Raw genomic sequence first — 538,389 nt, 5'->3', positions numbered from 1 at the left:
GCTAAACCAAAAAAATAAATAAAATAAAAGAACTGTCGGTAGAAGTATATACACGGTAACAACAATAACAAGAGGTTATTTAATTGCAAGATGTTTAAATGAAGAACATGTTAATTTTATCAATTCGCTACAATTGTACAATTTATTTTAGCATTTTACAACTTATATAAGTCATCATCTGTCAATCAACACCACCACCACAATCAATCTACCAGGACCCCAGTCCCTTTTTACTTGGGGCCCCTCTGTGACCCTTTCTACAACACTGCTTGTAGCAAGGGTAGCAATCCCCAGCAGTGTTTATTGTTAATGACCACTGGAACTCCTGTTCTTCCCTGAGTAGACCTCCTTGACTATTTTAAGTGAATCTATTCCACTGTCACTCTACTGGAAATGTGTAATATTCAAATATTTGTATAGGAATCAAGGACAAAAAAGAAGCAACAATCTTCTTTTTATTCATTTTTAATGTTTTTCAAGGTCATCACACCTCCAGACTTTAGATGTATTATTACATTTTGTTTTTGAGTTACAAGTCAAAGAAAAGAAGCCCAGACACACCATCCCCTTCCTATTGTCTAGATCACAGCACCAGGTGGTCTCTCACCAAGTCCAAAAGCCATTGTAGGAGTGGAGGAGCATCAACTCTTATCTGAACCCCACCTAGATAACCGGGTGTCACACACTGACTCATTTCATTTTTTTCTGTTATTACCCACTGCTTGGGATGCTTGTGACCACAGGTACAAGTGGGAACTTATATCGATTGGTGCATTGCAAACTGACACCAGTGTTGGAGGAAATCACAGCCTATTTACTTTAGTTTTCTCACGTGTCAGAAAAAATGTTGATTAAATAAGAGATTGGAGTTGTTCGGCCACATAGACAGATGCAAATTAATTGGTTCTGGCCCGAACGGTCGATCCTTATTTATTATTTTTACCATTTGGATTTGCATTGGATTTTGATCAGGTATCTTGGGTGTTCGTACCGGTAGTTAGGGTATGGGTTTTGTGTTCATTTTGTACTTATAAGGGCATTTTCTCCACTTCTTAGGAATTGTACCACCCTATGTAAAAACTGTATTTTAAAAGTTGCTAAGACATTAAAAAACTGCCAAAAGACGTCTATTGGTTATTTAACTGTGTAGCCAACATCCAAATGATTTTTGCTAATGGTTTGGGATTTCCCTTTCTCTCTATGAACGTTGTTCTAATGCAGGGGTGTCAAACTCATTTTAACTCGGGGGCCACACGATAGAACAAATATTCTGTTGGGGGCCGGACTAGTAGATTGAAGAGAAAGAAAAAGAGATAAAGAAATAAGAGAAAGAGGGAGGGAAAAGGAGATAGGGCGGGACAAAGAAATAAAAAGAGAGAGAGGGAGAGAGCGTGAGAAACAAAAGATAAAAAGTCGCGAGAGAGGGGGAAAAGAAAGGGAGAGGAAGAAAGAAATCCAAAGAGAAATAGAAAGACACAAGGAGGGAAAAGAAAAAATAAAGCACAAAGGGTATGAAGAGAGAAAGAGAAAAGAGAGAAAAGGAAAAAGGAAGTTAGAGCAAAATAGGTTAAAAGACACAGAGAGAGAAAGAGACAAAGAGCAACAAAGGAAGGGAAAAAGAGAGACACAGAGAATGAAAGAGACTATGACAGAGTGGGAGAAAATGGGTGGAAAAGAGAGAGAGAGAGAGAGAGAGAGAGAGAGAGAGAGAGAGAGAGAGAGAGAGAGAGAGAGAGAGAGAGAGAGAGAAAGAGTGAGAGGGAGAAATAAATGCAAGTACAGTGTCTTTGTGAGAGGCACTTGGCTTTGGCAACATCAAGTTAACATATTTCAACCTGCAGCTTGTTTTTCTCTTGCGCTTCCCTGAGTGTAGTCTCGCGGGCCAGATTCAATCCCTTAGCGGGCCTGATCTGGCCCGCGGGCCGCCTGTTTGACACCTGTGTTCTAATGAATTGTATTGTCTTTTTTTGCTATTTATTAGTGATGTGCAACTACTGAAGTCATAGATTGCTAGTGGTCAAATTTTGGGCCAGCTTTTAAGGTATGTCTTTCAATGGCTATCAATGTCACGGTTGCCATGGCGCCCAATTGGCCCTGCCCTTATGGCACCAGCTGCGCCTCTATAACAGATTGGCTTTCTGTCTTTTTAAGCTCAGTGCGCTCTCTCTTACTGGGTCAGTCTGTCAAGCCCCGCAAGACGTGGGTTCTGACACGGTCCTGTTCCTGTTGGTATTTCCTGTCCGGTATTGTTCCCGTTTATTTTGTCCTGTGTAATTTCGGTTACCAGTTTTGTTTCCGTCTATTTATGTCCTGTTTATTATTTTCTCCAGTTTTCGTTAATGTCTAGTTTCTCCTGTTTATTTTTGACATCATGATTTGTTACCTATCCTGTCTGTCCCGTCCTGTCCACTATCGACCCCATCTGTCCGATATCAACTCGGGCAATTGGAATCAATCTTGTCGGTTTCTGGCTTCCTGTCTTTCCACGCCAGGCCGGCTGCCTAACGTGCAAGACTCCCCGTTTCCCGTAAAATAAAAGGATTGTGTGAGAACGTCAGACTGGAGGTTTACTATTTACTAGAAAGTTTTAATTAATTTAATACACTTTGATGGTAATGTGCTATTTCTCAATACAAAGTAAAGTTGTTTTTCTGTAGAAATTCAAAAGTATCAACTGAATCAGTTCTTAGTATAAATGATAACTGAAGAGTTGAGAACCTTTAAGTGCATTAGCCTGAAAAGTAAGTTATAATGAAAAATTGTACATGCGGTAAAGAAAATAAGTATTTGAACACCCGACTATATGGGGTAGACAGGTGTCTTTAGGCAGCTAACAACATCAAACAGGTGCATCTGATTTAGGATGACACACGGGGTGCAGGTGGACCTCTAATGGGCGGACTAACAGGTCCTTCAGGGTCAGAATTCTAGATGATACACAGGTGTTTGAATACTTATTTGCAGCTATATGACCCAAATAAATCGCTAGAAAATCATGCATTGTGATTTCTGGATTTTTCTTTTTAGTTTATCTCTCTCACTGTAGACATTCACCTACAATGCAAATTTCAGACTCCTTACATGATTTCTAAGTGGGAGAAATAGCAAAATAGCAGCACATTGAAATACCTATTTTCTTACTGTACATACTTTGTTTGCTCTCCCTTCTCTCTTAGTAACTTTTATTGTCCTGTTTGGTAGCTGTGCCATTTGTGAGGAATTCAGATAGATAGATAGATAGATAGATAGATAGATAGATAGATAGATAGATAGATAGATAGATAGATAGATAGATAGATAGATAGATAGATAGATAGATAGATAGATAGATAGATAGATAGATAGATAGATAGATAGATAGATAGATAGATAGATAGATAGATAGATAGATAGATAGATAGATAGATAGATAGATGGGTGGATGGATGGATATCTTTGTGTTGAAAATAAAACAATACTAAAATAAAAGGAATGTAATACATAAATACCCAATGTAACGTCTTGAGTGTTTATATAGTGCTACGTAAGATGATCTTGTTATACGTTTTTTGTGGATTCATTAAGAAAATAATTTTTGGTATTCTATCACTAGCAAATAAAACCACACAAAAAATGCCGATAAAAATAGTTTTTAAAACTGTTCAATCCCCATCTAAACAAAGTGAGCAATAACAACCCTTATTTTGGGATAGGATCGAACTTTTCATTTTTGCCTCTAAGGACACATATTTTAGTTCTCTTTGAAAGGAAGGACATCAACAAACTCATCTATGGATCAACTCGGGGACAGCACTAAAATATATGAATAGATGGGACCAAGGACGGAACACAGAAATGAGACTTCAGGCGGTCCAAGAGGAAAAACTGACAGAAGGAAGTATACTAAGTTCACACTTTGTGAGGATCAGATGGTTATATTAACCAAGGTTGCAGGGCACTGTCTATCACTATAATCCCAATTTAGATTTTTTTTTAAAGGTGCATTTAAAATTCGTACTCATTTCTAATTCAGTAGGGTGAAAGAACTATGTTGTTGCTATTTAAGAGCAGGACCAAAACATGCATTGCCAAATATTGATCTAAATTCTATTGCTTCATAATCTAACAATACAAAATGTAGAAATATAAAAATAAAAAACTAGAACCTTTAAAATGTATAAGGTTCCACTTTTTAATGGCAGTCAGTGTTATCCATCCATCCATCAATCCGTCCGTCCAACTATCCATCCATCCATCCAACCATCCATCCGTCCGCCTGTCCGCCCATCCGTCCATCTGTCCATCTATCCATCCATCCATCCATCCATCCATCCATCCATCCATCCATCCATCCATCCATCTATCCATCCGTCCATCCATCCATTTGTCCGTCCATCTGCCCATCGGTCCATCCATCCATGCATCCATCCATCAATCCAGCCACCATTTTATAATCAGGGTTGGGTAGGGTTACTTTAACTTGATTACTTTCAATTATTTTTGGATTACTCCAATACCAAATATGCTAATAAAAGACAAAATAAACTAAATATGAATAAAATTACTCAATTTTGTGCAGGCTTGGAGAGTAACGGAATACATGGAACGACAAGAATGATGGTGGCAAGCTGTATAAATTAATTTTCATCTTGTTTCTGTCGCATTTTATGTTAGTTTTGCCGGAGATCAAAGAGATCAAAGCCAGGAGAGAAAGCTTACCACGTGTTGTGAGTCATAATTTTATTCAATTTAGTTTATTTTGTGTTTTATTAACATTTTTGGTATTGGAGTAATCCAAAAGTAATTGAATGTAATCAAGTTAAAGAAACCCTACCTGGCCGGCCCCGTTTTGAATAGTATGAGGGGTATTCCATTTTTGAGGGTTCTGTTTAATCCAAAGTGTTTGATTCTACAATTTAAAAAATGAGTGAATAGACTGGCATTTAAACAGAAACATTCATTATTCATCCCCTTTATACCCTGATAAAAATCTACATTGTAGCTTCATCAAGGAAATATATATTAAACACAAGCAGCAAAAACTGAAGATCAAAGACAATCAGGCTGATTATTTACCTAAATGAAAAATATTTGTTTCGCAATGGAAGTGACATTGTTTATTGTCTGCAGTCCCTCCCTTTCTCCAGGAATAGCAGCATTTTCCCATTTTCTGGTCTCCCTCTCCAGTCCCCCGATACAGGTGCTCCAAATCATCATTAGTCACCTTCAACTATGAATACGCTGGTCTTCCACTCATCATCATTGTACTCATCTCAAGCTATTCCCTCTCCAGAATGACAATCTCTTCTTCCCAATACATTCTACTTCAGATATTCTCCTTAAGACATTCCTCAAAAATGTTTCTCAACTCCTATATGTGGAAAGGCATTCAGGCCATCACCAGATACAAGCCAACCACCGCCCCAGTGCAGGACACTAGCATGGACTTTCTGAATGACCTCAACAACTTCTTTGGGAGGTTCGAGGCACAAAATGGCACCCCTGCAGCGAAAGCGGTTCCAAATCAGGACGAAAGAGCACTCCTCCTGGACTCAACTGACGTGAGGAAGACCCTGAGAAGGGTCAACACACGGAAGGCTCCAGGCCCGGACAACATTCCAGGGCGGGTCCTTAGGGAGTGCGCCGATCAGCTGGCTTGTGTACTAACAGACATTTTTAACACCTCGCTCGACCAAGCCACAGTACCATCATGCTTTAAGATTGCCACCATCATCCCAGTGCCAAAGAAACCCCAGACCTTATCATTCAACGATTACCGGCCCGTTGCACTGACTCCCATCATAATGAAGTGCTTTGAGAGACTGGTTAAAGAGCACATCACCTCCAGTCTCCCCTCCTCACTCGACCCCTTTCAGTTTGCCTACCGGACAAACCGCTCCACCGGGGATGCCATCTCCTCTGCGCTTCACCTGAGCCGGACACACCTAGAGGAGAAGAACACCCATGTGCGAATGCTGTTCCTGGACTTCAGTTCAGCATTCAACACCATCATCCCACAACACCTGGTAGACAAAATGAGACTCCTGGCTTTCAACACCCCCCTGCGGAACTGGCTGCTGGACTTCCTCACTGACAGACCCCAGTCAGTGCGGATTGGTCAGAACATCTCCGATGTCATCACCCTCAGCACGGGCTCCCCCCAAGGCTGTGTCCTGAGCCCCTTGCTGTTCACCCTGATGACACACGACTGCGTCCCTAGGTCCGCCACAAACCACATCGTGAAGTTTGCGGACGACACAACAGTGGTGGGCCTCATCAGGGACGACAACGACCTTGCCTACAGGGAGGAGGTGGAGCAGTTGGTGGGCTGGTGCAGGGACAACAGCCTGGTCCTGAATGTTGACAAAACTAAAGAGATCATTGTCGACTTCAGGAAAAACCAGCCCAACCATGCCCCACTTTTCATCAACAACAAGGCTGTGGAGGTTGACAGCAGCATCAAGTTCCTAGGGGTGCACATCACAAACAAACTCACCTGGTCCGTGAACACTGCATCACTGGTTAAGAGGGCACAGCAGCGCCTGTACTTCCTGCGGAGGATGAGGAGAGCCCACCTGCCCCAACCCTCCCTCATCACATTCTACAGGGGCACCATAGAGAGTATCCTGACCAGCTGTATCTCTGTGTGGTGTGGAGGCTGCAGCGCTTCCGACTGGGGTAGTGTGAGGAGGGTGACGAGGACAGCAGAGAAAATCATCGGAACTTCTCTCCCCTCCATTCGGGACATTGGCCAGAAGCGCTGCCTATCCCAAGCTAAGAACATTATCAGGGACCCCTCTCACCCCCATCATGGACTGTTCACTCTGCTAGCCTCTCGGAAGAGGTACTGCAGTGTGCGGTGCAGGACCACCAGGTTCCACAATAGTCTTGTCCCCCTGGCCATTAGACTGTTAAACGGTCAATCAAACACATAGTAAATCTAACTGCTGCTAATCTGTACATCTGTTGGTTTTGTTTGACTTTTTGCACTACTGGCAGTTCTTTAGAGCTAGCCACTCCTTGCACATCTGTTTCTCTGCACTATTGTACTTACAGCGTTATTGTTACAGTGTTATTTTTACTGTTTACCTGACTTGTTTACCTGACTGCCCATTTTGCACATCTGGTTAGCTGCTCCTCTTGCACTATTTGCGCTACTGTAAAATACTATACATAGCCATAATTATTTTGTATATTATTAGTACTCAATATTCCAACTCAATACAACATTTTATTTATATCTGTACATTCAAGGAAACTGTGCGGGTCAGATGTATCGACATTTCGTTCTGTATACACGTGTACTAGAATGACAATAAAGTAGATCTGAATCTGAATCTGAATCTGAACTGCCTCAAGTTTCTATCTAAAGATTCCCATCATCGGCAGTCCAGGTCCCACTCTTCCTTGTCAGTCGTGATTCTTATATTATTATTATTATAAACACTGCCTGTTGGACTTTGATTGCATCCCTGTTTTTCAACTTCTTGTGTCCTGCATTTGGGTCTGTATGACATTACGTGACAGGAATTTTGAAATACTTAGACATATGTTATGAAGCTTGATTATAAACACGTGGAAAAAAATTGAGTTATAAACATATAACTACAAGTAATTACATTGGCTAAAGGGGTGTTTGAGGGATGTAAGGGGTAATCAACATTTTCTATTTAGCCAATCACAGAGCAGAGGGCCTGTCACTAAGCGCAAGCCAGCCCTTTTGATGAGGCATAAAAATAGTTATTAGACATTTATCACATTTTGCCCATTATTCACATTTATGTAGCTTGTAGTATGATACATGAAGGTCTTATAGTAATGTTAGATGTTTTGTAAACAGTCTTCTTATGTTAGCAAGCGATTGGACACTCCTGTTTGTGTGTGGTTTCCTCCCCACTGTCTTATCTAGGAGACACAGATGAATCTAGTGGCCTCCCAAGTGAAAACAAAATGTTTGAGGAGGCTGAAGGACACCGCAGCGTATGTTCAAGTGAACTGTATTGAACTCCTGCAGGTGCAACATGACGTCACATACCACAACACTACTGCTGGGGCATACTATTGCACAAAAGGGGCACGTTTGTCACTAACAATATTTGTTTGAGCTGAAAAAAAAAATAAACAACGAAAATTACTGGTTCACGCTATACAAGTAAGGCAAGATATGCATTTTTTCAAACAGAATACTTCACATCAACCCTCCCCTGGATTATAGGTTACCATCCTTTTTTAAACTAAAAGTTACTTTTTTGCTACAGCAAATAATTATCAATTATATTTGTAGTTGATTGATGGAAAGACACTGACCATTTTAATAATACTTTGTCTGTCATAAAATGTAATACTGTCAATAAAAAAAAAATCTTTTTTCCTGTTTATATTTCAAAATATCACAGACAATTGCAAATGACCTATCGGTGAGCTATTTTCGGAACCATTTCACGCGCTACTCAGTTGTTCTTTGGGGAAAAAGCTGGTGAAGACAAAATACATTTGCATTTTATCTGCACCAATATACAAAAGTTGATGAAAATGTCAACTTCACAATAATTTTGAGGAACTGTTTCAGAAATGTATCCGGTATTTTTTCCAGGCTCGAAAACTGCAGTTATTGAGAAAGTCACAGGTTGTCAGAGTACAAAACTAGCTGTGAATTGGAGCGGTGTGCAAACATGCATGGCTGTCTCTTTCTGTTTGTCCAGACAATGTCAGAGTTTATCTCTCAAGTCAGGTCATTCGATTTCTTTGTAACGTTGAAGATGAACAGAGAAATAGAGGTTCCAGCAAAATCCCATTCACTATCAAAGAAATACAGTTTTTAAGGAAAAAAAGGAGAAAGTGAGCCCTCACACACAATCTGGAACATTGTATGTGTGCAAGGAAGATTGTGTATGGCCTTAAGGTCTTTCCAAAGAATTGCTATTTTGAAATATATGACATAAATAATACATGCAACCTCTTGCACCTCACTGTCCACGAGTTTAGTCTGATATTTACTCGACAATACATTTCAGACCCAACATGAAAATGGAGAATACATTATTTACCGCTTCATTGACCTCCCTGGGCATATCCTGACCAAATTGTTGTTCGGCAATTTGTGTTTGGTCCACCAATTAGTAGACTCCGTGGCAGGCTGTGCATTTCACACATAGGTCATCAGTTGTGCTATGGCTGAATCAATCCAACAATCAATAACGCTTTCATGGCTATAAAACCTCCACTTAAGCTACAGCCGCAACACATATAGAAAAAAAGCATCGTAAGATTACAATGTTGTTTAGGAATATAGCACCACTTTACTCACCACAAAATCATGTTTTTTTTTAACACAACATTCTCAAGAAAATGTATGTTACTCTGTCGTGCAAATTATCTGTGCCTTTCAGTTCCATCAAGAAGTTTTCTTTTCTATCAATATTGAAATTAATGCTAAAAGACCGCAGTGTTCCTCGGAGCATAGCAGCTTAGAGTACTGCTTGTCGTTAGTGGGCTGAAAGCTGTGGACAAATATGTTCCTGGTTGCATCAGACTTACAGCTCTTGTTGAAAAGTTGGTCTTGAAAATGTCTTTGATGCTAAATCTGTGAATTAAAGCAACAGCTTTATCAACACTAATTCAAGCTACAGGGCCTGCAGAACTGATTGTGAAGGCTTCCAGGGAGATTTCTAACCTTGGCAACGAGTAATGGCCGAAAGGTGATTTGTTGAATACTTAAATATGAAAACACCCATCTGGAAACAGCACAACCAAGGGAAAAGCAATGAAAGGAAGCTAACAATTTTGAGCTATTAAGTTATTTAATATTCAAAAAAAAATATATAATTAACATTACCTGATTCAGATATTTTTAGGCCAGCACAGAAGGCCTTGCAAGTCCTGACGCCCCACAATGTCTTAATTACACTTGATTACAAGTTACATGTTGTCATATTGTTATTATTTTAATCACCTTTTTACACTTAACCTTCATATTAACAGTACTCTTTCACGGAATATCAAATTGAATTGTGATGATATGAAAGATAACATTCCCGAACACATATATGATGAAACGGAATCTCTTTTTTTATCGTAATTACATTCAGTTACCACATTCAGAATCATAATGAAGGGTAGTCGTGTCAAATCATTCTTGTCCTCCATTTTCCAGTATTAAGGGAACCCTTACATCCTCATCATTCAGTCAATATTCAAAGCTGAAACACATAACAATCGTATATGCGTCAAGATGTACGTCAAAATGTGCGTGGCTCAGTTATTTTAAATGATGTTTTTATGCGTTGGTCATTTATCTTTAAATGTTTATTTATTTCACAGGAAGTCTATTCTTGTTTCTGACTGATAAGAATTTACCTGATTACTTATGACAGTTACCCATTGATGGGGACAATCAAAGCACACAAAATTGCTTCATCCTCGAATTTTTGTAGGATTATTGGCAATTGTTATTTGCCTACAAAGCAAAATACTTGCCTTGACATTGGCACAGGCTCTGAGTTTGGCAGGAACATTTATTTAATTTGTATATTCATATACGAAAGGCCAAAAACAAAAGAGGGCTAAAATCCGAAAGCCATACCGATAGAATGTTGAGGTCTGGAATGCAGCATATAGTCCAGTGAGCCTAATTAAACCTACTAAAAACCTAACACAGGTATTGCAATTTGAACAGAAAATAAAGCAATATTTTCTTATGGCTCCATAAGTAATTTTCAACAAAAATGATACATCTATTTTGTATGGAAACCCCCATAACATCAAACTTAAAAAGAAAGGAAACAGGCATATGTCGGACACCAGTTTCTATTTTAGCAAAAGTGGGCCACATTTTAAGAAAACAATAACAATAGCACATTTTCTATCATTCACTGAACTGAAGTATTTGTTTAAATGTATTTGAATTAAAGTACAATAAATTAAAAACATCTACAGACTACAAACTATACAAGTAATGCACAATAAAAAATAAAAAATGACAAAAACTCTTGGTGAATATAAATAACCAAGGTCATCGCACGGGCCGTAGAAAACCTTCGGGACCAGATTTGGCCCGTGGGCTATGATTTCGGCTGCGATCAAGGAGAAGCAAGCATCCTGTTTCAACAAAAGACAGCAGAGACAGGAGCAGGTGACCAGGACACAGCCCCTGGGTAAAGAACACAGCACAACCTAGGGTCATCACAGGTCCTACAACACCTACACAAGGTCCCAGAATATCGACGTGCCTGTCAGGAAGTGTTAGGAGAAACCGATCCCACATCACGAACATTTCAGAGACTCCTACTTTGGTTCCACAAGACTCGTAAGAAGGTCTTTAAATAACTTTTTTTTATGACACACAGTTGTTGATGTTATTTTTGATGTTGTTAGAAGAAATGTGGGTAACTCACTTAAAGGGGAAGATGTGGGAATATTGGTACGAACTAATGTGCCTGTGTTGGGAGCCACTCGGGGGACATTAAAGGTGACACCCATTCCCAGAAGAGTAAGTTGGGAGATGCCAACAGTTAAAGCAGCATGAAATGATACTCGTGTCTTAATCATGCAATGTATAGTATATTACAAAAAGGGTCTCAAAGGGCTTCATACACCAAACTTTGACACATAACATAACATTTCCTGATTTTGAGACCCCCACCTGAGTTAGGACTAGTGTTTCCTCTAAGCTGCGCGCGTGCGCAATTGCGCACTGCTCGCACATTCTCAGCACACAAGAAAATCTAGCCAGCGCACAGAAATGAGGGCTCAAAATTACTAATTAAGAAGCGACATAAGTCAAAGTTAAAGTGCATGAAGGGAAAAATACACGGGTTCCCCTGACGTTGTGTCCTAAATGCGGTATTTTGAAGTCGAGTCGAAGTAGAACGAAGTTGAGTAAAGTTAGTAGAGTTTGTCGAGAACCGGCTTCTTTGGCTCAGCTCATTAATAGGGTCCTAAACTGCTCTTCAGGTTGATTTTGCTTCTTTATTCTCAACATAGCCAAAAACTATGTAAAATTATGCACAAAATGACTTAAAAGAAGGGGGAAATAGAACCAAAAAGAAAAAAATACCAAAATGAAAAAGTAGTGAAAAGCTGAGAAAAAAAAGAAACAAAAGTAAGAGAAAAAAAGAAGGAAACATTTAGAAAAAAGCCAGAAAAAAAAGAAAAGAAAGAAACATAGGAAAAAAAAGTAAATAGAGAACTAAAAGAAAAAAGTAACAGCTCGGAAAAAATAAACACAATGAGATTTTTTTTTTAAAAGAATAGAAAAAAAAGAAAAAATAACACGGAAAAAAGAAGAAAAAGTTTGTGTTGCATTCAAATAATTTCCAATTATATCAAGTGAATCTTGTGGCCAACATTGTACTTCCATTAAGAAATGTGATTAAGTACAGTTCTGTTAGTATTATGCGACAAAAGATACAAAGAATAAAATAAATGGAAATCTTGTGAAAGAATTGTAAAAACAAATGACATTTGTAGGCCCAGCAACCTTTGCAATAGTACATAAGTCAATTCAATCAAAAGAGAAAAATGATTTTGCATTTTCGGAAACTCAGCAAAATGTAACTCGATGTCAAGTTTTGGACATGTTTGATAATATATTATCTTGCCACACTTGGGATTATGGTTGCTCACTGTTGTTTCAAGCGTTGCTCACTGACTTTGTGAACGCTCAGACCCGTGGAAAATTAAAGGGAACATTGGTTAGGACTCCATCTAAAAACGGCAATTGGGGAAAAATAAAAAAATAACATTTGAAAGAGGACGTGAGTTGATCCCTAGACATTGAACCCACCACCCACTTAAATTGTATTCATTCTAAACATCAATTTCTCAGTCACCTTAATATATATTGGAGGTGTGGGCAAAAACCTTTAATTGTCTTTAAGAGTATACACTCCACTCCCTTCTGCTTTGATTTTCCGCTTCGCTGCACTCTAATCTTAGTTGGCTCAATCGCAAAACTGCTCACCTGTAAAAGCCAATATCATCTATAAATTGTGGTAATTATAGCAACACTGTTATATTCCACACAAACAAACTGCAAGCATTACTTGTAGGTCAAACCTGAAATGAGTTGTCATCAAACAGCTTCTTATATCTTCCTTTTGCGGATGTCCTGTGATTCTAGACAGAAAATGTGTGTCTCTGTATGTTTATCAGGTTTGCTTGGAACCTTTCTAGCAGGAGGTGTTGACTGATTAAACATTTTAGTGTGGCAGTAGGTGACAAATGATTGGATATATTTTCCCGATCGAGCCAAAAACCTGTCAGTCTGATAACTGTCAGCACAAATATTATTGTGTACCCCTTTTTAGTTGGGAACTAGTGTCGGCATGGATAACAATTTCTCATATAGTAGTATCAATACTTGGTCTTCTCTCCATCACTTTGTTATATGCGTAACGGATGGGAGAGCATAAGATCAGTCAAATGGCTCTGCATATCTACAGGCTGTTGTGATTGCGTGGGCTCCTGAATTTTAGTTGGCACAGTTTCCGTAGTGCAGTGGTTAGAACATTCACCTAACCCATGAAAGGTACCTGGTCCGAGACCGGGTGGAAACATTTGTAGCTGGGAGAGGGATGGGCGCCACCAGGCTGTGCTTGCCCAAGGAACACCACACGAAAGGGCCCCTCCTCGATCCGTGTAGTTGAGGGATCCACCCAACCACAGAACACATAGTTCTTTGGGTTTTTTGTTGTTGTTTTTTTGTCTTTCGGGTGGTCTGCCTTTTCTCACAGTATCCTTTTTTTAATGTGCCCTTATATCTTCACTCAATAAACCATCCAAGGCTTCCTGTCACAGTAGCCAATTGCCCTGACTTGGGCCCGACCGTTTGGCGCGAGCTGCTGCTTGTTGCCTGATTGGCTTCCCTTCTATTTAAACTCAGTGCTCTCATTCACTCCTTGTTAGTCCGTAAACGAACCTCTGTACTTGCAAGCTGTGTATTTTGACTCTTTCTGGTATCCTGCTCGTGTATTCAGTATCCGGTAGCGATCCCGCCTGTCTTGTCCTGTCCGGTATCTTGCTCCAGTATCCGGTATCGAGCCCGCCTGTCTCGTCCTGTCCGGTATCTTGCTCCAGTCTCCAGTGTCCGGTATCGATCCCGCCTCTCTCGTTTTGTCTGGTGTCTTGCTCTAGTCCGTAGTATCCGGTATTAATCCCGTCTGTCTTGTCCTGTCCGGTATCTTACTCCAGTATCCGGTATCAATCCCGTCTGTCTCGTCCTGTCCGGTATATTTCCCCAGTCTTCAATATTCGGTATTGAACACGTTTGTCTCGTCCTGTCCGGTATCTTGCTCCAGTATCCGGTATAGATCCTGTCTTTCCTGTCCGGTATCTTGCTCCAGTATCTGGTATCGGTCCCGTCTGTCCAGTCCTGTCCGGTATCTTGCTCGAGTCTCAATCACGTCTCTCTCGTCCTGTCCGGTATCTGCTCGTGTGTACTGTATCTGGTATCGATCCCATCTGTCCTGTAGTTTTTGATCTCGTCCGACTCTGACTTATCCGTCTCACTTCTTCCGCCCAGCGATCGCCGCATCACTGACGTTTGTGTTCACGCGCTTGACTGCCCCTTACCCGTAAAATAAAGCTTGTGTGAAAACGTTACGCGTCTGGGTCCTCCGTCTGTTCAGGTTCTGACACTTCCTCAAGCTTTCATGCCTTAGAGTTTCCGCCATTTTATTCAGAACCATTCAAATGTTAAACTTGACCGTCTAAAGATCGAAACCTTTTCTTACCTCTCGATGATCTCATTTATATTCCTGTACATCCTTTACGCTCCAAGACCAAAAAAAGTCATTGTATTGTTTTTTTTGCCACCTCCAACTCTGATTCCGCTCATTTCTCAAGCGGCGCTGTCTCTCAGTCGCTTAAATCCTGGTATAGCTCAGCACTGTTTAAGAAACTTTTCGTTTCTTTCAGGCAGAGTCTTGTTACATAACATACCTGACATGTTATTTCCGTTCCCTCCAACCTTTCCAATTTCTCGCCTCCTTACCATGCTCACCGTTAGTGTTGACTTCTGACCTTCTGTGTTTAAAGTTCACCACACTTGCTTTCTCTCGCTGTAGCTTCACTCTTTGCCCTCTACCTCGCTCTTCCCTGAATGTATATTCTTTTTACTCATCAAGTCTTCAGTTTTTATACTTCCCAGCGTGTAACTGTCTTCTTGCTTCTTTCAGGGGTGTAAAACTTGATCATAAAATGATTATTGAGGTTTTTTCTTTCTTCAATATTTTTTCATTCACTAAAATTGTATCTTGTTTTATTTTTATAAAAAATAAAAGAGCAATACAACAATTGAATTGATTTCCACTAAATAGCTACCAAAGAAAAATGTAAGTCCAAATTATTTCATGTTTTGAAAGTATCATTCTGTTTATTATTATTATCATTATTATTACTTTATGTTTACCTGAATTTTGGAACTTTATTGCTTCAAATCGGGCGGCACGGAGACTAAGTGGTTAGAGCGTCCGCAGCACAGTTATGAGGTAATGGTATCAAACCCAGTTACCAGCCTTCCTGTGCAGTGTGCATGTTCTCCCCATGCTTGCATGGGTTTCCAATAGGCACTCAGATTTCCTCACACATTCCAAAAGCATGCATGTCATGTTAATTGGCCGGTTCAAATTGTCCCTAGGTGTGAATAAGCGAGTGAGTTGTCTGTCTCTGTCTGCCCTACAACTGGCTGGCAACTAGTTCAGGGTGTCCGCTGCTTCAGCACCCCGCCAAACCTAATGAGGATAAGCGGTACAGGTAATGGATAGACGGAAAACTTTGAATGTTCTCTGTTTTATACATAGTAGTCAATCACTGTGGGTGTATTATTTTGCAAGTAGCCTTAGCAACATCCAAAGGGCATATTCAAAAAGTTGTTGCTCATTTTTCTCTTGAACTTCTCTTAGCTTGTCTCACGGGGCGAAATAAACGCTTTTGCAGGCGTGATCCGGCCCGTGGGCCTAATGCTTGATACTCTTGCTTATCTGCCAATCGACGCGTACGTGTGCCGTCCCACATTTTATCACTATGCATGTAATACAACACAGTTTATTTATTGTTCATGCAAATTATAAACATAAAAATATAAATTTCTAAAAATAAATAGAGACATTCAAAGGCCCCTATCCACCAGATGCTTTCAGAGGTCGACAAGAGTGCCATCAGAAGCAATTCTCTTTTAAGTTGTATCCTCTGTAATGCCCAACATCACCCCTAGTACTATTATTCCTGGTACACCATACTTGGTTGCTTCCACTCAGTTTTTTCTTTTTGCTAATCAATTTGATGTTGTACTCTTTGCTGTGTTTATTCAAACCATCTTCTTACTGGACCCTGTCAAAACGTTTTCACCAAAGTGCTTCACTTTAGGAAAACCTTTCTCTCAGTATTTCCTATCCGTGCTAAACCCAGAGATTCATTTATATTCCACAACTGTAACATTAATCCGAAAGCCATGTTTCTCCGGTGGGTCTACACATACAGCAACATCCTATTGGTAGAACGTTTTTTTAGAGGGAAGGGGACTTGACTTTTCCTTCCAGAAAACCCCCAATCAATGATTTTCTTACATCTGTTCCACGGTACAACAATTTGAACCCTGCCCCTAAGCTTTTCGCCTTACTGCCTCTCCACCTGGTCTCCTGCAAACACAATAAATCAACTTCCGGAACTTTTCCTTATAAATATATTCATACATTCAAATCCAATTCTTTGGTTGGATGCTCGGGTTATATTTTTTTTTTTTTTTTTTCGAAGGTGTTAAGCTAAATGTCCTACATGACACAAAAGTCTGAATTTATCAGTTCTTGTAGAGTTTGCCACACTGTTTAATGTCATTATAATTTTGACTAATGTGTAAATAACAGCATGATACGGGAAAATAGTGCATTGAATTATATTGTGAAATAGTATAAACTTTTTCTTAGAGCAGTAGACCGTAAGGGCCGGCAAGGCATTCTCTTAATATAACCAGACATTATTGTTATTATTATTATTATTGCAACAAAAGTCAATCTAATTTTAAAATGTGTTTTACAACATGTAATCGTATTATTCATTATTCTTATTTTGTACATTTCATGATATATTTTATATATTTGGTTTAATTCCCTTCCAGTAGTTTTCAGAATTCAGCTAGCCTGTTTCATCACCCTAAATAGAATATAATATAATAGAATATACCTTTTTTGTGATTGTTACAACATGGGTTGAATATGTTGTGACAACGAAATTGGACCTGGCACTCCAGTACCACGTTTTACAGTGAGGATAAGGAAAACAAAGACAATGAAGGAACACAGATTTTTGTACTGTCCTTGTTGCAGGCTTTGTTTTCCTCCGGAGGGGTGTGTATGAGGGGGTGAGGGACAGACAAAGATGGCCTGATCCGACTAGATGTTTGATCTTACTGTACACACGGTCCATTGTTTTTCCCCAGGTTGCTCAGTCCACGTATTGAATGAATTTGGGAAGTACAGTCCTTAAGCATGCCTGATTAATGAATAATCAATAATGAATTAATGAAATCTGACCAAGGGCTTCAGAATAAGCAATGCTGGCATTTGAGCACTGTAAGTGAATGGCCCATGTAGCTGATAGATAATTGCAATGGCCAATCAGAAGATGACAATAAGGCCAGCTAGAGGGCCTCATGTTGAATGTGACAGGGGGCGGTAATGCACCATAATGGTGGTGCGAATTGCCATTAAAAGAAGAAGGAACGTGACACATATGCATTTTGTGATTGGCTACACGTTTGAGTAGAAAATGCTCTGTTTTGAGATAAAATTTGTAAAATATGTGTCATGTTAAACATTTCAACCAATTATGGCTGAAATAAAAGACAACAGATCTAGTTGCAGATATACAGTACTCGCAGAAGTATTTTCAAAATGGACATATCAGAAGAAGGGAGATCTTGTGCGGAAAAACACTTTGAGTACAATTAGTTTTGAATTTTCTTAATTTTACATATTTACATTTTTATGTATAGTTATATATTTTATTTTCTGACTCTGGTTTATTGAGTATTAAATATTCTGGAAAATAACCTGTGTTGCACAGTATTGATGGAATGTATGTCCCTGCCGTCCTGACCTGTGCTTCTCTGTAGGATTTCTTGAACTGTGATGAAATAAGTGATCGTATTTTGATTTTGTATTGTTTAAAGCTGGACTAACAAGGACATCACTGAAGGCTTAGGTGTGAAATGCGCGGCCCATCACATAATTTTTTTACATCAAATTAAATTCCACTCTATTATTGTTTTTATTAATATTATGACTATCATTGGATCTCTCTCTCTCTCTCTCTCTCTCTCTTACTCTCTCTCTCTCTTTGTATTTCTCTCTCTCGTTCTATTTCTCTCTTTCTTATTCTCTCTCTATCCCTCTCTCTGGCTCTCTTTCCCTTTGTCTTTCTCTCCCTTAATAATCTCTCTTCCACACTTTTCTTTTTCTCACCTCTCTCTCTCTCTGTTGCACTTCCTCTTTCCCCTTTCTTTTTTTTACCATGTGGCCCCCAAGCCTAAATGAATTTGACACCTTGTGCTCGACTCCTATACCATCTAATATAAGCATACACTTTCAATATAAATCCTCTTTAGCACATTTATTGAAAAGGTTGTCCTTTTTTTGTTATCAATATTATTGTAATTTATATTATTATTAATATGATACAAACTCAAGCACATGCTAGTATTTCTGTGAACTCATTCTTGACAACATTAACTCCAATATGCACAAAGTGCCTAAATTATAAATATTAGAAACCAATTTAAATATTTACGGGCATGTAAGCTTTACTCAATACATGATGATTATTGGAAAGCAGAAAATCAAAATGCAGACTGTAAGCTGAATGCAAATTCAGCAACACTAAGAAATAGGTTGAGGCTGATGAAAAAGCCGCTCGGGAAAAATCAATACATAAATCAATGTGAGTAATCACAAACTATTTTCTGTAAGAGGGTGGATATCAGTTCCCTCCATCTCCAGGAGGAATATAATATCAATTACCCCTTAAAATATAGCATCGAATGGTGTAAAAGAAAAATACGTCATTTATATTTATAGCGTAGTGTAGGTGTTTCATCACTGTACTGCAGGAAAATAAAAAAAAAACTCACGGTGAATATAAACAGCTTTTCTTATTAGGGTTCTTGATTATACTACAAATACAGTCTGCTGAGTGTGGAGCTTTATAATTCAATGTATAATTTAGCCCCATAGGAACATTAGCAAGCTTCTGGACTCCATCTTTTTGCCCATTCTGTAAATATTCATTGTCATGTCTTGCAAAGTGTCTCTTTAGGTTTTGCAAATCCTGATACAGAAATATGTGCCCATTTTTCTTTTCAAACAGCTCAAGTTCCCTAAGGTTTGATGGTGATCGTATGTCCTCAGCATTTTTCAGATCTTTCTACAAATGCTCAATAAGATCGAGATCTTTGGCTCGGCCATTCAAACACATTTGTATTGTTAGTTTTAAACAGTTGTAGATGTGAAACTTCTTCCGTGAATGCATTATACTTATGAAAAGCTGTTTTCAAGAAGCAATGTTTAAATGTCATTTACTCCACAATGGTAAAAGCTAAAAGCATGATTTTCTAATGAAGGTTGAGGGTTCAAACTTGATTTTGATGTGTTCTATTCCTATGTAGTTACAGAGCGTAATTTTCTGAAGGCCTTCAAAAATGTGTTAAAATGGTAAAAAAAAAAAAAAATCAGGCACCGGCGCTTCCCATTTGATAGAAAATCTGGCACTGAATGAGTCAAATTTTATGGGCAGAAAAAATAACTAAAACCAACAAAATCACACTAAAATGAAATGTAGTCCCACTGATAAATAATTGGAGCGGCGCCCATTGACTTAACAGGAAGAAGAGTTTGGGCACGGTATTGTCAAGGATTGTAAATGACCCAACATTTTTATCTGTGACCCATTAAAATGTGTTCGCCACCCACTTTCGGGTCCCAACCCATCAGTTGAGAAATTTGGTTTTAAAGGGCTATGATTCAAATCCCCTCAAGCGCTACTTTTGTAACAGTGTCAATCAAACTTGATCATCAATGTATCTTATTTGTTTTCCTGACACAATTATATTCCATTGTGAGTTTATAATGTCTCTTGCTTTTCTCATCAACAGAAGTTGTTGTTTTCCCAAGATTTAACACACTTAAATCAGGGCACAGTTTAGACTCAACTCCCAGTGGAGACAATATCATTATCATAATGATCGTAATAACAACCAAGAGGGCAAAAATAAATCTGCAGCAATAAATGCATGCTGCAAGTAGAAATTGTTTTTTCACTAAAGGCTTTTCTCTGGGAGTTCAAAAGGATAAATACAAATTTCCTTGCATTATTTTTGGGGTATTTTTTATGTACATATTTTGATAGAAAAATGCATTAAACTACCCAACTTTTGTATTGTGTGTTGGAAAGTCCTAATTCATGTATAATTCATTAAGCGATTTTGAGGAACAAGTTAGAGCAGGGGTGGGGGAACTGCAGCCCACAGACCGAATGCGGCCTGACAGTTTTTGTGTATCATGCCTGGCAAACTAAAATGGTCAAATTATGATATTTTATATTATAGTAAATAAAGTACTACTAATGAAAAAAATAGTTTTTGGGTGGTCACAATTTCATCCCCATTGTCCCTTTTTGTGTCGACAATAAGACTAATACTACAGAAAAACTACAAACTTATTTTGTTGGTTAGGTAGATCCATTAATCATACAGTTTGTAGGGGGCATCATTTCTTCTAGTGTTTCATGGGCAAATACAGCCTGGTAGAGCTGGCCCAAGCTTCCATGGGGCCCTAAGCAAAATCTGATTTTGGAGCACTCTATTTTTGCTATTATTTTTGATTGTCATTCACACACCTCTGATGAACTGTCTCGGTTCTCCACCAAATTTTCGAGAACCTGTCCTTCCTGGCTTTTCTGGAGACAACATAATTTATTACATCATTGTAAGAGATCTCATTGCCAACTTTGTAGTTAATATTAATCACTGATAGGCCGCTCAGTCTCTCTTGTGCCATTGAAGATCACATGTAGTTCTCGATCAGCTTGAGTTTTGAGAAGCTCTGCTCTGCACATGCAACAGTCACAGTAAGAGTGCAGGCTATCCACAGTGCTACGCAAAGATTTGGATACAACTCGCATCTTGTTTTGAGAGAGGTAAGTGAACAGTTCCAGTGGGGTCATCTGTGTTTTCAGGAGTCCTAGCAGGTTCTCCATCTCTGTAGCCAGTGCACTCCCATCAATATTTGATGTGTCTTGAAAAGCGAGTTTTTATCTGAGAAGGTTACACTGGTCCTTCCTTGTCCGTGCATCAAGCTGCCCGAAGTTGAAAGAAGATGCCTCTGAAATTCTTCGTGTACACGAAACGGTCCTCCAAAGACTGGATGGTGCAGTCTACCACTTCCAGCCTCCTCATTGCATTGTGGCTCGTCTGAAAATTTTGCAAGCAAAATGCCTTTTTTTGTGGTCCGCAACCTCTTCTGTTTAAGCACTGCTTCTGTTTTCATCCGTTCACCTATCTCTTTTACTGAGATTTGTGAGTGACTGCAGTAGTTTGTTTAAAATGTTAATCTGAAAGAGAATATCATACCAGACCACACAGCAATTTTGAAATCTAAATGAGCCAATTTACTCTGCGAGTGAATGGGCCTGGACCGTAACCATGGGGTCAATAGTTTTTTTCCCAGACTTCAATCAGAGCTTCCCTTACTGCCTTGGTAGTGTAGGGGTTCAATACATTTCAGCTTGCTCTCCCATCTTGTTTCAATCCAGGACTTGAGAGTGTTGTTCACATGCTTTTTCAGGATGTCCTACCTCTGAGTGGAACCTGACAGAAGTCTGTACATTTTCTCAACATTTCCAAAAAAGCATGTGGCATCCACAGATGTTCTAGTAGCATCCGAAATGACTAGATGTAAGGTATGGGCTCCACAAGGTACATATAAAGCACATGGATTTTTTTTGAAAGCCTTGCCTGTACATCTTTGTTTGACTTTTTCATGTTCACTCCATTGTCATAAGATTTCCCCCTGGAGTCGTCAGATGGGATGTTCAGCATCTGAAGCTTCTCAAGAATCATTTCAGACAAGCTTTGAGCCCAGGGATGTAGACTGCTTATCATATAATCTAGTTTTCACTTTGAAGCCTGCTAACTTGCAAATAGCTAACGTTAATTAGCTTGCTATAAAAGTCATTGATAGCTAATGTTGGCTTTGTGACGAGATTAATTTTACAGCTACTGAAATGTCATTCTCTTTATTCATCCTTTAACAAGACATGTAAACATACCTTGGTTAAGACCCTTTTTTCTTCTTCATCTTTCTACCTTTTTCTCTTATCTGCCCCAGAGAGATTTGTCCTCTTTTGCGTTATTGCATTTCATATTCCCCCAATACCTGCAGTTTGGATGCGCATCTTACGCAGTGGGCAATAAACGGACCGCTCCACTGCCCCAGAAAAGTAAAAGCCTGGTGGTGCCCATCCCTCTCCAGGCCAATATATGTTCCCACCGGTCTCGAACTACAACACAGGGAATAATATATTATTTTACTTTCATTCTCAAAAGAAAAAAATAAAGTACAAATACTACCAAAGTGATATAATAATATTAAAACTAAACTATATTGTACTATAACATTAAATAAAGTAGAAATTATACTAAATATTAGCACTGAATACTGGGTCTCAAGTCATTTTATTATCATTTTTTCAGCTTAAAGATTTTTATGTTCAGTTACTATTTGAATGTGTTTTTAATAATCAGGAAATCATATGTTATTCTCAGTTCATCCAGGTCCAGGTCAAAAATCCCAAAACGAAATCCCAGTTCTGTCTCTATCTGAAGGTAACTGACGCTGAGACAATGACCTCTGAGCATGTCCTAGGTCTGCCCCGAAGGTTCTTGCTGCTCATTTTCTCTATGGGGAGGTGTTTTTATGGTGTGTGAAATATGTTGCACAGTTTTTACCGACAGCATTTGGTCAGTCACTATGGTAAGTAAAACTGTCCTCCTAGGCAGATCCAGGGGGACTGGCCCCTCACCAACAACCAAGGGTAAGATCAACTTCTCAGCCATTACAGTCTTACACTGTGATCTAAGTTGGCAAAACATTTAGATAATATGAATAGATAATAATAATATTATTGTTTTGAAGGCGGCATACAGAAAAGCCCCTGGTTATGACATCCCCATCTTAAGATGGCGTCATGTTACAATGTGGAATACAGCATATTTTTGGTGCCACTATACAACATTTTCCCCACCATTCAACATCAGCAACTGATACGTTTATAGTTTAGTAGACACTCAGGATAAGGAGATAGGATATCAATGGATTTTTATTAAATGACTTGGGTTATAAAAATAAGATCCCCCCTCAATGATGTGGAAATCAATAATCAACAACATTTTAGGCTGTTATTGACAATAATTGTAACAGTAACAAAAAACGGTGAACATTGATAGTCAAATAATGAACAGGCATTCTCTACAGTCTTGTTTGCAGGTGTAAAATATCAAACACTGAATAAACTTCTGTTAATTAGTGTTCTGCGCCACCTACTAGGCTCATTTGGGTACTGGAGCCCCCTCCAGCTATCTTCAGGCAGTGGGCACTAGAAACCATGAACAGGGAACACTGAGAGATACATATTTAGTCAACAACCGATTGTGCAAGTTCTCCTACTTGAAAAGATTAGAGAGGGATGCAATTGTCAACATTGGTAAACTTCAACCATGAGTAACAGAATAGAAAATAAATAAAAGAGAAACATTGTTTCATTTTTAAATAATTTATTTCAAAATTAGAGTGAAAAATAATTAATTGGTCCCCTACACACAAACAAATTTCGAAGAGGTCTAACTTCTTTTAATGAGGTCAACGAGGTCCAGCAAGGTTTTACAATTTACCTGTATTAATGGCACCTCTTTTACCTTGTTTTTGGTATAGAATACACATGTCCACAACCTCAGTCAGTCACACTCCAAACTTCATTATGGCCAAGACCAAAGACCCAGACATGGGGACTTGAGACTTAGTGACTTGGACTCGAGTCGACTCGAGTCGCTGTTTTTATGACTTGTGACTTGACTTGGACTTGGCAATCTAAGACTCGGGACTTGACTTGTGACTTGACTTGCCCAAGAAAAAAATACTTGGGACTTACTTGGGACTTGAAGGTGAAGACTTGAGACTTACTTGAGACTTGCACATGTGTGACTTGGTCCCATGTCTGCAAAGACCTGAACCAGGTTGACAAGACTCAATCTGCAATAGGTTAAACACTTGGTGCGAAGAAATAAAATGTGGGGCAATTATTGGAAAAAGGAAGACGGACAAAGTTGCTGATAATCTCCCTTGCTTATAAGGTACATTTTTTTACCCACAAAATGAGTCAAAGTTTGGCTGTGCGTCATACACAATGTTTTACAATCGTGTATTGCTGTATTTGAGCAATTATGGATCAGTCGGAAAATATTGCTTACTACAAAATCAGGTGCAACAGGAATTGAACGCAGATCGCAGCAGTGAAAGTGCCGAATCCTACCACTAGACAACTAGAGACATAGATGACACAGGAAAAGGCATTAGAATGTATCTCATCATCACACTATTTTTATTTACGGTACCACTTTGTTGAATGCGTGGGGCCTTGATTTAAATAGTTTATTGACAACGTAAACTATGAACACAATACCAAAATAAAATTATGATTTATTTAATGTCCTTCAAAGTGCGATTCATCATCAGATACACCAAATCAAATCAAATGTATTTGTAAAGTCAAGTCAAGTCATTTTTATTTGTATTGCCCTTAATCTCAAACAGTCTCAAAGTAAAGAACTTTTTGGGCAAAAAAAAACAACTACAAAAAACAATATAAAAGTATTATACCATAAAATATTAAAATTTAAACAGATCAAAAATAAAAATGATTGATTAATAGCCATATTAAAAAAACGGGAATTTAGCCTCCTCTTAAAAATAGCAAGAGTCCCTGGCAGGCCGTTTCATAGGTGAGGACCCAAGTGCCTGAATACTGCTTCACCATAGGTTTTGGTCCTCACCTTAGGAGCAGTAAACAAGCCGCTGCCAGAGGAACTGATATAACAAAAGCAAATTAGACAGACAGGATGGCCCAAGACAAATTAAGACATTTCAAAACAAGTAAAAGAACCGAAAAACGCACAGGGAGCCAATGCAGCGATTTTAAAACGGGTGTAATGTGATCCTTCCCCCGTGGTTTCTGCTAGGACCCGTTTCCCCTCGTTGTGCTTTTTTGTGTTTATTCATATATTTTAGGGCAACTTTCTGTTTTCCTTATACTATAACGTTCGTCCCTGGTTCTGTGAGTCAAAACAGTGTGATGATGAAATACAATGTAATGTATTTTCCAGTGGCATCTACATTCCTAGTGGTCTAATGATTTTACAATGGATTTAGGCTTATTATTATTACTATTAATGCAATCGTTACTAATGTTATTTTGGTTACAAAGCGCGAGAATATTGCCAGACATTAAACCAGTCTCTGATACAGAAGAGATTGGATACAACAGGCTTTATATTATTACTTGTGAGTCATGAGTATCACTGATTACACAAAAAGCACATGCATTAGATGCGTAGTTAAACCAGCCCCACAATTAAACAACTTGCCAGGTTTGACAGAGGGAAATAACACCCAAAAATGCTGTTTTAGTGTTGATATTGGTTGTGACCTTTGCTGTCCTTGTTGTGCATTCCCACATGTAGTCAAGAACCATTTCTCAAACAATCATCAAAAAGCTGTCAGGATACGTGATGGATCATTTTAAACACTCCTACCAACAGGTAAGGACCAATGATGCTGTCAACATTGTGTCCTGCGTTGAAGGGCAAAGGACGGAAGTGAAACATGTGCGGTTCATCTGCCAGGGTGTCTGGTAGTTAAAAAAGCTGAGATCCAACCACTGCAGGCATGAGGGAGACAATTCAAGCCCCTGGCAGTGCAGCTCCACACCAGCTACAGAAGGACATCATTGAAAAAGGTTGCAATCAAGGGCTGGATATCGAAGAAACATTCACCAACCCTCTGGCTGTACAAAAAATGACTTGACATTGGCACCCGAACACCTGCAATGGAATTCTTTTCATACAACTACGTACAGATAAATATATAAACACAATTTCGAAATGACAGTAGGTTTCTAGGTTAATTCTCAAATCCATCCAATATACATATTGAGCAGTTTAAATCAGAAATGGAATATATTTACCTTTTTTTTTTTTTTTTTTTTTCAAAAAACAAAGAGACTACACAACCAAAACAACGTCTAGTACTGTTTAATGTATCATACTATACAATTACATATAAGCAACCCCATAGAACTGCCTTTCATTAGACACATACTAAAACAATCGTAAATATTAATGAAGTGTGTACTTAAACATAGATAATTATTGAAGAATGCTGTTAATAAAGATGAACACACTGGTTAAAGGCTAGAATTACAACATCCATTTTCTGTACCTTGTAGCAGCGCTTCAATGGCAGACACTCGTACATCACTTATGACAATAAACTTGAAAGGAACATCTCCAGGATGCAACTAGGATGCATCATCTGTGATGTATCCTGGGTTCATTGAGTGTTTCGGGTCTCGCAACATCAGACACTCACGCCCAGGTGACCCAGCCGAGGTTGATCAGGCCTTAACTTGCGTCCCAGTAGCAGTCCACGGATCTGCCCTTTTGAGCCGAAGCCAACTGGTGGCTTTTTCTGCAGCTTCACTAGCGGATTTAATGGCTTTCTTTTTGGCTGCCCCTGTCACACCCAACCGTCCTAGGACTTTGCAGTAGGATCGTCCAACAAAACACCTGCAGCCGACCCCTATTGGCTCAAAGAAAACGTTCCAGCCCCTGCCCCTACACTTCTCCACCAGCTCCTGGTACTTTGCGCATTTCCTCTCATTGGCTTCCTCAATGCGCTCTTCCCATGGGACTGTGAGTTCCAGCATGATCAGGTGTTTTGAAGTCTTAGAGGTGCTTATCGTGTCTGGTCGGAGCGACGTTGGTGATATGTGCTGGGGGAACCTTAGTTGTTTTCCAAGGTACACCTGCAACTGCCAATCAGACGCAATGTAGAGGAGTCCTGATGTTGTCTGTGCACAAGCCCTGGGTTTCTCTCATGCCGTGATGAAATTGACTGCCTTGCTTGGGGCTTGATAGTGTTTGCCCCTGTTGATTGCTAGGGCGATGCACCTAGCAACTGCTTTCATAACCTGATCATGGAGCCAGCAATAGCGACCATCAGCCAGGGCTTTTGGGCAGCTGGTGAGGAGGTGTTCCAAGGAGCCTCTTCCAGAGCAAAGGGGGCAGGAGGGTGTCCCGCTCTTTCCCCACACATGAAGGTTCACTGGGCTTGGTAGGACATCGTAAACTGCCTGCACAAGGAACCGGACACGGTGGAAGTCTGCCTCCATAATGCTTGACCAGGTCACTTTGCGCTGTAATGTGTTCTCCCGCCTTTTGCATGTTCCTTGCTTCCGGAGTCCGACTGCCCTGCTCACCGGCTCTTCCTTAGACACCTGCTCGGACCTCTTCCTGGAGATGCTGGTGTCTCTCCTTCCTTTGGGCTTGACTCACTTTAATCTTTGGAAAGGAGCCCAGACCAGCTCTCCCCAATGCCAGGACCCCAACCAGTGTCTTCTGTCTCAGTCATGACTCTGCCACCTCGAATTCCTTCTTCAACTATAATGCAATCTTTAATAGTATAATCAGTGTGCTAATCAAAATGGTAAAATAGTATTGATTTCATCCAAGTACTTCCTCCGTATTAATAATATTAGAATTTGGATCGATTCGCCCGCCCTTACCGACTATTTAGATTGAGGGTTAATGAACAGAAAAGTACAAAATGAATCAATAGACTTGTATCCAAATGGTTTAGAAAAGAAAAAAACAATAATATCAGTCCTGTTCTCTAATCCTGCCATACATAGGAATACATGCTACACTCTCTCTGATTTTCTATCACGCGGCTCACAGCCTAGGTCGTATCTCTCCTGGCTGCATATTGTGAAGTACCATCAGACTTGAAGAGAGGAACTCATGTGTAAATGCATTTCACACAGCAATGGCTGCACAAGTGTCCGAGCCTCTCCGCTTTGCTTTTACAGGCTTTTGGAAGGAATCAGGGTTTTCTTCACAGGAGTGAAATACTTCCTTACCTCGACATGAGATAAGAATTTCAGTCTGGATAGCAACCGTATGTGAATGTAAACCTATTTTTCATATGATTGAATATAGTCAAGGAAATCATGGCATTCCTTTATTTCCCTATAGGGGACTGAACACGGGCACAAGATTGTGTTCCATTTTATGTTGTTGTGTATGCATTAGTGCTGAATTGGATGTGTTGTAATCATTTGTAATCAATTGGAAAATTGTGAGCACAGAATTTACGATAAAAGTGTGCTGAATCTTGGTCTTTTTTTGTTTTTTTGTTAAATAATTTCTGTAATATACCATGCCTGGGGGGAAATAAATATGTCATGGACAGTTCCCAGAAACCGAGGATATCTTTGAATGATTGGAAGCGCAGAGGCAAATTGACAAAAAATGTCTCGGCTAAGTGTTCATTTGCAAGCTCTCAAGATTGCATAAGTCAACCAAGAAATATAAAGGGTTCCCTCTACAGGTTGTTGTGCACGTTTTTTTACAGGGCTATTTTAAAACAGTTTTAGAGGCTTGGCTTTAATGTGAGTATATATGCAAATTTGTTGCTCGACAGTTACTTTCAGAACAACGTTCTACTTTTTAGTAACAGTATTTATTTTACATCTATTATTTAAATATGTATGTATGTATTTATTTCTGTATTTTAAATGGAACCATTTTATTGAATTATGTATTCATGTAACCTAATTGAAATCAATTCTTGTTCAATTTGTAATTATGTAGTTATTCTTACAAATACAGTAGATAGCTTTCAATATGACACAAAAGCAAAGGATGTAATGTCATCATCACTTTTTTCAACAAAATAACGGAAGCCAAAAATACAGTGCAATACTGTCAGATAGAAAGTTGCTTTCCCTCCATAGCCAATACAAATCCAGAACATAATGACAAAGCAGTGGACCAGTCATAACCAAACACTTAGTCGGGAAATGTCTCTGTAGTCCAATTCAAATCTGACTATTGCCATATTAAAGTAAACAGAAATCCGTCTTAGTCTGACAGTGAATAGGCAAGATAAAGTTGTTGGGTCGGTCCTGTTATTTTACAGTAATCCATGCATGCACAACGATTGATCAGTATACTTGTGCAAAGACTGCCCAGGTGTAGCTCAACTCATTCAGAATACTTTTATGCAGCAGAGATCTATGGACATGTAATATAGAAAACAATGCCACATGCAGCCTCCATCATTCTCTCTTGAAAAATCTGTATTAGTGCATTTTCTCCAGGAGATTTGTATTTTATTTTTTGCCCCCACGGTGATTCCTGCATATGTTCCACTCCCAGAAGACTCGTGTAGTCAGGATAACAGAGATGGTGAAAGACAAATCTAGCCGTGTGATGCTTGAGGAAACCAAACACATTAACTTGAAATTTTAAAAAAGGAAAGGAAAAATACAAAACAATAAATTAGAGGGCTGAAGTTATGGGTTTGGCATGCATAAGATCTTCACTCAGTTTGCAAATCCATGTTCCTTCATCAGAGTCAAGAGTTTCACTAAGAACAGTCTCTATGAGCAAAGTGCAAAGTGACACATAAATACGGTCTTTTGTAACCCTAAGTTCTCATCTCATCTCATCTCATTAGCCGTACCACGGGGACAGACAACTCACTCACTCGCTCATTCACACCTAGGGACAATTTAGACCGGCCAATCCACCTGAAATGCATGTTTTTGGAATGTGGGAGGAAACCGGAGTGCCCGGAGGAAACCCACGCAAGCACGGGGAGAACATACAAACTCCGCACAGGAAGTCTGGAGCTGGATTTGAACCCACGACAGGTTCCCATGACATGAACTGTGCCGCACAAGCGCTAACCACTGCGCCGCTGTGCTGCCTAACCCTAAGTTAAGCAACATTTTATGGGCATACCTTTAAAATGTGTGTCCTTCCTGCAGTTACTTAAGATTGTTGGGGATCATTTTGACCGTTATTTCTGTCTTAAATAGTGGTTACAAAACAAGGTGTGAGCAAAGTTATTTTGTAAATATGTCACAAAATATTGTAAACAAGAAGGAAATAGATGTATCAGGGGAGTGTGCTATGTGTGCAGAGATCATCCCACCCTTACCCCCCACCCAACCAAATTACTTTGGGTGCTTTGCTGGCGTTTTTGTGTGTTTAATGTTTGTTCTTTGGGTTTTCATCATAAAGTATCGCAAGTAAACATGGATTTTTTTCAATGAGCTTTGATATAATGGATCCCTGTTGGTGTGAGTGTAAACTGTAGTTAAAACTATGCGCTATATATATTTTGGAAGTATTTAGAACAATTGACTTACTGTCTTTGGCTTTACACACAATAACATTCACAGATACCTTACTATGGCCCCTTGTTTTATCTCAGAGACAAATGTATTAATGAGAAGAGTCCCAACCCCTGCACTTGGGCCTTCTCAAAACGATAATGTGGGAGGAACACTCTCTTATCTTCAGTGTGAGGTCATTCCAATAGAGTGCTCTGTGCTCTATCTACAAGTAACCATCATTAAAGTATTTAGTGTCCTGTCAGTTTGTTAACAGTCGTAACAGAGCCCAGTTGTCTGTCCGACAGAAAGCTGCTATGAGATACACATGAAGGCCCCATCCATTTCTGTTGTTTGAAAAACACTGATGCATCCAGTAGCCAGAGGTGACTTAGCTGCCTGGTGTAAAGATTATCACTATCGAGCCATGCAGCTTGCACTGTGAGCCTCCAGCCATGGTCAAGGACAAGGAACAGCCTGTCACAGCAGGATGAAAACAAGTTGCTAACAGTGGGGTAGAAAAGTAAATAGTTTTCCCCAAAGGTAAGTAGCATTAGTGACATGAGCAGTGATGGACAACTTAGCACGGTGGGTGTAATTCAGCAAGACGGCATACAGCATGGGTGGGCTAACTTTTTGAATTGTGGGCCGCATTAGGTTAAAACAATTTGGTGAAGGAGACGTATGCAATTTTTCTCATTCATATACAAACATTCAGACATCTTCATGTTTTATTTTCCTTTGGATCAGGCATTGTAGATTGTGCGGGCAGAAGTACTATATTTTTTCACCGTAACACTCATTAAATTGTACGTCATTATGACACTATTTTAATTATCCGTATTAGAGACGAATGTTAACGAATGTAGAAAACAGAAATCCGTCCTGAAAGATATAAATAAACACAAAACAAGAACAATCAGGGAAATAACTGAGTTCTCTGATGATGAATCAGACTTTGAGGACCATTTAATTAATATATTGTAAATTTTATTTTGGGAATGTGTTCATAGTTCAATAAATTATTTGAATCATGGCTTCATGTATTCAACAACAACAAAAAAAGGGGTGTGCGTATACACAAATTAATACGGGATATCCTCCACACCGTTCTCTCCGTTTTAAGCCCAGACCCATTTTCAAGCCTGTCTAATACTTGTTTTAACAAGATTAGTCTAAGTAATTTAGTTTTGAAACGCTCTGAATTAAGACCAAATAATATATCATGTCCCTGTTTTAAGCACTTAATTTGAAATTTAGTTTTGGAATCTTACTGTCTTCGTATTTTTGTAGTATTTCATTAGGAGTAATATTGTAGGATATCGTTGTATTTGTGTAGTATTACCATTGATATATTTTTATTGTATTTCTGTAGAAGTTTTCTTTCTAGTATTTTTGTAATATTTTTTGTGGCATTTCTGTAGTAGTATTTATATACTATTTCTGTAGTAGTATTCCTGCAATATACTACAGAGACATCTTGCTACTGCGCGCTTGGGTTATGGCTGGTTCACTGCTTTGCGGATTTTAATCGTGAGTTCTGCATTCTGATTGGCCAAACAGTGGAATATGCATTTGATAGCCAACATACATGGACCTGTCCACCTGCTAAACCAGCTCAGGACCCAAATGATGCACTTTCTAGTGGCTCCCTGGCACTTTTTCAAAAATGTTGGATTTCTGTGGGACAGAACTGGAAGGTAAATGTAGTTATCCATAACTCCCGCATGAAGTATCATGGAAAGTAAAGTGGTTTGGGTCCCTATTTCGCAAAGTTGTGCTATAAAACAACACAATTATTTTAAATATTATAATTTGACACTTGATAAAGTACAGTTCTATTATTTGTTAAACACATACTTGAGCCTGTAAATTTGGGTTGGTTCTTGAGTAATGAATAAATGTTTCTACTTTGAGGATTTTGCTGTTTCGCAGGCGGTTTTGTCCCCTTTAACCGTGATGACTGAGGGATCCCCGTATCACTGTAGTACTTTTGATTTTTTTCTTTTCAGAATAAAGGCAAAATAATTACGTTCCTTTTTAAGAACTTAATAATTTATTTCGTTTTGTAGTCATTTTGTAATATTTATTTAAGAGTACTTTTTTGTAGTAGACAAACAAAGGGACAATGCAGCTCTAGTTTTCGATTGCACTACACAATACAGGGACATCTAGTGGTCAATTATTACAGTGTCCCTTTAAAGATGATTTATCAAATTGTATTCAAGATGAAATATTTTAAAGTAAAAATGTATAATGACCAAAAATGTCTGCCAATAGGGTAAGAATGTTTTGGCAGGGCATCTACCATTAGCTAGATGAAAAAATAAATGCTGATTTTAGGAATTAACATATAAAATAAATGACAACAACAACAACATTATTATTTTACCATAAAACAAGTTTAAAAATGATAAGATGACAAATAGAACCCATAACTCAAGGCTTATTTCGGGTAAGCCTTTTATTTTTCAGTGGCTGACCATTGCATATTTGATATTCATTTTATGAACAAAAATGAGACTATTCATCGTACAAACAAAAAGGCTTGACCTTGTCTTTTCATACTTTTGGAGGCAGCCCGGCCCTGTGTGAATAAAATTGAGTGTCTACGGGATGGGGTCATCAACATTTTGTCAATTGGTTTTGTAGAGGCTCATTTAAAGCCTGGGTTTTTGTAAAGGTCAAAATCAAAATGAATGGGAAAAAACATATCATGCCTTGTAGTGTGAAATAAGTAACACATATGTTATATTTGTGCAACACATTTTTTTTTCTCTGAGTAGAATAAAATAATAAAATGTTAAAATGTTAAATGGCCTGCATTTATATAGCGCTTTTCAAGTCACTGAAGACCTCCCTACGGGCTTTACAATGTGCTTCACACCTACTCATTCACACACACACTCACATATAATTCAACATATAATACAGGAATTATTTTACTGTTATGTTTAATTAGATTAAATGTGTTAGTGTTCGTATAGCATCATGAAGGTAAACTTGGAACTAAGTTTCATTTTGTTCTTGGTGCAAGAGTCACAAAGGTTTTGGCCTTGATATGAATTGCTTATTAAAGACCCAAGATTTGAATGGACATTTTCTTTTGTCTGATTATTTCACATGATATAAACCTTTAGGGTTGAATAAATTGATTGTTGACTTTTTTGCACTACTGGCAGTTCTTTATAGCTATCCACTCCTTGCACATATGTTCTCCTCTGCACTATTGTACTACAGTGTTATTGTTACTGTTTACCTGACTTGTTTACCTGACTGCCCATTTTGCACATCTGGTTAGCTGCTCCTCTTGCACTCTTTGCACTACTGTAAAATACTATACATAGCCATAATTATTTAGTATATTATTAGTACTCAATAATCCAACTCAATACAACATTTTATTTATATCTGTACATTCAAGGAAACTGTGCGGGTCAGATGTATCGACATTTACTAGAATGACAATAAAGTAGATCTGAATCTGAAAATCTGAAATCTGAATACATGATGGTGTATTTTTATTAGAAATACTTTAGGTGGGGCAGCATCTCTATGTTCATTGGTTTAAGTTCTGAAGTTGTGATGCTTTCAATATTAGTCAAGGGCGGGTGAAATTGGTAATTTTATTATCGTTCTGATCCAAATATTTACTTGGTAGCATTAATTGATACCAGCATTTTTTGACCATTACATATTTGAACCCTGCACTTTCACTTATTTTCATTTACAATAAACACAGTACAAAGATTTTAGGCACCAATAATGTTTCATTTTTCACTACATTGCAAACTTTAACAATGTAAAAAAAAAAGAAAAGTTTTATATTACAACTGTTTTAGAACAAAAGCAGAGAGAGTCAAACCAAAAAAGAAGCTATGTAACCAAAAATTAAAAAAAAATCATTGTATTACAATGTCAACTAGAGATCTGGAATACCTTCCAATTATAACATTTTTTGAAAATAAAGTAATAAATTGTAAATGTTACAACAAGCCCTCTTGGCTCTGTTTATTACGAACTAGGGCAGGAAACAGGATTGAGAACCCAATAGCGTAACGTGCTCACAATTTATTAGGGAGAGCAGGATCCGGGGATCGATGGTCGCAGAAGTGGATTGAAATCCAAACAAAAGAGTGGTAAAAATCAAACAAATCAGGCCAAAAAAAAACAGGATAAAACGCAGGCAAATTCACAGACTAGGCATTTCCCAGAGTTTAACAGGAGTCTTGCAGAAGTTTCACAGAAGTATCACAGACGCTCAGACAACTAACAGCTCAAAGGACCGCTTTTAAATACTCCCAAGGAGCAATCAGTCAACGCGCTTCAGCTGGTGTCCATGGGCGGGGCCAATTGGGCGCCGTGGCAACTGCCAAAGAACCCGGCGCCACCCGGCTGGGACCAATTGGGCGCCAACCGTGACAGTGTTGCTATAGTGTCACGGACTAAAAGGTTTTTGTTCAGGAACTTTAACATGTTAACATATTTGGTTTTATCTTATTTTTCTCTGTAGGGTTTTTTGCATGTGTTTATGTAAATTTACCACAGTAGCGGACAACTTTACCACACAAACGACACCTGGAATGATCCGTTTATGGCGTTGAAAAAGTAAGTCAACACTATACTGTCCTTCCCACTTGTCTCTGTCATATTTAGTTTCTCTTATGGGTGGACATATACATTGCCCTCTCTTCTGCATGATAGGCAAGATGCAGCCGCAGACCGGGTAGGGATATGTTCAAAAGTGTGCCTGTCAATTGCACAAACAGGCATAAACTTATGGCCGAGGGAGCTGGGTGATCTACGTATAGAATTGTCGCTTTGAGGAAATTGGTGAAGGGAGGAAGAATTGATCCCAGGACAACATTATTGATCTGATCCAAGTTATGGTTAGTATAGATAGGAATCGCTATTTAGATCGATCAACCCACCCCTAAATTTAGTCCAATACCTACTGCCAGGGAGTTAATATGATTTATTTTTCTTAGCAAACACCCTCCATTTATTGGATTGAGTTGTACAGTATTTCGATACCCTGCCACTTGCTCCCCAGAATGGCAGCAGATTTCTGAGTATTAGCACTTGACTTTATATTCCGGCCACATGTCCGTGTCTCCTGTTACAATGACTGCATCCTTTTAAGACTACAAAGTCAGCCATACGGACTTACATTTAAAAATGATAATCCCTATGTTACCACCTTGGACTGTCAAGAATTCTTGTCGGCTTTACTTTTTCAACACATGCATGCCTTATCACAACTTTTGTGTACGCCTCAGTTGAATTGAGCTGTTTACTATATGTTTTGTATATCTATAAAGCAATCACACAATTATGTGGAAGTCCACAGTACTCTGAATTTCTTAGCCCAGACAAGGATTGCTGATAGAAAAAAATGGTTAAAAGGAATTCTATCCCAAGCTACATTGTTTTGTATTCATAAAGCATCACCATTTAAAGGAAATAAATTCAATTGCTTGATCTGTTTTAGTGACTATTTTTAAAGAGGCTTGTTTCAAAAACACAAAGGGGGTATTTTTTAAAAGGTGGTATACTGCCTAAGGTTGTTTCCCCTTCAGCAAAAACACAAAGACAAACACACTTTGAAACAGAGGTCCGCCTTTACTTTTGATATTCGGGTTAAGCCTGTAAGCAGTGTTGCAGGCGAGCAAACTGCTACTGACAAATGTAATCCATCTGCCTCTTTGACCATTTTGTATATGTTCCTGGTGTCACAAGGACAAAAAACAAAAAATATCTATCATCAGTCCTTACACAATAAAACTACAGGTATTACTATACAGGTATAAGGTCAAAATTTATGTCCAAATACAGCCTATAAGATATTTATATCTGCAAATTCCATATACATATGAAGACTGACATACAAAATATGTTTCCATGCTATGGATCACTGCAGAGAACTCAAACCACAACTAAATATACTCCCTTTCGGCCAAGTCATGTCAAGTAAAGTCAAGTCATGTTTATTTGTATAGCTCTTAAACACAAGGAGTCTCAAAGGACTGCACAGATAATTGCAAACTACAGACTATTATTACACCATTTCCTGATTTAAAACCTACTACATGAGGACAAGGTCAAACTCAAGAACCTCAACAAAATGAAGGAACCTTAAGACCACACATGAAGTAATCCTCCTTCCAGGATATCCAAGCTGCAATGGATGTTGGAATAACAAATAAGACACAAATATTAAAATTTAGGTCATTCATAAGATATAAAATATAAATCTGTTTTAAGCCTAACATTTCCACTGATGTTGCAAATTGAAATTAAGGAGGCAGAGCATTCCACGGCAATGTAGAAGGCTTTCGAACCTGCGGATCTCTTCTTGGCTCTTGGGATCACTAGTAGATCAGCATTTTCTGAGCGAAGGCTCCGGACATAGTTCCTACTCACAGAGAGTCTCAATGGGCTAAACAGGCCACAATTATGGTAGATACAACATCCCCTCATCAGAAACCGACCTCAGGGGAAGAAAAAAACTCAAAATCCCCGGCATGAGGAAAATCTAAGACAACTTCAGAAAGAGTCAGAATTAAGCTAACCCCCTTCCAGGATGACAAGGCTGCATGGATGACGCATGGGCACCAAACAACAAAACAAAGTTAAAATGAACAATAAACAAAAATGCTAATTTTTGCACATTATTATTACAAAATAAGGAGTTTAAATTGGTTAATGGGGAGGGAAGCTTTTGAAAAAAAAATTAACATTAGTATCTAATGTATTCTATGCAAATAGTTGTGTGGGTGATGCAACATGCCTAATTAAAAAATACTAAATTTAAAATACAACAAAAAAAGCTCAAGTTGCTCAAATTCTATCATGGCAATTTAAAAAAAGTGTTTGTGTAACTCTGGAATTGTGAAAGCTATCTAACATGAAAACTCTAACCTGGTATTTTTGGTGGTATTCTGCACCTTTTGATGTGCTCTGATTTTCAGTTTGGACGTGGGACGAATATCGTAGAGTGGTGAATGTTTAGAGTTCTGATCTGTTGAATGCAGGGTTTACATGACAGCATCACATGACAGCTGCCTTAGGCTCAAGCACGGTTTTTCTTCATGCCGCCAACCGGCTAAGGGTAGGGGGGAAGTTTGTGTGTTTAGTGGTGTCCATGCACCACATGAGTTAAAATTGCTGTTGGGCTTTGCTTTCTACTCTTAATAGCAAACCACTAGCAACACCAAGAGCTTTTAGTCTGGTATTGTTTTTCTGACCTACACTACTCCAATACAGAAAACTATATTAAGATCAATGTTTGTATTTTATTCCAAAGGCTTTTATTATGGTTTGTTATTTCCACTGATTATGCATAATGAGTAATGATATTGGTATTTTTATGAAACGCCCAAACACCACATGTGGTTGTGTCAATAAGTTAATACTATACTATATTAATAGAATATAATTAAACAGAGAGGGAGCACTTGTAGTAGTAGCAATTTGATTGAATAAAATACACAGAAAACAAAGGGCATTCATTTCAACTCATCAGAAGCTTTGGTAAGCAAAACCACAGTCGGAAGATGTGAACAAAACTTCTGATTTTTATTTGGCCAGCGTTTCAACAGCTCTCCTTGATTGTTAACACATCAGACACAGACCCGGGGAAGGGATATTTAACCCTTCAACGGGACACAATCGCAAAAGGGGGAAGACGCAAGGATAGCATCAAACAGAGTTTAGCATCACATCAATGGGAACATACAGCTCACCCCTTCAGAGAAACGGTTGGCGAGCTTGAGTTCACCCAAAGTGATAAAATTGTCTGAAGAAAGGAAAGTACTCAAGGTCTGTAACATTCACTATTTAACTTTGCAGCAAATTCTTTATACATTCATGATATTCCTCTCAGCTTTCAATCAGAAAGATTGCCTTAAAGAATGGTCATCTTCTCGATATTTGGTCAAGACAGGAGCTGAGGCTGTACATGCAAATGCAAAGAAAAAAATATCTTAGGAAATGTGCTGTGAACAGGGTTGGGTAGGGCTACTTCAACTGGATTACTTTCAATTACTTTTGGATTACTCCAATACTAAATCTGCTAATAAAAGACAAAATAAACTAAATATGGATACAATGATGACTCACAACACGTGGTAAGCTTTCTCTCCTGGCTTTGATCTCTTTGATCTCCGGCAAAACTAACATAAAATGCGACAGAAACAAAATAAAAATAAATCCAAACAGCTTGCCGACATCATTTTTGCCGTTCCATGTATTCCGTTACTCCCCAAGCCTGCACAAGATTTAGTAATTTTATTCATAATTAGTTTTTTTGTCTTTTATTAGCATATTTGGTGTTGGAGTAATTCAAAAGTAATTGAAAGTAATCCAGTTAAAGTAACCTTACCCAACCCTGGCTGTGAATTAATTCATTAAAACAGCTTTATTGTATTTATTCTGTATCCATTCTCGTCATTGCTAGCTATGGTTCACTCGCTAACAGCTAAAGTGAGCAAAAGTCCAGAACTTTCAACCATGATTGATCAAGCACAATCTGAGAAAAAGGAACTTCAGACCCTTCCCGACGGTACGGCGCTGATTTTACACACAACATTGGCTTGGTGTGTTTAGGCCTTTGAAGCTTTTAAACCTGCTCTAACTTTGAGTTAAAGTTTACCTTTGACAGTTTATGTATATTTTATGATAGAACACACCTGGGAACTGCGGTAAGGCTAAAAACAAACACCGCATGCGTGTCTCCAAAGCTTGCCAGACGTTTGTTCTCTTTTATTTATGCTGTCAATTACCCTGTACTTTGAAAACATGTGCATCGGCGGGTGTTTTTTGTAATATTTAGAAAAGGGGGCAAAAGGACAACTTTCACTCTTGTTATTCTATGTTATGTTTCATGTAAATGTGAAGGAATTCAGGGATGGGGACAAGCTGCATTTGCTTTGTTGAAGGCAATATTTCTAATTGACTTCACTGACGCAGCACGGCAGCGAGGCGGTTAGCACGTGTGCGGCACAGTCCTGAGGTCATGGGTTCAAATCCAGCTACCGGACTTCCTGTGCCGAGTTTGCATGTTCTCCCTGTGGTTGCTTGGGTTTCCTCCGGGCACTCCGGTTTCCTCCCACATTCCAAAAAACATGCATGTCAGGCAATGTTCCCTCTAATTTTCCACGGGTCTGACAACACAACGTCGGTGAGCAAAGCTTGAAACAACAGTGAGCAACCATAATCCCAAGTGTGGCAAGATAATTAATCATCAAACATGTCCAAAACTTGACATCAAGTTACATTTTGCTGAGTTTCCAGCAATATCAAAATTATTTTTCTCTTTTGAATGAATTGACTCATGTACTATCGCAAAGGTTGTACGGCCTACAAACGTCGTTTGTTCTTACAATTCTTTCACAAGATATCCATTTCTTTTTATTTCCTGATATATTTTGTCGCATAATATTAACATTTTTGGGGGCTTATTTAGTCGGTTGTAAGATACAGAACTGTACTTAATTACATTTTTTAGTGGAGGTACAATGTTGGCAACAAGATTCACTTGATATAATTGGAAATTATTTGAATGCAAAACAAACTTTGTATTCTTTTTTCAGTGTTTTTTTTCTACTTTTTTTTTTCAAAATTCCTTTAAAAAATCTCATTTATTTTTTCCGAGCTGTTACTTTTTGTTGTCTATCTATTTTTTTCCTACATCTCTTTCTTTTCTTTTTTTCTGGGATTTTTCTAATATGTTCTTACTTTTTTTCTCAGCTTTTCACTACTTTTTCATTTTGGTATTTTTTTCTTTTTTGTTCCATTCCCCCTTCCTTCAAGTCATTTTGTGCATAATTTTACTTAATATTTGGTCATGTTGGGATTAAAGAAGCAACAACAACCTGAAGAGCCGTTTAGGACCCGAAAGAGCCGGCCGGTTCCTTTTAGTGAGCCGAGCCGAAGAAGCCGGTTCTCGACATACTCTACTAACTTTACTCAACGTCGTTCGACTTCAAAATACCGCATTTAGGACACAATGTCAGGGGAACCCGTGTATTATTACCTTCATGCACTGTAACTTTGACTTAAGTCGCTTCTTAATTAGTAATTTTGAGCCCTCATTTCTGTGCGCTGGCTAGATTTTCTTGTGCGCTGAGAATGTGCGAGCAGTGCGCAATTGCGCACGCGCGCATCTTAGAGGGAACACTGATGTCAGGTTAATTGACCGGTCAAAATTGTCTTTAGGTGTGAATATTGTCTGTCCCTGTGTGCCCTGCGACTGGCTGGCAACCAGTTCAGGGTGTCCCCTGCCCACTGCTCGTAGATAGCTGGGATGGGCTCCAGCACGCCCGCGACCCTACTGAGGATAAGCGGTGCAGATAATGGATGGATGGATGGACTATACTGGCATTAAATGGGATTTGTCAAATTAATTTTAATCATTATCTTGTAGCGGGTATAAATTGAACTGTCTTTGTTGTCATAAATTTTAATGTTTTGAAACATTGTATGCAACAGGATTAGACATGGCACCCTAGGGTAAACATGTAATAAAGATATAACATGTAATAAAGTGCAATACAATTAGGCAGCAACAAGAATACCCAAATAAGTCACGATATATATATATATATATATATATATATATATATATATATATATATATATATATTTTCAGTTTTCTACAATAAAATGTAGCAGTAACAACAACAACGGAATCGCAGGATATATGTTTTCACAGTTTTGTGCACTTGTTTAGGATGGTGATGGCTCTCAGGAAGAAGCTGATTGAGTACTAATACATTTTTACACATGTATTAACTACATCTAAACAATTATCTCAAGAATACAGCTTCAGAATTGTATTGGTTTTCTTTTTGCATGTTTCTAAACCAATGCATGAACCGAATATGATTTTGAGAGCAGTTCTCCAAATCACAGACTCATCTCACTGTTCCTGCCTCCGGCGGTAGCGTGAAGCTGATATTTCACTTGATTGCCTTTCTAACAGGCGAAGCTTAGAATTCTAAAAGTCATCCACACGTTTAGACACAGCAGGTGCTGGCTTTTTACGGCGGGAAACTTGAATTTAAAAAGGCACTAGGGATGGGGGAGTTGGAGTAACCAGTGCTGCACTTACAGTGAAATGGAGTCTTCCCACTGAGCAAGACTGAAACTCACTTGAGTCCTCTCGGGGTTTAATTCAAAAGCAGAACTAGAGGGACTAAAAATGTCATTTGAGTTTTGTGCTGCAAACAAAAATGACTTTATTAAGGAAAACAATTGACAGCCGTGGGCTCCTATTGGACGTGACTCGGTTTAGAATATGCACCGTTTGCTTCACAAGTCCGAAATTGTAGGGAAGCAAAAATCCCTATGAATAAAAATTGAAAAGACATGTTAATAAATTGTTCTTATTCATAGCCTTAAATCAATTTGATGGTTTTCAAAATTATAACACTAGCTATTACAGGCTATGCGTTCGCACATGATGACATGTTTCTGCTTCTTTTATATTTAAATAAACATTTATATGTAACTCTCTATGAAAAATGTACATTATTTTATTATATGCTCCTCTATTTATTTTTTATATTAATCTATTTAACAAGTCCATCTTCAGTATTGGTGTCAGTGTCAGTGATAGTGTCACGGTTGCCCATTTGGCCGTTTGGCGCTAGCTGCAGCTCGTTGCCTGATTAGCTTCCCTCCTATTTAAACTCAGTTAACTCATTCACTCCTTGTCAGTCTGTCAACGAACCTATGCACTTGCAAGACTTGTGTTTTGACTTATCCGGTATCCTCCTCGTGTATACAGTATTCAGTATCGATCCCGCCTTTCTCGTCCTGTCTGGTATCTTGCTTCAGTGTCCGGTATCGAGCCTGTCTGTCTCGTCCTGTCTGGTATCTTGCTCTAGTGTCCAGTATTGACCCTGTCTCTCTGGTCCAGTCCGGTATCTTGCTCCCGTCTCCAGTGTACGGTATTGATCCCGTTTATCTCATCCTGTCCGGTATCTTGCCCCAGTATCCGGTATCGATCCTGTCTGTCCCGTCCAGTATCTACCCGTATGTCCTGTATCGATCCCATCTGTTCTGTCCGGCCTCAATCTCGTCTGCCTCTCACTTCTCTGTCTTACTTCTTCCGCCCAGCGATCACCGCATCCCTGGCGTTTGTGTTCACGCGCATGACTGCTTGTGTGAAAACGTCACACATCTGGGTCCTCCATCTCTGTGGGTTCTGACAGATGGAGTCAAAGCATTACAAACATGTTCAAATAACAGATTGCCATAAAGTGAGCTGAAAAAACACATTTATTAAAGTGGTGAGTAAATGACATTTCAACGATGTATTTGCATTCCTATTGGCGGGCTTAAGGCTTGCTGAGAGAGTCTTCATTTTGTAAGTGGTTCAGAGAGTTAGAAAAGGATGACAATAGACAATAGAAGGAGTGGGTGGCAGCGAAATGCAAAACAGTTGCAAATATGCGTGGCGACAGGTGGGCTTACTGAAACACAGCAACATGGAAACGGATTTTCCAAACGAAAGAATATTGTCCACTGTCAGATCGTTAATGTCAAACTGACATTCTTCTAAAGTCTCACGAGAAAGGTCACTTCTTCAAAAACTCCTCCAGATATATTTTTCTCTACTATTTACTTTCTTTTCACCACTTTTTTTATTTTTTTTTGCCTTTTCTCGTGGTGTCTTTTTTTTTGTTCTTCTCTTATGAACATACATTCAACAACTACAAAAACTGTCCAAAAAACAAAAGCAGACGACTTGGAATACAATTAGCTATACTTGAATAATTTAAAAATCATTTGAAAAGAGCCAGGATCTCTTTGAAATGGAGAAAAATGCTGGGAAAATGCTGATCGAACTGATGGAAACTGTCAGAGACCAGAAACGGGGACTTGCGTTTGTTTTACTCAGCTTTATTTAGAAGGAGGAAAGGGCTTGCAACCACGATCCGGTGATCCTTGGTCACGGGTAGCAGATTGCTTGGAATGCGGAAGTGGCACTTCCGTGGGGAGCGAAGGCAGTGTCGAGAGCGGGGGAAAGAACAGGTCGATGGCCCGGACGGTGGAACAGAAACGTAGTCAAGTTCACAAAAGGGGAATTAAACGGGAATCAGGACAGGATTGAGTCAGGGGTCGAAAAGTGCTTGCCTAGCATGGAGCTGAGGTTCGCAGACAGACTGACAATAGTTGACAAGAGGACAGGGGTTTGAAAAGAGATGAGCCACCAATCAGTGTCCGAAGCGGTTGGCGCCTAAGGAGCTGACTCAGGTGCCTCGCATCAATACAATAATAATAATAATAAAGTAATCAAGACAGAAACAAACAAGGAACTCGATGATATGTAAAAAAAAAAAGACAGAAATCAAGAAAGACTTCATGCGACTTAAGAACAACGAGTTGAAAATGGTGAACGAACTTCAGATAATCAAAGAGTTAAGCGAGTCATATCGACAAAGTATAAAAAAAAAAAAACAACAACTACACAAAGAAATGGAAAGGAAGATTAAAATACTGCGACATAGGGCATATGATTTTGAGCAATGTGCTTATCTCAATGAAAGTTCAGCCCCGCACAAAGAATACCAAACACTATTCCACCGGAAGGGAAGAGACCACCATCTGTTTTGCAACGGGTTTGAGAAGCTATTTAGAAGTAAGGGACTTAGTCAAAGGGCTAAAAATTCTACAGCAATGAAAATCACACCACAATGAATGCCGAAATTGCCCGTGAATGAAATAAATAAATACATAAAATAAAAAACGGCCAGCACCTGGATGACAAATGTTAAAGTTTTTGTTGAAACAGAAGGAAGTCCTCTGAATCAGACTAAAACATGCCTGATCAAGAGGATTAAAGACTCCTAAACAACTAAAAACACGTAATGTTGGAATATATTTTTCCACCTTTTATTCATTTATATGTTTTCCCTACTTTTTAAAAGACCAATTTTTGGATTACTCCCCTTTCTTCAGAAATAACCAAAGAACATCTGATTAAGAGGACCAGGGGGGAAAGTAAAAGAAGTAAAATACATATGGATTGATTGTGAAAATGATGTTGGATATTATTGTGTATTTTGTGTACGTGTTTGTCTTGCTCTCAGTCACCCCTCTCAAGGGATATGACCAGGGTAGATGGATAGATAGATAGAAGTTTAAGCTTCACAACACACCTTTGTTAAGAATGGATAACTGGATCTGGCAGGTGTTTCGATACAATTGGGGCAGACTCAAGAAATTAGAAAAACACTGAAAACAATGGTTAGAAGGTATTACGACTAAATAAAGGAATACATTGAGACGATACATGAATACAAGAAGAAGTAAATGTAACGGGTGTAATAATAACTTTTGTCTTGTTGAAATTCCTACTGAAATTTGTTGTATAGTTTTTGTGTAAGTGTCCTGCAATGATGAGTCCAATAGTGCCACCTGCTGGTATGGGGTAAGGTTTGGTTTGGCTTTTGATCTTGTGACCGGAGGGCGGATGCCGTTGGCAGTCTACAGCGCGTTGCCAACGGTACGGCACAATCTTTTGGTGCTCCGCAAAAAGTTAATTTTAAACATTAAAACCACAGCTGACAAATCTCTCAACATGCACAGTAATGTGATTGATGATGTCAAGCTGTTTGGATTTTTTTTCGTTTTGTTCTGTTGCCATTTATTTTAGTTTTGCCGTACATTGCATGTTGTGCTTAAATGCTAATTCCCCTTATAGTGTTGAAAGCCAGCAGAGGAGCTAAGCACTTGTTTTGTGTCACTCATTCATTTGCAGGTAAATTGTACCCGTTTGTATATCCGTTATTGTTATTATTTCTATGTTTTCATATATATAAAAAGGATGATGTTTCTTAAAATTCAGTTTAAAGAAAAATATGTTGAATTTGTTGTAAACGTAAAAAAAAACACTAAACGATCTCTTGTTAAAAGTATCTTGTTAAAATGGATGTAAAAATGTATTGTGATGGTTAATATTCTAAAATGTATTTTATGTAAACTGAAAAGAAAGCTATTTGATATGTTTAGGGCAGTCTATGGCGCGCTGCTAACGTGTTAAAAGCCAGCAGAGGAGCCAACCACGTGTTGTGTGTGACTCATTAATTTGCAGCAACTGTAATAAAAACCTCATCATCCAGTCCAGCGTGAATGTGGATCTATGGTGGGACGGGTACACCGCGGTTACATAAATAATTATTTCAAATGGATAAGCATGAGGTGAATTTATTACAACTAAATGATCAAAAATCATGATATGATTATTAAATAATAAAGCAGTTCACACCTACGAATAGATATTTGAAAAACAAAATGTAGAATCTAATCCAGACCAACTATGAATATCAGACACTTCCAATTCCAATTGAAAGCAGATCTTAAAGATGGTGGGTATAATGTTAGTAGAGAGCCCCTCTGCAGCAGAGCATAAATGCTGGAGGATGGTGATGTGTGTGCCAGTGGTAAAGTTGTAGATTGTCTCCACAGGAAGTGTTCTTTGAGATTTGGCTTGAAGAGTGTTGACACGGCAATACAAACTTACAATTTGACACAAAAGTGAGTACACCCCTCACATTTATAGATTACGCATTATCTTTTGTTAAACAACACTGAAGAAACATTGCTTTGACACAACAAATGATAGTCTGTGGAAAGCTGATATACATACATGGCAGTGTAAATGTATTTTCCCCCTAAAGAAACTCAAAATATAACCATTAGTTGCAAAACCCCTGGTAACAACATGGAGTGCACCTTAAAGTAAAAGTTCCTAAAGTACATAATTTTGTGTGGCCAATATGATTTTGCAGAACTACCTTAATCCTCCTGGACATGGATTTCACCAGAGTTTCACAAATTACAACTGGAATGCTCATCCACTCCTCCATGACATGACAGATCTAAATTGTGTCAGTAGTGACGAGAAAATTACGTCCATTTGCAATTCACATCTACTGTATAAAGCTTGAATACATACATTATCTGTATGACTGATGGAGATCGTACCGTGTACACTATAAAGGCAATAATGTATTCGAGTAGATAATGAAGTAGCTGTCATTTGACGTTTTGTTTTAAGATGATTGCAGCCTGATGATGAAAGCAAGCACAGTGTAATGTATTTGGTTGTACTCATGTCAAACATTTATTCTTCCCTTTACCGTCTGCAGTCTGTAATCAATCCAATTAGAGGTAACCCCACAACTTTGTTTTTTGTTTGATTTAAGACTATAGTCTTCAGTGATTTTTATTATAAAATTATCACATGGAAGGCATGTGTGTTTGGATACAAAATTAATTCTGACAAGAAGTGGGGGAAAAAAAACTCATTGCCTTGAAAGGTCTCACCACAAGTTAGAAATAGCTTTCTAAAGGTCTCTCCTGGTTCAAGTAACTTGATTAATACTAAGTTTTATAATAAGGTTTGCAAATTGAGACTGACAGCTACATTTACCGGTGCCCTTTTCTGAACCACTGACGTCCCAAGTGCTCAGAGCTCCGTCTGAAACTCTTCAATCTGCTATCGCCTCTGAAAGCTCGCTTTTCTGCAAGACTCCAATCAAAGCAGACGTCTTCATATACTTGCTGCCAGCTTACATTACATCCCATACGACAGCATTCACCCGTGACATGATAGGATGACACTTGGCGGTAAATCAGAAGGGACCTGTTGTTTGCTGTGTGCTTTTTGTGCCCTCAGAATATGGAACACTGATGTCAAAGTCAACATGAAACAAAACTGATTTGTGGAAAAGGAAACAGAATGTGAAAGTCTAAAATCGAAAAGCAAAAACAGTAGTTGAATACCTTCGGGGCTCTCTCTAGCTTTTATTTGAAAATGAGATTAGAGAAAATCAAATCAACAGAAGTAGTGTAATGCTCACAGAAGCAATAGACCTGGGGTACAATAAAGTTAACTTTGAGTAAATTCTCCAGATATATGCCGCTCACAGAAACTTGTAACTTCATCATTCTTCTTCATTAAGCGTTGGCTCACGTTTGGTGGGTAAGTCTTTAAAAGGTTAGGTTTCTTTGAAAAACAAACACAAGAAACTGAAAAAAGTGCAAAGTAGAAGAAACAACACCCGTAGTTCTCAACTGGACCCGCCATTCAACCCTAATGACATGCTGCAACCCAAATCAAGAAATAAATTATATTATCTCAATTTATCTAATGAAAAGATTGTGTATTTTAAAGCAGCAATAGAATAATATATTCACCTTAAAGAAAAACCATAAACACCAAAAATACGTCAAATGCCATACATACTGGCATATAAGCTTGCATCTCATATAAGCGACTCTCTAAAAATAATTCAAATGAGCCACATATTAAAAATGAATTTTAAATATTAACAATTAACAAGTTTTGTAACTTATAAATATTAATATTCTGCTAAAAAAGCTTTTTTTTGTAAAAAGCTGTTTTTTTTTTTACACTATTTACTGTATCTTCTAGCAGTGCTTCCATGGCACTTGTACACCATTTTAATATTTTGCAATTATATCCTTCTCCCACTTGATCACTGTGTCACATTTTTCTACTTTTCCTTTTCCTTACCACCTTCTTGGGACCCATTATTATTGGCAGAAAAAAGAAATAAAACTAACCAAATTCAAGTCAAGTCATGTTTCTTTGTATAGTCCTTAATCACAAAGAGTCTCAAAGCGCTGCACAGACCACAGATTATTGCAAACCACAGACTATTATTACACCATTCCCTGATCTAAAACCTACATGATGGCAAGGAAAAACTCAAAAACCTTAACATGAGGATAATAAAGAAACCTTGAGAAGGGATTGCACATGAGGTAATCCCCCTTTCAGGATAACCAGGCTGCAATGGATGTTGTAATAACAAATAATACACAGATATTGTCAACATAAATATAGGTTATCCATATGCTATAGAATAGAGGTGTGTTTTAAGCTTAGATTTAAACAGTTCCACTGAGGTTGCAGATCAAATATCAGGGGAAGAAGCATTACACAGCACTGGGGCCTGAACATCTAGTGGTCAAACAATATGCACTGTCCATTTAAAATAATTATCAATGTGGTCATTGTTGGAAAAAAAATATATTAATACTGTACATGAAAAAAATGCTACATTGAAAAAGCTAGTCAATGAATTTACTCAGACCCATAGGAAAAAGTATGATGGTTATAATATTTTTTATGAGTGCACAACTTAATAACGGTTTTGTTTTTAGTCAGTTCAGTTTTTATTGCCAAACATTCTAGGAAAGCAATAATTTTTATTATATTTTAATATTTAATCTCCGAACAAAAAAGCTTTGCGCTGGTTACGGCTAATTGCCTGTTAAGAAATTCAAACACTATTTTGTACAACTACCAATACTAGAAACTGATGATAGTTGATAAGTTTATTCTGTTGCTTACGATAAAATATGTAGTTTTGTTTTTATTATTGAACACATGAAAGGAGATCGCAAACTATGCCATGGTTGTTTGTTATTTTGACTATTATTGCCCACTGTTGATCATTAATCCTACTCTTATGCCCCGTTTACATCATTGTCAATATTCAACAATAATGTTGCGGTTTTCCAATTTTCACACCCTTGAGAAATGAAATGAAATGAAATGATCTGCATTTATATAGCGCTTTTCAAGTCAAGACTTCCCAAAGCACATTACAGCGTGCTTCACATTTTCCAATAGCGGCCGTGCAGCCATGTAAGGCGCTAACCTGCATATTGGGGGTATTAGGGGTTTAGTGTCTTACCCAAGGACACTCCGACATGTAACACGGAGGCGCCGGGATTCGGACTGCGATCTCTTGATTCCAAGACGAGCGATCTACCTCCTGAGCCACTGCCGCCCCCTTTTGAGGGGGTATTTGCTTTTTTTGTAAACAGTTCTCTCCTGTTCTACTTTGCAAATTCAAAATTGATTGATGTATCAATCAATCGTTCTTGGGAATGTTTACCAAACTATTAATGTAGCCGATGTATTTGAAGGAAATACAAGCTTTTCTTTTTGGCTATGATGGAAAAGATCCTACATTTTTTTTATTTTATTGTTTCCTTATTTCTTAGTTTTAATTATGCCATCTCGCAGTATACCCGATTCCCATCCGTTATCTGCCCCTCTTATTCTCAGTAGGGTCGCAGGGGTGCTGGAACCCATCCCAGCTGTCATTGGGCAGTGGGCAGGGGACACCCTGAAATGGTTGGCACCCAGTCGCAGGGCACACAGGGACAGACAACTCACTCATTCACACCTAGGGACATTTTGGACCGGGCAATTAACCTGACATGCATGGTTTTGGAATATGGAAGAAAATCGGAGTGCCCGGAGGAAACCCACGCAAGCACGGGGAGAACATGCAAACTCCGCACATGAGGGCTGGTAGCTGGATTTCATCCCATGACCTCAGAACTTTGCCTTGGTTGCGATAACTACTCAACCGCCTTCCTTATTCCAATTTCTGATTAATTATATGTTTGTTAAGTTATCATACAAAATAGTCACTGTAATGCAAAACAAATAAAAAATGTATTTCCAAAAAAGGTATTTTTTTAGGTTAAAATAACCTTACTAATCCCTAAAACCAGAAATATGGATATCTGTCACAATCACCCGGATCGGGAACACCTGTGTTCAGGATTTGGTGCCAACAACCAGGACAGCTGATTGGCGCACCCTGTACATTTAAATCCCCAGCTTCCGGTAACACTTTCATCCGATTGTACTATGCGATCTGTTGCCATCTGCTCAGAAAGCCCGTACCTCCGACTCTTTGCCTGCCTCCTGTTTTTCTACCTGATCTCTGTTTTTGTCACGAGGTGGAGACCAGACCGGAACGGAGGCAGGAGGCAGGAAGGGAGAACTCAATTGCGTGACGATCAAAACCTTTATTTACCAAAATAATAACATTATTCTAACACGAAAAGCAATGATACGTTTGATATATGCATATTTAGAAAAAAAGGTACCTTTTTACTTTATAGTTTCTAAACAATTCAGGGATGATTTGGGTATTAGTTCATTCATTTTCCAGCTGTTTATCCTTACTAGGGTTGTACGGTTGCTGGATCCCATTCTAGCTGTCTTTAGGCAGTGGGCAGGAGACATTCTGGAGTGGTTGCCAGCCAAACACAGGGAACACGGACACAACAAACCATTCACACACTTACTCATTTCTAGGGACTATTTGGATCTGCCAATCAGACAGACATGCAGTTTTTTAGGATGTGGGAAGATACCATAGTTCCCAAAGAAAATCCACTCAGGTTGAAAGAACATGCAAACTCCGCAGAGGAAATACTATTATGGACAGATGACTGACCAGAATTTTTTTAAATAACCCTTTACTGAGTGAAACATTTATATTATTTGTGTGAGACAGATTACAGACTGCTTGAATCACAGACCTCGATGACACTACATTCAGGACCCAACTGCGCACAAGCCACATAGGGAGGCCAATAGCTGGATTTTAAACCCGGGACTTGAGAACTGAGAGGCAAACGTACTCACTGGTCTTCCAGCATTCCACCAATAGTAAAGATAATGAACAAAAAAAATAATTTAAGGCGAATAGTTTGCTTTTCTCCTGCACAAGTACCTCCATTCTCCCTTAATTTATACAGAGCTTTTAGTGACCTAACGATCGGATGTTAATTGATATGCATATAAGCTGCAGACACATCACTTATATATGTGATTCATGTCCGCATACAAAGGAGAAACCATTTGAATATGAAAATATATACCGTAAATTACGGACTATAAGCCGTTACTTTAATTCCTTCGGCTTATTCAGTGATGCGGCCAATTTAGGTAATTTTTCCAATGCCCGCCAGCGGCGCTCGAGTGTTGCTACAATTAACTGCCCTGTCACAGGCACAGTTTGGGATAAAAGCTATATTATTATTATTAAAGTTTTGAAAACTCTCTCGGTGTAGCATCTTTCTTTATAAATATGTGTAACCCATGTATGATATGTATTTGCAATTGTATATTTTTGTAATGTATTTATTTGTATTTATTTTAGACACTTATTCCGTTTTGCTCGGGTGAATGAAAAAGGAGGGGCCGAACAAAAGCGGGGTGCCGAGTTTAAGTGGGGACCGCTAAAGGTGAGGGACAGACAAGAAAAGAAGAGGGGGTAAAAAGTCGGTTAAAGATAAAGGAGTTGCGTGAGTAAATGGGTTCATCTGATCTATTTTTCCCACCCTTACCTTTAGAAATATACACTTTTTTCCTTGGATTACTTTCAACGGGACCCGGGCGCTGCAGGTCTGCATCAAACTTTAAGTACCGGTATCATTTTCTGTTCATTTTGCCGGCTGTGATTTTTGGACTGTGGACTTTAATGAAGGACATTTGCCCTGTGGCTTGTACCTTGAATCAGCTTCTTGGCTGGGAGCAAGTGTCTCGGCCCCTTGGCTTCGTAGTGCATTACGATTTGACCGATAACGGATAATGGATAATTGATAAAGAATATAGAACAATAAACCTCTACAAAAGTTTATATCAGCCAGTCAATTAAGGTAGATATTCTAAAAGCCCATCCCTGACGCAAATTACCTTTGATTACCATTGATAAAATATTGAGAGGGCCATGTTGGAAAGACTATAAAATACTGATTTTACCAAACACAAGGCATGATGGCAATGACTCATAAGGAGCTACATAGTGATCGAGAACAAGGTATAGATAGAAATATTTCTCCACAAATCAGCCATGCACTGAATTGAAGTAGCAAGGGAGACCCATTTAAATGTATAATGTAAACCTTTATCAAACTTAAAAACCTTCTGATCACATAAACAAACAACATAAGTAACTTTTAAACCACAAATTGTAGTTCTATGAAGATGTCCATTTAAACAAGAGTGCCGAATTGCCAGGCAAAGGAGGGTACAAAATGCAAAGGCCATTGTGGTACCATATTTAAATAACGAATACAGAGAAAATAGTACGTTCATTATCTTACATCAAAATGTTTACTTCTATCCATTAATGTGAATCATCTTTTGCTAAAAAATGTGTATTTTGGACTCATCTGACACTAATCACATTCGTCGCAATTTCTTATTACATCCACAATTTATCTTCTTTAAACTAATTACAATCACCAACCTCATTTCGTCTTTGCTTTACCTCATAACCCTCCAATGAAATTGCTTAAAAAGACATTGATGGATGAGACAAGGCTGATGAAAATAATAGAGGTTGGATGTAGACATTCATCACTGGGGTAAGAAGAAAGACTGGGGACATGCAGGCCGCCAAAGCCCCAAGATGAATACCGACTTTCACAGTCTGTCATCGGACTGTCCCTCATGGATTATTTCTTATCATGAATCTCATTCCCAAGACAAAGGTACCTGCACACTTCCAGAAAATATTTGCATTAACTGCTTTAAAAACCCAGACTGCATATCAGTAAATGTTTTTTTATTTTCATTTTTGTCTTATTGAGATTACTATCATGGGCTACTGTGGATTCCAAACTACAAAACTCACCTGATTATAAGTCGCATGCTCAAATTTGAGAACAAGGTTTCACTTGTCTTCGCACACGTTTCTGGCTTCAACATCCATAAAAGATAACTATTTCACATCCATTTCTTAAATATTAAGCCTTGCTCTTACCGGCGTCAACCGATTTGAGAAACGGCGTTGTGCCCCCGCACACCTAAAGCTGTTTTCAGCTGTGTTGTTTTCAGTTTTGCTCAGAGTTGTTTGTTTTTTCCGTTCATGACCGTTTAAGATGACAATTACAAAGACAAGCAGATATTTACTAGAGCACTGAAAAATTGTGCCAGATTGCAACAAAGATGAGTCTTTTTTTGTGTTGTTGACTTTGGTTGTTAAAGCACTAATTTTTATCTCGCTTGCTATCGTTCCTCGAGGATTAAACGGATCTTTACTTGTCAATCAGGCCAGTGATAGAAAGAGAAGTGTAGCAATTTTGACGGATAGCTTTTACTCATCCACCACTCCGCACTGTCTACCTCAGGAGAAGATGCGTAGATTATGAAAAGAAACAAAAGTAATGTGCTGCCACCGACTCATATGGATCATTGTTACAGTTACTTCGTTTTTCGTTGTTTTGTTTGTTTTGTTAAAACATAAAATTGGGCAATTTTCTGCGGCACACTAGAGAAGGCCTCATAGCACACAAACAAGCCCCGGGGCACAGGTAAAAAAAAATACCACAGGAGTATTGAATCCGAAACCAAAATCAAGTGAATGCCTGGGGCGAGCGTAGATGATGCTAAAAAAATGTGTCAACAGGGGGATCAGTGGGGAGGAACGATTCTCGATATTCTCAAGGTTTCTTAATTTCTTTATGCTGAGGTTTTTTAGGTATTTAAGCCCCCGTCTAGGTTTTAGATCAGGGGATGGTTTGATAATAGTATGTAGTCTTTGCAGCTCTTTGAGAATGCTTTACAAACAAATATTACTTGATTTGTCTTGACACATATAGCTGTGTTGGTAGAGTGAATGTTTTTCCTTTGACTATATCAATTGCGACTACAGTAAGAGCCCCTGTATGTTATTGTGTATAACCATTGGGCTCTATATACACTTATGGTACATATTAATGCAACGATGCAATGGGAATAGAACCCGAGTAGTGTTAGGGGGCGCTTACACTTTACCACCAGTCCACTAGTATTTGTGTTGGTGTTATTTCCATATATCGTTTATTTTTACTTTTTCATGTTGCAACAAACATCACATCACAGAATGAAAAATTACCTAAAAGAAACAAGGGATGACAGGTTGAAGCCTTATAAGAGACCTGCTCCCAAATTAACTTAGGGCGCTTCTTCAATCAGTTTTACAAACAAGATATATTATCTTACATCGTTATAGCAATCATTTGTTGATTCATTAAAAAGTGATTACTTTTATAATTTCTGGGTTTTTCTTTTCACACACTTCTCCTTACTCTCTCACAACAATATAATGTGTACAAATAGGCAAGAACCTGACCAGACCAGGTTACGGCCCATGCCCAGCCCCTACTTCTGTCGCTTTTTTGCAGCTCAGATGACGCCAACCTGATCAAGGGTGTTCTACAGAGTCATCTGTCCGGTGAGGCTGTTGACAAAGAAGGCATCTCGGCGTTGCTCACACCGACCAATTCAGTCTCGGCATTGCTTAACCAACAAAAGTCTTTTTTTTTTTCAAGTCAAGTCATTTTTATTTGTATAGCCCTTAATCACAATAAGTCTCTAAGGGCTGCTCAGATTAGCATACTCTATTCACAAGTCAAGGTCAAGCTGAATATCAGTATTATGTGTCTTCTTGGGAGGGCAGTTAGTGCTCGACACAAAACCTGTCAGACCTATTGCACCCACACGTGGTATCACATTCCAATCCCACTCAAAATCAACAAGATACTTCAACCTTGTCCCCAATTGTGCTTATATACTTCTATACGGCTTTTGTTCCTGATTATGAAGAAGCCATCTTGTTAGTGTCCAAGAACATTTAAGCACCAGTGAGGTGCATTATGACTTGGGTATTAAATGTTAAGAATATTAATATCTTATTTGCTAGTTATACATTGACATTCTCATCATCGCAATCATTTGTTGATCATACAGTTAGATCAGTTAGATTTCATCATCACAAAAAGTTTTACACTGTTGATTTTATATAGGGTTTTCCTTTTTTGTCCTCTTAATCGGGTGATATGCTTTTCAATCAATTCCAAAAAAAGGGGATTAATCCAAAAGTCTGTATTTAAAATTTTTACAATTAAAATGATGGGTCACATACTTAAAGATGGGCGGCACGGCGACTAAGTGGTTAGCGCGTCCGTAGCACAGTTCTGAGGCCATGGAATCAAACCTTCCTGTGTGGACTGCATGTTCTCCCCGTTCTTGCGTGGGTTTCCTCCGGAGACCCCGGTATCCTCCCACTTTCCAAAAAACATGCATGGCAGGTTAATTGACCGGTCCAAATTGTCCCTAGGTGTGAATGAGCGAGTGAGTTGTCTGTCCCTGTGTGCCTTGGAACTGGCTGGGAACCAGTTCAGGGTGTCCCCTGCCCACTGCTGGGCACCACCAGCCCGGAGACCCTACTGAGGATATGCGGTGCAGATAATGGATGGATGGATTGATGGATGGTCATCCTCAAAGATAAAAATTGCATGATGAAAAAGTATAAAAAATAAAATTAAAAAAGGTGTTCCGACTTGACGTGTGTTCAGTTCTTTACGGATTAGTCCAGATATTCAATCCTTGATAAGCTGTGTTTTAGTTTGATCTGGGAGACATCCTTTTTTTAACAAAACTTTACAATTTGCGGTTGAGGTGTTTTCTATAAGTCCTGTTTTGTCCATTTGACGTGCCTTCCGTGTCGTGATTGCCCAAGTGAAGTCACCTGGAGCGGACTTCCCGATTGGCTGACGTTCTCCACTTAAGCAGTCTGCGTCCAGAGATGGTTGTCCGAGTGTACTCTTTGTATCCCTGAGTGTTTCTCCGTACTACAAGGTACCCACGACTCCTCTTGCCTTATTCATGCCTGCCTTCCGTTTTTGACCTGTTTCCGTTCCACGTTTTGCGACCAACTCTCCCACCCCGGCCATCTACTTACCCGCTAAGCTGCACCTCCCGTCTGTTTGTTTGTAAATGATTCAAATTGAATCTTTTCTTCCGGCGCCGTCACGAATGGCAGCCACTCCAGCAGCTCCCGTGTTATTTTCGATTGTTCTCGATTGTTCTCAGCTCAGGGATGCTGCTGGAAATGTGAATTTCCCTTCGGGGATGAACAAAGTATCTATCTATCTATCTATCTATCTATCTATCTACCCGTCACGGAGCTGCCATTCCGCCCAAAGAGGCTGACAACCAACAAGCGCCGACGTCCCAAGCCAGCTCCAACAACTCTTCCAAATAAAAAGTCTTCTGAAACTAACGCTATTGGATCCGAGAGTCTGTTCTGGTTCCTGACATTCCGGGTGATTTCACTTTTCATTTTGGTAAAATGTTTGGTTGTATAGATTTATCAGCCCTTTAATTTAGGAACTTGCTTCAAAAATAGCATGCTTCTTTAATGGGTTCGAAACCTTTAGCAAAAGAGATGTTGGTCTTTTTTCGTCCCGGTGGAAGTTGGTAGCAGAGGTCAACTAGGGCCTCATTTAGCTCTATATTGAAATTCTGGAGTTGAGAAATCACCTGTACAGTCACTGTCTCCATGTGTTTAGTCCTGTAATGATTAAACAATTGAGACAAGCACATTGTCAAAATCATCTGCCTGATGCTGCAGAATCTTTATTACATCTTGCAGTTCTGTGTGTAGTTGTTGATATTATTTGATAGGCGATATGGCTTTGATCTTCTCAAATTTGCTCTCCATTTTCACCGAGTCCCATGAACTTTTTCTTGATTTCTGTCATTTATTATCTCACATCCTCTCGCTCCTTTTTTTGTTTTCATCAGTTCATTCAGCATTTTCTTAGCGTTTTTCTCTATTTTGTAATCTATCAAATCAAATTGTTCTTGGCTCTTTTCAAATCCTTCTTTTATGGCTGATTTTATCAAGTCCATGTCATCTGATTTCCTTAATTTGGATATTTTCCTTTCTAGTTTAAATGTTGGTTCGTAAGAAAGAACCATGATAATAAAAAAGTGATAAAGGGACTGAAGAAGAGGAAAAATGCTGGCCTTTGTTGTGAGGCCTCCTGATGACAAGGTTGTATGGACAACATCTGAAAATGCATAAGAGGTTGATTCATTATCACACTATTTCTTACAGTGCCATCATCACTGATTTGCCCAGTGCATTCTGACTGGTTAAACATACTTCCCATCTCTTCTACTGTGCGTCATTCACCTCTCGGTTCAGTGTGTATTTGTACTTAAAAGAGCTTCTATAGTATTTTGTTGAAAGACTTTCTGTTGTTTCAATTCCCTAACATTTGAACATTTGTTGGTGAAGAAGTGAAGAGTCTGTTTAACCATTCAAATACACTACGCAAAAATGTGTTGCTTAGACCATGAGTAAATATAGTATAAACATGAGATGTTGTATGAGGTCTAGTGATACATGTTCTCTCCCAGCTAATACTTGGGTTTGAGTCCTGTTGCATGCAATCATTGCTTAAACACGAAGTAGTACAATGATATATCATATGAAAAACCTCATATGGTGTTGCATACCTATCTTTAATGAGTATATATCAAATCGTATCCACAGCATTCTGCGATATATAATGCCTACCGAATTAAAAAGTGTAATTGCAAATTTCTGCACAAATTAGGGTTTCTAGGTGCATTTTATTGCCCAGAAATCATTGTACTTCAGTTTCAAATCGCCTATCCTTTGTGTTACAGAATTGCAATGCCTTCTGTGCCTGGAGACTGCTGTCAGTTAATCTGTCAGCAGATTTAAGGGCTCCCGTTTTCTCGCTGTCACACACTCTAACTTGCACGGCGAGACTGCTGACAGCAAAGAATCGCTTCTTCGCTAACTGTACTTTGACCACATTGAGCTCGGTCACATGGACCCTATGAGATTTGCGGGCCTCACAAATATATTATATGAATAATTTATAAATATTATATTATTCTCACTTTACCACATCTGTCTTTAGAATTTTAATCAAGACAAAAACAAGACATACAGGGTTTGTAGATCTTTTTCACGGTCAGAATCAAAGACTTTTAAACACCTTCAAAGCCAATTTATCAAGTACCTGACTTCCTGTCCTGATAGACTGTAGGTGCCGTTTCACATTACAACCCCATACAAACTAATGACAGCTTACGTTAGTCAAATGGAAATAATAAGTGCAATGGCAAAGCGAACAGAGAAGATGTTATTTTATCTTACATTTTTTTTGTCTTCATTTAATGTGTGGGCTATCAAGTGAGACTACTAAGAAACACGGCTACAATTTCATGTGTTTAAAAGAACCTTACCCAAAATTAAAGCACTGGAAAGTTCTGGTCTATTTTGAAAGGTAAGACACTGAAGTTTTGTCCCAGATTTAAATTGGTTGGTTAGGGAGAACTCTTAGCTTTGTCCCTCTCTTCTGCCTTGCAGGCAGGTTTCAGCCAGATAGTGTGCTTGTCACTTACACACCCAGGCATAAACGTACAGTGACCGAAGGAAATTGGAGAGAGAGAGAGAGAGAGAGAGAGAGAGAGAGAGAGAGAGAGAGAGAGAGAGAGAGAGAGAGAGAGAGAGAGAGAGAGAGAGAGAGAGAGAGAGAGAGAGAGAGAGACTGTGCTATATACATAGAGAAGCGGGACTTTAACGGCATTGGTTGAGAAGCGAAGTATCAATCCCGTGACAATAGTATCAATTAGATACAAGTATTTGCCATGCATCGATACTATCAATATTTGGATCGATCTGCATACTGATAACAGATGAGCGAGGTTTTCACAGAAAAATGTGATTGCATTTTCTATATCAGTGTAATGAAGAAAAAATGCAAAATACACTAAATGTATTCAACTAAAAAAAACTGTTTCCTCTTCTGGACAATAAACACGTTGGCATATTTGCATTCATCTGCCTGCTGTTCCTGATCAGGTCCGTAAGCTCTGCTGTCATTACTGTCTGAAATCTACTATCGGTGTCCTGGCATGAATGTGTGGTTGGCAGATAGAGAGGAAAACATGATTAATTGGCATAAGAACAAATATGGCAGTCCTGGGGCATGCGAGGCTTAAAGCTGTATGTGTTCACTGTTTTTGGAAACACCCAATTTAATATCTCCTCAAAAACGGTTTGAGCCTGTCCAAAGCATTATCACTATTTCCAAACTTGTCTCGCCCGAGATACTGGTGCACGAAAGTCGCTAGACCAAGGATTGCTGATTACTTTTTTAAAGGGGCAAAATGTGAAACTGGAACATCTTCCGAGAGCCAACACAACATGGAAACTTTGGGTTGGTCCCAATTCTTTTTAGATTGTGAAAAAAACACATTTTCTAAGTTCAATTCAAATTAATCGGGTAATAGTATGCAGCTTTTTAATTCTAAATCCAAATTTAAAACAACATACAGTGGAACCTCCACTTACAAATTTAATCGGTTTTGGGAGTAGCTTTGTAACTTGACACATTTGTAAGTAGAGGCGCATTTTGAATGTAAATGTGCTAATCCGTGCCAAACCCCACAAAAGTATGATATTTTCTTCGATAAATCATGAAAGAACATCAGAACATGGAACAAATACATGTTTAAATTGGATTACTGCACAATAAAAACTAATCAAGAAGTACGTAATACAAACAAACAAAGAATAAAGGAAGAAAATAAATATAGTTTTAACCTTTTAACTGGCCTCTTTGTTTACTGGTCCTTAGCAGTGTTTTTTCCCTTGCGTATCTTGAAAACTGTTTTATGGCGTCTGCTCTTGCCAGCTTTTGACAATCCTTCAAAATTGCGAGAGGCGGGTGTCATCATCATGAGTAATAGCTCGACTTGTTAAACAATATTTTTACTGACATTTATAACTCTATACTTACAGACATTTGTTTCTCCTCTCAAATATTTTGTTTAATTTTGCTTATTTACTTTTTTTTCTTATCCTGGAAATTATTTCTTAAAGGGACAGTGTGCATTATTTGACCAGTTGCATTAAAAAAGTACATTTGGATCAAAAAACCTTTAAAGTTTTTTTATTATTGTTGACATTTTTTTAAGACGAGCAAAATGGTATGTAATTTTAAGCCAGATTTTTTTTCTCATTTGAAAATGGTTTACTTCATTTATTTCACTAAATTGGACTTTTTAAAAATCTATTATTCAATAACAGTTTTTGAGTATGGGCGGGAAAAACTTTGATGATGTGTCATGTCCAGCATGGTCGCCATGGCGACCGGTTGGCCCCGCCCCCTTGTCACCAGCTGTAGCAGATTTTCTAATTTGCGTGTGTGCTTCTTAAGGGCGGGTTTTGGGGATTGCCGGTTGCAGGTTCATTGCATTACTTTGCATTATTCTGTTCTGTTTGACTGGAGGTAACTTGTACTTGCCCGTTCTGAGTAAAAGCCTGTTTTGTGAGTATTCCTAGTCTGAGTTCCTGTTTGCCTGTAAGCCTGTTTTTGTTTTTGTCCCTGAGTGTTGGACAACTTTTATTTCCTTAATAAAAGTAACTGATCGTTAATGCGAATGAGTTCACCCTTCCTGCCCCTTGCCTCCAATCTGGTCCGGTCCCGTGACATGATGGTAAAATACGTCTTTGGCATTGAATGAGCTAAGAGTGTTTGTGTCATGTTTTTCCTTTGACAGATTCCATGTAATTGTATATTATGAAACATAGAATTTAAGCAGTGTTTAAAATAACCTAAAACAGCAGCTGCAGGTGTCCTTCTACAAAGCCACAGTGGAGAGCATCCTAACATACTGCATCACGGTGTGGTATGCTGGGTGCACAGCAGCAGACAGGAAAAAGCTCCAGAGGATCATCAAAACAGCCCAGAGAATCGTCGGCTGCTCTCTGCCCAGTCTGGAGGACATTGCCTGCTCTCGCTACCTTAGCAGAGCAGAAAACATCATCAAGGACTTTTCTCACCCCGGCCACCATCTCTTCGACCTGCTGCCTTCCGGCAAGCGCTACAGGTCACACAAAGCAAAAACGAACAGACTCAGAGACAGTTTCTTCCCCAAAGCCATTACCACCCTAAACAGACACCGCACAAAAAACTGAAAACTGTTGCAAAAAACTACCTCACACGTATGTAAATGGTACTCACGTACATGCTGTCTGCACTATGCTTGTTCACTGCTCAAACAGACACCGCACAAAAAAACTGAAAACTCGTGCCAACACTACCTCATACGAATATAATGTTACTCATGTCTTGTTCTTGCACATGCCGACTGCACTACGTTTAATGCTCAAATTGCACAATGTCTGACCATTTCCTGTTTCTGCACAATGATGTCTATGTTTGCACCAATGCATATGCTGACTATTTTTGCACTATGATGACTTTGCACCAAATGCAATATTGCACAACCGTTACGATACCAACGTTATCACGACAACCCTGTATGTAACATCCCACATGCCGACATTTCTTGTGTATATACCATGTAAATTATAACTATAGCCTTATCCCCCTTGTCTTATAACATTATCTTCTCTGTTCCTTTATCTTCTTGCTCATACCTCACTATGAATGTGTAAAACTGGAGTGTCATGCCCAATTTCGTTGTCACAATATGTTAGCCCATTTGTAGCAATGACAATAAAGGTATATTCTATTCTATTCTATTCTATCCTATTCTATTCTATTCTATTCTATATCATTTATCCCTGATTCTTGAACATTGTTTGTAAATATCTGCCGATACTGAATGTAATGCATGCAACCTTCAACTTTAACAAGATTGCCAGTACCTGCAACCAGCACACAGCCCCACAACATGATGGAACCGCCACAAAATTATAATGAATGTAGCAAATGTTTGTTCTGGAAATCTGTGTTTTTCTACTATTCCTACTTCCTCTTATTTTGTCAATATGACTCAGTTTTAGTTGTATGAGTCTGCTTGAAGTATGTTGGAGCACCTTTAGACAAAACTGTTTCGTTTAAGGTGCTGTGAACTGATAATACTAAAACTGTCTTATTTGGAGATAACAAGGGACAGTGAACAAATGTGTAAGAGGAGTATATATCATTGGGAGTGGCTTAGGAAATAGAATACATTAACAGCATGTTTATAACACTAGTTTTTTGGAGTCTTGTTGTGTCCTTTCTTTACTTCTCTCTTCCTTCTTTCGAACTTGAAAATGCTAAAATAAAATAAAAAACGTGTATAACGATCTGCTAGTTTGTTGACTGTTGTGTTGTGTCACTTCCAAACATTTTGTTCAAAATATCAAACATTCCATTGGATATGAGGAAACGGATCCCTTTTGAAGTCTTTTGTCGGTTTTGTTCTCAGTTTGGTTCACCTCATCATGCTGTTTCTATCAAATAACCTACGATTTAGCTGCCAGATTAAAATCTGTAATGTACAACAAGAACTGTTATTCAATAAAAATTGTAATACAACTTAATAACAATAACGTGTATACATGCTGTGTAGTATCAACTCTGGTAAACAAATCATTCAAACAATAAATTTTATATATTGATTCGTATTCAGTTCTTTTACAAAAAGAACAGTTGTTATAGTTTACATATATGGCTGAAATGTAAGTATTTTATTTCTAAACTTAACTAAATTAATGTAAATTGGTAGGGCTCAGCTGTATATTACCTAAGACTGTGTAAGAATACCATAGCTCTTTACTGGCACATACAGCAATACATAGATACATACACATAGTATTTATTTATATTATCACACATTGGTTGTGATGGAATTCAAACCCAGTTAGCGGTATGGTAAGCCCCAAACTCTAACCACTGGACCACATAATATGAGTGGCATGGAAAAATGCATTGGGTTTTACCTCGTTATCTAACTAGCTTTAGTCAGTGACAGACGAACACGTATTTTGTTGTATATTGTCATTGCAACGTGTGAAGTGCACAATGAAATTAACATTAATTTCTGGTACCTTGACTAAAATTAATGGTATAATGAGATAAACCCACTAACTTCACTCATGTGATTTTTACCATTGGTGTTCCAGTGGTTAAAATTAGGTGCTCCCACCACTGTAGCCATAATTTCCATTTAATCAGATCACAAAATTTAAACTGAGAAACAGTTAACTTAAATGTTAAACCAGTTTTTAATCAGAAACCATCGATGCATATACAGGTATATAAAAATAAATAGGATAATAGGGTATATACATATGTATTATATATAATATATATAATTATTATATATATGACGTCCTACAAAGTGAAGAAGAAAAATATGCAGTTAGTAAATAAGCATATCTTTCAGTGTTATGCCAATTGGAAGGCACACTCCTATTCTGTCAACTATATCTGCCAAGGGATCACTGGAGCATCCAACCAGCAAGTGTTTAGGCTCTAAGGATTTGAGGCATCAAACTAAAAAAAGGAGGGCCACAAAAGACTCGGCACTGGAAGTAGAACAAGAGACCTTGTGCCTCACAAGAAAAGACAAGTGTGCAGGGCAAACAAGGCGACAAGGATTGGCTTCAGAAAGTGTCAGGAAAATGTCCGTTTCTCCGCTCCATCGCCTGGAGAGTTTCAGAATTGAAAGGTGCCATGTACTGGTGCTAACCTTTGTTACAGACAATTTAAAGGGGCTTTAACATAAGGTTGAACAGAGAGTAATTCCGGGATTTCATACTCTCTTTTAAAGAATAATACAGATGCTGTATAGTTGCAAAAATGCTTCTTTTAAAGGAGATATTTTACAATAAACTACAGGCAATGAATGATGATGTCTTACTGACAAATGTATTCTGATTTTAATATTGGGGAGTTGGCAGTTGGGAGCACAAAAGGAGATGGCATAGAATACCAGTTAGTTACTTTAACTAGTACACCTTACTGTTGTTCATTGTTTTGACCATTGTGCACTGTTTACATCATTGTTACTAATGGCCTGTCTTTTTTATTTTTATTTTTTTAGTTTAGTTTTATTTATTTTTTGCATTTTAGAAAAAACAGACAGGCTCAGACATGGAATGAAAAAAAAAACAAAAGAAAAAAAAACATCTGCTCCATACTACAGTGCTCACATGAAATGCCATATAAGCAACAATAGATCCTCTATGAATGGATGATGGGGTGTACACTCACTTGTTCAGTCCACCTCAGCTTTGTCCAGGTAGGTAAAAAATGGCTCCAAGATTGTCTAAAATTTCCTGGCTAATCCAGTCCTCAGAAATGTCAGTCTTTCCATCTGAATGGCCGAAAGCATGTCAGCCTCTGATATGAAGGCAAAATGGGTGACTTCCACTCTGCCAGGATCAATCTTTTAGGAACAGTCATTCCAAGCATCAGTGAGTGCTGTGTAGGTACAGGAAGGCCTTCTGTTGACTGTTAACAGTCGGAAATGGCTAGCTCCGCTTCTGGTTGTAGAGGTTAGGCATAAGCCTTGGAATACCAGTCAAGTATTTTGGACTGAAATCCAGTCAGAGAGGGGCAGGACTATAAAGCATGGGATAATGTACTTTCAGACATTTTACATCGGTCACACAGTGGCGAAACAGAAGGGCTGGCCTGTCTTGTTGCTGCTCTTTGATTCACACACCTCTTTGATGTGCATCTGCTTTTGTAACTTAGGAGGTTTAATTAAAAAAAACGTTCAGGGACGTTCTCTGGTTGGACGTTCGTATCAGATGATTGGGTCCTCTCCTGTTTTTCTTACAAATTTAAAATTGATGGATGTCTTCTCTCATTATTTTGAGTTTCTACTAAAGTATAAACTTATCCCTTACATATGGCACAACTGTCACGGTCGCCGTGGCGACCAGTCTGCCGCGCCCCCGAACTCAAGCTGTAGCAGATCAGCTGATTGCTGGTCTGCTACTTAAGGCTGGGTTGTTGGTTTGGAGGGCGCTGGCTCATTATATACACATTCCCCGGTCTGTTATGCCTTGTCCTGTTTTAGTTTTAAAACATTTTCCATCTGTTATGCCCTGTCCTGTTGAGTATGTGCCGGAGGAACTCTGTATTGTTCTGATTTTGACTCGCTTGTTTTTGCCGGTTCTGATTTTGACTCGCTTGTTTTTGCCGGTTCTGATTCTGACTCGCTTGTTTTTGCCGGTTCTGATTCTGACTCGCCTGTTTTTGCCGGTTCTGATTCTGACTTGCCTGTTTTTGCCGGTTCTGATTCCGTCTGTCCTCTGTGTTTGCCGGTTCTGATTCCGTCTGTCCTCTGTGTTTGCCGGTTCTGATTCCGTCTGTCCTCTGTGTTTGCCGGTTCTGATTCCGTCTGTCCTCTGTGTTTGCCGGTTCTGATTCCGTCTGTCCTCGTGTTCGCCGGTCCAGTTTGCCTGCCGGACCCCCCCAACCCTGCCGAGCGTCGAACCATTCCGGGGCGTGAGGTAGTATTTATTTATTTATTTTTTTCCTTTTTTGGGGACCTCAGGAGCTGTCCCTTAAAGGGGGGGCTCTGTCACAGTCGCCGTGGCGACCAGTCTGCCGCGCCCCCGAACTCAAGCTGTAGCAGATCAGCTGATTGCTGGTCTGCTACTTAAGGCTGGGTTGTGGGTTTGGAGGGCGCTGGCTCATTATATACACATTCCCCGGTCTGTTATGCCTTGTCCTGTTTTAGTTTTAAAACATTTTCCGTCTGTTATGCCCTGTCCTGTTGAGTACGTGCCGGAGGAACTCTGTATTGTTCTGTTTTGTCCCGGAGTATTGGGCGACTTTTATTTTGTTAAAAAAAAACTTATGGATCGTCACGCAATTGAGTTCTCCCTTCCTGCCTCCTGCCTCCGTTCTGGTCCGGTCACCCCTTCCACTCCACCTTGCCTCGTGACAACAACGGTATTGTCTCTCCATATAAAACAGTTATTTTGTTGAAAATTACCATTGGCTTTCCGTACTTCACTTTTGTTTGATTTTGTTTGAATACCAGACATGCAGTCAAAAGTTTTAAAAATAACCTGAACCCAACCTCTAAAAAAAGATTTGGCTTCTGAATATCTGCTTATTTTCCCACTTATGTTACAGATGTTTAACCAAGTCAAGTCAAGTCACATTTATTTGTATAGCCCTTAATCACAAAAATGTCTCAAAGGACTGCACAGGATTACAATTGCATTATCGCCTTATCTCAAACCAACATGCGGGCAAGGAAAAACTCAAAACTTGCGTGAGGAAAAAGGAAACGTTGAGAAGGGGCCTCAAAAGTGGTAATCCCCCAGGATAACCAGGGTGAAGTAGATTTAGCATTGGGTAACATTACACAAACATAGTGAACATCAATAAAAGAGAACAATATGTAACCAAGTACTGTTCTATATTTACTGTCAATCCCCGCAAACAATATGAATATAGACTATAAAATGCAATACTACAATCAGGAGGTCAGCCACACAAAATCAACACAAGGGGGAGTAGAATAGGAATAGCCACCCAATGGCCAGCGGCCATGCCATTTCCTGATGCTTATTCTGTTTAGTCAATCGGCGCTGTCACCAAATGTGTTTTAAAGGGATCACATCTCATTGTTTATGATCTATCTATCTATCTACCCTGTTCATATCCCTCGAGAGGGTTTATGATCTAATGTGTTTTATTCCCTTTTTTGCCAATATTAATGGGTCACGAGGAAGTTAGGGTTAAGGCATAAGTAGAAAACAGTCACAACAACAATCGAGTCAAAGAAGAGAGTAAATGCAAAATATAAAATATATGTACGTAACAATATAAGACGTTGCTACACTTACCTAATACTTGAGTAGTTTTTTTTCAACTGGTACGTTTTTACTTTTACCTTGGATGACTACTTTTTACTTCTGCTTGAGTCATATTATTCTCAAGTAACAGAACTTTTACTTGAGTAAAAAATGTTGGGCCATTAAACCCACCTCTGGCAAAAGAGTACCTGTATGATATCCTTTTCTAAAACAACAACTGTTCATAACATTGCCACTAAAACCATACTACTGTTACCAGGTTAGTTATACAAAATAGGGTTAAATAGTATGAACTAAAAGATCTCCAGAGTTATGTGTAAACAAGTGTCCACCTAGCTGTTGCCATGAAGTTGAAGGCAAAGCTGGTCAAGAATGTGCTGGAATTGTCGCAGCACAGTGAACCGCCAAAATCTCCCTAAAATGTCTCTTTGAAAGCGGGTGTTAAAAAAGAAATCTGCGGAAGAACAGAAAAGATCAGTCAAAAATGTAATTAAAGGCAAACATGCAGGTATTTTTTTTACCTGAAATTGATCTTTTCAATGAGAAACAACTAAGAAATGGCTAAAATAAACAAAAAAATCTACACAAATTTAACGGCTTCTGATCATGCAGTTAAATAATAAAAACAACTCTAATTAACTCAAGTTATTATGACATTTAAAACCATTATTATAGAATCTTAACATCTTCCATGATGCCACAATTATTACAAATGTTTTCAAAAGCCCCAAAATGAAACATGGTATAAGAAAGTTAATTGTGACAGCTTTTGCATGTGACCGTCAGATTTTGAATTAGTGCCATGCAGTCTTCATGTATATACATTAGAGGTAAGATCGGGCCCAAAAAAAGCACCCGAGCCCGACGCAGGCCCGAGGGGTATTAAACCCGACCCGGACCGAGCCCGACTAATTAACTGGATTTGCTGGCCCGGCCCGAGGGGGCCCGAAATTACATATTTTATTTATAAGGAGGGGTGATTTATGATAACAAATTAAACTCTGCCTTTTGTTACAACATCTAGGCCTAAGTTAAATAAAACTGTATAAACATTTACATCATTTTTTGAGGTAGCGAAAACATTTAAGGGCGTCCGTCATTTTGACGACTTGATCATTGGGCCATAATCCACAGCAGCAGTAGTAGTACGTCCTTAAGATTTTAGCGCGGCACTATCATTGAGGGGGTGTTGACGTGTTGTGCCCTTTTCCGACTCCTATGCAAATCCCCCCCCCCCTGATCGTATTCTATATAAAACGCTTATTAAAACAATAAAGCGAGCTAATTATAATAATTGGGAGATCCTAGTCTATATAACGCGTTTATTTAAACAATAAAGCGTGATTTTATTCTGCAAATTGCGTTTTTTAACGCGGATGAAAATGTCACCAACGTCAATGTACACTTCCGACAAAAGCAATCGTATTCTATATAAAACGCTTATTAAAACTCTTACCAGAGTGCGTTTTCCTCGTCAGTTCTCCTCTCTTGAGTTTATCCTTAACTTCTTGTTGGTCCGACTCTATATCGGGGATACCAGGCCAAAATCACGCGAATTTGCGGAGGGGAAGATTATTAAGAGGACAGCATTCACGTCACGTCACGTGCACAGAGCATGCTCTGGCTCCGTTAAAAGCAATTACAGCTCCTTCTCCGTTTTATCCAAATTATTTATTTTATAACAAGTATTCCTTGGTCTAGTATCCATACATAGTTTAAGTATATATTTTTAATGAACATATATTTATAATTATTAATTAATTTAAAAAAAAAAAAAAAAAAAAAAAAGCAGGACCGAACCCGACCCGACCCGACCGTATGACTGACATTTCAGGCCCGACCCGGCCCGAAATTGCCTCGGGTTCGGGTTCGGGTTCGGGCTCGGGCCATGAATCTTAGCTCTAATATACATCATAAAAAAATATCAAATGTTTATATTTATTCTGTGTTAAGAATCTGTTTCTCATTTAACTTCACAATTTTTGGATTTTCAATTGCTGAATTTTCACATTATACTATGAATATTATTGATACAATTAGTATGTAAAATATTACCATTCAAAGTGAGGCACACAATTATCTTGCTAATGGCTGACAGAGATAGTGGGACAAAATATTCCTATTTGGCCTGCACCTTAGCCCCATACAATAGAATTCGTGATGGTAGTAGCCAGCTGACATAATTAAATTAAATAATTACCTCTTTATTTATGATTTTATAAAAAGAGCAGTGCAAAGACGTCACTCATAAATTAAGGGAAGACAATACAAGTAATACAATATTATTTTTTTTCTATGCTAGAGTGCATTGGCTGCCTTCATGCTCTGACAAGCAAATGATGAAAGAGATTTAGGTTAATTTATTATTGAATCTGACTGTGCCTCACCCGACACGAACCATACTGCAAATCATTGTCTTGACTTATGTATCTGTCTGGACTATAGAAGAAGAGTAGGATTACAGTAACTCTATGATGATGTGGCACTTATCTGTTTCAAATGAATTGATATCAATTTTCACTTTATGTATCTATGCCATGCATCTATTTTGGTAATGTCTATAATGATTGGTCTACTTCTAGTGACTATCCCTTTGGTTAGGTCACAGCAGCTTACCTGTGACCCTGTGATAATATATGACTATTTTGCAGGTCTTGCACTTGAACACTCAATTATTAACCTCATGATGCTTGTTGGATAGTGAAGTGAACTTTTCAAAGAAATACAGATTTTTCATGGCCAAATACAGCCAATTTTAAAAGACTCTAAAAAACAATTTTCCAGTTTCTCCAGTACGAATGGAAAACAAGTCCAGTGTGAATATTCTATTTTGCAGAGCCACAAATACATATGCCATTTACATACACAATTTTTAATCTTGCATTTGCATTTATCAAAAAATAATATTTTTAGATCTTGAGTAAATTGAGAATATATTTTTGGATCTGAACAATATGTGTTTGAATATTTTTTAGAACAAATCTCTCCCTATATAGGTGTTGGCAAAAATGACGGTACTATGTAGCTTACATTTTCAGATGCAAGACGTTTTTCTAGTTAGGAAATAATAATTAAAATGTATTGTTTACCAAATTGATCGAATTAGTTATCTGACTCCATTAACCAAACACCACCTAACAATGCATGCTCGTTTCTTTTTGTGAAAAGACGGACAAAAGACCACTTTCCACACAGGGGCAGATTTAATTTCTTAAACAAATTAACTAAGTGAACTCCATCGAATTAGCCGAATTAGTGTCGCTTGAGTCTCCGTCGAGCTTTTTTTCTCGATTGTCCCTCTCGATTCTCCTGAAGTTCTCCCGGCCCACGCCTTTTTCCGCAAGTCGGCGCCCCGCCTCCTCCCATGGGCGGGCCAGAGACTCCCCACGTGGGCTCCACCTCGTCCCCTCGATGTCTGGACCCCTAGCGTTCCTGCGTCACGAAGGCCCCTCTTGCGTCGGGAAGCGGTGATTATCATATCATTCCTACCAGCGCTGAAGATCTTTTGCATTTAAATGTAATTTGTATTTGATCGTACAAAATACCTTATAGTCAAATGTATAAAATCTTTCACCTCATATAGGTTTCAGATCAGGGGATTGTGTAAGTGTGACTTGTGCAGTCCTTTAAGACCTTTTGTGATTAAGAGCTATACAAATACATGTGACTTGGACCTTTTTATGTTGTGGTCCACCTTTAGATGTTGTCTAAACTAACCCCGCAAGGACCACTATCGTTCCAGTCAGAACAACATTTGCATGCAAAGTAAAACCGACATATGGTACATTATCTTTTATCCCAAGTGGCCTTGAAGGCTTCCTGCTTTATTATGGGATGTAACATGTGTGCCGTAGTGCAACAACATTAGCCACATGCTGCTTGACCAAGTCGAAGACTTAATTATTTCCTCTTATTTTAGCTAAGACGTGTCCTTGTGACTTTCTTGTGCCGACTTGATGAATCTGAATCCATTTATGTCTACCGAATTGATGTGTAACCGATGAAAATTCAGTTTTTATTACTAGTTAAAAAAACAGCAAATTTGTCTAAAATATGCAAAATAATTGATGAGTACCATTAACCCAGCCATCCATTATCTACACCGCTTATCCTCAGTAGGGTAGCGGGGCTCCTGGAGCCCATCCCAGCTGTCTTCGGGCTGTGGGTGGGAGACACCCTGAACCGGTTGCCAGCCAGTTGCAGGGCACACTGAGACGGACAACTCAATCGCTCATTCATACCTAGGTACAATTCAGACCGGTCAATTAACCTGAAATGCATGTTTTTGGGATGTGGGAGGAAACCAGAGTGCCCGGAGGAAACTCACGGGGAGAACATGCAAACTCCACACAGGAAGGTTCGATCTCATGACCATAGAACTGTGTCGCACAGGCTGCCGTACCATAAACCAATAAACTAAACTTTATTGTGAAACGGAGCAAACATGACATAACATAAACATATATACACTTCAGTTTCACACCGTAATATTATTATTTCCTGTATTTTAGTGCATCATTCTATCAGAGCTCTTTATTTAAAGCCACATTTAAGTACTCAACATACATACAGTTTAATATTATTTGGAATGTTGGACACTATAAAAAATTAAAAGACAACAGGTTTAATATTTTCGCTGTATTCAATGCACACTAAGAATCCATTTGAAATATAATAATCCGTCCTTAAAATATAGAAATTTGCAATAGTTTAGGAGTAAAATACAGTAGGTTGTGTACATTGCAAAAAATGCTTCATTCACTGCCCCACTTTATATCGGATCAATAGTATTTTGCACCCTGCTGTAACCACATATTGATTATTTTATTGAATATCTAATGTTCTAAAAGGAAATTGTAACTAGATGTTGCTGTATTGTAAAGTGCACATATATGAAACTTTAGGGCCAGGTTTGGCCCTATGGGTTTTCCTTCAGTCCCAAAGATTATTTTAAGTCTTTATCAAAACCTCCACGCAGACTGCGGCAAGCCAGCAACCCAACAGATATTTTAACCGGATAAATAATACATTCCCCTCAATGCAACTGTATGCACGTGCGCTCAATATGATTGACTAGCTACTTCCTCCAGTGCATACATATAACAGAATACAATTTTCCAATACATTGTATTTCTCTTAGATTTAATCGGCATATAGTTTTTGTAAAAGGAAAATATGCGATTATTGATTTGTAATGGGCAGCATGGCGGCATGGTTAGCATGTGTGTGGCACAGTACTGAGGTCATGAGATCGAACCTTCCTGTGTGGAGTTTACATGTTCTCTCCGTGCTTGCGTGGGTTTCCTCCCACATTCCAAAACATGCATGTCGGATTAATTTTCCGTTTCAAATTGTCTCTAGGTGCTAATGAGCGAGTGAGTTGTCTTTCTTGTGTGCCCTGCGACTGGCTGGCAACCAGTTGAGGGTATCCCTTGCCCACTGCCCAAAGATAGCTGGGATGGGCTCCAGCACCCCTGCGACCCTACTGTGGATAAGCAGTGCAGATAATGGATGGTTGGATGGATGGATGATTTGTAATGTAATTGAATTGTGTCATATTAGGAAATTTGCATTAGTTTATCTCAGAGCCATATGTACTGATGAAAAAAGACGTATGTGGTGAACCAAGGGTTCCTAACTGCTGGCCTAAATTATAATACTGGTGCAATGTATCGTAAAAAAGTCAAGTGTAAAAAGGTGTAAAAAACATATAGTGCATCTAACTGCAGTGGGAGTGCATCTAACATCAATTACACTTAGCAGCAACAAAAAAAGCGTTTTGCATCAACAACAACAAAAAATCCCAAAAAAGTTGCAAAATATATATTTTCTCAGTTTTTAACACTTGTTTAGGATGGCTTTGAGCCTGTTTTACCACATTAGTAAGGGAACCGTAGACCCTACCAATGACCAACAGGTCAAAAAGGGGGTGGCAAGGGTGAGAATTATTTTTAGTGCTGTTGTCTCTTTTGTGGTATCGCAAAGTGTCCTCTAGACTGTGCAAAGATTAGCCAATGTTATGTTCCGTTTCATTGGTCACTGTCTTGTCATCATGTCCAGTGGTGTCCTGTTCTCCTTCCCGGTGTTGACCAAAAAGCTCCCTTGACCTTGTGTGGATTGTCTAGGTATTTTTCATTTGTCTTGCTAGTCAGGGTGCATTTATTTCCTGGCCATTGCCTTGTGGTGTTATGTTCACTCTGTTACATCGTGCTGTCTTTGGTTTTGTTGTATCCACACCCGTAGAATTTTAAATAGGTTTATTTGTTTGCTCCTTTTTGGACTATTGTTTTTGTTCCTGCTATTTTGGTTGTTACTTTTTACCAAACTTTAGTCAAAATAAAACATCATAAAACTTGGTTCCAGCACAGGCCAGTAACCATCAACAGATCTGTGAACTATTAACCTACCATGTAAAGAATGTTCTCGCTGATTTTGACAATGCGTCTTCACAAAATCACAATGTCATTTTTTAACAACAAAAAAACACTCCCAAAAAATATTGTAAGTAGTGTTAATCCAAAATGGTAATAGCCACCAATTTTCAGGCAACTTGTGGCTTTTTTCCTACTTTTTTATATATATTGTTCCAGTGTAAAGAAATTTGTCTCTCAACCTGATGGTACCGATGGTTTCATATTACATCGTCTTTCGTCATCCTTGTTTTTATCTTGAAAAATAAACCAAAACTACAAATAGTTCAAGTACAAATTCAGTTTTAGCACCTTTTTAGACATTCGGGTAAAAATACCAGGTGATGCAATGGGTTGGGGACCTGTAGCGCCAGGGAAAAGAAGTGTTGGCCAGAGTGAGAATAATATTATTGGCTCTGGTGCGTTATCACAATGGCAATGTCCTCCATAGTGGGCAGAGAGCAGCCAATGATTTTGCAAGGTTTGTTGATTACTCTCTGGATGTTTTTTTCTGTCCGCTGCGGTGCTCCCCCCGTTTTAGAAAGAGTAATAAATATGTGTCATGCCACCCTTGGGCCAGAATGTGAACATATTGTCAGACATTAAACCAGCCCATGTTACAGAAAAGGTTGGGGATGACTGTGATAGGGTTCCGTGTCCATCTGTACCCTTGTCTTTGCTAATGAGCTCCATTGGCCGTCTGGTAAAGGTTGTCCTCATTCTCGAATGAGTTGCGTGCATAAAGTTTCCTGGTGTAATTTTTGTTTTTGATGAGTTCATTGTTTTGCTTTACTGTTCTAGTCAAGTCATGTCGACTTGTTTTTTGTCTTTGTTTTTCTTTGCTTATGCCTTTAATTTGGCTTTAATCCACCTTGTTTTATTTGTTTTAATAATGTTGTAGGTGAGCATCATTGCTCTCACTTTCCTTGCAAAACCACTGTCCACAAAACGTGACCTGTAGCAAATAAATAAAAAATGAAATAAATAATCAGCAAAAAAGGGACAAATACTACAGACAATTACCATATTTTCTGAACAGTAAGGTGCACCTAAACATGAAAATAAAAAAAATAAACGGAAAGGGTGGGTGTGCCTCCAGTGTACCTTAAAGGCAGGAAAATACGGTAAGTAAAAAAGTAAATTCATTACTACAATGCAAGGCTACTGATACGTGTGTACTTTAGTAGATAATTATTATGAGGAAAGAAGTCATCAATTTAATTTAAAATGTGATAATCCAAATAAATATAGAAATAAAAAGGGCCTTCTGTTTGATTATTCAACAGTTTAATGAAACATTTGCAATTGTGTGCTATTATCAATCAGGATGATAATGTAAACAGTCTATAATAGTGACATTAACGACAACAACATTGAAGAATAATAGTAAAACTAAGTAACTGGCATATTAGTTGCAGCTTTCCAATATTAAAAAAAAACTTATACAATAACAAAAACAAAAAACTTTCCCAAACAAAATACTTCAAGAGTTTTCATCAAAAATGTCGCCAGTTTACTGGAAATTGTTGGTCTCTTTCACTTTTTGTTATATATACTTTTCAATTGTAAAGGAACATGTCTCTCAACCCAATGATACCAATGGTTTCATACTACATTGACTCAGGTCATCCTGAGAAAAGTAGAAATAAAAAAAAGCCTTTCTGCTTGATCACTTAAACTGTGCCTGTAGGCTTCCATTTTCCCCCTGTGTTGCTCTGTGGAAAGTGAGCAACGCCTTAAATAGAAGTCAATGAGCTTACCATACACATCTGTGTTTTCTAATCAGTCGTGCAAAATCTTTTCAATTATTGGCTATTATCAACAGTGATGATGAAGTTAACAGTCCATAATAGTGTCAGTAATGAACAAGAGCGGAGAATAATAGTAAAACTAAGAAACTGTAATTCTATTTTGCTCTCCAATATTCTATCTATCTACCCTGGTCATATCCCTCGAGAGGGGTGATCGACAGCAAGACAACACATACAAAAATGAGTAAAATCGAATAAAATAAAAAAATAAAAAGGGAAAGGTAGCAAAAAAAAAAAAAAACACACACAAAAGAGTTTGGACCACGGCCAACCCAAATGCCCAAACACCCAAAAGAGTTAAGCACCTCGGTATCGAAGTTGGTCATGCTTTCGTCCATCCAGATGAAACAGGACACAAGAAACCGATCATGTCACTCGGGTCAGGATGACACAACACACTCTTCTGTTCAACAGCAGGGCCCGACAGCTTTCACTGGTTTACCCCTGCCGCATCATATGGGTGCCCTGTCCATTCCTTAGGACGCGTCCAAACATCCCATTATCCTTTTACAACATAACTCCAATATTAAAAACTAAAAAAACATATGCAACCACTATTTGTGAATGAATCTGTTTCATAATAATGGTTTATGTTTTATAAAACAAGTTTCCATTATTTTCTGGATGCATCACATTAACTTTAATTATATGGGCTTATAGTCTGGTGCGCCTGATATATGAAAACATCTTTCACAAAAGACTAGTTTTGAAGGGTCACCTCATAATCTGGTGCGCTTCATTATCCAAAGAAATATGTTAATATAAAATCATATAATTAAGGATTGTATGTGTAACTATGCACATATGTGTGCAGTATGTATAACATAATATTTGTCAATTGATTTATTGATATAGTCCTACTGCGTGGCTACATTATTTCGCAGCCTGACCCAGTAAATCTAATAGCCAGTCTGTCCTTTGCAGGAAAGACAATTACTTTTTCTATCACTCTCCAGTGCTGTCAGAGTTTCATCCTGCTTGCAGATTTTAGCTGACAGCAGATCCACATGGCACTAAATGATTTAAAGTGAGTGGGGCACAGTTCACATTTTTGTACGTGCGAGAGGTTGCTGGAGTGAGGGAATGGGGCTGTTGTTTGTTTTCCCTGGATGAGTCCAATTAAAGTTTAATTCAGTGTATGACAGCATATTTGAGCAGCAATTATCCCAAGAGTGTCAAGCAAGAGCGGCAGGATGCAAAAAAAGAAAAATATAATCAGCAGGTGTGGGCGAATCGAACAAGTATTAATATTAAGCAAGTGCGTTGATCGGATTGTTACTATTGTCCTGGAATGGATACTTTGCTCCTCGAACAATTTCCCCAAACCGACCCTTTTCTGTAGATCGTGCTGCATTCCTTTATCTCACCCAGCGCCCTCAGAAACTCTTTAGGTTTATGCCTTAATGGGAGACTAACATGCACACTTAAAGCACCTCTACCTGGCCTCCTGCTGCATCCTGCCTATAAGGCAGAAAAAAAGGTCAAATGTGTACGCCCACCACAACGATAAACTGAAAATGACGGAGGAAACGGGAAACTCAGCGTGGTGTGAACTTTTTTTCAACAACAGAAAAGGACAATGTTGGGTATAATTTGTGTATCACTGTGGCAACACTCAAAATTTACATTAACACATTTTAAAAAAAAAAACTTTGTAGATAAGAATGTTCTGTAACCAAAAATGTAAACATGTTAACGTTCCAGAAAAAAAAACAAAACAAAAAAAACTGTAAATAGGTTTCAAATATCGCAACAGAGCCAGAGAGACAATTTCCTTTTTTTTTTTTTGATTGATGACCTCTCCTGGTCTGCTAGTACCAGATCAGTGGTACGAAAAAGTTCAACACCAACTCAATTTGCTGAGAGTGTTCAAGGAAAAATCACCTGGAACAGAAGCTCCTGGTGTCCTTCTACAGAGCCACAGTGGAGAGTATTCTGGCCAATTGCATCCAGAATGGTATGCTGGGAGCGTGGCTTCTCTCCGCTTAGTGCCAGCTTGCTATACTGCAGCATATCCAACTACATTATTAGGGACTCATTTCACCCTGATTACCACATCTTTGACCTGCTACCCTGTAGCAGATGTTACGGGTCCCTTTGAAACAAGGAACCAGAACCATTGGCACCCCAAAGAAGCAGACAGAAGTGTGAAAAACAACATCTTGCAAATGTATAGAACATTTTCATATTCTTCATTTTTCACAATGTTTCTGCTAATATATTGCACTATTTTTAATTGCACTAGTTTATTGATTCACTTACAATTTAGGCCAGTCTACTACCACTACTTTGTCAATATTTGTCTATGGATTTTTTTTTTTTTTACCTTATTTACCTCTTTTAAGTGTTTTGTTACATGTTTAAACTGGGTTATGCCGTCTAGTATCATTGTAAATAATGTTCATTATGTTGGCATCAAAGACTATGAAGACAATTGTAATTCGGACGTTTCCATCTCACTTCCCAGGATCTATATGACATTTGATGTTAGCATCTGAGTGTGATACAATCAACCTTATCCATTTGTTACCACTTTTATACATTTTTGACTTATTCTAAAGTGGAACCATAACCAACTTATCAGTGATGCTGAATCGTGCAAGGGAAATCAATGTTGCTGTTTTTGTAAGCAAGCACACCCTGGCAACAGTTGAGCTGTCTGGAACGCTTAGCACAGATGAGTCCTCCAGCCCAGAAGTTAAGTAGGTCTGATACAATGAAATGTGACTGCGAGAGTGTTCTTGAGAAACTTACAGTCAGTGAGTCTTGAGAGTTCATTTGTTTGGTCAAGTAATTAAAGTTCTATAGTAAGCAATAACAAAATCATAAGGTCATACAGGGCAGTGAGAGTATGACCTCAAGTAGATTAAATACTTTGAACAGTGCCTTGGTAGTACCACCTGCAATATAAGAGTTTAATGTAAGAACAAATAAATAACTTGTTTGTACACTCAATTTGACCAATGTCCCAAAACTCAGTAAACTTTGTGGCTGCTTAGCACACTCAAAACCGTTGAGGGAATTGATACCTAGGTCAATGACAGCCAAGTTTCTCAGGGTGATGTTGAACCAGGATAGAAACAAACTATAAGACATTCCATTTAAATTGAATTCCTGGCCGAGAGAAAACAAATTTTGCAACACTGCACTGGTCCCTGTTGAAAATAAAAATCAGCAGTAAATGATGGTAAAGTCTCATAAATCAAGTAAGCAGAGGATGGATTAAGAAATGAGTGACATAATGCGATGTGTCTGCAGTGCGCTTTCGTGGAACCAAAATGGTGCATGGGTATCAGATATTTCTGAGTACGGGAATGGGAGGGACACTTCAGTCGTCTGCAGCGCTCAGTCTCACACATACACAGCATTTAGCCCTTCTAGCATGACTTTTCTTGGTGACACAAAGCATGTCACTGTAATTATTTGGATGTGATTTAAAGTGTGATAACTCAGCCATTTTTTGAATATTCTTTGACCCACACCCCCTCTAAATGTTTAGTCACATTCGACCTTTCCATACACATATTGTCTTTTTCCCCCCAAAGTCCCTTGCATTTTACACCGCCCCCCTCTTGAGACAGTACATATCCTAAAAGTGACAATAAAAAAAACGTACTGAGCTGAATAAACAAATACATGAAATTTCTAGGTTAATCTTTTATATGGCCCAGATAGAGCTTTGAATTAGTCAAAAAGTGGTGAGATTTTTATTATTCCAACACATGCAAATTTTTGGACAATGGCAGTTCCCACACAAAACTCGCACAATACATGTCAGTGTACATTATTTGAATGTGTACTTAAAGTGTAATAACTCAGTCAAATATGAATATTTTACTTCCAACCACTCAAAATAGTTTGCGGCGTCAGACATATCTCTACATATGTAGATTTTAAGTCATTTATTTATGTATTCATTTATCAGCAGAACTTGAAAACAGACGTTGCAGTAAACATCGGATGGCCCTCTTTATCGTCTTATCGACTCTTTACACACGTCTTTTAACTTGTATGATCCAGCTAAAATGAGAAGTTCTAACTACGTATGCAAAAATGGATATGCGGTGATTGTGGTCCAGTGGATGATCGTTCCCTCCCCCCTGTTCTCTAATGTTGAAGAAAACAGCTGTTTGTAAACTATTGGAAATTGACTTTAATTTAATTACTGGCCGAGAGAAAATATTTTACAATATTCTGCACTGGTCCCTGTTGGAAATCAAAACTCATTAATAAACAGTTCCTTAGGTTCTAACGTATATGGAGTGTTGGGTAGCGTTACGTTAGCTGGATTACTTTCAATTACTTTTGGATTACTCCAATACAAAATATGTTAATAAAAGACAAAAGAAACTAAATATGAATACAATTACTAAATTTTGTGCGGGCTTGGGGAGTAACGGAATACATGTAACGGCAAAAATGATGTTGGCAAGTTGTTTGGATTTATTTTCATTTTGTTTCTGTCGCATTTGATGTTAGTTTTGCCGGAGATCAAAGAGATCAAAGCCAGGAGAGAAATCTTACCACGTGTTGTGAGTCAAAATTTTATTCATATTTAGTTTATTTTGTCTTTTATTAGCATATTTGGTATTGGAGTAATCCAAAAGTAATTTAAAGTAATCCAGTTAAAATAACCCTACCCAACCCTGCGTATAAAGCTCACTGATGATGTCGCAAAACAATTTCAAAATCTTAGTTTGCTGATAGACTTACCTGACTTCAGGCAGTGATATTATATCAATCATTAAACAACCTTTGACCGACTTAAAAACGTATCTAGACGGAAGGGTTGCATACTTCAAGCAAACCCGGCGAAGCTTATCCGAGCTTATATACCCACGAGACTTGATTATTCTAATGGTTCTCTGGCTGGCCTCCTTCAAATAGCAGCACTGCAGTTGCTGCGTAATCAAATGCTGCACCTCAGATGGTGAACGGGCCAAAAAGATTCTAATTTGTATTACTCTAGTGCTTGACTCCCAGACGTTTATAGTGTATGCTTTAAATACATTAAGAAAATTCTAATTGAGCTCAAACCCAGAGGAGCTCAAAGGTCTGCAGTTCAAAGCAAGCTTGTTGAAGCAGCGTTTGTCTTTTATGCTGTACGGAATTGGTATTATAATTGAAGTGAACATTTTAAATATCTTTAGATTTTAAATTTACAATTCAATTATTGACTTTTAATTTCAGATTTTTTGGGCAATTGATAATTTGTTTTAAGTGCTTTGGAAAAAAATGGTATGTCTTGAATGATTATGCAAAAAATGAACCAGTTTTGCTGTCAGAGCCCAAACAGACGGTGGACCCAGACGGGTAGCGTTTTCACACAAGCTTAATTCTACGGAAACAGGGCAGTCATGTGCGGGAACACAAACGCCAGCGATTTGGCGATCACTGGGCAGAAAAGATCGGGACAGGACAGACGGGATCGATACCAGATACCGGATACACGAGCAGATACCGGACAGGGCGGGACAGACGGGGTCGATACTGGATACACGAGCAAGATACTGGACATGACGGGACAGACGGGATTGATACAGGATATTGGATACAACAGCAAGACAGGACAAGACAGACGGGATCTATATCGGATTTTGGAGCAAGATACCTGACAGGACGAGACAGACGTGATCGATACCAGACACCGGATACTGGAGCAAGTTACCAGACAGGACGAGACAGACGGGATCGATACCAGATACCGGAGACTGGAGCAAGTTACCGGACAGGACAAAACAGGCGGGATCAATACCGTATACTGGAGACTGGAGCAAGATACGGGACAGGACGAGACAGGCGGGATCGATACCGGATACTGAATACACAAGCAGGATACCAGACTGAGTTAAAATAAGTCTTGCAAGTGCAGAAGTTCGTTGACGGACTGACAAGGAGTGAATAAGAGCACTAAGTTTAAATAGGAGGGAAGCCAATCAGGCAACAAGCAGCAGCTGGCGCCAAACAGGCAGGCCCAAGTGAGGGGAATGGTCAACCGTGACATTTGACAGAGATTTAACATCTGTTTGGGAGCAGAAGATGGTAAAGTCTCATTCTTCAAGTAAGCAGAGGAAGGATTAAGAAATGAGTGACATAATGCGATGTCTCTCCGGTGCGCTTTAGTGGAACCAAAATGGAGCATGGGCATCAGACGATACTGAATACGGGACGCTTCAGTGGTCTGCAGCGCTAAGTCTCACACACTTATTTAAAATCATTAAATATTTCTTATGAGCTGCACCTGAATTATTTCGAACATGACTTGCTGACTAAGATTTAAATCAAATCAAGAACAACCTGAAACAGAAGCTGCTGGTGTCCTTCTACAAAGACACAGTAGAGAGTATTGTGGCATACAGCATTATGGTGTGGTATGCTGCGATTAAAAAAAAAACATACAAAGTAATCAACAAAGCCCAGATAACAATTTACTGCTCTCTGACCAGTCTGGAAGACATTGGCAGCTTGCGATACCGCGACAGAGACAACAACATAATATAGGACTCTTCTAGCCCTGGCCACCATCTCTTTAACCTGTTGCCCTCAGGTGCCACAGGTCCTTTAAAACCGGGACTAACGGGCTCAGAGAAAGGTTCTTTCCCAGGGACATCACCACCCTAAACTAGTGTGCAAGACTGAAAAATTATATATTTTGCCAGTTACAATGAAAAATTGGTACATGTTATATTCATCAATTCATTTGGTAATTTTGTTGTTGCTAAACGTTATACATTATTCATTCATGCACTATTCTTAGGGTGCACTATATTTCATTTTAGTATTACCACAACCTAGGCAAGTCTCCATGCAATAAATATTTTTGCCGCTTTTTACTGAAAATCTTTTATTTTATTTTTTCTTCGAAGACTTAATTGCATATTTATCCTGGAGTGTCATGTCTAATCTTATTGCAAACAATGTTCACTATGTAGTTATCAATAATAAAAAAATCAATTATGATATGACGTACCGGACTATAAGGCGCACCTGATTTTAAGCCGCACCCAGTGCAGTTTGAAGGAAAAAAACATGTTGTACATACATAAACCACACCTGACTACTAGCTGCATGTGCTGATATTGAAACATTATCTATTCACAAAGAAAGACGATACACCCAAAAAGTTTTGATAATATATGATACCTTAATCTGTTAACGTTCTGCCGGCCACCGGTGGACCACCAGGCTCTTGATAAACAAATTGTCAGGAAGCGGACCGGGAAGCAGGAACTCGGAACTCATTTGCGTACCCGATCTGTCACTTTAATTGAGAAATAAAAGTTGTCCAACACACAAACGGACCAGAAACAAAACAAAGCAGGTTCAAAGGCAGGCAAAATTACAATCCAGGCATTACTCAGATCAAACAGGCATGAACAGGTCTTCAACAAGGTAAAGCAATGGTCTGGCAACGGGCAGTCCCAAAAGAAGCGTTTAAGTACTCCAAAAGCAATCAGTCTGATTCGTCTCAGCTAGTGTCAAGGGGCGGGGCCAGCTGGGCGCTATGACAACCGTGCAGGACATGACACAAATACGTTTGTGTACGATGTCACCAGTCACTGAAATACATCATGCCATCTATCGTTGGAAATCTTAAACCTTTGGGATTCAAGATATGATGAGCATTTCAAAATATACTCATCAGAGAGGAGGCACAATCAGTCTGAAATAAGATACCCGAAAACTATAAAGCCGAGGTAATTCACTTTTACGTCCCCTGGCCGTCTCCAACTGCTTTGAATGTCAGCGAAAATGGCTTTGTTACGTCAAGGACAATCCATAATTTCCAACGGTGTAAACATTTACTCCAAATCACACGATAATGCAGACAGAAAATTAGGAATCTGCCTTAAACATATCGACTGCTTCTTGTAATCCGTTTTCTTCGCCACATTATTTCTGTTTGATTAACAGACTCTTGAAATTATTCCCAAATGGTAGTTTTGATTGACATCTTTTCGTTTTTTTCATGCACAAAGAACAAAGTTAAAATAAACTTGCATCTTACTCGACACATGTATTCCACATGTCTCACCCTTATCTTTACTGCTCAGGCGCCCCTGGCTGCAGTTAGAAAAAAAATACATAAATCGGCCATATTGTTGCATAAGCCGCGTGTTGAAAGGTTAGGAAAAAGGTCACATATTACAGTCTAAATTTTACGGTTATTTCAATATTAAGTGTGGAGTCATATTGTCTGTTACAAGATCTATTTTAACTAACCTGTTTCTTGTTTGTTACATTAAGCCAGGACTCATAGAACAGAAGGCCATTGCGTTGTTGTCTCAAGTATTTTACATATAAAACAGCAAATACTTTGCGCTCAATATGTGTGTGGCAGTTATCAAACCCGCCCCTTTTTTCTTTTAAATTTTACAACATAATAATAATAATAATTTCCTTTGTATTGTCATTCTTTTGTAACAATGTACACAGAACGAAATGTCGATACACCTGACCCGTTGTAGCGAGCCGATGCAGCCGCAGCCAACAGAGGGCGCCGCCATTTTACCAATTAGGTATGACTCGGCCGAGGCGCGAACCAGCGACCTCCCAGTCTCAAAGCGGGCACACTACCATCTAGGCTACTGAGCTGGTAAGAAGACCTTTGTAGTATGTCTGAAATAACGTCTGCCCGGCGTGCATCTTTTATGTCGGGCGTACAACTTACAAAACTTCTCCGCCCGGGTGGCCGACAACTTTTAAAAAACAAAAAAAAACAAAACGTTGTTTGTTTTTTTTTCTCATTTATTTTTTTCAAATCAAATGTTTGCTTTATTCCGATTTCGAAATCTTAGTTTGTTTTGGAAATTTCGGTTCGTTTGGCAATTGACATACTCTGCAGCCAATCAGAAGCCTGCATCGAATAACTTCATGCTTCCGGAATTTCCCCGAGCGTTATGAGGTTGTGCAATTGCATATCATTTCCCAAAGTAGACGCGCAGAGAACACAAGAAAAATGGTAAAGTGGTTAGCAATCAAGCATAAACCTCAGCCCCAGAAAAAAGATTCAAAAGAAGCCAGCAAAATGTAAGACGCTACAAGACGTACACACACATTAAAAGCATCGTGGAAAGAGGAGTTCACGTGTCTTGTAGCAGACGACACAACGCAAACATTGCATGAATTAAGGGCCCAGTCAGCCTTTTGCGTCTGTATCGTGGGTAACATTTTGCGATTTTTTTTTGCCAGTGGTTGCCCACGGTAGAAAATGCGCAAAATTGGCCAACCCGCTGTTCATCTGTGGTATGCCCGCAAAACAGACGCCGGCGACTGTTCCGCTTCCTCATCGCGTCAGTTCCACATCGTTTCCGCGTGTGGACCACGGGTATAAAGGCTGCCGAGCCGGGCTGTAGAAATCATAACGGCTCAAGACACAGTCCCGTGAAGATAAAGATTTCAAGCTATGGCACCGAAGAAGAAGCCAATATGTTATTATTGTAATAGTTTTTCATTTTTATTTTATTATCTTGTTATGAAATGAAAAGAAATGTCAAGAAATAAAACTGGATTAAGACGAGGTCACTACGGTGACAGGGATCCATGTTCACCCCTTGACGTCTCGAGCACAACTGACGTGTACGCGGAGAAAGGCGTTTGACCGTCACACGCATTACACACGCTAATTCACGTGATAACACCGCGATACAGGCGCAGAATAAACGTGCTATGACCGTGCTCCACCCGCGATTACCCGCTAAAATTTCCCGTCCTACCCGCGTGTAACCACGCCCTGGCCGCGGCCATAGCACGTTGTTCCGCGTCTGTACCGCGTCATTACCTCGTGTGTACCACGTGTGCCTCCGCGCGGCCAACTGCGTGTGAATTTCTGACCGCGTGTAAAGCACGGCTGTATCTCGTCTGTATGGCGATCTCAAAGCGTCCAACAGCGTCTGCTTCACGGGCAGAAATTTCTGGCTGTGATTCAGCCTCGATACGCCCGTGAAAGGCTGTGTGACCGGGCACTTAGATGAGTAAATACAGGTACATACTGATGGCAGATGGAAAACAGCGATGTCAAGTCAAGTCAAATCAAATTTATTTATATAGCCCTTAATCACAAAAATGTCTCAAAGGACTGCACAGGATTACAATTACAAAATTACACAATTACCTGATCTTAAACCAGCATGCGGGCAAGGAACAACTCAAAAACCTCAGTGTGAGGAGAAAAGAGAAACCGTGAGAAAGGACCTCATATACATGCAATGAATTTTATAAGTAGATTTATAATAAACTTAATTTTAAAGTGTTCTGTTATATATTCTGATTATCAATCCTTAATACTTTGCAACAATGTTTTTTTTTGGTTTGTTTGTTTTTGTTTGGAGTTGTCTGCCCTGGTGTTAGTTAACTTTTTGTCATGAGTTTGAGACACTGATATATTTGTTTATCTTAGTTTTTATTTGAATAGTATTATTGATTGAATTATAGTTCTTGCTTTGACATATGTGCAGTAATAAATATAGCTGCATTTAATCATTGCCCTGTTCACGCAAATGTATGGTTCGAATGGTTTTCCATAATCCTAGCAAGACCATTTTTAGATGAATAAAAATATGGCCATATCTTTTCAATTTTCAATCTCATTCTCCTGCTGGTAAAATAATATGTTCATGAATTGCAATGATGTTGCTGTTGTTTGACTTTAATCTCATGTTTACCTATGCTCAGCAACTGCCAGACATTTGGTGCAGCAGACATTTACTGAATTGTGCTCAGTTTTGATAGGCTTCAGCTCCCTGCTACCCTCAAACCAACAACCTATATTAAGGACACTATATTAGGTATGCACATATAGCTGGGCATAATAATTTAAAAACAGACGTCACGGTCAAATGCGCAGTTATTTGTTCTAAAACGAGAAAACAATACCAAAACTATAGTGTACAATCAGTAACATTAACACAACGCTAAATGTAATCCTTAGAAAATTAAAAAAACCCCAAAAAATGGCTGCCTTGTTGGATTATGCTACATTTAGGTAAAATACTGGCACAAAGGTCAAAAAGGAACAAATAAAGTTACCATGAGAATAGAATATAATAGCTTTCATTGTCCTCGATGGCAACATAGTGCACAAGATAAAACCGGCATAAATAGGCAAAACTATTTACAAGATAGTCCTTGGCCTAAATTTGTTAATGCAAATTTATTTCGTAATTACATTGCAATGAAAAGTTATCGTACTAATAGTTTAATGGAAAGTATAGCAATAACATGACCCTGGTCATCCTGCAAGGGGGATTACTACTTGTGGGCCCCTTCTCAAGGTTTCTTATTTTCTCCGTGCCGAGGTTTTGAGTTTTCCCTTGCCTGCATGTTGGTTTAAGGGGATGAATGGTCTGCATTTATATAGCGCTTTTCAAGTGCTTCACACTTACCTATTCACACACACACTCACCCACCAATAGCAGCCATGCAAGGCGCCAACCTGCTTATTGGGGGCCCAAGGACACTTCGACATATAACATGGAGGAGCCGGGAATCGAACCTGTAATCTCTTGATCCCAAAACGAGCGCTCTACCTCCTGAGCTCATTTCACTTAAAGTGATACATGTACATTTGATTATAACATTTAAATTAAAATATAAGGCTTTTTTTAAAGACCGTTTTTATCAATTGAATATTCATATTAAGGCCATTTTCTTTAACTGAATGATCCTTCAAATTGAATTATTGCTCTATTGAGCTTCCATAATAACGTACTCTCACGGTAATATAACAGAGCTGCCACAGATTCCGCCGCTACGCCGCAAGTGAGACTAGCCAAGCGAAAGTAAAGCAAGGGCGGTGCTAGGAATCAAATGGAGTGAACCATTTCCTGGTGGTCGAGTACTTTTTTTCCGATGCTGAGCTGTTAACATTTTTGTTTTGTTTTACTTTGTTTTATATTTTAGATATATTTTTTTTCAATGTGTGTTAGCCTATTATGTTCTTTATTAGGGAAAAGCCAGTTTTTAAAATGCTATCGTTTTATGGCATGACCACCCCCAAAAATGGGCTGGTTACGCCCATGGGCTATACAAATAAGTGTGACTTGACCTGACTTGACATACTAACATGGTCAGACTGAACAAAGTAAGAAGGTGATGCAAACTATATAGTCAAACATGGAATGCACAATAACATGAGTGCAATGTCATTGCAAAGAATAAAGGACATCCCATTCCTGCAAAAATGCATAACAAGATCTCAAACTGAAGAGAGGATGCAGGCAAAGGGATACAGAAAAAAATATGCATATGTTTACTTAACAATAACAACATGCCTTGATGGCAAACCATGACATATCCAATTGAACAAATGCCTAGCGAAGTAAAATTATCTGAAAAAACAGTGAAGCTGTGGAAGCTTATAGAGTCCCTAGACCAGGGGTCCCCAATGTCGTGCCTGCAGAAACCACGTATCCCCTAAGAGTAGCCCACGGATTTTTGCTGAAAATAGTTCACCAGTGATGCCTTATATTCTGTGAAATGGAATTTCTGACTTGCATTAAAAATCATGTACATGGTCAGTGTCTTAAAAAAATATACATTTTGTTTTGGTATTATGGTTGCCTCAGCTCATAATTACGACCTGGTAATACATAATAAAAACATTGTACCAACATAGTAATAACATATCATGCTATTTCAGAAATGTATGTTAAATGGGTAGCCCTTTGTGCGAATCAGTAACAAAAAAAGTAGCTCTCAGGTTAAAAAAGGCTGACGATCCCTTCCCAAGACATTTCTGCGACATAACGAAGAGCAAAACACAGAAACTGTTATAAAAGGAGTCACTATATTTCTGTCAGATAATATCAAAACGTTTCAATTGTGTTTCCTTTTCTAGGTTTATATGGTAATGCAATTGCAGAAATAGCTAAATTGTGCAAAGCTGAACAATTTAAACCAACCTAACAAGCTGAACACGTTTAAACGGTACAATCCGGTTTGGATTTGAAGCTTCACCAAGTTCACTACAATTTTCAACCAGTCCCTGTAACAAGCTACCATTCCATTTTGTCTAAAAAGAATCCGATCGTCATCCCCATTTCCAAAAAGCAATCTTTGGTCAGCGTCAATGATAAAGGCTTTTACTTTCAGTACTGCAATGTGAAATAACACAATTATTTTCAAATACATGTCAAGTCAAGTCAAGTCAAGTCATGTTTATTTGTATAGCCCTTAATCACAAAGAGTCTCAAAGGGCTGCACAGACCACAGATTATTGCAAACCGTAGTCTATACTGACACCATACCCTGATCTAAAACTTACATGAGGGCAAATAATACACAGATATTGTTAACATAAAATATATGTTATCCATATGCTATTGAATCGAGGTGTGTTTTAAGCTTAGATTTAAACATTTCCTCTGAGGTTGCAGATCGAATATTAGGGGTAAGAGTATTCCACAGCACCGGGGCCTGGACGGAGAACGCTGTCGAATCTGCGGACCTCTTCTTGGCTCTTGGGATCACCAGTAGACATGTCAAAGAATTTGATATCATTTTTCTTTATAATTAGATTTCAAGTATCTGCTGAATCTAATGTTACAATCAAAAGATTTTGCTGAAGAAAGTGATACTTTTACAGTAGATGAGATCTCCTCCAGCCATTTCCCCACCACTTATAAATCGGAAGTAGTGCTCTCCCACCAAGCACTGTTCTATTTACTTGAGGATCGAAGGGTCAGTGCCAAAGCAAAGGAACAGTAAAAGGCAGTGAAAGGTTCTTATCACAACTCCCCTCATCTCTATTGAGCTGCGTTATAGGCTGAGTTTTGTGGTGCTTTACAAGTAAAGCTGTGCATGGAAAAGCATGTATACACAGATGTACACTCTCAGGCAAGGAAAATGACACAGGGGAACATTTCATGAATAAAATGGTCATCATTCTACAGTTTACAGTAATCCTTTGTTGTTTTTGAACGAGGGTTACGTTCCAGAAAAAGACTTGCGGTGGTCAAAATCCACGAAATAGAAGCATGTATTTGTTTACAAAACTGAAAATCTTTTCTAAGAACTAACAATGTGAGGCATAATTGTGAATAGAAAACAAAATTATTCAACATTTTATATTGTGCTAAGATATAAAAAGTAAGTGTTTTGTTTATACTTTTTAGTCAAGTCAAGTTATGTTTATTTGTATTCTTCCTTTGCACGGGATGTCACATTGCCTTCTCTGGCAAAATAAGACCCATGACGAAGGGCAAGAAGCACTAGAGCGGACGGCAGTTGGATAGGCAGTTGAATAAGAAGTTGAGTTGAAACAAATACCCATCACTAACAGCAGAAGAATATAACCACCACTTTTTAACATGGTGATTAACTCCTGTCTCGTCGGTAGGCTTCTAAGCTTAAAACAAAATTGTATCCCTTTTGGTGAAAGCAGAAGACGGCAATTTTGATCAAGCGGAGGGTCAACAATGGTAGGTCGCCAGCCCTCAAGTAATCCTGACTTTTTTATGATAGGTAGGTACAAGTCACACTAAAGACACATAATATAATAAGTTAGCTAGAGTTAACGAGCTACAATAGTGGCTCACCATTGCCATTTGTCACTAGAGAAGCTGCCCTACTTACGAACGAGATAGTTTCCGGACGATCGTTCGTAAGTTGAATTTGTTCGTAAGTTACTTCAGTGTTATATTTTGTATGTTTAAGGTTTATATTGTTTTGCACTGGAAAATAAACAATTGACAAAATGATATGCTCTATAAAGATAAATTAAGTTGAGTTTAACTTACTTTTGGAAGATGGGTTTCAAGAGGTAGGTGCTCCTCCATGGTAAAAATTAGCCAAAAAAAATGTTCAGACCATTTTCTCAACCGCAACAAGCTTACTTATTCCACTCTCATTTCAAAAGAAATGTCTCGCCTCTTCTTTACACTTTACACCAACCATATTAAATGGATGCTCGAGATATTAAACAATAAAAATATCGAAGTTCTTAGCGCCCTGGGGATAGTATAGACATAGACAGTATAGAATGTTTACACATGGACTAGGAAGAGGAAGCGGATTTCTACTTTGGGGAGGATGCTTGGTGACCTCCCACAGCGCCTCAAGCCGGTAGCGGCGAAAAGAAGCACTACAGTAATGCTCTGTTCTCGGAAAAAGGTGCACACAATACAAAATCTAACGTACAGCAATGTGCGGATATTTTTCGACATCCCGAAAAAAAGGTTCATACCTACCGTTTTATGTAAGTCAAATGGTCATGAGTAAGGGAGCGTATGTATGCAAATAAGTTGCTTTTACTGTGAGTGACCAGGGATTCAAAACATTTATATTTGAAATATCACATATTGAAAACTGTTAAGTGCTCTGCCATAAAGTTTGATACGCCGAAATAAACTGCCAAATTATCAACGGATAAAATGGGAGACAAGAAGTTAAAACGTAATTTTGCCAAAGTACATATTTAAAACATGCTTAAAAGTGATTTCTATACTTGGTGCGTATGCCGCATGCTTTATTACATTCCCCCAAAATGTGGATACGAGGTCATTGTAGTCACGTTTGCGCGAGGTGGACCTTTCACATTGTACAGGCTTCAAAGAACTGGTAAGCACGGCTAATTTTTGGTACTCAGTTTTTCCTGAGCGCCTCAATCTCATGAGTGAACTTAACATTTTACAACACACCTAGATAAAGTTTAGCATGCAGGTCGCATCTGTTCCACCCACATTGTCTGACTGGCCCCTGCAGGCTTTAATAAATAAAAAATGGCATGTTAATTAACTGATTATTAGCTGTGTAAGGAAAGCAATAGCAGCAACCTGATTTGCGTGTTAACAAATTCCAATCTACATCATATAGGCATACATTCGGTTTTGAAAAATAAAGTAAGTGTCATCATCCTAAGATTTTTGCTGAATGGTGAAATGAAATAGAAAAAAATGACTATTTTTTAAGGACTAAAGTAAAGAACCGCTAAACTGACAAGACTGCTAGAACCGCCAGAGCTTTGTGTTTTGTAGTCAGCACACTTTGATATATGAATAGAATAGAATAGAATAGAATAGAATAGAATAGAATAAAATAGAATAGAATAGATTAGGTTTTATTATCATTGATAACAATGTAGAGAAACATAATAGACACGGCAATCCAGGATGAGGAAAAGAAAAAGGAAATATGAGATTAAATAATTTTAGGATATTTACAGTGTAGAGCTTGGAGACAGGACTAAGTTGTAAGTGCATTTTCCTTCATGAATGAAAAACATTGCATCGTAAATTTAATGCGATGAAAAGTAGTGCGATCATATTTTTCAATGCGACTAGAAAGATTAGTATTTCACACTGTCATGTTTGCTTTTTTAGGGTGGTGAAACTGTCTCAGAGAAAGAAAATAAATTAAAAGAAATTTAGTTTATTGCAGTGCAATAAACTAAATTTCAAAATCAGGGAAGAGATATGGATTATCAAAAGATCAATTTCTTTTAAAGAAATCTAAATCTCAAATCCAAAATGTTATCTCACCAGTCAAAAATATAACTGCATTTTCTGTTACTCTTCCTTTTTCTTGGTGGGAGTGAGTAGAGGAACCACACGCACCTTGCCTTGTCGAAATACTTTGGTATAATGTTCAGGAAGTGCATTTCAATTTATGAGGACACCACTCCTCATGCTCGCGTGACCTTCGCGCCACAAATAAACAAAGTACATATCTAATAATTAAAATCATCAATAGCGCAAAAGTACATAAATTTAAATAAATGCACTAAAAAAAGACATGTCAAGTCAAGTCAAGTCATTTTTATTTGTATAGCCCTAAATTACAAAGAGTCTCAAAGGAGTTCACAGGTTACTACACAGACTATTTTTTCAGATTATTTTTACACCATCCCCTAATCTGGAACCATTATGAGGGCAAGGAAAAACTCAAAAACCTCAACATGAGGAAAATGAAGAAACCTTGAGAAGGGACCGCACATGTGGCCTCCCCCTTTCAGGATTACCAGACAGCAAAGGATATTGTCCAAGAAAAGTATAGGTTATTCATATGCTATAGAGTAGAAGTGTGTTTTAAGCTTAGATTCAAACATTTCCACTGAGGTTGCAGAACGGATCTCAGGGGGAAGAGCATTCCACAGCACCGGTGCCCGGATGGAGAACGCTCTCGAACCAGCGGAACACTTCTTGGCTCTTGGAATCACCAGAAGACCGGCGCTCTCAGAACAAAGGCTTTGGACAGGAACATAGGGGGAAATCAGATCTGAAAGATATGAGAGAGCAAGTCCATGTATGATTTTGTATAATATTAAGAGAACCTTGAAATCACATCTTAGGCTAACAGGGAGCCAATGCAGGTTAGCCAAAATCGGCGTGATGTGATCGGACTGTTTTGTCCTGGTTAGAAGCCTCACTGCAGCATTTTGTACCAGCTGAAAATGCCAAAAATGTTCAGAAAATTATTAAAGTTTTAAATATGTAGTAGGGTGCATATACCAACTATAAAAACAGGAAAATAGCTCAATAACACATATTGATAACATATAAGATATACGTTTAATATTCCAATATCAAGAAAGAGAAAACAAATCAAGGGGGGGAGTTGTCATCGTTGGTGTCATATATATATATATATATATATATTTGTAACCCTCAATTATGTGTAGTGGTTAAAATATCTCCCTCTATTATAATTATTTTGTCTACCATTTTGTTACCCTGCACTTGGGTCTCAAACCTGCCCAGATGTAACATCATGGAGTAGTATTACTTTATCCATCTTTGTAATAGACACTTAAAAAAATAAGATGAGACATCAATGGATTTCGAACATGTAAGGAAAACAGGAGAGGAACAAATCTTCTCACAATAAATTCCAACCTGATCTAAAAGCCCTCTCGTGAGCTCTTTCTTTTTATGAAATTTCCTCGGTAACAAAAGCAGATCAGCCCCTAAGTGGTGTGGCAATAAAAGAACAGCGACATGATTGGCCAATACTGATAATTATATAAACAGTCCACAATGGTCAAAACAACAAACAACAGTGAAGTAATAGTCAAAATAATGAAATGGCATCCTTTATAATCCTCTTTGCATGTGGTTGAAGATCTAGAGTAAATTAAACTACAGGAAGAAGTGACCAGACTCTCCAGCTGTATTACACAGTTTTGAACCCCTAAAGTGGTTATTTGTAATCAAAAGATTAGGTGGCTATGTATGTTGTCATGATTCATGCCAGGGATTTATATTGTTGCATTCCCAAATTAAAGTTTGGCTATTAATCAATCAGTCAATTAGATAACTTTATTTTGAAAAGCGTCAACAGGAAACTCCGGTGACCGATGACCTCATTGGCATTTTAAAAAGGCAGGCGGGAACAACTTGCTTGCAGGACAGTGGCCCAAAGGGGGGCCCTGGTTGGCCTTTGCCCCATTGGACAAAGGGGACAAAGAAGTTTGAAGCCCAGGGCCTAGGCACCTTGGAGAAAAAACCTGGCGCGATCTAACCACGAGACATGCAGTAACCCTTCTCCCGTGTGATGCTTTGTCTGACAAAAGGGTAATAAGAGAAAAAGATAACTCAACAGACTGTTTGGTGCCCCCCACCCCCATTCTCCTCTTTAACACTGAAAGTTGCCTTGTCAAAGATGCCCTTTGGGTTTTTTTCTGATATGATTTTCTTGCAATGTAAATAAATTGTAGTGTGTTTACTATCAAACCACGTTGCATTATTTGTGTGTCTAAAAACTTCCTTTGGATTTATCAATCAATATCCATATCAAATTACGACAAAAATAATTATTTAGAGCTAAAATACAATATGCGTGGAGGATTGCTTCCTTTAGAATGAAATAAGACTGTAAATTAGACTATTTCTAGTGATGGATCATCAGCCAACATGTGTCCTACCCACTTCGAAAAATGGCTGCCGTGTATAAACAATAATAACCTAAAGTAGTTCCACATGCTCAAGCAGTCCCCACTTTAGTGGCAGTGTGCCACTAACAGTGAGCGATGGCTCAAACGTGGAGCTCATATTTCATATCCACTTGTTTTCATGACAAAGATAGATAGTTCTTCTTCAAAAGCTGAAATAAAATTAAACTAAAATGTTATGTCATGGAATCAAACAGGCCTCCTTTTTTGTCTCTGAAGAAATATCAGACGGCTGAGAGGATTTTGAGCTTTTTTCTGAAGACTTTTACATCTCTCTTCCATTTGAAGCTTGGATTCTTTGTTCCTAGATATCACAGCTAAGACACTAATGCCACTTTGCTCACAGACACACCCAACCAGTCTCTATTGGACCCATGAGACAGGCATCAGCTCAGAAATGTATTACAGGGTGTAGTGGTTGCAGTACAGCTAGTGTGTAAACAGATGGCTTGTTGGTCGGTTTACAATGAGCTTGAAAGCCTTGAACATGTCTTTGCTATAAAACATTCTACCTTCACATTTGGGACATTTTAATATGACATTCTCTATGGGCAAGTGATGAGCTGGTGGATAGCACATCTGCTTCATGGTTTCGAGGTTTTAATTTAAGCTTTGTCCCTTTTGCACTGCAAATACTGTAAGTGCAGAATAATTAAATGATTAATCTTTCAAAACTTTGCTTGAAGATCACTTTGCTCACTTTAAGTATCAGTAAGCTTATGTTGCAATATATTTTAGTTTAACAAGCAGAGTGGCGCAGGGTAGCGGCCCATGGTTTGTGGAAGCGTGTGGATAAAAAAAAAAATATTTGCAGTAATTGAGGTGTTGGTTCCGATAGAAGATTGGATTCGGCTGCTTGGGGTAGTCGGTGGTCAGGAGCTGCAGGAAATCCCAATCTGGCTGACAGAAGGCGTCAGAGACCCCCCAAAAGCAAACGCCATCAAAGCAGATGTTTATACATTTTGTTGGTATTCATTGGGGGTGCCTTGGCATGGAACCTAGCTAAAGACTCTCACAGAGGGCTAATGTACAAATGTTTAAATGTTCACGGAAATTGGTAACAGCCATTTTGGCGTCTATAAATACCATACAAACAAACACAAGTACACACATGTACACGCATAGACATTTATAAAGTAGTTTAGATTAGATTAGATGGATCTACTTTTTAGATAACAAAGATATAAACTAAAATTAAGATTTTTTTTATGTGCCTGATATTAAATAATTTGGTCATTTTACGTTTTATCGAATAACACATCAATATATCAATACCAAAATATCGATATCATCGAAATTGAGCGAGTATTTGGATTGGGTCAATACTATTGCCTTGGAATAGGTACTGTTACACTAAGGTTTTAAGGTCACCGTATTTGAGCAATGTTTGTTCAGTTGACACTTATCAGGGACCACATTTGCTCAGCAATGAATGCAACGAGAATCAAAAGCGGATTGTGGCAGTGAGAAACCAAATCATATTCACCAGTCTACTAGGGTTGTATAAGACAAAGGAAAAGGCATTCAATTTAATCTCATAAATACACTATTTTTACACATGGTGCATGGAGTATTGTGGGAAAGAGCTTAGCCAAAACAAATTTGTACAACATGGTACCATGATCACACAGTAGATTTGGGTTTATCGTTGTAATAATTATTAGTGTTATTGATTTTCAAGATGGGCAATGAGAGTAAATCAGACATTAAACTGGTCTGATGTTCAGGAAAGGTTGAGGACCACTGCATTAAATGACTTACCTAATAATAAGGCTAACCTGAATCAACACAAGAAACCAGAATTATCCACGTATACTTTCTGCTGACATAGAATCAGATAATATCGGTATGAGACTATATGCTGGCTTGTAGTGCACGGTTTACAGATCGCTTAACCGCCTGGGTCGTCGGGGCAGCTTTCTCCACTGCTGGCGATTCCTGGCCTGTTTTGGGGTTGTGGAAAAGTCATCAGTCAATTTTTTATTGTTGTCGGCCCAGTTCTTTTTCAGGCATTTCTCTCCTCCTGCCCCCTTCGACTGTGCCCTAGAGGATAATATCGGCCAGTCCTGATTATCTTGTGATACCATACCACTGCAGTTTTTCGTCGATGCACAGTTGACAACAATTTGTCACAGGGTGCACACACACACACACACACACACACACACACACACACACACACACACACACGCATCGGCCTCATTGTGTATGCCACTTTGATGGAGTTGCGCATCATTTTGTTAGTCACATGGACTATGTAGCGTATGCCTTTAAGTATCCTGTAGCATCATATCTCCATAGCCTGGGTTTTCCTCTCCCGATTCACTGTGAATGTCAATGTCCTTTACATATAGAAAAATTGAAGTAAAACACAATGTCGCCCAATTCTGACTGTACCTTCAGGTTGGTTGAAGCTTCGGTCATGATCCAAGAAGATGTTGAATAAAGTTTGAGAGAGAACGCAGCCTTGTCTCATGCGGACTGTGGTTTGAGACGAGAGATGTTCAATGGTACCCTTGATTAGTACCACACTGTTGGCATTGGCATACAGCTGTTCAATGGTCAGAACTAGTTTCTGGCTCATGTTCTACCTCCTTTCCCTACTTTGTCAGACACCTTCTTGAAATGCAAGAAGTCATGTTAGACGTTTCTCTGGTGTTGTTGAAACTTCTCGCAAAGGGTCTGCATGTGGTTTTGGTAGCCAAAAAAGAGGGACAAACCTAATTGGGAGGGCACATTCCTGTTTTTATTCTGTTTGATTCATCCGCAAACTAAAGCATTGACTCTAATCTCGGACTCATTGACTGTCTTTTACAGCTTTGATCTATATTCATTAAATCGGCAGTGAATGAGTTAAACACATTGATTTCCATATAAGCAGTTGGCTCCAGGTCCAGTCGTGTAAGATGTCCCCACAAGGTCGTTTCTCTTTCGGGGATGTGCCTTTTGGTCTTAAAACCGCAAGAGTACCCATGAGTGACAATGGAAACTTAATGTCCTCAAAATGTGGCGACTATAAACACACAGACACACACACACACATACACACACACATATAGGTCTCATTGTGTATGCCACTGTAGGAGAACCTTTGTCCTTCAAAGGTAGAATGTTCAATACTTGGTGATGACCATTTAGGGCAAAATAATTATTCACACCTCATTCTCCAAAATACAGAGTTAATAGTGTGTGAACTGCATTATCATCATCGTTGCAATATAATTTGGCTTCCACTCCCTGCATGATCAGCTAATAATACTCAGTCCACAGCATTCCGCAACGCTATATGGTAGTCTCGATTGCAGGTCTTTGGCCAAGTATCGCCAGACTATTGCGAGAGATTAATTAGGACTTTATCTATCTGTGTAACAGCTCAGAGTAGGAGTGAGCGATACTGGGAATTTCAGGATTGATCCGATCCAAATAAATACATGGGAGTATCAAGCGATACGGATCCAATACCTTTTTTTTTTTGCCTGCAAATGTCACTATCATTGAATAGTTGAACCCTCCTCCGTAAATTAGCATATTTAAGATAAGCCCAGCACAAAGAGTTTGGATACTAACTATGTTTTTTGTTTTTTTTATCATTAAATTACTACATCTTGAACAGTGAAAAAACAAAAATAAATATTCATATGACAACTCTATAACAAAAGTGTCAAGAGAGTCTAATAAAAAAGCAGCAATGTAATTAAAATACAAATGCTATCATGTCAACATGTCAATTATCTGTCTGTATATGTTTCATTACACAATATTTTTGCAAATAAAGTCACAAAGAGTAAACAGTGTAAACAATATCCCTTAACAGAATAAACAAAATAAAATACTTTTACAAAAACTTTACAAAGCAACAGTCAAGAGAGTCAAATTAAAAAATCAGAACTGTATTTAACAAAGAATTACAGATTTGTTTCCATAGTGATTTTTGTTAAGTAACAGGACCATATTTACACTTTTGGTTGCAGCTTGTTGCTCTTTGAACATTTTAAATATGTTTATTTAAATGTTACACATTAGTGAACTACTTTATGGTGCAAATGACCCATGGCATTGTCCTTATCTTTTGTAAGTAAAAAAAGTCCATACGGTGCTGCACTTCTCGTTTAACATGGTCATATTTAGCTTCTGGTAGGGGTGCACGCATATTTGTGCCTCTTTTTCTGCCTTGTAGGCAAGACGCAGCAGCAGGCCAGGTTAAAAGTGTGCCTGTCAGCCACACGCACATGCATGCTAAAAACTTAGAAAGTGGCTAAGGCGATGGGTGGGAAAGGACTTCATTATCTACATATAGAAGTGGCACTTTGAGGAAATTGGCTATAGGGGCAAAGCATCGATCCCCGGACAATAGTATTGATCAGATTCAAGTTCTTGTTAAGTATTGATAATATTGATATTTGGATCGATCCGCCCATCTGTAGTCAAAAGTGTACGAAACATTGCAACGGTCATCATTTTGTCAGGTCAAATTAGTGATCTGAAGGACAGCAAGGATGCAATACTAGGCAGAAAAAAATACTTTCTTGACAAAGCATGCTTGTTTTAACAGCTGTTTGTTTTCACAGATGTTTGCACTTTTTTGTGTTAATAGCAATACAAAACCAACCTGTGCATCATTTCAAGGTGCAGTCAACTGATTCCGCAAGTGGACTGCCTTCCACACATCAATCACATGACAGCAGCTTTGAATTTCTATCGCTTAATGTCAAGGGGAAAAGAGGGGGAAAACTCAGAAATTGTGTCACTAAGGATGTATTTCAAAGCCAAAACACAAACCACAAGGTTTCACATCAAAGTTACCCCCTTGAGGGTCACAGAGTACACTCATGGAAAGATCATCCACAGTGACTGTCACTGCCATCTCGATGCCATCATGCATTGCAGAAACTCGGGGAAAAAGTTAGTAAAACCACAGTATGATGTTAATGTTCTTTCGTTTACCTGGTCTACCTTCGTCTCATAAATATAACAAAAACCAAGAGAAAATACATTTAAAGTAAAAAAGTATTATTTAATCTGAACAATGAAGGTGAGATTGCAAAATAATAACGTAGTAAAACATTGTACGAAATGAGTTAAGATAGGGCACTCCAGGGTAAACATACAATAAAGATTTCAAAGATAAATACTGTCAGGATAAAAAGTTAAACATTTAAAATGTCTGGTCTTAGTTGTAATATTGGTACAATGGAAAATAGTTCCTTGTAAGAATATTTAAAGGAAAAGTAGAGCAATCGTATTTAGCAGCAACGCAAATTCAAAAATAAATTGTAAGATACAGTGGAACCTCGGTTCTCGACCATAATCCGTTCCAGACTCCTGTTCGAAAACCGATTCGTTCAATCACCGAAATCGTTTTTTCCCATTAAAAGTAATGTAAAATCGTTTTAATCTGTTCCAACACCCTGGATGTTTACCATGAACGTAAACATGAAGCTAACCCAGGCTAATCGTACGTTCGCTAACATGAACGTGTACAAATAATAGAATAGGATTTCTTACCTTTGTGGTGGACGGTGGGGAGAGAAAAATCATCAAAAGTTTTTCAACCTCTTCCAAAACTTGCGGCAGTTGCTTGCTTATAGTGCTAACTTCCTTCGCCGCATCACTCAATTTCACAGCCTCCTTATTCTTTACTATCGTACTGATAGTAGATTTAGCCATGCTGTATTTACTAGCAAGATCGGAAATTCGTACATCTCTTTCATGTTTAGCTATTATGTCTTTCTTAAAGGCAATAGTTGTGCGCACAACTTGTCTTTTTTCACCTGCCCTGCACCGACCTTCTTCGGAGGCATAATTAGGGGCTAAAACACCCGTACGCCACTCATCATTGCACCCTAGCGTACCGGCGTTCGAACTCCGATATTTTGACCAAACAGCGAAGCAAAAATTATTCGAAATTTTTGGTCGAATACCGATTTGTCCGAACTGAGAGGCGTTCGAAAACCGGCGTTCCACTGTATATTCTCTTCACATTTTTGCACTCTTGTTTAGGGTGATGATGGCCGAAGCGAAGAAACTATTACCGGGTCTTTTTTTCTTCTGATAAATAGTCGTTTTTACCCATTAGGAGGCACTTCATATCACAAAATGTGTCTTTAAGATAGGGACGAATCCTTGTCATGCTTCAGAAATCATGTGAACCGTGATTTGCCGTTAGCTTGCCTAGCCTCATCCTTGTGACGTCATTTTTACAGCATTCTAAAAACAGCTTACCCCCCAAAAATGATCATTACTGCCTATTTTACCTTATGGCGCAGATTCATCAAAACACCACGTTTAGACTAACAAGAACGATATAACACATCTTTTTTAGGGAATCCTTAGAGTTGACTTCCTCTTCAATCACACTCAAAAATAAACAACGGACATCTGTGTCGTTGGTGTTTTTTTCATTGAAACAAAGCATTGAAAGTATGTAATTATTGCGTTGGGACTCGGAGATTTATTAAAAGAGATATGATTTGATTAAACATCCAAGAAAATCCTGCTTTGTTGACGATCAATCTTCCTTCTGCTATCTCCCTGCGACACACTCCCTCATGGTGCACTCAATCATTTCAACAAATACCTCGTTAAATGTGGAAAGTTTAATACTCTAATTATTTAGATAAGGAATTTGGAAATGGGCGGCCTTGATTCCCATTCCAAGCATCAAAATACCAGATTGAGTGAACTAATCTTCTGATATATTGTGAGACTACAAATCACCAGTCCCAAATGTCCGGTTTTAAAGAATGGAGTTTGCAAAGTGCATAGCATGACATGTATCATTAGGGTTGGGTGGATTGATCCATCCATCCATCCATTATCTGCACCGCTTATTCTCAGTACGGCCGTGGAGGTGTTGGAGCCCATCCCAGCCTTCTTCGGGCAGTGGGCAGGGGACACCTTTAACTGGTTGCCAGGCAGTAGCAGGGCACACAGAGACACACAACTCACTCTCTCATCACACCTCGGGACAACTTGGATTGGCCAATTAACGTGTTTTTGGAATGTGGGAGGAAACCGGAGTGCCCAGAGGACACAGGGAGAACATAAAAACTGCACAGGAAGGCTGGTAGCTGGATTTGATCCCATGACTTTAGAAATGTGCCACAGACGTGCTAACCAGTCAGCCGCTGTGCCGCCAGGATTTATCCAAGTATATTATGATTAATATTTTTTTTATTATAATTTATTTTCTTGACTCTAAGACCAGCTCTGTGGCCTTGGTATAGGGTGCCCGCCCAGGGACTGGGAGGTCACTGGTTCCAGCTTTGGCTGAGTCATACCTGTCAGGCAGGACGGAAGGAAAACTGAGATCACTTGCACTCGTTTCTTGGTTTTTATTGGAAGGAAGGAATGACAAGACGTGAATCTTCGATCCGTTGTTTGACGGATTGTCGAGACTTGACAGGCGGGTGAAGGCTTGGCGGGAATGGTCGCGGACAGGCGTAGTCGTCGTGTTGTTGGTTGGGGCTGGAGAAGAAGGGCGTCGTTGTGTTCGGAAGAGAGATCAGGAGTCAGGCGGGCAGGGCAGGTCGTAGGCAAATTCGGAAACGGGTCGGCAACGGAGATCAGGTAGAAAAACAGGAGGCGGGCAAAGAGTCAGAGGTACGGGCTTTCTGAGCAGATGGCAACAGATCGCATAGTACAATCGGATAAAGTGCTACCGGAAGCTGGGGATTTAAATGTACAGGGTGCGCCAATCAGCTGTCCTGGCTGTTGGCGCCAAATCCTGAACACAGGTGTTCCCGATCCGGGTGATTGTGACAATACCTACTACTCACAACATTGCCCCCCATTTTGTCCCTTGTCTTTTGGGGTTGGAATTGGGGATTTTGATCACAAAATGACTCCTAAGTAAAAGGTGTTGCAACACATAGGTTGGGTGCAACTGTCGTTGCATCACTCACCGTGCACAGTAGCAGTTGTGTGTATGGAAGCCAACTTCTGATTGATTGTGTATAAGGCAAGGGAAATTAATATTTTGGACTCCAAGCAAGTACTTGGATCAAATAGCTTCACTCCTCCAACAATTTCCTCAAAGCGCTGCTCCTATATATAGATAGCGAAGCCCTAACACTTTTAGAAACTCTCTCTACCTGGCACGTTGATTTATCTTGCTTGCCAGGCAGAAAAGAGAGCCAAATCAATGTTCCAGCCCCTGCCAGAAGCTAAAGAAGACAGACAAGGAAGTTGTTATACTATACTATATTTGACTAGTACGGTGGAGTTTTTTCAACTACAGAAAAGAAGAAAGCCAGGTGTCATTTGTGTGGTAAAGTGGTTAGCTACTGTGTCAACACTACACATTTACATAAACACTTGAAAAAAAACAAGCTGTAACCAAAAATGTAAGTATGTTGCCATACAAAAACTCTGTTATACCTATAGCAACAGAGCCACTGAGAGACATTTGACACTATATTTGCTTTTATGATTTTATTTTCATAATGTTGTGCAATGTATGGTATTTTAGTTCTCTTGGTAACATTGTTATGCAATCGTTGTATTTTTGTTACATAGCTGCATAGCTTTTTTGGTTTGACTCTCTTGGCTTTTGTTATGAAATAGTTTTAATAGAAATATTAATATTAATTGTGTATACTGTTAAAGTTGAAATGTAGTTATTTAATAAGATAAAAATTAAACATATTCAGTGCCTAAAACCATTTTATTGTGTTTATCATCATTTTAAACTTACTAAAGGGGGGAGGGTTCAATTGTTATGACCAGACCTGGAAGTGTACCCAAATGCGTAACGTTTCACACAATGATTTATTGGGGAATCAAGGAAGCCAGGCGAGGGAAAAAAAAACAAAAAACACAGTGATCCGGTGCTCGCTGAGCACGAAGCGTGGTCGGAGATCGGAAGCAAGTCGGGCAGCCGGAACCGCAGAACAGAGCATGGTCGTAGATCGGAAGTCGGACAGCCGGGACGGGAGACGGAGCGTGGTCGGAGATCGGGACAAGTCAGGTTATTGGAGACGATCTGGAAGCCAGGGACAGACAAGCAGGAAACAGGAACAGGTCTGGAACAGAACGGGAGCCAGAGTCAAAAATGCTTGCCTTACATGAAGTTTGTTGAAAGACTGACAGGGAGTGAATGAGAATGTCGTGTTTAAATAGGAGAACTAATTCGGGAACGAGTCAAAGCTGGGAATGAACAAGTGACCGCAGGTGAGGGCAATTGGCAAATCATGATATCAATTATTCAATGATTCAATGAAAATGACATTTCCAAACAAAACGTATATCCATTGGATCAGTTTTGATCAATTTTACCATGTATTAACTTGGATTCGGATCGACACCAAAATATTTTGTATTGCTAACCTCCACAAAAGTTCCAGGAGAAAATGTATTTCAAGCCAAACATTGCCAGATAAGCTTAGTTACCAGTAGTGTAGTAATCCCTTAAATATGATAACTAAACATTTTTACAAAGAGTGTCTTATTTCTCTGGTACACATACTTAGTGTGAATTTTAAGTTCCCCAAGTCCACAGTCAGCAATCTCCCGACCCCATGACTTTAATTCACCCATCTCATTATGGTTTGGCACACTGATTTTCCCACTTGCACTTCTACCTTAAGCATTGTGAATATAAATATTTAATGCAAATTATTAAATAGTTATGACGGAGTAGTTTAGCGTCTTTTCAACATGATATAAAATGTAATAGACCCTAACCCCTCGCAAGGGCGGGAGGATAGTGAAAGTTTTCATTCAATGAGTTAATGAATGTGCTTATCTAATGAGAATTTTAATGACCTGACAGCGGATGTATTTGTAGCTAATCCTATCGGGTGAGGAAAGACGTTAGTTTATTTTATGAATTGCTTCTGTACAAAATCACCTTTATGTTAAGTTATTTTAGAAGAAGAATCTTTTCAACAGTTTCTTAGCAGTGTATGCTGATAAAAATATAAAACCAAGTAGCAGGAGGATGAGTAACGAATGAATAGCAAAGTATAAATCGTGTGTAGAGCAGGGGCAATCCCTCTAAGGACACTCGAGTAACCGCTGAAATATTCTGAAAATAGCTCACCAGTGACGGGCCATTGCGATTTTCTAGTAAATTTGTTCCGTGACTGACATGGTGTTTTAGTCGGTGACCTATTTACAAGCTAGTAAAACATAGTAACAACCTAGTAATCACATAATTTGTTTTTTTTGGAAATGCAAATCAAAACAATAGCCATTTGCGCCAATCAGTGACAAAATGTAGCTCTGAGTTTCAAAATGGTTGGTGCTACTAGCTCTAGAGCAGGGGTGGCGAACAAGTTTGACACAAAGAGCCGGAATGTTTAACCGTGAGAGTCAAAGAGCCACACCACACACAGACCGGCATTAGACGTAACCAACACAGATGATTGGCAGTCAGTTATGTGTCCGGAGCAGCATAAAAACAACAAATCTGCCAAATTAATTTCAGAATGTTATTTATTATTTGTTATTAACTCTGATAGATTAAGTGTGTTTTAAGAGGGGAAGCAAACTAAACATGAAACGAGGCAAAGAGCCACAGTATAAAGAAAATATGATGAGGCAAAGAGCCACATTCTTATTGGCCAAGAGCCGCGTGTTCGCCACCCCTGCTCTAGAGGGTAAAATGTTACCATAATTGTGTTCACGCATAAACATTTTTTGTATGTTAAATATTCTTATTCATTATGATTGTGTGAAATAATTTAAATAATATCTAAAATAAATGGGGTGTTGAATATTTTAAATATTCCAATTATTTAATAACACATTAATCAGTTTGAATATCAACGAGTGATACTCCGGTATGGCTGTAATTAGTATGCCACACTTCATTTGCCCTTCAATAAACACTTAATCAGAGTAAAATGAGCAAAACGACTTTTGTGTGACATTGAATATACTGCATCGTTAGTTGAAGTAAAATTAGTCATACATCACTACGGGTTTATTTTTATTGTAAGATGTATGCTGGTGTCCATGTGACAAACGATGCGCGGCACCAACACAAGGAATATTGGCCGCTTCAAAAAGCTGTTGTCAACTGTGAACAGACGAAAACTGCGGTGGTATAGTCACGTCACAGGATCATCAGCACTGGCCAATATTTTTCCAAAAGAGGACAGTCTAAGAGGGCAGTAGGAGAAGACAACAGATCTGGGCCAACAAAATCAAGGCCCTAAAACAGGCCAGGAACTGCCAGCAGTGGAAAAAAGTTGTCCAGAGTTGCATCCTCAGTAGTGCCCTGACGAGCCAAACGGTTAAGGGATCCTTGAAACGTGATTCACCTTAGATTAGTCAAGTGGTGCATTTGAGAGGGACCACGTCTCATTTTATTGAGATGTTGTTGCTTTTATTTCCCTGTTCCGCCCATGATAATGAGTCCCATTAAAGTTAGTAACAAGTGGAAAGAAGAGTGGAAAACAGTCAAGTCAAGTCATTTTTATTTGTATAGCCCTTAATCACAAAGAGTCTCAAAGGGCTGCACAGACCACAGGTTATTGCAAACTGCAGACTATTATTACAGACTATTAGTACACCATCCCTTGGTCTAAAACCTACACGAGGGCAAGGAAAAACTCAAAAACCTCAACATGAGGAAAATGAAGAAACCTTGGGAAAGGACCACACATGTGGTAATCCCCCTTCCAGGATGACCAGGCTGCAATGGATGTTGCAATAACAAATAATGCACAGATATTGTCAACAAAAATATAGGTTATCCATATGCTATAGTAGAAGTGTGTTTTTAGCTTAGATTTAAACATTTTCACCGAGGTTGCAAAAACAGTGACAACTATCGAGTCGAATAAGGAAACGATTGCAAAATACAAAAATGATGTGTGTATGCCATGTTTGAGCCGCTAGAATGGTATAGTATAGTATATAGTATAGGAGTATAAAAATGGTATAAAAATGTTATACTGTTTATTCGTTCTACCAGTTCACTAATCTTTATCAAGAATAAAACTAAATAATTATTAATCTTTCGGTACACACCTTATTATTTTTTTGAATGTTTTCTGTATGGCTAATTGAAAGCAGTTTTAGGGTGTCACTCGTATGCGATGTAGTCTTATGTGTAAGTTGATACAGTACTTGAAGTCGTTTTGCTGGTTATTTTGTTTTTTGAAAAAAATATACACTTATTGTATCCCTCTTTTGTCAGGACCAGAATGGAAACAGGACCCAATTGCGTAGCGTTTACCACAAGTTTTATTGAAGGGAAGAGGAAGGGGCTGCGCCCACGATCCGGTGTTCACTGGACGTGGGAAGCTAGTCGTTCTCGTACTTGGATTGTGATCCAAACATGGAAGTGGATCTTCCGTAGCGAGTGATTGCGGTGTCAGGGATAGAAAACCTGGTCACGAGCCGGGACTGGGAGAGCAAGGCGTAGTCGGGGTCGGGAACGAGTCGTAAGCCAGAACGGGAGAGTAGACCTAGTTGGGGACAAAAAGAGGTCGTAAGCCGGGACGGGAGAGCAGACGTGGTCAGGATCAAAACAGGTCGTAGCCGGAGACAGACGGGAGCAAAAACGGGACAGGTGGTAGTCAGGGTCGAAAAAGGCTTGCCTAGTTTACACTGAGGTTCGCAGACGGACTGACAACAGGCGACTGACAGGACTGGGTTCAAATAGTGACAGGGAGCCAATCAGAACCAGCTTGCGGTTGGCGCCGGTGATTCACATCCGTAATCATGACATCTTTACTGCAGGATCCTTTTATTGCATGAACTTCAGAAGTTATTTTTTTTACCTGATTGGGTCACAGCTTGTCATTGGGTGTGATAGAGGGTCCCGAAGTCAAACTATTTGAAAACCTGTGTTCTAACCAATTCGGGTCCAAATTGTTGTTCTTCATGTTTCAGTAAATTCAATAGCAATTATTAGGAACCATGAGTATTATTTGACAACATATTTACCTTTATCAGCATTTGCTTTTAAAAATCCAATTGTCCTTATTTCACCAGTGGTTCAACCACTGGGTTTCTTAAGTCCTATCACTCCTATAGCCACCCACATCCTATACATAGAACCATTGCAAATCTCATCATTTTGGATTTTAAGGAAATTTATATTCTGTTTGTTTCTACAACTAATATGGCATTGTGTTAATTTGTTATCATTGCTTTTAATATGTTGCCTCACTCTGAACTAACAGCTAAGGCAATTGTTTTTCAATTACACATTAAACAATCCACTTTTGTAAAATGAGCACTGGGACAATTTGAATGCCAGAGGCTGTTAACTGTGTTCATCTTTGAATACCAAATCATAAGAAAAATGCACGCATAATAAATAGAAACGCAAAATGCAAAGTGAATCAAGTCAAATAGAGTATAATTGTGCGGATTAAAATGTTTACTAAATTACAATATGACATTCATTTAAGTAAAATGTACTCTTTAAACACAATGCACTGTCAGAAAATTATCATACAAATAGAGAATGGACTAACGAGCAGATATAAAGGTTTGAGCGCAACTGCGTGTGGTTAAATCCGATAACAAAATTAGAAAAACTAAAGATTAACTTTAACACCAATCACAAAAAAATATCACCAAACCAAAAAATGTGACATAGTGTTGGGAATACGTCTTTTTCTACCTGAATTAAATCATTAAATATTTAGGTGTCATGGTTCAGTGCCTGCACTCCCCTTCGCCAAGAGATGGCAGCATTCCCTCATGTCCGGGTCTCTCTCTCTACTCCCCTCCCAAGGTGCTCCATACGAGCCAATCAGACACCCTCTGATATAAATACTCCTGTCTCCCACTCTACGTTTCTGAATCGTCTTTAAACCCTGCTCAAGCTATTCCCTCGCCAAGACAACAAACTTCTCTTCCCAAGACTTTTTTCACCTGTCCCATCCTTGTCCTAAGACCTTCTTCACCAGGCATTCTCTACAAGGTATTCCTAAATAAAGAGTTTTGCCACCCCAAGACCGCCTTTCCAAGTTTCTCTCTCAAGTTTCTCTCTCAAGTATCCCCTCGTTGGCATTTCTATCCTTGTCCCGGGATCTTCTGTGATTCGATCCTTCAGATGCAACCTCAGTGGAACCGTTTACATATAGGCTTAAGGCACACTTATATTGTATAGCTCATGAATGACCTATATTTCATGTTGACAATATCTGTGTATTATTTATTTTTGCAACATCTGTTGCAGCCTGGTCATCCTGGAAGGGGAATTACCTCTTGCGCGGTCCCTTCCCTAGGTTTCTTCATTTTAGTCATTTTGAGTTTTTTTGAGTTGTTCCTTACCCTATGTAGGTTTTATATGAGGGGATGGTGTATTAATAGTCCGTAGTTTGCAATAATCTGTGGCCTGTGCAGCCTTTGTGATCAAGGGCTATGCATATAAGCATGACCCTCAGATATATGGACAATCATATGGTGCATTGATTACCACTAAATTAAATTGATTGAAATATTGATGCAACAATTCATAAGAATGAAAAGGATATAACTTCAAAACTCAAAGAATTATGATTGTACACAGTGACACATTTCAATATTTTAAAAGTAGCCTATATGTGCTGTTTTCTCAGGTGATGAAATTAAGAGACGGAACCTAAAACCTCAACAGGCACCAGGGTTTTCATTTGACACCATGGAAGAGGATTTATTACAATGATTAGAAAATAAAAGTGCCCGTCTTTTAAGACCTGACGAGTCTACAAGTCTTAGATGCTGTCTGGCATGTTTTAATTGGATCATTATTATTGTTTGTGTCTTGTGCAACATATCTGAATGAGGGATCATTCTTAGAAGCATATTAGCCTTAATTTGATTTTAGTGTGGCTGAAGTGTTTCACACCGACCGCAACCAATTAACCATCCGGCTTTTATGCACAAATGAAACGGCTGCATTGTTAAGGATGCACACATCCGTCACTTAATCTTTTTTGTGATGAGTTTTGTTTTGTTTTAAGCTATCCCATTGAAAACCGCCTAGAAATTAAATGTGATATCCTTGTTGTTTTTCAGATCTACTGGAGATCTGATTTAGCATATCCTCAGAGAGCATCAACACTATAACTGCTTGATATAAAGAAAGCACACATAGTACAGAAGATAATCTAGATCATAAAAAAAAGTCTTTATAGATTAAGGTCGCAATTCTTGAATTCATATTACCTGAAGAGGAATTGGACTCTGGGTGGAAGAGCAGATGTACAACATTCCATGAACAGTAACCTATTATTTTAATGATGGCAATTGAAAATCAACGATATATTTTTTTCTGGACTTTTGCGATTAAAAAAGCACAGTAAAAGTGATTGTCCAAACGCCACAAGAGTGTAATAGAGGGAAATGCAATAATCCCAACTACAGTGTGGTGGTTAAAAGATGGGCAATACTGCCATCCAAGTAAATACATGGTAATATCGATCAATACCGATCGGTTGGAGGTGCTATGATTATTGAATAATCATACCCTCCATCCTTTATGTTTTGATAATTAGGATAGACACATGGCAATTTGTATTTTAGGGACTACAGTGTTCATTGCGAACTTTAACTGTATAGAAAATTGAGATATTTTTATTACAACTGATTCCGAACAAACGTTAAGCAAGTCAAACCAAAACAACAGCAACAGAAATACAAATACAGTATACGAATGTTAACGACATAAGTAAAATACCTTTCATTGAACAATATTTTAATTCCAAGTCAGTAATGCAGATAAAGTGACAATTGTCTCTCATTGGCTCTGTCGCTATTGTGGTTTACAGGACTTTGTTCAGAAACAGTGTAACTGTTACATTTTTGGTTGCAGCTCATTGCTTTCTGCAAAGTGAATTTGTTCACATGTTTGTATAAATCTGTGGTGTTTCTACAGCAGTAGACCATTTTTGTATTAAAAAAAATCCACACTGTGCTACGCTTCTGGTTTTCCTCTGTCATTTTAAGCTTCTATAGGGTGAATGCATAGATTCTGTGTTGCAGGCAAGATGCAGCAGCAGGTCAGGTAGGAAGAGGCGCTAAAAGTCTGCCTGTCAGTCATTATCCAGGCATAAATTTAGAGTAGCTGAGGACGCTAGGTGAGAAAGAGAAGGAATACGCCATATTTTTTAGAGAAGTGGCGCTTTGAGGAAATTAGTGGAGAGGTGAAGTATTGATCCCAGGTCGACGGAATCGATCTGATTCAAGTACTTGCTTAGTATTGATAATATCAATATCTGGATCGCTCCACCCACCCCGAGTGATTGTCGATCTAGATCACTAACCCCTCAAATAAAATGCCCTATTTAAACATTCCCTAAGCAGGTTATTAATAGCATTAATGTGCTTACTTTCCTCACCAACGGGTATCTGAGCATGCTGAGAAAAAAACAGGGCTAGAAATTTTCAATGAGAACAAATCAGTTGGATTTTTTAATTAATTATTCTTCAAATCAGATACGGTATGCTATTGGATGTGGATATAGACAGCATATGTATCCGAAATATTTGCAGCATAGACACTCTGGTCAATTTCACTCACGTTATCTGTCATCAGAAGCCAAATATATTATTTCTAATTATTCCCTAAAATTCTTCTCTAAAATTGCCTTTTTATCAAAAATGAAAATGATCAGTGCTGTGCACAGTTAGACATAAGCCCCTCAGCTGTTTCAAAATGTTGTCCTTTTAAAAGACACTTGTTTAAATGCTTATTCATCATATCATTATATTACTAACAGGGTTGGGTAGGGTTACTTTAACTTGATTACTTTCAATTACTTTTGGATTACTCCAATACCAAATATGCTAATAAAAGACAAAAGAAAATAAATATGAACAAAATTACTAAATTTTGTGCAGGCTTGGGGAGTAACGGAATACATGGAACGGCAAAAACAATGTTGGCAAGCTGTTTGGATTTATTTTCATTTTGTTTCTGTCGCATTTTATGTTAGTTTTCCTGGAGATCAAAGAGATCAAAGCCGGGAGAGAAAGCTTACCACGTGTTGTGAGTCATCATTTTATTCATTCAGTATTATAAATATTATATCACATCTGCTAAACAGGTGACTATAGTCAATATTGACTGACATATTCCAGAAAAGGCTCACATTTTTTCCCGTTTACATCAAATACATTAAAAAACACTTGGAGAGTACATTTCCCGGAGCTGTCAATAAAGTCACGATTTTTAAAACAGCACCATGCTGCCCTTTTAAACAATTACAGCCACAACATGGAAACAATGCTAAAAATGTGCGAAGGGTGCTGTGTTGGCGGGCACAACTGCTGGAGTGGGTATGGCGTGCCTTTAAATGTGCTGGGGCCTCGGGAGTAAAAGGGTCAGTGGTGAGAGAGGGGGTGTCCTCGTCAAGTTATTCAACAGCTCTTCACACTTTTGATATTGGTCTCTTGCATGCTTCGCTCTTCAAGCACACTGTCAACTACCGTACTATAAAAATCCCAATGTGATATTTTGCTTTGATAAAATCCACGTGAAAAGAGATATGCTCAGGTTTAGCTGGTGTTCAGTTTGTTATGGTGTACTTTATATGATATCTTTAGCTACTCACAATAAGTCTGAGTGCTGGTTTACAAGTTAAAATTAAATGTGATGTATTAGACTATAAACGGGCCATTCCGGAAAGAGACTATAGTTTAATAAGGCACTGATGTCCACTCAGCGTTTTTTTCTCATCACCACTCAAACCTGCATCTAAAACTTAACATAGGTAGTGTGCCATTCTCAATATATTGAGAATGTATATTAACCAGAAGTGTCATTCTCCCTGTTGTGTGAAAGTATAAACGACAACTCAGCAGCAGAAATAAACACATTCAAACAAGGCCCTTGGGTATTTGAATTAGATTAAAATCGGCATGCCATGTCATAGTAATAATAATCATTGAAATTGTACATTACCTAATGGGATATTGTGCCACAGCCAGAAATTAGATTTTCTATTATAATAGCGCACTGGAGGGACTGAAGTGAGGAAAAAAAAAGATATATTTTCATGTTCAGCCTAGCAGTTAATTTCAAAGGAAAATTGTGTTAAATCTTTACAAGTACAACTTGAAACTGACCAAGCATTCAGGCCAGCTTTTCTCAAATTTTGGGTCATGACTCAAAAGTGAGTCTGAGAGGAATCTCTAAGAGGATAGGGCCTTTTCTGTTGCTGCTCCCATTCTTTGGAGCAATTTGTTCTCACACATCAGACAAGCTCCCTTACTGTCCACTTTTAACACTAGTCTTAGAACCCATTTTTATTCCTTGGCTTTTGACCCAACATGAGACTTTGGTCCTGTTTTATTATTTTATTATGTTCTATATTTATTATGTTATGGTCTAACTCATTGTTTTTGTTGATAGATAGATAGATAGATAGATAGATAGATAGATAGATAGATAGATAGATAGATAGATAGATAGATAGATAGATAGATAGATAGATAGATAGATAGATAGATAGATAGATAGATAGATAGACAGACAGACGGACGGACGGACGGACGGACGGACGGACGGACGGACGGACGGACGGACGGACGGACGGACGGACGGACGGACGGACGGACGGACGGACAGGTAGGTAGGTAGGTAGGTAGGTAGGTAGATACTTTATTCATCCCTGTATTATATTCAGTATATCACAGTGAGTACACCGACCACATTTCTTCAGAGATTTAATTCAAATAATGAACAACACAGAAACATACCTTTGACACAAAGAAAGCTAATCTGTGTAGAGCGTATAGAGCAGTGTAAATTTATTTTTTCCCTATTTACACATGGGACCTAGTAAGAGTAACAACTCACATGGTATCTTGGTGGGAAAATGGCAAACAGTGTTTTGTTTGGACATTTAGGGGTGTCATGTCTTTGGGGTGTACTCACTTTTGTCGCCAGGGGTTTATCTATTGATTGTGTCTCACAAGTTGTTTATTTTTTTATTTTTTTTTTACAGTTTTATAGCTTTGAGTTTGAAGCCTAAAATGTGGCAAAATAACAAAATGTTCTTTGGGGGCTAATACTTTCGCTAGGCACTGTATCTCTGCCTGAACCAGTGTATACATTAGTTCCACTCACAGGGGGGAATTGATGCCCTGCAGGAAGGGTGAGAGCCATTCTGTAACACTGTGGAGGTCTCGCTCCACTAATATGCTGTCATTTCAAGCTAGGTCGGAAAAAAATGCTCCGGTTATTATTAGGACTGCAATCCATTTTTTTCAGTTTGAAATATGATCAATAATGAGTCATGGGGGTCCAATTGAGAGGATAGTTTCCTGTCATCAAATGCAAATCAATTGCTAGCACTTATGTTTCATCTGTGCTCATTAAATTCATGTTGAATTCTATACATCATGGATTAAAATGAAACCAACCCTCCCATAACTGCTGCCTCACTCCTAAATGACTGGGGAAAAAAGCATTTCTGTATAGGGCAGGGCATAATAGAAAGACTATATTAATTTGAACCAATTTATTTCAAGATATAATATATTTTTACATGCAGGTTAGTAAATTTTTGGAGCAAACTAAAAGACTCATTTACAAGCCTGGAGAAAAACGAATAGCTCCGTACACGGCGACACCTCGCCTAATTTGCGATTCGATTATCGCTTTGCGGATTTTCATCGTGCATTGTGTTCTGCAATCTGATTGCCTAAACAGAGTAAGATGCTTTCTTTTGCCAACAAAGTTAACCCTGCTCTTTGACTGACAGCATACATCAGCTTATCACAGTTGCAAGCACACACACAATCACGGCCACCCAACACTCACATAGCCCATTGCCACCTTCCCTCAACATTTGCTGTTGGTTGTCTTCCGCGGAACACAATGCGAAAAAATTGTGAACTAACGAAAACTCACGTGAAAAGTAAACAGCAAAAATGAAAGGACTAACCCAACCATTGCCTCTATCTTTTACTCAGATCTGCTGCGGCTGCTGGAGCATTTTAAACAGATGACAAGAGTACGAACATACGGCATCTACCATGATTGGCTAAACACGGGGATTGCTAGCTTTGTGTTAGAGTTATTATTTTAAATCAAAAATGAACATTTTGGGTTGACATCCTACGGCATGGGTCAAGAACCTATAGCTCATGAGCCATATATGGCTTTTTTCATGAGTGCATATGGCTCGGAGATAAAATGCTGCTTGTGCAAATTTCCTCTGTAACGTTCCAATTGAACTATGGGTTAGCCCCGCCTCCTTTACTCACTTAGACAAACATTCAACTGTGGAAAATGTTACAGTAGGAGATACAGTATTTCCCAGGTAATTGATGCTTTTTGGGAAAAGAAATAACACATATTATCTCAAAGTCACCAAAAGTGTTAAAAAAGGTGGAAACGCCTCAGCTTCAGGAAAAGATTTACAGGTCACAACGTAAACGTTATAAGCAACAGCTTGTTGTTATCACCATCTTAAACAGCAGGCTATCAAAGATCAGCAGTGTTTTAAATTAAATTCCTTAATTAGCTCATTAGCCACATTAGCTCCACAAAGAAGACACTTGGGTTTACCGGCAATGTCAGTTAACAAATATTCAGCCTCTTCTCAGTTTTGAAAGGCACTGTTTTCCAAAGTAGAAGCCAGAAGTTTAAACATAGTGCGGTTGAGAAACCACAAAGCACAGCGTTTTTTTCAAGGTTTTGCAGTGAGTGATGGAGATTCGGCCAATCACAATTGTTACTGTCGAGTTTTAAAAGTGCTGACCAATGAGTGGCAAGTTTTAATAATAGCAAGTCAATAAACGTGATTCAAAGTTTGCAGGCACCACACTATGCCACACCCAAAGTGTGAGCTCATTGAGTGTCATGGCGGACTCCGTGAACATAGTCCCAGAGTCAACAAACAAGAAGGAAACGAAGCTTGCACCGAATAAGTGCGGTACATCACTTGTTTCGTTTTAACGAAGCGGACGTGGAACGGAAAACAACTCCTACAGAATTTACTTTTGTTTAGTCGCTAGGTCAAGAGGAAACACGAGTCATTTGTACCAGCACCTTAAAAAAATATTATGGCATGTAAAAAGGATTATAAACATTTTAAAAGCAGATTCGATAAAATCGCATCCATTTACACACACACAAATGATCATGAATGTTTACGTGACGATCTGAAACTTCAGCACGTTTGTTTTGGGTAGGAGGGGTGCTCTCTTATTGATTTATCTGTATGATTTCTTTGGGATTTGAGCTCTTTATTTGGAGGAATGTCCGAGGCAGTTAAAGATAAATCCGTCCGAAAGGACAAGAAGACCAGCAGAGTGCCTTCGGAGGCAAGTCATGTCGTCAAAATCACGGCTGGCAAAAACAAGGACTCTCTAAGTAACGTATCCGGCATGGAGGAACATCATGATGAACGGATGGTTGTCACACTTGAAAACACTTACCGGCTTGGTAAATTCACAGTCGAACCCTCACATTACAAAAAAATCCCCCCAAAATATAATACGCTCCTCTCACCTTAAAACTGCTTAAAACTGCTTAAAAATCACCATATAATAAAAGAAAAAAATTACAAGTAAAAGAGGAAGAGGGTGCATCTACAATGGGAAGTGAGAGGTAAACAAACCTCCATCGAAGCGGCATTTGCGACCTTCACACTGTACTAAAAAAGTTTGCAACGGCACAAAGAAATAACCAATGCTTTGATTCTAGCTAAAAATGTCTAATCGTGTCCAACCCCAAAACTGCATTATCCATTAGAGGTAACACTTGTTATTCATTTAATAAGTGAAATGTTATAACAAGAGTAATAAATGCAGTAGCACATGGTAAATTTTATAAATCTTATATTACACTAATTGCTTACATGTCATGTTTACAGCCGTACAAGTATGTGGATTATTTTTAGAGTGCAATGTTTACCTTTTTATAGTATGCACAACTTATTTTTGTTGTTGTTTATTTTGTTTGGTGTGGGTTATTTTAAGTGCTCACATTTGATCTTTTATATTGTCCAAATGTTCTTGATTTTTTAAATGAAATGAAATGAAATGATCTGCATTTATATAGCGCTTTTTCAAGTCTAGACTTCTCAAAGCGCTTTACAGTGTGGTTCACATTTCCCAATAGCGGCCATGCAGCCATGTAAGGCGCTAACCTGCTTATAGGGGGTATTAGGGGTTCAGTGTCTTACCCAAGGACACTTCGACATGTAACACGGAGGAGCCGGGATTCGAACTGCGATCTCTTGATCCCAAAACGAGCGCTCTACCTCCTGGGCCACTGCCGCCCCAAGAGTTCATTATTTCCTTTTTTTCAAAAGTTATTTATGTTAGATGTTGACTTTGGTTATGAAAACATGTCAAAATAAATAATTGGAATGTTATTTTGTGTTATGTGTTTTATTTTGAAAATTCTCCATACCACTATTTTAATGAGCTTCAAGTGGTACTAGTGCATTGCATAGGTACTTCTATCAATTGAAGAATTGAAAAGTGAAAACATGATTTATCAGATTTTTTTAAAAGTATTATGATCCTGGCCAAACTTATTTTTGCCTGAGCGAGTAGAAATGTCTTTCTTGGGAAGCTGCAGAATTAGAAAAAAATCAAAAATGCAGAGTCAGCTTTTTTGGGGGCTGTTCTCACATCTGGGGTGACCTACCAATCTATTGCTCTCTGGTCTCACGATGTCTAGCACCAAAGGTTTGCAGAGTGTCACGACCGGTACGAGCAGTGGACTCAAATGCGTAACGTTTAACACAATGCTTTATTGAGGGATCGGGGAAGTCAGGGCGAGAGGAAAAAACAACAGAGATCCGGTGCTCGCTGGGCAGGAGCAGTAAGAAGGCCACGCGAACCTAGCCACTCCTTTGTACATCTGTTCTCCTCTGCACTATCGTACTCCAGTGTTATTGTTATTGTTATTGTATAGTGACTTGTTTACCTGACTGCCCATTTTGCACATATGGTTAGCTGCTCCTCTTGCACTCTTTGCACTACTGTATAATACTATACATGGCTATAATTATTTAGTATATTATTAGTACTTCAATACTCCAACTCAATACAACATTTTATTTATATCTGTACATTCAAGGAAACTGTGCAAGTTATATGTATTGACATTTCGTTCTGTATACACATGTACAAGAATGACAATAAAGTATATCTGAATCTGAATCCGAACAAAGCGTGGTTGGAGATCAGAAGCAGGTTGGGCAGCCGGGACTTGAGAATGGAGCGTGGTCGGAGATCAGAAGCAGGTTCGGCAGCCGGTACGTGAGAATGGAGCGCGGTCGGCGATAGGAAGCAAGTCAGGTAACCGGAGATGATCAGGAAGCCAGGGACAAAAGAGCAGAATACAGGACAGGAAGGGACGGATGGGAGCCGGAGCTAAAAATGCTTGTCTTGCATGTGCATAGGTTCGCTGACGGACTGACAAGAAGTGAATGAGAATGACGTGTTTAAATAGGAGGAGCACTAATTAGGGGACGAGTGGCCGCTGGGGCTAAACGAGTGAGCGCAGGTGAGAGCAATTGGCAAATTCTGATACTGAGTCAGTAAAACTAAAAGTGCTTGGTGGTTTTTTTAGAGCATTTTCACCTTTAGAGTGACCTGCTTGTGAAAGAAGAATATTTTTCTGCAAAAGTGGCGGAGTCAGTGAAAGCAAAAATGTAAAGTCATCCTTTTTCTGTGCATTTTTCACATCTAGGGTTACCAAAACAAGGCTCAGTCAAAAAAAAACAAAAGTGGTTTGTTGGCGTTTTTCACATTTAAGGTACCTGTAAAAGGTGATGGTCATATCTAAACCCCTTCTCCCTTTTCTTGGGTTGACAGGCACATAAACAAACAAACATACTTCGATTTAAAAAAGAAACCAATAATCACAACCATCGCTTTTTTCGCGGGTAACAAATTTGTTTTACTTCCTAATTGTGTTACAAACATGTATAAGGCCTAAATATGTACGGGTATGTTCAAGTGAATTTGATTGTTTGTGCCTTTAGTGAACATGGGCATGCAATGGCTGTTTTATCATTTTTTCCAATCCGGAAGACAATTTTGAATGTTTCTGTATTCAAGCCACAAATTGCTGTTATTATTTAAATTGGTGTGATAAATTGCATGCGTTTCTAGCAACTACTGAATATACCGCATTACTGTCTAATCACGGTTATTGCATTTATTTTCCGCTGCTGACTAATGCACGTCAATGAACCCTATTGGATTGAATAGCAAGGTTTCTTTACACAGCGGGAAGGAACTAATGCCAATTCCTCATGCATGAAAATCTCCACGGCAGAATCGATGATAAGATCATTTACTCCAATAGCAATTCGTCACACAGCAAGACAGTTACGTTTTGAATCCAAACCCTTTTTCACCGCTACATCCCTTCATCAATCATCAGTTGTGAACTTATGCGTCTCAGAGAATAAAATAGATTCAGTGGTGGTGCTGATTTTGGCTCTACAGCATTTTTTCCCCCATTCTCGAGCGGGACTTAGTGTTTCTTTTTCACGGGTTTAAAGCTTCTGAGCAGCTGCCACATCTTTTTATTGGTTCTCATTTGCCTTATCCCCTGCAGCAGGTGCCAAATCACATTCTTCAGATCTGCCATTACATGTCTACAGAATCCCAAGAAATGAATGTAACGTGTCCCAGCGCAAAGAATAATAACCCCGTCTATAGCCGGTGGGACGAAGGCTGGGATGAAAAATCTGACTGTGAGACACGCTTCTTAAAATCTGATAAGAGATGTGTGCGACTATACTTTATTTATTTTGACAGGTGCAGTATTGAAGACTCCCTGACCAGGAGCGATATTAAAGCGGCATCTAGAGGGTCAGACTGTAATGTAACAGGGTCAGAACATCATTAGCAAATGTCACAACTCAGATTCACACCGTAGGATAAATGTGACATCAAGCAGCCTATTCACCAGAAACCGACCTATTAGTATTCAACAGTCTCACAGACACAACCCACGGAATTTCTAATGGAGCATCGAGTCCACCCTGGACGAAGGATATTTTTTTTTTCCCCTCTCTAAAGGTCATGCTGAACCCGAGATACTGTCTGATGGTCATATTGACTATATGACACTGCCTCAGAGGGACACTTGTAAGTTATTAACTATGTTTAAAAGTCTTGGTGGGAAATATGCAGTTGGAATAGCTGAAATTTGACCCACAGATTGCTGTGAGTGTGTAGGTGTGTGTTCTTTTACTTCAAATGAGCTGTCTACTTGCAAAACTTTTTGATGTATTGTCATTTTTTAGGCTTCAAACCTATATTAAAAAAACTAAATATATTTTCTAAAAATCAACAACATGTGAGACACAATTGTAAGAAGAAACCAAATGTATTCAACATTTTATAATGTGCTGAAAAAATAATTGAAAATACCTAGGAAGTCTTTTCTGATATGCCTCTATAGGTTTTGTACATCTTAAACCTGAAATATTTGCTCCATTCCCACAGCATGTTTCAGATATTTCCACAAAAGTTCTGTAGGATTGAGGTCTGGACTTTGGACTGGCCATTATATGTGTTGCGATAGTGAAAACAGATTTACAGGTTTTAAAAACAGTAACATGTTTACATATTTAGTTACAGCTTGTTGCTCTCTGTTTGGTGAGCTACAATGGTATACTCATTCTCATTAGCACATTAGCTTCTCACCGCTTATCCTCAGTAGGGTCGCGGGGGTGCTGGAGCCCATCCCAGCAATCATCAGGCAGTGGGCAGGGGACACCCTGAACTGGTGGCCTGCCAATTGCAGGGCATAATGGTATATTATTAGTATTAAAAATTTCATGTGTAGATTTTGCCTAATGTTAAAGGTCATTAACCTGTTGGAAGGTGAACCGGCGTCCCCATTCTCAGGTCTCACAATCTTTCCAGTCCGCGCGGAAGAAAAGCAACTCCAGAAAAGGATGCTGCCACAGCCATGTTTGACAATGGGGATGGTGTTTTTAGGGTGATGTGAAGTGTCACTTTTACACCATAGATAAACCTTGCATTATGTCCAAAAAGTGAATTTTGGTCTCATCTAACCAGAGCACTCTATTCCACACATTATCCGTGTGTCCATTGTGGCTTCTTGCAATCGTCAAACGAGCCTTTTTATGGTATTCTTTCAGAAAGGACTTTCTTGTAGTCACTCTTTCCATAAATGGCAGATTTATTTAGCGTACGACTTAAAGTTGTCCTATGTACAGATTGTCCCACTCCAGGTGTGTATGACTGCGGGTCATCAGATGTAATAATTTTCTCTTGGTTGGTTCTCCGATTAGTTTTCTCCTTTTTGGTATTAAGGGAAGGCCAGGATTTTGTTGGCTTTCAGTTGTTTTAAATTCTGTCCAATTTGATGTGATTGTTTTTACAGTGCACTGGGATATGTGTTAAAGTTGTTAAATCTTCTTGTATCCCTATTCTGCTCTGAACTTGTGTATTGGTTGGTCTCCATAATGGTGTTTATTCTGCAGTGTGTCCTGTCACAGACCTCTGAGCCCATCACAGAGTGGGTGCATTTTAACTGAGCTATAATGACATACAGTGTGTCATTGTTAGTCATTTAGGTCGACATCTGATCATTCAGAAGTCATCAGGAAAATTTTGCTGGCTGAGAGAAAAGTTGACTGCTTTTACCTACTTTTCAGTGTTTTCATCTTAAATACGATGTAAAATATTGAAACAATTCAGTTCCTTGACACAATTGTGTTTCACATGTTGTTGACTCGGGCAGCACGGCGGCGCAGTGGTTAGCACGTGCGCGGCACAGTTCTGAGAGCATGAGATCGAACCTCTTGTGTGGAGTTTGCATGTTCTCCCCGTGCTTGTGTTGGTTTCCTACGGGCACTCCGGTTTCCTCCAACATTCCAAAAACATGCATTTTGGGTTGATTGGCCGGTCCAACTTGTCCCTAGGTGTGGATGAGCGAGCAAATTTGTCTGTCCCTGTGTGCCCTGCGACTGGCTGGCAACCAGTTCAGGGTGTCCCCTGCCCACTGCCTGAAGATAGCTGGGATGGGCTCCAGCACCCCAGCAACCATACTGAGGATAAGCGGTACAGATAATGGAAGGATGGATGGATGGATATTGTTGACTCATATGTGTAAGATAAATTGAAATTATAAACTAAACTATACAAAAATAATACATGCTGAGTATTGCGAGTTTAGTTTGCTATTGTCATCGATTCAATATATATATATATATATATATATATATATATATATATATATATATATATATACACACAATATTTGTTACCATAGTTACACAATTTATTTTTTTATGTTGCACAGCTTCATATGTCAATAAAATCCACATTAAAATGTGTACTTTGTAAAGAAAAAAAACGAAAAAAACCCACAATCATTTTTTGATTGATAATTTCATCCTCAGTGGTGCCCTGATAACCTAGGCCGTTAAGTAATTCATGAACCATGAACATATAAGTACACATTCTTCTTCTGTTGCAGAAAATAACACTCAGAATAAAGGAAAACATCGGGAATCAACAATAACAATGGTCTGCTGTCATGATTTAGGGGAATGGCAATTAATCAGACTCCCTGTTAAAGCATTCATGATAGGGATGGAAAACTTGGCACTAGAACTGGCGAAGAAGATGGGCACTAGTCCAGGCAATCAGCCACTGGTGGTGGTCAGGATGATAGCTGCATTGCCAGAGGTTGTAGAGTATTCAACGTTTGGTCAGAATTACATTTTGCAATGTCAGAAAATGATCAAACAATGTCAAAACATGTCAAGTAAATAATATGTTTTTAGTCAATCACATAGATATGTTAACTGACTGATACTGCTGTAATGTGAGGTTGGGAAGGATGGCGTTAGCTGCATTTACGCATCAAAGCTTGCCATAACAACTCCACCATAGGGAGTCCGACCCTCCCAGGGGACCGGAGCCCAGAGCTGGTACACGTCTCACCCTGCAAGGCCAGTCTGAATTTGGCCAGCAACAAGGGAAGAGGGCATATCCTGACAAGAAGAACTGGATCAAAATCCTGGCTGGTCCTGACCAAGTCTCAGCTCAACAAGCAGCCAGAGAACCTTGCCAAGTGAGCAGCCAAGCTTGATCAAGCTAGCGGCCAAACCTGTGGGACAAAGCCAGCGACCTCAGAGAAGTTTTCAGCCACCAGCAGTAACTTTCATGGTTACTGATTCGGGGCACCTACGGCTGCCACGTTGGCGCCAACAGCCACGGGACCTGATTAGCTGTCAGACTCTTGTTAAACTCCCGTCTTCCGAAAGGAAGCCGTCAGACTGTCTGCAAACCTATGCTCTCAGCTAGGCAAGCTTTTGTACTCTCCGACATTATCCTGCCCTGTTTTTCCTGCCGTATACGTGTTGCCGACCTCTTTTATGGACCCGTTTCTGTTTTGCTCCCCCGTCCTGGCCATCGACCTATTTCTCGCTGTCAACAACTACCTTCGCTCGACACGGAAGTGCCACTTCCGCATTCCTCCCATCAGCTACCCGTGACCGACGATCATCGGATCGTGGATGCAAGGGCTGCTCTCTTTCTTAATAAAAACTGAGTAAAACGAATGCTATTGGGTCCTGTCTCCATTCCTGGTTTGTGATAGTAACCTCTGGCTCTCGAGCTTACCAGAATTCCTCATCGCTCTACAGTCGAGAACATGAAGACTGTGTCGTCACCGTCATCGACGAAGAACTTCGCAGAACATCTGGTTGTTGCAAGGTATTGGTATTGGTGTGATGTAAAAGGGGGAACTTTATCAAAATACAATAACGAAATAATCAAGCCAATTTTGTTGACTACAAAATGGTGCCAGTTTAAGTTCTCAACTTCTAGTTTTGTTTTGTTTTATTTTCTTATTATTGTTTTGTGTTCTATTCAAGCCTCTTCAGTAGATGATTCGTAAAAGAAAAGTCCTTAAATCCAAGAATCTGTGTGTCTTGATTAAAGTTTATTGAACTATCAAAAACTGTAAAAAGAATTCACCCAAAGTGTGTGTAGCAATCCTTCAGAATAACTCAACAAGGTTTTTCACCCGTTTTCCTGACACAATGATCTAAAAACGTATGTGGTGCTCCAAAAAGGCGAGATGAATTTTGAAAAGAATAAACTTTGCTCTTTAATTGAATTGGTCAAAAAAATGGTTTGTTTGAATTATTTATTGACCACCCACATTCGCTACAAGATGATTATCTGAAAATATGTCGATTGCTGCCCTGCGACTGGCTGGCATATCACTCTTGGATAAAAACAAAATAAAGATACAAGAATGTCAGGATAAATACGTAAAAGTATTTACAAAATATTGCATGGAGACTAGGAGTGGGTGACACTGAGAATTTTAGTATTGATCCAAGTAAATAAACAGTAATTTCGGTCTGTTACCAATACTTTCAATAATTGAACCCTTTGCCCTTTTTTTACTTTATAACAATGATAAACTCTTCACAAAGATTTTAGGCACTAAAAATATATTTTTTTAATAAAAACTACATTGCAAACATTAACCTTTGAAAAAAGTACGCATGTACCACAAACATTTCTATTAGAACAGAACAAAAGTAAAGAGTCAAACCAAAAAACAGCAAAGTAACAAAAATAAAAATATTGTAAAACCATGTCAACAATATTACTAAAATATTTTCCCCTGCAAATAAAGCTGAAAATAAAGTCCTTAATGCAAATAAAGCACTGTTGCCATAGTGACAATGGATTTAAAGTTTTTTTTTGCAACGTAAACATGTTTACATATTTAGTTTCAGTGTGGTTATCTCTGTTTGGTGAGCCTTTTGTATGTGTTTGTGTAGATGTGTGGTTTTGGCAAAGGAGTAGACAACATTTACCACAAATGACACCTGGCATCATCCTTTTCTGTGGTTGAAAAATAAAATGTCCAAACCGTGCTGCACTTTCTGTTTCTGTCTCTTTCATTCTTAGCTTCTGGTAGGGTTGTGCAAATATATGTTGCCCTCTCTTCTGCCTGGCAAGCAAGATGCAGCAGCAAGTCATGTAAGCAGAGATGCTAAATGTGTGCCTGTCAGTCACATACTAAGGCATAAAGTTTGAAAGTGAACGAGAGAGAAAAGCTGCGCTATCTCAGGACAACAGTGTTGATATGATACAAGTATTTTTTTAAGAGTGCTATAAAAAGTAGTGCAATAACATTAAGCAGCAATAGATAGCCTAAATAAATAAGAAATGAGTATCCATTTTTCAATGCTACTCACAAGATATATTTATCTTTCAGTCTTGTGTTCTTTTTTAGCGTAAATTGTTTAGGGCGGTGTTGGCCCAGGTGATGAAACTGTCTCTGAGCATATTACACCTGGTTTTAAAGAGCAAAGAGATGGTTCCCAGGGTGAAAAAAGACCTTTATAAAGTTGTTGGCCCAGTGGAAAACTTAAATATTAATTAAAAGTAAATCTATTAAAACACAAATATTTTAAACCTTTATGTTTCAGTCACAAACAGGAGTAGTGTGCATGTGAAGTGAAAGTTACCGTTTTTAGTTTCCTGCAGTGGATCACTGTGGTACATTAACAGCAGCTTGTTTACTGTTTCCGTGGAAAAAGGGAAGCACATTTACCATATGATAAAAATTGCCCTGCCACTTTTGCTCCAAACGCAGTTCAATCTTATCTAACGCTCAAGCAATATGTTCCAGGGTTGACATTTAATTTTGCAAATGCAGTCGCAATATATTTTATATTATACTTCTGAAATAACAAGATAAAATGATCAAATGTTGATTTTGCTAAGAGAGCGACAAGTAAATACCTCTAATAACAATCTTTTAGAAGTCGGAATATATATAACTCCAATTTATCTCACATGTTTGATTGCCTCCCTGAAATTGAAGTTTACAGCTTGACTTGAACTTTATAATCATAATTAGAAGGGAAGTTTTAAAAGTGGATGTTTTTGAATGTATCCTGTTCAGACAGCCAAGTGTCATTCACCTTTGAATGTCTTTGTGGATTTACAACCATTTGATTAGCCCAAACAGGACACTTTTTTTGTTAAGGAAGTAGCTACTCAGGATCCACAAGTGGACTTCAAGGAGTACGTAAAGGACAGTGTGTACTATTTGACCACTAAATGTCACAGAATGATGTTTTAGTGGTTGACTGAGTCTATTGAACCCTGCTTTCAATAATTACCCTTGTAATAACATGGTAACCACATAAAAACAGCATGATATGTAGTTATATTAGAAATGCATGTCAAACTGCGCTTTGCACTGATTAGAAATAAACAGTAGCTCTCAGGTTGAAAAAAGTTGGAGAACCCTGGTGCAATCACGGTATGAAGTTTGTAATCTGTGAACAACACTGTCAGGACCAGAACAGAGACAGGACACACTTGCGTAAGTTTCTCTCAGTTTTATTGGGAAGAAGGGAAAGTATTGCACACACAATTCGGCGATCGCTGGTTGCGGGGAGCAAGTTGCTCTGAACGCGGAAGTGTTTTTTCTGTGGCGAGCGAGGGCGGTGTCACGAGCGGAAAAAACAGGTCAGTAGCCAGGACAGGAGAGCAAATAAAACGTGGTTGGGATCAGAAAATGAGTTGAAGCCGGGAAACAGACGGGAGCAAAAACAGGAGTGAGTCAGGGTCGAAAAGCTTGCCTAGCGTAAACTGAGGTTCACAGAGGGACTGACAACAGGTGACAGAAAGACAGTGGTTTAAATAGTGACAGGGAGCCAATCAGAGTCCGAGGCAGTTGACGCCAAAGTAGCGGGCACAGGTGCCTCGCAACAGTAACCATGACAAACACCAAACGCTGGGTTTCCTCCTGCATGATGTTTTGCCAGGCCTTTACAGCAGCAGCCTTGAGTTGTTGTTCGTTTTGGGGTTTTTCCATTTTAGGCCTTGTCTTGAGCAAGTGAAATGTATGCTCAATTGGGTTGAGATCTGGGGATTGATTTGGCCATGGCAGAATAGTCACTTCTTTGCCCCAATCAACTCATGGGTTGCTTTTCTGTATCCTTTGGGTCATTGTCCAGCTGTACTGCGAAGCGCCGTCCAATTAACCTATCAGCATTTGGCTGAATCTGACCAGGAAGTATATCCCGCTATACTTCAGAATTTATTCGGCGACTTTTATTGGTTGTAATGTCCTCAATGAACACAAATGACCCAGAGCCCTTCGAAGCTGTGCATGCCCATGCCATCACGGCCTCTGCCATGTTTCATTTGATGTGGTGTGCTTTGGATGATGTTCTCTTTCCTTTTTTTCTCCAAACTTTCTTCTTCCCATCATTTTGGTGCTGGTTTATCTTTGTCTCATCTGTCCATAGAACGTGATCATCCATCGCAGTTGTCTTCAATGAACGTCCAGGCATTTTTGAATACCCAAACATGTTACTCTGCTCTCTTTGAATGCACTAAACCTTTGATATAGCTTCTCCAAACATTTCAGCTATTTCTCTTATGGATTTTTTTGGGGGCCTCAGGATCTTGTGCTTCACCTCCATTGAGAACTCCTTTGAACACAAGATGAGTGGTGATAACAACAGCTTCCAGATGCAAAACCAAAACACCTATAACCCACTCCAGATCTTTTCACTACTTAATTGATGACAGGTTAACAATAACCGCGGGGAGAAAAACGGACCCACTCCATTGAATGACTCCCTTTTTCTCACCGTGGCCCCAGTGACCTGAATGTTTTTATTTGGAAGAAGTCAAGCAGTTGTAAAAACATACCACGATGACTTTCCTGTATCCTTCAAAATAAAGACTGAAAGTGTGCATATATTTTAAACAGAATCATATAAAAGAGTAGAAAAATAGAGAATAAGTAATAAAAATAGTATGAACTCAAGTACATTCCATCAGAGCCATTTGTGACGTGAATAATAGAGATAATAGAGAAAATTACAAATAACTAGATTTAATATACCTTACATTTCCCCCCTGTTGTAAATTTCGAAGAACATCCGTGAAAACAATACCAGAGGTTTCAAGTTTACACATCATTAAGAAATCCAACAGGTTGGTAGCTTTGTGGAGGGGCGAAAAACCTTCGTAAAGGAAAAAATTCCCCTCCTCCCACCTCGTTTTTATGAGGTCGAGAGTGTTTCTTATAAAACATAGAAAACATGGTAGTAATAAGTGATGGTTAACTATAAGAATCATAGCTAAAACAAACAAAAACCCAAAACACACAAAAAACAAAAAAAAACGAAATCCTGCCTGCGCGTTGGTCCCCACAGGGCCTAACCCGAGCCTGTATGACATCGTAGGTCGCCTGCCGACGACGGTGTAAGCAGGGGCCCGACCGGCCTTACCCACTCGGATCTTCGTGTGTCAGTGGTGTATACAGTGAGGGGGTTTTCCCTTTTAGTTCGTAGGGATAAGTCCATTAGACAACGCTGTCTGGGTCAGTATCATCATCATCAGAGTATTGTGGGACAGAAATCAATTTGTAATGGTACATATGAGCAATAAACATTCTTGACACCATCTTCTTTGTCATGGGCACGATGCAGCAAGAACATACGCCACAAGGGAGAATAAAGATCACTAGGATTCCGACAAATGGTGCCAGGATCTTCACCAGAATCTGGGACCAGCTGCCAGAGTACAGCCAATCGAGCCATCCCGGCTGAACGTCCTTCTCCTGGGTCAATGTGTTTTCATCCGGGATGTAGGTGCAGCAGTGTTCTCCTATCAGTGCACATAAACCACCTTGAGGGGCCAGAGCGAGGTCAACTGCCATCCTGGTCTGGAGGGCCATGATTAGGGATATACCGGACCTCCAGACCAGGTGTATTCCCCTTCTATTGGCTTTATGACAGGACATGTCGTTTGTTGGCTTTCTGGACCCCAAATTTTGGTGCGGATGTTGGCTTGCATCGATTGGGCTGGCAAGAGGAGCAGGGTGAGGATGAGTCCCCACCCTAGGATGGTGACAAGCATGTTTATTTGAGTTCGGTGATTTTTTTGCAGTGACTCTGGTGAATCCAGGTGTCTCTTTCAGCTATCTTTATAGCTGTCGGCGTGGTGAGCAGGACTGTATATGGCCCGTCCCAACGTGGACTGGACCAGCTCTTTCTTTTCACCACTTTTACGAGCACCAGGTCACCAGGAGTCACTGTCTCCTGAAACAAAGGAATAGAACCAGGCGGCAGATCATTTGCAGACACAACTTGTTTCTCTCTAAATAGTTTACATAACCACTCTGTCATTGGATCTGCTTGGTTTTTTTCTTCTGAGAATGGCTGACCTTCCCACATTGGAAGGTGGAAAGGTCTGCCATGCACAGCCTCAAATGGTGTGATGCCTGTGTTTATTGGTGTAATTCTCATATATGTTTTAACTAGACTTAGACATTCAGGCCATGGTTTGCCTGTTTCTTCCATTGTCTTTTTGAGTCTTAGTTTAACTGTCCCATTAGTTCTTTCAACAAGCCCTGCACTCTGTGGATGATAGGAACAGTGGTATCTGAGTGTTATACCCAGATGGGTAGCCATGTTGTCAATAATGTCATTGACAAAATGGCTGCCATTATCACTCCAGAGCACTCTTGGAATGCCATGCTCTGGGATGATGTGTTTACAAATGGCTTTGGCAACTGAAAGTGCATTGTTATATTTTGACGGTACAATTTCTACCCACTTTGAAAACGAATCAACAAGCACAAGACAGTATTTATATGGACCACTTTTAGACAGTTCAATGTAATCCATATGTACGATTTCAAAAGGGTAAGTCCCAGCTGGGGTCTTCCCTCGTTTTGGCCTAATGTTACCTTGGATGTTGTGTCGGCAACAAACCAAACAAGATCTACAAAATTTTTTAAAATAGGTCTGTAATCCTAACGGTACTATAAATGCTTGTCGTACCACGGAACACATCCCCGGTGTTGAGACGTGGCTTTTACCATGGCTCAAAATAGCGACCGCGTGATACAGACTGCGGGGAATGACGGGTTTGTTGTCTTTTTGAAAAAGTCCTTCAAGAGTTCTTGTGACTCCCATGTCCATCCATTGTTGCTTTTCTTTGTCAGGTGCATTGTCTTGCATGTCTATTAAAATTTCTGTTGGAATATGAGACGAATTTTCTTGATTCGTTTGGGTGAAAGTATCTGATTGTCGAAGTGCAGCTTTTTTCGCAGCTGCATCAGCTTTTGCATTTCCAAGTGAAACAGGGTCTTTGTTTGTTGTATGTGCTTTGCATTTGCACACTGCTAATTTAGAGGGCAGTAGTACTGCTCTCAACAGTTCTGTTAGCAGTTTTGCATGTTGGACTGGTTTGCCGGATGAGGTCTTCATTCCTCGTCTTGCCCATATGGTAGCAAAGGTGTGGATGGTTGAAAAGGCATACTGGCTATCTGTATAGATAGTGACAGGTTTGTCTTTGAACAGTTTACAGGCTTCTGTCAGGGCAATTATCTCTGCAGCTTGAGCTGAGTAGTTGCTGGGCAGTGGTTCAGATTTTAAAGTCTTTGTCTGGCTGACCACTGCATAGCCTGGGTTGTTCTGTCCAAACTGGTCTTTGCCTGATGATCCATCCACAAAAATGGTGTCTCCTTCGTCGAGTGGTGAGTCTTTGAGATCTGGGCGAGGTTTGTAAACCTCTTCAGTCTTTTCTGTACAGTTATGCGGTTGTCCATCTTCTTCTGTAGGTAAGAGGGTTGCTGGGTTGAGGGTGTTACACCTTTTGATGGTTAGGTGAGGTTGGGATAATAAGCTTCGGCTTCCTCTGTCCATTTTATAGGGGCATTTAGTGGTAGATCTTCTTTTTTTACCACCATGTGATCCCCTTTAACCGTTAGTGTCAAACCTAGCGTTTTTATCAAGTCTCTTCCTAACAGATTTTCTGGACATTCAGGAACATAGACGAAACGAATTTCTCTGTGTTCAGTTCCATCTTCATCAACAACTGTCGTTGGTTTAGTGAAATATCTCTTGGCGGGTCTTCCTCCTACTCCAATTACTAACACTGATGACTTGGCCAATAATACTCCTGGTGGAAGGTTTCTAACCACAGATGATTGGGCTCCCGAATCTACTATAAAATCAACTGGTTCTTCTCTTGGTCCTACCTGTACTTGTCTTTTAGGAGGATTGACCGATGAGATATTTCCAAATAATACACTGAGATCCAGAATGGGAGTTGGTAGCAGATCTTTAGTCTCACCAAAGTTCTCCTCATCTTCCTCCTTGTCTATCTCTCTGTCGGTTAGTCAATCTTCGGATGATTGAGGATTATTATTTTTATGATAATGCCTTGGTTTCAGCTTGGAATTGCACTCATCTGCGAAGTGTCCATATTTTCCACAATTGTAGCAGTTGTCGTTTTTCTTTGGACGTCTTTTCCATCTTCCGGTTAAACGGCCGTTCTCTCTTCCACGACCTCTTCTTCCTTCTTCATAATACATCGGCGCAGATGGGGTGTTTCCAGCGGCGGAAAGACCTTCAAGTAGTGTTGTTATGGTGAAAACAGCTGTCTGGCTTTGCTTCTTCCTCTTCAGATCTTCAGCGTGGATGGCGTGTGTCACTAGATCACTCATTGTGGCTGTTCTCCAGGTGATCAGATGTTTTCTTATATTATTGACGATGCTGTCTTCCAGACCATCTAGGAAAGCCGACCTTAGCATGATTTGGAAAGGTGTATCCGGGGCTTCAGCTTCTTGGACTCCACTGCAGTTTCTCATTTTCTCCGTCAGCCTTTCGACATATTGCCTGACTGATTCTCCTGCTTCATGGCGGCATTGGGTGACGGAGCTAAAATCAGGTGGCTTGGTGAAAGCTTCTCTTGTTCGGTCCATAATTTGGGTGAAATCCGCAGTCAAATCATCTCCATATGGACGTGCGACTTGGTTGACATCGAGGGGGTTGAAGTTCCCCATAACCCGTCCTACCCTGTATCCTAAAAGGTATCTGAGGACCGTCACAATTTCTGGGCCATTTAACCTGTAGCTGTTGACAAGCTCCCTAAGTGCTTCAATCCATCTTCCCACGTTCTGCTCTAAAGGAGGGATGGAAGCACAGGCTTCTTTCATCTCAGTTTGGGTCCAAGGGCGATAAACGTGAATTTGTCTTTCTTGGCCCAAAACTCCGAAAGCTGGATTTGCAACAGCTATCATTGGATATATAGGATTTGTTGGTATGGACGAATCAGGCAGTTGGGGGTACAAGTTGGCTGGTTTTGTGGTGGTTATGTTGATCCTCGCCGTTTGTTTTGGAGCGGATGTACTCATCTCTTCATTCTTTGCTTGAAAAGTCTTGCCTCTGGTGCGGCCTCCCATTGGAGAGTGGTGCTTTTCAATTTCTCTTTCTTCACCCCCAACTTTTCCTCCTTTTGCTCGCTCATCCCTCTTATGCCTGTCGCTGACAGCCGTACGTTGATACTCCTCTTCTCTAACCCTCGCTTCGTTCTGCTCCTGTTCTCTCCTCACTCTGTTCCTGACTATCTCTCCATTCACCCCAGTTTCTTCTTCTGCTTCAATCTTCATGCGTAACATTTTTCTCTCTTCCTTGCTAGCAATATCCATCCTTCTTTTCTTACTCTGATCAATCCACAGATGTAATATTCCTATCTGTGAGTCTATCTCACTTGTGTCTCTTCCCTTCCTAGCCCTTTCCTTTCTCCTGTGAATTAACTCAGTTTTCAATTCGAGCTTTGTCTCTATTTCCTTCAGTTTTTGATTAAAACCTTTCTTTAGCCATTTATCCAAATATTTTGAACTATCAGGGTGTATTCTATTCATAAATTTCACATCTGGGTCCTCTGCTAGCATCTTTCTTTGGGCCTGGCCCATTTTTTCTTAAACAAATGTCACCCACAGAGAAAAGTATCTCTCAATAGCTTATTCCTGATCTTATTAAACTTTGACTTGCTAATTTTAAACTAAAAATGGCCTTTTTTTTTTTTTTTTTCCTATTAATTAATTTTATTTCCTGGTATTGCTTTTAATTTATTCGTGTAAAATTACCAAATTGTGTTTTACCTAACTTCTTCTTTCTTAAATTATCAATTTCCAATTGAAAAAGGAGAGGAGAGTGTAAAGGAATCCTTTGTTCTGCCCCTCTTTCCCCCCCCCTCCAAAACGCAGGAATAATTCCGTGGGCCGGCGAGCGCATGCGCAGTACACAACACATAAGACAAAGGACACCAGAGGAATGCGGGAGGGGTTAGGGACATGCAAAAAGTAACTAACAGCTCAGATACATAAATCACGTACACAGACAGACATAGGGCCCACAGACAGACTCCTACAATACTCCCCACTTTAATGAAGCCACGTATTTATTCTGGGTTATTTTATTTTGGCCTGCTCATTTTAAGACAATTTCAAACAGAGGACTCTGCCGACTGCAGAGATTATATATATTCTCAAAAGCGAACCACTTTATGCCTGTCTTCTCTCTCTGATTTACGAGGCAAATTCCTCTTGTCGGTTGAAAATAGTTTGTGTAATATAGTGTAACAATCTGTGAAGCCCTTTGAGACTCTTCGTGATTTAGGGCTATACAAATAAAAATGACTTGACTTGACTTGACTTGACTCTAGTAATATCATAAAAGTGCCGTCTAACTTTCCGTTAACAGCAACTGAAACGAGGCCTATTCCTCTAGTTTCATTCGATTGAGACTAGTAATCAATCGTACAGGCTACCGACACCGTTAGCGATGAGGCGAATCCTCGAATCCGATAATCGGCTCGTCAATATATGAATCACACACACACACACATATATATATGTATCATACATATATATGGACATACACAATCATATTTGACTCGGTGAGGCACAACCCTCGAACCAATTTAATAATTCGCTAATGAATCCCCAATTGTCAACCTCTTATTTCATTTTATGGCTTTCCTTAATTATTTTTAATCTTAATATCAAAAATGCATCCCACCTGATTGATCAGATCAGCCTCCCCTTGTTCGAAGAACAGTTTTCCCAGGTCGTTGACTGAAACTCGATGGGAGAGAGAAAAAGAAGAACCAGTCAGGTGGTCCTTTGTTTGAAAAAAAAAACTGTTGAAAAGTTCTCCCTCCAGACCGTTCCTCAGTCAGACGACTGCTGTGGGTCACGTTCCGGGTCGTATCGGCACCAAAATGTCATATTAATTTGGGATATTAATCTTTGGCTGATATGAGAGTCAAGGAAGATGCAGGTTTGATATCAACAGGAGGCCTCCAGTAACCGCGGGGAGAAAAACGGACCCACTCCATTGAATGACTCCCTTTTTCTCACCGTGGCCCAGTGACCTGAATGTTTTTATTTGGAAGAAGTCAAGCAGTTGTAAAAACATACCACGATGACTTTCCTGTATCCTTCAAAATAAAGACTGAAAGTGTGCATATATTTTAAACAGAATCATATAAAAGAGTAGAAAAATAGAGAATAAGTAATAAAAATAGTATGAACTCAAGTACATTCCATCAGAGCCATTTGTGACGTGAATAATAGAGATAATAGAGAAAATTACAAATAACTAGATTTAATATACCTTACCAATTCTTAAACCCTTATACCGATTTGAATGTGGAAAGTCTCAAATTGCAGCTGAGATTGTGCAACTTAATTTCATATTCATATTATTATTGTATAACACATTATGTTCATGTGAACAGTTAAAATATCAAAACTTGTGTAACAGTCCTTTTATGTTCAGGCCTAAATTCTTCCAATCTCGTTGTACTTCTGTATAATGATCCAGGACATTCATTCATTCATTTATTCACAATCTGGTTTACCTAAATGTATTGGTGAACAAATAATACAACTTTAAAAAAGAGGATTTCATCAAATAATTTGAAAGTACTAGGAAATAAAATTGTGACCAATATGCATACTACTTTGGTCAGTCATAAAAGCAACGGTAGCCGATGTGAGACTTCATCACTTTGCAGTGCTGATCTTAAATCTCCTGACACACGATTCATTGAAAGTCTATCAGGGAGTACCTTGATCTGAGCTCAACCAGGGAGCATCAGAGATAACGGCGCAGACTGTTTAATGTTGCAGAATGGCTTGGACGTGACACAAAAGTAAATGTTGGACGTCACCTTTTTCAAAGTGTGTTTCTTGCTCTGTTTCCATTCTATTTTGAATAGCAGACCCACATGCAACAAATCCTCTCTACAAATCAGACGGTTATTTAAGTAGGATGGTTGTGCACCATTAGAGCATCACCAGCATTTTGACACGAAACACATTTTGGGTGAGGTTTCCCTTTTTGGCAGTGTCATTCGCACATGAGAATGGAAAACCCGAGGAATAAGGCTGAGTAGAGATGGAAACTAAAATCCTGACATGGTGTTGATATTCAATGTCGTTTGGGCCTGGGAGGGTGGAATGTGATTCTAGGAAAAAAAATGCTAGGTGATCGTTTTTGGGTCATAGTGTTACCTTCCTGCTCATCATTATATTATATGAAGTACATATGCTGCCCTACTTACGAACGAGATAGGTCCCGGACGATTTTTTTGAATTGATTGAATTTGTTCGTAAGGTGCTTCAATGCTATATTCTATATGTTTAAGGTTTATATAAGTATGTGTAAGGCTTGTATAAGTAACCTGTACTGTTTTGTACAAAAAAATAAACATTTAATTAAATAATATTCACTAGAAAGATACATAAAGTTAAGTTTAACTTACTTGTTTAAGATGGGCTTCAAGAGTTAGGCTACTTCCTCCTCCGTGGTAAAAAGTGGCTGAAAAAAAGCGATCCAACCATTTTCTCAACCGCATCAAACTTTCTTATTCCACTTTCTTTTCAAAAGAAACGGCTCTCCTCTTCTTTACACTTTACACTAACCATATTGAATGGATGCACAAGATAAAATGGGAAAGTTATTAGCACGCTGGAGATACAGTAGTATATGTTTACGCACAAACTAGGATGAGGAGGCCGGATTTCTTCTTCGGGGTGGATGCTGGGTGACTTCTCACAGTGCCACACGCCGGTAGTGGCGGAAAGAAGCACGACAGTAATGTCCTGTACTCGGAAAAAGGTGCACGCTACGAAATCTGACTTACAGCATTGTCCAGACATTTTTGGACATCCCGAATTTTTTTTTCGTATCTACCGTATTTCGTAACTTGAATGTTCGTGAGTAGGTGAGCCTCAGTAGTCTTATGTTCAACTGCTCCTATAAATCTATCAAAAAGTCCTGAAAGATGATATGTGAGTCAAAAATACAGCAAATTATCCATTAGCCACCAACTGTATTTTTTGAGACTATAAGGCGCACCCGTATTGTTCAGAAATTCGGAATGTCATTTCATTTTCATTTCAATGTTTTATAATCCTGTGTTCCTTATGTACAGACAAAACTAGGTGTCACAGACCAGGAACGGAAACGGGACCCAATTATGTTACTTTTACTCAGTTTTATTTAGAAGTAGAAAAGGACTTGCACCCACGATCCGCGGATCGTTGGTCACGGGTAGCAGGTCGCTGGAAACGCGGAAGTAGCACTTCCGTGTCTAGTGCAGGCAAAGTCGAGAGCGAGGAAAAAAAAAGTTGATGGCTGGGGCGGAGGAGCAAAAATGTAAACGGGTTCAGAAAAGGTCGGCAACGGGAATCAGACGGAAAACAGGGCAGAATAGATTCAGGAGTCACAAAAGTTTGCCTAGCGTGTAGCGTAGGTTCACAAACGATCCGACGAGTGTTGTCAGGAAGGCAGGGGTTTAAAATAGAGGAAGGAGCCAATCAACGTCCGTGACTGTTGGGGCCAACGGAGCAGACTCAGGTGCCCCGCATCAGTAATCATGACACTAGGTAAGTAAAGTCACATTTATTTGTATAGCCCTCAATCATAAGATGTTTCAAAGGACTGCACAGTATTACACTTACACCATCACCTGACCTTAGAAATGCGTGAACATATTTGTGTGATTATTGAGCAGTCAATAAATATTCTTTGCTGACCACAATTGCGTAACAACGTTGGCAACAGGGGGTGGGGCAACATTGGATACAGGGTATTAAGAGTGATTTTGTGCTTAAATTCACTCTTTTTTGTTAGTGTAGCAAGAAAATGGTAAAAGTAAAGTCTACCCATGCCCCCCCAAAAAAAGAGTTTATTCGAGTGTGTCTAAGATATGCATGTACTCATAATTGATATAAATGAGGCTACGATCATGACTTAAACTTAAATCCAGGAGAAGGCGGCAAGGAGTAATCAATTTTAAAATTCTGTACAGGACTTAGTAACGTTTTCTCCGTTGAAATTAAGCATTGTAAGGGATAAACATTTTGAATAAGCGTGGCGTTTATTCATATCTTTTAGAACAACTGAATTACTTCTCGCAATGTATTTCACTTCGTTCAGTTGAGAATTGTTTTTGCTTCAAAGAGACTTTGCAAGTCAGTGATACCATACTGTATTTCAGTGGTTCCCAACTTATTCTGTACGATGGTCTGGTTTAATATTTGATAATATTCTCGTGGCCCGGCCCAATAATATTAACAATTTAGTACCATGACAAAAAATATAGATGATGACACAACACCTACTGCCTTTTCATGTGTTCTCTGTATTCTTCATGGTCTAGTGGAAAAATCCAGCATGCTCCCTTCTGTGATTTGGATTCAATTCCTATTGCATCCAATGTTAAACAGCTGTGTTGCGTAACATATTCCAAATGATCAATCAATGCACATATTCAGTACTTTTTTTTTGGGTGCCACACTAAACCTCAATGTAGTTTTATCCTCGCATGCCTTATATTTGAAATAATTTTTTTTTTTAGGGAAGCATCTTATAGTGAGAAAAATACGCCAATTCTCGTATTTGTGTGGGGATATGTGTTTAGGGTAGCATTAAACAAAATCTTTCAGATGAAATTGAGCAAGTCCTGCCTTATCCCAGATGGTAGTAAAGCATCACAGGTCCGGTGGTTTTATTGTTTTTAGAGCATATGGAAATAGAGGCCTCGCATAATTAAACCGCTTTAAGATGATGCTGAACAAAGAGCTTATCTTTTATTTTTCTTTCTTCTGTTTCTCTTGAACTTTTTAATTAGAAGTGCCGACAGGCCAACTGTCGTTTTAAATATCAACACAAGTAAATGTGCTGTTGCTCCACGTGTTATCAATACATAGTAGAGCAGGCCTAGTTGGCAAAATTAGCTTTGCAATAATTTCACTCCAAACACAATATTCTGGTAATTATTTCAATTATGTTGGTTTTTTTTTTATAAATTGGGGAGCAAATCGATTAGTTTTAATCAAAGGGGTGGCCATTTTGACTTTTTCAGTGAAAATAGCATTACTGTTGATCTAGCCATAAATAGTTCGGCTTCAGAAAACAGGTGAACCATGATTAGTTGTTATCTGAACCTGCAGTATCTCTGAGGTCATATTTCATTGAAAGCAAGTAGTACAAACTATAGCTATAATGAGCCTTATGTTATTTTTTTCATTAACTCATATGCAATGAACACTGTACAATAGAACCAAGGAATACAGTGTTCCCCGTGTGAAAAGGGTTTTAACTTTCCTGTGTGGAATATTTTATATATATATATATATATATATATATATATATATATATATATATATATATATATATATATATATATATATATATATATATATATATATATATATATATATATATATATATATATATATATGGGCAGCACTGCGGCGCAGTGGTTCGCGCGTGTGCGGCACAGTTCTGAGGTCGTGGGAACCTCCTGCGTCAGTTCAACTCCAGCTACCAGCCTTACTGTGCGGAGTTTGTATGTTCTCCCCGTGCTTGCGTGGGTTTCCTCCGGGCACTCCGGTTTCCTCCCTTGTTCCAAAGACATGCATTTCAGGTGAATTGGCCGGTTCAAATTGTCCCTAGGTGTGAATGAGCGAGTGAGTTGTCCGTCCCCGTGTGCCCTGCGATTGGCTGGCAACCAGTTCAGGGTGTCCCCTGCCCACTGCCCGGAGATGGCTGGGTTGGGCTCCAGCCCCCCCGCGACCCAAATAAGGATAAGTGGTACAGCTAATGAGATGATATATATATATATATATACTGGACTGTCTCAGAAAATTAGAATATTGTGATAAAGTTCTTTATTTTCTGTAATTTAAAAAACAAAAATGTCATACATTCTGGATTCATTACACATCAACTGAACTATTTCAAGCCTTTTATTATTTGAATATTGCTGATTTTGGCTTACAGCTGAAAAAAACTCAAAAATCCTATCTCAAAATATTAGAATACTTCCTCAGACCAAGTAAAAAAAATAATTTTATAACAGCAAAACTAAATCAAACATTTGAAAATGTCCATTGATGCACTCAGTACTTGGTTGGGAATCCTTTTGCACGGATTACTGCATCAATCCGGCGTGGCATGGAGGCAATCAGCCTGTGGCATTGCTGAGGTGTTATTGATGCCCAGGATGCTTCGATAGCGGCCTTCAGCTCATTTGCATTTGTAGGTCTGGTGTCTTTCATCTTCTTCTTAACTATACCCCACAAATTCTCGATGGGGTTCAGGTCAGGGGAATTAGCAGGCCAATCAAGGACAGTGATGCCATGGTCAGTGCACCAGTTACTGGTGGTTTTGGCACTGTGGGCAGGTGCCAGATCATGCTGGAAAATGAAATACTCATCTCCATAGAGCTTTTCAGCAGATGGAAGCATGTAGTGCTCTAAAATCTCTTGGTACACAGTTGCATTTACTCTGGACTTGATGAAACACAGTGGACCAACACCAGCAGCTGACATGGCTCCCCAAACCATTGCTGACTGTGGGAACTTCACACTGGATTTCAAGCAACTTGGATTTTGCTCCTCTCCAACCTTTCTCCAGACTCTGGCGCCTTAACTTCCAAATGAAATGCAAAACTTGCTTTCGTCTGAAAAGAGGACTTTGGACCACTCTGCAACTGTCCAGTGCTTCTTCTCCATAGCCCAAGTCAGACGCTTCTTCCGTTGTCTTGAGTTCAGAAGTGGCTTGACCATGGGAATACGGCTATTGTAGCCCATTTCCCAGACACGTCTGTGAACTGTGGCTTTTGATACCTGGACTCCAGCTTCAGCCCACTGTCTTTGAAGCTTCCCCAAATTCTGGAAGCGGCTCTTCTTCACAATTTTGTTAAGGCTGCGGTCATCTCTCTTGGTTGTGCAGCGTTTCCGGCCACTTTTTTCCCTTCCAACAGACTTTTTGTGGATATGCTTTGAAACTGCACTCTGTGAACAGCCTGCTCTTTGAGAAATTTCTTTTTGTGTCTTACCCTCCTGATGGAGGGTATCAATGATGGTCCTCTGGACAGCAGTCAGATCAGCATACTTGTGATTTAGTTTACTGAACCAAGCTGAGTGTTTTTAAGGCTCAGGAAACCCTCGCAAGGTGTTTCGAGTTAATTAGATGATTCAGGTGATTAGTTGAATAGCCTACTTGTATACTTTTTCATGATATTCTAATATTTTGAGATAGGATTTTTGAGTTTTCTTAAGCTGTAAGCCAAATTCAGCAATATTAAAATAATAAAAGGCTTGAAATAGTTCAGTTGATGTGTAATGAATCCAGAATGTATGACATTTTTGTTTTTTTAATTGCATTACAGAAAATAAAGAACTTAATCACAATATTCTAATTTTCTGAGAATATATATATAATATAAGTAAAATAATAATTAGAAAAAAATGCTAAAAAACAATTATATATATATATATATATATATATATATATATATATATATATATATATATATATATATATATATATATATGTATACAGTATATATATATATATATACAGTATATATGTGTGTGTGTTTATTTGTATTATTTATAATTTTTTTCTAATTATTATTATTCTTATTTTATTTTGTTTATTTATTTTTGGGGTCCAAAAAAAGGCTCTTTCAACTGTGAAGATATTCTCTGGCTGAATGAAGAAACCCCGATGTGACAGAAACTTCTCCCTTGTTTGCATTCTGTCTTTAGACTCAAGTCCCCATTGTTCTAACTAGTTGGGTTATCTGTGTTCGTTGAATTACTAGAGCTGACTGACAAAGTTTTCATGGTAAATAAATTAATGGATGGCTGCATTATCGCCAGGGAGGGACATAGGGGAGAAGGTCCGCCTCCCTTACCCCCTCACCACCCACTTGGGTTAATTCAAGTCACCCTATACAAGGTGGATGCACTACCTTTCAGTCTATTTTTCCTGCCAGACGAGGGACGAGCACTGGCTTTTCCAGTCATGGGCCGAAACCCTCGAGGTACAGGGCCCATGGGGCAAGATTGTTAGAACCCCTGTTAACCCCAAATGCTTTCTGCCGCATGCCAAGATGTGGCTCACGAATCCAGCCTCATTCATTCAGGTAACTTGGGCACAAATTGGACAATATCCTGACTGTTCAGGGTAGCCATTAAGCTTCGTACATATTTGTTAGGAACATTTCTCAAATAAGGCACAGCAATACAGAATCGTGTGTTTCTCTAAGAAATTACCAAATTGCCATCTTTAATCAACTTTTTTTCCCCCACACTATTAATTACTAATTATAAATGTGAGTTGATATCGTCCACCATGTTTTTTTTCCTTCTTTTGTTTGATCCAATTTTCCTTTTCATGTAAATAAAACGGTTTGTTAGAATCAAATCACTTATATTATCTATTCGTTTGTCTCTACTATTTTTCTGATCAATCATTATCCATATCGATGAACTGAAAAATCAATAATTTAAAGTGAAAAATAAAATATGTTTAGAGTATTGCTTCCCTAACGCTTGAAACAATACAAGGCAAGGCAAGTTTATTTGTATAGCACAATTCATACACAATTCAAAGTGCTTTACAGAAATGGCAGACGGGTAAAAACACACAATAAGACATTGAACATGTAAAATGTGGTTTTTAAAATGCATTAAAACCACAGATAAATCATAATAAAATCAATGAGTTAAAATAAGGTAAACGTGAAGAGTGCAGATAGAACCCTTTCAGTTGTATGCACAGTTGAACAGAGCTGTTTTCAGCCTGGACTTAAACATTGTCAGAGTAGACGCCTGTCTGACGTCATCAGGAAGACTATTCCAGAGTTTAGCTGCATAGAACTGAAACGCAGCTTCACCCTGTTTAGTCCTGGCTCTGAGCACCAGCAGAAGGCCTGTCCCTGAGGTTCTCAGGGTCCACGATGTTTCATATGGGACCAACATGTCACAGATGTACTTTGGTGCTAGAGCATAAAGAGACTTATACACCAGCAGAACTGTTTTAAAGTCTATTCTCTGAGCGACAGGAAGCCAGTGCAGAGACCTGAGCACAGGACTAATATGGTCGTACTTCCTGGTTCTAGTCAGGACCCAAGCAGCAGCGTTCTGGTTGTTCTGCAGCTGTCTTACAGCTCGTTTAGAAAGTCCAGTCCGTTACAGTACTCTAACCTGCTAGATATAAATGCATGGATAAGTTTCTCTAAGTCTGGTTTGGACAGTAAACCTTTGATTCTGGCAATGTTTTTGAGATGGTAAAAGGCTGATGATGTTATGGATTTAATGTGGCTGTTAAAGTTTAGGTCTGAGTCCATTATTACCCTGAGATTTCTAACCTGATTTTTAGCTTTTAAACTTAGTGATTCCAGATGACTGATGACACTTTCTCTGGGATTTGTGGGCCAAAGACGATGACTTGAGTCTTGTCTGAGTTTAGTTGGAGAGAGTTGTTTTGCATCCACAAGGCTATTCCAAATTAATTCGGGTGCTGAGCACTATCTTCTAGCCGAATCGGTAACCACCGAAATCGATTTCGAACCAAATAAAAATAATTTAAAGCAATTTTCTTTACACAGCATTTTGGGTTTGCGACTGGAGAGTAAATGCAGTATTCCATAATCTCCATGATGGCGACAAAGTATCATGAGAAGTAAGTGGCTGAATCAGAACAGACAGTAGACCCAAACGGGTAACGTTTTACACCAAGCTTTATTGAGCGATCCTGTGCTTGCTGGGCAGGAGAAGCAAAAAGCCCTTGTCGGAGGACGGAAAAAGGTGGGCAGCCGAGACGGGAGATTGGAGCCGAGTCGGAGGACAAAATCAAGTCAGGTAACCGGAGATGATTGGGAAGCCAGGGACAGACGAGCAGGATACAGGACGGGACAGATGGGAGCCAGAGTCAAAAAGGGCTTGCCTTGCATGTGCGGAGGTTTGCTGACGGACTGACAAGGAGTGAATGAGAGTGTTGAGTATAAATAGGAGGGGAACAAATCAGGAAACGAGCAGCAGCTAGGGCCAAACAAGCGGGCACATGTGAGGGCAATGGGCAAATCATGACAGTAAGTGGATTGGTTTCAATGTATACTACAGTATTCAAAAATTAAAATAGCTATACAAATAAATAAATACATAGATTAATACATAAAACAATACAGAGATCTAATAAGAAGGTTTTGACTATCGCAGGATCTTTTCTGAACAAAACATCTGCAAAAAAACGAGGAATCACTGTATATATTTAAGGTTTCATATTTTACATTGTAAGAGAAATGAGTTGAGAAAACATCTCACAAAAAAAACAGCAGCTTTGTTAGAAATATGAGTGAAGAGAACAAAAGAGAAAAATACACAAAAAAAGGAGACGGTATGTGTCCGTATTAAATGTTGTCACGCATCGGAGATTTAGGGATTTGTTTTGGCAAGGAACCAGCATCCACTTTTGAACTGCCTGCTTGAGTGCAAGGTGGCAAAAATCCCCACATGCCCACTTGACAATAAACAGATGGCTCCTTAACAGCAACTTTCGACCTGTCCCGGCATGGGTTTCCACAGCAAGTCACACTGATGATTTGTTTGCCATGGTTTTTACCCCAGATGCCCTTCCTTAAGCAACCTATTGCAGCTATGCTGTTAGGCAAAGGGAAGGAAACAAACTGGACTAGTGATAGGTTTGATGCGTGGTAATATTAATTGAGGAAACAACAGAGTCAAAATTATACTAAACAAAAGCCGGAAATCTAATGAGCAATGGACCACACAATAGACAACATTTAACATAAATTACAGTAGAAAAACACTCTTAATTGGTTTAATGTGTCATGTAATAACCCTGTTTCATTTCTATTTCAGTTGAATGACCTGTTGTCCACTCTTATTTCAGTTGATAGTTTATCGTGTAAAGCTGTATTTTAACGCGCATCTATGGGATTTTAGAATCAACCTAAATCTGTTTTTGTGTTAGAATTTTTAGTCAGACCATAATGCACTTCAAATTTTGAAGACAATTAAATGAATCCCAGGAAGGTTAATCCAATAAGCAAAACAAAACCACATTTCTGATGCTTTCCAATTCAGGGAATCTCAAATACAATTGTTTTCCTGGTATCTCAAAGTTCAGGAGTCCCCAGTCAAGTTCAAAGTAATAGTCCAATTCCTACCGCAACCTTGATGTAAATGTTTAGGATGAATCAGATCATCATTCAGGTCGCCAAGATTTCCAATCATCCAAGGCATCATGGGACAAAGATGAATTCATTTGGCCTCAGATGGTGTGAAGGATGTGTGGCGACAACCGAGTGAGGAGTACATGTTAGTGTCATGCCTCGAGTCAAGCATGGTGTTGGAATTGTCATGGTTTGGGGCTTCATGAGTGCAACTGGAATTTGAAACTTTTCATTAAGGGAAACACAAACTATAAAATACTGGAGCAGAGAATGATCCCAACCCTCCAGAAACTGGGTCACAGGGAAATGTTCCAGTCCAACAACGACCCCAAATACACTTCTGAGATAACCAAGGGGCTTAGGGTAAATACTGGACAAGCATGTCTAGAGATCTAAATCCAATGGAATAGTTTTGAGGCATCCTCAATAGGAAAGTGGAGAAGCACAAGATCTCAAATATCCCAACTCGGTCATGTTGTCATGGAGGAGTAGAAGAGCATTCCAGTGGCAATTTGTGAGACTCCATAGCCAGGAGGATTAAAGCAGTTCTGCAAAATCATATTGGCCGCACAAAATGCTTCAGGAACTTGTACTGTTACCAGGGGTTATGTTAATCATGGGTATACTTTCTGTTTTTTGAGGAGAAAAATAAATTCACACTGCTATTTGAGCTTTCCATTGTGTCAAAGCAATGTTTCTTCAGTCATGTACAATTAAACATTTCGATAAGATCTGCAGAAATGTGAGTTGTATGCTCAGTTTGTGACATACCGTATGTGTAATTTTTACTCTGTTCCTTTCAAAACAATTGATTATATCATTATCTACACTGCATTTTGCAGACCAGTGAGTGCCTTAAGTAAGAGAGGAAAAGTTGGCAAAATATTCAACTTGCTGACTAGAATAAAAAAGCAGGAATATGGCATGTAATTATAGAGCAGAATAAAACATCTCTGTCCCCATTCAGGGAGCGCAAGCAGAAAGAAAGCGATTTTAAAAGTTGGCATGTCTGGCTCGCTTGAAGACTTGCAGCACATACAAATTCATTGGGCAGCTGGTGATGTTTTCTGCCATTAATTTATTTTATTTTGACTTCCAAAAGTCTTTGATTTTTGCATTATTTATATCATATCAATTCCACGCAGAGAAAACAAAGCAAATTATTTGCTGCATCACTCACAGGAAGTGGTCTGAGTCTTTGAAAAGTTTATAGTTTAGTAGACTCAAAATAAGTCAAGTCAAGTCATATATATTTGTATAGCCCTTGATCACAAAAATGTCTCAAAGGACTGCACAGGATTACTATTACACCATCGCCTGATCTTAAACCAACATGCGGGCAAGGAAAAATTCAAAACCTCAGCATGAGGAAAAAAGAAACCTTGAGAAGGGGCCTCAGATGTTGTAATCCCCCTTCCAGGATGAAAATAAGAAGTGAATACCTGTACATTAATTATTTTTGAACTTGCAAAGAGAACAGGAGAGGACTGCACAAAAAAGGCCACACAATGCTAAATTCCAAATCTGTTCTAAAAGCTTTTATAAATCTCTGAGGCTAGCTACAAAAAGCAAATACTGTACGCCCTGAAGCTTGTCAAAATTTGCCTATGGTGACAATGATGTGCATAATGGTTAAAATAATAATGGTTAAAATAATAATAACAAAAGTGAGGTATAATAGTCAGATCAACTAACTGACATCCTATGCAATCTTCTTTGCTGGTATCCAATAATTAAATATTTTTTTTCAAAAAGCATACAAGTCATGAAAGAACAAAGTGGTTGTAACATTAAAAACGCTACAGGTTTATGCGCGAAAAGCAAATGTGCTTCTAGGAAACTGGAATGAGCTTCTTGGAGTGGTTGGTGGTTGGAATCTGCAATACCATATTTGGCCGCCAGAGGGTGTTAGAGACCAAGCAAAAGCAGATGTTAATCGTTTTTTCGTAGTTGTATTTATTGGAGGTGCCCTGACACAAAACTTAACTAAAGACACTTGCTGAGGCCTAATGTACAACTGTGTTATATTTCACATTAATCAGTCCAGCAAATTCTGGGCCTATAAGTCACATGTAAACACACACAAGCACACAGAATAGAATGTGTAAAGTAGATTAGATTAGATGAAACAGAAGCAGTCTAAAAACAAAGTGACGTATGTCGCATCAGTAAAAAAAAAAAAAAAAAAAAAAAAATCTCATAGGTCATGGGAAACATTCTGGTGTTTTTGTTTCTGTCTTAGTCATAAACCCTGAGCATGAAGGGACATGGTGTAATATTGCACCACTAGTTGTGCTGTACTATGTAGTGCAACTAAAAATATGTGCTACAAAGCACACAGAAGAACACAAAGTACGGAGACTTTTAGTGAACAAAACACGAGACATTTTACTTCTCAAATTTATGCCCAGCCTTTTCGGGGTTTTTGGGTACCCCTAGCAGCATGATGGCATACGGTCATGTCAGCTCCCTCTAGATTCTTCTCATGAATTAAGTTATTTTCTCCACTAGGTGTCACTAAACAATACACACTGTTCCTTTACAGAAGCAGTGCTGGGATAGGACATTTCATATGTTTTGTTTTTGTTAACTACTGGAAGGTTAAACACTCTTCTACACGAGTATGGGGGTGTTTTGAGAAAACTTTTTAAGGAATAGCTCAAGCAAAATATCTGTAAAAAAATCTCTTGGGAAGAAGAGCTTGTTGTCTTGGAGAAAAAAAAATCCTGAATTGAGTACAATGACGACCCAGCAACATGGAGTGGGAGACTGGAGTATGTATAGAAGAGGGTGGCTAATAATGATTGGGAGTACCTGGACTGGGGAGTTGAGAGTGAGACTGGAAAATAGGGCAATGCTGCCATCTCTTGGAAGAAGGGGAGGGACTGCAGGTGCCGAACCATGACAGTATGTTTTATGAGACTTCTGGCTGGATAGTTGAACATATTGCGTCAGAGTTCGTCTGTCAGATTCGGTTCTCTGCCCTCTCCTCTTGGTTTCCCTTTTCCTTATTTCGTCACTTCCTCCTTGGCTCTCATTTCTACTCACACCTGGTGACACTTGCCCTGATTACACCGTAATCAACTCTCCTGCAAACTATTTAAGCACTCCTGTTTTAGGTCGTGATTGGTAGTTCATTGTCACTCTTGTCTCAGACTGCTATTGCTCACAGTGTACAAAACTCTTGCCTTCTTTCCCGACCACAAATTTTACCTTCCGAATGTACTTTCACCAACATGAGTTTTCCGAAACACATTGCCTGCCCCTGAATCCTCGAAAACTGCCACTGGTGATCAAAATACGGTTGCCTCGATTTTTCTGTCCCTTTTGTGTACCGAATCTGGACTGAATAAATGATCCGTTGTTGCTTTCATTCTCGCTTCTGCATTTTGCCTCCGTGCCACACGCAGGGGATCCATGACGCATTTACATACCTGTCAAGTGCTACGGCTGCTCCATATTTTATATGCCGTTTTATCATTTTGAATTATGTACAACAAATAACAATTTAGGGGATTTTCTTTTTTTTTTAATCTTTTTTTTTTGTTTTGTTAGGTTCGTTATTTCTATCAAGATTGTCCCGCCTCTCGCAGATTCATATCAGTTTTTGGATAGAAGAACAGATGACAAACCTCGTAATCAATCTTATAATCTAGCGACAATATTTGCACCGTATTTTCCGCACTGTAGGGGCGCACCGGGTTATAGGGCGCACCCCCAAAAAATAGTTTTTGGTCCTATATCTTCCATAGATAAGGCGCACCGGATTATAAGGCGCTACAATGGGAACGTCGATAAAACAGTCAGATAGTTCAGTCAAACTTATTACCCCCTTAACATTCCGAAAGCTTGCAAAGAAGCAAATACGTGTCGTAGACACGTGCAGATGCGGTGTCCGTACGTTGTCACTCAAATGCATCGTTCCAAATATCATTCGGAAGGTTAAAGTCTTGGGATTCAAGAAATGCCAACCATTCCTTAGTTTCTATTTTCTTTTTCGCTCACAACTTTACTGTGCATATGACAATAAACACTTGGAATTGAGTTTAATTTAAATAAAGACCCATCACAGAAACATCTATATCACTCTGAAACAAGATACTGGAAACATATATAGCCGGAGTAGCTCACCGAAGTCGTTGTGTTCAATAATAATGTGCAACCATGGTCCTCTTATATCCGTGAGTGTAGTAAATCCAGGAGAATAAAATATTTACAAATGCAGAATAGTAAAACATGCTTTCTCTATGCCGTAGACAACCAACCAAACTTGCTATTCACATTCATCTTTTTCGGCCAATTGCAGGCTTTGTTTTGTCCCTTTAACCTATGCAAGCCCGTAAATGATAAAAAGGATCCGCCCCCTTTCCCTCCGAATAACTTTAGCCAATAGTGATCGACTCAAACGATGATTGACACATTGGTTATCCAATGAAACGCCGGTATATAAATCCCATTATACACCGCGGACTACTTCACGTTCGGGGGAAAATCTAGTCGGCGGCTGTTGCATTAGTTGCAAGACTTTGTGACACACCATTGAGCCATATATAAGGCGCACTGTATTATAAGGCGCATGGTCGGCTTTTGAAAAAAATTAAGACTCTTAGGTGCGCCTTATAGTGCGGAAAATACGGTACCCTTTAAGAGGTTCATGATATTTCAATCAAGACACATGCTCAAGCACTCAAAAGAATTTGTGCAATACTGATATAACAGATTGCTAATATTGTTAATATTGCTAATGTTGTCGTGATATTGTACATAGTTGGTCTTGTGTTTGTAGGGTTTGTTAATGCTTAATAAGGGGAATTGAAATCATTAATAAAGGGAGCATTGGCTGAGGTTTACAAGTATTCATTTAAATGACTAAATAGTAACCAGATTTTAGCTTTGGATTATCGATTTTTGAGGTAATTGATATTGATAATGATTGATCGGTGTAGAGACACACAAATATGTAACACAGTGGTTGATACTATCAAGCTACATTTATTTACATGACAAAGAAAATTGAATGAAGCGAAAGGGTGAAAGAGATTGCTGACACCAGCCTTAGCAGTCATAGAAAACGGGAACAATGATAGAAATTTGGTAACATAAATAAAATAAGTTTTTGTTGGTTGGTTGGTAAGTTAAACTCAACTTTATTTATCTTTATAGAGCACGTAAAAAGCGTCAATAATAGAAATGGTCAGAACGCTGTTTTTCAGACACTTTTTACCACATAGGAGAACCTTTTGAAGCGCATCTTCCAATAGTAAGTTAAACTCAACTTTATTTATCCTTATAGAGCATATTATTTTATGAAATGTTTCATTTTTTAGAAAAAAACAATACACATTACTTATAAAAGCCTTAAACATACTTATATAAACCTTAAACATACAAAATATAACACCAAAGCAACTTACAAACAAATTCTACTTACAAACAATTGTTTGTAAGTTGGGCAGCGTCTGTATTGGATCGGTATCGTTCAGTACTACCCTGCATTTATTTGAATTGGATCAATACATAAATTTACAGTATCGTCCACCCGTGACACTCAGAAATTAGTAAGCACACTTTCCGTTCATGTGAAAAGCCACAAAAAATTATGAGTATAGGATACGTTATGAAACCAAGTTAATTAAAACGTATTTGCCCTTGTAAAATGGTATAATATAACATCTATGGGAAATAAACTGTTTTTCTGTTCACAATCATAAGGTTCAGATGATCCTTTGGAAAATTAATCTGTTGCCGTTCTTGAAGAGTTATCTGGTATCAGTCTTCTATAAAAGTAATTTGCATCAGCTTGGAAAACGGATTGATAGTGTTCGAGTGTTTGGTCATTCAGTCAATAGACACTCTTATTGAGATGTATTGACTCTAATTAAAGCACAACAAAGCTCTCCACGGAGCAAAAAGATTAAAACTGTCATTTAAATCTTCATATGTTAAATTTATGGCTGCTACTTTGACGAGCACACATCGTATTGATCTCACGGATCAATTTTCACTTGGACTTTTGTCGAAGCAATTTGAAAATCATTCGCCAAATGCGGAGGCCATCATTCATTTTGCAGCTTGGAAATGCTTATCAGTTGAAAGCAGACTGTAATTTGAACCACACAAGTTTTACCTTTTAGTTTTGTAATGAATTTCATCAATGGATATGAATCATTTAATTACATATTTTGAGATAACTTCTTTGCTTGTTTTTTTTTAAATGTCAGGATAAGTTGATACCTGGATACAGATTGCTTTCAAGTGGCTGCTGATATGCTCTAAGGGTGGGCGATACTGGGACTTTTAGTATTGATTCAAGTAAATACATGGCAGTATCATTTCGATACTGAAATGCTTTGCCTGAAAATGTAATGATCATTGAATAATTCAACCCTAACCCTTGAGTTAGTTTATGTTCATGATAAACTTGGCACACAGATTTTTGGCACTAAAATTTTTATTTGTTTAATTGAATAACCACAATTCAAACGTTAATAAAATAAAAATAAATAACAATATTTCTGTTCCAACTTTTTAGCACAAAAACCAAGAGAATAAAACAACTGCAGGAATATGAATGAAAATACAAATATAACCATGTCAACTGACCTTCCATTGCACAATATTTTGAAAATGAATCCAGAAAGTACGAATCGATTAAATAATACTATTTAAAAAGCCTTAAAATAATTTTCATTTTTAAAACTTTTTGGTTCTGTTGCCATAGTGACAACACATTTATAGGTTTTCGTTCAGGAACAGTAACATGTTAACTTTTTTGTTTGCAGCTTGTTGCTCTCTGTAGGGTAAACTTTTAAACGTGTTTATGTCAATTTGCCACCGTAGCTGACCACTTTACCACACAAGTGACACCTGGCACTGTCCTTTTCTGTCCAAAAAAAAAGTCCAGGCCCTGCTCAGTTCCTGTTTACCTCTTTCCTATTTAGCTTCTAATAAGGGTGCGCACAGACACCCCCTCTTCTGCCTGGCAGACTAGATGCAGCAACAGGTCAGGTAGGGAGAGGTGCTAAACGTGTGCCTGTCATTCACACTTAGAGGCATAAACTGGCAGAGAGGGGCTGGATGAAAGAGCAGGACTGTACTTTTTACATGTATGAGCATAACTTTGAGATAATGGTGCATGGGTAAAGTATCGATCACAGGCTAAAAGTATTGATCCAATGCAAGTACTTAGTGTCGGTGAATATTTGGATGGATCCGCCCACCTCTACTCATCATTTGAAAGCAGCCTGTCTTTTATCTTTTAGCTGATATATTTAATGGACATAAATATTTATTTCACATACTTCAAGAGCATTTTTTTGTTTTTTTAAAATGTCAGGTCTCAGAGATGAAACATGGACTGCTTTTACGCGGCTGAGGATTTTCATCGAACATTTAATCTGTGAACATTGTCCAAGGGCAAATGTTTAGTCAGAATGAAAATTCAGAGTAACTGCTTCTTTAAAAACAGTTTTTATTAAGTAACACAACTTGAATATTTGGTCAGTGTCCTGTAAATGTAATGTCACTTTTTTCCACTTCTTGGTAAGACAGACTTTTCAATGAAAAATGTGCGCTGTATTTGACCAACAATTGTGAAAATGATAAGTGACATGCTATGCCAGCTGTTGAATGCCGGGTGCCTTAGTGCTAAATGATGATGGATGAGGCTTTGTATGGGATAAGGAGCTGCCATACTGCGCTGTATGGATGATTTAGGATTGTAGGATATGTGGAGTGTTCCGCACTGGGCTCACTACACTGTTATGCAATAGCCTTACAGTGTCTTTTAACACGTGCCGTCAAGAACCCAGCGTTGGTGCGAAACACAGTGCAGAAACGCAAATTATTACAAATATGGTGGGGTTTTTTTGTTTTTATTCAGGCAGGTTTCAGTACACAGGAAGTCACTTAGCAAGGCACCAATAATGGTCCAAGAGGCTGGCGAGGGGTTGTTGTTCCAGTAAACGCAAGCAGCGAAGCCGTACAATCGTTTGTTAGTCGGTACTAACAAAGACAAGCAAGGGTTAAATACACTGGATAAACAAAAGGCACACACGAGAGTGCTTGAGACGTGACAAGGAAGATAAAGAACTAGCACAGAGCCAAGGGGACAGAGAGTTCTATTCGTGACGATCGAGGGAGAGTCATGATTAGAAGGAAATCAGGACAAGTGACCACAGTTGTGAGGAGGAAAAGTGAACGTGGAGGTAAGAGGCCAGATGAGGTAAGATTGATTGAGATAGAGATGCAGCCTACAGAGACACAAGAAGCTAGGTGTAGGAACGTGGCAGGTGCCTCAAAACAAAAAAAGGAAATCTAAAATATTTATTAAGATATGACCGTGTAAACATGTTAACTTTTCAGAGGTTCCTCAGCATTTTTTGACACATTTTCCAAACGGCCCAAAAAACATTATCTGAGAATTCTAAGTAATAATAGATGCCCATCCCAGCTATCTTCGGGCAGTGCGCAGGAGACACCCTGAACTGGTTGCCAGCCACTCGCAGGGCACTCAGAGACAGACAACTCACTCGTTCACACCTAGGGACAATATGGACCGGCCAATTAACGTAACATGCATATTTTTGGAAGGTGGGAGGAAATCGGAGGGCTCGGAGGAAACCCACTCAAACACTGGGAGAACATGCAAACTCCTCACAGGAATGTTTGATCTTATGACCTCATAACTGTGCCGCACACGCGCTAACCACTGCACCGCCGTACTGCCACTTTAAAACAAATGTTTCTCAAAACATATCATACAATTTTTTGGGTTTTTTTCTGTAAGGTTTTTTTGATGATTCGATGAATTTACAAAAACACATTAAGGCAAATTATTCCGGGATGTGTTGGAAATGCCTAAGTACTCATCGAGACTAGGTAGGTATGGGTGAGTGCCGATACCACCCTTTTCACGATATTGGTCCTTGTGATGGTCGCCAATACAAGTAAGTAGTGCTCTGTGCATTAGTAACTAAAGCATATATAAAAAGTGCAAAGTTCTTTATTTTATGTGATACAATTTATAACAATACATACATTGTGGATCAATCCACAATGGCATTGTATTGTCCACCTAGTATTTTTATTTATTTAATATTACTGATTAGTTGAATAGTGCACCAGTATAATTTTTCATCTATCTTTCTACTAAAGTCATATCCCCATAGTGGGAGGTGGCTAGAATCAAGAAGTGAAGTTATGTTTAATTGTATAGCCCTTAATCGCAAAGAGTCTCAAAGGGCTGCATAGACCACAGATTATTGCAAACTACAGAATGTTATTACACCATCCCCATGATCTAAAACATACATGGGAGCTAGGAAAAACTCAAGATGAGGAAAATGAACAAACCTTGACAAAGACATAAGGCAATCCCCCTCCAGGCTGATTTAGATGGCCCAATAACAAACAACACTCAGATATTGTCAACATAAAATAAAGGTAATTCCTAAGCTATAGAGTATAACTGTGTTTTAATACTAGATTTAGACAGTTTCACTGAAGTTTCAGATCGAATCTCAGATGGCAGAGCATTCCACGTCTCCAGGGCCCGAACAGAGAATGCTCTCGAAACTGCAAATCTCTTCTTGGCTCTTGGCATCACTAGTAGTCCAGCATTCTCAGAGCAAAGGCTCTATACCGGAACAAAAGGGGAAAGTCTTTGCAGAAATCGCCACAAGATGGTGCCGTTCGGCCATGTTGTGTCTCAGGCGTCGGTTGACAGGCGAGATCGATGAAGAAATATTAGTAGATTTAGCCACAATTCTATCATCATCGTGACCTTCTCTGCTGTTTTCAAAATCAGTTGTGCACTCCCACCTATGTAGCTCCCTTAGCTTAGCACCATGGCCCGGACGACAGCTCTGCTTTTGTCAGTGATTCCTACGCCGTCTCGGCCGTTTTGGTTAAGGGTAAGCCATGCACGGAGATCCGCAACCCTTTGTATTTCTTGTGGGATATCAAAGATGGCCTAAAAAGTGCCCAAAAAGTCGTAATTTAGACTCAGAACCAAATGTATAAGTTTCTCAAGACTAGAACACGCTCACATTCAAGGGGTGAGTTGCTGTCATATGCAACCCTTTATCAACAGATAGCCCGACAGTACCCCCTTCAAATCATAGATTTTATATTAGTCATTCTTTACTATCCTTCGAAATTTACATCTCTCCCTTGCACACACTCTTGCATTCATTAAAATAACTGACCTTATGTCCAAACCAACTTAGAACAGTTTAATCAACCCTTTCTGCAAGCTCTCTCACCACACTAGTTCTTCTCCTTACTTCCTCATTCCTTGATTTATCCATTTGTGTCACTTCACACAGTACGCAAACATCTCATATGAAATACATTTAACCTATTACGCTTATTTAATCTCAAACACCAAGCTTCTGACCTATAGCTCAGGAAGTAGAGCGCTCGTCTTGGGATCAAAGGATCCCAGTTCGAATCCCGGCTCGTCCGTGTTACATGTCGAAGTATCCCTGGGTAAGACACTGAACCCCTAATACCCCCAATAAGCAGGTTAGCGTCTTACATGGCTGCAATACAAGGCCGCTATTGGGAAATGTGGAGCACATTGTAAAGCGCTTTGGGAAGTCATTGACTTGAAAAGCGCTATATAAATACAGATCATTTCATTTAATTTCATATATATATATATATATATAAAAATATAAATGTAAAGGTGGCCGTTTTGGATATGTGCATTTCTCAGAATTCAATACAATGAAAATAATTTGTTTTTAGATTCCTAAATATAAAAACAATCTTTCTCACACACTCACACCTAAAGTCACGTTTCAAACATCAGTCTAATTATATATTTTATACGATTGTCAATCTTATATTCTTTTATTTTGAAGTCGCGCTCATGTGTGTTTCCTTTTCCTGTTTGTGTCAATAAAACCACGCCTGACCGGAAGTCCCCAGTTCTGTCGGAGGACACTTTTGGCAACATGGCTGGGTCATCCTCGAGGGTGATGTTATAACTTAATATCTGCTTTTACTTGGGTAATATAGCCACCAAAGAGTTTTTATAATGTTTAACTTTAACAATATATATGTATATACAACCAAAAGGTAATGAAGATTTTGAGGATAGGCGAGCCTCTATTTAAGAACCGTGATAACCAAACCATCCAGGGTAAAGCAAGGAGATAAATCAAATAGATCAAACACACATTGAAAAGCGATACTTCAATGAGAATAAAGCAAGACTTTATCGTGCATGTTTTGTAAGATCCCATACTGCTTCTTATGTTTTATTCATCTAGTTTCTCATCACTGAATTTTCAAACTGTTCTGAGGAGACATGGAAAAAAAACATTTACAATAAAATCAAAGAGTTCTTATCTCTGAGGTCCAGATCATTAACATTTTCTTCACTCCAAGAAAATCAAAAGTCAATCACTCCACAAACAAGTGCATTATCAGTCAACTCTCCAAACATACAGGATGTGTGTCATGTTTTGCAGGTAAACCCAAACACATAGAAGCAGCAGGCAAGTCCTTTGCCTGAACAGGGGACGGCTGAGAGTCCTTGTCCGTCACCAGCCAAATACGGACCAGAAGCAGCCCGGGGAAAAGACCCACAGTCCCTCCCCTCGCTGGCAGTAGATGATACAGAAGCGGCCGGAGGAGCACCTCCTTTCATCGCCGGGACAGGAAACAGAAACTGCCGACAGAGCATTGTCTCGTCACCTGGACAGGGTACCTTAACGGCCGAGGAGTTCTCTCCTCGCCACCGGGAAAGGGGTATTGAAGCTTCCCGTGGTGTCTTTTGGTGGGTGGTTTATCCAGTTTGCCATATCCATGACATTTCTGCTGTCTTCCACTATTATCTCACGTTTTTTTGTTGTTTTTGTGACCACTTGTTTGTTTGTTTCTTTGTAACCCTTTTGTTATAAATACCATCAAGGATTATACAATGTTTCTTTTTGGCACACTTGTCTCTGTTCTGGCTTCCCTGCATTTGGGGCCACCCGCAATAAGTGACAGTGTGAGCTAAGGTTCTAAAGGCTCCAGATATTTAAATAGAAGATGTGCTATTTTCCTTCTGCTTTAAATGCAATCAGATGTTATTTCCCAAAAAGACACAAGTTACTGGAAGATGAACTTGACATAATTATACCAAAAAAGAAGCTACAGTGTCCGTATTTTATGTTGTATTGCATGTATCACGAGTACCAAAGCTCCTACTTATAGCAGGCTAATTTATTGTGTGTGCATAGAGCGTGAGTTTACACAATTTTAAGATGTTGTATACATTTACCCAAGCAGTGTATAAAATCACACTGCTGTTGAAATAATGCCTTCCTCTGGCACTTTCCATTTCCCCTGTGCTGCGAGGCATTTCATTCTGTGTGAAAGTGTTACGATTCACAAACTTTGCAATGACGCACTCTCACAATGCATCTGGTATACTACAGTCATAAAAATACAACTTTTAACAACTATGGATGCCATCTTAACAATGATGCATCAAAGGAAAGATCTGTGGTAAGGCACATTACAAGGATCACCAAAATTTTCATAATCCAACTTCTCCCCAGGGGATCAACAACAAGATATTTATTTTTACAGGGTGACTGTAACCCTAGCTGATGAATGAAATCATAAATCCTTGTGAAATATTCTTCAGACACTCAAAATGTGTAGTTGAAGCAATTGAGTTAGCCAGGAGCGAGTCGTCCAGGTGCCAAAATTCCCAAGAAACCAAGATTCTACGTCCTTCAGTTGACGCTTCGCTGTCTTTGATCTACATAGACTGAGATCAGAATGACCTCTTCTGATACACATAAGTGTTTACTCAGTATTTACTCAAGTGGAACGTTTCCAATGTACAGTCTGTTGTTTTCATAGCAAACAACCACTGATTGATGAATAGCTGGGTTACAATTGCTGTTTGAGTGATATACAGTGGCTTGCGAAACCATTTGGCCCCCTTGAACTTTGTGACCTTTTGCCACATTTCAGACCTCAAACATAAAGATATAAAACTGTAATTTCTTGTGAAGCATCAACAATAAGCGGGACACAAGTATGAAGTGGAACACACTTTATTTAATATTTTAAACTTTTTAACAAATAAAAAACAAAAAGTTAGTGAGCAAAATTATTCACCCCCTTTACTTTCAGTACAGAAAACCCTGTCCAGAAGTTCAGTGAGGATCTCTGAATGATTGAATGTTGATCTAAAGTATTAACGATGATAAATTGAATCCACTTCTGTGTAATCAAGTCTCTGTCTTAATGCACCTGCACCGCGATAGTCTCAGAGGTCTGTTAAAAGCGCAGAGAGCATCAGGAAGAATGAGGAACACACCAGGCAGGTCCGAGATACTGTCGTGGAGAAGTTTAAAGCTGGATTTGGATACTAAACGAATTCCCAAACTTTAAACATCCCAAGGAGCACTGTGCAAGCAATAATATTGAAATGGAAGGAGTATCAGACCACTGCAAATTGACCAAGATCGGGCTGTCCCCCTAATCTTTAAGCTCATACAAGGAGAAAACGTATTAGACATGCAGCCAAGAGGCCCATGATCACTCTGGATGAACTGCAGAGGTCTACAGCTGAGGTGGAAGAATCTGTCCAGAGGACAACAATCAGTCGTATACTGCACAAATGACTTTTATGGAAGAATGGCAAGAAAGAAGCCATTTCTTAAAGATACCCATAAAAAGTGTTGTTTAAAGTTTGCCAGAAGCAACCTGGGAGACACATCAAACATATGGAAGAAGGAGCTCTGGTCAGATGAGACCAAAATAGAACTTTTTGGCACCAGTGCAAGACGTTATGTTTGGCGTAAAAGCAGCACAGCTCATCACCCTCAACACATGATCCCCACAGTCAAAAGATGGTGGTGGCAGCATCACGGTTTGGGCCTCCTTTTCTTTGTCAGGGACAGGGAAGATGGTTAGAATTGATGGGAAGATGGATGGAGCAAAATACAGGACCATTCTGAAAGAAAACCTAATGGAGTCCGGAAAAGACCTGAGACTGGGACGGAGATTTGTCTTCCAACAAGACAATGATCCAAAACATAAAGCAAAAGCTACAATGGAACGATTCACAAGGTGTTAGAATGGCGAAGTCAACGTCCAGACCTCAATCCAATTCAGAATATGTGGAAAGAACTGAAAACTGATGTTCACAAACGTTTTTCATCCAACCTCACTGAGCTCGAGGTGTTTTGAAAACTGATAGAGACATACCACAAGTGACTTGCAGCTGTAATTGCAGCAAAAGGTGGCGTTACAAAGGATTAACTTACTGGGGCTTAACAATTTTGTACATCCACTTTTTGGTTTTTTATTTGTTAAAAAAGTTTAAAATATCCAATAAAGTATGATCCACTTCATGATTGTGTCTGTCTTATGGTTGATACTTCACATGAAATTACAGTTTTATATCTGAAGTCTGAAATGTGGCAATAGGTCACAAAGTTCAAGGGGGGCAAATAGTTTCGCAAGCCACTGTATGTCACGTAGAAAAGTTACACCAATCAGTTTGTGATTTCGAAAGACTTTATCCGTAAGGGTTTCTGTCCCCTAATATTGCAACAAGCTTGAATTGATTTCTAAGCGTGAAACAGATTGGTTGAATATCCTAGAAAGACCTGACAGTGATTTGGTTTATTCTAAATGTATTTCCAAAATCCAATATCAGAAAGAGTTTTTAGCCCTCAACTCAAGCCAAACCTTCTTCTTGTCTTAGGAGGCTCATGAACTATTGTATGAGTTGGGCATTTTTTTGTTGAATCTGACAGTCAATTCTGTATACAAGTAAGCCATGAAGATCACAGATTATCCACACCCTGATAACTACTTCCACTAGAGAAGCAGGTTTTAGTTGAGCTGTAATGTCCTTTCCCCCGTTTTCTCCTGATGTTCCACAAGCTTCTTCATGTAGTAAAGATATCATGGCGAATATGTGTGTATACCGTTCTGGATCTATCTGGACCATCGACATGTACAAATGGCCAGGGTTGGGTAGGGTTACTTTAACTTGATTACTTTCAATTACTTTTGGATTACTCCAATACCAAATATGCTAATGAATGACAAAATAAACTAAATAGGAATAAAATTATGACTCACAACACGTGGTAATCTTTATCTCCTGGCTTTGATCTCTTTGATCTCAGACAAAACTAAAATAAATCCAAACAGCTTGCCAACATCATTTTTGCCGTTCCATGTGTTCCGTTACTCCCCAAGCCTGCACAAAATTTAGTAATTGTATTCATATTTAGTTTATTTTGTCTTTTATTAGCATATTTGGTGTTGGAGTAATCCAAAAGTAATTGAAAGTAATTAAGTTAAAGTAACCCTACCCAACCCTGCTAGTATACATGGTAGGTTCTGCTTAGTCACAGCCTAACAATGGTGATTTACTAACCATTTTAATTACAGTCAACACACCTTGATTGAAGATTGGGGAAAATCCCAATGCCGTCAATCTTTTAGAATTCTTCTCAGATGTTGTTGTTTTAAGCTTATCATGGAGCCATTCTTCTTTTTCCAGATGAACTTTACAGAATGTCTTTAATGACGAGTGTTGAAGGGAATTGTCGGACTCATACATAGGTTTTTAAAATCATAGGATCAGCTGGGGGATTTGAGACTTGCAATAAACAAACAAATACTAGATTAAATTTGTTTTAATCACAAACTTGTATCATGATAAATACAATTGTTATTGATAACCTTAATGAATATACTGTACTGTCCACTGAAAATTGTTCTGCAATGCAAATTGGTCGATTTCCCAATACAATGCATTTTTAAGGAATTCAACCTTTTGGCTATTTTTTGATAAGTTCAAATGGATGGCTCTCTATGCCATTGTGCGTTTCCTAATTCATGGCCTTTGTCGGACAGCTGTTTTTGCCCCACCATTGCCTGACTGATGTGTCTGATTTCGTCCTTGGCAGAACTTTCCAATTTGCAAATATCTGCAATCACACACAGTAGAGACTGGTAAATAAGTTCCAATTAATTATTTCAATTTTTCGAACATGCAGTATTTAAAAAAATGGAGAATATCCAGCTCATTTTTGGGATAAGAAATGTAGACAAAAACACGCACCTTTTTCATATCGTCCACCCAGTTGACAGACATGATTCATAGAAGACACCACTTCCTTTATGGACGAACCTTGGAGTCTTCACCATGTCTTTCCTCTATGTCTGTGATCTGGATTGACTCACTGGTATATTTTCACCTGTTTAAATATGGGGCTGGGTGGCTGTTTTAAATAAAAACGACTTACCAGCTTCGATAGTATAGCTCTTCAGGGATGCTGAGGAAACATCTTTATTGGGAAATGATATCTCAGATTAGAGAGAAATGACCAGCTGTTCACCGTTATTTAGGTCCTCAAGGTGCCAGGGAGTTTGTCCAATAAGTTGCCCCGTGGACCTGTTTTTTTTTTGTTTGATTAGTTCTATGAGTTGTCTTGAAAGTGTAGGGTACGGAATCCCCTTAATACAGGCTGTTTTTTCCTATTTCAATTTATTTTGGTGTCCAGCAGTTTGTTAAAAGAATTTGCAGTGAGGGGTTAGTTTCAAAACGGTTACGCTTTGTTGAATGAATGAAACCTTTTATTTTGAACATTAAAATAAAATTTAAAAAAAACAGGACAAAAAACAATGAGTCAACAACAAAATAATGTTACCTAACATGTTCAAAAAGGGGTAGTCAGAAGCAGATGCTTATTTTCCCTACCCCTTTATCTTCCCTATTAAATACATTTTACAAATCCTCTTCTCGTGTCTAATATAACAAAATCGCATGGATATACTTATTACATAGGTAAGATATAAATAATTATAATAATTGCAATAATCACATATTTTATACACTAATCTTCGTAATACCCATCCCTCAACGTCATTATGCCACTAGTTACCAAACATCACTGCGGCACCAATGATGATAACAGATATATGCACAAAAGTAATATGGAAATGTTGGTATGGTATCCGCCAATGTGCAGGACTTTGTGTACCGCATTCCAAAAGAAAAATCACACTCATAATCCACTTAATGTATTTTCATCCATAGGTTGTCGGAAGGTAAAGGGATAGGTGGATAACCTTAGTACCACACCGAGGTGGATGAAACATTCGGTAAATCTTGAATGCATTATTGGAAGTTTTTCTTGCATGTCCCACCAGTAGGTTTTGGAACAGTGGATTACCCAAGAGCCTCAGGGGAGATATCTCATGTGGCCAAGAAATTACTTTAGGTCATGTCAAAAGAACTCTATCTTCCAAAAGACACTGGACTCTTGTCTCTAATGCTAAAACTGCAATCAGTCTAGCTCATCCCACATTTGAGAAGAAAATAACTGCATGAAGGAAATGCACCAACCACAATGATTCCCAAATAGCCTGAGCAAATTTTTAACCACACCACGATGACCTGAAAAGCTTGAATTGAGGAAGTTAAACTTTTCATAACAGTTGGAAACGTTTACCCCCCAAAAGGCTTCGTGATTTCTATATTCCACATGTGGAGTCTTCCTATTTATATCTCAGTAGGAGTTCACTGGCATTTTTTTACAATAGGGAGTGTTTGTTGGCTGGAAGAACCGAAGAACTGTCCTGCATACCGACGATCAGTTGTTCGCTACCTTGTTGTCAAAACAATCTGTTAGTTCCTGTGGAGTTAGAAAATCTTTAGGGGAAGGGATGTTAGGGAATTTGTGCTTAGGCAACGAATGGATGATGCTTCTAACCTTCAGAGTTTTTGTCTGCTTTGATAAGGATGTATTATAGTTTTAATCTTTCAAATTTGCTCTTCTCAGAGGAATGTTCAACTTGTATCTACAGGGATGTACCACATTGAGAATTGACCGATTGATGAATTGATTGACTTGTATTGAACATATAATACAAAATAAATATATGCAGACAGGGAAATACAATATTTAGAAAGCGGAAGAGAAGAAAGACACACCACAGGAAAATACGACCATAGTGGTTAAGCAATCCAACCAGCCAACCCTGTACTAATAATATGTTGATAACATAATAACAACCTGTTTTTTTTAATGCACGTAGCCTTTTGCACTAATTAGTAACAAAAAGTAACTCTCAGTTCCAAAAAGGTTGGAGACCTTTAAAGAAACTTTAAAGTATAAATAATCTTTGCAGCTTTCAATGTATAGTAATAGCGGTTAGATGAGTTTTTGCCAACATTCCGAAATCTTTGAATGTTATATAATTACCTGTAAACGTACAGACATCAAATAACAACAAGGGCATTCTGGTGGGCTACAGCTTATCCCATCTGTCTTTGACCAGTAGGTGGGGCACACATAGAACTACTTGTCAATCGCAAAGCAACAGACTCGTATCAAGATTAAAAAATAAAAAATCAATAATGGGTCATTTAAATTATCTTTAGATGGAAGTTTGATGATATGATAAAATAAGTGAGAGAAGTTCTGAAAAAATAGTATTTGCAGTAGTTGTAGTGTTAATTACTATACAAAATAACCAAATCTCGATATAAAAATGTAAAAACCTCTGCACTGTACAGTATAAACAATTAAAAATTAAACATTTTCATTTTGACAAAAGAGAAGAAAAAATCCCAGACTGTACAACAACATAAATGTACTTTACAGGAGGCCGCCACCCGGGACGATTTTCAAGGGCAGCGATCACTCCACAGCAGGATGTTGACATTGGGAATTGAAAGGGTCTCCATGTGTGATTTCACTGACAATAGAAGAGTCTAATTGAGCTTCCTCCTTAGAGAAATGTGACTCTGGTAAAGACATGCATTTCGAAGACGCTAAAATGGAGAACCCCCTGGGGGGTAAAACATTAATTTATAAAATACTTCCTCTTAGAGATAGCTTTATTCCTTTCTTGACAAAAATGTCTTAGAAATCATGTCTCACAGAAAATATTTATTTAAGCGTTCCCATTTAAATTCTGAAGGCGGATGTGACATTTAAACTCAATCTACGCCCAATCAATAACATGACCGCAGTCAGATAGTGTATTTAAAATTGAAGCAACCAAGGTGGCACACTTCGGAAATACAAATTGTAACTCCAGCACAGTGATGTGAAGAAAGGAGAGCTGCGGGTGGGTGTGACCCCGAGCATTCAAACGAGGAAGGCCATTCTTTCACAGTGTGAATAAATATTGCATCACAGTGTACCGTATTCTGGTCATTGTTGGATGGGTGTTTATTCTTGTTTTTTTCACCCACCAAAAGAACATAGGTAGGGAAATTCAAGCACATACAAAAGGAAGAACAGCTTTTGTGACGTATCATATTGCATAGCTGCTACTCTTGCACTCTTTGCACTACTGTAAAATACTATACGTAGCCATAATTATTTAGTATAATATTAGTACTTCAATACTCCAACTCAATACAACATTTTTATTTATATCTGTAAATTCAAGGAAACTGCGGGTCAGATGTATCGACATATCGTTCTGTATACCCGTGTACTAGAATGACAATAAAGTATATCTGAATCTGAATATTGAAAATAATTCCATGAGATGATAACTTGTTTTATGGAAGGCAAGAACCCAATACATCCAATTAACAGCAAGAACTTCCATCCATGCTTTACCGCTTATCCTCAGTAGGGTTGTGGGGGTGCTGGAGCCAATCCCAGCAAATTTTCAGGCAGTGGGCATGGGACACCCTGAACTGGTTGCCAGCCAGTCGCAAGGCACACAAGGACAGACAACTCACTCGCTCATTCACACCGAGGGACAATTTGGTTTCCTCCCACATTCCATAAACATGCATGTCAGGTAAATTGGCCTTTAGGACGAGAGTTTGTATGACTTTGCAAACATACAATACAACTGCACTTATTACCATTTTTAAAAAGATTTTCAATTGCTTATTATCTATATTTGTGTTTTTTTTCAATTTCTAAAAAATGAAGAAAAAAAAATGTTTAAAATGCATTTTTTAAAATGGTTTAATATATTTTAAATATTGTGAAATATTGATTATATAAATATATAATATATAAATATATATATATATATATATGCATATATTTTTTTTATTTTTTTTTCATTTTTATTTTGCATTGCTCGCAATAACAGAAGAGTGTTCAAACTGAACTGAAATGAAACATAATTGTATACTTCAACAAATGAATTTTAATGATCAATTTATATGCAAGTTTATGTATATGAAATGATTGGGAAGAGATGTTAATTGTTTAACCCGGCTCATTGTCTGCCAAGTTATTTTTCTACACTGTGTTAAGTCACAATTCTGACCCTCCAAGCAATCAAATGTTAATGAACACATCACCTTCAAAGGTTTTGACACATTTGGCATGAGAAATGGCACCCTTCGAAGGGCCAAACAAAACTGCAATACAAGCAAATCATTAACTTCGGAAAAAGGGGACTGATCCGTCACATTATGAGACATGGTTAATTTATGATTGGGTTTCTGTTGGGCCTAATTGCAGTTAAGGTAGATTTTTACCACAGATTTCAACACGTTCCCCTCTGGAGTATAGTATTCTGATGAGGTTGCTTTCCACTAAATAAACACACCATAAGATACTCAAAAATGACAAATGAAAAATCAAAGACTAGTGTGTCATGAAAATTGTAAGAAAACATATGTCAAGTTGCAACATGTAACAATCCTACATTAGGATTTTTATTCCTCTTTCTCTCCACCCTCTCACCTGCCCTTACCTTACTTGATCACTCATTTCTTAGCTTTAATTTCCACCCTTGTGTATTTTGTCCTGATTACCCTCCAATGACACATCTCCCTCTTCACTGTTCAAACACTCTTTATTCTTGGCTTTGTGCTAGTTTGTTTCCTGTTTTGTCATGTTCAAAGACAGGTGGGAGAACTTAAAGCCCCAGTGTGTCTTGTATAGCAGCATCTAATGTAAATTCATACCTGTCAACCTGTGCGTTTTTGCCGTACAAAGTACGTTTATTATGCATTTTAAGACGTCTACAACGTACAAAAAAATCTGTACGAAAAAAACCCAAATTTGTCAATTATGGGTCCCATCTGGTAGACACCGACTATAACAAAACGGCAAATCAATCAAGTCTAACGAGTTTGCCGCGGATGCCTCTATCTCGGTAGTTTTTTTCCTTGCAAACGAAGCAAGCGGTTTGATGCTACTGTGCGCATGCATCTGCCGCCTGGGGATTTCCCATCATGCATCATTCCGAAAAAAAAATATATATAGTGTACGATTATTTTGTATTTTGTATGGGAAAATACGACAGTTTGTACAGGCATGGAGTCGTGGAGGTGGACAGGTATGTAAATTAAACAGATAAATTTAAAAAATCTATAAAAAAAGTCTCTAAATCTTTCTCAAAATAATTAACTACAGTGTGTGTCTCACTCTGGAATGGGTATTTTGGAAAATCTGGTTGTCAGTAGTTTGTCCGGAATTTTATTGTAGCCATGATTCAGTCATCAATTTGTCTCTACAAATTTGGTACAATGTTGGGCATTCCTCACTCTGTAATTTGTCAATCATTACTCCATGATTAGGATAAAATTAAACTGCGTTAAAATATGACCCTTTAAATACCCAACGGCCAAAAAGAAAAGAAAATCACATCTGTTAGCACTTAATCAATAATTTTCTCCATATCCTTCATTCGTCAGCAGACATTGTGTCTTGCAGTCCATCCCTGACAATGTAAAGATTTGCTTTCCTTCAGCATTGATAGAATACCGAGATTAAGTTTTGGCTCATGAATTAACTACATACTTTACTCGACAATAGGTAGGTTATTTTCTTTGAATTCATAATAATCACCTTAAAAACAAAGGTAATTCAGTAATTTGGTGGGTGAACTTCAATGCAATGCACTGCACTTCTATTTTCAACATATTTAATGGTCATATTTTAATTTAATTTCAAGCAACAGTATCGGATTACTAGTTAAATGGTTTAATTGTGCCTCTTTTTCCCCTTATTATTCACTCTACTTTAGTGGATTTTATGTCAATGGTATTGAATCTTGAGTAACCTGGATCGTAGCATCGCAGGAGTCGTGCCTCATGAGCATTTGACTCTGTGCAAAATAATTCCTTACACTTAAAAGCATAGCGGTTTGTCAACAACACATGAAAAATGCTTGGCAGTTTGATGTAAAAATTTTGCTTCTGGGTGAGTGTCCCTTTTGACTTTCTAATATCAATAAAATACCATAAGTAAAAAACTCATTTAGAATTAGCACATAACTCCTGGATACTGTTTATCTCTGCCTTCAGATTCTCAGATTTAGTCTAATAGTAGGATGTAGAAATTATTTCCTTCCCCTCTGTTCCTCATTACACCCTACAGGGGACAACATTTGAACAGCCTGACAGCCTTTTCAGCAAAGTTAATATCGTGGAAACAAGCTGTTTATTATTAGCATTGCCTGTAGCTTCACAGTGTGGAATAATAAAAAAACAAATCACAAATAAACAAGTCATTGGCTCGTTGTTGTCTGCTCCCAGCACAAATACATAAGGCATCAACATGTGCTTTAATTTGCTTCGTTATTTTACAAGATTGTATTTGTAGTCGTTTGCAAGCTTTATCAGCCCATGGTGGTTGGTGTGGTTTGGTTGGAATGTTGGAATGAAATTAGAACAATTTTATGACTTGTTGGGATATTTTCTATGTCTGGTTATTTAAAAATGACACCTTTGTCGATTTTTCGTTCTTATTGGAAATTATGTTTTTTACGTTTAAGGTCTATAGTTATTTCTTTATTAAGTGTGATGTAATGTCTCATTTTAGAAACTCCAGGTAAATCTCATCCCTGTGGCATAGTTACGGAGGAGCTCCCCATGGAGATACAGAAGGTGAGCATGACTCAGAGTACTTTCCTCCACTTCCGTCTGGGAATTGAACTGGGGAAGTGTTCAAAGTTTTCTCCCTAAAAACCCGTTTGAAGTCAGCAGCCCGCTTTTTCTTCTCTGTACACATCTTTCGCCCTTAGATGCCAACTGGTTAACCCATTTTTTTCTTGTAGTCGTTCTGAAATTTAAGTCAAATCATATTTTTTGTATAACTCTTAATCCCAGAGTCTCAAAGGCTGCACAGGCCACAACCACAACACCCCCTGATCTGAAACTTGCACGGGGGAAGGGAAAAACTCAAAAGGAAGAGGAAAGAGGAAGCAGGAAAATAAAACACCTTGAGGTGAGCCCCCTTACAGGAAGACCAGGCTACATTTGATGTTGCATATGCAAAATTGAAAAAACATAGCCAACATCAACAATAAACATTAGAAACTAATGAAATTGTTCAAAAGTCTAAGACAGCAATGATAAAACTTCCTAACTCAATCAGGCCGTAGAGGCAGTAGGCTCCAGATGATCGCCATGCATCAGGTTCAAATGCTGGACAGCTGACTCATCCAGGCTCGTCCGTCTCCATCGCTCAGCCACCAGCCAGGCAGCAGGAAAACACAAAAAATAAAATTAGTATGAGGTCAACATCAGTCAGAAGCTATAGAATACAACTGTGCCTTATGTCTAGATCAGGTGTCTGCAACCTCGGAGAAAAGTTTTCCTACTAATAACCGCAAAAGGAGCCTGCTTGATATGGCTTTTTTTAAAATAACAACTTGTCATGTTATTACTATTTTATTACCAGATTAATTATTTTAAGAAGGGTAAATAGACTTAATCTTCCACTAATAAAAACATTTAACTATTAAATCAAAAAGACCCAGCACTGGTGAGCTATTTTCGGAACTGATCTGCAAGCACCTCAGCTTAGGGGGCAACCTCGTGCCTGTGGGCAGCCTTTTGGAAACCCCTGGTGTATACATAAAGACTTCCACTAAAGTTAAAAATCTTACCTCTTAGGGCAAAATCTGCCACAAAAAATCCCTCAATTCTGCTGATTTCTTCTTGGTTCCATAGAATCACAAGTAGACAAGTATTTTCAGAGCATAGGCTCTGAGCACGAACAAATGGCGCGATTAAAACAGAAACATAGGATGGGGATGTTCAAACATTTGTATGTTTGTAACAGAACTTCAATGTCAAATCTTAAACAGACAAGGACATTTTTAATGTTAGACATCGGGAAACAAGAGAGCAATACAATTCAGTAATAAAGACGAGATGTAACAAATGCATGAATTGTAATCAAAGCATCAGATTGAACCAGTATCACAATGTTACAAGGATGAATACAAGCTATTGATATTTTTCACATGTAACTGAAACAGCAGATTAGGGTGAAATATGATACCTAGATTTTTGACGGGGTCACCCTGGGTCGGGGGTGGGCACCAAGCGGCCCTGGAGGTGCATGCGGCTCTTTCGCACTCCATAACGGCTCCTTGGCATTTGTTTGATAATGGAAAATTATATGGTTTCTGTAAGAAGAAAAACATGACACAAACAATTTTAATGTTTTCCCATGAATATAGATATATACAGCATGTATTTACAGTATGTGTTGCCTTCCTTATAAGGCTTACATAACGTTTTTCATTTTTTGCAGCTCCAAACATTTCAACATTTTGGGTTACCAACCCCTGATATGGGTCACATTACATTTTTCAAGGTTCTGTGCAGTGCTTGAGAACAAGTCACTACAAATTGCAGAACCAACAATCAACATCTAAGGTTTTTTCCAGGATTAAGGTAAAAAAGTGACGTCCATCTTTTCATCTCAGTGTGGCAAACCTCCATTCCAAAGCTTGGCGGAGTGGTTTCTTCCAATGGCAGACACAGTTGAGTTTTTACTCATTTTCATTCCTCCAAAAGTAGGATTTTACATGTTTCATAACGTTGTTGTTATAAGCTGCTGTACCAAATATGAGTGCATCGCAAAGAGACGCTGGAACTAAAAGGATTCCAAAATGTTTTTTTTTCAGACGCGTTAAAATGCCTGAATCAAATCTCACGGCATGTATCATGGTCACACACATGGTCAGCCAAAGAAAAGGTGTTGGGTTCTATGTAAATCCCTAACTACGCCCACCATGCATTTCTTGGCTTTACATGGCGTGGTTGGATCCTGCAATCTTATGCTGGCAGCTAAGACAGCATGGTGCTTTGCATTCAGAAAATCCATTTCATTTCCCCACAACATTATCAGCTCCTCATGGGCCATTGAACCTTTGTAATAAGAAACACCAGAGGTTTGGTCTCTCGCCTTTATAAGCCATTGATGGTTGACGGTGAAGTCTTAAATGTCTTTGTCAGCCATTTTAACATCACTTTGGTTTTTCTTTCAACGATCACTTCACACCGACAAGAGCCTAAGTAATTAAACGGCCAAACTGGAGATTAGATGATTTATGACCATTATGTATGTTACACTCAGCATTATACTCACTATATTTTGGGGGGGAAACAAATCATAGGATGTTCAGAATATGTTGTCTATATCTGGAGGTTTTATACAATTCCCACCTAATCAATCTGGTTCACCTAGTGATGTGATTAGATAAAATCAGTTCTGACCCTGACTTCCATCATCCAAAATCATCTGGTAAATTTCCATCTCCTTTCCAGAGTTATTTATTCTATTTTTGAAATTGCATATAATCCCAGTTTGTTATTTAGACTACTATATTTTAGTGATGTTCATTATTTTAACTATTATGCACTCTTTATATAATTGAGTTTAATGAATGATAAGGTTACTGTTCTTTAATATCCACACCCTATAGGGTGAATCTCCTTTTGTTACCTTGGGGATTTAATAGAATGAAAGGGCTCAGAAGAGGGGTTTTAGAACAGATTTGGAATTTGGCATTGTGAGAGTTTCATTTACAGTGCTCACTTGTTTTCCTTGCAAGTGCCTCTTGTACTTGTGCTTCGAGATGTTGTTGCTACAGCATATGAAAGGTTCCCTAACCCCCACACTGGACTCTCATCAATGTGCCTACAATACAAACCGCTCTACTAAGGATGCGATAAATGCTTCTCTTCATGCTGCGCTGAGCCATTTAGAGAAACACGGGCGCTATGTCAGAATGCCTGGACCTTAGCTCTGCATTCAAAACCATCGTCACGGGGATCCTGGTGGAGAAACTCTCCCAGCTGGGGCTCTCCTACTCGATCTTCATCTGGATTATGGACTTTTTCTCCAACCGCCCACAAGCTTTGAAACTAGACCGCCACGTATTTTCCACCCTTACTCAGATCACCGGACTCCCCCAAGGATGCTTGCTGAGCACTCTATTGTTAACCCTGTATATTTCGGACTGTTCACGAATCTTCCACACAAACACGATTGTGAGGTTCGCTGAAGACTTCACCTTGGTGGGACTCATCTGTGATGAGGATGAAATGGCATACAGGAAGGAGATGGAGATGCTAACGACATGCTGTTTGAAAAATAAACTAATACTACTCAACCAATAATACTACTAACCGTACTGATAATACTCAACACCATAAAATCCAGGGAAGTCATACTTGACTTTAGGAGTGCAAAAACAAATCCAGCCCTACTCATCATAAATAGAGACTGTGTTGAGAGAGTCCACTCCCTCAAACTCCTGGGCGTGCTCATCTCCGGCGACCTCTGATGATCTACAAACTGTGGGAAGGCTCATCAGTGACTCCGCCTCCTGAGGGTTCTCAGGAGGAATTTAGGCCAGTTTTCTAATCACTACGCTGCAATTATTATTTTTTTGGGCCATTTATCCTTAAAGTATTTTATGTTTTTTCTCTTCAAAGTGTTTATTACATGTTTCCCCTGGATGACAAAAAAATAAATGAACCAGTTAACCTGGGATTCTTTTAACAATGCATGAAATCTTCGAAGAAGGAAAAAATAAGAGGATTAATTTGGGGGCTAAAGGGTATACACTGTTTTCTATGGTTTAATGATCTAAAAGCTGTGTTGCAAAACTAAGCTGACAAGTGGACTCAGCTACGAAAAACATCCTGAACAGACTGACAAGCTCTAAGCTTTTAGCATAGAGAAGGACAATCATGAAAACCCTTAAAGAAGTTTAACAAAGAATCTAACAAATTGTTCCACAAAAAAGAGTAACTATGTAAATTAGGTTTATCTGTGGTAGGTTAAAGGAGGAATACGTGTTAAATTGGCAACGTTGAACACTGAATGGTAGTAATATTTTTTTATTTTATGTTTTTATTGAGTTTTTATGGGGATAGGTATGAGGTTTTTTAGGTTAGATATGTTATTGTCTGGGGCAGCACGGCAGTGGAGTGGTTAGCGCGTGTGCAGCACAATTCTGAGGTTATGAGATTGAACCTTCTTGTGTGGAGTTTGCATGTTCTCCGAGTGCTTGCGTGGGTTTCCTCCGGGCACTCCGGTTTCCTCCCACATTCCAAAAACATGCGTGTCAGCTTAATTTGCCGGACCAAATTTTCCCTAGGTATGGTCCATCCGATATTTTTTTCCTTTCAACGTTTTTGTGGCGATCATTGATTGCTTGTCAGTGGGGTGCATTCAGAGTCAATTCCACACTAAACACAGCTGCTAGATTGTTGTATCAACCGGTCCAATGTTTTCCGCTAAATCTTAATCCATGGCCAGTTTCAGAATGTATTATTGTAAGTGTGAGACATTAGTTACCCAACAAAAACTGTAATTACAGTCTCAATCAAAACTGGTAAATCGGAAAGACCCTAAGCAGAAAGAAGATTTACGTATTTGGCATCATTCTGAACACGATCAGGCAGGTTATTTGTGAAACTTGTGGAAATCCATTACGAAAGTTGTTAAATGTACCATGTTTCTGTCAGGAGTCAGTACACCAATATTTGTAGGGGGTCAACAGTCAACAGTCGACAGTCAGATGGACTGGAGGACCCCACACCTGTTTATCATTACCAGCACTTCACTCTATTTAAGGACTGTGCCGACAGCAGAAGCTGTCAGACCGTTGCTTGCCTTTTTGAAGTTCCAAAGTTACTGCCAGAGTGACCGAATGAGATAAAGTCGAGAGAGAGAGAGAGAGAGAGAGAGAGAGAGAGAGAGAGAGAGAGAGAGAGAGAGAGAGAGAGAAAGAGAGAGAGAGAGAGAGAGAGAGAGAGAGAGAGAGAGAGAGAGAGAGAGAGAGAGAGAGAGAGAGAGAGAGAGAGAGAGAGAGAGAGTGAGTCAGAAAACTATTTTGCCTGACATTTATGCTACAGTTCGAAGGTCTTGGGAACCTCCTGTGTGGGTTCAAATCCAGCTACCGGACTTCCTGTACGGAGTTTTTTTGTTCTCCCCGTGCTTGCGTGGGTTTCCTCCGGGCACTCCGGTTTCCTCCCACATTCTAAAGACATGCATTTCAGGTGGATTGGTCGGTCGAAATTGTCCCTAGATATGAATAAGTGAGTGAGTTTTCTGTCTCTCTGTGCCCTGCAACTAGCTGGCAACCAGTTCAGGGTGTCGCCTGCCTACTGCCCGATGATAGCTGGCATGGCCTCCAGCACCCCCTGCGACCCTACTGAGGATAGGCGGTGCTGATAATGGATGGATGGATGGATGGATGTTATTGTCTGCGTAGTAGTGTAAGAAACTGCTTAATAACTCTGAGCCAATCAGAGTGATCTGGAAGTGAATACTTGTTGCTTCGTATTTTCCTCTCTGTAAAGCGCAACATATTATGGGATATATAATTCATATTTAAGATGCAGTGGACCATAAGGCGCATCGAATCAAATTACAGCGAAAGCTAGAGTTGCATAGTAAATGAATAAAAAATACATTTATATTAAATAGACAAACAAATTAACAATATGACATCCGGTTTTACCACCCAGGTGAACTTTAGAAAATGAACAATTAGCATAGAGGCTACTTGACTAACACTCATATTTTTCTTAAAGGTTGAACAGTTACCGTATGCAGTACCATTTAACAACAATTCATACAAAAGTATGAAGTTTTGTACAAAACGTAATAATGTACCATAAAGAAGAACCTTCATTTAAGTAATAACAATACTGGATGTTTCATACTAACGGACAATTAGTATCTAAAGCGACAACAAAAGAGTTGGCGTCTGAGCTGCCTTTGAAGTTCTGCGTTTCTCTTTTGTTTCAGTTTAGCAAAAAACAATGAACATGTTAACACAACATTACACTCGAAGAACACTCTATATGTTTCTCAAAGGCAGAACAGTTACCGTATACAGTATAATTTAATTGTAACTAGTCATTTAAAAGTTATCCACCGTATTTTTCTGGTATACAAGGCACCTTTTTAAATGTCTGCCTTCTTTGGGGTTTTCAGGTGCGCCGTACAGACTGAAAAATATGGTAGTTAATCTGATTTTGTTGTTAAGTCAGGTTTTATTAGTCTGAAATGAAATGATCTGAAATGAGCTGCATTTATATAGCCCTTTTCAAGTCAAGACTTCCCAAAGCGCTTTACATTGTGCATCACATTTCCCAATAGTGGCCGTGCAGCCATGTGAGGCGCTAACCTGCTTATTGGGGGTTTTGGGGGTTTTAGGGGTTCAGTGTCTTACCCAAGGACACTTCGACATATAATACGGTGGAGCCGGGATTCGAACTGCGATCTCTTGTTCCCAAGACGAGCGCTCTACCTCCTGAGCCACTGCTGCCCTAAGGGATTTCTTTAACAAATCCCATGTAGCCTGGGGCTTTTTTATGAAAGACCAGCTGAAAATGTAGATATAATTTTTCAAGTTTTTAAGCACCGTGGTAAGATTTTTTTTTTTTCTACACCCACCAGCAAATCAGAATAAAAAGAAAGCAGCATGCAAATAAGCAATTACATATTGTTCTGGGTACAATAAAAACAAGTGCCGAGTATTTAATCATGGCAAACACTGTTAAGGTATGGTGCCCAATCACAAGTTTGAAAAATATTTTATTTTCCCAAATTGTTTTAGGGTATATTACTTTAGTTAAAATGCAATCTGCAAAAATGTAGTGAACTACAATTTGATGAAACATAATTTTTAAATTTTTAATTTTATTTTATTCAGGCAGGGGTTCCTCCAAGCATATCTTGGCGTTGCATGTTGATATTTAGCAGTTTGACTCAGGATTAATCGAGCTATTACGGATGATGGCTTGAGTCGAAGGTGGCATTTGTATACTGAGGACAAAGCAAGGGTACTACTGAAAGATCAATGGGCATCTATCATAGTTGTACCAATACCTGATTTAAACAATAATGATCGTTCATAAAACTGCAGCCTCTTAGCTGAATGTGGAACTGATTCCATCCGGTATTTTTTTCTTTCAATGTGTTTGTGGCGATCATTGATTGCTTGTCAGTGGGGTGCATTCAGAGTCAATTCCACACTAAACACAGCTGCTGGATTGTTGTATCAACCGGTCCAATGTTTTCCGCTAAATCTTAATCCATGGCCAGTTTCAGAATGTATTATTGTAAGTGTGAGACATTAGTTACTGAACAAAAACTGTAATTACAGTCTCAATCAAAACTGGTAAATCGGAAAGACCCTAAGCAGAGGGAAGATTTACGTATTTTGCATCATTCTGAACACGATCAGGCAGGTTATTTGTGAAACATGTGGAAATCCATTACGAAAGTTGTAATATGTACCATGTTTCTGTCAGGATTCAGTACACCAATATATGTAGGGGGTCAACAGTCAACAGTCAACAGTCAGATGGACTGGAGGACCCCACACCTGTCCATCACCTGCACTTCACTCTATTTATGGACTGTGCCGATAGCAGAAGCTGTCAGACCGTTACTTGCCTTTTTGAAGTTCCAAAGTTACTGCCAGAGTGACCGAATTAGATAAAGTTGAGAGAGAGAGAGAGAGAGAGAGAGAGAGAGAGAGAGAGAGAGAGAGAGAGAGAGAGAGAGAGAGAGAGAGAGAGAGAGAGAGAGAGAGAGAGAGAGAGAGAGAGAGAGAGAGTGATTGAGCAATCTTGTAATTATTTTGACTGACATTTATGTTACTAACTACCAAATGAATAATATAAGGCAAGCATATCATAACTCCTGGAGATACTCTGCTCTTTTCTGACCAAAGGTGAATTATTTTGAAAGATAAACTGCATCAATGATGAATTTTTAGGCGAGAGCGTATATTAACGTACAGGTTACAATAATCCATTCAAAATGTATTGCATAATTCATATTTTTAACTCATATTTAAAACAAACTCATCACTGCTCAAGCTGAGGCGAGGATCTTGCAATAAACACTTGAACCAGCTGTTTCATAAATACATCATTCTCGGGAGAAAGTTTTATATCTTCCAAGATATGAATTATACATTCTGAGATGACTCCTACGTACCACAGATGAGTGAAGAAAAATCTGCATTTAGCAGCCAAGCACAGAAATTTTCCCTTGGCGCATCATGAAAACCAATAATTTAGAAGGAGCTCACTGTCCCTTTTTGAGAAGCAGACGACATGACGGTTTGATTCTCAGAAACACTTAGGAGGGAACAGGAATTGAATTATTTCTAATTTGAGGATGGTTGATAAATATATTTGTTAGAATGATGGGATGATTCATTGTGACACAATTACACACAACCAAAATAGAAATGTACAAAATTCCAATTTTCAAAGCTTTATCTGAGCACCTGGAATTGCTCATGCATCTGTACCAAGACTAGTGGTCGGGGACGCTAGAGATTTACATATTAAAACACGTTCTGCAATGCCTGGAGCAGAGTTTCTAAATAAGGGAAATGAATCATGATATCAAAATTTCCAACAACTTTTTAATAACTGCATATGGTTGCTGTGGGGGAGTCTTAATTAAGAACCTTAATGACTATAAAATTGCAATAGTACAACAACCAATGCATTGTACGCCTAAAATGACTGTTGCCGTGAGACAAAACATAACACAATAAAGGTACAACAGTGCAACAATATATTTTATATCATTGTTATTTAATTGTAGTGACACGACTGAAAAATTAAACAAAAGTCGATTTTGCTTTTGATATTTTGTAAGTGTTGGCGAAACTAAAAATATGTATAAATGAACCTAAAGAAGATTTTCACTAAAACAGTGTTTTTATCATTTTTCGATTCATTGAAAAAAATACCCTAAAACACTACCAGTCAGTCCCGTTGCATCTCTGGTAAAAGTAAATCCAAATGAAAGGTTTTGCAAGACCATACAGGCACACAAATTACATTATTTCCCATGGCACAGTACGACAATTAATTAAAAAAGAGCAAGAGAAAGATAAAAACAGAGAGGGAAGGGCATATACTCTCACACACAGTAAAAGTATAACAGGAGGCTGTCCAAAGTTGACATAAACCTCGCATCTGTACAAGCCTCTCTTGTACTGGTTATTATTCTCTGGATATTTCCATTTTATTTCCTGTTCAGATGGTGAAAATGCCACAGTTGTGTCCATTCATACATAATGTACAATCAAAACTTGTAAAAACTTGTGACATAGCAATGAATCTGAGAAACCAGTACGGTACTTCATTGATTGTGCTGAATGACATCATCTTAAACGTAATTTATCTAATTCGGTAAATTCTGGCAGTAACGTAAAGTATATTTGCATAGTGATTATTCTCATGATCGCCCCTTTTCCAATGCCATATAACCATTTTTTTTTGCCCACTAGTCAAAATACATTCGGATTTTTCAAAAAATCTAAATACTGATCCATTTGGGCTGTTTCCTCCATGTAAAAAAGACCTTTGACAAACTCAAATGCATTGTGAGACTTAAAATATGTTAAATATCCTATATTTTCTCCGTCACACATGCTTCATCAATCCTCAAATGAGTACCAAAAGCCCTAATGTTCATCCAGAGTAATTTGGTTGAACCAAGTCAAACTCAGAATTTAGTTAAAATCAACCAAGTGTAAAAAGGAGTTCCAAACCCAAATGAATATGAAGATTGTAGCGCTTGACCCAAAACAGAAAACTTTGCAAAACAACAATAAATCTCACTCTTTGCTTTGAAAAGCATGTCTCAGTGGAATCTGATTCACGCAAGAGATACAACCAGACCACAAAGGCCGAAAGGCTCCAAATGGGTGTGATTTAGAGGCCAATTATTCTGCAACCAACTAAATGGCGGAGTTTCAACTGCTCAAGTCTCACACAGAATACCAAAAAGGAGACAAGCACGAGGAGAGACAATAGCGTGTACACAATAGCGGGAAGGAGCAGTTTTCCAGTGAATAAGTGGCTATCGCACAAAAATGTGACCTTTTCGCAAAATAATAAAATAAGAATTCAAAATATGAGGCCAGTAATAAACTCACCATATTTCTAGTAATTTACATGCAAGACAGACTACTATCTATACAGTAAATATTTATGCTACAGTGATAACATCTGTTTACCAAGTTGCCAAAGGTTTAAAAATAGATCATTATCCATTAGCATGGGAGCAAATTAGATACTGAACCTCCCATAATTAAAATGTATCTTTGGCAGCCAATTGGGGAATATACCTGCTTTATAGAGAAAAACATGTGAAATGTTAAATTGAAATAACGCTTGTAATGGTCCTTGTTACGCAGGGGTGGGCTGTGAGGGCCTGCAAGGCCTTCTCTGCTGGCCTAAAGAATAACTGAATCATGTTATGTTAATTAGAGTCGGTCCATCAATACTTCTTAAGTATGACTGATGTTGTTTTTGTCTACTTTGCCTAACTAAAGCAATAATTGATAGTTAACATAGAAAATAATGATTCCAAATTGTCTGTCACTTTCCTTTCATCGCTTCGCCTGGTTTTATATCCAAGCATTTAACCAATTACATTTCAGAATTACTTGTTGCTACAGTGGCTTGCGGAACTATTTTGCCCCCTTGAACTTTGTGAGCTTTTGCCACATTTCAGACTTCAAACATAAAGAAATAAAACTAATTTCTTGTGAAGCATCAACAATAAGTGTGACACAATCATGAAATGGAACACACTTTCTTGGATATTTTAAACCTTTTTAACCAATAAAAAAGTGGGTGTGCAAAATGTTTTCAGCCCCTTTAGTTTGAGTGCAGCAAACTCTGTCCAGAAGTTCAGTGAGGATCTCTTAAAGATTGAATGTAGATCTAAATGACTAACGATGATAAATGCACCTGCACTGTGATAGTCTCAGAGGTCTGTTTAAACCACAGAGAGCATCATGAAGAACGAGGAACACACCAGGCAGGTCCGAGATACTGTTGTGGAGAAATTTAATGCTGGATTTTGATAAAAAAAGATTTCTCAAGCTTTAAATATCCCAAGGTTTGGAAAAATAGGGAAATAAAGCAAATAACAAACAATAGCAGGAAAATATTAAAAGAAATAACTGAAAATGAAAAGAGAAAAGCTAGTGAAAAATAAAAAAATAAAAATATTGAAAGAGCCTTATGAGGAAGGCAGCGCATACTGTATGTATGTATGTGCAGGGTTGGGTAGGGTTACTTTAACTGAAATACTTTCAATTACTCCAATACCAAATATGCTAATAAAAGAAAAAAGAAACTAAATATGAGTAAAATTATGACTCACAACACGTGGTAAGCTTTCTCTCCTGGCTTTGATCTCCGGCAAAACTAACATAAAATGCGGCAGAAACAAAATGAAAATAAATCCAAACAGCCTGCCAACATCATTTTTGCCATTCCATGTGTTCCGTTACTCCCCAAGCCTGCACAAAATTGAGTAATTTTATTCATATTTAGTTTCTTTTGTCTTTTATTAGTATATTTGGTATTGCAGTAATCCAAAAGTAATTGAAAGTAATAAGGTTAAAGTAACCCTACCCAACCCTGTGTATGTATGTATGTATATATATATATATATATATATATATATATATATATATATATATATATATGTATATATATATATATATATATATATATATATATATATATATATATATATATATATATATATCCATTGGAAAATGTTAAGAATGTACGCATCCTTTTTTCCTCCTACAGAAACCCATCCATCCATCCATCCATCCATTGTCTTCCGCTTATCCGAGGTCGGGTCGCGGGGGCAGCAGCGTTAAAAGGGAAGCCCAGACGTCCCTATCCCCAGCCACTTCCTCCAGCTCATCCGACGGGACCCCGAGGCGTTCCCAAGCCAACCGAGAGACATAGTCTCTCCAACGTGTCCTGGGCCGCCCCCGGGGCCTCCTGCCGGTGGGACATGCCCGGAACACCTCCCGAGGGAGGCGTCCAGGAGGCATCCTTATTAGATGCCCGAGCCACCTCAACTGGCTCCTCTCAACGCGGAGGAGCAGTGGCTCTACTCCGAGTCCCTCCCGGATGACTGAGCTTCTCACCCTATCTCTAAGGGAGAACCCAGCCACTCTGCGGAGGAAACTCATTTCGGCCGCTTGTATCCGGGATCGAGTTCTTTCGGTCATGACCCAAAGATCATGACCATAGGTGAGGGTAGGAATGTAGATCGACTGGTAGATCGAGAGCTTTGCCTTTCGGCTCAGCTCCCTCTTCACCACGACAGACCGGTACAGGGTCCGAATGACGGCAGAAGCTGCACCGACCCGTCTGTCGATCTCCCGTTCCATCCTACCCTCACTCGTGAACAAGACCCCAAGATACTTGAACTCCTCCACTTGGGGCAAGACCTCCTCCCCGACACGGAGGGAGCATACCACCCTTTTCCGACTGAGAACCATGGCCTCGGACTTGGAGGTGCTGATCCCCATCCCGGCCGCTTCACACTCGGTTGCGAATCGCTCCAGCGAGAGCTGAAGATCACGGGCTGAGGAAGCCAACAGCACCACGTCATCTGCAAAAAGCAGTGACGCAATGCTGAGGCCCCCAAACCGGACTCCATCCCCGCCAAGGCTGCGCCTAGAAATTCTGTCCATAAAAGTTAGGTGGAGGAGTTTGTGTGTCCCAATGATCCTAGGAGCTATGTTGTCGGGGGCTTTAAGCCCCTGGTAGGGTCACCCATGGCAAACAGGTCCTAGGTGAGTGGCCAGACAAAACGCAGATCAGAAGACCCCTAATGATGAGAGAAAACTTTGGTCCTCGATTTCCCTCGCCCGGACGTGGGTTACCGGGGCCCCCTTCAGGAGCCAGGCCTGGAGGTCGGGTCCGCTGGCGAGCGCCTGGTGGCCGGACCCTTACCCACGGGGGCCGGCCGGGCACAGCCCGAAGGGACGACGTGGGACCCTCTTTCCATGGGCTCACCTCCTGTAGGAGGGGCCAAAGGGGTCGGGTGCGCAGAGAGCTGGGTAGCAGCCAAGGGAGGGGTCCTTGGCGTGACGATCCCCGGCTACAGAAACTGGCTTTTGGGACATGGAACGTTACCTCTCTGGCAGGGAAGGAGCCCGAGTTGGTGCGTGAGGCTGAGAAATTCCGACTAGATATAGTCGGACTCACCTCTACGCACGGCTTGGGCTCTGGTACCAGTCCTCTCGAGAGGGGTTGGACTCTCTTCCACTCTGGAGTTGCCCGTGGTGAGAGGCGCAGAGCCGGTGTGGGCATATTAATTGCTCCACGGCTCGGCGCCTGTACGTTGGGGTTCACCCCGGTAGACGAGAGGGTAGCTTCCCTCCGCCTTCGGGTGGGGGGACGGGTCCTGACTGTTGTTTGTGCTTATGCACCAAATAGCAGTTCGGAGAACCCACCCTTCTTGGGGTCCTTAGATTGTGTGCTTGAGAGCGCGCCCCCTGGGGACTCCCTCGTACTGCTGGGAGACTTCAACGCTCACGTGGGCAATGACAGTGAGACCTGGAAGGGCGTGATTGGGAAGAACGGCCCCCCTGACCTGAACCCGAGTGGTGTTTCGTTATTGGACTTCTGTGCTCGTCATGGTCTGTCCATAATGAACACCATTTTCAGACATAAGGGTGTCCATATGTACACTTGGCACCAGGACACCCTAGGCCGTAGTTCGATGATCGACTTTGTCATCGTTTCGTCGGACCTGCGGCCGCATGTTCTGGACACTCGGGTGAAGAGAGGGGCGGAGCTGTCAACTGATCACCACCTGGTGGTGAGTTGGCTTCGATGGTGGGGGAAGATGCCGGCCCGACCCGGCAGACCCAAGCGTGTTGTGAGGGTCTGTTGGGAACGGCTGGCAGAATCTCCTGTCAGAAGAAGTTTCAATTCACACCTCCGGCAGAACTTCGCCCATGTCCCGAGGGAGGCGGGGGACATTGAGTCCGAGTGGACCATGTTCCGCGCCTCCATTGTCGAGGCGGCTGATCGGAGCTGTGGCCGCAAGGTAGTCGGTGCCTGCCGCGGTGGCAACCCTCAGACCCGTTGGTGGTCACCGGCGGTGAGGGATGCCGTCAAGCTGAAGAAGGAGTCTTATCGGGCCTTCCTGGCCTGTGGGACTCTGGAAGCAGCTGGCAGGTATCGGCTGGCCAAGCGGAATGCGGCTTTGGCGGTTGCCGAGGCAAAAACTCGGGCATGGGAGGAGTTGGGCGAGGCCATGGAAGCCGACTTCCGAACGGCTTCGAGGAAATTCTGGTCCACCATCCGACGTCTTAGGGGGAGGAAGCGGTGTCCCATCGACACTGTGTATAGTGCCGATGGGGCGCTGCTGACCTCGACTCGGGACGTTGTGAATCGGTGGGCGGAGTACTTCGAAGACCTCCTCAATTCCACCGGCACGTCTTCCTCTGGGGAAGCAGAGCCTGAGGACTCTGGGTTGGGCTCTCGTATCACTGGGGTTGAAGTCACCGAGGTTGTCAAAAAACTCCTCGGTGGCAGGGCCCCGGGGGTCGATGAGATCCGCCCAGACTTCATTAAGGCTCTGGATGTTGTGGGCGTGTCATGGTTGACGCGCCTCTGCAACATCGCGTGGACATCGGGGACAGTGCCTCTGGACTGGCAGACTGGGGTGGTGGTTCCCGTCTTTAAGAAGGGGGACCGGAGAGTGTGTTCCAACTACAGGGGAATCACACTTCTCAGCCTCCCTGGTAAGGTCTATTCAGGGGTACTGGAGAGGAGGGTCCGCCAGGAAGTTGAATCTCTGACTCAGGAGGAACAGTGTGGTTTTCGTCCTGGCCGTGGAACACTGGACCAGCTCTATACACTCTTCAGGGTCTTTGAGGGTGCATGGGAGTTTGCCTGTCCGGTCTACATGTGTTTTGTGGACTTGGAGAAGGCATTCGACCGTGTTCCTCGGGAGGCCCTGTGGGGGGTGCTTCGGGAGTATGGGGTACAGCACAGTCTTATCCGGGCTGTGCGGTCCCTGTATGCCCGGTGCCAGAGTCTGGTCCGCATTGGCGGCAATAAGTCGGATTCGTTCCCGGTGAGGGTTGGGCTCCGCCAGGGCTGCCCTTTGTCACCGATTCTTTTCATAACTTTTATGGACAAAATTTCTAGGCGCAGCCTTGGCGGGGATGGAGTCCGGTTTGGGGGCCTCAGCATTGCGTCACTGCTTTTTGCAGATGACGTGGTGCTGTTGGCTTCCTCAGCCCGTGATCTTCAGCTCTCGCTGGAGCGATTCGCAACCGAGTGTGAAGCGGCCGGGATGGGGATCAGCACCTCCAAGTCCGAGGCCATGGTTCTCAGTCGGAAAAGGGTGGTATGCTCCCTCCGTGTCGGGGAGGAGGTCTTGCCCCAAGTGGAGGAGTTCAAGTATCTTGGGGTCTTGTTCACGAGTGAGGGTAGGATGGAACGGGAGATCGACAGACGGGTCGGTGCAGCTTCTGCCGTCATTCGGACCCTGTACCGGTCTGTCGTGGTGAAGAGGGAGCTGAGCCGAAAGGCAAAGCTCTCGATCTACCAGTCGATCTACGTTCCTACCCTCACCTATGGTCATGAACTTTGGGTCATGACCGAAAGAACTCGATCCCGGATACAAGCGGCCGAAATGAGTTTCCTCCGCAGGGTGGCTGGGTTCTCCCTTAGAGATAGGGTGAGAAGCTCAGTCATCCGAGAGGGACTCGGAGTAGAGCCACTGCTCCTCCGCATTGAGAGGAGCCAGTTGAGGTGGCTCGGGCATCTAATAAGCAATGCCTCCTGGACGCCTCCCTCGGGAGGTGTTCCGGGCATGTCCCACCGGCAGGAGGCCCCGGGGGCGGCCCAGGACACCTTGCAGAGACTATGTCTCTCGGCTGGCTTGAGAACGCCTCGGGGTCCCGTCGGATGAGTTGGAGGAAGTGGCTGGGGATAGGGACGTCTGGGCTTCCCTTTTAACGCTGCTGCCCCCGCGACCCGACCTCGGATAAGCGGAAGACAATGGATGGATGGAGGGATGGATTATCAAACATTTTTTTAAAGCACCAGAGAGCCACTGGGGAGCGCCAAAGAGCCAAATGTGTGGTTGCAGACCCCCGAGTTAGGTAATTGGCAGCGGGTTATAAGTAGGGTTATAAACAGCTTCAGATCACCTGAAGAAGTCCGACAGAAGCTGGGGTATCACTTTGTGCCTATGGACCCTCTCAAGATCCATACACTAGTGTGTCTAATGAAAGGAATACGATTACTCAAAATGATGAATGTATTGACGTTGCAGAATAAGGCAAATTATCACAACACCCTATGATAAAAATCGTGATTAGTATTAACTCACAATTTGAAGATGATGAGAGCAGATGACAAGGCGAGGAATGATGGATTGTGCACGGAGCTGAAGAAGGAGAATGGAGTAAACAACAGATGAGCTCAACGACTGCAATATCCCTGCTTAATTCATCATGGAAAATTAAGCACATGGTGTTTGCCGAGGTCTCTAAGGCGTAGCCTATTATTTATGCTCGATGTGTGTTGAATACGGAATCTTTTGAGCGTAAAAATAAAGAGAGGACTTAAATTTAGTGTCTTTGTTGGCTTGCTTCTGTTGTCGTGGAAATAAAAGATAATTGATGTTTTGGATTGGACTGTCTTACTGTTGATTTGAATTGAACTGTCATTTTTAAGCTGGGAATCTGTATCAACCGTTTGATTTGAATAGGTAAATACTGTAAAGTGTGCAAATTAAAAAGAGCCCAGATATTTAAAGAAAGAAAAAAGTCCAATATCATACTAACAAGACGATTTGGGACTAACAAATGAAATGAAATGAAAAGAAATGATCTGCATTTATATAGCGCCTTTCAAGTCAAGACTTCCCAAAGCGCTTTACAGTGTGCTTCACCTTTCCCAATAGCGGCCATGCAGCCATATAAGGCACTAACCTTTTGGCTTATTGGGGGTATTAGGGGTTCAGTGTTTTACCCAAGGACACTTCGACATGTATCACGGAGGAGCCGGGATTCGAACTGCGATCTCTTGATCCCAAGACGAGCGCTCTACCTCCTGACCCACTGCCGCCCCACATAGGAATGTTTTTCTGGAATTCAATTATGTTTCTTGTTACCGAGTATTGTAATGTGGCAACTATAAAAGTGTGGGACTCCACTGTCGTTTCTACTTACTTATTGTCATTCCGCTAATTTATACAGTAGATGAAAATCGTTAATTATAGTGTCCTATTATTGTTTAGTACCTTAGCATCATTTACACTGTCACATAGATCCCTCGATCCCAAAATCTATTCCTAAATGGTGATTATGTTTATGTTATGTTTGGGTGGAGAGCACAAAGGTGTCGGATTGATAGTCTTTAATAAAGATGAGGGAAGTAACAAAAGGTGCTCCGAGAGGGAAGAGAATAGTAAAACTAGCAACAAAAAAACAGTCCATGAAAGTCAAGGCTGGAATAAAAACTGTGTCTTACTAATAAGCAATAAGAGTTGTAGAGGGATTTTCTGAGAGAGGTATGAACATCAAAATCAGTGAAAGTATTTCTTGAATACTGGAGATCTAATTACCACCAGGTGTGCCTAATCACTCAATCAGTCTACTGGCGCCACCTGTCGGGCGTTGGCATAGAGGAACCGTTTGAGGATGCTGATTTTCTCCTCGTGTAGATATTCTCTCACCATATGTTCTTGCCTCTAAGCGGAATTTTTACCACAAGATAAGAAACCGAAATCAGGAGTTCCAGCTTATATGCAAGTTTTTGGTGTGTGTGTGTTTGTGCGTCACCAGTAGCAAATGGTTGGCAGTGTAGGGGGGCGTGGCTTACGCAAATTGACAGTAAATCATTGGGGCAAACATAAGTACAGAATTCATGGTAAAAGTGTGCAATTTTTTTTCTCTTTTTATCTGGTTTTAGATCTTTGAGCGTTGGAAGCCAAGAGATAAAGTGGATTTGGAATGTCTTGGCTAAGTGTTTGTTTGCGAGCCTCAAGATTGCACGAGTCAAAAAATATAAAGGGTTCACAGCTTCCACAGGTTGGTGTATGCGTTCCTTTATTTATTTCAATATGTGACTATTTTAAAGCAGTTTAAGGGGGTCTCGTAACTAGATCGTTTATAAGTACCGTATTTTCTGCACTATAAGGCGCACCGGGTTATAGGGCGCACCCCCAAAAAATTGTTTTTGGTCCTATATTTTCCATACATAAGGCGCACCGGTTTATAAGGCGCTACAATGGGAACGTTGACAAAACAGTCAGATAGTTCAGTCAAACTTATTACCCCCTTAACATTCCGAAAGCTTGCAAAGAAGCAAATACGTGCCTCAGACATGTACGGAAACGGTGTCTGTACAATGTCACCAATCACTCAAATGCATCGTTCCAAATATTATTCGGAAGGTTAAAGTCTTGGGATTCAAGAAATGCCAAACATTTCTTAGTTTCCATTTTATTTTTTGCTGGCAACTGTGTGGACAGCAAAGTAAGAATTTGATTGTGCAGGGAAACGGGGTTCTTTACTGTGCATATGACAATAAACACTTTGAATTGAATTTAGTTTAAAAATAGACTCATCACAGAAACATCAAGATCGTTCTTAAACAAGATACCGGGAAAATATAAAGCCGCATAGCTCACCTAGGTTCTCTTGCAGCCATCACGTTCAATAGTGATACGTAACCATGGTCTTCTTACAACCCTGAGAGTATTAAATCCAGGAGAGTAAAATATTTACAGGGATCAGAATGGAGATTTTCATTTTCAGCTGAAATAGCCAGCGTCCAGCCCCCCCACCCCCCACCCCCCAAAAAAAAACCCTGGGTTTTAGGCAATTTACTTGTCCAAAACCATGCTTATATTTATCGTTTAAGTAACATTTTTAGAAGATTAAAATAATTTGCCCACATAACTGATTTTTTTGTAAATACTGCAAGATAAGTTCAAATGCAGTTCAGTCCCTGCAGCTTGTGCGACAATGCGGCCAATTTTTCTAACGGCCGCCAGGGTGCGCCAGAGCAATAAAGGAAAGAGTGAGACAGTCGGATTTTGAATTTGTTTGCAATGCAAGAGAAAAAGTGAAAAAGTCGGAATGCCTTTGGGGTTCAAAAACAGCGGAAATCCGCGGATCCGCGGAAAATTCTGATCCCTGTATTTACAAATACAGAATAGTCAAAAATGTTCTCTCTATGCCGTAGTGCAACCCAACGTGTGATTGACATTCATCTTTTTCGGCCAATTGCAGGCTTTGTTTCGCCCCTTTAGCCTATGCGAGCCTGTAAATGATAAAAAAGGAACCGCCCCCTTTAGCTCCGAATAACTTTAGCCAATAGTGACCAATTCAAATGATGATTGACACATTGGTTAGGAAATGAAACACCGGTATATGAATCCCAGCATACACCGCGGAAGACTTCGCCTTCGGGGGAAAATCTAGTCGGCGGCTGCTTGCCTTAGTTGCAAGACTTTGCGACTTAATATTGATCCATATATAAGGCGCACTGTATTATAAGGCGCACCATCAGCTTTTGAAAAAAATAAAGGCTTTTAGGTGCGCCTTATAGTGCGGAAAATACAGTAATATGCTACTTTTTGGTAAAAGTAATCTGTGAGGTAACTGAATTACTTTTTAAATGAATAAACTAGTAACTGTAAATTACTGTTTTTGTTAGTACCACAGAACCTAGAGAGTCCTCCAAATGGTAACATAACCAGACCTGCCAATGGTTCTTAGCATCACATCATACTTAACCAAATACATTTTTGACTGCTGCTCACAAAAAAATATCAACAGACTTGTATTAGAATTTTGCATCTGAAAGATCAAATCCTGCTCAGGAGAAGCCCCAAAAGAACTGCAGTGAGACGAAACAGCCAGTTAAAACCATAAACAGATGGATAATAAACGAAAACGTGACGTGAATATATAAAATGTTTGTGATTTTTATGGGGGAGTTGTTAATTCATAAAGCATTTAATATGTGACATATTTCACTGTTTAATTAATTTTATTATTTATGACAAATGCAATGAGCTTTCTTTCCTTGTTAATTGCTCCTATGAAGCTGAAAACACTTGAGAATGGTTCCCATTAGTGTGTTCAAACATGCAATCAAACACATGGGATCAGCATCATTTGTAAAGCAGATCTGCACGGTTTGCTGTTGCCGCAGTATTCGAGATGATAATAATTTAATAAGATTAGACTACAGTTACTCACGGGACACAATCACAGAGGGAATGCAAAATACTACATTTATGGATCTAATATTCATGGTTCACGGATCCCTCAACCGCCTGGATCGACGGGGAACCACTGAAGACGCAACTCCAGACAGCTTTCTCCACTGTTGACGTTTCCTGGCCTGCATTTGGGTCCTTGGTCATTCACACCAGTCGATTCCTACCGTCCAAAATATAACCTTAGTCTCATGTTACCAATCATTTGTAGATTAGATAACCATTACAGGCAATGCACCACAGGAAATAAACAATTTAATAAATAAATGAATATGCATAAAAAGATGATTGAATGAAGGATTGAATGAATGAAGTTGCAAGTAGTTTGATTATTGGTCAATACAAAATATTGTTCTCCTGATATTTTACGATCTGTTTAACTTGCTTTTCCAGCAAAAAAGACAAAATCATGTAAAATTGGCCCAATGATCTTATCAAAAGCAGATACTTTGCTATATTATCTTTTTTGTAATTGTTTTAAAGGTTGGTTGGATCGCTTAACCACCGGGGACATAGGGGCACTATCTGCTGTCGTGTGCCTTGGGCAAGTACAGCCTTGTGGTGCCTCTATCCTTCTTCAGGCCAACATGTCTTTCCGCCTGGTCTCACGCCGGTGACCTTTCAATTGTGCTAACCACTGCACTACAAGACATATTTTACCTTAAATGTGCTCCCTACTCACTGCTGCCATCTCCTGGATTGTGTCATTGCAGCCTATGTCGAGCTCCTAAGTTTTGCATGCATTTTTAGACACACTACTAGAATATTCTTCCTTTTTCATCTATTTTGGAATTTTGTTTGGCGTTTTTATTGTAGTTAAAACGGGCTTTTTCTTACTTTCGTCATTTTCATGCAACTAAGTAAAACTTTTTTACACTTTTATGATGTAAAAATATATGGTTTCTGTAGGGTAGAAAAAGAAGGTTAATGCAGTTTTCCATAAGCTTCACATGATAGCGACAACGTAACATGCAAAGTAAAGTGGAATGTGTTTTTAATCCATACAATTGTGTAATAAAATGGCATCATTTTTTAAGTTATGAATTGACTATACAAAAGTTATTTTTAAAGATAGCACTATAAAGTACAATTCTTAATGTGTTAAACAAATATTTGAGGCCTTAAACCGGGTTTTTCTTAAGTAATAAATAAACAAATAAATAAATAATTATTAAGCGTGCGAGTTGTCTGTCCCTGTGTGCCCTGCAATTGGCTGGCAACCAATTCAGGGTGTCCCTTGCCCACTGCCCGATGATTGCTGGGATGGGCTCCAGCACCCCTGCAACTCTACTGAGGATAAGCGGTGCAGCTAATGAGATGAGATGAGATAAATAATTATTATTAATTCGCAGGTTTGAGTGTTCTGGGGAAGTTTTTGGAACGTCACCCTCACGAAAAAGAAGGATTTTCTAGTGATCACTTACATAGGAAAATGTAAATACTCTGAATAGGACTGACACCAACAAATTGTTTTTTTTCAGACTCATATTCACCCCACAATGTTTGTGTGCATGTATATCTGTGTGACTGTCAAGTATGCAATGTGAGGATCCTTACTGAATGTGAAGCAGAGCAGAGGCTGAGGTTGGATGTATTAAAATCCTCTTGAGACCATTTCCTTTCTTCATTAAATGAGATAGTTCCCTTGTCTTTATGCTTTTCTCTCATGATTTGCCTGCGACAGTTCTTTATCTGAAGTGTGATCAAAAAGATGACTAACAGTAACACGCATCAATGGGTGTATGGAGTATTATCTACTTCTTGCATGCGATATCTGGAGCTCTCATTCCCATCAAGCCCCACAAAAATGTGATTATGCCGTCTAGAAGACTACCACATACAACCACAGAAATAATGAGAATTTTACACATTTTAGGGTTTAGGTGAAGACCACAAATACAGAAACATATTGTAGCTGCTTTCTGTTCGATGGTATGGGGTAAGCACATCGATCTAAATATTGATATTATTGCTACTAGGCAAGAACTCGGATTGGATCAATAATTGCTCCTCCACTGATTTCCTAAAATAACGTCTATCCTATGTAAATAGCTTAGCCCATCTTTCTTACCCTGCGACGTCGGCCAATCTTTAAGTTTATGCCTGAGTGTGTGGCACACGTTTAGCACATCTCCATACCTTGCCTCCTGCTTCATTCTGCCTGCCAGGCAGAAGAGAGGGCTGAATCTATGCACACTACCAGAAGCTAAAAATAACACAGGCAAATCGGAAGCGCAGTGCGGTGCGGACTTTTTCTTTAACTACAGAAAAGGACATAACATAGTGTAATTTATGTAGTAGTGTTCTGCTACTGTGGCAACACGGAAAATATACATAAACACATAAAAAACACCCTGTAAAGAGTATTGTGTTGCAACAAAAATGCAAACATTGTCAGGCACCAGGACGGAATCTTGAACCCAATTGCATTTGTTTTAAAGGAATCTTTATTGGATTGAGCTGACAGAGCTTGCTTTGGAAGCCGATGATTGTCGGTCCCTAGCAGCGTTGGACGGCATGGCAGCTCCATGACAGGTAGGCAGAATCGATACGGCTTAGCGGGCAGGTCGATGGCCAGGGCAAGAGAGCAGGTCGTAATCGTGGGGCAGAAACAGGCCGATACCGAAGGCAGGTAGGAATCAAACAGGAAAGGTCTTCGGCACTGGAATCTGGCAAAACACACAGAGAGAAACAAGTACAGTCTGACACCCTCATCTGGCCGCTGACAGCTTAAGAGGAGGGTGCCAGCCAATCAGAGAGCGCGCTCCTGCGCGCCAAGCGATTGCCACACGTGTCTTCATTTTGGCAATCATGACAAACATGTTACGGTTCCTGGATACAAACTGATAAATCAGTTGTCACTATGGCAACAGAGGCAATGAGAGGATGCATTACTGACTATATTTTCAAAATAAAATGGAAGATGTCTAAGTTCTGTAGTTGACATTGTCATACAGTATTTGTGTTTTTGAAACTGTTTTTTTTGGTCTAACTCTCTTGGGTTAGTTGTGAAACAGTTTTACTAGATGTCCATCCATCTATTATCTGCACCGCTTATCCTCACTAGGGTCACAGGGCTGCTGGAGCCCAGCCCAGGTATCTCCCGGCACTGGGCAGTGGACACCCTGAACCAGTTTCCAACCAGTGGCAGGGCATGCTTAATCATATTAACTGTTTTCAATGAAGTTATTTAATGCAAAATAAAAACATTTTTGGTGCCTAGAACATTTGTGCTGCGTTTATCGTAATCATAAACTAATTCATTCATGGGGGCGGCAGTAGCTCAGGAGGTAGAGCGCTCATCTTGGGATCAAGGGATCCCAGTTCGAATCCCGGCTTGTCCGTGTTACATGTCGAAGTGTCCTTGGGTAAGACACTGATCCCCTAATACCCCCAATAAGCAGGTTAGCGTCTTACATGGCTGCAATACAAGGCCGCTATTGGGAAATGTGAAGCACACTGTAAAGCGCTTTGGGAAGTCATTGACTTGAAAAGCGCTATATAAATGCAGATCATTTCATTTCAAGGGGGGAATGGTTTGTTTGTGCAATGATCATGAAATTTCCAGGCAAAAAGTATTTGTATCGGATCAGTATCGGTATCGATTGATACTATCATGTATTTACTTGGATCGGATCAGAATCCAAATTCCCAGTGTCGCCCATCCATAGTCGACAGATCATTCAGTATTGGTGTTAAGTGCTCGTTTATCCAATTGTATTGATGGTGAACTAAAATCAATCACTTTTTACTTACTGAGTATAAACTATTTAGCAATTCTGTCCAAAATATCAAATATCAATTCTTGCTCCTTTCTTGTGCGTAAGCAGGATATAAATTAAAAGACTTAAGCCTAAAGGAACTAAAGTGGGGTTGGTTATGGGGGACGTGTGGTTGGGGGCAAATCCCATTGATACTCTGAAACTGTTCCTTTGAATTACTTATTCAAATGAGTCTGTTGCACTAGATAACGCTATCTGCTTATACAAGTGTGTCATTACAGGAATTATGCATACAGTATTCAGCAACAAAATGTGCTAAGCCTGCAGGAATACAACCAATGGAAGCTAGAGTCTTTCAAGCATTGTGTGTTTGCGAGTAGTGGTATAAAAGCGAGGGATATAAAAATTTAGAAAAATGGAAACATGTTTCACAGTGCTTCCGATTTTAACTTCACTATGTATGGAAAAATATCGGGTCTTGAGTTGACTCCATACAACAGAGTGTACTGATATTGAGAAAGTTCGTCTATTGAAATTTTTGTACAATAGTCTAAATGACTGTGAGCTCAAGAATTGAATTGAATTTTCTTTATTGCCACTGATATCAACGTTTTGAAACGTTATCTACAACGAGATTTGACATGTAATAAAGATTTCAAAGAGAAATAAAAGAGAAAAAGACTATCAGGGGTTTCATACCATGTCCTGTTGCTCACTGTGGCTCTGCTCACGCAAAATATTAGGAATGAGGCTTGCAAAGTAATCTCCTTACACAGAATGACTCACTGTACTTATTCTAGTGTGCAAAATGTTTTACCTAATAAATAACTCAAATTTTTGGCTGTGGTAACACGCCTAGATGTATTGCAATAATTATTACCATGTATGCACAATGGTTTATCAGTCAAAAATTTGCAAAAACATGCAACCACATTTGTCGACCCACAAGACACCTACGGACTAGTTGTATTACCACTAAATCACTTTGGTGGACAATCTATAATAAATATGATAAATCTTGATGGCTCATTCATAGAAACGTGAGCTAAGCCTTTCTGTGTTGCGCAATTACCAATATCCAGAGTCAGAAAGTTTCAACTCAATTTGTTTTTTGTCTTTTATTGACACAACGGTACGCATTAGACGGTAAGTCATGGTACGTGGAAGAAAAGTTCAGTATATGATGCTTCTTTCTGTCAGAACCTGAACAAACGGTGGACCCAGACGCGTAACGTTTTCACTCAAGCTTTATTTTACGGGAATGGTGCAGTCATGCGCGTGAAAACAAACGTCAGTGATTCGGAAATCGCAGGGCGGAAGTAGTGAAACAGAGAAGTCAGGCGCAGGAAAACAGGAAGCCAGAGGCAGACAATATCGAAACCAGACAGGACAGACGGGATCGATACCTGATACACAAACAAGATACCGGACAGGACAGACGGGATCGATACCGGATACTGGAGCAGGATACCGGACAGGACAGACGGGATCGATACCGGATACTGGAGCAGGATACCGGACAGGACGAGACAGATGGGATCGATACCGGATACACGAGCAAGTTACCGGACAGGGCAGGATAGATGGGATCGATACCGGATACTGGAGCAAGATACCAGACAGAACGGGACAGACCGGATCAATACCGGATACTGGAGCAAGATACCGGACAGGACGAGACAGATGGGATCAATACCGTATACTGGATACATGAGTAAGATACCGGACAGGACTGGACAGATGGAATCGATACCGGATACTGCCGCAGTATACCGGACAGGACGAAACAGACGGAATTGATACCGGATACTGAAGAATGCCGTAAGATACCAGACAGGACGAGACAGAGGAGATTGATACTGGAGACTGGAGCAAGATACTGGACAGGACGAGACAGGCTGGATCGATACCGGATACTGGATACACAAGCAGGATACCGTACGGAGTCAAAATACACGTCTTGCAAGTGCAGAGGTTCATTGACAGACTGACAAGGAGTGAATGACAGCACATAGTTTAAATAGGAGGGTAGCCAATCAGGCAACGAGCAGCAGCTGGCACCAAACAAGCGGGCCCAAGTTAGGGCAATGGGCAACCGTGACACTTTCAAGTTCAAAGTTGTTGATCATGCTAACATTGAGCTGAAAGTCTACTGTACCAGAAACAAATTAATGAAACCAAAAAAAGCATGACAAGGGTTACAATAAAGTGAAGAAGTTTAGGCAACAGATGTTTCTGCCAACTGGGAGACTGATGATAAATTACCTTAGGAAGTACGGCAACAATTTTGTGTATTTGATGATCATGATGAATCAGACTTCAAGTAGATATTGTTTTTTTTTTTGTTTTGTTATTGGGTTCATAGTTTACGTTGTCAATAAATTATTATTATTATTATTATTATGGCTGCTCATATTCAAAATGTTTGTCATCTGCAATGGTTAGTTTGATCTCAGGAAAGGTAAAACAACATTTTATACAAATTTATAAGCATGTGTTTCTTCCTATTCCTTTTGGGATATGTTACACTTACATTGTTTTTTTTTTTTTTTACTTTGTCAGAGACCAATAACGGAGACAGGACCCACTTGCGTTCGTTTTTCTCAGTTTTATTTAGGAGGAGGGAAAATGCTTGCCGGTCATGGGTAGCAGATCGCTCGGAACGCGGAAGTGGCACATCCGTGGCGAGCGAAGGCAGTGTCAAGAGCGGGGGGAGAACAGGTCGATGGCCGGGACGGAGGAGCAGAAACATTTTTCGAGTTCAGAAAAGGGGTCGGAATCGGGAGTCAAACAGGAATCAGGACAGGATAGTCAGGGTCAAAAGGGCTTGCCTAGCGTGGGGCTGAGGTTCACAGACGGACTGACACTCATTGACAGGAAGACGGGGGTTTGAAAAGAGATGAGCAGCCAATCAGCTTCCGAGGCCGTTGGCGCCAAAGGGGCAGACTCAGGTGCCTCGCATCAGTAATCATCACAGACTTGTTGTTTAATTTTTGTTTTAACATGTTCAAAATAAAGTTTCATTCATTCATTCAAATTTGTATTCAAAAATTAGAATTGCATGTTCCATGTGCGCATTAAACTCCAATGAACATTCAGTGACCTCTAGTTGTAAACTGCTTCAGATAACATACAGTCAGATCACGTAAAATTAGAATTCTTAATTGTAACAATTAAAATAAAGATAATTGATGATCTTGGGTATTAGAATATTTTCATTTTCTTTAACTTTCTCTTAATTACAGCGTAGAAAACATTGTTTACGACAACTTTAGACATGGCAATCCTAGATTAAAAGAGAAATATATAACAAAACAAATAAGTTTAGGATATATCACAAATATTCACATGTAGTACTTGGAGACTGGCCTAAGTTGTATGTTCATTACATGAATCTTGCAATGAAAAAAATGCAATCCGATTATCAGTCTCACATTTACAATACAAGAGTTGAGAAACAAAATATGAATACCCATACACAGGCAAGATAGATCCATTTTTTTCCAAGTCTTTTCCTTGTTTGGGTTGGTGTGCTGTGAATGGAAACTGTCTCTGATCCTGTCTGTTCTTGTTTGAGGGGGCCAGTAATGTCTGCCAGTGGGCCACAGGTCAAAGAAGTGGTGAGGGGTTCAGAAGATTCCTTTATAATGTTGCTGACTGCAGTAAGAAATCAAACTAAGTATATCAAGTGGATCAATATCGGAAGTATCTGGCAAACACTTCCAATGAAAGTGGAGTGATCAAAGACAATATTGTTTCTGCTCCTGCTGCGGGCATCTCATCAGCCGCTTGCTGTTCTGCCAAGATGAACCCTTCACTGTAGTAGCGACGCTAGCCAGAGCTCTGATTGAGGAACTGGCACGCTTACCTTGCTTCTGAGTTCAAGTTCTAACTTTTTCTGGCCGGTGATATTTGACGCCCAATGGTGTGAGGACTGAGTGTGTAGCGGAAATGTTACATTAGTTGACATCAGTAAAGCTTGTTTACGCATTAATAACTACTGATTATGCTGCTCATCCAACAACTGGTATGAATATATTACAAAGTTTGTTGTTTAATTCTATTTTCATGTATTTATTTTTGTCCTCCTCAATGTGACTTTCGGAGGGAAGTGGGTAGTGGGCTGATTTGAAGAGCTGCCACCGCTATGAAGCGCATCATGAAATGACGATGAGGCAGCTTGGGAAAAATCTATCCATCTATCTATCTATCTATCTATCTATCTATCTATCTATCTATCTATCTATCTATCTATCTATCTATCTATCTATCTATCTATCTATCTATCTATCTATCTATCTATCTATCTATCTATCTATCTATCTATCTATCTATCTATCTATCTATCTATCTATCTATCTATCTATCTGTCTGTCTGTCTGTCTGTCTGTCTGTATGTCTGTCTGTCTGTCTGTCTGTCTGTCTGTCTTTCCGTCCGTCCGTCCGTCCGTCCGTCTGTCTGTCTATCTATCTAATCAATTTAATTCAAATGATTTTATTAATCCCAATGTGTGTGTATGTTGTATGTGTGTGTGTTTGTATGTGAATTATAGGCTCCAAAATGGCTGAACAGATTTTCATGAAAACGAAAACATCTGTAGTTTAGGCCTTTGCGGATGTCTTTAGCTAGGTTTTGTGTTAAGCCACCCCGAATAAAACCAACAAAATTGATAAACATCAACTTTCATGTGGTCTGCTTTTGTGGGGTCAATTACACCCTATGGCAAATCAGGTACTGCACCAAATCGGATGCTGCAGTTTCCGATCACTGACCACTCCAGCCAGCTGAGGGCAATCTTCTGTGCGCCTAGACAAGCCAGGGCATTTTGTTTGTGTTAAAAAAAATGGTCAATGGGGGTTGGTATCTGAGAAATCTTATAAAAATCAGCAGAGGTCTTTTTTTAAATCCTCATGAAATACAACTCCCAAGATGAACCAAAATATATGTTATCTTATGTTGGTAGGTCTTTTTTTTAAATATTATGTTCTCATTCTACGAAAGAAATACTTGGAAAATATCAACCTCCCCGTGTGAAGTTTGCATGTTCTCCGCGTGCCTGCGTGGGTTTCCTCCTGGCACTCCGGTTTCCTCCCACATTTTTAAAAACGTGCATTTTAGGTATATCGGCTGGTCCAAATTGTCCTTAAGTATGCATGAGCGAGTGTGTTGTCTGTCTCTGTCTGCCCTGCGACTGGCTGTTCAGGGTGTCCCCTGCCCACTGCCCGAAGATAGCTGGGATGGGCTCCAAAATCCCCGCGACCCTACTGAGGATAAGCGGCGCTGATAATGGATGGATGGATATCTGCCACTGGAGCAAGACACTGGTGAAAGAAAACAAAACATCAAGAATTAAGAATTTGTATTCTTTACATCCAGTATGTATTGTATGACCATTTCCATTCCCTAATATCTTTTCCCTAGGAAAGCCTTTCCAGACTGCAAATGGGAATATGCAATCAAACAAGGCTGAGTGCCTCATCTTGGCTTGTCCTGCTGTCACAACCTTCTGTTGCTTTTAAGCAAATAGTGACATGATGTTGTCACTTGAGTGCTTGGCTGCTGGGATCCTTCTGCCACATGGTTAACCTCTGGAAGTGTAGCACAACATACAGTACACGTGTTTTATAAAGGCGTGCAACCGTGACGACCGGATGTGGTCCTGCCAACTGTGTCTCGCCACTATGAGATACATCGAATTGTGCTTTCCATTAGGCAGCATGTTATACTTTTTGTTTTAATAAAACTTGTGAGTATGCTCGCCTTGCATTGGAATCTGCCTTACAATATTTGAGCATATTTTTCCATAAAACGTAAACATCATTAAAATGTCTTCGCTCGTAGGTGTGGGCGACACTTTGGTATCAATTTGATCCATGTATAGAATAGAATGAAATGGAATAGAATAGAATAGAATAGAATAGAATAGAATAGAATAGAATAGAATAGAATAGAATAGAATAGAATAGAATAGAATAGAATAGAATAAAATGGAATACAATAGAATAGGGCAGCATGGCGGCTGGGTGGTTAGCGCGAAGCCCCACGGTGTGGAGCGTTCAGGTTCAAGTCCAGCTGCCGCAGCCTCCCCGCGTTGGGGTTTGCACGTTCTCCCCACGCCTGCGTGTTTTTCATCCTGGCACTCCTCCCACATTCCCAAAAACATGCATGTCAGGTTAATTGGCCGTTCTAAATCGTCTCTAGATATGAATGAGTTGTCTGTCTCTGTGTGCCCTGCGACTGGCTGGCAACCAGTTCAGGGTGTCCCCTGCCCACTGCTCTAAGATGACTGGGATGGGCTCAGGCACCCCTGCAACCCTACAAAGAATAAGTGGTGCAGAATAGAATAGGACTCCGTTAATGTTATTGCAAAGCTTCCCTATATAGTGCACATGTACAAATAGAATTTAAAAGAGTCATAACATTAAAAACAGTAACATAAAGTTCAAAAGGAGTGTAATTACCAATAAGATTAAATACATTTTATATATATATATATATATATATATATATATATATATATATATATATATATATATATATATATATATATATATATATATATATATATATATATATATATATATATATATATATATATATATATATATGAATAGTGCTGTCAAAAATATGTTATTAACACGTGAATGCAAATCAATTTTAATGGCGTCATTCATATTAGCGCTAAATTAATGTTTATCTTGACCAAGTGAACTAGGCAGCAATGTTGGAAAAACAACAGGATCCGCTTGTAACCAGATCCCACGCATGTGTTTGGTCTTGCGGCTTGCTTGTTCACTCGCTGTTTTCTGTTTGTGTGAAACGCTGGAATGGATTTGAAAAAAAAAAATTGAATGGAAAGTTAAGTTTCAAAAAGTTGCAAGATGGATCTGTTGACGAGACCAACGTAATCTGAGTGTATTCTCGTTGTGAATTGAGTTATGACCGAAGTACACCCAGTCTGAAATATCACTTGATGTCCAAACATACGGCAAATGCCAATTCTTCACCTCCTCTTTGCCAAAACCAGGCAACACTGGATGGGTTTTGACATAGGTATATGGATACCGCGATTAAGAACGATCTAACTACAGCCATTGACAAAAGTTTTTTTCTCTTGAAACCAAGTTTTTTTTTATTTGTTCATTGACAGTGTTAAATTGTGTGAAATGTTACTTCAAATGTGAATGACTGTCCAGAGTCAAAATAATTAATGTGAAACATAACACTACACGATGTTTCAAAGAAAGAATAATTGCACTAAGCGAGCCTATCCACTTTTTCATGTTGATAAGAGTATTGATTTAAGGGACATTTCTAATAAATTAAATGGGCAATTAATGTACAATTAATCACAAGTTAACTTTGATATTCATGAGATGAATCATAATTACGGTAAATATTTTAATCGGTTGACAGTCCCAGGGACTCGCATGCTCAAAAATCTATGGTTCCCAACAGAGATCTATGTGTTCCCGAATTTAGTGTTGTATTAAAATTGTAAATCGGCGACAAATATATAATATAAATCTATATATTCAGTCAGTTTTAATCATCACAGTTAATTTGTAATACAAATCAGTTATCACTTCAGATTTTTCAGTTTACAAAAATATTGTACATTATACAAAATAATATTGCTGAAATATTAGTCTATATATCCATGCAGTTTAAATCATCACAGTTAATTGGTAATACAAGTCAGTTATCACTTCAGATTTTTCAGTTCATATATTCTTCGTGGGCAGCACGGCGGCGCAGTGGTTAGCGCGTGTGCGGCACAGTTCTGAGGTCGTGGGAACCTCCTGCGTGGGTTCAAATCCAGCTCCCGGCCTTACTGTGCGGAGTTTGTATGTTCTCCCCGTGCTTGCGTGGGTTTCCTCCCACATTCCAAAGACATGCATTTCAGGTGAATTGGCCGGTCCAAATTGTCCCTAGGTGTGACTGAGCGAGTGAGTTGTCTGTCCCCGTGTGCCCTGCGAGTGGCTGGCAACCAGTTCGGGGTGTCCCCTGCCCACTGCCCGATGATTGCTGGGATGGGCTCCAGCACCCCCGCAACCCTACTGAGGATAAGCGGTGTAGCTAATGAGATGAGATGAGATATTCTTCGTGGTTTACTGTCCCGCCTTCTCAAGGTCCAATTGCAGAAACTGAATTTCCATAGCTAATTTGTGGTTTTCATTGTCGTGGTGCCGATCCAATGTGCTCTTCTGAAAGTTCGTATTGCGAAACGATTTATGCAATCCAGTTTTTTTGTCACGCTGGGTACACGCATAACAGAACATGTAGCCTCCATTATCATCCTCCTCATAGCTTAACCAGGAATATAATTTAGTCAATTTTGGCAGAAAAGTCTTTTTCATGCTAGGAGTATTCTTTTGTTCATTTTCTTCCGTCGAATCGTTCGCTTCAACACACACATTCCTTGCCGGAATTATTACCGTTGTTATCACTCTCTGCATTATGTTTCGACTTATTACTGACACTGAAGAAATGACCAATTTTGTGTTGATTTTTACCTAATACTGTTTTTTCGGAAGCATACTTAACCTTCACTCGACGACAAGCACCACAACAATAATCTCGAAGCAATGAGATCCCGTTTGCCGAGATCGGCGTGCAGACGAAATCTCGAACCGCGAGAAAAAAACAACAATGGCAGATCTGCCTGACGAAAAGTTTGGAGTGCGATAAATCTTTGTTAAAAAAAAAAGTAATCGGGTAATAATGACAATTTTATGTCAAAAAAGTTGAGACGCACGTTGATTTGACACTATGCGTCCCCAGCAAAGATGATGCGTCTAGGACGCAGGCAACACTATATATATATATATATATATATCTATATATATATATATATATATATATATATATATATATATATATATATATATATGTAAAATGGATTTTCTCCATCGTGTCGGGCAAAATATTTGCTCAAAGGAAAGCTCGTGTCTCGAAATGTTCTTAACTCTTGTGTAGAGGTAGCACTATATGTAATGTATAACATATTATGCTGGATTTATGTAGTTTTTAAAAGCATCTGTCATCTGACTTGAATAATAATTATATTCAAATGTACTTGACATGAAAGAGTAGTTACCGTACATTTAATTTACATACAATTACATTTGGTTATATCAGGCCCCTTGAGGACAGCCATTTCGCTGACTGGCCCTCATTGAAAATGAGTTTGACACCACTGATACACTGGGTAAGTATCGATCGATATGGATCTGTTACTAATACCTTATGCTGGGAAATGGCATAGGAACATGTAGACAGCATAACACAGCACAAAGATTTTAGAGAAGAACATGTTTTATCTATTATTAAATATATATAATTCAAACTGTGATAGTATGAAAAAATAAATGTAAATGTTTCTATTATGACTGTTTCCTAATCAAGCCAAAGAAAGTGGCAATATCCTGTAACTAAACTTCAAAAACAGCAATGTCAACCGGCCAACTTTATTACCTTGAATTGCTTAATATTTTGAAAATAAAGTCAGGAAGTGCATATCATGTAAACAATACAATGTTTAAAAAAAACTTTAAAAGAAAATATGTGCCATATTTTACCATTAGATGTCGCTTTACTATGTTGTACAACCAGAAAGAAGTCCTGAAAAGCACAAGGAAGAATATAAACAAAGTCTTAAAGTGGCCAAACGCCAGCATGTTTTTTATCATTTGTTTTGCCCAGTTCTTGAATTATTTTTTGTTTTTGTGGTACCATTGGCAACAAGATGGTGGATCCATATGTCAGCTCCTACTAGTTGAGGTACATGGTATGCCAAATAAATGCAATTTTCTTAACTTTGAGTTTTTCAAAAATTCACTTCAATGTGATAGTTCATGCCTGTGTGTGCTTATTATTCAAACTAATATTGTTTTTTTTTAATGAATTTAGTTTTGACCACTAGGAGGTGCTAATTAATCAACATTTCCCATTTAACAGTATAAACCGATAAAAAAAACTAAAGTCAAGAGAGTCGAACAGAAGAAAAATAACTATAATATGAACGATGTATAACAATGTCAAGAAGAATGTAAAAACAAATGGATCAATTTGGAAAGTTTTAATGCACATGTAATCCTACGACCCACTAACATTATTATGGTGATAGTTAAAATGAGAAGACAGAATCCATCCTAAGATAATAGTATCGATCCGATCCAAGTAGTCGCTCAATATCGACATATTGGACCATTCCGCCGATCCTTGGTGTCTAGATGATTCACAACTTTCCAGACTCCAATAATTAGTTGGCTGTAACTTCTTGTGCCAAAGGGAGATATGAGGAAAGAAAATGCATCACATTGCGTCCAAGTCTTCACAATAAAAAAAAACACACAAGGAGGAATTTTGTGATAAGTAAATTGAGGGGCAAGCTGCGTTGCCCCTTACAGGGACAGGCGTAGTTTCAAATCTCTGAGAATTACACGGCGTTCCTTCACGCATACATCACTTGGGGCATGTACTGTGAAGTGAGCACAACACAATTTCGCAAACCTTTTGTTCAATGGCTTGACAAACAAGTGCGAGCCTACTTGCACGCACACACACAGACACGCATTTGATGTTTCAGTCAAATTTTGACAGGTTTATTCTTTCTTCCGTGCATAAACCAGGATAAACAATCTTCTCCTGGCAATGGACTCTGGTGCACCGTCCCTGTTGCTGCTGCTGGATCTCAGTACTGCCTTAGGCACTGCAGACCATAATATAGTACTAGATCAGCTGGAATAATCAAGTCAAGTCAAATGTATTTGTATACCCCTTAATCACAAAATGTCTCAAAGAACTGCACAGGTTACAACAACACCATCACCTGCCCTTAAACCAACATGCGGGCAAGGAAAAACTCAAAAACGTCAGCATGGGGAAAATAAGAATCCTTGAGAAGGGGCCTCACAAGTGGTAATTCCCCTTCCAGAATGACTAGGGTACAATAGATTTTGCATTGGAAAACAATAAAAAAAATTGTTAAAAACAAAAATTATAAGTAATTTGTAAAAATGTGTTCAGAAAGTGCATGACAGCAAGAAAACTGCCGCATAAGCCTGTAAAGTTGTCCAAAAGGTTAATAATAGCAATGACACAGCTTCCCATCTTTGCCGGTAGGTCCAGACGCTGGTCCACTGACTCATCTCACCACCAGCCAGCCAGCCAGAAAGGACAGGAAAATAAGAGTGTGAAGTGAGCATCAAAAATAAGCTATTGAATAGAAGTGGGTTAATAGAAGTCTAGATTTAAAAACTTCCTTTGAGGTTGCAGATCTTATCTCCGGAAGCAGAGCATTCCACGTCAGGGCCCGGCTGGAGAATGTTCTCGAGCCTGCAGACTTCTTCTTGCCTCTTGGAGTGACAAGTCGACCAGCATTTTTCCGAGCTGAGGCTGAATGTAAAAACATAGGGGGAAGTCAAATCAGAGAGATCAGAGGGGGCAAGTCCATGCAAACATTTGTATGTTAGTAAGAGAACCATAAAGTCTCATCGTAAGTGGACTGCGAGCCAGTGCAATTTAGCTAATATGGGAGTGATATGGTCAAACCCCAAAAACTTTTGATGCTAGACATCGGGAAACCAGAGAGCGATACATTACAGTAATCAAACTGAGAAATAATAAACGCATGAATTATCATCTTAGCATCTGATTGCAACAGCATCGGGCGGATCTTCGCAATATTACGGAGGTGGGAGAAAGCTATTCTATTAATATTTTTTCACATGTAACTGAAACGACAGATTAAGACCAAAGATAACACCTACACTTTTGACTGAGTCACTTTGTGTGATATTACATTTGTCGAGGTTCAGCGCAGTGTTTGAGAACAAAACACAACAATGGCCTCGACGAAAGATCAACATCTCGTTTTTTCTGGATTAAGGCACCAAAATTGTGATAGCCATATTTGTGTCTCAGTAAGGCAGGCCTCAAAATTTCTACAACTTAACGGAGCAATTGTCTCCAGTGGCGGATACAGTTAAGTGTCAAAAATGGATTGGTCTCTCTGGAACTGCCTTATCATGTTTCAGCTCCCAACTCTCAGATAGGACGTATTGTGTTAGATATGATGAAATGTCCTCTGGGCCCCTTTAGTGTTATCTGGAGCTCAGTACTTGGTCCCCTTCTTTTCAGCAATTATATGCTTCTGTTAGGTTAAATTATTTACAAGTATAATATCAGTTTCCATTGCTATGCAGATTACACTCATCTGTATCTTCCAATGGAATCTGCTCCAGTAAATTGTGGAAATTTGGAGGCCTGCCTCACTGAGATAAAAATATGGATGTCACTCAACTTATTGCGCCTTAACCATGAAAATACTGAAATGTTAATTATTGGTCCATCTAAATGCCATGGTTTTTTCTCAATCACTGCTCTGAACATTTACAAATGCCATCTAATCTTCATAGTAACTTGTGGTAAGAAATCTCATATTAGTCATAAAGTCTTCATTTCTTTCTTCACGGCATGTACATCCTGGCATTAATGGTTCAATTAAAGAGCGTCAGACAATAATTTTCTCCCGGCAGAATCTAAAGCCATCAAATATGTTGTGGTCTCTCATGCAGAGCATAATATAAAGAGTCTCTTATTTGTTTATGCTTTAATATTCATGGCGCATCCTGTTTTGCAACGGTGGATGTGCACACTAACGAGTGGAAAATCCTATTACAAAATTTTGCAAAACTTGCAATTGTATTACAAACAAACAGGAACAATAGCTGTGTTGTGCGTGGCACATTTCTCTGGCATTAATATTATTTTTTTTATTATTACGGCTGCTCATATTCAAAATGTTTGTCATCTGCAATGGTTAATTTGATACGAGAAAAAGTAAAACAACATTTAATACAAATTAAGCCCAAGTGCATGTACATTGACAACAACTATAAAATCCAAAGTATTTAATGTACAACATGGTTTTCAAACACTACAGATGTCCGTCTGTGTTTCTGAGGGGAAAGCTGAGGCTACTGTATACTGTAAAAGTATGCAGCATCTAAGTTGTAGGTTATATCCATCGTCCTAGTTTAACTCATCATCAGGACATCAACATTCTCTTCAGTAGTCCCTGTACTAAGCACATGCTGTCAAACTCTCTCTTTCATCGTGTTTGACATGAGCTCGGGAACTTAGATTTGCATTTCAAGAGAAAAGATGGGCTATTTAAAAAAGTTTTATGTGGAGATCTGTGAAACTTAAGTCAGCAGTGTGGATTGACAATTTGCCTACAAGTTCAATGTGGGATAACTCAAATTGTCAAGGCCACGTTATGAGATTGAATGTTTAAATGTGCACTGCAAAGGTAACCGCAAATTTTTACTTACGAATGACAACTCTGGCCTAAAGCAAAACTATAGCACAGAAACTTTGGCGTGGTTGACGTCAAATGCCCCTAACTGAAGGGAAAAGCTTTCACAAAGTAGAAAAACCTATAAATGTGCATTGAGTGTGCAAAAAGTGATACAAAAATGATTGCTTCCCCAAAATGATGAGGGAGGTGAATTAGTTTAGGGTAATGAATTGTTTGGCATGCAAAGTCGGGCTTAAAGCACCTGAGATGGACTGCTGATTGGCCATCTTTTATTATTCGCTGGAGAGGCAAAATAAAAAAAAGTGTGCTGACTGCTGGGAATATATATATCCTTGTCTACACTTCATTTAAATGCCAGGAACAAAACATATTGTGACAAAGCATCTCTATGCAATTATTCTGGGGCTGATCAAAAAGGTCTGTATTGTTTTGCATCCAGTTTTTTTCCTTTGCCAAAGTGAGCTACAACAGATTCTGAAATGAGATACTTTTTATATGAAGTTCATGTACGATTTTCATTGAAGTTTTGTAAAAATGCTTGTTTCCAGGCAAGTGACTAATACAAAATGTTTTGTGTAAGAATATATTTCAGCCAGAATAGTTTTCAATCAGTTCAGATATTTTTTTTTTATCTGTGACACCTCAAATATCCATATATCTTGTTTTTGCCATTAATCAAGATCCATGACACGCCAAAAATGTGCTTTATTGGCAATACTATCGTCAGTTTTTTTCACATGTTCGACTGTTCTTAGATAATTTATGTTGCCACACTCAAATTAGGAGAGACATAATAAAGTGTGCAGATAAATCACGGGCTCTATGATTTGTAAACGACTACAATAATGTTGATGTTGTGAGTATTGCACATTGCATGATAATTTTTTTTATCTCAGGTGAATCAGGACTATACCAGATACTGTCGCTCGGTTTGGTCACCTTGGCCAACGCAACTACTGCAGCTGTTCATTTAGTTTTCTACTTGGCTTTAATGATAAAGTGATACAAATGATTCTGTGAATATGTCATCTTTAATTTGATTTGAAGATTTGTGGCAGTTTTCTGCTGGTACTGGCATTTTCTGTCATGATTTGCCCATTGCCCTCACCTGTGCCCGCTCGTTTGGCTCCAGCTGCTGCTCGTTTCCTGATTGGTTCCCCTCCTATCTAAACTCAGTACTCTCAACTACTCTGGGTCTGTCCGTCTGCAAACCTCCGCACTTGCAAGGCAAGCAGTTTCTGACTCTGGCTCCCGTTTTGTTCCTGACTTATCCTGTTTCCTGATTCTGTTTCCTGTATTGATCCCCGATCCAAGCTCTGTTCCCCTGTCCTGGCTACCCGTATCCTGATTCTGTTACCTGTATCGATCCCTGATCCAATCTCCACTCTCCTATCCTAGCTACCCGTATCCTGATTCTGTTTCTTGTTTCAATCCCTGATCCAAGCTCCGTTCTCCTGTTCCAGCTACCCGAATCCCTTAATAAAGCATTGTGTGAAACGCAACGCATTTAGGTCCCCTCCGTGTACTGGTTGTGACATTCTCACCCCTTTACCTTTACTTCAAGTTAACTAGGCATTTGGGAAAGAAAAACCCGCCAACTAAAGGGCTCCTTTTCTGTACCTACCAAGAGTGGATCAGAACTTACTAGATGGAAGCATCTAGAGGTCATTTATTATACAAGGATCTTTACTGAAGCCCTAAGATTCTATGAGAAGCTGGGCAAAGGGTTCTACTACGCATTTTCACGTCAATGACACTAGGGTCCGATAGTACTGCTAAAAAGCAAGAAATACAAACTACGGAGACTCAGTGACCATAAAGGAAAGTTTTCTTCCTTTTTTTTTTTTGCCCTGCCTTTAGCAAGGTGTTTCGTTTTTGCCCCCCATAGCAGCAAGATGTCAGAAAATTATATGAGCCTCATTTAAAAAAAAAGGAAAATATATTATTTTACAACCTATAGTCATTGTATGACACTTCATGTATTTTTTTTTATTTTTTTAAATCAATATTTTTTTTAATGATTTTTTTTTTTTTTACCAGTAGTGGGCACAAAATAATATCTATCACATGCAGGGTACCTTGGTAAAATATCTGTATCGCCCCATAGCAAAATGGTTCAACCCAACTTGTCTTATATCTTGAGCATGAGCTGTCAATCATCGTAAAAGTTAAATTAATTAGTTTAAAATTAAGTTACTTTATTTGGGGTTGGCATAACCATTATTTTAATTTGATCTGCATTGATATAGCGCTTTTCAAGTCAATGACTTCCCAAAGCGCTTTACAATGTGCTTCACATTTCCCAATAGCCGCCGCGCAGCCATGTAAGGCACTAACCTGCTTATTGGGGGCATTAGGGGTTCAGTGTCTTACCCAAGGACACTTCGACATGTAACACGGAGGAGCCGTGATTTATAAAATCTTCAGACACTGTTCAAATAACATTCACAAATAAGACTGTGGTGGCATACTCATTTTAGTGTTTTCCAAATTCAACATTGTTTCCATTAGTTTGGTGGTACTTGGCAAAAAACAAGTACCGCAGTGGTTAGCGCGTATGGGGCACAGATCTGAGGTCATGAGATCGAACCTTCCTGTGTGGAGTTTGAATGTCCTCCCCATGCCTGCGTGGGTTTCCTCCGGGCACTCCGGTTTCCTCCCACATTCCAAAAACATGCATGTCAGGTTAATTGGTCGGTCCAAATTGTTCCTAGGTGTGAATAAAGGAGTGAGTTGTCTTTGCCTGTGTGCCCTGCGACAGGCTGGCAAGCAGTTCAGGGTGTCCCCTGCCCACTGCCAGAAGATAGCTAGGATGGCGTCCAGCACCCCTGCGACCCTAGGGGTGCAGATAATGAATGGATTAATGAATGAATGGCAAAAAAAGAACTTAAAAAAAAGAGAACCGCTTAATGGCGGAAAAACAATGCCAAAGTGCTAACATTGAACATCTTTAGTAGTTTTCAAGATATTCAATGTCAATATATGCCAAATACTTTTGGAACACCCAGTAGTTATCTCCCTGTTAGCCTAAGATGCGATTTTAAGGTTCTCCTACTACTATACAAAATCATACATGGACTTTCCCCCTCATATCTTTCAGATCTGATCTCCCCCTATGTCCCGGCCCGAAGCCTTCGTTCCGAGAGCGCCGGTCTCCTGGTGATCCCAAGAGCCAAGAAGTGTTCCGCTGGTTCGAGAGCGTTCTCCATCCGGGCACCGGTGTTGTGGAATGCTCTTCCCCCTGAGATCCGATCTGCAACCTCAGTGGAAATGTTTAAATCTAGGCTTAAAACTCACTTTTACTCTATAGCATACGAGTAACCTAATCTTATATGTAATAACTTGTGAAGCCCTTAGAGACTAATTGTGATTAAGGGCTATACAAATAAAAATGACTTGACTTGACTTGACTAGTTGAATTGAAAGTACAATGTTGTGTTTGTCAGTGGCATCTCTTTAGATATGTTTGGTAAAGGGCTAAAATGATGTTGCTTGTTTTTTAATAGAAATCTATCCATTTTTTGTTATCCGGTTCATAGTTGCAAATAACTGAAAGTCTTCTCGAATGACTTGTTTCCAAATGCAGACTAAATCCTAGATGATTTGCCAATCTGCAGCAGGGCCATAAAGATGAAATCTTTTGGACTCACATTCACTGACTACACCATCAGTGGCCTTTAAGGAATGACTTGATATAAGCAGAACCCAAGACATCAGAATCACACAACATATCATCAAGATAAACGTGAATAGACTTAGAATTCCATCATTCACTCACCTAGACAGTTCTATCTGTCATGCAGGTTTGAAAAAAAGAAAAATCTTTATGGCCTCTTTGAACTCGCTATGAATGACAGATATTTGATTTTGCGTCTGCCTTCCCTGACAAGAAGAGGCCAGTAGACAGCATCTTCTCATTTGGTCAACATGACAGCTATTGCGTCAGGGAGTGGAAAAGAGAGAACTCAAGACAGGAGCTTGTAGTTCAATCCCGAAGTGCTAGTACCGATCAAAATGTTTGGTGGTGGGATATTGTTTTCTGAGTAAAATCAAACAAGCAAATTTGATTTTCTGTGCAAAGCTCCAAGTCACTCTGAGAGCAAATAAATGTCTGACAATGTCAAAGTCAAGAGAGCAACAGCTATTTTCAGGGGAGGGTAGGACAACAAATGCATTTTAATTAAAATGTAAGCCTCTGCGGTTAAAGCAAAACCTAGTGCTCTGAAAGGAATACACTTGTATTTCGATTAGCGGAACAAAAGTTCAACAATCTTCTCAGTATGGTTAAGACTTGAGTCACAGATCGGGATAGAGTATTTGAATTTGAAAAGCTTAATGAGTTGAACAGAAATCAGGCGTGTTTTACACTTAACACTGTAGTTGTATTTTTTTATTATTTTTGGAGTAAATCATTATGTAGTACTATTTTGTAATATAGTGTTAATGTAGTAGTATTTTTGTAGTAATATATATAATTTTCTTTTTAATTTTCAGAACGAAAGCAAAATAATATACGAGGTCCCTGTTTATAAGCACTATATTTGATATTTAGTTTCGTAGTTATTGTGTACTATTTTTGTTGTATTTCAGTAGAAGTATTTTTGAGAGGACACACAAAGTGACAATGGGTACAGTGTTGGCACCAAAAAAGGTTAACCACTCTTGGGGGCCCCCTAGTGGTCGCAGTCGCTTAGCTCGCCTATGTCTGCCTAGAGCATAAGAGATGCAAAGCCACAGACTTGAAAAGGCATATTTAATTTTTGTTGGGCCAGTATATTTTCAAATAAGTGCACAAAAAATAATTTGTAACCACTTCCTATCCATCTATCCATTTTTTAGTCTCATATTTGGGTCAAAATGTAAGAATTTTCTCCCCAGCCACATTTGTGGCCTCAAAATACAAAATTGTAACCTTGGACTAGGCATAAAAGCAGACACAATGCACAAATTTGGCTTCATTGTGGTGTGTTGAGTAAGTCAAGGGAGCACTCACGAAATGGCACCGTGCTGGTAGAGGCTAAGGCTAATAATATTGCACACAATTACAGTAGTGAAGGATATGCTTCAAGGCTTGTCCATCCATTTTAGAATGAGGCTGTAATATAACAAAAATACGGAAAAGTTAAGAGCTGTAGATTCTCTCCTTATGCACTGGACTCTGGTAAAAGCCTATATTCCATTGCTGATGTGTGTTGATGCTGCTGTGATGTGTTGGCAGCTGTCACTCAAAACCTTACAGTGCAAAGGGCTTGAAATCCAATCCCAATAGTACAGCGCTTTACCGTTTAAGTGACGAAATGGAAAGATTTTTTTTCACACCCTATAGGGGCATCTTAGCTGTGTCTTTCCACTGAAATGGTATGTGAATATTTTAGATTTGAACAAATAATACCCCTATCTAGGTGTAAGCACCTCCATGGGTTTCTAGATACTGTAAATGTACGGTAATTTTTCTTCTTGTTGGTTTGGTTTACAGTAGGTTGGGTGGGTTGATCCAAATATCGATATTATTGATACTAATCAAGTATTTGCATTGGATTGAAACCATTCTCCTGGGATTGATACTTCACTCCTCCACCGATTTCCTCCTAGCGCCGCTTCTCTATGTCGATAGCACAGACCTTCGCTCTCTCACCCAGCGCCATTGGCCTCTCTAAGTTTATGACGTGTGTAACTGACGGGCACAGTTTTAGCACCTCTCCCTACCTGGCATGCTACTCCATCTGTTACAGGCCTCACACGGAATAGCCGCTATCCAGAAGATAGTTTTATCTATCTATTCTTTAGTTTAAGGTGAAGAAAAGACAAGAGTCGTTTCTTACTTGTTTGATGGCATCTTATAATTGTCTTAATAAGTCCTTACACGGCATACCATTCACAGGTGACACGCTCTCTCTAGTGGTCAGGTTTGCAACCTGCAATCTCCGAAACAAATTTGGCTTTTTTCCCATATCAAGACCAGAAAAAAAATAATACCCTCAAATTTGTGACCATAAACATACATATTTTAGGCGTCACACATTCGGCCTGCCAGGCAGAAGATAGGGTCAAATGTAAGCTCCTTCCTTTACAGAAGCTAAAAATGACGGAGGCAAACAGGAAGTTCAGGACAATGTCAACTTTTTTTTAACTACAGAAAAAGACTTTGTGTGATTTGTGTGGTTAAGATGTCTGCTACATTGGCAACACCAACTCACCATGCGGAGGGCAACAAGCTACAATCAAAAATGTAAAAGTTACCTTGTCACAATGGCAACAGAGCCAATGAAGACATTGTATGAGTTTATGCACATGTAGGATTGTACACGTTTAAATGCATGTATGCCGGTGAATATATGTACATATACAGTGAAGAAAATAAGGATTTGAACACCCTGCTATTTTTCTATTTCTCCCACTTAGAAATCATGGAGGAGTTTGAAATGTTTTCATTGTAGGTGCATGTCCACTGTGAGAGAGATAAACTAAAAAGAAAAACCCAGAAATCACAATGCATAATTTTTGAACAATTTATTTGTGTGATACAGCTGCAAATAAATATTTGAACACCTCTGTATCCTTTATAATTCTGACCCTGAAATATCTGTTTGTTCGCCCATTAGAAGTCCACCTGCACTCTATGTATCATCCTGAATCAGATGCACCTGTTTGAAGTTTTTGGCTGCGTAAAGACACCGGTCTACCCCATACAATGAGTAAGACTTTAACTTGTAACATGGCGAAAACCAAAGAGCTGTCCAAAGACACCAGAGACAAAATTGTACACCTCCACAAGGCTGGAAAGGGCTACGGAGCAATTGCCAAGAAGACTGGTGAAAAAACGTTCTTCTGCTGGAGCAATCATGAGAAAACAGAAGAAGCTAGACATGACTGTCAATCTCAATCGGGGTGGCTTTTGTTCTGAAAGAGTTGTAGCAGACATATTTATCTTCCTTTTTATACCGTTAAATGTTTGCAATGTAGTTATTTAAACAGATAAAGTGCCTAAATTTGTTGCGTTGTAATTACCAAAATTATGAACTAACTTTAGGGAGGAACATGACATTTCCAAGCAAAATAGATTTGATCAGTATTGATTAATACCACTGCGTATTTATTTGCAGCCACCCTGAGTTTACAGTAAGCTCCAAATAGGGTGTAATTAAACATCATAAGGGTGTAATAGGGGCAGCAGAGTCACATTAATCTGCTACAGAAACGCTATAATCAGCGATAGTTCTTCTTCATGTCTGCTTTCCTTTTTTTCAGAAAGACATGCCACATGGCTTTGCCTTTGATGAGTTTTTCATGTTGTTATGATAAAGCAAATGTCTCTTTTAAATCAACCCACAGTTCCCCATTACCCATGCAGCAGCATCCTTCATTTCCGCCCCCTTCCATACATCAGGCTTACATTTTCAGTGCTATGACAACATTGAAGCGTTTTCATTTTCAGTGCTTATTTATTTTTTGAAAAATAAGCACGTGTCCAAATCATTACAGTAACAAGGTTTATGAAGAAGTGTTTTTTTTTCATTAACGAGTGATAACTCACATATTTACAAATTAGAAATTCTTATTAAACACTGTACTCTGCATACAAGTTACTCGAGATACTAAAATTTTTAAATAGGAAATGTCTTTTGACAGTGTCTGAAACTCTTAACATAAAGTCACCGAACACCAGGGCAGACAACTCTGAAAAGTTGCCTGCCCAGCTATAAAGTTGCCTGCCCCATTTTTCACAACTTGAAACACAATAAGACGACTAATCGCAAAAAAAAAAAACCTTGTTGCAAAGTATTAAGTAATGGTGGCTTAGGACTCAGATAATACAGTCATATATTTAGCTTGATATTTTAGATGCAATTTGCGATTTTACTACATCTCTTTTACCTGTTGTTTCTAAGAAAAATGCTTAAACTGGGCAAAATGTATCTGCCAGTGGAACCATAAAATGCTTTTAGTACACTGTAACTGTATTTTGCAGCAGATCTTAACCAGCTTCATCAAACAAAATGAGTTTATATTTTCAGTACCACCTCATGAGCAGATAGCTTTTATATAAAAGAAAAATAATATGTAGTCTGCTGCCACATACTTATATGGAATTCTCCAGTTACTGAGCACTGGAAGAAAGCAACAATATTGAAATAGCATGTTTTTTGTGTTTGCAAAGTTAAAATTGGGCATTTAACTGTGGCACACTGGACCAGGCCTCACGGCAGACTGGTGTGCCCCCGCACACTGGTTGAAAGTCACTGCCTGTATGTTGGTTAAAGATCAGGCGATGGTGTAATTGCAATCCTGTGCAGTCCTTTTGAGACATTATTGTGATTAGGGCTTTACAAATAAATGTGACTTGACTTGTACTTGAATATATAACAGAACAACACTTGAAAATTCAGTTTATTGTAAATCTACTTATAACATTCATTGCAAGTATATGACATCGCTGTTTTCCATCTGCCATCAGTATGTACCTGTATTTACTCATCTTTATTCATGCAATGTTTGCATTGCATCATCTGCTACAAGCCACATGAACTCCTCTTCCCACGATGCTTTTTGTAGTGTCATAAATTTTGTTAACTTATTTTGAATATTTCTTCTGCAGCTGAGATTTTGGCTTGATCACCACTAATCCATTTTTCTTGTGTTCTCTGTGCATCTACTTTGGAAAATGATATGCAAATGCACGATCGTATAACGCTCGGGAAAGTCCGGAAGCATCTGACGTAAAAGATGCAAGCTTTCATCAGCAATCCTTGAGGTCAGAGGTCCCTGTGATGATTAAAACATAATAGTCACCAATATAGCATTTTCCCACAAGTTGTAGTTCTAGGTCATCCATTTCACAGGTTATGTATCTGGTGTTGGTGAGATACAGGCTCGGGAGGGGTGACTGTGAATCAGAGGCTTGCAATTGCGCCACACCCCAATGCACTGTTTATAAGATGGAAATTGCAGCTGTTTAGTGAGTCTAGTACCACTACTGATTATCAGCATCACTGCTTGCCAGTTTACGTTTACATGTCATGTCAAGTCAAGTCATGTACTTACCTGGCAGGGGAGATACCATGATCATGAAGGTGGTCTCTTGATTCTCTTCATTTCGAATAAATCTACTGATCATTGATTTTTGCAATTGGGAGATGGAATAAGAGCTTGCTCTGTCCACTCCACGCATCGGCCCGGTATTGCAGTACCTCCGGGAACGGTGCATTCGCAATGATCGCATCAAGGCTTTAAGGCTAGGACCTTAGCTTGGCCTTTTGGCTGAGAGTAAGTGTCCCGGCTCCCAGGCTTTGTAGCGTATTATGAACTGACCGACAACGGATAATGGATAATGAATAACGAAGATAGAACAATAACCCTTAAAAATCCCCCCCTCCCCCCTTAATCTCAAAGAGACTCAAAGGGCTGCAAAGACCACGGATTATTGCAAACCACAGACTATGATTACACCATCCCCTGATCTAAAACCTACATGAGGGCAAGAAAAACTCAAAAACTTCAGCATGAAGAAAAAGAAGGAACATTGAGAAGGGATCGCATAGGAGGTAATCCCCCTTCCAGGATGGTCAGGCTGCAATGGATGTTGCAATAACAAATAATATACAGCTATTGTCAACATAAAATATAGGTTATTCATATACTATAGAATAGAAGTGTGTTTTAAGATCAGATTCAAACGTTTCCATTGAGGTTGCAGACCAAATCTCAGCAGATCATGCCACAGCACACTATAGTCTGCCCACCCACTGCAGTTTAATGTTGTGTTATTTCTTGTGTGTTTTAAATTACTTTTCTTAAATAATTTTTTTTACTATACTTAATATTTTCTCAAGAGTGAAATTGAATTTGCTCTCCCCAGAATAGTTTCCGCCAAAGACCATACAGAAAAGCAGATCACACAGTTATGTGCAGGGAAGCGAACATGTATGTCACTGTGGGGACTTTAACTATAGTCAAGAAGCACAGAACAGTTCCAAGACTTCAATCTCGAGAGAGATCGTGAAATAAATGCATGGTGAGGGAAATAATTATTATTACCCTTCAGACAGTACTTGCTTTTTTTTCCCTCCATATTTTTATCTTCCTATAGTCTGAAGCCGATTTTGGCATTGGTGAACTAGACAATTCCCTCGACCTGTTGTTCTCAAATGTGGGGTACTTCAAGGGGAATGAGCGATTTTATTGTACTTTTTTTTTAAATTTAATACAATAGTCATTTAGAAGTACGCACTGCACAGAAAATCAATATTATAGAACTATAGAATACAATACTGAAATCAGAGGGTCATCCTATATTCGGATAAAACAAAATGAACACAAATGGGCATAAGACAGGCAGTCACCCGTGTCAGCCTCCATATCAAAGGTGGGCAAAATCCGGTGCGTGGGCCACATGCACATTTTTAATCGGACCCGCCAAATGTAATTGGTAAATATATAACGATAATATATTTAATTGTAACATAAAGTACTTCTGGGCCGCACGGCGGAGCAGTGGTTAGCGCATGTGCAGCACAGTTCTGGGGTCATGAGATCGAACCTTCCTGTGTGGAGTTTACATGTTCTCCCCGTGCGTGCGTGGGCTTACTCCGGGCACTCCAGTTTCCTCTCACATTCAAAAACATGCATGTCAGGTTAATTGGCCGGTCCAAATTGTCCCTCGCTGTGAATGAGCGAGTGAGTTGTCTGTCTCCGTGTGCTCTGTGACTGGCTGGCAACCAGTTCAGGGTGTCCCCTGCCCACTGTCCGAAGATAGCTGCGATGGGCTCCAGCACCCCTGCGACCCTACTGAGGATAAGTGGTCCAGATAGCTGGCAAAAAAAATTGTACTGCTTTTTTTTAAATCATGCTTTAATTGTATTTATCAAGATAATTAGCTAAATTCATGCAAAAAAAAAAAAAAAACATCTGAGCCGGCCCGAGTGCATTTTCTGTCTTTTCAATGCATTTAGTACAATGTTTCAAAAAGGGGACTTAAGCAATTACTTCAATTTAATTTTGTTTTGGTTCATTAATTGACAAATAACAATTGAAATATAACAGTACATTTATAAATCTGCTTGTATATTAATCCATATATGCACATATGAATAAATGAATAAGTCTACATTATGGGGTCTCAATGTAGTGCCCGCGGGCACCAGGGTGTCCCCTGGGGACAGGTGCGGATTCCCGCGGATCTCTCCTTAGAATAGCTCACCAGTGCTGGGTCATTGTTACTTGTAGAACACATTTTTGGAGGTTGACTTAGTCTTTTTTACCAGACTTCAAATAATTAACTTGGTATTAATATAGTTAAAACAAGATAAGTTACCTTAGGAATGACATTTAAACTAGGTGTCCACTGCGCTAATAAGTGACAAAAAGTAGCTCTCAGCTTGAAAATAGTTGGAGACGCCTGGACTGGAGGATCCCCACACCTGCCTTTAATCTCCCACACCTGACCCTCATTAAGCACCCTGCATATAATGACTGTGCCAATAGCAGAAGCGTTAGGATCATAGCCTGCACTTGGTTCCCGATCACTTGATGACCGTCCTTAACTGACTCAGGACTATTAGTTCCATGACAGCCGTGATTTTTGTCCAGACTGAGGTTTTTGTTAATGATTTTCTTCCATTCTAAAAAAACACTACTTTGCTCTTTATCTCAAGGTTCTTGTCGCAACTTAACAAAAACATAACCGCCGAATTGTTGCTGGGGTCAAAAGCTTTAAACACGCCATAGAAAATCTCCGCTCATTTTTTTCATCAGCTATTTTTACTTTCCTCAATACATATTCGACATTTCGTTCTGTGTACATTGTTACACAGAATGACAATACAAGGAAATTATTATTATTATTATTATTATTCACAACTTTTTCAAACACTCCAGAAAATCTATCTCATTCCAATTTCCATGTTTTTTTATTAATTCTAGTTTTGAACAAATTTAGCTGAGTGTTTATCAAACAATGTTTGTCAAGTTCATCGTCAAATTAATGAACTGCAGGATTAGTAATACTTTGAATTAGCAATCGTCACTCAGAAACTCTAAAAGTATTTGCTTTTAAACACCAGTGACGGGCTGTGCATATCACATCTAGGCCTTCAGTAATGCCCTACTTAGTTGGTCTGGAACAAATATCCATCCAGATACTATCATTTATGACATCAAGGTTCGAGAAATGTTACACGTGCGCACGACTGGGGGTCACATTGCGTTAATTTTGTGCAACAAAGCATTTAGATATCAATTAATCTGAGTAAGCAATTACAATGTATAACCATCCATAAAAGTGCAAACATTTAAAAATAAGAGAATTAAAAACTAATTGTCCTTAAAGTTTTACCTCCTCACGAGATATTGCTTCCCTTTCATGGTCTGACTCCGATTGGCTCCCGGTCACTTTTTAACCCTCGTCTATCTTTCACCTGTTGTCAGTCCGTCTGCGAACCTCAGTTTACTCTAGGCAATCTTTTCGACCCTGACTCACTCCTGTTTTTGCTTCCGTCTGCTTCCCGGCTTCGACCTGTTTTTGATCTTGACCACGTCTACTCTCCTCTCCTGGCTTTCGACCACATTTTTTGCTCTCCTGTCCCAGCTACTGACCTGTTTTTTTCCCCGCTGTTAGGAATTTAATATTAAAATAAACCGTTTACCAAATTGTTCGAATTAGTTATCTGCCTCTATTAACCAAACACAACCAACATTTACCTAACAATGCGCGCTCGTTTCTTGATGGAAAAATGAACAAGAGACGGGCATTTCCACACGGGGGCAGATTTAATTTCTTAAACAATTTAACTAAGTCAACTCAATCGAAATATGGCCGAATTAGCTGAATTAGTGTTGCTCGAGTCTCTGTCAAGCCTCCTCTCTCAATCTCCTGCTTCTCTTCTCTCGGCCCACGTTTTTTCCGCAAGCTGGTGTGCCGGCTCTTCCCATTGGCGTGCCAGGAAAGCCCCTACGTGGGCCCCACCATCTCGGAGAAGAGCGTCCCGCTGTCTGGACCAAACAAGACAACTTCTCCAAACAATGCCTGCCGTCCTGTGTTAGAGACAAAACATTCCGCATTCGGATCAGCGTGACCTGTCATTGAACTTCAGACTACTCGGTGACAATCTTGATTGCACTCAATAAATGTAACTTGTATTCAATCGTATAAAATCTTTTATAGTCAAATGTATAAAATCCATCACCGCCAACGCTCGCCACGGAAGTGCCACTTCCGCGTTCAGAGCAACATGCTCCCCGCGACCAGCGATCACCAGATCATGTTTGCAATCCTCTCCTTTCTTACCAATAAAACTGAGAGAAACGTACGCAAGTGGGTCCTGTCTCCGTTCTTGTCTTGTCAACAATTATGATACTGATGTCTGGTTAATGTTAGGCCAGGAGAAAAAGGCCTTGCAGGCCCTGACAGCCCACCACTGCTAAACACAAGATTAAAACACAATACTATCATAATAGAAACGTTAGTACTTTAATGCCTGTATATAATATTTTAGGTTTTCACTCAATGATTCCACCAGTGAGAAAGTCAAATGCCTTGGTGGGGGTCCTAAGGTTCTCTTATTACAGCTTCAAAGTTGAGTTGCCTCACTTCAGCTCTTATTGTCAAGCAGCTCACGTTTCTGGCAAGCAGTGATGCTGATAATAGACATCGCGGCAACGCTCACAAGGAATTCAAAGTCGTCGTGAAACTCGGTTGATAGCGTTTAGTTTTTCACATTAACAATGGGTTTGAGTCACCAGGGCAACTCACAACAAACAAATTAACAATGTGGCAGACGGAGCTGCAGATATTGACTCATTCTTCACTAATTCATCTTTTCCTCTCTATCTTCTCTCTGCCTCTCCCGCGTGATTTTTTCTTTATTGTTCCATTTGTTCTCTTTCCCGAACCGTGCAGCCGGCACATCCCTCCATCTCGCCGGGGCTTCTCAGCGGCTCTCGGACGTCTGCCAGGATCAGGATCCAAACCAATATGCTCGGTCAGGGCGAACGGCGTCCGACAGTATGTAGTGCGATTCGGTAGGAGAGCCAAGCAGCTAATTGATTCACCCTTGAGCTCTTCGAGATCGGCTCTATTACTGCAATCATGGCGAGCGCGAGGTCATGCTCTGTACGGTCGAAAAAGAGATTTGGTCTCCATTAGATCAACGTTTTCTACAACAGAACATTACTTGGAGGAATGAGTCCAGTAACACGTGTAAAGGCGATACAATGTCTATGTGTCCGTAGTGTACTTTAATCCGTGTATTTTTTTGTTCTCTATAAGGAACATCTAAAAGCCCAAGATTGGCCAGACATTTGAAAGTACGTCTTATAAACAGGTGCCCTCTTGTGTGTAATGTACAACACAACATTAGTTGGCGGGGCTCTCAACACTGTGACCCGGGTTTAATTCCCGTTGCACTGGTTTTGCCATTTTAGTCAGCGACTCTTATCATCTGATCAATCATTGCACTAATACCGGACACTGAAGCATATATATATATATATATATATATATATATATATATATATATATATATATAAAAACAGGGGGTGGGGGACTATGCGCTACAACAACAGCCGAATCATTGACACACACTGCTCACTCGATATAGAGTTTCTAGCAGTATCGTGTAGACCTTTCTATCTACAGAGAGAGCTAACTGTGGTCATTGTGGTTGCTGTTTACGTTACACCAGCCGCTAACGTTCCAACGGATGCTAACGTTAGCATAGCGCTACATCTCCTGCCCGCTACATCTTCTTTGTACCTTTATCTCTTCGTTTTCTTTGTCCTAACTTTAAAATGTGGCACCAGAGTGCCACGTCCAATTTCGTTGTCACAAATATTTAACCCATGTTGTAACAATGACAATAAAGGTATATTCTATTATATTACATATATATATATATATATATATATATATATATATAAATACTGTTAGTGTATAAAAAAACCTAAAGATTGTACACAAATGAACACAGTAGCTTTTAAAGTACAGACGCTCCTCTACTTACGACCATTCGACATATGTGTGATAAACGGTAGATATGAACATTTTTTTCGGGATTTAGGAAAATAACCGGATATTGCTGTAAGTTAGATTTTGTATTATGTGCACCTTACTGTAGTGCTTCTTTCCGTCGCTACCGCTTCCGCTTCGTAGTTGGTGTGTAAACAATCTATACTGTCTATACTATATCTATACCAGGGGTGGCGAACAAGTTTGACACAAAGAGCCAAAATTCTTAACCGTGAGAGTCAAAGAGCCACACCACGCACCAACCTGCATTAGACGTAACCTATGCAGATGATTAGCGGTCAGTTATGTCCGGAGCAGCATAAAAACAACAAATCTGCAAAATTACTTTACAAATGTTATTTATTTTTTGTTGTTAACTCTGGTGGATTCAAGTGTGTTTTAAGAGGGGGGGAAAATAAACATGAAACGAGGCAAAGAGCCACAGTATATAGAAAATATGATGAGGCAAAGAGCCGCATTCTTATTGGCCAAGAGCCGCATGCGGCTCTAGAGCCACGTATTCGCTACCCCTGGTCTATACTATCCCCAGCGCAAGAATTTTGACATTTTTGTTGTTTAATGTCTCGTGCATCCATTCTACATGGTTGGTGTGAAGTGTAAAAAAGAGGCGAGACGTTTCTTTATAAACAAAAGTGGAATAAAAAATCTTGCGGTTGAGAAAATGGTTGGATATCTTTTTTTCCGTGACTCTCTAACACAGAGGAGGACATCTTGAAGCTCATCTTCCAAAAGGAAATTAAACCTCACTTCATTTATCTTTATAGAGCATATTATTTTATGAGTTGTTTATTTTTTAGTACAAAACAATACAGGTTACTTATACAATCCATAAACATACTTATACAAACCTTAATCATACAAAATAAAGCACTGAGGCAACCTACGAACAAATTCAACTTAAAAACGATGGTCCGGAACCTGTCTCGTTCGTAAGTAGGGCACTGTCTGTAGTTCTTATAGTACGGTGTGCCTTATGGATGAAAAAGACAAAATACTTTTTTTTAGGGTGCGCCTTCTAATCTGGTGCGCTTTAAAGTGCGGAAAAGATGGTGTATGACTTGGCTATCTTACAGCCAATCATTTTGCATTATGCGATGAATGGCTCATTCATTTAAATATGTACTGTAAATTCTGGACTAAAGAGCGCACCTAATTATAAGCCGCACCCACCACATTTTATGTGGAAAACCGATTTTTCTTACACAAGCCGCACCTGTATATAAGCCGCATGCGCCCACATTAAAAAAAATGTAACACAAACACAAAATTAACTCAAACCCGACTTTAAGTCCCGCGATTGAAACTGACTGTCCTTCATAAAAGTACACAGTCCAAAAATCACAGCCGGCAAAATGAACGGAAAATGATAACGGTACTTAAGGTTTGATGCAGACCTGCACAGTCCAGGTCCCGTTAAAAGTAACCCAAGGAAAAAAGTGTATGTTTCCAAAGGTAAGGGTGGGAAGAATATATATCCACTATTGTCCGCCGCGTCAACAAACACTCACCTTTACCGGTCAGAATAAGTGTCTGAAATAAATACAGTTGCAAATGCATATTCTACATGGTTACACATATTTACAAAGAAAGACGGTACACCGAGAGCGTCTTCAAAGCTTTAATAATAATAATATAACGTGGTTTGTTTTGCTTTCGCTTTTAATATACGTGTACGAAGTGTTTTAGCCCTTTTTTTTAGTTTTTACACGTTCATGTTAGCGTAATCGTTCGTACAGATTAGCCTGGGTTAGCTTTATGTTTACGTTAAACATTCAAGGTAAACATTCAGGGTGTTGGAACGGAGCCCAACATTCAGGGTGTTGGAACGGAGCCCCCTTTCCAATGAACCGCTCACCACTGGTTGTGGAGACCCGGGTGCTAAATGACTTGTAAACGACCGGATTTTTTTATTTTTACACGTTCATGTTAGCGTAATCTTTCGTACAGATGATTACAATAACGCGAACGTAAGATTAGCCTGGGTTAGCTTTATGTTTCTGTTAAACATTCAAGATAAACATTCAGGGTGTTGGAACGGATTAAAACGATTTACATTATTTTTAATGGGAAAAATGATTTTGATGATCGAACAAATCGGTTTTCGAACAGGGTTCTGGAACGGATTATGGTCGAGAACCAAGGTTCCACTGTATGCACAAGCCAAGAAGTTGCAGTCTTCCTCTGCGCATATATTCCACCGGTCTAAATCTTACCTTTTGTACTCGAGCGCCGCTGGCGGCCGTTAGAAAAATTGCATAAATTGGCCGCATCACTGAATAAGCCGCAGGGTTGAACGTTTGGGAAAAAAATAGCAGCTTATAGTCCGGAATTTAGGGTATTTAAAAAGCTCATACTGAATAGGACTGGCCAATGACTCGAATCTATTGCATTGATTTCATGATTATTTTAGTATATTTGGATTTTAAACCCTTTCACATTATTTCATAAGCATTATCGACTTATTTTTGACACAACTGTGTTGACTTTTCTTAAAAATATTTGTTTTTTCACTGTCAAATAAAATATTCTTTCAGTTGCGATTTTGAGATCCATTCAAAGACCAGCCTTGTAGTTGGAATTTTCCAATGCTCCAAAAAAAATCTCTTGCTACTAAAATAGTTTTGATTATTCGCTGTCAAAGAGTCTGATAACCTGTGTTGGGAATAACACAGTCATAAGTAACAATGTTACGTAATGTACTTTTTTCAGTAACCGGGTAATTCAACTAATTACTATTTTCCGCCGTTACAACGCTATTACCGTTACAGGCAGTCAAAAGCGGTGCGTTACATTGGCTGCAGAATGCCAAGTGTGTCGTGCTCCCGCGAGCCTTGTGCCGTTTTCAGCGCCGTTTTCCATCTCCTACGAGTTGTTTATGTCACGCCTTTTCAAATCAAAAAAGTGACCACTGTAAAGTTGTATAGCAATTACAGTAAATTCCGGACTATGAGCCGCTACTTTTTCCCCAAACTTTCAACCCGGCGGCTTATTCAGTGATGCAGCCAATTTATGTAATTTTTCTAACGGCCACCAGCGGCGCTCGGGTGCAAAAGGTAAGATTTAGACCGGTGGAATATATGTGCCGAGGAAGACTGCAACTTCTTGGCTTGACTAGCGGCGAGAAATCTTTCACTAAAACTGTCCGCATGCGAAAGGCAACTTTTCTGCCTTTTGCATGCGGACAGTCTGCCAGTGGATTCTGACAGCGTGGGGCCCATCAAAAAATCCACCATCACCAACGGGTTCAGAAAAGCCGGTCTGCTGCGAGTGAGGCTGCGGAAGCGTGGGACGACGTCTATATGATACTGTTTCTTTCCGACACTGAGGAAGACGACTTTGATGGCTTCAGTTCTAAGGAGGAAGATGAGGACGGTTTACCGTGATTTTTACAAGGACGGTATGTTTTTTTAACAGACCTGTTTACTGTGTTGCGAGCGGGTGTCGCTAGCGTGTTGCTACCACTAACTGCCCGGATGAAAGATATATTATTATTATTAAAGCTTTGAAAACTCTCTCGGTGTACCGTCTTTCTTTGTAAATATGTGTAACCATGTATAATAGGTATTTGCAACTGTATATTTTTGTAATGAATTTATTTGTATTTATTTTGGACACTTATTCTGATATGTTTTGGACGGGCGAATTAAAAAGTAGGGGCGTAACAAATGTGGGCTGACGGGAAGTGGGGACCGGTAAAGGTGAGTGTTTGTGGACACAGCGGACAATAGTGGATATATATTTTTTCCACCCTTACCTTTGGAAATATACACTTTTTTCTTCAGATTGCTTTCAACGGGACCCGGACTCTGCCGGTCTGCATTAAACCTTAAGTACCGGTATAATTTTCCGTTCATTTTGCCGGCTGTGATTTTTGGACTGTGAATTTCAATGAAGGATATTCAGTTACTATCGCGAGACTTAATCGAGTCTGGGTAAATATTGTGTTAGTGTTATGTGGGCGCATGCGGCTTATACTGTATACAGGTGTGGCCTGTGTGAGTACAAAATCGGTTTTCCTCTTAAAATGTGATGGGTGCGGCTTATAATCAGGTGCGCTCTATAGTCCGGAATTTACGGTACAAATATAGTGTTTATCAAATCGCAGAATTAAATGTGAGTCATCAAAAAAGTAAGCCCTATATCTAAGGGCGCCAGTTATTTTATCTGTGAATGCAGCGGCAACCAACTCGTGTCGAAACATCTCTATGAGCCAGCTGGCACCCAACTTTTTTCTCTTGTGATTGGTCAATGTGCATATTTTGGGAATTCTGTCACGGTTGCCCATTGCCCTCACTTGGCCCCGCCTGTTTGGCGCCAGCTGCGGCTCGTTGCCTTATTAGCTTCCCTCCTATTTGAACTCAGTGCTCTCATTCACTTCTTGTCAGTCTGTCAACGAACCTCGGCACTTGCAAGATTTGTGTTTTGTCCGGTGTCCTGCTCATGGAACCAGTGTCCGGTATCAATCCCGCCTGTCCCGTCCTGTCCGGTATCTTGCTTCAGTGTCCGGTATCGACCCCGTCCGTCTCGCCCTGTCCGATATCTTGCTCCCGTCTCCAGTATCCGGTATCGATCCCGTCTGTCTCATCCTGTCCAGTATCTTGCTCCAGCCCTTTGCATGATTACGTTTTTGGGTTTATGTTGCTGCCTAGGAGCATTCTACATTCTTCATATCCAGTCTCCAACAAACTCTAATTGCAGTTGTAGTTTTCCCGAAAAATAGTTTTTAGCCAAATATAGAAAAAAATGTGATTTGATGAAAATATCGCACGGTAAATGGAGTGCACTTAACAACACTTTAGAATTGTTCAATTAGTCAGTAACTTACTTCGCACTACAGCTGTTGGAGAAAAGCGTTAACAAGTGCTGTTAAAAGTGTGAAACAAGCTCATGTTTTCGACATTTGCAACTGCTCTTCTCTGAAGTGAGAATTTTGTTTTCCACTTGATATGTCGGGCATGCGTGCTGAGCATTGCACATTTTCAAAGTGCGTAAAAGTGAACGGTGGGACTTACGTAAGTCAAACTGCTGAAAATTCTAACGAAACTGCGCACTTTGGACTCTCCAAATCCTGCTAAACCTTCACGTTTAAGGGTAGTGATGGGTCGTTCAAGAACTTTGAAGCGAGGGAAGGCGCCCCATCAATAAGGAGGAGGCTCCCTTTAAATTACGGTCATCTCTCTCTCTCTCTCTCTCTCTCTCTCTCTCTCTCTCTCTCTCTCTCTCTCTCTCTCTCTCTCTCTCTCTCTCTCTCTCTCTCTCTCTCTCTCTCTCTCTCTCTCTCTCTCTCAACAAACGTATGTCTATCTTTAGCTATCTTTCTCGCTATCTATCTCTCCCTCTCTCCTTCTTTATATATGCCTGTATAATTCCCTTTTTCTTTCTGTCATTTTTCTCTATCTTTATCTCTGGTTTTCTCTTTTTCTATTTTGCTTTCTATCTCTCGCTCTTTCTATCTCTATCTCTCTCTCGCTCACTCTCTCTCCATATATATTCCTCTCTATATACTTCTCTCTTGATCTATCTTTCTTGCCAGCTTTCTCTCTTTTTCTCTCTCTTTCTCTCTCTCTCTCTCTTTCTCTCTCTCTCTCTGTCTCAACAAATGTATTTCTCTTTTTAGCTATCTTTCTCGCTATCTCTCTCTCCCTCTCTCTTTATTCATCTATTTCTGTATACTTCCCTTTTTCTTTCTGTATTTTTTTCTCTATCCTTATCTCTAATTTTCTCTTTTTCTATTTTACTTTATATCACTCTCTTTATCTGTCTCTCTCTCTCTTTCTTTCGCTATCTTTCTCTTTGTTTCTAAATTTATTTTTCTATATACATTTATATCTCCTTTTTTTGCTTTATCTCACTCTTCTCTCTTTCTCTTTCTCTTTATCTCCATACTTTTTCTCTATCTTTCACCCTATTGTTATTTCTATCTCTCTCTATCGCTTTCTCTCCCTCTCTCTCTCTAATTCTCTCTCTGTCTCTCTCTCTCTCTTTCTATTTCTCTCTCTCTCTCTCTCTGTAATTCTCTCTCTGTCTCTCTCTCTCTCCCTCTCTCTCTCTCTCTCTCTCTTTCTAATTATCTCTCTCTCTATCTTTCTCTCTCTTTCTCTTGTTTTTTTACTGTATATTGAAACATCCATCCATTCATCCATTGTCTTCCGCTTATCCAAGGTCAGGTCGTGGGGCAGCAGCCTTACCAGGGAAGCCCAGACCTTCCGTTCCCCAGCCACTTCTTCCAGCTCATCTGAAGGGATCCATAGGCGTTCCCAGGCCAACTTAGAAACATAGTCACTCCAGCATGTCCTGGGTCGCCCTGGGGCCTCCTGCCGGTGGGACATTCCCGGAACACCTCCCGAGGGAGGCGTTCAGGAGGCATCCTTATCAGATGCCCGAGCCACCAAAACTGACATATTGAAACAATAATGGTAATTTTAATGTAAAAGCAATGTATATTTTTTTTATTAATAATACTTCATTCAGTTCATAATGTTTCATTATGGGCAGAAAGCGGCTGAGTAGTTAGCATGTCTGTGGCTCAGTTCTGAGGTCATGAGATCGAACCTTACTGTGTGGGGTTTGCATGTTCTCCCCCTGCTTGCGTGGGTTTCCCCCGGGCACTCCGGTTTTCTCCCACATTCCGAAAAACATGCATGTCAGGTTAATTGGCTGCTCCAAATTGTGCCTAATGAGCGAATGAAATGTCTGTCTCTGTGTGCCCTGCAATAGGCTGGCAACCAGTTCTGGGTGTCCCCTGCCTGCCCACTGCCCAAAAATAGCTGGAAGGGGCTCCAGCACCCCCATGACCCTACTGAGGATAAGCAGTGCAGAAAATGGAGGGATGCATGTTTCATTTTTCTTGGTAATATATCATTAACAACAAAAACATTCAGAAAAAGTGTTTGCATGCCGAAAGACCTGGCTTTTCCCGGTCAGCCAAGCTGAAAGAGCCGGTTCTCTAATAAGAGCTGGAATTTCCATTCCCAGTTCGTGTTTTTAAAATGATTATTTCATGATGCTTTTATTGCAAAAGGAACCTTATGCTGCCGGTCCAAATGCAACTTTGTGCTCATGTCTCCAAGGTTTCGACCTTTCCTCAATAAATAATGTGCCCACACGAAGTAAATAGCCGTCAACAAGTAAACGTGCTTAAGAACCTAAATAGGAGAACTTGTGCACAGTAGTTATGTGCCATTCAAAAACAAAGGGCTCTATGAATCGACGGGGGTTGGCTCCCCACCAATCAAAAGCTGGTTCCTTTCAAGACGCTTGTTTTCTCCTGCAATTGGTCAATAGGCATTTATTCCCAAGGAAGTGGTTCACTTTAAAATTGTTGCGTATAAAAAAGGTTAAAATTTATTGTGGATTTTTAGAAGTGTGACTTTAGGTTTCCTTTGTTTTTAAGGGATTATGTGATCCACTATTAGCTCCTAAAAAAATGATTGTATTGTTTTTCATAGTTTGTTTTTTGTTGCCCAAATAAATCTATTTTTTAAATATGCATTTTGTTATTTTTCACAGGTTCTCTGTTCTTTGACTTTAAAGTAGCTTTTTTTTAATGTCGTAAGTTTAAATGTGTTTAAGGTTCACTGTATAGTGGAAAAAAATGCTATTATAAGATTGTAAAATAATGGATTTTTTAAAAGTATAACTGTGCATGAAGTTAGACCATTTTGAAGAAATCTCAGCAACCTTTTTCTTCCTAACTTTTCTCTTTTATCCTTAATTTATTTTATTTTTCTTCTTCTCTTTCCTATTTTTACATATTTTTTCTTGCCTTTTTTCCTTCCCCCTTCTTTTTGTTCCTGCATTTCTCTAACCTTTTAGTTTTTTATTCGTATTTTTCCCCAATTTTTTTTTCTCCTTTTGTTTTTTCCCAGAGGTTTTTACCTAGTTTCTGCTTCTTTTTTCCTTTTATTTTTTTCTCTTTTTTTGTTTTTTATTGTTGTTGTTTTTCCCTTTTTTTCTCCCCCCTTTGTAAGTAATTTATTGCATAATGTTACATTATTTTTGGTAATAGCAACCAAAATAATCTGTTGAGACCGAGTAGAGCAGGGTTCCCCAAATAGAGCTGGAATTCATGTGAGCACCATACTTGGGCTTTTCTGCCATCTAGCGGCTGCAGAGCCAAACGCTATTGCAGAGATTTATATTTAAAATATCTTTTATTATGCACTTGACGAAAATAAATCATGTTTGGATGTGAATTAGATGAAAGCCAAAATGGTTATCTTTTTCGGTTCTATTTGAGCACATCCAAACTATATATTATTTAGCCAACAAGTATCTAACGACACCCGGATGACAAGTCAGCCATAAATAATAAGGAAATATCTGTGTTGAGCTGTTTTCACTTTTATGTCAGAGCCCCGGATAGTTGTCTGGCGTCGGAAGAGCAATGTTGTAGTCAGCAGCATCCGGCTGGGCAGGATAATTTTGAATTTCCTTGCCTCGCAGCTTGACTGACGATTTTGCGCTCTCGGTGGGTCCCATCCGCGTCACGTCTTCAATTCACGGTTTTTCCTCCACAATCTTCAAGTTGAGACCTTCTGCCATGTGTCTTCTGTTCCGTTATCCTTAAGGTGAGCGGATAAACGATCAGTTTCTAATATAATAAAACAGTGGTGGGACGTCGAGGCCTGCAAAGCCTTCTGTGCCGGCCTGATAAATAACTGAATCATGTGATGTTAATTATATTTTTCATTCATACTAATCAGTTTCCTTTCCTTGCTACTACCTGGTTGCCGTGCTTCCAGATGTGTCCTTTTGTATTCAAACATTTAACCACGGAGGCAGGAACCTACGGCTCGCCAGCCATTATGGCTCTTTTCATAAGTACTTATGGCACGGAGGTGAAATAGGGCTTGTGCAGATTTTGGTTTACTGCTTCATGCTCAGCCGGTTGTCAAACATGACAAGTCGAGACCATGAACCAAAGGGTTTCAGTTCAGTTCACATATGGGACACAATTTTAACTACAGATTACAGTCACATTGTCACATCAGCAGACCCCGTTTAGGCTGTTAATCGCTAATTAATCCTTATATGGAAGCTCATTAAACAATCTAACTTCACTGTTGAGACACTGTATGATGAAACTCACAGAAATAACTTTAACCCACAACAAATGTTTTACCCAGATCACTAACAAAGAACTTAGAGCAGTTTGATTGGGTGCGCGGTAGAAATGGGCAGAGCTATACACAGGACAAGATGTATGCACTCTCTCCTTTGCCCAGCGCAGTCTGCACTGAAAGTAAATCCGCTGGTATCCTTGTTTGCAGTATTTTTTGACATTTCTACAAAAGAACTTTGCTTGCACCTTTTTTTGAAATCATTATTTAGGACAAAAATAGAAGACAAAATTAGCCTCAACCGTCCTAACTAACTGCAGGAGGGAGTCAAATTTTAAGTCGTATATTTATAGCGATATGGGACACAGGCTCTGAAAGTATTATTATTTCATAGATTTTATTAAGGCATCAAACGTCACACAGCAAATCAAATGCCCTGAACAATTACCTTTTAAAACATATGGTGTAGCTCTTTCAAAAAATATCAAATTATTTTAAAATGTTTCCGACCCTTGATGGAATTATTCACATTTCAGCCATTAATTGTTGTTAGGCTCAGAAATCTTCACGGAAGCCTTCATGAAAAACACTGAAGGCCCTGCAGGATAACATCAGTCTTCGAGAAAGCTGTTGGTTTAGCCAATCAGATTCTGAGTTGGAATCTGTTCTATCAGTTTCACAAACCATGATTGGCTAGAAGGCATTAATCCATGAAAGCAATTGCGCCAACAGCCATTAAACTAGGAGACCAAGCTTCACAAGGAAATATATTGTTGTATTGATTTCACAGCAAAAGGTCAGTCAATTTTAAAGCGAGCAAGCCTTTCGTTAGCAAAATAAGGTTTTGTCTGCCACTTTAAGCCTAATCCCATCTGAATTCCGGGCTGGGCTTAAAATGTCAATCATTGTGTGCAGGTCGGCCGTGCTTCTGCCTCGCCGACTATTTTTTAAAAATGATTATCCACCCATCATTGTTCTTCTTTGTCTCTGAAATCTAAGTTAAACAAGACTATACAGTAGTCTTGTTTTTTGTTCATTTCAAATGTTGTACGTTGTATCAAAATTTGTGTAGGAATATTTTGTTTGTATTTTGTATTATTTCATCCAATTTTGGCTTTCATCCGGAACGTCTTGGTCACCGGTAGCAGAAGACAACGTCATCTCAGATTGCTATTGAAAATCACCTCTGAGAAATCCTGCACTGCTACTTAAAATAAGCGACTTTTTTTTTTTTACTGCAAGTGGGGAAAGAACTAAGAAAGATGCTGAAATAATTGGGGTGTTAATTTGCTAAATTAAAATAAATTTGGTCACACAAATTATGTTTGTTTTTATCCTACTTAGTCTGTCTCGCTGAGAGTAAACATGCGCTGTATTGTGTTTATAACGTCTATTCACGCTTAATTTGGAGAATTGCAATCATTAATGAGTGGAGCAATTGGCTGAGATGATGTGACTTTAAGGTTCTGTTACATACAAAAGTTTGCATGGACTAAATGTTTGTCTACTTGTTACTCCAAGAGTCAAGAAGAACTCGAGAGCATTTTTGATCTGGGCCCCTGTTCTGTGGGCTGTTCTGCTCCCTGAGATAATCTGCAACCTCGGTGCAAACGTTTAAATATAAATTTAAGACACACTCATATTTTATAGCTTATGATCGATGCCGACCCATACTTTTCTTATCCTGTCCTTTCTGAGTGCCTGGCTGGTTGTACCAGGACGAACCAGGATTAGTCAGGTGACAAGTACCTGGACCTGAAGCATGTCATCATCTGCACTGTCCAGCTGGCTTAGATGGAAAACGGTGTCGTCGTTGTCTTGGACTTTTCTGACAAATTTTACATATTAGATGTTGACTACATTTGTTGACGTTGATGTTGACTACATTTTGTGTTTTGTTACTCAATGCAACATATATTGCAGCCCAGCCATTCTGGAGGGGGGGTAACGTGTGTGGCCCCTTCTCAAGTTTTCTTATTTTCCTAATGCTGAGGTATTTTGGGGTTTTTCCTTGCTTGCATGTAGGTTTCAAATGAGGGAATGTTGTAATTGTGGCCTCTGCACTCCTTTAACATATTTTGTGATTACCCTTTATTGACCAAATATCATACAGATCGCCTGGATTACGCTGGTCCTTAATTCAATGCTCAGTCCTCCTCCTCTATAAGCCTTTTTGAAAAGTTAGTCATTCTCAGAGATTTTCTAAAAAGGTTTTTACTCGCTTCTTTTTCTCTCTCATGAATTAAACAGTAAATTAATGGCTAAAGGCCAACACTCTGTCTTTCTTTTGCTTCACTTTCGTATGTGTCATTTTTTTGCCTGTGATTTGACAGCTGCCACACGTGGATGCCTGTAAGACCAATGCCTGCGAGATAATCCATCGTGAGAAGTCACTGTCCCCTTGTGAGTATTTTGGCAAACTACTTTAATTGAATTTATTTGAAATCAATGGTTATATTTAAAGCCCGTCTTCTCTTCTTCAGGGAACAGGAGTTTTCTCTTTAGCCCAAAAATTGTGGAGTTAAGGTAATTTAAAAAGCGATGTTTAACAGGGGCTCCGGCGCCCCCATGATGATGAGAAGGATAAGGACTATTTGAATAAATGTGACTTGCAGACTTGCAACGGTAGGGCAAAAAAGATGTCCACTCCGTTCAACCACAATCCTAATGAAATGGGCAACCACGTATCATTTCAGATCAAGAGTCTATTTTGAGAAGGTAGATTCCGAAGCTCTTTACCAGATAAGAATTGACTACATCAAAAACGAGCCTTTTGTCCATGGACGGCACGAGGGTGGCATTTTTCTGTTAGTTCCCACAACATTATCCCCAAATCCAGGCAGAGTTTACCCTGACTGTTTTCATTTTACAATACGCAAAGCGAAACAGCTCCGAAGGGCTTCAGGAAAGAAACCCGCATCTATTCATATTCTTCTGCTCATCCTGTCGGGGATTGAGGGGAGGAACCGAGTCAAATCCCATCTGATTTCAGGCCAGGGGCAGACAACAGCCTTGATTGATCGGCATTCAATCACAAGAACACACACTGAGATAAACAGGCATTCACAAACGGCCGCCAAGTGAGAAACCGAGAGATAGACAGTCCTTCACTTCAGTTTCTCTTGAAATGACTTTGCTGAAACAAGAACACAAGTTTGAGCCTTTGAATCCCGTATCTCTTTTACAAGCAAATTTACAAAACGGTACCCGAATGCATGCGGCATGGCGGCAGAGTGGTTCGCGCGTCCGTGGAACAGTTCTGAGGTCATGGGTTCAAATCCAACTACCAGCCTTCCTGTGCGGAGTTTGCATGTTCTCCCTGTGAGTGGGTTTTCTCCGAGAGCTCGAGTTTCCTCCCATATTCCAAAAACATGCATTTCAGGTTAATTGGCTCGCCTTAATTGTCCCTAGGTGTGAATGAGGGAGTGAGTTGTCTGTCTCTATGTGCCCTGCAACCCACTGGCAACCAGTTCAGGGTGTCCCCTGTCCACTGCCCAAAGATAGCTGGGATAGGCTCCAGCACCCCCATGACCTTACTAAGGCTAAGCGGTACGGATAATGGATGGATGGATGGTATCCTAATGCACTTTATGCAAAACTATGAGTTTTTTCCCCCAATGGTACTTTTATTTCCTCTTTTATTCTTAATCAATAGCATTTAGACTAACGTCTGTCCAGCAATTGTCCTTATCTTATTTTACAATTGTCTATTCATCCATCACTTGTCGCCAGGCCCTGTTGTTTAACATAGGTGTTGAAAACACTGTTGTGTTAGCCTCTGGAAATGGGAGCTAGGGGGCAGTAGGTCCCTAAAGTTTAAAAACAGGGGAATTACCTCATGTGTGGTCCCTTCTCAAGGTTTCTTCATTATCCTCATGTTGAGGTTTTTGAGTTTTTCTTTGCCCTATTGTAGGTTTTAGATCCGGGGATGGTGCAATAATAGTTTGTAATTTGCAATAATATTTGGTCTGCAGCCCTTTGAGACGCCTTGTGATCAAGTGCTATACAAATAAACATGACTTGACTTAAAATCTATTATTCAACTAAATTATAATAGCATTTATTTTTTCACTCTTCAGTGAACTTTTAAATCATTTAAACGTTGAACTTTTTCATACCAAACAACTTTAATGTCAAGCAAACGCACAACAAAATGATATTTTTGTTGACTTTTCAGTGCAACTGTATCAACAGATTTAAAATCAACTTTAAAGAATCCTTGAAAAAAATGCATTTTGACCAATCACAAAACAGAAAAAAATGTCAAGACAGAAATAGGGTGTTAATTGATTCCAGGGGCCGACTCATAGAGCTGGTTCATAAACGACACGCCACTAAAGGCAATCATTGAAGGTCTAGGTGTGAAATACACGGCCTGACACTACGTTTACAGAATAGGGCACTTTATTACAAGACAACAATTTAAAGTGGAAGTCAACCTAAAAAGATTCCCTAACAATATGATGTTGTAAAAGCTTCTAATAAGAACATTGGGATTTTGCATTTTAACTCCAGTTATACAAACATAGTATTTACCACTATATGTTAGAGGGGACCCATATTATGAGATCTCTTTAGTAAATATATTTTCTCTTTTTATCTTTTTTTTTGGAGGGACGAGTGTTGATTGGGGAAAAAATCATCCAGTACAGTGGTTAGCACATTTGGCTGTCATGTGGAAGATCCCTGGTTCAAGACTGGGTGGAAACATATGTTGACCTGGAGTATGGGCTCCACCAAGACATACCAGGAAATGGTGCCCCTATGACCCTTGTGGCTAAGGGATCTAACCAACCAACCATTGATGGAAAAAATATAATAAATATAATATATATAATATAATAAAAATATAATTAAAATCATATCATATATCATATGTTGATGTCTTGCACTTTCCGGACATTTTCAACATCTTACCTAATGTTTACTATTATGTGTACAGTAATGCTAATTGTAATTCACCCTGGTCAATCCTGGAAGGGGGATTACCACATGTGAGGTCCTTCCTCAAGGTTTCTCTTTTTTCCTCACACTGAGGTTTTTGAGTTGTTCCTTGCCCGCATGCTGGTTTAAGATCAGGTGATTGTGTAATTTTGTAATTGTAATCCTGTGCAGTCCTTTGAGACATTTTTGTGATTTAGGGCTAGCTCAGTAGCCTAGATGGTAAGGCGCCCGCTTTGAGACTGGGAGGTCGGTGGTTCGCGCCCCGGCTGAGTCATTCCTAAGACTTAAAAAGTGGTCGGCGGCGCCCTCTGTTGGCTGCGGCTGCATCGGCTCGCTACAACGGGTCAGGTGCAATCGACATTTCGTTCTGTGTACATTGTTACACAGAATGACAATACAAGGAAATTATTATTATATTATTATTATTATTATATAAAAAATGTGACTTGACTTGACTTGATATGTTCCAAATGGGGCAGCACGGCGGGGCAGTGGTTAGCGCGGGTGCGGCACAGATCTGAGGTCGTGGGAACCTCCTGCGTGGGTTCAAATCTGTGCGGAGTTTGTATGTTCTCCCCGTGCTTGCGTGGCTTTCCTCCGGGCACTCCGGTTTCCTCCCACATTCCAAAGACATGCATTTCAGGTGAATTGTCCCTAGGTGTGACTGAACGAGTGAGTTATCCGTCCCTGTGTGCCCTGTGAATGGCTGGCAACCAGTTCAGGGTGTCCCCTGCCCACTGCCCGGAGATGGCTGGGATGGGCTCCAGCCCCCCCGCGACCCTATTGAGGATAAGCAGTGCAGCTAATGAGATGAGATGTTCCGGATGAATTTTAGGCCAGCAGAGAAGGCCTTGCAGGCTCTGACGGCCCACCGCTGTCGGGCCTCTTACGGGCATTTTGTGTTGCTATGTTTTATCCAAATCATAATTAATTCAGCCTGCGTCGAAGAATTGTCAAGAACATTTTCTAGAACAAGTTTTGTGGTAGTCAACTTTGTTGAATCCAGTTTTAAAACTTTGCTACTTGTTATGAATAATTACGAGCTGCATTATGAAAAAGCAGACATACCTAATAGGCATGATTTTGTTGAGACTTATGTTGATTTTAAATACACCATTCTGTTCGTTCCACGCACAGCAATTTTTCCCTCTACGCTTCTGACACACCCACGAGTATAACCCAACCGGTAAAAATGTTCTCATCCACCTTCTACAAATGAAGACGCCTGGGAATCCTAGATTGTGGTGTTTTGAACGAACGCAGAGATCCATTCGGAATATTTTTCACACTTTAAACGTAAAGTTGACCTATGTTTGAATAATTATTTAAAAAGTGACCGTCATCATTGATTAGTATCGCTCAACTTGAGGGATTTGGTCATTTTGGTTGTATGATGACAGTTTTTGATTAACATGATTAAGGTTGTTTATCTTACATTTGTATATAATTCTGCCTGTACTTTGGAGGTGTAATCAGTGGCCACAATGACTTGAGTGTAAAAACAAAGAACACTGGGCTCGAATATTGTTTTGTTTTTACTTTTCTTAAAACTACGACCCATTAATTGTTTTCAAGACATATTTCAACAGACAACACACGACTTAATTGAAATGATTGAAAATTCAACTCATTTCCATGCTTTAATGGTATGCATGTTTTCCTTCCTGAACGAGCCCATCTTATTTAGTATTCAATAGAGAGTACAGACTGGATCAGGACCCAAATGCGTGATGTTACTCACACAAGCCTTTTATTTTACGGGAAATGGGGATTCATGCACGTTAGGCAGCAGTCTGGCGTGGAATGATAGGAAGGTAGAGGCCGACGAATCAATACTAATTGGCCGAGCAGATATCGGACTGATGGGGTCAGACAGGACGGGACAGACAAGATTGATATCAAAACAGGATATCAAAAATAAACAGGACAAACTAGACAGGAACGAAATTGGAAACCAAAATTAAACAACGGGACAGACAGGATTGATATCAAAACAGGATATCAAAATTAAACAGGACAAACTAGACGGAAATAAAACTGGAAACCGATATTAGACAGGACAAAATAAACGGGAACAATACCGGACAGGAAATACCAACAGGAAACAGGACCGAGTCAAAACCCACGTCTTGCGGGGCAGAGGTTCGTTGGCAGACTGACAAAGGAAGAGTGAGAGCACTGAGCTTAAATAGACAGAAAGCCAATCTGTCAATGAGCCGCAGCTAGCGCCACACAGGCAGGGCCAATTGGACGCCATGGCAACCGTGACATGCCCTACTTACGAACGAGATGGGTTTCGGACGATCGTTCCTAATTTCAACTCGTTTATAAGTTGCTTTAGTGCTATATTTTGTATGTTTAAGGTTTATATAAGTATGTTTATGGCTTGTATAAGTAACCTGTATTGTTTTGTACTAAGAAAATAAACATTTCATAAAATTATATGCTCTATTAAGATAAATAAAGTAAAGTGTACCTTTTGGAAGATAAGCTTCAAGAGGTCCCCCTTCGTGTTAGAGTGGCCGAAAAAAAGCGATCCAACCATTTTCTCAACCGCATCAAGCTTTCTTATTCCACATTTTTTCGCCTCTTCTTCACACTTCACACCTACCATATTGAATGGATGCACGAGATATTAAACAATAAAAATGTCAAAGTACGCGCTGGAGTAACAGTATAATATGTTTACACAGAAAGAAGGAAGCGGAAGCCGGATTTCTTCTTTGGGGTGGATGCTGGGTGACCTCTCACAGCGCCACACGCCGGTAGTGGCGGAAAGAAGCACTACAGTAATGTCCTGTACTCTGAAAAAGGTGCACAATACAGCTATATCCGGATAGTTTTCGACATCCCGATAAAAATGTTTTTCGTAAGTCGAATGGTTGTAAGTAGGGGAGCGTCTATACTTTTTATATGCCTGCCTCATGCCGTTGTCTGAATTTGGTGCACTGTGGAGCAGAAAACTATTAAGCCATCAAGGCCACTCAGTTTTCCCCGAACTCCATAGACCAGGGACTATAAAATCAAGGTGGTGGCTAATGACAATAAAGGAAAGTCTCACTACCCTTGGTAAGATATATGTTGAAGGTACTTACAGACAAAACTTCCCTTGGCAGAGCTTTGGCCGTGATAAATTGTTTTATTTCACTGGATATTCAGTGACTTTAAGTTCTGAGACAGCCTTGGAAGTTTTCTGTCAAAAACAATCCTTGCAAGTATTTGATGTTGTCCTCATACCACGTTTGCTCATGCTGCTATTCCAGGTCACTGGTGGTGACAAACTCTCGTTTCAAACTTCTTCTGGGGGAAAAAAAGAGTAAACCCGTGAAGCAGCTTCTGCTGATAAAGTGCTCGCTTCAACGTGGGTGCCACTTCTAGACAATTTTGTAATAAATAGAACTGAATTGCAAACCGGTCTTGCCGAGCAGTAACCAGGACAAATTGCGAGCTACAGCTTGTAATATTATAACTGGGAAAACTATTATTGATTAGGAAAAATGCTAATCATGCAATTTGCATGCTGAATTTGCCAGTTGATTTAATTTCATGCTCCAAATAAATCAAAGCTTTCAGAGAAACGGAGTAAGTGAAGGTACAAATCCTACATTTTAATGAGGTAACAGGTCCAATGGCTTGTGAAGTGTGTGAATGAAAACCTAATAAGAGCATCAAAGCTGTTACTGATCTGATACGAAGTACTGCGGTAAAGGATGCATGTAGCTGCCTATTCATCAGAGTCCTTGGGAACTGAATGGAGCCTAACTACTTAACTGGTGCAAAAGAGTACATTGTGTTCGAAATAATGTATTTAGCCAATACAACCAGGGTTGGGTAGGGTTACTTTAACTTGATTACTTTCAATTACTTTTGGATTACTCCAATACCAAATATGCTAATAAAAGACAAAAGAAACTAAATATGAATAAAATTAAGACTCACAACACGTGGTAAGCTTTCTCTCTTGGCTTTGATCTCTTTGATCTCTAACATAAAATGTGACAGAAACAAAATGAAAATAAATCCAAACAGCTTGCCATCATCATTTTTGTCGTTCCATGTGTTCCATTACTCCCCAAGCCTGCACAAAATTTAGTAATTGTATTAATATTTAGTTTCTTTTGTCTTTTATTAGCATATTTGGTGTTGGAGTAATCCAAAAGTAATTGAAAGTAATCAAGTTAAAGTAACCTTACCCAACCCTGAATACAACGGAAACAGATATCACTGCAAGGCACACTAACACAATTTAACAAAAGACTCACTTTCACAAATATATAAAATTTAGTTTCCAATTAACCCTCTTTTGTTTAAAGGAGCTGTTTGGTGAGTGTCATCATGATGAAGTATCATGAGGCGCGTGCAAGTACGTTTATTCCCTGGAAGCGCTCAACTATACGCTTCATTTTTCATCTTTTTGCGGGTTTGGGTTGAGGTTTGGACTCTTGAAGCAGGTCTTTTCTTTCTTTACCAATATCATGCTTCACTAACAAATAGAAAGAAAAAAAACAGTAAGGACAAGCATGTTTTAAGTTTCAAGTCCCCCCCTAACCCCCATTCTTTCTACCTAATGTGTCCCACCACAAACAGCTTTACTAAAAATAAGATAAAAACAGATAGGTGCGGTGTAAAAGAAACAATAAGAGCTTTATGACCTCAGTTGGGCATTGTTAACACATACTTAATAGAGAAAATATTTAAGTTTCAACTGTTTAAGAAGACGTCGATTGATGCTCCACACCTTTAAGGGAGACTCAAGATGTATCCATGATATTTAGAATACGCCAACCTTTGCACAGAATAAATCATCCAAGTATTTAGGGCAGGGGCGGCAAACAAGTTTGACACAAAGAGCCGAATTTTTTAACTGTGAGAGTCAAAAGAGCCACACCACGCACTGACCTTCCCATGACAATCAGACACACACAAACACATACAATTAAAAACATATTATTTCCCAAAACACACTCCTCTCCTTACAATACAACAAGTGTTGTTCTTGTGTTGATTTCAAAGAAAGTGTCCACCATCAATAAACACAAAAAACTAAACATGAAACAAGGCAAAGAGCCACACTATATAAAAATATGATGAGGCAAAGAGCCGCATTCTTATTGGCCAAGAGCCGCATGCGGCTCTAGAGCCACGTGTTCGCTACCCCTGACTTAGGGTCACAACCGCAGTCAAGTCAATCCAGAAAAAGGTGTATTCCCACAAGTTGGTTACACTTTCAGCACACATATTACTTGTTTTTTGTCAAACGGCTACTATAACACTGAATAACCAGATGGGTGTACAAAGCCTGCCAAAATCATTGAGCTGGTAGTGTTTTTAAATTACACAAATTCTAAACGCTTTAGGGCAGCACGGCAGGTGAGTAGCTGGCGCGTTCGCGGCACCTTTCTGAGGTCATGGGTTTATATCCAGCTACCAGCCTTCCTGTGCGGGGTTTGCATGTTCTCCCCGTGCTTTAGTGTGTTCCCTCCGGGTACTCCGGTGTCCTCCCACACTCCAGTAACATGCATGTCAGGTTAATTGGCTGGTCTAAATTGTCCCTAGGTGTGAATGAGTGAGTTGTCTGTCTCTGTGTGCCCTGCAATTGGCTAGCAACCAGTTCAGGGTGTCCCCTGCACTCTGCTCGAAGACAGCTGGGATGGACTCCAGCACCCCCACCACCCTACTGAGGATAGGCGGTGCAGATAACGGATGGATGGACAACCATTTTATAATCATGAAACAGACTGAATTGCCTGTCTTCTAGGATATTTTCTACACAGACCTCCAATGAGGAAATCGATTGTCTGCCTTGATGTCATCAAGGTGTCTTTGAGTTCAGATAGCAGATAATAGTGTATTACAGCTTTAGAGAGGAAAAGGCACGGCTAATCCTGGAAGAAAAGAAACAAATCAAAAGTAAACTCAGTGAGTCATCGGTGAAGCCTACGATAAGGCAAAGCACAGAAGGTGAAGCCTCCATGGACAAGTAACTAAAAGAAAGCTCATCCTACGAGTTAATAGACATTGAATATAAAGTACTGCAATTTTCTCTTTACTTTATTGTTTTTATGCATGTGCAATTGTGCGAAGAAACACACGGTATTTAATGAAAATCATTCAAATATTCCCATAGTGTTGTCATTCTGATCAAAATGCTAGAAATCCCATTCTGTTGGGTTTGTGAATGGTTCGTTTTACAAACACTTCTTTTAGTCTAAGCCAGGGGTGTCAAACTCATTTTAGCTCATGAGCCAGATTGTAGAAAAACAATCTCACGAGAGCTGGACCAGTAAATGAATGTCATAGAAAATGTGCAAACTACTCAACTCAAGGAATATAATGCAAACAGCAAAGACACAAACACATGTTTAACATGGATTTAAATGGTTGATTTAAAATTGTTTTTCTGCTTTTTATTTTTAAACTACTGTAAAATGTTTACCTGAATTTGCTGTTAGATTTCATATTTATTAAAGAAAGTGGATAAAGCTTTTTTGAACTACTGCAAAGACACCCAGGTGCTATTTCTTAATTCTATGTTTTTTATCCAGATGCTCACCGATAATTAAAGTAGTTTAGAAGCAAATGTTGCTGCACCATCCATCCATCATCTGTACCGCTTATCCTCAGTAGGGTCGCGGGGGTGCTGGAGCCCATCCCAGCCATCTCCGGGTAGTGGGCAGTGGACACCCTGAACTGGTTGCCAGCCAGTCGCAGGTTGCTACACCATTGTAGAGAAAATAGATTTAAATTATATATACAGGACAGTATTTGTTTCACAATCTAATTAGGTGGTTACCAATCGTGCCAGCAGGTAGTGCTCATGGTTTCCCATCGAATTAATTTGACATAGACTCATATTTTGTCTAGCATTCATCAAGAAGGAAGTATTATTATAAATATGTTTTAATTTTAGCTTTAGATTATCAAATTTTCAGTTAACTGATATGGATAATTATTGATCGGTCCAGAAGGTAAATAGCAAAGACAGACAAATAAATGATGCCCGTGTTTGATACTAACTATTGTTTATTTACATAACAAGGAAAATTGAATTAAACAAAAGAATAAAGGACATTGTTGAACCAAGCCCTTGCAGTCTCAGGACTGCTGGACTGTTGACATGATTGCTTCAACCTGTCAATTTCTAGGTCTGAATTAGCAGGGAACTGTGCTCGTAAACATCATGGCACTTCACATTTTCACTTGTTATTGTAGCAACCGTCTTTAAACATATTAAGCACATTGGTTTTGTACTTAAACATGGAAAAATGTACGCATGTCTGTCAGTCCATTCCTCATGAAAACCGTAGTTTTCATTGTCCACTTTTCGTCTTTTAGTCATCGTTGAGCACGCCATTTTTGTCGGATAAGATCTTCCACTTGTTGCACGTGTCATGATTGTCAAAGTGAAGACACCTGTGGCAATCGTTTGGCGCGCTGGAGCGCGCACTCTTATTGGCTGACGTTCTCTTCTTAAGCGGTCAGCATCCAGAGAAGGATGTCAGACCGTACTTCTGTGTTCCTGTGCATTTCCCTAGATTACCAAAGACTACTCTCGTGTTTTGATTCCTGCCTTCGGTTCCGACCTGTTTCTGCCCCGCGTTTACGATCTACTCTCCTGCCCTGGCCATCGACCTGCCCGCTAAGACGTATAGATTCTGCCTACCTGTCACGGAACTGCCGTTCCGTCCAATGCTGCTAGCGACCGACAACCATCGGCTTCCAAAGCCAGCTTTGTCAGCTCAATCCAATAGAAATTAATTTAAAACGAACGCAATTGAGTCGGAGAAATGTTAGTCATTGGTCCTTCTAAATGCCGGGACTTATTCTCAAAAACTGCTGTGAACATTGACAAATGTCACATCACACAGAGTGACTCAGTTAAAAATTTAGGTGTCATATTTGACCCTGAACTATCCTTTGAGATGCATGTAAAACAAATTACTAGAACTGCCTTCTTCCATCTTCGCAACATTGCTAAAATCCGTTCAATACTGTCTCAGTCTGATGCGGAAACAATAATTCATGCATTTGTTACCTCCCGTCTCGATTACTGCAATGCACTACTCTCCGGTCTCCCGAAGTCCAGAATCAAGTCTCTTCAGCTAGTACAAAATGCCGCAGCGAGGCTCTTAACCAGGACAAAAAAGTACGATCACATAACACCGATTTTGGCTAACCTGCATTGGCTCCCAGTTAGCCAAAGATGTGACTTCAAAGTTCTCTTAGTATTGTACAAAATCATACATGGACTTGCTCCCTCTTATCTTTCAGATCTGATCTGCCACTATGTCCCGGGCCGAAGCCTACGATCTGAGAGTGCTGGTCTTCTGATGATCCCGAGAGCAAAGAAGTCTTCTGCTGGTTCGAGAGCGTTCTCCATCCGGGCACCGGTGCTGTGGAATGCTCTTCCCCCTGAGATTCGATCTGCAACCTCAGTGGAAATGTTTAAATCTAAACTTAAAACTCACTTCTACTCCATTGCATACGAATAACCTACTCCTCTTGTCGGTTGAAAATAGTTTGTGTAATATAGTGTAACAATCTGTGAAGCCCTTTGAGACTCTTCGTGATTTAGGGCTATACAAATAAAAATGACTTGACTTGACTTGAGATTCCATTCTGGGTCGTGACAGCACGTAAACAGACAGATTGTAAAGTGCCGGGTTTGACTCGTGTTCGTCGGTCTAGTCAAGCTAGCAGCGTTCACGCTCTCTCAGCCAATCAACGCATCGGTGTCATAGATATGACAGCCCATAATACCATGTCACCCAGGCAACGGCTAATCAGCGCTGTCTCCCGAAACACAACTTTCTCCCTCTCTCTCATACACAAAGTACACAAAGAGCTCAGAGCGCATGGCGATGTTAAAAAAAAAAACTTTTTTTGTTTTGTTTAAAAACCTGCCAGTCGCCCTGGTCTGCAGAGAGATGTGCCACGGTCCGGTCATGGGCTGTGGTCCGCTAATTAAGGACCTCGGAAATATGGAGTCGTAATGTTATTTCTATTCGGCCAGTCGACACCATGTTGCAATTCTCTAACCTTATTCCATGGCTTGAAAAATGTTCCCTGCTCTATCCCTCTCATCTAAACTTCAAATTATCTATCACCTAGATCAAATATTTTTTATTAAACAGTAGCCACTCTTTTGCCATTGACCTCGGCCTGCAGGTGGTTAACAGTGTTGGAAAATATTTTAATTGTGTGAGACAGCCGTACTTCTAAAATTAAATGTCAGTGATCCCAACCTTACATCTGTTTGACCATTGCCCTTACACGGAAAGTCTGTAATTATAAAAGAAACGAGAATCTCCTGGGTACAAAATGACAAAAGAAATATAGTCTGAACTTTGGTTCTCGGACAATTGGTACAGCAAGTTAGTCAAATAAATGACAGCCTCATAAGAACGTTTATGCCATAAAAGATAGCGGGAAAAAACAATCCAAACCAGATTTTAATTTGTCTTTAGCCTAGGTTTTTCATTGGTTGAATGAATGAATTTCAACCTTGAAATGGAAATGTGCTATTTTTAGCTCTAACACCTGACACTATTGTCATTTTATTGGAGTAAGATTTGAATTGTCATATTAGTGTCATTTATCATTGTGTTAATTTAATTTTGCGTCATATGTTTTTTTCTTTTTCTTGTATACATTTATTAATGTTTTCTCTGTATTTTTACAGCACCTCATCTTCTCTTAAAATGTTCACTCTGCCAATTTGTATGTATTAGCAAGATACAATTTCAGTTTTAACTTATTTTGAGGGAGCAATAATTTTCAGTGTAGGTTCAGGGACATAACATAACTTCAGCCTACTGTAATATTTCTTAAGATATTTCGCTTTCGGCATCAATTTTTGCCGTATTACATCTCGGTGTAAAGTAAGTCAACCATACGGCTCACAGGCCAGATCAAGCCCAACAACTGACCACTGAGACAACGCTGAGAAAAGCACAACTTGCCATGTTTGGCGCCCGGGGTCCTTCACCAAAAGATGGCAGCGCCGCCACATTTTCCAGTCCCCCTTCTTCAGCTTATCTTGATCGGGCAATCACCCAATCCCCCTATAAAGCCTCCCATACCTCCATGCTGAAACATCTTGGACTCCTGAAGTATTTGAATGGTTTTAATACCTGAAGTGTCTCCAGCTCCTCTATGAAATGAAATGAAATGATCTGCATTTATATAGCGCTTTTCAAGTCAATGACTTCCCAAAGCGCTTTACAATGTGCTCCACATTTCCCAATAACGGCCTTGCAGCCATGTAAGGCACTAACCTGCTTATTGGGGGTATTAGGGGTTCAGTGTCTTACCCTAGGACTCTTCGACATGTAACACGGACGAGCCGGGATTCGAACTGGGATCGCTTGATCCCAAGACGAGCGCTTTACCTCCTGAGCTACTGCCGCCTCTATGACAAGCCTTCACCATTAATGTTCCAGCTTTGCCATACCTGCATATCCTCTCCTCTTGTTCCCTCCTTGTCCTCTCCATCGTCCACACGGGCATCTCGCTTAAACGTATTCCCAAACCTCACCGCAAGATCGTTCTTAACGCCAAGAACCCCCGCCCCCCCACCTTTCTGGTTTCCCTTACAAGCCTCCCTTTTAAGATTACCTCCTCTGCCATCCTGGTTTCGCACCCTCTTCTCACCGATATTTTTTTTTTCCTGTTCAGATAAACATCCCCCTGAGCAGGGGTCGGACCACACCTATTGTGTCTAGTGTTTAGGTTTGTCCGACACTCCTTGACACAAGTATAAAACGATGACCAGCTGTTTAACATATATTCCCTGGATGTTGCCAAAACCAAGTGCCACTCCTAAAGCAAACCTTCCACTTTACCTGTACTCACGGATAGCTGATCTCATTATAACAATATTTTACACACTGGAACAGAAACACTGACACTGCATAGTGCATTCTGATGTTAAACAGTCTCCCCGCTTCTTCACCTCTGCGTATTAGTGTATTTTGTTAAAATACTTTTAATTTTCTGTTTCTTTCATTCGCCACGTCAGTAACGCACAGACAAAGACGTGCGAAGACTGTTTAACCTATCAGAATGCACTATGCAAATCAGTGATTCTGGCACTGTGAGTGAAAATAGTGATAGTGTGTCCTGGACTGTTCAACAATAGGGAAGATGACAGGTCGGCCTGTGGCAGAAGGAAGCCAGCTGGAGAATACAGAAAGGAATATCCAAGGTCACGGGAAAAATAAAAGGATGCAATTAACTATGACTCCCATGTCTAGCGTAGGAGTGAAGTGATGTGGTCCAAAGCTGGCTGCTAACTACTGCTTCTGATTAACAGATGAGGTGCACAAACTGAGTGTGTACAGTCAGTGGCTGTTCTACACTAAATTATTCCCTGTCTGAGATTCCCACCAAGGATTAGACAAATAAGCATGATTCAAATTGTTTGTCACGGACCAGGAACGGAGACGGGACCCAATTGCGTTCGTTTTACTCAGCTTTATTTAGAAGAAGGAAAGGGCTTGCACTCACGATCCGGTGATCGTCGGTCATGGGTAGCAGATCGCTGGGAACGCGGAAATGACACTTCCGTGTCAAGCGAAGGCAAAGTCAAAAGCGAGGAAAAAACAGGTCGATGGCCGGGACTGAGGAGCAGAAACGTAAATGGGTTCAGAAAAATGTTGGCAACGGGAATCAGACGGAGAACAGGGCGGGATAGAGTCAGGAGTCACAAAGGTTTGCTTAGCGTGTAACGTAGGTTCACAGACGATCCTAAGAATGTTGACAGGGAAGCGGGGGTTTGAAAAAGAGGAAACAGACAATCAGCGGCCGCAGCTGTTGCCGCCAACGGAGCAGACTCGGGTGCCCCGCATCAGTAATCATCACATTGCTTTGCGGCGCACATTTTATTACTATAACTTATCGTAAATAACTTATTATAAGGTATCGTGCCCCCCCACGTGTCATTGCGAAAATACCGCCCTGGGTGGCTTGCCGCCTTGCCCTTGCCTAAAAGAGCCACTGTGAACAGTGCACCTGTGTCAAAACATGCCAAAGTGGACCTCATCAGAGGTAAGTGTCAAAGTTAATCATTATAAAAACTCTTTGGTGGCTATATTACTCAAATAAAAACAGATATTAAGTTATAAAACTACTTCGTGGTAGCTGCTGCCCATGCTCACGCGGCTGTGTCTCTTGGCGAACAGAACTACCACTCCGCAGGCGTGGGTTATTATTCGTTAGTGAAAACAGGAAAAGGAACACACACACATGAGCACGACTTTACAATAAAAGAATATAAGATTGATAAATGTACAAAAGATGTAATTAGACTAATGATTGAAACGTTACTCTATGTGTGTGTGTGTGTGAGAAAGATTGACTTTATATTTAGGAATATAAAAACAAGTTATTTTCATTACATTGAGTTCTGAGAAATGCACATTCCCAAAACGGCCAACTTTACAGTAAGAGCCTGCATTTGGGGTCGGGTCGGACCCAAAATGTCGATCATTGTTTTTAGGTCAGGCTGGGCTTCTTTCTCAGTACCTTTCTTTTTTAATAGTCCAACTGCCATTGTTCTTCTTTGTCTTTTTGCCTCTATTTCTCTTGAAGTGTTGCGCTATATTCCTAAGAATATCCTACTGCTGTAGATTTTGGCCCGAATCTCAACGGCTGTAAAAAAAAATTTCGTCAACTTTTAATAAATCTGTCGAAAATGAATAATTATCAGGTAATGTAATTTCTGCATACACAGAAATATACAAGGTGTGAAGGTTATTTCAGTTTTGTTTAACTTAGATTTTGTTACCAAAGACAGACTTTATTTTGTCATCATAAATCAACTCTCCTTCTCAGTCCTCAGAAATATATTATTGAATGTCAGGTTTTCTTCGGGCTTGGTCCTGCAATTCAAGTTGATTTTCGGGCTGGGTCTGCCTTTTAATACCCGCTCGGCCCGATCTTACCTTTGGGGCTCAGACAGAGACTGCAGACCTGAACAAAAGCTGCAAAAGTTGCAAGTGCAGCTGTACAAGAACAAACGTTTAAAAGTAGTCAAATGAACACTTCTCAGACACTTTCAATTGAGGGTAAGGATTAATGTATTTAGATTTTTAGAGAATGCCTTTGAAATATGCCGAGTGTACCAGATTAAGTGGTTACTGTGGGTATGTTAATACTACCCTCTTGTGGTTCGTTGCAGAAGTACATTAAGAAGATTCAGTCAGACATTCAGCCAGATTGAGTTGATGTGGTTTTAAGCTTTTTAAATCCAATCATCTGTTTATGTCGGTGATTCATATACTTAAAAAAAAAAAAGTTTTTATATGGAATCATGCATTATTTTGTGTTCTTGCTTTTGACATTTAAATGAAAATGTTGATTGTTTACTTTGAGGTTGTAAGCTTTCAATTATACCAGGGTCGGTAACCCAAGATGTTGAAAGAATCCAAATTGACAGAATAAAGCAAAAACACAGAGATCTTTGGAGCGGTAAAAATGAAAAGCCTCATATAAATCTATATTCAAATTAAGACTGAAAGAGGATTCATACATACAAGTTGGTTGTTTAATATTTATAATAAATATTTTTATTGTAAAAGGTTAAAAATGTTTGTCATGTTTACCCTCTTACAAGAATATACAAAATGTACTGTATTTATTTATTTCCCTCCCCCATCGTTTTATCATTTTTAAACATTTCTGAGAAAGGGAACCGATAGGGCAGCGCAAAAGGCTCAATAGCCGCACTTTACTGACCCCCTGAGTTCAACTGGTGCAATGATACCCACCAAATACGTGTGATATTATTAAATTGAATCAAGAATAACTGCTCCTAGTTCGGAGAAGCGGTTTGCAAATTGCTTTTTTTGTTAACTAAAGATTGCAGCAATCTTTAAGTAATAAAAAAAGAATAAGTGATTATGGAGGATTGTAGGTAGTTGTAGTCATACCAAAAGTTGGTATGAATTAGATATTGATAGCCCTCTTTAAAAAACGATCCAATTTTTAAACAGAACATAAAGGGACGGTGTGCATTATTTGGCCCCTCCTAGTGGTAAACCCCCCTTATTCATAAAAAATAGCATTGATTTATATAACAAGCAAACATACATGAAATATAATATAAACATATGTTCCTTAAATATTCAAAAGTAAAACAAAATTGAATTTACTTGTAAATAACACGAGGCTCCCAAAGAGGGAGCTGAAACATTGTCCGCCATCTTGCTGTTAAAGGGTAACCTCCAAAGTCAAAAATCAAATAAAATGATGCAGTTTGGTAACTTCTAACCATCCATAGTTTGTATAATTCCTTGTGCTTTTAGAACTTGGTTGTACTGCACAAAAAATGACATCTAGTCGTCAAATACTACACAATGTTCCTTTAACATTTCAAACGCAGCACATATTTAATACTTTGGAAAAAAACTCGAATAATAAGAGTAATGATCTCATCTCATCTCATCTCATTAGCTGCACCGCTTACCCTCAGTAGGGTCGCGGGGATGCTGGAGCCCATCCCAGCAATCATCGGGCAGTGGGCAGGGGACACCCTCAACTGGTTGCCAGCCAATCGCACCGAACAAACTCGAATAATAATAGTAATGATGATAATATTCTGCGATTGGCTGGCAACCAGTTCAGGGTGTCCCCTGCCCACTGCCCGATGATTGCTAGGTTGGGCTCCAGCACCCCCGGGACCCTACTGAGGATAAGCGGTGCAGCTAATGAGATGAGATGATAATATTAATTCAGTTTTTTTGGTCCCCTTTGCAAAATTTGTTTTGACTGACTCTACCAGTGGAGTACAGTGAGTGCTGTCACAGCAGAGCGTGGCCCAAATGACCTATTATAGCACCTGGTATTCCCAGGCGGTCCCCCATCCAAGTACTTACGAGGCCCGAGCCTGCTTATTTTCCTGAAACAGAGCGTTCTTAGGGTGGTATGGAGGTTAACAAATCTAGCACCACTTAGTGTAATTGTATGGGACACTTATACCTAATATAGACCTGTCTGATGTTCCGAAATGTTAATACTAATCACGGTTCACAGATATCTTAACCGCCTGGGTTAAGAGACCGGCTCAAAACTGGACAATTTTCTCCACTGCTGTTTCCTGGCGAACTGTTTTGTTTGTCACTCGGGCTATGAAATGTATGCCTAAGTTTCCTGTAGAATCTCCATCTCCATGTATCTCCATTGCCTGGATTTTCCCTTCCAACTTTGCTTTGAGAGTCCATGTTTTAAAAGCGTAGCGCAAGTTGGCAGTAACCAGTGCGTGCATGAGTGTGAATTTACTGCTATTTTCTTGTCGTTCCAGATGGGTTTAGGTCTGGCAAGTGCGGCTGTGATTACGGCTATCTTGGCCATGATTTTTGGTTCTGACCCTTCTTCTGATATGACAGCTCCAAGACATTTAAACTTGGTGACAAGTTCAACCTCGTGGTGGTTGAGGTTTGTGGTGACACCTTGTGGTCAATGTTCCCTGTAATTTTCCACGGGTCTGAGCGTTCACACAAAGTCGATGAGCAACGCTTGAAACAACAGTGAGCAACCATAATCCCAAGTGTGGCAAGATAATTAATTATCAAACATGTCCAAAATTTGACATCAAGTTACATTTTGCTGAGTTTCCGGCAATGCAAAATTATTTTTCTCTTTTGAATGAATTGACTAATGTACTATTGCAAAGGTTGTACGGCCTACAAACGTCGTTTGTTCTTACAATTCTTTCACAAGATATCCATTTGTTTTTTTTTTCCTGATATATTTTGTCGCATAATATTCACATTTTTGGGGGCTTATTTAGTCGGTTGCAAGATACAGAACTGTACTTAGTCACATTTTTTAGTGGAAGTACAATGTTGGCAACAAGATTCACTTGATACAATTGGAAATTATTTGAATGCAACACAAACTTTTTCTTCTTTTTTCTGCGTTTTTTTTCTACTTTTTTTAAATTGCTTTTAAAAAAGTCTCGTTGTGTTTATTTTTTCTGAGTTGTTTCTTTTTTCTTTTTGTTCTGCATTTACATTTTTCCTACATTTCTTTCTTTTCTTTTTTTACGGATTTTTTTCTAAATTTTTCCTTCTTTATTTCTCTTCCTTTTGTTTTTTTCCCAGCTTTTCACTACTTTTTCATTTTGGTATTTTTTTCTTTTTTGTTCTATTCCCCCTTCATTTAAGTCATTTTGTGAATAGTTTTACATAATATTTGGTCATGTTGGGATTAAAGAAGCAAAAACAACCTGAAGAGCCGTTTAGGACCCGAAAGAGCCGACAAACTCTACTAACTTTATTTTTCAACTTCGTTCGACAGACTTCAAAATACCGCATTTAGGACACAACGTCAGGGAAACCCGTGTATTTTTACCTTTATGGACTGTAACTTTGACTTAAGTCGCTTCTTAATTAGTAATTTTGAGCCCTCATTTTTGTGGGCTGGCTAGATTTTCTTGTACACTGAGAATGTGCGAGCAGTGCGCAATTGCACACGCGCGCAGCTTAGAGGGAACACTGCTTGTGGTCATTACCTTTGTTTTACTTTGTAGATAGATAGATAGATAGATAGATAGATAGATAGATAGATAGATAGATAGATAGATAGATAGATAGATAGATAGATAGATAGATAGATAGATAGATAGATAGATAGATAGATAGATAGATAGATAGATAGATAGATAGATACTTTATTCATCCCCGTAGGGAAATTCACACTTCCAGCAGTCTACCCTGTTGTTTATTAACAGATTAACATGATGCCCTAGGGGTGCTTGTAGCGAAGTGGATGACGTCACGCCAGTCCAAAATTTCGACATCCCTGCGGCAGATGGAAAACTTTTCTTTGTGAAAATCCAGGGATACACCACCTCGTGTTAGCAAGTCCGCCTCCTCTCCGATTCTCCCCGGTTTTCGTGTCTCTGTTTAGCGGCGTTGAAGCCGGATTGCTCCGGGTAGCTCCGGGTGGCTACACGTTAGCGTCCGGAATGCTAAACGTGAGCCACGTTTCCGCAAAACACAGCAACTGCGCTCCCTGTGCGCTTCGATGTTTTCCACCAGCACTCGATGATCTTATGTGGTCGTGAGTTCGCATTTACCATGATTACGGATGGTACCGAAGACTTATAACGCCGCTAGCCGCTTCGCTAGCTCCGGCTTTTCCTCCACCATAGGCCCCTTCATCACGCCGGCACAAGAAATCTTCAGGGCAAGGAGTTGGAATTCCTTGAATAAACGCATTTCTTGTGCGTTAAAACCCATGTCCATAGGATAGAAGTAATCCATAGTGTAGTTGTCAAAACGGGAAGAAAAAACACCGAAGATAGGAGCAGACAATAAAACAACAGGGCAGCTGCTGGAAAAGGCAGCCGCTCGTGGCAGGGCCGCTTTGATCTTTATGTATATTTCCATCCCATACCGGGTAGATGCTTTGTCCAGGTGATTGAACAGATCAGAGTTCCTGTTCTTTTCCTGCCAGTCCGGCAATATCATCAGCAAAATGGAAGTTAGTGATGTAATGTCCCCCAATGCTGACTGTACCTTCGGTCATGATATTTTCTAAGAAGATGTTGAATACAGTTGGAGAGGGAATGCACCCACCCATATCTTACTCAGACTGTGGTTTGAAACCACGCTCTAATAGTACCATTGATCAGTACCGCAATATTGGCATTAGCATACATATGTTCAATGGTAGGAACCAATATCATATATATTAAACTTGAATAACTATAGTACATATAAATATATTATATAAACAGTCACAAAGACCAAAATTCCCCAAGAAGCACAGTAACTTAGTAAAACATAGTAAAACACACAAAAAGGCTTACAATTATTGTATTAACGATATTTAATTCTCTACAAGTTCCAGTGTTATGTTCCTTATTTGACAATTCAAACCAACAGTAAGAACAAGTTAATTTCTTTACATATTTACAAATTGGTTTGGTCATTATTATGCGTAACACCTCGTTGTAGGTCAATTTAACCCTTGAAAGTGGCCGTCCCATCTTGAACAAGAATAACAACCACTTTTGGCTAAGATGCTGAGTAAATCAAAATAAAATTCATTTGAAAACGTTAACAGATATATAGAAAACAATGGGCTTTGTTGGGGCACCTGAAGTTAAGAGAGAAGCAAAGTATGCTGTGAGTTCAACTTTTAGCAAGCACACTATTTGACTAGCTAATGAAAATGTCTTGCTTCTGCATCTGTTTTCCTCTCGTTTTTGTGAAAAATGGCACATGTACTGAATTGACATACATCGGATACAAACAGAATGACAAAAGTCAGATCCAGTTTCAAGACAGTGTAAATTACCTTTACACAATGACAGTGTCTGAATGCAATTGAGGAAAAAACAAGATTGAAACTCTCAATTTAAAATATATGTTTCATTGAAACGTGACAAATATAAAAGCTGAGTTCTTCTAATTAAATTTTGGTTATTTTATGTATTATTTTTTTAATCATATACAGTAATCCCTCATTTTTTTGCAGGGTTACGTTCCAAAAATGGCTGGTGATAGTCAAAACCCACGAAGTAAAAACCTTTATTCATTTATTACTCAAAAACAAACCCATTTTTGTTCTTTTCAGAATACTTCAGTGCAGTCAAATTATAATTTAAAAAAAAATTGTTCCTTTTTATTGTAAAACTGCACGGATTAAGGACACAATCCACTTAACTCTACATGATGCTTTGCCACCATCATGTGGACGTTATGGAAAATTGCATTTACAATCTGCTTCTGTCCTATGGAAACCATATATTTTTCCATTATCAGACTTGATTTTTAAAAGCTACTGAGAGCCACTAGTGAGTGCCAGTGACCCGCATGTGGCTCCAGAGCAGTTTGTTGGGTTGAGAAGTCTGACTTTGTTTGCGACAGAAAGCATTTTGCTGTGCATTTCGGTGTTCTAGTTGCGTTTTGTTGACATGGTAGCTTTTACAGAAACTTAAAAATAATAGAAATGTGCACATACATAATTCAGGCTACATCATTGACGCGCGGACAAACAGAAAAGAGGCGGAGCAACTATTTAGCCAATCAAAATGCAGAACACAATGTGTGATGAAAATCTGTAAAGTAACCGCGATAAAGCAAGGGATTACTGTAATGTTTTTTTTTTAATCATATACAGCATAACAATTTAAACCTGCCGTGTCATAAAAACTCCTCATGAGGGAAATAAACCAAAAAAGAAAGAATATTCTTTGAGCCTCAGATGCCACAAAATTGAAGAACAATGAGTCAAATTGAAATAATGAGTCTAGCCTACATATGTACTTACAGTATGTACAGTAAACAAGAGTAGGCGCTTGCCTTTGTGGGGTTAAGAGGTTACCTTCAAATATTTAGTTGTTCCTTCAAGAAATATTTTTCAAATGATTCCAAAAAAGCAGCACAGAGGTGAGAAACCAGATTGAGATAACAAAGTTAAAAAAGAACAAAACAAAAACTGAACATAAGTTAATTTTAGTGAAGCAAAATGTCATCAATCCATTTCAACATGTATTGCAGTATTAATATACTCATTAAAGGGACAGTGTGTCTAATTTGACTTCTAAATGTCGCTGTATTGTGCACCCATCAATGAATGCTAAACATTACAAGGAATAATACAAATTATGGATACTCAAAGTGACCAAACAACAGCATTTTCTTCTCATTTTTTGCCAAGCCTTTTTGAGGTTTTTGGGTACCTGTAGCTGTAAGATGGCAGACAATTACTGCATGCCAGCTCCAACTAAGTGAGGCCTATGCTATGTTTGTAAAATAGTTCATTTTTTTACCAGTAGGGGGCTCTAAATAATACACACTGTCTCTTTAAATCAGACGTCTCCATTTACTATGAAACAAAACCAGCAATACTAATGAAAACTAGAAAAAAAACAAAATAAATGGAGGTGCATTCTGAGCATTGACATCACATTGTTCCGTCCATTATGTGAAGCATTTTATCACTAAGACAATGCTTAACTCATTCACTGCCACTGACGACTATAGACGTCAAAGGCCCATTTTATCAATGCACGTGAGGATAAAATTAAGATGACAGTAGCCTGTTTCATAAATAAACAAAAATATATATAAAAAAAAAAACCTTAAGCGTTTTTTTATCGGGTAATTTATCCATGTACTGCACTTCTAAAGACGATTGTTCTCTTCTAAGGCCATTACATCATTCTACTCTTTACCTTCATCTTAAAAGCCTACATTAGGACATTAATTTATACGATGCGTTACCATCATCGGGTTAATAACTTTCAGACACAGTGACATATCTACATACGAGATTAATTGGTTCCCAGATCATGCTCGTATCTAGAACTGTTCGTATCCCGAGTACATTTTCCCAAAACGAATGAACTGAAAACCAAATAATCCGTTCCTGAACTCCCAAAAGCATCCAAGTTAACCATTAATAGCCATAAAATACGTCTTCCTGATTGCTAAAAAGACATTAAACTAGTTATTGAACATAAAAATCCAGTAATTAGATGATTACTTAAAGCCCCACACTACACCAAAGGAGTGGCGAAAGTGTTGCGTAACCTGGTGGTTGGGTTTAGTTTGCTAGGGTGGTGAAGCGCAACAGGCAGGAGTAGGTCATGCCTTTTTGTTCAAAATACATTTTGTATCTCAAATTCCTTGTACAGAAATTATTGCTGGTTCACTGCTTTGCAGATTTTATTATTAATGTTTTTTATTGTCATTGATATTGCCATATTGTACACTGTGTTCTGAGGACAGCCCACAGCAAATTTTGCTGAGGCAGGTATGGGAGGGCTTTGTGTGTTGAATGGGAGTGACTGTGTGCGCGACTGTGATAGGCTGGTGTGTGCTGATTAAGTGTAAGAGCAGGGCGAACGCACTAGTTAATGGGTCCATTTAAAACAAATGGCGACAGCTAGCTTTTAGTGGCTCATTACATTGAAAAATTAAATGAATAGGACTCTAAGGAAGGTCAGAAGAGTCCAAAGAAATGGTGATCACCAGCGGAAACTCTGGATTACAATCGAGTTTGGGAGAGAGCCCAATAGCCAGGCTGCTGGTCCAGTCTACTGCTATTGCTAGGCTGATGAATATCTTAAGCCACTCCTGCCAAGCCTGTATTTCACCAACCCCAGATCCATTACCCATGACACGGAGTTTTAACTCATGGGTAACTGCTACATTCGGAACAATTGTATTTTAATCATCGCAGAGACCTGGCTTAATTTGAGGAACCTTGATGCTAGCACGCAGCTAGCTAGCCAATCGCTCTCTGCACTGTAAGGAGAAGCTCTTCAATTCTGTTGTACTTTTGTACAGTGACAATAAAGAACGTTCATTCAACAGCAATTCTATGTTCTGTTTTTTTATTTGTTAATGGTAAATCGACTGCATTTCCATAGTGCTTTAACCAGTCACTGAAACCTCCCAAAGCGCTTTACAATGCACTTCACATGTACCATTGATATTTTGTTACAGTCGTATGCTTTCAGTTAGTTAAGGACATCATGTCGAGGTAAGTTTGATCTTTGGGGGATTTAATGAAGGTGCAACGCTACTTTTTCAGATTTTAACTTTTCGCAGGGGTTTATGGTCCCTGATCCGTGATAACCTATCTTGAGCAGCTTGTATGTAGAGGTGTCACTGTAGGCTAGATCTAAAATGAAGAAAGACCACTTTCATTCATTTATTTCAATTGCCGTGTCTGGACACACTCCGCCTGAATTATTTGGGGAAAAACAGAAAACACCCAATTTGAATAGAACACCAATAAAGGGTTGATTCAGTTTCAGTCTTCTATTCCAAATAAATTAATATGAAAACAAATTGGCATTGTGTGAACTCAGCACTACAAAATCCTACTTTGTTTTTGGGTTAAAAAAAACAAAACAACACAGCAGAGAAAGACACAGTTGTAATTAGAGGTAAGATCAGGAAAAAAAACACAGCCTGACCTGACCCAGGCCTGCTGGTAATAAAGCCTGACCTAGCCCAAGCCCAACTAACTAACTTGATTTGCAGGACTGAGACCAAAGCAAACCTGAAATTTCATGTTATTTGTGAAGACTCGGAAGGAGAAGAGGTGATTTTGTTAAAAAAAAAAAAAAAAGGTCAGACTTAGATCAGAGATTGCATAACACAATTTTCCGTCATTGACAATTTTGTTTAAGAGTTGACATCCAAATTTCGATTTTGTCCATCATTTTGACAGGTTGAAAAATGGGCCACAAACCACTGAAGCAGTGCGTTCTTAAGGATCTAGCGTGGCACTTTAAGAGAGAGATAGGCAGAGAGACAATGAAAAACAATGACGGGGGAACAATTATAAAAAGTCAGCAAGAGAGAAGCCTGAACTGACTCGGACGTAATGATTGACAATTTAGGCCCTGACCTGGGCCGAAATTTGGGTCGGGTCATTTTCAGACTCGGGCTTGGGCTTCAAATCTTACCTCCATTGTGATGATAAAGTAAAGGGAAGCAGGCTGTTTCAGCCCATATTCAGTTTGGTGTACATTGGATTTTAAAAACAAACAAATTCTTAAGAAGTTAAGTCCTGCTTTTAAAGAGTTGAACCAAAATAGTTTTTGTTCTTTTTAGACCAGCGAGCCCGCCCTGCTCTGGGCGGGTACCATGACGGGCACTGCCCCCATCCTTTCCAGCGTGGCCTGGCTGACAGCGTAGGAGTGCGTGTGCTGGCTGTGGGTAGGCGTGGCTGCCGGCTTCAGGCTCACGGAGCCGTTGCTGCGCACCATTGCAGGAGGGGAAGGTGCAGAGTTTGTGGTGACCACCAGGGTCTTGGGCGGGGGGAGGGTGTGGCTGCCGTTGGCAAAGGAAGGTGTTGTGGTGGCGGCGGCGGGTGTTGCATGGCGGGAAAGCGGGACGGAACCCGGCGCCTGGCCAGCCGGCCCGTGTCCGTGTCCCGGGTTCTGGGACTGTCTGTGGGCGTGCCCGGCGTGGCCAGCGGGAGCGAAGGTTTGCCGCGTGTCGCCGTTGTAGCGCGTGTAGGAGTTGGTGTCGTAGTTGGGTTTGGGATTGTGCCAGTAGCGACTGTTGTAGGTGTTGGTGGAGGTCAGGGTGTCGTTTTCGGACGACGAAGCGTCGGCGTGGAACGCTTTCACTGACGATGACCTCTTCGGTGGTAGGTCGTCTTCCCTGTGGAAGTGAACCGGTCTGTGGATTAGTGACGGTGTTGTGAAAGTGCATCTCACCCACCCATCTTACAGCCTTTTCAACCTGCTGCCATCAATGAAAACACTGCAAAGTCTCAGAACCACAACCAGCAGGCTCAAGGACAGCTTTTTCTGTCAGGACTCTGAATTCTCTCCCTACCCTAACCCATCCCATCCCTCTACCTCCTGCGCAATAAATGCAAAACTAAAGATAAAGATTCCATCTTTACTTTGCATATTTTTATTCGAAACCTTTTTTATATATGTCTACTTTTTTCTTTTTTAGACCTTGCTGCTATTTGTTATTTGTAGTTTAATTTGCTGTATGTTGTGCATATGGCATATTTGATGATTAAAGTTAAAACTCTGCCTTAGAAAAGAGTACAGTTATCCCTCATTTATTGCAGAAGGCAAAATACGTGAAGTAAAAACACTAGTTTTTTTGGAATTATTATACAATTAAAAGCTCTTTTTACAGGCTCAAACTTTTGTTTAACAAGTAAAACTACTGTACAGTAATTCATAATTTTTGCAGGGGTCACTTTCCAAATAGTCCCGCAGTCCTCAAAACACACAAAACAGAAACCTTTATTTATTTGTTTATATATTTATTAAATACTCATATAAATTGAAACAAAAACAAAAAATACTGGCAGAAGGGTTTGTATTACAAATAAAAGTACTGTACTTTTTTTTTATTACAAATAATTTCTGTACTGTCAAATTAAAATTTAAATAATAATCTTGCTGAATGAATAGCACTAAGGGGCCTTATGTTTTCACTTCACATGAGACTGTCTATATCATGTGGACAACCCCAAAATTTGAAACTGCCATATTGTATAAAAAAAAACAAAAACATTTTTTTTATATGATGCCGCAAAAAAATTAAAAGCCTTCTATAAGCCGTATAAGGAAGGAAATATAATGTTAAGAATGTGTCTTGTTTGTCCTACAAAAATCATATATTTTTCCATTATCACACATTATTAAAAAAGAAGCCGGGAGCCATAAGAGAAAAAAACATGCAAACCTGATTTCATTGGGTATCTCCTCCTCCTCGTATTTGTTCTTATTCTTCCAGTAGTAATGGGTGACCACCATTAGTAGGCAGCAGATGATGAACGCGAGAACTCCTGTAGCGATGGTCCCTGCTAATAGCCCCACACTTTGAGGCTGGGCTAAAAGAAGATGAAAACAATTAAGAATATTTTAGAATGAATAAAATACATAATTTCAGCCAATGGCGACTCTACTTGGACTTGTGATGTGAAAAATAATAGTGCATCTCAACAACGATGCAAAGAAGAGAAGTGCAATAAAATGTAACCACAATAACAACAAAGAATCGCAGGGTATGTAGTGGCCTGCGAAACTATTTGGCACCCTGCCTGGTGTGTTCCTCGTTCTTCATGATGCTCTCTGCGCTTTAAACAGACTTCTGAGACTATCACAGTGCAGGTGCATTTATACAGAGACTTGATTACACACAGGTGGATTCAATTTATCATCATTAGTCATTTAGATCAACATTGAATCATTCAGAGATCCTCACTAAACTTCTGGACAGAGTTTGCTGCATTGAAAGTAAAGGAGCTAAATAATTTTCCACACCCACGTTTTCGTTTTTTATTTGTTAAAAAAAGTTTGAAATATCAGATAAAGTGTGTTCCACTTCATGATACTGTCCCACTTATTGGTGATGTTTTACAATAAATTATTTTTATATCTTTATATTTGAAGTCTGAAATGTGGCAAAAGGTCACAAAGTTCAAGGGAGCCAAATGGTTTCACAAGCCACTGTATATTTTCACAGTTTTGTGCAATAGTATGTATGTCTTCACAACTTCATTTAGCAGTAAAAAAGAAGAAAAACACCCCAAATGCTTCTCAAGATATGTTTTCACAGTTTTGTGTGCTTGTCGAGGGTGATGATGGCCTGCTTGTCCTGTTTGGCAGCACTAACCGATGTTAGCAGGGTCAATTCTGACCGGGGGTCTAACTCAGTCCTGACCACGACAAAGAAAGGAGTACCGCTCAATATACAGTAGTTAATACAACCTCCTAGAAAACATTCTATGCATCCATAACTATATATTCTCATTGTAATTTAAGTTTATGGCCCCAAAGACACATCAGTTTTACATTTATAACCTTGAAATGGGTTGCATACCCTAAAACCACATCAGGGTTAAGTCTAGATTTCACCTCCAAACAAAAAATAGGTTTAAATATCGGGAACAAATTTATTGAGCACCATGATGGTTGGCAAAAGCACCCGGGCGCAAATCGATTTGAAACAAATATTACTTATTTTCACAATGGTGATTTCTTGCTGTACGGTGGGCTGTGCGAACCAGCAAGGTTCTAATCCCATTATGGCATTTTGTCGTATCGTATGTAGTTTGGCCAGTGCTATCCACTCTAAATACCAGACATGGTGAGACCACTCATTTGACAGCTGCACAATATTTGTTTGACAAGTCATTGCCAATGGTGTTGATGTCACGATGGAATCAGGACCCAAAGGCGTAGCGTTAACCACAAGTTTATTGATAGAAAGAGAAAGGGCGGCGCCCTTGATCCGGTGCTCGCTGGACGAGGGAAGCAAGCCGCTCACGCAATTGGATCGTGATCTAACTACGGAAGTGGATCTTTCGTAGCGGAAGATAGCGGTGTCAAGAACAGAAAAACAGGTCGATAGCCGGGACAGGAGAGCAAAAACGTGGTCAGGATAAAAAACGGGTCATAAGCCGGGACGGGAGAGCAAACGTAGTCGGGATCAAAAACAGGTTGTAGCCGGAGACAAACGGGGAGATCAGGAATGGACGGGTGGAAAAAACGGGTGCAAAAATGGGACAGGCGGGAGTCAGGGTCAAAATGCTTGCCTTGTAACAACAGAGGTTCGCTGACAGACTGACAACCGGAGAGTGAAATGACTGGGCTTAAAAAGGGACAGGGAACCAATCAGGTAGCCCACAGCGGCTGGTGCCAAATGAGCAGGCACAGGTGATGCAAATCAGTAGTCATGATAGTTGAATAGTATATCGTTTGTTGTTATTGTTGTCTACTGTTTACTGGCCTCACCCACAGGGAGTACTCTTTACTACTGTTTACAGCCATCTGTCATGGTTTCGTCCCTCCCCTACCACACCCCAAATGAATCCCTTGTAAAGTACTCCTCCCTGAAAAGAAAGTTCAAAATGAGAAAAACTGACTGACTATATTATCTTAAAATTAAAAAGGAAGAGCAACCATAACAACAAATGACTTACTTGGCCCTGCCCCCGAGTTGATTTTGTTCCAACTGTGTCAAGTATGTCAAACTCTGACACCACTGACACAGCCTTTGCTTGGTCTCATCCCAGTTTGACAAATGTCACAGAGCAAACTGCTTCAATCTTTCATGCCATGAGGGAAAGGTCTAGAAATAGCAAGTATGCCGAGTTGTGTGTGTTTTGGTCTACTTACGTTGAACAACCTGAAGATTGAGCAGGCATGTGCTCTTGCCGATGGCGTTGCTGGAGGTGCACTGGTAAAGTCCTGACGTACTGGTGCTGATGTTTCTCAGTGTAGCCGTTCCCTGCATCTGGTCTGAGGGACACACGCATGTGACAATAAGCCGGAATATGGAGAAAAATGTCCGCAAGGTTTAAACGGCTCCCTGAACTATACCAGAGAGGATTTTAGGGTGCACTTTTTTAACCTAAAGAAAAAAACTTAAAGTCTATAATCATATTTTTGGTTATAGCAGGATTCAACCCTAATGAAAGCACCATAATTTTTCCGAAGGGTTACCAGTAATTTAAACATTCATTGGCAACATTCTGTGTACCAGACCGGTTAAGTGTCTTATCTAGCGGCCCAGCCAAATAATAACATAAGTAATAATAACAATAATAATAATATTAAGCCCAACTCCACTCAGTAATAATTAGACAACTGAGAAGCAGGGTTCGCACACCATATTCATGGCCAAATTTAAGCACGTTTCATGCACTTTCAAAGACAAATTTTCCATTCCTCCAGGTATCTTGGTCTTTTCACTTGTCCGATTGGGCGCAATGCGTAAGGGCAATGATGCTTCATATGACAATGCCATACAAACTAATGCCAGCTGCTGTTAGTCACGAGGAAAAAACAAATGCCATTGCAAAGCAAAGCCACCAGCACAGGCGTATCAGTGTCATGTTTAGGCAGACTTGATTTATTTTATTACTTAAATGTGTGGTGTATCGAGTCAGACTGCCGAGAAACATGGGAACAATTTCATTGATTCACAAATACCTCACCCAATATCCAAGCATTTCTCAAACCTTGAAAACACTACAATAAAATTCAAGAATATTCAAGGATTTCAAGCACCTGTACAAACCCTGTAGAAGACATGGGAAAAGGAATAGATTTGATCTCAACATCACACTATTTTTACTCACGGTACCATGTTGTATAATGTTGTTTTGGCTGAACTCTCTCCCATAATGTACCATTACAACGTTGTACAACGTGGCACCCAAAGTACAAATAGTGTAATAATGACATACAATCGTATGCTTTTTTCAATGTCATCTACAATACAGGTGACCTGGTGATCGCGAGTTCAATTCCCGTTGCATATGTTGTTGAACAAAAGAGATCAGTGATATATGTTGACTGATTAATCATGTAAAACCTTGGATTGACGCGTATGCAAACTTAGACGTTTTTAGGGTGATAAAATTGCATGTATACCCGAACAACTACAGTACAAGCAAAAAGTAAGGCAGGTTATTTGTGTTTTTGTGCAGCCTGGTACCAAATTACACAATTTTTTGGTATCAGTCTGTGGCCCAGTTGTTGATGAGCACTGATTCAGATGACATAAGAAAAGACATGGGTTTTATCTCAAATTGTATAAAATTCTTATATTTATATATTGTACCATGTGAAACAATATTTACATTAATTTCTAGTACCGTGACTAAAAATAGTGTGATCATGAGACAAAATCTACTGCCTTTTTGCAAGTCATCTATACCACTAATGGTCCAGTGCTTTGACAACTAGGCTGATCTTCAACCTGTTAAGGCTGTGCACAACACAACTGAGAGTTTCTGTTTCATGGACTTTTTTCTGAAAAGAACCTACAGTATATACTGTATATTGATATATTTTATTGTTGTTTTTTTCTGACCTATTTTATGTTAAGAATAAAACAATAATGATTTTACATCGAGGCACTCCTGAAATCTTCACACCTTTATGTTACAAACTGATCCTTGCCCTTCATCAGAGAAGGGTCAGTTAATGTGGCCCTCACCGGAAAAGGTTTGGGGACCCCACATTAGAATTTAAGGATTTGCGTCGTTTAAGAACTCAATAATAATTGCGTCTTTCCACTTGCAATATGGCTCCACAGATTGAGTTGAACGATGTCTACTTTTAACCAATAGAGGGTGTTAGAGAGCCTTACTAAGACATGTATTAAAAGAACAAGCACGTCTATTGAGCTGTAGGGATATGAAACTTTGTGGTTGTGAGCTTTTAAGCAATGTGTGAAACAATTTCAACAAAAGAATTAATAATCAAATGAATATCAATGCACACAGTAAAGAAAAAAATACACAATAAATACGTAAAAAATGGCAAGATGGAAATTAGACTTAATATATGGAGAATTGATCCTTGTGTATTTTGAATATGTGGAACGTGCAAGAGTCAGAAGATTGATTGTAAAATACCGTTTGTTATGTTGCTGAGCAAAATAATTATAAAGAAGGGAAGATGAAAGAAAGAAACAAATATAAATTAAGAAAAGGAAAGAAAGAACCAAAGATAACAAAAGAGAGATAAAGAAATAAGAAAGAAGTATAAGGACAAATGAAAAAAGATAAATGAAGAAACACAAATAAAAATAAAGGAAGGAAACAACAGTAAAACAAACACAACAAGAAAAGGTGCACATGACTTGCCGTGTGACCCAAAATCTGCAAAAAAAAAATCTGTTTTCGATTTATATGTATATGCGAGGGACAGATAGTTCTATTGCCCGCTCATTTGCCTTGACTATCATTTGCAAACAATTGAAAACAATTTCACATTTGATTCTTGTTTACCAGGAGAAGGATGCGTGCCACCAGTCTGTACTTGCCCAAGACACACCAGAGGAAATGGTGCTCGTACAACCCATGTGGTCACGGGATCCAATTAAAAAAAAAACACCCAACCAAACTCAGTTTTAACATAACTTGTTTCACCTTCATTTCAGACATGTCAAGTCAAATCATGTTTATTTGATAAATATTCATCTTTTTGTTACTCCGAATGTAGAGTAAATACAGACACCAGGTATTGCTACTTGCTTAAGTAACCAAAACACCAACTGTTTTTATAGTTACTTCACAATTCAAAGTTATAGATGAGAAGAATAATATATATTTCAAATACAATATTAATAATGTATTATTCTTTCACGATATATTAAAACATATAACATATCATATAACATATCTTGAAAACAACATCCACTGCAGCCCTATCTATCTGGCTGTATATATATCCATCTGCCTATCTATCTGCCAATATATATAGCCATCTGGCTGTATAACTATCTTTCTGCCTATATATCTATCCATCTGGCTATATATCTATCCATCTGCCGATCCATCTGCCTACTTACCTTACATCCGCCTATCTATCCGCCTATATATCTATCCATCTGCCTATCCATCCGCTTATATATCTATCCATTTGCCTATCTATCCATTTGGCTATATATCGATCCATTTGCCTATCCATCTGGCTATATATCTTTCCATCTGCCTATCTATCCGCCTAAATATCTATCCATCTGCTTATTCATCCACCTATATATTTATCCATTTGCCTATTCATCCGGCTATATATATATATATATATATATATATAGATATATATATATATATATATATATATATATATATGTATATATATATATATATAGATAGATAGATATATATATATAGATATATATCTATATAACTATATATATATCCATCCGCCTAAATATCTATCTATCTATCTATCTATCTATCTATACATCCGCCGAGATATCAATCCATCTGCGTATCTATCAATCAATCAATCATTCTATCTATCTATCTATCTATCTATCTATCTATCTATCTATCTATCTATCTATCTATCTATCTATCTATCTATCTATCTATCTATCTATCTATCTATCTATCTATCTATCTATCTATCTATCTATCTATCTATCTATCTATCTATCTATCTATCTATCTATCTATCTATCTATCTATCTATCTATCTATCTATCTATCTATCTATCTATCTATCTATCTATCTATCTATCTATCTATCTATCTATCTATCTATCTATCTATCTATCTATCTATCTATCTATCTATCTATCTATCTATCTATCTATCTATCTATCTATCTATCTATCTATCTATCTATCTATCTATCTATCTATCTATCTATCTATCTATCTATCTATCTATCTGTCTGTCTATCATCCTAATCCATTTACATTTTTCTAATATATTTACGTTATTTATTTCTTTTTGGGCACCACATATCCGCCTGCTTTACAAATGTTGGATTAGTTTATTTCACAGATTGGATGGATGAGTTAAGAGTTGACACACTGTGCAAAAGCACTACTTGTTCCATGAAAAGGCTCCAACAATTGCCCCACAGTTTACGGAAAGGAGTCCGATTTACAATCATGAATGAAGCGATCCGAAGCTTTCTCGTTTGAGACTTTACATGGACAGTAGATTTCAGTGCAACAAGTGATGGAGATAGCTTGCTGTGCAAAAGTTACAGACGGGTAAAGAGAGGGAAAGCTGCTGAAAATCTCTCTTAGGCTGATTGGAAGCTGCCTAGTGAAGACATGTTTCACTGTATTTATTTGTGTGCAACGCACTTTTAGAAGTCAAAGTTTGGGTGTGTGTAATACATAGATTTTACCCAATTTAGCAAGATTTGAGCCTTGGTTGCAGCAATGAAAGCACAAAAATCTAACCACTGGACCATCAGTTATTTAAAATTATGACACATAAAAAGGCATTAGGTTTTATGTAATTATCAAACTAGTCACAGTACCATGAACGGATGTTTATTTTGTTTTGCATTTCACACGTGACAATGACAATACATTTGTCATTTACAATAATTAGAATAGAATAGAAGGATCAATGTTAAGTTTAAACTTTGGCAGGAACTCAAAATAAGGATAGAAGACATTATTGGATTTTGAACTTGCAAGAAGGACCAGGAGAAGAGCCGTCAGATAAAAAATTCCATCCTGTCCTAAGGCGTCCCCTGTACTCCCTCTTTATATGAAATCTTCGAGGTTACAAAAACCAAATGTGCCCTAACGGGTGTGGATATCAAAGAACAGAAACATGATCGACTGATAGCAACGTTGATGTAATATTCAAAACAACGAACAACAGTGCCCAAGGAACTGGCATCCTATGAAATCTCCTTTGTATTTGTCCAATTATGAAATGTACAACTACTGCCTTTTTATGTCAGTTACATCACTCGTGGTCCAGTGGTAGGAATTAGGTGCACTCGTTTCTGCAACCTGGGTTTTATTCCCTTTACATCCAACTGCAAAGTTCGAGTCAACTTTAATCTCCAATCAGAAAAAAATGTGTGAGCTTTATACATCAGTGCACGTTACACATGAATAAATACTAAAATTGGCGCGATTGTCAGATGCAGTGAGAAAATCTCAGCAATCAGTAGTCAGCATGAGAGAGAAGGGAGTGAAAATCGACGAGTATCACAAATTCTTGATCACGAAAACACATGGAAATCATTTATAAGAAGGATCAAAGGACGAAACTGTCCAGGTATGTTTTTCGGGTCGGAGTCTGCGCTCGCTAAAGTGTGTTACATTTACCAGCAAAGGTGGGGCAAAATGGAACCCCGATGGCCAGCTTGTTTCTAGTACCTTGCATGGCGTTGTGCGGAAACTTGGGAAGCGCGTCCAACTTCTCCCACGAGTAGGATGGAGTGGGAATTCCCTCATCGGAGCTGCAAAACAGCATGATGTCGCTGCCCACATCCAGCGTTCCCTGCAGTCGGCATGCTGGCACCGAGGGGGGCACTGACACATGATAAGAGTGGGTGGTGAAATGTCAAGCACTTTAAAATCAAAGCTTTATGCATGGGCTTTAACATTGTTTGGGTCATATAAGTGGTTAATCATTAAATGCACCATTAGCTTTTAAGGGGCAGTGTGTGTTATTTGACCACAAGATATCACTGTATTGTATAGGGTACCCAAAAATGAGTATTAACAAGCACAAGGAAGAATGCAAACTACGTAGACTCAAAGTGACTAAGACGCACCATTTGCTCTTCTTTTCAAATAATCAGTATTAGAGGTTGTGTCCGTAATTTGCAAATATTCTACGTGCTGACACCATCTTGTTGCTGAAATCATCATTGCAGCCTCGATCAAGCTGATGACGCGTGCCGGTTCGTGACATTCTTGAACGCGCTCAAATAAGCTATTTGGGTTGGCGCTTTGACTGTATTTGAAACAATCATTTTCTCACTTTCACTATTTTCATTCTAGAATAAAAGAAAACGGAAAGCACGCACGTGAACTCATTCTCCCCGCCATCCCCTCACCTTTCTCCCCCCAGCATAATGCATTCCGCAGCCAAGATTTAAGCACATAGGAGTGGTGGGAATAAAAAGGGTCTTTAAACTCAGGTGGGCTTTATTGTGCACATACTTAATAGAAACATTGCAGCGTAACTCTTAAAGTTTTAAATATGCTTACTAATTTATTTTTTCAATTATTATTCCATCATTTATTTTAAATTAATTCATTACTTGAATATATTTGATCTAAAAGGGACGGTGTGTCTTATTAACCCCTTATTGTGGTAAAAAAGTCGCAATTTATTTTAAAAAGTAACAATATTAATCGAACTACCATATAAACATGCATTTTTTATTCTCTTTTTTTTTACGAATTTAATTGTTTTTTTTTATTTTTTGGGGGGATGAGCTAAACATTACACCATGTCCTTTTAACGGTTCATTTTAAGCTTTTTCGTCTTGATTTAACATGTCACACATCACTGCAAACAAGAACGGTACAGACGTGTTTACCCTCGGCTATGTGACAGTTATGTTACTGCCCACCCCTACCGCTCACCGAATTAAATTGCCTGTGTGCTTGGCTGGCATACTCAGGTGTTTACTGTTTGTTCAGTGGGTTTTTATCATGAAGTGTCTTAACAATGAACATAAATTGTTTAATGAGCTTCCATATACAGAAATCCATAGAGACTTACAGCCAAAACGGGGTCTGTTGGTGTAACACAGTTTCTGTAAACTGTAGTCGGGACACTTTCTTATATAAAAAAAGAGTAAATGCCTTTTTATCTGTGAGCCAGATATACACTTGAAAAGAGCCATACGTTTCCGACCCTTGCTATGGGTTAATGGTGTATATTTATTTTATTAATACTTTTATATCAACGGCAGAACTACCTAGCACAGTGAGCCCGATGACGCCAATATTGCGCCCCCCTCTGTCCGGGAGGTTGTTGACGAGACACTGGTATGTTCCCGTGTCTGACAGCTGAGTGTTGTTGATGAAGATGGAGGCACTTGTACTTGGCATGGTCGACACAAACCCCACACGACCATTCAGATGGTTGGCGAGGCTGAAGACCTGGCCGCCCTGGTAGATGATCACCTAAATTGGAAGATTGCAGAAGGGAGAAAGTTAAGTAAGGGTTATAGTTGACCGCAGACTGAAGAAATTATTATCATGTTGGTGGAGTGTTTTCTCTATTTTGTTAAATTGAATCAACTAAAAAGCAGGGTGAGTGACTAGGGGAAAACCAGACACAAATAGTATATGACTCTAATGATGCGTGACGCAAAAATGCCAAAGGAATATTCTCCTTTTTTTTCTTTTAACCCAACAATTTTGCTATAAAAATTAATACCATCACTTTTGCCGGGTATTTTTTACCCCATTTTATATAACCCTCAAAACACTACTTGTTGTAAAATATGGATACAAATATGAAAAGAAAATAAATTAGAATGGTTTTCATTATTTTTTACTGTAGTATGAGTAATGAAATTTAATAGAAAAACAGAAACGTTTGAATTGTTGAAATATAAGTGATTTCACAAGAAAACAATCACATTTTTTTAAAATTTGAAATATTTAGAAAAGTAAACAAAAACACAATATTTCAGGAATTGGAATTGGAATTGTCTGAATCATTTCCTCATTGGATGCTGGATCCAAGTTCATCATCAATTTCCTGCAGTGCTTATCCACACTAGGGTCATGCGGGCGCTATAGCCCATCCCAGCTATCTTCGGGCAGTGGGCAGGGGACACCCTGAACTGGTTGCCAGCCAGTCGCAGGGCACACAGAAACAGACAAAAATGTATACCTTCACTCAAACATATGGATAAATTGGAATGACCAAATAACTTGCCCTGCATGTTTTTGTAATGTGTGACGAAACCAGAGTGCCTGAATAAACCCATGCAAAAATGAACAGAACATGCAAACTCTGCACAGTGCGTCTGGTAGCTGGAATTGAACCCTGAACCTCTTCATTGTAGGGCTAACACGCTAACCACTCATCCGCCGTGTCAACCCAGATGAAATTTATATTTAAGTGCTTAGCACATGCACTGCACGTTTCTGAGGTAATGGGTTTGAATCCAGCTACCAGCCTTCCTGTGCGTAGTTTGCATGTTCTCCCCGTTTTACGTGTGTTTCTTCTGGGCACTCCAGTTTCCTCCAACTCTCTAAAAACATGCGTGTCGGGTTAATTGGCCGGTCCAAATTGTCCCTAGGTGTGAATGAGCGAATAAGTTGTCTGGCCCTGTGTGCCTTGGAACTGCCTGAAAACCAGTTCAGGGTGTCCTCTGCCCACTGTCGGATGTTAGCTGGGATGGACTCCAGCACCCACGCGACCCTACTTAGGATGTAGTTAATGCATGGATGGACAAATTCAAAGAAAATAAATCAAAAGTCTGAATAAGTGGTTGTTTCAACTTCACTGATTTACGAGAAAAAAAAAACACTTTCTGTACCCATGGAGTTCTTTAAAAAAGTGTCCACTTCACTGTATGCATAATTGATAATGTTTGACTGCAGAAATGTCAACGGAAGCATGTTAAATCAAAACATATGCTGCTAAAGGTTGCGGAAAACATTCTCCTCTCGAAGCGGGATGACAACAACAACCCGATTCTATGAAATAATTTCTCTGATGTCAAACCAGCTTTGAACTCTCCCGTTTGTGCGACCGAGCTCCTCGCAAAACAGCTCTCACCCCTCAGCTGAGCCGGCACAAAAGATAAAGAAGACGCAACAAACACAAGGTCCGTGCTCGTAAGCACAGGGAATCGCGCACGGGACCAAATCAGAGGGGCCATTCACTTGGCTGAAAAGAGTCCTCATTCAAGTGTTCAAAGACCCGACCATAGAAACAAGCGGCTTCAGTGTGCGCGCCTGTGAGCGTGACAGTTTTGATGAAAGCTGTGTATTTCTGAGCTCCTGTGTGGGTCTGTGTGTGTCTTTTTTTTTCCCCCTACTGTCCTCCAATGCTGTTTAAGCGTTGTAAATTGCGCGCCTGCAATTTCCTGAGTGCGGCGCGCTCGCTTTGTCCTCTTACGTGCAGATGAATAGGCAGCTCCTCAGCTGTGATGAGAGCCTGCAACTTCATCCCTTCTATGTCCGTGAGCTTTGGTGTGTCAGTGCGCATCCACTTACTGGCGGGATTGCTGTATCAATGCATCTTGGCTTGAGACTGAGAGTGTGTGATTGCAATGACAAAATAACTGGCCCTGGTGTATGACGGATTGTGGTGTTTTGTTGTTTTTTACAATGCAATCGTGTTTCATACCCTGATGACTATACAATGTAATCTCAGTCCTGGCTGAAAATGATCTGATCACTCTACAATGATGCAAAAACCGTACAGAGAGTCATCGACACGGTCCAAAATGGGCAAGACGAGATCAGTCAAACAAAAGGGTTTAATTTTCGATTTTTGTTTTAAAGGATTACCGTCCCATAGACAATTTGAAATGATCAAAAAAATAAAATAAAAACTGGTCACCACCTTTTTAACCTGCTGCCCTGTGGTAGGTGCTACAGGTCCTTTTAAAAAAACAAGGACTAATCGACAGTTTCTTCCCAAAGACCATTAACAAGTGCTGCCCATACATATATACACATACATACAAGCAGAATGCGTTGTCTTTGGTTAATATATGTTTGCATGATATGTTTTTGTATTTCTATCCAAATCAATTTTAAACCATATTTCACTGGAGTAAAATGTAGAAAATTGCTTATGTTTTTTTCTATGAAGTGACTTTAGCCCACCTTTGCTACTATCGTGCGTGAATGGTTCATGTTTTGGGATTTGGCTTTTGTACCCCTTGAAAATTCAAAATCACTGTTATAAGTTTAAGAAAATACTGTCTTGTTTATCACATTGATCATATTGGAATATATTTGTTACATTTTCAGTAGGTTTAATTATTTTCACTGAACTAGTTGCATCCTTTTAAATATGTCCATCAATCCTGCCCTCGGCTTGTAACAGATTTTTCTTTTCAGCTATTTGACTTTGACACCACTATACTATGACTAAGGACCTTTTGCAAGAAATGTCAAGGGCACACTAAATGCTAACAGATCCAAAGTAATACGGTGAACTTAGCCAAGGCAGATATTCCATTATTTGCAAGAAAATATAATTCACAAAGAACTACGAGATGAAGAACTACAGAGTCAATTGCCCACAACAAAAGACTTAAACCGGAGAGTCTGTAACATGCTATGGCAAAGAAATAATGTTTTGAATACAAATTATAATAGTTTTATAGGTATGCAAATGCAAAAGCTGACAACAACTACTGTTGTGTCAATCTACTTAGACGCATTACCACATTTCTACCACCAAGACGGCAATCTGGAACACATTCATGATTGGTTAATAGTTGTTTCCTGAGCAAGAGCAATATCCTCATCCCTCAATACTAACTCTAAAAATAATATTTTTCAAGTTATATTCCCACAAATCAAAAACAAAAAATGCAACAATACATATTTTGTGAAGAAAACGTTTGGGTTGACTTTTACTTGGAAATAACTCTAGGCACACCTTGTTAATTAAAAAATTAAAAAATCAGTATGGAGCACAATTTTTGTATATACAAGCATAATGGCCCAGGCTTGGCGTTGCCATGCTTGGCGTTGCCGGGCATTCAACTTGAGAAAGGATATTGGGGCCATGATTTGTTGAAAAAAAGTGCCAGGGAGCCACTAGGGAGTGCCAACGAGCAGTATGAAAGCATGCAACTTCAAAACGGCTTGTACAAGAAAGCGGGTGTTTATCTATTTTGTCGGTATTTTTTTTTGAGGGCGGTGTGGATTGACACGAAAGCTAGCTTAAGACACTCGCAGAGGCCCAAAGTACGACTGGGTAAGTTTCTACATAAATCAGTTTAGCAGTTCCGGAGCCTATAGGGCATATTCAAATACATACACAAATACTCACATAAATCGTGATTTATATGATAGTATATATGTTTATAAATGTTCAAAATTCAAAACAAAAAAAATATATACCAACGTTTAACAATAGCATAAACTAAAAGAAAAAGAAAAATATCGAATTATTTTTTACCCATATAAAGGCTAAATTAATTATATATATATATATATATATATATATATATATATATATATATATATATATATATATATATATATATATATATATATATATATATATATATATATATATATATATATATATACAGAAACAAATATTCTAAACATGACATTGAAAAATATTTTAAAAGGGTGACAATAAATCAAATGTTTAACTGTATATACTGACCCTCTAAAAATAAACTGCCCCCTCCTACAAGATAGACATAAAGAGTAAATGATGATGATCGCATCAATATTCTTACTTTACTCTAGTGAAAGTAAAAGGTTGCTCAAAATTGGCAATATTTTCTTATGAGAAAGCACATTTTAGGTGTTAGATGATTAAAAACAAGTAGATATACAACAACATAAAAATATTTGCAAAAAAGTCTTACAATTTGTGTGGTATATTAAGAATTTGTTTTTTTCTTTGCGTTTTAAACCTTAACGAGTTAAACAACACCATTCGTAGAGCTGTTTGAATGTATTGTAGGTGTCCTGATCATCTCATTTCCCCGAGTGACCTCCTTGGCTTGGCAACCGTGCAAACTGAAAGGAGGTCAGCACAGGCATTCGAATGACCGATTCAACTGGCTCAAGTCTGGACCCCCTGCTGTCCTTCAAATAGTTTGCCTTAGCTCTGACATGTTCTAACCTATAGTGTTATATTGTGCGTGTTGCAAGCGTTACTTGTTATTTTCTGACTGTAGCCTACTTTTGAGCAACCCAAAGGACCTTTTGGCTGGGAACACAAGGGATACGGCTACCGCCTGAATAAAGCCTGAATAAACCTCTAAACCCCCACAGCCTCCCTTCAATTTTCCAACCATAAGCCGTCACTGTTATCTCTTTCTATCCTCTGAGACATGACATCAACAATATGAGCCCTCACTCACTTTAAACTGGAGGTTTTGCCATATGTTTCCCCTCTGATTGTATTGTCAACAATGTGTCCATGGCATATTATGTGCATTAGTAAGGTCCCTAAACCAGGATTTTGTTTATATTTTGGTGTTAAGCCTTCTAAGTTGTTCAATAGTTTGGGTTTCCGATTACTCGATTAATACAAACGAGTTAGCCCATGTATAACATGAATTGTTCTCCATGTAAACGAATGTGAAGAGCGTTATTGAACAGAGGCACCGAGTTATCGCTTGATGGTCAATTTCTTCTCTGTTGCTTTTATCTCTTTTTCATGACTTGCAAAGATTCTTGATCTGAGAAGCCTGATACGGCTTTTGCACCTTACTGGCACTGTTATAATCACAAAACGGGCCTTTCTTGAATACATATATTTTTCCGCGTCATTTACCTTTATGCGCGATCCTTATGGCAAAATGCAGGAGTTCCATCTATACATACAATGTGTGAGTCTATGATTTCAACTGAATTATCAGGAAAGAGTACTTTTTTGAGTGCAGAGATAGACATAAAAATATGTCCTTTTATTGAATGTAAAATGCATTTCACTTTCAGAGTTTCACGAGAAAGGACACTACTCACACTACATGAAAAAAAAGCCCACAGACGCTCCACTACTTACGACCCTTTGACTTAAAAAAAACAATGATAGGAAAATGTTTTCCGGAAGTCTAAAAATATCAGGACACTGCTGTAAGTTAGATTGTATAGTGTGTGCAGCTTTTTCCAAGTAGAGGACAGTACTGTAGCGCTTCTTTCCGCTGAGTGGCGCTGTGAGAGGTCACCCAGCATCCACCCTGAAGAAGAAATCCGGCTTCTACTTCATAGTTCGTGTGTAAACATCCTATACTGTATCTCCAGCGCGCTAAGAACTCTGACATTTTTATTGTTTAATATCTTGTGCATCCATTCAATATGGTTGGTGTAAAGTGTAAAGAATAGGGGAGCTGTTTCTTTTGAAATGAAAGTGGAATAAGAAAGCTTGATGTGGTTGAGAAAATGGTTGGATCGCTTTTTTGGCAACTTTTTACCACGGAGGAGGAAGTCTCCAGCTAATATTCCAAAAGTAAGTTAAACTTCATTTTATGTATCTCTATAGAGCATATTATTTTATGAAATGTTTACTTTTTAGTACAAAACATACAGGTTACTTATACAAGCCTTAAATATACTTATACAAACCTTAAACATACAAAATACAGCACTGAAGCAATTTACGAACAAATTCAACTTACGAACGATCTCGTAAGTAGGGCAGTGTCTGTATTTGTCTCATGTGTTACACATTGTAATGCTGCTGGAGAGAAACTAAGAAAAGGGTAGGCGGGAATTCGGAACTCTACCTCATTAGATTATTTTTTTCATTTTCTGCTTTTTCTTGTTTCCTATTAGCTAGGCAAAATTGCAAAAGGAGCAAGCAATGATGGCTCAGCCAGTGGGGTAGACTGGGGGAGGTTGAGATAACACGGAGCAGTGTGAAAGTGTTCTTCTTGTTTAAGACACGGAAGTCGAATGGAACTTGTTAATTTACTCTATATAGAGACTGAAATCTCTCTTGACGGCAGCGCGGCGTGCGCAGTGGTTAGCGCATGTGCGGCACAGTTCTGAGGTCGTGAGATCAAACCTCCTGTGTGGAGTTTGCATGTGCGCGGGTTTCCTCTGGGCACTCCGGTTTCCTCCCACATTCAAAAAAAAAAACATGCATGTCAGGTTAATTGGCTGGTCCAAATTGTCCCTGGGTGTGAATGGGCGAGGGAATTGTCTGTCCCTGTGTGCCATGCGATTGGCTGGCAACCAGTTCAGGGTGTACCCTGCCCACTGCCCGAAGATAGCTGGGATGGGCCCCGGCACCCCCGCGACCCTACTGAGGATAAGCGGTCCAGATAATGGATGGATGGATCTCTCTGGACTTCAAATATCTGAAGGAAATCATGGTAAGAATCCATCCACCCATGTTGCATACAACTTACAGTAATCTTTTAAGGGTCATTGGGAATATTAACCTACCCCAGCCTACTTTAGACAGTAATGACATACCTGTTAACGTATATAATTGTATCAATGTTTTGCTAATATAACTTAGTACATATTCAGAAATTAGAATAATTTTCATTTGACACATTTGTTTATTTATCACCCATTCATTTTATGCAGTATAAGGCACACAAGATATATCAATTTGTCCCCAAATTTGAAAATGCTCCTTATAAACCAGTAAATTTGAGAATAGGGTGCATGACAAGAGTAATGATTACAGTAATTTAGAGTATACGTTACAATACAAAGTTTTACAGTACCATATTCGTGCAATGATTGATCATTGATAAACATTCCTGATCCATGATCTCTTGACCCCTAAACCACCAGTGATAAAGGTGATGTAAAATAAGGCATTACAGCTTATCATATTACACAATTACACACTACTTTTGTGTACTGGAAACACCGATTTGCATAGTGCATTCTGATTTAAACAGTCACTACACCGCTTTACCAATGAAAGTTAGAGAATGGAGAAAACTGAAAGTCTTTTAATAATATACTATAGAAGATCTAGTGGTAAAATGTCGGCCCGACCCAGGTTTGATTCCTGTTGAATACAATGGTTTGTGTTTTTGGTCAGTGACACTTTTTTAACTAATCAATATTTGCATATGGTTAATCAGTATCTCTTACTGAAGTTTCATAGTTTATTTTTTGGGGACGAGCCTTCAGTCTGGTGTACATCATAGTGCAGAAAAATACAATAATAAAACTTTATTTCCTGTGGCCACGTTTTCCCATTCAGCAGATGCAAGCCAGCATGTCACCTGTGGGTTTATCGTCGTTCATTGTACGAGTAAAGGTGATCGTGGTGACGCGAAAACTCCCGGTTACGTCATAACATTTAGGGACTGTTTCCCTGCCTTAGGGACCGGATGCATCGCAAAAGTCTTTCCATCTGTCTTCCAACGAGAGCTTAACAGACGATGCATGACGCAACATGACAATAAGCCAAAATAAACCAACAGTTGAATGGTCACAACTGGGGAAATAAAGTAATCCTTCTGGACCGTGCCACTCGGTTCCCTGACCTTTAAAACAACAGAGATGATCTCAGGAAAACGATTTACAGCAAACTTCTCGAAAAATTGTTGCCAGGCTGCAACTACATAATTTCCTTGGTTGAGTTCATTGCGGCCAAAGGCCAATATTAAACTCTTGACTTACGCTAACTACACAACCCATGTGTTCAGTAAACACGGAGGAATCTGGATTAATATTTTTTATAGTTTTTCAAATTACAAAATAGTGATACTTTCAGCTTAATAAAACATTTGACAGTTTAAAGGTTTATGAAAAAAACAAATACTCTGCGTATTTTCTTCGTGCGTTGTTCTGCATTCTGATTTGCTAACAAGAGGAAGATGTTTTCTATTGCTCAAAACGTGACTCGACCGACTAAACTTGCTTTGCAGCCACATGCGGGTTCTTTGGCACTCCCTAGTGGAACTCTGAGACTTTTTAAAACATCATTGATAATGGAAAAATATATGGTTTTCGAAGGACGGCACCAGAAGGTAAATACCGTTTTCTGTATCATGTAAAGTAGAGTGCAACGTGTCCTTAAATCCATAAAGTTGTGTGCAATAAAATGGCAAATCATAATTTAACAATACAAAAGTTATTTGTAAAAAAATATTTATAAGGTACAGTACTTTTATTTTTATTTTATACTCGAGCCTCTTAATTGTAATTGTTCTTGAGTAATAAATAAATAATAGTATTAAAAAAAGGGTTGTGCATTGCGGTTTTTACAATTGCAGGGCATTTTTAGAACATAGATTACTGGAAAAATGAGGGATTACTGTATTGGCTCCATTATTTAACTGGATTTTCATATTTTTCGAAATGTATTTTTTAGAATATGATTGACTTCCTAGTCATTGATAATGACATAGTGAACATTGTTTAAAACGAGATTAGACAAAGCAATCCTGGATAAACACTAAATAGATACTTAAAGAAGAAAAACAAGATAAAAAACAATGTCAGACGAAAAAGACGAAAATAATTACGAGTTAGTGCTTGGAGTCTGCATCGTAACAGCGGTGCAATGAAAAATAGCGCAATAACATTTAGCTGCAACAACATTTTAAATAAGGTCAATAACCCCACAACCCCTTAACCAACCTCTTTAAATGTTGCAGAAAATTCAATTTACCACAATGGCTATACAATCAACATAAGTTGAAAGAAGATCATATTCGTATTTTAGACTTGCAAATTGATTACCGGTAATTGGGCTTTACTGTGGGGTTGAGACTCTGTAAAGGGACCCTTTGTACTAAATGTGTCAAGAACTGGAGCAGGAGGAGAACCCAAATGCGTGACGTTTCTTACAAAAGCTTTTATTTTACGGGAAATGGGGCAGTTATGCATGTTAACGCCAGTGAATCGGCGATCGTTGGGCGGAAGACGTAAGGCAGCAGTCTGGTGTGGAATGACAGGAAGCCAGAGGCCGACGAGATCGAAACCAATTGCATGAGCAGATATCGGACGGACGGGGTCGATACCGGACAGGACAGGACAGACAGGATTGATATCAATTAAACAGGACAAACTAGACAGGTACTAAACTGGAGATCAATATTAAACATATATATTATATATATATATATATATTATATATATATTATATATATATATATATATTATATATTATATTATATATATTATATTATATATATTATATATATTATATATATTATATATATATATATATATATATATATATATATATATATATATATATATATATATATATATATATATATATATATATATATATATATATATATATATATACCACAGCCATATCCCCCTAGTGGGAGGTGGCTAGAGTCTTTTTCTGACTCTTTCTGGGAAATCGATACAGAGGAGGGGATTCCCAGCCCCCTCGCTCAACCCAACTGAGGTGTTGGGAGTCATTAGGTGACCAAACCCCCCAATTCCAACCCCTAATGCTTAACGCCAAGCAGGGAGGCAACGGGTACCAATGTTTAAGTCTTAGGTATGACTCGGCCTGGGCCTGAACCACAACCTCCCAGTCTCGGGGCGGGCGCCATACCCCCAAGGCCACCGAGCTGAACGGGACAAAATAAACAGGAAACACTACCGGACAGGAAACACAAGCAGGAAACCGGACAGAGTCTGAACCCACGTCTTGCGGGTTCAGAGGTTCGTTGACGGACTGACAAAGGGTGATTCAGAGCACTAATCTTAAATAGAAGGGAAGCCAAACTGTCAACGAGCCGCAGCTGGCGCCACACAGGCAGGGCTAATTGGGCGCAATGGCAACCGTGACAATTTGACAACTAGATGTCGATGTAGTCTGTAGTGTGCAAAAGCACAAAAAAGAATACAAATACAGACCGCACCATTTCTTTCTGATTTATATAATCTCATAAAACATCCCATATTCCTTCAATTGATAAACTCTTTTATACCTTCAGTACTTATTCATCCTAGCAATATTTTTCAACATTCAAACGGCATTGCAACATTCACAGGGTTTTGAGTCGGTGGGAACCCGTAGTATAAGATGGCCGACAATCATGTCCACTCCCTTTAGGTGAGGCTCATTTAATGTAAAATGAATTCCAATTTCCCTACCTAAATTTTATTTTTTTCAATATGCACTATGTATGATGGCTCATGTAGTTTTGCCTATTGCTGATTCTTTTCAGTTAAGTTTTTTTTTTATTTTTACCATTACGCGGCTCCTAATAACACATAATGTCCCTTTAAAGCACAATATGATTAATGAGTGCAGCTATTGCTGAAGGTTTCTAACTTTAGCACTTTGATAGTTCAAAGGCTTTTAGAATAAATCAACTGCAAGCATGTTTCAACTCTTTTAATATAAATACTTAAACATACATGTATAAACACATATTTGTTTGATATTTCTGTAATGTGAACTGTGTACTTGTGATTTATAATATAAATATTTAAATATTTATGGTCCCCTGTGAAAATCTGAACACCAGTAGCACGAATAGAGAGTCTTATCCACCATTGACCCTAAAACTCCTGAAAGCTCTTTAAGACAGAAAGCTTCTTTCATCACACTCAAAATTTCTTAAAAAATGAAAAAGAACAACATTCATAGGTATGCAACTGATGTCCCCCAACTGTCTCTGAACAAATCCAGAGTAGTACTGTTAAAGTGTTAACAATTTTTGGACTTTGTTTTCCAAGATTACTGAATTTTCATATCATTTTATGATTATTATTAACTCATTCAATGCCAGACTCTCAAATGGGAAGAGCCGATCCCAGCCAATTTATTCTATTTTGACTTATTTTTGAAGGCCTACAGAAACAAAAGGAACCCTAATCTTTCATTGTAAAACACTACGTTTCTGGCTTTTAACATTGTTTAGTAAGCAATAGTTAAACATTGTTAGGTATCTTGAAAATACTCGTTTAGAAGGAGAGGATGCATTTCAAACAAAAGTTAACTTCAGTGCTTTTTTTGCATTTGTAATATCTCCAAGATCTAAACAATGCTCTTCATAAAAACAAATAAATGGTAAATGGTCTGCAACAAGGGCACTTTGCTTAAAACATTTTTATTTCAAGAACTTATATTCATGCCATTTGCAAGTACTTTTTAGCATCCAATGTTTCTGGTGATGTGATCACACGTTTTTGGTAACCCTGGATGATGCCAGGACCAGGACAGGAAGGAGAACCCACTCGCGTAACATTACTCACAGTTTATTTGGGAGAAGAGAAAGATGCGAACACTCGATCCGGAGATCGTTAGTCGCGGGGAGTAGATTGCCCGGGACGCGGAAGTGGTCAAAATCAAACAGATCGTGGCTAGAGCAAAACAGGGTTAAAAACACAGGGAAAAAAACGGAGATTCACAGGGCTTGCCAAAACATGAGTAAAAACACAGGGAAAATGGAGATTCTCAGGGCTTGACGTGTCAAAACAGAGTTTCGCAGACGCTCCAACAAAAGGCGACTCACAGGACAGCGTTTAAGTAGTCACAGGGAGCAATCAGTCAACGAGCTTCAGCTGGTGTCCATGGGCGGAGCCAATTGGGTGCCATGGCAACCGTGACAGAAGCTGGCGCTAAGCGGCATGGACATATTGGGCGCCATGGCAACCGTGACAGGTGATCGCCTTCCTTCGTGCGTGCACAAAATTTCATCCCTCCCTTACCGGATTATGACAAAGGGACTTGATCATATTTTTTTTAATGGGAAAAGCTCTTTGAAGCTCTGTCGCACATTTGTCTATGCCTTGCGAGTCTCACCACACTGCGTGGTGCTACCTACATACAATCATTTCCCGGAAAAACGGAGTGTAGTTTATGAGTGGTCAAAAATCTGTTTAGAACCAATACTGCCATCTAACGGTGATTCATCATACTGAAAGAAAATCCCAGAGGCCTGATACTTACAGATTAGCAGCTCGAGACCCTTTATAATAATCTTTAAAATAAAACAAGAAACACATTTTTTTTACCTTTTATCAAGCGGCGACAATGCTTTTGATAAAAAAGAAAACTGTAAAGTGTTTGATAGAGTTTGAAAGTAAAAGCAAATGTATTTGTGTAACTGACTGAAAAAAAACCTTTATTAATGGAATAAAAGATTCTATTGTCACAGTATTACAAGGTAATGGACGGAGATGCCATAGATTCATCCTCTGATGGATTGGAAGGTTGGGATGATGCTCAAAACCTTATCATCTGAAATATGTTGACAGATGTTCTCCATTACAGATTAACATCATTTTTTGCACCACAGATTATCACTGACCTCGATATAACCAGACTAGCAGTTCATGTCACATTGTACCGTTATACTTTTCTTTATGGAAACAGCTGCTAAAAATACCCTTGCAACATTCTTATTAACTAATCACGGACATAAAGGTTTAATTAATCAACATTGCCATTCAGATGTAAATTGGACATCACGGTCTATTTATCAACCACTAATTAGAAAAGACTGGAAAGGTTTGTGCATTACCACAGACCTTTCAATGTGCATAGCACCAAGCCTGTATAGCCTCATACTGCAACAACATTCAAAAACAAATTCTATACTATCCTTTATACTATTATGTATCGACATCATGCGTACATCTGACCACGGCTTAACTAAATAATTTTGAACCCAGTCAAGTCAAGTCATGTTTGTTTGTATAGCCCGTAATCTCAAAGACTCTCAAAGGGCTGCACAGACCCCAGATTATTGCAAACCACAGACTATTATTACACCTTCCCCTGATCTAAAATCTACATGAGGCCAAGGAAGAACTCAAAAACCTCAACATGGTTAAAACCAAGAGGCTGCATTTGCCATTATATGAATAATGTTGGCAAAAAGACCAACTCATACCTCCTCTAGAAGGGCGTTATGAATGTATTCAGATATCTTTGCGGTGTTTTGTATTTACAGTTGTGGAAAAGGGCAGCTCACCATTTTCCTCTGTCCCTTGAACACTTGAGGAATTTGGCGACCCAGCGCCATAATTATCAATTATGATGGATATTCAACGGCATTTGTGCCGCACCATTTTCAAACAAAAAGTCTCTCCAGAGACTTGACGCCAAAAGCAAATTGCCACGGTGGATGCCATGAGTGCTATAAACGTTTTACCTTTTTTTAAGTTGTGTGTGTGTGTTTATTAGCATTTATTCATCCTGGCTTTAAGTACCTGGTGTTGCCAGTGTCTAAATGTTTTCTCAATATAATTCTATGACCAAATTACATAAATAGCATACATTTTAGAGTTTAGGAAGTGTGACGGTGGATGTAAAACACCCAAAAACATGAGAGTAAGAAAACTCACACCATCGAGTTAAGCATGCACAGGCAGCATTTTTCAAAGTAATGCCAAAACAGGCAAGTATGTGAGAGGATTTGACGTTTGTCGTGCTTTCGCCGTGTAACAGAGCTCGATTCGCCGCACTGTCGCTTTTTATCTGAACATGGTATTTAAATTCGAGAAGACCGAGCGCGAAGTGAGTGGTCGGAGAGCGCTTTTTAGAGTGCCGACGCCGGCTGTGAGGGCTTGTAAGTGTACAGGGTTCTGTTCAGTAATTCTTAATGGCTTTTAGCATCAACTGTAATCATTTATGACATTCTCTTTCTCCAAAATGACCTTATTCCGGTGCCGTCGCCAACTACCCCCCACAAATTCACACAAAAAGCTAAAAGTGCTTGTTTCTTCTCAGGTACGTCATCGCACGGGTCGGTTGTGGGTGGCAATAGCCACTTAAAAGTTGCTTGCCTGTGTTTATACATTTTAAGTACTGTATATGTTATTTAATTTTAAGTAGAGATTATTGTCTTGAGTATAGGAAGAACTAATCAATTAATCGACAAGGAATCATTACCAAATTAATCGACACCTATATTTTAAAATAACTAAACACATTTTAGTTTATAAATTCTCTGAATTTCAATTCCTAAACCTATATTTTATTTCCAAATTTTAATGAGTCAGCAGAATTAGCTTTTTAAAAATTATGAAATGCCACTAAAAGCATTGTCACACGTTGTTTTAGTCTTATCACCCATCTGTGATTAGACTCATCTTTGTTGCTCTATACTCCAAAGTCCCAAAAAGGTGTACAGTTTGAATATTACAGTGAGCCGACTCTTTTCTGTGGCTTTGTTTTCGTACAGTATATCGTTATAGATTGTTGTCTATTAAGAAGAATCACACTGCTTAGTAACGTCTTTTTGGGAAGTTGAACCTCGGATTCAGGAGGGGAGCAGTTTGGTATTCGTCGAGTCCAGATGTAGACCCTCTGCAGGGTTCTTGAGGGTTCAGAGGAGTTTGCCCATCCAGTCTACTTGTGTTTTGTGGACTCGGGAGGGCATTTGATGATGTTCCTCGGGAGCCCTGTGGAGGGCTCTTCAGAAGTCGAGGTATGGGACAGAGAGGTCTTATCAGAGCTTTTAAAAAACGCTACTGTATGGTCGTTGTCAGGTCGCTGGAGTTTCCTTATTCCTCGAGAAACGATGATAAGCAAATATATATATATATATATATATATATATATATATACACATAAGATTATTTTTGAAGAAAGTTGTAACGTGAATTGTTCTGTGTTACTTTGTGCATATTAACTTGAGAAGGGACTGCACAATACACAAAGAGGTAAGTATTAGTTTCAGGAGCGAGCAGCAGCAAGTCAACTGCAGGAGAGAGAGTGGGAAAGGTGAGAGGAGAGAGAGTGGGAAAGGTGAGATGGCACAACATTCATTTGGACAGGTAACTTAAAATTAGTTTTACCTGGTTATATCAGTATCAGAAATTATTTTTCCCCCATTTTATTAACACTCCACTTATTGAAACATGAATATTTTGTTTGTTTGTTTGTTTGTACATGATTCAATTGTTTGTTTGTTTGTACATGATTCAAATTGAATCTTTTCTTCCGGCGCCGTCACGAATGGCAGCCACTCCAGCAGCTCCCGTGTTATTTTCGATTGTTCTCGATTGTTCTCAGCTCAGGGATGCTGCTGGAAATGTGTATTTCCCTTCGGGGATGAACAAAGTATCTATCTATCTATCTATCTATCTATTTAGTTAGTCCCTATAAGACCGATGCCAGAGTTTGGTCTGCATTGACGGCAGTAAGTCAGATTCGTTATCAGTATCAGATGCCTCTTGTCACTGATTCTGTACATAACTTTTATGGACATCGTTTTTAAACGAGCCATAAAATGGAATAGGCCCGATTTGGAAGCCTCAGCATTGCACCTCTGCTTGTTGCAGATGATGTGGTGCTGTTAGATTACTCAAGCCATGATCTTCAGCTCTCACTGGTGAAGTGGCTGGGATAAAGATCAGCACTTCCAAGTCCAAGACCAAGATTCTCAACCGGAAAAGGGTGGCATGCCCTTTTTTCGGTCGAAAGGTTTTGTGGTTTTCATAGAAACAAAACCACTTTTCAAAGTGTTGGCAACACATTTGTTTTTAGGGGTTAAATTTTGGAATATGATATACATTGTCAATATAAAAATGATATATGCTCAAGAATTTGCCCCTTGAGTAGTGTTAAACATATCATTATTATTATTTTTCTCTTTCCTTATTTATTTTATGTTTTTTTTCTCATTGTTTTTCTCTGTATTTCTGTCTGTTCCCTTAAAAATTGTTTCATGATGAAACAGTCAAACACTACCAAGTTGAAACTGTCATGTCAATTTTGTTTGTAAATGATGCAATGTTCTAAATGTAGTATATAAAAATATAACATAGATTTTTTATAAAACGATTTTGGCGCCCTCTATCGGTCCAAAGGGGTACTACAATTCACAACAAAACTGTGCACTCTAAAATGCATTGATTAAACGTTATTGGTTCGCTCATAAATCACGTGATACAAACAAGATTATTAATTGCCAACGCTTTTAGTCATCGATTTTAATCGATTTTGTCGATTCGTTATTGCAGTACTAGTTTTTTCTTATGACGTCTTGGTGGTCTACCTGTTAAGTCTAGGTACTCCTACAGCCGTGACCCAGGTTTGATTGAGATTGCATACAATGTTTTGAAATTCAGCTAAGCAATGTTCTTTAATAAATCAATCATTGCACAAATATGGTACTACAACGTAAAACCTTGTGTAGTAATGCACACAAACAAATACTGGATGCATTTCCAATCTTATCCACCGTATTTTGCAGTATACAAGGCACACTGGCTCATAAGGCGCACTTAGACATTTCTGGCCAATTTGGGGTTTTTAGGCGCACCTTATAGTTTGTAAAATATGGTATCTGGTAGCACTGTGTTTACATTTGTTGAGCGTAACTGATCAGCCAGAATGTTGCGATGCGGTGTAAACATTTTTGCCCGTATGAACGCATGGATCCGATTTCGCATGCATGTTCATATCCCTGCGTGACGCATGGACACAGTAAACATATAAGGTATGCATGGATGCGTGCGGATCTGTGCCGCACTTTGGACCAGTCTGCAGCTCGTTTGTGTCTCGGCGTGTATTCGTGTGAGCTTCAATGTGGAGAGAACAGCTGCTATGTGAAGCCTCGACGTGGGCACAAGCTAATTAGTGCAGAAGATAATCATATTATTTGGACGGCCGACCAGCGGAGGTTCAAAGTGAGGGGAGGCAGGTGAGCTTGTACTGCCAGAAGCTACATGTTAAATAAGTTACAAATCAAGTCCTGAAAGAGGGAGGACGAGTTAAGGTGAAAGTGGGAGGGTCAATGAGGGGAAACAAACCCTACAAAGAAATAAAGGCAAAGCAGGAAACATGAGAAATTAAACTAGAACATCCATCCATCCATCCATCCATTATCTGCACCGCTTATCCTCAGTAGGGTCGTGGGGGCAGCACAGTTGTTAGCGCGTGTGCGGCACAGTTCTGAGGTCATGGGATCAAACTTTCCTGTGTGGAGTTTGCATGTTTACCCCGTGCTCGGGTGGGTTTCCTGCCACATTCCAAAAACATGCGTGTCAGGTTAATTGGCCGGTCCAAATTGTCCCTAGGTATGAATAAGTGAGTGAGTTTTCTGTCTCTCTGTGCCATGCAACTAGCTGGCAACATGTTCAGAGTGTCTCCTGCCCACTCCCCGAAGATAGCTGGGATGGGCTCAAGCACTCCCGCGACCCTACTGAGGACAAGCGGTGCAGATAATGGATGGACAATCTACAACTATTCAACTTTAATTGCTAACACTTATTTCCCCCTTTGTGTGTTCAGATGTACCGAAGGAGATTTGTTTTGAAAAGAGTGAAAGCACATTTAATAAGATAGTTGTCTTTTAATTCGGCTCGTCATACAAAATTGGTAATATTATCATGACTTTGTAAGTCTAGGACAGAAATACTGCAAAATTATGCTATTTTGCGCTTAAACTAGGGACCTACTACATCATTTTGCTTTCATTATGAAAAGAAAAAAGTACTAAAGAAATACTCCAAAAATACTGCTACAGTAATACCATAATACATAAATCTTACTACAGAAATACCGCAAAAATTCAGCAACAGCAATTCTACGAAATAGTACGAAAATAGTACTTCGAAAATACAATACTAATACTACAACAGTAATACTACAATGATTATACTGAAATACTACAAAAACTACTACATAAATACTACAAATATACTACAGAATTGCAACAAAATATATCAACAGTTATCTATCTATCTATCTATCTATGATACAAAAATACTACTACAGAAATACTACAAAATTACTGTAAAATTACAACATAAATTAAAATTAAATTTAGCACATAAACCAGGGACCTACTACATTATTTTGCTTTCATTCTTAAAAGAAAATACTACATAAATACTAATAAAAACATCAACAGTAATTCTACGAAAAAATACATAAATAGTACTAGTACTACTAAAATACAACACCAATACTACTAGGGTAATACTATAATACTTCAAAAACACTACTACAGTACATACATACTACAAATATATTACATAATATAATACAAAAATACTACAGAGAAATCCTACAAAATATTTTTAGAATACAATAATACAAAAACAGTACTGCAGAAATACTACAACATTTCTGCAAAATTACAACACAAATGAACATGAAATTTAGCACTTAAACCAGGGACCAACTACATTATTTTGCTTTAATTCTGAAAAGAAAAAAAATACCACAGAAATACTACAAAAATACTACTACAGTAATACCACAATACAGAAATCTTACATCATAAATACAACAAAAATACAGCAGAAATACTACAAAAACATCAACAGCAATTCTACAAAATAATGCAAAAATAGTACTATGAAAATACAATACCAATATGACTAGGGTAATACTATAATACTACAAAAACACTACTATAGAAATCCTACAAATATACAACAGAACTACAACAAAACACATCAAAAGTCATACTATGATACAAAAATACTACTGAAGAAATCTTACAAAAATATTTTGAGAATACTATAATCCAAAAATCCTACTACGAAAAGATTACAAATATACCGCCACAAAAGTACTACAGAAACCAAACGGAAATACTAAAAAAAACCTACCATGGAATTACTACAAAACACAACTACGGTAATACTACAAAACTGAATAAAAAATAAAGTGCTTAAAACAAAGATTTAATATACTGTTTTGCTTCAATTCTGAATGTTTCAAAACCATTTAAATGAGATTAATTATTTTAAAACAACTAGAAAAAGAAATGCAACATGCAGATTTCTGCATGTATATTCATTCCTAAATTAGAAACACTGGATAGGTCTCCAGGCAACATTTTTTAACGCAATGGAGTCCGCGACTCCAAAGGTTTGCATGTCTGAGATAAGGGCGGAGCGGGAGGGCCAGCAGGGGGGAATAAAAACAAATTAAGAAGTAGAAGCAAAGCAAGAAACTGGGGAATTTAAACTAGAAAAACATGATCAAAATCAAATAATGGTTCGCTTTCTGCAGCTCTACAATCTACAACTATTCAACCTTAATCACTACAACGTATTTTCCCAAGGTGCGTTCAGATGCAGCAAAAGAGATTTAGTTTGGAAACAATAAACGTTTAAGATTTGCACCAACGCTTGCTGCATTTATTCAACAAAACTACTTCAGACGGATGTATTTCATGTGTAGGAAATTACATTTGCAGTAAGTTCACACGATAGAAAGTCCAGCTTGAAAAATATTTTTTCAAATATATTATCTTTTACATAATAATTGTCCTGTACTTATTTTTAAATGTTATTTTTATCATCTCCAATCGCTCTACCTTGTAAAATCAACTGCTCATTCACCCCGACACTCTTTAATCGTATTTTTCGCTTTTAAGTCTTTATTACTTGTTTATCCTGGGCTGTCCAATTTTGGTGCAAACGATGTTCTCTAAATTTTAAACGGCTATAAAGATGATTCCATTTAATTATACGACGGTGATTGTTTACTTTTAATAAAGCAAGTAAAAAACATATATAAACAACAGGAGAATGATGATTTTCTTTTCCGCGGCTGTGATAGAAGTGTATGCAGGATTACTCCCTTAAAATGTGGATTTATTTTTATTTTGTTTCATTTTTTATTCTCAGTACTAGTGATGCGCAGTCAGGTGAGGCAGGGAAGGCACAGCCTCACCTGTCGTCATGAAAGTTTTCTCATTTAAATTTTTGGATTTTCTTCAAAATTGCTGACAATTAATTGTAACGTATTACTGAATGTCTGCAGATGCAGAGTGAAGCACACAATTATCTTGCCTCATGACAAAGTGCTATGATGAGACCAAGGATTCTGATTCGGCACACACTTCAGTCCTCAAACAATAAGATTTGTGGTAGTATTTGCAAGCTAACAGCAAGTCAAGCCATCCAGTATTCATTACAGAGTCTGTTAAAGGAATGTTAGGGTATAAAGATTAAAATATTTCTTTATTGAGCAATGCCTGTAGCCATGTACCACAAAAGACTTCCTTCCAATTTTTTTTAACTGGCAAAAAATGAGTATGAATACTAAATGATATAGGATTATGTATTTGCCTGTAGGACTTTAAAAGAATGAGCACATGCATTACATGCATTGTAAGCGCGCCGCTTTTTTTGTGTAACTTCCAAAACTAGTTAGGACTTTTTCTATGTGTCTTATTTATCTGGGATAATTTTAAGAATTGTAATCAGAAAATTACTTCATTGCAGGTCTTATTGCCCTCTCTGTTAAATCAGTCTATGAAATACATTATGGTTTATGTCCCGCGAATAACACATTTGTGGTTTGTGTACAGTCCGTAACATTTTTTGTTTAAAAAGCTCTTAAGGCTTTCTCTGAACACACCTTGGTAAAAATAAAAATTGGAACCGTATGTACCTGTTTGGACTGTTTGGAGGCAGCAATCCACATGAGGCCAATGCAGCAAAGTTACATCGGAAATTCTGTTAGAATCATCTCGACTACCGTGTTTATTCGTGCATAATGCGCACGTTCTGTTTCTCTATAGTCGAACATTCAGTACTGGTACTGTGATCAAAAACAGTGTGATGAAATAAAATGTAAAGCCTTTTCTCATGTCTTCTACATCCCCGGTGGTCTAGTGGTTAGACCCATCACTTTGACCTAGGTTTGATTCAACTTGCAACCAATGTATGGTGAGTTATACTTTCAAATGATCAATCATTGCACAAATGCAGTAATATACTACAGTAAAACCTCTTGTATAACGCACACTCAAACTTGAATTTAGGTTAAAAAAAAATGCACATTATAGCCGAATAAATATGGCTGGCTTTTGGACTAGGTTATCTGTATCACTCCTTTCTTCACACAAACCTGGGATGTCAATCTGAGTTTTGCCCCGGGACCAGATCCAGACTTTATGTTTGTTCTCAAGCAAGCTGGATCAGTAAAAGAATGTCAATTTAAAATGTTTAGCTTACTGCACTTTTTAAGTATTATTCAGCTTATGTTAGTAGCCTACCCTACATATTGTAATCATGGCTGACAAGGGATCTTCTCTAGGAATAACACTTTCATTCACGAACAATGGGAAATAATTATTGATATGTTTGGCATTGAATGTGTTAACTGCTTTATTTTAACGAGTGAATGCAGGTGTACACCTAAACCAACTCACCACGCTATATAAACTCTTTGAAAATGTAATTATCTGAAATGATCTGCATTTATATAGCGCTTTTCAAGTCAATGACTTCCCAAAGCGCTTTACATTGTGCTTCACATTTCCCAATAGCGGTCGTGATCCGTGCAGCCATGTAAGGCGCTAACCTGCTTATTGGGGGCATTGGGGGTTCAGTGTCTTACCCAAGGACATTTCGACATGTAACACAGACAAGCCAGGATTCGAACTGGGATCCCTTAATCCTAAAACGATCGCTCTACCTCCTGAGCTACTGCCGCCATACTGGTTTGAAATGAATAAGCGAAAAATACTAAAAAAAAGGTTTGTGCATGGGTACATAAGCTCAACCAACTAGACTAGGCCTACTCAAGCTGAGAGTAAATTCTTTACTGCCCTCAAGTGGCCAAAGAGAGCATTTTGTATTTATTTTTAGAAATCGTAACTTTTGATAGATATGACCTACAGACTCGGTTCCTTCATTTGGCGGACTCAGAAATTTACGGCGGGCAAGATTAAATCATCAAACAGGCTTGGTCTGGCTCGCAGTCGTTGTTTTTGAAATACTGCTATAAATGTTATTCTGTGAGGTGAAGTTTCACCATGACTGAGCGAGTGTGTGTCACCTGTTCTGGCTGGTTGGCGTTGGACAGCGGGATTACCATCCAGATAATGTTGAGGTTGTTGAGAGCAGCGCTGGTGGTAAAGGAGCAAGGCAGGACGGCTGCTTGGCCTCGGGCTACCTGGATGCTGCTCTGCGACACCATCACATCCAGCGCGCCTACGCTCACTGCAGGGACAGAAAAGAAAGACATCTTCAGAGACAAAAGGACACAATCGAAAATGTATGAGAATGTTCAGATTAAATCATAAAAAAGGTGTGATAAAAATGTCTAACATTTGTAAAATAAAAAATATGGATTATGTGAATTTACTTAATAATAAAAGGAAAGTGCTTAATATTTAACTACTAGATGTCGCTGTATTGTGTATGGCAATCAAAATAGTGTTTTCAACTTTTTCAGAATAACGTGCAATTGCACCTCCACTAAACTAGGGGGCAGTGGGGTTTGGTTTACATTTAGCCTCCACACAGTGTATTAAGCATTAAGTATGAGCATTGTGTATGAAGTGTAGACACAAAGTGTAGCAAGCCTTCAAGTGGCCCCATGAAAAGAAATATGTTTGTCACGGATGTGGAGACAGGCAAAAAGAGATGGGATGAAGAGATAAACAAAAGTCTCCTCTTGTAGCGCTTCACTGTGACCTTAGAGGGTGACAAACAAATGGTAAACTGTAAATGTAGTGCATTCATATACCTCTTTACTAGTCACTGTGGACCTCCCAAGGGTTTTACAACACACTTGACACTTTACCCATTCTCACACACACACCGATAGCAGAGTCAGTCATGCAGGGCAACTACCATCAAAATCAGAGGCAAGTACACTTTGACATTTAACTCGGAGGAGCCAGGAATCAAACCTGCGACCTCTTTAGTCTAGATGACCACTCTAACTCCTGAGCTACTGGTGCCTCGATTGACCCAAGATTGTCTTGGACTTGAATATAGATAAATAATTTTGTCGGGATTCTTGTGCATATCATATAATACATTAATATAAAGTTAGCACTCTCAAGTCAATCAGAATTTCCCAGATTATGTTACAGTATTACTTAATAAGACGTTAACTGATATGCCACAGGAAATTGTCCATTTTAATTAATAATTTTACTCAGTTTTAAATAATTGATACATTGAAAGGAGATTGTGTACAATGCCATGGCAACTATGACAAACAAGCATAACAATCAGGCTGTTTTTCTGTTGTGGGAAATCACAATAATTCTGAACCAAACATTTACCATTACAAAGCAAAGAGCTATGGAGACAGTTTTCTCATCTGGCCATGGCTGTCGGATATAGCAGACTCACAAAGACAAATATGAACGCGCGCAACCTATTTCTAGTTCGGCTAAAGAAATTACAGCCTTGCGTAAACTAAATTACGTCTCCCCCACAAGCAATGTCCGAAACCCTCAATGACTTCATCATATCGAAAGATTGTGAGGAGGATGACTCTTCTGATAGAATTACATATAATTGATCACGTCCTGTTAATCCTCTTTGTTAGTGATGATGTCCGATGCCGATCTTGCTATTAGCATGCAGGAGTCAAGCCAAATTTTTAAACACGAAACACTAAATAAGGATGCTTGTGTTTTATCTAGCTAAGGGATGTCAAACTGAGTTTGGCTCTGGGGCCGGATCTAGACTCTCTTTTCTCAAGCAGGTTGAAGAATGTCAACTGCAAATTTTGAGCTTTGTTTTTCAGTATTAAGCTTTGTCACTTACCTTCATTAGTAACCAACCCTACATATTTTAATCATGGACGACAAGGGGTCTTTTCAAACATAAGACATTTACATAACTGCCAACACAAACGCATTAGACTACCTCTTTTCACCCCCTAAAAATAGTTAACCCTTGTTTGAATTTAAACAACTAAAATAAATCTTAGTCTAGAATTTTAGTCTAGGGCTGCTTTATTATGAAGGTAGACTAAGTATTTGTGCGTGAATAAACTGCTAAAACGATAGCATTAGACTTTCATTGTGGTAAAAGTTTGCCACTTCCAGTTTTTAAACAAACACGTTTTTTTTTTTATATTCTAGAGACGGATTGTATTTTGCTCGTGAAAATCGAGTGTGCCATTATATCAACTGCTTTTTAATGTCAAAAGGTTGGCATGTATGAATTTATTCTTAATCACGAAAATATAAAATACTTTCATGCTTGGAATTAAATTAAATTATTTTAACGGTTGAGGGAAGGCAGTTTAGAATCCGAACCAAGTCACCACGCTATTCAAATATATAGCAGCCGAAGAAAGCATTTAGTTTGCATTTATTTAAAAAAACATAACTTTTGATAGAAAATATCTAGATACCTGCTTTTTTATATACTCAGGAATTTATGGTAAACAGATTAACTCATTGAATGGGCCAAATCTGACCCGCAGGCTGTATGTTTGTCAAGCCTGTTCTGTAGGTGGACAGCTAGCAATCTGTAATTACCCATCCCTAAATTGTACAGTTTTACGCTTTGGTATCGGATATTATAAGTACAAATATGAAAGTACAAAAGCTAAATAAACTTTTCTTCATACTGTATCAAATTACATACTGACTCATGTCCACACTTAATATATGAACACAACTTCCACAGTATTATGAATTGTAGGGGCATTTTTTGTCCCTTAACTAAAACCATCAACATTTTGTAACGTCTGGTATTCATTGCAGAACAATTGCCGCACCCCATGTCAGGCTTTTGACATGTCTGACATGTCATCAGTAAATATACAACTTTAGTTGAATACAATATATATGTATGTAGCACATTGTTGTCATTTATAAACAGTAATCCTCACTATAATATCAGAATTCAGGATTAAATCAGGCCGGATCCGCCCCGCAGGCTGTATGTTTGTTTGATATGCATGATCAAGCTTGTAAAGTAAATAGCATCTTACATCTGAAGCTACCAAGAAGAAGTTTTTTTTTTTTTTTTTTTTTTTTTTTTTTAACTCTCAGACCAACTGTTGCTTTCCTGGAAGCAAGACTTCCCACGCATTCTTCAGCCCGGAAGACACAAGCAATGTTCTTTAGAGATCGGCTAACCCACTCACCATTGATATAGTCATGAGAACATGCATTCATTATTCAAACCTTTTTACTTAGTGATATTCTCCTTAAATGTCATGTCAGCCCCACTGTGACTACTTTGTAGGAATCAATGTGCATGCGGAAGCCGACAAACAATGTCCTCATTACAGGTAATGAGCTGCAGTGAAGACATTGTAAATGCAAGGAAAGCTGTAATGCCAGAAAGACCCGGCAGACACAAAAGAATTAAGAACAAAAAAGACAGAAAGAAAGGGAAAAAAATGCTGAATGAGCAACTATCAGTGGAAAGGTTCCCCTAAGGCTGCAGTGTTTGAAGCTCGCAACAGTTGAAGGCTCATTTGATAACTCAGGAGTTGGAAATCCTGGGGTCTGAGAAGAGTAGTCAGTTTCAGATTTTTGTGGAAACACTATATACAGTATAGTGCAGTGGCACCTCTTCTTAAGAGCTTAATCTATGCAATAACTGGGCTTGTAGCTGTAATTCTTCATGTCATGAGCACATTTTCCCAATGTAAAATAATTAAAAACAAACTGGTTCGCTCCTGTCCCCCTAAAACCATCCAAGGGACTAGCTACTATATAAAACAAATCTTCCTCATCACCAAAACACATTCAAATACTAATAAAACATCATAAATACATCAATAAAATGGACAAAATAATGCAAGTTTATTATGAGCACGTGGTGCGGAGGAAGGGGTGGGTGGCGTTTTTCTCTGTATTTTATACGTGTGTTGATCTTTTCACATTGTGTATGCGGTATAACTGATCTCATCGTGCCCATTTCACCTCTGCTTCGAAACGTCTCTGTCAATGGTAACTGACGACAATGTAATCAAGGGTTGCAAATATTGTCGCGGTATTCTACATAGGAATGACCAATAATCCCCAAGGTATCACCAAAAACAGAACCTGTAAATATCTTAACGCCATCATGAGAAGAGGAGTCAGAACAAGAAATCATGGCCAGGGTAAGTCAAACCACAGCCGCACTAGCAATACTTAAACCCACCTGAAGGGACAAGAAAATAGCAGTGATATTACAAATCAGACTCATGCAAGCCCTGGTTACCGACATCTTCCTCTACGTTTGCAAGATTTGGACTCTAACAGCAAAAGTGAAAGTGAAAATCCAGGCGTTGGAGATGCGATGCTACGGGAAACTTCTAGGCATCAGCTACTTAGCCCATGTGACAAACGAAACTGTGCGCAACACCATCAGAGGGAACATTGGACGCAACGAAGAACTGTTGTCAACTATGCGCCAACGAAAACTACAAGAGGTATGATCACAACACAAGATCATCAGTACTGACCAAGATAATTCTCCAGGGCACAGTCCAAGGGGGCAGGAGGAGAGGAAGACCAAAAAATAACTGGGGTGACAACATTAGGATGAACAGTGGCCAACTTTTTCATGACCCAAAAACAGGCCAGGAACCGTCAACAGTGGAGAAGGTTGTCCAGAGTTGCGTCCTCATTGGTGCCCCGATGACCAATAGGGTTAAGGGATCCGAGAATCGTGATTACATATAATCTGCCATGCTGGGAGTAGATAGGTGCTTGAAGTTAATGTAACTCCAAATGAATACATACTCAAAAAAGAGTCGCAGCACAATTTCAATTTTTTGTGTTTTTGCCTGGGAAATGTTTTAAATGACAACAGACGTCTCATATGTGATTCCCCCCACAGCCCATGACCTTTTTGTGACTTCTTGGGGACGCAAGACTCAGTAAGGATGACAGAGCGCTCAACTGCAGTATTACTTTCAGTTGCCTCATAATTGTGCGTACTGCTCGATTCAGAGAGTTGTTCGCTTCTTTCTCTCCAGGAGCAGGTAAGTAGCCACGAACACAGAATTATATCACATTTTTTCTAAGGAAGTAGTAAATGAAAATATAAAAGTTCTTTGTCAATTCCAGTTAGTGATGGCTCACTGGCCCATCAGAGCCTTTAAAATGACAGTAACACAATAATTGAATTTAACTGTGTGAACCAAACATTCAAAGGGGTGATTTAATATTCTCAATTCATCAGTCGGATTCAATGCATTTTCCAAATACTATATATCAGTCAACAAATAATCATTTTGTTGCTGAACTGTCGTTATTTCTCATATTCCCTGTGTCAAAATGGAGACTATGCGAAATGCGGAGCTTGTCATAGATCACTTGAACACCTAACATGTTGTTGATTATTCTTGCCAGGGGCTGGGCACAGCAGTCTGTCTGGATTATGTGAAAATTATGTAAAAAACATTCACAGCGCCCCACTTTTTCAGTTCAGTGTTTTAAAAAAGGAAATGTATAGGTGGTAAATAATTGAGCATAACAAGCCATACAATTAAACGCTAAGATATAGGATTTTGTTCTCCAACAATGCAAAGCATATTTGAAATTAATGGTTTGTTCCTCATGTTAATCTTTAACAGTGCTGCTCAGAATAAAAGCAGTTTAATATGACTAACCAAAATACCCCAGGTTTTTAGTATATGTTTTATTGTTACATACCATACTAGTTACCAGTAGGTGCAGTGGATTCTCAGAAAACAAACAAAACTCATCATTCATAATAAACATCTTCCGAAGACTGAGCAATTGGGCAAGTAGTTTAAAGGGGTGTGTTCAAAAATATAGCAGTGTGGCAACCAATGTCTGAGTTAATCAATTTTTGGGGGGAAAAAAACGTGTGAATCCATGGCGCCTATTTAAAGATGATGAAGCCAGCACAGGTTGAACATGCATTTCAGGAAATTGGGTCGTTCAAGACACTGCTCCGAAAAACGGCGTACTTTGATTAAAATGTTGATTGGAGAGGGAAGAACCTTAAAAGAAGAGCAAAAATGGTTGGCTGTCCAATGCCTTTAAATAGGTAGAAAAACAAGGGACACGTGAAAGAACCAGAATGGAATAGGGCTCAGTAAATGATCAACTTCAGGACGATCAAACAGTCTGCTGTTACCTGTAAGTGCCATGCCAGTGAGAAAACGTCTGTGTGAAGCAAAATTATTTTCAGAAATCCTTCACAAAGTCCATCCGTTTAAAAGGCCTGTGCAGAAGAGGTTACAATTCGCTAAATAACACACCTAAAGAAAAATGGAGGAACATTTGATGGACTGATCAGAGTAAAATGTTCCTTTTTGGGTCCAGTGGCCACAGACAGAGTGTGAGATGACCCCCAAATTCTGAATTCAAACACATTGAAGACAGTAAAAGATGGCGGTGCAAGTAACGTGGTCTGGGCATGTTTCTCTTACTCTGGTGTTGGGCCAATTTATTAGATACCAGACATTGTAGATCAGTTTTTGTATGGTAACATACTTGAAGAGGTTATGTTGCCTAATGCTGAAGAGGACATGCTCTTGAAATTGGTGTTTCAACAAGACATTGACCCCAAACACACCAGTAGACAAGTCTAGGTTCTAAACCAATAAAACAAATGTTATGGAGCGGCCAGCCCAATCCCCAGATTTCAATCCAATCGAGAACTCGTGGGGTGATATTAAAAATGCTGTCTGTGATGTAAAATCATTAAATGTAAATGAATTGTGGAATGTTGGTAAGCAATAATGAAGTGAAATAACAATTAAAACGTGCTGCGAGTGAAGTGAGTTGAAAAAAAAACTGTGGCCATGCGACTAAATATTAGGACTGCTGAATCCTACCTTTTTTTAATCCTACAGATTAGTTTTGAGTTTGTACAGTCAACAGCAGCCTTTTTTTTAAACTCCCCTTTTAACTATTTGCCTAATTGCACAGCTTTCGGAGCGTATCTAGGCATTGTAAGGGACAAACGTTGTTGAATACTTGCGGCCATGTGTTTATTTTTATCTTTGAGGGTGACCGAATTACTTCCCACCATGCCTTGCTGCCAAGAGCGGCTGCCTTTTCCAGCAGCTGCCCTGTTGTTTTATTGTCTGCTCCTATCTTCGGTGTTTTTTCTTCCCGTTTTGACAACTACACTATGGATTACTTCTATCCTATGGACATGGGTTTCAACGCACAAGAAATGCGTGTATTTCAACTCCTTGCCCTGAGGAATTCTCGTGCCGGCGTGATGAAGGGGCCTATCCTGGAAGAAGAGCCGGAGCTAGCGAAGCGGCTAGCGGCGTTATAAGTCTTCGGTACCATCCGTAATCATGGTAAATGCGAACTCACGACCAAATATGATCATCGAGTGCTTTTTGAAAACATCGAAGCGCACAGGGAGCGCAGTTGCTGTGTTTTGCGGAAACGTGGCTCACGTTTAGCATTCCGGACGCTAACGTGTAGCCACCCGGAGCCACCTGGAGAAATCCGGCTTCAACGTCGCTAAACAGAGACATGAAAGCCGGGGGGAATCGGAGAGGAGGCGGACTTGCTAACACGAGGTGGTGTATCCCTGGATTCTCACAAAGAAAAGATTTCCATCTGCCGCAGGAATGTCGAACTTTTGGACTGGCGTGACGTCATCCACTCCGCTACAAGCACCCTCGGGCATCATGTTAATCTGTTAATAAACAACGGGGTAGACTGCTGGAAGTGTGAATTTCCCTACGGGGATGAATAAAGTATATATCTATCTATCTATCTATCTTTATTTTCATTCGCTTCAGAATCTTGTGCGGTCCGTATGGACTTTGTAAGTCAGCGTAAGTCAGCGATACAAAACTGTGTTTAAGTGGTCCCCAACCTTTTCTGTATCAATGACCAGTTTGATGTCTGACAATGTTCTCGCGGCCCAGCCCAATGATTACATCAACAACAAGGTACTGTGACTAAAAATAGTGTGTCGAGATAAAACTTAATGCTTTCTCATGTGTTGTCCTTATCTCTAGTATTCTAGAGCTCTCTCCCTGCCAGCTTCAATTATCTTTGCATTCAAGTTTGTGCAATTGCGAACACCGATATATGTGCACAAAAATAGTATTTGTCTGTGGTATATTTATTTTTGGTACAATCGTAGCTTTTGCTATAATTTTGAATCACTGTGTCTAATATATGAAAATATACAACAGAAGACTGTTTTTTGTGGGGTGCAGCTTATGACATGGTGCGTAAAATACGGTAATAACCGCAATCATATAAAAAAGTCAAGTTGACGGCAACGACAAGATTCCTGTCTAAAAATCTCAACCGATTCAGCAGGTTCTAGACAATTGCATGCAGGTGCCCGTACATAAAATTGAAACATCTAAAGAAAAATGTGTGATTTCCATGCGGGCCATCTTAAAACCATAACTGCCGGCAATGCAACAGCCTTTGAGGAGTGAAGGGAAAATGGTGTAACATTTCTCATTCAGGAGCAAAACATCGAAACTGCTGTTTAATGTATGAGACGCCACAGAATAATGGCACATCTGTAAATGTGGACTGTGTTTGCTGTATGTGTGTGAGGGATGAATTCAAGATAACTGTGATCGTAGTACTTTACATAATCTAAATACTAACATATTTGCATGCTGTAATGTTGTTCTTACATCATTTATGAAGAATGTGAAAGGGGGAAAAAAGACTTACGGAAAGCATAAACGTTCCCGATGGAGGTTTTTTTGCTAATTGGGAAAAAACAATAACATGTTTTGAAACATTAGAGCAGCATTGCATCTCTCTGTAATTCCCAGTGCTTTGTTTCGTTGAAGCGAGCCAAAAGTAATGAATTATGATCGGAGATGATACAAAATAAATACATTTTCTTGTATAACTGATTTATGGGCATGATAACTGCTGCGGTATCTCGAGTTAGAAAAACGGTTTGTGTGCGTGTGTTGTGTGCTTTTTGAAGAACACAAAACTAAAAAAAAAAAAACAACAAAAACAAAAGAAATAACCCTAAATAGAATAATTGAATAAACAAGATTGTGTCGAAATACCACAGCTATAGAGAAAGCTACAGTTAAAGACTACTTGACTCATGTCATAATTATACATCGTTTAGAAAGTACTAAAAAAAATCAAGGTACGTAAACAACTTACCACTTAAAACTTTTTTAAAGAGGACAAAACAAAATAAACAAAAGTGAGCCTCAACAGAATTATTTAACACAAGTAATTGCATATAAATATCCTAAACACACATAAGACTACTTTTTGAGACCACGTAGCAAATTACACATATAGCTTGGAAATAAAATATCAATGCACATAAACAACCTACATCACTAAAATCATGTACTATTGGGACACACAGTACTTGCTAATTAATGCATGCGCAGAGTGAGCATTGCATCAATTTGTGGACAAACTCTAGCCATGTTCTTTCCCCTCCATCTGGGTATTGAAAATACTGTAGGTGGCCCAAACATGCCTTAAAGGGACAGTGTGTATTATTTTGCGCGTTTTCCAATCATAAGCAAAAATACATGAACTATCAGATAAGCAAGCATTTTTAAAGTACTCATTGGTCAAGCTATAATAATTTATTTTCCATAACATGAGCCTCACCTCAAGGAAGCTGACCTGATTGTCTGCTATCCTGCTGCTACGGGTCCCCTTAAACATCAAAAATGCTGAGCAAAATATTAGAAGCAAAATGGTTCTTTTTTGACCGCTTTGAGTCTCCATAGTTTGTTTTCTTCCCTAAGTGTTTTAGCACTCCATTTTCAGTTGAACTACCATATTTAGCGGCATCTAGTGGTCAAACACTACACACTGTACCTTTAATAAAACATGCAACACACTACAAATCAACACCAAACGAAACTGAAAGGCCACAAATGATAGATAGATAGATAGATAGATAGATAGATAGATAGATAGATAGATAGATAGATAGATAGATAGATAGATAGATAGATAGATAGATAGATAGATAGATAGATAGATAGATAGATAGATAGATAGATAGATAGATAGATAGATAGATAGATAGATAGATAGATAGATAGATAGATAGATAGATAGATAGATAGATACTTTATTCATCCCCGAAGGGAAATTCACTTTTCCAGCAGCATCCCTAAGCTGAGAACAATCGAAAATAACTGAGAACAATCGAAAATAACACGGGAGCTGCTGGAGTGGCTGCCATTCGTGACGGCGCCGGAGAAACGATTCAATTTGAATCATGTACAAACAAACAAACAATTGAATCATGTACAAGAAACGATTCAATCTGAATCATGTACAAACAAACAAACAATTGAATCATGTACAACAAACAAACAAAATATTTATGTTTCAATAAGTGGAGTGTTAATAAAATGGGGGGAAAATAATTTCTGATACTGATATAACCAGGTAAAACTAACTTTAAGTTACCTGTCCAAATGAATGTTGTGCCATCTCACCTTTCCCACTCTCTCTGCTCGCTCCTGAAACTTTATCAAATAGTCCAAAATTGAGAAACTAGTTGAGATTTAAAGTGATGCTTTTTTTACAACAAAACAACATAAATTCTGTCAAATTATTTGGCTTCAAATTACACACTGTGTCACAGACCAGAAACGGACGCAGGAGCCAATAGCGCTCGTTTTTTCAGTTTTCATTCTGATCCGATGGCTGACGGACAAGAGGAGCGGGCGGTGCGGAAGTGGCACTTCCGTGTCTGTCGATGAGGATTGGAGACGGGCGGGAATAGCAAGTCGTTGGCCGGGACTGGAGATCAAAGGCGGTGTCGAGTTCGTAAACGAGGTTGGTACAGGAGGCAGGCAGGTAACGGGGCAAAACAGGTCAGGCAACAGGCAGGCAGAACGGGGCGAAGTCAGGTTGGCAACAAAGATCGGGCAAAAAAAAGCAGGGCAGGAACAGAGTCGGACAAAAGAGCTTACTGAGCTGGTGGCAACAGTTCGCATAACGATCTGACGGCTTTCTCTTGGAATCCGGGGGTTTAAAAAGAGAGCAACAGCCAATCAGATGTCCGGGCTGTTGGCGCCAATCAAGCCGTCGCTGCTGTGCTCAATTGGCAATCATGACACACTCGTAAGGGTTAATTTTATAAATGTTGCATAGTTGAAAGTCAAAAATGTATTATTTTCTCAACTTGGCTTGTTTTGCGAATATCTTAGGGACCAACTTGTGAATTCTACATGTTCTTTAAATTCCATCAAATATACAAGCGTACAGAAAATAACATGTACCTTTACAGTACAATAAAAAATGAATCAAACAGCTAACAGTTGGCTGTATTAATGCATAGCGATTCTACTTTTATTTTACATGGAATGGGTGACAGTCTGGGAGGAATGAGAGATGGAGTGCAAAAACGCATGAATCCCCTGCTCGAGGGGTAACAGTTGGCCATCTAAAGTTTAATCTGCACCCTTTCAGAACAGTTGGACCAAATGAAAAATGTGTTTACTTACACTGATTGCAAACAAACATAAGTATTTAGTGAGGATGCATAGTATAGACGCTCCCCTACTTACAACCATTCGACTTACAAAAAAACGGTAGATACGAACATTGTTTTGGGATGTCAAAAAATATCCGGACATTGCTGTCAGTTAGATTTTGTATTAAGTGCACCTTTTTCCGAGTACAGGGCAGTACTGTAGTGCTTATTTTCGCCACTACCAGCTTGTGGCGCTGTGAAAGGCCACCCAGCAACCGCCCCGAAGAAGAAATCTGGTTCCTCCTCCTAGTTTGTGTGTAAACATTCTATACTGTATCTCCAGCGCGCTAAGAACTTTTTTATTGCTTAATATGCCGTGCATCCATTCAATATGGTTGGTTTAAAGTGTAAAGAAGAGGCGAGCCGTTTTATTTGAAATGAAGGTGGAATATGGAAGCTAGTGGTTGTTAAGAAAATGGTTTGATCGCTTTTTTTATCGGCCAGTTTTTACCACGGAGGAAGAAGTCGCCAAACCTTTGACGCTCATCTTCCAAAAGTAAGTTAAACTTAACCTCATTCATCATATTAGAGCAAATTATTTTATGAAATGTTCATTATTTAGTACTAAACAATACAGGTTACTTATACAAGCCTTACATATATTTATATAAACCTTAAACATGCAATCCATACAAATATAGCACTGAAGCCACTTACGAACAAATTCAAATTATGAACGATCGTCTGTAAGTAGGGGCATCGTCTGTAACGGGTTTCCTAATAACAATGACTAATACCAATGCCAAAAAGAGATACCAAGAGCTTGACTTCATCCTTTCATCAATTGATCAATGTGATCAGAGATAACTTCATTTACTACAATAACAATGTACTGTTATGACAACCATAATAAAGTACTGACATAACAATTTTGCAGAAAGTGGATATGTTTATGGAAATGTTAATCGTGGTAAAATGTATATCTTCAAAAGTTTGCGTCAGGACGAAAACTGTGATGTTGTGTTATTTGTCCAACAACTATTCGATAATTACCATTTTTCTATACTATAATGCGTACTGCATTATTAGGCGCACCCCCAAAAAATGGTATTTTATCTCGTACTCTGCATATATAATGCACACTGGACTAGAGGACTACAGTGATAGCTACCGCGTTTATTCGGGAATAACCATTGCACATTTTATACATTTAGGATATGTGCAATGACTCTGTCGAAAAGTATCACTGACCAAAATCACAAACCGTTGCATGCAATGGCAATCAAACCCAGGTCGTGGCAATGAAAAGGCAGACACCAAACAGCTAGACCACTGATGATTCAATTGACATATGAAGAGGTATTGGATTTTATCTATTCTTACTGTTTTTTACTACAAAAAAATGTTAGATAATGGCCAAGACAGAAACTCAAAAAAGTATGTTGAGGGAAACACTCTTTGATGTATCTGATGATGAAGCGGACTTTGCATTTATTTATATCTTTCAGGACAAAATGTATGTTTTTTACATTCCCTCACATTCGTTTCTGGCACCTTAAAAGTGTGAAAATGAGATCAAATGCAATGCCTTTTCATATGTCATCTGTATCACAGGTGGGCTAGTGATTTATTGGTGGCCCTCTCACTGCCATCACCTGGGTTCGATTTCCATTGAATGCAATGCTTTGTGATTGTAGTCAGTGATGTTTTTCAATGGGGCAATCACAAATATGGTAGTACACCGGAAAACCTTGCGTAGTAATGCATACATATACATACTGTATGCATTTCCATCTTATCCACTGAATTTTGCGGCATGTAAACCACACCAGGTTAAAAGGTCCCCTTTTTAAAACGTGGGGTTTTTTAGGTGTGCCCTACTGTCCGGAAAGTACGGTAATTGCATTGAATAGTCATTCATGTCATTTGTTAGTGAACATTGTTTGCAACGTGATTAGACATGGCACTCCAGGATACACAGGTAATACAGACTTATAGAGAAAAATAGGATAAGAATTATAAGAAATAGCAAACATATTTACATGATACCACTGTACTTGGAGACTGTTGTAAGTTGCAATAAAAATTGCAATGAAAAATAGTGTATCGTAACAAAAGTGCAATGAGACGTAGTGAAATAACATTGAGCAGCAACCAAAAAATCCTAAATAAGTCTCATCTCATCTCATTAGCTGCACCGCTTATCCTCAGTAGGGTCGCGGGGGTGCTGGAGCCCATCCCAGCAATCATCGGGCATTGGGCAGGGGACACCCTGAACTGGTTGCCAGCCAATCGCAGGGCACACAGGGACAGACAACTCGCTCGCTTATTCACACCTAGGGACAATTTGGACCGGCCAATCCACCTGAAATGCATGTCTTTGGAATGTGGGAGGAAACCGGAGTGCCCGGAGGAAACCCACGCAAGCACGGGGAGAACATACAAACTCCGTACAGTAAGTCCGGTGGCTGGATTTGAACCCACACAGGAGGTTCCCAAGACCTTAAAACTGTGCCGCACACTCTCTAACCACTGCGCCGCAGTCAAGAAATAAAATATGAATACTCATTTTTTAATGCAAAATGGAAAAATTTCACAGTTTTGCAGTGATATTGGCCCTGGGTAAGAATTGGTCTCTGGGCCTGTTCGTCCTTTTTAAGGGACTTGTAGTGCCTACTAGAGGACAACAATTCAAAGAGGTGGTGGCTGGCATGAGAAGACTCCTTAATAATGTTAATGGCTCCATTTTTTACCGTGCAACCCAAGATTTTACATTATGTTAAAAAAAATCCTAGTCTCGGTTCTTGACGCCTTCGGCTGCAAACAAACAAAACTCTCAGTCCCAGGTGTTCCATTGTAAGTTGTATTCACAATTATTGCCCATGATGTAATGCATTATGAAAACCAACGGCCCAGCGAAGAAATTCGTGTGAAACTCAGGTGGAATATTTGAGGACCCCAGCTGTTGGATTGCAACTCATCACTAAAGTCAGAACAGGCTGATGAAAACACATGCTACCTTAGTTTTCTTTCCCATCTAATCTTTATTTAAGCTATACCATATATGGGGCCATCGTCTCCACGAAGGTCGATGAGCTAGACCGTCTCTTTCCTCGTTGCATTCACAGTCGACATACTGTTCATCGATTTTGGATGACTTTAATACTTGCTGATTTTTAGATTAATTCTTAGTGTTTTTTTGTTTTTAATTTATGTTTTGTGTAGGGGGATTAAAAAATATATATTTGAGAACAGTGGAATGTTTTTATCTGAGTTTTTCTTGTAGAAAACAAGATATTTGGCCCGACATCACCCAGACCCGAGTCATTTAAGTTTCAGACCCCTGGTTTACTATGTTTTATTATTATTTATTAACTCCCTTTTTGAGCACATAGTTTGATAACATACATTAAAAAATCTCAAAATGCACTAGGGCTGATTTTTTTCATGAAATGTGATAAAATGCTGAGATGTAAAATTCATATATTATTAGATAACCCACTGAGACTATGTCTTTAGGCTGGACTGGAAACACCCCTGGATCTTGTCGGATGAGCTGGAAGAAGTGGCTGGGGATAGGGAGGTCTGGGCTTCCCTGTTAAGGCTGCTGCCCCCGCGACCTGACCCCGGATAAGCAAAAGATAATGGATGGATGAATAGATAACACAGACTCATATACATCTCATTTTTATAAACAATACTAACATAAAATGACCCTTTAAAGTCTGATTCATCATCAAATACGTGGAAGAGTTGTTTTCCTCTCGTGCTTTTTTTAGGTTAATGTATATCTTTCAGGACTACTTTCTGTGTTCTCTAACATTTGTCTTTGGTACCGTGAATAGAAATAGTGTGATGATGAGATCAAATCCAATGCCTTTTCATTTGACGCACAAAGCGATACTGGGGCAAGAGTGGCACCCAACAAAGTACTGTTTTTTTGGTATTTATTTTTTAAACTACTCGATCGTGGACCTGTTTATTATTGTTACTATTCCAATTTTTTATTTGGCCGGCCGTATTAAAAAACGACACATGTGGCACGCGTACAATTTTTTACCCATCTCTGATTTATGGCCTTAAGGTGATTTATGATTTAAGGTCTAACTCTCATCATGTGAGAGTTTTGAGACTGTGATTTCTTTTTCAAATTCAAACTCTGATGTCAGCTTGCTGTTAGCCAATAGTTTGCTCAAGTGCCGATTTAAATCCATTTCCAGGCCTTCAACTGATCTCCTGGTGCTTTCTCCACACTCCCCAGGCGGTTAGCCAAACATGTGCCCATTGACAGAGCTTTAAAAATCTCTTGCTCATCCTCCCTCTCATCCCTCTGCCCCGCCCATCCCCCATGACCCATTAGCTATACAGTAATCCCTCGCTGCACTGTGGTCTACTTAAAGCGGTTACAATACTTTGTGGATTTTCATCGTGCATTTTATTCTGTATTCTGATTGGCCAAACAATTGCCCCGCCCCTTTTCTGTCCTTGTTTACCTGTGCGTCAATAACTTTGTGGTCTTGATTGTACTTGTGCGTAAAACAGATTTATGAACCTACATTGCATACGTGGAAATTTCCATTTTTATATAAGAAATTATGTCAAGAAAGTTCAGATTCAGATTCAGATCTACTTTATTGTCATTCTAGTACACGTGTATACAGAACGAAATGTCGATACATCTGACCCGCACAGTTTCCTTGAATGTACAGATATAAATAAAATGTTGTATTGAGTTGGAGTATTGAGTACTAATAATATACAAAATAATTATGGCTATGTATAGTATTTTACAGTAGCGCAAATAGTGCAAGAGGAGCAGCTAACCAGATGTGCAAAATGGGCAGTCAGGTAAACAAGTCAAGTAAACAGTAACAATAACACTGTAACAATAACACTGTAAGTACAATAATGCAGAGAAACAAATGTGCAAGGAGTGGCTAGCTATAAAGAACTGCCAGTAGTGCAAAAAGTCAAACAAAACCAACAGATGTACAGATTAGCAGCAGTTTAGATTTACTATGTGTTTGATTGACCATTTAACAGTCTAATGGCCAGGGGGACAAGACTATTGTGGAACCTGGTGGTCCTGCACCACACACTGCAGTACCTCTTCCCAGAGGCTAGCAGAGTGAACAGTCCATGATGGGGGTGAGAGGGGTCCCTGATAATGTTCTTAGCTTGGGATAGGCAGCGCTTCTGGCCAATGTCCTGAATGGAGGGGAGAGAAGTCCCGATGATTTTCTCTGCTGTTCTCGTCACCCTCCTCACACTACCCCAGTCGGAAGCGATGCAGCCTATACACCACACAGAGATACAGCTGGTCAGGATACTCTCTATGGTGCCCCTGTAGAATGTGATGAGGGAGGGTGGGGGCAGGTGGGCTCTCCTCATCCTCCGCAGGAAGTACAGGCGCTGCTGTGCCCTCTTAACCAGTGATGCAGTGTTCACTGACCAGGTGAGTTTGTTTGTGATGTGCACCCCTAGGAACTTGATGCTGCTGACAACCTCCACAGCCTTGTTGTTGATGAAAAGTGGGGCATGGTTGGGCTGTTTTTTTCCTGAAGTCGACAATGATCTCTTTAGTTTTGTCAACATTCAGGACCAGGCTGTGGTCCCTGGACCAGCCCACCAACTGCTCCACCTCCTCTCTGTAGGCCAGGTCGTTGTCGTCCCTGATGAGGCCCACCACTGTTGTGTCGTCCGCAAACTTCACTATGTGGTTTGTGGCGGACCTAGGGACGCAGTCGTGTGTCATCAGGGTGAACAGCAAGGGGCTCAGGACACAGCCTTGGGGGGAGCCCGTGCTGAGGGTGATGACATCGGAGATGTTCTGACCAATCCACACTGACTGGGGTCTGTCAGTGAGGAAGTCCAGCAGCCAGTTCCGCAGGGGGGTGTTGAAACCCAGGAGTCTCATTTTGTCTACCAGGTGTTGTGGGATGATGGTGTTGAATGCTGAACTGAAGTCCAGGAACAGCATCCGCACATGGGTGTTCTTCTCCTCTAGGTGTGTCAGGCTCAGGTGAAGCGCAGAGGAGATGGCATCCCCGGTGGAGCGGTTTGTCCGGTAGGCAAACTGAAAGGGGTCGAGTGAGGAGGGGAGACTGGAGTTGATGTGCTCTTTAACCAGTCTCTCAAAGCACTTCATTATGATGGGAGTCAGTGCAACGGGCCGGTAATCGTTGAATGATAAGATCTGGGGGTTCTTTGGCACTGGGATGATGGTGGCAATCTTGAAGCATGATGGTACTGTGGCTTGGTCTAGCGAGGTGTTGAAAATGTCTGTCAGTACACAAGCCAGCTGATCGGCGCACTCCCTAAGGACCCGCCCTGGAATGTTGTCCGGGCCTGGAGCCTTCCGTGTGTTGACCCTTCTCAGGGTCTTCCTCACGTCAGTGGAGGCCAGGAGGAGTGCTCTTTCGTCCTGATTTGGAACCGCTTTCGCTGCAGGGGTGCCATTTTGTGCCTCGAACCTCCCAAAGAAGTTGTTGAGGTCATTCAGAAAGTCCATGCTAGTGTCCTGCACTGGGGCGGTGGTTGGCTTGTATCTGGTGATGGCCTGAATGCCTTTCCACATATCCCTGGAGTTGGTTGTGCTGAGGAAACGGTCCTGGATTTTTTGACTGTGCGATCGCTTTGCTAGTCTGATAGCACGGTTCAGGTTAGCCCTCGCTGATCTCAGCGCCTCCTCGTCACCGGATTTAAAACAAAGTGCTCTGGTCCAACAAAAAAAAACGGAAGATGCTTTCTATTGCCAAAAACCTGGACTGCTCGAAGTTAAGTGGATGGTCTTAAACCATTCAGAATCTATGATTAATTTATGTTATGTCCTGTCAAACAAAAAATGTCCAAATATAATAATATATCATCACACTCATAACAAAGGTGCTCCATTCAATGTTTTGCTCCAAATTGAGATGTTTGCCTAAATCAGGTTCCCATAAAAAAACTTCTTATCAAAACCAATCATAATTTAGATAATCAATCAATAGTGCAATATGGTAGCAAAATTGTTGTTAGCATTATAAAATGACACCACCAAGTTATTAGTTAAAAAAAAAGTACAGGACTTTGATTTGATAGTCAAATGCTTGAGTCTGTGAATTGGCTTTGTGATATTGCATCAGGAAAAAATCTAATTATCTTATTTGAAAGTTTCTCCCCCTGTTTATCACTGCAAGTTCAAAATCATTTGATGTATTCTCTCCTTTTTTTGAGTGTCTACTAAAGTTTAAACTTAACAGTTTGTTATTTGGTTTCAATGTGCAATAGAAGTTTTCAAAAAATTTTGGACCGCACCGTACACGATAATCAAGGGATTACTGTATGAACAACTGTCACCGAGTGTTTCTATGCTTGTCTCCCATCGAATGTAACTTAGTCAATGCCATCACTTATAAATACGTTTTTCTGAAGCATTGTCCCTGAGTGCCATAACTAAAAAAAAAAAAAAAAAAAAGGGGGGGGGGGGTTGTTGTTTCTATTCAAATAAAACATTTATAAAGGGTTTAGTGCAGATCAGTAAGTATCAAGTATCTGGGAATGATCTCAGCATAATAAATCATCATTTTATAGCAGGGATGGAATCCTAACTTCCTAGTGTTGCTCCTTGTATCCAGCGATTGAGTGTGTGTAAGCGGCTCCACGTCGCAAGTAGGCATAGTGAAGCTGTGTGGTGAGAGTAGCGAACAAATGGATGAGTACAAACAGTTAATGCTTCAATAGAGCTATTTTCTTTCTAAAAATTATGCCGAAATCATCGTCAACGTCAGGTCAGAGAGGGATTGTTCGCAAAAACACGATTGCTATAGTGACCAAAATTTTGTGACGTCAACGGAAACATCATTCTTACAATTTGGTTTTGCAAGCGAAGTGCCTTTGTGTTTATGGTAGCATAGTTTAGATATTGGATGTATCACAAATGCAAAAAATAGCACCAAAGTGAAAGTTTTGCTTTCAATTAATCCTTTCACAAAAAGCTTCATTGAAAATGAGTATTTTCAAGAAAATTAGCACTGGTGTTTACAAAGCAATGGTAAAAACTCAAAACATTATTAGTTTTCTAATAAAAGATAAGGGTTCACATTTTATTTTGATATGTCCTATGCCTACAAAGCTATAGACCTACATTTCCTGTACACCTTAAGAAATGAGTCAAAATGGCAAACATTGGCTGGCACTGGCTCTTGCCATTTGAAACGTCTGGACTTGAATGAGTAAATACTAAATGTTTAACGCTTTTATGTGTTCATTTTTGTTACCACAAGACCTCACCATGCTGATCTAAAAATACATAACACACAAAACATTTTAGTGGATACCATAAATATCATTTATTGTGCCCCTTGTGGTGTCACACCCTGTCACATGAGAATCAGCACATTCAGACTACCCCTCATGAGACTCAAATTGTTCTGTTTATGGAAGATACAGCCAACCACTTAAGACTGATTATTTATGCATGGACAACCTCTGCCAAAAACCTGCTAACTTTGCAAAACAGTGCTCACACTGCTTAGTGAAACAACTCAGAACAGAAACAATTACCAACAGCTGCCGACCAGTAGTAAACTTTAAAATATGATGGTTAACTGGAAGTGATGGGAGTGATGCTGAAATCAAGTAATTAGTTACAGTTACTCCATTTAAAAATCATTGACACCAAAAAGTAGCACGTTCCATTGATAGTAACTATCTACAAATCACCTCATTTACCTGCGAAGAAGCCGACCCCCTCAAACTGCGTTAAAATAGCCACAGAATAAAATAAATAGAAGAAAACGTGTACACCATTCTGTAGAAGCAGTGAATCCTTTACATGAATTGGCTTGTGCAATTTTGAGAGCGTGCTAACAAACACTTAGCTGAGACACTCCATATCCCTTTTGTCTCTGGGCTCCAAACTACTTCGAAGATCGCCCTATAGACGTTTTCTATGTTTCTCTCTCCAAGAATGTTTTTTGCATTTGTAATTTTACAAATAGACCGACAAAAGTTCAGCACATATTTACTATAAATTCTTTGTTCACATTTACCCCATTTATATTATGTTAGTTTGTTGTAGTTTGCGTGTCCTCCTAACACGCTGCCTACCATTTGCTACTGGTGACACACAGCCAATAATGCGCATATGATCACATTCCCTGATTTCCATATCTTATTTTATACTTGTAAATTTGAATTATATGATGCAGGTAGAATATCTTCATGACGATTCAACATCCTCTCTGTGCATGAGACGGCACACCAATTACTGTATTCAGTTGTATTTTGTAGGTAAATATTGACACCCTTCAGGAATTTTGTCAATGGATTGAGGGATGTATGTGACAATGTATGTGAAGTCAACGAACTAAAAAAGTTACTGCACACAATTATTAATGATTTGCACTTATAAATCGGCAGAGTAACGTAGTAACACACTAAGTAGAAATGACAGTAGAGTTACAAAATGTCATTATTAACTCATCACAGTACTCGTTACCGAAAAAAAATGAATTCTGTTGTAATGCGTTAGTCCCAACACTGATTACTGGGTAAAGTGAGTGAGCAGAAGGTTAAAGTAGGCCAGCACTACCCTTGTGCACGGATAAGCCTGGACACTGGAAGACTACTGATAAAGCACTGAACAGATGGCTCAGCACAAGTATTCCTCAACTTAACCAACACAACAACAGACACTCGCATATACACACAATACTTAGACACAGCGTTCAAAATTATAAAGTACCTACTCGAGTGGCGTACACTAATCACAAACAGCCAGGCCGGCTTCTAACACAGTGCTCTCTCATATTGAAAAAAGAATAACAAACCAAAATGCTTGTTTACAAAAATGCATTTTAAGAAACAAGGTCTCAATTCTCCCCAAAGACTCCGCAAACAAACTATGTGTTGAGTAATTGTATCGACTGGCAAACTGCAATATTGGCAAACCTGTGACAATGTCTGCGTATAAATCTAGCTTCCTGGCAAGCATACCGATCTGCCAGTAAAATGACATGATTGGCAAGAGTCTCAATTTTGGTCCGAGGCAGCTTTAATCCTGAAGTCCCTTTTAACTGGGTGGCGTGCCCCTGACTCTCCAAATTCAGTCCAAAATAGCAATCTTGTCATGTCAGCTGTTTTTCCAGGTGCAATTTGAAAAAAACAAAAATGAGAACAATGTATCTGATCCAAGACCATTGATCATAGATTTTTTTTCTTAACGTGTACGTGTGTGTGTGTGTGTGCATGTGCGTGTGCGTGTGTGTGTGTGTGTACGTGAGTACGTGAATATACATGCATTTGTATTTGTGCTCTTCAGTAAAAATTGTTATAGGACAAGGGCCATTCCTGTGTATCGACTCCTAGTCAAGTATTTAGGAAACCAGCAAAGGTTATAAGTAGATATAGCATTGTGATACCTGACTTAATCCTTACTGAAGGATTTTATACATTTGACTTATAAAGGATTTTATACGATTGAATACAAGTTACATTTACTGAATGCAATGAAGATTTTCACCGAGTAGGCTATATTTCAATGACAGGTCACGCTGTTCCAAATGCAGAATATTTTGACTAGGGAATTTTGATAACAGGACTCGGAGGATGGCAGGCGATGTTTTGAGAACAAGGCCCTGATGACGTAGAAACGCTCTGTGTTGTTTTGAGTTTTCCAGACATTGCGACGCCCAGGGGGGATTCCATGTCACGCCCATGGGAGGAGTCAAGACGCCATCTTGCGGGGAGACGTGGGCCGAGAGGATAAAGCTAGAGGATTTCAGAGAGGCTTCACAGAGACTCGAGCAGCACTAATTCGACTAATTCGGACGTACTCGATGGAGTTCACTTAGTTAAATTGTTTATGAAATTAAATCTGCCTTTGTGTAAAAATGTCGACTCTCTTGTTCATCTTTTCCATCAAGAAACGAGCGTGCATTGTTGGTTGAATGTAGGTTGTGTTAATGGAGTTAGATAACTAATTCAAACAATTTGGTAAACGATAAATTTTAATATTTAAAACCTAACATTACTAAATAAGGTGTTTTTTTCAGAGTGGTGGAGATTAGGATACCAAGTAGGGGAAGACTGACCGTAAGACTGCAATACCCTGTTGCCCAGGCCCGACCGAGAGAGGCATGGGTTGTCACACCAAGAAAATTTGGACAGGAACTAACCCTATTCCTAACCTTGCTAGGTTCCTAACGGGTAACCAGGTTTACCTTAATCAAAGGTTCAGACTTTGAATCTAGATTGTATGAAGGCTGTACAGTAACCCCCCGGGAATACGTCATCCACGCCCTACAATGTTTTTATTTCAGGATGATATTTGGGCCCCTCATTAAGGCATTTTTCCCGACATTAACAACACATTATTATCATTGGCAATTAACTTGCAAAATTCAAAGCGTTTGTGCATGTCACTGTGAAACACATGCACCTCATCGGTGTGTGTCATGCCATCATAAAGAAGCGGATATACTATTGGCCGAACTACCTCCCACAATAACTTTATCCCTCTTCACTAAAATAAAAATATTGTCTTAGCAAATTGGTGATATGATACTGTAGCCTCAATATTTGCGGTGACAGACATGGATCCGACCCGCCATGGTTTGCCAGGGTTAGCATATGCGACAACCGTGAGTTCGACTTTCTATAGCTGCTTCGACTTAAATGTTAATTCCCTAAGGTGACATATATCGTGTGGTACGCTAATGTGAAAAACCTGATCCCTCTATTACCATGAAATTCATAACGAGTTAATTATGTGTGTTCTGTTAAGCAGATGTTACATCTCCTATAAGTGCATACTTTGTTAGTTTTCATTTAAAAACTTGTTAGGATAGACCCAGTCAAAGAAGTTTTAAAAAGCGGATCATACCCAAATCACCAAAACGAAAAAATGTTTCTCTTATTTGTCATGGAAAAAGTTATTCTAATATAAAAACTACTCTGTTTGAATACTGTTTAGTTAAGTCACAAACCAGTCTAATAATTCTGCGTTTGTTGAATCTCTCAATGGGATGTGGTTGATTCAAGTAGTCTGGTTAGGATTGAGTCACCGCTCTTTACACACCTCGCGAGTGTGCAGTCACACCGTTCGAACAAGTTAGAGACAAATCCTGACACTCTTTTGACTGTCTGCACGAACAGGTTTACCTTCAATGCAGACTAAGCCTCCTGCCCTCAGAGCAAGCGCATAATACTGGTGTGCCTATTCTTGGAAGCCTCAGCCTTGGGTAATCCCGTCTGCAGCACCATGTACTGATTGTCTTACAAGTCTGAATGGATATTATTGAAGTGCACGAAAGTACCTGTTGAGATTTTAGTTTTGAAAAAATGACTGAAAGGGAAAATCCTCAGGTTATCTTGGTCCCATCACCTAAACTGTGATGATACTCTTCACATTACCGTGATCAAAAGTTTAAGTTCATGTGAACATTTTTTGATCCTTTCTACCTTTATTATAGTGCCCAAATAAAATCTATTCTGAGTGAAACATGCCCTTAAAACAGAAAAGTCCCCACCCTCAAAATCCATAAAATAAGGATGTCCTCTTGCAATAATTCATCTTCTCTTTGAATGCAGGTGTGGATGACTTCAACTATGAACACCCACTTCAGAAGTTTAGATTAATTTTGAATTAAAGGTTTTTTTTTTTTTTTTAAAGGGTATTGTTCCCCATCAAAGGGTTCAGTTTTTAATTGATCATGTCAATAACTTTGAGGAAAGCAATGTTTTTACGACAAGTCTAGATTATTGTATAAATCACGATTTGCGTGTGTGTGTGTGTGGACGTATTTGGCTTATAGCCTCTGACATTTGAACATTCAAGCAGTAGTAATCTGGGAATGCCTTTACCCAGGGACCCCCTAATAAATACCAACAACATAAAAAAAAAACCCAGCTGCTTTCGTGTATAAGTGTCTCTGGAGCTGCATGCAGTCGTACTGCTCTTTGGCACTCCCTAGTGGCTCTTAGGCACGTTGTTGCTGCCCCAACAACCTCAATCAAGTAAAGTGCCAGGCAACGCCGGGCCTTTATGCCCGTTTCTTTTTTGATAGCATGCTGCATCACTTTGACAGCAATTATATGAGTTCTCATGGGACGCTTTCCACAAAATTAATTGAATGATTCATATAATATGTTCTGAAGCAAAGGTTGATGTAATACCAGTAGTACCAAATAAAAGAAATATTCTGTAGTTTGCAATGCCAGATTACAAAATACGCATGTTCTATGAAAAATGCAAAAATCGAATGGATGTTCATTTTCGTAATGACAATGTTGATTGTTCCTTGGTTATCTATGATGAACAAGCCTTATCTGTTATACACTTTCAGTAAAAGCAGGTTTAGTGTGCGGTGATAACATCATCTAACTATCAGTTTGAATAAAAATGGTGGTCTGCAATGCTACTTCAAAAAAAAAAAACATATGATTTTAAATAGTATTTAAGATGGTCTGATATTTGTAATACCTATTGGTTAGCTGAGTTTTGTGTTTTATGTAAATGTATGTATACATATGAGATGGTAAAATAGATGTACTAGTGTATTTTTGATCCTAAAGAAAATCAAAAGCTCACTTCCCACAGTGTGTCACTGTGTATTTGTACATCAAGCATTTGACATTTTCTGGGGGGAAATGTTTTCTTCCTCTGTTGAACGAAATGTTTCCCTGTGAATGGTGGTTCGTGTGGGGGTGAAAGGGTGTGGTTGATGAAAGGGGAGAATGCTTTCCAATTAAGGGTGGGGCTTCAGGTCTTTTAATCTCGGCAATTCCGCTGATGGCCCAAGCACAATGAATGCTCAAATCTTGACCTGCAAGATACTTTACAAGCCACTTTACAAGTGGCTGAAATGAGTTTCCTCCGCAGGGTGCCTTGGCTCTCCCTTAGAGATAGTGAGCTCAGTCATCCTGGGAGGGACTCTATGTAGAGCCTCTCCCAAGCATTGAGCGAAGCCAGTTGAGGTGGCTTGGGAGTCTGATAAGGATGCTTCCTGGACGCCTCCCTCGGGAGGTGTTCCGGGCATGTCCCACTGGCAAGAGGCCCCGGGGGAGACCCAGGACACGCTGGAGAGACGATGTCTCTCGGCAGGCCTGGGAACGCCTCTGGATCCAGTCGGATGAGCTGGAGGAAGTGACTGGGGATAGGAATGTCAGGGCTTCCCTGTGCCCTCGCGACCCAACCTCGGATAAGCGAAATATAATGGATGGATGAATAATTTTAGTAGATGTAAGGCTAACGAGGTAAGATGCCCTAAAGTGGATCAAATCAAAAGCAGTCAACTGCATTCTACCGACATAGTTGAATAGAATGTGTTACATTTGTCAACAGCAACTAGATATATATATATATATATATATATATATATATATATATATATATATATATATATATATATATATATGTTTTTATTCAAACATCAGTAATAATGGTAAGAAATCAGAGAATATGTGTTATTTAAATTCTGTCACAATGTTGGATGAACATGCATATTTATTTTTTATTGACTTTTATGGTCGAGCGCATTTTGTGTAGTATGCATTTGTGTGCATGTGTCCTCAATCCAAAAAACAGACACTCAAATTTGGTTTTCACCAAAAATTGTGGTCGTGGCAACACACAGTTTACAAACTTTCTGTTGACGGCTGACTGTCATGAAAGATGAGCAGCCAAGTGATGTGTTATCAGTGCACTTTTGTTTGTTCTCTCCAACACCAAATCCAAAGCATCATTTATCTTTTCATGTGACATTTGTTTTTGTAATCCATTTATCATGCTTAATAATGCATTGAGAATCTGGGAGGACTGTAAATGATATCCATGCTTCAGTCCAAAAGTCTGTGACAAATGAGGCCACTTGTTTCTTAATTATTTTTTAATTATATACTGAAAACATTTGAGTTTTGCTGTTTTACTTAATGTTAGCAGCGTAAGACGTATTTTAATGATCAATTGCATTTGTAAGTAAACACATATTTTTTTAATGGAATCCTTTGCTTGCAATAACTGCAAGTAAGCAGCCCTGAAAATGGGTATGGAGCTAAATTTCATTTGAAATGGAAATCCAATATTAAATCTAAAAAGTGCTTGTGTACAGTAAGTTTCTTTTCCTGGGTGGCTTTGAAGCGAAGAATTTTAAATGTTGACCAGCCTGATGATGCTTTTCTGACTTTCTGATTTTAAAGGGCAAACGCTGGCTCAGCAAACACTAGGAAGATGCTGGCTTTCATCATTTTACAAACCTGTCAAATTTCATTCAAAGGGATTGAAATAAAGTTTACTGTTGCACAGATACAGTGAATAAGCCCCTCCCTTCCTATTCAGCGGGAAAAAAAAACCATAAATGCTGAGTCGGTGCTCCAAAGGCAAACTAGGCTATTTTTGTATGGTTGCAAAAAATGTGAAATTAGTTGAGAAAAAAACGACATAGTATTAGAATTAAAATTGTCTTTATTTTCATTGATAGCAACATAGTGAATCATGTTTGTAACAAAATTAGACATGGCATCCCAGGATATATATTCCTACAGTCTTGCGCACTTGTTTAGGTGGGTAATGGACCTGGGGAAGAAACAATCTCTGAACCTGCTAGTCCTTATTTTAAGGGATTTGTAGCACCTAGCAGATGTCGACAGGTCGAAGAGGTGGTGGCTAGAGTGAGAAGATTCCTTGATAATGTTTTTGGGTCTCTTACATCGATCCATCAACGCTCATTGGGTTTAGGAATTTAAGCCCATGTCTCGGCCCAACCCGAATTTTGGCCAATTATGCTCGTTCATTATGTTCATTAGGCCAGGGTATTTTTCCATTATCATTGCCCTTTTTTGTCTCTCTGCTTCTCTCTTTCTGATAGTACCGCACTCTTAAGAGTGTAGTTTTTTTCATTGCTTTTGTGGTTTATGGCCCCTATTTCGAATTGTCAAAATAATGGATGGCCTTAAAATGTTCTCGTCAACTCTTAAAACTATTCAGACAATGATAGAATTATTATTACTGGTTGATGTGATGTCCACAGACACAGAATTGTGCAATTGTAAATGTACTGTATTTATACAACCTTTTACAACAGTCCTTTCTAAGTACCAAAGTGTTTTATAAAAGAGAAGCAAAAAGTGAAAACCAAACAAAAAGTAAAATCAATAAAGGTCAATAAAGAAACTAAAACATTGAAGGAAAATATGAGTAAATAAGTAGCAATAAGTAAAATATAAAAAATGTAAATGTTTTTAAATATTGTTAAACTTAGAATGTGTTACGTTCATCACAAAAAAAAAATATGAAACCTCACGTTTGCTTTGGGCAGATAAAGATAATTAGTCCGGCTTGGGCTGAGTCAGGCTTTAATACCCGCTGTACTGTGTCCGTCTAGATTTTTTCAGGCCCAATCTTACCTATAAACTCTACGTAAACCAGGGTTTACACCTTAAGGCATGTTAAATTCGACACCTTTTAAGACTTTTTCAATGCCTTTTGAAATCAAAATTAAGACCAAATCGACCACAAAAAAGAACCACACAATTGAAACAAACAAAACAAAAAAACACAAGCATTTTTCGCATACAAAACATCGTGGCTCGTACCTGACACAGTTTTGTCAGACAGATACTTCTCATAAAATGTACACTTCACCATGGTTCAGGGTAAATGCTCCGTCTAAAACTTCTATGTGTATTGTGCATCTGCTCTGAAAGGCCCAACTGAAACCACACTACTGTTTTGATAGTTTCGTTACTGTGGTCTCGCAATATTATACTTCAACCAAGTAAAAATCTTATTCATGTGTTCACATTTTTAATACTATCAAAAATTTGATTTGAGATATTTTAAAGCCAATTAAGGCCTTATTATTATGATAATGAATTCAACTCATTTGAAGACTTTTCAAGGATCTGCGGGAACCCTGTAAATCCAGTCTGTTAAATGTTTCAGTTGGCTGGAACTTGATGACAATTAGTTACATGTTTATATTTAATCATCATTTAGTGATTGTGCATGCGGTAAGTTCATGGGTGTGTATCAGTGTGTGGTTTTGTGTACACTCGAGTGTCGGCATGCGCTCGATGGAGCGGAGCGGCAATGGTGAGCACATCTGCTCCGGACGCCCCTGGCACTGCCATATGGCTGCCAAATACGCCTCCATCTTCCCTTCCACAAAAGAGCCACTTCACAATGAAAGCAGGAAAGCAATGTGCGTGCATGCCGTGCAAGAAATGCACGAGGTGAGGAAGGCAAAAAGAGGCTAGCAGCTGACGAGTGAGGACCCACACGTGCTGCCCATTAGGTAGAAGTGAGCCCCGCCCTTCAAAGCGCACTCGTGTTCTAAACACCCCGACTTACACAAGAGTCTCATATTTTTTACAATATGAGGCGCATCCCGCCCAAAAAGTCTTTTGTCATATAGTTTCTACACATACAGTGCACTGGACCACAATGCGCATGGAATGGAAACCACAGTAAGAGCTTGCGTATGTATGGGACCATAATCACAACAATATTATGTAATGGGAATTGAACCTGGCTAGAGGCAGCAAAAGTTCTGACATATTACCAATAGACAGCTACTGACACGAATGACATAGGAAATGGCATTTTATCTTATCCCATTATCACATTTTTTGTACGGAGCCACAACACTGATTTGCATAGTGTATTCTCATAGGATAAACTGTTTCTAATACCCTAAAATGAAACAATTCTAGTGTAAATCGTGTATTTTGCAGAGACACAAATACATGTGTGATTTACATATGTCAAAATGCCAGTATTATGCAGCTTACATTTTTAGTTATAGGAAGTACTTCTCGTTGCAATTTACTGCTGTGAAAAGCTACCTTAATTTTGTGCATGGCCCATAATAAATGTCCATAATTGATACATAATCCTAGCAGTAATACACATTTCATTGACCCTGGTAGGGGACAGTGACACTTCATAGTAAAATGCTGATCACACTAATGTCAAGTCAAGTCAAGTCATGTTAATTGTATAGCTCTTAATCACATAGAGTCTCAAAGGACTGCACAGACCACAGATTATTGCAAATCACAGACTATTATGACACCATCCCCTGATCTAAAACCTACATGAGGGCAAATAATAATGTCAACTGCAGTTAATCAAAAGGTAAGAGAAGAAGGGTCATGGCAAAGCGAAGCCACCAGAGAACAGTGTATCATTTTTAATTTAACTTGCTGAGAAATATGGCAACAAATTCAAACATTTACAAGCACTTCACCCATAATTCAAACACTTTCCAATCCTCGAAAACACAACATTCAAATTTAAGCGTTTTTAAGGATTTCAAGCACCTGTAATATGAATGCATTCACAAGAAAGCTTGTATGTTATATTGTTGAAGGATTTCATGTTTTCTCTATTCTATAACATCCATTGGTGAAGAAGTGGAGAGAAAGTTTAACCTATTAGAATGAACTGAGCAAATCATTGTTCCTGCCAGCGTGAAAATTGCGTGGTAATGAGATACGGTCTAATGCCCTGTCACATGTCTAGTGGTAAAAAGTCAACACTTTTACCACCACTATTTGGGTTTGATTCCCTATGAATACCAGGTCTTGTAATTTAGATCAGCGATGGTAAGCGATTCAATCAGTGACTGCACAAATGTTGCTCAGATACCGTAAAACCATGCCTGGTTTCGCACACCTAAAATTACAATATGCTTTCCCAAATCTAATCTGGCATATTCTGCAGTATATAAAGGTTATCATGCAGGCGCACTCTAAATGTATGGCCAAATTAGGGTTTAAAGGGGCACCTTTTATTTTGGAGAATACGGTATTTTTCTTTTCTGCGCCGCACAATGGTCAAACCGATTATTAAATAAAAGCTCAGATGTGGCATTTTCATCCTAGATGAGAGCCATAGTATAAAAACTGAAATGGCTATTTGGAAGATTAGTGCAGTGGAGGTGTGTGGAGGAAGCTTCCTGCTTGCAAAATATTAAAATATGTACTGTACCCATGAGCTCGAAACAACCCAAGAAAATGAGCACTGAAATACATTTTATTTTCTAAATGGAATATGAAATGATAAAAGTATTAATTGATGATGCCACTGTTAAATTTAAAGAAAATTCAAGTCAAGTCAATTCACGTGTATTTGTATAGGCCTTAATCACAAAGAGTCTCAAAGGGCTGCACAGATCAGACTATTCCAAACTACATACTATTATGACACCATCCCCTGATCTAAAACCTACATGAGGGCAAATAATACACAGATATTGTTAACATAAAGTGTTTATTTATGTATCCTTTGTAATGTATTCTTTAGGATATACAGAACAAAAACAATCTGTAACAATTAATAGAAACTAGAGAATGTCACTGTGAGTTTGGTACGACCTAATGGGAAAAATACTAAGAAAACGTACATAAAATACCATATCAATGATTAATTATTGTAATTATTTGGGAAGGATTTAACTATCGTTTGATTTCTGGGTTTCATATGACCAGTGATGTTTGACTGCTGTTTTGTTTGTTTCTGTCTTTTACATCATTGCCAGAGGACTACTCATAATTAATAATATTCTGGGTAATTTTAGATTTGTTGAACCACATGCCACAATGTGTTTTTTCCCAACTGCATTTTATATAAACCAATCAACTAAAAGAGAAGGAACAGATCATTACTGAATCTCTGAATGCATTCTAACTGTAAAAAAACTTCACTTAAGATTATTTATTCCAAATGTGGACAAGGAACTATTCATAACATGAAAATGCATCAATGAAAAGTGTACACAAAGACAAAAATAGGACAACCGAATCAATGTCTTGCTACCTATGCTTGCTTTCAGAGCCAGACAACCGTTTGAATCTGCATAATCTCACAGAAAATCAACAATTTTGGCACCAAGCAAATCGTTTTGCTTGTCAATATTTCAACATTCATAATCAGGTGCTAATCCAATGGGACGTTCATCTTTTGGAGAATCATCAGAAGCTTTATGCATTGCTTCTTCCTTTTGTCTTCCGCTCCTCGCAAGCGGGTCTCATCTTAAAGCAGTGGCCAGGATTCTTTCTGTACCATGGACCAGTTCATTGTCTGGCAATATTTTCAAAGCCTGGTCAAATGGAGGAATTAAACATGTATGTACTTTTTCTAAAGTAATAGTAACAATATGAAAATCAACAATTATAACATGTATAATAATAACAACATTAATAGTAGTAATAAACGAAATACAATGTGTAGTCATGTGGAGCGTGTAGATGTCCCAGATGTCTCCAGATCACATTCAGTCGTTTTCTAAATCGCTTATCCTAATAAGGGTCGCAGGAAAGATGGGCCGATCCCAGCCATGTTTTTAGATCGTAGGAGGAAACCGGAGTGGCCAAAGGGCACGGGGAGAACATGCAAACTCCACACAAGAAAGCGGGTAGCTGGAATTGAACCCGGGACCTCTGAGCCGTGAGGCGGACGTGTATATTTCAACACACTCTGGTCGCTACAGAAACGTGCCAAGTATTTCAAAACACAAACACAAAATGAACCAACCCCGCGAAATGATCGTTTTTGTTATGTGGTCTTTGTGTCATGTTCTAGAATTAGAGGTCAATGCATCCTATAACTCAGGTTCCAAAAGGTGTTTATAATCATTCCAGCATAACGTAGTTCTCCGCGCTGATTGGCTATAGGCACAAACTTTTGGTTTGATTCATTCTTCACTGTATCTTCGGTGGACGGGAACCTTTGTTTTCAATATTATAGTGTACCACCTGCCTGTGTTAAACACACTGATTTTAATTCAAACGTACCAAGTGCGAGATCAAATTTCCATTTTCTTTCTAAGAGAAGGAAACTTGTGTATTTTAAGATTAAAATAAGCACGTACTTCTTTACGCATACAGTAGAGGCAGTACGGCAGGGCAGTGGTTAGCACGTGTGCGGCACAGTTCTGAGGTCATGAGATCGAACCTTCCTGTGTGGAGTTTGCATGTTCTCCCCCTGCGTGCGTGGGTTTCCTCCTCGCACTCCAAAAACATGCATTTCAGGTAATTGGCCGGTCCAAATTGTCCCTAGGTGAATGGGCGTGTGAGTTGTCTGTCTCTGTGTCCCCTGCCCACTGCCCGAGGATAGCTGGGATAGGCTCCAGCACCCCAGCGACCCTACTGAGGACAAGCAGGGCAGATAATGGATGGATGGACTTCTTTACCCCTCCGTCTTATGGGTTATTTAGTGAATTATAATTGTCTTAATCACCATTGAAAATAACATAGTAAATATTGTTAGCAAAAGTCATGGTACATAAATAATTTGAAAATAAATATAAAACATAGGAAATGCAAAATGTTTACGGGACAAATAGCCTTTGATATGTGACAAAAGCAAAATATATAACGTCATTGCCAAGGAGTTTGTTTTTTGACTAAAATATAAAATCCACAAGTGATGCAATTTGTATCATACCATATGATACTCATTATTTTGGAACAAAATACAGGAGTTATTCCCAAGTATTAGTATTGTATTGTCTCTGAAGAGCGGGATGACACTTTACACCTAAAAAAAAAAAGAGCAACCAGATGATGGTTCTGTGAGTCAGATCAAGGGGCTCCTCCTGCTAGTGGTAAGAATGGAAAACAGTACTATGTAGTTCATGTGGGAGAACAATCTTTACCTCAAAAAATTGGCCTGAAGAAGGATGGGCACTACCAGGATGTACTTTCCCAAGACACACCAGAGTGGTTAAGGTATCAGTAAATAGTGAACCACCTCAAAGCCACGTATCAAGTTTAGTCAGAAACATAGCAGTGTCAGTAAAATAACAATATGTGATACATGATGGAACTTATTGGGGGCGGCAGTAGCTCAGGAGGTAGAGCGCTCGTCTTGGGATCAAGAGATTGCCGTTCAAATCCCGGCTCCTCCGTGTTACATGTCGAAGTGTCCTTGGGTAAGACACTGAACCCCTAATACCCCAATAAGCAGGTTAGCACCTTACATGGCTTCCTCGGCAGCTATTGGGAAATGTGAAGCACATTGTAAAGCGCTTTGGGAAGTCATTGACTTGAAAAGCGCTATAAATGCGGATCATTTCATTTCATTTTCATTTCATTTTTCTTTATGTAAAAAAATAATGGATCATATGTTTCTTTCTTTGCCGCTCGGTACAAAACTATCCATGTCCCGGTAACAGTATGCAGGAAAACTGTTGCCGACCACTGCCTTATGGTGGTACTATGTGTCGCATCATCCTCTTTGTCATTCTTCATCCTCTGCTGTCTTTCTTTCAGCGTGTCCTGAGGGTTTTCATGGGCCCCACGTTTGTATGGATCAATCAATACTTTCAGTGTATCAAATGTCCAGGGACTGTCCACAAACTGGTCGGATGCTCAATAGTGTGTGTGGGAGCGGGATATATTGCTTGGCAAACACAAGCCTATTGATTGTCAGTGGTGGTGTGCGTATCCCCTGAGACCGCTCGGGGCGTTACTGACGGGATCTGAGCTGAGTCTGGGGACCAGACGGTCGACAATCATGTGGACACGCAAATGAGAGGACAGTATACAAACGCGCGGATTAAAGTAATTATTCAATTAGACAAAGCGATCAGACTGACTTTGTTGGCTACTCCGCTGCGTACTTAGCAACAGAAAGTGGCTTGGATTAGTCTATTCCAGGGGTCACCAACCTTTTTAGAGCTGAGAGCTGCTTTTTGTTAAGATTGCCATTTTGATATACATTTCTAAAATAGCAATTTATCTTATTACTATGTTATTACTATGTTATTACTTGGTCATAATTATCAAAAGTTTAGACAACCACTAAAACAGCATGTCAGTTAAAAATGGACTTTACCAAAATGTGCTCTAAAAAAAACCCGGTCCTGAACACATATTAAAATGAAGGAGATCATCGTATATTTCAGGTATACCAGCCATTACCACCCTAAAATTCCATCTACAGCGGTCATGAGCATAACATTCCGCACAACTGCACTGTGAATATGCACATGTTTACCACGGTATATATCATTAAAATATTGTTTTGAACGTTTTTGTATCCTTTTGCGCATGTTTACCCTTTTAATTTGTTTTACTTGTACAATGACAATAAAAGCCATTCATTCAATTATTCATTCAAAATCGCAATGACCAATGTCATTGTTAGGTTAGTTTTTACAATTCTACAAAACGTTTTAGGCAGTCATCTCACCAATTTCCATCTGTAAAAATTGGTATCACTTTTTTTCTTATACATGGTGTGTAATATTTAGGGTCAAGTTGTTTAGCGTGAGGGTTATGTTCCAAAAATAACCAAGTCACAGTATTCTTCCCGATTAGATCAGTGTTTTCCAAACCTTTTTGGAAGCAAGGCACATTTTTTTAAATTAAAAATCTAAAGCACAAATTAATTCCCAGCACCAGTTTCACGTGTGAGTGTTTTAAAAAATTTTATTTACATTTTTAATAATAAGAATCCAAATTAGCAAAAAATATGTTTACTTCATACAATAATTGTATGTTTGTTGTGCAATATCAACATCATCAATCATAATAAATCATTAGATATGCTATGCTACCTCATTACAAGGTAATAGGTATAGCAAAAGACAAAAATAGTAATTTTTCGTGCTCTACTGATATGGGAGAATGTCACAGTTACTCGGCTAAAAACTGTAAGCAAGCAACAATATTGAGTCATGGTATGATTTTTTCCCTAAAAGATTGGGACATTTCCTGTGGCATTAAACAAGGTCTCACAGCACACAAGTCAGGGTTTGTACATGGCCAAATCCAAACACTTTTTTCATAATTTTCAAGACAATTTACCAATGTTTCAAGTACCATTCAAAGAAGAAATCAGGTGTTAATCATGTTATTTGCAGAGCCACAAATGTCTGTGCATTTATCTATACACATGATTTTTAGATATTGAGTAAATCGAATATATTTAAGGATCCGAACAAAAAGTGTGTAAATATTTTTGGGAAAAATCTCTCCATATAGGTATTGGGACAGTAATATGTAGTTTACATTTTCAGTTGCATCAAGTTCTTCCCATGACAATTTACAACTGAAACACTACCTTAATGTTTTGCATAGCCCATAATAAATATTCATAATTGATACGTAATACTTGACGGTTCAATGACAATGCCAAACAAACGAAAGACAGTTGCCGTATATCACGTGGGAAGAAAAACTGCAATGGCAAAGCGAAAACACCAGCGAGCTGTGCCGGAATAATTTTTAAGCAGATTTGTTTAGAAACAGGGTAACAATTTCAAGCATTTACAAGCCCTTCACCCAAAATTCAAGGTATTTTAATGGGTGGAAATACAACATAAATAATAAAGCATCCTGGCATACTGGTTGAAAATCACTGGAGTAGATGACTGAAATGATTGTAGTAAAGTTTCATTTAATAAAGTCAAAACAAGGTCTGATTTACTTCAAGCAAGAAAAATGTGTCTAAAGTCACATAAGATATAAAACATTATCTGAGGAACAGCTGGGACCTGTGGTGCTTCCTGATAAATACACCCAGCCTTCTTTAAACACGCCTCGGAGGCCACCCATCCGAAAGGCCAATATTGATCTAGCAATGATTTAGATATGTATCCCATCTTGTATGATCCTCGCTATTATCCATGTGCACTCTCTCCAACTTTGAAAATCCATTCGAGCCGGGACGAAAGGCCATCATCGCATTAATAATGGGGGGGTTAGCGTCCATCGAAAGGACTTTATAAAGCTCAATGCTCCGCGCTTTTACATCAAACACATAACAGTCAAATTATTCGACAACAAATCGGATAGCTCGTCGCTAAAAAAGCTCATGTCACTCTATTCTCACCTACTAAAATATGAACGTGAAGTGAGAACACACCCCTCAAAAATCAACCGAGCTATTTGTAGTGCTGAGCAAGTCACAGAATGAGCGTATTCATCACATGATTAGTGCTCATACTTTGTCAGTCTATGTTGGATTCAATGAGGAACGAGAGGGTCTATAGTTCCAAAAAGCTCCCAAAACAAATCTGTAGAAGCAGTGATCTGTATGTTAAGTATCCAGATGACATTCTAACAAATAAACAAATTACAGTCGAACCTCGGTTCTCGACAACAATCCGTTCCAGAACTCTGTTCGAAAAGCAATTTGTTCAAACAAAGAAATCATTTTTCCCTTTACAAATAATGTAAATCGTTTTAATCCGTTCCCACACTCTGAATGTTTACCTTTGTTTACCGTTAAGACACAAATAACATAAATGTAATCAAGGCTAATCGTACGTTCGCGTTAGTGTAATCTTCCGTACAAAAGATTACGCTAACATGAACGTGTAAAAATAAAAAAAAAAGGATAAAGAAAAGAATTATGAATAGGATTTTTTACCTTTGTGGTGGTCAGCAGAAGACGCAGATGGGCGGTGAGAGGGATGGAGGAGGAAGGAAAATGATTGTTTGGAAGGAGAGTCCCCTTCCATAAAAACTTAGGGGAGCTCTTCTGTCTGAGGGGTGCTCACACGTTCAAATCTCTTACGGATGACTGGCTACCGGATGTTTTTTTCTCTTAAAATATCTATCCAATGACACTTGCTTCTGCCTTCTTTTTAGCACTTTTCGGAAGTGGTTCATGACAGTGGTATTAAAGTCATGATGACTCTGGTGGCTGCAGCTTCATCGGTGTGGTGAAATTCTGTAACTCGGCCCATTTGCTACACATTTGTTTAATCTCGGACGTCCCCTAGTGTATTGGAGGTGCAATTGCACCTGAGAATATTAAAAGGAGTAAAAAATTGTGATGTGAAACATCCACCTCGGCGTTCGAACTCCGATTTTTGTTCGAACAACGAAGCAAGAATTTCTCGAATTTTTTGTTCGAACTGAGAGTCGTTCGAAAACCGAGGTTCCACTGTAGAGTGAAGACAAACAACTTTTTATGTTTTGTAAGCACTTGAAATTACGCTTACCTTAAATTAAAATGGCGGTCAACTAGGTCTGGGCTGTAAAACTAAAACGATGATTATCTCCATATCATTTTTGCCACGATGAATAATAAAAATGTTCGATAAGTAAAACTGTAATTACTACCCAACCACCGGAGAAAATTTGGGTGCTAATGCAATAAAAACGCAAGTTTTAGACTAACATTCAGGAGACGAAGAAGGTGAGGAGAATCAGCCAATCATTTTGCAGGAATAGCGGTACAGCAACTGACACAGGGTGAAAGCGAAAGGACTATAAGACGGTCAAAATGAGTGATAAAGGGACAAAGGATCACACCTAGCATACCCACTCAAAGCATGCTGAAAGAGTCATAGACAACAGAGTTGTTTGGAGCCATTTTGTCTAGATATGAGTTTGTTAAAGAAAAAAAAAGAGCGGCAACGTGAATAAAATGAAATGAAATGATCTGCATTTATATAGCGCTTTTCAAGTCAATGACTTCCCAAAGCGCTTTATAATGTGCTTCACATTTCCCAATAGCGGCCTTGCAGCCAAGTAAGGCGCTAACCTGCTTATTGGGGGTATTAGGGGTTCAGTGTCTTACCCAAGGACACTTCGACATGTAACACGGACAAGCCGGAATTCGAACTGGGATCCCTTGATCCAAAGACGACCGCTCTACCTCCTGAGCCACTGCCGCCCTCATTATTTTTCGAAGGATAACACCTAGCATACCCACTCAAAGCATGCTGAAAGAGTCATAGACAAGAGAGGCCCCCATCTTGAGTTGTTTGGAGCCATTTTGTCTCGATATGAGTTTGTTAAAAAAGAGCAGCAACGTGAACTGCAAACTTTGTCAACAACATGTGCCAACAAAGTGGAGCAACAGGACAAACTTATTCCACTATTTACAGTTTAACAGTATCGCCCACTAGAATACCCTGATGGAAAAACAATTCAGCCCCAAATGAGTGCAGACATTGAACAAGCACGCGGCCCTATGAAAATAAACGTTTCACGAATGAGCCAATGCGCTACCTGTGTATCACTGCAACTAGCGCCACAGTTTTCAGGTTTCAGAATTCACTTGTTTAATATTCCTCATATTTGTGAAATACTGTGTAAAGTGTAGTAGCAATGCGTCTTTGTTCTGACATTAAAGATTGGTTAAAGCAGCTTTGGATTTTGTCAACTTTCAGGGTCAAAAATGTGTCTTAAAATGTGAAAAGAAAAAATAGAGGGGATCATTATCGCGTTATTTATCGATATGAACTGATAAGAAATGCTTTATAGTGATAACAATTGTCATATTGCAAGGCCTAATGCGAACAAACAAAAACAATTTTGGAGTACAATTTTTTGGCCTGTTTCAGTTTTCATTCATCACCTTTTATGGCCGTTGAGCTGGACTCACAACACCATCACTTTCTACAGGTCTTTTGAAAACAACATATCTAAAGAGTTTTGTGTCTGCCTCCCCTTCAAAATGTTACGGAAATACATAAGGGAAGTGTTGTTAAAGAGAGCTGTCACACAACCAGTTGCCACATTTTGTGGATGTTTTTTTTCAGCAAAAGCAACACCTTCTTCTCACTCAGCCAGCACCTTTTTAATCTCCTTTGTAGACCGCAGTTTCTTCTCTTTGTCCTCCTTTTCGCTGTCCTTTTTTTCCAACGGGAATATAACCTCCCTCTGAAATTATTAGAGCAAAACGCTGCGTAAATTGTTCCGTGACTTTGGGATTGGTACTCACTGCTTCCCAATTGTACTCCTTGGCTTGGTCCCTCACACAAGCACCGAATCTGTGCTTTTCTATTATTTCTTGCTTCTTTTGAATTGTCATCATTCTTTATTTTTTAGTTTTCTCAGAAACCTTACTGTTTCCCTTTCCGGAACTTGTGGCTAAGGTCACAAAAAAGGGTTAAATGCAGTTAAAGAGATGTGATCAAAACAGACTTGTTGTGAAATACAGGTACTCTACAGGTATGACCAATGGCGTGTAATGAAGTACCTGTTGGGGTGAGGTGCTTGCGCAACCCAGACCATGCTGATGGCAGTGAGCGGTCACAAACGGTGAGAGGTCTCTTATTGGTAGCCTCTGGGACTGCTAGTGACCTAGATTTTCGGTTGTATAGCGAGCAAGACTACTTTTCCAAAAACAATTTGTACATCAAAATTCTAGTGTTTAGAGGTGCTCTTATAAGGAAGTACTCATGTATGTAGAAGTCAAGCGAAAAAAAGTCAGCTATTCATTTCAGGTGATTGATGACGTTCGGTGTGAAAAGGCCGACGTCTCTCGTCGGGAAATCGATGATTGCGCGAAGCACGTGGAATAGTCATCGTGACTTTAAACCCCGGAACGTGAAAGAAGCGGTGCTTGTCTGATAAATCACAATGATTACTTGATAAGAGGTCAAGGGCAAACGTTAGCTAATATAAATTGTGGCTGCGTGTGACTGGAAATGGCTCTAACATTGACTGAGGAAATATTGATTAATCTTCATCGGCCTCATTATCTTTCAGCGTCCTCTTGATGTTACGCAGCACTTTTAAATTAATTCAGTTTTACTGGAGAGTTTTGTGAAGTTCAATTGAGAGTTTTTCATGAAACTTATATGATTCCCCATGTACAATCCTCTACATCCTGACATCGTTATTTACAAAAAGCTACAATATAAGAAAAGACAACCAAAATCGGAGCACAACACTCTATACAACACATTTGTGTGCAATGCAATAACGTAGTACAGTAGGGACAGACAATGTGTATTTCATGAAAGATCACAAACCACGTTAAGAAATGTATTTGAAAAAGTATATACCGCATTTTCCAGATTATACCCTAAACTGGCTAGAAATTTGAATGTGCACCTTATAACCCGGTCCGCCTATTATACTGCAGAATACTTTGGATACAATTGGAAGGGCATGAAGTATTACATGACTACACAGGGCTTACCTTAGTACTGTTTGATCAATCGATGATCATCACTGGTCCAAATCCCAATATATTGCATGCAACATGATTGAAATCTAGAGGGTGCCGACACTATACCACTAGACCTTCGGTGGTACAGATGAAATACACAATGGCATTGGCGCTTATCTTATTATAATATACATATTATTGTGTGTACTTAATAAACTGAGAAGTTATAAGAGCACAACTGAAGAGGTGGAAAGACTGTTTAACCAACTAGAATTAAATCAGCATATCAATACCTGGCACCGTAGAAATAGTCTTTATATGCGTTTTCGTCTGTACCACTGGTGATCAAGAGGTAAAGTGTCAATTACCCTCACCACCACAATATGGGTTAGATTCACATCGCAAACAATGTTTTGCAATTTGAATGAGCGATACTTTTTCAATTCATCATTCCATTATTATATGCCGTAAGTGTACAGCTATACACAAATAAACACAGTAGCTCTTACTGTATTCTTATGGTGACCCTTTAGTCTGGCACACCTTATGTTTGAAAAATATTTGACAAAATACTTTTAGGGGGGTGGGCCTAATAATATGGTACGCCTTGTAGTGCGGTAAATACTGAATATTATTTATTGTTTTGCCGTACTAGGAGACAGATGGACCGACTTTGAGATGGACAAACAGAAGAATGGAAGGACAGACACATAAACAGATGATAGAATTCGATAATTGGTGTTTGAACTCATCCTGGAAGGGGGATTACAACTTGTGAGGCCCCTTCTCAAGGTTTCTTGTTTTCCTCATACTGAGGGTTTTGAGGTTTTCCTTGCTCCCATGTTGGTTTAAGATTGGGCGATTGTGTAATTGTGGCCTGTGCAGTTCTTTAAGACATTTTGTGATTAAGGGCTATACAAATAAAACAGACTTGACTTAACAAATAATCCTCAAATTTGACAGAGGAATAATTCCAGCTAACCTGAGACAATTGATCTGACCTTTATCAAGTAAGATGTCAGTGAATTAAAACCATATAATTAAACCAGAGAGGGATAATCCCCGGAAGTTTTAAAACACGGGAAAATGTAGTAAGATGCAATGCTGTGACCTCTGCTGCCATTCGTTTATCAAAAATGAAAGCCAGTCTAGTTTATTTCCTGAATAAGATTTCTTGGAATCGAGGACTCGAGTTTTCTTTTCTCTACAACGCTAATCCCTACAGAGTATTCGTTGAGCCGCATTTTGTGTTTCAGCTTTCTTGGATTGACTTCCTCGCTTTCGATATTGTCTCCCTCTCCATTAATGCCACTTTAAGACAAATGAGCCATTAAAATACATTTTAAATGACCAAATAAGAATCAAAGTAAGTACTGATGAGTTTGCCGAGTGATTCGCATAATTTCATTACTTTTGTAACTACAGCTGCTAATGACTTTAGGGGCTAGGTTTTTTTTCTCCCCTTTTAGCTTTTTGGCTACAACATCAAGCCCAGGATGGGACAACTTTTTATTTTTAGCAAAAGCAGCTGCTACTCTGGCCAAGTCTTTCCAACCATCACCGCATCATTTACATTCAAATGAATCGCATCAAAAGTGAAGCTGCATATTAAATGAGCGGGCTGCCATTGCCGTCTTCTCTGGAGATGGCAAGAAATGAGGCGAGCCGACATTTTTGGGCAAAGTGGGAGTTTTGGGAGGCTCTTACTTTCAGCAATAAACTCCCAACTAAAAGTCGCGGAGATGTGTTCCTGATAACTCTACAGCACATGTGTCAAACTCAAACACATAACTCTTTGTGTCCAGTGAGACAATGTTGAGAGAAGCACAAGAGAAAAATGAGCCAAAATGACTTGTTGTATTTGATGTACCCACTGGATGTCGCCAAGCCCAGGCACCACTTGCAAAGCACCCTCTGTAGCCCCATTTGTTAACTATCATTAATCAACCAGAAAACATTGAAGAAACACATTCTCATGTTATTTTACACACATAAAGTCACAAGCATGCTCTTTACAGCAATATGAATAATGTACATTTTAAAAAATAGCACCTGGGTGCCTTGGCAAAAGTTCGAAGAGTGTTTACTTTTTTTACAAGTAATATTAAATCTAACAGAAAGGTTTCAAAATTCAGGCAAAGATTTTCATGAAAAAAATACATATAAAAAGCTGAAATTGTACATCCTTAAACCAAACATTAAATTAGTGTTTGTATGTTTTTGTCACTTTGAGTAAACTTAAATAAAACTTAATTGAAATTCAACAATTTGCTGTTATACAAACTAAAATAGATAAAATCTTAGTCATGGAACAAGATATTGTAGAAAACAAATGTCAATATTTTTTTTTTTATAATTCAATCTTACATCACTTAATCGTCATTGAATTCTGAGGCTCTGAAAAGACCCTGAGCCCTCCAGCATAGGCCTACTATTCAAGCCATTATCAGAATAGAATAGGAATCACCTTTATCATAATTGTGTTGTTAAAATGAAATTTGAGTTGCACTTATGTTGGCAAAATATAGAAATATTACATATCCTTAATTGAAAAATATAAAGTATTTACAGTACCTTTAATAGAAAGTGTTCAAATCTTAAATAAAAACTACACACAACTCAAATATCATCTTAAAACTGTGTTCCACGTGTTGCTTGTGGTTTAGTGTGTTGATAACTCTAAGAATGTTTTTTCTACCATGTTGTCCCCAAGCTTGAAAACAAGTGAGACCCATGCTATAAAATACTACCTCTACATACAAGATCAAAATGTTAACAAATCCTGTTTATATCTGGAATATTTTGTATATGGAGCAAATTCTGCTGATTCAAAATAACAGTAAACCAATTAATCCGGTCCTGGCTTTCCAAATGCACCCGAGTTAAGCCTGAATAGCAATAAAACACATACTCCTCATCAACACAAACAAATTCAAGGAGTAATTCAACATGAAAATACAGTGATAAGATAAATATGATGGTGATAAAATACATTTGAAACCCAGCGACCGGAGCGTAAATGGAATGGGTTCCCATGTGGGCGAGCTGTCTCGATATTTAAAACAAAACAAAAAACAACACAAGGGCGCGGGATCACTTGAGTATGGCGGGAAATGCACACCCCAACTGGGACGAGCTGGCAGTAACTGGTCCTGAACACTCGGCCCTCTAGTGGGAGCCTTTAAAAAATCTCGTAACTTGCATTTTCTCACGTACATCAGGCAAGATCTTTGCTCGAAAGTTGTCTCGTATGTCGAATTTCTCTTATGTTGTCCGTAGAGCTATTTGAGAGTTAGTGAGCTATTTCAGAATAGGGAGCATATCATCGTGCAGTGGTTCATTGATCACCACTTCCACCAAAACAATCATCACTATTGATTTGGAAAATCAATAGTGGGGGCGTGAGAGTTAACCAGTGGCAACCTCCATCAATGAGGGGCAGGGGAGGGGAAACCAACAGTTGGCCTGTGGCGCTATAATTGCATAGCCTGTCAAAAACACCAATAAATAAATCAGTGATTACTTCCCTTTGTGCCGTGGCGTAATTATTGAATATTCATGTAGGTAAATGCATTTATGCAAGCGCCTCTCATGGGTTTTAAGGTTGTCTTTTATCTCTCTCTCTCTTTCTCTCTCTCTCTCTTTCTCTCTCTCTCTCTCTCTCACTCTCACTCTGTTCTTCTCTCCTTTTTGTTTATCCCTCAAAAACATCAAAGCTCTGTGGGCTTTGCTTGTTTTTATGAACGTTTCGAGTAGTATGTTTCCCTCGTGCAGTGGTTATCACATTGGCATAACATGCGAAAGGTACATCGTTTGATACCAGGTGGAAGCATATGTTGGCCTGAAGAGGGATGGGTGCTACCAGACTGTAATTCCCCAAGTCACACTACAGGAAATGGTGCCCCTACGACCCTAGTGGTTAAGGGATCCAACCAATACTCACAACAGTGGGTAAAAGCGGAAAAACATTTTGCATTTTAAGGAGAAATTCAAACATGACAAAAAATATATATTTTCTATTGATGGAGGGATTAATTTAGATTATTGGGAGATATCACATGATTTTTATTTGAATGACTGTATTTATTACAAGTGTAATTTGTATCATTACTTGGTAGTTGTTACAGCTGTAAGAAAATATTGAAATAACTATGGATGTTCCAATTACATTTTATGACATATGAATATAATAAAATAGAATATATATATATAAAAAAGATATGTATTGTATGTTGTTTTTAATCATATTGATGGACAATTTCCTCCAAAGGGTTTTGAAACAGCTCAAATGATTTCAAAGTTAAAAATTGCATTCCTTTTGTAACCAATACATTTGATTCCAGACGTAAAACATTAAATACATTTTGCCACACATTGTCATTTGGTCAACACACAAAAATAGAGCGATGATATTTACACAAATGTTGACTTTGAACTCGGTACACGTTAATGTGAGGCTAAATTACTTTATATTGTGAAATATAATCACTTGAACGTAAATGGATACTGAAGGGGAAATTACAGTTTGATTATAGTTTGAATATGCCTTTGTATGATGTAATCCTCAAAAAGTGGCTTAACGAAGCCAAATATTATACCCAGGTGCTTTTTGTATTCTTGCAACAATTGTATCTTCTTGGGGCCTGCTAATTATTAATCAAGATGGCCTTCACTTTAGTGCCGGGAAGCCCGCCCAAGAGCTTGCCTCCCTACATTTGTTTCTTATTACAGGGACACATTGTGTTTTTAAGTTTTACTATCCTTATTGCTCATTTAACATTTTACACTTCATTTAAACATTTGATTCCTGTTTGAACCAATCAAATGTGTTTCCTGTGTTCATGTAATCTCGTTTAAACTAATGAGATTTGTTGTTTCATTCTTGTGTTCTCCAATAAGTGAAGCTTCTGGCCATAGGCAGATTGTGATTCCTTCCTGAACCGATTCTTGAAACACGCACCTCCAATGGATGGGCTATCGAAAACCCAAATCTCCGACTCTGAGCGTGTTCTTTTCTTCATCCTAATACAATCTCAAGTTTTAACCTTGATAGATATCCAAGTGTCACTAATTCAGTAGAATTATCCAAATGGGCCTAAGCACAGAATGATCAAATTACAGGGAGTGCAGAATTATTAGGCAAATGAGTATTTTGACCACATCATCCTCTTTATGCATGTTGTCTTACTCCAAGCTGTATAGGCTCGAAAGCCTACTACCAATTAAGCATATCAGGTGATGTGCATCTCTGTAATGAGAAGGGGTGTGGTCTAATGACATCAACACCCTATATCAGGTGTGCATAATTATTAGGCAACTTCCTTTCCTTTGGCAAAATGGGTCAGAAGAGGGACTTGACAGGCTCTGAAAAGTCAAAAATAGTGAGATATCTTGCAGAGGGTTGCAGCACTCTTAAAATTGCCAAGCTTCTGAAGCGTGATCATCGAACAATCAAGCGTTACATTCAAAATAGTCAACAGGGTCGCAAGAAGCGTGTAGAAAAACCAAGGCGCAAAATAATTGCCCGTGAACTGAGAAAAGTCAAGCGTACATCTGCCAAGATGCCACTTGCCACCAGTTTTGCCATATTTCAGAGCTGCAACATCACTGGAGTGCCCAAAAGCACAAGGTGTGCAATACTCAGAGACATGGCCAAGGTAAAAAAGGCTGAAAAACGACCACCACTGAACAAGACACACAAGCTGAAACGTCAAGACTGGGCCAAGAAAAATCTCAAGACGGATTTTTCTAAGGTTTTATGGACTGATGAAATGAGAGTGAGTCTTGATGGGCCAGATGGATGGGCCCGTGGCTGGATCGGTAAAGGGCAGAGAGCTCCAGTCCGCCTCAGACGCCAGAAAGGTGGAGGTGGGGTACTGGTATGGGCTGGTATCATCAAAGATGAGCTTGTGGGGCCTTTTCGGGTTGAGGATGGACTCAAGCTCAACTCCCAGTCCTACTGCCAGTTTCTGGAAGACACCTTCTTCAAGCAGTGGTACAGGAAGAAGTCCGCATCCTTCAAGAAAAACATGATTTTCATGCAGGACAACGCTCCATCACACGCATCCAAGTACTCCACAGCGTGACTGGCAAGAAAAGGTCTAAAAGAAGAAAAACTAATGACATGGCCTCCTTGTTCACCTGATCTGAACCCCATAGAGAACCTGTGGTCCCTCATCAAATGTGAGATTTACAAGGAGGGAAAACAGTACACCTCTCTGAACAGTGTCTGGGAGGCTGTGGTTGCTGCTGCACGCAATGTTGATCGTGAACAGATCAAAGCACTGACAGAATCCATGGATGGCAGGCTTTTGAGTGTCCTTGCAAAGAAAGGTGGCTATATTGGTCACTGATTTGTTTTTGTTTTGTTTTTGAATGTCAGAAATGTATATTTGTGAATGTTGAGCTGTTATATTGGTTTCCCTGATGAAAATAAATAATTGAAATGGGTATACATTTGTTTATTGTTAAGTTGCCTAATAATTATGCACAGTAATAGTCACCTGCACACACAGATATCCTCCTAAAATAGCTAAAACTAAAAAAAACCCACTCCAACTTCCAAAATATTCAGCTTTGATATTAATGAGACTTTTGGGTTCATTAAGAACATGGTTGTTGTTCAATAATAAAATTAATCCTCAAAAATACAACTTGCCTAATAATTCTGCACTCCCTGTATCTGTTTGAGGGCATTTGCTTTATGAAATAATAAGATTGACGTGGTCATTTGTGCATGCTAAAAATGCAACACAGCGAGTGATTGTTGACCTGCTTGGCTTCACACGTCTCCAAACTAACACAAATGATTTATGAGCTCTTTAACTGCCACTGAAAGGGTCCAGCTTGCTTCTCACCAAATCATTGGGGCTCATTAAACACAAATTTAGAGTTAGACGGATTGAAGCAGTCACTACCTGTTGCTGTCATTCTTGGCAAGCTTTAGTAGAATAGAATAGAATAGAATACAATAGAATAGAATACAATAGAATACAATACAATACATTACAATAACGTAAATTCCGGACTATAGAGCGCACCTGATTATAAGCCGCAACCACCACATTTTAAGAGGAAAACCGATTTTGTACTTACACAAGCCGCACCTGTATATAGGCCGCATGCGCCCACATTAAAACATGTAACACAATCACAAAATTAACCCAAGCCCGTCTTTGAGTCCCGCGAGTATAAAGTACACAGTCCAAAATTCACAGCCAGCAAAATGAACGGAAAATGATACCGGTACTTAAGGTTTGATGCAGACCTGCAGAGTCCGGGTCCCGTTGAAAATAATCCAAGGGAAAAAAATGTATATTTCCAAAGATAAGGGTGGGAAAGATATATACCCACTATTGTCCGCTGCGTCCACAAACACGTCTCACCTTCACGTCAGCCCCCCGTGATTTTCGCCCCTTCTTTTTGATTCGCCCGTGAAAAACATATCAGAATAAGTCTCTAAAATAAATACATTACAAAAATATACACTTGCAAATACATATTATACATGGTTACACATATTTACAAAGAAAGACGGTACACCGAAAGAGTTTTCAAAGCTTTAATAATAATATTATAACTTTCATCCCAAACCGTGCCTGTGAAGGGTAGCAAAACGCTACTAGCAACACGCTCGCAACACAATAAACAGGTCTTTTAAATAAACATACTGTGCATGTAGAAACCACGGTAAACCGTCCTCATCTTCCTCGTTATAACTGACGCCATCAAAGTCATTTTCCTTAAGTATGGGAAAGAGACCTTATCAATTGGACATCGTCCCACGCTCCCATATTCAAAAGATCGCTTGCAACTGGCTCGCAAACTAAAATTAACGTGCAGTAGCTCTTCTTCATCGGACTGCTCAATTGCGTTTGGTCTAAAAGCTGCGTCATGTGCCTTTCTTTTTGCAATTTGCATGGTGAGGATATGTCTACGCTAATTTAAGCTAAGAAGTTGCAGTCTTCCTCGGCGCATATATTCCACCGGTCTAAATCTTACCTTTTGTAGTCGGGCGCCGCTGGCGGCTGTTAGAAAGATTACATAAATTGGACGCATCACTGAATAAGCCGCAGGGTTGAACGTTTGGGAAAAAAGTAGCGGCTTTTAGTCCGGAATTTACGGTAGTTGTCATTAATGACAAAATAGTATACATTAATTCCAACAAGATTTTACATGGCATTCAAGGATAAACACCAAAAAAGACTTAAAAAGAAAAACAATAGATATAAATGTAAGGATAAACAGGCAAATATATGTAGAACATAGTGCTTTGAGACTGTTCTAAGTTGCAAGTGCCATTTTCTTTCATAATAATAGTGCAATGAAAAAAATACCTTGTAACAATAGTTAAATGAAAACTAGTGAAATAACATAAAACAGCAATAAAATCCCAAATAAGTTTGTAAGTCTAGTCAAGTCAAATTTATTTGTCAAGCTCTTAAACACGAAATGTCTCAAAAATCTGCACAGGTTACAATGACACCATCCCCTGATCTTAAACCAACATGCGGCCAAGGAAAAACTTAAAACCTCAGCACGAGAAAAATAAGAAGCCTTGAGAAGGGGCCTCACACGTGTTAATCCCCCTTTCAGGATGTCCAGGGTGCAATAGATTTAGCATTGCGTAACAGTACACAATACATAATGAACACCAATAAAAGAAAGCAATAGGAAATATGCAGAAATTTGTCCAGAAACTGCATGACAGCAACAACGCTACAAGCCTCTAAATTAGTCCCAAACAGGCCGACAGCAACAAAACCTCAAGCCTGTAAAATTGTCAAAAAAGCATGTGTTCCCATAAAAGAAATAAGAAATAAATACCCATTTTTCTATACAATTCCAACTTTTCAAGATAACTGGCAAGATATATATTTTTCACAGTCTTGGATGCTTGTTTGGGTAATGATGGCCCTGGAGAAGAAACAGCCTCTGAGTCTGTAAGTCATTGTTTTAAAGGATCTGTCGCGCCAACCAGAGGTAAAAACAACAGCTAAAAGAGGTGGTGGTGGTTGATAGTAAGGTAGGCGCTTCTATGTTTGGCCCGTTGAAGGATGACACTTGGTCAAGGGAGATTATTTGCAAGTAATAATGGCTGTGATCAATGGTACCTATATCGACATCGACTTAAGATTTCAGTATTGTCTGGATTTTATTTTTTTTTATGAACGTAGCATTTTTATCTTACAGTTTTAGGATTTTTGCATGCCGATTACAACAAGAGGACGCCAAATGTCCACTTATAATGATAAAGCCACGATCAATCTTTGTATTTTGAAGGAGATACACTTTTATCATTAATTTGCGGTTCTCTGATTTGAGAGTAAAATACACTATCAGTAAAAAACACACTCCACTCAAGTGTCCAAGTAGGCATCACTCTACATAAGCATTTCTGTTTCGTCCATCCCTTTTCTGCCCAATGCGATTCGAAATGTTAAAACTTTTGTCAATCCAGAATTTCTATCAATTCAATGAAGTGAAACATACACAATGTGAATAATTCATTCTTTGTATTTATGTTTATAATATTGGACACCTGCTAAATATATTGCACAAGATGCCACAATTGTTCGTTGGAGATGAGAGACTATCATTGCTCAGTGTTGTCTGTTATTTTGACTATCATGTACTCAGGGTTGGGTAGGGTTACTTTAACTCGATTACTTTCAATTACTTTTGGATTACTCCAATACCAAAAATGCTAATAAAAGACAAAATAAACTAAAAATGAATAAAATTATGACTCACAACACGTGGTAAGCTTTCTCTCCTGGCTTTGATCTCTTTGATCTCCGGCAAAACTAACATAAAATGCGACAGAAACAAAATGAAAATAAATCCAAACAGCTTGCCAACATCATTTTTGCCGTTCCATGTATTCCGTTACTCCCCAAGCCTGCACAAAATTTGGTAATTTTATTCATATTTAGTTTCTTTTGTCTTTTATTAGCATATTTGGTATTGGAGTAATCCAAAAGTAATTGAAAGTAATCAAGTTAAAGTAACCCTACCCAACCCTGTATGTACTGTTTACTTAGTGTTTCCCATTTTGTGTGACCCCGGCAGGAGTGCATTGGATCTTTTCCGTGGGCAGGTCCCGGGACATGCATTGCCCCTCCTGGTGTACACAAATTCAAGTGATCAAAAACATGTAAAATATGGGGAAAACGTATAAGTTGCCAAATATGTTATTGTAAAGCGCAACATATTAGTGATGGGTATTCCGGTTCTTTACAGAGAACTCAGCTCCAAAATAGTTCTTGAGATTGTGTCAGGGGGACCAGAACAGAGCAGGAGACCCCAGAGCGTTCGTACAATTCTTTATTTGGGGAAGCGTAAGGGTTAGCGGGAGACGCGATGACAGTCGAACGTCAGCAGCAGCAACGCCGTGAAGACAACTTCGGAAGACGTAGCCAATCGTAGCGTGGGACGGAAGCAGGTCGAGTTTACCGGGACTGGAAAGAAGATCGTAGCGTGGGACGGAAGCAGGTCGAGTTTACCGGGACTGAAGAGAAGATCGTAGCGTGGGACGGAAGCAGGTCGGATCGGAGGCAGGCAGGCAGAATCAGGTAAACAAGAAGGCACATGTAATCGGGAGAGTCATACGGGGTACAGAAGTATCCTCACACAAAGAGGTCTCGGCGTAGTGTGCTTAAAAAAGGAACATAAACCAATCAGGAAGCGCATTCCAGCGCGCCAGATGATTACCCTAGGTGGCTCCACTTAGGTAATCATGACTGATTGTTTTGTTGCTTTAACCGTTACACTACCAATACTAATGTATTATGCATAAAATGAATGACTAATAAAATAAAAATACTAAGAAAAGTAAAGCAACACAGAAACTCTAACAAAAACTACACAACAAAATACAAATTAGAACTATTAATTATTTGGTGCTTCAACTTCTAACCAGTGTTGACTGAAACATAACTGAACCTCTAAAAAACATGCAAAAATATAAATCAAAATATGTCAAACAAAAATATTTTTAGTCTCTACTGAATATTGGTATTTAGGAACACAAAGTGCTAAGCTTTGAGGGACTGATTCAGATTCTTCTGTCAGTGATCGACATTGCAAAATGTTTTTGAGTCATAATAGAATTAAAATGAGTCCAAATAATACAGATTTTCCTGTTTTGACTGTTTTTTTTTTCTTTTTTCCTTTTTGTCCTTCTTGAATCATTTCTGTGCTCAATGCCCTGATGTGATTCCTTGATATCTACACCCTCTATCAAGGACAGTGCATGTCAAACATTGGGTTTTTTTCATGCCCTTTCATCGTACGGAACATTGCATGTCTATTTTAATGTAATTGGGGTTAAATATACAATATGAAGTGAACATAACCAGTATTTATAGTTAGCTGTAATTTAAACTCATGTTTTTGGTAGCTTTAACATATCCTTTTATGTCCGGTAAATAATTTAATACCATGAAACAGCGCTACCGAGGTAATTCTGTTTCTGCATTGCTCCCTCGTGCATGCTCAACATTTCTTTCCATTTATATAAATTATATACTATGTTGAGGTCGCAAAAGGTTCATAGAATTCTTGGTTCTAAACAAACTGCAAAATGAAATCAGCTAGGGCCTACAAAAACACATATTCATATAATCAGGTACTGTTTTTATTACAGATTTACACCTAAAATATGAGTTTGTCAGGTCGTATTCTTTTTGGGGTTTTGATTGGGGTGTTTGTGATTGACCTTCTTCTCCTGTTTTTTTAAGTTGTAGTATTTTCTTGTTCGGTTGGATTTACTGGTCACTGGCTCTGGCAGCTTGATCAGGGCGAGAATATATCGGGCAGACTCCAGTTTACAGTCACGGTGTTACACCAACGGACCCTGTTTTGGCTTTAGTTCTCTATGGAAACACGTATATGGAAACTCAACCAATGTATCTTCACTGCTGAGACAATTTACGTTGAAAACCCACAGAACAAATACACCCGAAAACGCCAGCCAAGCTCCCTGAGCAGTTTAATTGGGTGTGCAGTAGGAGTGGGCGGATCACTGCACACATGCTGTAGTGCATCTCTGGTAAGTAAGATTGCCGTTAGTATTTTTTCTGTGTCTCTTAGCCAATGAGATGCATCGGATATTTTGTTGCGTAGTTTGCGTAAGTTATGATAAACCGACAAATAATAATGTTGTGCTTGAGAGATTTAAGACACATGTTTGTACATAAAAATGAGGTTGCAGATTTGCATCTGTAAACAACGGAATAGAGGACAAATAATGACCACTAGATTCTCAAGCTTACAACTGTGACTATGTTACACAGCTGCTGGTAGTTCCGTAATTTCTCCTTCTCAGTATTCTGTGACATTTTACAAAAGAACTCTCCTCGCACCTTGTTGTCAAGCCATTATTCATGACAAAATGTATGATAGAAATGAGCCTCAGCGATCTCAAGTAACTGCAGGAGGGAGACACATTTTAAGTAACATATCTGTTGATATTGGAAACAAGCTTTGGCATTATTATTATTTCACCAATGTTTATGATGTAATCTAACACTGCACAGTGAAGTAAAATGGGTTTAATAATACAGACGCTCACCTACTTACGACCATTCGATCTACGATAAACGGTAGATACGAACATTTTTTCGGGATGACGAAAAATATCTAGACATTGCTGTAAACTAGATTTTGTATTGTGCACCTTTTTCTGAGTACAGGACATTACTGTAGTGCTTCTTTCCGCCGCTACCGGTGTGTGGTGGCGCTATGAGAGGTCACCCAGCATCCACCCTGAAGAAATCCGGCTTCTACTTTCTAGTTTGTGTGTAAACATTCTATACTGTCTATACTATGTCTATACTATCTCCAGCGCGCCAAGAACTTTGACATTTTAATTGTCTAATGTCTCATGCATCCATTCATTATGGTTGGTGTAAAGAGTAAAGAAGAGGCGAGCCATTTCTTTTGAAACGGAAGTGGAATAAGAAAGCTTGATGCGGTTGGGAAAATGGTTGGATCACTTTTTTTTTGGCCACTCTCTAACACGAAGAAGGAGCTCTTGAAGCTTATCTTCCCAAAGTAAGTTACACTTAACTTCATGTGTCTTTATAGAGCATATTTTTTTATGAAATGTTTCTTTTTTAGTACTAAACAATACAGGTTACTTATACGTGCCTTAAACATACTTATATAAACCGTATACTCTCAAAAAATAATACTGGAGCAACTGTAAACTTTTGTCTGGAGCGAGGTTCTGGCGGTTTTGTTGAATTTTGTATCCCCCCACCCAAAAAAAAAAAAAAGATTTAATTTGCTTTCATGGCTCTTTAAGTCAAAAAGTTCCTTTAGTCAGTTGTGAGGGTAAACTTGTATTGTTTATTCAAAGTTGGAATGCTCAGTGAACTTGCAATTACACACCTCCTTAACTCCACAATGCATGCGGATTAAAGCTCAATCGCATATGTGTGCAATCACACCGTACTCTAAATCTGTGTGTGAAGGGCTGGACCCAGAGAGTGTTTCTGTCTGTGAACATTCTACCCAATGGCCCAGGTGGCATGCGGAGGCACCGCTTCCAGCTTGCAGCGTGAAACGCAAACTCCGGTGCTCGACTGCACGTTTCTGCCGATGATTAGATTACGTAAGAAAACACTGCGCAGCTCTAATAGTTGGTAAACCCAGATTACGCAGGATTATCATCCCTTTTGCTTTGCCTCTGTTGTGTTCATGCGTGTCTGTTTGCGTGCAAGTGTGTGTCGGTGAGAGAGCATGATAGAGGATGAAATGGAAAGAGGTTGGAGGAAGGGAATGACGTCCGTGTGCATGTTTGTATGTATGTTAGTGTTCTTGTGTGAGTGGGTTGGGTTGGTTGAATGATGCCACAAACACCAGAGCCAGATGGGACGGAACCCCTAAGCAGCTTAGAGTCACAGTAATCATGCAGGCTAAGTTGCCATCAATGGTGTATGTGCATATTTGTGCCTTGCATGCATCTAAATGTGCTTTTGTGCATGTTTGTAGTTTGTCATACATTCCAAGAGCGCACACACCACCCCACACCTCGGAAAACATCGAAAAGCTGAGTGAATAAAATATGGCGCAAACATACTCGTGCATTCAAAATCTTGTACGAGAAATGTATGCCCAGTTTTTACAAACATTGTGATAGTTGTAATTTAGTAGACAATCAAAATAAGGAGGGAAGATATCAGTGAACTTTGAACAGAGGAGAAAAGGAGAGGACTGTACTGTCAACGCTCAGATACGACTTGTTGAATCTGTTCTCCCCTGAGCATTTTCCTTTTCATTACATTTTTAGGTCAGTTCATCTCAACTGGTCTGGCTTGAAGACCCACCATAACACCCTAGTAACAAACTGCAACCAAAATCAAGGGGGAAAAAAAATTCTCAACTTTATTGAATGAAAAGGTTTTGCCATTTAAAACAGAATAAAAAAAATAACAACAGCAACCAACAACCAAAAAGACTACAAGACATTTTATTCCATTTAATGTTCAATTAGCAGCAGTTTTGATAAAATTCAAGCACGGCGGCGCAGTGGTTAGCACATGTGCGGCACAGTTCATGTCTTGGAAACCTCATGCGTGGGTTCAAATCCAGCTCCAGAATTCCTCTGCGGAGTTTGTATGTTCTCCCCGTGCTTGTGTGGGTTTCCTCCGGGCACTCCGGTTTCCTCCCACATTCCAAAAACATGCATTTCAGGTGAATTGGCCGGTCCAAATTGTCCCTAGGTGTGAATGAGCGAGTGAGTTGTCTGCGATAGGCTGGCAACCAGTTCAGGGTGTCCCCTGCCCACTGCCCGATGATTGCTGGGATGGGCTCCAGCACTCCCGCGACCCTACTGAGGATAAGCGGTGTAGCTAATGAGATGAGATGAGATTATATTTATATATATTTGCACAAACTCTCACAGGGTTTTCTGGGGTACCCGTAGCAGAAAAATGTCAGCTCCCTCTAGGTGAGATTATATTATGTTTCTTTTTTTTTTAAATATATGTCATATTATTTTAATCAGTGTTATTTCATAATGTAGCTTTTTAACCACTAAGAGGCGCTAAATAATACTGACGAGTTTATTCTGTTTTTGATAGTGGACACCTGCAAAAGAGATTGCTTGGGATACCAGATCATTTTTTTTACTATTATACCTTACTGTTGATCCTTATGTAGACTAGCATACACATAGTTGTCACTATTAGGCAACAATATTGCTGTTCATTGATTTAACCCACACTTCAGGGCAAATCTCTGTTTCATAACATTTTAGAACTAAGAAAGGGCTCAGGGGAGGGCTTTCAAAACAGATTTAGAATTTGGCATTGCGAGGGTTTTTAGTACAGTTCTCTCCTATTCTCCTTGTATGTTTAAAATGAATTGATATATTCTCTCCTTATTTGAGTATTTGCTAAGGTATAAAGTAATCAAATACGCTTAGGCCCTTTAATGTTGTAGATCTAGCATGCATGCTGTAAAAGGTTTCGATACTGTCTATATCATTACTGTCTATATTGAAGTACTTAGTATATTATTAGTACTTCAATACTCCAACTCAATATAACATTTTATTTATATCTGTACATTCAAGGAAACTGTGCGGGTCAGATGTATCGACATTTCGTTCTGTATACACGTGTACTAGAATGACAATAAAGTATATCTGAATCTGAATCTGAAAATGGAGTGTCTTAAGCAAGTAATACCAACAGCATGCTTTTGGAAGAATGTTTTTTTTTCATACTACATGTGACATAAAAATATTTTATTTGGTATGGCAGCTTTCAGCACTTTTACTCTTAAAACCTCCTGAGAATGTCCCTAAATGCCTACAACCGATTCCATTACACTGAGAGATGTCATTGGGTTTTTATTTTTGTCTGTCTCACAGGGAAGCCTGTTTACAAATCTCTGCTCGGCCCCCTGTGTGCCTTTTCGCAAGAACACCATAAATAATGCCACATTCTGGCAACTGAGTGCCTTGACCGCTGTCATACATGATGTTAGTGCCTGCCTCAAGAGCAGTGTTACGATTAACCCGTTACAAAGGAACGCGTTCCTGGAACGCAACTAGTTTTCTCGGTTACAGGTACTGTAATATGTTATTAATAGAGTTATGCAACTCAACTGCTGTTCCTATATGGAGCGTCCCTAAATTATTTATTCAATAAACTGCTGCATTACTCATATTTTCACACACACCCATCTAGTAACTCTAGAAACAATACTTGTGTATGTTTATATATACCTACAAAGAACATTGATAACAGTTAAGGTGCGACCGTCCAAAACACTGAGTTGAATTTCTCCTCATGCAGATATTCTCCCTATTGTATATACTGTACTCACATTTAAGTCAGATTCACAACTATAAAACTATATACCAAAATCAGGGGGTCGGCTTACATGTGCGTATTAGTTGCGTGTTATCAGTAGCAAATGGTAGGTAGCGTACAGGGAGAGGGTGTGGCTTATGCAGAAACAACAAACCCCCGGGAAACGAATGAGGCAAATGTAATCACAGAATCCACAGTAAAAATGTGCTGTATTTGAGTCTTTTTTATTCTTCAAATTATTTTTTGCACTACAGACACCCCTTAGTACTTTGCGCTTAGGTTATCGCTATTTCACTGCTTCATGGATGTTGAATTAAGTGATTTTTTTTTCATTGTCATACAAATTGCTATGGGGTTGGGGAAGCGCCTGATGCAGGATCGGGAGAGGCAATAGACAATCGTGAGGCTGCAGGTCTGGCCTACTGCTACGGATATGCTGAGAACTGTCACAAGCCACCACTGCCAATGAATGAATCGTCTGCATTTATATAGCGCTTTTCTAGTCAATGAAGACCTCCCAAAGCGCTTTACAATGTGCTTCTCACTTTTCCCTCTTACTAACCAATAGCAGCGTCAGCCATGCAAGGCAATTATCTTCTATTAAGGGCATTAGGGATTCAGTGTCTTGCCCAAGGACACTTCGACATATAGCCGGGAAACGAGCCTGCGACCCCTTGATCCCAAGACGAGCGCTTTACCTCTTGAGCCAATGCCGCCCAAACCCATGAAACGGATGACCTCATGGGAAACAGCTAAATTCGGGGCAGTTGTATTTAATTAATCCAAAAAACAGGCTAAATCTGAGGATAGCCAATGCTAACGTGCAGCTCGCCAGTCGCTTTCTAAATCACTTTCTTACTATTTGGCTTTGTTTGAGGTCTGTTAATTGTTTTTGTCAGAATATCAACATATTATTTTTTTCTTACCTGTGGGGGCTGGGGACTCACTTGCAAACTCTGGCAATATAGTGTATGACCATTGAAATCCCTGCACTGCTAAACCAGAGGTAAACAAAGTAGCGTTGAGCTCGATTAATACGTGACAAGGATTAAGAGAGGGGCGTGAGATGAGGCTCCTATTATGAATGATTCATGTGTTCACGCCTTTAACGATATATGAAGACATTCCAATCACTCAAATGGATCAACCACGCACCCCCATTCCGACATCCTAAGAGCAAAACACAAAAAGGAGCATGGCCTTTGAGATGCAAATTTTTTCAAGAGGACAGAAAATGGCTAACTTTTAACCGTATCTGCAATATAATAGAATGTTAATTCATACCTCCATTTTCCCGGCGGTTCACAAATTACTGGAAGCCACTGTGGGGTAATTTGATAAGCAATCTGTTTTTCGCTGTATTAAAGGGGAGAATGCAAGTATTTGCATTTGATTATTAAGGTACACTGACGATACTGGGGCTTGCCTTCCTGTTAAAATTAATAATATATTGTGATTTATAGACACAATAGAAGTTAATTATATGGAAAAAGGGTCTCCGCTTGCTATTTTATTGTATGCTCGGCTTAGGGGACAAAGGCAGGGCAATCATGATCACTTTTCATTTTCTTGCGAGAGGAAACATTACTGTATATTCTGGAATATCCGCTACTATTTTGCTACATTTTAAACACCACGGCTTTAACTACAGTGCAGCTTGTTTTTTCTGCTTTCATGGCAGCACTGAGGAAACCGGCAAGCTGCTCTTTTTTCACAACGCATGCGCTCCAAATATAAAACACTGTATGACATAATTCGATAGAAATCAGTCCATGTTTTTGATTATTCATATAATACATTACAGGAGTAAAACGGGCTTTGAGAGTACAGTACTTTGTTCAGTATTCAACTTACAATACTTTTCACCCACAAATAAAGTTTTCAATTTCATCTCATCTCATCTCATTAGCCGTACCGCTTATCCTCATTAGGGTCGCGGGGGGGCTGGAGCGCATCCCAGCCATCTCCGGGCAGTGGGCAGGGGACACCCTGAACTGGTTGCCAGCCAATCGCAGGGCACACAGGGACAGACAACTCATTCGCTCATTCGCACCTAGGGACAATTTGGACCGGCCAATTCACCTGAAATGCATGTTTTTGGAACGTGGGAGGAAACCGGAGTGCCCGGAGGAAACCCACGCAAGCACGGGGAGAACATACAAACTCCGCACAGGAAGTCTGGAGCTGGATTTGAACCCACGACAGGTTCCCATGACATGAACTGTGCCGCACAAGCGCTAATCACTGCGCCGCCGTGCTGCAGTTTTCAATTTATACATCCAAATTGAACAGCAGGGGAAGTTATCAATCAAAAATGCAAAAGTTATGTTTCTCTAACAACAGCGTCAATGTCATGTCGCTGAAGTTCATTTTAATCCTCAAGGGAATGATAACTATCCACTGCAATTTGGTCAGTTACCTTGGCAACAGAAAAGACAACTTCCACGTCTATGTTACAATTTGGCGCTACATTCCAACGTATGGTTGCTGTTGTCTAGAAAAATAGAGGACACATTTTACGCAACACAGCCCTCTTTCCCCTGTTCTTTTGGCACAGTAGTAAATATGTGCTTGTCTTTGTAATCACCATCGTGAATGTTCACATGATCCAAAAACACGTGATTAAACAACTCGTAGAAAAACTGAAAGATGCATCTGAAAAGAGTGTCAGATATGCGCTGGGCTTCAGAACTAACACACTGAATTAGTGAATTAGTTCATTTTTATGGCTGTTTAAGCCTGCGGATTTATATCCGGTGCGGCTCGTACAAAGACAAAATTGGGTTTGTTCTTAAATTTGATTATGCTGCTTTTGATTAGGTGCACTCTATAGTCCGGAATTTACGGTACAAAGATCTCCATTGGAATACTGTGTTCAGTCGCATGTCTAATTTGAATCTTAGCTACAAAGTGAGGGCATTAAGTTATGCAGCGTTCCCTTGTGCCTCTTCAAACTCGTATTTTATCCACATCTTGTCCCATGTGGGGAGTGCGCCTAATAAAGTCATGATTACGTTGCCGTCTACATACCTTAACAAGGAACGTAGAGCGATCTGTTTAGACGGGTGACTGTGGCCGTGTCACGTGCCACCACACAGAGGAAATCAAGAGGCTTGGTATACCACTGGCGGATCAATTTAATGGGCCTCCATAAGGCGCTGCTGAATCAATGAAAGATCGTTCCTTCAAGCGCTTAATGCGGCCGTGTAGCGGGAGTGGAACTCAACTCGGGAATTTCATTGAGACATTTCAGAAGAAATGGCGGCTGCGGATGTTCAATAAGCAATAAGTGAGATCACCTGCGCTGCCACAAGGACCTCGTCTCCTCCTATAGCCTCTTACAAGAAGGTCAGGGAGAGGCAAGATAGAGGAGATACACTATAAAAGCTCTGACCCACATTTGTACCACAGAACTGTCATGACTGGGTAATGAATGGGTGACCTTGGTTGAAACTTGTACCAACCTCTTATCTTGTCTTGGGGATAGGCCTAGAAAGACCAGGTATCGGACCAAACTAAAAACATGCAGCAAACTGGATCAGAGGGAGCACGAGGACAGGTTTCATGGGGATTATAAGGATATCATTGTTTTTTAGGTTTTTACAAAGAGGAACAAGGATATTTTATGGTTGTACTTTTAGGAAGTGTTAACAAGGAGTTATATGATAAAGGGTTTTATGAACATTGCAATCGGGACATATGATGCAGAATTAGTAAAATTGGAACCAAAGGTGAGTCTGGAACTTGGGTGGGTCAACTATGGCCTGTAGGTTACAGGCTTTTTCATTCAGCCCTCTCAGAAGTGATATGACAATATGTATTAAATGGTGAAAAAAATTGCTACTTATAAATAAGTGTTGATTTGATGCCACTCTTGTCCTTAACTTTGAAGTAGCTGACTATATTTTTATTTAATAGCTTTTTTCAAAAGTTATGATATGTATCAGATGTAATCGACAAATACGCCTATGAGCTAACCATATTGTATTTGGAGTTTTTACATGCAAATTATCAAATTTAGTGCTTTAAACTGGGACATAATTTATTCATGGTTCAGAGCTAGGGTCGTACTGGTACCACTTCCTATGGTGTAACTTGGGCAAGTAAAGCCTGGCAGGGCCCATCTCTTTCCAGGAGGATTTCTGGGTAGGGGTTTGCTATCCCGCAAAAAACAGAGTACTGGTTGCTATGGTTAGTAGTAGCAGGACAAACGTTCTGATCTAACTCAGACACAGCACCTTCATCATCTGGTCGCTGTTGTTTTTCAGTGTAAAGCGTCATCACACTTTTGAGAGATGAGCCGTACCGCAGCATTGACCCGCAACGGCATGTGTTAATACTAATTTGAGCTGTTATAAAACCGGTTAGGCAGCACGGCGGCTGAGTGGGTAGTATGTCCGCGGCACATTTCTGTGGTCATGAAATACAAACTTCCTGTGTGGAGTTTGCATGTTCACCCCATGCTTGCATGGGCTTCTTTCGGGCATTCCAGTTTCCTCCTACATTCCAAAAATATGCATGTCAGGTTAATTGGCAGGTCCAAATTGTCCCTAGGGGTAAAATCCAAAGTAAGCAGAGCCAACATATCCGTTTTTTGAAAAAGAAACAAAATTCATAATTTGAATACATGATAGTGATTAGGTATGCGGCCCACGACTCAAATTGTTTTCCCTCCCCTGGTCTAGAATACAGTTTAAGGAATCTTGCATTGGCTGAGGGTAACGAAAGCACTGTTCTGGTTCACTTCAAGGCCGTTTGACGAGGTTAAGGTCGGGTCTTTCAGTTTTTTCACCACTGAACTCCTTCAACCGTGCAAGTAATGGACCTCGCAATTTTGCACTGGGAAAATGCAAAGGGATCCATTCCAGAAAGTTGCCAGATTAACACTACAACAATACTTGAAAGTCAAATTAACATACAAGAAGAACCAAGGCTGAACAAAGTCTGAAACTGATTACACAATTTGAATTTTAAATAATGATTGCAAGCAGTGCAGGCATTATAAAAACACCTCATGTTTAATATTTCAGAATGCTTTTAAAATGAAATGTCAGCCAACACATTAGAAAAGAATGGAGATTAAGAATTTTTCGGGGCGGAGGCAGATAAAATACCACCCTACAAAAAGGTATTACATCATTATGAAAAAATATCTTTATTTATTTTTATTTTAATACATTTGTCTTGTTTCTTAAAAGTAATAACAAAATTATATTTAATAAGCCAGATTATTTTATCCAACATAAAATTGTGTTCATTTAAAGAAGCCCTTTCTACCAATATATGAAAAGATACACCTCAAATGAGCAAAACTTTCAGCTCAATTTTTTTATTTTTTTTTATTTTATTTTATCAACTAAGTATATTTTACTAGAAAAACGTGTTTAGAGAAATTACTTTAGGAATTTTGCTTCTAAGGGGCCGGTCACACAGACATTTGTGGCTGAATTACGGACAGAAATTTCTGCCTTTGTGGCGGACGCTATTGGACGCATTGAATTCGCCATTCAGACGAGATACAGCGGTGCTTAACACGAGGTCGGAAATTCGCGCGTGGGTGGCAGCGCGAAACTGTTTGACGCTGCTCAATTCTTCAGAGCGCGCATACACAGCCTTTCACGAGCTTATTGAGGCTGAACCACGGCCAGAAATTTCTAGCCATGAAGCAGATGCTGTTGGGCGCTTTTGGACGTTTAGAGACCGCCATATGGACGAGATAGAGCAGTGCTTTACTCGCGGTCGGAAATTTTCACGTGGTTTGCCGCGCTCAAAACTTTTGAGCTGCTCAAAAGTTTGAGCACGTGTTAAACCGCGTGCCGCACACGTGGTCAACACGAGGAAATGACGCGGAAATGACGCGGAACGACGTGCTCTGGCCGCGGCCAGGGCGTGCTTACACATGGGTAGGACGGGAAATTTCAGCGGGTAATCGTGGGTGGAGCATGGTAATAGCATGTTCTGCGCCTGTATTGCGGTGTTATTACGTGAAATTAGCGTGTTACGCGTGTGACAGTCAAACGCCTTTCTCCGCGTATAAACAGCGCGAATGCCGAGCACACGTCAGTTGTGCTCGTGACGTCAAGGGGGTGAACATGGATCCCCGTCAGCGTAGTTTCTCTTCATTTCGAATAAATCTTTCGGTGCATTCGCAATGGTCGCAGCAAGGCTTGAATGCTAGGACCTTAGTTTGGCCTCTTGGCTGAGAGTAAGAGTCCCGGCTCCTAAGCTTTGTAGCGTATTATAACCTGATCGATAATGGATAATAAATAAAGAAGATAGACCAATAACCCTTTAGCCGTGATTCAGCCGCAAACGACTGTGTGACCGGCCCCTAAATTAAGAAGTAATATCATGCCAGTAAATTAAGATTTTATTTTTATTTTGAGGGCAAACTAAAATTATTATTATTTCACCATTGTAACATTTTGCTTATTCTAAGTATATTGTTTCTCCTTTGAAGATGTTGGATCTTGATTCCTAAAAAAATGAAAAACATAATTCATATAAACAAAACGGTCTCATTCAAAAATTACTTTGCAAAAATCATTGCACTATTTTATTTTATTTCCACTTGACTTCGATGTGCAAATATCTAATCAAAGCCATTACTGCCATCTAATGATTTATCATACTGAAAACCAATTTCAGAGGCTTGTACATACTGATGAGCAGAGCCAAATACTTATGTATTTATTCATTTATTTATTTATGTATTTATTTATTAATACAATAAAAACATGATTATATTTTGGCACTGACTCTGGCAAACATACTTTTACATTATGGCATTGAAAGAGTTAATAAGGGTGAGTGCAATCATTGATAAAGGTGGCAATTGGCAGGGATGGACATGACAATGGGGTGAAAATTGTTTGTTTGACAGTGAAGGTGTAAAAATAAATACCGTGTAATGCAGTACAACTAGAACAGTTGGGGGAACATTAAAATCACAAATATCGTTAAATCCGGACTATAGAGCTTACCTGATTATAAGCAGCACGTACCACATTTTGCGGACATTGTTTTGTCCTTACACAAGTCGCACCTGTATTTAAGCCGAATGCGTCAACATCTAAACATGTTCCACAGTCACAAGTTTATCCCAAACCTGACTTTAGGTGCCGCGATTGTAACTGCAAATATAGTACACAATCCATCCACCGCAATCGGCAACATGAATAGAAAATGATACCGGTAGTTAGAATTTAATGCAAACCTTTAAAGTCCAGGTCCCGTTGAAAGTAATCCAACGAAAAAAATGTATATTTCCAAAGTTAAGGGTGGCAAAAATATATATCCACTATTGTCCGCTGCAACAACAAAGAGATTTAACTCAGCTTTACCCCACTTCCCGTCAGCCCGCGTTTGCTCCGCCCCTTCTTTTTGATTCGCTCGTAGAAAACATATCACAATAAGTCTCTAAAATAAACGCATTACAAAAATAAACAGTTGCAAATACATATTATACATGGTTACACATATTTACAAAGAAAGACGGTACACCGAGAGAGTTTTCAAAGCTTTAATAATAATAATATAACTTTCATCCCAAACCATGCCTGTGAAAGGTATCACCACGCTATTCCTAACACGCTCGCAACGCACAAAGCGTAGCTGTCAAAAAAAGTCGTACTGCAATTACGAAATTCATGGTATACCGTACTCGTCATTCTCTTCATGACTGTCGCCATCAAAGGCGTCTTCCTCATAATTGGAACGAATCTCTGTCCTCTGTCATACGGACAATTCGAACACTAACTAAGAGGATGCAGTCTACCTAGGCGCACAATTCCACCGGTCTAAATTTTACCTTTTGTACTCGAGTGCCGCTGGTGGCTGATAGAAAAATTACATAAATTGGCCGCTTCACTGAATAAGCCGCAGGGCCGAACATTTGGGAAAAAAGTAATGGCTTATAGTCCGGAATTTACGGTAGATGGTTGGAAAGGGGACTGCGTAATGCTCATAGCAGTAAATAATGACATCAAAGAACTCCCCCTACACATTGGTTATCCGACAAATTTGCTTAGTTTGAAATTGAAATAAATTGTGTTGGTTTTTCTCTAACATTTAACAGAGAAAGACACGCCTCAGGAGTGCATGTGCAGGGATGAATACTGATTAGTGTGAACATGTCTTCTAATATAATCTGTTTGGGGTACTGCAGCGTCCCCCCCTTCCCCATGTGTACAAAGAAAAAACTACAGTGAAGATAAAATGGAGTGGGCGGGAGCGAGGCTGTAGCAACTCTTGTTTTAATCATGCTCACATTTGAAGAGTTTAGCGGGCAGTGAAGCCTTTTATTTCTCATTAAAGTTGCTGAAATTGGTAGCTTTGATTGATCGTGGTTTTTTTTTCCACCGGGCTTCAAAGTGTCTTCATAATTGTGTTTGGGAAAGCAAAAACTACATTCTGGATACATATTTAACAGCAAAGCTCCATTCAAAGCTCTTTATCACCCGTGAGCAAAGCGAGGGTGGTTTTCATTTGGGATCGAAGTATGTACTGTATATCTGTTTGTTTGTCTGTCCACTCAAGACAAGAGGAAAGGAGATTAACTATGACCATCATCTTTCACAGGTTACCCTAGATGTGAAAAAATCCAAAAAGCTGACTCAGCTCTTTTGGGTTTTGTTTAATCAGCATTTTTTCCCCAGGAAGACATTCCAATTTCCCGGGCCTGAACGTCATTAAATAGCAACACCATATTTTACAGACACTCAGGTAGGTTACCCTGGATGTGACAAATGCCAAAAAAGAAAACTCATAACATTTGGTTTTGTTGACTTTCCCCAGAAAGATATTCCACTCTCCTAGACCAGATGGATATCAAATATCAAAACTATATGTTACAGGAAGTCAGGTTGATGTGCAAAATGCCTAAAAAAACTGACAACAATCAATTTTTACACAATGTCTTTCAGACAGTTTGAAAGGTTACCTATATGCAAAAAAAAATGTTTTTTTTCCAGAAAAACATTTCACAGAGCAACATTGAATATATAACATATATTGAAGGCAATCAGATAAGTAATCCCCGATGTGAAAACTGCCCAAAAAAAAGCTTTTCTAGAAAGATATTCTACTCTCTCAGACCAGAACAAGTTTCCCAAGGATTACAATCTTTGATAAACAATTGAGTAGGTCACTCTAGAGGTGAATGACCTTACCAAAAAGGGAAATGTCACCCAACCCAGCTGAAGCTCTAATGGCACACAGCAATTCCGTTTTTTCGGATGCTAAAATGATTTACAACAATGCCGTTTGAAAGGTTTTCCAGGGAAAAGCTGTTAACTCCATTACAGTCATACACCTTTAAACACAGGAATATTGATTTATGAGATTTATTTGGAACAAAAATCTTGCCAAACGTAGGTAAGCAAAGATAAATCTCCTTGGATATGTTTTTCTTCAGAATACCTTTAGAAAGTGTTGCAAGTCCAGCTAAAAGGACAAAAGAACGTGGAAAAAAACAACTGAAACAGGGGGAAAAAACAAAATGAAAGAAAATTGTGCTGTAAAAGATGTTTCTGTGTATTTTCATTTAAAGGTACAGTAACTTTTAATTTATGTATACAGTAGGTGCTCACTCATCATCAGCACAGTCGTGCTCCATCACTCCTCCTGCACCTTCCATACACCTCCGAAACAGCGACTCCGCCCGTAGTAAGTGCTGATAATGAATTTCCTTTTTTTTCTTTAATTTAATATCATTTTTCTTTATCGTATCACTGTATTTTTATGTGTAATTGCTCTCTAAATGTTTTTTCATCAATCAGAAAGATGTGTTTTATAGCTATTTAGGGTTGACTTGGATCATTTTGGGAGCTCAGAAATGGATCTACTCACTTTTATTCTTTTTATACAGGGAAAATGTGATTGTTACAAGAGCATTTTGAGATATGAGCACGATCCTGGAATGAAATGGGCTCATATGTAGAGGTACCACTGCATTTAGATCAGTTACGTTAGAGAACAGGAAGGCCAAAGCTTCAACCTTATGTCATGCCCTCACATCGTGAAAGGAGACATTTGTCCTAAATAAAGCCAAAAGGGGGATGATCAGCACATGATGCAGACCTATTCAACAAGTTTTGCTGTTCAACAAGCAGGCTACTCCTGAAATACATAAACAGAACACAAAAAATACTTATGTTCAACTAGCAGATTCATTTCTTCATTGGAATTTTTATTTATCTTGTTTTACGACATTTTCTAAATTTGTTTCCAGTAATGTAAGCGAATAAGTGAAAAGCGTTTACTTCTTAGGTCACATTTATGTATTATTACATTACATTGTACAGCTGTACTTGTGTCTTTTGTTAATAGTGGTTTATGTGAGTCGTTTTTGTGTGTGTTGTGCCAAAATAAATAGCCACAATTAATAAAAACGATCAGTCAGTCAAAATAATCACTTAAAATGAGCTAACTGAGATAATGTTGCTCATTTTTGTGTATTCTCCTAACTTGATATATTTCTTACAATGATCATTTCTAATAATAATAATGACGATATTTATAATGACGATCCAGGGGAACAGAATAGGTGTATCAATTTACTTTTAACTATTTTTAACTAAAACATTTTTGCATAATACTAAATAATAAATAATAAATATGATTCTGGTTTGGAAGTCCAAATTTAAATTGAGATGCAGTGGTATGACCGTAAAGGAGCAGTTTATGCTAGAAAACCCTCCAATATGTCATATTTGAAATAATTTTGCAAAGAAGAGTGGGACAAAATTCCTCCACAGCATTGAGACTCATTTCCAATTATCATTAACGTTTGATATTTGTCATCATTGCCAACGTTGGCTGAAATCGCTATTAGGTTAAGGGGGAATTATCTTCTCACAGGGGGGCGAATAGCTTTTGATGTGTTTGTGCCTTAATAAATAAAATCAACCTTTCAAACCATTTTGTATTTCCTTGGGTTGTCTGGGTAATATTGAATTTATTTTGATGATCTGAAACCTTTGTGAGTGATAAATCCTTTTTTTACGGCACTGTAACTAGCTTTCTGACACAATCCATCATGAAGCATAGTAAGCACAAGCTTTCTTTTTCATGGAGCTGTAAATGTTTTAAAATTTGAAAATAGAATGGAATAAGGCAAAGCTGTCCTGTTTAGGGACATGAAAGCTTACATTACATCCACTTATTTTAGCCACAGTTTTACGTACAGCCTAAATCCAAATATAAAGACTATATGTAGTAATATGCTGTTATTGAATGTCTGTGATAGCCAATGAAACAATGTGCATTATACATGGATAAATACGGTAAGGGTAACCCTTCGAGACAATCAATAACATAAAGTAGCCCTCAGCTTCAAATAAGGTTGGTGACCCCTGGTATAAACACTCTTTAGTTCAAGACCAGAAAGTCACGTATCAGTCAATACAATCATGTTGCGGTTATCTCCATAACCACACACACACTTGATATGTATCCCGAGAGACTGAAATTCAGCCCTAAGTTTCATCCCAGTGAGGAGGTTTAATTGATACATGCCTTCAAACACACTTCCTCATGGATCCCCACAAGAACCACAAAGACTGCGGACAACATATTCTAAGAAAACAGCTCTACTTAGAGATAGAGACGTCTGCCTGGAGATAAACATTCAGACGTTGGAAGTATCTGCTTTATAACCAGAAGGATATAGCTAATGTTGGGTGTAATCATACACTGATGACACTGGAGCAGGTGGGGTTTATTTTGTCCTCTACTGACAATCCATCCATCTATTTGCTTCCACTTATCCTGGTTTGAGTCACAGGGGCCCCATCTGTATGTAAGATCAATCCTGCCATATGTATAACTAAATGTATATATAAATAAATACATAATACATATCTATCTATCTATCTACCTTGGTCATATCCCTCAAGAGGGGTGACCGACAGCAAGACAAACATATATGTTAAAAAGAAAATAAAAGGGAAAAAAAAAGCAAAAAAACACACACAAAATTTTTTGGACCATGGCCAAACCAATTGCCCAAACACCCAAACAAGTTAGGCACCTCGGCACCTAAGTTGGTCATGCTTTCGTCCCTCCAGATGAAACAGGACACCAGAAAGCGGCCATGTCACTCGGGTCAGGGTGACACAACACACTCTTCTGTTCAACAGCAGGGCCCGACAGCTTTCACTGGTTTACCCCTGCCGCATCATACGTGTGCCCACCCCATCCTTAAGAACGCGTCCACAATCCCACTACATCATCCTTCCGATCTCTTTCTTTTTTTTTTTTGCACTATGATGACTTTGCACCAAATGCAATATTGCACAACCGTTACGATACCAACGTTATCACGACAACCCTGTATGTAACATCCCACATGCCGACATTTCTTGTGTAAATACCATGTAAATTATAACTATAGCCTTATCCCCCTTGTCTTATAACATTATCTTCTCTGTTCCTTTATCTTCTTGCTCATACCTCACTATGAATGTGTAAAACTGGAGTGTCATGCCCAATTTCGTTGTCACAATATGTTAGCCCATTTGTAGCAATGACAATAAAGGTATATTCTATTCTATTCTATTCTATTCTATTCCACTCAGTCGCTTTACTTCCACATCCTCTCACATTTAGTGACCCTATAACTAGGGTTTGCGAGACCTTTCGGTCTCCCGCCCCCCTTTCTTTGCCTTGCTGTCTTTTAGGGAGTAGAGATAGAGAGGAGAGGATCCCCAGTCCCCTCGCTCCCTCCACTTTAGTCGCCTCTTACGACACACAGCGGACCACGGTGGGAGAATTCTCTTACCTCTCACGAGGGGAGGCCCCCTCACCACAGGGCAAAAAATATATAAATAAATATATATACAAATATATATAAACATAAATAAATACCTATGATTATATGCCACACATAAATCATCCATCCATCCGTTATCTGCACCACTTATCGTCAGTAGGGTCGTGGGGGTGCTAGAGCAGGGGACACCCTGAACTAGTTGCCAGCCAAAAGCAGGGCACAGTTAGGAACAATTTGGACAATTAACTTGACAAGCATGTTTTTGGAATGAGGGAGAAAAGCGGAGTGCCTGGAGGAAACCCATGCCAGCACAGGGAGAACATGTGAATTCCGTGCAGGTAAGCTGGTAGCTGGGTTTGATCTCATGACCTCAGAACTGTGCCAAGGATGTGCTAACCACTCACCCGCCATGCCGTCCCTTACATAAATGATGGAATAACCTACATGCATGACAATAATATAATTAATTTATATATTTATGGATTTTGTCATTCATTTTGTTATTTTCTGGTTGTGTAATTTTTCATGTATTTCGTCGTCTACAGTATTCTTTCGTTTATCCCTAAAATAGGTTCCATAGAGAAAGTGGGATAGGCGAAATCCGTGAAGTAGCCTTTATTTGTGTTTGTAATTATACAGTAAATACTTTCTTATACACTAAAATCAATGAACGAATAATTTTTATGAGCTCATGTTTTTGTTAACAAATAAAAGTACTTTATAAACGTTTGCAAATCACTACTATACAATCAAATATTAAGCGGGAATCTGTTTAACCAATTAGAATGTAGAATTCAACGCACAATGCAGATCTGTGGAGTAGTGAAATGTGTATTTTGTCATTATTTTGTTTTTGTTTTATCGTGTATTGTGTGATTTATGTCCTTTTTTATTTTGTTGCAAAATTTCTCACAACTAAATGCTATTCGAATGAGGGGGTGGGTCAAAAAGGCTGAGCTTTACACCTATTGGTTGAAAAGTGTAGTAGCTGATCAACCAACAGTTAAAAAGCCCGGGCAATGGGCTGCCTCTTCATTTGAATAACATTTTCTTGTGACAAAATATACGACAATATACAGAGCAAAATATGTGGGGAAAAAAAAAGACATGACAAAATACATTAGAAAATAAATATCAAACTAAATAAATTAGAAAACAAATGACAAAATGCATTAATAGCTGAAAATATTTGCATTGATGTCAATTATTTAGGTATTACATGCTTTATGCATGTGTTTATTTATATAGCATACATTTGTCGGGTATTTATTTATACATGTATTTCTACATATGGCAGGATCAATCCTTACTACAGCGGAGATTACAGAAAAAAAATTAAATCGGTTGGAGCTATTAGAATTGTGTGCAATACCCTGTGTGTGAATTGATCAGACATTCATTACGTGAGTAACCGCAATAAGATGTTTAAAAAGAGAAAAAAAAGGTATGCTTGATTCATGTGCTTCCCGAATATAAAGTGATGCAATTTGCATCCATTCCTCGAGATTTCACACTGGTACTTGTGAAAAATCACACTTAAAGGGGCTTGGTTAAGCCGGGGTTTAATTGGGAGTGACATGATGCGCAGAACGTCTGCTACGTCACTGACTTTAATACCCTGCACTGGCTTAATAATGCACACACACTTGACATCAAGTGAGAATAAGGTCCAACTTCTTTTAAAACAATTAATTCTTTTCCTAAGCATTTTTCCTGAGTGCCAAAACCATGTATCCATCCATTATCTGCACCGCTCATCCTCAGTAGGGTCGCGGGGGTGCTGGAGCCCATCCCAGCTATCTTCAGGCAGTGGGCAGGGCACACCTGAACTGGTTGCCAGCCAGTCGCAGGGCACACAGAGACAGACAACTCACTCACTTATTCACACTTAGGGACAATTTAGACGGACCAATTAACGTGACATGATTGTTTTTGGAATGTGGGAGGAAACCAGAGTGCCCGGAAGAAGCCCATGCAAGCATGGGGAGAACATGCAAACTCCACATAGGAAGGTTCCATCTTATGACCATAGAAATGTGCTGCAGACGCGCTACCCACTCAGCCGCAGTGCACCCTAATCAGTTTTATAACAGCTCAAAATAAAGCAATGTAGTATTAACACATGCCCCTGCGGGTCAATGCTGAGGTAGGGCTCATCTCTCAAAAGTGTGGTTACGCTTTACACTGAAAAAAAAAATAAAAATAATGAGATGATGAAGGTACTGTATCTGAGTTAGATCAGGATGCTTCTAATGCTACTAGTAACCAAGACAACCAGTATCGGCGGCAGTAGCTCAGGAGGTAGAGCGCTCGTCTTGGGATCAATAGATCCCAGTTCGAATACCGGCTCGTCTGTGTTACATGTCGAAGTGTCCTTGGGTAAGACACTGAACCCCTTACATGGCTGCAATACAAGGCCGCTATTGGGAAATGAGAAGCACATTGTAAAGCGCTTTGGGAAGTCATTGACTTGAAAAGCGCTATATAAATGCAGATCATTTCATTTCATATCTGTTTCTTGCGGGGTAGCAAACCCCTACCCAGAAAGCCTCCTGGAAAGGGATGGGCACTGCCCAGAGGAAACTCACGCAAGCAAGGAGAGAACATACAAACTCCGCATAGGAGGATTCGATCCCATGACCTCAGAACTGTACCGCAGACGCGCTAACCCCTCAGCCGCCGTGCCACTTTAGCATTACTTATTTTACAATATTCTATGTTGGAAAAAAAAACACACAAATCATCTTTACAATAAGAAAAGTAATCTAACATTTGCTGTTTGAATAATATCAACCAATGGTAGATTCCCTATTTTTTGAGAAATATTTTCGGTGATGATTAAAAAAAATGAATTAGATTAAACATACCATCTGCTAGATAAGGTACATTTGCATTTTTTAAGTGGACATGTTTTATTTGACTTGAAAATAAGATAAAGAATCTTAAAATAAGACAGGATACACAAAGCATGAGCAACTTTTTCTGCTAATCGTCCGAATGCATTGTTCGCAGTGTAAAAACATAAAAATGTTAGCTGTATTTTGCCTGGAATATTGTGGCACATTAGTCATCTCTGTTTTGAATCTCTACTTCATCATTTAGTATCCTGTACTTTGAAGCCATCTTCACAAAAGAGTGCTTGTTAACCTGACAAGTTCTGATTTATCGCAGTCCTCTCGGACTGATTGTGTTCCATTACGATCTAGCTTTGGCAAGTTTGCACTGGAAAGAGGTAATGAATTATAGCGTGCGCGATTCTAGGTGCAGACTCATTGATTCTTCAGTTCATTAACATGTCATGTAATATGCGTCAGGCTGTAAGACTGGGAAGTAAGTTATTTATGTATTCACAATTTCACACTAAGCTGATTAACGAGCTCGGTGATCACTGGACAAGACAAATTATTTTTGCCTAGTTGGTTCCTTGAGCATGGGGGCGTGAAAACTTGTCTCTGGTGGGGATATTTTACATAATTATGGGATAGTGTGTGTTATTCAGCACCAACTTCATTGATTTAAAAAAAAAACAATATTGATTTGAAAACAAACTAAAAATATATGAGCTATCATAAAAACATGCATTTATTACTTGTAAATTGAGGAACTTGCATTTATTTTACATAACATGAGGTTAATCTGCAGGAATCTGACATAATTAAAAAATGCGTGTATTCAAGGAATTTCAACTCCTTGCCCTGAAGAATTCTCGTGCCGGCGTGATGAAGGGGCCTATCGTGGAAGAAGAGCCGGAGCTAGCGAAGCGGCTAGCGGCGTTATAAGTCTTCGGTACCATCCGTAATCATGGTAAATGCGAACTCACGACTAAATAAGATCATCGAGTGCTGGTGGAAAACATCAAAGCGCACAAGGAGCGCAGTTGCTGTGTTTTGCGGAAACGTGGCTCACGTTTAGCATTCCGGACAATAACGTGTAGCCACCCGGAGCTACCCGGAGCAATCCGGCTTCAACACCGCTAAACAGAGACACGAAAGCCGGGGGGAATCGGAGAGGAGGCGGACTTGCTAACACGAGGTGGTGTATCCCTGGATTTTCACAAAGAAAAGTTTTCCATCCGCCGCAGGGATGTCGAACTTTTGGACTGGCGTGACGTCATCCACTCCGCTACAAGCACCCCTAGGGCATCATGTTAATCTGTTAATAAACAACGGGGTAGACTGCTGGAAGTGTGAATTTCCCTACGGGGATGAATAAAGTATCTATCTATCTATCTATCTATCTATCTATCTATCTATCTATCTATCTATCTATCTATCTATCTATCTATCTATCTATCTATCTATCTATCTATCTATCTATCTATCTATCTATCTATCTATCTATCTATCTATCTATCTAATTTTCCGCCATCTTGCTGCAACAAGTACAAACATTGTGCGCTGCGTTCGCTTTGAGCTTACAGAGTTTTTATCCTTGCTTGTGCTTTTAAGCCCTCGTTTTTGGTTACACTACACCAGGGTTCTCCAATGTGGTGCCCGTGGGCTCAAGGTAGCCCCCTAAGAGCACCTCCACACAATTGTTATTAAATAGCTCACTGTCACGGGATGTCGGGCAGACCCAAATGCAGGACTCGAGGAGACGTGAAATAGGAATATGATAAAACGCTGAAACACTCAGGTGATAGCAGATCGGTAGCAAGCTTGTTAACAATTATGATGATAAGAGTAACGTGTGTTGGAGCTGAGAAACCTAAGATAATCATGCGGGATTCAAGGCCCTGAGGGACCGGAGTTCCCAGGTCTGGTCTATGGGTTCACTCAGACTAAAGCCATTTCTTCTGTACCGTGCTGAAACCTGATCTCCCCCCTCCCCAGATCCCCTTCGGGTCGCACTCATGGCGGAAAGGAAAAAAAAAAACCTCATTAGAAAAGTATTCCCATCCTTTTTTGCCGCACGCTTCAGTTAAGGAAAATGGAAACAGAGAACCGAGCCATGTTTCCTGGCTGGGGAGACAAGGCGGTGTCTTTCGGCCTTGCTAGTCGGCATTGTCCTCAGGAGCCCTAGGCCGGACGAGGACTCCCCCGAACAGCTCTGAGTGTTGCATAAATACATCGTTTGCAGTTGGTTCATAATAGCGCAATGATTTTGTTTGCAGCTGTGCAACGTGCGAGCAAACCATACCGTAGTCCACCTTTGCAAAGCCTGTCCTACTGAGAATCCGTGCTGTGTTCGGGAACATATTGTGGTCACACTATCTCTAAAATCCAGACTTTAGCAGGAAGCATGGTTAGGCATATCGGGATGGCCCTAATGAGAGTGTTCCCAAAATTGCAGAAATTTAGAGTAGTAAAGCAGATTACAAAAAATGTACCATATCTTTTTGCGAGTGAGCCCTCACTCTTGAGTTCTCTTATACCTAGCCACTCCTTTGCACATCTGTTCTCCTCTGCATTATCGTACTCCAGTGTTATTGTTATTGTATAGTGACTTGTTTACCTGACTGCCCATTTTGCACATCTTGTTAGCTGCTCCTCTTGCACTCTTTGCACTACTCTTTGCACTACTGTAAAATACTATACATAGCCATAATTATTTAGTATATTATTAGTACTCAATACTCCAACTCAATACAACATTTTATTTATATCTGTACATTCAAGGAAACTGTGCGGGTCAGATGTATCGACATTTCGTTCTGTATACACGTGTACAAGAATGACAAGTATATCTGAATCTGAATTATACTCAATCTATATCGTGTTTCGGAGTGTTTTGAGACACATGGATCCAGAGGTATGCGGAGACCTCTGGAAGAAGGGGTCAGATTTAGAGTGGAGTATTGGAAAGACTCACAGAGCAGGAACTTAGCTTGGCATTTAAACATGACAAAGATGTAACTGCAACCTGTTTCTTAGAATAGCCCCTTCCTTGAGAGGCAACAGCAACTTGATCTACTCCTCACTTTCACCGGGGTCAAAGTAGCCCCTCGCACCTTCCCTTTTGCTTTCTCGCAAATCTTCCTCACATGTAAACTAAATTGGATTATGTTACCCGTCCCGGTGCGTTAAAACTCTGAGAATAACTACCCGGATGCCGCAGCTGCTGTCTGGAAATAGCGTCTGCATCTTAAGGTGCCTGGTGAGCAATTACGGTCGAGTCAAGTGCTAACAGGTGAGTAACGGCTGAGTGCTTGTGGTGAATGAGCTCTTAAAAGCCTCTATGCCAGGGGTCCCGAACGCCGAGTTGGGGGCCAATTGCAGCCATTGCGATGTTAGTTTGAGGCCCCTGCCTTGCTATAAAAGTTAAAAAGGACGTTGTTCATTACCAGGCGCTTCCTAGTAGTACAAACATTTAATTAAAAAGAACATATTAGAAAAATACATGAACCTCATATATGAATCTCATAGGTGGAGAAATGTGTATTTTTTTGGCATAAGTTAAGGCTCACATAGAGGGAGCTGACATTATTGTCGGCCATTTTGCTTCCCTTAAAAAACAAGGACATGTGATTTTTTTTTCCTCTTCTTATCTATCTATATATATATATATATATATATATATATATATATATATATATATATATATATATATATGCTTGCGTGGGTTTCCTCCGGGCACTCCGGTTTCCTCCCACGTTCCAAAAACATGCATTTCAGGTGAATTGGCCGGTCCAAATTGTCCCTAGGTGTGAATGAGCGAATGCATTGTCTGTCCCTGTGTGCCCTGCGATTGGCTGGCAACCAGTTCAGGGTGTCCCCTGCCCACTGCCCGGAGATGGCTGGGATGGGCTCCAGCCCCCCCGCGACCCTAATGAGGATAAGCGGTACGGCTGATGAGATGAGATATATATATTTTTTTTTCCTTTTTCTAGGATTTCTTTTTCGTTTATCAATTTTCGTTTCTATTTGTCCTGTTTCTTTCTTTTTTCTCTATGCATATTCTTTTTTCCTTTGTATTGTTTCCCCATTTCTCTTGTACTTCTTTTTTATTTCATTTTCTCCTTTTTTTTTTTCATTTTTTTGACCCTTTCGTTTTTGCTTTTTTGTACTTTTACTTTTTTCTGTGTTCCGTTATTTTCTTTGTTTTCCTGTGTTTAATCTTTTTTTCTTTTGATTTTGAAATGTGAAGAAGCATGGTCCCTTTGAGTCACCGTAGTCGGTCTTTGTAGCACTCGTTTTGAGTTGTTTAAAGAGCAACACAGAGGAGTGAAATAATTCACACTGTCCCTTTAATGTAAATACGGCCCACTTGAATTTAACTTATAACTGATTTCTTTAAAAAATTGTTCCTAATAATTCTTATTGTTTTATATATTTTTTTTGTGTAACAAACTATACAAAAAGATTTTCGAGAAGATTGTAAAGTTTTTATCAGTTTCTTTCTTGTGGAAGACACGATTTTGGTCCTACCTCAACCAGACACTAGCTCCAGCGGCTTATATGTCAATTGAGTTTGAGACCCCTGCTCTAAACTGATACACTCAGACCATTTTCTCTATTTTGGTTGGGGGCAAATGATGACAGTACTCGACAGATACTTTATGATTGGTGTATTTACTCTCTGCTAAACAACATAGCCATATTTAAGACACAATGGTAAACTCATTCAATCCTAGACAATTCTCACAAAGATGAAGAGCCAGTGCCAGCCATTTTTTCCCATTTTGACTCATTTCTGAAAGCCTACAGAAAATTTAGTTCTGTAAAAAAAATAGGCATAGGACATATCAAAAGAAATTGTCAACCCTCATCTTTTGTTACAAAAAAGGATGTTTCTAGCTTTTACCATTGTTTAATAAACAACAGTTGAATATTGCAAGTTTATTGAAAATACTTGTTTACAAGACAACAGCGAAAAATGGCTTTCTGTGAAAGATGCATTTTAAGTAGACTTTCACTTTGCTGCTTTTTGGTGTGTGTGTGTTTTGTGTACCTCGATTATTAAAACATGCTTTCTAAAGACACTTTGCTTGCAAAAGAACTTTGTATTGCAAGAACACTTAACATATGCATACACATTGCATGGGATTTTCATAAAACTTTCAGCGCCCAATATTTCTGGAAAAGTGATCAGAGGATTTCGCTCACTATGGCGATCGTGTTCCTTCAGACATGCACGAAACGTCATCGTTCTCTCCTCGGACGATGACGAAAGGACTTTGTCATCATCTTAGAAAGATTAAAAACACTGTTTCTACTTAACCATATATTTGCTTTTTTCACACACTGCTTCACTGTCTACTTGCCTTATAGGGCTGCCTACACACTAGGTACAGGAAGCAACACTAGGAAGTGGGGGCTCCATCGATATGTGTGGAGAACGATCGTATCAAAGCCACTCCTGCCATCTAAAGGAGATTTACCATACTTAAATCATTACCAGAGGCTTGACACTCACTGATGAGAAGTGCCAATCCCTTTAGAATATATATTTTTTAATAAAACAACAACAAAGACTTCTTTTAATGTTTTGGCACTGAGGGACAATGTTTCTGAATATGTATTGATATGTCATGACAAGGAATCAATTAATTACCTTTTACAAGACTTTAAGTCGATGCTACAACTTTGAATGTGGCCACTATGCAGAAATGGATTCCAAACAAATTGATCAGCTGTGAGCAGGTGGGAGTGTGAAATGTTCCACCACAGCATCAGTATCCATGATGCTCAGGCGACAGGCAACACACCAAAATAACTTGCACTCAAACCACATTCGAAAGAGCCAAACTGCAACAAAAAAATGGCCTCTTTTGGATACAGGACCAGAAGATGGTTTGCATTTGCATTTCATGAAGCTTAAGGAACAAACTTTGCATTTCACCTGCTTGCAAACACAAGATATTTTAATTATACTTTTCTTTTTGTCTAATAAAATGTAATTACTCTAATCACTATATTACTTAAGGTGAAGAATTCATAAAAAATATTGGAGCTTCTCATCTAGATATCTTAATTTCCTAAGGCTTGCTTGCCCCACTTGGGATCGACACGTTTCAGTCAAACTCTTTCTTCTTTTTAACAACTGCAGTTTGAAATTCCCTCACAACTTCCATCAACCTTCTTTTTCTCTTTCCCGACAGCGCTACACTCATCACGCCTTACTATCTTTCCTCTGGGCATGTCCAAAGCATCTAAGTCAGCTTTCTCAAAAGCTTTCCTCCCAGTTTTCCATCTTATCCCTTGTGATGACTTCTAAAGGAAACCTCAACACTTCATTTTTGCCACCTCGGGTTCTGCAGCATTGCAAAGAAAAATTCTTAACCCATTGGCAGGAAATTCCCTCAGTATAAAGTTTCTTAACTGGACATATTTTATTATATTTTGTTAATAAAATAAAATAACACATCCTTAAAAATTGGGAACATGGGAACCTGTCGTGGGTTCAAATCCAGCTCCAGACTTCCTGTGCGGAGTTTGTATGTTCTCCCCGTGCTTGCGTGGGTTTCCTCCGGGCACTCCGGTTTCCTCCCACATTCCAAAGACATGCATTTCAGGTGAATTGGCCGGTCCAAATTGTCCCTAGGTGTGAATGAGCGAATGAGTTGTCTGTCCCTGTGTGCCCTGCGATTGGCTGGCAACCAGTTCAGGGTGTCCCCTGCCCACTGCCTGATGATTGCTGGGATGGGCTCCAGCCCCCCGCGACCCTACTGAGGATAAGCGGTACGGCTAATGAGATGAGATGAGATGAGATCCTTAAAAATTGAAAACGGGAAAAATAAATACAAAAACAAGAACGACTCTCATCTACTAGTTAGCTTATTACAAGTATACATTATCCAATTTCACAAGGAAGACAAGTCGAAATACATTGAAAATGTTACTTAAAAAATATTTGCTGGCAATGGGGTGAAATACAGGGCATCCGGAAAGTATTCACAGCGCTTCACTTTTTCCACATTTTGTTGTGTTACAGCCTCATTCCAAATTGTATTAATTTAACCACTTATCACAAGATTCTACACAAAATACTCCATTATGACAACGTGAAAACGTTTTTTTTTTACTTTTTTTGAATTTATTAAAAATAGAAAACTAAGAAATTACATTTACATAAGTATTCACAGCCTTTGCTAAATACTTTGTTGATCCACCTTTGGCAGCAAATACAGCCTCAAGTATTTTTGAATATAATCCCACAAGTTTAGCACACCTATCTTTAGGCAGTTTTGCCCATTCTTCTTTGCAATAAGTCTCAAGCTCAATCAGGTTGGATGGGGGACGTTTGTGCACAGCCATTTTCAGATCTCTCCAGAGATGTTCGATCGGATTCAAGTCTGGACTCTGGCTGGGCCACTCCATGACATTCACGGAATAGTTCTGAAGCCAATCTTTTGAGATCTTGGCTGTGTGCTTTGGGTTGTTGTCCTACTGAAAAATTAACCTTCGCCCCAGCCTGAGGTCAAGAGCGCTCTGGAGCAGGTTTTCATCCAGGATATCTCTATATATTGCTGCATTTATTTTTCCTTCTATCCTGACTAGTCTGCCAGTTCCTGCTGCTGAAAAACATCCCCGCAGCATGATGCTGCCACCACCATGCTTCACTGTAGGGATGGTATTGGCCTGGTGATGAGCGGTGCCTGGTTATCTCCAAACATGGCGCCTGGCATTCACACCAAAGAGTTCAATCTTTGTCACATCAAACCAGACAATTTTGTTTCTTATGGTCTGAGAGTCATTTAGGTGCTTTTTGACAAATTCCAGACGGGCTTCCATGTTCCTTTTACTAAGGAGTGGCTTTCGTCCGGCCACTCTACCATACAGGCCTGATTGGTGGATTGCTGCAGAGATGGTTGTCCTTCTGGAAGGCTCTCCTCTCTCCACAGAGGAACGCTGGAGCTCTGACAGAGTGACCATCGGGTTCTTGGTCACCTCCCTGACTAAGGCCCTTCTTCCCTGATCGCTCAGTTTAGAAGGCCGGCCAGCTCTAGGAAGAGTCCAGGTGGTTCCAAATGTCTTCCATTTACGAATAATGGAGGCCACTGTGCTCATTGGGACCTTCAAAGCAGCACATTTTTTTCTGTATCCTTCCCCAGATTTGGCTTCAAGACAATCCTGTCTCGCAGGTCTACAGACAGTTCTTTTGACTTCACGCTTGGTGTTTGTGCTCTGACATGCACACTCAACTGTGGGACCTTATATAGACAGGTGTGTGCCTTTCCAAATCATGTCCAATCAACTGAATAGACTGCAGGTGGACTCCAATTAAGCTGTAGAAAGATCTCAAGGATGATCAGTGGAAAAAAGATGCACCTGAGCTCAATTTTGAGCTTCACGGCAAAGGCTGTGAATACTTACGTAAATGTGATTTCTTAGTTTTCTATTTTTAATAAATTCAAAAAAAGAACGTTTTCACATTGTCATAATTGGGTATTTTGTGTAGAATTTTGTGATAAGAGATTAAATTAATACAATTTGGAATGAGGCTGTAACATAACAAAAAGTGGAAAAAGTGAAGCGCTGTGAATACTTTCCAGATGCACTGTAGTTTGTTTTGAATTGTGATCCATGTGTTAATTAAAGTTATTTACTGCAATGCTAATGCAGGAGTATCCAAACCAATGGTCACAAACCCGGTGCCCTCATACCAGTTCAGAAAAGAAAAAAATTGCCAGTTATCAGGCATTGTAAATTGTCAATTATAAATTGACATTGAAAATGATAGATATCAATTATGGAAACTGTTTCATTATCTGGTTATGTTTTCTTGCAGCATAATGAAGCATTAACAAGATCAGTGTTTTTATATAAACGATGAATTCCATGTTGGCACGATTTATAGTCGGGATAATATATTTCCTGGATTTTTATTCAGGCACCATAAGTACTGTCTGTTGTTTGCCAAAAAATAGGATTTGCTGTCTGGACAGAAATCAAGTCAATGTATAAAGGCAAAACCCAATTGTTTCCAAGTCACTGTAAACTCCAGCAAAATACATCACTCGAATTCAATTTATTTTCATTGATAACAATGTTGTGAACATTGTTTGCAAAGAGATTGTTCATGGCGCTCGAAGATAAAAGCATAGAAAATCATGAGAGGAAAACAAGAGAATGTAAGGATAAAAAGGCAAACATATCTACAAGGTAGTGCTTGAAGACTGGCATAAATTGTAATAATGAGTGCAATAAAAAAAATAGTAACGATCATGTAATGACATAAAGTGCAATATAACGTATAACAACAACAAAGATTCCCGAATAAGTTGATAATAAGATATGCAGTAAGTACCCATTTTTCAACTACAACTGGTTTGTTAACCTATTGCAAAAATGGTACTAGTAGATGTTCCAGTTTTTAGTTTTAGGGATCGGTCATAGAAATACCGTATTCACATTTCTATTCACTTTTTGTGATTGAAATGATTATATTCTGAAGTCCATAATCATGGCGGCCGAGTGTTTAGCTATGGCACATTTCTGAGGTCATAAGATCGAACCCTACTGTGTGGAGTTTGCATGTTCTGCCCGTGCTTGCGTGGGTTTCTTCCGGGCACTCCGGTTCCTCCCCAGCCAAAAATATGCATGTCAGGTTAATTGGCCAGTCCAAATTGTCCCTGGGTGTGAATGAGCGAGAGAGTTGTCTGTCTCTATGTTCCCTGCGACTGGCTGGCAACCAGTTCGGGGTGTGCCCTGCCCACTGCCTGAAGACAGCTTGAATGGTCTCAAGCACCCCCGGGACTCTACTGTGGATAAGCGGTGCCGATAATAGATGGATGAATGGAGTAATTCCAAACTCCAATTAAAAAAAAAGTGCCATTAAGAAATGTGCTGTACGGCCAATCAAATAAATCAACAAAATGCAAGTAATGCAACAAAATACCCTTTTTTGTTTTTTGTACGTAACTTGGATATATATATATATATATATATATATATATATATATATATATATATATATATATATATATATATATATATATATATCCAAATTGTCCCTAGGTGTGATTGAGCGAGTGAGTTGTCTGTCCCCGTGTGCCCTGCGATTGGCCGGCAACCAGTTCAGGGTGTCCCCTGCCCACTGCCCGATGATTGCTGGGATGGGCTCCAGCACCCCCGCGACCCTACTGAGGATAAGCGGTGTAGCTAATGAGATGAGATATATATATATATATATATATATATATATATATATATATATATATATATATATATATATATATATATAATCTGATTTGACCTTATGTTTAAGACAAATGTGATAATTGTATGGTTGCCAGTGCTACATTCAGTTCCGAGTAATGCTCACAGACTTTGTATGAATGCTCAAACCGATGGAAAATTAGACGGAACGGTGAACATGAACATCTGTTCCAGCTGAACCATAGCTTTCTACATCTCTGTGTTTTACAAAGAAAAGCATTTCAAACCGTTTTTATCGAAAGGAAAACTCGGGCAAATCACGCGTAAGCATGCGTGGGACTAATTGTGTGTGAAAGGAGAAAGCTGTGTCATCTAGCAAAACTGGACAAGCCAAAAGAAAAATAATTACCTTCAACCTTACAGACTTTTAAAAGGGGAAATGTTAGGTTTAATTTTCTAACATTTATAATAAAACACTCTACAATATAGGACAAAGAGAATCGGTTCTTTATAATTAGTTACTTTATTAATCATATTGAGAGCCGCCCGTTCTGCGTGTTGCCTCGGCTGACTCTGAAGAAATCTTCTCCAAACGTCCCTTGTAATATTCAGTTTGCTATGTAGCGTTAATCAGTCTTCTTTTTGACAGCCTCTTCTCCGGCTGATATGTTGTAGGGCCTCCCTTGTGAAAGAGTTCATGTCCTTCGTTCTCACGATCTTTGGTGGAAAATAATCTTGAGTTATGGCAAAAAAGGTCATTCCAGGTCAACATGGTATGTGAGAACAGAAACACAGTCAATACATCAAAACACAACCCATGACCTTGGGAAGCAGTTTACAAGCTGAGAACTTCTTCTAAATGACTAAGAATATATATATATATATATATATATATAACGTATTCATGTCAACTGTAGGATAAATAAAGTTATAAAACTCTATCATTCCCTCCTCTTTATCCTACCGGAGACATAATACTTCATTCAACTGTCACTTCGCAATACGATTTTCAACAGAGAAATCAAGAACACAACAACAGTCGTTACACTTAGAGGTTGTCGTCATAATGACCAGGATCTGAGTAAAAATCATGAAAATGCAGAGACAGGCAATCATCATCAACATTTGTGTCATTACAATTTTCACCATCATCATTTTTATGGTAATTGCCAGAGTCATCGTCAGCATTGGTATCCGAGGGCAACAGAGCATACAAAGGTACCATCTTTGCCTGCATTGGGGCAAGAGCTTTTTGTAATTAGTCTCGTTAGCAATGTTCTTATGCACGGAATACAACAACATCCACACAATGTGAGAATATCCGCAAAAACGGGTATAGTATACATTTTTTTTATATTTTCCAAACGTATCTCCAAAACCATCCCACATTTGTGTGTCAACTCTTTAGTGGTCTTTCATCTTGTTGTTAAGTGACCTGAGGCCTTCCAGGGCCTTTGTCAGACTTCCGTCTGCTGCCGTGTCGTTCGGTATGAACGTGCAACATTGGTCACCAAAGACAGAATAGACCCCTCCCTTTTTAGCCAGTAGCATATCAACAGCAATCCGGTTCTGGAAAGCCATGAGGGAGGTAGCAGTTGCTCGTTATGGCGGAGAAACCTTGTTCTGTTTTGTTTCCTAACTTCTGCACATTGAAATGGATATAGTTTATTCTGTCAACATTTTTATCAATTGTACACCAATAACAAATCAAAGATTCAAAAAAACCCGCTGCTACTTGATTTACTAATTTGTATTCATCTGGTACGCCTCTTGGAACACCGATGCTGTCGATATATGTAGGATCATTGTCACTCCAGGCATAGGTAGACCTTTACTTTTCCATGCATGTGGTAACAAGCTCTTAACAGATGTTAGCAATTCAGGGATTGTGGTGGCGGTTATAGACACAGGTAAAATAAGACACAGATGCACACAATCCTGTGGTATTGTACGGTAGTCTATCATACAACTTGTCTCCTCCACACCACCATCAGATGTCACTCCGGGAGAGTGGTTTAAATGTTATATTGACTGTCAACATTTTGGTGACATTGTATACCATTCAGACTATCACAAAGTCCGATTCTATTTATACAGGTAAAATTATTTTGAACTACTCTTTTAGAAAACACAGGCTTATGTTTTTCAACTGTCGTTCCGGGGTAGGTTTGATCCCAGAAAGAGCAGTTTCCGTTTGGTACAGCATTATTCATTACGTTTATCAGGCACTCTGAGTTCAGAGTGGATTTTACAACTCTCTTTTGAGGCGAGCACCCATACACACAACACAATTAATCATGACAGCATGTGCCGCCTGCTCAGCCATTAGCAACTAGTTGTCATCTATCCTTGAAATTCCTGTGGTAACTTTGAACCACGCATCAATGTCTTTGACTGACATGCTTACTGATGTGATATTTGTCGTTAGAGAGTAGTTACTTAATTTTGGCTGATCAGTCGATTTCATACTGTCATCTACACACACCACGACCGGAAAACAAAACGGTTCAAGTCCCGAGGACCAGGCCCACAACGAAAAACCCCAGCACGTGCTGTTTAAAAAAAAAAATCTGACCCCGGAGGTCGAATTGTCTGGTTTGTAACGGTTGTAAATTGCTTCTTTGATGCTGCAATTTAACCCGATTTTTGAAATACTGGGCCTCAGAGCTGTCCCCTGGGGTCCAGTACTCCCCTGCTTCCGTTATAACCAAATACTCCCACGCTTGGAACGCTCCGTGTCCAAACACGTACCACCAGTACTCCTCCCACCCTTGCCCAGTAATATGTGTTGGCTGTCCCCCTAGACTGCCTCACTGGAACCTTTTTAAAGAGGTTATCGGTATGGACATCACAATGGTGGCATTATGGCTAACCCTAGGGCTACAAGTCCGTCTCGTCCCAACAAATTAACTGGGCATTCGGGCAGCACTAAAATTGACATTTGACATGACTTCCCTTCCGGGTCTTTAAGCCACATCAGCTCGGTTTCTGGGACTCTTTTTAATACCCCCTGAGCTGCGCGCACCATTACTTTGTTTGGCCCGAGGGTCACATTTGGGATTTGTTCTTTAAGGGTGGTTCTGCACGCCCTGGTATCACAGAGAAATTTTACAGGAGTGCCTTGAACTAATAATGTTACTTCGGGTTTAATTGTTTCTTCAAAGAGAACTCTTTCGAGATTAAAAATTCCTTCTTCCCCAGTTAACTATTCATTGTTTTGATACTGTTCTACTGTCCCTATTTTATCATTACTATCTTGACCCAGTCACGCTGTTTGGTGTTGCTCAGCAGAGCTTTCTTGTTCACATTCAAGGACATGTGACCTTTTGACTCGCCGTGTGTGCTACCCCCACCCCCTTTGAGCGTAGCTGGGATGTGCTCCATATCACTCCCTTGGCCTCGCTGTTGATAAGCGGCGCAGACAATGGATGACTGATGTCTTTTTGTGCAATTCACTGGCACTTGAGAGTCTCGTTAATACCATTGTGCTTACGTAGTGGGATTTTTTAGTAAATTGGCCGGATTACTCTATGTCTTAAATTTTTTCTCTAAATTTAAGTACTAGTAGACATTATCTTAGTTTAATCAATTTCTACCCATTTATTTCTCATGCAATTATTTTTAAATTGGCATGATATGTCTCAAAATCAATTAATCCGTGATTTTCATTTCTTATGAACCTCTTCAAGATTGTTCAATCTATTTCTCATTGTCTTCTAAAAATTCTCTTCCATAGAAACCGTTCCCTTTTTAACTTAACCAAACCATAAGTCAGTATTTGTTACACATTTGCTTAACACTTGTTAATCGTAACACTCATTCTAAAAAAAAAAATTCAGTGTGTAATCAATTGTCCTCCCAATTGTCCTTTGGGCTAAATTTGTCAAAATTCCAAACCCTCACACTAAACATCAAAAATCCCAAAAGATCAACAGAAATTATCAAAAAATGCCAAATTGAACTCATGTCATAACTTTTCTTATGTATTTTCTTATCTCTGTAATCATAATCAATCTTTTGTTATTGATTCAATATAGAACAATACATACTTGTCACTTATGAATTATCTTGTTGAGTGTATCTATTTTGTTTATTCATTATCTTTATTCTGCTCAACAATCTTTGTTTCTACGCACTAGATAGATAGATAGATAGACAGATAGATAGATAGATAGATACTTTGTTCATCCCCGAAGGGAAATTCACATTTCCAGCAGCATCCCTGAGCTGAGAACAATCGAGAACAATCGAAAATAAAATGGGAGCTGCTGGAGTGGCTGCCATTCGTGACGGCGCCGGAAGAAAAGATTCAATTTGAATCATGTACAAACAAACAAACAAACAAAACCTCGATGGGTTTCCCTCCAGGAAAAAAAGAAAAGGCAGGCTGCTTGGTTTAATTTTGTTGACACACATGGTTACCTATGACCTGTCTGAGTTTTTAGGCCGCTTGCATGCACAACATGCCTGAAGTGAATCATGCAACAAGAGAAAAGCTACAAGGTGTGTGAGTGTCTTTGTTCTAAGCATCTTTCCGAAATCCCTTGTATATAAAGCTAAACAAATCTGGTCTGACTATTAACACTAGTTTCTTTCCTGTTTAAAAGGAAAAAAAATTTCATTCAGTGACTGAAATAGCTTCATCTACGTTATTGATTATTTCTAGTCTCGATTCTTCTTTTCTGTAATACGAGAACAACTAAGGAAATAATCTTTTTACGTAATACACCTCTTTTGAAGTTGTCCATTTACGAACAAGAAGATTGACACTAAAATTATGGACCATTTTTAGTCAGCTTCATTGCTTTAATCGTCCTTTCTTTATTAGGAGCAAAACTACACGTCTTAAAGTTATTACCCTTTGCTATTCGCATTTTCAACGAAAAATGATTAGTTGTTCACTCAAATATTCTTTCTTTTTATACTATTCTGTATAATTATCTTGTGTTATATTCTCAGTGTTTTCATTTTTTCACTTACCTGTCTTAAACGCATCATTTATGCTGGGTACGCAACCTTTTTTTTTTCTTTAAATTTTCTTATCATTTAGTTTACTCTTTAACAAAGATTTAACGCATTACAAGTCTTGTCATTATTTTCGAATTCGCTGTACGAGTTTTTATTTTCTTTTCCTGCACGCCGATCTTAGCTAATGAGATCTCGTCTCTTCGAAATTACGTCATTGTTGTGGGTAATTCTTGTCGAGTGACGGTCAGTCTTTTTATTAGACAAACGGCTTTCTTCCTCGTTCAATTCATCAAAGAGAGCTTGCTTTTACGGCTCATTTGCTTTGATGATTGACATCACGAATTATGTTGTACTAAGATGTTAAAGAAAGAAGTAGAAAAATGGAAAAAGACAAGCCTGTTATTCGCAATTACCGTCAACAAATGCAGAAAATAAATTAATAATTCGATGATCAAAACTGAACGAATACGCAGATATCTACTATATCTGTCACCGATTTATAAGTTCGATCTTTGTATCACTAAATTTCAGGGGTTCTGCCAAGATCTTTAAATCTTTTAGCAAGCTAGTACACGGAATTCAAAATTCCTATCATATTATCATTATTGATAGTTCAGTTAAAAAAAAATCATATATATCAGGGTGTCCCCTGCCCACTGCCTGATGATTGCTGGGATGGGCTCCAGCACCCCCGCGACCCTTCTGAGGATAAGCGGTGCAGCTGCTGAGATGAGATGAGATATATATTATATATGTGTGTGCAGCACGGTGGCGCAGTGGCCAGCACGTGTGCGGCATTACTAAGGACCTGGGAACAGGTGTGTGTGTCCACTGGCTGCTCTCATTGTTACGATTTACCTACCTCTTTCAAAAAACATGCATTTCAGATGGACTGTTTGGTCCAAATTGTCCCTATGTGTGAATGAGCTAGTGAATTGTCTAGCTTTGTGTGCCCTGCAATTGGCTTGCAACCAGTTCAGGGTGTCCTCCAATCGCTGCTCGATGATCGCTGTAATGGATTTCAACAAGATGAGATCTTCTTATCATAGTTATGGTTCATACCGGCCGAATATGAACACAAAACTTTTCTGGCTCTCACCATCGTTCATCCCATTCAAATGTCTTCATCATCGTTAGTAATGCTACTTTTTTCCCTCACCGTTCTTCCATTTTCTCCTCAGCGGATTGTTGAGCCCAAATGAGACAAGAACCAAATTCTGAAACTCAAAAATATCGTTAGAGCAACACTTTTGCTGTAAAATCCAACTTTTCCTAAGTTTCTTTTGTAGTGTTTTCACGACAGTTCACTAATATATATATACTTTTGTATATATATATATATTCTTTTTTAGTCTATAATATTTTTCATTATGGCAACAAAATAGTGTAGTTTTTGTATCACTACAGTATTTTTGTAGTCAAATTTATTATTGTAATACTTTGCATTTAATCTCATTTCTTGTTCTAAAGCAAAACAATATGTCATGTCTATGTTCATTTGCCTTCAAATAGATTTTCATCCTTTACATAGTTCTTTTATTTTTATAGCTTATTTATAAAATTACTGTCACATGTTTTGCACAATGTTGACAACCCTTTTTTTTTTTTTTTTTTTTTACTACTACGGTGGTTGTTTTTCACCAAATGCATATTACACAAATCTCAACTGTATGTAACCTCTTACATGCAAATATTTTTGTGTAAATATTGTATCAATTATAACTTTCCTTAATTTAGTGTCCACTTAATTCCTGCGTCCTCATATTTACCTTTTTTTTTTTTTTTTTTTTATCATTCACAGCTTGCTCGGTGTCACGTGTGAATGCCCCTTCTAGATTTAAAACATTATTCAACCCAGAAAGATACTCCCTTTTCTCTTCTTCACTCCTATCACGTCATCTCTTTTAATTATTTACTGCCAAGGTCGTGCTATGACCTGTGATCCTCCTTCAACATCTGCCAAAATTTACTTTCTTTTTCCTTCTTGATTTACTCTCTTGATCCCGTGAATTAACTGCGCCTCCAATTTTGCACAATGACCAATTATCTCAGACCATACGTCCGTCATTCTCCAATCCACCTGTGCGTGTTCTAACAACTCTTTACACAGAACAATTTATCTATTGATTTATTTATTTATTTATTTATTTATTTTTTTTTTTTAAAGTTAAATGGCCATGTACACATTATTTTCTATCCATGCAGATATATTTTTAAATTCTCATGATCTGTCTCAAGATAATAATCAGCTATTTTATTTTTAAATTCCTATGATCCAACCTATTCAGGATCAATCAGTTTATCGTTATCTATATCTATTTTTTACTCTGTCAATAAGGAGGTCCACTTGGCCTTTTAGCCATTGAGAATTGGGCGGTAAAACCCTACCCTCTTCACCTATAGGTGAAATAATTTCCTTTGACGAGCTAACTTCCTCCCTCAGTAAAGAGACGCGGTTCACTATATGGCCCCGTATATTCGTTATCCTCCCTTTTAGGAAACATTACGGTATTTCTACAAAGGTAATGCCATAAATCGCAAATGGTTTGCATCTAAACAACGCATTTCAAGTCAATAAAGATCTTCAACAGCACTCTATAATGTGCTCCACACTACCCATTTACTTACTCTAGATGTAAAACAGTTCAATGTTGAAAAAGTAAGGTTTTTTCTTTTTTTTTTTTTCCATCTATTGTATTAAGGTTAGTCTCACTTAATTTTCACCAAATTATCTCTCTTAATATTTAATTAACTTTCCCCTTTATGTTTCTCTCTCTCTCTTTTTTTTTTTTTTTTTTTCTTTAAACCAATTAAATCTACTATTTTAGCTTCACCTATTTAATGTGAAAATGGCATCCATTTATTTAAGAGTTATCTTACTCATTTGAATTTCACTCAATTCATTTTTTCCATTTTAATTGAAAGAGAAAAAAAGTATTTACAAACATTTTTTTTTTTTTTTCAATATTTTTGGTATAAAAATGCCCTTATCTCAAATTAGTGTATTCAATTCACTCGATTAGATTTTTCCTAGTCTTCCCAGTCCTTTTTTTTTTTTTTTCCAATTTTTTGAACTGAAAACAGGAATATTTTATCTTATTCGGTATTATTCCGGCATTATTTTGATTTAACGCATCTAAATAGCTCATTTATTTTTTCCTAAATTTCTCACTTTTATCCAGTAACATAGAGGCTCGATTGCGGTCGGGTCTTCCTTATAAATAACCCTTCATCTATGAGTTCATCGAGTATTTATTATTATTATTATTAGTATTTTTTATATAAAATACAATTGCCCAGGGGCAACTTTATATTTCATTCGCTCTTTCTCAATCACACAGACGTCTTGTTTTTATCGTGATCACGTTCTTACATCTTGTTCTTTTTCCACTTATTTTCAATTGACAGAGGACTCCGCACATCCTTGTGAAATTTAACTAACTTTAAAGCGCTGGGTTAGGGGAGTCCACACCTCCCGCGGAATTTTAACTGTCTGAAAACTATTTACCTGATAGAGTCTAGAATTGTCAGGGTTTTTCTGTTAAGAATCTGCCCCCCTTTTTAAAGGAGGATTCTTAAACTTTGTTAAGATTTTCCTTTTCTACAAAGGATTCCTAAGCTTTTCGACGGAGGATTCCTAAACTTTAAGAATCTGCCCCCCCCCGCTCGCGAGTTCTATTCTCCTAGTTCTTTTTACCGGTAATTTACATGCACACAATGTTATGAATAAATTTTACTCACGATTCTCTGAGTCCTTGGCTTTCCGTCAACCGTCAGATCCCAGTCCGCGAGGGAAGGTCCAGTCCCGGAAAAAGGGTCTTTATGCTGTGGCCACAGTCTTTTCCTGGATTTTCCTCTCGCGTCCTGGAATCGTCTAGTCTTATGGAATCCGGCTCGAAGGACCAATTAAATGTTAGGTTTAATTTTCTAACATTTATAATAAAACACTCTACAATATAGGACAAAGAGAATCGGTTCTTTATAATTAGTTACTTTATTAATCATATTGAGAGCCGCCCGTTCTGCGTGTTGCCTCGGCTGACTCTGAAGAAATCTTCTCCAAACGTCCCTTGTAATATTCAGTTTGCTATGTAGCGTTAATCAGTCTTCTTTTTGACAGCCTCTTCTCCGGCTGATATGTTGTAGGGCCTCCCTTGTGAAAGAGTTCATGTCCTTCGTTCTCACGATCTTTGGTGGAAAATAATCTTGAGTTATGGCAAAAAAGGTCATTCCAGGTCAACATGGTATGTGAGAACAGAAACACAGTCAATACATCAAAACACAACCCATGACCTTGGGAAGCAGTTTACAAGCTGAGAACTTCTTCTAAATGACTAAGAATATATATATATATATATATATATATAACGTATTCATGTCAACTGTAGGATAAATAAAGTTATAAAACTCTATCAGGAAAACATCTGTGATGCCATTAAACAACTTTGCAGATGCGTGGAATTAAGTTAAAGTGCAAGATAAGGTTTTTGGGAAGTTGGATTCACCCTATTGGTAAGATCAGGCCTAAAGAATTAAGCCTGACCTGACCCGAGTCGCTGGTAGATAAACCCGAACCCGCCCAAACCCAACGAATTAACTTGATTTGATCAACGAGCCCGTAATAAACCCGAAGCATCAATTTGCCACCAATTCAAACATGGAGCCTTCAGCGCTGAAATTTGTTTTTCAGCTAAACTACGCAGCTTGGAGTTTACTTGGGGCCGCCGAGTCCCTGTGCATGAACGGTTTAGTGCTGAAGTGCGCATCTCGGCGACGTGCGCCGAACAAAAGTGAAACTGAACAAAATGGCATTAAATTGTGCAGATTAAAATCAAATAGTGGAAAGAAAGTTTGTAACGTTTGTAAGCTATTGGCAAGAAGCATAAATGACGTCTGACGTGAGGGAGGTGGACGGAGAAACCCGGGTGTCATACTGTAGACCAGAACTTCTTCCCTTGACTTACAGATCTAACTTTGCACGGCAATAATCAGTCAGGCCAACATGGGGTTTGCTCCAAATAGACTCAAGCATCTGTTAGCGAATTACATAGAAAGTGATGACAACTCAGAAGCTAAAGTGCTAATTCTTCTGGGTGTTAAAAGGCCTGTGAGATTTCACTTTTTTTTTGGTATATTCTAAACTAAGACATCAGCCCTTCCGTAGGTGTTGTTTTAAGAAAAGTGATGTTTTTTTTAGTGTGAACGTAGAACGCAATACAGAAGGTGTGATAAATGTGGGAGGAAGAGGAGCATAAATTAAACACCTTGTGAGTGTTAAGTAAAGTTTTGACAGTCAACCAGTGGACAGTGCAAACATGCATACGAGTTATCGCTTCACTTCATCTGCTGCCAAATACGCTTTAATATTAATGTGCACGTTATCCGTGCAATAGACAGCACAAGGTGGGAAAGCCAGTACTAGTTATCACAATGGCTACCGAGAGCCATTTTGCCAACGAGAGCGCAGTCTATGCAAGCCAAGCAGAAAAAGCGCCTGCAGCAATGGAGACGACAATGATTGTATACATGAAGGTGTGTGAGTGAGTGTTCCCTGTGACCAAGAAAACATGCAATGTAAAAGCCAGAGACACATCACAATTTAGCTTTTGTCAGCCCTGAACTCTTGGTGCACGGTATTAAAGCTGTATTCAATTTTGATCGGAAGCGAGATGAGGGCTCGCTCTTAAATGGATATGAAGTGGAAACGGGTGTGTAAGCCGGCACTGATAAAAACAAAAGGCCGTGAGCTTCCCTTTCTTCTTCACATCTATCAATCCATTTATCTCCCCATGATTCACACTTGCCGTCTTGTTATCGCAAAGGCACTTGTTATTCACATCCTGCCAAACACAGAGAAAGACCGATTAGTGAGAAACAGCTCTGCACACATTCAGAAAAAAATAAATAAATGAATAATAACTTTTCACTATAAATACTTTAATGGTATTACTGTACTATGTAATATTATATCCACGCCTTATTCTTCATACAGTAAGAATAATTTTACCAACATTATTAAAAAGTATATTACAGGCAAGCACTCTGCTCACTCACGGCTCACGAATCACTTAACCACCTAGGTGGAAGGGGCACCACTTTCCGTGTTGCGTCTTGGGCAAGGACAGCCATCCCATTTTTGGGGTAGAGGTTTGCCCCCTACAAGAAACAGATAGTACTGGTGTCCATGGTTACCAATAACAGGCAGAGCCTCCTGATCTGATTCACATACAGCACCTTTTACCATTCTGTCACCACTGTTTTCGGTGATAACCCTCGACTTGCTCCTCAAAGAATGTACCGGATCCCGGCAATGACGAGAAGATACTATAGTTATGCTGCATTTTATTTAAGGTGATTTATTGTAAATAAGTAATCAAGTTCATCAGTTTTAATTTTACTTGTGATCATTATTTAACTTTGCTGCAATTTAAAATTGAGTATGAATAGGATGAGGGAAACAACCCTCTGGTATGTCTGACGAAGAATCAGACTTCAAAGGTAAACAAATTGTAAATCTTATGTCATAATTACTGATGTGAATCACCTGTGCCCGTTTATTTGGCGCCAACTGCTTGGGGCTCTGATTGGCTCCCTGTCGATATTAAAACCCAGTCCTGTCACTCTCCTGTTGTCAGTCCGTCTGCAAACCTCTGTTGATACAAGGCAAGCCTTTTTTGACCCTGACTCCCGCCTGTCCTGTTCTTGCTCCCGTTTGTCTCCGGCTACGACCTGTTTTGATCCCGACCACGATACCAAATTTCCCAATATCCCCTCATGATTAACATTTTAAGCCGAAAATTCGGGCCGGGCTTGGGTCTGGGTCGGGCCCTGGCCCAAGATCTTATATCGACTTTGAGCTGAAATATTCATACATTGAAAACACTACACATTTACATAAAATCACAGAAAACTGCATTACGAGCTGCAACCAAAAACATGATCATGATGCTGTTCCTGAACAAACATCTGTAAATGTGTTGTCACTATGGCAAAAGAGCCAATGAGAGACAGTTTACACTTTATTTGCGTTACTGACTTTATTTTCACAATATTGTGTAACGTGTGGTATTACATTTCTCTCTTTGACATTGTTACCTAGTATTTGTACTTGTTCCATTCCTGCTTTTTGGGTTTGGCTCTGTTGGCTCCTATTAATTTGATTTTGTATTGTTAAAATTTGAAGATTTTTGGAGGCAAAAAATTCAATGCTATGTATAGCGTAATTATAAACCAACTCAAAGGGTGAGGGCTAAATAATTCAACGATCATGACATTTCCAAGAAAAAAGTATCGGTATCGGAGTAGATTGGTAATCGATACTACCACATATTTACTCAGAATGGATCGATACCAAATTTCCCAATACTACTAATTAGAGGCAATATTATTCAAGAAAGTATAACTTATACAATATAACAGCAGCTATTATTATTTTGATTATAATTGTCAATTCGATCCATATGTCTGGTCAAAAAACTCATGCATATAAACAAGTATCCTGAAAACAAATTGGAAACATTCCCTATTTGTGTAGCTGGCTCACGTTTAAATCCTTTATCAAACAAAATAGCCTTCCCCACACAGCATCCACTTGCCATTACTGGGCTGTATAAAAGAAGTGAATGCAGTGATGGAATAGCACGCATTCCCTTTCCTCCCCCCTGCTGCGCTTTTCTCATAACGCTGAACAAAGGCAGCGTCGTTAACACGAAGACCTGATAGATGGCTAGCTTGGCCCTTCGCCACCTCACTTTCATAAACTAGAAAATAAAACTACTCTGCTGCTGTTGAACCTTCCTTTATGGTGCTTGCACTGCTCACAGAGTGCCTGCAACCTTTTGAATTATGACAAAAGCAAAACAAATGCATTGAGAGAAAGTATGAGAAAGGCAGGATTACCTACACTCCAAAACACAAGGGTCATTAAACTTGAGAAAGATATCATTTTAAGGAGAGGAAAAAATCATAGATGCTCATTTATCTATCTCAGGGGTGTCAAACTCGTTTTCGGATCGCGGGTTACACAAACACTACCTTGGCATCCCTAATTATTTTGTGCTTTTGTTTTTCAGAACGCTGATTTGATAAGGAAGGAGTCAGGCACCACATTGCTCCATCAACTATTCACCTCTGTGAGTTTCCTGACTACTTGAGTCAGCTAGGAGTCAAAAATACACGAAAATGGTCAGAGTCTTATGAAGAATTATACTGAAGAGCACAAATACAGACACACACGCAACTACATGCACACACACACACACACACACACAAAAATCCATCCATCCATCCATTATTTGCACCGCTTATCCTCAGTAGGGTCGCGGGGACGCACACAAATATTTTTGAAAAATGATGCTATTCATAAATTAAGAACAAATGATTGGGTGTGTAAGATTTAATTCCAAAACAATTATTTATATTTAGTATTACATATTTAATTGAGATTTTCTTTCTTCTCAATTTATTTTTCCTTCACTAAGATTTCACCTCTTGCAGTAATTATCAACTGTACATTTGCAAAAATGAAACGGAAAATAATAATAAATTGGTCGGCACCCTAGCCGCACAAAAAGAGAGAAAATGCCTTAGATTTTTGTTTATAGAGATACAAGCATTATTTTTTTCCCACTAAAGGTGAAATCAAATCCATACATAAAATCATAGCTGCTCGTTAAACAAAGCTAGGTAGTATATTACCATAGTTGAGCATTGGTAGATCAACCTCAAATATAATCTTTTTTTTTTCTTTTTCTTTTTTGCTCAACACTGGATGCAGTGTGGATCAAACACAGATCACAGTAACGAGCGCTCCGAATCCTAACCACATGACCACTGAGATTGCTATCGTGAAAGCAAAATGCATTGGGTTATGTCTCATCCTCACACACAGTCAGGTTAAACATTTGCAATACATAGTATCAGAGCATTATGGGAAAGTGTTCAGCCAAAACCAATGTGTAACGATTGACAAATCATGTGCAACTTCAAAGTAAAAAAATGCAAAACAAAGTGGTACCAAGAGATAAAATCCATTGCCTTTTCTCATGTCATATAAATTCCTACTGGTCTAGTGAAAACGCTGGCCTAGCAGGCTAGGTTAAACCCTTTGGTGGGCCTAATCTGGCCCGTGGGTCATACACTTGACACCCCTGATCCAGCTAAAAGGAAATACATTGGTTAAGTTCCATCCTCTGCCCCTCCATGCACAAACCCAACACAAGTCCTCGGTATGTTCAATATGTGTCACGAGGGAGTGTCTTGCCCGTTTATTGCAAACACGACAAAATAAAAAACAGAGGTTGGATTGTCTTGCCAAGACATATAGTAATAAAGCAGAGCCACTTTATTGCGCTGCACGGACATTCCATGCTTGAGGGGCTCACAATTAAAATAGAGGCCTCCAGTGTAACCTATACGCTCATTAAAGCCTCTATGCACGTGTACATGTGAATACTGTAGGTGCTTTTGTACAAACAGACACCTCCCAGTGCTGCTCTCATCCCCACACTTGACTGCTTGATAATGCCACGTTTAAATCGTTCTTGGGCAACATATAACAATGGGAAATTGTGTGTGTATGTGTGGAACAGCGGTGTGCGCTCGGTAATTGCCTTTTTCTTAAGCTTTGGGAATGGAAGGGCAATTCTTACAAACTGAACTCAAAGATCCCACTTGGTATCCCCCGGGGACAAGGAAGATGTACTCGAAAGTGGCAGACCACCGTAGTTTGAAGCTGTGCAACAACAGTGAGTCCGTTTTAAAAGTTCCTTTAGAAAAGGATCATTAAATGCCTTTTTATCAAAACACATTTTGTTTTTGGGGGTTTTACAGTGAGCTACCTTTTTTATTGACAACCGTTAGATAATACTGTTGTGTTTATTTCATCTAGGACAGTGTTGTTTACCTGGTGTGTTGGAACCCAAAAGTAGGTCACAGACCCGTTTTCAATGGTTAGCTGGAGGCTCAATTACACCCCTTAACAGTAGATGGCGATGATCCTTCATCTTGTCTACCTGTTAAGTCAATCGGCATGTTTGAGAGAGACCACATCTCATTTTTTTTTGTTTGTTTTATTTCCTTTTTCTGCCCATAATAATGGGGCCCAAGAAGGTTTGTGGTATGGGAAAGAAAACCTGAAAAACAGTGTCAACAACGGTTGAGTCAGAAAAGGAAACAAATGTGAAATGTGAAAATGGTGTATGACTGTATCCCATTAAAGCTCTGCTGGACAATCAAATCGTTTAAAGATATTATATGTGTAGCTTTTTGTCAGTATATTACTCTCTGTTAACTTTATAATTAAATAATTATCTATGTTTAAGTAAATGCTTTATTCATAATTTGCAGTTTTAGGGAGTAAAAGTTAAGTGGAGTAGGCTTTTATGCAAATGTATATGATACTTCAAGAGTCATTTGAGGGGGGAAAGGGTGAATATACTATAAATGATAAATAATAATAATATAAATATAATTTATTTGCTTTAAAACGCACAGTCCATTTATTGAATACATTTGAGATTTTTCTTTTCTTGTTTGTTTCACAACTTGTTATTAGGGCCAGATGGTGGATCATGAAGTAAGACCAGTCGAGAACCAATGATCTAGAACAGCGCTCAACAACCTTTTCGAAGCTCAGACCTACGTTTTGTTACTGATTGCAACAAAGGGTTACCATGTTGATGTACATTTCTAAAATAATAACTAATGTTATTATTAGGTTGTTACTTTGTTATCACCAGGTAGTCATAATTAGAGGTAAAGCCAACCGCTAAACCATCCTCCAAGCACCACGTTGGAGACCCCTGATCTAAAAGTGTATTTCTTGTTTTTCAACCTATCAAATATTACTGTAGCCCTTAATTTTTCAGATATGTAACATATTGTGGTGTGATCTTTCCTCATATAGTGATAGAATATGGTTTCAATGGTATGGAGGAACAATCCTGCCATATGTAGAAATTAATGTATAAACAAAAAAAAGGTACAGATATATGCCATTTAAAAAAAATTAACACGTAAAGAATACCTTAATATATGACATAGATGCAATTTATTCATATATGTATGTATTTTGTCATTTCATCTAGTCAAATAGGCAGTGCCCCCATACACCTGACGCAGTTTTCAGCTGCTTCATTTTCAGGTTTGTCCCAAGTTGTTTATGTCACATCTTTTTGGACTATGTGACCATTTGAGATGTCGATTACAAAGAACAACACATATTTACTACTATGTCGAAAGAGAACGGAAATGAGGGCTGTCTCACGTGAAATGTTAGCCTTATAATTCTAGAGTCTAGACAATCGGGGCGGCAGTAGCTCAGGAGGTAGAGCGCTCGTCTTGGGATTAAGGGATCCCAGTTTGAATCCCAGCTTGTCTGTGTTACATGTCGAAGTGTCCTTGGGTAAGACACTGAACCCCTAATACCCCCAATAAACAGGTTAGCGTCTTACATGGGTGCAATACAAGGCCGCTATTGGGAAATGTGAAGCACACTATAAAGCGCTTTGGGAAGTCATTGACTTGAAAAGCGCTATATAAATGCAGATCATTTAATTTCATAGACAAAAGCTCCAGTGCAACTATACTAAGTGCCAGGTTTCAACACAGATATGTCTTCTTCTGTTGTTGTCTTTGGTGGTTGCCCTGGTGACAGGCAGAAGCGCATTTGCTTGTAATAGTTCCTCGAGGTTTGAAGAACTCTTCATCAAACTGGTATTGACATGGATGATACGGAGAGAGCAGCACGGAGGAGCAGTGGTTAGCGCGTGTGCGTCACAGTTCTGAGGTTGTGGGAACCTCATGCGTGGGTTCAAATCAAGCTCCCGGCCTTACTGTGCGGAGTTTGTATGTTCTCCCAGTGCTTGCGTGGGTTTCCTCCCACATTCCAGAGACATGCATTTCAGGTGAATCGGCCGGTCATAATTGTCCCTAGGTGTGACTGAGCGAGTGAGTTGTCTGTCCCAATGTGCCCTGCGACTGGCTGGCAACCAGTTCAGGGTGTCCCTTGCCCACTGCCCGATGATTGCTGGGATGGGCTCCAGCACCCCCGCGACCCTACTGAGGATAAGCGGTGCAGCTAATGAGATGAGATGAGATGAGATAAGGAGAGAGAAGTGTAGCGTTTTTGATGTGTAACTTCTACTGGTGTTTAATTTGGATGTATAAATCTAAGACTTGATTTGTGGGTGAAAAAGTTGAAATATTTTGAGTACGTAATTATTGAATAAATTTCCATACAGTCAAACCGCCTGTTTTGGTCCTCCCATGTATTATGTGAATAATGTTGGCAAAACATGGACTCATTTCTCTTGAAGGGCATCATAAATGTTTACAGACAGAGACGTGGTGTTTTTGTATTTAGTGTTGTGGAAAATATCAGCTCACTGTATTCCTCCACAAAAAAAGTATTTAAAGCCACAGTGTTTAAAATGTAGCAATCAAAGTAGCGGCTTGTAGTCCAGAATATTCGGTATACATTTGATTTGCATAATAATATCTTTAGAAATCATGGAGTTTTTGTAGCAAAATTAATAATGTTTCAGAATCCCTTCACATAAAGAAAATGTTTCTAATTCTTTGTTTGTCCTGTTTACTTTAGTAACTTGCCCACCCTGGCTGTCGAGAGTTCTTGAAAGCCTTCAAGGTCCATACATCACCTTAAGGATTTCCCACCAACTGTGACAGTCCCGTAGATGGATACGCTCACACTTTCACTTGGCTGCTGCTTGCCCGTTCACAACCCACTGCCCTTCACTCTTGCTTTTTTTCTTCAGCGCTCACTCGCCGCCCTCATCTACCCCCTTCTCATTTCCTACCTACAGCGGTGTTGCTAGTGGAGTGGAGTGTCACCTTGTGCTACATTCACTTGCTGGTGGCAAGATGATGATTAATAGCAGAGAAAACCGGAGTGCTTGGGAGATGTGGTCAGGGGAGGCCTAGGTTTACAATCCACTTGTAGGAAAGCGTTTCGATCCAAGAAAAAGCTCTTGGATGTACCGGATTTTAAGGCGCAAAAAATTGAGACTAGAGTAAGTGCTTCCCTATTTACGAGTACGTAATAATGCAATGCATTACGATGAGCCATAATTCACCTTTGCGTCGATAACCTTTAAGTTGAATATGCATGAGTAACTAAACGAGCGTGTATAGTATTGTTTTCTCTAAGATTCATTGGTAAATAAGCGGAGAGATTGTTTAACCTTTCAGAATGCACTTGGGAAATATTCACCAATGCACTTTAGAGAATGGGAAAAAACTGAAATCCTTTCAACAAAATATTAAGTTATTTTATGCAGTGTTCCCTCTAAGCTGCGCGCGTGCGCAATTGCGCACTGCTCGCACATTCTCAGAGCACAAGAAAATCTGTCCAGCGCACAAAAATGAGGGCTCAAAATTACTAATTAAGAAGCGACTCAAGTCAAAGTTACAGTGCATCAAGGTAAAAATACACGGGTTCTCCTGACGTTGTGTCCTAAATGCGGTATTTTGAAGTCGAGCCGAAGGGGAACGAAGTTGAGTAAAGTTAGTAGAGTTTGTCGGGGAACCGGCTTCTTCGGCTCGGCTCACTAAAAGGAACCGGATCTTTCGTGTCCTAAACGGCTTTTCGGGTTGTTTTTGCTTCTTTAATACCAACATGAAAAAAAATTATGTAAAATTATGCACAAAATGACTTAAAGGAAGAGGGGAATAGAACAAAAAAGAAAAAAATACCAAAATGAAAAAGTACTTAAAAGCTGAGAAAAAAAGAAACAAAAGGAAGAGAAAAAAAAGAAGGAACAATTTAGAAAAAAAGCCAGAAAAAAAGAAAAGAAAGAAATGAAGGAAAAAAGTGAATAGAGAACAAAAAGAAAAAAGTAACAGCTTGGAAAAATTGAACACAACGAGATTTTTTTCAAAGGAATTTGAAAAAAAGTAAAAAAAAAATAAAAAAAAACCTAGGAAAAAAGAAGAAAAAGTTTGTGTTTCCAATTATATCAAGTGAATCTTGTTGCCAACATTGTACTTCCACTAAAAAAATTTGATTAAGTACAGTTCTGTATCTTACAACCGACTAAATAAGCCCCCAAAATGTTAATATTATGCGACAAAATATATCAGGAAATAAAAAGAAATGGATATCTTGTGAAAGAATTGTAAGAACAAACGACGTTTGTAGGCCGTACAACCTTTGCAATAGTACATGAGTCAATTCATTCAAAAGAGAAAAATAATTTTGCATTCCGGAAACTCAGCAAAATGTAACTTGATGTCAAGTTTTGCACATGTTTGATAATTAATTATCTTGCCACAGTTGGAATTATGGTTGCTCACTGTTGTTTCAAGCGCTGCTCACTGACTTTGTGTGAACGCTCAGACCCGTGGAAAATTAGAGGGAACATTGATTTTATGTACATATGCATATTATACTGATTACTGTTTTACCTATCAGAATACACTATGCAAATCAGGGATGTGACACCATAAAAATGATATGATAATAAGATATAAAGTCTAATGCCAATTTGTATTTATTTTGCACGACCAGTGGTCGAGTGGTGGGGTGTAACTACTCGGGTTCGGTTATCACTGCATGCAGTTTTCTAATTTAGGTTAGCCATTTTAAGTGATTTGATCAATCACTGTTCAAATATGGTATTGTCCTAAATCCTTGTATGGTTATGCACAGCAATAATCACTGTATGCATTTCCAATCAGATCCACTCTATTTGGAGGTATTTCAGGCAAACTGGGTTATAAGGCGCACTTTCAAATTTATGTCCAAATTTTGTTTTTTTAGGTGCGCCTTACACTCTACAAAATTTGGTAAATTATCAAAAAACTGCGTGTGTCAAAGTTAAATGAACGGAGGGCCAAGTAAAAAACGTTTTTTGTACAGTCCTCGCCCATTCTCCTTGCATGTTCAAAGTTCATTGATGTATTCTCTCCTTATTTTGAGTATCTATTGAACCACAAACTTACCACAAACAAAACTTCGGAGAGTACAATATAAGGACATAGATGCAAATAACGAGAGCAACAAACAAACAGACAGAATGTGTGTGTCTGTTTGAACTCAAACAGTAAACAAATAGCCAAGTGGTAGTGGGCAAAACTGTTGAATCAGCGAGCAGATGTCCATGTTGTATGCATGCTATATGAGCCATTAGACGGCAAGGCGCACAGACAGATTGTCCCTTGAGCATGTTCATATGTTACAGAATGTTGGTCATTCCTTCCATTATGCAGTGAACATACCATGTGTGGGTAAAACTGGATAAGCACAAATTAGGGTCAAAAATATTCATTTCTGGTACATGGGTAGAGGGTCTGAAAAACTTGAGTTAATGGAAAATCCTGGCTTGCTTTCTCACTCAGAAAACATTCACCCAAAATAGTTGAGAAGCTCTGAAAATATAACAATTGTTATTTAACACTGCTGGTAATCTAAGAAACTACAGCACAAAATGTTTTGCAATCACAATACACAGCAAATATGGGGACAAGAGTGTACTGTATGAAAAAAAAATGTGAGAAATGTGTAAATGTACATGACAAAATGACATGTTTGCATTTCTATAGAGCAATTAGACAACACATGAAAAGGTATTAGTTCATATCTCATTATCACACTAAGTTTAATCACGGTAGCAGATATCCATCCATCCATCCATTATCTGCACCGCTAGCCTCAGTAGAGTCATGGGGTGCTGGAGCCCATCCCAGATATCTTCGGGCAGTGGGCAGGGGACACCCTGAACTGGTTGCCAGCCAGTCGCAGGGCACACAGAGACAGAAAACCCACTCGCCCATCCACAACTAGGGACAACTTGGACCTGTCAATTAACCTGAAATTCGTGTTTTTGGATTTTGGGAGGAATCCGGAGTGCCAGGAGGAAACCCAAACAAGCACGGGGAGAACATGCAAACTCCACACAGGAAGGTTTGATCCCATGACTTCAGAACTGTGCCGCACACGCAATAGCCACTGGGCTGCCGTGCAGCCCTACAGTATCAGAAATGTTCGAAGGAAAACACTTTATTTCACTTTTCCTCAGCTCAAACCAAGCATAGCAAGTGACAAACATTTTTAATACATGGAGGTGTGTGTGAATGTAGTTATATTTGAGGACAACCAAATCACTTTCCACAATGTGTTTCTCTTCAATCAGTTCTGAATAACCAAAGTACTTCCCACGATGTATTTCTCTTCATTCAGTTGAGGATCATGTGTGCTTCGTAAAGACTTTGAGGACAATTGAGGTCCATCTTGGCTTTGATCAAGATCTCCATCTGGCCCAGTTCTTGTATGTGGCAACACAATATAGCGTCCTCATGCAGTAATGAATCAAATTAAGTGGAATGTCAACTCTGCTAACCGAACTCGCCTCCTCTCAGCATGAAAGGAATGGCTTCACGGCTTCAATTTGTCTCTCCCTGCCCTTGCCCACACAATTTTGCATCGCAGTGAAAAATGAAAAAATATATGCGGGCGCACATGTAAGGAAATAGAAAAACGGAGCAGGGGTGGGGTAGCTGGCTGAATTGGAAAAGTCAAGATCCTTATTCATGGGCTGATATGTTTGTTCGATTTGAATTGATGTAAATATTTATATTTTTCCATCATTTTTTGACCTTCTCTTTTTATTCTTGAGCAAAGGTAATAGACTTCTGTGTTGTGTAAAATAAATCCACATATTTTTGATCTCATAAGACGCGAATTTTGGATGATTTTTAAACCTATATTGTTCTTTTTAATGAAGGGTCTTTTCATATCAAATGGAAGTGTTTAATAACACAACTGTCCCTTTAAACTTTCATATTAATGTAGGGTGTCAAATGATAACAACGCTGGCCGCAATTATGCCCCCATCACCTCCCCCGGCCGTATGTTTGAGACCACACACCCAAATTCTATTGGAAACACTGAAAATTATGATTAAATTCTCACACACACAAAAAAAACTGGCACAGAAAATACACTTTTTTATATATATATACTTTTTTTTTGACAAATTCGTGAAGCCCTACTTTTTAGCACCCATTTTTGGTTGCACGACACCTGGAGTCTCCAAAGTGGTACCCGTAGCCTCACGGTTAGCTCCCTTCGAACAAATGAGTAGCCCACAGACTGTTTCTGAAAGTGTTATGTCATTTTGATTTTCTAGGATTTTTTATTTTGAAAGTGTTTTAACCTATTTTAACCCTAATTTTTATAAGTACAGCATAACTTAATAGTAACATAGTAATAACATGATAACTTGTTATTTTGAACATACATATCAAATTGGTAGCTCTTTCTAAAAATCAATAACATAGCATTTTTGGTATGGCTGACTCAACATTTCGTTCCAGAAAGACATTCCACTCTCCCGGACCAGAATTACATTGAACATTAATACCATATTTTAAAAGCATTCAGGTAGGTTACCACAAACACAGACAAAAAGATGGATTTTTTGTTTTGTTGACTCATCTTTCCCTGAAAGACATTCTACTCTCTCAGGACATAAGGTTTAGCCAGAACCACAAAATTTAACAAGCAGTTAGATAGGTTACTGTAAAGGGTAAAACGCTAAAAAACTACCCCAAGCCAATATCCCCTCACCCTCCCCAGTAGGTCCAGTTCATATTGTGATGTGGAGTTGCAAGATTTTGTACTGTGAAAAGAATGAGAGGGCCTATTTGCATCACCAGTCCTGAACCAATAGGTGTATTCAATGGCTTGGGGGCAATTGGAGAAGATGAATAAGGGAAGCGGTATGAGAGCCACTCTATATATAGCAGGTAATCTGTCATTTCATTTTTGTCATCTCCTTCCCCTCGTTTTTGCTACGAGGGATGAGGGATTGATGTTCTGAAGATCAGAGGAAGTAAGGGGGGGAACTTGGAGGCATGGAGAGTGGAGAATTGTGTGTGCATGTGCGTGGTGTGTATATGTGAAGAAGCTTGTGTAACTGTTTCTTTCAGGTCCAGTTCAACTGGCCAAATTCCAGGTGGAATAGTTTTGGTTCCCACATTTCCAAGAACAAGGTAAACCTCAGATAATCTCAACTCAATCCGTTCTGACATGGCAGAGTTTTTTTGCCGGGGGAGGGGATATTGTCTTAAAAATGGATGAAATGAATCCAAGCGCTAGAGGCATGATAGTATTGTATTATACTAGTAGTAAATAGCGACAGTGTTTGCTTAGAAATCTCATGATCATTTAATAATTGAGTTTGTATGTATTTACAATAAATAATGGAAAAAATTACTACTGTTTGAAAATAAAAGCCAAAAGGGTAAACATAAAAAAATCAATGTAACGATAATATAAATATAACCACATGTCAAATATACATTCTATTGCGGGATATTTTGAAAATAATGTCAGAAAGTGCAAATAATGTAAACAATACAATCTAAAAACCTTTAAAAGTATACCAAAATAAAGTCTTTTGGCTCTGTTACCATAGTGAACACGGATTAACAGGTTTTTGTTCAGGAACAGTTACATCTTTACATTTTTGTTGCAGCTCGTTGCTTTCTGTAGGGGGAACCTTTTTCATGTAACAATGTACATTTGCCACAGTAGCTTTGCCACACTAATGCACAATAGATTGCCCTTCTCTGTTGTAGAAAAAAAAAAAACTACACCATGCTGCGCTTCCTGGTTGCCTCTGTCATATTTAGCCTCTAATATGGGTGTGCGCTTGGATTGAGGCCTCTCTTCCTCCTGGCAGGCAAGATGCAGCAGCAGGCCAGGTAGGAAGAGGTGTTAACAGTTTGCCTTTCAGTCACACGAAGAGGCATAAACTCAGAAAGGCTGGGTGTAGCAATGCGCTACACATAGAAGAGGTGCTTGAGGATATTGGTGGACAGGTGACGTTTCGAACTATCCCAGAAAAATAGTATGGATCCGATCCAGCTAGTTACTTAATATCGATAATATCAATACTTGGATCGATCCACCTAGCCCTAGCGCTATTTGATCTTTGTCACTGGGAAAGGTTGATGCTTTCGCCTGGAACAGCTTTTGATAAAGTTGCTGCGGTGGGCTGGAAACAGAGATGAAGCAGACTAGATCAAGATGCGGGCTGACGAGCGGGTGGGATGAGAGAAAGGCAAGGGAGGGATTAGGTGGTAAAAAAGAAACGGAACAGAAAGCGTCTTTGAGCAGTTGGCCATGATCTCACGCATTCATAACAACCTCTACAACCTGGGTGAGCTCCATCAGGGGGGTAGGATTGGAATGCAACATTTTCGACTCCTCTAAAGCACTGGCTCTGAAGTGTTCTGACTTCGGGACCCACCATTCCACCCAAATGACAAGCTGCGACTCAACTCAAGAAAACATTTCCACTTCTCATATTCATCCAATAAAAGGATTGTGCTGTTAAAATCAGATAAAGTATTCACTTTTCTTTTTTATTTAAAAAAAATGAAATGACCAGCGAAACCAAAAAGAGAAGTTTACTTGCATATAACAATGTTCATTTTACCTCTGATAAGTGATGGGTCCAGGGTACTCGTATGCTCAAAAATCTATGGGTCCCAACAGAGATCTATGGGTCCCCAAAATTTAGTGTTATCGAGGTTGAAATTGTAAATCGGCGACAAATATATAAATAAATATATAAATATATATATTCATTCAGTTTTAATCATCACACTTAATTGGGAATACAAAGCAGTTATTACTTCAGATTTTTCAGTTGACAAAAATATTGTACATTATACAAAATAATATTGCTGAAATATAGTCTATATATTCATGCAGTTTTAATCACTTAATTTTTCAGTTCATATATTCTTCGTGGTTTGCTGTCCCACCACAGTTGTAATGCCTTCTCAGGGTCCAATTGCAGCAACGGAATTTTCATAGCTAATTTGTGGTTTTCATTGTCGTTGTGCCGATCCAATGTGCTGTTCTGAAAGTTCGTATTGCAAAATGATTTATGCAATCCAGTTTTTTTGTCACGCTGGGTGCACGAATCACAGAACATGCAGCCTCCATTATCATCCTCCTCAAAGCGTAACCAGGAATATAAATGAGTCCATTTTGGCAGAAAAGTCCTTTTCTTGCTAGGAGTATTCTTTTGTTTATCTTTCAGCGAATCGTTCCCTTCAAAACACGTGTTTTCCTTGCCTTCGCGGTCTTTTGAAGAATTTCTCCAGTTTTTTCGTGCCGCAATTATTGCCGTTGTTACCACTTTCTGTATTATGTTGCGACTTATTACCGACACCGAATAAATTACCATTTTTTTTGTAGATTTGCACCTAATACCAACTGTTTTTACGGAGGCATACTTCTCTTTCACTCGACAACCACCAAAACAAAGACGTCATCTCGAAGAACGAGATCCCGTTTGCCGAGATCAACGCGAGACTAAAACAACAATGGCGGATCTGCCTGACGAAAAGTTTGGAGTGCGGTAAATCTTTGTTAAAAAAAAAAAAAAAAAGGAATTGGGTAATAATGACAATTTGGTGTCAAAAAAGTTGCGTCCCGGGGACGCACGTTGATTTGCCACAATGCGTCCCCAGCAAAAATGATGCGTCTAGGACGCAGGGACGCGGCCAAACGAGAACACTGATATAAGCCTACGTCACATATAAACGACTCTGAAATAGCCACATGCTAAAACAAATTAAAAATATTGAAAAGCGTCAACCTAAACATTGATGATTATTTAATTATGTAACTAATAATAATTATCACACTTGTAAAATGCTAAAAATAGACAATTTTAAACTATTTACTGTACTTTCCGGCAGCGCTTCAATGACAGACATTCGTACACCATTTTCGTGATTGTTTACTTCTTCGACTCGCTCGTTGTTGTCACTTTTTTTCCACATTTCATTCCTCTTATCACTAACTTCCTTGGGACCGATTATTATGGGCAGAAAAAAGGAAGTCAAACCAGCAAATCAAAATAAAATGAGATCGTGTCCCCCTTAAATATGCAGATTGACTAAACAGGTGGAAGAGATCAAACAGAGCATTATTGTTAAGAAGTGTAATTTACCCTCTGTTTTTTTTCTTCTGTTAAGCATTATTTTTCCAAGGCAAAGGCCTGCGACCCACTTTTGGGTCCTGATCCACCAGTTGAGAAAGGCTGCTCTAAAGCTCCCGGTAAGAGCCGCAATTGGATCTTCAATCTCAAAACGCAGAGCCTGCAGGCGTGTCCCTAATGCATATATAGGGGAGAGCAGGGATCATTAGAATAACTCAACCATCCACAGCTAGTAGACAGTTAGCTAGCTCGCTCCATCTCGAAACACTTTCTCTGAATAATTCACAGAGGTGTAAATAAAATATATCCAGTGGCCTTCACCCAAAAAAAATTAGAAACAAGATAGCTGCCACACCGAGTAATGAGTTCTTCTTGAGCGAGCAGAGGAGTTTATGTGGCACGCAAGCAGATGCATAGAACATCAAAAAGGACCTCACCTCAAATGTCAATTATTCACAGCTATATTGAAGGCTTCGCTGGTGGTGCTCGGATTAAGGTTGAATTTTTTTCTGTAGAATCCCTCAGGAAAATAATTCTTTGAGGTTCTGAGAAAATCAAAACATTAGCGATTGGACTTGGGTCCGATTGGACTGCACATGACGCCAGAACAGATGATGCACGCATCATTTATCAACAGTAAATAGCTTGATATATTCTGAATAATGAATGACAAAAAGCAATAAAGCCCGGATTATCTTAAAAACTAATAGCTCTCTTAACAACGGGTAGGTTTACATGTCAGGGCTAGTCAGATTGAGAACAGAATTGGGTTTTTTTGGACCTACATACGAGACACTGGAGATTCGAGCAATACAAGATGTCTATCGAGCAAAAATGTTTACGACATACGAAGGAAAGACCAAGTTACGATAACTTCCAGACAATACGACTAGAGACTGGGGCTTTAAAGTCATAAAGACCACCAAAAAATGAGTATGATGACAAATATTACTAATTGACTATTACTATCCAGTGCCATTAAAACCCAAACCGTGATAACTGTGGTTAGCCAAATACTCCACTCAAGGCTGGGAAATGGTGAAAAGTGACGGAGAAACCGCTGTCTACAATTGGAGAGAAGCTGGACTATAGAGATATTTTGTGTTATTTCTATTGACTTATTTACAAGTAATGTAAAACGACACAAACAATCCTAGACCAGCTGTAATCCTAGGTACTGTTTTTCCCGGACTATGGTGTGCACCCAAAAACTACCAGAACTTTGATCGTGCGCCTTACAACCCTCTGCCCTAATTGGAAATGCATGACTATATTTGTACAATTATTGCCCAAAGGATAAACTTTATTGCCATCCACAATTGCATTTCAATGGTGGCAACGGGGATCTAACCACTTGGCTAAGGTATCAGTACTGAATCCTATCCATCAGGGGTGCTAGAGACATGGTTGGTTGTTCACTTTTGCATAACATTGAATGCAACAGAAATCAAACACAGAACTGCAGCAGGGAGACCAGACCCTAGGTGTATTCAGACGACACATGAAAAGAAAAAACATTCGGTTTTATTTCACTATCACACTTTTTAGTAACAGTACCAAATATTTTATAGTAGAGATAATGCCGTTTCACTTATGTCAGATCAAACTAAGCTATGTAGGTGACAAACAACTTGACTGTGTGCAACCCTGTGTTTATTTATATTATTATGATGACCAAATTTCAATTCAGTACTCTTTATTCAGTTCAGAACTACCAAAATACTTCCCACAATGCCTAATTTGCCATTCAGTACAGAATCTTAAGCGTTTTGCAAGTGGGCTGTACCGCGGGAACGTTTAATATCTCACAATGCTCCTGCGGGCCAGCCCAAAAATTACATCATCAATTTGGTACAGAGGATAACAATTGTGTGATGATGGGATAAGACATAATGCCTTTTCATGTGTCATCTGTATCTATAGTGTTGTAGAAGATGATTTGGATTTGATCCCTGTTGCATTCATCCATCCATTTTCTGCGACGCTTTTTCTCACTAGGGTGGCGGGAGTGCTGGAGCCACTCCCAGCAATCAGTAGGCAGGGCACGCCCTAAACTGGTTGAGTCGCAGAGTACACAGGGAGACAACTCACTTGCTCATTCAACCCTAGGGACAATTTGAACCTGCCAATTAACCTGAGACGCATGTAAGAAATGTAAGATGAAATCCACACAGACACAGGGAGAACATGCAAACCCCACACAGGGAGGCTGCGGTAACTGGACTTAAAATCTTGACTTCCGCACTGTGTATAAGTTTGTTTATTCAGACAAATACAGAACTTTTGATCGTTTATGCAACCCTAGTTCTTACAGTAATTATGAAAGAAAAATAACAAAATACTATTTTTGTAGGGTGCACCTTACAATCTAGTGCACCTTATTGCGCGAGAAATACGGTATTCCCGTCTTACTTGACGACTTCAAGAAATCGCAACCCCTTGACATTGCATCGTATTCGCCGTCCAGGAGCCGATACAATTGCCTTTGAGCGTCGTTGGTCAATTGGTGTATGAAGGAATGCCGTGACTCCTGGAGGATCTCCGGCCAACATCTAAAGACAGCTGCTCCTTTTCCCCCCCTCTGCCCCTTTTCAATCACAGAAACATTTCCAACTTCCCACTCTCACCTCTTCTAGCTCATTACCATTCTGTCCCATCTGTTCAGATTCAAATCACCGTCCTCCTCTGTCGTCTTATTATTTGAATGAAAAATGGTCTTAGCGGGGAGGCTGAGTCAACAAACGGGGAATTGGTGTGGGTTTGTCTGTCATTTATATTCAGAGTCCCCAAAGACACCATACTGATGATCTAATCACTTAATTTACATTTGACACATTTTAATTAGAAAAATCCAAAAGTAGACCACTCGGAATCATTTCAAGCAATAAGCATTGATCCAAATGCAACAACTAGTGTGAATTTGTGTGTGTAATTGATTAACTACAACCGAACTTGTGTATGGCACGTACCGCAAATTTTTGCTTAAAAATCCATACAAAATTGTGTTTCAGTTTTAAGTGACAAATATTGTTTAATGAACGCAGACATGATTGAAATCATTTATTGACAACTTAAACTATGAAGACAATATTAACATAAAATGTAGAATGTATTTATTCAAAGTCTGGTTTATCATTATATACACAAAAGAGTTGTTTCACTCATCGTCCTTTTTTGAGTTTGTTTATTTCTTTCGGAGAGACTTTCTGTATTCTTCATTCTCTAACATTCTTCTCTGGTACTGTGAATAAAAAACATGTGATAATAACATAAAATTAAATAAATTTTAAAGTGTCATCTATATCACTGCTGGTCTAGTGGGGAGAGTGCACCATTGTGACCAGGTTCAATTCTTGTTGCATCTAATTTTTTGCAATTGGAGTTTGCGATAATTCTCAATTGATATAGCATTGCACAAATAAATTAATATACCAGCATAAAACCTTGTGTATAACTCACAGCCAAACTTTTATACAAAAATAAATGAGGTAAGTCCTTCTTAGAGGTAGATATTGAGATCTAATACGATTTTATATCCTGATACATACATCCTGCTGTAGAAAACAAGGGGTGTAAAATTACTTGAAACTAATGATTTTTATAAAAATGTATCCAGTGCAAGAAAACAACATATTGCTAAAAATAAAATACAGCACAATTAGTCTGTATTTAATGATAAATAATATGTTAGTCTACATTTAAATATTGTATACTGCCTGAATAGTCAGTATAAGCAATAGGAAAGGGACTTTTTAAAGGTTAGGAATTTGGAACACTGGGTTGTCAGATTCTTTTGAAGGCCTCACTTTGATTACTCATTATGATATGCATGCGTTTTAAGTAGATATGACGTTAATAAAGGAAAAAGACAAATGAAAACATTGCTGCTTATTCTGGTGCAAAATGTATTGCTTTTTGATAATGATAAATTAAAGACCAAACATTGTCCATAAAAAGTCTATGATGAATAAACAACCTGTGTATAAATGTATTATATGTTTTATATTGTATCTACGATGTACAATCACAGGTCTGTGTCTCACGGTTGATTCAGTTTTGTAATAATTTTAGGATTTCAATCTTCATAAACCCTTTTTTTGAAAATAATTTGTAGTGGAAATCACACAAAGTTGAGTTAAACAAAGACCAAACAAGTCTTCAAAAACTAAAGGAATCTGTTACAAAATCTGTAAATTGTTTTACAAGGCAAACCTATTCAAAGTTTGACAGAAATGAGTTGGCATACGTCTATTTCTTTTCATTAAACTGCCAACTAAGAGGACACTCAAGGACAGTCTAGATTGATGTGGAAACCTGATCCTTCTGTTGTCTTAATAATGACTTGGCATGCTGTTAATACGGCGGTGTTTATTTCAAATGCAATTAGCTTTCCAAAATTTTGGAATTACAACATGAACTGCAGGTGCAAATTGGCCTTGCACAGTAAGAAGCGTTTGGGAAAGAAGTGAATATGCCCAGTATTTGATTCAATTTGGACTAGAAGGAGACTTGTAATTAGAAATGTGTGTGGAAGGCAGAGGCCGAGGGGGTTAAAACAAAAATTGGAAAGGGCAAATATATGAAATGTTTGACAGTCCTTCATATGGCAGGTTATATCCGCAGTGGACCTCTAATACACCTTGATACACTGGTAACTAAATTGGATCGAAGACCGCATCATGTAAAGGGCAAATAACAATCGAAGGAAAAAAAGCAATCACAAACAGATTTAGGATGGATCCGTGATTATCAAATGCATCCTGTACAACACGTTGACAGCCATGAGTTTATTGATTCATCATACACTTTTTGTCAATAACTTTATAAGGTGCATTAAATCGTTACATCTTCAAGCTGCAGAGGTAGCAAATAATTCAAACCCTTTGCAGCACATTGGCACTAGTAGTCTCATGCTAAAGGAAGTCAGAACCGAGCTCTAATAAATATTGTATTAGCGCTGTCACTCATAACATGTTTCATCATAAATTGTCCTGTCCTGCATAAACTGATTACGCCTCCTCGGATAAAATGTCAAGCGTCTTGTAAAACAACCAGAAAAAAACAGTTAATCTGTCCCATTTCCCACTTTGAATCTAATTGGTAGTTTGTTAACTTGGATCCTAATTAGAAATGTGTTTTTTATGTAATTATTTAATACATTCTTTATGGAAAAATAAAAAAGTATCCGCTCTAATTGCGCGCTCTCACCTCCTACTGCTCTGCCACTCTTTAATTCCCCAGCCAGTCCATTGTCCTCGGATCATAGTACATGAACTCCCTATTACAGTGGTGTTAATAGACCCTTCAGCGGCAAGATCCTTTTTTTATTATCCGTTGACTGCAGACTACATTTCTAAGCTGATTAGCCTGAGCTGTCTATTCAGCATTTCAATTATGAACATTTGGAAAAGTAAAGCAGACTTTGCCTTATAATACATTACTGACATTACGTTCAGAGACATTTCTGAGAACCGCTGCTTCGGCTAAGAAATGAAAAAACTGTAAGGTAATGACATTGGAGGCATAGCGGGTCTCTGAGGCAAATGGCAAAAGTAGCTATTAACGGCAATTGACAGCAGTTCAGACCAGCAGAGACATGCAGTTTTAGTATAAATGGAACAGCTGGCAATCATGGGAAGAAATGAGGCACAGGACTGGGAAAAGAAGCTCGATGAATTATGCTCGGGTTAGTGTCAGACAAGATTTGATATCAGCATTTGTGTGACGTCTCCCGGTTTTTGTAATCTCCAATAAACACTGACGCCATCTGATATCAACATTTGTGTGATGTCTCCCGTTTTTGTAATGTCCAATAAACATGGACGCCTGGGTTTCGACAGTCTGTTTCTGTCAGGCTTCTTTTCGCACTCACTAATCCATCAGTTCATTGTAAGTCCAGCTGTGCACTGAACAAGGCTGACGTCAGGGAAATGATGTCATCGCCCTCTCTATTTTGGTTTGAGCAGATTTTGATGTACTTTGTTTATCAGGGGCAGGGTTGTGTTTAAGCCTTGTGTTGCACATACTACATAGAATTCACCCAAGCTGCCACAAGATCAGAGATACATGTGGCCAATATGAGTTTCCTATGCAGGGTGTCCAGTCTCTCCTTTAGATGCACGTTAATCCTGGATGAACTCACAGTAAATCTCCTGTTCTTCTGAATGGATATTAGTAAGTTAAGGTGGTATGGGCCTCTGATTCGAATCCCTTCTGGATGTCTTCTCGTGGGGTGTTTTGGGCATTTCAGACCCTGGACACACTGGAGGCACCGTTTCTCGGCTGGCACAAAAGCGTCTCAGAATCGTCGAATGAACTGGGCAAAGTGGCTGGGGAGCGAGAGGTCTGGGCTTCCTTTCTAAACCCGCGGCCCGACCCCGAATATATGGATGATAATGGATGGGTGAAAAACTTCAATTCCTTTCGATTTGCTTTCAAATGCAACTGAACTGTGTCTTGCTTTCACAATCGAGTATGGTACGTCTTCCTAACACCTACTGTGTTGACCACATTCTACTCTACTCTCTTAATTTGTGATAAACGTCACAAAAATTATAATTAATATTTTTGCATCCGGAAAAAGATTTTGACATTTCAGTCCTGGTAAAAAACAGGGTACATTTGTTTTATGTTGTCAACGCCAAATTAATAAACTGTGAGATATCTCTCAATATCTCAACTTAATTTCAGCGTTTATGTCAATCTTCAGAAAAATTCAACAATTGCATGTTATCTCTTTCTAATTTACCCTGTATGGGGCGATATGGCTGAAATGTGCTATCAGCAAGGGTAACTTGCAGACAGACCAGAACACTAACGGACCATCAAACTAAACCACAAATCTCACTTCTGTGATAATCTATGAACACACTGTGGAGTTATTCAATTTTTTTAAATAGATGTAGATCAACAGGAACCAAAACTTGAGTAGAACATCCATAACTCTTAGGAACCCTCTTACATAGAGCCATCTTGATATTTTTGGCATTAACGGTTATATGGGTTGGGTTGGTGGGTTGTATCTCTTGACAACTAGGATTGTAGGACAACCATTTTCGGTGGTAAATATTATTTGATGCATCTTGGCAGGGTCGTTTTTCTTATCAAAAGAGGTTGCAGAGCAGTATGTGGTGGCCACGGTGGCAGCAATATCCTTCCCATTAAAAGCAACACATGGGCCTGTTTTGGAAGGGGTAACGTAACGTTCCAATCAAAAGCAATGCATGTGCATATGTAAAAGCCATGATGACTTGGGCATTAGTTTTATCATAAACAATGAAAAACACAAGCTCAGTGTATGTATTAACTACTGGTATGAATTGCAATTGATGGTACAAAACTTTCCTTATGTGGTATGTGCGGAGGTCTCTTATATTTGGTATAATAGGCAGTAAAAAAGGAAACATTTTAATATGCTTAAAAAAAAAAGACCAAATGTATGCTAAATTTTCATCAGTTAAGTTAGTTTATACAAATATCTAAAAATGTAAGGTTCAAGCTTTATCATTTACAATAATTGTTTGCTGTTCTTGGCATATTTAGGAAACATAACAGTCCCCTTGGACTTTGATATGCAATCATTTTCATCACGGTATTCAAATGTGTTATTTGATATTTGCAGATATTTGGTGATATTCGCTATACTGGCCTGTCAGCGGCAGTTTTAGCTTTTCAATCATTTAAAATACTCACAAACTTATATTTTTAGCAAATGTAACATCTAACATCTATTCAAATGTACTATTTGATATTGGCAGATAGTTGGTAATAGCCGCCATACTAGCCCGTCAGAGGAATTTTCAGCTTTTTAATCATTTGAAATACTCACAAACTGATATTTTGTAGTAAACATCAGAGAAAATAATTTCCAATGTATTTGAATGGCTTGGGCTGAACCTTATAAACATTCTTTAATGACATGAATCTAATATGGTTCAATACAATTAAAAAGTACAACAAATTTTTTACCTCATTGATACTGACTTTTCAGATGTGCATTGTTATTTCTAAACAGAAGAGAAGATCACTTGTATGAAGCTGTAGTTTTATTCATCCCGTTGATGCGACTCCCAAGTAATTCTCGGAATAATTTGGAGCCTACCCGCTTACTAATGTGTATAAAAGGATTCTCCCAGTGGATATACTCTGCGTTGGAAAAAAAGATTAAGATTTGACATGCCGGGTAGAGTGTTTGTGTGTGGTTACGGATAAAAAGGAGGATAAAAGGGATATGAAAAGACGTGTGTGATGACACCACAGAATGCTACACGGAGAGCAGCAAGGACCCCATTAGGGGAAAGTGATGACTTAAAGAGAAGGACAAGATATCTGTCAAATTGAAAGAGTTGTAAAAAACACTTTCTATATTCAGTGAAGTATGCAGCCGAAGAGAAGAACAAGAAGAGAAAATAAACGTTATTGAAAAAAGTTACAGAGCACGTACTAGACGTAATAAAAAGGGACAGCAGATGGTGGGGATTATTACAGACTAAAATACTCCGGGCCCTACGAAAGGAAAGCCGCAGACGTAAAACCCGTAGCTTCAATCTGCCTCTGAATGAGCTGCAGCTTTTCCATTACCATAACGACAACATGTAAAAAGCTAAAGATCGCAACACATGGTGAGCTAGCTATAAAACATCGTTTTACCTTTCCCGGTGAGCGTGTCCAACCGTGAACCTGTAAAACAAGAGGATAAAAAGGCATCAGTGACACGTTCATAGACAACAGCAGAGAAGGACTATGATTCCGCATTTCCATCATTTGAGAGCCCTTGTTGACACTGGGTGAGATGTGTATTTTCACAAAATGGGTTTTGTGGGTGTGTTTTGATGACCTTAATTATGTGCGGAATACAAAATGGGAAAAAAACCTCTCAGTATGCAGTACAGGGTGAGAAGCAGTGAGTGATGACTGCACGTGCATATCAATGAACATGAGCTGGAGTCAATTACAGCGCTATCCAGCACATGAACTGCCGCTCTGTAGAACTGCCACATGCTCCAATCCTGACATCAAGCCTTTACCATTGCTCTTGTATAATTGCCTATTGAGCCACGTTTCTCAGCACTGTTTTTCATTCATTGTTGCTTGCAGTTGGTCATTATTCAAGCGTGACTTCATTGGTTTGTGTAGCTGTCGGGATTGTTTATAGAATCAGAGTATTTATGGAATTCAACAAGCGAATAAACTGAATGTAAATAATCGTTTTTTAGGATGAGGACCTAAAAAAATTGTACTTACTCAAACATCCAATAAACAACTCTTTGCCAGGTTTACTTCTTCATATCATTACCCCATTTATTGCCATATTGGCTAAAATCGATTATTGCTGCTGTAGCCGTCACGGGCAGTCAAGCTAAAATGGTTCTTTGACTGCTATAGTCGCCTATGTTGGCACACGTTTTAGGAGGCGATAAAATAATGGGCCTCTCTTACCCCAGTCTGGAGGAAATTGTCGGCCTGTGATATCGCAGCAGCAGCAATGCAAACAACATTATAAAAGATTCTTCACACCCCGATAGGGTTGCACCATTAACCGAATGCGACGTAGTGCGATTGTGTAAGTGCATAACACTGCTGGTTTTTTTTTCAAGGATTTATAGACAGCAAACCCTAACAAAGCTCCCTAGAAGAAGGCTCTGTTTACTTGAATTTACCTCTTAATATTCCTGTACAATACACCTGAAATCTCAATCCAAGACGTACCTAAAGTAGATTGAATGCTGTTGTTGAACCGTTCAGAGATTCTGGGCAGTTTTGTTCTCTTTTGAAAGCTAACACTCAGAGGTTTTGTCCCCTAACAATCATTTCAAGTGCAACTGACATTAGCACTGGAACACACAGAAATAGTCGGTGTTCTGAAGGCTTGCTGGCAGGTTAAAGCATGTCTCTCGTATTAACCCTTGGATGCACAAGTGGAATCAAAAATGACCCCATTGGTTGTTGTTTTTCTAAATTTTCAAAAATAAAAAAGTTGTAATACTGTCATATTCCAAGTGTTCCTCATAAAACATGCATATGACATGATGCCATTAGTATTTTTTTCATTTTTCCCCCCACTAATTCTCGACCTCTGTCATATAATACTGGTGGGTCATCCATCTAAGGGTAAAGTTCTCACAAAAAAAGAAATAAAAACTAGCACAGAAAATGTATTTTCCTTTTAAAATCAAAAATCGCATTTTAATGGCAATATTGGTCCGAAAAATCACATTTAGGTATTTTTTCCCCAAATCGTGCAGCCCTACACTACAGCCACCACATATTCAACCTCTTAACTTCTGCTAGGTGCTATAGGTTCTTCAAAACAAGGAGTAACATACTCAGAGTCAGTGTTTTCCTCAAGACCCTTACCACCGGAAAAAAGCGCACACAAAATTGAAAGATATATTGTTAGCCTTGTGTGAAAATGGAATTAGTGACAATCATTGGTTTTAGAGAAAAAGGCTAAAAACTATTACATTTTAAAAACAATAGTCTGATTTTTTTAAATCACTAGTAATTAACATTGATACCTCGTAAGGAGTTCATAAATAAATCGCTAATTAGTGTATAATTAGTTAAAACATTTTTTCCCGTGGAATGGTGGCCTTATGTTTGCAGATTTCTTATGAGATAATGGCCTTACCAACATTTATAAGAAACTTTAACAAAGAAATACGGGATTTCAAAATGACATCCTATGCAAGAAAGGCCTTACAGTATGTCTGTATATACATTATTGCATACTTGGTATGGAAGGAATTAACGCCAACACCTAAATTATGGACTTCGACATCTATCCATCCATTATCTGCACTGCTTATCCTCAGCAGGGTCGCAGGGGGAGCTGGAGCCCACCACAGCCATCTTCGGGCAGCTTGCAGGGGACACCCTGATCTGGTTGTCAGGCAGTTGCAGGCCACACAGCGACAAACCACTCACTCGCTCATTCACACCTCAGGACAATTTGGACTAGCAAATTAACATGGCATGCATGTTTTTAGAATGTGGAAGGAAACCGGAGTGCCCGGAGAAAAACAGCGCAAGCACAGGGAGAACATGCAAACCCCACACAGGAAGGCTGGTAGCTGCAATTGCCGCAGATACGCTCACCACTCGGCCGCCATGATTATGGACTTCATAAAATTAATAATTCCAATTTCAAAAAGTGAATACAAAAATGAATAACTGAGAAGGTATTCCTAAGACCGATGCATAAAACAAAAAAATGAAAAAAAATTCAGTAGTGCCATTTTCGCAAAAGGTTAACGAGCCAGTTGCAGTTGAAAAATGGGTACTTACTGTACTGTATCTTATTATCGACTCATTTAGGAATCTTTGTTGTAGCTATATGTTATTGTCACTACATGATTGTTACAATGCACTATTTTTTCATTGCACTCATTTTTACTATTCATGCCAGTCTTCAAGCACTACCTTGTATGATTGACTTTTTATCCCTACATTTCTTATCTTATTTTCCTCTCCTGATTTACTATCCTTTTATCCTGGAGCGCCATGAATATTTTAATTAAAAACAATGTTCACAAGATGTTGGAAACAATTGTGTTTTGCCTTTATACATTGACTTGATTTCTGTCCAGACTGCAAATCCATGTTTTTCTGGCAATCAACAGAGAGTAATTATGGTGCCAGAATAAAATCCAGGAAATATATTATCCCAACTATAAAACTAATTCCTTCCTGTCAAGTATCATTCCAACCATCCGTCACTGCAACCTTTTGTGTATTATCATAAAACAACTCTCAGCAGGCCCCTAATGACTCATTCTCTCTCTTAATGAAATCGAAGAGGAGTTGGATGGGCCGCCATTGATTTGAACCAGCCAGGTTGCCAATATCATCATAGGCAGCTGTCATTAAAATTAGCACCAATCAACCGTTTGACCTATCACATTTTGATTCATGACTGCAGTGTGCATAGATTAGAATTGTGAAATAGGCAGTAACTGTGGTCAATGGAAACTTACATTACTTATTATGCGGTGGTTTGCATATTCAATACACGATTGTAGTTGGGGTCACCTTTATATTTCGAGGTTAGAATCCCGCTTTATTACAACCACAATATTAACGTGGCTATGAAAATACAAGAATTTTATCCATTTCTAATAAACCAGGTTTACCCTGGAGTGCAATATATAATCTTGTTAAACACATCGTTTCACAACGTTGATATCAATGATAATAAAGACAATTCAATAAAATTGTTGTGCCGCTTATTTCTCAGTGTAGGGATGGCAGCCAAAGTAGGGAGAACATTTTCATCTAAAATGAGATAAACGGAAGATAAATAATGAAAAACGTATAAAGCTGGAGGCAGAGTGCAACTAGATTGTGCAATTAGATGGTGTATATTTTGTCATTTGGTATGTGTTGTTGTTGAACACTTGCATTTACCGTATTTTTAGCACTAAAAGAACCACAGGATTATAAAGCACCCCTAAAAGAATAGTCATCTGTCATATATCTTTCATGCATTAGGTGCACAGGACTATCATACATAAGAAATTGAAACTACAGTAAGCGCAACTGTATAATTCTATGTATTCGGTATATAGTAAATCAATAATTAATCAGTCGGTAAGTATCACTGATTAAAATGATGACAGGTATCGAACCCGGGGTCGCAGAAATGAGGACACTGACACTTTCCAGCTAGACAACCAATGTACAGATTCAGATTCAGATATACTTTATTGTCATTCTTGTACACGTGTATACAGAACGAAATGTCGATACATCTGACCCGCAGTTTCCTTGAATGTACAAATATAAATAAAATGTTGCATTGAGTTGGAGTATTGAAGTACTAATAACATACTAAATAATTATAGCTATGAGTATTATACAGTAGTGCAAAGAGTGCAAGAGGAGCAGCTAACCAGATGTGCAAAATGGGCAGTCAGGTAAACAAGTCACTATACAATAACAATAACACTGGAGTACGATAGTGCAGAGGAGAACAGATGTCCAAAGGAGTGGCTAGGTATAAGAGAACTAAATGATGACATAGGAGTTAGAGCCAATATCATACATGTCAACCTCCACAGCTCCATGCCCGTACAAACTGTCGTATTTTCCCGTACAAAATACAAAATAATCATACACCAGATCTTTTTTTTCTGAATGATGCATGATTGGAAATCGCTAGGCGGCAGACGCATGCGATTGACAAATTTGCGTTTTTCCGTACAGATTTCCTTGTACGTCGTACTCGTCTTAAAATGCATAAAAAACGTACTTTGTACGGCAAAACCATACAGGTTGACAGGTATGCAATATTATTATGACATTACTTTTATGGGGTCAGAAACAGTGATTTGCATAGTACATTCCCTCCACTTCTTCACCTGTGCCTCAATAACCTCTCTCGGCTTAAGAGCATGTATAGTATTTTGTTTAAAGACTTTCTGTTTTCTGTTTCTATCTTTTGCAATGTATTGATAATACAGAAGTACACCCTAAAACATTGTGTCATAGAACACACCTATAAAGTATGTGTGCATTTCCAGTCTTATCCACAGTATTCTGCGGTATATAAGCCGCAAAGGGGGCACTTTTAAATTTGTAGCCAATTTGGGGTTTTTAGGTGCGCCTTATACACAGACATTTACGGTAAAAATGTGTAAACATAAATCCAACTTTACATAACGCTAGGCCAACTGTAACTGACTACAGTGGTGCGGTGGTGCACACCATGGATTTTAAATTGTTTTTTAAACCGACAATACCAAATGGTAAATTGGATTTGAGTGTCAAACTTTTATTTCCACATGCAGAAAACTTTGAAAGGGGAAAATAGACAGAGACTGAAGTAATAGGCACATATTCAATTAATTTCAAATGTTAATGGATTTGATGAAAAAAGGGGGCTGTTAATCAAATCCGAATGCAGAGTTTAAAGAAATTCTTCATTCGATTTATTTGCCAAATATGTTGATAATTAATGAAGGGTCTAAAAACGTATTCATTTGAACCCTTGTATTCCTGGTAGAGTTAAATATTTTTAAAACACCATAATTAAAATTTAGTAGCTAGTTTGGCTTATTATGTGTGAGAAAATAATGCAAAATGCTGATCATGAATTTATTTATTAAAATCAGCATTTTCTACCTTCAAATCGGTATGTTTCCTGAAACCTAATAAAAGGAACTTTGATTCAAACATTACTACTACCTATTAACATTTAAATAAATAAATGACAAAGGTAGGCTGGGTAATCATCTGAACTTTTGAAAAAAAATGTAGCAACTTACGCCCAATGTGGTTTTATTTCAAATATAAAGTGACTGTTAAGAAAATTTTGAGGATTCAAAACATTTCTAATCCAAAAGGTAACTTAGCGATCAACTATAGAGAAGTTTTAGGATTGATCGGATAATGATAGTTGTAGAGTAACAGATTTCTTTGTCTCGTTTCTAGTCAGTAGTAGCTCAAAAAATTCAGATCTTTTTCTTCATTTATACAACCTAAAGCCTATAAGTCTTCATTATTCAGGAGGGCTGCCAAGAGGATTAAAACTGGCCTAAAACTATCCACAAACTAATCACACACTGAGCTTCCTTATACAATGGTACCTCTTTTTACGAGCTTAATTTAGCCAGGATTGTGCTCGTATCTCAAATTGCTTGTGTAACAAGCAAATTTTCCCCATTAAAAACTGATTGGCCCGTTCCCGACCTCCGAAAAGCATCAAAGTGAACTCAAAAAAGCTATAAAACGCATCTTTCTTATCACTAAATACACATTAATATAGTGTTCATAAGATATAAAGGAAATAAAACGTGAGTTTATTATGAGCACTTAGTCGCCATGATGAAGGTTTGCGTTTGGTGTAGAGGAAATGGGGCGGCAAGGGCTGTTTGCATGAAAACCTGTGAGCTTTTAAGTGTTTACATTTTTTGATCGGTTAGAAATGTGTACGCTGTATAATAATTTATGAACATGATTTTTTTTTTAAAGACCGATCTTATCTTGCCCAATTTTCCCTCTAATCTGGATCGTCACAGTCACTGGTAGGAGACAACAATCTTATCGTAGTTTGCTAATATTGTCTCATAGTTCCAGTTCTACATAGTCTGTCTTGCTGTGAGTAAATAAGTGTGACATCGATTTTGCAAGGTGTATTGTCGTTTAAAGAATTTTAAAGAATTAAATTGGAGCGAAACGACTGGTATGAGATCAAGAGACTTAATGATTTGTAAGCACTTACTGCACACTTAAAATGAAAGTTACTGTAACTGTAAATGCAAAAACACACAAAAATGTTTTTCTTTTGCCTGTACTAGCTTGCATGAGCAAACTGGATGAGCTGATGCTGGCATTGACCAGTCATATGTGGTCTTAAGTGGTAGACTAAGGGATTGGCTAGTGAACTAGATTTTCTTTTGTCTCATCACATCTCATCTCATTAGATGCACCGCTTATCCTCAGTAGGGTCGCAGAGGTGCTGGAGCCCATCCCAGCAATCATCGAGCAGTGGGCAGGGGACACCCTGAACTGGTTGCCAGCCAATCACAGGGCACACAGGCCAGACAACACGCTCGCTCATTCACACCTAGGGACAATTTGGACCGGCCAATCCACCTGAAATGCATGTCTTTTGGAATGTGGGAGGAAACCGGAGTGCCCGGTCTGCACAGTTAGTCTGGTAGCTGGATTTGAACCAACACAGGTTCCCAAGACTTTAGAACTGTGCCGCACACGCGCTAACCACTGCGCCGTTGTGCTGCCCATTTTCTTTTGTATAACGAGCAATATTTATGTTGCAAATACAGTCGTATAATGTATACTCGTATATTTGTGTTTAGAGGTACTCGTATAAAGTGGTACCACTGAATATATTTTTGTTTTGTTTCTCCTTGTATTTCAAATAATCAGACAAAATCAAGGCCTGGCTCCTCTTCCCAAATCACAAGTCTCTCATAAACAGACATAAAGTAATAACCCTCTGTATTTTCCGGCCGAGTGGCGACCGGGCAGAGGTGCGAGGCAGACGTTTTGGTTGGCTTTTCATGAGACGATCGCCACTTGACCCCTCAAGCAACCTGCCACAGACGACCTATGTGTTCTGCGGTTTGACAGAGAGGAGCAATCAGAACTCCATGCCCGACCCGACCTCAATCTCAACAGATCTGCCAGCTGGCGACTGGAGCAAAGGCTCACGGGAGAAGAAAAACAGGACATGTATCACATTTCAAAGAAATCCAAGTGTCATAAACACAGGAGTTAAAAAGGTGATGGTGGTGATTGTTTATAATTGTGCATCCTATCAATTCACAGAACAAGTGTGACAAGCGTCCTTTCTCATGAGACCGAACCAAGTGTCAAAATCAGTTTAAAACATCACATTTACTTTATTTGAGGGATGTATTTCTTGTCCTTTCTGTTTCTGTAAAGCAAAACACTTGTGTGAAAATGAGACCACATTATGCAGGTCGGCTATAATCTAAACTTGGAGGCACTTTAAAACAATTTTGACTCATTTACTGCACTCAACTTGAAACTGCCAAGCTCCTGACATTCCCTCCTGACAGTTTCCATGGTGATAGAGATGGCAAATAAACATGCCTTTACCTACTCCTGCATTGGCCCACGTTGGACCATCCCCCCAAACAGTGGCTGGACCACTTTTTTGTTGTATTTTAATCATAGCGGAGACCTGGCTCATTACGAGGATACCTAATGCTAGTGTGCAGCTAGCCAGCAGCTGAATGAATCCCTTCCTTACACTGAAAGGAGAAGCCCTCGAATTACTTTTTTATAATGTCAATAAAGGCCGTTCATTCAACTGAATTTCTGTGGTCTGTGTTTTGATTTGTAAAAATATAGTTGTTATTTTCTTACAGTTGTATGTTCTCATTCGGTAAGGACATTATCTCAAAGTAAGTTTAAACTTCGGGGACTTTTAAAAGTGGTGTCGCTATTTCGCGGATTTTCTTGGTTCGTGGGAGTTCCTGGTCCCCATTAACCGCGATAACAGCATCTTTCTTAGTTCTTTCCCCACTTACCTGGAATGGAATAGAATAGAATAGAACACGCAGGAAATTTAGTGTTGCTTATTACACGTAGCAGTGCAGGATCTCACACATTTCATCTTCATTACCAATCTACATTGACCTTGTCATCTGCTACCCGTGACCGAGATGATCCGGATTACAGCCAAAATGAGCAAGATGAGATCAGTCTTTTTTATTGTACAGAGGGAGGTGTCCACGAGGCATTGTTACCAGATGCCCAAGCCACCTCAACTGAATTATTTCAATGACGATTAGCTTCTCGACACTAAGTTATTTTATAAGATATCATCCATGTATGAATGGGTAATTGTGCTGACTAGTTAGCATGTATGTTTCACAGTTCTGAAGTCCCGGGTTTAATTGACCTATGGCTAAGCCTCACCCTCAAACGCAATGAGCCAATCACAGTGCGAGTAGCCTACCTAATACAGTCGGGCATTCTTTGCTCCCACATCCATTGAAATGCATTGCCTTCATTCAGATTTACCGTAAAATCCGGACTATAAACCGCTACTTTTTCCCCTAACTTTCAACCCTGCAGCTTATTCAGCAATGCGGCCAATTTATGTATTTTTTCTAACAGCCGCCAGCCTACCATTAACTGCCCTGTCACAGCCACCCTTTGGGATGTAAGCTATATTATTATTAAAGCTTTGAAAACGCTCTCGTTGTACCGTCTTTCTTTGTAAATATGTGTAACCCATGTATAATATGTATTTGCAACTGTATATTTTTGTAATGTATTTATTTGTATTTATTTTAGACACTTATTCTGATATGTTTTGCACGGGTGAACGAAAAATGAGGGGCGGAACAAACGCGGGGTGCCGAGTTTAAGTGGGGACCGCTAAAGGTGAGGGACAAACAAGGAAAGAAGAGGGGGTAAAAAGTTGGTTAAAGAAAAAGGAGTTGCGTGAGTAAATGTGTTCATCTGATATATTTTTCCCACCCTTAACTTTGGAAATATACACTTTTTTCCTTGGATTACTTTCAACGGGACCCGGACTCTGCAGGTCTGCATCAAACCTTAAGTACCGGTATCATTTTCCGTTCATTTTGCCGGCTGTGATTTTTGGACTGTGGACTTTAATGAAGGACATTCTCAATGATCGCAGCAAGGCTTTAGGGCTAGGACCTTAGCTTAGCCTTTTGGCTGAGAGTAAGTGTCCCGGCTCCTAGGCTTTGTAGCGTATTATGAACTGACCGATAACGGATAATGGATAATGAATAACGAAGATAGATCAATAACCCTTTAAACCCCCCCCCATTCAGTTTCAATCGCGGGACTTGAAGTCGGGTTTGGGTTAATTTTGTGTTTGTGTTACATGTTTAAATGTGGGCGCATGCGGCTTATATACAGGTGCGGCTTGTGTAAGTACAAAATCGGTTTTCCTCTTAAAACGTGGTGGGTGCGGCTTATAATCAGGTGCGCTCTATAGTCTGGAATTTACGGTAGTTTTTTCTTCTGTCTTTTTTCTTACATGTTAAGCTTTAAAATGGTCAAACGGGGGTACATGCATAGCTGATGCAATGTTTCCTGAGAGGCTGGGCGATGGAGTGTACGTTTTGCCCTTTTCCAAACCACATCTAAAACAAAGTTGGAAAAAGTGTTGCAAACCACCACAGCACCAACTCAACACGGATAACATAATAAGGATTTCTACATCTGTTTTTAGGTAAGTCAAAATAGTATTTGAGACAACGTATTATCACTTTGCTGGAGAGAAATATGAAAATTTTGATAACGTTAAAATCTCAAACGTTAGGTTCTTGGCTGCGTTCTACATCACATCACTTTGTGAACCAGGAGTTCAGTTTTTGTACTTTGTCAGCTGTGGTCCAAAGGGCTCTAGTCATCGTAACGTTAACTTTTGGAGATAAGCTTCGCTTCTCCCGCACCTGATTCACTTAGTGGAATGGAACAGTAACCCAGTACCCTTTGGATTTAATCCCAATGATGTTTCAGATCAATAAAATCAAACTTGTTAGTGTATAAGAACAAATATTTCCAAAAGCCTAGTATTTCTATATCAATTAACTCTTTAGCAACGCATGTTGATGAATATGGTAACGGTAACGAGATGAGGTGTATCACGTTTACATTGTGACCTGTATATTTGTGCCATAACCTGAAGCTTTTCATTGACATTCTGAAGAATCAAATCATTTAACCCATCTCTCTTCAATGCATATTCCAGGCCCTTTTGGTGACATGGAGATAAAAAGCCTAAATCGCCTCCTGCGAAATTTCTTTTACTGTGACACTTGCTATAGTGCTCTTCACTAAATGTTTGTCTGAGTAAGTAAAGAGGGCGGGCTTATCCATAGTTCAATTCCAGTTATCGGCCTTCCTTTGTGTAGTTTGTAAGTTCTTGCCGTACCTGAGCGGGTTCTCGCAGGGTTTTCTAATTGACTATTATGAATTGTTCTTAGGAATGAGTGTGTGAGTGAATGGTTGTCTCTTTGTGCCTTGCGATTGGCTGGCAACCAGTCCAGACCCTGCCCACATCAGCAGAGATAAGCACCCCCGTGACCATTGAGAGGCAGTTGGAGAATGAAATACTGTTTTTCAATACCCCTCCTACTTGCTCATTATAGCACGTCATGACTATAGCAAGACAGAAATCTATCAGATAGTTCCTGAATCCCGAAGCAGGACTATGTATTATGTTGCATTTTCTGCAACAGACGGATAACATTTGGAAAGATAGGATTAGAATGGTATCACGCACAAGTATGGCACAGAGGCCACAGTAACACTTGCAAACCAGAGGTGGAAGCCATGACTAAGGGGCCGGTCACACAGACATTTGCGGCTGAATCACGGCCAGAAATTTCTGCCTTTGAAGCGGACGCTATTGGACGCATTGAGATCGCCATTCAGACGAGATACAGCGGTACTTAACACGAGGTCAGAAATTCGCGCGCGGGTGGCAGCGCGAAATTGTTTGGCGCTGCTCAATTCTTCAGAGCGCGGGTACACAGCCTTTCACGAGCGTATTGAGGCTGGACCACGGTCAATAATTTCTGGCCGCGAAGCAGATGCTGATGGGCGCTGTTGGACGTTTTGAGACCGCCATATAGACGAGATAGAGCAGTGCTTTACTCGCGGTCGGAAATTTTCACGTGGTTGGCCGCGCTCAAAACTTTTGAGCTGCTCAAAAGTTTGAGCACGTGTTAAACCGCGTGCATCACACGTGGTCAACACGAGGAAATGACGCGGAACGACGTTCTCTGGCCGCGGCCAGGGCGTGGTTACACATGGGTAGGACGGGAAATTTCAGCGGGTAATCGTGGGTGGAGCATGGTAATAGCATATTCTGCGCCTGTATCGCGGTGTTATTACGTGAAATTAGCGTGTTACGCGTGTGACAGTCAAACGCCTTTCTCCGCATATAAACAGCGCGAATGCCGAGCACACGTCAGTTGTGCTCGTGACGTCAAGGGGGTGAACATGGATCCCCGTCAGCGTAGTTTCTCTTCATTTCGAATAAATCTTTCGGTGCATTCGCAATGGTCGCAGCAAGGCTTTAATGCTAGGACCTTAGCTTGGTCTTTTGGCTGAGAGTAAGAGTCCCGGCTTCTAAGCTTTGCAACTTATTATGAACTGATCGATAATGGATAATGAATAAAGAAGATCGACCAATAACCCTTAAATGACGCAGAAATGACGCGATGAGGAAGCGGAACAGTCGCCGGCGTCTGTTTTGCGGGCATACCACCGATGAACAGCGGGTTGTCCAATTTTGTGCATTTTCCATCCCGGGCAACCACGGGCAAAAAAAAAACCGCAAAATTTTAGCCGTGATTCAGCCGCAAACGGCTGTGTGACCGGCCCCTAATAAAGGAATGATAACTGAAAAACACTTTTAGAGGGACAGTGTGTATTATCAGTGCCTTCTAATGATAAAAAACTTACATAATAAGTAAATAATATTGAATTGATCAACAAGCAAAATTACATGAACCAACATCTAAACATGTCTTTTTTTTATAAATACTCAAAGGTTGAACAATTTCCATTTGGTTTACATAACATGAGTCTCACCTAAAGGGATTGTCCGCCATCTTGCTGCTATGGCTATCTAAAAAAATCACTTTGAGTCTCAATAGTATTCTTTCTTGTGCTTTTTGGCAGTTATTTTCACTTGCAGGACACAATTTAGTGAAATCCTTTAGTTAAATAATTCATAATGTCCCTTCAAGTGAGCATGCAGTAGATTTTCGTTGGAATCAAGTGTTTTGCTCTCATTGTAATTGGCCATTTACTACTTTACCCACTGTCATACAGTGATTGATAGCATATTTCTTTGTTGAGTATTTTCTATCAGATTGCAGCATTCAGGGATACAATAAAAATTTGTATTATGCAAGCTAGTTGCGCTTGTTTCTGCCTCACACCGTTGCCCTTGTTTTGTTTCGCTCCAAAGGAAAGGCTCAGAGAACGCAGAAGAAACATAGCTTCAAGGAAAACAGCATTTCTCTTCCCAGAGGCAAAGCCAAACTTTTCAGTGAAAAAGGACAATCCCTGGGTGGTTTGTGCGGCAAAGTTGGAGAAGGACCATGCCAAAAGAATACAATCCCTCCGGAAAGCTCGGCGCTTTTTAAAACAAATCGCTCCGCAAGTTTCCAAGCGCGGCGTTGGCATGCCTTCACGCATGGTTTCACGACCCACGGTGGTTACACCTGATTCTTAACCTCTCCTGTGTCTTATTAAAGTTATTTGTTTTTCAAGGAAGCTTCATTAAAAGTTTGTGTGGTTATTTATGTGTGAATGCCTCTAAGTGAGACTGTGTGCCTGGTCAAGTGGATGGAACATCTAAACCCCGGGTCGACAACCCGCGGCTCAGGAGCCGCACGTGGCTCTTTTCGGCTGCGGAGTGGCTCCATGACACTTTTCCAAACATGACACAAAGTAAAATTTTACAATGCTGTAAAACTCTGTAGAATGAATATTATATTTCAACTCCGGGTGTTACTACTTAACTATGAGACGATAGGAAAATCGGCTCCTCTGCTTCTTTTCCTCTCTCCAGTCTTTCATGTTAGAGCCCTTTTAAAGCGGTAGCCTCAAAATTTAACACTGCACTTGTTATTTCACCACAGATGTCACATTAAACTGGTAAGAGTACAGTGCTGTCATAAGGATTTTTTAGTACCAAAGTAGGTGTTTTAATGAAGGGATTTCGGATTATTCTCATTAGATATTTTGAATGACACTTGGGGATATACCGTAAATTCCGGACTACAAGCCGCTACTTTTTCCCCAAACTTTCAACCCTGCGGCTTATTCAGGGATGCGGCCAATTTATATAATTTTTCTAACGGCCGCCAGCGGCGCTCGAGTACAAAAGGTAAGATTTAGACCGGTGGAATATATGCGCCGAGGAAGACTGCAACTCCTTGGCTTGACTAGCGGTGAGAAATCTTTCACTAAAACTGGCCGCATGCGAAAGGCAACTTTTTCGCAAGTCTGCCAGTGGATCCTGACAGCGTGGGGCAGCATCAAAAAATCCGCCATCACCAACGGGTTCTGAAAAGCCGGTCTGCTGCGAGTGAGGCTGCGGGAGCGTGGGACGACGTCTATATGACACTGTTTCTTTCCGACAATGAGGAAGACGACTTTGATGGCTTCAGTTCTAAGGAGGAAGATGAGGACGGTTTACCGTGATTTTTACAAGTACGGTATGTGTTGCGAGCGGGTGTTGCTAGCGTGTTGCTACCATTAACTGCCCGGATGAAAGATATATTATTATTATTAAAGCTTTGAAAACTCTCTCAGTGTACCGTCTTTCTTTGTAAATATGTGTAACCATGTATATGTATTTGCAACTGTATATTTTTGTAATGAATTTATTTGTATTTATTTTGGACACTTAATCTGATATGTTTTGGACGGGCGAATTAAAAAGAAGGGGCGTAACAAACGCGGGCTGACAGGAAGTGGGGACCGGTAAAGGTGAGTGTTTGTGGACACTGTGGACAATAGTGGATATATATTTTTCCCACCCTTACCTTCGGAAATATACACTTTTTTCTTTGGATTACTTTCAACGGGACCCGGACTCTGCCGGTCTGCATTAAACCTTAAGCTAGGTAACCTTTTTCCGTTAATTTTGCCGGCTTTGAATTTTGGACTGGGAATTTCAAAAAAGGATACTCAGTTACTATCGCGAGACTTAAAGTCGGGTCTGGGTTAATTTTGTGTTAGTGTTATGTGGGCGCATGCGGCTTATATACAGGTGCGGCTTGTGTAAGTACAAAATCGGTTCTCCTCTTAAAATGTGATGGGTGCGGCTTATAATCAGGTGCGCTCTATAGTCCGGAATTTACGGTAATTTATGTTTTGTTGCTCTGGCTCGAGGAAGGCAGCTTTTAGTATCAAAAGAGAGAGAAGGGGATACTGCTGTGTTTTACCGAAGCATTGATTGAACTGTTTGACATTGCACAGAAATCAAACTTATAATTGCATTAATGTGATTTGATTTACTTTACATTATCAAAATACCTTATGAAAAGGCAGCTTTTTCATTTTTATAAATGCATGCTATGTTTTATTGCACACTTTTTGTTGCCCATATAAGGGGCGTGTCTTATGCATTGTCCATTTTGTTGTTTTGTCAAACTCTTCAAAAACAAGAATGACATCAGAAATTGGATTTAATTCTTCTTTAATGTCAAGGAATTAATTATTGCTCAAATAGATACGCACAACATGTGTTGCGTTCATGAAAAGGTTTATATAAAACTTTTAATGTTTTGTGACTTCAGACAATATTGTTTTTGTTTTTTTGGTCCACTATAGCTCTTTCAACAATTTGGGTTGCCGATCCCTGATCAAAAAAGGATGTACGCAAATACACAAAAACACTGTGTCCTTGAATATTCCCAAAACAAATAAAGACTGCCCCTCATGACTTTATTACGTTGATCATTTCCCTTTATTTGCATGTTCTGTTATTGCAAGCACAACACATCGCCAGGCAAACCGCAGGACTGTCGCCAATGTTCAATTGATTTTGTTTATCTTTTTTTTTCCAATTATTATTTCGGCGGAGAATGTTTTTTTCTTTGTTTCAATCCAGCCTGCAATCCTCTTGGGCTCTAGCCTACATTACAGCACAAAGACTATTAATCTTTGATGATCAGACCTTTTATTATTGTTCATATAAAATTAATCTGCATCTGAGTAAACAAATGTACAGTTTGTATAATGCAGGGTCATTTGAAGTTTATTTCTGTCAATGAGAATGTTTCCTTCAGAGAGCTAGGCTGTTCTTGATAGACCGAAAAAGACCTGGGCCAACGACATTAAGGAAATTGACTGGTGCCAACTTTGCCACGACCCAAAAACAGACCAGGTACCATCAAGAGTGTAGAAAATTGTTTGGAGTTTTGTCCTCATTGATGCTCTGACGACCCATGGTGTTAAGGGATCCATGAACCGTAATTACAAATGTTTATTGTTTATTGTGTTGTTTCTTTGTAACGCGTTCCTGGAACAAAATTATCGTTATTTTTCCGAACTATAAGGCACACCTAAAAAACGAAAGTTTGCCATAAATGAGAGAGTGCGCCTTAACCTGACTGCCCATTTTGCACATCTGGTTAGCTACTCCTCTTGCACTATCGGCATTATGGTAAAATACTATTCGTAGCCATAATACAATACAACTTTTACTTATATCTGTACATTCGAGGAAACTGTGCGGGTCAGATGTATCGACATTTCGTTCTGTATACACGTGTACTAGAATGACAATAAAGTAGATCTGAATCTGAATCTGAATTTGAATTATACACTGAAAATATAGTAAACCAAATCACAAATGCATAAGAATGCAATGAAGTGTTATTTCTAATTTAACCCTGTAGTTTTTATTTCAAGTCAAGTCAAGTCATGTTTATTTGTATAGCCCTTAATCACAAAGAGTCTCAAAGGGCTACACAGACCATGGATTATTGCAAACCACAGACTATTATTACATCATCCCCTGATCTGAAACCTACATGAGGGCAAGGATAAACTCAAAAACCTTAACCTGAGGAAAATGAAGAAAACTTGAGAAGGGACCGCAAATGAGGTAATCCCCCTTCCAGGATGACCAGGCTGCAGTGGATGTTGCAATAATAATAATAATACATAGATATTGTCAACATAGAGAGCAGTAATAGAAAATTAGCTGAAGAGCTGTGAGCCGCGGCGTCTATGCGCGCTATGGCCAAGTGCACCTTTAAAACTCGAATGTGAAATAAATAGCTAAGAGAGGAATATTTTGAAGGTGTGCACATTATATTATATTATATTATATTATATTATATTATATTATATTATATTATATTATATTATATTATATTATATTACATTATATTATATTATATTATATTATATTATATTATATTATATTATATTATATTATATTATATTATATTATATTATATTATATTATATCATATTATATTATATTATATTATATTAATAACATTTTGCGAATCAAATTTGGTTACTATATGCTGCAATACAATGTAATCAGTGTTTCCCATAAAAAAAAAGATGACCTGAAAAGGGATGGGCGCCACCAGGCTGTACTTGCCCAGGACACACTCCAGGAAGTGGTGCCCCCTACCACCCTGGTGATTAAGGGATCTGAGAACAGTGAATAGTTTAATGCAACTGGATTACTTTTAAATGATGTAACAAGTAACTGGAACTGATTACTGTTTTTCTGTAACGTGCCCATTACTGATTGTCTGTTGCAACATCCATTGCAGCCTAGAAGGGGGGTGACCTCATGTGCAACCTCCTTTCAAAGTGTTTTAATGTTGATGTTTTTGAGGTTTTCCTTGCACTTATGTAAGTATTACATCAGGGTATTTTGTATTTGTGGTCAGTATCTGTTGAGAAAATGGACAGTTGTTCAATTACATTTCAAGGGTAGTGACCCGAAACACTGATGAAGATCATTTTCAAGCAAATGGTAAATAATCATAATTCAGACCTAGAGACTTAAGCTCAATTAACCTTGAGCCCACAACTTCTGACCCTAATGTCCAGTAATGTCGAAGTGTCCTTGGGCAAGACACTGAATCCCTAATGGCCCCAATAAGCAGGTAGGCGCCTTGCATGGCTGCATGGCCGCTATAGGCGTGTGAGTGTGTGTGTGAATGGGTAAGTGTGAAGCACATTCTAAAGCGCTTTGGGAGTTCTTATTTGACTTGAAAAGCGCTATATAAATGCAGACTATTTCCCCTTTAAACCAAAAATAGGACACATATTCAGACATATAAACTGTACACAAAAGGGAATTCATTATAACTAAGCAAAAGCTGGCAAACATGAATGAAAATTTACAAACATAAAGGCCACGAGTTCCCCTTGATGAGCGCACAGATACGCAATTATAGACTGCATTATGAAGTCAACCGCTGCCCTTTAATCACAAGTTGCGCTTTAGTTAGAAGATGTGTGAAGGAACTAAGTAGTTTGAGTGGCTCAGTCAGGCATAGCAAATTGAAAGTACTGCATTGCCTGGTAGCTAATTGCACATTTTATCATGTATTCATTTTACAAAGCCATTTGTAAATGTATTGCCATACATGTGGATAAGCTGTTTAAACTAGCATTTGTGTGTCCAGTTGCTTTTTTGCAGATGATATTGTCATGATTACCGATGTGAATCACCTGTGCCCGCTCCTTTGGTGCCAACTGCCTCAGAATCTGATTGGCTACCGATCAGTACTTCTACCCACTTCTGTCTGTCCCCTTTTGTCAGTCCGTCTGCGAACCTCAGTTAACATTAGGTAAGCCTTTTTCGACCCTGACTCCCACCTGTCCCGTTTTTTTGCTCCTGTCTGTTCCCCGGCTTCGACCCATTTTTGATCCTGACCATGTCTACTCTCCCAGTCCCGGCTTTTGACCTCTTTTTGTCCCCGACCATGTCTACTCTCCTTCCCTGGCTTACGACTCGCTTACGACCCCGACCACGTTTTCGCTCTCTTGACCCGGCTACAACCCCGTTATTCAGTTCCCGACACCGCTGTCGCTCGTCACCGAAGATCCACTTCCGCGTTCAGAGCGACCTGCTTCCCGCGTCCAGCAATCACCAGATCGTGGGCACAACCCTATCCCTTTCTTCCAATAATACTTGTGAGAAACACAACGCAAGTGGGTCCTGTCTCCGTTCTGGTCCTGACAGATATGTTCTATGCAGATTCACGCATTTAATGAGGCATAAAGAATCTGCCAGCAGTTCTTCTCGCTGCTAGAAAGTTAACGTTCTAAACAAAAAATCACAATTTTCGACAATTGTTTCAGCAAAAAATCTTTAGCAAGACATTTCCTACCGGTAAGCCAACATTGAACACATCTAAAGAACTGCTTCAAGCGAGGGTTTCTGAAGATGTGTGTATTAAGGGTAGGCGGATCGATCCAAATATCAATACTGAACAGGCACTTGGATTGGATCAATACTATTGTCGGTACCGTCTCCCTACTTTAACTAGCAATATAAAAATGTTGTTAGGGCAGGGGTGTCAAACTCATTTTAACTCGGGGGCCACACGATAGAACAAACATTCTGTCGGGGGCCGGACGAGTAGCTTAAAGAGAAAGAAAAAGAAAGATAAAGAAATAAGAGAAAGAGGGAGGGAAAAGGAGAGAGGATGAGACAAAGAAAGAAAAAGAGAGAGAGAGAGCGTGAGAAACAAGAGAGATAAAAAGTTGTAAGAGAGGGGGAAAAGAAAGGGAGAGGAAGAAAGAAATCCAAAGAGAAATAGAAAGACAGAAGGAGAAAAAAAAAGAAAAGAAAGCGTGAAGGGTAGGAAGAGAGAAAGAGAAAAGAGAGAAAAGGAGAAAAGGAAGTTGAAGCAAAATAAGTCAAAAAGACAAAGAGAAAGAGACAAAGAGCGACAAAGGAAGAGAAAAAGAGAGACACAGAGAGTGAAATAGACAGAGACAGAGAGTGGGAGAAAAGGGGTGGAAAAGAGAGAGAGAGAAAGAAATACAAATACAGTGTATTTGTTCGAGGCACCTGGCTTTGGCAACATCAAGTTGACTTATTTCAACCTGCAGCATGTTTTTCTCTTGTGCTTCTCTGAGTGTTTGACACCTGTGCGTTAGGGGGTTATTCATACATTATTTGTACATGTATTTTGTTTTTAGAGATTTTTTAGCTATCGTGTTATTTTCTGCCCTACCAACAACTCCCATCCCTGCCTTCTGCAAATCAATGCAAAACTGTTCTATTTAGATTTCAGATAGTGAAATGAAATGAAATGATCTGCATTTATATAGCACTTTTCAAGTCAATGACTTCCCAAAGCGCTTTACAATGTGCTCCACATTTCCCAATAGCGGCCTTGCAGCCATATAAGGCGCTAACCTGCTTATTGGGGGTATTAGGGGTTCAGTGTCTTACTGAACACGGACGAGCCGGGATTCGAACTGGGATCCATTGATCCCAAGACGAGCGCTCTACCTCCTGAGCTACTGCCGCGTCTTTGCAAATTTGATATTTTAAGACTTTTTTATTTACATTTTTATATGGATACTTTTTTTTACCTTGCTGCAATTCATTGGTATTGTGTCTTATTTATTTGGATGTTTGCACATGAGGAAGAGGAAGTAATTTAATCTGTGCTGTATCTTGTGCATATAGCATATTTCACAGTAAAATTGAAAGTGGTTGAGTAGTCACCTGTTAGTATAACTATTTATAGTCATTTTTGTCTAACCTCCAGGGTTGTCCACAAGGAAGATTGCAAAACAAAAAACGATTAACAACAATAAGGAACAAACTTGAACATTCAGGTGACAAAACGACTGTACAGATAATATCTAACAGATATGCAGTTGAATATATATTGAAATCACCTTGAGTCCAGAAGGAAAACCTCTATATTTTGACCTGTGCACGTGCATGCTCACAGTAAATTGAAGGAAACTCAGGAGAAGTCGAGGCAATTGCATCCTCGCAGGACACATATCGACAAACCGCTTACACTCATTTTCACAATTTCAAGTCTCTTATCGACCTAACATGCATGTTATTGAAAAGGGGATGGAAGCTGGGGGATTTTCCTTAATTCAGAACTCTAACTTCCAAACTCACGACAAAGCATTTAGTGCTATTTTTGAGTGGTTGATTGCTATGTAATTACTTTGTTCTCCAGATTCTAAATAGGACAGCAAATGCTTTGCTCTTTGCTATGTAAGACTTTTTTCCTTTGTGTTTAGGTATGTATTTCAATAAGCTCCATGTTTTTATTTGTTTTAAGAGTGTCAAGTCAAGTCATGTCATGTTTATTTGTATAGAGCTTAATCACAAGGAGTCTCAAAGGGCTACATACTACTATTATCACACGGTCCCCTGATCTAAAACCTAGATGAGGGCAATGAAAAACTAAAAAACCTCAGCATGAGGAAAATGAAGAACCGAAGAATGAGGTAATTCCCCTTCCAGGATGACCAGGCTGCAATGGATGTTGCATTAACAAACAATGAAATTAAAACTGAAATATAAAATAATGAAAGTATATAACACAAATTTAACAAAGGATGACCAGGTTGCAATAGATGTAACAAGCCTAATTAGTTCCGGGACTGTGCTTGTAGCTTGAATTGCTCTTGTAACGAGCCAATTTTCCTGATATGAAATAATCAAAAACAAATTGGTCCGTTCACGACCTCCCAAAAGCATCAAAGTTAACCCTAAATAGCTGTAAAACACATGTTCCTCATAACTAAAAATATGTTCAAATTGTCATCAAAAACAAAAAAATCAGTAATAAAATAAATAAGTTGATATTAATGAAATAAAAAAGTTGACGTAGTTGCAGGAGGAGTGAGAGAGCTAGCACGAGACAATTGATGATACGTAAACACTTGCTGTACACTTAAAAATCAAATTACTGTAACTTTTAGTTTTTATTCATGATTTCATTTTGCCTTTTTAGCTGTACTCGCAACACCTTCACTTTCTAAAAGCCTTTTAAATAAAACTCTATCCAAGGTGTTTTGTCTCTGCCTCCCCTTCAAAAATGTTTGGAAATGTCTAATGAGTGTCATTAAAAAGAGTTGTAGTGCGACCAATGAGCGCTCTCTGGTGGTAGCCTCTGGGAATGCTCATGACTTGGATTTTTCATTGTGTGGAGCAAGATTTGTGTTCTAATTAAATACTGTATATTAAAATGTTCATGTTTAGAGGCACTCGTATATAGAGGTATGACTGTATATGCAGAGGATGGGCTAGCAACAACATCAGGTATTTTGCCTGGATCTCTTCTGATCAACCAGCACTTGGCTGCGCCATAGAGACGAGGACAGAACATGATCAAAACACTTCACCCCAGGCTTATAGTCTTTTATTCCTTCTGATATTGTGTGTGTGTCACCAACTTCTAAATAGATAGCGGAGACGGTTTGATCTTTGCTTCACAATATTGTATATTTTATACGCTGTATGTTTATTTATACAGTCTAGATTTCTCTCGTAAAGTTGTATGGCATGATATTTGCTAATGCTTGCAAAATCACATGCCTCAAGAATACAGGTAAACAGTTGTAATCAGTAAGACCGGTCATGATCAGACAACCGTTTTCAGATAAGGAGCCTTTTTGAAGAATAACCAGCTTGTGAAAGGACTAATTGAAAAAAACGGATGCATCTGCAATGAGATTCCCTTACTACGATTCACACCCAGGCCGTGGCAGTGAGAGTGAAGAGTGAGATTCAGTAAGATTGGCCATTAGTATGCTACCATATACAGATAATGAGCCTGGTTGAAATTAAAGCAACATGTGAAATATATATAAATATCTAGCTCCTCTCGCGATACACACACCCGAAATCGAAGACAAGCTACGGGAGTCAAAGAGTAGACCACCAGGAACAGCTATTAATACCAAAACTGTTCATGAACAGGCAAACTTTTTGGGATATTCAGGCTTGATGAAGTCAACAAAACCTGTGAAGGCATTCATTAAATGAATATCAAGTACTGTAACAAAGATTTCCTAATCGAGAATCAAATCTAACCCACAGCAATGAGAGTACCGAATCCTAGCCACTAGACCATCAGGGGCTGTCATATTATATACATGGTAATCACTAGGACCGTCCATGATTAGACAAACACTAGATAATCAGCCTTGTTCAAGTTTTTAAAGTCCAAGCAAATTGTGAAAAGACTCATTTGGAAAAAAAAATCAAAGAACCAGTGCAGAGCTTCCATGAACCCAAAATAGAACCCAAGCCACAGCAGTCAGTCAGAGTGCTGTATGCTAGCCGCTAAGGACTGACCATACGTGTTCAATGGAGATATTAAGACTGTCAATGATCAGGGAACTATTCAGATAATCAGCCTTGTTGAAGTTAAACCAATTTGCGAAAGGAGTCGTTAAAAAATCTCAAGCATCTGAGGACATTTGAATTTTAAGCACATTTAGAGAAACCTGAGAAAAAAATATGAAAATTTTCACAAATTCCCTGTCTGGGATTTTGACCTGTCCATGGCAGGAAAAGTACCAAAATCAAGCCACAATATCACAACTAATAAGTGAATGTGTGGATTTCTAGCCACTAGACCCTTAGGAACTGCTGACTAATGTACATAGTCATCACTGAAACCGCAAGAACTGGGCAAAGGTTCTCAAATAATCAGCCTTGTTGAAGTCAAAGAAATTTATGAAAGAAAAAAAGCATGCAATATTTGACAAATTCCCTGACCGGGAATTGAACCCGGGCCACGGCAGTGAAAGTGCCGAATCCTAGCCACTAGACCATCAGGGACTGATGAGACCAAACATGGTAATCAGTAAGACAGTCTATGATTGGACACCCATTGCCAGGAGGTCCAGCTGAAGTCAACGCAACTTGCGAAAGGCCTCGTTGAAAAAAATCTGTAGCACCTGAACACATTACCTTATCAGGACTGAGAGCCATGACAGTAAAAGGGCAGAGTTCTAGCCATTAGACCATAAGGGACGGATAATTTAAACACATTATAATCACTAAGTCGGTCTATGATTGGCCACCCATTTCCACTATGTCTACAGGACTTGGAAAAGAAAAAATCTGTAGGCCCTGGATACAAAATCCCTGATCAGGAGTCAAACCCAAACCGCAGCACAGAAAGTGCGCAATCCTAGCCACTAGACCCTCGTTGACTGACAACTATTGTACATGGGGATCACTGAACCCGCCCATGATTGGGCAAAGGTTCTCAAACAATCAGCCTTGTTAAAGTCATATAAACTTACAAAAGAAAACACATGCAATTTTTGACAAATTCCCTGACCGGGAATTGAACCCGGGCCACGGCAGTGAGAGTGCCGAATCCTAGCCACTAGACCATCAGGGACTGATGGACCAAAAGGTGGTAATCACTGAGACTGTCCATGATTGGACAACTATTACCAGGAGGTCTCGCTGAAGTCAACGCAACATGCGAAAGGACTCATTGAAAAAATTCGTAGCACCTGAACACATTACCTGATCAGGACTCAAACGAGAGCCATGGCAATAAAAGGGCAGAATTCTAGCCATTAGACCATAAGGGACAGATAATTTGAACACATCATAATCACTAAGTCGGTCTATGATTGGCCACCCATTTCCACTAAGTCAATGCAACATGCAAAAGAACAAATCTGTAGACCGCGGTTACATATTCCCCGATCAGGGTTGGAACCCAATAGCAGCAGTGAAAGTGCGGAATCCTAGCCACTAGATCCTCAGGGACAGATGTCTACTGTACATGGTCAACACTGAAATGGTTCTCAGATAATCAGCCTTGTTGAAGTCAAAGAATCTTGCGAAAGAAAACACTGCAATTTTACACAAATTATTTGACCAGGAATTAAACTCGGACCACGGCAGTGAGAATGCCGAATCCTAGCCATAAGACCATCAGGGTCTGTTAATTAGAAAACATGGTAATCATTAAGACTGTCCACGATTGGGCAACCATTTTCAAAATGTCTAGTTGAAGTCAACGCAACTTGCGAAGAGAGTCAGTGAAAAAAATTTGTAGCACATGGAAACAAATTCCCTGACCGGGAGTCAAAATCAAGTCACGGCAGTGACAGTGCCAAATTCTCACCTCTACATTATTAGGGACACATACCACATGTACATGGTCATCACTCAGACCATCCATGATTAGGCAAAGGTTCTCAGATATTCAGCTTCATTGAATTCAGAGAAACTCAAAAAAATATTTCCCCAATTTTTTTTTTCACAAATTCCCTCACCCGGAATTAAACCAGGCCACGGCATTCGGACCCACCTGCAAACAGTTTCACTGTAAGGGAATCATGCCAAATCATTGACACTAGACCACAAGAAGGCTGTCAATGTTTATACAATGTAACCCCTAAGACAGTCGATCATCAGGCAACTATTCAGATAGTCAGCCTTGTTGAAGTCAAACCAAATTGCAAAAGGACTCATTTAAATAAAACCCAGTGATTTTACCAACTGGGAATCAAACCCAGGGTCGCATCGTAGAGAGCTCTGAATCCTAGCCACTAGTCTGCTACAGACTGACAATGGGTAGACATGGCAATAATTAAGACTGCCCATGGTTATGTGAGCCTTGTTTAAGTCACATTAACCAGCGAACAGACTCATTGAAAAAGTAAGGTGATACATTTGCAAAGAGATTGCCTGACTAGGTAATTTTGCCATGATCAGGCAGCTTGGCGAACAGCTTTGATCCTGTAGAAATGACTTATGGATGTACAGTTTTCTTTTCCACCAAAGGTAGGCTGTCAACCATGGCTAGTGTCGCGTAGTGTATATTGCTAATAATAGCAAAGTTTTATTAGTGTTAAAGCTGACAGTGGTCTTTCTGTGACAATCACAACAAACAACTTTCATAATTGCATGCCATTTATTAAGACACTGAAGACCACCTTGCTTTAAAATAAGCTTCACAATCCCCATACATACAAAGCACACACTTACATAGCGATAGAGACTACAGCAAACCACCAATCTGTTTATCAGGGGAAAATACGCGTTAAGTGTCTTGCCCAAGAACACTCTATTATTTTAGTCAGAGGAGCTGGGAGACTGCAATCCCTTGGTTTCAAGAAGAGTGTTCTACTTCCTGAGCTACCGCAGCCCCATTCTGATTGTCAACGTTTGCGAATAGGTATGGTTTTGCTCATAGTCAAAGGTTTGTCTAATTAGTTAAGTAAGGCTACAGTGACCTTTCGCTAGAAATCGTAACATCCAAAGTGACCCTGAATGTGTCTCATGTAACATTTTTCCTGATACTCTCTTGCCTCAATTAATCTGCTGTGTAACAAGCATTTGGCAAATGTTTGAAAAGTTACTCAAATTCTTTCCTGAGAATATAATTCTTCCTGCAACTCCAGTGCAGATGGGCAGAATTCTTAAGAGGCCAACAGTGATGTCTACAGAATTTAACTCGGGGTAAATCATGCCAAATGTGGGCCTCGGCCTCCAAAACAAGGCCTGTTTGTTTGGCAGCAACCTGCTGACGGGAAACCTAACACATTCAAATGCAAATGAGCTGTTAAATGCTTGACCAGCATTGCACCTAGTCCACCCTAATGATGTCTTAATGAGTCAAACAGGGTCACATACATTACAAGTATTGTCGCAACGGATTATGATATTTTTTATGTAGGGCGCACTGGACGATAAGGCACACTCAAAACTATAGTAGGAACTACAGTATTTATTGGTGTGTAACCGTTGCACATTTTATACACTTACAGTATGTATAAGTGCAATCACTGATCATTCGAAAATATTACTGAACAGAATCGATAAGCATTGCATGAAACAGGAATCAAACCCAGGTCAAAGCCGTGCTAGTGCTACAACCTAACCACTAGAGATAGAAATGATGTATGAAAAGGCTGAGTTGTATTTTTACGGTGCCAGAGACGAATGTTCGAGAATAGAGAAAACAACTCTGTATCAGATAATGAATTACACTTTGTGTTTATTTATATCTTTTAGGACAAACGTTCTGTTTTCCCCACTTTTAAACATTGCTTTCTGGCACTATGAGTAAAAATAGTGTAATAATGAGATAAAAACTAATGCTTTTTCAAATATTGTTTGAATCCATGGCGGTCTAATGCACTGGTTGTCAATTGGTCTGACTTCAAGATCCATCATTCCACCCTAATAAAATCCAGCAACCCAATACAAGCAAAAAAATTGAATTTGTCAAATGTAACAAATGAAAGGATCATACAATTGAGAACAGACATCGTACTATATATTCACTATTGTTTTTTTCCAAATAACAAAATGACCAACTAAACCATAGTAGTGTTTTTAAAACAGCCACATACTGAAATAAATTCAAATATTGATAAAGCGTATCCCTAAACGTTGATAAATAATTATGTAGTTAGTAAAGATTAATAGACTGGTAAAATCTAAAAATATAACATTTTAAATCATTCACTCCACCTGCCAGCAGTGCTTTAATGGCGAGACACATACACTATTTTCATATTTCATTAATTATTTGTCATTATTTGTCATTCATAAGCTTAAATATTTTAAAACGTTTTTAAATGTTTTTGAGATGAAGTGATTGAGGAGTGTGTTAGGAGTGACAAGAATGGATAGATTGAGAAATGAAATTGTGAGAGACAGAACTTGAGTAGTAGTGGAACTGAGCAAGCATATGGATATGAGAGTATTCTGTTGGTTTGGACACATGGACAGGATGGATGATGAGAGAATGTTGAAGAGGATCAACAGAGTAGAAGTAAATGGAAGGAGACCAAGAGGAAGGCCACGATTGACGTGGATGGATGGTGTTATGAATGCACTGCCGGAAAGTGGAAGCTAGAGCTCTTGTTGGTGATAGGAAGGAGTGGAGAGGTGTTGTAAAAGGATAGTGGAATGTTTAGATGTGTTCTAAGGGATGGGCAGGGCACCTGTATGATGCGGCAGGGGTAAACCAGTGAAAGCTGACGGGCCCTGCTGTTGAACAGAGGAGTGTGTTGTGTCACCCTGACCCGAGTGATATGGCCGCTTTCTTGTGTCCTGTTTCATCTGGATGGGCGAAAGCATGACCAACTTGGGTGCCGAGGCGCTTAACTTATTTGGGTGTTTGGGCATTTAGGTTGGCCATGGTCCTAAAATGTTTGTGTGTGTGTTTTGCTAATTTTTCCCCTTATTTAAATTTCCTTTGTTTTTATGTATGTGTTTGTCTTGCTGTCAGTCACTGCACTCAAGGGATATGACCAGGGTAGATAGATAGATGGATTGTTGAGGTACTTTTGAGGATAATATCCTACAAAGGTACATTCAAACTATAATTTCCCTTACAGCAATATCAAACAATACACAGATATTGTCAAAATAAAATATTGGTCATTCATTAGCTTTAGAATAAAAGTGTGTTTTAAGCTTGGATTTAAACAGCTCCACTGAGGTTCCAGATCAAATGTCAGGGGTAAAGGCATTCCACAGCACCGGGGCCCAAATGGAGAACGCTCTCATGCCTTTGGTTCTCTTCTTGGCCCTTGGTAAATACTGTGTACATTTCCGATTGTATCCCACAGTATTTTACGGTATTCACGGCGCGCTTCCAAATTTCAAGTTTTTAGGTGCGCCTTATAGTTTTAAAAATACGATAAATGAAACACACCCAATGGAACAGACTGCTCACTGTCTGGTACAGAAAAACCTGATTCGTCTCATCACCAAGGAGACTGGCGCTAAGCAGGCGCCTGGCAGAGACAGACTGCCATTTAGCATTTAGGACCCCACAAAGCTTTCAGGCAGAGAATGGAGGCCCTTTCTCAATAAAAGACCAAATGAAACACAAGGCAATGCATTAGTCACAGCGAGAAATAGCAGAGAATGAGCCAGTGTTGGCGATAGGGAGCCGAGGGGGTTTGCAGGCAGGTTAGCAGCACGTCGACGGGGCGAAACGCAGTCGGCGAGAGGAATCACCGAATTAAAAGCTTGACGAAAAGCAAGCGGGAGATGATTGTTTCTCTTTTACATCGCAGAGGAAATAACCGCCACCAACGATTTGCTGCACATAAAAAACCCTTTGGAGATTTAAGTGTGAATTTGACGTCATGAACGAGGGCTTCTATTAATAATCGCATCTACCTGAGTCTCCGCCTTGCAGAGGGGTGCAAACGAAGTGCAAAGAATCGTTAATTTGATTTACGCTCGTGCAATTTCAGAAAAGAGAGAGGAAATTATACGAGAGAACGGTAAATCAACGACTCTGCCGCTTAAAAGCCTTCTGCATTATGAAGAGCGACCGGAGGATTGAGTGAGTGAATGTTAAAGGGTTAAGCTAGGAGGAAGTTAAGCTATGCTCCACGACAGATGTAGAACTCTTGGGGATGAGGACGGTCACACCATCTGCAGAGAAACGGGACTCAACATTTGTCTCATTTCTATGTCTGTTTGTGTATTTCGCAAAGCATCATCAAACCTTTCCCTTCCTCAACAATAAATCATCAGTTTAAGACGATAAAACTGTCCTCTAAAGTGTACTTAATATTCCTGTTTCAAAAACACTCAGGTGAATTTAACCTTTGATATAAAAAGGGACACTGTTTTCTCGTAAAAACACCAGCCGGACAACTTCTAAGTCAGGAATTTCTATTTGGCCTGCCAAAAAAAAAAATTCTCGAAGGAACAGTGCGTGTTATTCAGCACCTCCTATTGGTAAAAAATATATTTTTTTAAATAACAAGCTAAAATACATGGACTATCTTATAAAAGTCCCTTTTTAAAAATACTTTTAGGCTGAGGAACGGGCATTTATTCTACACAAGCATAATGGCCCGGGCATTCTACTTGAGCGAGGTTGTTGGGGCAGTGGCTGGAGATAGTGTAGGCGTAGAATGAGAGGTGCGCATGAATGTTGTCAGTAGGGCGACAAATGTCGCGAGAGTTGGTGCGAGAGTGTAGGGGAAGAGACCGTAAGGGTTTCGGAGTATTTTTACATTAAAGAGGAGCAATCCATTACCCACACAAAACAAAACGCTGCATTAGTCAGTGGTGGGATTACAAGCAGGTGAAGGAGATATTTACACACGAATTACGAAGAGGAAGCAGATTTCCTCTTTTGGGTGGATGCTGGGTGACTTCTCACAGCGTCACCACAACTCTTGTGCTTAAAACAAGGACCTAATGTATTATTTTACTTTAATTGTGGGGGTTTCAAAACCCATTTGATAAAACTAATCTATTTAAAAACAAATTTCTGTATAATAAATTTAACATGTACATGTCTGTTGTGGGCAGCACGGCGGCGCAGTGGTTAGCGCATGTGCGGCACAGTTCCAAGGTTTTGGGAACCTCCTATGTGGGTTCAAATCCAGCTACTGGACTTACTATGCGGAGTTTGTATGTTCTCCCCATGCTTGCGTGGATTTCCTCCGGGCACTCCGGTTTCCTCCCACATTCCAAAGACATGCATTTCAGGTGGATTGGCCGCTACAAATTGTCCCTGAGCGAGCCTGTTGTCTGTCCCTGTGTGCCCTGCGATTGGCTGGCAACCAATTCAGGGTGTCCCCTGGCCACTGCCTGATGATTGCTGAGATGGGCTTCAGCACCCCCACGACCCTACTGAGGATAAGCGGTGCAGCTAATGAGATGAGATAATGAGATGTCTGCTTGTATATTTATTCATAATTGCAAACGAGGAAAAACTTTATAGGTCTCCAGGCCGGGGCCCCCTGGCCCGCAAATCCTAGAGTTTGTCAAACCCCTCATTTGAATGCAGTGAAGTCCTGTTTATTCGTATAGCCCTTAATAACCGTAAATTGTGGATATAACCATAGTTCTATCTAAGGCACAGGTATCAAACAGACGGCCTAAAGGCCGGATCAGGCCCGCCAAAGATTTTAATCCGGCCAACAAGACAACCCTGAAAGACCTACAAGAGAAAAATGAGCTGCAGTTTGAAATATGTCCACTTGATGTCACCCAGGCCAGGCACCACTTGCAAAGCAACTGTAGTAGTATTTATTTTTCTCTCTCCATCCCTTTCACTATCGCTCTCTTTCTCTATATTTTTCTCGTTTCTCTCTATCTAACTCTTTCTTTTGCTTTTTCTCTCCCTTTCGCCCCCTCTCCCTTTTTTTCAATTTCTTTCTCGCTCTCTTTCTCACTCTCTTTCCCTCTCCATCTCTTTGTCATGCTCACTCTTTTTCTCTCTTTCTCTGTCTTTTTATCTTGTCTCATGCTTTTCATCTTTATTTCTCACTTTCTAGCTCAATTTCTAATCTCTTTTTTCTTTGACTCTCATTTATCTCTCCATTTTTCTGTTTATTGAGCTATCACCCATATTTATCGGACTCTTTCTCCCTTTTTCTGTGTCACTTAACTTCTTTCAGTCTCTTATTCTATCCCCCTTTTTTCTCTCCTATATCTCTCCCTTTTTCTATCTATTGAGCTATCACCTTTTCTATTGTCCTCTCCCTAGTTATCTCACTCTTTCTCCCTTTTTCTGTCTCACTTACATTCTTTCAGTCTCTTATTCTATCCCTCTTTTTCTCTCTTTTTAACTCTCTCTCCCTTTCCTTCTCTCTCTTTCCCACTCTCTTTCTTCCTCCCTTTCTTTTGTTCTCTCTTTCTCTTAAATTTACCAGTCCAGCCCCCATGAGATTTTTTTTTCCAGCATGCGGCCCCCAGCTAAAACGAGTTTGACACCACCTAGGGCATTGCAATATCAGTCTAATCGTTGTAAAGCAGTTGGCAATAGGTCTGACTCGATACAGTTCCCCCAAAGTTTATTATGCTGATGAAAGTGCTCATGTCCTTCTTGACCTTTGCATTCAGTCTGCGTCAATTCTAGCAGCGCTCCACCACAATTCTTCTTTTCAATAACGGGCCATGTAAAAAGCACGCGCTCTCCTTAGGCCATCTGAGACCCGCATTCCATTCCCAAACGGTCTTCTAAATACAAAGAAATTGCTCGGAAACAGGACAAAGGCCCCCGTTAATAAAGCGGCCCTCTCGAGTACAATGGGATCGTTGATCATCGCATGTTGCCTTTAAAAACCCTCCGTCTCATTTCACAGCTTTAATAAAAGAAAAATGTCAACCGCTTACAGGCTAGGAAAAGATAGATCTTCTGACGTTGTGTCAATGATTAGGATATGTTTACATGAGTTTCAAGGGTTCTCTGAGAGGCCGTTTGAGAAGTAAATCATTTTTGCTTTAAGGAATAAAACCAGACTCTCACACATGCATTATACTCTCATGCAGACACAGTCCTAACCATGCACAAACACAAGCGTTACACTCTCTATCACTATTGTACTCTCTTACAAATACTACTATGCTTTCACACACATACTACTATACTCTCTCTCACACGTACACACACAGACTGACACACACTAATATACTCCACACACGAACTGCTATAGACTCTCACACCAAATGTCCTGCTCTCACACACACTACCATTCTTTCTCACACACTATTAAAACTGTTATTACTCCCGGGGATTTTCACACCTAGTGTAATCATCACCTCACCTCTCAGTGTAGTTTTACCTTGGGTACTTTTGGTATCGAAGGCGATGCACACTGATCTGTGTTTAGTGTTGTACAGTCCGACGTCACTGGAGTTGCTCCCAGGATGGAAGGATGTGTGAGAAAGTATAGTAGTGTATGTACGATTATAGTAATATGTGTGAGAGAATAGTGGTGTGTGTAAAATAGTAAATGAATATATGTGAGAGAGTATAGTAGTGTATGTACAAATATAGTAATATGTGCAAGAGAGTATAGTACTGTGTGTGTATTAGAGTTGTAATGATTTGTGTATGAGAGTATAGTAGAGTGTGAATGAGAGTTATAGTAATATGAGTGAGAGTATACTAGTGTGTGTGTGACTGTATAGTAATACATGTAAGAGAGAGTATAATAGTGTGAATGAAAGTTTAGATATATGTATGAGAAAGTATTGAATTGTGTGTACGGGGGTATAGTGGTATGTGTGACAGAATATAGGAGTGTTTGTATAAGAGTATAGTGGCATGTGTGAGGGACTAAAGTAATGTGTTTATAAGTGTATAAAGACGCTGCCATACGAGATCGTTCATAAGTTGAATTTGTTCATAAGTTGCTTCATTGCTTGTTTTACACAAGTATCTTTAAGGCTTGTATAAGTAACCTGTATTGTTTTGTACTGAACAATAAACGTTTAATAAAATTATATGCTCTATAAAGTTAAATAAAGTGAAGTTTAACTTACTTTTGGAAGATGGGCTTCAAGAGTGAGGTAACTTCTCTTTGGTAGACAGTGGACGAAAAAAGCGATCCAATCATTTTTCAACCGCATCAAGCTTTCTTATTCTACTTTCATTTCAAACGAAATGGCTGGCCTCTTCTTTACACCTTACACCAACCATATTGAATGGATGCACTAGACATTAAACAATAAAAATGTCAAAGTTCTTAGTGCGCTGGGAATACAGTATACACGAACTAGGAGGAGGAAGCCGATTTCTTCTTCGGGGTGGATGCTGGGTGACCTTTTACAGTGGCACATACTGGTAGCGAGGGAAAGAAGCACTACAGTAAATGGTAAATGGTCTGCATTTATATAGCGCTTTTCAAGTCAAAGAAGACTTCCCAAAGCGCTTTACAATGTGCTTCACACTTACCCATTCACACACACTCACACATCAATAGGGAGTCAGCCATGCAAGGCGCCTGCCTGCTTATTGGGGGCATTAGGGATTCAGTGTCTTGCCCAAGGACACTTCGTCCTGTACTCGAAAAAAGGTCCACACAATACAAAATCTAACTTACAGCAATGTCCGGATATTTTTCCACATCATTTTTTTCGTATCTACCGTTTTTCGAAAGTCGAATCGTCGTAAGTAGGGGAGTGTCTGTAGTAGTATGTGTGAGAGTAGTGTTTGTTATGGGTATGACTGTGTCTCTATGAGAGTATAGTTGTGCATGTGTAAGAGTTGGTGTTATATGTGAGCGCAAGTATGATTTAGTTCTCTATTTGTTTTCTTTGTGAAAACACACCAAAGACCTCTCTTGCCTTTTTTCGCTCTCATTCTTTTCGTCCATCAATATTCCTTACGGCAGCAGGATCCATCAGCCTCACACGCTTTCGTTCATTGCACAACAATTGAAGCAATGGCAAAGTGGAATTGCACACACTTGGCAGTGATTACAGTGGTGATGGTGCGCAGACAGTAACAACTTAATAGTCTCGGGGTAATTACCCATATTGAATAGATGGTAGCCAAACGGATAGTTTGACATTGTGTAAATGTGTGTATGTGCACGAGTGTGTGCGGTAACTAGTAAGGATACAGTAGTTAAAGGAAGCCAGTGATCTGCCTAACAGTTTACGGGTTTGTTGTTGTAGAAAGGTAAAGCAAAAAAACTAGCATTTAGGTTATTAATAATCTGTATTTTTCAAGACATCGCTCTTAAATCTTCGATGACTGTTTTTTATCCAGTCTGCCGTGAGACCCTGTCCAATGTGCCCAAGGAAATCAACCAGTTTTATTTTTGCAAATTAAGCATGCCATTGTTTAGTATCTTTGCTTCCTTTCAGCGGTCAGCTGAGTAACTTTAATATTTATCTAAATCAGTAGATGACAGCCGATTAGTTGCTTTTTTATGTGCCATGTATCTGCTCATGAGGTAGTACAGGGAAATAAATAAATTGTAGGGTTACGCTGTTTGACATTGTGCTACAAAAAGAAAATTCAAACAAAGTAAAAGTCTTGCAATTTTTCTTCCGATTTGAATTATTTTCTTTTACCCAAAAATTAGTTAATTAAATGAGTTCCACTGGCAGATCATTTTGGCCTAGTTTAATTATAAATTGTTTTATTTTTCTCGAACAACCAAGAGTAAAATATTGTAACATTTAAAAAATGGTTAAAAATGGACTAAAATCCCATATTACAGACAAACTGTTAACCAAAATGAATACCCAGTGCTACCTCTTGAGCCATGGTGATCATAAAAACGTTACTTGGTAATCCCTTGCTATAACACCATTTAGCTAATACTGTTTCGCTGCTTCACACATTTCCATCACGCATTGTGTTATGCATTTTGATTGGTTTAACAGTCCGTAAGAGAAACAATATTGGTAAAATAATAAATAAATACCTAAATAAATAAATGTGTACAGGTACAGTCTACAGAAATTGTAATGCTTAGGACTGTAAAAGGGTTTTTTCTTTGTATTTTGGTAATTCTGACACAAAGCATAGTTTGCAGACTTGCCATATTATGAAAGTAAAGCATTTACATTGTAATATAGCAATTTTAATCACTGTAATACGTTCCAACATCCGTGTGTCTGTCCCTTTGAGATTGAAGTACAGCCATAGTATGTTAAAGCCATTGAAAGTATTTGGTTCCCATAGCAGCAAGATGGTGGACAATCATGTCAATTCCGTCTTGGAAATACATTTTAAAAATTGACCTACAAGTGTTTAGAAAAGCATGTCTAAATGATAATTGATATATATTTGCTATTTTTCAAATCAATTCAGTTGTTTTTTTTACTGAATAAAGTATTTTTGAAACTAGTAGGCGCTATCTAATTCACAATAATAATAGTTGTATTAAAGCCAAAGTCAGTGTGTTCTGATGCAAATGTGTCTTGTTCCTGCCATGGGTTGGCACAGTGTTCATTACATTTTAATATGTACTATCGGTTTCAATAATTTGTATTACTTCTTCACGTGATTATTGTAGGTCAAAGAATTGCTTATCGTATCACTAATGTTTTCTGATCGTTTGAGAAGAATGATCCATCCTCATTACACTGCTGCAAGATAGCATGAAGCAAAAAGGTCAAAATTATGCAGAACAAATCAATGACATTAACGCTAATGCATTTCATAAATGGTAGTGTGAAGCCTGGGTCTCTCTCATCAAGATAATATTGGGTCTTTTGAATGTTTTCCGAGAAGTCCAGTTATGGTATACTGTTACAATAAAACAAAGTACTACACAAAATGTTGCCATTGCAGAATTTACAAATATAAGAACAATGTCACAAAGGTACTTTTTTTTTCAAAAACTCTCCTTGTGGTATGTGTTACTCACTCATATTAAAAAGTGTCACTAATACAGTGCAGTACTCTGCATCTTGTATCTAATCTGTTAGGATTCTACAACTTTGGGCACAGAATGCAAGGACAGCGTGCAGACATTCATTTGCTCGACTGACAGAAAGGAAACAGTTGTAAAACAATGTACCGACGCTCCCAGACTTACCACCATTCGACTTACGTGAAACGGTAGCTACGAACATTTTTCCCGGGATGTCGAAAAATATCCGGACATTGCTGTAAGTTAGATTTTGTATTGTGTGCACCTTTTTTCCCGAGTACAGGGCATTACTGTAGTGCTTCTTTCCGCCGCTACCAACTTGTGTCTCTGTGAGAGGTCACCCAGCATCCACCCCGATGTTGAAATGTGGATTCCTCTTCCTAGTTTGTGGGTAAACATCTCGTTTAGTGTGGGCAATGGATTGCTCCCTGTTAATGAAAAAATACCCAGAAACCCTTATGGTCTCTTTGGAGAGCGACAGTCATCAGCACCCGCTTATTGTAGACACACCGAACTCTCTCCAAAACAAAACTTCCGCACCCTCCTAAACTCTCGCACCAACTCTAGCGATATTTGTCGCCCTACTGACATCATTCAGGCGCACCTCACATTCTACACCTACACTAGAACTTTCACATTTTTTATTGTTTAATATCTTGTGCATCCATTCAATATGGTTGGTGTAAAGTGTAAAGAAGAGGTGAGTCGTTTCTTTTGAAATGAAAGTGGAATATGAAAGCCTGATGTTTTTGAGAAAATGGTCAGAATGCTTTTTTTCTGCCACTTTTTTACCATGGAGAAGGACCTCTTGAAGCGCATCTTCCAAAAGTAAGTTAAACTCAACTTTATGTATCTTTACAGCGCATATTATTTTATGAAATGTTTATTTTTTAAGGGACAAAACAATACAGGTTACTTATAAAAGCCTTAAACATACTTATATAAACCTTTAACATACAAAATATAGCAATGAAGACACTTACAAACAAATTCAACTTACGAACGATCGTCCGGAACCTGTCTCGTTTGTAATTAGGGTAGCGTCTTTAGGCATTGTTTTGTCTGCTTCTGATACAATAACAACAAAAAACAGCACAAAATCTTTTTCTTAGAATTCCTCAGTTGTTAAAACTAAGATAGAATTTATGACAGGTTGTTCTGTTTGAATATACAATACAATAAATAATAATATTAAAGGTTATCATTATTATTTCATACATTTGCTCACTTGTGTTATATGTTTTCACTTGCTAAAAATGAACTACTGTATTGATTCGTGTATAATGTGTATTTTTAAAAATAGCTACAAGCATTGGTGCACATTATACACAAGGTTTTACACTAGTTCATTACTGGTTGTGTGTAATGATTGATCAGTCGAAAAATATTACTGACCACAATCGCTAAACATTAGCTTCAACAAGAATCAACCCGGATCGCAGCACTGAGAGCTTAACCACACTAATTTAAATGAAATTGTACTAGAGATAATGTTAAATGCCATAAAAGCACAACGAGGGCAATGACTTTTTGGTGTATCTGATGCTGAATCCTACTTTTTGTATTCATAACTGTTTTTAATAATTGCAGCATGTATTGACCTGTTTGTTACTTATAATTTTTATTTTGGGATTTTTTTTAAAAATCAACCAAAATTTTATACAGATTTTTAATCAAAATTAGGGGTGCACTTTATACAAGAATGTGCGTTTAAACACGAATAAACATGGCCATTGTATGATAATGCCATGATTAAAAAAATCTGAAATCCACAACACGTTTCTGTATTTTCCTAGGGTGTTCTTGCAAAGTGGAATCTTTCTACTTTTGTTATGAAATGCTCGGCTGATCTCTGACTTGCTTTTGATTGTAGGGAGCAAGCACACTGTGATTGGAGAGCGGGCCGAAGCACATGCTGCATGTGGCAATCAGATACATGTGATTGTGGGAGCCATTTGGAATCCAAGTTTAGATGCTGGGGGGTTTGGTGAAGTCAGTTTGACCGTATCGGGGGATTGCATTTAATTATATTGCATTTAGTTTCTAGCAGAAAGTACTGATTGTACAGGCATGAACAGGTGTCTTTCCATTGTTAAACTTTAAAAACACGTTGCTTAGCTTAGCGTAGCTTCACTATTTCAGAAACATTGTCCCTGAGTTCCAACACAACATTGTTATTGTTTTTTGTTTGAGTAACTATTCTTAAGGGTTTGGCGCAGTAGGTAAATCAGTAACTATCAATCCTCTGGATTGATTTCAGTATGAAAAGTCATTTTTAGATGGCAGGAGTGACTTTGATCAGATCTTTGTCCACACATTGAGGAAGCCCTCACTTCCTAGTATTGCTTCCTGTATCCAGCGGTTGAAAGTGGGTAGGCGGCCTCATATGGCGTAGTGAAGTGGCATAGTGAGGTGGCGTAGTGAAGCGGTGTGGTGAGAAAAGCAAGACAGTCAGCGCTTTCTAAAAAAGATTATAAAGTCAAATTGGGACACAGAGGGATGACGTTTTGTACACGTCTTCAGGGAACGCGATCGCCATGGTGACTAAAATTGTGTGAACATGTCACTGGAAACATCAGGCGCTGAAGAGATCTTGCAAAGTTCATGTATCATTCATGCATAAGTTTAGTGTTACTTTGCAGGCAAAGTGCCCTTGTGTTCATGAAAAGCATTGTTTAGCAATTGTAGATATCATGAATGCATAACAGTAAATAAAAGCACCGGAGTGAAAGTTCTGCTTGAACCGTTAGCATTGTGGAGGTGGACGTAACGGGCAAACAACACAGCGGGTAACCCGATGACGGAGAGATACACATCAACGCTCAGGCTTTCAAGACATTTTATTAACGTATTATTTATCTTATTACTGTATGTTCAGGTTCTATTAGTATTTGAATATGTTTATAGTAATCAGGAAGATGTGTTCGACAGCTATTCAGTGTTAATTTGGCTGATTTTTGGAGGCCAGGTACAAATTAATTGGTTTTGAGTTCTTTCTTATGGATAAAATTTGTTTGAGATATGAGATGTTTTAGATACGAGCTTGATCCGGGAACGACCTAATCTCATATGTAGGAGGGGCGTTTTTACTGGTATACCGTCTATCCCTGTTTTATCCAAAAGTGTTCATAACAAGAAATGAGTGACAAAACATGCAACAACAGCCATTAAGTGCTTGCACTATTTATTTTTCTTTTTACAATACAGTTGCACCTCTACTTACGAATGTCTCTGTGTACAAAAGTTTCAGGTCACAAAGTACCTGAATGGTAAAATATTGCCTCTAGTTCTAGGATACAAAATCAAGGTACAGTTCAGTAGCTTCTCCAGAGTTTCAAATGCCGGCAAAAGCAGACGTCATTTGATCAGTTTTTAAAGAAATGCGAGGCAAAAAGGTAAATCAATATTTTTATGATTTCCTTTATTCTTTGTTTTTTTACATTATGTGCCTCTTGTATTATGTTTATTGTGCGGTGATCTAATTTGAACATGTATTTGTTTCATGTTCTGATGCTCTTTTATGATTTATAAAAAAAATATACAGACGCTTCCCTACTTATGGACAATCGTTCGGAAGTTGAATTTGTTCGTAAGTAGCTTCAGTGCTATATTTTGTATGTTTAAGGTTTATGTAAGTATCTTTAAGGCTTATAGAAGTAACCTGTATTGTTTTGTATTAAAAAATAAACATTTCATAAGATAATACGCTCTATAAAGATAAATAAAGTTGAGTTTAACTTACTTTCAAGAGGTCCTCATCTGTGATAAAAAGTGGCCAAAAAAAGCGTTCCGACCATTTTCTCAACCGCATCAATCTTTCTTATTCCCCTTTTATTTCAACAGAACCGGCTAGCTTCTTCTTTACACTTTACACTAACCATATTGAATGGATGCGAGAGATATTAAACAATAAAATTGTCAAAGTTCTTACCGCGTTGAAGATAGTATAGACATAGACAGTGTAGAATATTTACACACGAACTAGGAAGAGGAAGCGGATTTCTTTTACTTCCGGGTGAATGCTGGGTGACCTCTCACAGCGCCACATGCCGGTAGCGGCAGAAAGAAGCACCACAGTAATGTCATGTACTCGGAAAAATAATAATAATAATAATTTCCTTGTATTGTCATTCTGTGTAACAATGAACACAGAACGAAATGTCGATTGCACCTGACCCGTTGTAGCGAGCCGATGCAGCCGCAGCCAACAGAGGGCGCCGCCGACCACTTTTTAAGTCTTAGGAATGACTCGGCCGGGGCGCGAACCACCGACCTCCCAGTCTCAAAGCGGGCGCCTTACCATCTAGGCTACTGCACACAATAAAAAAAATATAACTTACAGTACTTTTGCGGGGCTTGTAACAGATTAGCACATTAGCATTCAAAATGTGTCTCTACTTACAAAGATAAGGTACTTTTAAAACAAATTACATTCGTAAATGGAGGTACCACTGTACTACCACACGTCTGTGTGTGATAATTACTTTATATTTCTAATTGAGCAGGCAACTACAAAACAAAAATCAATAATAAAACAACAGCCTAAACAACTATCACAGATTTCCACACCAATTTCCATCGCATACAAAAACAAGCACTACGTGCAACATGTTTACACTTAATACGACCGATCAGGATATTGCACAACCTTAGTGTAGGCATAAACAATTTCACACCCGTTCCTGGCGAATTCGCAAACTCCATCTATCATAAATGATTTGTCGGGGGCAGAGGTGATTTTATCGCCAGTATTCCGCCTGGGCTGCCTGAACTGAAATAATAAGCGCACAGAGAACAACAACAAAAACAGTGGTAACCGGATTCGTGGAGGGAGCCATTTAAGGAGATATGGCAGAATTTCCATCTACCATAATGACGAACAGCAGGCACGGGAGATGGGTTTATTTTTTGTTGTTGTTGGTTTAAGTGACGTCGCCGTTTGCATTACAAATTGCAAATCCACACACCTCGAAAGAAAGACTGTAGATCTAGAAGACGTTAGCTTTTTCTACACTGCAAAGGTAACCTTCAAAATAAAAGCTTTCCAAATAAAAACCTAAGATCAGATAATCTACTAAACCTCGTCATGTCAAGTCAAGTCATGTTTATTTGTGTAGCCCTTAATCACAAAGAGTCTCAAAGGGCAGATCAAACTATTATTACAGACTATTATGACACCATCCCCTCATCTAAAACCTACATGAGGGCAAATAATACACAGATATTGTCAACATAAAATATACATTATTTATATGCTATAGAGCAAAAGTGTGTTTTAAACTTAGATTTAAACATTTCCACTGATGTTGCAGATTAATTCTTAGGAGGAAAAGCATTCCTCAGCACCGGGGGCCCGGATGGAGAACGCTCTCGAACCTGCATATCTCTTTTGGCTCGTGGGATCACTAGTAGACCAGCGTTTAGTAGACCTACTAAAACAAATATTTAAAACTATATTTTTAATTCATCATTGACACCACTAGCAATAATTAAGATACAGTATTATCTTACACATTTTTAATATCGAGCTGAAGATTTAATGACAAAATTTCATAAGTTTGTTGTGGATGTTTTTGTAAATCTGATCTTCTTAATCAGGGCTCTCCGAGCTCCTGGCTTCCATCCGGATATGGGGTTCACATTCGACCCCAGCCCTCAAACAATGCCAGAACACAACTCCACTATGCATTACAAATATTTGCCCAAGACACACCACAGGAAGGGGACCCCGATGACCCAGCTGGTTCAAAAAAACGATACATTCACTATCATGTAAAAGTCAATGTTTTAAATACTCATAGGTCAAGATATCTCTATTAATTTTACATTACATGAGGCTCACCTAGAGGAAGCTGATATGTGTTAGCCATTTTTGGGGTACCCCCATTCACTAAAAACCTTGTGAAGGCTCAGCAAAAATAAAATAAGAAGAAAAATGTGTGGTTTGGTCACTTAAATTAGGTCCATGAACAATTTAGCACTCGTTTATGGTTGCACCACACAATACAGAAAATATTACACTATGTCCCTTTAATATTTTCTTTGAAACAAAGGAGGACTCCCAGCCCGGAACATGTAAAGGCCAAACATGTATAGTTTCAAAATAAAGCTTCTATCGTGTTCTATCGAGTGGCCCTCGAGTTAAAATGAGTTTGACACCCCTGCTCTAAATAATAAACATTGTCCCTGTAACACAATAATATGGCAACTGTAATCATCGGCTGTGAAAACCAAAAAAACTGTGGCATCACTTTGTACACAATCTAGATTTCTACGTCTGTGTGCAAAATGCATGTTAAATAATCATGCTAAGTCTTATTTCATGATAAATAATGTCATTTTGCATCAAAGTAACACTGCAGACTCCCCAATCAATCAGACTGGGCATTAGCAGTCATGAAAGCTGTCATATCCGCGGTACTACATCTGCATTATGTCCCATTGATTCTATTTGTGAAGGGAGCAGGCCGTTGTCTGGAGAATTTACAGCCCGCTGGTGCTATTCTTGATGACGTCTGCCATTTGACTTGTATGCGAGTGTTCGATACGAGCACTCGAGGGAGAAAAAAGTCTAACAAATGTGCACAGACACAGCTTTTTTTTTAATTCTAAACTATCAATCCCGCTTTTCTATGTATTTTCACTATTAATTTAAAGTGATCAATGTTATGTATTGCTCTTTAATGCATATTATACTGACGTATGGATTTCAAAACAGGGTAACCCCTTACTGTTAAAGTAAAATTTGCCCAGTCCAAGATCTACCCAAAGTAAATTGAATGCTGTTCTTGAACTGTTGAGAGAATATGGACTTTCAGGACCAGAACAGAAGGAGGACCCAGATGCATAATGTTACTCACAAGTTTATTGAGATATAGAGGAAAATCAGCGCCAGTGATCCGGTGCTCGCTGGTAGAGGGAAGCAAGCCGCTCACGGGATTGTAGCGTGTTCTGAATGCGGAAAAGGGATTTTCCTGAGTGGGAGATCGTAGCGTGGTTCCGTCTAACTGGTCGTTAGCCGGGACGGGAGATCAGAACGTGGTCGGGGTCAAGAAACGGGTCGTTAGCTGGGATGGGAGATCAGAACGTGGTCGGGGTCAAAAAACGGCTCGTAGCCACAGACAAATAGAGAAATCAGGAAAGAACGAGTGGAAAATGGGTGACAAAACGGGACCGACGGGAGTCAGAGTCAAAAATGCTTGCCTTGTGTAAACAGAGGTTCGCTGATGGACTGACAACAGGCGAGTGAAATCACTGAGCTTAAATAGTAGGGGGAGCCAATCAGGTAACCAGCAGCAGCTGGCGCCAAACGAGCAGTCACAGGTGAGTGTAATGAGTAATCATGACAATGGACAGTTTTTTTTGAAAGGTTACATTTAGAGGTTTTATCCCAAACTGAAAAAAATCACTGCAAGGGCTACTGATATTGAGTAATACGAGTTGGAACACACTGAAATAGAAGGTTTTTAGTCTCGCTTGATTTGAATTTATTGTTTTGCACTGAAATACCTGCAAAAAAGTGTAGCATGGGCATCTTCGTTCAAAAACAGGTGAGACAATAGCTTGAAGCTTAACCTATTACCTTGTAATATTTGATCACAATCGAAAAAATTAAACATTGTATTATTTACATTTTTCTAATGGTATGTCTAGGCGTTCCCAAAAGTGGCTATTTGGAGATGACCAGTTCACAGCCCTAATAACTTTGTATTCATGTAGTTTACTTTAGCCAATTTTTAGACATAGTAAAAGAGATGAAAATGTTTGACTTCTCTTTTTAAAGGTCAATCCATGATTGTGCACACTTGCGCCCTTTAAACGGTGCATAAAAATAACGCTTGTTAACTTTGGGCTTGGATTTGAATTCCCACCGTAAATGTGTACATACTTATATTGAAAATATAATTGGATAACCAATGTGTCATGACACATTTGAATTGGTCACTATTGGCAAAAGATTTTAGAAGCCGAATCGGTCATGACGGGGTTTTTTTTTTCCGGTTGTTATTTCTAAAACAGGCCCTTAAAAGTTAACAGTTCAACAATAAAATACACTAAACAGTGAGACAAATCAAACATTCTGCATATATATATATATATATATATATATATATATATATATATATATATATATATATATATATATATATATATATATATATATATACATATATATATATATATATATACATATATGTATATATATTATGTATATGTACCGTATTTTCCGCACTATAAGGGGCACCTAAAAGTCTTAATTTTTTTCAAAAGCTGACCATGCGCCTTATAATACAGTGCGCCTTATATATGGATCAATATTAAGTCGCAAAGTCTTGCAACTAAAGCAAGCAGCCACCGTCTAGATTTTCCCCCGAACGCAAAGTAGTCCGCGGTGAATGCTGGGATTTATATACCGGCAATTCATTGGCTAACCAATGTGTCAATCATCATTTGAATCCATCACTATTGGCTAAAGTTATTCGGAGGTAAAGGGGGCGGATCCTTTTTATCATTTACAGGCTGGCATAGGCTAAAGGGGCAAAACAAACCCTGCAATTGGCCGAAAAAGATGGGTCAATCATCAGTTGAATCGATCACTATTGGCTAAAGTTATTCGGAGGTAAAGAGGGCGGATCTTTTTTATCATTTACAGGCTGGCATAGGCTAAAGGGGCAAAACAAAGCCTGCAATTGGCCGAAAAAGATGTGTCAATCATCAGTTGAATCGATCACTATTGGCTAAAGTTATTCGGAGGTTAAGAGGGCAGATCCTTTTTATCATTTACAGGCTGGCATAGGCTAAAGGGGCAAAACAAAGCCTGCAATTGGCCGAGATGAATGTGAATAGCATGTTGGGTTGACGGCATAGAGAAAACAGTGTTTTACTTTTCTGTACTGTATTTGTAAATATTTTACTCTCCTGGATTTACTACACTCACGGATATAAGAGGACCATGGTTGCACATTATTATTGAACACAACAACTTCGGTGAGCTACTCCGGCTATACATTTTCCCAGTATCTTGTTTCAGAGTGATATCGATGTTTCTGTGATGGGTCTTTTTTTAAGTTAAACTCAATTCCAAGTGTTTATTGTCATATGCACAGTAAAGTTGCGAGCGAAAAAGAAAATAGAAACCAAGGAATGGTTGGCATTTCTTGAATCCCAAGACTTTAACCTTCCGAATGATATTTGGAACGATGCATTTGAGTGACATCGTACGGACACCGCATCCGCACGTGTCTACGACACGTATTTGTTTCTTTGCAAGCTTTCGGAATGTTAAGGGGGTAATAAGTTTGACTGAACTATCTGACTGTTTTGTCGACGTTCCCATTGTAGCGCCTTATAATCCGGTGCGTCTTATGTATGGAAGATATAGGACCAAAAACTATTTTTTTAGGGGGCGCCCTATAACCCGGTGCGCCCTATAGTGCGGAAAATATGGTGTGTGTGTGTATATATATATATATAGGGCAGCACGGCGGCGCAGTGGTTAGTGCATGTGCGGCAGAGTTCTGAGGTCATGAGATTGAACCTCCTGCGTGGAGTTTGCATGTTCTCCCCGTGCTTGCGTGGGTTTTCTCTGGCACTCCGGTTTCCTCCCACATTCCAAAGACATGCATGTTAGGTGAATTCCAAATTGTCCCTAGGTGTGAATGAGCGAGAGCATTGTCCGGCTCTATGTGCCCTGCGACTGGTTGGTAACCAGTTCAGGGTGTCCCCTGCCCACTGCCCGAGGACAGCTAGGATGGGCTCCAGCACCCCCGCGACCCTACTAAAGATAAGCAGTACAGATAATGGATAGATGGATGGATATATTACTATAAGCTTAGTTGAAGAGCGTTTTACTATTAAATCAATAGAGTCCATTGACCGTGCGGTCAGCTGGGATCAACTATAATTTACTTGCAGGAGAATATATGTGGACTGAACCACTCAGATGAGCTGTTGGCACACACATGTGGATTTCATTTGTGCAAAGAAGTATTTCAAAAACCATTGATTTGAGTTCATGAGCGCTATCAATGAAAATCATGGCGACTTTCATTGGCGATGCCAAAGATTAACTGACGGCTGCAATACATCATGCAGGCAGTTCACAGGAGTCAATTGGCATGGATTTTTGCATATAGAGTAAAAAGTCATCCAAACATAAGGTTTGTTCTCATTACAGGAATCTTGAAATGCAATTCTTGCAGGTGATCCACCTTAACATTGAACTTCTCTTGAGTTACTGATGTGATTTTGAGGTCCAATCTGCAAAGATCCTGTCAAAGCTTCGGAACCAGCAAGGTGTGAACGACATGAGAGATGGCGCTAAATATTTATGAGAATACCTCGTGCACGCATGCACAAACGCCCGCTCTCAGCTGATAAGAAGCATCAATCTGAGACTTCATCTCCTCACAATGCAGAGCGTTTCTGCAGGATTGCAGCAATCATCGTTTTCAGACTTTTAAGAGTGATGATGTCACCGGATATCGGCCCTCGCTGCACACAACAAATTGTGTCTGAAAGATAATAATTTTCTGGGAGAGCATTAGAAGTAATTCTTTTTCCAGACAGACACTTATATGAGTATTGATCACCAAACCGGAAATATTCTGCTATCAACTATATTTAACAAGAAACATACAGCAAACAGGGTGCGTGCACATTTAATGTCTAACTTCAAGCACTTTATAAGGTCTTTCAGAGGTATTTTTTTTTACTTTCTTCAGTACTGTTAATAGAAAAAAATGGTGGTAATCATGTATAATGCAGATCCACAAATATATCTGCAATTCACGTATGCGATATTTAAGATTGCGAGTGCATTTATCAAGAGATATGATTTTTATGGATCTATGGTTGTCGGGGTAAGATTTCCTGTGGTGTGTCTTGGCCAAGTACAGTATGGTGGCACCCATACCTCCCTGTCAGAACCAGAACAGATCAGGACCCAATTGCGTGACGTTCTCACACAAGCCTTTATTTTACGGGAAATGGGGAGTCATGCTTGTTAGGCAGCCGGTCTGGTGTGGAAAGACGGGAAGCGAGAGACCGACAACGAATCAGGATAACGAAAATAAACAGGAGAAACTAGACGGGAACAAAAAGTGGAGGAACTAACAAAGAGGACAAAAACAGACGGAAATAAAACTGGAACCCGAAATCAAACAGGACACAAATAAACGGAAACCATACCGGACTTGAAATACCAACAGGAAAAGAGTCAGAAGTCAGAACCCACGTCTTGTGGGGCAGAAGTTCGTATGGGAGATATCACAGGAAAACAGGATCGAGTCAGAACCCACGTCTTGTGGGACAGAAGTTCGTTTGACGGCTGAAACTGAAGCAACAGAGCGCTGAGCTTTATATAAACAGAAAGTCAATCTCTCAACGAGCCGCAACTGGCACCACATGGCTTATTGGGTGCCATGGCAACCATGACACCTCCCCTGGTCCTGAAGCTGCTGCAGGACAACTCGCTGTGCTTGACAGAACAATGGATTCTGGTGTTTACCATAAGATCCTGAAGGAGAACTTCTAGCCAATCAGTGCGTTCCCTCAATCTTAAGAATCTTTGGATTATTCAGCAGGACAACAATCTAAAAAACACCAACAAGCCCACCTCTGAATGGCTCAAAAAAAAACGGCAAAAAAAAACCTGAAGGTTCTCGAGTGACCAAGTCAAAGTCCGGTTTATTAATCCAATTGAGAAGCTGTGGTGTGAGTTTAAACGAGTAGTTCACGCTAGAAAACCATAATATATGGCAGATTTGAAATCATTTTGCAAAGAAGAGTGGGCCAAAAATCCTCCACAGCGTTGTGAAAGACTGGTAACGGTATCAATTCCGTTAGCTGCCCAGACATATCCACAATTTTCCAAGCATGTATTTGCAGGTGCATCATGAAAGCGCTCGACATAGGCTGTAATAATGAGACAAGCCAGAGGAGGCAGCCCCGAATAAATAAGTTCTATATTCCGTACACCTCCTTTAGGTTAGAGATAGCTAAAAAAAAAAAGATAAGCTAGCCCTTTGAGACTCTTTGTGATTAAGGGCTATACAAATAAAAATGACTTGACTTGACCCAAGACATAAGTGAAATGGTAGCTGTAGCCAGTCTTTACTCATTTAACCAAATTATAAACAGACCACAAGAGGGTGCTATTTCTCTACATATTGAATTAACCTTTAACATTTGTTGGTTGGTTGGTTGGTTGGTTGGTTGGTTGGTTGGTTGGTTGGTTGGTTGGTTGGTTGGTTTGGTTGGTTTGGTTGGTTGGTTGGTTGGTTGGTTGGTTGGTTGGTTGGTTGGTTGGTTGGTTGGTTGGTTGGTTGGTTGGTTGGTTGGTTGGTTGGTTGATTGGTTGGTTGGTTGGTTGGTTGGTTGGTTGGATTCCTTAACCACTAAGGTTTTAGGGGCACCATTTACTGTGGTGTGTTTTGGCAAGTACAGCCTGGTGGCGCCCATCATTCTCCAGGCCAAAATCGCAACATGGCGACTATATATTGTGGCCGTTACTATAGCACGAGATCAACATTATCGTTACAACACAGACCAATACCTTCTCATCCCGAAACTGATACCAGGTATCGGTATTCACCCTTCTCCCTCACCCCACTAAACCTCACCGTCAGATGTTTGCCCCAGATGTTTGGCCAACAGCCAGGCAGTCTTCAGGTGGCGCTTGAATGTGTGCTGGGGTGGTATTAGGGTGGAGCTTATGTGACCATTTTTTTATTTTTTTCATGTATTCTTTTATCTTACCCCACAAAAATGTTCCACTTCCACAAAAAACTACACAGCAGAAGTTTCAGTCATGTAAGTTGATATTTAGAGGTAGCTCAATCACTGTATAATTTTGAATTAGCGCCCATTAAGCCGGTTGTACACACAAAATAATGATGGTTTAGATAGATAATACAAACAAGAAGAAAAACTCAGTCCTTTATTAGAGTCTCTTTACGGCTGTCAGGAATAGTTTTGCAGTGTTTTTCAGCAATTTGCAGCAGATGCCGCAGATCAGTTTCATCTTTTGTGATATGACCACAGTATTACTGAATCAGCGCCACACCTTGTTCTGCAAGATCATTGACCACACTGATTGCCTGAACAATTTCCAAAGCTTGTTTGAAGTCATCCCGTGATTCCCATTCCTGTGGTTCAACATCAAGATAGCCAACAGGAAGGTCCATGATTTTGAAGAAAGTGCTAGATCTAGAGGGCACAAAGTCTTTTAGATATTTGCTAGTAACAGTGTCTAAATCTACAAATATCCTCTTTTAAAAATCCTGTTCAGCAGTTTCACCTATGTTGTCCTTATTTTTCATTGCAGCCACCATGAGTTGTTTTGTTGATGCACTGACTTGATTGTCAAACAAAGCGAGTGTAACCGTTTCTGGTGTTAGATACCACAGGTGATTGGAAATTTTCTGAAGAGCAGCCTTAGATATTGCAGCATTTATGTTTGAATATTCCACCAAAGACGCTGCAAATCAGTGCGAGGGGTACTTGCAGCAAGAGGTGCCATGATCCAGGCCTTCACGTAGATCCTTACTGTGAAGACACACACGCCAAGGAGTGCTTGTTCTTCCCTTCTAGTGAAACGGAACTGGGATCGAAACATCCATATTTTTAAAGAATAAATCTGATATGTCATGACTTGTTCCTGGTTTATCATCTTCCGAACTACTACTACTTCATGATAATTGAACTGAGTCATTCGCAATTCTTTGCTCAGCTTCAGATTTTAGGCGTCTTTTCAAGGTATTTTCTTGTTTTTCTTTCTCTGCTAATTTTTCTGTCAACACCTGTCATTGACCCTTTTCTTCCCTTTGCTCTTTGAGCCAACAAAAACTTTGTCTTCTGGAATTGTTATAATGTTGAGCATTAGCTTGAGCAAAGTCAAACAAGTCATAAAGTTGTTCTTTGAACTCACTTTCCTTGGCTTTTTGTGTTGCCGTTTGTCGTCCTCTGTTCTTTTATTAGCAAATGCCATGCTTGAAAAAGTTTTTAAAGTTTAGTCTGAGCATTTTGTAGATCTTGAATTGGAATTGTTTGAATGTACTGAATATTTACCTGATGCTAATCTTTGAATGTCAATCACTTTTTAGAGAACAAAGAAGGTCTGCTAGCCTTGTCTTCAAAGGTAGGTCAAGGGAAATTATACTAGTTGAATTAGACTGATTTTGCTGAGCAGTAACTTGTGGTTAATGATTGTTTGAGATATAAACTTACACATCTGTAATCCCAGCATCTCTAGAACTCCCATTTAAGAAAACCGATAGAAAACGCCAAACTTCTCAGCAATTGAGCTACGTCTAAAATGTATTTTATTTAGACCAAACTGCAAGGCGATTGTTCTTTTGTGTAATGGAACACAATTAGGGGGTAAGACAGTGACTTTTTGCAACTTTGAAAATAAGCTCCACTTTAGGGGGTATGGGTGCATAATAATCTTTTGATATACTTTCTTCATATATAAGGTGAACGGGACTATAAGTTACATGGAATTAAAAGTTGCATTTCGGAGATGGAATATGAGCTTGCTCTGTCCACTCCACGCATCGGCCCGGTATTGCAGTACCTCCGGGAACGGTGCATTCGCAATGATCGCAGCAAGGCTTTAGGGCTAGGACCTTAGCTTGGCCTTTTGGCTGAGAGTAAGTGTCCCGGCTCCTAGGCTTTGTAGCGTATTATGAACTGACCGATAACGGATAATGGATAATGAATAACGAAGATAGATCAATAACCCTTAAAAACCCCAAAACCCCCGCACAAATAAAAATGTGCCTCAATTGCACATTGATTAATCAGTCGGGATACGCTGATCACAATTCTGTAGCATTGAATGCAACAGGAATTGAAGCCAGATCCCGGTGTGGAGTGCACCAGATCCTGTCCTGTAGACCAGCGTTCTCCAACGTAGTGCCAAGGTGCCCTTTAAGGACAACTGAGGTGCCCGTAGACCTGAAGATAGCTTAGCAGTGCTGGGTCATTAGGATTTTCTAGTAAAATTATTTTTTTGTGGTTAACTGAGTCCATCTAACCCTACATCCAATAATTAACCTTGGTAATAATATAGTAAGACCCTAGTAATAACATGATAAGCAGTTAATTTAGAAATGTAACTGTGTGCCCGTTGTGCTACCTGTAACAAAAAGTAGCTCTTAGTTAAAAAGTGTTTGAGACACATGCTCTAGACTACTAGAGGTAAAGATGACATTTGAAAAGGCATTAGGGATTATGAAATTATCATCACGTTATTTTTGGACACGGGAACAAACTCTTCATGTTATTATGGAGCCAGGCTGTAAAATTATTGTCAGACATTGAACCGGCCCGTAATACCACTGAAATGCAGTATTGAATCGCCGATTTGCAAAGTATTTACAAAGGGCACAAAAATGAGTAGAACTGCATAGTGGGAGGTGATTTGGTTGTTCCGAACAGAATGGAGAGAAAGGCATTGTGGTAAGTTATCCGGTCATTCTGAGAGATATGAATAAAAGCATGGCCGCACATATTCAAAACGTTTGCCACTTGCGATAAAAAAAAAGGGAAATAAAATTCTACTCAAAGATATCTGGTACCGTTACTGAAAATAGTTTGATAATGAGATACAACCTAATGCCATTTCCTGTGTTGTCTGTATAGCTAGCGATCTGTTGGATAGAAATTGGTCCTGGTTAGCACATTCCCCTGATAAGTGAGAGGTGCCCAGTCTGAGAGTGGGTGGCAACATATGTTGTCCTGGAGAGGGGTGAGTGCCACCTGGTTGTATTTGGTCTGGACACACCACAGGGAATGGTGCCCCTATGACCCTAGTGGTAAAGGGATCCAAACATCCATCCAACCTCTCCCAGCCATAATGTGTGTTTGATTTCCATTCCGTTCAGTGCTGTGCAACAGTGAACAACCATCCATGTCCCAAGTGGTCAGAATTTGGTGCTTAAACCATTGCTATCCGGTTCAATCCCCATTGCCACTATTGTTCTCAATTATCAAATGTGTCAACTGATAAATAATTGCACAACTATGGTAACATGCACTGGATTATAAGACTCACGTTCAAATTTCTGGCTAAATCTGGGTTCAATGTTGTGCCTCATAGTCCGGAAAGTACGGTAATTCAAGCTTTCAGGACGGCCGGCATCGTCCCAGGACCGCGAAGTTCGAAGTAACCCATGCCTCTAAACATGCGTCCATGCGCATATGAACGTGCACGGTGCCAACGGTCCCCGGCGGTCTTTTAATTTTTTGACAGACTATTTTTAGTGTTAAAAATAATCGAGGTGGAAAGTTCCATCTGTCCCACACTCGTGTTCCAGCTGCTCCTTTTTAGCGGCGGGCGGAAAGAGCAGTGGAAAAATGCTGCTTATCAGATAAATCTGACACAGAAAGGATTTATTTATCGCATAAAGTCCCCTTTAACGGGATTTACTCAGAGAAACGCACCTTCTGCTTTGGACCAAGCCGTCTTGTTTTTGATTTTTTTTGCAGAAAAAGGGATGATGTCAGAATGTGTGTACCGTGCGGCTTGTCACTCCTCAAAGCTTCTTTGCTTTCATTTCAATATAGGATTAAAAAGTTTGCTTGCCGTTTGAATATATTCCTAACTTGTTTCATTGTAATCTGCTGTTCAGTTTTGGGCTGTTTGATGGTGACAATATCCAAATGTTATCCATTAAAAAAATCTGTGATTGTACACGACCAGGGTTGTCCAAACTGTTTGGCCATTGGTTGTTGACGTGCATTCAAGGGAGGCAGGTGAGCTTGTGCCTCACCTGTCACCATGGGAATTAGAAATTTATGAAAATGTATATATGTATACTGTATTAATGTTCTTTCTTATTTAACTTGACAATTTTTGTTTTGGCATTTTCACTATCACTGAATATCCAGGTTATACTATCAATATTAGTATGTTTCGTATTACTGTGCTGAGCGTCTGCAGATTCAGTGTGAGATATGCAATTTTCTTGCCTCAAGGCAGAGGGCGATAGTGAGACCAAAGATCCAAACAATAGAATTACTCATAGTATTAGAAAGCTAACAGTCAACCCCTCCAGTCTCTCAAAAATGTAATATTAAAACAATAATATTAAAATAAGTTAAACTGTCATGATTGCCGATGTGAATCACCTGTGCAAGCTCTTTTGGCGCCAACTGCCTCGGACTCTGATTGGCTCTCTGTCCCTATTCAAACCCACTCCTATCTGTCCCCTTTTGTCAGTCCGTCTGCGAACCTCAGTTTACACTAGGCAAGCCTTTTTTTTCGACCCTGACTCCAAGCTGTTATTTGCTCCTGTCTGTCCCCCGGCTTCATTGCGTTTTATGATCCTGATCACGTCTACTCTCCCGTCCCGGCTTTCGACCTTTTTTTGTCATCGACCACGTCTACTTTCCTCTCCTAGCTTACGACTCGCTTCCAACCCTGACCACGTTTTTGCTCTCCTGTCCGGGCTACTGACCCGTTTTTCCATTCCCGACACCGCCATCGCTCGCCACGGAAGTCCCACTTCCGCGTTCAGAGTGACCTGCTTCTCGCACCAGCGATCACCGTCGTGGGGGCAACCCTTTCCTTTCTTCTGATAAAACTGAGAGAAACGTAACACAAGTGGGTCCTGTCTCCGTTCTGGTCCTGATACAAATTACCAAATAAATATAATAAAATAAGTATAATACAATAACAAACATAGTACCAATCAGCCAATGGAAGAATATGTTTTACCCTTTTTAGAACCAGAAATTGACAAGTCGCCAACGTAGTGTACCTGTATGTAATTAGGGGCCTTTGTTTTTTGGTTTAATGATATAGGACGAAATATTTTCAACTTGCATTGATATTTTATCACCCCAAAAAGTCTTGATTTTAGGTGAATACTTTCGGAACTAATTTAGGTTTGCTTCTACACAATAAAATAGACTATTATGCTACATTCTAAAAAAAAAAAAAGGGAAAAATATTGTTATATTTTATTTGTGATGAGTAAATTTGGTTTTATAATGGACACCTGCAAAGGAGATTGCATCAGATGCCACTTTATTGTTTGGACTTTTACGCTACACTGTTATTCTTTAATTTCAACTATTATGCACAACATTGCTGATATCAGCTCAGTAGCCTAGATGGTAGTGTGCCCGCTTTGAGACTGGGAGGTCGCTGGTTCGCGCCTCGGCCGAGACATACCTAATTGGTATAATGGCGGCGCCCTCTGGCTGCGGCTGCATCGACTCGCTACAACGGGTCAGGTGTATCGACATTTCGTTCTGTGTACATTGTTACAAAGAATGACAATACAAAGGAAATTATTATTATTATTATTATTATAATGTTGCTTTTCATTGATTTGCAAAACGTTTAACCAAGGAGATTTAATACAAATTAAGGGCTCAGGAGAAGACTTTTAGAACTGATTTGGAATTTGGCAGTGTTGGGTCATTTCCTGTTCTCCTTGCAAGTTAGAATTTCATTAATTTCACTCACCGTATCTACTCATCTATAAACTCAATAAAACCTGAGGTTCAGATCCTTGGGATTTTACACGGAATTAAAACCCTCCTCCCTCAAAAAGTCCCAAAAAAAGGAATTAAAAATGTACAGTAGATGTTTTGATCCTTGTTAAGCATATGCATATGACAACTAAAGAACAACAATTAGTAAGGTTTTTCATTCCTTTTTTAAAGGTTAAGTTCAATGAAGTGTGATAAAATGTATTTAGGTTGATACACCTTTGTTTTTCACATGCTTTATTTCTCATCTGCTTCTTTGTTCCGCACCAGAGAAGCAAAACACACGTGTGAGCAGGACCTAAATATGGAAAACGGGCCCCCGAATCGCTCTATTTACACGCTTGCACAATGTTCATGCTTTCATGATACTTCACGTGTTCCCTCAACCAGACCAATTTGTTACGTAAAGCACCTTTTAGCCTCTTGTGTGATCGTGCCGGATGAGTCTTCTCAACTTTTGAAAGGTTATACAATTTACAAGAAAGTGCAAATTCAGCAAGTTGTCAATGCGCGGCCCCTGAATGCCAAACAGCTCCAAGAGCACTCCCCAAGTTGTTGACGATGACGTGTGAGAGTTGGATAATATTTTTAGAGACAATTCAAATTTAGTAGAAAAGTTGGGAGCCTCCACCTCCTCTTTAATTAGCGTGCTCAATCGATCGACGCTCAATGCTGGTTCTGGAAAGACCCCTTGAGGGTTGTTCCGGGTGAAACATTAAGCCCGGGTGCACAAACAGAGCTCCTCTGTGCTGAGAAGTCCGTGAGGGCTTCATTGTGACAGTAGCTGAACAAATCGCTGTATAAGCATAGAGCCTTTACTGTTTGTTTTGCAGGAAACTTCCATTCAAATGGTTTAAAAAAAACACATTTGACTAATATTTTAGGAAGACTCAAGAAGAGCACTTATGTTTTAGCAGTTTTTCACAAACGTCTCTTAAACGTTTGGGTCAGAAAAAAAGCAAGGGTCTCATGGCAAATGGACAAAGGGGCAAATAAAAAAAAACTTGCTACAAGCCAAGAAAGGGCAAGACTGATAGAGTGTTGAAAATTATGAAAATGACACCTTTAGTTTAGTAAACCTAAATTAAACTACTGAAAACCTCAAAAGTATATTCCAATATTCATTCATCCAGTGGTTATACAGTCTCTGCATTGTTCTAAGTCAGGGAGCAAACATTTTGAGTCATACGCCACATAGTTAAAATAAAAAATGGAGGGGCCAGCCAAGGATGTCACGGATCAGGAACGGCGTTTGTTTTACTCAGTTTTATTTAGAAGGAGGAAAGGACTTGCACCCACGATCCGGGGATCGTCGGTCACGGGTAGCAGATCGCTGGGAACGCGGAAGTGGCACTTCCGTGTCGAACGCAGGCAATGTCGAGAGCGGGGAAAAACAGGTCGATGGCCGGGACGGAGGAGCAAAAACACAAACGGGTCCAGAAAAAAGGTCGGCAACGGGAATCAGACAGAACAACAGGGCAGGAGTCACAAAAGTTTGCCCAGCGTGTAGCGTAGGTTCACAAACGATCCGACGAGTGTTGTCAGGAAGGCGGGGTTTTAAAAAAGAGGAAACAGCCAATCAGCGTCCGCGGCTGTTGGCGCCAACGGAGCAGACTCAGGTGCCCCGCATCAGTAATCATGACAAAGGATGAAAACAATTTTTTTACTGATGAATTCAAATGTTTGTATCATCCAGAAGTATTAAATGCAATACCTTAGCAAAACATGCATTTTTTTCTCATTTGCATTTATTTTATTTTATTATTGTATTTTTCAACACAAGGAAACTGCTAGAAGTGTGAATTTCCCCACGGGGATGAAAGAAACTATCTATCTGTCTGTCTGTCTGTCTGTCTGTCTATCTAAGTATAACTAGATAAGCATATATCTACATGTACATGTTAAACTTCCTTTTAGATATGTTTATAAAAGGATTTATTTTATCAAATTGCTTCTAAAACAGATGGAATTGACGCAAAATAATATATTTGGTCCGTTTTCAAGCACTAAATTTAATCATATGCATTGAAAACTAAACATGCAAATAGGGCTAGCTCAGATATTTTTTTTTTCTTGCTTTGAGTTTGAAATACAGAACAGAAATAAGTAAATATCTATTTTGAATGTTGGCTTTGAGTGCAGTACACATTAATGTTTCATCAAAAGTATATTCTTTTTTCATCGGGAGGGAGACACTAAAAAACACATTTTTGTATTAGTAGTACTGTATCTACCATGTTATATTTTGCATTACATGTTTACAATTTTTACGGTTCAAATAGCAGGACGGACGTTGCCCAACCTTGTTTAAGTGGTGTTCTGAACTAAGTTTTCTGTCGAGATGGAGGCCTTGAGTCTTTTCAAACCACTTGCAGGATTCAGTATGGCCAAAAAAACTGGTGTGAAGCTGGGTTTTGGCGAATTTTTCACTGACTTGTTTTGTCTTTCTCATAGCCCACAGTGTTCCGCACCTCTGTTAAATAAATCATTGTCAGCCATTTCGGAAGGGCACTTGTGAAACAATTACAGCCTTGTACTTACAAGCCCAGAATATTCAGATTTATTTACTTTTTGGGGGGTTTTTGCGTTAAAAAACATCAAATTGATCTCCCCAGCGCTTGATTTGAGCATGAAAAGCACACAAATAATCTGTCTTTCTTCCATTTAAATGACCAAACGTACCATTTCTTTTTGAAGTAAAGTTCACAAAACAAACTATCCAGCCTCTGGTGACACGATAGACCAATCAATCGATAAATCGTGACATGCCATGTGTCACAGACCACACACAAACAAGCAAGCGCCAATCGGTATGCTGGAATTTATTTATACATACACTTGCAACTCCCCACTGAGACGCAAGAAAAGTGTAGAAAAGAAAGCTACTGTCCCTCAAAGCATTTTTTTGTTGTTGATTTTCACTCTGTGGCCTAGAAACCCTGCATTCTGACACTCGTGGGCCAGCAGGGTGAACAATTTTTGCAGTGTCGTCGTCTTTGTGATCAGAAACACAACAGCCGAGAACAAGCGACGTAACTTACTGCGTGAGAAATGTAAACAGGAATCCAACAAAACAAAAACAAAAAACACTCGGACAACCAAAACAGGTTGATCTGACAGAAAGTCTTTCGCATGTCAGGCTCTGTTTTTATGCGCAAAACAACCTCAAAAGTTGTTAAAAAAACATCTTGCCCATAGCGTCTTACTTCATGATAGGAGTAACCTTATTTTTATCAGTGTTTATACATCTTTTTCATGGCCAAATTCAAGCGCTGTCAAAGCCAATTTTCCAATTTATCCAGTACCATTGAACAAAGAAAAATCTGGTGTGAATCAAGTATTTTTGCAGGACCACAAATATGTATGTGATCTGTGTATTATTTGCCCTCATGTAGGTTTGAGATCAGGGGATGGTGTGATAATAGTCAGTAGTTTGCAGTGTTCTGTGGTCTGTGTAGCCCTTTGAGACTCTTTGTGATTAAGGGCTATACAAATAAACATGACTTAACTTGACTTGACTTGATTTACATATGCCATTTTTAATCTTGCGTGTGTATTTGTCAAGACATAGGATTTGCAGATTTTGAGTAAATATATTTGTGGATCTAAACAATAATTCTGTAAATAATTTTGAAACAAATCTTTACCCGTATAGGTGCTGGGTAGAATGTCAGTGGTATGTAGCTTACATTTTCAGTTGCAGTAAGTTGGTAAGTTGTCTTGAAACTTACCACTTGGAAATGCTACCTTGATTTTTTGCTTGCCGCATTATAAATGTCCATAACTACTATGGAATATTTTCACTACTACATGAAATGAAATTATCTGCATTTATATAGCGCTTTTTAGGTCAAGACTTCCCAAAGCGCTTTACAGTGTGCTTCACATTAGCGGCCGTGCAGCCATGTAAGGCTCTAACCTGCTTATTATGGGTTCAGTGTCTTACCCAAGGACATTTCGACATGTAAAACGGAGGAGCCGGGATTCGAACTGCGATCTCTTGATCCCAAGACGAGCGCTATACCTCCTGAGCCACTGCCGCCCCATATTGCTTTGCCCTGTTTAATTGTAGCATGAAACTGTCAACTTGGGCGCGACCCGTAAGGAGCGATGACGCTTCATAGGACAATGCCATACAAACTAATGCCAGATGCAGTTAATCATGAAGGAAGGAGAAATGCAATGGCACAGCAAAGCACCAGAGAGCAGTTTCTGCATCATTTTTAAGCAGACTTGTTGAGAAACATGCTAACAATTTCAAGCCTTTACAAACACCTCACCTAAAATACAAGCACTTTTCAATCCTTGAAAACACAACATTGTCATTTCAAGCACCTGTATGATCACTTTTTTATGCTTTTAGCAATCAAGCAGTCAAGCAAAATGTATTTAGATAGCACTTTTTAGGCAACAGATTTCAACTCAAAGAGCTGTATAGAAACATTCAATGTACAATAAGAAAATGACATTGGGCTAAAACCAACAGCTTTATCGACACGTATTTCATACCTCAGGGCCCGCATTACTGATTGAAAATTGAAATTGTTTTTGCAGCTAATAATTTGAGCGGGGTGGTGGATCCCCATATCAAATTGGTTGAGAACCACTGCTCTTTTTCTATGTTGTTGACAATAAAAATGAAGATGATTCTAAATTCAGATTTTATTTTGATAAAAAAATGAAACAATGTCCCTCAGACATTAAAGTTGCTTTAAAGGACTGTGTCAGTCAGACAAGTGAAGTACATCAACAAACGTTTGTAGGGCGCCCTCAATCACGCGTGCGCGCATGTGTAGTGCTGCCTGGTCAGCGGGTTTGTTGATAATCGGACGGATTACCGGCACAGCCTAACCACCCCGCCTCAGTGTTTATTTCAAAACGCAGATTTTACACTCGCTCCTGCTTTGTGGTTCTCTGCAACAGTTGCGTTGCGTGGGTGAGCGAGACGGACTGAGCGCGCGCGCCCATGGGATCAAAACGCGCACAAGTGCAGGAGTCGGAGATGCTCGCACGCCGAGAAAACATTACTTCAAATCGGTGCTTGAGTTTGGTGGAAATGTGGGGATTTGACTGCCGGGTAAGATAAGTATTAAGGGGGGAAAGGAGGAGGAGGGAGATGGGATAAAAGAGCGAGTCACGAGCTGGATGACACAATTCCACGTTTGTTGAGTCCCGTACTGTGGAATCCCTCAAGGGTCTGTGTTAGGACCTCTATTCTTCTTGTTGTGTATAAATAACTTCGGTAATGTATCATCGAAATTAAGATATATTCTATTTCTTGACGACACTATGATATTAGGCTAGGGTACAAATCGACAGGAATTGCATGCAGTAATGACCGTAGAATGTAATAAATATAAAAGATTGATTTGATAGAAACACACTATCATTCAATGTATCAAAAACAAACGTTATGCTATTTGGGGAATTATCAAAAAACATACAAATACAAACAAATAGAAAAAGTTCAAGAGCTCACCATTCTTAGAGTGATTTTTAGCCATGTTATTAGTTAGAGACACCATATAAACCGCTTACAATTCAAATTAGCAAAGAACATTGCAGTGATGTTTTGGGTTTGGATACCTGAACCACAAGGATATACTAGGGGCATGTGCTATAAACGACTGCACTGCGGAAACACTACAGTTCAATAAAGTTACCTTGTTTAAGTTATTGTATAGAGATTTGGCGAAATTCTGAACTTATAAGATTAATATAGAAACCCTTATTCAGTTAAAGAAGAAAGTTATAAGTATTGTGCACAACGCTGGGTATAAAGAACATATAAAAAGACTGCTTATAAAATCCAACATTAGTATTAGTATACAGAGCAACTAAGATTGATTTACCAAAAAATATTCAACAATTGTTTCCCTACAGAGCAGCCACTCATCATCTCGCACAATATATCATATACCATATGTATTTCAGATAATTATACTAAAGAAGATTAATATATGAAGAGTTTCTTTGGGTATTGTATGTTATAGGAGTCACTGATGATACTATTATTGGTTTGAATCGTATTTTTTGTCTGTTTTCCAATTTTCTTTAGTGGAGTAAGGTTCTGTTTCCTTGTTTTATGTTTTCAAGGGGAAACAATGGAATGAAGGTTGGCAGTTAAAGGCTTCAGGCTTCTCCCTTCGGGCACATGTTTTCGGGGCAGATAGTTTTTTTCCTTTCAATAATTAAAAATTATTGCTGCTTTTTATTGGTTGGTTGGATCCCTTAACCACTCGGGTAGTAGGGGCACCCATTCCTGTGGTGTGTCTTGGGCAAGTATAGCCTGGTGGCGCCCATTCCTCTCCAGGCCAACATATCTTTCCATCCGGTCTTAAACCAGGGTCTTTTCAGCTGGAGGTCTTGGACTACAGTACCAAGAGCTTGCTCTGTCCACTCCACGCATCGGCCCGGTATTGCAGTACCTCCGGGAACGGTGCATTCGCAATGATCGCAACAAGGCTTTAGGGCTAGGACCTTAGCTTGGCCTTTTGGCCGAGAGTAAGTGTCCGGGCTCCTAGGCTTTGTAGCGTATTATGAACTGACCGATAACGGATAATGAATAATGAATAACGAAGATAGATAAATAACCCTTAAAAACCCCAAACCCCCCTTTTCAGGTGATACTGCCTAAATAAAAAGCCACACAAATAAATACAGATAGTTTCTGCGTGTATAAGGGCCTTTTCATTCTAAGTCGCATGTGTCATTTTTTAGATTAAATAATTTTACACATTGTTTTTTTTTTGAAATGATTTCTGTAAAAGTTGTATATGTGTATGTATGTATATATGTATATATATATATATACATATGTGACGCCAAACGTGTGGTTTGGGTTGGTGTTAAGTAATATATATATATATATATATATATATATATATATATATATATATATATATATATATATATATATATATATATTTGTTTGGTTTTTTTTCTTTATCTCACCATTTTTAGAACTCTCAATGTGACTATAATGTATGTCACCTGTTTTAATAAATCAATGAATGGTCTTTATTGTCATTGATATCAACATTGTGAAACAATGTATGCAGCAAGATTAGGTATGGCACTCCAGGGTAATGATGTAATAAAGACTTTAAAGAGAAAACTGTCAGGATAAATAGGACAATTTTTTACAGAGTAGTGCTTAGAGACTGGCCTAAGTTATAATAATAGTGCAATGAAATAATAGTGCATGGTAATAAAATGGTTCAGTAACATTAATCAGAAACAACAAAAATGACATATTATCACAGTTTTGCGCATTTTTTTAGGGTGGTGATGGCCCGACGGAAGAATCTGAGCCTGTTCATCCTCGTTATAAGGGACTTATAGCGCCTTAAGTTCAAAGTGATTCCATAAAAAGGAATAACTTAGCGACAACAAAAATTACATACTATCACAGTTTTGTGCACTTTTTTAGGGTGGTGATGGCCCTGCTGAAGAATCTGTCTCTGAGCCTGTTCGTCCTTGTTATAAGGGACCTGTAGCGCCTTAAGTTCAAAGTTATTTGATAAAAAGGAATAACTTGGCAACAACGAAAATGACATACTATCACAGTTTTGCGCTTTTTTAGGGTGGTGATGGCCCTGCTGAAGAATCTGTCTCTGAGCCTGTTCGTCCTTGTTATAAGGGACCTGTAGCGCCTTAAGTTCAAAGTTATTCCATAAAAAGGAATAACTTGGCAACAACGAAAATGACACACTATCACAGTTTTGCGCACTTTTTTAGGGTGGTGATGGCCCTGGGGAAGAATCTGTCTCTGAGCCTGTTCGTCCTTGTTATGAGGGATCTGTAGCGCCTTAAATTCAAAGTTATTCCATAAAAAGGAGTAGTTATTTATTTTACGCACCATTCAGAAGACTTAGTTACATTTATAAGTGATCTCAGGCCCTTTTGGGGGCAGTAATTACGCTGATGAAGCCCTGAGTGGAAATAAGTCATAAAGTTCTTTTTTTTTTTAAACAACTCCAACAAAAGTTGAGACCCACCTTCCATGCAGAAAATCACCATCCAAGCTATCCATAGATCCGAGTTATGAAACTTCACCATTGTTCCGCGCTGTTGGCTTCTGTGCTCAGCTCAGTTCCCTTGGAGAAAACTCGCTCTTGTGATGGCATGTGACATGGAACAAGTTGGGGTATTAAGCAGCGCGCAGTGGCCACTTAGATAACCCAAAAGCGAGTGAAATGCTCCAAAAGGACCCCCAATACATGTCCGGTCCGGTTTGGGTTCACCGGTCTCCCGTGAGGGCGCGTCTCGCCGACCGATGCTTTTGGTAAGCGGATCAGTTGAAATCTCAGGGGGAAATGTGACGCCAAACGTGTGGTTTCGGTTGGTGTTAAGTCCGACTTAAAGCGAGCGGAACCTTTCCTCAAGTGTACGATTTAAAAAGTGGTCCCAAAGTGAGCGCTTCCCCGCCGCTTTGGTGAGTGTCTCCAGCGCGCCCTGTGGCGCTCCATGCTTACTCGCCTGATCTGCAGCGCTTGAGTGGATAAGAGTAAAGCTCACGTTGATAGAGTGACACTTCCGGTGCAAGTCGTTCGCAGTAAAACAAGTAATTGGAGGGGCCTCTTATATTCAAGTCAAGTCGTGTTTATTCGTATAGCCCTTAATCACAAGGCGTCTCAAAAGGCTGCAGGATGGACAAAGAGAAAAAGAGCAAGAGAGAACAAAAGAAAGACAGGACTGAAGGAAAAGAGGAAAAAAAACAATAAAAGGAAGAGATAATGAAGTAAAGGACAAAAGGAAGAGAAATAAAGAAGGAAGGAAGAGAGAAGGAAGGGAGAATGATCAAAGGAGAGAGAAATACAGAAAGAACAAGAAAAGAAATAGGGTAGTAATGGAGGAAAAATGAAGAGGGGGAAAAAAGACAAAAAGAGCAAGAGACAAAGAAAAACAAAGGAAGAGAGGAAAGAAGGAAAAACTAAAAGAAGGATGAAGGAAGACAGAAAATAGAGCGAGAAAGAAAAAAGAGCAGGAAAGAAAGGTTGCTTTCATAATTTGGAAAGCTTTGCATTGAACGAGAGGTTTAGTGATGAATTCATTGGCAAATTTTGCGATGTTGACTCATTTTTGAAGGCTGAAGAAATGGGCAGCACCAAGCTGTACTCCCCCAAGACACACCACAGGAAATGGTACAATTTTGGTACCCCTACGACTCTAGTGGTTAAATGAACCAACCAACCAACAAGCTTTGAGAAGAGGCAAAGGGCAGCTTTTGTGCAATCTTTCGGAAACACAGGTTTTCTTGATGAGACTACCGTAATTTCCGGAGTATAAGCCACGACTTTTGTCACAAGCTTGAAACCGGTATGTAATTTAATTTTTTTTAAATTGCCCCTTTTCGTGCTGTGCTACCATGTTACTGTTGTGTCTCGGTGATTTTAACCGGTATGTTATTTTTTTCAAACCTGCCCTGTTAGTGAGTGCTACCATGTTTCTGTTGTTATTGTCACGTCACAGGCACTGTTTGGGAAGGAAAGTTAAGGTATCTTATTAAAACTTTGAAACTTTGTAAATATCTCTGTCAGGACCAGAACGGAAACAGGACCCAATTGCATAGCGTTTACCACAAGTTTTATTGAAGGGAAGAGGAAGGGCTGCGCCCACGATCCGGTGTTCTCTGGACGCGGGAAGCAAGTCGCTCTCATACTCGGATTGTGGTCCGAACACAGAAGTTGATCTTCAGTAGCGAGCGATGGCGGTGTCAGGGATCGAAAAACTGGTCGGTAGCCGCGACTGGGAGAGCAAGGTGTGGTCGGGGTCAGAAACGAGTCGTAAGTTAGAACGGGAGAGTAAACGTAGTCAGGGACAAAAAGAGGTCGTAAACCGGAACGGGAGAGCAGTGGTCAGGATCAAAACAGGTCGTAGCCGGAGACGGACGGGAACAAAAACTGGACAGGTGGGAGCCAGGGTCAGAAAAGGCTTGCCTAGTATACACTGAGGTTCGCAGACAGACTGACAACAGGGGACAGACAGAACTGGGTTCAAATAGTGACAGTGAGCCAATCAGAACCCGCAGCGGTTGGTGCCAAATGAGTGGGCACAGGTGAGTCACCTCAGTATTTATGACAATCTCATGTTTCAGCTTGGGCACATGCGGCTTATAGTCAAGTGCGGCTTATGTATGAACTTTTTTTCCTATAAAAATGCACTGGGTGCGGCTTATAATACGAGCAGTAGGTGAGCAGTTTTTATTACTACGAATTAATATAACATCCATGCCTTTTTGTTCATACATAAGAATAAATTTAATTGAATGATTACAAATTGTATTACAGGCAAGCAGTATTCACAAAGTTTGTCAATTTTAATTTGACTTGTGGTCATTATGTATCCGTTTCTTTTTTGCTGCAACTGAAAAGATTGGATATGATGTATATATTTAGAATACATATCCTTAAATAAAGTACAGGAATTAAATATGTGTACCTGTACCTTTAAAAGGACATGTCATCACCACGAAGTTTATTTCTCAACATAAAATATGAAAGCCACACGTGGTGCAAAGTGTATTGTACAACGTGATACTCATATTTCAAAACAAAACAGTTTTTCCCTCGCGATTTAGGATCTAGTATTAAGATTGTCACACCAACGTCACTACCCATCATGCTGAAGTACGTCTCATCTGTGAAGATTGGGACAATGGTGAACACCAAAACACAACGGCGACCAGATGATGAATGTGCTGTATCTGAGTCCGATCAGGAGGCTTCTCCTGCTACTGGTAACCATGAAAACCAGTACCAGTACCTGTTTCAAATCAAGTCATGTTTATTTGTTCAGCCCTTAATCACAAAGAGTCTCAAAGGGCTGCACAGACCACAGATTATTGCAAACCACAGACAATTATGACACCATCCCCTGATCTAAAACCTACATGAGAGCAAATAATACAGAGATATTGTTAACATAAAATATAGGTTATTCATGAGATATAGAATAGAAGTGTGTTCTAAGCTTGGATTTAAACATTTCCACTGAGGTTGCTGATCGAATCTCAGGGGGAAGAGCATTCCACAGCACCGGGGCCCGAATGGAGTTCTCTCGAACCTGCGGATCTCTTCTTGGGTCTTGGGATTGCTAGTAGACCAGCATTTTCAGAGAGAAGGCTCCGGAACAGTTGGTTTCAGAACAGCCGTCGTGCAAAATATAGAAAAATATATTTTCAAACTTAGCTTAAAGGGATAGTGTGTATTATTTGACAACTAGATGTTTCATGTTGGGCAGCAAACTCCTGGAGAGCACTTGGGGCCACCTAAGACACACCACAGGAAATGGTGCCCCTACCCCCCTGTTGGTTCAAGGATCCATAAGCCATGAGTTAGTTATAAAGGCGTAGGTTATATCAAAAGAAGTATGTTTCCAGCTTTTACAACTGTGTATCAAACTAAAGTTGAACATCGCAGAGTTTCTTAAAAATACTCATTTCCAAGAAAACTTCTGTGAAAAAAAAACGCTTTTTTTGTTCTCCTTAAAATGCAGAATTTTTAATTTGGGTGGAAAGCTGTGGTGGCCTGGAGAGGGATGGGGGCAGCCAGGCTGTACTTGCCCAAAACACAGCACAGGTGTCTGTACAACCAACCAAAATACTTTTTCATGATATACTAATATTCCAAAAATGTCCCATGATTGTCAAAATCCGGGAAGTACAAATGTTTTATTTAGCTTAAGTATTTGTTTAACAAACAAAAGAACTGTGCTTTATAAACGTTTATTTTTTTTAACAAATGTTTTCTGTACTGGCATATTACAATTTTAAAACTAATCTTTGTTTTATTCCACAACTGTATGGATGACGGACACCATCCACTTAACAATATGACTTACCACCATCATGTGGACACTGTGGAAAACAGCATTTACCCTCCAGTTCTCTCCTACAAAAACCATATATTTTTCCATTATCGAACATTTTTGAAAAAGCACCAGGGAGCCATTAGGGAGCGTAAAGACGCACATACGGATCAGCTGGTCGAGAAATCCACTTTTGTTGGCAATAGAAAGTGTCCTCCTTCATTTAGCCAATCAGAATGCAGAACACATGCATAGTGGAAAATCTGTGAAGTTGCAAAACCGCGATAGGTAAACCGCGATACAGCAAGGGATTACTGTGGTTGAATTTTTTGAAAGCAGGGGACCCAACCTCACCCAGAGACCCTAGCTCCTGGTATCCGCTGAGCTAGACCTCAGTGAAACAGCAATATGTGAGTCGTAATATAAATGAAAATGAACAAAAATAAGCTCATTTAATCATGTTTTGTCCTTGCAAAATGACAGATTATTTCTCACAAAAATAAACAATTTATTTCCCTTATCTCTACAAAAAATAGAGTTAGCTTGTTATAAATAAAAATATAATCTCCTTTCCTTTTATTTTATTTTTTATGATTTTTTTATAGGTAAGCATTCCTATACATCTATGGGAGTGTTTCGTGGGAGTGATGCCATGTTTTTTTTTTTTTCGTTTATTAATGTATTTATTTATTTTCAGCCATTTTGTGTGTGTGTGTGTTTGTTTTTGACGTTTTTTATTGTATAATTCGTGTTTTGTAAAGCATTTTGAGTTTCTTTTTTGGCGTCTGAAAAGTGATGTTCGAAAACATTTGCATTTGGTATGATTTCGCCTAAAGACTTAATTTGCTAAAAAAGTTTAACTTCCGTTTAATGACGGAATGTTCCAGTGCGCTTGATGAACCTCTGTGACGGACAATTGGAAAGCGGCTGGAGTTGGGCTGTTGCTGGGAGACCGTTGACGCCGGAAAGGGTGAAAAAAGTACTGGCTCCCCCTTGTGGTACATTATTAGAATTAATTATTTGAGAACTCCTTAAGAAACAGATTTTATTTTGAGCATACGTAAAGGGAGAGAGTGGTATATTTAGTGCCGCTCTGGTGCTAAAAAACCTTATTTAAATATAGATTTAAATGAAAAGTAAAAATACACAAACTATAATAAAGCTTGCATTTTTAAATACTCGTAGGTCCAGAAATTTGCAATTATTTGACATAACATGAGGACTAATTAGAGAGAGCTGACATGTTCTGCCATCTTGCTGCTACTGGTAAAAAAAAAAAAAAACATGTGACTTCTTCTTTCTTTCTTTTTTTCAGGCTTTTCCCCTTTTTACGCTCTTTTAGCCATTTTTCTTCTTTTGTTTTATTTCATCTTCCTGTCTTTTTTATTTTCCTTTATTTTATGTTACTATTTTTTCTTTCTTTATATTTTCCCTAATTCTTATCTCTTACCTCTTTTTTCTGCTTTTCTTTTTTTGACTTATTTTCCCTTTTCTTGTTTTTTCTTTTTTCCTTTTCTCTGTCTTTCCCCCTTTTCACTTTTCCTTTTTTCTTTCCTTTGTTTCCCTTTTTCTTTATTATTTCCTTCTCGTTTCTTTATATTTCCTCTTGTCTTTTTTCTTTTTTTCTTTCTTTATTTTCCCCTTTTCATGTATCCTTTCCTTATGTCTTTCTTCCTTGCTTGCTTGTGATTTTGTCTACCTAATAGAACAGAATCTTTTTTTTTCTTTTTTTTGTGAAAGGCTGGTTAAGAGATGAGAAGAAAAACGGTGCAGTTTGTTCACTTTGAGTCTCTGTAACACTCGTTTGCACTACACAATAGAGTGACATAAAGTGGAAGTTTTGTAAATAATGGCTCAATAAATCGTAAAAAAAATCATATTACTTTCTGAATATGTTTGAATAAAAACATTTGAGCAAAAAGTATTTAAAATTATAAAATTGGATAGGTTGACAGGTATGGTATCAGTGCTTATGATCGGGGACTGGAATTTGGAACTATGGTTCATTTACATTAATTGAATGCAGTTTTATATAAAATAAGCAATGCTTAATCAGTATCTGTACTTGTTTTGGGGGAAATATAAATGTATTTTTACTTCGTAGCGGTATCGGTGAGAGATTCAAACTTGGTATGGTGAAATTAGGTTGTGACCATTGTCTCTAAAATATGCCATTTGTTACAAAATTGTGTAAACATTTTCTAGCACTATCTTGTCTGGGCTGTGACTAGTATGGGAGCACGGATTGATAGAACTAATGATATTATAGATAATAAGCAAGTACTTGGATCGGATTAATACTATTGTCCTGGGAACGATACTTCGCCGCTCTATCAATTTCCTCTAAGAGTTGCTTCCCGGCAAAATAGCACACCCCGCTCTGGTGGTCCGCTACTGTAGCAACACCAAACATTTACATTAAAAAACTGAGAGAAAAAGCTCACACTACAGAGAGCAACTTGCTGCAATCAAAAATATAAACATGTTACTCTTCCTGAACAAAAACCTGTTAATTGGTGGTTACTATGGCAACAAACGGGCTTTTTTGTTGGCGTAGAGAGACAAAGGCTGGGAATGAGAGCCAAATCATACGTACTGGCTTTATTTTCTAAATATCTTGCAGTGAAAGGTATTTTACCTGTCTTTTTTAATTGTTTTAGAGTATTTGTATTTTCATTACATTGCTGCTTTGTTTGTCTCTCTTGACTTTTCTTCAGAAACTGTTGTTAGCATTGCAGTAAGCATTGTAGCTATTTAATAAAAAAATCAAAACATTGTTGGTTCCTTAAATGTTTTTGCTGTTCTTATAATAACGAATTAACTCATTGGGTCCAGGTGTCAATTATTTAATAATCATGACATTTCCAAGCGAAAAGTATTGGTATCAGATCGATACAACCCTATATCTAAATTTTTCAGTATTGCCTACCTTTAGTAGGTACTCTAAACACAGAATTTTGAGCAATAGCTTTTTTTCATACAACACGAGTAAAGAAGAAAAATCACAGTTTTTTTTAATCCATCTCTGGCGGGTAACCGTTTTGCCGCTTGTGGAGTAATCATGATGTTTGATGTCATGCAGTGATGGAGCAAATGAAAATTTCTGAATTAGTACAATCTTGCTAAATGTCACAGTTGGTATCAGTAATTCTGGAACGTAGAAAGCATGGTTCATAATCAGACGTACTCAGTCGGAATGCAGTTCTTCTGAGGAAAACAAGCTGGGTGCGATCAGAGAGACTTCATTCTGTGTTTGATGGTGTAAATCCTATAATTAATCATGTACACACTGTGGGTGTGTGGGTGTTTGCCTTAGCCACTAGGGTTGTCGGGGCACCATTTCCTGTAATGTGTCTTGGGCAAGTACAGCCTGGCGGCGCTCATCCCTCTCCAAGCCAACAAATGTTTCCCACCGGTCACGAATCGGGGATATTTGGCGTGTTAGGCGAATGTGTTAACCACTGTGCTACCGAAACACCATGTACACATCAGCAAGACAAATAATGGACCCATAAGCGCTTGCTCTCAGCCAATCAGAACGTGACTGTCACGTTTGCCCATGGCGCCCAATTGGCCCCGCCCGTTTGGCGCTAGCTGCGGCTTGTTGACTGATTGGCTTCCCTCCTATTTAAGCTCAGTGCTCTCACTCACTCACTCAATCACTCACTCACTCACTCACTCACAAGACGTGTGTTTTGACTCTGTCTGGTATCCTGTTTGTGCATCCTGTCCGGTATCGATCCCGTCTATTTCGTCCTGTTTCTGTCTCCGCTCCCCAGTGTCTGGTATTGTTCCCTTCTATCTCGTTCTGTCTGATCTCTGTCTCCAGTCTACTATGTCTGTTATCAATCCTGTCAATCCCGTCCTGTCCGGTATCAACACCATCTGTCCGGTATCGGCTCGTGTAACTGGTATTGATCTCGTTGGTCTCTGGCTTCCTGTTGTTCCTCGCCAGACATCTGTCTTTCTTCTTCTGCCCAGCGATCGCTGAATCACTGGCGTTTGTGTTAATGTGCATGACTGCCCCATTCCCGTAAAATAAAGTTTGCGTGAGAAACGTTATGCATCCGGGTCCTCCTCCTGTGACGATGACAACAGCCGGCAGCTGGCGATTGAGGTTGTCCATCTTTGTATTACGTGTGATCCACCCGGTTGTACACTGGTCCCTCTACTTAAAAATGTAATTATTTCTTGGAGTAGCTTTGCAATTTTTGTACGTAACGTGTTTTGTATCAACGATTGGTTGGGGTGAGGTTCGTTCCTTTTCCTCACCCAAAAACGAATCGTGAGAGGTGTTTGAAATGGATAAAGGCATGCTGTCGCCCTCACGTTCGACTAAACGTGAAGATGATTGATGGGAGCCGGAACAAAGTTATTTGTTCTACTGTGTTTAATTTGTATTAAATTCAAGTTTACGATGCTGTTTGGTCAGTTATAAAACAGCCCCCTCTCAGCCTCATAGCAAATCGTGTAGCTCCTCCCTGATACTTTTATTTGGTATTTTACCTTGAAATAGAAACATGGACACGCCTTCAAAAATTACTGTCTTTTAAGATAAGTTTGCTTAAAAAGGAAGAAATGATACGGCTATGCTATCAGGAACAGGGACTAAATAGTCGCTCGCTGTTGTTTTGGCCGCCCTATTTGATCCAAGGGTATTACGTGGATACTGTAAATATAGTGGGTTAGGCTCAGCTCTCTCTGTCGGATCTATTATTCTCATGTTTTGACCGTCTCAGGATGTGTGTGATGAATCTTGATCAACACTAATTCTGCATTCCAGAAAGTGGGAGGTGGGAGTTCTTTAACCTCCAACCAGGAAAATATCACTAAAATGACACTTGAGCTGGGAGGTCCTAGTCGCAAAATCGGAGAAAAACGACTCCATCGATTGCTTCAATCTGACGTCACTAAACAAAATGACGAGGCCAATTGACAAACACACGGTGAATAGTAAAACATAATTTATGCGATTACAGCGAGTGCTGTTGACCTCAACCGCCATTGTGCCTCCGCAATTTAAAGGCTTGCCAGAAAACAGGTTTGCTGAAGGTCAAAATGTCTTTGAATGAGCAAAATAAAGAACTTTTAGCGATCGGCCATCTTTGCTATTTATCCTACCATACACAGGGTTAGATATCGAAATCATACTAATATTTTATTCCTGCAGTCCAAATTATTAAAATTAGATGATTTAGTAAAATGTTTTACTGCACAACTGCTAATTAAGGTTAACAAAAACATAGTGCCAGAAAACACCCATGAATTATTCATTCGGAAAGAGGGAAATTATAACTTAAGGGGCTGTAGTGAATTCATAATCCCAAAGGTGAAACCACCAGGAAAAGTATGTGTGTGTCTGTGTGTGGAGTCAAGCTTTGGAACGGTTTGCAAGACGAGATCAAACGGTGTCCAACTATTCACTTGTTCAGGTTTAGATACAAAGGAACATTCCTGGCGGAATACAGAGATGAGTGGAGCGGGAGATTGGGAATAGTGCGTCTAGTTAACTTTGTGTTATTGTTGTTATTCTTATATCATAACTGTTATCATTAACATCATTACAATTGTTGTAGTATCGTTGGTGTATTTGGTGGGGAAGATGAAGGGGTAGGTAATGTAAGCATTGGCTCCTTACTACCCCTTTTCGAACATATTATGTAACGTTATTTTTTTGTTGAGTTTTGGTTTTTGTTCTGTTTTTATTTTGATGTTCGAATAAAATTCTCATTCATTCATTCATTCAATCATACATTCACTTGGAAGGCTTTGAGGTCAAATCTGGTACCATCCGAGTGGGAGAAATCCCATAAACAAACATGCCTTAAGCCTGACTGAGATCTGAGGATTTTGGTTAGGATTTCTGCTCTAGGAAGACTCACGGGGAATTTTGGACCATAATTGTATGTATCCATCTATACATCTGTTATCTGGACCACTTATCTTCAGTAGGGTTGCGGGGGTGCTGGAGCCCATCTCAGCTTTCTTCGGGGAGTAGGCAGGGGACACCCTGAACTGGTTGCTGGCACATAGAGACAGACAACTCACTTGCTTACATGGGGACAATTCGGACCTGATAATTAACCTGACATGCATGTCTTAGGAATGTGGGAGGAAACCGGGGTGCCCGGAGGAAACCCACACGAGCACGGGGAGAACATGCAAACTCCGCACAGGAAGGCTGGTAGCTGGATCTGATCCCATGACCTCAGTACTGTGCTAACCACTCAGCAGTCGTACCACCCTTAATTGTATTTACCTAAATCTTTTTACAATTGCAAAGCATACCAAATATGACACCGTTAGGCACAATGGTGTCACGTCTAACTTCAGAGTCATGCAGTCGTGGGACGCAAATGCATTGAAACACGCTGTAATTTGAATTGTGCTTACTGGGGCGCTACATGAAAGTCTGCTATCATGACTGAGCCAAAAGGGACACAGATGCTGATGGATATTTCTTGTGAAATCTGCTTCACAGCATATGTCGCCCAGTTGTTCTCAAAACTAGCATTTTGGGAGTTTTAAAAACGTCAAGTAGAAATCTCGTAAGGGCCAATCACTGCTAGTGAATCATCTGCCATATACAGTTACACTTAGAAACTCATATTAATCAGTGTTCTCGTTTGCCCGCGTCCCTGCGTCCGAGACGCATCATTTTTGCTGGGGGCGCATTATGTCAAATCAACGTGCATCCCCGAGACGCAACTTTTTTGACACCAAATTGTCATTATTACCCGATTACTTTTTTTTAAACAAAGATTTACCGTACTCCAAACTTTTCGTCAGGCAGATCCGCCATTGTTGTTTTGGTCTCGCGTCGATCTCTGCAAACGAGATCTCGTTGCTTCGAGATGACGTCATTGTTTTGGTGGTTGTCGAGTGAAAGAGAAGTATGCCTCCGTAAAAACAGTTGCTATTAGGTGCAAATCAACAAAAAATTGGTCATTTCTTCAGTGTCGGTAGTAAGTCGAAACATAATACAGAAAGTGGTAACAACGGCAATAACTCCGGCACGAAAAAACGGCGGAGAAATTCTTCAGAAGACCGCGAAGGCAAGGAAAACACGTGTTTTGAAGCTAACGATTCGACGAAAGATAAACAAAAGAATACTCCTAGCAAGAAAAGGACTTTTCTGCCAAAATGGACTCAATTAAATTCCTGGTTACGCTATGAGAAGGATGATAATGGAGGCTGCATGTTCTGTGATGCGTGCACCCAGCGTGACAAAAAAACTGGATTGCATAAATCATTTTGCGATACGAACTTTCAGAAAAGCACATTGGATCGGCACAACGACAATGAAAACCACAAATTAGCTATGGGAATTCCGTTGCTGCAATTGGACCTTGAGGAGGCATTACAATTGTGGCGGGACAGCAAACCACGAAGAATATATGAACTGAAAAATCTGAAGTGATTAAAACTGCATGAATATATAGACTAATATTTCAACAATATTATTTTGTATAATGTACAATATTTTTGTGAACTGAAAAATCTGAAACGATAACTGCTTTGTATTACCAATTAAGTGTGATGATTAAAACTAAATGAATACATAGATTTATATATTTATTTAAATATTTGTCGCCGATTTACAATTTCAACCTCGATAACACTAAATTTTGGGGACCCATAGATCTCTGTTGGGACCCATAGATTTTTGAGCATGCGAGTCCCCGGGACCCATCACTTTTCAGAGGTAAAATGAACACTGATTAATACAAAAACAAATGTATTGAAAAAAGAAAAGCTGTAATATAACATGTGCATAGGTATTCAGACCCCTTTGCAAATATTCTTATTCCTCTGTTGGCACAATTTGGATAGTTATTCTAAGAGAGCCATTGGATCACAAGACCTGAATGCTGTACAATTCTTCAAAAAACATCTCTCTTCTGCAGTTGGCTGGGCACCTAGGTTCAGGAGAGTACCACGTCAATGTTTAGCTTATTCATAGACTACTGTTAATCATGAGCAATGTATGTATCAATATGTTCCTCTTAATTGGAAGTAACACACTAATTTGCACAACAGCACGTAGAACAGGGATCTCCAACCTTTTTTAAGCTGACAGCTACTAGTTGGTTAGGAATTAGCACAAAAGGCTACCAGTTTGATATGCATTTCTAAAATCACAACTTATCATGGTGTTACTATGTTATTACCAGGTCACTTGTTGTAAGTAGGGTTAAATGGACTTAATAAACCACTAAAAAACGGTTTACTAAAAATTACTACGACAGCACTGGTGAGCTGTTTTCAGAACTGGTCTGCAAGCTACTCAGCTGTCCTTAGGGGGACACAATGGAAACAACTGCCGTAGGATATAATACAAACAATAATTGCTTCTAAATAAAAATAAGAAAATGTATGTTGATGTTGTTTTTTATTCTAATATACAAACTAATTTAAAGGAGATGTATGAAATTTGGACCTTTTTTACTCTCCTTTCCTCCTACATAAGGCCTTCTGCCCCGAACAGATTTGCTAAAAGCAAGTTAAAAGCAGATATACACGGTGGGGGAAAGAAGGATAAGGGCTTTTTCAACTTATTTGGGCATTAATAACATACACTTGATAGAGAAAACATTCTACTTTCAAGTTTAAGGATTTTTTTTATAAAATTGATAATTATTTCAGAAATTGGAATACAATTTCAAATCAGCTATGTGTGTTTCGAATTTTAAAACCCCCAGCCGTTCTGCCGAGGATATTTTTGTATGTTAGCATTAGGAGATCAAACTATTGTAGCGGCTTGCGGTTGCTCCAGTAAGGAACAAGCGACGCCCGGTTTCATCTATTTCACATTCCAGTTCATGACCGCCAAACATATCTTCTGAATCAATTGGACGTTTTCAAACCGTCGTCCCTCGGGTGTTGCTTGTTCCGTAGATTAGTCTTTGAAATATGTATCAAAGTACTCTAGAAGTAGGCTTTTCTTTTTTTATTCTATCTCGATGTCGGAATACAATTTTGACTTAGAAACAATCGTATCACAGTATTTTTCTTTCACAGAGCAACTGCTATCAAACGTAAGAATGCAATTTCTATTCGGGATACCTTTTTTAGACGTTAACTTAAACGATGCTGCGCTGTATGTTTCGACCAGAGAACAATCCCGTTACCGAAGTTGGACCACGCGCAAACAACCGGGCTCACTGTTTATTTTAGCCGCTGTTAAAGTTAAAGTTTTTCTTTGGTCCGAAAAGTGGCAACTGCAATTGTCATCTCATAAATGCTTAGCACAGTCGTTTTTACATGGTTCTGTTCCGCTGTATAACATTAATGATCATGATTTGCATGTTGTTACTGAACATAAGGATCTGGGTGTCACTCTTACTTCAAACTTAAAGTTTATCACGCATATCGCCAAAATTACCAACAAAGCCAATAACATAGCATCAAACATTTACAGAAACTTTTACAACAAGAACCCAGCATTCTTAGTTTGAATGTTTTGCGTTTATGTTAGACCCGGGTTAGAATATAACAGCGTTGTGTGGAACCCTTACTTACTCAAGGACATTAACCTACTCGAAGGAGTTCAACGTCGGTATACGAAGCGGATACCTGGGATGCACAGCTTGTCATATCCGGAAAGACTACAAAGACTGAACTTGGACTTTTTGGAGCTCCGTAGAATTCGATTTGATTTCATTTTTGTGTTCAAAGTACTGCATGGAATGATCGATGTGCCTTTTGATCAATTTTTTGAGTTCTGTCGTGTTGATGGTTTACGTGGTCACAGATATAAGTTACGGGTGCTTAGACCTACCAGCAACTTCCATGGAAACTTTATTTCTTTCAGGATACCAAAAATTTGGAATTTTTTTGCCTGACCGGGTTATTAGTGCAAATACGGTGCAAACCTTTAAGCAAAGGTTGGCAGAAACAGATCTGTCAAATTTCCTTAGGGGAGGGGGCGTAAGGTGACCATATTTGGCCATGCTCACTCTCAGCATTACTTTTTTTTTTTTTTTTTTTTTTGTGTCATGTTTTAATTAATGTATCCAACAATGCCTTCAATAAACATAAACATTTCATTTCATTTAATGGATCAGTTTTTCTGTCGGACAGTGCCTTGCTCGATGTTTTTCTTTGTCTTCCTTTCACCAGTAAATAAAAGCCGAATTTTTAAAAAAAAGGAGAGCCGTGGGAAAAATAACCGAACCATGTCTCCTTGACTTGTTTGTTGTTGTTGTTTTGTTTTTTTGCATCTGTGCATCAGATTAAAACATTTTGAGACTTCTGGGTGAGATTCACAGGCTTTCGATTAATATAAATCAAAAAGGACTTTCATTCTGGAAGACAAAAATCGAAGCAACTCAATTTTTACTTTTGTTTTCAAAATGATTTTGTTTATTACATTTATTTGATCAGATAGTTCCCATGAATGACAGACATTTGATTAACCCAAAAAGATAACACGTGAAGAAACAAGGCCGCCCTGTGGTAAAAATGCACATAGCTTTACAGTATGGAAGGATATCTGCTGTTGGATCTTGAACTCAAAGATGGTTTTCCAGGTGACAGAATGAAGAATTAACACACATACATACAGATTCTTAACCACACAGAACCACCGCAGAACGTTCCCACGAAGCATTAATCCTGGAATCAAAAAAAAAAGACCATTATTGAAGTAATAGAAGAGGTTTAGATATAAAATGGACAGTGTGTATTATTTAGCGCCCCCTAGTTGTAAAAAAAAAATCTTAATTCAATAAAAGAAAGTAATGTCCATTTATAAAATCATCTAAAATACATGAACTATTATCTAAACATGCATTCTTTAATAGACCCTCTGATCGAGAAATTTGCATTTAAAAAAACATTAGCCCCACCTAGAGGGAGCTCACAATTGTCCGCCATCTTGCTGCTAAGGGTACCCCCAAAAAAACTAAAAAAAACTGGGCTAACAAATTGAGGAGTACATTGGTGCACTTTGTAAGCTTAAAGTATTCATAGTTTGTATATTTCTTTGTGCTTTTTAGCACTCTTTTTTGTTTGCACAACACCATCCAACATCATATTAATTTCTCCTCATGGAGATATTTTCCCTACCGTATATACTCGTATCCAAGCCGTGTTTACAAGTATACAATAAAAAAAACTTAAATCAAGGGTTAGTTTGTATGTGCATATTAGCTTGCGGGTCACCAGTAGTGAATGGTAGGCAGCTTGTGATAAAGGGGTGTGGCTTATACAGGAACAACAAAATCAATGGGGCAAACGAGAGCACAGAATTTACGGGAAAAGTGTGCTGAATTTCTGTCTTTATATTTGTAAAATTATTTTTGCAATACACCATGCCTGAAGGAAAAAAAAAATCATTGAAATGAAGAATGAGATCTTGAGTAGTTTCAAGCCCAGACACAAAATGGATATAGAGTGTCTCGGTTGAGTGTTTGTTTGCAAGTTTTCCAGATTGCAAGTTCACCGCTTCCACAGGTTGGAGTACATGTTGTGTTCGATTTATTTTATTATGTGGCTATTTTAAAGAAGTTTTGTAGGCTCAGCTTCAATGCAAGGACATACAGTATTTGGTTACTACGTAAATACTTTCAGAGTAATACTCTACAATTATGCCTCAGTAACCTGAGTGGTGAAGGAATAACTTTTAAAATGAACTACTGACGCTCCCCTACTTACGAACATTCGAGTTACAAAAAAAACGGTAGATACGAAAAAAAAATTCGGTATGTCGAAAAATATCCGGACATTGCTGTAAGTTAGATTTTGCATTGGGCACTTTTTTCCGAGTACAGGATAGTACTGTAGTGCTTCTTTCCGCCGCTACGTCATCCAGCATCCACCCTGAATATCACGGTTGCCATGGCACCCAATTGGCCCCGCCCGTGTGGCGCCAGCTGCGCCTCATTAACAGATTGGCTTTCCGTCTTTTTAAGCTCAGTGCGCTCTCTCTTACTTTGTCAGTCCGTCAACGGACCTCTGCCCTGCAAGACGTGGGTTCTGACTCGGTCCCGTTTTCTTGTTGGTATTTCCAGTCCGATATTGTTCCTGTTTATTGTTGTCCTGTTTAATATCGATTTCCAGTTTCATTATCAATCCTGTCTGTCCGTCCTGTCCGGTATCGACCCCATCTGTCTAATATCTACTCGGGCAGTTGGTATCGATCTCGTCGGCCTTTGGCTTCCTATCATTTCACGCCAGACTGCTGCCTTATGTGCACAACTCCCCATTTACTGTAAAATAAAAGGCTTGTGTGAGAACATCAGGCGTTTGGGTCCTGATCCTGTTCTGGTTCATGACACTGAAGAAGAAATCCAGGTTCCTCTTCCTAGTTCATGTGTAAACATACTGTACTATACTGTATCTCCAGCGCGAATTTTGAAATTTGTATTGTTTAATATCTCCTGCATCCATTCAATATGGCTGGTGTAAAGTGAAAAGAAGAGGTGAACCGTTTCTTTTGAAATGAACGTGGAATAAGAAAGATTAATGCGGTTGAAAAATGGCTGGATCGCTTTTCTACCACGGAGGAGAAAGTTGCCTAACTCTTGAAGCCCATCTTCCACAAGTAAGTTAAACTTCACTCTTTTTATCTTTATGGAGGATATTATTTTATGAAATGGTTTTTTTTTTTGGTACAAAACAATACAGGTTACTTATACGAGCCTTAAACATACTTATATAAACCTTAAACATACAAAATATTGGACTGAAGCAACTTACGAACAAATTCAACCAACGAACTATGGTCCGTAAGTAGGGCAGCTTTTGTAATAACTAATTAATGACTGTTTTTCAGTAACAAGTCCAACACTGGGAGTGACTGACTTTGGTCTTTTACTGTTTAAGATGAGGCAAAGTAGCACTAAACTATGAGACTCTTGTTGTGATGTGATCGCCCGATTGTGACTCACACAGATTGACTGTGAGAAAGCCTGCAGAATATGACCGTAAGCGCGATTAATACGTAGACAAGAAGGAGCACGAGGTGTGTTATTTTCAGTTCAAAGTGCCAAAGCAGGTAAGACCTGTTGAAGCTGCAACGTAGGAAAAACAAAAAAGGTGTGACAGGGACAGTATGTCGCTGGTGTTACAATCGAAATATTTCACCTCATCGCTACTGCTGCTACTGGACGAAGAAGAGCTGGAGGTGTCTGACTTGTTTCCGTCTTTTTTCTTCTTCCCGTCCTTATGTTCCTTTTTCTTCCCATCTGAATGTTCCTTTTTCTTCCCGTCTTTACTGTCACTTTTCTTCTTATCGGATGACTTTTCCCCGCCGCTCTACAATTATGCAAAAAAAAAAAAACAACAAAGTTTTTGTATGAATGCATACCAGTCGACCTTAGCCATTTGCCCCAACCCCCCCCAAAAAATAATTGCAATTCCCCTTATTCAGGGTTGGGTAGGGTTACTTTAACTTGATTACTTTCAATTACTTTTGGATTACTCCAATACCAAATATGCTAATAAAAGACAAAAGAAACTAAATATGAATAAAATTACTAAATTTTGTGCAGGCTCGGGGAGTAACGGAACACATGGAACGGCAAAAATGATGTTGGCAAGCTGTTTGGATTTATTTTCATTTTGTTTCTGTCGCATTTTATGTTAGTTTTGCCGGAGATCAAAGAGATCAAAGCCAGGAGAGAAAGCTTACCACGTGTTCCGAGTCATAATTTTATTCATATTTAGTTTCTTTTGTCTTTTATTAGCATATTTGGTATTGGAGTAATCCAAAAGTAATTGAAAGTAATCAAGTTAAAGTAACCCTACCCAACCCTGCCCTTATTAGGCGATACCAAACCTTACAAACACAACGCAGCAAGACAGACTATGTACAATAATAAACAAAAGTAATTGGTACAAACAAGATTACTGTATTTTCCGCACTATAAGGCGCACCTAAAAGCCTTTATTTTTTTCAAAAGCTGACCATGCGCCTTATAACACAGTGCGCCTTATTTATGGAACAAAATGAATTCGCAAAGTCTTGCAACTAACTTGCAGCCGCCGACTAGATTTTCCCCCGAACGCCAAGTAGTCCGCAGTGTATGCTGGGATTTATTTACTGGCGTTTCATTGGCTAACCAATGTGTCAATCATCATTTGAATGGATCACTATTGGCTTAAGTTATTCGGAGGTCAAGGGGAGGATCCTTTTTATCATTTACAGGCTGGCATTGGCTTGAACGGCAAAACAAAGCCTGCAATTGGCCGAAAAAGATGAACGTGAATAGCACGTTGGGTTGACGGCATACAGAAAGCATTTTTTACTTTTCTGTATTTGTAAATATTTTATTCTCCTGGATTTACTACACTCACTGATATAATGCAAGCTTTGGGAAGGTTAAGGGGGTAATAAGTTTGACTGAACTATCTGACTGTTTTGTCGACGTTCCCATTGTAGCGCCTTATAATCCGGTGCGTCTTATGTATGTCAAAAATAGGACCAAAAACCATTTTTTCGGGGTGCGCCCTATAACCCGGTGCGCCTTATAGTGCGGAAAATACGGTAGTTTATTTACCAAATAAAAAACTCAAACAATTCTTTCATTATATTTCTTAGTTCTTTCCCCATTAATATGAAGGCTATCCAGATTAATGCTGAATGGGCGAAACGAGGTCGTCCAAAAAAAAAGATTTTTAATCATCATGTTTTTCCCCGTCCAAACATTTTTAGACACCGCGTACAATTTAAATGATCAAAAAAATCCCCCAAAATTTGGGGGAAAAGGTATGTAAATGTTACAACCGGTGATCAAATTTGTACTGACCTGCAGCCTCCGTCATAAAATTAATATGTGGCCGGCCAGTAATGTTGACTGCAGTATTAATCACATTTGTAAAGAAAAAAAGAAAAAGAAAAACTAAAAATTTAAAATTTCTCCAGATTATGTCAGTAGCCCTTTGGCCACCTTGCCATTCTGTGAGAATTTTAGCCCACCCTATTTCTGACATGGCGACTGTAAATAAAAAAAAGGAAAGTTGACTACGAGGGCCGCAGCAACCAGGACAAATGGAAATTGGAGTATTTTTCCAATACCAAAATCCAAAACAAATGTGTCTGCAAAGATACTGTGGGTGTTTTCAAAGAATATATATCACAAGGCACTACCAGACAAGACATGCTGACTACACAAAACTAACCGGAAACAAACACTTTGAAAGGTGAAGCAACGGGAAGCTGTTTTAACGGCACAGCAGCGCTATTTAACGAGACCTTGCCAGTCCAATGAAAATGCTACGAAGGCGAGCTACAGGGTCCCAACGCTGATCGCCGAGCACTCTAAACCTTTCATGGAGGGTGCATTTATTAAAAACTCTTTAAAGAATATTGAATGAAAGGAATCTGCCAACAAACGTTTTTAGCTGACAAAATCTGGACCGCTTCCTGCAGGGGTAACAAACTCATTTTAACTCGGGGGCCACATGATGGAACAGGCATTCTCTCAGGGGCCGGACTGGTAGATTAGAGAGAAAGGAAAAGAGATAAAGAAATAAGAGAAAGAGAGAGAGAGAGAGAGAGAGAGAGAAAAACAGAGAGGGTGGGCCAAAAAAGGGAAAGTGAGAAAGAGAGAGAGAGGGAGAGAGAGAATGTGAGAAACACATCCAATTAACGAACAACAAATCCAAAGAGAAACAGAAAGAGAGAAGGAGAGAAAGAGGAGAAAGAGAGAAGAGGAAAGCAAGAGAGAGAGAAGAGAGAAAAGGGAAACAAGGAAGAGAGAGCAAGAAGGTAAAAAGACACAGAGCGAGAAAGAGACAAACAGAAACAAAGCAAGAAAAAAAGAGAGAGTGAAAGAAAAGGGAGGAAGGGAGAGAAAGAGAGATAAAAGGGTAACAGGGAAGACAAAGCAAAAGAGGGTAAAAGACACAGAGAAAGAGACAAAGAGAAACAAAGAAAAGGAGAGAGAGAGAGTGACAGAGAGTGAGAGAAAAGGGGAGGAAGAGAGAGAGAGAGAGAGAGAGAGAGCAATACAAGTACAGCATTTGTGGGAGGCACCTAGCTTTGGCAACATTAGGGGATATATTTCAACCTGCAGCTCGTTTTTCTCTTGCGCTTCTCTGAGCGTTGTTTCGCGGGCCGGATTCAATCCCTTAGCAGGCCTGATCCGGTCTGCGGGCCGCCAGTTTGAAACCCCTGCTGTAAAGTTTGGACAACCCTGTCTTACAAGTTTAGCATTACTCAGGTGTGGCAGTTACATTTTTTTAAGACAAAAAAAAATAAGACACCATCGAGATTACTTTTCTCGTCAAATATACAAATAAAACAAGCTAATTGTTGTCAACTGTAATTGTACCTTATCGTCTTTTTTCTTCGACCAAGGCCAGCTTATTTCGTCCTTGCTTGCCTCTTTCTTCGTCATCTTTTCCTCCACTGCTATCAACAAAAAAACAAATACAGTTTGAAGTCAACCTCGCCATAACTTTAATTGACATTTGTAACTAAATGAGCTGAGTGAATTAAAAAACTTACCATCGCCGAGGTTGAAACTCATTTTGATTCAAATGTTGCTCCAAACGACGACGAAATCAAACGACGAAGACAAGAAAAGTGGTTAAGCGGAAGCTGACGGGATGTCAAACACCTTAAACCACGTGACACAACCAAACCGCGCCCCCAGTCATTAGGCGAAAAAAATGAATTGGGATGCGTTCTAGTGTAGATTGGAAAAAACACTATTCAATCGTTTTCATCCAGTTGGCTACTCAAATGGATGATCAACGCAAACTAATGTGAGAATGTGTTTTTAACCTTAAAATCGAGCATACATTTTAAGTTTCAGAAATGGAAAATCAGGAGTTTTTTTTTTGACGCAATTATTATTATTATGATTATTATTACTATTATTATTATTTAAAAAAACACCAATACAATTTGTTTTTCAATCTACTCTATTGTTATGTTATGTTTACATGTGATTATTACAATGTTTAACTATTCCAAATTTTCTGGTGTTCTTTAACATAGTCATATGTACAGGGTTGGGTAGGCTTACTTTAACTGGATTACTTTCAATTACTTTTGGATTACTCCAATACCAAATATGCTAATAAAAGACAAAAGAAACTAAATATGGATAACATTATGCCTCACAACACGTGGTAAGCTTTCTCTCCTGGCTTTGATCTCTTTGATCTCCGGCAAAACTAACATAAAATGCTACAGATACAAAATGAAAATAAATCCAAACAGCTTGCCAACATTATTTTTGCCGTTCCATGTATTCCGTTACTCCCCGAGCCTGCACAAAATTTAGTAATTTTATTCATATTTAGTTTCTTTTGTCTTTTATTAGCACATTTGGTATCGGAGTAATCTATAAGTAATTGAAAGTAATCAAGTTAAAGTAACCCTACCCAACGCTGCATATGTAGCACTCTTTTTCGTCTGCTGCTCTCGAAGGAATGAGATCACGTGGAGTTCGAGATTATGATTGCCGAGTCTCGATCGGAGCTTTTTCCGGCGCAGAACGGCGAAAAAGACGATGATAAAAGACTATGGATAATTCGGCTACATTTTAATCGTCAAAACTTTGTTCACATCAAAATTTCGGTGACAAAAAAAAAAAAAATTAATCGGTAGATGTTGCTCTCAGATCGGTAGGCGGGAGAATCGTAACCAAAGCGGTAGTCTCCCGGCCAAATGTTTACTATTATGTGTACAGTAATGCTAATTGTAATTCACCCTGGTCAATCCTGGAAGGGGGATTACCACATGTGAGGTCCTTTCTCAAGGTTTCTCTTTTCTCCTCACACTGAGGTTTTTGAGTTGTTCCTTGCCCGCATGCTGGTTTAAGATCAGGTAATTGTGTAATTTTGTAACTGTAATCCTGTGCAGTCCTTTGAGACATTTTTGTGATTAAGGGCTATATAAATAAATTTGACTTGACTGACTTGACATGTAGAACTCATTTGCGCTCAAGGACCTCATGGTTGAAAAAACATTCTCATGGGTGCCACACTAGTAGATTAAAGAGAGAAAAATAGAAAGAAAGAGAGGAGGAGAGGAAAAGAGAGGGGAAGAGGTAAAGAGAAAGAGAGAGAGGGAGGGAGAGAGAGAGAAGGGAGGTAGAGAGAAAGACAGAGAAGAAGAAAAGACTGAGAGCGAACTGGAGAAGGTATGAGGGAGAAAATAACATAGAAAGAGAAACTAAGAGAGAAACATGTAGAGAAATAAAGAGAGATAAAGAGAGTGAGACAGAGAGAGAACAAGGAGAGGAATAGAAGGATATATTAAAAACGAAAAATAGAGAGAAGGACAGACTAAGAGAGAACTAGAGAAACTATGGGAGTCAAAAAAGAGAGAAAGAGAGAGAGAAAGTGATTGAGAAAGAGAGAGCAAAGAGAGACAGAGAGGGAAAGAGAGAGAGAGAAAGAGTGAGTGACAAAGAGAGAGAGAGAGTCGGAGGGAGAAAGAAAGAGTGATGGACAGAGCAAGAGAAAGAAAGAGGGAAAGATATGGCAGGTGAGTGAGGAGGAGAGACAAAGAAAGAAATAGGAGAAAAAAAGAGAGAATTAGAGAGAGACAGAAAGAGAGAGGGAGAGACTAATAGAGAAGTAGAAAGTATGAGATAAAGAAAGAGAGAATTAGAGAAGAAGAGAAAGACGCAGAGATAGAGAGAGGGTGAAAAGGAGAGACCAAGAGTGAACTAGAGAAAGTATGAGAGAAAGAATTAAAAAGAGGGAGGAAAAGAGAGAGAGAAAGAGGTAGAGATAGGATAACTAAGAGAGAACTCGAGAAAGTATGAGAGAAAGAGAGAAAGGTGAGGGCAAGAGAGTGAGTGAGAAAGAGAGAGAGAGAACTAGAGAGAGTATGAGATAAAGAAAGAGAGAGTTAGAGAAAAAAAAATAGCAAGGCTATTGCGTCAAATGTATCATATCATTTAATGACGACAAAACACAAGTCTTTAACGTGGTCACCAGGGTTCTCCTTAAGAAAAGCTGAGGTTCCTGCAAAGCTGTTCTGAAAATAGCTCACCAGTGCTGGGTCATTGTGATTATCCAGTAAAAAATATATATTTTTTTTTTGTGGGTGACGGAGTTTATATAACCCTACTTCTAATTATTAACCTGGTAATAACATAGTAACAACATAACAATATCATGATGTTATTTTAGAATTCTAAACTCACATATCAAATCGGGCGCCATTTGCGCTAATTAGCGAAAAAGAAGCTTTTGTCTTGAAAAGTTGGAGACCCTTGGTATAGTAGTATTGTGAAAGAGCCTAGAGACCCAGTAATATTTGACCACTAGATGGCACTGTTTTCTTATGCGAACGAAAACCTGTGCCACAGGACAACAAACATGGCAGCGACCTAACTAAGGATTTCACCAGGGGTGTCAAACTAATTTTAACTCGGGGGCCACACGATAGAACAAACGTTCTGTCGGGGGCCGGACTAGTAGATTAAAGAGAAAGAAAAAGAGGGATAATGAAATAAGACAAAGAGGGAGGGAAAAGGAGAGAGGGCGAGACAAAGAAAGAAAAAGAGAGACAGGGGAGAGCGTGAGAAACAAGAGAGATAAAAAGTCATGAGAGAGGGGAAAAAGAAAGAGAGAGGAAGAAACAAATCCAAAGAGAAATAGAAAGACAGAAGTAGAGAAAAGAGAAAAGAAAGTGCAAAGGGTAGGAAGAGAGAAAGAGAAAAGAGAGAAAAGGAAAAAGGAAAGTTAGAGCAAAATAGGTTAAAAAGACACAGAGAGAGAAAGAGACAAAGAGCAACAAAGGAAGAGAAAAAGAGAGACACAGAGAGTGAATGAGACAGAGACAGAGAGTGGGAGAAAAGGGGTGGAAAAGAGAGGGCGAGAGAGAAAGAAATACGAGTACAGTGTCTTTGTTCGAGGCACCTGGCTTTGGCAACATCAAGTTGACATATTTCAACCTGCAGCTTGTTTTTCTCCTGCGCTTCTCTGAGTGTTGTCTCGCGGGCCGGATTCAATCCCTTAGCGGGCCTGATTTGGCCCGCGGGCCGCCTGTTTGACATCTGCGGATTACAGTATGCAAAAGAAATACAAATTTCTTGACCTATGATTTATTTTAAAAAAAATAATAATATTGGTTCATGTATGTTTGCTTAGTATTCAAACCAATGTTTTTTTTTTACTGAATACAAGTTTTTTTGTACCACTAGGAGGTCCTACATATTACACACTGTTCCTTTGAGACAATTTTTAATCCCTTACCTTTTCATTTAGTCCCTCAAACGAAAAATCTTAACCTTTTCTGCAGCAACGATCGTAACCATAGATATGACACACAAAATGAAATCTTGTTTTTTATTCCCTGAAGCAAATATTGAAATATTTGATACAATCGTAAATCTTTCTATGTAAAATCAGTATCCTAAGCCACAATGGCTCCCCACCAAAAATGGTTCCTTTGATTTTGCGTTATACCATATCTTATCAAATTGTTAACATTGAAGTGCTCTTCTTGTAGTAAACCCATCTTTGATGGCTATGATTTTTTTGTTGTTGTTATCACTTGTAAGATCTGTGGCCTCTGTAGAGATCAGTAGAGCTAAGGTGCGAGGAGGTACGTGGCCCTGTGTCCCGGTACAGGTAGGTGCTCCCCATCAGTGACTCCATAGGGCTGGGGGGCCTACGAACAGGTCCTCGGTCTCCGGCAGTGGACAACGTCGGATTGGGGAATATGGGAAGCGGGGGTTTAGGAGGATCGACATTGAGGACGGGTTTGGAGGGGAGCAATGGATAGGTTACGACAGGAGCACCGCCAGGCATGGTGGTTCTGCTAAACGCGGAGTAGCGGCTCCCGCCAGGGTCCAACACCTGCAACTGCGAATCTCCGCTCTGCTCGGCTCCAGGAATTTTCTACAAACAAAAGCAAGGATGAAATAAGTGACGAGTTTGGCTTTGGTTTACACGCATGATAGATGCCAATAATAACATTTTATCTCCAGGGTTCTTACAAATGAAAACAAGTTAAATTCAAGACTTTTTAAGACTTTTTTAAGACAGAGTCAACAACAACAAAAAAAAAACACAATTGAAACAAACAAACCAAAATCACTACATGAATTAGAAGCAATTTTAAACAAATGTTTATTTGAATATGTTTTGTAAAATCACATTCTGGTCGATTTGAAAACTTTCTCTTTGAATAACGTAGCTCTCTCCAAAGTTTTAGATATGGAAAACAACAAATAAATGGATGTTTACAGATCCTATCTCTCAGATAGGACGCATTGTGTGTCATGGTTGCCATGGCACCCATTTGGCCGCGCCTGTGTGTGTCACGTTTGTCATGGTGCCCAATTGTCCCCGCGCGTGTGTGTCACGGTTGCCATGGTGACCAATTGGCCCCGCCCTTGTGGTGCCAGGTGCAGCTCGTTGAGAGATTGGATTTTTGTCTATATAAAGCTCAGCGCTCTCTTGCTTCGGGTGTCAGCCCGTCAAACGAACTTCTTCCCCACAAGACATGGGTTCTGACTTGGTCCTGTTCTCCTGTTGATATTTTCAGTCCAGTATTGTTCCCGTTTATTTTTGTCCTGTTTAATTTCGGGTTCCAGTTTTGTTTCCGTCAGATGACACTCAACTAAATCTTCCGATGAAGGAATCTGCCCCATTAACCTGTGGAAATTTGGAGGCCTGCCTCACTGATATATTGAGATGGATGTCACTAAGAGATCCGCAGGTTTGAGAGCGTTCTCCATTCGGGCCCCGGTGCTGTGGAATGCTCTGCACTCTGAGATTCGATCTGCAACCTCAGTGGACACTTCTATTCTATAGCTTATGAATGAACTATATTTTATGTTGACAATATCTGTTTATTGTTTGTTATTGCTGTAAGGGAAATTATAGTTTGATTATAGTTTGAATGTACCTTTGTAGGATATTATCCTCAAAAGTACTTCAACAAAGCCAAAGATTATATCCAGGTGCTGTTTGCATGCTTGCAACAATTGTTGCCCTCTTGGGACCATCTAACAATCAAGATGGCCTTGGTTTTGGTGCTGGGAAGAGCTTAAAATTGCAGCCCTTAACTTGACTTACAGTACATCATGGATCCTCAGTCAAAACTAGCAGATAACTACTAATTCCATCAAACCCTTCTGCTACATTGGTGAGTATTTTAATCATGAATCACAAAAAAATAACTTTCCTATTAAATATTTTTAGTTCAAACAAATATAAATCTTATGTGTTCAAATGTTTAAGACTTTTGAAAATTGGATTGAAGACATTTTAATGTTGATTAAGGCCTTGTTTTTAGAATAATGAATGTCATGCTTTTGAAGACTGTTCAAGGATCGTCTGGAACCCTGATCTTAAATCCATTTGAGACTTTTTGAAATATTTATAGACAGTTGACTAATACGTATCCATAGAATGGTTATGATCATGGAGCTGGTCTATGAATGGCATTAAAGGCGTTTCTATAAACCAAGCCATTTTCCAGACTGACATGTGGCAAAGGCCGATGTTGACACTGAATTCTTTACCTCCTGTTTTTTCTTCTTGTCTTTCTTGGCCTTTTTGTTTTCCTTGTTACTGTCACAGGAACTGGAGGAGCTTGAATCCTGAGGATGTACAAAACACACTGTATATCCTCCATCCATCCATCCATTCACCTCTGCGAAATTCTAAGGACCTCGTCCACTGAACTGACCTTTTTCGATCATTTATTACGCACATTAACAGTTTTTTTTCCGCGGAATAAATATTTTGAAGTGTTCAAAAACCAACTCGTTGGAATCCTCCTTACTTTCTTCTTGTCTTTCTTTTTCTTGTCCTTTTTCTTCTTTTTGCTTCCACCACTGGAAGAATCACTTGATGAGTCAGAGGAAGAATGCTGCATAAAAACAAATAAAATAAATGTACCGTATTTATTTGTGTGTAACGCAGATGATTATTATTTTATTAACCTAAAAAACAACTCAAGGTTTGGGTGCGCGTTTTACACAAGGTTTTATTATATTATTGAGAATACATATTTCCATAATTGTGCAATTACTGTATCAATCACTCGACACAAAACTTATATAACACGGAATATTGGATGAAATTCCAAAAAATATCTGATTTATGTAGCTTTATTTTTCTAAATTGATTATAACTGAACATTTTATACAATGCAAACCTAATAAATATGATTAGCATGTACAATTCTAAAATTATCTTGAACATTCTGATATTTTTGTTATTTTTTTGAAAAAGTATTTTTTCTATAATAAGATACACAAATCTTAAAATGACAACATGTACAGTATTTTTTAACAGGTATATAGAAACAATGAAACACCAGACAAATTGTCAGAACCAGAACAGATACAGGACCCAATCGCGTGACGTTCTCACACAAGCTTTTTATTTTACGGGAAATGGGGAGTCATGCACATCAGGAAGCCAGTCTGGCGTGGAAGGACAGAACGCCAGAGACCGACGAGACCGACTCCAATTGCCTGAGTGATATTGGACGGATGGGGGCGGTACCAGACAGGAAGGGACAGACAGGATTGACAACAAATCAGGACATCGATAACTAACAGGAGAAACTAGACGGGAATGAAAACTGAAGAAAAATAACAAACAGGACCAAAATAGACAGAAACAAAACTGGAACCCGAAATTAAACAGGACAAAAATATATGGGAACAATACCGGACTGAAGATATCAACAGGAAAACAGGACCAAGTCAGAACCCACGTATTGTGGGGAAGAAGTTAGTTTGACGGGCTGACAACCGAAGCAAGAGAGCGCTGAGCTTTATATAGACAGAAATCCAATCTCTTAACGAGCCGCAGCTAACCCCCCCCCCCCCCCCCCCCGAAGGGCGGGGCCAATTGGGCACCATTGTAACCGTGACACACAGGGGTGGGGCCAATTGGGCACCATGGCAACCGTGACACACACACACACACACACACACACGGGCGCGGCCAATTGGGCGCTATGGCAACCATGACACAAACATAATATATTGCTGTGTACAAATGAAATCAATATCACCATCTCCTTTTGAGGTAAAATCAATGTAGAGCAAATAAGCCCAACACAAAATTGACTTCCAAGTAACTCAGAACTTTGGAACGGATGGAACGATTGCGTTACCTTTTGGACAGTTCCTGAACGTACTAATTCACCATGTACCATAATGAAATCTGATAACATTAAGTTTTGAATTTAATTAAAACATCTAAGCCTATGTATTGATAAAATAATGTTCTCACTGTACGTAATTATGTCGATTGGAGGGGCATTCTCAAGTAGAGAACATTATGCAAACGACCCACTTCTTAGGCTTTCTAAAAGGTTTAGCAACTTCAGAGACCATTAATCAATACTGTATTATCAGACACCTAAGATCACACCCATAGAGGCATGGTTTAGTCAAGCATCCCTGGTCTACATAAAAAGAGGAGCTGAGCGATATTTCGCCTTCTTTCTACTGCCTCGGATGCAGTTGCATACCACTGACGGGGTTTTGGGGTTTTTAAGGGTTATTGTTCTATCTTCGTTATTCATTATCCATTATCCGTTATCGGTCAGTTCATAATACGCTACAAAGCCTAGGAGCCGGGACACTTACTCTCAGCCAAAAGGCCAAGCTAAGGTCCTAGCCCTAAAGCCTTGCTGCGATCATTGCGAATGCACCGTTCCCGGAGGTACTGCAATACCGGGCCGATGCGTGGAGTGGACAGACGGGGTTTTGGGGTTTTTAAGGGTTATTGATCTATCTTCGTTATTCATTATCCATTATCCGTTATCGGTCAGTTCATAATACGCTACAAAGCCTAGGAGCCGGGACACTTACTCTCAGCCAAAAGGCCAAGCTAAGGTCCTAGCCCTAAAGCCTTGCTGCGATCATTGCGAATGCACCGTTCCCGGAGGTACTGCAATACCGGGCCGATGCGTGGAGTGGACAGAGCAAGCTCATATTCCATCTCCGAAATGCAAAAATCAAAGATAGTGACTTCATAGAAAGTACACAAAAGGCCAAGGCCAAGCTAAGGACCTAGCATCAAAGTCTTGCTACAAGGCCAAGTCATGTCCTTCATTGAAGCACACAGCCCATAAAAGGCCAAGCTAAGGTCCTAGCATTAGACGGGGTTTTTAAGGGATATTGATCTATCTTCGTTATTCATTATCCATTATCCGTTATCGGTCAGTTCATAATACGCTACAAAGCCTAGGTCCTAGCATTAGACGTGCTTTCTGCAGTGCAATTTAGCGTGTGGTCCATACTTTGTGACCACCCCGGAGCACAAGACCAAATCTCTCCGCAACAACAAGTAAGAGGACGGTTTCATATTTAACACCATGTTTGCTGGTTCTTGGGAATGATCTTGGAATCTCCCCAAATCAACTAGCATTATAGCGGTAAACTTTCTTTTTTTGGTCGTAACTAACAGCGGTCAAAAACTCCCACAATGTCCGGCTCCTTCCCCTCCCTTTTTGTTTCCCTATTATTAATTCTCTGTATTAATGAATTACTATATGTGTACTATTTTAATCGGCCTGGTTCGTTGAATCCATTTTATTGGGATTAGTAATTCATATCAGAAGTCAAAAGAAATTAATGTGATAACGTAAGTTAAACTTTTATCAGTGTAGGGAATTCTACCATCCTTCAGAGAAAAAAAAGATATATGATGGAGCACGAGCAACACCTCAAGGCAAATTTGTTTACTGACTGCAGTAAAGAATAATTCGTTTCAATCCTAATGATTTTCAAAAGTAAAGCTAGAAAAAAACCTACATCAACCTGCTTTAAAGAGGACAACATTATTAATTAGTATTAAAAATACATTTTCTTTTTAAAACAATAATCATTTAATGTACAGTACTTATATTTTAATTAATGACATAATTTGAAAACTTAAACAAAAAAATGTTTAAAAATCTATGTAACCCCTGGAATGTATTTCACTACCCCAGGGTGTGTACCCTTTTGAGGACTGCTGGTTTAGAAGAGTTAAAAGTATTATTTGATTCATCAAACATTATTTTCTTAGTACTCTGCTGTCACATGGTTTTTGGAGGCAGCACATTAGTGAACTCTTAGTACAAAGCAAAATGATGCACCACTTTCTTTTGTTTTTTTTATACTAGTAGGCTTCACTGTTTTTCCTTGTTTTGACAATTATGCAGTGTTTACATCATTGTCACTAATCATGTTGCTGTTCTTTGATTCCACACCCTTTATGGTGAATCTGCTTTTGGAACCTAGGAGATTTAATAAAAAGACAGTGCCTAGGGGTTGGGATTTCTTTTCTGAGGTTTGGGTCCTCTCCTGTTCTCTTTGCAAGTTAAACAATCTTTGATGTATTCCCCCTAATTTTAAGCGTCTATTAAACTCCCACTATCACTCACCTTCTTTTTCTTATCCTTTTTTTTCTTCTTCTTCTTGTCCTTTTTCTTCTTTTTCTAAAGGAATGATTTAGGATATCAGTTTTATGAAAATAGCGATGTCATTTTATAATACGTTATCTCACCTTGCTACTATCACTATCGGAAGACGAGGAAGATGAAGAGGAAGAAGAGGAAGAAGAGGAGGAAGAGCTATCATCAGAAGAGCTGGCCTTCTAAAAATCAAATCAAACACATCAGAATTCTAAAAAACATGGTTACTGGACCGATTCGCCGACTAATTCAATAAAGCTAACCTTCTTTTTCTTCTTCTTTTTCTTCTTTTTTTTCTTTTTCTTTTCATTATCACTGTCAGATGAGGATGAAGAGGAGGAAGAACTAGATTCCTGTAAGAATGAATAGTGAAAGAAAAAAAAACATTGCAGAATGTTGAGAGATTACAAAGACTACAGAATGAACAAAAGACCTAAAGATACCTGATGAAAATATGAAAAGTACAAGAACAAACCTTCTTCTTCTTCTTCTTCTTCTTCTTCATCTTTTTCTTCTTCTTTTTCTTCTTGTCATCATCACTGTCAGAGGAAGAGGACGACGATGATGACGAACTTGAATCCTGCGAATGCATTTTTGGTATCAAATCAGCAAAATCATCTTAAGTTGAAGAAAATAAGAGGGTAATGGGATCACACCTTCTTCTTTTTCTTCTTCTTCTTTTTCTTCTTCTTTTTCTTCTTCTTCTCATCCCCACTTTCTGATGAAGAACTATCTGAAGACGAAGAGGAGCTGGAAGAATCCTAAACATAAAATATAAAAAGCATATGCTTTACAGCCATTATATTTTTTGTACATATCATTGAAGCTTGAAAATTACCGTATTTTCACAACTATAAGGCGCACCGGGCTATAAGGCGCACCCCCCAAAATTGTTTTTTTTTTGTCCTATATTTTCCATACATAAGGTGCACCGGACTATAAGGCACTTCAGTGGGAACATCAACAAAACAGTCAGATATTCAGTCAAACTTATGAACCCCTTAACATTCCGACGGTTCGCAAAGAATCAAATACATGTCGCAGACACATACGGACACGGTGTCTGTACGATGTCACCAATCACTCAAATACGTCATTCCACATATGATTAGGAAGGTTAAACTCTTGGGATTCAAGAAATGCCAACCATTTTTAAAATTCTATTTTCTATTTTGCTGACACTGTTTGGACAGCAGAGTAAGAATTTCATTGTGCTGAGAAACTTGGTTCTTTACTGTGCATATGACAATAAACACTTTGAATTGAATTGAATTTAAAAAAAGAACTCATCACAGAAACATCAAGATCAGTCTGAAACAAGATACAGGGAAAATATAAAGCCGGGGTAGCTCACCAAAGTCGTCTTGCAGCCATCACGTTCAATAATAATACGCAACCATGGTCTTCTTACATCCATGTGTTTAGTAAATCCAACCGTGTAAATATTTACACACTCCAAAACACGACATAATGCCGACAAATAAAAAAAATAAATCACTGAGAATCATCTGTGCATCGATGGACGTTGCTTCTTGCTAGCTGTCTGTTTAGCCCCATAATTCCTGTTTACTAATACAGACTACGGTACAGTAGTAAAAAAATGTTTTCTCCAGGCCGTAGAGCAGCCAAACATGTGATCCACATCTTTTTCGGCCAATTGCAGGCTTTGTTTTGCCCCGCTTTAGCCTATGAGAGCCTGTAAATGCTAAAACAGACCCACATCCTTTACCTCCGAATAACTTTAGCCAATAGTGACCGATTCAAATGATGATTGGGGGAAAATCTAGTCGGCGGCTGCTTGCCTTAGTTGCGAGACCTTGCGACTCAATATTGATCCATATATAAGGCACAATGTATTGTAAGGCGCATGGTCAGCTTTTGAAGAAAATAAAGGCTTTTAGGTGCGCCTTGTAGTCGTGAAAATACGACACTCGAAAAAAATTGTATTGAGTCTTGTGTAATTATCTGTTAATGCTTCATTCAACACTCGTAAAAGTAAGTTTAAAAAACACTGGAGTTGATACATAGCAAATAATGTTAAATAGGATTTACACTGCAGAACATATATCTGAACTCTGAACTCTTCAATGTTGCATGGTAACACCACTAAGAGTGTAGATTGTCACCTAGTGTAAAATTTAACTAAGACTCCTCAGTGCAGTGTAGTGTTAAATAATTACTCTTAGCAGTGAAATTAACTCTATTTTTGGGATACACTTCACACTCTGTAAATAAGGACCATATTTTCACTGGCAGTCGCGTTTGACTTTACTCTTTCGGTGTTAAATTAACATAGAATATTTTACAGTGTAGCAATGGGATTACAATAATCAATTAACCTTTACAGTAATCCCTCACTGTATCACGCTTTCTTTTGCGATTTCGACACTTTGTCGATTTTCATTGTGCGTTGTGTTCTGCAGCAGACAACACAACACACAGCAAATGCCATCATAGAGGCAGGTTGCTTAGGGCTCTGTGTGTAAGTGTTGGGTGGGTGTGACTGTGTGTACACCTGGGCTAGTGTTGGCTGTCAGTCAAACAGCTGGGTGTCAAAAGGTAGACGCGAAACCTACTACGTAGCACAGCAACAGCTAGTAATTTAGCGTCTCATTACATGGAAAATAAATTCATGAATTAAATCCGACTCTGAGGAAAGTCAAAAGAGCACAGAGAAATGCTGATCACCACTGTGTGCTCCATGGATTGTTATCTGTGATGGCATCAGGAGATTAGGTAAAAGCGTATATCTGGTACATACATATAAATACATATATAAAAATACACATATATAAATACACATTTATAAATATATATATATATATATATATATATATATATATATATATATATATATATATATATATATATATATATATATATATATATATATATATATGTATATGTATATATATGTGTGTGTGTGTGTGTAAGGTTACTTCAATCTAATAAATAAACAAATGTATCTACTTCTTTACTTTTTTTATGTTTTTTTTTTACTGTTATCAGAAAGTACCTTCTTCTTTTTCTTCTTCTTCTTCTTCTTCTTCTTCTTCTTCTTCTTCTCATCCTCACTTTCTGAAGAAGAGCTATCAGAAGATGAAGAAGAGGAGCTGGAAGAATCCTAAACATGAAATCAAACACAAATTACTTATTGCAATTACCAGGAACGGGGTTACCAGATGAAATCAGATCATTTTGTTCAATGACAGGTTCACTTGTATTCTTATTTTTGACCATTTTTTAAATTACCTTCTTCTTTTTCTTCTTCTTCTTCTTCTTCTTCTTCTTTTTTTTCTTCTTCTCATCGTCACTTTCTGAAGAAGAGCTATCGGAAGATGAAGAGGAGCTGGAAGAATCCTAAACATGAAATCGAACACAAGTTACTGATTGCAATTACCAGAAACAGGATTACCCGATGAAATCAGATAGTTTTGGTTCAATATAAGGTTCACTTTTTTTCTTATTTTTGACCATTTTTTGAAACTACCTTCTTCTTTTTCTTTTTCTTCTTTTTCTTCTTCTTCTTCTTCTTCTCATCCTCACTTTCTGAAGAGCTATCAGAAGAGGAGGAGCTAGAAGAATCCTAAATATTAGATGAAACAGAAATTAATGGTAGCATTAACCAAATATGAATGTACTTGATTGGGTTCAAAATTGGATTCACCTTTTATCTCCTTAGTTTTTAACCTGTTTTAGAGCAGGCATAGGCTAACTGCGGCTAGGCTATTTAAACCAGCATGCAGAAAAAAGGAGCAAATACAATAATTCCTCGTTTTTGGTGGCCGTTATGGAAAACTGTATATACCTTTTGGTTCTGTCCTTCAGAAACCATGTTTTCCCATTATCAAACATTTTTCAAAAAGTGCCAGGGAGCCACTAGGGAGTGCCATAATACTGCATGTGGCTCCAGAGCAAGTGTAGGGGGTCGAGAAGTCCAACTTTGTTGGTTATAGAAAGCATATTCCTTTGCTTCTTCGAGCTTTTAGCATTCCAGTGTTTAGTTGACATGGTGGCTTTTAAAAATACGTTTTAAATGAAAAAGGTTTGGGCGTATATAATGCAGGTTCATCAAGCTGTTTTGCGTATGTGTACAACTCAGATTGCAACATCATTGACGCGCAGGCAGACAAGCAGAAAAGGGGCGGGGCAACCGTATAGCCAATCACAATGCAGAACACAATGCACAATGAAAATCTGCAAAGAGCCGAAACCGCAATACATCGAGGGATTGCTGTATTAAATTCACCTTTTACCTTTTTATTATTGACAAATCTGTTTTTAGAGCAGGCATAGGCAAACTATGGTTTACGGGCCACATACGGCACAAGTGCTTCTAATAATGTTTTCCCTTTCTATGCAATGCATACACTTAAACTTCATTGAACGATTTTGGGAGTACACGATCTATTACCAGCATCACATACACGTGAACTGCGATGAGGTTTCTGCGCATGTAGTTGGAAAGGAGATTTTACCAGGAAAACTTCTCCTTTTACTATTACTTCTAATACATTTCAACGGGTGATTTGATGATTGGACCATAAAATAAAAATTGAACAGCGCACTGACAAGATTTGAAAATTGGGTGAACGATCAATGACGGTTATTTGCAGCAGAGATGCACTCAATTTAAAATATAGTGGAACCTCGGTTTTCAAGCGCCTCTCAGTTCGAACAAATCAGTTCTCAACCAAAAATTTCGAGAAATTCTTGCTTCGCTTTTCGTTCAAAAAATCGGAGTTCGAACGCCGGTACGCTAGGGTGCGATGCTGAGCGGCATACGGGTGTAGATCGTGTAGATTGCACTTCTTTTCGCTTTCGCTTTTAATATCGGTGAACGGAGTGTTTTAGCCCCTAATTATGCCTCCGAAGAAGGTCGGTGCAAGCAGCAAAGTTGCTACAGGTGAAAAAAGGAGAGTAGTGCGCACAACTATTGAATTTAAGAAAGAAATAATAGCAAAATATGAAGAAGGTGTGCGAGTTTCCCTTATTTCGGGGGAATAGAGCATGGCTTCTGCAGACCACCACAAAGGTAAGAAATCCTATTCATTATTCTTTTCTTTATCTTTTAACCGCTCACCACTTTTTGTGGAGACCCGGGTGCTAAATGACGTGTCAACGACCTGATTTTTTTTATTTTTACACGTTCATGTTAGCGTAATCTTTCGTACGGAAGATCACTTGATGTCAATGATGTCGTTAGCGTAATCTTTCGTACGGAAGATTACGCTAACGCAAACGTAAGATTAGCCTGGGTTAGCTTCATGTTTACGTTCATGGTAAACATTCAGGGTGTTGGAACGGATTAAAACGATTTTACATTACTTTTAATGGGAAAAGCGATTTCGGTGATCAAACAAATCGGTTTTCGAACAGGGTTATGGAACGGATTATGGTCGAGAACCGAGGTTCCACTGTAAGTGTAAAATGACTCCTAATTATTTGAGACGACATCAGCTTGATCCCCTTTTGGAAGAGGAAAAACAACACACAAAGTGCAGCGCTATAAAAATACGTTCAAAATATGCTGAAATGTTGGATTATTCGGCTTTAAAAGGACAGTTTGTATTATTTAGTGCCTTCCAGTTGAAAACAAAATACTACAAAGATTAAAAAAACAATATTGATTTTAATATTGGACAAAATACATGAACTATTAGATAGACATGATTTGTTTTGAATACTTGTAGTTTGAAAATTTTGCATTTAATTTACATAGCATGTGCCTCGCCTCAAGGGAGCTAACATAGTTGTCCAACATTTACAGCTACAGGTATCCAAAAACCTCAAAAAGGCTAGGCCAGTCAGGCAAGTCCAAAGTCACAACCCATTAACAATTTTTTTTCCTGGCCTGCGGCTACCGTCATTAAATCAATATATGGCTGGTAGGTAACGTTGACTGCATTACAAAATAAATTTGGACCAAAAAAATATACCAACATTTTACCAGATGATGGCAGTAATCCTTTGGTCCCCTAGCCCTTGGCTTTCTGTGAGAATTTTAGCCCACCCCATTTGCCAAGAGACTGTGGCTGTTTTCAAAGAATATAATACCAAGAGGCACTGCATGGCCAAATATGCTGTCTACAAAAAGCTTAATGGAAACAAACGCTGTGAAAAGGTGAAGCAACTACAAACTGTTTCCATGGCACAGAAGCACTAGACCCCGCAAGTCAAATGAAAATATAAAAGTAAAAAGGTAAACTCCAAGAACTGCAAACCTTTCACAGAGAGTAAATTCATTATAAAGAATGCCAGGTTGAAAAGTTGCTCCTCAAAAATTTTGTAGTTCACCAAATTTGACCCGCTTTCTGAAAAGGTTGGACACCCCTGGGCTAGGCGAAAAAATGAGAAGTGTGTTGCGGCCACTTTCAGTCTCGATAGTTTGTATTCCTCCTTGTGCTTTGAACACTTGATTTCAGTTGCGTTTCACAATACATTGACATCAAGTGATCAAATAATACACACTGTCAGTCGTTGTTATTTTTTCTAAACACATTGGATCTTTAACTGCAGATACTTAAAATCAAATTAATGAATCCGTTTTTTTTCATTCTGGCCCGCCCCTCTGCCAAATGTTAAAACCCATTGTGATTTTTTTTTAAAATCCCCACCCTTGTTTGAGAGAATACCTTCTTCTTCTTCTTCTTTTTCTTCTTCTTCTTGTCTTTTTTATCATCATCACTGTCCGAAGAGGAACCAGAATCCTATTGAGGAAAAAACATCAGAATGACGTTTGTCTAATCATTAGTTTTGTTTCATCACACCTTTTGCTCCTTCTTCTTCAACTTCTTTTTCTTCTTCTTCTCCTTCTCGAGCACTTTCTCTCCCTCATCATCACTCATGTGGCCTTCCTCAATGACGCCCGAGACCGCCTCTGCTCCCAAGACATGGAATTACATCGCTGACTTACGTGAAATTTTGAACTTTCTTGAATGAGTAATTACACACACCATCTTTTGAGTAAGTTACTGATGCGTCCTCTGTCGATGTATACTGTAAAAAGAAAATCAACAAAACATGTTGTACATATTGTTGTAAGGGAAAGTCCTTGTACAAATACCCCATACTCTTTTCCAGCTACAAACTCTGCCAAAATGAGTGAACTCCAAAAGACTCACACTTTGTCCCGGAAGACCTTTTATTTTTCCTTTCTTATATTTGGTTCCTATTGGAGTACTGGAAGCAATTTCCTTTACATTATTAACAAGAAGGAATTTGCACATTATTTTCATGGTCAAATTCAAGCACTTTTTTATGACTTTCAAAGCCAATTTTCTAATTTCTCCTGGACCATTAAAATAATAAATCCGGCGTGAATCATGTATTTGCGGAGCCTCAAATATATCTCCCATTTACATTTGCAATTTTTAATTTTCTGGTGCACTTATTAAGACATATGGTTTTTAGATCTTCAGTTTATCACAAATATATTTATGGACCTGAGCAATATGTTTGTAAATCTTTTTGAGACAAATCTCTCCCGGTAAAGGTGTTGGATAAAAATGACTATGTAGCTTATATTCTCAGTTGAAGGAAGTTCTTCCCATTACAATTCATCACTACCTTAAAAATGTCCATGATTGATATGTAATCCTGGCAATAATACACATTTCATAGTGTTCTTTTTAGGTGTAGCATGCACCTGTCCTTTTGGGCCTGGCCCGTATGTGGGCGATTATGCTTCATCGGACAATGCCATACAAACTAATGCCAACTGCCAGTCATCACAAGGGAAGAAATGCAATGGCAAGGGATAGCCACCAGAGAGCAGTGTCTGTATCGCTTTTAGGCTGACTTGTGAAACATGACGATTTCCAGAATTTAATCCAAAATTCAAGCACTTTCAAGGATTTCAAGCACAAACCCCGATAAAAGCATGTTACCTTGTCATCATTATCACTTTTCCCTGCATCTCCAAAAGCACTTTTCTGCGTGTCATCAACTAATGGGCAGAATCAAAATATAAGCATCAAGACATACACAGTTGGTCTGCATTGGTGTAAGTATGAAAAGTAAACACACTCACCAGGTAGTGAAATTGATTCTTGTGTTTCATCCTGTGAACAATGTAAAACATAGATTTGTTATTATTATTATTTATTATTTGTTCTTTCTTTGAATTGTTTAACATTTACAGTACCTGGTAAAAGTATCCTCTCCCCAACAACGTTTTGAGATACTGTCATATTTCAGGCATCAAATTTATATCAAATAAAATCTCAAAACCCCACTTCACAATTGTGTCTCAAATGTTGTTCACTCCTGGAAAATATTTTCAGTTTTTTAGCTTTAAGTTTGATGTCAATACCTTTGCTAGAAAAGTTATCTTTAGTCAAATTGACAGAGGGAAAATTCAAAAATTTGACTACAAACCAAGAACCAGACTAATGGAAAGTTGGCAATTTTCCAAATAGCACATATTGTCTAGCAAACCCTATTGAACCCATTGAAAACCTAAGAAAAATTATGCAATAGGATCCAATAAAAGCAATATTTTCTTATGGCTGTCAGTATGTTAGTAATCCTGAATATTCAACAAGCATATAAAGACAAATTAGTTTGATAAGAACATCAAATAAATAAACCGCTAATGGTAGCTGCTAGTCGCAGCCAACAACCTTTAAAGCTCGTGACAGCGTCTGAGATGACATCTGCTAAAGCAACGCTAGTTGCTAATGTTGTGCTAGTCGACTCCTAAGGCAATGCTAGACATAACAAATGGTAAAGCTAACAGCTAAATGCTAAAGCTAAATATGTGCCGACTCCTTAAAATATGAACTAAATTATTTTTGGGGTTCATTATGTGAATTTATTTTCAGTTTTTCAATATTTGTATTAAGAAGATTGATTTCTAGAAGCTGCCTCAGCATTGCCAGCCACTATTATTTAGGTACCATCAGTATCCTAGAGTTTCTATTTTAGCAGAAGTGGGGTAAAAATACATATAATATAAAATAGAATTTTTCAATAATTCACTCAATTAAATTATGTTTTTGAAAAGAGTTAGATTGAAATACAATAATGTCCAAAAATGTCTTAACTCATTCAATGCCAGAAATCTTGCTTGTTTGTTGGTGACCAAATATTTATTTAATCATTATTTATTTAATTTATTTATTTATTTAATTTAATCAATTATTTAAGAACCAAAAAATCTGATTTTCATAGTTGAGGTTTACCTATGTTGATATTTTAAGGCCTTATTTTCAGGTAATCACAAATCGAAGTGTGAAATTTTGAAGATTATCAAAGGTCTCCTGATTATTATAACTTTTTGAAATGTTATGTATCATGCAAAACATATTTTTGGGTAGATAATCTAGACTTCACCTTATTTTGTAGGCTCAAAGTGTGCTTAATAATGTAAGAATCGTTTTATGAGGCATATATTAGGAAAACGGCAGATTGAGTTAACCTTTTTCTTGTCTTTTTTTTTCTTATTATCCTTTTTCTTCTTTTTCCTATCATCTTCACTGTCAGAGGAGGAGGAGGATGAAGAGGAAGAGGACGAAGAAGAAGAGGAAGAACTGGAGTCCTGTAAAAGAAGGAGAACCGTAACAATCAGTGCCAAAGCCAGATTTCAATTTAACTGCATTAATTAAAAAAGGACAAGTGAAGCGAAAATACGCATATAATCACAACACCTTCTTTTTCTTCTTCTTTTTCTTCTTCTTTTTCTTCTTCTTTTCATCTTCGCTGTCAGACGAAGAACTGTCAGATGAAGAGGACGAGGAATCCTGTAAAGTAGATGAAAACCATTTAAAATGATAACTAAGGACATGTGAAGCTAAATTACACATATTATAATCACAACACCTTCTTTTTCTTCTTCTTTTTCTTCTTCTTCTTCTTTTTCTTCTTCTTTTCATCGTCACTGTCAGACGAAGAACTGTCAGACGAAGAGGACGAGGAATCCTGTAAAGTAGGAGATATCCAATTAAAATTGATAACTCACGCAACATCTTTTGACACATCAGTACCTTTTTGTCTTTCTTCTTTTTCTTCTTCTTGTCTTTCTTCTTTTTCTTCTTCTTGTCTTTCTTCTTTTTCTTCTTCTTCTTGTCATCACTGTCCCAGGAAGAGCTGTCAGACAAAGAGGAATCCTGGAACATGAGAGTGGAGATATCGTTTCAGTGATAGACAAGCCAAAAACTATAGGGCAAACTGATATGAGGATGTAAACAAATTGATTGAGAGCATTTATACTAAAATCTCAATGTTCTTTCTCTCTCTCTCTCTCTCTCTCTCTCTCTCTCTCTCTCTCTCTCTCTCTCTCTCTCTCTCTCTCTCTCTCTCTCTCTCTCTCTCTCTCTCTCTCTCTCTCTCACCCACCTTTTTTAACTTTGAGTCCATGTAAAGTTCCATTTGTTCATCTAAATAAAAACAGATCAATAAATATTAAGGTAAGTGGAAAAGCTGTGACTTCAGATGATGAATGTATAATCAATTAAAAGCATGACATTAGTCCATAAGCGTCATTTAAAACATGATTAAAGACATCCAATTGTAGTTTACTAAATGTTCAACAAGAACTAGAGTCTGTATTTAAATACAAAATATGCTTAATTATTGAAAAAACACTATGATGATGTATTTTTTCCCGCTAATTCGATTTCAAAGTCAACAAGAATTAAACATAGATTTATAAAGTGATACTTCTTTGAAACAGCACGTTTTAACTCACGGTGAGACTTCAGAAAAAGGGTTGGGCACAAACACTTTCAAAAGGAGAGCACATTTTCAAAGTTGTAGTTTTGTTAAACCAAATAATCAGCAGATTAATTGATATTCATTTTCTTAATAAAATAATAACAATCGATTTTTATCCAGAAGACATCATGAGAAATATTTGTCCACGTATAACACACACTCGTGTGTAATGCACGCCCCTAATTTTTTATTAAGAATTGGTATGAAATTTTTTTTCACTTCTTAAGTTAGGTTTAAGCCTGTGATTTGTCATTTTTAGAAGATGTGGTTTGTCATTAGAAGCCTTCAGGTTTCACTCAAGATTTCATTCTATATCAAAGAAGTTTCCCCCAGTATCAGTAATTTAGTTCTGGCCATTATTAACAGCAGTCTTTCTGGCCTGTATTGACTAGTTTTCACCCTGAAGGTAGCAGGTGGAAGAGATGGTGAGCAGGATGGTGCTGATCCCACCATAACTCCGGATGTAGCACCTCTCTCCTGTAGTTCGTCTCACCATCGTTTGAAATTCGCCCGAGAACAATGGAGTCATTTGCGGACTTGATGAGGTCGGCTGTGGAGTAGGCGAGGCAGTTAAGGAGTAGAGTAGTGGACTTAGAATGCACCCTTGGGGAACTCCAGTGTTGATGACCGGGGTGGAGGAGGTGTTTGTCTCCACCTTGTGCGGTCTGTCATGAAGTCCACAGTCCAATTTCTAAAGGCAGTTATTGAAGTTTGTTCTGGAGTTTGAACGACCGGATGGTGTTAAAAGCCGAGCTGTAGTCCACAAAGAGGAGCCGTGCATAGACGTTTCTGTGCTCCAGTAGTTTGTGCAGCACCGTGGCAATGGCATTCTCAGTTGAACAGTTCTATCTGTGTGCAATTTTGTGTGGGTCCAGAAAGGGTGCTAGGGCAGCCTTGATGTGTTTGACAACCAGTCTCTCAAGACATTTGGCAGGTATGGAAGTGAGAACCACAGGCCTGCAATGGCTAAGGCCTTGACTGTTTGGGGACGGAAACAATGGTTGCTGAATTTAAGGAGGCAGAGACCAGTGAGAAGGACAGCTTGTGTTCGTAAATGAACTTTGAACATGCCTGGACTACTGCAGCGTATAATGGAATCAGCTAGTCTTCCATATCACGCCTACAAGGGCTCCAAAATGCTTTGGCTCAACTTTTAACTGGCACACGTAGGAAGGACCACATTAGACCTGTTCTGGTGTCCCTATACTGGCTACACTTGAGGGTTTATTTCAAGATTATTTCATTTGTTTTTAAATCTTTAAATGGCCTTGCTCCGCCTTACCTCAGTGTGTTGCTTAACTGTCATGCTCCTGCTCGGTGTTTCAAGTCAGCAAATCAGCTGCTGCTGGAGGCACAGAGGCCTAAGAGGAAGCTCAGAGGGGATAAAGCCTGTTCTGTTGCTGGTCCGAAACTTTGAAACAATTTTCCCTTGCACATCAGACAGGCATCCTTACTTTCCACTTTTAAAACTTTTTTGATGCGATAATGGCCTAACCAAAATCAGTTGAATTTTTGTCTTAAAAGCCATTTTTATTCCTTGGTTTTTGACCGAACTTAGGACTTTGTTGCTGTTTTATTACTTTAACATTTTCATAATTGTTAAGCATTTTAATTATTTTATGGTTTATTTAAGGTTTTTTGCTATGTTTCACTTTTGTACAGCACTTTGTGTTCAACTGTGGCTTTTTTCAAGGGCCCTATTAAAAAAGTTCAGTTAAGTTTTCCTCAGCGCAAGACAAGCATTGTAAGTGACACACGTTGTTGAATATGTGGGGTCGTAATGAAAATAGTTTATTGACAACCAGAGTTGTTCCCCTTATCATGCTTTTATGCGTTTGTTTCTGTTTTATTTCTGTTTTCTCCATTCTCTAACATTCAATTTTGGTACCTGTGAGTAAAAATAGTGTGATAATGAGATTGAATTGATTTTCGTGTTATCTATATCTATGTTATCTATATCACTGGTTGTCAAGTGGTTAGGGTTTGACGGTGTCACTGCCGCAACCTGGGTTTGATTCCTATTAAATCCTATGTACTGTATTGCATTTGTGACTTTTTTCCGACTAATCAATCATTGCTTAAATGCGGTATCGTGTGTAACGCGCACCCAAACTTTGAGTTGTTTTCTTAGTAAAAGAAAATGCACGTTATACGTGAATAGATAAAAGTCAATCTGAGAGAATTTTAAATATATCGACTTCAGGAACAATGTATTTGCCAGGTCTGTGTTTTACCTACCAGTCGGTGCTATGATTAACCTGTCCCACATGTATTCCTTCACCACTTTCTTGTTCTTCTCATTTTTCTTTTTCTTCTTTTTCTTGTCATCCTTTAAAACAATGATTATACTTAATTAAATCACTGTTGTTAAGTCATTCAAAACAAAATGTGCCAGGAAATAGGAGAGAGTACTTTTAAAAAATTGTCCAAGACTGTGCAGTCGTTCAAGAACCACCATTTAGAATTAAGCAACTGGTTGAACAGGTCATTGTCCTTGCTTTACCTGCTGCGATAGTATCACAGTCAGGTGTTGCCTACTGGATGATAGGGGTCAAATACTTCACCCTTTTACTGACTGAATGTACAAATTGACACGAAAAACCTGGAGACGAGTAGATTGTTCCAACTTGTTTGTGTCATACATTCCAAATAGGAGTGAACCTGGCTTTCAGTCAGATGCCTCCTACACTTAAACACACCAACTTGGTGCAAGTCTAAACCTTGAGACTCTATGTTCTTTTCTGGAATGCTAATCATTCATCCAGCTTTGGTGTTTTTTGCCTTTAAAGATGACTTTTTTTACTTTAATTTTATTTTTACGTTTTACAAGAAGGTAAAATACATCTGAATATTAAATGGCTGTACCCTAGGGTTGTGTTCTGTCCCATTTTAGCCTTTTTCATGTGTTTAAACAGGAAGATAACACTCACTAAAATCTCACCTGAATGGTAAAGCCTGTTAAGTTTTAAAATCTCACCTATATTTATGTTTAAGCAATGGTAAATTGAGATAAATAAGTCAATTATTTTGCATGTAAATATCAATCAAAAATACACAAACTATCATACAAACAAGTAGTTTTAAAACACTCGTAGGTAGAGAAGTTTGCATTTTTTTTTACATGAGTCTCACCTACAGGGAGCTAAAATAATTATCCGCCATCTTCCTGTCACGGGTACTCAAAAATCAAAAAGTTCACAAAGATCTGGGCAATTTTTTTTTTATAAAAACGGTGCAGTTGGTTCACTTTGAGTCTTAGTAGTTTGTATTCTTCCTTGTGTTTTTACCACTCGTGTTTGGTTGCACTACACAGCGACATCTGGTGGTCAATAATATCCACCATCCATTTAAAATAATTTCTGAAAAGATCTTCACGCTCAGGGTTCATACACCTTTTTAATAGCAAAATTCAAGCACTATTTAAGGATTTTTCAAGCCAATTCCTCCAGTACTATTAAACAAAAATCCGGGCTGAATCATCTATTTGCAGATCTACAAAAATATTTGAGATTTAAAGATGCCATTTTAATCTTGCGTTTGCTTTTCCCACACATGGTCTATAGACCTCGAGTAAATGCTTGAATTTTGAGACAAATCGTTTACCCGTATAGGTGTAGGGTAAAAATTACAGGAATCTGTAGCTTTCATTTTCAGTTTCGGGATGTTCTCCCTATTACAATTTACTACTTAAAAACGCTACCTTCATTTTTTGCTTGGCTCATAATAAATGTCCCTAATTGATTTGTAATCCTTGCACTAATACACATTTCATAGCGCCCTGATTGGGTGAAGAATGCACCTGACGTCTTGGGTGTGACCCGTAGGGGGCAATGACGCGTCATAGGGGGAAAAAAGTACAAACTAATGCTAACTGCAGTTAATCACAAGGTAAGAGGAAATGCAATGGCAAAGCCAAGCCACCGGAGAGCAGTGTCTGTGTCATTTTTAAGCAGACATGTTGAGCAACATGGCAACAGTTTCAAGCATTTACAAGTACTTCACTCATCATACAAGCACTATTCAATCCTTGAAAACACACGATTAATATTTAAGTATTTTTAGGGATTTCGAGCACCCGTATGAATCCTGCACGCTGCAGGGGAAAATTCAATGTACCAGAAAACATGTAAGGACAACTTCTAGTCGCAGTCTGGTGGACAAGTTGAAGCAATATTAGAACTTGCAGATGATCGAACTCACCTCACTATCACTGTCGGAAGAGCTGCTGGATGAAGAAGAGGAGGAAGAAGATGAGGAGGAAGATGAACTGGAATCCTGTAAAGGGAAGTATGGTTTTGTGTTCTCTTTTAATAAATTGTATTTGTGAGGGTCTTTTTCAAAGTAGATGGTATCTGTCATATTGGTGGGCTGTCAGGGCCAGCAAGGCTTTATCTGCAGGCCTAAAAATGATCTGAATCATGGGATATTAATTATATTCTGTCCATGAATTGGCTGGTTGGATCCTTTAAACACTAGGTTCGTAGGGGCACCATTTCCTGTGGTATGTCTTGGGCAAGTACGGCCTCGTGGTGCCCATCCCTCTCCAGGCCAACATATGTTCCCACCTGGTCAATAAATACTTATTAAATAACTCAGATTTGTTCGTCAGCTTCTTTCCATTGCTTCTCCCCAGTTTGTGCTGCTCCCAGATGTGTACTTTTTTATTTTTAAGCATTCAACCAATCACATGTCAGCAATTACTTGTTCCCAGGGTCAAAAATCTACACGGAAGGCCTTCACAATCAGCTCTGCAGGCCCTGAGGCATAACATAAGGGACAATGAAGTGATTGGTATAGCCAATCAAATTCGAAATTGGTGAGTAAGCGCATTCTAAAAGGCGTGACAAAGCGTCAGTGGTTTCGCAAACTATAATTGGCTTAGAGGCGGTAACTGATGCGTTACAACAAAAAAGTTAAGAAAAATAAAGTATGTATCACCTTGTTCATTGCTTCTGTCAAACTGACATATTTAGCCCAAAATTGAATAAAACGTATGCCAGAAATATGCCAGAACATGCTCAACTTTAAGCATTAGCTTTGATGGCGACAAAAAAAGTTATTGATGGAATTGAAACGGAATGTGTACGACAGAAAAATTGAATTCTTAATGCACAAATAAAAATAAAAGGGATTTTTTGTAAGCAAAGAGTGCTTCGGTTCGCAAATAATATTGAAATTATATGAGGTTATTTCTAATGCTTTTTAAATGTGTCACAGCTGTAGCTCAAGTAAATGTTGTATAGCCGTTAAATAGTTATTAAGGGTTATATTCATTGAGCATACTGAAGGCCTAGGCGTAACTTGCACAGTCCGCCACTGTATTCTGGTTATTTAAAAAGGGAAGGGCTCTTCAGACAAACAGACAGACGTCGTCTGCCCATCCCAGGTATGTCGGCATCCTATTGTCCCCATCACAAAGTGCAAGTGCTCGACTTTCAACAAACCTATTAATCACAAGCCTGACCTGTTTAAATGACTGTAATTATGAGTGTATTTACTTATTCCCAAGGACGGCGCACCTAGGGGGAGCTATAAAATGCTTATGCTACTTGCTCTTAAAATATATTTTAATGGTAATGTTGCCATTATGCTTTTAAAATATGAGTTAAAGGCAGTAGAGGTCAAGTATATTCAAAGTTATTTTTTGAAAGGGACTATGAGTTATTTAGCACCTCCTAGAGGTAAATAACCCAATCCATTAAAGAAATAAGTATATATAGTCAAGTCATGTTTATTTGTATAGCCCTTAATCAGAAGGAGTCTCAAAGGGCTGCACAGACCACAAATTATTGCAAACCACAGACTATTATGACACCATCCTCTGATCTAAAACCTACACGAGGGCAAGGAAAAACTTAAGAAATCTCAACATGAGGAAAATGAAAAAACCTTAAGAAGCAACCACACAGGATGACCAGGCTCCAACAGATGTTGCAATAACAAATAGTACATAGATATTGTCAACATGAAATATAGGTCATTCATAAGCGATAGAATAGAATATACAGTATATTGATTTGAATAATAAGCAAAAATACATGAGCTATCATCTAAACATGCCATTTTTAAGACATTTTCTCAGCCTACAGGTATTTAAAAAACTTCATGCGGAAATTACGCTTTTTTTTCGGTTTTTTTTACTTGATTTTTTTTATTCATGTATGGGAAGTCTCAGTTGTTATTTTCTCATCTCATCTCATCTCATCTCATTAGCTGCACCGCTTATCCTCAGTAGGGTCGCAGGGGTGCTGGAGCCCATCCCAGCAATCATCGGGCAGTGGGCAGGGGACACCCTGAACTGGTTGCCAGCCAATCGCAGGGCACACAGGGACAGACAACTCGCTTGCTCATTCACACCTAGGGACAATTTGGACCGGCCAATCCACCTGAAATGCATGTCTTTGGAATGTGGGAGGAAACCCATTTTTGAATCCAGTAGTTTGCCATTCATATTTGTTAAAATAATCAACAGATGTTGGTAAGGCCATTATCGCATCAAAAATGTGTAAACCACGTGTCTCCAATGTGGTGCACCCTAAGGGCAGCTTAAGTGCCTGCGGACCTGTTCTGAAAATAGCTCACCAGTGTGGGGTCATTGTGATTTTCCAGTATATTATTTTGTTAAGATTCGAATGAGCCTATTCAACCCTACTTCCAATAATCAACCTAAAAATAACATAGTAATAACATAGTAATAACATTGTTGTTATTTTTGAAATGCATCTCTAACTGAGTGCTCTTTCCACTAATTAGGGACAGAAAATATCTCTCAGCTTAAAAAGAAGTTGGAGACCCCTGCTGTAAACGGTAAGGCCACTATCGCACAAAAATATGTTTTAATTAATTATTCACTAATTAGCCATTGTTTCTACAACGTCAACCTAATTATGTCAAAAAATAAGACTAATCAAGTGCAACTATTGGTTTCAAAATGTAACAGTTTTTAGCCATTTTTTCTCGAAACCAATTGTTGGCAGTAATGCCATTTTTGCACGGGGTTAACAAAATGTGTATTTATTTTACATAATATATGGCTCAGCAACAGGAAGCTTACTTGCTGCTACGGGTACCCTCAAAAACCAATAACCTTTTAAAAGCCAGAGAAAAAACATTGTGTTAAGTCACTTTGAGTTTCCGTAGTTTGTATTTTTTTGTGCTTTGTAGCAATTTGTAAATTCTCAACCAATCAAAGTACACGTAGAAAAAGAAAGTAATGCAGAAAAAAATATATTTTAAATTGAAAACATAATATCCCCCAAAAATAGTAATATTTATATTGGTGGCCAATGTGACCATGTATTTAGCAAAGAAAAAACAGATCTGATTGGTGTGTGAGTGTGTGTGTGAATGGGTAAGTGTGAAGCACATTGTAAAGCGCTTTGGGAGGTCGTCAGTGACTTGAAAAGCGCTACATATATATATATGCATACCGTCATCATCATCATCAATTGTCTACAGTTACACTACACAATACAGTGAGATCTTTTGGTGAAATATTACACAGTGTCCCTTTAATGTCAGAACCCGAACAGACGGTGGACCCAGACGCGTAACGTTTTCACACAAGCTTTATTTTACGGAAACGGGGCAGTCATGCGCGTGAAAAAAAACGCCAGTGATTCAGCGATCGCTGGGCGGAAGAAGTGAGACAGAGAAGTCAGGCGCGGGAAGACAGGAAGCCAGAGGCTGACGAGATCGAAACCTTACAGGACAGACAGGATCGATACCAGAGACAGGATACACGAGCAGATACCGGACAGGACGGGACAGATATTGGATACTGGAGCAAGATACCGGACAGGACAGATGGGATCGATACCGGATAAAACAGCACGAGCAGGATACCGGACGAGCAGGATACCGGACAGGACGGGACAGATGGGATCGATACCAGATGGGATCGATACCAGAAACTGGATACTGGAGCAAGATAACAGCACGGGACGGACGGGATCGATACCAGATACTGGATACACAAGCAGGATACCGGACAGAGTCAAAACACACATCTTGCAAGTGCAGAGGTTTGTTGACGGACTGACAGGGAGTAAATGGGAGCACTGAGTTTAGATAGGAGGGGATACAATCAGGCAACGACCAGCAGCAGGCGCCAAACGAGCGAGCCCACGTGAGGGCAAATGGGAATCGTGACATTTAATGCTTGGATGCATGACTTACCAGTACATACAGTCTTCCACGAGTGAGGTCAAAAATTAGTTAGGGAGAAAATAAAATACTCATGAAATCATGCCTACATGTTTTATGACAAATCCTATTATTGAGACCTAATCGAGGTATTCTTGTGCCATTTTTTCCAGATTTTTTTTCTTCCGAGTGCTACAAAAGTTTTACATAGAAGGGTTAAAAAGTAATATCTTAAGACACATACTTTTTTCTTCTTTCGCTTCTTCTTCAGTTTCTTCTTCTTTTTCATTTTGGATTCATCTTCACTGTCTGACGATGATGAAGAACTGTCATATGAGAACTGTGCCTGATGAAGAAAACAAACATAAGACAACTTCACATACTGTTCTTATGATAATTCTCCAGTAGGGAAAAGATCAGTCGACGTACATGGCAATCTGTTGGTTGATTCTCTTCATCTTCAATATTTTCAACTTCTACAGGCTCTGTTTCCTCTGTGACAGACCCCAAACGACCAGGAGTGATGAGTGTTCGTTCCTCTACACTTGCAGCTCCACCTGGAGCTATGAGGAATGCAATTAGTCACATTATCAGTTCTACATCATAAAGACTCGGGAATAAAGTAATCCCTTGATGTATCATGGTTTACTGATTGCGGAATCGCAAATTTGCAGCTTTTCATCAGGCATTGTGTCCTGCATTCTGATTGGCTGAACAGTCACTGCGTCCTTTTTCTGCCTGTGCGTCAATGACATTGCAATCTGAGTTGTACATTTACGTCTAACAGCTTGGCAAACCTACATTATGTGCAAATATTTTTCATTTTCCAGTTTCTCTGAAAGCCATCATATCACAACCGCTTGGGTTTAAAACAAAGTTGGACTTATCAACCCGCTAAACTCGCTCTGGAGCTGCATGCGGCTCTTAAGCACTCCCTAGTGGTTCTTTGTTGCTTTTCAAAAATATTTTATGAGGGGAAAATCTATGTTTTCTGTGGAAACAAAAACAGGACACGTTCTAAACGTTTTCCAATCAATATAGACGGACACATTATGTGTTTCCTTCGTTATACAGACCATATAAGGCTTTTAACTTTTTAAAACCCCAGACACATTTTTGGGGGTTTTCATTTTTTGGTCCAATATGGTTCTTTTAGCACTTAGGTTGTCAAGCCCTGTCTAAGCAAAGTAAATAAAGTTAGTCATAAAGTCCAGATGATGGTGACAAAGTACCATATAAAATAAAATTGTTGTGTCCTAAAAGTAAAATAAAGTTATAATTTGACAGTAAAGAAGTTATTTGTTAATTTTAATTTAATTTTTTCAAAAAATGTTACTTTCATTTGTTAAACAAATGCTTGAGCTTGCAAATTGGGTTTGTCATTTGGTTTTAATGTAAAATAATTTATACATTAAAAAAAAAAAAAAGAAGATGAGGAGGACTATAGCGACACCTTTATAGAACTCAAGTTCAGTGAAAAACGAGTGATTACTCTATACCGAACCAACAAGTGCTTCTTAGTGGTTCCCTGGTGCTTTTTGAAAAGTGTTTGATAATGGAAAATTTGATGGTTATGTAGGAGGACAAATAAGACACAATCATTCTTAAGGTTTTCCAATGATTATAAATACCCTGTATGCCTTCTTATAAAGCTTATATTAGGAGTTACTTGGGTGTAATATGGCTATTTCAACATTTTGGGTTGCCAACCCCTGCGCAATACATTTTCGCTGTCCACATGTAGAATCAACAAACACAAGTTTTCCACCCTCTTTACTTTTTTTTCTTGTGACTTTCCCTTCGAAGAATATCATCAACATATTGTTCTCTAAAAAGTAAAAATCTTCTGCATACGGTTAGCAATAAACCGCAAGAAGGACATATTATAGTGCACCCCACCCCTGTGCAATGCAATAAACGCCCAATGTTCTGAGTATATCCGCACAAAAACGCCAGTATCATACATCAGATGCAGACTTGTAAAAAAAGACACATGTTATGTAATAGTGTAACTACACTACGAACTAAAATGTTGCAAGATAAAAGTATGCCATTTGAAATAGCTAACCTTCAGTGAGAGGGAACTCCATTGACGTCCACCCTTCTGAACACACCCTCAGTCCTGGTTTAACAACTTAGGTGAGTGTAGAAACATTACACATTGATAGGGCAGGGTCAAGGTGTGTGTGCCGAGTTGGGACTGGCAAGATAAATTTCAAAACATATTGCATATTAAAGAATATGAGTACATAAAATGCAATAAAAGTTATATACAGTAAACCAAGTCATAAATCACTATTCTAATAGAAGTTTTTTGTACTTTAATACTATTAGTATGAGTTTTTGGGCAGAAAATATTATGTGTCTTCTTTTATTTTGTTAACCTTAAATATGTTACCTGCGCCAACAGGTATTCCTTGTTCAACATGATAGTTTTAACTCTGTATCGAGTTCTGGAAAAAGATTGATAAGTGTAAAATAAAGAAAGAATGTATTTTGTTTCTTAATCCTAGAATTACAGCATAACGCCAATTGCAAAAAAAAAAAAACAAAAAACGGGGAATTGAAGTAACTTTCAAAAATAACCATAGTTTGGCGTTAAACTGGCCCTTAGCGGAAATTTAAACTACTGCACCAATTTTCCACCTGGAACTCAGGAAATATATTTATATTTACGTTGTACCTCAAAATAGCCGGATCAACGCCAACCTCCCGAAAGAAAGTGCTCATAAATAGGAAGTGAAAAAAAAAATCCCGGTTTGATCTTTAAATGTGATAAATTATCTCAATGTAAAGATATACCCGTTGTGTTGATTTAGACATGCACTAATTAGCCCATTATTCATTTTTATTTCATTTATCAGATTTTTTTTTCACAAATAAGTGTCAACTCACATGATTCCCCTGTATTTGATACTTTTTTTTAATCATTTTTAAATTCGAATGGTGTTTTGAACGGGACTTTTAAAAATATTGCACCGTGTTAATAAGCAACATTGAATTTACTTCAAGCGGGGTAAAGATGCTTAAATAATTACTTGTTTGGTTTATTTGGTAAATAATACAAACTTGTTTTACACAAATTATATTTGTTTTTATTCTAAATATGGCGCTGTGTTGAGTTTGTAAGGGTTATTATCGCTTATTAAGGGGAATTGGAGGTACAATGTATTGTTGTTTGACTGTTTCACGTCCATTTTGTTTGTAATGATGCAATGTTCAATAAAAACGACACACAAAAATTTTGGGTGATAATTTATTAGTTTTAAGACCACAACTTCCATTTGAATAAAGTTTGTATGCCGGTACCTTCACTTTCCGTACATATAAACAAACTGGATGGATAGTGTCAAGTTGTTTTACTGCCACTGCGGAATTAGCAGAACCATTTTCAAAACAAAACAAAATCACGACAATTGCTAAACAAAAGTATGGCCATAATAGTTGCATAAAAATCACACAATAATGAGTGAATCAAATTTTTAAATAAATGAAATAAATATATTGGTTTGCTTTGTTTGAAAAAGGATAATCAACTATATGTTATTTTATTTTGAACGTGTACAAACATCCCTTCATCGTCACTAATGTGGAGTACTAGTGAGCGTTCATAGTTACTTTCAGTTCGTAGTTTAAATTAAAATTCTTCTTTATGTATGCGTCTCTAAGTAGATAATGTCGCCCCTCGCCACAGACCAAGAAAACAGAGTCGGTGTGATAAGCTTGGTATTGTGGTTATCGCTTATTGACTTTTTTCTCCTTTGTTGTGTTTTTGTGTCAATGTCCAAACTTTCTGGTTGTCTTTCAGTGGCTGCGGTAGTCTGGCTTAATGGCGTTCTTTCTCCCATCCGGATGAGCGACGAGCATGCGGAGCCGCACGTTGGCCGTGCTGGCCGGACTCTGGTTCTGTTTTGGTCGGTACTCCGCTTCGGCATATCCGTGGCCAGAATGTGACAATAGAAAGGTCAGATTTATCTTAAAATATAATCATTAGCATACCTGTAAACCTCAGCCAATTGCTACCTTTATTAAGGATTGAAATGGCCTTTATTAAGTGATAATAAACCTTACAAACGCAAAGCGGCACCTATTTACTCACAGCAAGATAGACCGTAGAAATAAAGTAAGATATTTTGTGTAATGTTAGGAATAAATTATTAAAATGTATTGTTAACCAAACTGTTCGAATTAGTTATCTGACTCCATTAACCAAAGACAACATACATTCTGTCCTAACAATGCGTGCTCGTTTCTTTTTGGGAAAATATGGACAAGAGACTGGGATTTCCACACGGGGGCAGATTTAATTTCTTAAACAATCTCAAATTAACTAAGTGAACTCCATGGAATTAGCCGAATTAGTGTCGCTCAAGTCTCCGTCGAGCCTCCTCTCTCGTTCTCCCTCGATCTTCTCTCGACCCATGTCTCCGCCGGCTGGTGTGCCGGCTCCTCCCATGAGCGGGCCAGGAAAAGACCCCACCATCATAGAGAAGAGCGTCTCGATGTCTGGACCATGAGCGTTCCTGCGTCACGAAGGCCCCTCTTGTGTCGTGAAGCGCTGATTATCATAACAGCCCATCGTCCCAGTTCCTGCTGTTTTCTGTAAACATCATCCTCCACAAGGTTGCAATGACCTGCCCCACAGCTCAGCCAGTGAATATCTATCGCATTTAAATGTAATTTGTATTTGATCGTACAAAATCCCTTTTAGTCAAATGTATAACATCCCTCAATAAACAAATGTATTTTATTTACCCCAAAACAACACAAACATTTCTTTCAGCATACAGACCTACTTACAAACAAGATAAAGTGAAGTTTAACTTACTTTTGGAAGATGGGCTACAAGAGGTCCTCCTCCATTTTAGAAAGTGGCCGAAAAAAAAGCGATCAAACCAATTTCTCAACAGCATCAAGGTCCCATATGCCACATTCATTTCAAATGAAACGGCTCGCCTTTTCTTAACTCTTTACACCAACCATATTGAATGGATGCACGAGATAATAAACAATATAAATGTCAAAGTTCTTAACGCGCTGGAGATACAGTATAGAATGTTTACGCATGAACTAGGAAGAGGAAGCGGATTTCTTCTTCGGGGTGGATGCTGGGTGAGCTTTCACAGTGCCACACGCCGGTAGCGGGTGAAAGAAGCACTACAGTACTGTCCTGTCCTCGGAAAAAGGTGTACACAATACAAAATCCAACTTATAGCAATTTTCGGATATTTTTCGACACCCCGAAAAAAATATTCTTATCTACTGTTTTTCGTTAGTTAAATGGCCGTAAGTAGGGGAGCGTCTGTAGTCCTTCTTTTTGCCCCACTTGCTGTATTTTAACGTATTATCAATGTTGGGCGCTTTACTGAAAACAAATAAATTCTGTATCTTCTGCACTCTAAGGCACACAGGATTATAAGTCGCACCCCGAAAAATTAGTCTTTTGTCATAAATTTTCCATGCATATGGCACACCTGACTATAAGGTGCTACAGTATGAACGTCAAGAAAAAAGTCAGATAGGTCAGTGAATTTTAAAGCAAATATATGTCTCAGGCCGTACGGACCCGGTGTCTGTACAATATCACCAGTCACTGAAATAGGTCATGTCACATATCATTGCAAAGCTTGGGATTCAATATACGATAACCTTTTAAAAATATACTCCTGACAGAAATATCCCGATCAGTCTGACACAAGATACCCGAGAAATATAAAGCCGTCATTTTGCAGCCATCACATTCGATGATACTATGCAACCATGGTTCCCTTACATCCGTGAGTGTAGTGATTATAACCTAGTAAAATATTTCTGTACTCCAAAACTCGCAAAAGTACTGACAAAATTTTTTTAAAAAATCCCCAAAACCCTTTCTGCATTGTTGCTAGTTGTCAGTTTACCCCCATAATACCAGTTTACAAATACAGACTAGTAAAATAATTTTATCTAGGCCGTAGGCCAATCTAACTTGTGATTCACCTCTTTTTTGGACAATTGCAGGCTTTGATTTAGCCCGCTTTAGCCTTTACAAGTCTGTAAATTCCAAAAAGGAGCAGCCGCTTACACCTCTGATTAACCTTAGCCAATAGTGACGATTCAAATGATGGTTGACTCATTGGTTAGAAAATGAAACCCCGGTATACATATATCCCAGCATGCACCACACACTACTTCTTCTACGGGGGGAAATCGAGTCGGCGGCTGCTTACCGTAGTTGCGAGACCTCTTGCAGAGAGCTTGCAAACTAACAGTTGAGACAGTCCATATCCATTTTGAATTTTGTCTCAAAACTACTGGAATAGTTCCTTCTCGATTTCTGGATAATGTCAAAGATGTTTTCTTTTCTTTCCCCAGGTGTGGTGTACTGCAAAAATAATTTTGCAAAGAAAAATAAAATTCAGCACTCTTTAACTGTAATTTCTGTGCTTACGTTTGCCCCGTCGATATTGTTGGTCCTGTTTTAGCCACACTTAGATGTGAGTATAAATGGTCGGAAGAATATCAGTTGAGAGAAATTATGTGGACTCGTGCTTGAGGGATGTATTTTACTTCATGAGATACCGTAAATTACTGTAGACTTTGGTATTTGTGGTCTGCTTTAAAAATCAGTCGAGTGATGCATCATGTTGAAAGTACAGTTCAGTTACAAAATTTGATCAATAACGCATCACTGTACTCGTTACAGCGATAATTGATTGCGTTCCTGGAACACCTTCCTTTGCATTGCAGTACTTCAAAGTTTGCTAGTGTACTGTGAAAATATTAGCCATCGACGATGACGTTGTCGTCTGCTTCCAGTGACAGAGACGATCTGGATTAGAGCCAAAGTGGGCAGGACGAGGTCGGTCTAACAAAAAAAAATAGTTTATGAAAATTATTATTCTAATTGTTCCTGTGCACAATTTGAAATGATCAAAAAACATATAAAATGCGGGGAAAACATATATGTTGACAGGTATGCATCGTTGATACTGTGGTTGTCCGTTGTAGCTGCTGGTGGAAAGGGATCTCCCTCCAGATGGCATCTCCTGGGGCTGTCCTCTTCCCGCTTCCTATTTAAAGTCCATAAAGGTAACCATGGATACAGCAAGGGTGATATGTGTCTTGCAATGTTTTTCAGGTGTCATTATTTGTGTTGGGATTAGAATAAAAGTCTGAACAGATAGATAATTGTGTGAAGTTTCTAACAAGGTTACAGAAAAGCAGGGTTTCCCCCAGAAACATTAGGAAGCCTGGTGGGAAGAGTGGGTGAAAAGGAAAAATAAATCATGTCCTGTTCTTTAAAAACAAAATCACAACCTTAATGTTATCATGATTCCTTTGTGAACATGTTGTTTTTGTTACTTATTTACTTTTTTATGACTATGTTCCTGTATCCTGCCATATGTAGAAATAAATGTATAAACAAATAAATACTTACAAATATATGCAATACAGATAAATTAACACTTAACTAAATCATATAATGTAACATAAAATGGGCAGCACCGCGGCTTAGTGGTTAGCGCGTGTGCAGCACAGTTCTGAGGTCATGAGATCGAATCTCCTGTGTGGAGTGTGCATGTTCTGCCCGTGCTTGCGTGGTTTTCCTCCGGGCACTCTGGTTTCCTCTCACATTCCAAAAAACATGCATGTCAGCTTAATTTGCCGGACCAAATTGTCCCTAGGTGTGAATGAGCGAGGGAGATGTCTGTCTCTCTGTGCCTTGCGACTGGCTGGCAACCAGTTCAGGGTGTCTCCTGCTCACTGCCCGAAGATGGCTGGGATGGGCTCCAGCACCCCCGTGACCCTACTGAGGATAAGTGGTGCAGATAATGGATGGATGGATGGATAAATCACGTAATACCTATCCATATGAGATAGAGGTTTTTTATTCGTATAAATATGCATTTTGTCATTTATTATTTCAGTATTTCTTTTGTCATTTACATTGTCGTGTATCGTTCTTGGCTGGCTTGTGCTACAGCACAAGAATGTCCTCCTTGTGGTACCCTAATGATTTATTCTTTGCTTATAGTGCCTCCCCAGTGTTGACACAGTGTATGATCCAGAGGTAAGCAAAAACAATTGCTTTGTCGAGCCAGTGCTATCTTAAAAAACCTGAAATATTTGAAAGTGACATTCAATGAATTTCGTGCGACAGGTTTGTCTTCAATAATAATTAAAAAAAACAATAAAAATGCACACTTTGGGTCATTTTTATCTATCTATCTATCTATCTATCTATCTATCTATCTATCTATCTATCTATCTATCTATCTATCTATCTATCTATCTATCTATCTATCTATCTATCTATCTATCTATCTATCTATCTAGGATTAGCACCTTGTAATCCTGCCTCCCACCTCATCCATAGGACCCATAATTTGTGAATTTTATAGTTAATTTGCTGAAGGAACAACTTTAAAAGCAATTTCGAAATAATTAATATATTTGCTTTTCATTTTGTTTCCACAATAATTATAAAGTTAATAACGAGGTTTAAAAAAGGCTATCTCTTCATTTCAGGCACTTTAGCATGATATAATCAAACTTTTTTTTAACAGCCCGCCAGGGAGGTCTGCATGAATGAACCCATTTCCTACCAGCATCACATCCCCAACAGGTACAACGGTGTTCCTACATTTTTTTGTGGGGGGCGGTGCAGTTCATGTTTTATAAAGTAAATCTAAATTGATCTAGATTCAAACATTGTTTGTATTTGCACGTTTCAGCGGTCCATTCAGGGCTGTTGGAGTTCAAAGCGGAGAGTACTTGTACTGTCCTCCTCATCGCTGGCTTAATAATCTATATGTAAGTAAAATGTTGAAACCAAGGACTGCTGTATTTTCTCTTTTATTTATGTGTGTTGTGCCTTCAATAGCATGGTGCTGCCGTGTTGCTGTATCATCCCTGCGCAGCAAGCAGCGAGCGCCGGCTTTTGTCCATCTTGGCCCACACATGTCTACAGGACTTTATCATTTCCCCTCACCCAGCACTCAACAAATCCATGGTGAGGAAACAACTCACTTTTTTTACATTTGGTTTGAATTTGTTTACATACTGTATGGGTGACAATAATATTATAAAGGAGTCCACGCTTTATTTTTGCTTTGTTTTTGCTTTGTTTTAGAACAGTATTTCTTAACCAGTGTGACATGGCACGCTAGTGTGCCGTGAGACCTTGACTGGTGTGCCGCTGTAAGTTATAAAATGTTTTCTAATGCTAAGTACAAAGTGATCATTTTGTTTGGTGTCTCGTAGGAAGTACACCGTGCATAGTTACAAAAATGTAATAAAAAAGAACTAGACATCCTCTACCCAAGAAGATAATGGGTAAATAAGTTGAAAAATTGGCAGAATTATCCACTATCTATTATTTCAAGTCGATTAAGCTCACATAAAGTATTTTATCTATAACTTTACCAGATTTTTAAATGTTTTGGGGGGGGGAAAATAATAGATCTTTCAACTAGTGTTAAGAACTCTTTTGGGTGGTGTGGAAGCACAATGCCAATGCACAGATTACTATTATTAAACAGTATTCCTTTATTAGGGAAGGGTTCATATCAAGGAAAGGAAGGCAGCAAGGCAACTATGTCCAGAACACCAGAGGCAAACAAACGCAGTCCAAGAGACGGGCGAAAGGTTCATTGATCCAGTAAATCCAAGCAGTGAAATCAACAGTTCAATAGGCCATCAGGCGGCACTCAAATTCTGGGAGGTCAGGCAGGGGTTCGGTACATTGAATTACCAAGAGAGCTGTGGCATGGGTGTTTAGAATATTACAAGCAAAGCAACAAACTAGCAAGGAACCAAGAGGGCGGAATACTGAAAAAGGTAAGGTGAAGAGTCCTGTTAAGAGGAAAAACAAGACAAGTGAGAATAGCTATAAGGAGGAAAATTAAGCTGGAAGTGTTTTACCAACTAAAGGCGAGCGAGAACAGACAGAGCAACATAACCCAGGATCGTGAGAATAATGGAGGAATTAGTTTTTGTTTATTACCTCGAAACAGTTATTTATAGTAAATAACATTAACCAATATTTATCAAAAGGAAACAACAAAATATTTGCACACAAACATACTCATTTCAAGTCAAGTCACATTTATTTATATAGCCCTTAATCACAAATATGTCTCAAAGGACAGCACAGGATTACAATGACACCATAACCTGATCTTAAACCAACATGCGGGCAAGAAACAACTCAAAACCTCAGTGTGAGGAAAAAGTCAAACCTTGAGAAGGGACCTTACAAGTGGTAATCCCCGAAAATAGAGTAGGTTGAAGCTAAAGCTTTTAAGTGCCTACCCCTATTCCATGTTTTTTCTTGCAGGAAAGACATATTCAAAATCAGAACAGGAAAATAAAACATACCCACTAATAAAAATAAAAAAGGCAATTCAGGTGGAGGCACGGCGGCTGAGTGGTTAAAAGGTCCACGGCACAGTTCTGAGATCATTGGATCAAATCCAGCTACCAGCCTTCCTGTGCGGAGTTTGCATGTTCTCCCCTTGCTTGTGTGGGTTTCCTCCGGGCACTCTGGTTTCCTCCCACATTCCAAAACCATGCATGTCAGGTTAATTGGCCGGTCCAAATTGTCCCTAGGTGTGAATGAGCGAGTGAATTGTCTGTCTCTGTATGCTCAGCGACTGGCTGGCAACCAGTTCAGGGTGTGCCTCTGCCCACTGCCAAAAGATGGCTGGGATTGGCTCCAGCATCCCCGTGACCCTACTGAAGACAAGTGGTGCAGATAATGGATGGATGGATGGACAATAAATGCCTTCAATTATATCACTAGCACCTATAAATTTACTACTGAAAGAAACTCGTGATATATAAATTTTCTCTAGCATATTTATCAAAAATGCCTGAATCAAGGTTGCTGAACTTCCAAAAAGTGAAAAATTATTATCTTGAATAATTGTAAAGACAACCTTCAAACGCTTGCAAGGTTTTTGAACTATCTAAAAATAAATGTGTTGCGCCGAGAAGGCGAGACAAGTTTAAAAGACTCAACTTGCCTCTTTAGTTTAATTTGTCAATCGATTATTTATTCAAATAATTTATTGACCTATAAATTCGCTACCAAAGGATATTTGTTCGGGACATTTTTAAGGTTATCATATGAATCATTCCACAAATGAAAATACCTTTTTGGGTGACATAATGTCTTTTCAATGTTGAAATTGTGGATTTTCCTTGGCCATTTGGAGGGGATGCTCAAGTTTACACTTTAAAAATAAAAAAAAATAAATGTCTTTTATCTTTTTTCCCATTTTACAAAAAAAGTAAATCGACAAAAACACGATGAAAAGTGATCAAAATAATACTGTCTATTCTAGATAACTCCATTGTCCAAAATGAAAACGATTGAGCCATTTCTTCAATCAAAAAGTGTGCAGCTGCTAGGTTTTTGTACTGTACTATTTGACATTTCCACGCTTATTTGTATCTTCAGCCAATAGCGTTGGTGTCTTGGGGGAGAACCTTAGAGCTTTCCACTTCATCCTCTTGGGACCTCTGTGATTGGCTACAGAGTAGGACAACCTCAAGCAATCAGAATGCTGGAAAATACAACTTCCTGTTAAACCGCGCAGCAGAGAAACACGGACGCCGCACGGAAGCCGAGGTTTGCTTTTTAGCTGATTGCGATTGTCGTGATCCAAAGGTTAATGTTCGAATCTTTATAGAGATTGGAGTCTGAAGAAATGTTGTCTAACTTGTCTTGCATGTGCATATCAATTTCCTCTCTGCTATATTGATTTCTTTTTGTCTCAAAAAGTCACATTATTGACTCCTTATTTGTAAATGTGTTGACATATAACCTTTTAGCTTGAAGAACTTGAATATATCTGAGTGTTTTATGTGCCAATCATTCCAAAAGTTCAGGCCACTATTTTTCCTTTTAAAAGGTTAATCACCAAGCACATACGTTCATAGAACTCACCATGTTGTCGGCAACTGTGCACTCTAAAAACTATTACATTTAGAGTAAACAACATTTTGGTCTGATATAGACCAACCCAGTACTTACAGACAGTTTCTGCACCAATTTTGGTGTGTTTGGAAGATTGAATTTTTAAATTATATATATATATATTTTTTTTACTTTTATGGTATTTGAGCAATGGAAATTTGGTGTTGTTGTAAACAACGCAACCCCAAATGGTTTATTTGATATAAAATTGAGCAAAAAAAAAAAGAAATACAACATAAATGACATTGTGTATTAAAAAAAGATCCTCCCTTAATTTGAAATAAACAATGTTTATTTAAATACAAGCAAAAATACTTGAACAATCATATAAATGTGCATTGCCTTTTTTTGTAAAGACTCATACGTCAAAAACTATGTTCATTTTGCATATCATAAGCCTCACATAGAGGGAGTTGACATCATTGTCCGCTATTTTGCTGCTAAGGGTACCACAAAAAAAACGAAAAGCCTTGTGAAAAGCTGCGCGAGAAAAGAGAAGATTATTTGTGTTATTTGATCACTTTGAGTCTTCGTAGTTTGTATTCCTCCTTGTGCTTTTTTATCACTCGTTTTCATTTGCACGACGCATTACTGCGACTTGGTTAACTAATACACACTTTCCCTTGAACGTCAGTGCAGCCCATCCAAATCATAGATTCAATTGTTACTGATTATTTTATTGACTGTGAAGAGAATAGGTCTTTGAACACCCTGCTATATCGCCATTTCTCCCACTTAGAAATCATGGAGGGGTCTGAAATTTTCAGCGTTGGTGCATGTCCACTGTGAGAGAGATAAACTCAAAAGAAAAATCTAGAAATCACTGCATAATTTTTAAAAAAATATTTGTGTGATACAGCTGCAAATAAGTATTTGAACACCTGTGTAGCATCTAGAATTCTGACCCTGAAATACCTGTTATCCCATTAAAGGTCCACCTGCACTCCATGTATAATCCTGAATCAGATTCACCTGTTTGGGGTCATTAGCTGCGTTAAGACACTTGTCCACCCCATTAAATCGTTAAGACTTTAACTTTTAACATGCGAAGACCAAAGAACTGTCCAAAGATACCAGAGACAAAATTGTACACCTCCTCAAGGCTGGAAAGGTCTACGGAGCAATTACCAAGCAGATTGGTAAAAAAAGGTCCACTGTTGGAGCAATTATTAGAAAATGGAAGAAGCTAAACATGACGGTCAATCTCAATCGGAGTAATGCCCCATGAAAGATATAACCTCGTGGGGTCTCAATGATTCCAAGAAAGGTGAGGAATCAGCCCGGAACTACATGACAGAAATTAGTCAATGAAGATTCTCCTTTTTAAACCAGCATATGTCAAGCCCCGTCTTAAGTTTGCTTATGACCATTTGGATGATTCAGAGGAGTCATGGGAGAAGGTTTTGTGGTCAGATGAGACTAAATTTGAACTTTTTGCTCATAATTCCACAAAGCGTGTTTGGAGGAAGAAGAATGAAAAGTAAAATCCGAAGAACACCATCCCTCCTGTAAAGCATGGGGGTGCTTTGGGGGTGTTTTTCTTCATATGGGAAAGGACAAGTGCTCTGCATTAAAGAGAGGATGACTAGGGCCGTTGATTGTGAGACTTTGGGGAACAACCTCCTTCCCTCAGTCAGCATTGAAGGTAACCAGGAAAACCAAGGAGTAGCTCCGTGAGAAGCTTATCAAGGTTCTAGCATGGTCCAGTCAGTCTCCAGACCTGAACCCAATTGAAAATCTTTGGAGGAAGCTCAAACTCCCTGTTTCTCAGCAACAGCCCAGAAACCTGACTTATCTTGAGAAGATCTTTGTGGAGGAGTGGGCCAAGATCCCTCGTGCAGTGTGTTCAAACCTGGTGAAAGACTACAGGAAATGTTTGACCTCTGTAATAGCAAACAAAGGCTACTGTACCAAATATTACAATTTATTTTCTCAGGTGTTCAAATACTTATTTTCAGCTATATCACACAAATAGATTGTTAAAAGAAAATCATGCATTATGATTTCTGGATTTTTATTTTTAGTTTATCTCTTTCACAGTGGACATGCATCTACGATGAAAACTTCAGACCAATCTACAGTAAATGGGAGAAAAAGCAAAATAGCAGGGTGTTCAAATACTTATTTTCTTCACACTCTCTCTCTCTCTCTTTCTCTTTCTCTTTCTCTTTCTCTCTCTCTCTATATATATATATATATATATGTATATATATATGTATGTGTGTGTGTGTGTGTAGAAATGATTTAAAAAATATATTTGAGTACAGTGGCATGTTTTTATCTGAGATTTTCTGGTGGAAAACCCAATTTGGGCTAACCTCATCGGGAAGCTAGCTCCCAAGGCCCCCAGGCAAATTAAATTTAAGACCCGTGTTGTAATTTTTTTTTTTTTTTTTTCACATGACAACTACTTCATAGATTTTAGAAAATATCTGAAAGAGCAGCTCGTTTTTCATTTTTAATCCACAGGTTTCTGTGAGGCAGTGCTGTGAGCGGATCATCTCTTTGTGGCGGAAAAGAGCAATAAAGGCTGAAAAGAGTTTACACTCCAAGTACCATAATGTTCAACAGCTAGGATCAAAACTGAGGCGGAAAAGAGCTGCCGTCCCGAGAGTTTCAAATGAAACCTTCACAATGTCTAATAATTCGACTGATACAAGTGGACACGTGCCACATAACCGAGAGAATGTGGCTTCTCATAATCTGCGCGGTCTGAAGAAATCCGCATCGCAGGTGAAGGTCCAAAGTAAAGATTTATCATCAGTTCCCTCAACTGCTAAAATCAGGGAACAAATCAAACTCCCCTCCAGTGTTCACACACAAATGCTGGAAAACCAACTCGTGGATTTGCGTGAAAGAGAATTGGCACAGGAGGGCGACACGCATCGGGATGGCTCCGCGCCTCCAAGTCACGCCCCGACGGAACTCGCAGACGATCGATGCGCCGAGTGCGCAAAGGAGGGTCATGCCCCGCCTGTGATCCGCGGTCTGATGAGGCCACCCGGCTCCAACGAGGCGGCTTGGGCAGCGGCGGCGCTGGGCTTCCTGCTGGTGCTCCTCACATTGTCCATTTTGCACACTCGCCTCTACCGCAACTGGAGGACCGTGCCGAGTCTCTACTGGCATGACCCGCGGCAGGACTATGACAGCGTGGCAGGTTACAATGTTTTCTGACATAACTATTGCAGTGTTTCTTAATCCTTTTTGAGCCAAGGCACACTTTTTTTCACAAAAGGAGGGGTGCATAGTTTGAGGGGTTGAATATTTTCTCTATTTAGAATGTGTAAACAATGCCCAACTGAGTTAACCGATCTGCTTTTTTATTTCTGTATTTCCCGGGCTATAAGTTGCTCCGGAGTATAAGTAGCACCATCCAAAAAAGCATAAATAAATAGGAAAAACGTATGTAAAATGCATAGAAGGAGCATTTTAGGGGGAAATTCATCCATCTATTATCTGCATCGCTTATGCTCAAAATGCAATACAGCTTATTGGAAAGTTTGTTTTAAATAAATACTGTAACCTGATAAAACAATACAGTAATCCCTCGGTTATCGCGGTTAATGGGGACCGAGACCACCCGCGAAAACTGAAAATCCGCGAAGTAGTGGCGCCCCTTCAAAAATGCTTAAAAAAACGTATACAGTATACCCCCCCGCCATAAAACCGAAGTGATCGCTGGCATGATGGCAAGGAGTTATTGGGTGACTCATCCAGAACTCTTCACACTGGAACTGAATGTACCAAAACATGACCCACAAGTGTAGCCATGTCTTACATAATCAATTTACACGGAATAGGACTGCGGCGAAACCACTACGAACCATTCAGTATGATCGTATTAACCGCTCTCAACCACATGCAGTAATCGCAGTTTATTTCGCTTGTTAACACTACCGGTTACATATTAAAATAAAAACAGGGAAAATGTGATATTTGATGAGTGTTTGTGAAGCGTTTTGGGAAATATCAGTTAAAAAAATGGTCTGTGTTATTTTAATGAAAGTAAAAGAGCTACCTTCTGACAATAACAACATACTTTAGCTAGCGGCATCGAACGGCTTTTACAACAAATACACGAAACCACACACAATTAGCCGTGTTTAGGTAGTACAAACAACCCCTCGCTTTTGGTATAATAAAGTCAAACTTGAGATGAAATGTGACAGAAGAGAATATACTTGCGTCGCCGAGTTCCCTCCTTGATAAACTGATCGCCACATAAGAAGCGGGTGAGGTGGGAGGAGTTGAAGGAGGGGGGGGTGAGCGAAGCGGCAATAACTAAGCATTGTGTCAGGGCCTCCCCCTCTCCTTCAAAATAAGAGTGTCCACACCGTGTTCTCAGTTGACATAAGCTCGCGCTCAATGGCGTCAAGTCAATAAATGCTTTTATTGAGAAGGTATATTTTTTTGGACCTGCGAAGCTCTGAACCCGCAAAAGTGGAACCGCGAACTAGCGAGGTTCCACTGTATATAAAAATACATGATGGCTGGGAAAGAAAATGTAGCCAGCTTTTTGAATGTTGGGGACACCGGGAACAAATGTAAATTTGCATTAGTTAGTATGCTCTTATTCTTTTACTATTTTATACATCCATCCATCCATTATCTGCACCGCTTATCTTCAGGAGGGTCGCCGAGGTGCTGGAGCCCATCGCAGCTGTCTTCAGGCAGTGGGCAGGGGACACCCTCAACTTGCTGCCAGCCAGTCGCAAGGCACACAGGGACAGACAATTCGCTCGCTCATTCACACCTAGGGACAATTCAGACCGGCCAATTAACCTGACATGCATGTTTTTGGAATGTGGGAGGAACCCACGCAAGCATGGGGAGAACATGCAAACTTCACACAGGAAGGTTTGATCCCATGACCTCAAAACTGTGCCATGAACACGCTACCCACTCAGCCGCCGTGCCGCCAGGGGGGAAATTTATTCGATAAAATCCAACACCAAAAAAATTCATGTCATCTTAAAGGCAATTTATGATTAAAATGAAATGGTGTACCTTACACTTATTTAGCCTGTTGTTCTGTAACGTAACACGTAGGTGTATATCTTAGATACGCTCTTAAGTAACGAAGTAAAATATTAAGAGTTGTTTTGATTACTCTAGCATGCTTACCAAACTGAGCTTCACTCCAAATCACTAAATCCAATGAAATATTCCTCCTCTGTGTCAATTATACCGGTAAACAACTCCTCCAACTCGAGACCATAAGCAGCTTCCTCCTTCACCTTGGAAAAATGTCCCTCCCACAACAGGGCAAGGTTGAAATTATCAATACAGGCCTAGAGCGCCCTCTAGCGGTTTAGTGTGGAAATAAAATGTTAAATGATATACTGTCTCGGTAATAAAAATGTAAACTGTCAGGTTTTCAATGTGAATCTCTTGAATTTCTGTCTCAAGGTAATTATAGTGGTATAAATTTCACATAGGGCAGCACGGCGGCGCAGTGGTTAGCGCGTGTACCGCACAGTTCTGAGGTCATGGGTTCAAATCCAGCTACCAACCTTCCTGTGGGGAGTTTGCATGTTCTCCCTGTGCTTGCGCGGGTTTCCTCCGTGCACTCCGGTTTCCTCCCACATTCCAAAAACATGCATGTCAGGTTAATTGGCCAGTCAAAATTATCCCTAGGTGTGAATGAGCGTGCAAATTGTCTGTCCCTGTGTGCCCTGCGACTGGCTGGCAACCAGTTCAGGGTGTCCCCTGCCCACTGCCCAGAGATGGCTGGGATGGGCTCCAGCACCCCGCGACCCTACTAAGGATAAGCGGTGCAGATAATGGATGGATGTATAATTTCACATATAAGTTTCACCAGAGTACAAGTCGTACCTGTGGCCCAACGATGAAAGGAACTGTGACTTAAAGTCCGGGAAATACAGTACTTTTGGCAAAGCAGTTCGGGGCGGAATTGGGAAATTTTGCTTGAGATATGAGCATATCTAATGCATAAAAATCTCACTTTTAGGAGAAATTGTAGTAAAAAAAAAGGTTGACCTACGTGATTTGTGTAAATACGAGGAAGAAACATTTTGAGGTTAGTATTGTGAGATTTCCCAGAGTGAATCTAACGTTTGAGGTGTTGCGTTTGAATTAAAATCAGTTTAGTTTGCGCTGGCAAGAGTACTGGATTATTTCATGTGAACGTGCATTATATTTTATCTCATTATCACACTATTTTTTATTCAGGGTACCAGAGATGAATGTTCGAGAATGGAGAAAACGGGATGTTGTCCTGAAAGATATAAACGCAAACACGACTTAGTTGTGTCTGATTATGGATGGAACTTTAAAGGACATTAAATAAATACTTTGTAAATACTATGTTGCAATTGTGTTCATAGTTGTCAATGTTTGACACCCACTTTCATGCCTGATTCTAGATACAAGCACAATCTTGGAACAAATGAATCTTGTATGTAGAGGTATCCGTAGGTTGTTGCAACAAAGTGAATATTTTCAGGTATTTCGGATCGCTCGAGATACAAAAAATTGTAGATACAAGTACGATTCTAAGACTAATTAATCATGCACGCAAAGGTATCAATGTAAATTAAAGAAGGAAATTGCTGCCACCTACTGATATGGATGAATGTTAGAGTTATTCAGCTAAAAAAGCAAATATACTGGACCATGGCATACTTTGTTTGAAAAAAATCAAATTGGGCGATTTCCTACAGCATATAGGTTGAAAAACACTGCTTTAGTGCATACTTTTTCTCTGGGGCACTTTAATCATTTGTATTTGTGTTTTCTTTCTTTTCTTGTAGACATTATTCAAAGAAGACTTCAAATTGCCAAGAGGAGGCGGAAGAGAGGTCGGAGACAAGAGTGCGCTCTCCTGCCCAGCTCCTCAAGCTCGGATGAATACATGTAAAAAAAAAAAAGACGAAACAATCACCAGGTTGAAACATTTTTAATTCTGATGTATTGAAAGTCAAGTTTCTGTATTATTCCGCCTCAAAATACTGAAGTTCTTTAGGGGGTTGAATCAACAAAACAATGCCCTTTATTTTCAGCGTGTCTTTAGAGACCGAACTGCCCAACTCCGAGTAGGGAGGCAATGGGTAGGCAAGTTTTAAGTCTTACATAGACTCAGCCAAGAATTGAACCCAAAACCTTCTAGTCTCAACCCCAAACTCACCATACTGGTTGGGTCAAAGGGACTTCAGTTTATTTTTTTCCATTGCAGCCATTTTGCCGCCAAAGGTGAAATCAGTTGCATCACAGGATTAACTTGTTTGCGACATTTAACGCATAAACACCGATGGATTACGCTGCTGGATTTGAATTTTAAGAAAATGAATGAAAGGGTTCAGCAAAAACACCCGGGCACTCCAGATATCGGTCATTTGTGATTTTAGAAGGGATTTGAAATGTAGATGATATGTAATATTTTTAGAAAGTGTTTTATATTGGTAGTATTTCTTTTGTAACATGATTAGAGTCTTTAGATCAGGGCCCTCCGACGTGGTATCCCCCTATGAACACACGAGTAGCCCGTGTACAGGTACTAAAAATAGCTCAACAGTGAGGGCCCACTAGGATTTTCTAGGAAATGTGATTTTTTATTTTTTTTTATTTTTTATGTACTCGTTTTGGAGAAACCATGCCACAAGTTGGGCGCCACTTATTTTCGTCGTTGGGCGTCGCCCCAAAAAATATGCAGAGAGGAGATACGGCAAAAAGGGAACGCGCTTTATTGCATTCGGGACACGTTCAAAGTTCCAGACGTTCAACATTGGCTTTTATAGTGTTCTCAAAAAAAGTTAAGATATCACGTGAAGGTCGTCTGCCCCGTCTCCCTCAGCTTGTGACCTCTTGCAACAACGTCATCCCACGACCTTCACCAGATGGCTACGTACTTATCATTAGTTATTATCCACATTCCACAACGCTAGTGGTTGACTGGGCCTGGTATTAACATAGTAACAACATAGTAATAACAAGTTCTCATTTTAGGAAGGTGTATCAAACTGGTAGCCCTTTAAGCTAATCAGAAATAAAATTTAGCCCTTAACACATCTTTTTAGACGTTTTCCAAATGTAATCAATTATTAATGCAATTGTCTAATTTTTTTTAAATAACCCTTAGTCACAAGAAGTCTTAAAGGGCTGTCTAGACTATTACACCATCCCTTGATCTAAAACCTACATGCGGGCAAGGAAAAACTCAAAACCAATTGCCTGTTATTGAGAGAGACATACCAGCTCAGTAGCCTAGATGGTAGTGTGCCCGCTTTGAGACTGGGAGGTCGCTGGTTCGCGCCTCGGCCGAGTCATACCTAATTGGTAAAATGGCGGCGCCCTCTGTTGGCTGCGGCTGCATCGGCTTGCTACAACGGGTCAGGTGTATCGACATTTCGTTCTGTGTACATTGTTACAAAGAATGACAATACAAAGGAAATTATTATTATTATTATTATATTTGTGGTTGAATGAGCCTATTCTAGTCCCAGTCCCTTTAATAACATAGTAGTAACATGATAACAACATAGTTACAACAAAATTCAAAATTACACTTCAATGTGGTAGACCTTCACACTAAATTAAGAAATAGCTCTCAGCTTTTAAATGGTTAATGACGGTTGACATTGAATATTTTGTGTTGAAAACAGTTGGAAGGACTTCCCCTTTAAGACACCTCTTGCTGTTTTCTTGTTGCTGAGTAGGATTGTGTTTTGTTTTTTTATTTTTTATAAATTTGATAGTGTGTCCAAGCTATAGGTAATCCTTGTAATGTCTTTTAAGAAATACAGTAATCTATGTCATTTTCGATCATACATATATCCATCATCCCAACTGCTTCTTCTCACTCAGGTTTTCTGGGACAGTAAATCCCAAATTAGTCTTGTACTAACAACCACACTTATGGAAAATTTTGATAGCTCTAATTCATTGAGCATAAGTCGAAGTTCAAAATCAAATATGCAACTTACATTTTTAATTTATATTTAAAATTAATTAGTGGATTTTGACAGTATGTCACGGTTACCCATTGCCCTCACTTGGCCCCACCCGTTTGGCGCCAGCTGCGGCTCGTGGCCTGATTGGCTTCCCTCCTATTTAAACTCAGGGCTCTCATTCACTCCTGATCAGTCAGTCAATGAACCTCTGCACTTACAAGACATGTGTTTTGACTCTGTACGGTTTCCTGCTCGTGTAGCCAGTGTCCGGTATCGATCCCGCCTGTCTCGTCCTGTCCGGTATCTTGCTCCAGTGTCCGGTATTGACCCCATCTGTCTCGTCCTGTCCGGTATCTTGCACCAGTCTCCGGTATCGACCCAGTCTGTCTCCTCCTGTCCGGTATCGTGCTTCAGTATCCGATATCGATCCCGCCTGTCTCGTCCTTAACGGTATCGATCCCGTCTGGTATCTTGCTCCAGTCTTTGGTATCCGGTATCTACCTGTGTGTCCTGTATTGATCCCCTCTCATCCGTCTCACTTCTTCCGCCCAGTGATCTTTGCATCCCTGGCATTTGTGTTCATGCGCATGACTGCCCCATTCCCGTAAAATAGAGCTTGTGTGAAAATGTTACGCGTCTGGGTCCTCCGTCTGTGTGGGTTCTGACACAGTAGTTGCTTGTAGCTCAAATATGCCCGGAATGTTCTGTAAATTAAACCTTTTGTAGGAATGCTCATCTCCTGGCTTTTATTTTGAAAAATCTCCTGGGTCTTAGTTACCCAGAATCAAACTAACACACAGTAGAGGAAAAAGACAACTTAGAACAAAATGGAAACCATATAACTTTTCATATGTGCCTGCACTAGCTTATCTTTGTCCAGAATGTTCTGTAAATAAAACCTTTGAAAACACTGCTCATCTCCAGCTCTTATTTTGACGGATCTCTGGTCTAATGGACATTAAAACTAAAATGAGGAAGAAGAAAATGTGTTCCTCAATAGGTCCT

General features: G+C 39.1%; 4 protein-coding genes, 1 long non-coding RNA gene, 2 other non-coding genes and 3 pseudogenes across 10 annotated transcripts; 4 read left to right on the top strand and 6 right to left on the bottom strand.

Moving 5' to 3' along the window:
• The first annotated feature begins 115,000 nt into the window (after window positions 1-115,000).
• Window positions 115,001-123,600, top strand: LOC148358415 (dynein light chain Tctex-type 5-like). Its single transcript, XM_088346139.1, has 3 exons — window positions 115,001-115,187; window positions 122,355-122,470; window positions 123,556-123,600. Exons 1-3 carry the CDS (start codon window positions 115,001-115,003, stop codon window positions 123,598-123,600), a joined length of 348 nt encoding a protein of 115 aa, XP_088202265.1.
• An 88,974-nt stretch (window positions 123,601-212,574) lies between these two features.
• On the top strand, window positions 212,575-212,722 carry LOC148358414 (U2 spliceosomal RNA; annotated as a pseudogene).
• Window positions 212,723-254,622: 41,900 nt separating this feature from the next.
• On the bottom strand, window positions 254,623-467,969 carry igsf11 (immunoglobulin superfamily member 11). Its single transcript, XM_088346315.1, has 8 exons — window positions 467,489-467,969; window positions 405,516-405,545; window positions 288,614-288,777; window positions 266,208-266,415; window positions 264,649-264,804; window positions 259,167-259,289; window positions 256,729-256,876; window positions 254,623-255,678 (listed from the first exon to the last, which is right to left on the bottom strand). Exons 1-8 carry the CDS (start codon window positions 467,547-467,549, stop codon window positions 255,120-255,122), a joined length of 1,449 nt encoding a protein of 482 aa, XP_088202441.1. The 5' UTR covers window positions 467,550-467,969; the 3' UTR covers window positions 254,623-255,119.
• Window positions 428,611-428,682, bottom strand: trnae-uuc (transfer RNA glutamic acid (anticodon UUC)). Its single transcript has one exon. It is a non-coding gene; the product is annotated as a tRNA-Glu (tRNA).
• trnae-cuc (transfer RNA glutamic acid (anticodon CUC)) lies at window positions 429,182-429,253 on the bottom strand. Its single transcript has one exon. It is a non-coding gene; the product is annotated as a tRNA-Glu (tRNA).
• On the top strand, window positions 455,439-455,581 carry LOC148358411 (U2 spliceosomal RNA; annotated as a pseudogene).
• A 13,665-nt stretch (window positions 467,970-481,634) lies between the features above and the next one.
• Window positions 481,635-487,892, bottom strand: LOC148358409 (uncharacterized). 2 transcript variants are annotated; one of them, XR_015851516.1, is made up of 4 exons: window positions 487,756-487,892; window positions 487,580-487,659; window positions 484,389-484,559; window positions 481,635-481,916 (listed from the first exon to the last, which is right to left on the bottom strand). It is a non-coding gene; the product is annotated as an uncharacterized LOC148358409 (long non-coding RNA). The 2 variants fall into 2 exon arrangements; XR_015851517.1 differs by having other exon boundaries at window positions 487,580-487,656; window positions 487,756-487,878.
• Window positions 487,893-491,547: 3,655 nt separating this feature from the next.
• LOC148358407 (uncharacterized) lies at window positions 491,548-518,702 on the bottom strand. 3 transcript variants are annotated; one of them, XM_088346345.1, is made up of 26 exons: window positions 518,579-518,702; window positions 516,940-517,073; window positions 516,755-516,856; window positions 512,566-512,640; window positions 510,604-510,694; window positions 507,988-508,028; window positions 507,636-507,758; window positions 507,472-507,570; window positions 507,300-507,392; window positions 507,071-507,190; window positions 505,682-505,712; window positions 505,539-505,597; window positions 504,606-504,648; window positions 504,420-504,529; window positions 504,285-504,359; window positions 501,140-501,235; window positions 500,902-501,009; window positions 500,666-500,773; window positions 498,306-498,410; window positions 498,125-498,229; window positions 497,913-498,002; window positions 497,742-497,831; window positions 497,620-497,673; window positions 494,011-494,097; window positions 493,748-493,825; window positions 491,548-492,116 (listed from the first exon to the last, which is right to left on the bottom strand). In XM_088346345.1, the coding sequence occupies exons 1-26, from the start codon at window positions 518,598-518,600 to the stop codon at window positions 491,766-491,768; spliced, it is 2,490 nt and encodes an 829-aa protein (XP_088202471.1). In that variant the 5' UTR covers window positions 518,601-518,702; the 3' UTR covers window positions 491,548-491,765. The 3 variants fall into 3 exon arrangements, with proteins under 3 accessions (XP_088202471.1, XP_088202472.1, XP_088202473.1); XM_088346346.1 differs by having other exon boundaries at window positions 507,300-507,394; window positions 507,492-507,570; XM_088346347.1 differs by lacking the exon at window positions 500,902-501,009 and having other exon boundaries at window positions 500,666-500,734; window positions 501,206-501,235.
• On the bottom strand, window positions 496,115-496,257 carry LOC148358408 (U2 spliceosomal RNA; annotated as a pseudogene).
• Window positions 518,703-520,089: 1,387 nt separating the features above from the next.
• On the top strand, window positions 520,090-537,753 carry tp53i13 (tumor protein p53 inducible protein 13). Its single transcript, XM_088346511.1, has 10 exons — window positions 520,090-520,236; window positions 520,319-520,474; window positions 523,501-523,581; window positions 524,528-524,563; window positions 525,060-525,118; window positions 525,228-525,306; window positions 525,377-525,505; window positions 527,957-528,127; window positions 530,945-531,632; window positions 535,249-537,753. Exons 2-10 carry the CDS (start codon window positions 520,376-520,378, stop codon window positions 535,353-535,355), a joined length of 1,449 nt encoding a protein of 482 aa, XP_088202637.1. The 5' UTR covers window positions 520,090-520,236; window positions 520,319-520,375; the 3' UTR covers window positions 535,356-537,753.
• The last annotated feature ends 636 nt before the right edge of the window (window positions 537,754-538,389 follow it).

The sequence above is a fragment of the Urocampus carinirostris genome, chromosome 10 (assembly GCF_059441175.1).
Source record: "Urocampus carinirostris isolate Australia breed hairy pipefish chromosome 10, RoL_Ucar_1.0, whole genome shotgun sequence".
Classification (NCBI taxonomy): Eukaryota; Metazoa; Chordata; class Actinopteri; order Syngnathiformes; family Syngnathidae; genus Urocampus; species Urocampus carinirostris.
This window is presented reverse-complemented; position numbering and strand designations above follow the sequence as displayed.

Bases quoted from the DNA above. Each gene is read 5' to 3' on its own strand.
- LOC148358415 (XM_088346139.1), top strand. From the start codon at position 115,001: ATGTCCGAGGCAGTTAAAGATAAATCCGTCCGAAAGGACAAGAAGACC. The intron at 115,188-122,354 runs GTAAATTCACAG...GGTTTGTGATAG, and splicing joins TGAAAACACTTACCGGCTTG to TAACCTCTGGCTCTCGAGCT. The intron at 122,471-123,555 runs GTATTGGTATTG...GTGTTTGTGTAG, and splicing joins GAACATCTGGTTGTTGCAAG to ATGTGTGGTTTTGGCAAAGG.
- igsf11 (XM_088346315.1), bottom strand. From the start codon at position 467,549: ATGGTGAAGTTTCATAACTCGGATCTATGGATAGCTTGGATGGTGATT. The intron at 266,416-288,613 runs GTGACACACACT...CTTCCAATTTAG, and splicing joins ACGCCAACCAGCCAGAACAG to GTGATCATCTACCAGGGCGG. The intron at 264,805-266,207 runs GTAGTTCTGCCG...ATCATGTGTCAG, and splicing joins CATCGGGCTCACTGTGCTAG to TGCCCCCCTCGGTGCCAGCA.
- LOC148358407 (XM_088346345.1), bottom strand. From the start codon at position 518,600: ATGGAGTTCCCTCTCACTGAAG. The intron at 504,360-504,419 runs GTGTGATGAAAC...TTTCCTCAATAG, and splicing joins TGAAGAAGAAGGAGCAAAAG to GATTCTGGTTCCTCTTCGGA. The intron at 498,003-498,124 runs GTTTGTTCTTGT...TCATTCTTACAG, and splicing joins AGAAGAAGAAGAAGAAGAAG to GAATCTAGTTCTTCCTCCTC.
- tp53i13 (XM_088346511.1), top strand. From the start codon at position 520,376: ATGCGGAGCCGCACGTTGGCCGTGCTGGCCGGACTCTGGTTCTGTTTT. The intron at 525,119-525,227 runs GTACAACGGTGT...TGCACGTTTCAG, and splicing joins CAGCATCACATCCCCAACAG to CGGTCCATTCAGGGCTGTTG. The intron at 531,633-535,248 runs GTTACAATGTTT...CTTTTCTTGTAG, and splicing joins GGACTATGACAGCGTGGCAG to ACATTATTCAAAGAAGACTT.